General features: G+C 46.5%; 44 protein-coding genes and 1 long non-coding RNA gene across 79 annotated transcripts; 24 read left to right on the forward strand and 21 right to left on the reverse strand.

Annotated features, from left to right (window-relative positions):
• Window positions 1-356: 356 nt before the first annotated feature.
• Window positions 357-2647, reverse strand: LOC121599104 (maltase A3-like). Its single transcript, XM_041926630.1, has 4 exons — window positions 1904-2647; window positions 1259-1825; window positions 590-1185; window positions 357-525 (listed from the first exon to the last, which is right to left on the reverse strand). The coding sequence occupies exons 1-4, from the start codon at window positions 2423-2425 to the stop codon at window positions 408-410; spliced, it is 1803 nt and encodes a 600-aa protein (XP_041782564.1). The 5' UTR covers window positions 2426-2647; the 3' UTR covers window positions 357-407.
• A 515-nt stretch (window positions 2648-3162) lies between these two features.
• LOC121599102 (sphingomyelin phosphodiesterase) lies at window positions 3163-16940 on the reverse strand. Of its 6 annotated transcripts, none has more exons than XM_041926629.1 (7): window positions 16503-16940; window positions 12562-12736; window positions 7037-7128; window positions 5247-6871; window positions 4998-5182; window positions 4743-4925; window positions 3163-3399 (listed from the first exon to the last, which is right to left on the reverse strand). In XM_041926629.1, exons 3-7 carry the CDS (start codon window positions 7098-7100, stop codon window positions 3348-3350), a joined length of 2109 nt encoding a protein of 702 aa, XP_041782563.1. In that variant the 5' UTR covers window positions 7101-7128; window positions 12562-12736; window positions 16503-16940; the 3' UTR covers window positions 3163-3347. The 6 variants fall into 6 exon arrangements, 4 of the variants coding, with proteins under 4 accessions (XP_041782563.1, XP_041782562.1, XP_041782560.1 ...); XM_041926628.1 differs by lacking the exon at window positions 3163-3399 and adding an exon at window positions 4053-4398; XM_041926626.1 differs by lacking the exon at window positions 3163-3399 and adding an exon at window positions 4053-4401.
• Window positions 16941-17336: 396 nt separating this feature from the next.
• Window positions 17337-21885, reverse strand: LOC121599455 (orexin receptor type 2). Its single transcript, XM_041927275.1, has 3 exons — window positions 21129-21885; window positions 20464-21037; window positions 17337-18850 (listed from the first exon to the last, which is right to left on the reverse strand). Exons 1-3 carry the CDS (start codon window positions 21510-21512, stop codon window positions 18309-18311), a joined length of 1500 nt encoding a protein of 499 aa, XP_041783209.1. The 5' UTR covers window positions 21513-21885; the 3' UTR covers window positions 17337-18308.
• Window positions 21886-22807: 922 nt separating this feature from the next.
• LOC121600034 lies at window positions 22808-42966 on the reverse strand. The gene is made up of 6 exons (XM_041928304.1): window positions 40899-42966; window positions 36729-37264; window positions 25789-25907; window positions 24686-25700; window positions 24492-24620; window positions 22808-24415 (listed from the first exon to the last, which is right to left on the reverse strand). Exons 2-6 carry the CDS (start codon window positions 37154-37156, stop codon window positions 24073-24075), a joined length of 2034 nt encoding a protein of 677 aa, XP_041784238.1. The 5' UTR covers window positions 37157-37264; window positions 40899-42966; the 3' UTR covers window positions 22808-24072.
• Window positions 42967-59762: 16796 nt separating this feature from the next.
• Window positions 59763-66357, reverse strand: LOC121598930 (alsin homolog). The gene is made up of 7 exons (XM_041926306.1): window positions 65356-66357; window positions 62229-63791; window positions 61600-62170; window positions 60754-61524; window positions 60492-60671; window positions 60279-60424; window positions 59763-60202 (listed from the first exon to the last, which is right to left on the reverse strand). The coding sequence occupies exons 1-7, from the start codon at window positions 66107-66109 to the stop codon at window positions 59952-59954; spliced, it is 4236 nt and encodes a 1411-aa protein (XP_041782240.1). The 5' UTR covers window positions 66110-66357; the 3' UTR covers window positions 59763-59951.
• On the forward strand, window positions 64555-65575 carry LOC121598932 (ATPase inhibitor A, mitochondrial). Its single transcript, XM_041926308.1, has 2 exons — window positions 64555-64940; window positions 65074-65575. The coding sequence occupies exons 1-2, from the start codon at window positions 64891-64893 to the stop codon at window positions 65297-65299; spliced, it is 276 nt and encodes a 91-aa protein (XP_041782242.1). The 5' UTR covers window positions 64555-64890; the 3' UTR covers window positions 65300-65575.
• Window positions 66358-66602: 245 nt separating the features above from the next.
• Window positions 66603-67747, forward strand: LOC121598931 (39S ribosomal protein L15, mitochondrial). The gene is made up of 2 exons (XM_041926307.1): window positions 66603-66811; window positions 66913-67747. The coding sequence occupies exons 1-2, from the start codon at window positions 66710-66712 to the stop codon at window positions 67666-67668; spliced, it is 858 nt and encodes a 285-aa protein (XP_041782241.1). The 5' UTR covers window positions 66603-66709; the 3' UTR covers window positions 67669-67747.
• A 138-nt stretch (window positions 67748-67885) lies between these two features.
• LOC121598929 (protein artichoke) lies at window positions 67886-80290 on the reverse strand. Of its 2 annotated transcripts, XM_041926304.1 has the most exons (6): window positions 79380-80290; window positions 79054-79258; window positions 73113-73450; window positions 70790-73040; window positions 70342-70720; window positions 67886-70269 (listed from the first exon to the last, which is right to left on the reverse strand). In XM_041926304.1, exons 3-6 carry the CDS (start codon window positions 73370-73372, stop codon window positions 68291-68293), a joined length of 4869 nt encoding a protein of 1622 aa, XP_041782238.1. In that variant the 5' UTR covers window positions 73373-73450; window positions 79054-79258; window positions 79380-80290; the 3' UTR covers window positions 67886-68290. The 2 variants fall into 2 exon arrangements, with proteins under 2 accessions (XP_041782238.1, XP_041782237.1); XM_041926303.1 differs by having other exon boundaries at window positions 79054-80290.
• Window positions 80291-89541: 9251 nt separating this feature from the next.
• Window positions 89542-93083, forward strand: LOC121600017 (L-threonine 3-dehydrogenase, mitochondrial). Its single transcript, XM_041928265.1, has 3 exons — window positions 89542-90190; window positions 91986-92510; window positions 92590-93083. Exons 1-3 carry the CDS (start codon window positions 90037-90039, stop codon window positions 92994-92996), a joined length of 1086 nt encoding a protein of 361 aa, XP_041784199.1. The 5' UTR covers window positions 89542-90036; the 3' UTR covers window positions 92997-93083.
• Window positions 93084-94141: 1058 nt separating this feature from the next.
• On the forward strand, window positions 94142-94977 carry LOC121599531 (caspase-like). The gene has a single exon (XM_041927402.1). It carries the CDS (start codon window positions 94156-94158, stop codon window positions 94906-94908), a length of 753 nt encoding a protein of 250 aa, XP_041783336.1. The 5' UTR covers window positions 94142-94155; the 3' UTR covers window positions 94909-94977.
• An 845-nt stretch (window positions 94978-95822) lies between these two features.
• LOC121600171 (caspase-like) lies at window positions 95823-96708 on the forward strand. Its single transcript, XM_041928514.1, has one exon. The coding sequence runs from the start codon at window positions 95858-95860 to the stop codon at window positions 96617-96619; it is 762 nt and encodes a 253-aa protein (XP_041784448.1). The 5' UTR covers window positions 95823-95857; the 3' UTR covers window positions 96620-96708.
• A 36-nt stretch (window positions 96709-96744) lies between these two features.
• LOC121600170 (caspase-1-like) lies at window positions 96745-98594 on the reverse strand. The gene is made up of 2 exons (XM_041928513.1): window positions 98367-98594; window positions 96745-98299 (listed from the first exon to the last, which is right to left on the reverse strand). The coding sequence occupies exons 1-2, from the start codon at window positions 98426-98428 to the stop codon at window positions 97477-97479; spliced, it is 885 nt and encodes a 294-aa protein (XP_041784447.1). The 5' UTR covers window positions 98429-98594; the 3' UTR covers window positions 96745-97476.
• Window positions 98595-99713: 1119 nt separating this feature from the next.
• On the forward strand, window positions 99714-101267 carry LOC121599601 (caspase-1-like). The gene is made up of 2 exons (XM_041927522.1): window positions 99714-99830; window positions 99912-101267. Exons 1-2 carry the CDS (start codon window positions 99787-99789, stop codon window positions 100744-100746), a joined length of 879 nt encoding a protein of 292 aa, XP_041783456.1. The 5' UTR covers window positions 99714-99786; the 3' UTR covers window positions 100747-101267.
• Window positions 101143-106175, forward strand: LOC121599599 (prominin-1). 12 transcript variants are annotated; one of them, XM_041927519.1, is made up of 8 exons: window positions 101143-101221; window positions 102540-102702; window positions 102784-102937; window positions 103013-103083; window positions 103159-103394; window positions 103471-105486; window positions 105630-105686; window positions 105908-106175. In XM_041927519.1, exons 2-8 carry the CDS (start codon window positions 102691-102693, stop codon window positions 105951-105953), a joined length of 2592 nt encoding a protein of 863 aa, XP_041783453.1. In that variant the 5' UTR covers window positions 101143-101221; window positions 102540-102690; the 3' UTR covers window positions 105954-106175. The 12 variants fall into 12 exon arrangements, with proteins under 12 accessions (XP_041783453.1, XP_041783446.1, XP_041783452.1 ...); XM_041927512.1 differs by having other exon boundaries at window positions 101145-101221; window positions 101394-102702; XM_041927518.1 differs by having other exon boundaries at window positions 101162-101248.
• A 1722-nt stretch (window positions 106176-107897) lies between these two features.
• LOC121599873 lies at window positions 107898-109141 on the forward strand. Its single transcript, XM_041927977.1, has 2 exons — window positions 107898-108418; window positions 108513-109141. Exons 1-2 carry the CDS (start codon window positions 107912-107914, stop codon window positions 109089-109091), a joined length of 1086 nt encoding a protein of 361 aa, XP_041783911.1. The 5' UTR covers window positions 107898-107911; the 3' UTR covers window positions 109092-109141.
• Window positions 109142-114950: 5809 nt separating this feature from the next.
• Window positions 114951-117316, reverse strand: LOC121599918. The gene is made up of 4 exons (XM_041928068.1): window positions 117238-117316; window positions 116217-117164; window positions 115487-115961; window positions 114951-115383 (listed from the first exon to the last, which is right to left on the reverse strand). The coding sequence occupies exons 1-3, from the start codon at window positions 117314-117316 to the stop codon at window positions 115774-115776; spliced, it is 1215 nt and encodes a 404-aa protein (XP_041784002.1). The 3' UTR covers window positions 114951-115383; window positions 115487-115773.
• Window positions 117317-117936: 620 nt separating this feature from the next.
• LOC121598347 (RNA-binding protein 24-B-like) lies at window positions 117937-168281 on the reverse strand. 3 transcript variants are annotated; one of them, XM_041925024.1, is made up of 8 exons: window positions 168074-168281; window positions 166849-167369; window positions 134769-135224; window positions 134551-134677; window positions 133059-133122; window positions 122378-122537; window positions 122184-122271; window positions 117937-122111 (listed from the first exon to the last, which is right to left on the reverse strand). In XM_041925024.1, exons 3-8 carry the CDS (start codon window positions 135024-135026, stop codon window positions 121936-121938), a joined length of 873 nt encoding a protein of 290 aa, XP_041780958.1. In that variant the 5' UTR covers window positions 135027-135224; window positions 166849-167369; window positions 168074-168281; the 3' UTR covers window positions 117937-121935. The 3 variants fall into 3 exon arrangements, with proteins under 3 accessions (XP_041780958.1, XP_041780959.1, XP_041780961.1); XM_041925025.1 differs by having other exon boundaries at window positions 168070-168281; XM_041925027.1 differs by lacking the exon at window positions 168074-168281 and adding an exon at window positions 167984-168071.
• A 1823-nt stretch (window positions 168282-170104) lies between these two features.
• Window positions 170105-171233, reverse strand: LOC121599216 (regulator of microtubule dynamics protein 1-like). The gene is made up of 3 exons (XM_041926847.1): window positions 171024-171233; window positions 170376-170929; window positions 170105-170295 (listed from the first exon to the last, which is right to left on the reverse strand). Exons 1-3 carry the CDS (start codon window positions 171120-171122, stop codon window positions 170238-170240), a joined length of 711 nt encoding a protein of 236 aa, XP_041782781.1. The 5' UTR covers window positions 171123-171233; the 3' UTR covers window positions 170105-170237.
• A 2244-nt stretch (window positions 171234-173477) lies between these two features.
• On the reverse strand, window positions 173478-175136 carry LOC121600138 (regulator of microtubule dynamics protein 1-like). Its single transcript, XM_041928465.1, has 2 exons — window positions 174522-175136; window positions 173478-174434 (listed from the first exon to the last, which is right to left on the reverse strand). The coding sequence occupies exons 1-2, from the start codon at window positions 174606-174608 to the stop codon at window positions 173829-173831; spliced, it is 693 nt and encodes a 230-aa protein (XP_041784399.1). The 5' UTR covers window positions 174609-175136; the 3' UTR covers window positions 173478-173828.
• A 2124-nt stretch (window positions 175137-177260) lies between these two features.
• LOC121599629 (protein king tubby) lies at window positions 177261-207858 on the forward strand. Of its 2 annotated transcripts, none has more exons than XM_041927584.1 (6): window positions 177261-178430; window positions 199554-199836; window positions 200183-200662; window positions 200756-200946; window positions 202443-202577; window positions 204966-207858. In XM_041927584.1, exons 1-6 carry the CDS (start codon window positions 178317-178319, stop codon window positions 205233-205235), a joined length of 1473 nt encoding a protein of 490 aa, XP_041783518.1. In that variant the 5' UTR covers window positions 177261-178316; the 3' UTR covers window positions 205236-207858. The 2 variants fall into 2 exon arrangements, with proteins under 2 accessions (XP_041783518.1, XP_041783519.1); XM_041927585.1 differs by having other exon boundaries at window positions 177261-177612.
• A 1261-nt stretch (window positions 207859-209119) lies between these two features.
• LOC121599070 (mitochondrial tRNA-specific 2-thiouridylase 1) lies at window positions 209120-210727 on the forward strand. The gene is made up of 4 exons (XM_041926572.1): window positions 209120-209365; window positions 209437-209602; window positions 209673-209857; window positions 209936-210727. Exons 1-4 carry the CDS (start codon window positions 209290-209292, stop codon window positions 210670-210672), a joined length of 1164 nt encoding a protein of 387 aa, XP_041782506.1. The 5' UTR covers window positions 209120-209289; the 3' UTR covers window positions 210673-210727.
• Window positions 210728-210773: 46 nt separating this feature from the next.
• On the reverse strand, window positions 210774-213742 carry LOC121599068 (cell division control protein 45 homolog). The gene is made up of 2 exons (XM_041926568.1): window positions 212953-213742; window positions 210774-212862 (listed from the first exon to the last, which is right to left on the reverse strand). Exons 1-2 carry the CDS (start codon window positions 213292-213294, stop codon window positions 211480-211482), a joined length of 1725 nt encoding a protein of 574 aa, XP_041782502.1. The 5' UTR covers window positions 213295-213742; the 3' UTR covers window positions 210774-211479.
• A 2269-nt stretch (window positions 213743-216011) lies between these two features.
• On the forward strand, window positions 216012-228763 carry LOC121599069 (transmembrane protein 165). Of its 2 annotated transcripts, XM_041926570.1 has the most exons (6): window positions 216012-216526; window positions 216604-216839; window positions 216942-217340; window positions 223582-224076; window positions 226331-226655; window positions 228373-228763. In XM_041926570.1, exons 2-6 carry the CDS (start codon window positions 216663-216665, stop codon window positions 228468-228470), a joined length of 1494 nt encoding a protein of 497 aa, XP_041782504.1. In that variant the 5' UTR covers window positions 216012-216526; window positions 216604-216662; the 3' UTR covers window positions 228471-228763. The 2 variants fall into 2 exon arrangements, with proteins under 2 accessions (XP_041782504.1, XP_041782505.1); XM_041926571.1 differs by lacking the exon at window positions 223582-224076 and having other exon boundaries at window positions 216023-216839.
• A 1406-nt stretch (window positions 228764-230169) lies between these two features.
• On the reverse strand, window positions 230170-242371 carry LOC121599399. 4 transcript variants are annotated; one of them, XM_041927177.1, is made up of 3 exons: window positions 241860-242371; window positions 237214-240014; window positions 230170-236107 (listed from the first exon to the last, which is right to left on the reverse strand). In XM_041927177.1, the coding sequence occupies exons 2-3, from the start codon at window positions 239879-239881 to the stop codon at window positions 232734-232736; spliced, it is 6042 nt and encodes a 2013-aa protein (XP_041783111.1). In that variant the 5' UTR covers window positions 239882-240014; window positions 241860-242371; the 3' UTR covers window positions 230170-232733. The 4 variants fall into 4 exon arrangements, with proteins under 4 accessions (XP_041783111.1, XP_041783112.1, XP_041783114.1 ...); XM_041927178.1 differs by lacking the exon at window positions 241860-242371 and adding an exon at window positions 241309-241822; XM_041927180.1 differs by lacking the exon at window positions 241860-242371 and adding an exon at window positions 240735-241219.
• A 1362-nt stretch (window positions 242372-243733) lies between these two features.
• LOC121599403 (T-cell immunomodulatory protein) lies at window positions 243734-246354 on the forward strand. Its single transcript, XM_041927185.1, has one exon. It carries the CDS (start codon window positions 244093-244095, stop codon window positions 245920-245922), a length of 1830 nt encoding a protein of 609 aa, XP_041783119.1. The 5' UTR covers window positions 243734-244092; the 3' UTR covers window positions 245923-246354.
• A 114-nt stretch (window positions 246355-246468) lies between these two features.
• Window positions 246469-253766, reverse strand: LOC121599407 (neuralized-like protein 4). The gene is made up of 7 exons (XM_041927190.1): window positions 253715-253766; window positions 252861-253289; window positions 249044-252782; window positions 248864-248999; window positions 248699-248803; window positions 247043-248088; window positions 246469-246973 (listed from the first exon to the last, which is right to left on the reverse strand). Exons 2-7 carry the CDS (start codon window positions 253020-253022, stop codon window positions 246522-246524), a joined length of 5640 nt encoding a protein of 1879 aa, XP_041783124.1. The 5' UTR covers window positions 253023-253289; window positions 253715-253766; the 3' UTR covers window positions 246469-246521.
• Window positions 253767-253828: 62 nt separating this feature from the next.
• On the forward strand, window positions 253829-261461 carry LOC121599401 (transcription termination factor 2). Of its 2 annotated transcripts, XM_041927181.1 has the most exons (5): window positions 253829-254161; window positions 254234-254287; window positions 254379-257548; window positions 260757-260914; window positions 261000-261461. In XM_041927181.1, the coding sequence occupies exons 1-5, from the start codon at window positions 254107-254109 to the stop codon at window positions 261142-261144; spliced, it is 3582 nt and encodes a 1193-aa protein (XP_041783115.1). In that variant the 5' UTR covers window positions 253829-254106; the 3' UTR covers window positions 261145-261461. The 2 variants fall into 2 exon arrangements, with proteins under 2 accessions (XP_041783115.1, XP_041783116.1); XM_041927182.1 differs by lacking the exons at window positions 253829-254161; window positions 254234-254287; window positions 254379-257548 and adding exons at window positions 257608-260157; window positions 260230-260356.
• A 29-nt stretch (window positions 261462-261490) lies between these two features.
• Window positions 261491-268491, reverse strand: LOC121599402 (glutamate receptor ionotropic, delta-2). Its single transcript, XM_041927183.1, has 5 exons — window positions 267589-268491; window positions 266064-266586; window positions 264141-264334; window positions 263269-263570; window positions 261491-263203 (listed from the first exon to the last, which is right to left on the reverse strand). Exons 1-5 carry the CDS (start codon window positions 267943-267945, stop codon window positions 262606-262608), a joined length of 1974 nt encoding a protein of 657 aa, XP_041783117.1. The 5' UTR covers window positions 267946-268491; the 3' UTR covers window positions 261491-262605.
• On the reverse strand, window positions 267978-275460 carry LOC121599406 (epoxide hydrolase 4-like). 2 transcript variants are annotated; one of them, XM_041927189.1, is made up of 4 exons: window positions 275287-275460; window positions 273204-273434; window positions 272139-273134; window positions 267978-268044 (listed from the first exon to the last, which is right to left on the reverse strand). In XM_041927189.1, the coding sequence occupies exons 2-4, from the start codon at window positions 273375-273377 to the stop codon at window positions 268021-268023; spliced, it is 1194 nt and encodes a 397-aa protein (XP_041783123.1). In that variant the 5' UTR covers window positions 273378-273434; window positions 275287-275460; the 3' UTR covers window positions 267978-268020. The 2 variants fall into 2 exon arrangements, with proteins under 2 accessions (XP_041783123.1, XP_041783122.1); XM_041927188.1 differs by lacking the exon at window positions 275287-275460 and having other exon boundaries at window positions 273204-273781.
• Window positions 270145-272042, forward strand: LOC121599405. The gene is made up of 4 exons (XM_041927187.1): window positions 270145-270525; window positions 270591-270919; window positions 270992-271386; window positions 271457-272042. The coding sequence occupies exons 1-4, from the start codon at window positions 270250-270252 to the stop codon at window positions 271876-271878; spliced, it is 1422 nt and encodes a 473-aa protein (XP_041783121.1). The 5' UTR covers window positions 270145-270249; the 3' UTR covers window positions 271879-272042.
• On the forward strand, window positions 273704-276107 carry LOC121599404 (apyrase-like). The gene is made up of 6 exons (XM_041927186.1): window positions 273704-273890; window positions 273948-274176; window positions 274243-274443; window positions 274528-274815; window positions 274885-275242; window positions 275321-276107. Exons 1-6 carry the CDS (start codon window positions 273742-273744, stop codon window positions 275770-275772), a joined length of 1677 nt encoding a protein of 558 aa, XP_041783120.1. The 5' UTR covers window positions 273704-273741; the 3' UTR covers window positions 275773-276107.
• Window positions 276108-277418: 1311 nt separating this feature from the next.
• LOC121598468 (epoxide hydrolase 3-like) lies at window positions 277419-280399 on the forward strand. Its single transcript, XM_041925357.1, has 5 exons — window positions 277419-277935; window positions 278006-278130; window positions 278223-278335; window positions 279659-279827; window positions 279903-280399. Exons 1-5 carry the CDS (start codon window positions 277729-277731, stop codon window positions 280309-280311), a joined length of 1023 nt encoding a protein of 340 aa, XP_041781291.1. The 5' UTR covers window positions 277419-277728; the 3' UTR covers window positions 280312-280399.
• Window positions 280400-281743: 1344 nt separating this feature from the next.
• Window positions 281744-287844, forward strand: LOC121598467. Its single transcript, XM_041925355.1, has 5 exons — window positions 281744-282999; window positions 286235-286427; window positions 286497-286736; window positions 286846-287008; window positions 287092-287844. The coding sequence occupies exons 1-5, from the start codon at window positions 282159-282161 to the stop codon at window positions 287239-287241; spliced, it is 1587 nt and encodes a 528-aa protein (XP_041781289.1). The 5' UTR covers window positions 281744-282158; the 3' UTR covers window positions 287242-287844.
• A 948-nt stretch (window positions 287845-288792) lies between these two features.
• Window positions 288793-289808, forward strand: LOC121598469 (probable DNA-directed RNA polymerase III subunit RPC6). The gene is made up of 2 exons (XM_041925358.1): window positions 288793-289237; window positions 289316-289808. Exons 1-2 carry the CDS (start codon window positions 288839-288841, stop codon window positions 289802-289804), a joined length of 888 nt encoding a protein of 295 aa, XP_041781292.1. The 5' UTR covers window positions 288793-288838; the 3' UTR covers window positions 289805-289808.
• A 506-nt stretch (window positions 289809-290314) lies between these two features.
• LOC121598465 (zonadhesin-like) lies at window positions 290315-293250 on the forward strand. Its single transcript, XM_041925353.1, has 3 exons — window positions 290315-290424; window positions 290490-290687; window positions 290767-293250. The coding sequence occupies exons 1-3, from the start codon at window positions 290316-290318 to the stop codon at window positions 292719-292721; spliced, it is 2262 nt and encodes a 753-aa protein (XP_041781287.1). The 5' UTR covers window position 290315; the 3' UTR covers window positions 292722-293250.
• Window positions 293251-293347: 97 nt separating this feature from the next.
• LOC121598466 (ufm1-specific protease 2) lies at window positions 293348-295756 on the forward strand. Its single transcript, XM_041925354.1, has 3 exons — window positions 293348-293491; window positions 293569-294790; window positions 294863-295756. The coding sequence occupies exons 1-3, from the start codon at window positions 293453-293455 to the stop codon at window positions 295453-295455; spliced, it is 1854 nt and encodes a 617-aa protein (XP_041781288.1). The 5' UTR covers window positions 293348-293452; the 3' UTR covers window positions 295456-295756.
• Window positions 295757-297801: 2045 nt separating this feature from the next.
• LOC121599919 lies at window positions 297802-299562 on the forward strand. Its single transcript, XM_041928069.1, has 3 exons — window positions 297802-298266; window positions 298345-298667; window positions 298755-299562. The coding sequence occupies exons 1-3, from the start codon at window positions 297802-297804 to the stop codon at window positions 299560-299562; spliced, it is 1596 nt and encodes a 531-aa protein (XP_041784003.1).
• A 10700-nt stretch (window positions 299563-310262) lies between these two features.
• On the forward strand, window positions 310263-311866 carry LOC121599477. 2 transcript variants are annotated; one of them, XM_041927309.1, is made up of 3 exons: window positions 310263-310696; window positions 310903-311064; window positions 311231-311866. In XM_041927309.1, exons 1-3 carry the CDS (start codon window positions 310478-310480, stop codon window positions 311480-311482), a joined length of 633 nt encoding a protein of 210 aa, XP_041783243.1. In that variant the 5' UTR covers window positions 310263-310477; the 3' UTR covers window positions 311483-311866. The 2 variants fall into 2 exon arrangements, with proteins under 2 accessions (XP_041783243.1, XP_041783245.1); XM_041927311.1 differs by having other exon boundaries at window positions 311237-311866.
• A 6367-nt stretch (window positions 311867-318233) lies between these two features.
• On the reverse strand, window positions 318234-342334 carry LOC121599638. 6 transcript variants are annotated; one of them, XM_041927599.1, is made up of 7 exons: window positions 342145-342334; window positions 342058-342059; window positions 320677-321638; window positions 319502-319589; window positions 319299-319384; window positions 319026-319193; window positions 318234-318944 (listed from the first exon to the last, which is right to left on the reverse strand). In XM_041927599.1, the coding sequence occupies exons 3-7, from the start codon at window positions 320779-320781 to the stop codon at window positions 318858-318860; spliced, it is 534 nt and encodes a 177-aa protein (XP_041783533.1). In that variant the 5' UTR covers window positions 320782-321638; window positions 342058-342059; window positions 342145-342334; the 3' UTR covers window positions 318234-318857. The 6 variants fall into 6 exon arrangements, with proteins under 6 accessions (XP_041783533.1, XP_041783530.1, XP_041783529.1 ...); XM_041927596.1 differs by lacking the exons at window positions 342058-342059; window positions 342145-342334 and adding exons at window positions 322551-322676; window positions 341031-341259; XM_041927595.1 differs by lacking the exon at window positions 342058-342059.
• An 11466-nt stretch (window positions 342335-353800) lies between these two features.
• LOC121599536 lies at window positions 353801-354725 on the reverse strand. Its single transcript, XR_006005687.1, has 2 exons — window positions 354613-354725; window positions 353801-354544 (listed from the first exon to the last, which is right to left on the reverse strand). It is a non-coding gene; the product is annotated as an uncharacterized LOC121599536 (long non-coding RNA).
• A 38359-nt stretch (window positions 354726-393084) lies between these two features.
• Window positions 393085-394505, forward strand: LOC121599920. Its single transcript, XM_041928070.1, has 3 exons — window positions 393085-393884; window positions 393947-394148; window positions 394230-394505. Exons 1-3 carry the CDS (start codon window positions 393085-393087, stop codon window positions 394503-394505), a joined length of 1278 nt encoding a protein of 425 aa, XP_041784004.1.
• Window positions 394506-404180: 9675 nt separating this feature from the next.
• LOC121600402 lies at window positions 404181-406732 on the reverse strand. Its single transcript, XM_041928948.1, has 2 exons — window positions 406645-406732; window positions 404181-405870 (listed from the first exon to the last, which is right to left on the reverse strand). The coding sequence occupies exon 2, from the start codon at window positions 405805-405807 to the stop codon at window positions 404677-404679; it is 1131 nt and encodes a 376-aa protein (XP_041784882.1). The 5' UTR covers window positions 405808-405870; window positions 406645-406732; the 3' UTR covers window positions 404181-404676.
• A 1017-nt stretch (window positions 406733-407749) lies between these two features.
• On the reverse strand, window positions 407750-420522 carry LOC121599597. 3 transcript variants are annotated; one of them, XM_041927507.1, is made up of 3 exons: window positions 408876-420522; window positions 408680-408779; window positions 407750-408591 (listed from the first exon to the last, which is right to left on the reverse strand). In XM_041927507.1, exon 1 carries the CDS (start codon window positions 420436-420438, stop codon window positions 409297-409299), a length of 11142 nt encoding a protein of 3713 aa, XP_041783441.1. In that variant the 5' UTR covers window positions 420439-420522; the 3' UTR covers window positions 407750-408591; window positions 408680-408779; window positions 408876-409296. The 3 variants fall into 3 exon arrangements, with proteins under 3 accessions (XP_041783441.1, XP_041783442.1, XP_041783440.1); XM_041927508.1 differs by having other exon boundaries at window positions 407750-408611; XM_041927506.1 differs by having other exon boundaries at window positions 408652-408779.
• A 1856-nt stretch (window positions 420523-422378) lies between these two features.
• Window positions 422379-424206, reverse strand: LOC121600312 (ATP-dependent (S)-NAD(P)H-hydrate dehydratase). The gene has a single exon (XM_041928781.1). The coding sequence runs from the start codon at window positions 424195-424197 to the stop codon at window positions 423244-423246; it is 954 nt and encodes a 317-aa protein (XP_041784715.1). The 5' UTR covers window positions 424198-424206; the 3' UTR covers window positions 422379-423243.
• A 2681-nt stretch (window positions 424207-426887) lies between these two features.
• LOC121599997 (N-acetylgalactosaminyltransferase 6-like) lies at window positions 426888-432435 on the forward strand. Its single transcript, XM_041928182.1, has 5 exons — window positions 426888-427267; window positions 430154-430530; window positions 430597-430955; window positions 431023-431903; window positions 431975-432435. The coding sequence occupies exons 1-5, from the start codon at window positions 427217-427219 to the stop codon at window positions 432155-432157; spliced, it is 1851 nt and encodes a 616-aa protein (XP_041784116.1). The 5' UTR covers window positions 426888-427216; the 3' UTR covers window positions 432158-432435.
• The last annotated feature ends 6316 nt before the right edge of the window (window positions 432436-438751 follow it).

Raw genomic sequence — 438751 nt, forward strand, 5'->3', positions numbered from 1 at the left:
TAATGTCATTATCAAGTGGAGCTATCGTTCCCATCCGATCAGTGGTGATGTGCTTCAATTATGAATTTGAAAAACATAATCCGGCATTCTGAATTCAAATTTAACGGGTCAACTTCAGGGATAGTTTCTTTTGATTTTCTCGTAAATATATGTATGCTTATTTCAATTGACACACAATTCATAAGCATCATATTATATGCATATTTTAGCCGTTTAAACGTTTCTCAAGAGTAAGAATAGAAAATCCTACGATAGTTTTCGTAAAGCTTGAGCTAGAATTCCATGCTATAAAACGTTGCTATAAAATAGTTTCAAATATTTGCCGTTTTAATCGTTACATGACCTGCAAAAGGTTTTTTTTTTGCAAAAATACTGTATTTGTTGTTGTCTTAAAGAATTTAATTTATTTATTGAAGCCAACTATCACAGATCGATGAATACACCCGCTCCACCGGTCCAATTTGAGCCTTCAGTACAAACGCTTCATTCGGCAGCAAAACAATGTCCTTCGTTGCCATCGAACCTCTACAAATAAGGAAAATTATTTTAATAAACAATCTATAATTCCTTTGCCATGCTGAAAACTCACCCCCGAATGTTATGCGAATTGGAACTAACGACCTCAAAGTACAGCTTGGCAGGAAGCGCATCGGCCAGCGTAATGCCACTGATATCCTCGATCTGACTGCCAAAGTTGGCTAGGGTAATGTACGTACCGAAGTTGGTCAGCTCTCGCACAACCGCCAGCACGGAATCACCGAGCGCAACCGCTTTCACCGTACCGAGCTGGTAGGTTTTCGTCTTGCGCAACTCCATCATCGATCGGTACACTTTGAGGTGACTTTTTTCGGCCGCAAGTTGTGCCTGCACGTTCACTTCCCTGTACCGTTCGCCGACGGGTAGCCAAGTTTTGGAGCCGGTAGTAAACCCAGCCATAGCCGTATCATCCCACTGGAACGGTGTGCGGCACGGATCGCGTGACTTTTCCGCGTATAGGTCTTTGCCCGCATTGCAGGCCGCCGGATCGACGGTGTCCTCCCAGGAGATGTACACATCGGTCATGCCAATCTCTTCCCCTTGGTATGTGACACTCGCTCCGGAGAGGGACAGCAGCACCATGTTCAGTGCGTCAATTCGTTCCTCCCCGAGACGCGTCGCAACGCGGGGACGATCATGATTGCCCATCTGTAACCCGTGAGACCGTGGGAAGCTTAAGTACGAGATTGTTCTGCAGCGGTCAGCATGCGCAAAGACTTACCACCCAATTAGGCACCTGTCCGGCAGGCAGTATGCTCATCCAATCCTTGACCACCTTCACGTAGTCCGCTGCCGTCGATTGCTTGTCCACCTCGGTAATGAGTCGAAAGTTGAACGGCATATGGGATCCCAACCGCCCTGTACTGCTCGCGTAGTACGTCTTGATCACATCTAGCGTTGAGTAGGCCTCCGTCATGATGACGCGCGTATCGCCGCCATGCTCTGCCTGGAATGCATCGATCAGCTCCCGCCATTCGTACACCATCTCAACCGTTTCTGGCAGATCCTGCGTATAGATGTGTCGCAGGTAGTTGGTATCCTCCGGATCATCTGTCAACCCGCTCACTGGCTCGTCGCGCAGCTGCGTATCTTCGTACAGCGTCGGTACGGCATCGATCCTGAACCCGTCCACGCCCTTGCCCAGCCAGAACAGCAGCACATCTTTCATCTCCTGAACGACCGTCGGATTGCGGTAGTTTAAGTCCGGTTGCTCGACGGTGAACTGGTGTAGGTAGTACTGCTGCCGCTGATCACTCCACTGCCATGCACTGCCACGGAAGGCTTGAATCTGTAACACAGATCAGATAGCATCATCCATCATCTGTGTGTCATCATCACTCGCTAGCATCAAGCTACTGCTACATACCCAATTGTTTGGTGGTAAGTTCCTACCGCCCGCCGGATTAACCTTCCCATCATGCCACACGTAATAGTCCTCATAGCCCGGCTCTCGCTGTTCCGACTTTACGAACCACTCGTGCAGATTGCTCGAATGGTTCGGCACAAAGTCCATGATCACCTTCAAGCCGAGCCCGTGCGCCTGCTCCACCAACCGCTCAAAGTCAGCCATCGTTCCAAACTCCTCGTGAATGTCCCGAAAGTCAGAAATGTCATAGCCGAAATCAACCATCGGTGATTTGTAGATCGGTGACATCCAGAACGCCTTCACACCGATCGACTTTAGGTATGGCAGCTTGGAAGCGATTCCGTTAAGATCGCCCACACCATCCCCATCGCTGTCCATAAACGATCGGGGATAGATTTGATAGAACGCGGCCTTTTCCCACCAATCGCGGGACGTTGGTACGGTAAGATCCAAACATGCCACTAAAGAGAGTACCCCAGCAAGGGCTACGCACACAATCCAGAATGGGTTTGGAGTTCCCATGGTTCACTTCACTGCTACTGGAAGGATTGGTGTATTGCGTGGCGGTTTATATAGTGCAGCACTTGTGAGGCAGGTCAATCAGGAAGCGGGTGGGATTAACTAAACAAATTGAAACTAGTTTTCGATAAGATACTATTGATAGCTGAGGGTTCGATCGAATGGAGGAGAGATTAAGCTGTGCTAATTGAAGTGTAAAAATGACAACGACACCACTTGCGATAACTGCAGTCAAGACACTCAGTTAGACAAGAGAAGGTTCTCTATTTGTGTTGACAACTAGACAGTGAACGATAAGAAAAAAAGTTGTTTTTTATAATATGAAATAATTTATTTTGGTGAGATTTAATTAACTCCTATTTACAGACTGAAACGGGGGACGTCTTCTTTACGTCTAATGTCTACCATGACGCGGATGAACTTCGTAGTATCTCCTATTTATAATGTTACGGTTTATGCGCACAACGCGCTCTGCCTAACAGTCGAGTAGTACCTGTGTGTTTCCTAGTTTGAAAAAAATATAATAGAAAGTCTGCTGTTTCATCGACCGGAGAGCGGTTCCCCGATTCAGTTCGATTCAATCGCCCGGTGCTTCACAATATCTCGACCTCCGTTTCTCTTTTTTTTTCTCGCTCGCTAGACGAAGGCGTACAATTCGATTGTACCACTGTAACACTAATAGTTGTAATTGAATCCGTCGTGTTTATCACAAACCTATCGTTTGATTGTTTTTTTTTTGCATTTTTCACCTACTAATTCTCTCTCTCTCTCCCTCTTTACTCCGGAGGTGGTACGTATCACGAAACAATTTCTCAACCAATCCACGCGTTTGTTGTTGCTGTTGGTTGGCATCACCACAATCAGATGCAATCCTCGCCGGGAGGATTTTAATACATGGATCACTGCGACATCATCCCCCGGATGGTCATCGTTTTCGCCAGAATATTTTCGTTATCCCGTGAATCGCGTACGAGATGCTGTTGGGAGGGAAGGCAAATAAATAGCAACGAGTGGGGAATAGGGTTGGGTTGCGAAGTTTGTAGAGCAAATGGTACAAAGTTGGAGATTCAACTCCTCTCTTCCAGGTCGTAACGTATGCATTAAACAGATGGAATTATTTTTGGTAATTGGAATTGGTAATTGCACAAACTCTTCTTAGAATGTAACCTTAATTTTAAAGACTATCAATTTAAGCAACAAGGATGAAATAGGTCAATCTAAAAATTAATAATTATACTTCAACTTTTGAGAATGAAAGATAGTTCTCGACATGATACATTGCTGTGGTTAAATGTCAAGGACTACAAGTAAGAGAAAGAGTCAATTGATTAGCTTAATTGATCTTAAACAGTGACTGGATCATTCAGTATAGGATGGGATGTACTTGAATCAATTGGACATTAAATTGAATGGTTGGCAGAGCTGTCGGCTCCTTCAGTTTCCTATCAAATCAATCCATTGGTTTAATGCATACGCTAAAAGCAAAACAGTGCATAAGAGTTGATTAAATTACATTTGATCGTGACTTCCGTTGTGTAAGTTTCTCTCAAACCAGTTGTGCCGAAACCACCACCACCAGTTGTGCCCAAACCAGCCCACTTCCTGCTTGAAAATTGTGTAAAATATCTCATTTCAAATGCTGCATAAAACTTATTTTATTTACATCCCTTGGAGGGGAGTACATACACGTAAACATACACATATTCTATGACGTCAGCCAAGCTATAGTTCACAGCTCAGCTGGATTAAGGTTACAACTAAACACATTGGGTAAATTTCACCGGCTCTAGAAGATTAATGTCGACATATTAAACACCACAAACCCTTTGCTCGTCCCTCTTCACCCAGCAGCCAGCTGCACGCTAGGCAGCCGTCTATTGCGTTCGTACGCTTCCGCCACCTCCTGTTCATGTTGATGTGCGATCGTGTCATGGTTACCGTTTGAAACCGTGTTACTGCTGCCGCTGCTGCTGCTGCTGCTGCGAAAGCGTGAAAGGAAAAAGCGACAGAAATGACAGATTTGCGAACCAACAAACGCCACCAAGCCGAACAAACCTCCGAAAGACTAGAGCGTTAAAAAGTAGGACAAAATGGGTAAGAGTAGCATGAGGCAGATGTTAGCTAAGTAAAACCCGGCGACACCCCTTTGGGACATCATCAACACGCACGGAATGGCTGTACAAGTGTGCGATATGATGTGTGCGTCAGTGTAATGCGTGCGAGCTCTGGGTGTCATCCGCATAAGCGTATTTGGGCAAGCGAGCGGCACATTAATGGATGGGACAGGGCAAGCTAGAACAGTTTCTTGTAGAGTACGTACGAAGAGCTAATCGAGCTGAAGAGCCAATCCTTCCAGCCCTTGTTGCTTTCGTCGATTTTCGCCTCCACCTCCTCGCAGAAGTACTTGCGATCGTGCGATCGTCCACTCTTCGCGTCGCACAGGATGCGCTTGCGGCACTCATAATCACATTCCGGCTTCACTGGTGAGGCCTTCCAGTAGTGTCTGTATTGTGGGCGAATGAAAGAAGAGTAGGTTTAGAGAACGCACGAGGAATAGCCAGAAATCATTACTCACTTGTAGTACAGATCGAACAGCTCCTTACTGTCAGTCATGTTGTTGATCAGTTGATCCCAGTCGGCGGGTCGCAGACCCTTCATGCCGTACGCTGCCCGTGTCGAGTACAGCTTGTACCAGATGGGGTAATCGTAGAGATTAGCCTCCTTCAGGTTCATGATCCACGATTCATGATCTACGACTAGCTGCAAGATCGGAACAGAATGCTTCAAAATAAGATCCTTCCCGTCATTCTCGCATCGCACTTACCCGTGTAGTTGCATCGTGATCTCCATCGATGTAGTAGATCCGGTAGCCCGGATTCAGATCATTGTACGGCGTCACCGATGGTCCAATGTACGCGATGCTGGTCGCCCGGCTCAAATCGTGCGGATCGTAAAACACCTCAAACTCGTCGAAGTGCGTGTGGCCAAAGAACTGTGCCGTAATGGTGCTCTCGAAGCGGGACACAATTTTGTAGTAATTCCTGCTCCACACCTTCAGACAATCGGAATGCCCCGGGGGAATGTGTCCAATCACGTGCACCTTTTCACCCGCAAACTCCGCGCTCTGCAGCTCGTAGATGAACCACTGCAGCTCGGTAGCGGGATCGGTCGAGTTAAGCAGCAGCCACCAGTTCTTGTTGTTGCAGTAGTTCATGTTGAGCGAGATGATTCGATACCCAGGACGCACCAGCACCGAGTAGAAAGCACCGCGCCTTACCGTGTGCGAGACACTTGCCGGCAACCAGCGCCGCCACTGCACATCCAGCTCATCGTACAGCCACGCGATCGAACTGTCCACCTGCTGTACGTACGGTGGCGGGAAGCTGTTCACCGGGGCACTCTCGTGATTGCCCAACGCCGGAAAGATCGGTATACCCGGGAACTTCTCCGTCATCTGCGTCACCGTCTCCTTCAGCACCTTCAAATTCTCCTCCTTGGTCTGATTCCACACGTCGTGCGGTGGCAGATCACCCGTCCAGATGATGAAGTCAATGTCCGAGTGCGTATCAGCGATGTGGTTCAGCATGTGATCTACCGTTCGCTTCGGCGTGTCACACTTTCGATAGTCACCCCACTTGCCAGCCGCACCATTCGGTGTAGTCGGTCGTCCATTCGTCAGCCGACAGCAGAGTGGCTCATTGCAGTCCGCGTTCGATCCCTCCGCATAGTACGGATCGAAGTGCGTATCGGACAGATGCAACACCTTGAACACGGGGGCCGCTTCCTTCGGCAGACCCAGCTCCCGTGGGTCCGGCTTCGGGACGGGCGGGAACTCAACTTCCCACTCGTGGTACGGGTTGTAAATGTCCCCGCAAGCGTCCCCGATGATGAAGCTACAGATCTCGTCCGGCCCGATCGTGATGCGCTTCAGCACGTAGATCACCTCTACCCCGAACAGCTGGCTCACCCCTTCGCAGACCCGTGCCGACTGGATCTTCAGCTGCACACAGTACTGGTAAATCATTTTGATGATCTCTTCCTTACTCTTCCCGGTGCGTATGTAGTGCTGCAGCAGTCCAGCGCCCGCCTTACACGCGGTGCAGGAGACCTGCGACATGACGCTCGTTTCCAGCTCGAACGCAACCTGCTGCAGATTGAAGTACTTGATCGTTTTGGTGAGCAGGGGCGGCAGATGCGACTCCTCCTTGGGGGAGTAGAACAGCGTCCGGGCGGTTGCATTCTCTTTCGCCTCGTGCGCACGCCTCAACAGCTGCTCGTCCTCGTCGCTCTCGATCACCGCGTACCGTGGTGGTAGCTGGTGTTTGTTGTTCTGATTCTGCAGCAGCGGATAGATGCTGCGCGGTGCTGCCTCCGCCGTCCAGTTATCCTCCGGCGACTTCCATTCTACCGGCGGGCGGTGATTACCCGAGTTGAACAGAAACGGATGTGCTATAGAGAGAGAGAGAGAGAGAGAGAGAGAGAGAGAGAGAGAGAGAGAGAGAGAGAGAGAGAGAGAGAGAGAGAGAGAGAGAGAGAGAGAGAGAGAGAGAGAGGGAAGTATAGGATAGCATCAATATAATCAATCAAAGATGGGATTACTATGGGATTACTTACACTGTGCCAGGCGCAGCATTTCAAGCAGTACTATGAACACGATCGGGAAGTAATATTGGCTCATCTTGTTGCTGGTTCGCTCTTTGTTGAAGCTGTAAGAGAAACATTCATTTAGACACTCACACACACATGCACTCGTTAAGCTCCACTTTCAATTCTGACTTCTTAATAACACTCTGAAGCTGGACTGCACGGCTTGGCAGTCGTCGACCGATCGACGCCAAGGACGTTGTGGTAATTTGCAGAGTGGGCTTAGTGCAATTATAGACCAGTCGGTGGGAAGAAGTGCACACAAACACGCAACCGTACGCTCTCTAGAATTGCTTTCTTTGCAAACAAACACACACCCACCAGCAGCACAAAGACAGCAGCACGACTTGATATATAACCCTTTGTACACTGAGTGCCTCATCGGAGCTATAACATATTGTGTGGAGCATTTTAATAATCTCGCGCTTCGCCCCAACGCCCGTGACAAATCAATATCTAAACAAACAGGCAACCTTATCAGTTTTGACGCCTCAGCACGACAACAAAGCCTTGAGTTTTTGAAACGCAGAGCTTCTAGCTGGTCTTAAATACGGAAAGATCATTGACAAACAACATCTGTACCGCGCTAACTTCCTGCATTCCTACTAAGGCTACAAAGAAAGTAAGTATAAGCGGAGCAGCTTGCCTGGTACTATGGACTTCTTGTTGATGATTCATCACAATATAAACACACGCCCCAATGCAATGCCTTCCCAAGGGCGCACGGGCACAGTTTGTAATCTGTGCTGTGGAGTTATTTACAATCCCAAGGTTTGACGTAACGCACATAGGCTTTGATAATCCAACATCCGGAGAGCCCGCGCAGATGAAAAGTGACATTATGTTTTGATAAATATTAATGTCCCACTGGCCCTCTGTTGCGATGCCCTTCTACGGACACTACCATCATTTCCTGTTTGTAACGGGGAGTTTTCTACGGGAAGTGATCGCAATTCATCACGCATAGTTCCTCTACACCTCGATCACGACCACCTGGACCAGTGCTGGAGAGTTTTCCACCAGTTGTAACCTACATTTTTTCCCACACAAGATCTCCATTCTAGGTTGGAGATAGCTAAATAGCTGGAACCAGGAACCATGGCGGCGCAAACGGGTTGCGATCGCAGCGATCGTACGTCCTACATCTTGCATAACATCATTGGCCACCGGTGGTTGGTGACGGTTGTGATTGCATCGATAAATTAAACTGTGTCATACGCTCGCGTGTGTGGTATTTTGCACACCTGTAATTAGGTCGTCGGTCCAGCGATCTGTCCGAGTCGCGGACGTGCTCCCGGTACGAAGCGATCAAGCATCAGATGGGAGCATGATCGCTTGAGAACATGTTGTAGCGCATTGTTCCCGCATTATCTGTCCAGGGGTGGACGTTGGAAAAATGTGTTTTCTCATGTTGGAGATCTCGCGATTGGAGCACGGGACACAACAAAGAAATGGAACTTTGCAACAAAGGCTGTATCTCACCAGAGCACGCCACTTGGATAAGCCGGACAAAGCTCGGTGTGTTCGGATCTCGCAATCGAACCCAAGCAAATCTTCGTTGCACGGAAGATGCATCATCATCAGCAGCACAAAAAACAGGCCTCCGTTTAGCTGGTAAACCGGGTCTTTAGCAAACTTTGCCATTTACTGTGTTTCTTCCTCCGTCTGACCCCTGACGGGTGTGATGAAAGAAAACCCGTTTTTATGTGCTGCGTTTCGGACAGACACACACACACACACCAGGCCCAACGATTTGGCGTGTCCGTCTGTCCGTCGATCAGTTTCGATTGCGGAAATGTGGGTCACATCTCAGGCCTGCGGGGCTTTTTGGACCGCTTGCTTGCTGCTGTCTGCTTAATGATGCGAATTTAATGTTTCAACTCTCCGCAGCACTACCACGGCCTTTCTCCCCCGGATGTATGATTTCGGAGTTTGTCAAAAGGAAGGAAGGCACAAAACACAACCATCAAAATCGATGGATCATCATCAACAGCGAAGGAAGACCTCACGTAAGTCTCTTCATGCTCGTAAGGCATTTAGGGGATCCTCATTTTGCGTGTGTGTGTGTCTGCCTGCTTCCTTCGTGTGCTGGTATCGACGCCAACCAACCGTGCACTTTCACGCCGTCATACTTCTCGCCGTCCCTCGTGTGCATGCAAAAAGAGAAATGCATGAATAATGGATGCGGTAAGAGTGGTTTTACTTTTTCTTCCAACATCCCCACTCACCCACCCACCCGCGGGGAGGATTTGGATGGTTCTTGTAGAGGGTGAAATTTGCCTGTCGCCGAAACGCCGTGCCGCTGGATGGGTGACACACTCTGCCGATGCCTGTCCAGCCGGCTGTCGGTTGTGTTCGGGCTTTGTTGACCTAGTCGGCATTGGGTGGGGTGAAAATGACGTCTTAAAAATTCGTTACATTCCCCCGCACACACGTAAGCTGCCACGAGCACGAGACATGTCAAGTTTAATGCCAACGCCGTAAATCGTTGGAGGAAAACAATTTCTTTTCAGCTTTACGTTTTTTATCAATTTTTACACTCCCTCATTGCCACGAGCGGTGTCGTGAGCGCAAGGCAATAGAAAAGATGCACAGGCATTAAAGCACATTCCTTTCATCTCCACTCGGCATCGACTAAACTTGCTGCAGCGCCTTTTCTTCGTCCCCGTGTGCCCACCGAGACCGATTGCAGCTCGGCTGCAATTATTTTAATCAACGCACAAGTACGGTTGCGCACAAAACAATAATAATATTTCTGTCACGGATCGCTCCCTCCAGCGATCGCAAAGACGATCAGTGTGTGTGTGTGTGGAGCGGGACCATCACCACATCGAGGAGCACGCGTGAATTGAAAGATTGCACAAGCACCCATTATCATATCGGTGGATGGTCGCGTTAACGGCTGGTTTGGTCCCGAGCAGAAGGCAACACAAATAAAACGAGCACCACCACCGATTACTTCGGGAGCTGTACTACAACCCTCCCCCCCCCCCCCCTTGCAACCGTTGCAGTTTGCCCATGCCTCACTGCTTGTGTGGTCTGATCCGACTTTGGAAGGTGATTGAACAACGCGCCGCGACACAAACTGCATTCCCGATGGCACATCAACGTTTGGGGGGAGGGAAATTATGCTATTTTCTACTGGCACAATGGAGCGCTCTGCTCCCTTGAGGAGCGAACCTTTTTACTGCGCAAGGTTCGCGCAAGGTTCCTTGGCAAGCGATTACGCCAACGACGCTTGGCGAACGTTGACAAGCGTGCGGAACCGATTAGCGATCTGTCTGTACACACGCGCCTGCGCGCTATAACGCCTAAGATGGTTGCCATGGTTGCTGGTTTGCTCAGAATAGCTTCTTCGGCTTGTAGGGACAGCGTTTGTTGTACAAGAATTGGGGGAAATGATCTCGTGTTAACGCTAAACAAAGCATTGATCAACCTTGGGCACTTGTTCCTTGACCCTTTTAAGGTATTAATGGATAGTTTATGTTTGCTGACAATGGTTGGAGGAGTCCAAAAATTGGACAATCATAACATCAGGTAACACGTTGATTGAAGTTATGTGATGTACTGAATCAGATGAGCAGATGTCTCAAAAAGGAGAGATTCAATAAGATTGTAAACAGTCCTTGGTTCTATCATGGTAATCATTACACAGCAGGGTAGTAATATCAGTTGGTAGTTACTCAAGTTATACATGTTTTGTTTGACATCAGCGTACCTTGAATTTAAATCCCCTCGTATGTCTACAACTGTGAACTTTGAGAGCTGTGATAATACAATGAAGTCTAAATGTGTTTAAATCGATATTGAAGATTATTTCAAAGCGCTTATTGCACTTCATAACATAGAATACAACGTTTTCGCGATCAGATTAAGCCTAGCTAGCTTTAGACAAGTCTGTTTGGCTTTTGGAGTGTCTGAACAATGGATTTTTGCTCAAGACTTTTGTTGATCTTCAATTCCGGCTCTTTCTACTAGGTTCGCCGTAGAACTGCGATGTTAAAAAATATAAAATTTTCATTGGAAAAATCAACATTATATGATAACTGGAACAGACATTTAGAGAATATTCTCCAAACAGATCCCTTAAATTCGGAGTATACATTCTTACTCCACAGCGATATTTAACTGGTTTAAGCGGTTAGACAGCTTATGTCTAAAGCTGATAAGACACCATTCGTTAAGAGGACTATTTTCTTCACGTTACGACCTACCGGGTCACAGGCCGGCCTGAACATGAAGGTTATCTAGACTTATTTGTGCCACGTAAATGAATTATCAAGATTATGCCTCCAATCAACGATCCAGACGCGCAATTACCTCACGTCCAGCCTTTACTGCAGTCGGCGCTTTCTGTGGCTATTAAAATCATAACATCCATCGTTAGATCGTGCCTTCATACAAATAACTCATAACTTCACACCTCTTCCAATATCGACATTCCGATCGAAATCTGCTTCGAATCCTCTAGAAAGTGAAATCACATCAGCGAAGAATCTCAACTAGGCCCCCCCTGCTTATCATACCGATCGGATCCGCCTCGTTAGCGCGTGCCCGGCCGCTGATCTGCGAAATGACAATAGGTCCTGAAAATTGGAAAGTAAAAGCATCCGGGATTAGCGGAACCGAAAATTAACGACCCTGCTCTATCCCGGGCGCTGCGGGAGGAACGGCGCCTCACAGGAACTTGATTGACGCAATCTCGACGCGTCGTCTGAAGCTCCCCGAGAAGGCGGATAGGATTGAAGTTGTTGTTGTCCAGACACTCCAGACACTTTCACTTGGCACAGCACCAAGTGGGGTGGGCTTTTCCAAACATCTGTTTTGTCTGGTTTTGATGTTAGGCAATTGTTTAGGTTCTTCTGTGGTGCGGAGGAGATCACAAGAGATCACTTTTCCTTTCGAAAAGACGCTTCGTTCCTTCGGTGTCGAGAGAGCAGGAGAGTTTGGGCCAAGTGTTGGCCTTTGCCTTTGTTCAGGATCGTGAAAGTGGTGCCTAGTTTTTGCTGCAGGGCAATTTTAGTGTTGGTTTTTCAATTTCAATCACTCTCCAATCGTGAAATTACCGTTGAAAACGTTATCAAGAATGCTTGAGTAATTAGGCGTGCAGCCAACGATCGATTAAGAGAAAACGAAGCTCAAAAGGTCATTCCCATTTCTCATTAAGCAGCCCATCACTCCCAAGGGTTGACACACTAAAGTTCCTTGACCTCCAATCGGTCAGCAAGATACCCTTTTGTACTGGCCCAATGCTGCCCTTCGATCTCTAATGATGATCGTGAGCGGCTGTTTGCAGCAACAGCACACGCACACACACACACAAAGGAATCAGTGAACCGATTAAAAGGGAAAGTTTCCGCCTAATCATGACCTAAATCTTGTCTTGCCTTCCCCCTTGCTTCCCCTATTACAGAACGATCAAACGGGCTTCCGACGGGCTTAGATGACGCGCTTCTATTCCGGCTGGTACGTCAGCACTCTGACATTGACCTTACCTAACACTTTCTTCGGGACGTTCTTCGGGTGCCGGTCTCGGGAAGTCACTGTAGCGACGTAAAACAAATAATCCAATTTACAGCGCTGCTCCGTAATCTGTCTCTCCCTCTTTCTCTCTCGCACATGCACACACACACAGGGTGTTCCTTTTTTTCTATCGGGTCGATGCCATATCTGGAATAAAGCAAAATCAACGATCAGCTTGAAAGAAGTTGTGTGCGCACCGTGCGGGAAAAAGGTAGCGACGCCGTGCGGTTCGTCTTCTGGTGGATATAATTCCCGGCCCGGATTCAAACCGTGAACAATCGGGTTAGCTGGTGCTGCTCACCATTCCCCAAAGCCCCAATTACTGGCCCAATCAGTGGGAGGGAACGGGCAAAGAGAAAGGCACCATCGGGGATGGTGCACAACGCAACCTAGAAAGGAAAACGACGAGCGAGCACTTCCGGCAGAGATGCTGCTGGATTGGACAGAGATTGGGTGGATGCGAGGGTGCATTGAATTTACAAAAAAAAATTGCACGTTGAATGTCCTCCGGAGTGTTTCACCAAGCGTTTTTCTCACTGATACACACACTCCATGATACGATGAGTCATATCGGCACTGGGTTTCGCCTCATAAAATCATAAAAGCGGCCTCCCATTCACTAGCTGGCGACGCGCCCCAATCGGTGGAAGGAATCGGACCGGAACTTCAACGCAAGTGTGTGCGTGTGTGTTTGTACAGTGTTTTGGTTTTGGTTGGTCACTGTTGGCACTATACGCCTCTGCCTTGAACGCGATATGTTATTTTGCGCATTTGAAGTATGTGTTTTGCGCAAGCGATAAGCGCAGCATCACAATGGAACGTAAACAACTGGCGGGTGATCTCGCGTTCGTCGTCTCGTGGATGATGACTGTGTTTTTTATTTTTGTTGTTGCTTTGCTTTTACTGGGGAAGCGTAACGTTTTCTTTACTGTTTACTGTGATGCTGGGCTGGTTTGTGCATCTTATCGTCAATTGTGCACTTCCGGCTGGCGACGCGTATCGTTCCGGTCGTTCGCTCCGTCTTGCTTTCGGTCAATTTACTACGTCTTGGGTGTTATTTTTTTCTTCTTTTTTTGCCAATGTATTGAAATTTTGATGGATTGCTATTGAAGCTCTAGCGCAGTTCAACCGATGCGAAAGAAATCCATCGATTTGTGCCTTTTTCTAGGTAGATTTGGGCAAAACTGAATGGACAACAAATACAATAAACCATCAAAAATCAAGCTACGCGTTGATCGCTTCGAAGGTCAACAAAAAAGCACACAAAGGAAAAAAAACCCTCAAATTAACAATCATACTACCAACCTAATAAAAAGATCCAATTTTCGACCGCCCATGCTGCTGAGGCGGAAGCTGAATCAGACAATCGGAAAATAAGTGGGACACTCAATTTGCAACTGGGTTGCTATAATTAAACTGTGCTTCAAACTGTTCTTCTATTTAAAATGTGTTAAAAGCAAAACAAAAAAACCAGAGCTTCTGGTTGATAAAACATAAAAACAAATGAGCAGAATAAATAAAAAAAAAACGAATCACTAATTAGGTAACACTAACACTCTGAAAGAACATTGTTGTCCGTTTTTAGGGGCAATTTACCTTCAATCATTTTAGAGCCATCAAATCGAAATTGTTTATATCTTGTTTTGATTTTTTTTTCTTCTAATTTTCAGTGCATCGACTCTTTCGACGACTCTTTCGTGCTAAAATAACTCAAGTTTCTAAAACGCTCATTGAAATAACGAGTTTATCATACAAATAAAACAATATTAGACCGATATAGCAATAGTTATGAGACAACATAGACAGATTATTTATCCTGAAACTAATATAAACTTCAGTTCCCAACTTAACATCACCAGTAATGTAAACTAACGAGACAAATAGTTTTTTTTTCCATTTGATCCGCAAATCTAACGTAACAAAAACGTAGCACCAAGCGAGGAACCTCGTTTGCCAAAAAGGTTTTGGTTAGGTTAGCGCACAGCCCCATACCCTTGTGTTAGGCTAGACCCAGCTCTTCTTTTTTGCGACCATAAACCTTTATATAATCGTTCCTTTCATGTTTTTTTGCAACACAAATAAGCAGCGCAGCGTCCATTTCAAGTTCGGCCGCCCATTGGATGTCGTTTGTTTCGCCTTGCTTTCCACAATTATGTCAGGCCGACACCGGTGCTGCACGGTGGATGAGTTTTTCGCTACAGCAGGTTAACGCAACGCATTGTGATGGGGGCCAATCGGGGGTGAGAATTATGCACCGGCAAACCCCGCCATCCAGGTTACAGCACACAATATAACAATAAACAAAATACTTCACCCCGTGCTCCCCCCCCCCCCCCCCCCGGGAGCGTGCGGGGTGGCCGGGATACTCTCGAAAAGCAGATCATCATCTAGCAAACACGCAATGCAACATACAGCAGCACACACACACGCACCAACACACGCTAGTTAAGGGCTTGTCCCGTTGCAACAACAACCCTCCCCCCTCGGGTGCATTGATCGATGGCGGGTGGCGCGGTTTCTGTTCGATCGAAACGGTTCGAATGCGTGGCGTTGTGAGACGCTCAATTTAAATATATTAACCGGCGTGAAACGAAACAGATTAAATTGAGATTGGGTTATTGATATTTGTTCGCACTCGCACACACACACGCCAGCACTGACTCTCTCTCCCTTCAAGTGTACGCTCCAACGCAAACGGCTATGAGTATGATGATCGTTTGGCACGAAAATATGTTTTGCGCACCGTCCAACACACACAAGCGCGCGCGCTTTGCACTGCTCTGCTCGTCGTCACTAAAGTGAAAGTAAACAAACGAAAGCTAACCCACGGCCCACTAACGCCCCACACCAGGCAAAGCGACCACCCTTTCGCGTCCGAAACGGGGTGGCGCTGGGTGTTTCTGTGGGGGGGGGGGGGGGGGGTACCAGCAGCAGCAGTAGTGGCGGCAGCAGGAAAAAAAAATTAAAATGGCCTCTTTCGACGTCCAAATACCTCACCGCTGGCAGAAGTATTTTCTCTTTAACAGTTTTTTTTTCTTTAAATTTCAATGTTCCTACCCTCACAACGGAGTGGAAGGTTAAGAAGGGCTTGAATTGTGCTTGGCGGTATGGGAAGTTTACAAAACATGCACACTCACTATCACTCAAAGGCAACCAAATCAGCTTCATGTAAACAGCAGTTGACCCACTGCAGTTCCCGGTTCACTGTCACATTGTTGTACTCAGCTCCACTCTGGCCACTTTCCAGTCCGTTCACAAAGCTGTTTTTTTTACATTTCCCGAATTTTCACCATTTCACCCACCGTGCAGTTTTCCGATCGGATTTTTCCCAATTTTCTAGGTCAAAAAGATGCGTTTTCTTTTACGATCCCCAGTTCCGCGGTTGATGATCGGGACGGGGCGCTGCCGGGTTGTTGAAGCTTTTCTCCCTTTATCCCCCCTTGTAACAGCCCCAGCCATAAACCGTTTCCATTCGAGTGGATTGAGCTCGACCGAGGATCACCTAAAAACAAAACGCGCTCGTTCAACGGGTTTCGCCCTTTCGGAACGATCCGATACCGTACGGTGTTCGATCTTCGCCTGATTGTCGACGCTTCTCAGCTCGATGGACGATGCACTTGAAATTGCAGCACTAGCACTCGGTTCGGTTCACTACGCCATCAGACCCGAGGGTAAGCGAAGAGCGTCCAACGGCAACGCTGGAAGCCTAACTGTGTGAAGCCTCACTTAACACAATTCGGCTGCCGAGATGGACGCGCGTTAGCAACACCGTTTGGCAGACCGTTTGTTATTTCTTTCTCATATTTGATTCCATCCACTCTTCTCCCTTCCACATGCAAATATTCAGCCCACATATTACACACATTGCTTTACATGCTCACGCACACACACAAACACACAGATCTACACTTACTTTTTTTGCGATTACGATTACGGTTTCCTTGCTATCTTGGCGCGGCCTTCTACACGGCGAAATCACGCGCACACTCACTCACTCACCCACTGGGACCGGGCGATACTCTCACACAGCACAGCACCACTGCACTCTGCACACGGAATTCGATCGTGATCCGAAATTCGAATTCCACCCTCCCTCCCACCCCTGCTTCCGTCACCCACCACTTCACCGCCACGCGGAGCAGGCGAATGGCGCCAACGGGGATAACGGATAAGTTGTCCAGCAGCTACCACTGTGGCAGCAACCTGACCCCGGCCACGCACCTAGGAAGAGGGGCCGTGTCGTTTGGGGGAAGGAAGGTGTTGGTGCCTGGGAGGAGCAGCGAACGCGCGCACGGTCTGGCTGTCTGTCTGTCGGAACGCGCGGCCTGTAGCGTAATGTGGCCGATGCGGCTGGCCGAATGCGATGGTTGGGGCATATTGGTCGGTTGGAATGAGAGAAAGAGGGCTCGCCATGTGTGAGGGAAGAGAGAGAGAGAGTGTGTGTTTGTAGTACAGGTTTGTCAAAGTGGCCAGAAAGGGTTGCAATGTAATGGGTTTGATTTGTAATAGAATTAAAATAATCTAGTTTTGCACATCATTGAAAGCTACATCAACCTCTACCAACCGCTCAATGTTTAATCATAATTGATTTTTACCGATTTTTCCGCATAACTGGAAACTGAATAATTCGTGTTACAAGGTAAAGTATGACTGAACATGTCTCGGTGGTTAAGTGAAAAGCTTTCGTTTTTTGCGAGTTGATTAATTAATCTTATTTATTTTATTAAATACAAATCTCGTGCCTTGACGTTTCTGACCTAATTAGTTCGAAACGATTTGATTATTGCTCATGAACCTTTACTCACTCTTTGGTATGGTGAGAAAACTAATCATAACTTTATACTATTTTTTATGTTTTCAGTACCGTATTCGGCTTTTTTGTTGGTCCAACGTGGCCTATTAGACCAGAAATTGTATTGTTCTGCGGCATTTTATTATTAAAAAAACTATCAATATACAGCAAAAATTGATCATCGTTTACTTAACATAAAAACTAGATGTAAGGAATGGGAAAATAAGCGCAGAGAACAGATTATAAGATATGAGAGCTAAAAGAGGTAATTGAGGAATGGAAATTAAATGCCTAACCATTTGAAGTTAAAAGTAAAAAGTGTACTCCTCATCACTGCTAGAGAAGTCATGGAGCTGAAACTGGTGCAATCGTGTCGCAACGATCGCTCACAATGAGCTGCACCTATGTGAACAGCAGCAATCATAACGATAAAACTAGCTTTACCGCGGTAAGATACCGCTGAATATAGAATTTAAGTTGTGTCGTTTCAAAACATTTTTCCCTCAGTATGTCTTTTTAATTGTATATTATGTTTATTTTATTGCTTAAACATAATTAGCATTTCATTTTTGTCTTAATGTTTGACGCTCCTGGACATAGATCAAGAGGTGATCCAATGTGGATCGCGGCTAGAGCGCATATCAACCTTCGGCGGAGAGTGTGTGCCTGTGCGTGCGCGCGAATCGTAAACGCAATGGAGCCTTCGTGAAAGCGAGAGAAAGAGAGTGAGCATCGTTTGCTCGTGCTCGTTTGATGCGTGAGAGCGATCGGGTTGGTTTGTCCCGCGTGCCGTCCAGATCGTCGGTGATCGTTGGGTTGAGCGATGAATTGAAAAGTTCCAATAACATGTTTTTTTGTTTAATTAAGCTATGTCACAACACTAACAAATTTGTACAAATTTTACATTTCCAAGCCTCAATTCTTCCCTCAATCGCCCATGTAAATTCCGGCATGGCGTGGATCATTGTCACTACCATTGCTGTCCCGCTCTTTCGCGTCACGGTTTCTTCTAAACCCAAAGCCTCCAGCACCACCATCCCTCACGCGCTGCAACCCACTCCGGCACGGTTGCACACAAGCGCGCATGCAATGCGCTTTCACGAACAGGGTGAAGCGAATCGTTTCCGTGAGAAACGTGTACATCAGCGGATTGAGGACGGCGTTCACCATCGCCAGGATGCCGAAGGAGTAGTGCAGATTCCAGTAGGCGCCCGTGTTCGCCTCGCCGACCATTTTAACCAGCAGAAACACCCACATCGGCAGGCGACACACAAAGAACACCAGCATCAGCACGACGATGGCCTTGAACATGTGTATCTGGCGCCGGCGCCGGTTAGAAATCGCTTCACTCGGATGATGGCCTTGGGCGGGTCGCTGCGTTGAAGGTGACCGGGCAGGTGTGTCGCTGTGCGTCGCCGGCTCTCCAACGATGGCCGTGGTGTTGTGGTGCGGACAGGTACAGTTGGAAGCTGCCAAGAGAAAGGTAGTCGGTTGGTACGCGTACGTTTAGTTTATGCAGACACGGTTGAACTAACGGTGAGCTGATCGTTATCAGCTAGCTGGCACATTAGCGGCATTGAGATTGAAACATTACTCCATCCGCGAATGACAAGGTGCAAAATTATGAAGCATATTAATTTTATGCCATGGGTAAACAAGTGTAATTGAACTGTTCAGATAACCTGAGCTGAGAATGTGCAGTGACGGTTTGAATTGTAAGATTAAAATATGATATAAATTCGATTACATATTTCAGGTTAAGGTGTGGCCTGGCGGTCAGCTGGTCAATGGTTCCTACAAGATACAAGAAGTTCAATTTCCATTCGGTAACCTATCTATCGGTAACTAGTACTTGACTATCCGGTATTAGACAAGATTTAAAAGATCCTGTATTGCGTGACAGCTGCCGATAAGGATGCTTAAAACTCAACTCAAAAATGCATGAAAATATGACCAAAACTAAGTTAATTTAGAGAGGATAATGAAAGGATTAGAATAATTTTGGAAAGGATCCTAGATAATCACACTTTCTACTTTATCTTCTTAGTATTGCAACCAACTGTAGTCGATTCAATGTCTTATCCACTAAAGATCTTGATTATCAGAGACCGTCTAAGGTTTACGATAGAACATCTAGCGATATCTGAAGCTTACAAATAGTACAGTGGCAAGACTTGAACAAATCACAGACATACTGTTAAGCTGTTCAACAGCTTTATGGATCAAACAAACCGAAACATCCGATTTGGCAATTTCAAGCGTAGGGTAGATGCATTCTTTATTGTGATTCATACTTCACCATGCTCGGATATAACTGACAGTGTCCAATTGAGAGTTTACACTGCCCGAATTAGTATTTACGGTGACCGATAACGGTTTTTGAATCGGTCTGCTATTAAGGTAATCAATAAGTCACTGAAAGTCAAGCCTATTACAGGCCTTGATTGACAACGGTTATTGTGCGAAAGAAGAGGCAATGCTTTTACAAGGCTGGATTGGTTAGAAACCCCTGTAAACCCTACTTTCTGATAGGGATACAAACTAAATCTTGAATGTTAAAAGTAAGTAGCAAGTAGTGTATGTAAAAATGTAGTCTCAGATGCCAAGATAAAATGTTTTTTTCAGCTTTCAAGCGCAACTAACCTTAGCTCTAACAATTATTATTGCCATACAATGTCTACCGACAAGCCAGATTTAGTCGCTGACTCCATAAACATTTTGTTTGGAAAATAAATATTTGCGAAAATGCTCTAAATCCCACACAAACAAAGCGAAAAATAACATTATAAGTAATGCATCTTTTGGATGTAATATCGCTATTTTATGGCATCACCATCAATATTTTATAAATTTAACTTTAAAGTTTATGCCTCAATCAAAGTATAAAGTCAAGCTGTTTAAAACCAAGCAATCATAGTTGGGCAGATAATATTCCTTTGGCCGTCAAACATTCAGCAATATTCAATATTGCTATTGCAGTTCGAAGAGAAAATGATAACTCATATCCTCATATCTCATTAACAAAAAACCCACTTTGCACTGTAAGCTTAATTTCCTGCAAAGAACTCCAAACGATACTTACTAAACACCGAGGCTGGCGTGCGCCGTTCCACAATCGGCTGCAAGGTGGCCACATTGGTGGTAAGCGTTGCCTTCCGGTCGCTGCCACTCTCACCGGACGTGCTGGTGGCGGTGCACTTGGCCGTCCCGCTCGGCACCCCGATCGGCTTCCGCCGGACCCAGAACGCTTTCGCAATCACACCGTTGAGCCAGCAGAACGCACCGAGCAGCGGGAGAAAGATCACCACAAACACGATCACGAAGTAGTAGCTGTTCTTGCTCTTGTCCGTCGCACAGATCGTCGCCATGTAGTAGCCGGTGACGATCTCGTGCGGTTGCTGCGGGTCCGTCGTCAGCACCACGATGTCGTACATCTCGTACAGCGTTAGCATCGGGCTGGCAATGCCCGCGGCCAGGCCCCAGATCAGCACGCCGCACGTGAGACAGAACCAGCCGTTCGGTTCCCACACGCCCTTCACCAAGCTGCGCACGGCCATGTAGCGGTCGAGCGCGATCGCGACGAGCGTGATGCTGTTCACCAGCACCGCCATTGTCTGCACGAACGGCGAAAAGGTGCACATCAGCTCGCCGAGGGTCTAAAGGGACAGAAACACGGGAGAGAGATAGAGCGATGTTGTCAAGGTGTAGCAGGTTCACATCGTTTATCCTGTTCTGACATTTGCCTACCCAGAGCGAATTAAACTCCGTATTGAACTGCGACAGGTACACGATCGAGGTGACGATCACGAACGCGATGTCGGAGAAAGCGAGCGACAGCATGCAGACGCGCAGCAGATGCCGCTGCTCCCGCCGCACGTTCGTGATGATGGTGACGATGTTGCCGAAGATGGCCATCACCATCACCATGATCGCGAACACGGTAAAGACGGTCCGCTGCTCGGTGGAAAGGTTCTTGAGCGAGCGCTCCCAGTAGCCGATCATCGTCAGCCCGCCCTGATGTTCGCGGCCCGTCGTCATCCCGCCTGTCAGCAGGTCGGCCCCGACTGCCGCGCTCCAGTTCAGGGCGGTAATCCAGCGCAGCACCGTTTCGCTCACTTGCGCCTCTGCCATACCTCTCTGTCTCACCCACACACTCACACACTCAGCCAGCGAGGTGACAGTGACACTTTCGCAGCGAAAATTGCTTTCCACAACGACGACCCCGCCGCTCGGTCGTGAAAGTGAAATTGAAAATTTGGATACCGTTCTACAGACGACGACAGCCGCATAAATCACGCACCAAAATCACACGCAACAGGAACAGTCCTTTTTTGTTGCCTTCTTTCTTCTCTTTGCCGATGCTGCAAAACAGATCCACAGACAGCACACACACACGGTAGTGATTTTACACTGTTGGAGTCGTTTCTCTTCGTTCTACGGTGTCAAGTTCACACCACACAGCATACGAGCGTCGCGGTTTTCCAGCTGCACGCGCCCGACTGGAGCCGCTGTCACGGTGCGAAAGCGTGACCGTACCGGGGAAATTGAATGTTTTATAAGGAAAATGCGTATCGGTGCGCTTATCTCCACCCCGGTCGGTCGGGTTACGCTAACACCGCTCGTAACAACCTCGTAATCGCGGTGCTACTGACTGATAATGGATGTTTCCCCCCTCCCCCTCTCTTCTGCTGATAAAAAGGAAAACTCATACAAAGGGAACAATGGATTACGTATGTTCTGTCTGAAAAATGCTATAACGGATGGAACTATGATGGAAAGTGATATTAATATTTTTGTTTTTTTTTGGGTCTTGATGTATGAAAGACGCTTCCAATCTAGTTAGAAATAATCGAAAAATACAGATACATTCAAAAAATAATAATTTGGGTTTCACATAAAGACACACATACACATTTACACAGTTTAAAGATTATAAATTCAGACATATGTTAAAATTTTACATTAAAAATAATTTAACAAATAAAAATTAGATCTAATGTATTTAACTTTTTATTCGTATAAAAGGTAAGAAAATGAAATGGTAAAAAAACCTATAAGAATAATAATGATATATTCTCAATGAGAATAAATGATAAAAACAATAATTAGATGCGTTAAAAGTTTTTATCAGAAATATACTTAAAAAAATAAATAAAAATAAAAATGAAGTACAAAAATACGGTCAAGAAATACATCAACTCCCCCAAAATGAATGACAAATAAGTATTAAATTAAAAAAAAAAACAAAAATACAAAAATACAAACAAAAAGTATTGCATACTCATCCACAAGTACAAATTAATTAAATAATGAATGAAGAAAGTAAGTGAATAAAAAATAGGTTAATGTGAATTAAAATTTTAAACATTTCTTTCTGTCAAGTAACCAACCAAAAATAAAAAAAACGCAGATATTTAGGTTTAGATTATAAGTTGTAAGTTGTCATTAAATTTATTATGTCCATCTGCCCCTTTCGCTGTTTCATCACTGTGCGCTCACTATCCGACGGTCGATGTCGATGATACCAATCATGTCATAGAAATAATAAAAAAGCACAAGAATTCGATAAAGAAGACTGTCTAACAGCGTTCACTATGCATTTCCGCAGTTAAAAAAACACAAAACAAAACACATGTGTACATAACAGCTTCACTCGCACGTGTGGTGAAGCAGAAGATTCTACCGATATTACCGCAGGGAAAAGTTGCTGCGGAAGTGCTCCTTTGCCCGCAATTGCTGCAAATTAATAAACGCCCGATGCTAATCGCCCCACGCCGGGGCCATTGAACGAGCGTGTGCACCGCTGGATGCATGGAGACGCTTGGTGGCTCTATTAAAGTGCAATTGAATCGACCGGTACCGCACCGCCAACACAGCCCGCGTGACCGCTTTTGTGTTTTGCCCTCTTGCTTACCAATTGCAAATCATTGTAACACAAACAAATCGTCCCTTACACCTGGTATCCGGGTGGAAGCTCCGTTATCAGCAAAATCAATTAGTGCGATCGAAGACTGGCGATTGCCGGATTGCGTCGGATTATCGTCGGTGCCCACGCCCTGTCAACTGGCAGTCAAATAGGACCGCATTTGAGAATGGCTGAAACAACGCGGACGACGCTGGTGGATGTGATTTGCCTTGCCTGTCTTATTATTTGCCTTCCTGACATATCGGTAATGAGCTTTTGAGTGACGGAATCGTTATGGAATATTAGTGCCAGCCAGGCCATGCAATTCTTACTCTTGTAACGCTTTTCAACGCACTTAACGCTAATAACTACACAATTGCCTCACGCATTCAAGCAAGAAGTGTTGCTGTTTCATGTTTTGGGTTGCAGTTTCACAAATTCTTAAGAGAGTTCTTACAAACGTAATTGGCAAGCGGATTGGCAAGCTTCTACTGTAATGCTGTTCACTTTAAATCGTGTGCTGTAGCCATTTGCTTCCATGTTTTTATTACGTGTCTATCCTCTACTTGCTACTAGCCTAACGTACTAGAAACCCTTATAAAGGGTTTTCGGTTGCAAATGTAAATCGCGTAATCGCAGCCCACGGTTTTGGATGTTCCCGCTCTGCTGTCTATGCCTTCTTGTAAGAGTTTTTTTTGGTACGCTCAAAGTTAAACTGGAGTGAAGTGGATATTTTGAAAGTATATATATGTACAAAAGCCTTCTCGAATAGCTACTCGATCGAGCCTAAACATTCCGGCCTGTCGTCTGTCCCCGCTGCTTGCGCGATCGCTTCGATGTACCTCGTTCGGCGAGCGCATTTTTGGTACCGGTCGCCGTATTGCGACGCTTTTGACCGGCAGCCTTGCGGAAACCGATCGTTTTGATGCTGCCCTTGCCAGTGCCGCCCAGTCCGCCACCGCTTGGTATCTGATTGCTATCGAGACAGTAGGGGGCCGTCTTGATGCGTACCGATTTGTAGGGCAGGCTGCGTCCCCGCGCCGAGATGGCGGTCACAAACACGGTGTAGTAGTGCTCCGGCAGCAGGTTGGGAATGTCGAGCGAGAGTGGATTGAACTCGTTGCCGTTACTGTTTCACAGAAAGGACACACACACACATTTAATTAGCAACATTTTTACCAAAACTCGACGAAAATGACACTTACAAACAGTGTTTGTTGTGGAACTGGGGATGATTGCACACATCGCGGCTTTCCAGCTCGCAGTACGTCGGCATCTTCACATTGCTGATGTAGTATTGCGTCTTTGGAAGCTTAAACACATACACGCAGTAACTGGAAGGCGAAATGAAATGTTAGTAACATGTTTTTATTGAATTTACTACCTCAAGTACACTCACGTTACATCCTTGTCCGGCGAGCCGAACCACGCGATCGTACTCGAGTGACACTTGCGCAGCGGCACCAGCTCCGTGATCGAGGTGTTGTGCGGCATCCGCGGCAGGTCGAGAAAGTCTTCCCGCGAGCTAACGGCCACCTGGATGCGGTTCAGCCGTGACGTATCGTCCGCCTCAATCACCCGGATTAGGTAGCGCTCGCCCGGCCGTACGTTGCGCACCGTGATCGTGCGCGGATAGTACACATCGCGCACCGGCTCCATTATGCGGCGCTTCTTCTTCAGCACCTCCAGGCTGACCGTGCCGCCGCAGGGTGTTAGATGCAGCTTGAAGAAATTGTTCGTCGATCGTTTGGGGACTTTAAAGTTGAACAGGGATATTCCGCCGAGCGTGGACAGTTTGCCGACCACAATCTTCCCCTCGAGCAGCTGGGTCGGTCGGGTACGGTTCAGCTGCACTTGGGTCGATCCGAGCAGAAAGGACAGATTGTTGTGCTGGGAATGAATGGCAAACACGTCCACGTAGTACGTCACGTTCGGTTTCATGCCACGGATGAGCTGGCGGGTACGGGTGCCGGTGCAAGCGATCGTAGTCTCCACCTTCCCATCCAGCTTGCGCTCTTCCCACGGTGCCAGCCGGTGGAGATAGTCGTTGACGGCGATCGTGCCGCAGGGTGGCCGATGGATCGAGTTACCCAGCGCTTGGCAGAGGGTCCGCTGTCGCCGACCGGTACTGACCGCCAGACAGTAGTTCATCACGTGTATGTCTAGCTTGCTCTTTTCCCACTTGATCATCACGACGTACCGGCGGCGCTGCTGCTGCACCTTTATCCGTGCCGGTGCGCTCAGGTTACGGAACGGCCAGCTGCGAAACTCTTCCGCACCCTTGCGATTGTACCCGAGCCGGCAGGTGCAGGCACTGGAGGGTGGTAGTGTGGTTGCGTCCACGACCACTTGGTAAAGTCCACGCTGGACGCACGGGCGAAAGAATTGGCTCCCGTTGGTCTGTGCAGCAATATCTAGATCGGATTATCATTGAAAACCATTGAAGAAGACGTGAGTCCCGACGAGTCCTTGTCTGTGCGTCACTGATCGATCGGTACTTACAGCGTCCTTCGTACTGCACCCACCATCTAGGAGCGACACTGGAGGAGTCATCCTTTCGCGAGCATGTCGTCGTTACTGCGATGGAAAGCGGACTGGTATCCAGCAAGCGAAACGAGTATCTGTGCGAACAAGAAGCAATAGAAAGAACAGAAAGTAAGCAAACGTTCGGATCCGGGGCGGGCAGTGAGGGTGGAAAAATAGGGAAGTAGTTTGTTTAATTTATACCACTTTAATTGCAGTGATTTGTCATCTTTATGGTGCACTTTGGGCCTGCCCTCAGAGCAGAGCGGTAGAGCGCGCCACCATAACGACCGAAGGGGCAGACAATTTATCATCAACCATAATCGCCACGCTCCGCAGACAACTTTATTTGTCTCTAGCTGACGCTTCCAAAATGTTCGATTACGGCGCATGAATGTAGTTCGGATGGAAGGGTGAAGTGTTTTCGGATCACTGGCCATTACATTTTACTTCGCACGCATTCATACTTCGGATGTTGCTGCGAGCGATTAAGCAGCGATGGGACGGGCGGCAGTAAATTTAGAACCAAAATTTACGCCGACTCCAGTTTCCGGTTTGTGGCGCCTATTTGTCTTGTGAGTTGAATTGGCGGGGTTTTTTTTTCAAGAGTGCTTGAGATAATTCCTTGCAATAATATCGCTATTTGCATACATTGGAGATAAATGTTCAGGAAAAGTTGCGACGAGAGACTCTCGAAAAGTGTCGACATTTATTACAACGGCTATCGTCATTACTTAATCTCCTTTGCTTCTCACTTGGAGCATTACTTTTTTATGGATGATTCGTTATTTAATTTGTTTTCTTTTTTGTTTTTATTTATTCATTGCATAATGAATAGGATTTAGCTTAAAATTCCTAAACCAAACAAGATTAATATTAGCTAAGCTATTTTTTAGTTTGAATGCATGTGTTTTTAAAATAACTAATACTTCAATGTTATCCTAAAGATGTTTACACGACTTAAGATTTAAGACGTCACTGTTCTTGTTAGATCTTGTTAAAAACTATGCTAATAATCATATTTCGATAGAAAAACGTTTAAACTACAAACTCTTCAGCTCATAAATTGGTCATTTTGTACGATTTCAGGCTAACATTCAATGCTAAAAAAGCTAGTGTTTAGCTCCTAAAACTGAGTTATTGCTTATTGCATGGCCGGTTGTAAAATGGTTTGTCCTATTTAATATCGATCTTATCTTATTTTTGAGATATGATCCTTCCCATAACGCAAAGCAATGACTACCAATTACCAAAAACCTCTTTTTTCTCCAATCTAATGTATCACGTATATCTCTGGCAAAGATATAGGTGACCTTCCATTCGTAGCAGCAAATGAAAATAGCATTCCATTCCCCGCTAAGCCCATTTTTCTGAGTTCCGCTGCCTTCATTTTACACTCTTGTTTTAAGCAATTCGAAATGGAAAAAGATTAATGCCACTAGCACAAATAAGATTGAAGATATCCTATAGCAGGATTGTGTTTGGCCTTTGACAAAATCAGGCAAAGCCGAAATGACGTCACACATGTAATCAGATTAACCTTGAGATAAGGATGAGTTCCATCGAGCAGAATGAAGACAAAAACACTAATGGTTGAGGCTCATGAAGGAAAGAACAATATCCTATATTAGAGATTAATTATAGGTTATCGTATAATAGGAAATTGTTTAATACAATCTTATTTCAAATGGGTTTGAGTTATTTGGTTATGAAATGACTAGAGAAACCCTGCAGTCTAACAGCTAGATTCTTGCTGTTAAGGCTAATGATGAAGCTTAGATGGTTAAGTTTGGCTTGAATAAACTAAAGACTGCATTCCAGTGTAGTTGGGCGTGTAACGATGTTGTGTTCATGTACCATGCCAGAGCATAAGGCGACGATTTAATACTCCGTTTCAGTCTAACAACCAGTTTTATAGCTGTAGACATCTGCGTGATGGTTAATTATAGCAACTGAAACCAAACACAGTATTATCAACAATCAGTAACAGATTGTTTAAACATGATTGATGAAATGCAATCACCAAGAAAGTGCAGTCAATTATCAGTGTCATTGTGTAACTGTAACCGCTTGGTGTTAACTAACTAACAATTACTATTACCCAGCACATGAGTATTTGTGTAGCTTTAAAGTATTGACCACTAATTCTAAGCTCTTGCTATCGATAGGCTATAGAGTACTACTTCAAAACCTTCCTAAATCTTACCATCTTCCTTGGCCGAATCGTCATCTCCCTAGCCGTGCGTTCCTTCAGCTGCAACCGTACCAGCAACGTATCCCATCGCTTCTCCAACACAACGCGCCCCTTCCCAATCCAGCGCGTTTTGGACAGCACCTCCAACAGAAACACCACCACACACAAGCACATCCCAATCCCGTACAGCGCAAACGCACTTTGCAAATGGTCCAGCGTCAGCACAACCTCGGGCGAGGCGGCTATAATGTCCGCTTCGCTCAGTGCCCTGTGCGCCCGGATCCGATCCAGTATCGTGACGTTGTACAGGAAGTCGCTCCACAGCTTCTGCATGATGCCCATGTCGATCAGATTGGACAGGATGCGGTTGAACTTCGGCAGCAGCGGGAACCCCTTCTCCATTATCATCTCGATCTGCGTCACCAGCACGTCCCGCGACAACCCGTGCACCAGCCCGTTGTACTTGGTGTTGCGCACGTACAGCCGGCTCATCAGCAGTGAGCGGTTGCCTTCGACCACGGCCTGTAGATTAGCGAGCGAGGGCTGAAACTCGGACGTGGCGTTGTACTGCTCCGATACAAGCCGATCGTCCGCAAAGTCGTTTATGAACCAATCCTCACTGTCGAGCCGGCCACCGATCGGGACACCGGTCGCCAGGATCTCCTCGATCGTGTCCATCTGGTAGGCGAGCGGTGGATTGGTGAGCATCGTGATCAAGATGCTCGTGTAGATCGTCGTCACGTTGAGCGCGTACAGCGTCAGCCCCATAAACAGCAGCCGCAGCGCATTGCACTCCGGCCGATTGTTGGCCGAAATGCACAGAAACACGCTCCAGGTGTTTAGGAAGCACATCGACAGCTCCCGATGGGCGGCCAGCTCGGGCAGATAGTGCGCGACCAGGCGCCACACCAGCGCCGACACGAACAGCACGCCCGCGAACGCCTCCCAGGTGGTCGGCTCGAAGATGTACACCAGCAGCTTCCAGCGGGCGTCGGGCCCGGCCGCCGGCACGAACCAGGTGTAGTAGTCCTGCAGGTACAGCGTGGTCGAGCCGAACGCGTCGTGCACGTCAAAGTCGGGACTGAAACCGCCGGCAATGATGTCACACTCGTCCGCCCGCATCAGCCCGAGCAGATCGCTCCAGCTCCCGTCCGGCTCGAGCTCGCCGCGGTCCATCGTGCTGCACGAAACGTTCACCTTGAACTTCATCGACTCGCGCAACAGATCCATTATCTGCAGCTCCAGCCCGCGGCTGCAGTCGAGATCGATGAACGGTGGCGCGACGCGGGTGCAGAGCAGAAACGTGCAGGATTCCAGCTCCGGCGGCACCTTCGGGATGTTGATCATGGCGGTGGAAAGCGCACGCCTCGCGAAGCTCCCGTTCACGACCGTGGCCACCTTGAGCGCTTTCATCTGGCCACAGTCGGTAGCGCCGTGGTACGGGTCGCCCGTGTACACGTGGTAGCTGGTGGCGTCGATGGCGAACGCGAACAGCACGTTCACCGAGTGGTGGCCAACGAACAGGTGGCCGAGGGCTCGGTTCGCCAGCCGGGCGTTGGAGTCACGATCGTTCGGATTGTTGTACAGCACGACGAACTTGCCGCGCGGATTGAAGGCCGCCGTCGCGCTGATGCGGTCCAGCGCGCGCTGCAAACCCGCGAAGCTGTCAATCACGATGACGTAGTAGTCGATCAGCTTGTGGTCCATGAACTTTGCCCTTCGCAAGTCGTCGGACGACACCGAGTCGGACATGAGCTTCAGCTGAAACTGGGACTCCGGCTCGCCGTCCTCGTCATCATCATCGTCGGCCTCGTGGATGTCGTAACCGGTGTGATGCAGCTGCAGATATCCGAGCAGGATCTCCCGGGCCGGGGAGCTCAGGTTTTGCAGGTAAAAGATGACGATGTTCTCAGTCTGTGTCGTTTCGCTCATATGAAAGTAGGTATGGCTCAGCAGCTCGAGACACTGGATGCCGGCGCGGGCTGCCGTTGGTCCACGCTCGTTCCTTATCCGCAAGTACACGATGCCGTCAACACTGGACGGCAAAAGTGCCAGCAGCAGCGCACCAACCAACCGAACGAACATCCTGACCGTACGACAACGCGCCGTGAACTATTCCTCCAATCAGTGGGCATCAGGTCGACCAAGGAATGCCAACCAGCGCGTTGGCTTCCGATGCGGCTTTTCGCGTTTGATGCACAGCACGCGTGGTTGCGTGAACGGATCCTCGGATAATTATTCCGCATTAGGGTTGGTCATGGTTGTGTCGATTGCCGTGGAAGCTACAGCAAAAAAACAGGGAGGCCCCTATTAAGGAAATGGTGCAGTGTCCAGTTGGCACGAGCCGCGCGTGGCACGAGTGCAGTTAATTAGAAAACTAGCTAACTGCTGTATGATTTTCAAATAATCAGCATCATTACACAGCAATGTTTGCTCGCGCACAGTTTAAGGATATCGGGTGGGCTGCATCGCTTTAACGGTGTGTGTGTGTGTGCTGCGTTTGAGATTCCGAGAGGAATTTTTGCGTGCAGCGAATGACACGATCGTCCGCCCAAAGGGAGGATATCTAATCTGTAGCGAAGATATGGTAAATGTGTTTGGGCATCATTATCAGAGCGCACGGCTACCTTGAGGGGGAAGGTACGTCCCACTGGGGAATTTGCCCCCAGCCTGGCCGCAAGAGGTTGGGCACAACGTTCAATCTTAACCAATCAGCAACCAAAACGGACCTTGCGGTCAGCCCAGAAATGGTGCAGATAATACGCAAAATTGGAATGCCTCACCCGCGGTTTTGCGCAAAAGTATGTGCCTGACATACTGATGAGAAGCCTGCGCCGAACGGGCTATGCCGTATTTCCCCTCCGTGACGGGCTCTGTCTGTTTTAGGGAAAATGGAAAGTGAACCAGACGCGCAGTTAGCCCCGGTCACGTTCCGTTCGGTCTACAGGTAACAGTAGTAACTCATAAATTATGATGCAAATGACATCTTCGGCATGCGCTGCCATCAATTTATGATATCTTCCGATCATTAACGGTTGCTCCAATAAAGGGTTGTCGCTGGCAAGTTGGGCCGCTTCAACCCTGCACCCTAGATGGGAGCCGCCTCCCCGAAGGCCAGACGACGCGATTCGTTGGAAAAATGGTAAATTAATCCTGTCACCGAAAACGACCGCATGCGGCGCTGGCGTGTAATTGTAATTGCAATTAATTTCTGTCATGCCTGCGCGCAAATGAAGTCGGAAAATTACCTCCCGTCTCCGCACCCCCACTCCACAAGATACGCTCATAGATGGCGCAAAGCGTCTGGAGCATGCTTGGATCATGGTGCGTTCAAATGCGCGACAATACTGTCAAACCGAAGCGTATCGAATAGAGCCATCGAATCGGGCGCGGTGTACGATTTGTTGTGACAGTTGGGGTAATTAAAACTGAAGGAAAGATTTATCTTTTAATTAGTGCTTGTTGTAGTTCTGGGAAGGATGGTCGATACGATATAATCGATCGATAGGATCCTGGTCACGGCACCAGTGATGGTGTTTAATGCAAGGAATGTTAGGACAGTAACGATGATATCTAAGCTTTTCTCCGGTTTTGAGAGGCTATCTTAGTGGTTAGGAATTTATGGTTACATCCGGAGATCATGGATGTGACTATCTAAGGTATCTGAGATTACCTTTGAAAGGAATTTACGACTAAAATTATATTTATCAATCTTTTTTTCTATTTATTGGCAGCTTTTGTTTGATTTCTTGAATTGGCATATTGTAACACCTATCAAATCATGGTTTGCTAACATCAACAACATAATGAAGTGTTATATTTTGATGTTTACATTGCACGTAAATTTTTGAAATAGAACTGAAGTCATCCATTAAGTATTGATCCTTAAGTATTGATCATGAAGTTAAAGTAATAAAATCCATGCAATTACCAAAATATCGCTCTTTTTTTCCTACCGTACGTAATAATTTTACATTATTTTGACGTTTTAAGAGTTTACTTTATTTTCATGTTCCTAGTTTAATGAGATATTTTTATAGCCAAAAAAACTTCTTACAATTTTAAGCTTTTGTTGCCCTATGACTTCCAAACTATTGCACTAGTGACCCAAAAAGATGGTTCTTTCCATCCCTTAGTACAGTTCAAAACACATTCTATTACTTTCTTACACACTTAGTAACAGTGCACTTCAATATTAGGTTTCCTCCCAGTAGCTTCTCGACAACCAATGCGAGTACAACTTAATTCCAACCGTTTGCATCGGTTGATCGATTATGTCAGTGGTTGGATCCTTTGCACAAACAAACAAATGCTTCCCCGTCGCTTAAGCGAAACGTTACTTCGAACGTTCTAAAAGATGCTACACACAGCCCGGTTCGCTTCTGCCTGCCACCCCTTTGCCACCCTGTTCCAGAAACCGCTCGCCGTCTCTGATGCGTTCCGACTGCAGCTTGGTGTGTGCATTTACTTTGTGTCTCTGTTGACGTTGCTGTCAAGTGAAGCATCATTTCATCTCTCGTCGTTGGGTGTGTATTTTTTCATTATACGCTCCCCCTTTTCACCTTCTCCTTCCTACCACACTTCATGAATCAGTAAGGAAGCGTATCCTGCCACTGAATGGCGCCCGGCTGGCATGACCGATGCGTCACACACACACACTCCGCTTTGCTTTCACCCGTGAACAATGATCGTTTAATGGAACCGATCCGGCAGTGTCGTCGAAAGGGGGGAGGGACCACCCCCCGTTTGGACGACTCATCTGCAAAGATGACCGCTCGTACTCCGCACTCCCAGTGGAGAAGAAAAGAATGTCAACTGCGTCGCCGGTATCCACCCCGAAGGATGGGGTGAGGGTTCTAAGTAACTGTGTGGGCAACGGTGTGGACATTGCATTACTGCTGCACTGCATGAGCGAGGGCAAGACAGCGCGTGAGGATGTCGTTGGGGTGTGCTGGTAAGAGAGTGCCTCAAACTGGGAGATAAATGAACTACTTTCAAGCAACGCGAATGTCAGAGTTGGTCGATTTGGGCGATTCGCTTCAACGCCCGGATTCGGGTCATCTCCGACAGGCGTCCATGGATGAAAGGAGGGAAGGTGGGGGTTGGGCATTTGGCAGCATGTTGGGTGCGGGTGTATCATATTACTTTCGCTGGTTGCGTCTTCGTTTGCAAGTGCCTAGGTGGGCAGGGGAGATAGTGAGGAAGTGCCACTTCAATCCTTACTTTGCTTGCATCATCGTCCCGCTTCCGCCGCGATGCCACACGCTGGCAACTCTTCCCCCGTTGGCGCGCCTTTGCCCACTTTGCCAGCGGAATGTTTGTTTACTTCGGACCCGGCATGAAGGTGATGCCGACCGGCGGGGACCGAAGCGGTAGGTCCATCATTACTGTCCGGAACTTGACGCTCGTCTCGTCCCACTCCCCCTCCCCCCCCCATGTTCACACACACACACAGACATGGACGCATCGGGCGGGCAGAGTCATAGAGAGATAATTTATTTTGCTCCCTTCGCTCGGTTCGCTTACTACAACCGAACCCCTCACGTGTGCTCGCGTTGACGCCAGCCAGCGTCAATGCTGCGAGACGACGGCACCGGGCTACAGGACACTCTGGCCCTGTGGCACTGTCTGTTTGTCTACGCGGGGAGGGAGAGCAACAAAAACCAAAAAAAAAAAAGGAACGCCACAGAAAGGCCCCCACTACACCAGACACAGGTGACACATTGGTTTCAGCAAGCCGGTCCGTGGCGGTTTCGTCACTCGGTGGAAAGTTAGCTGGGAACGTGGGTTTTTAGTTAGCAAAACGGTGCGATGGATTTCATTTTTGGGAGCTTTCAATGCACTATCTCTGGGGGGGGGGGGAAATTAAGGTTCATTTCTTGCTGACAGTTTCAGTTGAAGCTGTGACGCAAATAGGCAGTTCAGAATTCTGATGATTCGAACATATTTGTATTTATTATCACAAATTGGGTTGTTTGATAGTGAGAACATCTATATTATTTTTACTCATTAAGTTCAATTGGAGCTAAACTTAATCAGACACAAAGCAAATAAACCTCTTTAAAAGACATATTATCAGCGCCAGTAAGCTTTACATATTCTTTTCATACTTTTTGGATCCTTTTTCCATTCCATTCCACAAATTGTTACGTAGATGCCGGTCTCGTGGTACCATCGTCAACTCGAACGACTTAACAACATGTCTGTCCTGGGTTCAAGCCCCGAATGAACCGTGCTCCCATGCGTAACACTGACTATCCTGCTATGGCCGGTCCTAAGGCTTTGACCGACAACGGTTGTTGAGCCAAAGAAGAAGAAGATTATGTAGAAACAATGATTAAGCTGTGACATCACTCAACGATCGTTCAAAAAGGTATGTTTTCGATCGTAAGTTATGCAAATCCAAAACAATTGTAATAGCAAAATTAAGCTAATATGTGAAGTGGATAAAGCAACGTCGCCAAACCTGTAGAACCGGCTGTAGATATAAAACGATAACAGAATGCTTCAGACCTAGCAGTGAAATATCTTCAGAAAAAGATATCATTATCGTCTCAACAGGATCGAAGCATCAAAGTCTGCCCTCGTAACCACTAATGGGGCTCCGGGCCTTCTTTGAACAGTTACCAGGCCTTCTATAGGCGACCATTCCACTGCCGGATTGATATTAAAAGAGGCAATAAAGGTTAAGCCCATGTATAAGAAATGTTGTACAGAGGTTATCGAAATTGATTTTACTCAAAGCAAATTGGCATAAAAATTACAAAATGATCCAATTATGTATTGTGGTACAGCAAAGTGATACCGCATCTCGGAAAGCATCGTACTTTTACATCAAGAAGAGTCATAGATCAATACCCAAAGATCAACACAATTTCAATCAAAAGCATTGTGGTTTTACGGCTCATTGGCGCTGAGCCGATCTTGCTCCTTAAAGCAAATCGGTGTGATTTATTTCCCCCATTATTTTGTTTCGTTTTGTTTCAACGTGTACGAATCAATTTTTCGCATGATATTCTTTCCCCAAGCGCCGAAATTGCGTTCCCCCAGAGAAAGGGTTCTCCTTTCGCATAGTAAATCGTACACCATGGTGGAAACACTAAAACGCACCCTCGCCCAAATCGCCCACCCTAATCCATGTCCCTAAAGGCTCGCATTACTGCAAGCAACAGCCAACTAATAAGAAAAAAAAACCCCACGAATAATACTACATACCCTCCGTTATGTACTAACGGCTGCTCGTGTTACTCGTGGCGCTCGGTCTGTTGACGATACTGTGAATACGGTGGCAAAATGTGGCCCCATCGAATGCCGGAAGCATTATAATTGGATACCGCCATCTTCAACGGCGACGCGCGTAGCAGAACCGTTCGATGCAGCTTTTTGTTGCTGTTGCAAGAGTGGAGCGTTGCAAGTTACGGCAACAAAAAAAAATGCCAAACGAACCACCTCCACCAACCGTACCCGTCCCGGGCAGCCTGTGGGACTGGCAGGAGCCTTCGGCTTTAATGGATGATTAGCATGTCAAAAGTGATTTTTTTTTCTTCTTTCGTTCGTGCCCTTTGACTTGACGCGGGGTCTGGGTCGGAGCAGCGAGAGGTCCGAACAAATAACACGTTAAAGTGAAATAAACCCCCGTCAACGCCCCCGTTGCATGCGGGCGATGGTGGCGGTGATGACTCCCAAAGGGGGAGGCCTTACGCAGTAGTGCAAGTTGAACAAGTCGAACGAAAGTAAAAACCGGTGGCTCCGTTCTAGGTCGGCAAATAAAAAGCGGGCAGCAGAAAGTGCGAGGGATATCGTGACGCGGTACGATTGATGATTTTTAAAGCGATTGTAGTAGTTGTGGTATGAAGCAAATGCACACTTTGTGGACTTAGTATAATTTTGTACGAATGGAAATGGAATAAATCACTATAATCATAAATATAATGTTGTAAATATGATATAAATTGTCAAAAGACTGAATAACAGAGTGACTAAAGACGGAAAAGTCTCAGTAAAAACTGAAGAAATAATATAAAAGTAAAAGTAAAAAATGAACAAAAGCTATCAAATCTTATAATAAAAGCATTTAAAATGATAAATGCAAACAACAATACAAAAATATAAACTATGAAATTTGTGTATTTTGTGTCATAAAAAATAATAAACTGTGATCAATAAAGTATTGCTGTGTAAAAGTTGTAAACAATTATCATTAACATGACAAAAACACAAATGACAATTATACAAATCATGAAACTGGTAAGAAAAACGCATAAAGAAGGCAAAAAAGGTCAACAAATAAATATAGAAGCAAATTCATACGAACATAATGAACACAACAGAACAAACTTAAAACCCATTTTTGAAAATACTCAAATTAGGTTTCACAGAACTTATATGTAGTAAAAAGTTAATATCAAAATCACGCAAACCTAATATTTCTTGTATTGAAAAGGACGGTAGAGAAAACAACAGGAAAACAAAACATATTAAAAAGGGTCTATTGTCGTTCGTAAAACATAAATGCATAAAATATCAACATCAAGTGTTGCAGTGGTAAAGTGTTTGTAGACATTAATCATAAACATGACAAAAACACACATGAAAATGAGTACAAAAAATATAACTTTTAAATGTCAAAAGGTCCCAAAACGCAGAAACAATAAAACGAGGGGAAAGAGAAAACCCCCCCCCCCCCTATTATTTATCATTTTTAATAACACTGGCATCAACTCACCTTCGCACGACGATGGGCATACCACCGGCCATGGTCCCGTTCGTACCGCTCCCTATATCAATGTCGTCGTCGATATCAGCGTCCGTGTCGTCCTCGCCGACGACCACCGTGCGGTCCTCCGTCAGTGCCATCGCCGCTTCGCCATCGTCCCCGCCGGCCAGTTCCGGACCGGGGGGAACCACGGTCTGCGCCAAATCCTGCAGACAGGCATAACTCTTCCCGGGCCGCCGATGACCGTGGCCGGCACCGTACGCCGACCGGCCAATACCCGGCCGATCGATCGGAGGCTTGCTGGCGGCGGAAGCAAAGCTGTGCCGATCGGTGGGGCCACGTACCGCACCATCAACCGGCAACACCAGCAGCAGCAGCAGCAGCACGTGCAGCACGACGACGCTAACGACGGCGAGCGAGACGATACCGGTTGACATATTTGTGCTGTGTGCGACCGTGTTGCGACTATTTCCTGGTTTGCGGCTGGCCTGCCAATCCACCAAATGCACAAGATGCAACGGCGAAGAAGTGCGGCGCTCGTTGTTCTGAAAATGGAAGCAGAAGTGAAATATGAATCTAACCGCATCACAGCTCAAAAATCACCAGCCGAGTCTGGGGGACTGTCGATGCGGTCGAACGCTAGAACATGTACGCTTGTAGCCCCTCCCCTCCATCCCCCCCCCCACCTTGTTCTGTCGCTTTCACCCCATGGCCGCATTGAAATACGACCCTGGGAAGATCTAGTTCGCATCTTCGCACCTAACGCCAGCGCTTGACATCTTGGCGAACACGACAAACAACTAGGCCACAACGAGACGAGAGGTTTTTTGTTTTTTTTTTTTTTTGTTGCCAGAAGGCAAGGGGGCAGATTTTGTTTTACAAGCGGGCGCACCAACGAATTCGACACCCCGTGCGCCTGAAAGCCGTGCGCGACATTTCCGTGTTTGGGGATTTTCTGCGGCGCAAAGATTCTGAGCTTACGACACTGTCCGGGAGTCACGTCTCACGCCGCGAAGTGCGTACGGTGGCAGTTTCAACCGAGGGGTGGAACTTTACGGAGAAAAATGTCTCAGGCAGCAGTCTCACCACGACCAGGAAGCTCATATTTTGGGACCCGTACGGCTGGAAAGGGGGGGGGGGGGGGGGGGAATTGGAGGGACGAACTAACGAAAGAATCGTGACACTGGGCGTACTGGACCCTGTGTGCACTATCGATTCTTGGGAGCTGTATTTAAATTGTTTTTTTTTTATGGGAAACTAAAACATACACACACAGAGCAAGGGTACGTGTCGTTTGACGGCACGTCCCGTTCAGTGGGCGAGCATGAATTAGCGACAAATTATTTATGAATGAGCGCGCGAACAACCATTTCTGTGCAAGAAACAGCACTGCGCCACCGTCCCTTTCGTCTGCCTGCCCGCGGCATATTGCTTTCTAAATAGGGTTGAAATCGTTTTTGTTTAGAATTCGAGGTCAACCTTTGTAGCTCCATTGGGTCTGTGGGTGTGTTTGTGTGTGGCCTTTTTTGATTTTTTTTTAATATAACGCTTTTTGTATGCTGGTTTTGGGTACATATATGTGCAATGCCGTTTTATATTTTGACTGCAGTTGACTGTGTTTGCATTGATTAGTAGCCAATGAGTTGTTTTTTTTTTTTCTTTCTTTCTCTTGCTCCAGCAGCATCGTGTGACTCATGGAGTAGGCATGGATTTCGTATGTGCATTACTTTTGTGCCCATTCAACCCGAGCTGACGCATGCTGCAACGAAACTGCATTCGATGCTATCGGCAAAAGCGGTGCTGTTCTATTATCGGAAGACGGCAGGGCAATGGTTTGACAGCGGCGTGTCTAGTACAACAAAAGTGTGACGCATTTTGTGCCTGTGTGTGTTCATTAGATGATCAGTTCGTTAAATCTCATGATCAGTGGTTATAGCCTATAGGTTCGATGTAAATGGAATAATTTCGTTTCAAGTGTAAAGCATTTAACAAGGACTGTTCAGTAGTTTGAAAATGGTTTATTTTAATTTAAACTTAATTTATAGGGTTGATCATTTGTATGACCAGAACTTGTATATACTATTTTTATCAGCAAATAGAGAAAACATTAAAAATAATAATCGCTCTACGTTTGACACACATTTTACGAGTGTTTAAATGGGATTTTACGGATTGGAAATGAAGCTGAAGCAGTTGAACTGGTTAAGGAAACTCGGTAAAGTTGATTTTTTTAATCTTAATTAAATCAGGATCGTATTGCTACGAATTACGGACGCTTAAGACTTTTATGGAATGTAATATTCTACTACTGATTAAAATTTAAACGGCCATATCTCTGTTAAAATCATTTTACTGAAGCAAACCTTCTTAATTTGAGGATAAAAAAACGATTTCCAATAATTTTATTCCAAACATTTTAAAAACTTTTAAAAACTTCAACGATGTTTTGATTCATATTCTAAACAGCCCCAAAAAAAATGGTTTAAAATTTTCCCATTCACATACACAGTTTACTTTTTTAGGTTTTCAACGTCTTTTAAGGACCTACAATCTTATTCTGGATGGTGGTATCCTCCCAGACCGACAGTACAACGGTCTTACTGACAACGGAGCTAAGATCCTTAGATTCCTTAGAGCTAAGGAATGAAACACAATTTACTTCGGCTGTCTGGATAACATGTTATAAAAACATGTTATAAAATCTTGTCTCGTATTTCAGGCAGTATTAAATACGTGTTTTAAGGAAATTCTTTGTACAATATCTAAAATAAACTGTAGTTGCAACGATGATTACAATCTCTACAATCGATTCCATTCTATTGGAATGCATCTGGACCAGAGAATACAACGTATCGAAGAAATTCTACTGGTGTCTGTTTTTAAAAGAAAAAAAAACAGCTAAGAACGTATCTGGTGGAGTACTGACCGACAGAAAATGTTTAGGTACCGTGAAATCAGGACCTACTAGGGGTTAGTCACATTTTAAATTGATCCTAGTACATCATGGCAATTATGTAAAATTTAAAAGCGGTCTGACCTAGGACTGGGTGCGAAGAAATTCAATCACGATGAATGTCCGGAGTTTGAAGCTGTTCCGTAATTTGAATAATAACGGCACATACTCTCCAGGCAGAATCAAATTCATTAAAAAAATCGCATTTATTAATATTTAGCTACATGTACTTTGATGATTACAATATTAGGAGAGTTTTAAAGGGTACAAAAAATTGAGATGTGCCTAAAAAGTATTGGAATGAAATAAAATTCGGGAAAAAATGGACATTAGCTCAGGATTTCTCTAGCATAAGCAATTTTAGGTTAATGATTCTCAATTTGTATCTTATAGAGCTTTCTCTCTTTTAGCTTACAGACTTTGTCCAGATTGGTTTAATGAATCGATAAATCTATGATACCACTTATGACAAGTTTTAGTTCATAAAAACCATTGTGATACCCCATTTTCCAATGCTAAAACCAATCTTCTTCTCAAAACGTATGCGTTATCCTTATGGAATTGAATTTAGATTATAGGACGAACAATGCATTATAAAATTGCAGCAAAAAGTATCCAAATTCAAACAAAAATCACAATTATATGTGGTAGTCTAATGAGAATTACTTCAGTTAGTACACCACTGGATATGGCATGGCGAGAGGGCAAAGGTTTAGAAAACGGAACATGGAATTTAATCGACATTCTTTGCACAGCATGTTCATTCCGCCTCAAGCTTCCTTACCCAGCAATTTTCGATTTTTAAAACAAAAAAAAAATCAACTTGAATTTACTGATAAACTCTCCCCCTACTCCTCCTCACCTTTGACGTTACCCTTTCCTCGAAAAACAAAAGGGATGCAAGCCAAACAGAAAAACAAACATTCTGCTCCTCCAAACGAAGGAAAAGCACTCTCCAAACCATTGTTCTGTGAAATCAAACCCACAAAGGCAAGGGGAGGGATGGAGTGTATCGGCCCAGGTGGTGCAACAAATTCCGGGAAAGTGTATCAAAACACAACACCCACCTCCCCTTCCTAGTTAATCCGAACGCCAGCACCCCTCCCCAACCAATCGGCCGGAGGTAATCGGACCGGGGTGATAGGTTCGCGTCGGCCATCGAACAGGTTCGGTGTACATATAATCGCCACCCCATTTCCACCCACCCACTCCCTTCTGCTACTCACCTTCCGTTGGTTCGATTAGGCTCGGTTTGGTGTGTCGTCCGATCGGAAAAATCGTCGCAATGGCGCGCACCCTTCGGTGTGTCGCTTTTCTTCTCACACCGCCACCAAGCCTGCAAGCCTTCAAAATCAAAATCGATTCTACTCTTAAAAGCACATGAAACACGCACACACACACACAGATAGTGTACACAACAAACACGCACACACACACACACGGGTCCACCCTCCCTGTTCTTCTCGTTTCGCCGATTGGCGCGGCGGATGGGTGCTCGCGTACGCGCGGGCTAATTGCACGTGAAACCGAACCAATTCTCTAACGATCCGCGGCGTTGACCAAGATGTCCAACGATGTGCTCGCCGCGGACCGGTTGAGGTTTTATGCCCCCGGGGAAAGGTGGGGAGGCCTACCTGGCTGCGAAGGAGGGCGTTGTAATCGGGGTGAAAGACAACCTTTACGCCTCAGTACCGATAAATCATCGTCATTCCACCGCGTACGACGGGCGGCCAAACTGGCGTTAATCTTGCACGCCCGGCCACAGGGATGAGGCGCGCAAAGGGGGGGGGGGGGAGGGGGTGGTTTGCCACCCCAAAAACAGATCCCTCACCGCGGACGACGTTTCAACGCCAATCGAGACGATTAATTTGACACCGCAGTCGATTAGTGGCGATCGGGGCGTTGGTTGGTGCAAAGAACCGGGGGTGCGCACCCTTTCGTCTCTCTTGGCCTCCTTGCTGCGCGCTGTCCCGCCAGCACCAGCACCAGTTTGGATCGTTTTCTAATCCAACTGTCCAAAAGGACACGAGTTTCTTCACCAACGCCGATTTGCCACTGCCGCGTGCGATTAACAACGCAGAAGAGATCGCGAGCGCACGGATCGATGTCTTTGGCACGCACTAATCCACACGCACACGCACAGACAGTGCCAGTGGACGAGTGTCGCTCGCAATCCAATCAGCATCGCCCAACGGCGCCGCCCGCGTACGAGTCGCGGAACGATTGCGACCAGCCGGCCGCACGCTTGTGCGCCATCTTCGGCGCGTGTTGTGACACAAGCAAGGAGGCGACGACGGCACAGCCCGACACGACCGAATCGTATTTGGCTCGCTGTGCAGAGCTGTATTATCCCGTGCGATAAATCACACCGCTCCGTGTCACACGTGTTCCTGCCGTTCGGGGTTCGGTTGGCCTTTTCAAATTTTCCCGATTTTTCCTGATTCACTGAACCACGCCAGCCGGGCGTGGTGGCACTGAACTGATTGTCTGGCAATTTTCCACCCGTGTTTTTTTTTTTTTTGCTTGCTTTTTATTGTTGCCAAAGAATAAAGGAGCAAAGCCACAACGACGATGGCGTTTTTGGGCCGGCGATCTATTTTAATTGCCTTCGAATCGCACGACCGAAACGCATTCGCGATGATTCACGCACGCACGCAGATCAGCACAGCTGACGGGCCGCCGCCACCGCCGCCGCCGAATGCACACACGTAGTCGTGGTGCACATAGTTGCAATGCACCGTCTTGTGCACCTCACTGCTGTGTCTTGTGAAGCTGTCAATCCCGGTTCGTGAGAAGGGAGCCGCTGCCGCCGAAGGTTTTTTTTGTTGTTGTCGTTTTAATTCACTTTCGATGAGTTATCCTCTCGCACACACTCACACTTAAATAAATAACAAAACAACAACATCACAACAATCACCTCGCACCATCAGTCGCCCGATCACTCGCGAAACAGGAAGGAATGCACGGCAGGAACAGCTGATTCACAGCTTGGAAAAGTCAAATGCCGCTTATGTGTGTGTGTTTTTTTGGTTTGTTTTTAAATCAAAGCAGGCAATAGGTGGAAAACCGCACCGTGTTTCGTGTGTGATTTACGATCAATCTGTCCTTCACGGGGGCCTGCTCGGATGGCAGAAGGATGTGCACCATGCCGTTCGCGTACGCGCTCGCGTCTTTAGCTTGTGGCTCTCGCGCAAAGGCTTGTGTCGTGCGTGTCGAGCGTATCAACGCTACGCTTGTGGCGCCTGGTTTGCTGCTGCTGCCGCTTGGTACGTCCTGTGCGCTCGGCGACCGACGATGCACTGGCGCGTACCGTGCCCGAGCTCGTGCCGGAGTTATGCTGTAGGGCCGCCGCGTGCTCGGTCGTCGCGCAAAAGGAAGAGCACGACATCGCGTATATACGCTATGCTACGCGGACGCCAAGGGTGTCGAACACGCTCGCGTGTTTGCCGGCCAGGTTGTGTTGAGAGCATAAGAAGTTTTATTACTTTCTCGTAGCTGGTGTGTGTGTGCGTAATCCTGGAGAGCTTGTTATTTTATTCTCATCTAAATAATATTCATTTTAATTAAAATAAACGTTATATTAATTAAGCGATGTTGCAGTGGTACATGTTGTATGAAGTTGATTTTATGAATTGCGCCTATTACTTTAGCAAAAAAATAAAATATGTTATGTACAAAATATTACTCATTTTTCTTCAATAATGATAACAGTTGCTACTACTACAGTCCGACTATTGCTCTACGTATGGTGGTTGAAAAGCACCGATAACGACTCTATACTTAATGCAAACTTATGCTCCGGAAAAGCAAAACAAAACAAACAAAACTACAATTTGTTCATGCTCCTTCACCATTGGATGCTGTGTGTAACAACAAAACACCGAAAGCACGGCGCCGTTTGAACATACAAGGTAGAGGCTACAGATGCGACAAATGTGCTAGAAAAAAAGTGTGACGAATAGCTTAGTTGCACAGAGTTTACATTTACGGTAGAGCGATAACAGCGATTTGCAAATGCGATGCACCACTGCGAAAACAGCAGCCGATCTCGATTTCTCTCCGGGGTTGGAAAATTAATTACAAGATAACGATTTCCAAGGTTTCCCGCTTACAGCTACGGTGTAGTTTTTGAAGCGCAATTTGATACGTCAAACGAGCTCAACGGACTCAACTGAAGTGTCGATATTGGCATTCGTGTCGTGTTGACGTGTACGTTTTCCTAACTGTTCCCGTTGCTTACCTGTTACCTGGGATTTGCTGGTTTGCTACAATGTTTTGCCTCGGCAAAGGGCACATTGTTGTGCACGAGTTACTACTATTTTGTTTGCTTTGTATGTTTAGTGAATGGCTTTCGCTGGTAGCTGTGTTTGATTTCCTGTTTCTACTGCTTGAAATGAGCATTTTTAATGACGCTGCCAAATGTCAACATGCAATAAAGCACGTGGAACTTTTTTAAAATTAGAAATTTTAATACGGTATCTTCTATGTGCGGGATCCTTTTTGCAGGGGTTTTGTGCAACACTTTTCACAGATAAGAACTCTATGGATCAATGTGATTCCGTTTTTCTTTTAGATTAGTTTGTTAGCTACTACAGTGCTTAAAGCTTATGTTACATAAAATCTTGGTTTCTTTTTTATTATTTTTATACACTGATGTTTTAAACTTGTAATACAAACAAAAAAGTAGTTGTGAGGAATTATATTACATTCAAATTAAACATATTTGAAAAATAAGAGAAAAAATGAACAAAAATGAAATCATTGCTAACGGACATTGTATCTTAAATAATTCCGAACCTGCGTCATTGTCATATTGAAGTATATTTTATTATGAATTGAATTATAACAATTGGTCATTCGTATAATTGGTTCATTGGTGCAGAAGACTGTGGAACATTGAATCTGTATCGAAACATTGTTTTTTTTTACATATCTTGTTTATTTACAGTGAATTTAATGTTGGTACAATTTTTTCAATTTATTACATTGAGTAAAACCGCTAAATAGCCTGTTATTTCGCGAAATAAAACAAACATTTTATAAAATTACAATATTTGAGTTTTGGCAACAACAGCTAACAGAACTTGTAAATCTTTCAAGATGAGTTGAAATGAATTATCATACATTGTTCAATTTTTGTTCAATCTTTATTCTAGAGAAATACGTGAAATTGCATTTGTCGGAAATTGACTTTTTACTTATTCCTAGCAACTTGATGAAAATGATGCTCATAAAGTAGAAAAATATTTAAGCAAAATAAAAGAGCCTGTACAGGATCCTGTAAACCCTGCCAGTGGAAATCTAAAAACGTTTCTAAATTCAAAGATGAAAAAACACACCCACAAAACCGCATTCATTTTCAACTTGTCAGCAAATAAAGTCAGTTTTTTTGGTTGGGATGAGCATTAGATGGCTTGAGCAAGAAAAAAAAAACGATTTCAGAGAAACCAAACATCTAAGCACTACCGCAATGAGGACGTCCAAAATGAGCAAACAACGGTCGAAACCGTGCCAATTCCTGCTTTCGTCCACCATGCAATCCATACACCAGGCACACAGAAAGGACACGCATCTAGCTGGTGTCACCCGCGAGTATGTGTGTGTGTGTTTAATTTTGTGGGCCTGGATATTATACTATCAAATGGCAACCGGTCTAATCTGCCACACGAAGCAGCAAAACAAAAATGGTAACCTGAACAAAAAAGTCATTAAAATATGACAGCGTCATCAAATCCACCCCTGCGGGCCAGTTTGTAGAGGCAAGTGAAGTGGAAAAGAAAGTAGCTGCCGATTTGTCTTTTAGTTTGCCTTTCCTAGCTCTTTCCCTCCGTTCGCACTTTGTTTTAGAAAAGATCATCATAATGCGACACTTTGGCGAAACCGGCCGAAGGGTGGATCTATGCTACGCTCCGCACTTCAGTCCCACTCACCACCCCTTCGAACCCTTCCGATGGATTGAATTTCCCCAGAATTCAGTTGAACGACCGAGACTCGCCCACTGCCACTCGAGCGATCGATTGGTGGTGATTTAAGGCGCACAACTTTAAATCAATTTCCCGGAACCTGGCCCCTGCTGGATTAAACGGGGCCGCAAACGTTTTGCCAATTTGACATCGTTTGACAATTGGAGTGACCCGGCCGGAGTTGGGCGATCGGTGGTGGGAAGCGGGATTTTGTGGAATTAGCGCACACGCTACCCTGGGGACACCGGCGGCATTCTCCTTTTGGGTTAATGTTCAATTATTTACTTGCTCTGTTCTTTTTGTCCGTTTTGTTGTTTTTTGCTGCTGTGTCCCTGTCAGTCGCTTCGTCAGTGTGCCGGCCGGCCGGCCGCGTCGGAGAGCAGTGCCAATTGGAAGTCCCCATGGTCAAATTTCAACGCCGTCAGGGGGATCCGGCCCCGGTCTGGCCCGCGGTCCCGGTGCATAATGAGACAGACGGATCGTTTCCGCACATTTGCACACCACGGGAGCGAACGGCGAGGGTCAGCTCCCGGGAGGTGCCAAAGGGACATGCCTCCACATTTCCCCGAAACAACGCGACGCGGGAAAGCCAGCCGTCCCAAACGCGCGTAAAGTTCAATAACGCGTGGTTTGGGGGTGATTTCTTTTCGCCGTTCTTATGTGGTTTTGCGGTACGCGGGCGTCTCTTTCGTCGGTCGTCGGTAGCGTCGTGCCCGGCACATAATGATGCGGTGCCCTTGGGCAGTGTGTGTGTGTGTGTGTCTGTTGGGTGGGTGGGTACCAGCCAGCCCACAGTACAGCCACTGCCACTACACTCCAGAACGAGGGAGACAGTTTTAATGGAAGCATAAAAATCCATTTTTCTCATCATAAATGTGGTGTGCGAAGGTTGCAGTCGTCGATACGGCGGAAGCACGAACGCACACACACAGCCACAAGCTCGTAAAGTAGTGGCAGACAGCCGTGTTCAGCGGGGAAGGCTACCGCGGCGGCACCTTTCGCCGCGAGCGTGAAGGTGCGCAAAACGTAAACAGAACCCACGCCGGGGTCTTTAGGGCAGCCACGAGCTTCTGCAGGCGGATTTTTTGTTTAATGAAACTTTGCGTAACGGTTGCAAAGAAGAAACTTTAGCGATAATGACGTAACATCGTAAGAGGGTGTGAAATATGGGCTAAAACAAAGATTTCTTTTTCATTATTTTTGGTTTTGGTTTTTGGGACAAATTAATACAAGTTTGTTTTAAAACGCTGCAGTTATTTACATTGGGTGAATCGTTTATCAAACCTTAAAAATCGTACTCAAATTTCAAAACGTTGTCGCGTATTGAATATTTGAAAAAAAAAAGAAAACATTTGTTTTAATCCATGCTGTACTTGAAGACAAAAATAAAATATTGAAATACAAAAAAACATTTTAAAACTAATCAATAACATAAAATAAACATACAAGTAACATCTAACACAAAACCACGAAATAAAGCTAAACAGTAAACACCAGAATAAAAAACTAGAAAGTTAAAATGAATGTTAAAAATGAGTGAATTCATTGAAAATCTTGGCGGAACAGGTGAATAGCATGGAAAAGAAAAGAAAGAATAAATAATAATAATAATAATAATAATAATAATAATAATAATAATAATAATAATAATAATAATAATAATAATAATAATAATAATAATAATAATAATAATAATAATAATCATAATAATAATAATAATAATAATAATAACACAACACACACATAAAACATAATTCAAAATAGCGAAGAAACTATTCAAGAATCGCATTTAAATACCAAAAGAATCATACTTTGCTAACATATACCATAAAATCAATTACCAAGCAGAATGGAGAAAAACTCCAAAACTGGCATGGATAATCATGATTCTCATAGTTCGAGATAACCTTAAAAATAATAGATACAATTTTTGAAAAATCATACAATAAATCATTTACGTTCCTTACATGTCCTTACCCTCAGAGATCGACAAACCCCCCGGTTCGATACAGCCATTAAATGGGGAGTGGGGGAGAAACAAAAGATGAAAACTACCACCACCATTAAAGCGTACAGCTTTGGCCATAAAATTTGACGATTCGCAGGAAAATGCTACCCAGCAGCAGTTATTTATCTATGTTGCCGGTGTCGGGTTTTCCTCGCGCTCTGTCTGGCTGGGCGGGAAGTGCGGGAAGTACGACACCAACCTCAACCCCTTAGCCGAGCGTGCAACGGCCAGCGGGATCGATCGAACACCACACGGCCAATGACCTTCAGCAGTGTGGGGTTGGCGTATCGGTTCGAAGGCTAAAATCATCCAAACACCCGTAATCAGGCGGTTCTAAACTTCCGAAACTATAGGTACAACAGGCCCTTCCGATAGTGTCATAGCCAATTTGCAAACACAGGGCTTCCCCCACCAGGTGCAGGTATCACGCGTATCACTATTCGTTTCGAATGGTAAAAAGCCGGGCCTCATAATCCAATAAAATTGTAAATTGATTGCCTCCCGGTTGGCCTAGGCAGCTAGGCTTATGTGGAGCGCCATGTGTGTGTGTGTCTGTGTGTTTGTAAATAACCCCTTTTTCTAGCCTTCCTCTAGCTGGCTGTGTGGGGACAATTTGCATGCAAAATTGCACCGTTTAACGCTGCACGGGCTGGGGCAATGGTGTCGCCTCTGTTTCGTCGTCCAGTGACGTGGAGTCTCTTCGCCTAAGGGCCGCTTTTATTGCGTGGTACCTCACCTGGAGACAACCCTGGAGATGGCCAAACAGGCGAGCTGGTCTGCAAGCTGATGATTGATGGTGCCGATGAGTACCGGTATCTCTATCTCCCTCGTTGGCGCTGTCGCTGTGATCAATGCCACGGCGGTTCTGCCACTTCCTTCCTGCGCAAAATCACTTCCGTGCGGCAATGGAAGCATAAGCAAAAGGTTTAATGAACTTCTCGTGCACGATCGCGAGCATTATGAAGGACAGCGGTGGAAGCTACGATATTGTATAATATCTCGACGGAATGTGCGAAATAATGCAATGTATCATCGATGTATCTTCGTGTATTTCTGTTAGGGAATTCGATTTTACAAATTCGAAAAACGCACACAATTCCCATCGAAACGTGCCCTGTTTGAAGGGGTTTCGTACTCTTGCCGGTCCTTGCTCAATATTGGAGGCACAGGAAGAAGTTCGTCAGTCAATCCGTCAATCGAACCACGCCGATCAGTTGCCTCATGGACCTGATGTACCTTGGCCATGGACGAGTGCAGAAAGCTGCGCACGAAAGGGAAGAAAAACAGCAAAAAATGGATTCATTACAAAATCATTATACAGCTCATTTCGAAATTCAGTTCCCATCTTACCGACAGGTCCTAAGGGATGTGAAGAGTCCAAAATGAACATAAACAAGCTTGAGAACGAGAGAGAGAGAGAGAGAGAGAGAGAGAGAGCGACGCAGCATCCCACCAGACGATCCAACCATCGTGAGAATCGATCTAACTCGATCAGTTTGCGTCCGTTCGGCTTTCGGGTCCAAGATATTGGCCGGCCCCAGCTTCGACGTATGATTTGAAGAGGCCGACACACACACACACACACACAAAACCGAGCAAGCTGACCGTTGTGGTAAGAAGAATGCATTTGCTAGAGGTCACATGAAGTGGATCGTGCAAAGAAGTTGTGGTGGAAATTTCGAAATCAATTCGTAGCATCCAATATGCTCAAACTGAGCGTTTACTTGCGGCAAAGCTGTGAGCAATGGGAAAATCATTTAGAAAAGCTTCAGTCTGAGCAGACTTATTGCTAATCCTTGCATTCAATAATTTGTCAAATTGCATCCCCGGGACCACAGACAATGCACCTCCCCACCACATGTAACCCTGATTAAGGGGATAGTAAGAAAGTTTATGTTTCGTCAACCGCGCGAGAAAACACGGAAGATGGCCAAACGAGATCGTTTTCTGTGACGATTTACTGTCTTCTGTCGGACGAACTCTCCCTGCCTCCTTCTGCATTTACCACCGTACCACCATAAAATCCCGCTAGCCTGGAAGGTCATCGCCGGTGCACACAGCACAACGGGACGATCCCAACGTCGGTCCCAAAATGGCACCAGTGCCCGATGATTAACCATTCCCAGGCGTCCCTGGCCGAACGCGCGGCACACAGACAGCGCCGGAAGCTGGCCATATACGCCGCTTATATACGAGGCGGATATGACCGATGGGGCTCCACAGCCCGGGTTGCGACAGCGCGCAAGGACGCATTACTGCGACGATGAACTTTTTCCTTTCGGGCAAGGAAGGCTAGGAAACAACTTTCTCCTTCTCTCCGTCGGCAATAGAGCGACCCTTGCCGGGTTTTACTTCCCCGACCGGAAATGCTCCTCAAAGGAACAAGACGTGTTTGTGTGCGTATGAGCGTGTCTGAGAGAGGGAAAGTTTTATTGTTATCTGCATTGATGGCACATTCATCTGCGCGGCGTGTGGATTCAGACGCGGCGGGAACCATGTCTAGCAGCATGACACTTTGCACTAAAAATGTGCCGTTATGCGGTATGATTCTGTTCCCTGAGTGTGGGTTTTGGGGTGGTTGGGGGATTTGGTAGAGGAGGGGGGAGGGGGGGCTGTGATATTCTTGCGATTGCTCTGACCCGTCGCTTAAAGTATGTTTGGTGATATCTCAATCACCCCAGAGCTTTGGTGCACCACACGAAACGAACGAAACGCGGGTTTAGTGTGCTGCTTTAAGAACCATTCGCTAGAAATAGGAATGTTAAAGTTATTTGAAACAGAATTTTTGCGATTGTTATAAAAATAAACATTGCTATGTTGTCTAGAACATGTAAGGACCGGTATGAGCACTTTGAGTTTTATACAAACGTAACAGCATTTAGGGAACGCTTTGTAACGTAATACACGGTTTATTTTAATTTTTTTTCTGTCTTAATAAGTGTCTTTGTAAAGACCGGTATTTGTGTTTTATAAACTAAGCCCTAGTAAAGCAATTTTACAGCGGACTTTGTAAAAGATAAATATCAAATAAACGCTATAAAACAGAACAGAAACAAAATGGACCGTGGATCAATTTAAGGATAACAGATAGAGGTTATGTTTAGTTACCTTATTACTTGTTCGTTCGGTCTTATTTTTATATTTCTAGCATATTTATTGTCCTTAAATTTGTGTATTTTCATTTTTGTTATGATTTAGAATTGGTTTGTTCAAGTTCTGGTTATTTTGAGCAAATCGTATTTTTCCTGTTAGAATTTCTGATCGCTTTCTTTACTTGCATTCTGTTTTCCTTTCTTTCATTCTTTTTTGGTTTGTTTGTCTAGGCTTGTTTTTTCCATTTTTCTATTGTATTCTTTCACCCTGTTCCTTAGTGCTGTTATCTGTTGTCTTTTCTATTTTAATTCTATTTACTTTGTTCAGCTTTTTTCCCTCGTTTTGTTATTTTCTTTTCGTTTACGTTCCGCAATGAAAATAAATATAACACGTTTTTCCAAGTCAGCTTCCAATGTAAAAGATGTTGTTCACCCCGTGGTAGATGTTGGTACACATCAATCTGATATTTCAATTTCATCATAAAATTTCTTTCGCTTGATTTTCAACACGCCCCATGCGGAGTCTGATTTGATTTGTTGAAAATCATGTGTGAAAGTTGAATTTTCATTATGAAGCAAGTACACCATTTGGCAGCTGTTGAAAAACATCTTGGTGGCGGTCAATATGTATGTGTACATTCGGAAGTGATTCAGGGAAAACCAAGAATAATTCAAAATATTTCGTTGGCAGTTTTACTACGCTGAATTAGCTCATTATGATCAATCAAAAGATTCAAGGCTCAAAAAATTGATTTTATAAACTCTTCCTGAATAAAATCATCATCTCCCTGCTCTTCGTGTAATGGAGAATAATAAAGATAAATTACTAACCCTAAAATTCCCAAAAACAATCAACACAGCAAACATCTATACGAAAGAATCTATCTGCGCTCTTAGCAGGAAGTCTGGCGCTATTTTCACAACAACCAGGATCGTAATTCCTTTTCCTCCGAAAGCGATGACAAAACGCGCAAAAGGAAATGTCTCTCCGTCACTCTACTCGCACTCGCACTACATAGCCAATAGATTATATTGTACCACATTGCAAACATTACCACCGAAGTCTCGAACGCAAACGCACGCGTTCCCGCTACTTCATGTGTGCCGGTTCCGACTACGGCCCGACGTGCCAAACGCCACGTGACACCATTTGATTTATTTTAGCATTGCATTGCGCACCAGTCGTTCTACCAGTCGCGCCGACCGACCGACACTGCTACTACTGCTACTACGAACCAATTCTCGGCTCCATTTCCTTACACTCGAAATGAAAGTAAAAGACGGCGCACATCATGATTTGGATAGTCCTAACTACGTCGCGCCCCAACAACAAGAGCACCCACACCTCATCCTCCCCAGCACTGGTGAATCTAATTTGCATTGGTTTTATATGCCATTTCACTTGTTGACCAACGATGTGCTCGTAAACATTTGTGGATCGTAAAGTTGTGCTTTCATTTTTATTGCGTGCGTAGTTTTATTTCATAAAAAAAAAACAAAAGAGAGAAATCCTCCCAAAAAAGAACGAGCGAAAGCAGCTTCTGCACATCAAAAGCAAGGCGACAAGTATGTCTCTTAAAAGGGTGACGGAGCGTTGCCGGTCCGCCAAAATTGCCCACAGCATGTTCACACTGTGAAAAATGGTCATTACGCACCCGGAGTACTCACCGCCTGCGTTAAAAAAAGGAACTCTGAATCGTCCGAAATTGGCGGTGTTCCTGACGTGCAACAAAGTAAGGGCCCGTGTTTATGACATTGATCGAATTCCCTGTGCTCCGAGTTCCAGGGCACTATCGGTACCACCAGCCCGTAGCCCCGGAAAGGAATTCCCGTCCATCTGTGCGTCTGTGCGTGCCTGTGCATCCCTTCGGTCCGTTAACTGATCGTTATGATCGAGCAGTAGCCCGCAGCGCCATATTCGGGCGTTGGTTCCTTTTAAGCAGCCTCGAAACACGCCCGAACCCGATTCCCCGAAGCAAGAGAGGGACCCGGACCCATCGCCACCGGTTTGTTATTATTCCGGTGCGTTTTTGTGGAGTGCGCCTTCCACCTTGGAGCTGTGGCTTGGAGCTGGAAAACAATAACAAAAGACGCTCCGGGAAGGTAAACGGCGAAAACGGTCAGCTCATGGGTAAATATATGCCATTATCTAATTAGTAATCAATAAACATATTACGCAAAATTATGTACCCTAGCGTGGGGTGCACCACGACTCACTGGCGCACTGCTTGCGAAAGGTTCCGGCGAAGGACGAAGGGCAGTGGTTAGGGAAAGCATAACCCAATTTCAATAGCTATAATTGTTGATGGCGCATTGCTTTACGTCGAAGAGGAGGATTAAAATATTTAAATATATACTGTTTATATGATTTCCCTGCACATGTTTATGCATTCTTTTAGGAGTTGTACAAGAAAGGATAATCGTTGAAGATAGAGATAATTGTTTTTAATTCATAATTTTTCATACACAAGTGGATATTCTACATTCTATTCACCAATTCCTGATTAATTTTTGGAAAATTGTCTTATTTTTTGATAAAAACAACCCAGTTTTTATTAACTTTACGTTTTTCCAATAAGAATATTTGAAATTTGCCTTAAATTATCGTGTCTTTTGTTATGACAATGTGCTCTTTCAACCGCTTTTTCAAATATTCTCCTCATAACGCAATGTCACCATTGTATTGAAATGTCATTTCTCAACAGCACGGATTAACGGACAGCCGGATAAAAGGTACCGGGATAGTAGGCATTATCAAAGAAATTGACTTTTTCGACATTCTGTAAATTTAAAATACTTTACTTTTATTTGCGATTGTTTCATTTAATTTTAAAATCTTTACTTTTGTTGCTTCTTTAAAATAATGGAACGTTTATTTATAACACAATATCGACCGTTCCATTCAATTTGAATGTAGGGTTCCCTTACTTTCTTGCATGTTGGGAATGAAAGTAGTATATCAAACGTTGACTTCAAAGCTTTAAAGAGAATGTGCAAAAACAGATTGTGAAAATTGATATAAAAAAGCTAAACGTAAGTGATATGCCAAAATGTTTTTAAATTATAAGAAAACTCCTATTTTCTATATCTTTTTGTAAAAACTAATATCTAAACCTAAAAATCAACACCTAAAGTTGAGAAAAATGAATGTTTTTACAAAGCATATACATCATTCGCCGCTTTAAAGGACTTCGCAGCAATGCATTAAAAAAAACCGTTCATTCAATCTCGCTCACGCTACTGGAAAGCCGAACGTATTTTTTTTCTCACGACCAACAACAGTAAAAACACATACAAACACACACACACGCCGACCACTTCCTGTGACCATTTCCCTCTCTCTCCCTCCACGCCTCCCCCTTCCTTGTGGAAAACGTGACCGTTTTTGCTTCCTCATTATGGAGCACCGCACCGCAACCGATGGGAACGAAACCCGCGAGAGAGCAGAGGAAAAAAGGCCGCAGCCGATTCGTTCTGAATCGGGAAGCAAAACAGAACTGGCAAAAACACGCCGACTACTTCCCCACGATCTCTCCCCCCCCCTCCCCTCCCACCTTCCTCCAAGCCAGTAGACGAGACCCGCAAGGAATACAAATACGCCAGTGCCGAGAATCTTAAATCTCCGCTCGCGCTGTGGGTTGTGAACCGATATGCCCCGAACGGCAGAAGAACTTGCGAACCAAACAAAGCGTTGTCCGTATGGGAAGCTGCGGGATTCGGTGAGCGGATCGATTGATCTAGAGAGGCGGCCAGCCAGGAAGGGAACGAGGCAGGAATCCCACTTTGCCGATGAACGAGGTAAGGACAGGTCCCACATTGCAGTCGGTGTGTGTGTGTGTGTGTGTGTGTGTTTCTAAGCAAATCCTTTGACCAGTGAGAAACTTTTTGCCAAATGATGAATTAAAAGATGGTCAAAAACCCCCGCGAAAGAGTTGAGACGGCTGGCAAAACACACGTTTTTGAAGCGATGTGGAAAAGCGGAACAAACAAACGCTGCGGCGATAAAACGCTGCGGCCCCGAGCCACAACAAGCGCCGAACGGGCACGGGCAAAACGGAAGAAAGAGGAACACTGACACAACACACTCAGACACAAGCAGATTTTACGCTGAAATAAAGAAACCGAGCTGAGTTAGTCCTTTCCCGAGCCGAGCCTTAGATGCGAAGAGATGAAATGATAATGACCTTATCCCGCCAGCTCGGGTTCGGGGCAGGCAGCATCGCTCATTGTACACATTGCTCACCGTTTAGCGCATAAATCATGCCCCTAATCCATTGTGTGTTTTCCGCTCCACTCGGGGCTTCATCACCTTCACCAAACGGCCCCGAAATGTTTGTGATGATCCTTTAAATTGCTCAATTATCTAGCGCACAGTGGTGTGGAATGTTGCTTATTCGGGAGTCTCGCGAAATATGTTACACCGTGCACCATGCAGCAACAGCAGCATACCGTTTGGGCGTGTGCTTTGCGTTCGCTTGTTTGACAAATACTTTACGCGAAATTCCGACGTTTCGCTTGACTAATGCCTTTTCCTTCCATTGCTTCCTCCAAGCTTTCAAGCAAAAGCATTCCGGTGAAGAAGAGCGCATGATCGGTGATCGTTAGCAAACAGGCTCGATCGATGATTTATAGTGCGCAACGCAACGGCAGTGATCCCTTCTCCTTGATGGCAGTGATGGCTTCTGTTCGTTGACCGAAGTCGGGTTGAGGGTTGCATCGGCCAGAACCGTTTCCCTTCCCCCCCCCCCCCCCCGTGCTGCACAGTGCCCTTTTAAGGGCCCTTTCGCGATCGTTCCACCCCAAAAACGTACAATAAGATGTGCGCGCGTACGTGTCAGAATGCGAATTATGCTGCCCCCATCCCGTCCCGGTACGGAGCTAATTTATTGGTATTCCAGCGCACTTATAGGATGCGAATGATGATGAAGCTTCGGGCTTCTGGTGGTTAACAAACCCGGCAGCATGGCAGATGGTGGAAAAGCTTCTCCCAGCGGGCCGTTTGCCCGGGCGGTCAATTATTTCGCGAACGTGTGGAATTAATTAAACCAACCCGCAGCCCCCCACCCCCCCCCCCCCCCCAGTGCCGATCGGTCGTCTTTCTGTTGTTGATCGCAACCCTGTTTTGTGGCCGTGATTTGTACCCAGTAGGACAGTACCGATGGTTCCCGTGGATGCTGCCAGTTTGGTGACATTTCGAAACATTTCGGCACAATGCATGAAACCGCTGCATTCCCCACATTCGGGCACTTTTGCGCCGCGTACAAAACCAAGTGGATGGAAATTTAATCGTTTACCAGTGCCTTAATTACTTCATCAAACGCATTCCAAACGCGTCCGCGCTAAGACAAACAAACAAACAAAAAACAGCTCCCAACAATGCGTTGATAAAACCGCGTTCGCTTCGGCAGCATGCTTCGGTATTCGACGATCGGGACTCGCATTTTGCCCTAACGCCATCGTTGATGCAGGGGGGGGGGGGGGGGGGGTGGGGAGGGGCGAGGGTTGCCGCAAAGAAAGGAAACTGCAGGAAAGAGAGCGAGGGGTGAAGGGTTCACCTCGGTTTCTGTTTGTACGGCCGGGGGAATGGGGTCCGTTTAGCCCTTGGGGCGGGTGAACTTTGCAACTTCCAGGCACCGGGGGTTTGATGAGAAAATTGCAATTACTATTGACAGGCGAGCGGCCGTCTCATTCTCCGATCGGTTTCGTTTCGATTCCACTGCTGGAAGCTTTCTTCCTTTTTTTTAACGATGCGTTTTATGTTCTTTGATTGCTTTAAATCATTTCCGCATATTTTTGGAGTCAAGAAAAAGTTCTTGTGTTATAAAAATAGATAGAAATAATTAAACGATTTGAGCAAAAACTGTTCCTTTTTATTCTGAAATGTCATTGTTGAGCCAAAAAGATGATGATGTAATAAAATAAATAGATTAGATTTTTTATTATTATTCAACGAAGAAAGATAAGTTCCTGGATTACAAAATTGAGTAAGTGCCAGAAATGTAATACCCTCCTAATTTTATCTTCTTTTAGCGCATCCATACGCATGTGGCTCGGTGGAGTAATGGTAAGGTCGCCTGATGCTACAACCCCGGACTTGGACTATTCCCCATCTAGACCCCCCCTCAGTCAATTGTGTATATCATTATGCCACGAACATTTAAATAGACTACTTATGCGCTATATTATATTTCATGTGGGAGAGGAATCCTTGATGAGGTTTACACAACCATTTCTAGGATTCTGCAAAATTAATAACGTTTTGTTAAATTTTTTTCGTATTATTTTGCATTTGCCTCACGGTGTATTGAGCATTTTCGACATATCCCATTGAAAATCAGTACTAATGATCCAAAAACAAAGTTGGAAAATTTGAGACGCTCCCAAACAATGTTTGGGCTAAAACCTATAAGAAAAATGTTGTCCTTAGTTTAGGAGTCATGATTGTTTCAGGCATCATATTACTTTCTTCTCTGAAGATGTTTCCTATTAGAATCAAGAGGTTATGTATAACAATTTCTTTTGGTCAATAGTTTTATGTTTATATTTCTCCAACAATTATCAAAAGGTGGATCAGGTGAGCCGCTTACTTCTATGTGTAGGTCGTCACTCGCTGTTTGATTTCAACATCTCACTACAATCCTTCAAAGACCGGTTGTACTCAGGGCGGTCCTGACATATCTCCTAATTGTTTAATTTATGTAAACTATGTATATATGTATTATGTATATGTATTAAGATCATTCACCGGGACTCATATAGTCCAGTGGATTAATTAATTAATAATAATAATAATAATAATAATAATAATAATAATAATAATAATAAAGCATAGTAAATTATTGATGGACATAATTAATAAATAATAATAATAATAATAATAATAATAATAATAATAATAAAGCATAGTAAATTATTGATGGACATGATTACTCAGACTACTGGTTGAGTGTGATGAAATACAATACAATGAAACAAGTACAATAGAAATGAAAAAAATGGTAGAGATAATGAACAAAACGGAAAAAAAATGGAAAAAAGAAAGAAAAAACATGAAAAGAGAAAAATTAAAAAGAATTTTCAAACATAGAAAATATTGGCTGAAAAACGTGATGGTCGACTTAAGCGAAAATTCGAGATACGCGAAAGTCTCCGGAACACATTATTTGCGTAACTTGGGGGAACAGGCTGTACTAATAGGTAAACCATGTATTAAACCATAAGTTTTTTTTCTTTTATAAAACCAGAAACATGGACCCTTTCATGTTTCAAGGCCTTATAAAGTGAAAAAATTACTTATGATTCACGCTGAATGAGATAAAAGATTAGAATAATCTGTCAGCAACTGTAAAACTGTAAAACTATAATAAAAACAGGAATATCGGGATGAAGATCGATATCGCCCATTGATGATTATTCATATTTTTATTAACTGTACAGACTTAATTTACTTACCTTTTGGTTTTCGGCTTTTTCTTGTTTTAATATTTCATTTTGCCACCAATTTACTCCAATGAAGAAGATCTGTCCCGAACTGTATGGAGTCGCCTGGTGTGTCACGAATGCTTAGTTAGTGCCAACGCTCCAGACCTCACACGGAGTGATTTCTGTGTTCCAAAACGAAGACAAAAAACGCCCCCAGCCCCCAGATGATGCGTTGAGCACGTGCGATCAAACATCCACAAGGCAGTGATGCAATCCCGCTGGCCCCTTTCCCCTTCGCTCCAAAACCGAACCTTTTTGACGGATGTCCCCGGCGGCAACGGCGTGTCAAACCCTCGACCGCCTGCTGTACCTGCTGGCCCCGGGCCTCCAGGTACTGCAGGCTAAATCGATTTGGCTCGTAGCACTCAGATCACAAATCAATTAACCATTTAGCGCATGTTATTATTTCCTCCTGTTTCCAAGCCATGAACGGCCGGGGGACACCGAGGAACGCGTTTGGCCTTCGAGCTCGATCGATCGAGGCTGTGTTTTTTTCTTTTGCGTATCGCTTTCCGACCAGTTTCGCCCAACACGGACAAGATGCATGAGGCGAAACACGTTTTTCAGCAGCGATAATACCAGTAGCATTATGCACGGGCCATGCTCATCCGTCGCTGATGTTGGAGCCTTCCGTCTGTGTGTGTGTTTGTGTGTTTGTGCAGAGAAGATGTGTAATTTTCGTAATTATTTAATGCACGGTTGACGAAAGGAAGCTGTTAGAAGATGGCAAGACGCGGGAACGCACGGAAAAGAATTTAAATAAAGAAAAAAAAAATGGTATAAAGCGATCCGTCTCCTCCCGTTTAATGCACTTCGTTCTAATGCATGCTCGCGATGGATGTGGCCATTCATCTGCACTGTCCCGCCCGGGCAAGGGGATGTTCCATTTCCTTCCCACCCATTTCGCCAAACGCCATCTCGCGCCATTAATCATCCCGAACGGTTTTCGATCATAATTTCAAATCAACGCCAAACGAGCTCGGCACCGCACATCTTTACGCTCCACATTTGCGCTCCGATCGCTTTCCGTACCGGGCATTTCACACCACATTCCACTAACAAATGGGGCGAGGGGCAGGAACATACATTCCTGCATAAATAATGCCCCCCCCCCCACTGCCGGAGGCGCGTTTTTGCGCGGCCTGGAATGACTGAGCCTTCCCAAAAACATGTGCCCGAGAGCGCGCGCGCGGTCACACGCGGCGCCGTAGATTTGGCCGTGACATCACGCGCAACAACAGCACAGCAGGCGGATGGCGGAAGCGTTGTCATGTCATTGCCGCCCATTATCAAGAGCATCATTATCGTTATCATTGCGGTTACAGCTAGCGAAGCATAATTTGATGTGCCGGCCGGGGGTAATTTGCTTAATTTATTACCGGGCAGTCGACTGGTGGAACGGGGCGAAGTAAAGTAAAGGCAAAGTTTACATAAACAAAGCAAAGCGGTTGTTTTTCCCCGCTGGTCCAGATTAGCTAAGCATAAAATGAACATTAAGTTACAATTTAAATTCAATGAAGTATCGAACAAAAAAACCCGTTAAACTGCTTTTTTAAACGATACCGTCCGTAGGTGAGGACCGTTTGCTAATTAAATATATATATTTTTGAAATTGGAATAACAGAACAGAACTACACTTTCTAACACCCTCTCAAACTGGCACTGGGCCTGACTGTAAAGCTACGAACACGGGGTTTTGAAATGCGAAACTTCTACGACGGCTTTACTGACTGATTACGCTCCGGTGCCGGTCGGATCGAACGTTTTGTTCACGAAGAAGTTGTTGCTAATGATGTGCTGATAGGACGCCTTGAGCGTGATCAGACAGTAGTCGTTCTGCGTGTTCCGGTAGCTCACGCCGTAGTCGTTCTGCATCAGGTCCTCGAGCAGGCTGATTTCGGCGCCGAGCTGCGGCAGGTCCGCCTTGATGATGAGCCATATGATCAGCTCGAGCAGGTTGTCCGCCGCCACATCCATCCGCACTTCTAGGGAAGGAAAGCAAAAATGGTATGTGACACTCAAAGCAACGCGATTGAAGGACGAACGGTGGAAGGCACTTACCTTGCTCCTTGCACGCCTGGTCGACCAGCGTAAACGCGTCGTTGATATGCTTGATCATCTCGCTCGGGCAACACTTCTCCCGGAAGCGGTTCAAACTTTCGATTGCTTGCTGATACTTTTCGTGCTTGATAATAGGTACTAGATTGCTGCAAGATCGCAAGTAAGGTAGTGAATGGCTGTTGGATTTTTGCAATTTAAATAGAAAACTCCTACCGATTGATGTCGAGCAGCTGAATCAAATTTTCATCAGTCTTTTTCATGCATATTAATATCCGCTGGCGGTAGATTTCATCGTTCTTGCTGCACTTGCTCGCGTACAGCACGAACAGGGCCGAGTATATGCCCTGCGTCATGAGTATCGGGTACAGCAGGCTTTGGTAGGACACGAGCTCGCTGCAAAAACAAATGCAATTACAAACGATCGTTAATCATTGCCTGCTCACCAGCACTTCCTCCCACCAATGTAACTCCCTACTCTTCAATCATGATGGAATCCTTCGGCAGGGCGGGAAACATAACCGTCAGCACCAGCGTGTAGATCCGGCTCACGATCGAGATCCACTCGTTCATGGCCGGCTCGCACAGGATCGAGTGCGGCGTGTACTTCCAGCAGCTGTACGTGGAGTAGAAACAGTTCGACAGCTTCTCGAACAGCCCGTGCAGCGGATGGTAAGCGCACTGGAACGCATCGGTGAGGTAGTTGCGCAGCAGCTCCAGCCCGTCCCGATCCACCGCCGCAATGCAGAAGTTGGGAATGAAGTCGAGATCACGAAACGGGGACGAGTTGCGCACCCGCCCCCCGTACCCCGAGGGGTTGAGCATAAACTCGTCCTCCTCGCCACGGGACGCGACGGACGAGAAGCTTTGCACCGATATGGCGTCCGGCGCGATCGGGGGCGATGGTCCGCCCGGCGAGGCGCCCTGCGCCCCATTATGCAGCGACAGCCGCGAATCGGAAAGGCTCGAGCGTAACGAAACGGTCGATGCGTGTTGCAGCTGATAGCCGGCCTGGCAGATCAGGGCCGCAGCACGATCGTCCAGCTCGCCCGACGAGGCGACGGCAAAGCTGTTCGCTTTCAACTGCTCTTTTCGTTTCGCGCGGCTCACAAAGATGGCGACCCGGTTCCACACCTTCTTGATGTCCATGCGGCGAATCGCGACGATGTCGCTCGTCCCGAACAGCGTCTCGTGAAAGCAGGCAAAGATCGAGGACCACTTTCGCTCGGCGTTGATTTTAAGATCCAGCCTGAAAGGAACAACAACAAACAAAAAATCGCATTAAATCACCGCAAAATGCTACACCGCACCCCGCTACGCTTACATCGGCACCTTGTTGAAGGTCTGTTCCATCGCCATCGTCGCGCTGCTAATCTTCACGCCGGACCACGTGCCGCCGAACATGCCCGTCATCGTGTGGCCCGCCATCTTCGTGTTCGAGTCGTCCAGCTCAAACTGGTCCGCCTCGATCTCGCGCTCGGGATAGTAAAACACGCCCTTCCCGAACGGGCCCTCGATCGTCAGCTCGCCCCTGTAGTAGATGCCGCTCGGAAAGATGGCTAGCCCGCCCGCCGAATGAGTCAGTATGTCGTTGGCGAAGAAGCCCGCATAGTACGTGCCGTTCGTCGTCACCAGTATGCCGTTGCCGTGCTTCTTGTCGCCCATAAACATGCCGATGTACTTGACACCGTTCAGGCTGTCCTCGATCACGCCGAAGCCCTCCTTTTGATCGTTCACAAAGTCCCCGTTGTACTGGTAGGCGCTGGTCGTGAGCGTCCCGAACCCGTTGTACTTGTCCGCCTTGAAGTAGCCCTGGTAGCGGAAGTAGTGCGTGGAGCGATTGCTTGTCGTTTTGAGCCGCCCGTACCCGTCGTATTTGCCGTTCACGAATTCACCTGCAAAAAAAAAAGATTTTATTCGTACGAAAGACTAAACACGATTGCGTGCACTTACCTTCATAAATGGTCGAGATTCCGAACACGGTACGGTTCATGCACCCGTAGCCCGTAATGCTGCCGTGATAGAACTCCCCACTGTACGACCGATCGGCACTGGCCAGCGTGCCGATGCCATCCATCTGCCCGATCATCCACATGCCCTCGTACCGTGCGCCGGCGAGCCGCTCGTACCGATCGCTGTACGTGTACTTCGCGCACCGATAGAGCGGCTGCTTGTCGTGCGCCTGCTTGTCCAGGCACTGCAACACCTGCGCCTTCAGCACGCCCAGCCAGCGCATCTTGTCGGCCACGTTGAGCGTGTGGCAGCGGAGCGTCTCCTCCGGCGTCACGATCGTGATCATGAACCGGTGCTTCTCCTTGTACCGGCTGCGGTGCAATTCGCTCACCTCCGTCGTGATCCAGACCAGGTTGAGCGGGTACTGCACTACCTGCACGCCGGACAGATAGCAGAACACGTCGCTAAACAGCACGAAACGCGGCGAGGAGGAGAATATGTTCACGTCCAGCAGCTTGAGCGGAACGTCGCTCGAGTCGAGTATGATGCGCCGCTGAGGGTCGCGCAACGGCAACCACTTGGCGTTCTCTTCCCGCTGCCAGAAGTCTTTGGTTTGCTTCGTCACGTTGCCCGTCTTTTCGCTCACCTCCTCGTTCAGGAACCGCAGCCATTCGGATTTGATCGAAAGGAGGGCCGCTTCCGTCGCTTCGTCGAGCGTTTTCTCCGCCTCGTTTGTGATCAGCAGCTCCGCCAGATCGATCTGCACCTGCACGTTGTCGAGGTAAATTTGCAAAATCTCCCGATCCGTGCCCGTCATTAGGCTGAGACACTCGTTGTCGCAAAAGCACTGCAGGAGCCGTTGGTACAGCAGATAGATCTCGTCGTGCAGGACGATCGACACCAGCCGGCTCGTGTCCTGACTGACCAGGAATGTGCGGAAGGACTGCATTCTGAGCAGCAGCAGATAAAACAGTGTAGTGCACAGCCGGTAGTAATACTTTGCCGACACGGTCGCATCCCCCTGTACTACCGTGCCTCGGGGTTTCGTACCGTTTTTTGCGTTTATCTCTTTGACGTGCTTTAAAAGCGCTTGCAGTGTCGCCTGCTCTTTGCTGTACAGCTTCAGCACATCCTGCCGGACGGGCAGATGGTTGACCAGCAGCAAACTGTCGCTCGCCAGCAGGAACGGAATGTGTTCGCCGGGTTCGCGGCCTCGGTGCAGCTCCGGACCCGCCACTTTGTAGCTGAGCCACGCCTCCTCGGAGGAAGCTTTAATATCGTACAGCTTGAGATCGTTCGTTAGCACGTAGGTTTGAAAGTTGCCACTGCACACGTCCAGCACGTGCTTGAAGCGGTTGCACACGGTCGGCGTGCTGGTGTTGCCCGCATTGCCCAGCTTCCAGCTGATGGCTTGGTTTTTGTTCATGTCGCCCCAGAAGAACAGCTGACCGTCGATGGTGAGGGCGGAGGAGTAGTCACAACCGGAGGCAATTTTTGCCACGTTGTTTACGTTCAGCTGATGAATCTTATCGCGCCTTATGTGATCGCCCGTACCCAGTTGTCCTACAAAGAGATGGGGAGACAAGTAAGTTGGTAAGCAATGATGGAAATTATTTATAAGCTTATTTAAAAGTTAAATTTAATTTAAATGATATATTTTGAATGAATCCCACGACCGCTCCACGTTCATGATGCACTTCGGATTAGTGTTGGGTTTCATGATTCTTTCGTTCAGATTCATTGCTATGAATCTGCAGTGATAAGTGATTCAAATCTCGAAATTTTCATAGATTCTTTTAAAGATTCCTGAATCTGCTCATGTATCTTGAAAGATTTCATAGATTTCATAATCTCCAGGGATTAATGTATCTTTAGAGATATATGATTATCAAATGATTGAATTTGGCCAATCCCACCTAAAACATGCCCGTCGTGAGTTCAAGCCTCGCATGGACCATCTTCTCGTAGCAAAAAACTATCAGGCTGCGTGGTTCCTGCCAAGATGTCTCGAAAGCCTGTATAGGCTGGCGTGACCACGTAAGTTGTTACGCCGATAAGAAAAAGAAAAAAAAGCTCAAGCTCTAGGAATGTTTAGAGATTTATGAATCCCATGAGATTCATTCATCCTTCGAGATTGAATTATTTGAGATTTATGAATCTTTCAAAACACATTGATCTTTCGAAATACATGAATCTTTCCAATCGAGATAAAGATTCATTGAATCATTCTCGATATTCATTCCGATGAATCTGAATCAGATTTACCCAACACTACTTCGGATCAACCGGATGAACCACAACAAAGTTCACGCTGCGTTCATTTCACTGTCGCGTGTGTTAAAAACAAACCAGCCGAACACGCACCATCGGATTTACGCGCACAACGCAAGGGTGGAACTAAAAAAAGATTTTAAAGTGCAAACTGCATCGCCGCGTTCGTCAGAAAACGAACCAACCTTATAAACTCTATTGCACATTTTTCTCCCATCTCTTCCGTGTGCGGTGCGCGCAAGAGTAGAACGCAATTGAAAGCAATCGGCACGCTGTCAACAGGCGCAGTGAAAACCCGGGAACCAGCCGCACAAAGCAACATCTTTGACAAGGGGGGTGTTCCGTGTTTCGATTCACACACACACACACCACGTTTGATAACTTTTTCTTCATGTTCGCACTGCAGCACCGTTTCGCACGTCTCTACCCTTCGTGTTTGAGGTAAGCGTCGGGGGGAATTTGGTTTTATCAGATAACACCCGCAGCAAAACGAACGCTACCATGGTTACGTAAGAAACTTTCCCCACCCGGTTGCTGTACCTTGTACCCGCTTTTTTGCCGACCCTCTTTACAGATTAGCCAAAATGAGTCAGGTCGGTGAGATGGGCAGCGGTGCCGGTAAGGGAGGTGGCGGCGGTGGCTCGATTCGCGAGGCCGGCGGATCGTTCGGCAAGATGGAAGCGGCCCACGAGGAGGAATACTTCTACAAGCAGCAGCGCGAACAGCTGGCCAAGCTCAAAACGACCACCGATGGAGCAGCGGCAAGCTCCACCAAACCGGGCGGCCAGGAGCAGAAGTAGTGGGCGGCAATTATGTCCCCATAAGCGTTGTGCTACATTAGCGCAGACTGTCTTACCTTTGTTCACCTTGCCGAAGCTAGCGACACCCGTCTGGTGCAGCATGTGGCCGTAGATCGACAGCTCCTCCAGCGTGGCGGAGATTTCGTACGAATCCCGGCGCCGGTACGGCTGAATGTTGAAATGCTCGAACAGGTTGCGCCAATCGCCGTACACGGCAAAGTTTTTCTCATCCAGTGCACTCTGATCGAACAATATATCCTTCTTGATGGAACTGTACACCTTGGTGCGTCTTTGCAGCGACACGATAGCGAAATCGATACCCGCCGCCAGCTGCTGCACGCAGTCCTGCCTCACCTCGTGCACCTCCGTCAGCTGGTCGCAGTTGAACACGGTTCCGAAATCGCCCTGCACGTACAGCCGGCCGTCGCCTGCGAGCAGCAGGATGCCGTTGTTGTTGCAGCACACCCGCGCGAACCCATCGCGATCGGGGAACAGGTGCGTCCACTCGTCGAGCGACCCGTTCCGGCTGCGATGCACCGTGCCGCTGTCCGCCTTGATGCAGAATATCCAATTTCCCTCGGTGTCGAAGTCGGTCACGTCCCGCTCGAGGCAGCGCAGCTCGACGGTTTTGTCCGTGGCGCGGTGCACCCCCTGCAGCAGCACCCCGTTCGCGTCGAGCAGGATGTGCGTTTCGCCAAGGACGCGCAGTTTGACGCCGCAGGCTGGCTCGTACCCTTCCGGGTGCACTATCGACAGCTTGCCTTCCTCGCTCAGGTCACAGTAAATGGACACCAGCTCGGTGGCAGCCATTGTGTGTGTGTGGAGGGGGGGGCGGGTTTTGTTTTGCTTTGCGATGGGGCAGGTGCGGGTTCACAGCTTTTCCTCGGACTAGATGTGGAATCTCATGTTGACGAAATGGAAACGAAATGGCTACAGCGCCCTTAAAGATACATCGCTTCCGTATTCTTGAGGTTGAGTCACTAAAAATAGATTTTTATCTTGCAGTTCTTTTGTACACGAGCTTTCATGGTGCTTTGTTATTGTTATGAAAGCAGGACCATCGCAACCCACTGACAGGTGTTCCAAGTGACAGCCTGCGTAACGTTCGCACAGGGTAGCACATTATTTTTATTCAACGTTATCGATTTGTGTTTTATAAACAATGACAAAATTAGAGTTTATAAAAATACAAAATAGGATTAAATTCGTAATCAATCCACTTTTTGCCATTAAATCATGATAAAATGGTCATTTTTTAATTTTAGTTTGTAAAATCAAAATGTGTTTTCGCTGCATATTCTGCCAACCCTGCTCGAGCTGTCAAACTAGGCGACCTGATGTGACGGAGAAACAACAAATGCTCGTGTTGTTGAATTTCGGTACCGATTTTTCACTTGTTTCTGTGTGAAAATGTCCGTAAAACACACCACAGAGAAGGCATTGCAGATGCTAAGGACGCTACCACGCGTCACTATCGGAAATATACGCGACAACCCACAATCGAAGCAAAACGTAAGTTGATAAGACCGGGAGAACTCCGTTCCCCCACCGGTACCTTTACATAACCATAACAAACTACATCACGGCCAACCCGCGCATGCTTTTGCTTGTAGGTAAAGCGCGGCCGCGGCCAACACGGTGGCGATAAGCATGGCGCCGGAAACAAGGGTTCGGGCCAGCGCCAGAACTACATGCGGCTCGGGTACGAAACGGGCAACACACCGTTCTACATGCGCTTCAGCTACGAGCCGTACTACAAGGGGCACCACCTCAAGCGCGAGTACCCGCCGGTCAGCCTGCACCAGCTGCAGAAGCTGATCGACACGGACCGGCTGGATCACCGGGCACCGATCGACCTGACGACGATCTGCAACACGGGCCTGTTCGAGGTACGGCCCGACCTGCTCCATCACGGCGTCCAGCTGACGGACGAAGGGGCGGACGATTTTAAGGCCAAAATCAACATCGAGGTGCAGCACGCGCCCGAATCGGTGATTGCGGCCATCGAGCGCAATGGGGGCGTGATCCGGACCGCCTACTACGATCCCCACAGCCTGTACGCGGTGGTCAATCCGAAGAAGTGGTTCGAGAAGGGTGTACCGATACCGCGCCGCATGCTGCCGCCGCAGGACGCGGTCGCGTACTACACCGACGCGCGCAACCGTGGCTATCTGGCGGATCCGGAGCAAATCAGCGAGCAGCGGTTGGTGCTGGCGCAGAAGTATGGCTACACGCTGCCAAAGATTGAGGACGATCCGGACTACGCGATGCTGACGGAGAGCAAAGATCCGCGGCAGATTTTCTACGGCCTCAATCCCGGGTGGGTGATAAGCTTAAAGGATCGGGCGATCATACGGGAAAAGCAGTGAGTGAAAGCCGGTCCTGGTAAGTTGTTGGCAGGAAGTTGTAGTTTAAAACCGTGGAATACACGCAGTGTTTCGAGGATAAGCAAATTGTAATTTCGTTTACGTGTGGAACTGTTTACGTGTGTCCGAAAGATTGTTCCGGCAAGGTGCAAGGTGAATAGTTCATAATTCAACATGTGCTTTCGGTTATTCGTTTCGGTCTAAATTATATTTCACAAAAATCCGTTACGTTAGATTGGGTGTGTTCTATGTGCAATAAGGAGATTTATTGTATTTAATACTAAACATTATCTACTACAAGAAAATCAAGCCTTCGGCCGGTTTTTGCGCAACATTTTGTAACATCAGCGCGGACGTGGTTGATGTGATAACATTTTACAATAGATTTATTTAATGTCAAACGTAATGCTAAACGGCAACAAACGGCATTCCGCTGCCAGCTGCCCGTAAATCTAACGAAACAACGAACGTTAAACGAATTTCCCTCCCCAAACGTTAGATTTAAAACATTGCCCACCCCTTGTCGCGATTCCCTGCGCTCTGCATGCACTGTGCATTCCTTTGGCGGAGCCTAGCTTCCGGTGCGAAATCTTCGATCCCATACCACCATACCCCATCCCCCACTCTAAAATACTATTCGTCCCACTCGCCCCACAATCGTATGGATGGCCACCGCCAACGGAGCGACCAAGAGCCCCCGTTGCACCATCGCACCGGCCCCACTGCGGAAGCTATTAATCTCGAGCTCGTCGAAATCGTAATGCTGCGTGTGGTTGTAGTTGGCAAAGTACCAATCCATATCCTCCCGCTTGCGGATCTCGTTGACGCTGTCCGCCCCACCGCCATGATGGTGGCTGGACGGGGACAGATCGATAATGTTCGGCGAGCCGAAATGGCGATCGCCACCACCGGCGTCCGTTTCGATTTTCGGCACTACCCGGTGCGGCGCGCCAGGCGTAGTGTTGGGGAAGTACGGTGTAACGGTGGAGGAGACGGGTGCCGGCACTTTCTCGACCATGCCCTTGCCGGGCGGTGGTCTGTGCGGTTGGCCGGGCGCGATCAGCGCGGACAGTGACGAGGGCGTGTTGCTGGTGCTGTCGTACAGCTCGGGACGGGTGGGTGTGCGGGCCAGCTCACGGATCATTGGGTTGGGCGTGGTGAAGGCTTTGTTAAATCCTCCGCCAACGGTCGATCCGATCGTTGGGGTGGCCAGCTCGATCGAAAGCCGTGTGGTAAGCTCATGATCGTTGTGTGACGATCCTGGCTGAGCTTTCACCTTCCCATCGATGTCCTCGTCGTTTTCGGCCGCTTCCTCATCTTCCTCTACCGCCTCTCCCTCGTCGTCTTCTTCTTCGTCCTCTTCCTCCATCTCGGAATGGGGCACCACCGAGCCGGTCGAATTACTTCCACCCGCACTGCTAAGCTTCTCGCTAACATCGGGACGCTTCGCAACCATCGGCGGAGGAGCGGCCACGTCCTGCTTGCCTGGGATGTGATGCGTTATACCATCGACAAAGTACGGCGCACTGTTGTGGGACGGTTTAATCGTCGCCTCAAACTTGTTCTGCTGCAGATAGCGCGTCGGTTCGGTAACGAGCGGTACGCGCTCGTTAAACTCGGCCGGCCACTTGCCCGGCGGTTCGTGTGTGTAGTTTTGATTGATCACTTTCAGCGTCGGATCGGTAATGGGTGTGAAACCACCCACCGCACCCGGTAGCATCGGTGTAAAGCCACCCTGCTGGACGTCCACCGAGGGCGGCTGCCGGTAGGATGTCTGGAAGAAGGGCCGATAGAAGAGATTGTTCTCGTTTGTAGCGCCCGCGTTTTTGTCCAGCGGATCGGTCGGCGCTTTGAGCGTTACCGTGGACTCCGTCTTGCCACCGTCGGCCCGATAGATGGTGCTCTGTTCCGGTTCGCCCTGCTTGTACACCTGCACCCGTCCCTTGGCGCGGGATCCGCCCGACGCACGGTTGTTTGCGTTGCGACCGGCAGCTCCGCCGAACATTTTGCCAATGTTTAGGCTCGGTATGGGCAGCCCGAAGAAGGTGAACGGGGATCCGGAATCTTGGCCCCCAGGGGATGGTGGTGGTGGTGGTGGAGCGCCTCCCGGTGGCCGTTGGAACTGGTTGAACTTATTGTTGTTGAAGTCGACAAAGTTTGTGGTGTAGTTCCGTCGATCTTGCGGCGGATCTTGCGCGAACGGGGTGGTGTTGTTGAAGCGCTGCCCATTCGCTAGCCGGGTATCGTTCAGCGCGTTCGGGTAGTCCACGTACTGGTCGTAGAAATAGTCACTATCACCGGGGGATGGTGAACCTGCGTGGAAGGGAGGAGTGGGGCCGGGTGGCAGTTCGTAGTTTTCTGAACCAGCACATTCGTCGTAATCAAGCGCCCGGACAAACACATCGCCATGATCGTTCGTCAGTGGATGATCTCCCTGATGGCCTGATGGTGCCGTTCTGGCTCCCGACTGACAGTCAGTGCGCGACAGTCGCATGTCTAGCAGCATCTTCCCATCCCTACAGCGCGGTCCAGGGTAAAGACTTCGACTTTCCTGCAGCCAAGCCATGTACCACAGCATATCGCAACTACAATCCAAAGGATTACCTGGAAATATTGGCAAAGGAAGTCACACATTAATGGCAAGATATTTGACCAGCACACTTCCATTCTACTAACCATCCACATCCAGTATGGCAATGTTCGTGCGCAAACTGCGAAAGATCGGCTCCGGCACGCGTGACATCTGGTTGTTGCGCATGCTGAGCACCCGCAACCGTGGCATCGTCGCGAACGGTTCACCCTGGATGCCACAAATCTTGTTATTGTCCAGCTTCAGCTCCACCAACCAGTCCAGTCCGCGCAGTGGGCTCGGTGTGATCTTGCGTATGCTATTCCCAGTAAGGTCAAGTACCTCCAAGTTCCGTACACTTCTCAGACCAACACTGTCGAGACTGCGGAATTGATTGGCGGAAAGGTTGAGGTACACGATCGAGGGAGATCGGAAGAAACTGTACGGGGAGATGTATCGCAGGTTGTTCTGTTGCAGATGAACGGCCTGCGAAGAAGATTGAGTTTAAATAAGTTAGATATAGCCAAACGATCACTTCCTCTAAACCCAACGCACCTGCAAATTGGGAAGATCCTCAAAGACGCGCTCCTTCAACTCGCTCAGCTTGTTGTCCGCCAGCACAAGCTCTTGCAGTTCGGGTAAATTTCTCAGCGACCCATGCTCCAGCAACGTCAACTCATTGCTCGAAAGATCCAGATACTGCAGCAGCGGCAAGTTCCTCAGCGATCCCTGGTGTAGCTGGTTTACCTTGTTGTTGGACACCTTCAGCTCTTCCAAATTGCGCCACGACACCAGCACATTGGGCGACAGTTCCGTCAGCTGATTAAAGCTTACATCCAGCTCCCGGAGCTCGGCCAGCCCGGACAACGATTCTGGCAGCTCTCGCAGCTGGTTCGACGAAAGATCCAACGTCTGCAGCGAGCGACTGTTACGGAATGCTTTCGGCGATATCTCCACGATGCTGTTCCGGGACGCGTCGAACTGTTCGAGCAGTGCGTTGCTGTCGAGCAGATTGTCCACCAGCACCTCGATCCGGTTGCCTTGGAGGTTGAGCTCGCGCAGGTTTTCCAGCGGGCTGAAGCAGCGTTCGTGCAGGGCGAGCACACGGTTGTCCTGCAGGTTCAGTATCTCCAAGCGCGAGAGCCCGGACAGACTGCCATCGTCCACCGATTGAAGCTGGTTGCGGGCTAGACTGAGGACGCGTAGCTGCGGCGTTGGTTTAAAGACGGCCCTTGGCAGACGGGTCAGCTGGTTGGCGCTGATGTCCAGCATTCGAAGGTTCGGCAAATCCCAAAGCTGGCTGGCGGTGGTCGGTGGAGGTAGCTGCGTGATCATATTGCCGTGCAGATTAACTCGCTCCACAGCCACCGGGAGGCCTGGAATGAACTCCTGCAGCTTATTGTTGCCTGCGTCGAGCTCAAACATGTGGTTCAAGTCACGGAACGTTGCTGAATGGATGAGTGACAGCTCGTTGAAGGAAATGTTTACCGTTTCCAGCATCGGTGTGTGGGCGAAGGCTGCGGCATCGATCACCGACAGTGTGTTGCCGCTAATGTCCAGCCGACGGAGCGATGGTACTCCCACCAGCAGATTCGGATCCATCCGGCGGAAGCTGTTGTACGATATGTCGATTCCCTTCAGCCCGGGCAGATTCCAGAACGGCATCGGTAGCTGATCGTGCAGCGAGTTGTTCTGCAGTCGAAGCTCCCGCAAGCCCGGCATCGCCATAAACGCGTCCCGCTCGATCATGCGGATGCGGTTCTGGTTGAGGTACAGCTGCTCCAGCGTCCCGTGGCCGCGCAGTGCACCGAACGGGATCGCTTCCAGCTTGTTGTGGCTGAGATCGAGAAACCGCAACATCGGCAGTGCGTCCAGCAGCGATCGCAACTCCTCCACCCGGCCAATCTCGTTCTGCTGCAGATGCATCATCTCGACGCCGCTGCCCGACGCCTGCAGGAACGATTCGGGATGCACACGCCGCAGATAGTTGTTCTCCAGATGCACCAACTTCAGGCTGGGCGTCCGATGGAACGCACCGTGGAAGATCTCCGTAATGCCGTTGTCGTTCAAGTACAGCTCCTTCAGCAAAGGCAAATCCACAAAGCTACCCTCGCTCAGCTTCGATATCATGTTCCGATCCATACGCAGCACCTGCAGATTGTGTATGTCCTTCACCGCCCGACCGATCATGCCCGCATCCGTGATCTTGTTGCCGGAAAGTTGAAGCGTCTTTAGCGCCGGCAGTCCAACGAACGTGCGCAGATGCACCCAGCTGATACCGTTCTCGGACAGGTTGATCAGCTGCAGCTTGGGCAGATCGTTGAACAAGCCCGCCTCCAGCCGGTTCAGACTACTGCTGCCCGTCACGTGCAGCGTTTCGAGGCTTGCCAGATCGCGGAAGTACTGCGGGGCGAGCTCAATCAGCGACCCGCTCTGCACGTTGATGTACCGCAGCTTCGGCAGACCGGAAAAGTCGGGCAGACGCTTCAAGTTTTCGCTCTGTATGGTGACCGCTTCGAGCTTGCGCAGCCCCGTCAGGCTGTCCACCGGTATGCTGCGCAGATTGCGCTCCACTATGAAGATCTCGACCAGGCTTTTGTCCAGATCGTTAAGCCACCCGTTCGACAGCCGCTCCAGCCCATTGTGGCGCAGCATCAGGCGGAGTATGTTGAGTGGAGCGAAGGTTCGCCCCGGCAGCGAGGGAAGAAAGTTGTTCTCCAGTATTAGCTCATCGATCGGTCGAACGATTGACTTGGAGACGGCTTTCAGGCCCATCAAAACGCGTGGCAGATCGCTATGTGAGCACCTGAAGAGAGATAAAAGGTGAAATAAGCAAACGTTAGAACAAATTACAGTGAAACTGGGACTAACTTCTTACCATATCTGTATCTCGCTGCCCCGCTGGGAGCATCGACAGGGGAGTATTATGTCCTGCGGTGGACAGATCGTATCACGCTGTCCAACTACTGTGCTTACGGTGCAGCACAGCAGCACCAACAGGCAGAGCAGTTGCCTCATCCAGCTTATCCTTCTCCAGTAGCAACACGTGGCACTTGGGGTGGGCGCCATTGATCTTGCTTTACAAGACCGTACGCTCGTCGATTCTGACGACATCTTACCGCGGGAGACAGCGATCATTCGTTAGCGCACGTTGGAATGGAAGGTCATTTTCTTACGGCGTCTTGCGTCACTTTCGCCCAGCTCGCACACCGAACCCTGTCAATTGAGAGTTGGGAATTAAAGGTAAGTTGTCGTTACGTTGTTTTACGCGTTTAAAAGCCCGCTCTTGTAAATGGGTAGGTAAATTAGTTTCGCCCTATGCCTGTCGGATGCCAGTTTATGTACGCTTTGTAACTCCCAAACAGGTGCAACGAATTGGCCCCGCTTTGTGCGGGTGCAAAGCGACGAACCGCCGACGTTCGTAACAGCGGAACGTACCCGCGGATTCTGACCACCGACAACTTCGGGGATTCGGTTACGGAAATTAGTCTCGAGGAAGCGAAAACGAGACGAGAACAATGAATGCCACCCACCAGGTGGCAGGTGGCGCTTTGTGAAAACTCTGAACCACTGTGACGACCACGGCGTTGTTGGGCAAGGTCAAGTAGCCGAAAGTGAAGTTACACCCGTCTCCACCCGTCACAACTCCATTGGCATTGCACCACAGGCAAAGGGTACGGAGATTCGGGGAACGATTGCGTAAAGCTTGCGCCGTCGTGGTGGTGGTGATGGTAGTCATTTCCACCGTCTTTACCGAATCTCGGAAACCGGACAAAAACGGGGGAAAGACTTTAAGCGACGAACCTGCTACCCCTTACTCCGCGTAGAAACAATTCTGCCGCGCGCGGTGTCAAGTGTGGTCGTTCAAAATGATTTAAGACGCATAGTTCCGCAATCGTGTACTGGCGGCATACGATGGGACGGACAAGACAGGCTTATTTATGTTTTGCGGGAATCTGCACAGCCGCACAAGAGGAATCAGTGAAGCATGGTTCCGAAGTTGTGGCAGTAATGCGCAAAAAGCAGTAATGGGGATGCTGCTTTTTTGTTGGTTTGAGGTACGGCATTTGCATGCCGGTAGAGGGAACGGGGCTAAGGGCTTTGCGGTCGTTGTTTGTGCTAAAAATGGATGCGATTTTATCTTTCGTTTTGAACATGACATGGAGCTTGTTTCATGGCATTTGATCGCTTCAAAAGATTAGTTAGTGTTCCTCTGAGAATAGAGTAAGTACCAAGTTATTCGCTTTACTAAACCATAACTTTGTCATGTGATATTGCCAAGAAATTCGTTCAAACGAAGCATTCGTATACATTTTTTTAGTTATGTGTTTAATAACATTGAAACGAGGCATTTCAAACGTGAACTTATTAGCCTTTTAATACCCTGGATTGAGGAGCAGAGCTAAGCTAGCGGATGAATATACAAATGGACGCTTTCATTCACTAAACCTGACCGTAACATTAACACCCAATTAATTATTAAAAGTATCATTATGATTGAAGATAAGGTCGCGATCTGTGCCCTGTTTGAAGCTGTTTCTTTCTCGAACGATCAAACACAGTTGACAATTTTCAAACAAATCCTCTGAAAACAATGTAATTTGAGGTATTTTAGAAAAAAATACACAAATAAATAAACAATTTAATAAACAATCAAATAAATAAATTAAATTAAATTAGTAATAATCCATAATTAATTAATTTCGCCATGGTAGGCGAAGGTTCCGTAGCTCAATAAAGAATATAAACCATAATAGTCTGGTTTCCAGCTCAGTTTTCAATGTGCTCAGCATTATTCTAAACTTGCAAGATGTTTTTCAACAGCTGTCATTATTTGTGATAGCTAGGCTGTTGAAAAAAACCTCTTGGGATTGTTGAATAATGCCGTTTACATTAGCAACTGAGCTGTAAAATAGTGTAACTGTCCTGAATTTCATCCCAATATCAAAGATTTGGTAATAATTCAACAAAAATTGAAAAACATTCAAGAAACCTACCCGTGGCCTTTACGAATTACACACTACTAGAGAAATAAGACAATTTATTGGTTGGGCGGAATCTAATGTTCAGCATCGTCGGATAATTCGTTGCATTCATTCTTTCCCTAAGAAAACATCAAATAAAACAAACTGCAAGCATTGCAGCTATTGTTTCTACCGATATTTATGAAAATTATTAATCAAAAAACAAAACGAACCCCATTCACATACGCCATTTTTCATACCTTCTAACCATATAACATTGCAAAATAAGACACCCCCGCAACATGTGTTACATTCACCGCCTTTCCTTTCTTTCCCTTCACCCGTTTTGTCGACGCTTCGGGGATGCCGCTGCAACACACAATGCACATTTCCTTTTTGCTTTGCCGTACTGTTTTGACAGCCGTCATGCATAGAGAAAGAGAACGTGAGTGAGAGAGCGAGCAGACCCGTACCCAGTCTCCGTTGAGCACTGATGCAACTGTGAAAAACAGCGGCGGGCCCCACGACGTGCCACTACGCTAGACCAAACGGTCACGCTCGAAGGATTCGCCTCCCAGTTCCGATGCCAAGACGACGACGATGAACGGTGTGTGTGTGTGTGTGTGTGTGTGTGTGTGTGTGTGTGTGTGTGTGTGTGTGTGGTGTGTGTGTGTGTGTGTGTGTGTGTGTGTGTGTGTGTGTGTGTGTGTGTGTGTGTGTGTGTGTGTGTGTGTGTGTGTGTGTGTGTGTGTGTGTGTGTGGTGTGTGTGGTGTGTGTGTGTGTGTGTGTGTGTGTGTGGTGTGTGTGTGGTGTGTGTGTGTGTGTGTGTGTGTGTGTGTGTGTGTGTGGTGTGGTGTGTGTGTGTGGTGTGTGTGGTGTGTGTGGTGTGTGTGGTGTGTGTGTGTGTGGTGTGTGTGTGTGTGTGTGTGTGTGTGTGTGGTGTGTGTGTGTGTGTGTGTGGTGTGTGGTGTGTGTGTGTGTGTGTGTGTGTGTGTGTGTGTGTGTGCTGCTGTTGCTTCTGGCGGCTTCGGGGGAGACGCCTCACTTACGCACCCAACCCACCGGCACATGAGGGGGCTCGTTTCGGTGCCAAAGCGACCGGGTTTGGCGCAATGTTCGTTTTCGTTTGCTTCCTTCACGCCCGGTAGATTCGCGTATTGCTAACCTAGATTGATGCCCCGCCGCGGAGGTAAGACACGGCGATTAAAAACCTAGACTCAGAGAGAGAGAGGAAGAGAGAGAGATATGGGATTTTTGGACGCATGTCTGAAGATAGAGAGAGAGAGAGGGAATGACAGAGCTACATAATTCGGGAAGAGCACGGTCGAGCCTGACTGCAACGAAAACAAATCTGTCAGCCTGGGCTCATGCGTCTGGCACGTGTACGAGAAAACAATTGCCATTGAGAGTGAATCTGGTGTGTGTTTTTGGGGGGACGGGCGAATGGCGGGTCACCAGAGGAAGCGCGTCTCTTGAAGCGCAGTTTACGCCACCGTGTGCCGCAGGTGTTTGGCCAGGCGTGAACACGGTTAGGTGAAGCTTTAGCAAGCAACGGGTCACAGTGAGCCTGCCACTTTCAGGCACCTTTTTCGCAACATACTATTACTTTTATTCACCATCAAACGAACAGCAACACAAAAAGTGGTTCAAAAAGTTATCCAACAACTTTGTGCGACAGCCCCCCAAAGCTGCGCAAAATGTCCATCGCGCCTCCTATTGTCATACTCCATTTATGTGTTTATCGCTGGCTGGAAGAAAGCACGACATGCACGCGCCCCATCCGAAACTGGATCGTGCTAATCGTTCCGAAAAAAAAGCAGCATTACCGTACCTTAGCGTCATTAGGCTGCGTACTAGTGCGCGCGTACACGCGTGCGCACAGGCACGTGCTCCAGTTGGTCCCACTTACGGGAATCTGCCACTAGCGGGCTTTGCACTATTAGACACGCTTCGTAATAGCTACGGCGTAATAGCGTGCACTGGAGAAGTCCTAGAAGCAAAAGGTAGAAGGTAGGGGAACTTTTTTGCCGAAACAAACCTTCCCGGGAATCGGTGTCATCCCGTACGCAAACCGCGTGCGCCAGTTGCTAGGGCCGTTTTATGGTGTGCGCCTGCTTTGATGACACTAAGCAGAAGAAAATGTCCTACGGAAAAGTGTATCGGAGCATGAAATGTGATGTCGTTTATTTCCCACTGCCCTAGAAATTACAGAAATTGTCGCACGCGCGTTGGGAGGTATGCGATGGGATGCGATATTGAGAAAATACATGTAGAAAAAAGGTCTGTTTTTGTTTGATGAAAAGTTTAAAGTACATTGTACTGTTACCTAACAAGATATTGAAAGTAGGTTGTAATGATTGGTTTCGAAGAGCAATAAAGAACTCTGACTTAACAACATAGTCATCATGGGTTCAAGTCCCGGATGGACCGTGCTCCCATACGTAGGACTGACTATCCTGCTATGGTAACAAAAAGTCATAAGACCTTAGCCGGCGAAGGTAGTTGGGTCAAAGAAGAGAGGAAGATTCATTTTTGGCGTAATAACTGAGAGGCGTGCTTGGTCTTGGTAACGCATTGAGATTTTGGGACTTCCGTTCATGCTGGCCAGGCTTCTCAGAATTACAATTACTAACTTCACATCCCATGTGAATCACAATCCAGAATATCTACTAAAACCATCCTGTTCTCGAGGATGCCTGTAGAGCGATGGAGACCATCATATTCTCGAGAGACTTTACTGTAGATCGCTTGAACTTCAGCGTAGTAAAGTACTATGTTGACTCAAAGTAAATACAGATCTTCGTATCACCTTAAGTGCCTGAGCTATAGCCTGTTGAAGCATTTCACATCGAACAATCCTCTCGGGACTAGATCTAGATCTAGGATTGTACCGTATATATTAGTACAAGTACTCACATATAGCACTGAGATATGTACCATATCTAAATCTGATTAAACCCATGACGCCACGTCCAGAAGGAATATCAGTAGAAGAAGGATGTAGGTGTAACTACACGATAGTATCACACTCATGGAATGAATCAAGCTCGCCAGAGCTCTTGGTTATGTTTTTTTGGTAAGAGAAGATGTCAAAGGATCAACTTGGGGTGAGAAGGTATGGCACGATCACGTCGAATATCAATTTATTGTCAAGGTAGACACAGAAACAACACGTTATGGGTATTCCTTGTAATTTGTGAGTAGATTGAGATTAGTAGATAGTTGTGAGATTCTTTGTCCTGACTCAATGACACAAATGATCAAATGCTCGTGCTCACACAGCTTAAACACACTTTTCAGTTATGATTGTTCCAATGTTATTGGAGATCCAGAACCCAAGATGTTTCTTAAAAACTAACAGTGATATAATCCTGACAAATTTGTTTGTAATGAGTTGAGTTTGAACTGATAAATCTTTGAAAGTGATCTATTGTTCCAAAAAAAAAAAAGAACTCAGTGTGCCCAACAATATGAACAATTTTAATATTAAATTGTTCTTCTTAACTGCGATATTTCTATGTGTCTAGCTTTACGCCTCATCATCTCACTTCGTAAGTCATCTTTTCAGTTACATGCTTGGAAAAATCATCCAAAAAAACAGAAACAATGCAAAATCGTGACATTTTTTTGCATTACATCGCATCTCTTTGATCTTTCACATCAGATAAATAAAGAAAACTTAAAATTATTTGGCAATCGTCAATTTATAATCTCCTTTTCGTACCACGATTATAAAACACATCTGTAACGAATTTTTACAACAAACGCATCAATTCCCCCCAAAAAACCACCCATAAACCGATACACGAAACGTGCACGCAGTACGCGCACAAACTGTCACATAAATCACTTACGCCACGAAACCTGCCCCCGCAACTGCTGAGCGCTACGGCCGATAGGATGGAGAGAGAAAATCGACCCCACTGCTCGTACTTGTTTGATGGAAAACTTGGACACTCCTGCAGCAGTACTGCTTTCCAGCTGACCTGTAGCACTCGTTTCGTTGTTTTTCTTTGGCCTTTGCACACACTGATCAACCAACCACGAGCACGAGTGAACCTTTTCGTTTACGGTAAAATAGATTCGTGGGTTTTAATTAACGCTTAATTTAGTAATTTCTACACTTCACCAGTGTGGACTATAAACGCACGGTATAACCGCTCCCCCGATCAACACTCACTTATGAAAACGATGGCTTCGAAAACAAAGCAAAATAAAAACAAAACACACAAAAAAGGAAATTTTGCTACCACCAGACGTTGCTCACTCTAACCGGTCCGCATCACTTTCTTCGTCGGGATCGTAAAATTTCACTGTTCACTGATCACTTTCCTCTCGGATCACTGTGGGTGCGGCGGAGCGCCGTAGACTAAAGCGCGTTCAGGGGTTTAGATGATCTTGTTTCAATATTTTGCTTTTTTCCCTGCTTTCTTTCCAGCACGTACAGGCACTTTGAATTCCAGAACACTTTGCTTCTAGAAACAACTTTCAGCTTCCACCAAAACCTTTAAACTGTTTGCCACACAGACGATTTTCCTTTACACAATCACGTTTTTTCCCCTATGGTCGATCTCTTTTTCGCCATAAGAAAACACACCAGTATTACGCAAATTGGTCAAACTTAGTATGCACATACACAATTTATGCGATGTTTCGTGTTTGGTGACTCACTTTCGCAACCGTCACGTTCACTCACGCTCACGATTGCTGGCACGATCGATCACCAATGCTTACGGAGGTGATCGCGACACCGACAAAAAAAACGAATTTAATTCCACTTTTTGACCACAGTTTACATACACAATAAAAAAAACTCTCTGAAACTTTACACACTTCACACAAACGCTACACTCTTGCACCGGCAACACGCACGCGATCCGTTCGCCAGGAGCTTTCGATGATGTCTGAGCTGAAACGGTCCAGCTCCGTTCGGGTAGGTTGTGTTGTGTAAAAATCCAGCCCGGCCGTGCCAGCGCAATGGAGGGTTTTTCTTTGCAAAGCTTCCCTCTCTATTCAACACACACATACATACGCAAACACAAAAGCATACAGACATTCATAAACGGCCACAGCCACGGCCTGCACGCCCGGAAAAATCCTCCCGCTGCACCGCTGGTCGTCGTCACCATCGCTGCCGGTAGCGATAGACGAATTACATTTCCACGGTTGAAGGAGAAGCTGCCTCTTGCACGCAGCAGTAGGCGATGCTAGCAGCCCCACCGAGCAGCACTGCACAGTACAGGTGGATGAAGATGGGCCTGCTTGGATGGCTTGAATAGATGTTTAGATGGATGGATGGATGGTTTGGGAGGTTTCGGTATCTTTGAATCGAATGGCGAAGGAACAATGAAACGATTGCGAATCGCCACCAGAAATTCCTTTCCTGTTTCGCCTCCTTGCCCCGCCCTCCGTTTTGGGTTGGAAACCATTCACCATTGCGTTACAAGCGATCATAAATGATCATTAGGCAGGCACCGTTTTGGGAAGGGAAGGAAGCAGGATCGTGATGGTACACGATCAAGCTCACAGTTGTCTTGCATTATGATGACATCAACGCAGAGGACGTTAAGAACTTAATGTGAATTATTGGCATTGGGTTTTAGGAATCCAGTCGCTAATACATTTGTTGCTTGTGGATGTGGTTGGTGGATTAACTGAAAGGTTTAATCGTATCATTATTATATGTGATAAGGATTCTGCTCACTTATCTGCCGCCCATAATCTCCCCGTTCAGGGTCAGATACCGTGACTGTTGTGAAGATATGAACTTTCAACAGGTCCATTTGTTATGCACGCTAATGTATTAATGTAGACGGGGGGATTCGTTGTCGAGCATAATGGTGGTTTTATAAGCTGTTTATGATTTAAATTAAATATACTTTAGCTTTCCACATCGATAAGAATCAACATATAATCAACAGTTCAACAGTAATGTTGGTGATTTTCTGTTATTTTAGAGTACCGGATGAATCTCATCACAACTCACATGACGCATCAAAATCCAAAGCTCCTAACTCAAAATTGATTTCGGAAATATTTGTTTGACATTTGATACTTTTTCAGAATACGGATAAACTAAGCACGTTCGGCTTGCCAAGAAATAGAAGATCTTTCCGATAGACCCTTTCAGGAAATGGGCACTAATGTTGGTTCGTAGAAATTCGGCCGTATCGGGGTGGTCGTTCGTTCCCGGGAACGTTCGCCGCGACGCTCATTTTCACTCATTTCATAGCCCGAACATTCGACGATCACCAACTTAATCGATACCTTAAATTCATGTGAGCTCAAGATAGTTGCCTATGCCTGGTGCTACTTTCTAGCAATAGCATTGCTAGCAACAAGTGTTCATCTCTAGCAACTCCTTCTATCGATCGACTTAACGAATAAGTTTCTATTTCTGTGAGTTCAGAATAAAAAGCAGAGCTTCAGCCATTCATTAACCTTATTGATATACATTCGTTCAATTATCGTATCACGCACAAGAATATAGAATCCTGAGTCGTCATGATGCCGTAAAAATGGATACGAGCTCACAAAATACACGCCAACGTTTAAAAGATTTTAAAAATATGGGCTGACAAATTTATCTTTTTTAACAAAAAGAATTGAAAATTGCTTAAATGTAAACTTCTGGAAGACATGTTCGAAGTTGATTGATCATCTTATTTAGAGAAATTTTTTAATTAAATAAGGTCACTAAATGAAGTCACCAAAACCTTTCTTTCATTTTAAATTCTCGGGATTGCGTTCCTCACATCAATCGACAATCATTTTCACTTGCTTCTCAAGATTTTATCACCATGATTTGATGACATTCATTGAAGAATGTCTCTTAAACTGTGTCTGTGTCTCCCAGCTTAAGCTTAAGCGGCGGTAGATTCCAAAATAGTCGCAAAGCAAACGGAGTGAATTGCCTAATTTCATTGTTAGCCAGCCCTTCACATGCCGATGACACGAGGTGATTCATCATTATTGGCTAACCATTCCTTCACAATATGGCATACGTCGCAAAAATAATCGAGAGGACACTAAACCCTTTCCACACTTTACGAAGCCCACAATTACCACTTCCTTGAGCTGCCTCGCATAAGTGGGTGCTGTCCTAGAAATGAAAAAAAATGGTAATAGAAACAACAATGCAACAAAACAAGCCGATTTGTGTGGTTAGATTTAAATTTGCTTCCTCTCCCTCCGGATCGGTGCCTAACTTCCGCGCCAAACACGCTGGTCATTGACAGCAAATGGTGACAATTATTAGTAGCAAGGCGCTTGGTGTCCATTTTTCCACCCAACACAATTCAGCCTTTGATTGCCAAACACACTAACAAACACACATAGACACAAACAAACGCACGGTAATGCGCCTCAGTGCGTTCTTTCCTCAAAAAAAGGGCAATCGTGCCTTTCTAAGACAGGTGCCAACCACTGAGCTTGTGAGTGTGTTTGCGTGCATTTGAATCTTCAAGCACACGTTGCTCCATTCCTCCCCCCCCCCCCCCCCCCCAGCAGAGTGTTAATCGTCCGGTTCCACCCGATGCGTGTGGTTGCGAGTCCATCACCTTGGCGCAAATCGCAGACCCGACAAGACGACACACCGGGCAGCGGCAGGGGCAACGCATGTTTCGCAAAGCGTCCGTAAGGGTTTTGGCTCTTTCTAAACAATGAATTCGAAATTAAGGAAAATGGTAATTTGCCTCTTTCTTTACCCAAGCACAATGAGTGGCGGACTTGGTCTCCTCCATGGGGATGGCAGCCCATTCGCCCACTGAAGGCCAAACTTTCCCAGAAAGGTGTACCGAAGGGTAACGCTTTCCTAATCGCCCTCGCCTTGCCGTGCGCAACCGTTTGGGTGAGTTCCGTTTGACCTCCGACCGTGTGTCATGATGGCGAGTCGAGCGACATCGGAGCCCGCGTATGGAGCACCCTGGCGAGATGGCTAAATATTTATCAAACAATGTGCAAACCCATGGCGCTTGCAGGTTCAGGGCTTTTTGTTGTTGTTTTGTTTTGTTCAATGCACACCCACACGTGTGGGGCGCAGGGCCGGATGCAATCAGGGCCCTCTTGTTCGGCGCTGACCGTGATCGTATTGAACCCATCCGAGCGACTAATCTTCATAATCGCTTTATTTGGAGGCAATTTGTGTTTGACTTTTCTGTTTACGGTGATTGAAGCGACCATTGTGCGCTACCGTTTGGATGCATTTGGATGCAATCTTCACACAACGCCACGGAAGAATGACATGGGTTGGGCCTGTAAATTGTATCGCTTGTATCGATCGTGAAACGAGCCAGGTGCATCAATTTCAGGGCTGATCGTGGCTGATCAATGGTAAGCTAGATAGTGCGATTAATTGTTCAAGGTTCAATTCGCTGAATGGTTTGAAAGTAATGTATTGGAATTTGCATGGGTATTTAATTTCCTTGATGGCTTGATGAAGAATGAAGTCAACTTAAATGCATAAAAGTCCCGATAAGATGTAGATGTATCAGTACCAACAAAGTAGCTAACCTGTACGGAACCTCTCTCGTACTCTGTACAGAGTTCAGGTAGTCGCAATGACTACCGATGATACCTCACAACTGAGACTATCGTAGAGCGGATAACAGCGTACTTCCATAATATTGGTATAATATTGGAAACTTCTCGTGTGTTCACGCGATTTATAGGGTGTTAGCAAGAAGAAGGAATGGATGAACCAGGAATGCAGGATGTCTGAAAATATATAGAGAAAAAGATGTCTGATTAAACTTCATGCTTAAGATAACGTGCTGTCGCTAGAAGGATAGAGCAATTGCTATCACACTAGCTATCAAATAATCTATGGGAGAGGAACTATTACCACCTTCATTCTTCTTCTTCTTCTTCTTATTTGGGGAAACAATTGTGACTGTTCTACATCTGCCTTTACCACAGATGGATTCGGCTATCAGTGACCTACCGATAGCCCGATACGATACAGCAGGACCAGTGCGTTCAGGTCAACTGTACTAAGTGGTTTCATTCACTCCGATTGCTGATTTTTCAGGAATTATCAGCTGATATACGCTGATGTAACAAACAATTCCAGGTATGTTACTATTTTTATCAGTGCAGTAACGCAAGCTACCGTGCCCAAAAAAAACACACTTCAGAGGGGGTATGACATCAAATAAATGTTTGATATTTTACCTCTTATGAATCATGCTGATAAACGAATATAGGCTATAGTGCTCGTGTTTGGTAGAGATCCTAAATTCACTAATTTCGTTGTTGGGTATGGGTTATGGGTCCCCGACTCTTATCTGCCCCTACAGAGGCTTGACACACGGACTATCGCCTTTCTGGGAAATATTAGTTGCTTATCACAGAGCATGTACAATTGAGCAATTTGGAGCATGTTTTAAGTGAAAATATGTAAGGTTGGCGTTTTCGTAGCCTTCTCGCATCTAAACTTGCCTCAGATCCAAGATGTGTTGTGAAGTCGTGTCCGCACGATAGCGTATACAGTGGAACCCCTCATAACGAGCTCTCCTTATAAAGAGTTTTTCGCATTACGAGCAAATCTAATTGCTCTACAAATACCCCTCTTAACGAGTAATATCTCGCATAACGAGCAAGTGTGGATGAAAACTGTAAAGGAGGAGATACATTAACACTCACAACCTATCCAAAACTCACAAAGTCATACAAAAATTGAAAACAGCTAGGGCGGCCCGTGAGTACGTCCACTCCAAGTCCTGATAAGGCTTCTCTGAACAGATAGCGGAGCTGAGAGTTTTGCTGCGCTTATCGACAAGTGCAGTAAGTGAGGTAGTGTTGTCTTCAGTTTAATTAATCCTTTTCCTTCATTCTCATTTGACAATATTGGAGGGTCTCTTCGGCTTCGAACGTGGAAGTGGGCAGGACGTGGATTATAGTGTGTAGTGTACCTGCCTAAGAAGTGTGTGTTTCAAAATCGACCGTCACTCCGTAGCTAGGATTGACTATCCGGCTGCGTGGTACTTAAGCAAGTCGCGAAATCCTGTATAGGCTGGCATGTTCGCGTAGGACGTTACGCTAAATAGAAGTTCTGTTGCCACTTGGAAGTGTTCCGTATGGTTGTGATACATAAAACTCGTAATGAGGGGTTCCACTATATGTCACCAGTTATATCAACATAACAAATGTAGACTGCCTCGAAATGAAGGTCAAAAATGTTCCTATTCAAATGCTTGTGAATATGCATCTATTGACCAATTCCGATAGGCCAGAAACATCCAAATTCATACCTTTTAACCTAACTGGCCGCAGGAGATTAGATTTCTAGAATCATTAGCAACCATAGCTATTCCACCGAGCAAATCTTGGTCAAGAATTCATTTAAATGTTTACCTGTTCTACCTAGAAACCAGGAAGAAGCAATTCAAACCCGTACATTTCCATGCAGGAAGTCCAATTATCTAAACGAATCTGTGTCCGACAACTTCTTCAAACGCTGCCAGCTGACCCAAAGAGTCGCACGCTCGGTGCAATCAACCATTGACCATTGGCTGGTGATCGCGATGATGGTGATGCTATGATCCCACAGCCCAGTCCACCTTAGTGACCTCTTCAGCTGCCAGATCGTATCGGCATTGTACCCGACGCATCGTCCAAAATGCAGATGCGCATTGTATAATCGAGCGAGTGACCCTTCCTTCCTTCCAACCGTTCGGTCTGGGTCTGGGAATGGCACCGGTCTGAGAGATCGTGAGAACTGACCGACATCCAACCGAACGACACCACGCACAATACGCCGCAGGTTCACGGCGCGCTCGTTGAGGGTAATGTGGTCAGAGCATCATTTGTTTTGTTTTGTGGTCAATGTCAGTCGTCGAACTTGTGCTGACGATCACTGCCATGAACCACAACGGACGACGATCGCCAAAACGTAGTAGTGTCCCATCCCCCCCACGATCGATCCACGTGTGGACATTAGCAAATCGGTTTTACGCAAAGCAAGTACAACGAATAGTAGAAGAACACTCCAAATTCCCCCCAAAACAAGTCACTCCCACAAATGACGCGTTACTGGCTGAACCGTTATCTAACAGCATCAGGCGATGTTGACCCCCCAAAAGATTCCAAACGGCATAAAAATAACTTCTCGCGCGACGACTGATTGACAGATCGTTTCACCACCACCGCCGCCACCACTGTCGTTTATGCTGTTCGGCTGTGGAACAAAAAAAACATCTCCAAGGAAATCCCGGGCACAGTGACCGTCCTTCGGCAAACGGTCGGCAGTAGATCATATTTTTGCGCACTTCCGATTCCGCCAACCGCGCAACAAGAGCTGGAAGACACCCGCGAGTAAGGGAGATGTGTTTGGTTTGTCAATTCACTGACAACCGTAACTCAACGGTGCCATATCGTCGCTGCGAAACGTTCTAAACACTATCTTTTCGAGGGTAATAAAGGGTTTATGGGTTTTTAATTCACCTACTTCACCAGTGGTAATTAGACGCCCCGTCGTCGGGCGTGAACGGAGCACAACGCGCAATCTGTTGCGTCACAAGTGCGCACACACGCGGTAGCAAAAACGGTTTCCATGGCAATAGGTAATAGCCGTTCATTGCGATCTGCAAGGACTGGATGATCTTTAGATCCAGCAGCGAACTCTGGCAGCGAAATAAAAAGCGGTAGAAAAGTGGATGCCTCCAGTGGTGAACGATTTTCCACCCGAAAGATTCTGGGCACAGTTGTATGACCTCCCAACGGGGTGTGCTTCGGGAGGATATTACGTGGTAAGATTTTTGCGCTCGTGATGGTCCTGGTGGGGTTTATCTTTATGGAGCATCCTTCGATTGAACTTTACGTAAAGTAGGCATTTGATGCAGTGATCGTGTAGTGCGCTTAATGCATGATGCTTGCATATTGCATCATATTGCATTAACCATGTAAGCTGTGCGACCCTGAAAGTGGAGGTTACGTGCTCGTGAGGATGCAAAACACCACTTTTCACCGTGTAGTACGTTTGGAGACTAAAGCAGGAGACACAACAAACAGCAAATCAAACGCTGTGTGCACGATTTAAGACGGAGCAACGAAAACTTAGAGGGGTGCCAATCAAATATCATGTAACACTGATTAAATTTAAGCACCACCGCAGTCTCAGAGCCGTTCTCGCTGTATGTACATCTTGTAAGGTCAGTTCTTATTTGTCTGTAATTACGAAACATTCTAGGAGGTACATTAATATTGAATCTAGCCAATATTTCAAGTGAATGTATCCTACTGACAATAAGCTTGGACATTAACGTACATTAGGCATTATCACGTCTTTTTGGCAAGTGTGCCCAGACCAAATAACAAACAACGAGTATGGTACGATAAACGAGGGGTTACATTACACCACGGATTGAAATGCAAGACAATACGCGTGACTCTCTTTTGGACAGCTTTTATCCGATAAAACCATATACAAAAAGCACACCAAACAACATAATTGAACTCGAACCATAGGACTCATAAGATTTATATAGAGTTAACAAGCAATGTGGATCATTGAACTCTCTCGATTCTCGAAGAATACATCCTAGCATTTTGTAAGCTTTGTTTAAAATCTCACAGTAATGCTGTTGAATATCTGGTTTCCGGTCCAGGGTCACTCCTAAATCTTAGACCATATTGCACCGCAATAAAAAAAAAAAAAAAACATTAATTGATCTTTGCAGAAAAAGAGAGTTGGAAGTGTTCTGGACGACACGAAACAGCCTAACATCAGCCGCATAGAGCAGATAATATGCTTCGGTAATGGCCAGTGTGACGTCATTGATGAAGGACGAGAACAAGTCTCAAATGAAGGTCTCAAATTGCTGCCTTGAAGAATGCTAGATGGGCTTTCAAATAAGTAGGAGGAAACATCATCGATCTGCACATGGTAGCTGCGTCTTATGTTAATTTTTCCTGTTTTATCATTTATCAAAATTTTACGCTCCGAGTTCCTAGATCATCTCTGCCAGTGTCTTGCATTCACTTACATCTCTGTTTACGTGCTATTTAATCAAATATTTCGTCACCTTCATTATCAAGTTATTATAAAATCAACAACAAAAAATATTTCCATACCAATTTTATGCTTCTAATGCCAATTCTCGGAAATTTAAAACAATTCAAATAGCCTGTTTTCTCTTGCTCAGGTAATGTATTGTTTTTAATATTTACATTGTTGTTTAAAAAAACCCGAGTTAAACTCAAGCTTCTCTGACGATAACGTAGATGGTAACGGTAATAGAGGTTCCAGTTGCAGAATGCCACACCACGTTAATTAAGCTTACGTTGCAAGTCACGCTTAGTTACGTTGTTACTCGTCCCGGTGGCCGAACTAAGCAAGTAAGAAGAGCTTCAAGAGAACAAGTGTGGAGGGAGAGGTGGTCGCATGTGTTTTCGCTTTCATTTGAAGTGTTTTGTAGCTATTTTGGTAGAATTTTGCCATGAACATTTTCCATAATTTTTATGTTTATAATTGCTCTGATTTAATTTATATTATTCTAATGCCTTGATTATTTGCGTTAAAAAAAAACCTCAACAATACTGACAAAAGTGTTTTGCTTCCAACCGCTATTTTTTATGTATTAAATTTATATTTTTAATTTTTTTATTAATTATGTAATTTTCCAATCTTGTTGCAGCCAAAACTGTTGCTCCAAGAACAAATATTTTGACCACCAAAACGCATGAGAGGGCGCATGGTTCTGCGACAAAGATCATTCCATCTCGCCCGGTGCGTCATTGAGCGACACTCAATTTGCAACAAACTCAATCCCCTCGCCCCCGGGTCGGCAAACAAAATGCACCAGCAAAAAATGCTAATACGAACACGTAGTACTCCACCATCTTCTTCTCTCTTGCATGCACACTGCACCGTTGCAACAAACGTGCAACAGGGGGAACCTGTTCTCTAACGCATATCCAGTTCAGTGTTGCACTCTCGCGGTCGGGCGGTTTAGGAAGCGCAACATATCCATCCCGGCCAAGGGCAACACGTGCGTGTGTGCGTGTGGGGAGAATTCTAACCACGATCAAATCATCCCACAACCCCGCCTGACGACAAGACGCTCGCTCCGGAGCGGCTGTGTCGATAAATTCGCCAGCACCGCAGTAACTCGAGGCGGGCCACTCGTGGCCGCATGGTCATCCGCTTGCGTACACATTGCCAGCGGGCGAAACACACAGCCACACATTGTAGTCGCCACAAGTACGGCTGCGCACGAGAACACGAGCAGCAGGCGGCAGGACACTCTCGCTCGATCACCCTCATGTCCCGCAACTTCGACCAAACACCGACAGGGTCCGGCGCGCGGGTAGTCGCCATGGTCGCGCAAAAATATGCGCGCGCGCGCTCCGGTACGGGAATGCCGTTGGGGCAAGCTTCAGTCCAAAGCCGCGACTCGACCCGAACGGACTCGCTCTCGGTATCGATCTCGCTCACATCTCGGCAGACAGACACACCCTTCCTTCCACGTGCCACCCTTGGACTGGTCCTGTCCGCCCAACAGAGACACATCCGCGGGCCAATTTAGCAACGACACAAAAAAAATCCCCAAAATTGGTACCATCAGCCTGTGTGTGCAAGTGAACGTGTGTTTCTGTGTGCGCGCGCGTGTGTGTGTGTGTGTGATAATTTCCGAATTTTGGGTTCTCCATCATTACCTTCTTCCCGGGGTCATCCACCAAATTGCAATCGCGTCCCGTATCGTCCGATCAGTTTCGGCATTCCTTTTTTCGCTGTTTCGCGTTCGGTCGTCCGTTGATTTATCGACCGCGGCCAACCATAAGGACGTCGCCCCGGCAAGCCCGCTAATCACCGCACTGCAAAGGCTTCTCGGGCAAGGATGCTGCTACGCAAAGCGACGGCCGCCCTGGGCGGATGCTTGCGCCAGCAACTACCACGTGATGTGGTGGTGCCGCTAGCGACCGCACACCAGCACCAACGTCGATGGCTATCGAACGGGGGACGAAAAACGCATCCCAAAATTCTCATCACAGGTGAGCCTCGTACGCACGGCCATTCTCGTGCGTGAACGGACCGCGAACATGTATGTACCAGTTTAGCAGGGGCGAGCCCCTGCCCCAAACGCTCGTTTCGTTTAGCTCAATTGAGCGCTCAATTGGGAAGTAAATTATGGTGCAAGGTTAGCGTACAGGCGTATACGCACACGCTCCGCTTAGGATCTCGTCCGTAGCGTCCGTTGCTAGGGGGAACAGTTTCTAAGCACCGACACGGTGTCGGCTCTTGGCAGTTGTTTTTTTCGCTTATTCCCACACTGCCCCAAGTGCCGAGCACGTACGGCACAGTTGGTTGGAGTAGGCGACGCTATTCTCTCTCAGTTACGGTGGTTCCGTAAACGAATGTCGCCTTTTCGCAAGAGAATATTCTATAATGTATTACTTTGTTGCAGTGAGAACTGCCGGTTGAGTGTTGCAGTTCATCTTAAATGTTCCTTTGGTCGTGTTTGTGTGAAGAGAACGGTTGTTGGAGTTGAATTTATCAAAACGTGTCTAACGTAGTTCCAATCCATACTCGCGTGGTCAGTTGCATAGCAACTGAATAAATAGACATCTTTCAGGCAAACGTTTTGTTTACGTAATGAAGATCACTTGTTTATTACTTGCATTGCTGCAAATGTGCATTGAGTGTAGTATGATCTAACTTACAGTTTTTTTTTTCATGATCGTGCAGTGTTTCATGGGTTTTTTACTATTGCGAGTTTCTGTTAAAAAAAACCTAAGCACAAAATCAGCATATCTGTTCATTTTGATGGACACTCAGTACGAAATATATCATATTAATGCCTATGTAGACAATTTCAGCGAAATGGGAGAATGGTTCAGGCTCTCAACTAAAGCAATGAACTCTTGAGGGTTGCATTCTAGGAAAGTACATGATTCACGTGTTCATTTTGATGATCACTAAGCTATCTGATGACTTTTTGATTCTCTTGTGTTAGCTCTTTTATAATACAATGTATGCCTTACAAGATTCTCCGGAATTTCCGCTCAAAAAATAAAAGGAACAAGTATTGATGAACAGCAATACTACAGTCCAGAGAGTAAACACATCTCAATGCAATGTCCGTAATGGCGTGAATCAATTTAAAGTGAATGAGTCCGATAGCAGGGTTCAAGACTTTTGAAAAAAAAAAATGTTGGGATTAAGTAACTAGTCGACGTTAAATCAATCGTCCAAATTGAGTGAATTGAATCACTGCAAGGATTCGGCTTACTCACTCAGAATGTCTACCACTATAGTGTAAACGGTCTCGATTTCATATTGCTGAAATTGTCTACATATGCTTTAATATCATACATTTCAAGTTTAATACTTTCATCGAACTTTTGAACGGGTTTTTACTGATCTTTGTACGGGGTTTGTTTATTTTTTACCAGATTTGTTGAAGTCCCTGGAATTTTTTATACTTCTGACAATTCGAAACGATCACGTGAAGATCAATGAAAAGATGCATAATTCTATCACATAATGAATGTATCTTATTTCCTTCGTTTAGTGTCTTTAGTTCTATCGTTTGATCTGTATGTGTTATAATGACATCATCAAAATATAATATTACTAAAAAGATCATAGACGTTTAGGTTCTGTTTCTCCTTCCTTACAAGAGTAATGTTCCTCTCTATTCTAGTACGTATAGACAAAGAAACGATAGAGACGTCAATATGATGTAACTTTAACAATGTAACTTATGTAACAATAAACTCCTCATGAACAAAACGAACCAAATGTATTAATTGCCTCGATCTTTGTCACACAATTTTCTCACCCAAGGTGGACTCGGACAGCTTGGCGTGGAGTGTGCGAAGCTGCTGCGCAGCCAGTACGGCGAGGAGAGCGTCATCCTGTCCGACATCATCAAGCCGAGCAGCGAGATCGTCAACAGTGGGCCGTACATCTTTGCCGACATTCTCGACTTCAAGGGGCTGCAGAAGATCGTGGTCGATCATCGCGTCGACTGGATCATCCACTTTTCCGCGCTGCTCAGCGCGATCGGCGAGCAGAACGTGCCGCTCGCGGTGCGCGTCAACATCGAGGGCATGCACAATGTGCTCGAGCTGGCCAAACAGTACAAGATGCGCATCTTCGTGCCGAGCACGATCGGTGCGTTTGGCCCGGACAGCCCCCGTAACCCGACGCCCAACGTGACGATCCAGCGGCCGCGCACGATCTACGGCGTGTCGAAGGTGCACGCGGAGCTGATGGGCGAGTACTACCATCACAAGTTCGGGCTGGACTTCCGCTGCCTACGGTTTCCGGGTGTGATCTCCAGCGATCCACCCGGCGGTGGCACTACCGGTAGGATATAGAGAATTAAAGTTTTTGTCCAGCCAGTGCAATGTTGCTGTAATTGTGCATTTTGTTTACCTGTTCTTAGATTACGCCGTGGCCGTTTTCTTCGAGGGATTGAAGACGGGCAAGTATCAGTGCTACCTGAAGCCCGACACCCGTCTGCCCATGATGTACATCGAGGATTGTTTGCGCTCGCTGCTCGAGTTCATGACCGCACCGGAGGAGAAGCTACAGCGCCGGGTGTACAACGTAACTGCCATGTCTTTCACGCCCGAGGAGCTGGTGGAGAAGCTGGCCAAGTATATTCCCGAGCTGCACGTAAGCTATCGGCCCGACAGCCGGCAGCTCATTGCCGACTCGTGGCCACAGATCTTTGATGATAGTGAGGCGCGCCGGGACTGGGGATGGCAGCACAAGTACGATCTGGACAAGCTGGTCGACCTAATGGTGCGCGATGTCACCGAAAACTACATCAAAAAGGCGCCAAACTGAGACTGAGCGCTCGCTGGGGCAGGGTGGCGAACGTGCTCCGTTATCGAGCGTTGCAATAAATTGGCAAATAAAATTGATACAAATGGAGACGTAGGTAGCATCACTCACTAGTATCCGAACAAGATCAATTTGTGTTCTACTCGTGTTCGTGGAGAACAATATCACTGATGATGTATCAAATACCGACTATCAACAAACACGGTTTTAATCGTTTTATCAGTTGCTATCGCTACCCACTTCCCGTCAACACTTTGAATTTGACCGATAACGTGGTATGACGAATTCGCTTGGTACCGTGGTACCGCGATATCTAACCAATGTCATATAAATTTTAGCAGCACGTGCGAATAAATCGCAAAATCAATGTTTCTCGTATGTTTTGGTTTTTTTTTTTCATTCATCAAACCAGCATTTCCGGCACTAAAAACTTAAATGTTACACTAGCTCACTTACTCATAACTATTGCAGGAAACTTTTCAAATTTATCAATAGGTATTTATACTGATATCCCTCAAAGCTTCGCTGATTTCAGTTCTGGGGTTTAATGTAGCTTCCATTTTTAAAACCAAAAGTATTCAAAATTAAAATTGATGTCAAATCTTTGGACATTTCTAATGAGTAGGGGTCCATTTATGACTGAAGATTTGAGGTTCATACATGTTCTATTAACAATTCTGTTAATTGAGGATTAACAAGGATCTAGAACAAACAACTACCAGTTTGGCTAGCCACAATATTTGCAACTGCACTGTTATTATTTGCCATATCCCACATTGTAAGCGTGTTTTGTTTCTATTTTGATTCTTAAAACAATGTTGATGTTACAGTAGTAACTTCTTTAAAAAAAAACAAGAATTTCAAAGTGCGAAAGAACAATTGAGAATATTGGAAAGAATTCAATTTATATTACAGTAGCATTTGTTCAAGGTGATTCACAAAAGTCGAAAGATTTTTGTCATAAAGAGTTTAAGATTTTTGTTAGCCAAGAATTTGCTCCAAAAGAAGGTGCGCCTATTTGAATTTTTGCCACTGTAACCATGAAATATCTTATCAGTGCAAAACAAAAAAAACCCTGATAATAGCAATTTTGGTAGGAAGTATAAGCTGTCCGTTGTTGGAAATTTATCCACACAAGGAAGCAGATAGTTGAATAAAGGTGATGGATTCAATCCTGGAGTGCGAGCTGAAATCGTACGACACGACGCATCCAAACCGTGGCATTGCAGTAATTATAAATGATAGTGAACGGCGAGAAGGTTCGGAAAAAGACGTACAAGATGTGGTGGCTACGCTGGAAGGTTTGAAATTTAACGTGCGTACCTTCAGCGATAACACAAAGAAAGAGATCAAAAAAGCTCTGTACAAAGTGGCCCGCGAGGATCACACCGAAAACGACTGTCTGGTAATTGTGGCGATGGCACACGGAAAGAAAGATCATATCACGCTGAAAAAAGAAAAGCTGCGTATCGACAAACTGTGGGCTAGTTTTGTGGGAAACAAGTGTCCTTCATTGATTGGGAAACCGAAGCTTGTATTCATGCAAACGTGTCGCGGTGATAGGGTAGACTTTGGAGTAGCTTCGCACGAGACAGATTCGACACCCTGTTCAGTGGATCCTGCACCTGGTATTATACCAATGTATGCGGATCTGTTGGTGATGTACTCATCCTACGACCGTCACATATCGGTTCGCTGCAAGGACAAAGGATCCTGGTTCATACAATCGCTTTGCCAAGTGTTGCGCGCCAACATTGCCGGAAAGGAGCTTATCAGCTTGCTAACCCAAGTGTCCTACATCGTGTCGTGCCAAACATCCATCACGTCCGATGGGGAAACGGTTAAACAAAACCGTCTATTAACTCAATGCTCACGAAAGCCTTCTACTTTGTGCCAAAACAAACTCAGCAGATAAGCTGAAAGCTGTAAAGCATTGAAAAAATAAATGAACTCCAAGCAATTTTATGTTGCGATGGCTCGGTTGTTTTGCTCTGAATACTTCCGAAACCGTGTATCTCGCTATGCTAGATAAGCTCATTTCCTTTGCAAACTATGAATTTAATCTTTTTCCTACTAATTCATTGATACCTTTCGAAGAATTTTGATAAAAATGCAGATAGAGATTCAAAGAATTCAAATTCAGAGATTCAGAAATTCATAGAAAACTCATTGATCAGTCCTAGAAATCAATTCCGGCTAGTGCAGCCTAAGATTATACCAAATTACAGTGACAAAAATTACTTTAAGCGCACCCGTATGTCTAAGCTAAGTTGGAACTAGATGAAATCGATTATCGATTAAGCTGAACAGTTTTGGTAATTTATTTATTATTTTGTTGTTTATTATTTGAGAAATTGTCAACAAGCTCGTTGATGTACTGCGTAATTGAGACCATATTTTTGTACCTTTAATGCTCTTATTTGCTTCCACTGGAGATGTGCACGAAGCTTGTGTTAAAAGTTAGATTCTTCGAACATTTGTGTATGAGATGTTAATTTTCTTATGTTTAAAATAAATTGAAAATGATGTAGTTGATCACAACCAAGCCAGTATTGAAGTAAGATAGACGACATTCAACAGCGAACAAATCTAGAGCGACGAGTAATTCAAAATTTAAACAAAGCTGTTGGAATTAGTTCATCGTAGGTAACATATTTTGACATATATTGCTTACTTAACTTGCAATTATTTGTCAGATATCAATATTTGCTTAGGTAGCGCTGATACTAATTGCTGCCACTGTACTCATCGATGGTCTTATCAATTTAAAACAAAAAAAAAGAGCACTGATAAAAAGAAAAGCGGCAGGAAATAAAAACTGTAGTCGCCGTTCACAATCGGTAGCAGGTAGTTGCTTGGAAGTGATGGATTCAATGCTCGAGCTCGAGCTGCAGTCTTACAAAACGAATCATCCCAACCGTGGCATAGCAGTGGTCATAAATGATAGTGAAAATCGAGATGGTTGGGAAAAGGACCTAGAAGCGGTAGAGACTGTGCTGCAAAGGCTGAAGTTTGATGTGCGTACGTTCTGCGACAAAACAAAGCACGAGATCAGAGATGCGCTGCGCAACGTGAGCAAAGAGGATCACACCGAAAGCGACTGTCTGGTAATTGTGGCGATGGCACACGGAAATAATGATAAGATCACGTTGCGAAGAAGTGAAATGCATATTGACGATCTGTGGACGGATTTTGTAGGGAACCACTGTCCCTCGCTGACCGGGAAACCGAAGCTTGTGTTCATTCAATCCTGTCGCGGTAGTAAGCATGACTATCGAGTTGGCGGAGTTAAGGTAGATGCGGTACCGTCTCCAGAGAAACCAATTTGTATCGAAATACCAATGTATGCGGATCTGTTGGTGATGTACTCATCCTACGATCAATACGTTTCGTACCGTGACAAGAAGGAAGGGTCCTGGTTCATTCAGTCACTTTGCCAAGTGTTGGGTGCCAACATTGCCGGGAAGGATCTGCTCACCTTGCTGACTCACGTGTCCTATCTTGTATCGGTTAGATCGTTTCCGATGGACAGTGAAGTGAATATGGTAAAACATACCGGTGTGCTTAAACAAATACCGTCAATAAATTCAATGCTAACGAAAGCATTCTACTTTGTGGACAAATAGTGTAGCAGAATAGTCGGAAGCTTAAATACAGTTAGAAAAAAACACATGCAATATAAGTGGTTTTATTATTTTATTTTAACAAAAGATGCGTGCAGTAGAAATAAATTCTTGGAATGTGGGACACTCTAAGCTTCTACTAAATTACACCCTCCTCCCTCCTTGGCACATTTGATAACCTCTTCCCGTTTTTTATCACTACGTTTAGCGCGATATCTTTTCTTTGACTGATATCATTTCTGAAATCGCTTTAATTGCTTACGCACAAAATTTCTAGGAAACAGGGCACCAAAAACCTCTTGTCAAAAACCTCGCAACAGAACATGGCGGCATTATCTTAATCTATTCTGCAATGCAAAAAGCGGATTGGATAATAAACAAATAAAAACCATAAGCGATGGGCAGAGAGAAGAATGATTTTATGGATCAAGTTATTATTTATTCCCTTTGGGAAATACGTTCCTGGATTCCACTGATGATTTAATTATTCGAATTTACCACCGTTCCAAGATAGCAGAACTCCTCTGACACCTCGAGATTATCAACGATCAAGCACATACGCCAACATCCGGTGGCGAGCCCTTTGCTCCACGTTTCATTCTGGTGTACACGCTACACATACCATTCCTGTGGTCTTGCCGAAGATATACGTGCTGGTCACAAATACATTGAAGATACTAGTAAAAAAAGATCTCATGGTTCCTGGGAATTCTTACAGATATTACAACTTTAGTACCTGGACCATTTCCCTGAATGTTCTGAAAACAGAGGGGCTACATTTTACGATAATTCTCGCCATACCATCATGACGGACATGTCATTCGGAAGCAGATTTTTGGGTCTTTATTATGGTGTTTCTCCTATTTTTTTGGCGTCAAATAGAGCAGCTTGGTTAACATGGACACCATACAGGGCATCTGCTTCTTTGCATCTATTTTGGCATTATCCGGAACGTTCGACTGATAGTGAAACGCTACCCGGCGCGAAACGGCAGTCAGTATGTGCAGCAGCTCCTTGCAATGGGCACTCGCCCCAAGCTCGACACAGAGCGCTTGGATGAACCAAGACCCCTTGCTCGGATTGCGCCACGAGTAGTGGCCATCGTACGTGGAGTACATGACCAGCAGGTCTGCCATGGCCGGAATAACGTATCGCATCGAGCCCGGTGACGATTGCGTATCGACGGAATCTATGCTTATGGTTGCTTGAATAACGCCTTCATCAAGCTTCTTGCCTCGGCAGGCCTGTACGAAAAACAACTTCGGCTTTCCTATCAACGATGGACAGGCGTCGCCAATGAACGGTTCCCACAACCGGTTCGCTTCGTATGACCTATCGGAAGCGTACAGTAGATTATTTTCTTTGCCGTGCGTCATCACCACCACCACTAGACAGTCGCTGTGCGAGTGATCCTCACCGGCAAGCTGCTTGAGCGTGGAAAGTAGCTGCTTTCTGTTCGGATCGTCCATCACACGCACCTCGAATCCGATTCGTTGCAATGCCGTGCTAATATCGGTGCGATCCTTGTTGCTACCATCGCGCACTGCCATGCTGCTAAAATGCACCTGATTGATGATAAGCGCAATGCCACGCCTAGCATTACTTGTGTCGTAACACTCGTCAATTCCTACCGGTTCAGCTTTAGCAAAACCCTCAGTGGGATGCGTCGCCGCTGCTCTACTTCTAGAATGGATAGAAAAAAAACCTTATTGCACATTGCTCGTAGTGCTCAATTTAAAATCATACTCACAATTGTACCGATTTTGAGTCCAACTCATCGGATGACCCAGAGGGAAGAGTGGAGGAGTCCATTTTCTAAAGGTCAAACTGACTATTAAACATATTCACTGTTGACGTTCCGTGACAGACTAATGCGAGACTCAATTCGTACCGTACCACTTACTCAATGGAATTCAAGGTTTATCTTTACGATAGGTCTTATCAAATGAACTGGATTCTGGTTTGCTTTATCGTATGACTCCTGTTTCAGTTCAGCAGTCCTTAAACGTCTCAAATTGAAAACAAATAAAGCAGGCCTTGATTTATGGCGAAGTAATCGTAATTTTATTTACAACAACCATAATACACATTAAGGCATCAATTGCTCATAATTCTCACATTCGTAATCCTCTATATAATCAACAATAGTTACTGTATAATGCTTGAAAAAACAATCGACTGTTTCTGTAGAAAGTTAATGATTTCAAACAATTCAGAACGAACCTACAACGAAAACGTTTCAAATTCAAACAATGAAACATTTCACATTCGCTAAACACAGGGTGTAGCGGAAGACTTAGTGCTTTTTTCAAATGTTGGCACACTATTGTTGGCACAGTTATTTATGATAGCTTATAGATTTATATAAAGTGCTTCCTGCGTTTCAGAACAATCGTGAACAAACAACAACCAACAGAATGTGTCAGAAATATCTTTCGTGAAATAGTCGAAAGCATACGGATGTAATATGAACATGCAAAATGTATCATTACAATAAAGATATTCTTACCTTAACCAAAGCACCGAAGAATATCTATCGCACTGTACGTAACATCCGGTGTAATAAATAGATCGTATCTTTAACGAGCACAACCTGTTTCCGGATCCCTTGTACGCACGACGGACTATCCTGCGTTAGGTGAACGAATCAAGCAACTGCTAGGCAAGCCCATTAGTTTCTAAGACAGGCCTCAACCGGCACCGGTTTTTGCTCGAAATAAAAAGATGAAGAAGTGTATCATAAAGATCCTGTGACGTAAGTTATTCCCAACTATGAGATAATGATCCAAAGCTCGCTCTACTGTTTTCGCTTAGTATGTAATGGTAAGTAGCCGTCATACATTACAAATATGAGTATAAAACACACACTCATAAAAATGACAAAAAAACCCGAGAACCCGAGCACATTCCGGTCCAGTCAAGGAAGCTTAATGAAGCGTAGACCCCCGGTATTGCAAATCTTCGATCCGAGGCCTCTGATAAAATCATGTACCATAATGAACATGAGAAGGGAAGCACAAAACCGAAGGGAGTGTACCGATGATAAGCCTTATCGCATGATAGTGATGCGAGGTATGAGGTGAGTATACAAGCCAGTCCAAATCCATCCACCCTTCAGTTCGGCAGCAAGGGCTTGCTGAAAGTGAACACTCCGTGTCCCCTCCGTCACCATGGATACCGCTCCGGATGAGATTGACGTGAAGCCGTTTAGCTCGTAAGTTTGCATCGAATCTCGCAGCTTCTATGCATGTCTAGGATTGAATAAAAACAAAATCTTCTTCTTCTTTGCTTTGAGGCCATCGCCGACAGAATCACCAGCACGTGCGCACAGGGGTTCCGTCGTCAGCTCACCGCACGTACTGGCGGCAGTAGAGGAAGAAAATTACGACACATCTCATCGAAACCGTGGGACGGCATTGATTTTCAACCACGTGAACTTTGAGTCCAATGCTAAGCGCGAAGGAAGCAACAAGGATCGCGACGAAATTAAAAAGGAACTGGTGCAGCTCGGTTTTGATGTGCGAGTATTTAACGACTTGAAAAAGCAAGAACTGCTTGCCAAGCTGGACGAAGTTGCCAAAGAGGACCACACACAGAGCGATTGTTTCGTACTGGTAGTGATGACACACGGTCAGGACGGTTCGCTGTTTGCCGCCGATAAGCAGTACCAGATTGCCGACCTCTGGGAACCCTTTGTTGGCGATGCGTGTAAATCACTGATCGGCAAACCGAAGCTGTTCTTCGTGCAAGCCTGCCGGGGCACCAAGTTTGACAAGGGCGTTAAATTGACAAAGATAGCCACGGACACCGTCGATGCGCTTTCGTCGTCCAGCCAACGGATGTGCGTCATTCCTACGATGGCCGACGTGCTGGTGATGTACTCAGCCTTCGATGGACACTACTCGTGGCGCAATCCGACCAATGGGTCCTGGTTCATACAGTCGCTCAGCATCGAGCTGAACCAGAACGCCCATCGGAAGGAGTTGCTTCAGCTGCTCACCTCTGTGTCGCGCCGGGTGGCCTATCTGTATGAATCGAACGTGCCGGGCAACGACCAAATGGATGGAAAGAAACAGATGCCCTGTGTCGTGTCGATGCTTACGAAGGCGCTCTACTTCCCACGCAAATAAAGTGCCGGCTTGTTAAAACGTGACTCCGGATGCTCAACCAACACACTGCACGCATACTCGACCATTGCTGAAGTCTCTCTTCCTTTGTGTGAGTGTATTATTTTAATCGCTTTTTTGTGTCCAATGTTCTACTCAGGAATAAAGTGCTCCATGATGGCAAGCGTTTTCTGCTGCTACCACACTAAAAACTAATAATGTGCATGTGTTTGTGTGTTTCCAATGAGTGCGTAATACCCATTTCCTGGACCATCGTCCGTATCGTGCACTGCACGTGCAAAAGCAACACACCTGCGTACCCGAACAAGCGGCCCAATCGTGATCCTTCGTGAAGACATGCGTAAGCGCATCCAAACTTCACACCATCCGTCCGTCCGTCCGGTGTTGGTCGTCAGTATACAGGCAGCTTTCGGCACGTGCGGCCGTTCCGGTTCGGTGGAAGTAGTACACACGGTGGTAGTGTGTGGTGTCGTTTGCTGTACGTTTGGAGCTGTCAGTGTGAACTGTGTGTGAAGCTGTTCAAAGTAATCCTTCATTTACTCCAGTGCCCTGTTTCAGATAACTCTGCATGAAGTCTTCCACGGGGGGGTTTTTATTCGATTCGTTTTCCGTTTGTTTGACTTTTGAAACCCCTGTGGTACCAATTCCAGCGCCGACCGAATTTTGCTACCGCCGCGGAATCAATAAAACCGCACCGTGAACGTAATCTAATTAACGCCAGCTCTTGTCGACGTGTCAGCAAGCGGACCGTTTATCAATTGTAAGCTTTTGAGGTCTTGACACTTTTTTGGGGCGTAGGGTACACATTAGCTGGCTTCCGCTAAAGAAAGCCCCTTCAAGACAGGTTAAATGTATCACCAGTGCCAAAAGCAGTCATCGATTATAGAGCTGGGGAGCCGCGCGTAGTGTCCAAGGTACTGGCGCTTGCAGACAGAGTGTGTACTGGAAGTAGGTGTCGGTTTGTCGGGAGTGTTGGTTCTGGGCATTTTCATATTCAAACCGTTTTTTTTTTTTTAAACAGTAAACTGAGGTTGTGTTATTAGATAGGCTAAAGCCGATTGCTAAGTCTTGTCGTGTTGTACGTGTCTTGCAGTTGTGGTGTAATGGATATACCGCGTTGCACTGATAAGGGTGTTTTGTAGCCAGTAGGTCGTTGGAAGCATGTAGCGTAATGTTGTGTGGACTTTTACAGCAATATTTAGATTTTTGAAAAGCTAAAACTGATAATAAACATTAAGATTCAAGACATCAACAGAAGGGTTTCAAGCAAGTAATAATTCCCGGTGCATAGAAGAAGTCTTTCTATGTTTCTGCCTTTTCACGTGTTTAGCCATTGGCCTGTGTATGTGTATGTGCTATGCCGCATTGAGTGCTTAAATGAACAGTGAGTATTCATTTGTTACTTGAACGCAGTCGCATCCAAGTTCTAGTCCAGTGTAGAGTTACACTTCAAGAAGCCTTACGCATTGAGCATAGCATTTTGTGTCGCTGGAGCACGTTGAATAGCGTAGGCAAACGTCTGAGAACACGCAATATGACTATTGAAACTTTTAAAATTCCCTCAAAACAGAACGTATTGAGAGGAACCCTTCAAATTGAACCATTATTTCATGAAGTTTCGTGCAATTGAAACATAGGACGGCTACCGTTTCAAACAGATTAGCCTTGAAGGAGTTCAGCCACACCAATGTTCGTTATCGTTCACCTGAATAAAGCGAAATCATGTAAACATTTCGCGGAATCACGTAACCATTGAATCTTTATCGTTCGTTCGGGGTTGTGGCAAAAAAAAACAGGTATCTTATCATGTTCGCTTGCGCCGACAGTACGTCATCGGTGGCACATTGCTAGGGAAGTCTGTGTTTGAAGTGGAGCTGAGATGAGATCGAACCGCACACACACAACTGCCGCGGACGTTTGATTGCAAGTACACTGGGGCTACCGCAAATGCATGCCATGGTAGGTAGATGAGTCATAGTCCGCCAGCCAGCAGGTACATACGTTATCTGGGCGGTTTTTTTTTTTTTGTGTATTACTTAGGAGCAAACGAGCGCCATCATTCCACACGACTATCCGGAACCGGTCGCCACCGACAGCTACATCATACCGACGCTCGGACTCTACCACGGCTCGTTCGTCTTCACCTATCTGTCCACCTTTCTGTCCTACATTACGCCGTACGATCTGCCAGTAGGTAAGAGCACCGTGCTGCATACTTCCCCGCCAACAGTGCGGCGGGTTGGGTCGGGTCATAAGTGTTGAATAAAAGTCTACTGCATTCTAGAGCTGCTGCGCGATGCATTCCACACGAAGGTATCCTTTCTGCAGCTGATACTGGAGGTAAGTACTGCTTCTAAAACTGACGTGGCGCCAAAACGGATCGTTTGAAAATCCTCCCCTTTTCCCCTTTCGCAGGCCCTCAAGGTTGAGTCGGGCTACATCTGTCTGATAGCGATCTTTTTCCTGATCTCGCTCATACCGCTCTGCTACACGATCGCGTGGGGATGTGCGAAGGAACCGGACGATGATCTGAATCCCGGCCCGACCGTCGATGCCATCATACAGGCGGAGGAGCTATCGCTCGAGGAGTCACTGCACTGTCGCAAAAGTTTCCTCGGTCTAATGCTGCAGGTCGTCATACTGCTGCTGATGTAGGTTGTTTTCTGTTGGTGAGTCGAGCAAGGTGAATCAATCAATAATCGCGATCTCTCTCGCCGTTTTTCGCAGTGCCGGTGTCATAGCAATGTTTGTGACGAACGAGCAGATTGCCTCGGCCGTCGATCACACGCCCACCGTCGTGCGGTCTTCATTGCTCGATGCGGCCACGTATCTGCGCGACGCCGAATCGCAAATGCGGTTCGTCATCGCGCAAGGGCTTGCCACCGCGACCGAGCGCATACGGAACGATCTCGAAGCCGTCGACAAGCTGCTGGGCGAACCGATTCAGCACCATCTCGCACTGTTTACCGGCATCGACATCATCTTCGAGTCGATCATTGAGATTAGCACGAGCAGCAGCAACCTGTCGCGCCGTATCCATCTGCTGCAGGATGCACTGGCCCGGGCGGCCAAGATCTCGTACGAGGCGGAGTATCGGCTGGACGAGCTGCAGATACAGCTGACGGTGCTGCAGCGCCAGTGCACGTTTCGCGATCGGCCGCTTTGTGATACGCTGCGCATCAGGAACTTCGAGGACACGGGGCTGATCGACCGTATTCGGAAGCTGCAGGCGGATCGAACGCTTGCCAAGCTGATGGCGATGGGTGAGGCGAGTCGGAACAGCAGCATGCATGCACTGTCGCAGGAGCTTACGCTGGCAAGGGCTACCTTCCGCAACTATGCTGGAGAGGTGCGCAATGCTACCGAAGATCAGGCAGCTCAGGTGGAGGAGCGGCTGGAGGAGCTGAGCAACGATACGGAAGAGACTGTAAGCGTGCTGTCGCAAACGATCGGTGAGCTGGTGGGGCAGGTGAACCGGACGGCAAACTTCTCCGACTCGTTCTTCGATCGGTACCGTGAGATTGGTGCGATCTTGTGGTTGGCCGGACTCGCGACCACCATCATGACGCTGCTGGTGACGCTCATTCTGCTGAGTGCGCTTAGCTGTGGCTGCTGTCACGCGGACAATAAGGCGGGCATCACGCTCATCCTCGGCGCTGTTTGCATCTGTATTGCAAGCTTAGCGCTGTCGGGATTCACGATGATGGAGATGTTGCTGGGCGCACATGGGCAGCTGTTCATCTGCCATCCGCTGTACAACGAGCCGGACTACACTGTGCTGCAGAAGCTGATCGACAAACCGGGACTGATTTACCCAACCGAACCACAGTACGGCATCATCGGAGAGCTGCTGCGACAGGCTGCCCCGGCCGATGCACGATGGTCACAGCCGGTACAGATATCGCTCTCGAAAGCGCTGAACGAGTGTGAACAGGGTCGCGGCTCGTACGGCACCTTTCAGCTCGATTCGCTGCTCAATCTGTCCGCGAAAATAGAGCACCGCAAGCGGCCCGAGCTTGAGCGCGCGATTGAGAGTGTGGGCGCTAGCGAGGAACCATTTCTTGGGTTTACCGTACGCATCCAGGGCATACTGGAGGATATGCTGTACGACTCGGACCTCAACATGACGAGCACGCGCATCGAGCTGACACAACTCTCGCCCGACAAGGATGTGCTCACGTTCATCGATCAGCTGCAGCGCGTATCGGCCCAGATCCAGGATGTGGCCACCTCGAGCCGCATGACCACACTTGGGTCGCGGGCCAAGCGCTTGCAGCTCTCGCTGCTGGCACCGCTCGAACAGTTGCGCGGTGACATCGTGTACCATCTGACCGCGCTCGAGCTGCAGCTATCGCCGTGGGCCGCGCAGGTTAATAAAAGCTTGACGCATCTGCGCAACGCGCAGTCCTTCCTCGACACGGACGCGGCTGAGGTGTGCTACAACCGTAGCGACACCTACCGGGCAAGGTTGCGGGGCCACCTGGACGCTTACCGGAACTACACGACCATGGTGCTGAACGATCGATGTGCAAGCTGTCGACCCCTGTTCGACATCTTCGATGCGATGCGGATGCTGTTCTGTCACCACATTATGGATCCCATGAATGGGCTATGGTTTTCGGCGTTTCTGTGCCTGTTTCTGTGGGCCGTGGCGACGCCACTGTCGTTAATGCTTTCCTCCACCTACCGGCGGCTCGAGATACTGTCGACCAAACTGCAACACTCCAACAGCCATCGGTACAAGTGAGTACATGTTCAGAAATCCTCTGTCAAAGCTTCACGACTCGGAGAAAGTTCTGACAACCGTCCCAGAAACAGTATAGCCCCATCAAGAGCATTGGTTTGTAGCATATTATTATCTTGTTATTGTTTTGTTCTCGTTGCAGTGCACGAGCTTCCGTACGTGAGGATCAGCGAGAATCCAGCCACTGGTCGACGCAACGGTAAGTTACCCTGCCTAACAGCAATGTCCTACTTCTTGTGACCTCTCCTTAGCGCTTGCTCACATCGTCGCTGCAAACCTGCCGAGAGAAGAATACTAACCGAAACATTTCTACCTTCATCCCTTCTGCCTTCCATTACGACACACCATCATCATTCACGTAACCCCGAATTGGCAAACGCGGAACCACTGAAATTGACCACCACCACCGTCTCCAACCAGATCCACCGTCAGTGTTATGCCGGACATAGACAGATCTAATTGGTAATCGATTCCCGCGAGATGTGTTTAAATTATCGTACGAATATCCCATTCCTGCTACCTGAAAATCGTCTCATAACCACATGAATCTCCCTGCGAAATCTCCTCCGGGTGGTGAACTAGAATCTAAGTTTAAGCCACGTGCACACTGCCATTTTCCGAACCCTCAATTTGCGTGCAGTACATGAAAATATTCAGGGTGCCCATAAGGGCGAACCATTCCCAACACACACACATACGCAAACACAGACAGGCGCGCGAAAGATACGCTTGCATTTCTCTTTCTCTCCTCCCGTTCCTACCCGACCCGATCGAAATGCGCATACGTGGGCTACGCGAAGATCCGTCTCGGTGCATGTTAACGCAATGGCAGAGTCGAGCACGGACGAGGAGCTTTCACACTACGCGGCAACCGGCAGCGGCGAAGCGGACGGCACCGAAGAGGGGGCGGTCGTAATTGAGTACATCGAGTTGCGGTACGAAAGCGGCGACCCGACCAACTACCGGGAAAGCTTAATCTAGCGGACCCGCGGAGGGCGACGGATGGCGCAAACGCTGTTAATATCTGTGAATAATATTTACCTTTCGGTTTGTTCGTAAATAAAGCGAGATTATGTTCGAGCATGAGTGAAACGTTTCTTTTCAATAAGTTTTTAATTTGTTAATCCTCTCCCTCGTTGGCCTGCTCACGATAGAGCTCGTCGATGTGACATGGCCCGGTCAACAATCATTCTCCAGGATGCTCAGTCGCTTGCTGCAGCCTCACATCCATGTAGACACTCGACCTCCGACAAATCTCGCTTCGAACCTGTCGAACACCTTCTTGGTGGGGCAAGAGTCCGGCATCCTCATAACATGCCCCAGTCATCGTATCCTGCCAGCCTTCACCACCGTCATGAAGCTCGGTTCACCGTACTAACACACCGTCAAAGATGGTCCAGAGAATGCGTCGCTCAAACACACCCAGAGCATTTGCATCCTCCACTTGAATGCTCCAAGACCCATTTCCATAGAGGACCACCGCGTGAATCAATAGACGCGTTTCGACGAAACGATTTCTGCTTGAACACTCCTGTCAAAATCACCGTTTTCCATGGCAACGGAAAATCGAGCAGAGTTCGGTGAATCTTATTCGTGCAATTTTACCATCCACCGCAGGCTTAAGATTTAAGATTTAAACGCTCAGAAGCGAGATAATAATTAGATAATAATTAATAAGAGAGTACTGATTTAATTAACTCTGAAAAATACGCTCTTCCCTCACTGCGAGCGTTACGTAATATAGGGATGAGCCCTACCAAGCACATATTCAAGTAAGAGTGAATATTAGTAATTTAAAAACAAATCGTTGATTTCATATTGGATTATTGACTTCCTATTGAAGTTCTTACTGGATCTTTATCATTAAGATTAATTTTATATGGGAACCTCAACAAATGTACAACCAGGTTGCAAAGCATAATTTTTATTTGCATTTGTACTTTGAAATATTTCACATGAAACATATCATTATCCATGGCATTTACGCCACTGTGTACATCAATCCATTATACACTTATGTTTAGCTTATTGCCGTTTTGCTTTATTTTTTATCAATAAATTTTAAAAAATAACAAAATAATCGACCACAGAAAATGTGTGTACTTTGTCGCATGAAAACAGTTTACCTTTCGCACAGCGACTCATCGTTATCACTGTTGGTTTATTTCAACACACAGCACACACTGTCATGCATGCGCATTGCCTGGTAACAGATAACACACAACAACACACCGCATCATCTGCGGGCGATCCAATGCAATGCCCCTAACTTGCTTCCCGTACAGCATGCGGGAAAAATGAAAATACTTTCCCTTTTTGGGTTTTGCTCTACCCCACGCAATATGTTGACTTCAAAAAGGCCGTCCAGATGCGCCCGGTGCTTCAGTTTCAATTTGTCGACGGAGTAAAACGCGTGCTACAAACATGCGGCACTGTAGGTTGTACGTTTTTCTGCTAGCCGCGCTGGTGCTAACCGAGTGTATACTAGCAATTGAAGCAACCGATCACAAAGCAATCCATCTACCGACGCGAGCAGAACAACCTAGAAAACTAAAATCGAGCCGCCGAGAAGGACGCTTTCTAGGGTTGCTTGGTCTGCTTACGGGCCTTACGCTGGTGGATTCCCTCGACGATGATAACGATCGTCCGCGACGCTCAGGGTTCGTCAAGATTGACGTTGGCCATCCTGCCGCACTCGACGCATTCTACGGAGCGTACGGTTACAGCTCACCCTACTGGACCGGTGGATCGTCCATCAACATAAAGATTCCTTTCCGACCGCCCGGAGCCGAATTTGAAACGATGGCCGTCATACCGTTCCCCGTGCACTTTCCACACACCGGACCATCCCACTACGGGTCCGCACCGGGTGGGATTGAACCGCGTCCGACCATCTTTTCCGATCCCGTGCCGAGCGCCTCGAACGGTTCAGTGAGTATCGGAAAGACTGCAACGACACGGCAAGCGACGAACTGTTTTTTTTTTTTGGGTCAAACGATTAATCTTTCGTAATTGTTCATTTTAGGAAACAATTGTAGCCGATGAATTAGAGCTGCCGAGGGGAAGAAAACAAAAGCTCGCTTCTAAAAAGAGCTCTACAACCGTTAAAAGGCGATCCCGTCCGAAGCTGAGTCCTCCGAGAACGATACGCAGCACACTGCGAGCGGACGCAGAACCAAACGAAGATACTAACGTGGAAACTGTTGAGGAAACAACCACCACGAGCGATACGCCAACGGTGCTAGCGCCCACCGAACCGACCGCGAGTAACGATCCCGACGTCTCCGCTACTAATACACCGACCTCGGATCATCATGCGCCCGTTTCCGAAGAGCCCGAACCAGCCACCCCGGCGTCGATCGTTCAATCCGAGCTCAATTACGTAACCCAGCCAATGATACCAGCGTCCTATTACACGCACCAGCACAGCCTGGCCGATCTGTCCGCGATCGAGCTGACGACGGCAGCGAGCACCCAAGACTTCCCCCTGGCAGCGTTCCAGCCAAGCCGGGCCGATCATTGGCAGGATTATTACGGTACCGTCGCACAGGAAAGCTCGAACCGGCAGCTAGGGTTTCTGCCAATCGCACCACCCGCTCACTGAGTGCAGCCAGCGAAACGACTCATTTTCTCAATAAAAACCACCATCCTTCATTCTCAACACTTCCGATCTATCTGACCCGTCTCGACTCGCCGGGTACTCGGTACTCTCCTCCCCCAATCCCCCCCTTCGTAACAGACGTGCGATCTGCTAATGTGCGAATCGTAATGACGCTTACGTAACGCCTGCGCATAAAAGCGTAACAATGGCCCGTTCGGGCGCAAAGTGTCGCATTATGCGCCGGTGCCATAATCCACCTGCTGCGTGCAGGGCAAATGATGTTTTTATGTCTCGATCCATCGCACAAGGGACAGGCACCCCGCATCCCGGTTGGCTCTAATTTGTTCGTCCCGGGGTGCAGCCATACGGCCATCGCCGTTTCGCCTCTACCCTGCCCTAGTGCGACAACACTTGTTTGTGGGCTGGACTGTTTTCAAGTGGTGGGTAATAAAAGCCAACGCACAGATTGCTGCACCTTTCCCCGCGTCGAAAGTGGTAGCCACTGCACTTGTTGTTTGGCTCTTTGTTTTGGCTCTAGCATCATGTAGCGATTATCCTTGCCCGGTGCGGCCCGAAGGACCCTGGCGCGAGAAGGAGAACGGGTTGCCCGTACTGAACGGGCGTCGCGCCGGGGCGAGCGGTGGCGCAACATTGTTCTGGCCCGTTCGAACCATCATCAATTGAACCCTGCCAGCCAGTGCAGTGCAGTGGCCGGGTAGGACGAGGAGGGGAAGGGGCGTAGCACTCGCTGAACGGGCGCGTTGGGCACGCACTGCCGATGACTGGGGTTTTTCCCCGAGACAGTTCATTCGCATCCTTTTGGGGGGGGGGTAAATGAACGGTGCACATACGGTCCTGGGAACTTGGCTGGTGCTGCCTGTGCTGCCTGTGTGTGTGTGTGTCTCTTTGTGCTTTTCGCTGTTGGCATAATGAATTGGCTGAACCGGTGGAACGAAAGAAGACAAAAAAAGAACACCCATTTGTGGTTATCGCTTGGCCGGGTGGCGTGTTTTTTACCGGGTATAAACTTTCGTTTTTGCTATTGACACTAATTACGTCTCCGCGTCTGCCGTAGCTTTAATAATTAAGCACGTCTGTAGAGGGTTTACTACTTTCGCATTAGTTCGAGTGTGTCACTTTTATAAAACTGGCTTTAGGTTTTTTGTCTCCATCCTTTTTATAAGTAATTGTTTGGCAGGTATTCTAAAAAAAAACATCATTCTTTGACATTCCGACTTTACCTATTGGAATATAACATTAAATGAATCAAATTTAAACATTAAATAAGCATAAATTATAATCCAATGAACATAATAAAAACTTTCTTTTACATAAATATGCATGTAATTATACTTAATAATTTGCTAAAGACATTTCGGGATGGGATACAGAAATACACGAATTAAAATGTCCAAAAATGTTCCAAATATTCAATATCAAAAACTCTTCAAATTTAACAAATTAATGTTTTTTGTGTGCAAAACATCAATTGATAATGCTCCCGAGATTGTGAAAAGTGAGCTACATAACGTTATAATCAGCCAGTATTCAATTATTTATTTATTTATTTTCGGAGTGATTATAAAAATGGATAATATCAGTCTTCTAAGCCTAAATGAAACAGGTTTTCGAATAAATAAAACTAAACCTTTCCTAAACAGTAAGTTTATATATTCATATCTTGTAGTGTAAACTGAGTTCAATAAGTTCAATTTATCGTCAAACAAATGATTATTTTACAGGGTAGGCTGGGTGAAATTTTACAGTTACGGCTTTTAATTTAATCAACAACTTTTTCACAGACAAATGTCGCAAGGATACACTTTTAATCCACTTTTTATAATATAAATATATGACCGTCTTCTGCTATCAACGTTAAATGACGCAAGACAACATATTCCGTTAAAAACCCTTTCAACCGTTTACATGCTAGACAACCACCATTTCCGATTTCGAATAAGCATCAAACGATCTCTCTTATCGTTTAATGATGTGCTTCCTTTTGGGAAAATGCCATCCCGCACTGAAATGCGTCCCGACGATCACCCATCACACCATATGGGTGTTTGTTTATCTCTGCTACCCCTTTCACTTCGTACCACCATTGCGACTGACTGACTGACTGACTGACTGACTGTTTGACGCCATTCGTCCGGCCAAAAGCCTTTTTGCGCCATTAGCACAGTGTCGCAAGCGCAACGCAATCCTGCACCGGCCCAAACTAATCAAACATTCCACAAACCAATCCTGATCGGTGCCATAATTAATGGTTTCGTTAACCATAAACAACAAAAAAAAAACCCCAAAACTTTTGCTATGTCTTAAAGCAAACCACTCAACAAAAAACACACCAAAGCAACAACAAAAAAAAAGGGTGCGACATGTTCATTTGCACAGGAAGTGCGCTCGCCGTGTTACTCTCGCCCGCTCTCTCTCTCTCTCTCTCCGTATCGCAGCGAACACGAGCCTGGCGCCCCGTCCATTTCCGGGGACGATCATGTCCGTACGGCTGCAGACGCGCAGACACACATCCATCCGCAACACAGATCCGCCGATACCTCCGGAGGCAGACTGTGGACAGCCCCTAGAGCGCAGTGGAGACGACGACGACGACGTTGACGACTACCTCAAGCGCGGATCAAGCACGTACCACCGAGTTGCTTCACAGCACGAAGGAATGAAAGAGAGCAAGGATCACAGCACAAGGACGAATGCGGGACAGCGAGACAGCACGAAGCACGGGAGACATCCTGCGCCGTTTGTGGCTCCTCAATTAGTGCGGTGAAACGGAGCGAGCGGCACGAGCGACAGGTTAAAATGGGCGAATGGGTAGCAAATCGATCTCGACTCGCATATTTAAGACTGGTTGTGCACCGGTCTATCACTATCAGTTGCACTTGAGATTTCATCCAACAACGAACCAACCGAGTGACCAAGTGAGTGCAGTGAAACGATGAAGCAATTCTAAAGCACGATCAAGCGTTACGTGACAATAAGCATAGTGTATTTGAGTGAGATTTGCGAGCTACGGAACTTTTATCAAACGAAAAACAATGGTGCTATCAGCTGTGTATTCGAGGATCGTAATGGTGGTGTGTTTAATGCTAGTGCCTACAAACGTATCCAGCTATGCAATAGGTACGTGTTCTTGGAGAAGATCTGAGAATCGGAAGTGCACAACAAGCAGGAACGGAAGCGTTTCTCTCTAAGAAATGTGCTCATCTTCTTACACAATTTCTAACGAAAATCATTTTCAACCCTTTATCAATAGATCACACTGCATCCACCGATACAGCGACGTTGCAGGTTTTAAACGAATTTCGGACACGGCTTGTAGCGGAAGGAGTTATTCGTGACGCTAAAGGTAAAGATCATTAAACAAAGATCAATACGCAATGAATCGGGATGTCTTCTAGAGCGATTATCTAATAGTAAATTGTTCTTATCACCAACAGAACTAACAATGGATACCTTCGATGAGCTGGAAGTGCTTCGGCTACTTCCCATGGTTATCAGCTTCATGAAGGCAAACGCTCTGTCATCCCTCGAGCAGGACGCGTTCGAGCACATCTACGGCAGCATTTGGGAGCTGGTCGTTGAAGAGTCCCACCGGTATCGGGGCCAGCCGCGAAATGCAATTCTTACCGCACTGCTAGCCTCACCCGAAATACGCCAAACGACAAATCCCAAAACCAACGATCCTCAACACAACTCCATTTCTGCGCCTGCAACTTCCGCTTCGCGGGAAGCTCCCTCGCAGCGAGTGCTGCACATGGCTGCCACGATCGTGCAAAAGTACTACCAACGCCAAACGAAGCTCACCAGTGCCAGCAAACGCAAGGCCTCCCAAGCACGCCGAAATCAACCCCGGCTAAGAAGTGCCGATGTGCGTACGAAGCAACTGTCTAACGGTTCGATTCGCGTCACTATCGAACTGCCGCGCTACAAACGTTCGATCGCCAAACCCAAACAATCGCCCACAAAACAGAAGGCGAAGGAGGAGGTGCACGAGGAGGAGGACGAGGAGGAGGACCCCGAGATGGAGGCAAAGATTTTGGCCGCCATTCAGGCACAGATTGGAAATCCCAGCCTGGAGGAGGAGGAAGACGATGAAGAGGACGACGACACTGCAGCGCTTGGTGAGGATTCATCCGAGTACTTAGACGACGAACCCGACTACATGGGTGTGCTCGGAGATGATGATGACGACGATGATGATGATGATGATGATACGGAAGAATATGAAGAGGATGATGATGGGCATCTCGTCAACGGGCTGTTGCGAACGAGCATGCAAGATTTCGAGAACCCTTCCTTCAACGAACTGTTGCTGTTGGCGGCCCGGCACAGAGCGGCACAGCAGCGGCGGCAAAAGCAACAGCAACACCATCTTGCCCACCGAATGAAACCTTCGTCGACGCTTCACAGCAGCTATGAGGATTACTAGCCTTGCGGTAGATATCGAGTGATGTCTTGATCAGTGAAAGGATCGGTGATCGATGCCTGTTGAGTGCGATGGGAGCGAATCTGCAAAAGATGTGTGGAGCATATCGTGTGAGTTCGCCAGTGCAGCAGCATTAAACTTCAAACAAATCGTACAGAAACGTTAGCGTTAGTGATTAAGGTTAAGGTTAGGTAAGGTTAGTGTGGCTTTTATTATTAGGTGTTATGAATGTTGTAAAAACTCATCCTTCGAAACATTAAGTGCAATGCAAATCGCTGTCGAATAAACTATAAGTGTTATTTGTGTACAAATTATATCATTTTGAAGTGTTTCTTTTATTATTTTATTTATTTGCATGTTTTGTTATTGATAATTTTCAACTAGCAACAATTAGTTAACAAAACAAAAATAGCTAAATATTGTTCAATACAGCTCCACCACAAGAAAACTACACTTAAGGGCCCATTGTACAAGGTTCAGGCCAACGAAGGCTTGTAGCAACCTTGGCTGATCGCTACGAATTTGCCTGGATTGCAGGGCGGCTATTATCAGTAAAAAGGCGACTGATGGGAACGAAGGCTACCCTACAACACGACACGAAGATGACAAAAAGGGCGAGAGATTGGTTTGAATGATGTAAAATCGACGGAGCGCAATACCGGTAGTAGATACTTAAGTACAGTGGAACACCTCGCACCGAGTAATCCTTATAACGAGTTTTTCGCAAAACGTACAAATCTGAATGCTTAACAAATACTCCTCATAACGAGTAAAATCACTCATTGGTGTTCAATATTCAGTTTGTTGGAAGCTGGTTTGAAATCTTTGATTTATTTGTTTATTTATTTATTGTAAAAATTGTCCACCATACGACAGACGCGTACTTCACTGCCGATCGTACCAACGAACAGTACAACATCTTACACGAGATAGGATCGTTTATTTCACGCGTGAGATGGTTAAGCAGGCCTAGCAGCTGATTCCTCTTGGTTACGACATCGTCAAGCTGGTCATAGAAGCTTTAGAAGCACAAACTTCTCATCAAGGTGCACTCCAAGATCTCTGGCACAGCTTTTACGCTCAAGTATGGAGCTGCGTAGGGCGTAATCGTATCGAAGAGGTACTCGGTTTCTCGTGAAGGTGATCATCGCGCAATTCTCGACACATAGTTCCAGGCCAATTTGTGAAGCACCAGAATTGGAACATGCACATCTTATCCGGAAGATGCATCTGATCTGCTGGTGAGCGAACCGGTGAATATAATTTAGTAGGAGGAGAAGTGCCGTCTAGTCTAAATCGAATCTAAATAATTGTGCCTTTTGAATAAAAACCCTTTTGAAACTATTTTCATGTTTTATCAGATATATATTTTATTTTCTCTCAAACTACAGCATATAAATTGATCAACGGTGACTCTTCACACCTTTAAAGCATCGTATTTACTAATTAAATTATTCATTCCAATTAGAACTACACACATAGCTCCCCATTCATTTCCTTTGTACAATGTCTATCAGCCGAGAAGCACGGCTCAACGATACTGCCACAACACTGCCAGCGCATCCTGTTCCATCTTCTGCAAGAGTTTGTCCTTAAATTTGTCATACTGACGATCGCGCTCCATGCTTTCGTCTGATACCAGGCTCGCCTGCTGCACGTCGTTGCCTCCCATTCGCTCATCCTCACGCACCAATCGCTTCAGCCAGCTTAGCTCCGCACGTTTACGCTCCATGATCGCCGCATGATGGTTCGTTGTGCCGTACCGGAACACTTTCGGATAAAGGCCCCAGCTCTGCAGCCGCTCGCGGTAGGAAGCATCCGTCCAGGGCGTTCGGACCCAATCAAGGGACACTGTTTCGTCGTAGGAGACAAGCAAAGAAAAAAGACAACGCACACAAACAAAATGATTTAATCTCGAACGTTCCAACACACGTTTTTCGTGCTTTTTACTTACATTTTCGTGCAAACAATGGCCGGCTTCCGGTTAACACCATCAGAACCGTGCAGAACAATGCGCCCAGCAGTACTTTCATTTTCTTTTCAGCTTAAAACAATGCAACGATCCTTTCTCTTCCACCTCACAGCAGCAACTGGCACTGGATCGATGGCGGACGGAAACGAATGCTGCATACGCTGGCAGGTAAACGACTTCTTTTGATGCCATTGCGGGAAGAAAAAACACAAAGCGAAAAAAGGATTCCGACCGAGGCAAAACAGCAGTAAACGGTACTGCTGTACGGCCTACGGTTCCGTGCGCAAACGATCTGCCTCCGCCACCATCAAGGGCCACAGGTCGTCGAAAATTTCCGCCAGCGCATCCCTTTCCTCGGGCGTAACGTTCTCCAGGCGCAGTTGCTCGACGATGTGCGGTATCAGGGCGGCCATTTCCGGGTCCTTTACCATCACGGCCATCGGGCTGCTGCTGCTACCTGCACAAAACGATGCAAAAGAAAAAAGGGTTGTTAATACACTTTCTTTTTTGGGAAATTTTGTTTGTTCACTTTCTTCTGGTTTAGGTGTAAATAAAATAATATATAGAACATAAATATTGCTGGTAGCAATTAACCCGATCTTCTCATTGTTGTATGGAACAAAACGCCATCGCTACGAAAAATCACCTTCCCGATTGGTGCGCCCTCTAGCTGTCAGCAGAGTAAACCTCCAACCGTTCGCTCAATGCTTACCTTTATCGTTCCCGTTCGCGGTGTGCTGCATGTTGGCGTCCTCCGTTAGTATGATCACCTCCGTTTCGTCGTCCTCATCCTCGTCCGAATCAGGCTCCTGCGACAGCAGATTCGGTCCCGAGCTAAGCTCATACTTAACAGAGCCCCCATCCGGTAGAAATGCAAGATCGTTTCCATTCTGCATACGAATATCAATTGCTGGATCGGTCTTCAGCTCCACTCTCGCGCGTTCCGTACTCGCCACCGCCGGCTCCACCTCTAAATCGTAATCATTCACCACAGCCTTATCCGAGGCGACCGGCTGCTCTGTCACGTACACGATTTCCACCGCGCTCGGTACGGCTTCCGTTCGCTTCTCGTCCACATTCCAGTTCACATCGTTACCGCTCGGCTTGCTGTACGTTGTCTCCTGCAGCTCTTCAATCTCGTTCAACACTTCACTTTCCGACTGCACGACGCGCACCAGCAGGCCGCGAAAATCGTTGAACGCGTCCCGCAGCTTACCCTGCAGCGTGTCCTCCATCGCCGTCACGTCGTTAGTCATGTGGCCGGTCTCGCGCAACCCGGTCAGCGTTTTAACGACGAGCGGAAACAGCAGGCGGAAATCGTTTGCCAGCTGCTCCTTGATCGGATCCCGGGCCGCATACTCGCCAATGTTAAACACCTCCTCGAACCCGTCGACACCGGACAGCAGCCGTTCCAGCTCGTCGCGCAGATCTTCCTTCGTGAGCCGGTCGATCAGGTTGCTCAGGATGGTCGTAGGCTCCTGGTAGGCCGGGCGATGGTAGGACCGCATCACCTGCACCAGATAGTACAGTTGCAGCAGCTTCTTCGCGTACGGATCGATCGGTGCGTTCGAAAGGGTCCCGGCAGGAGAGTGTGCTGGTGGCACACCATGATCAGCGTACGATCCTAATCCAATGAGCTGTGGATCGGTGTTGGATGAATCTGTCGAAGTCGAAACAAAAGTTCCCTTATTACCTATCCACTGCACACAACGCTTTTCCTTTTCAATGCTTACCACGGTCACGATCCACGATCACATAGCTCGCCCCGAACTGGGAGCAGCATAGGACGGAAATAATCACCAGCAAATTCATCCTTCACACCAAGTTTGACCGTCGCTTCCAAGCACCACGCACGACTGAGCATCACTCCGGGCAAGTCACGTCCATTTTATAGCTTTGCACGGTCCAGCATCCTCGCCCAACACGGGTCGTCCAGGGCATTAACGATCAAAAGCCAACAATGCAGGTTGGCGAAGGGTAGTCCGTCGCTTCATCTTCTACCTGCCGAACGAAACGGATGAAAATAAATCACGAATAATACGCGCGGGCCTGCTGCCAGTTGCCGTAGGTCACTTCCGCTGAACTCTACCCCACGGTAGGTGGTCGCCCAGTCTCGCCTTACCTTGTCTAATCGCTCTCGCCATCATGCCAGGTTGCAATGTTTCCGCCCTCGTTTTTTGTTGTTGTGTTTTTCTCCCTGTAGAGCGGGTACGGCTAGAAGGATTCGATGCGTGTCTTGTCGACTATCTGGTGCGGTCTAATGTAGGGTCATCACCTTAACCTGTAGTTTCTGCTTTGAGCTGGGTGCAAAAGATTCGATTTTTTAAGGTAGTTTTTGCTTCTTACATGCATTCTCGTATTTTGTGCTGAATTTCTTTCGTTCCAAAGCAAAGGATTCAAACACCGCTAGAGTTTTATTCAATATTTTTTTATATTTTTTAAATATATATATATTTTTTATGTATATGTAGAGCTTCTAATCTGTATAGTATCCTTTCTTTCGCCTTTTTTTTGTTATATTCCCTCCCTCCTAAACTATGCTGATGTCTTGTTGTTGTTTTTTTATGATATCTGTGTAGCCCAGTGGCCGTTTGGTTAGTACTTAATCATCTTATCAATCTTGTTTTTTTTTGTTCTTTTATTATCTTTTCCTTATTTTCTTTTAACTTTTTTTGTGTTGCTTATCTGTTCGATCCTTCCACCATTTCTTATGCGAATATGCGTGTGTAAGGGTTCTTTTTTGGGGGTGTAAATCAATTACTTGTGATTTGTTTGTTATTTGCTTTTTTAATGTTTTTTGTTCTTTCGCTGCTCCTTTCGGCTTACACAGCTGGTAGAACTTGTTGAATTAATAGTGTTGTTAATAACCGACAGTTTAAAATATGCTTACCGTAAACCGTTAATTGTTACTCCAATTCGACCCCTGTCCCGATCGATCGGGTTGGTGGTTTACACGAGCACCAGAGCAACGATCGAACGATCACACCAGACAAAAAACCTTCCGGCTCTTCCGGGGGCTTTACACTGAGGCGCGCCGGTTGATTCTGATCCCCGTGTGTCCCTGGTCCGCGGCCCTCCTCCTAATCCTAAAGTTTCCTGCCCCCCACAATGCAGGCATTGAATTGCGTGTGAGATTCTTATAAGACGTGTACCGGATTGCTTATATGCCTATAATGCCAACTGTGCCGCCACTGGTCGTCGCTCGCCACTCGTGTCGTGTATAAATAATTTAAACTTAACATCTACAATCACGGCGCTTCTCGTACTGCCTCTCCTTTCCCCTTTTCGATTCCCCTATCCCCTAATCCCTCTATCCTTTGGTTGCCGTGAACAGAGCTCCTTCCAGCCCCCTCCCCCCGGGAGTTTTTAACATTTTTACACGATGCTTTTATTTCAAAAAAGAAGATGTGCTCTCCACCTCTAACTCGTTGCGTTTGGTCAATGCATCAAATGTACTGCGCAGCTCAAAAACATCGCTCCCCTCCCCCCAAAAAAGTGGTCTTACTACGAGGGGGTTCCCCTTTCCTTTTGTCGTTTTCTAAGTTCAACCACTACACATTTTTACACAATTTTTAGCACGCATTTCTTCTGCAGCTCTTTCCACCCGAACAAGGGTAACCCCGTTCACCCGCAGCGCATTAGAATCGTGATTTCGATAAGTCTCACCTAAGATTGGCATATTTCTTTTCTCCGTACGTCCAGCATGGACCTCATGTACTCTTTGCTTTTTGTTAACGAATTTCGTGGTGTTTCAGTGTGCCTGATACAAAGTTGGGAGCTAACTGGCATGAAATCTACGTCCGAAATCTACCGTCAAAGTTGGGGAGCTGGTGGTGGATGGGTGCTGGTGGGTCTGTTTGGGTATTGTCACCGAATTTGTTCCACCGCGCAACGTTCCTGGGCTGCTGACTGACTGACTGACTGAGCAACAACCGTGTCTCCCTATCCGCTTTCAAAAGCCCACGGTTTGATTCCTTTCAAGCGGCAAAGCGTATCGCGTCTCCTCCAGCAGCATGATACCATGTTAGTGTGTGTTTCTGTATTGCTGTGTTTCGTTTCATTGCTCGGTGTTGTTACTGTTTCAGCTTCGCTTTTTGCTGGTACTGGTTGTTATGTGTTTGTTTCTTCTTCTGTTTTGAAAGGCACAATTTCACCACTCCTACTATCCACACTTGTGCGCACTGTGCTGCTAAATTTTGACTCCTTTTTGTTATGATTCTTCCAAATATTCCAAAACTCCTCTGTTGCTGCTACTAAAATCTTGCTTGACTCGGGGTAGTGACACGAACACTAACTTTCTTCGTTTTGGTGTATATAAAGGTTAACTTTTAGATCGGCGGTTTCTGAGGTTTCGATTTGGTGGCCGTACGTTCATACTCTACCCATTACACGTAAATGTGCAAAAATGAAGGATTTTGTAGAAGAGAGAAAAAAAGAGCAATGCAAAACATGCAAATCGAAGCAAGAAATTGAAAAATCATAATTTCGCTCATAAATTTCACAAAAAAAACACAGATAAAGCGAGAGCAGCTAATGTACTAACAAAATCAACTGCGAAAGAGATAGTACAGCATCGAAACAAGAGTTGTCCAAATAAAGCACAACACAACGATGGATGCGCATTTAAAGGCGCAAAAAACAACCCAAACAAAAAAGGACAAAATAAATTAATCTCCCAACTTCACAGGGGAAAAGCCAAAGCACAACAAAACCATACGATACAAAAGCACATACAAACGCACATAATTTCACACGCACACACATACACACACATTTGACTAGAATTTCATTCTTCTCTGTATGCATCTGTCTTCTGTCCTCCCACCCCTCCCCCCTCCCCCACGTTACACGCGCGAAAACCGCGAAAAACGGAAACAACGGAAACGGAAAAATGATACGCAACGATCGAGCTTTGTTCGCTTGTTTTTTTTTTTTGTTTTTAGTATTGCTTGCGAACGTACGCATCGATCCGACTCACTAATGTGCAAATGTGAAACCAATTGATGCTGCCACTTCTAGTGCTCTGAAATCTGTTCCTTTCTGTTTTTCGCTAATCGCTTTTTCTTCTCTCACTCTCCTCTCTCACTACCTCGGTGGGGATAAGACGACGCTACATCATTTTGTGGTATTGCTTGCGTGTTTTGCTCTACATCGTAATAGCAGCCACATCCTACAGGATATTGCATTTGCATTCAAAAAGTCTGATTCCTACACAACCCCTAGTTCTGCTGCCTCCTCTACCCCACTATCCAACAACTATATCCGATAAACAATTATTGCAAAAATCAGTCCACGGGATTCGGTTGAGAGGACTACGGCGGGGCGAGCACGTTCTGACTGTGAACCGTAAACTGGGATTGTTTTCATCTGTCCAACATTGCAACATTGCTTCTTTTTTTACACCTTTCCAGATCTTCGCTACATAAGCCGACCTTACGAAGGACGAAGACACGAAACAAGAATTGAGCTTTCGTAGAGTTATGCTGTCGTACTGTTCTTCATTTTGTATTGCTGCTCCAACAGCTTTGTCCAACACTGTTTATTGCTTATCCGCTAAAAAGTATCTGTTAAGTAAATAATGTGTCTCCCGCCCACGGTGCAACCGCGTGTTCTGCGGCAAGTTCCTCATGCAAGGTTACTACTATATCGGTCTAGTTCGGCTTTTCTACAGTACGTTAAAAACTAGTTGTATAATAAATAGAGTAAATTTCTTTATATGCCTGAATGCCTGCTGCCCAGGGGCGCACTTTCGCACGCTGGCCTTTGCTTGATGTGTGTGTGTGTGTTTACAGATTCTGACGCTGACTGGTACCGCCGCAGAGGGAAAATAAGCTCTTCCATTTCAGCCGCGGCTACATGCTGTGTGCTTGAAATATGTGCGAATTGGCAATTATATGCGCTCATAGAGGGGTGTATTTGTGTTTGTTGAGGCTGTTTCCTTTTTTCTTCAATTAAAGAGATGAATATTGGAGAACGACGATTGATTGGTGATTGATTGATCCGGCTTGATTCCGTTACTTTGCTTTGCTGAGTTCTTTATTACCTATCGCTTACTGTTTGCATTTCACGTAACGCAACGTTACGTAACGCTTCCGGTTTGGTTAGCTGTTAGTTTGATAGATTTTAAAACACTACACACCTCCGAAGGGGCTAACTAAAATGTACGCTCCAACCACGCGCTGTTTAGTTGTGTTTTGTGTAATTGGTTGGTGGTTTGGGCCGTTGTGTTCTTCCTATTTCCTTTTTCCAATTTTTCTTTTTTATGTTTTTTTTTGGCTAGGCAGCGGACACTACAAACTACACTATCTTCCAACTCCTCGCTGCGTTGGCGCAGCGGAAGGCGCACTCGTCACGAGTTACGAGCGCTTCTCGTTGACGCCACCGACGTCATCGCCGAGCAGCGACAGCATCAGCGCTTGCGGTAGTAAATATTATTGCAGTCTAGCCTCCTGGAGCGAAGCACCGGTCGCGTTCTGATAGGGCGACAGGCCGGGAAATGCACCCGCCGCGGCAGCAGCGGCGGCGGCGGCAGCTCCTGCTTGCGGCAGCGTGGCGTACGTGTACGGTCCGGCCATGTACTGGGCGGCGGCGGCCGCAGCTCCGGCAGCTGTGAAAAAAACACACACAAAACAGATTAGCTGAAGATCTTAGATAGCACCCTTTCGCGCTATTGCCTTACCTGAGGCACCGGATCCATAGGGATACGCATCGAACCCTGTACTGTACTGGCCCGGATACGGTGCGGCGGCGGCTGCTGCTACCGCATTCTGTTGCGACACAATTGGAAAGGAAATCAGCGAATTATTATTACTATCGCATCCACTCTAACGACTCGTGTGCGGCTCAGTGCGCTCGGCCCCGGCGGTTGCTTACCTGGTACTCGTAGAATTGACTAGTGGCGGCCGCGATGGCGGCTGCGTGCGACAGCTGGGTGGCAGGGATCGGCACCAGTCCGGAGGCGGTTGCGCCCGCTCCGGTCGATCCGCCTGCCGTGCCTAGGTACGGTGTGCCGTAAATGTAAGACGGTGGCACTCTGTAGGTCGAGCCGAGACCGATCGGTGAAAGAAACAGAGAAGGAAAAAGGAAAAGATGTATTAAATAGTGCTTCAATTAATTCTCTTTCGCAACCAAGTACACTGCAACCAAGAGCAACAACAAGAAAAAGTAAAACAATTAACAGCAACAGCAACAACAACAACATCAACATCAACAACAACAACAACAAAACACATTATATTTGCCAAACACGCCAAACAACAGCAACATCAACGAAAACGTTTCGATTAGTTTTCAAACCTCGTAAAAAAACGGTAAAATGGGTAAAAGAAAATAATAAGTATAGAAAACAAAAAAAAAGAAAAGAAAGTAAATGTTGTAGATCAAACCAAATCAAGATTCCGATAAAACAAATGAAAAAAAGACAACTAAAGTGTAAGAAGTCATAAAAACAACAACAAAAGAAAACAACCCATCAAACGACGCATACCGCACACACACAGGAAAGTGAGTGAAATAAAGAGAGAAAGTAAAAACGAAGTGAAAAAAATCATCCCACAAGCAAATAAAAATGCTTGCAAGTGTTGTAAATGAACCCATTAGATAAGAAAGTAAAACACAAGAAAAGAAAACTTGAAAAAAAACATGTTTTTTTACCGATGAGAGATAAAAGAGACAAGAAGAGCAGAGAATAGACATTAACATGAGCTCTCGCACCACCGCCACCACGTGACCATTGGAGTTGAAGATATGGACGACCTGTGCCCATGATGCAAACATGAAGGATTCTTCACCATTTCATCATTGTGACAGTTGTCGGTGGCCGTTTCCTGATTCGAAGTGCCAGCGCACTGCATCTCCTACGGCACACCCCTTTGCCGATGAAGGCTACGAATACGGTTTCAACTCGAAAGCAACATGACATGTTTATCCGTCACCCATCTGTGCCCATTCGTTACAATTATTGATCGCACAGCCGTACTATTCTTACAAACCCCTCCCGCCCCTCGAGCCTCAATGGCAAACACAACAAGCACACAGAGTGTGGAGCTTAAGTATCTCAAAAATAGGATCCGCCCCATCACTTTCGAGGGAATCGAGGAGGGACACTAAAAACTGCCACCCTCTCGGGCCCACACGTCTGTCAACCCCTCCTACTAGCGAGCGTTCCCGCGTTTCGCTTGAACGAAGATTAAATAAAATCCATAAAACGAACCAACACACACTGTCATAGACACGCTGCTTTACAGACACGTTCGTTACCTCTCAGTAAAGAAAGAAAAAAACACACACCCGTCGCCATTTTAGAACGTCACTGTCCGCCCACCTTTATTCTGATGCTACCGCCGTTTGTGCGATCGTCGCGCACACAAAAATTACAAGCACCAACCTACCTACCGACCCGCAATATTGGTGGTATGTGTGTGTGTGCGCGGGGGAGCGATTGGGGGACGAACCCGGGAAAACGATCGCGATCGCGCGCGCCGTACCAATTGCGAGCGAGCGTGACCGGCCATCTTGCCATCCGTTGGGCACGATCTCGGGCACAAACGTGTGCTGAAGCTGAAACCGTGCAATGTAGCGTATTAATCATCGTTTTGGGAGGCGAAGAGGTTGATTTTCGCACTTCAAACTCTGATTATTGAGTGTGGTTTGTAGAAATCTTATCTTGTTATAGGTTCGACCACTGCGGGAATAAGTGGATCGTATGATAGGCGTCATGCCAAGATGATTTATTTCAAGCTATTCATTATGAGAATGTGAAAAATGTCAATTTGGAGATTAAAAGAACGCAACTCATGATAACGATCAATACAAGACGAGTTTTAATACATTCATTTACTTGAGCTGTATTGTATTTTGTTATCAGTACCGAGCGACAATGTTTTTCAGCTAAAGATTTATCTATGCTTCTTCTTTCCAACAAATTTGATGATAACAAGAGTAAAACATTGTTGGCTTAAATTCAATAGGAAATAGGTGCGGCGTTAGAGTCCAAAATTGATGCCTTAGAGCCAACATTTAGCGGCTACGACTGTTAAATGTTACAAATAACTAGTACAAAATACTACCTAGTACAAAGTTTACAATATCTGGTCACCTGGATTACTTGCACACTTAGTCACTGCCAGTAAATGACAAGTTAATGTGGTTTGATGCTACAAGTTCGTAGTATTTGTCGATTAATCGCACCTGCAGCACTCAAAACGAGCCAGTTTATTCAACTCTCTGAATCTGTATTTGTACAGGCAGAATGTGTTCTATCCGTCGGCCCCATTTCACAACACAACAACGCCCTTGTAATTGTACTTTGTCGACGATATTTATTAGCCCATCCCCATCGATAGTCGAAAACAACCTTCAGCTGGCAGCAGACAAAGGATGACCGGTGTGACAGCGGGTTACACCGATTTATAAGCGCGTGTTGTCGTCCCGGCCTCGCAGTATCAATACTTCTCGGGTGCAGTACATAGGACGCTCGGTAGTGGTGATGATGATCGTAATCTACTGTCGCCGCGTGATGGATATTTAATGGGTTTGGCAATCATCTGAGCTCAAAACAATATTGACGAACATTGTACACAATCTCTCTGTGCTGATGATGACACATCACTACCCACCAACAGATCTACATTGCAAATAGACACATTCTTCGCAACAACAGATCTGTACGTTCCCACCGCTCCCAATTCTTCCTTTCTTCAGAAGATCGAGTACCTCCAATGCGAACATCAGGTCCGGAGGAAGAGGTGTGTAATGATCACTAGAGTACCATCTTCACACACACACACACATACTCATCCCAACCACACTATTGAGATTGTCACCGTGGACATTCCGGAGGAGCGCTCACGATGGGACATTTCTAAAAATAATCCCGCCAACCTACCGATGCTGCGTCGTGTGTACTACAACCCCGCTCGAAAGAATGTCCAAACGGTGTCTTCTACATAACGATCATCTTCGTGTGCATCGTGAAAATATCTAACGCTCCTCACTCACTGACGGATCGTTGCAACTCTGCAGCAAAACTCTTGTCTTATAGTTCCTCGATCTTTCGGCTGCACGGGGGGAACAGATCGCATCGCATTTTGTCTTGGAGCGAGGTGGAGACGAAGGTTGAGTGACTGGCTGGTGTGTACGTAATGAAGGTGGCTTCTCGGCTCTCGGGGGGTGTTGTGGTGTTGCGCGCCAGGCACAGAAGCCGAGAGCCATATTTATTTGTATTTTTAGAACGCGCTCTCGCGCTGCGCTGTGTTCGGAAAACTGCGCGCCCTGCTTTGGCAAAGCCAACCGCCAATATACTACACCTCGCTCGTGACCATCTTCCTGGTTGTGTGTCGTGTGTTGCCAGCCAGTGTGGGGCGGCGGTTATCCGAGCACCCCCACGGGTTTGTCCCAAAAGCCCCAACCAAGACATCGCTCATGCTCGTGGCGTGTCGCGCCACAACAAGACATGTTGACGATGAGAAGAGTTTCCCTACTCCCTCTCCTGCGTCCTAGTAGAGCAGCCGCGCTTTGCCTACACCGAGGAGGCTAGTGAGGATTGACATTTGAATTTTTCCAACCGAGCGTTCCAACTCAACCTTTTTCCTAATTACTTCACACGCGAGGACAGAGGAGAAAGAGATAGAAATTTGCCGGCCATTTGCTTCCCTACACACACGTGTGGTGCTTCCGCTCTTGGTGGTGATGTGGTGTGCCCGCCCAACACCGAAGCGCGCGTTAAGCAATTACGTAAATCGAAATAAATGCAGCAATTACATTAATTCGATAAAAATCGCTCCAAACGCTGGCGGCGTAGGTAATCGCGACCATATATTGCGCGACGGTGTCTGTTGCGTTACACCGTCGTTGGCAACGTTGGACTTGCGGGGCGGTACAGATACATGTACAGAAAATTGATTAATACTTCCATTAATGCCTACCCAACAGCCTCGAGAGCTGGGGATTATTATATTGCTGTATGTCCCACTTTTTTTTTCTTTTCAAAACCCATTTAATGTCTTCATTTCTAAGCATTGATATGTCCCTCTCTCTCCTTTGATGTAGATGGGCCATATAAAATGTATAACGCTACCGATTGTGGGTGATATATTGCGAAGCCTCGGCACGATTGTCACATTTTCATTACGAAAGGTACCGGGGCAGTACTGGGCGGCAGCATGATCGTAGATTAACTCTTGTCCCCAAAGTAACTCACCGACTATAAATAACGGAGTACAAACCCACTGCCGATGGCCATTACATGACACAATAGTCGCCACTGACTCCCAACCGCTTCTATTAAGCTTCTTCCGTCTTTCATCACCGTGATTGTGTCAAGTGTACTGCTCTATTCGTACCAATCTCCTTACGGGTCGCGTAAGCATCGTCCCCCCAAGACTTTGCTCATACAAATGAAGCAGAACCCCTCAGAGCCAAGGTGGAACCAATTGTTCTTGCCTGCTTCGAAGGAGAGCTCCATCCTGTGCCTAAGTGGACGCCGAACGATCGGCGGGAAAAATCACGTTTTCCGCCGATGGTAGATGCCCGGCCGTCACTTCCGTCACGTCTGTGATTGACGTCAGAAGGGTTGGGAATAAGCGGGACAAGGAGCGTAGTGCCGCTCATATGCGCCGATGATGGAAGGCACACACATACACCCTTTTCATTTTGGGGTCGCGTTTGTCGTCAGGAGTGCGATTGAATAATGTGGCGATGTGGGTTGAAATCGCCGAGATACGGCACCAGCATTTTCATCTGCCATCCCCTTCAACTCTTCAAGGTTTTCGAGGAGCAAAGACGATCGTTTCTTGATGGGCCTGTTTTGGGTGTATTTGGCTTGCTTTGGCTTAAAAATAAACACACCGCTAATGCCGCTTTGTCGCAAACAAAATTGAGATGAAAATAGATCCATTACTACTTTGAAGAGATTTATGCAACACTCTGTCAATATCCACATGTTAGGAATTATTTGGTAGTTACGTTCTGTCCAATTTCGCAACACTAACCTCGCATTTCTTGGGCTGATGAGCTCTTTTAACTAGTGACCATTTATTATCTTCTCTGTAGTCACTTTTTGTTTAAAATAATTGTACTTTAAGCTCAACAGTTTGAACAGCTAATTGAGAAACCTTTGGATTTTGTAACAAACTTCAATTTTAATCCTAAGCTCTGTTAGCTATCAACATGTTGTCACCTCTTGCCACATAACATGAATGATATTATCGCTAGAACGAATCGTTGCTTCATCTATAAACATCTAAATATGTGATTCAAACACACACACACACAAACACCGAAACACACAAACAAACACGCACACAAAATCAAAAGTAGAGCAGAAGTATTTTTAAAAAACGCACAGCAACATAGCACACGTTTTGAGAAACCTTTTTTAGAATTATGTCGTACATATTAAAAAAAAACGCAAAAACCACAAGACTCAAACCTATTGAAAGCTTTTAAAAACACGGTTAAGCAATAGCGCCATCGTCTAAAAAAAACGAAAAGCACTGAAAAAGCTAAAACGTCACTAAAATGTCACAACATGTGGTATTTTTCATTCAATTTTTAACAACTCCTTAAACAACTGTTGACTAATGTTCAATGAGAAAAGTCATATAAAAAACGGGAAAATCCACAGCACTCTTTCTCGTCTAGCTAAACATTATCAAACAAATAAAACACAACATTTAAGCAAACAAGAAAAACGAAAAAAACATTCTAAATCCACCACCAGGAAGAAGTACCACACAAAACTCAAACTAAGAGGCTGCTTAGCACGTTGGGACGTATTAAAAAAAAAAACAATCCACTTCGAGCATCGGGTTGTTCGGTCGTTAATCTTAAACCAGCAGCAGCTGCCAGAGAGAGCTTTGGCAATTACACCTTGAAGGAGATAATTTATAGATCCGAGAGCAAGCATATTTTATTCTCTTTAACGGCCACTTACTCACACACACACACTCTTGTGTTATAACCGGCACGTGAAAGCTGCCCATGATAAGCGTGATGATCTTTTTCAATGATTTTCCTTCAACAGGTCAACACAAGTGCTGTTAAACAACAACAAAAAATACAGCATTTGATACGTACGGCAACTGTTGATTTAATAATTGTACTATCTGCATTTCGGTGGTCATCTGCTGATGCATTATTCAATGCCAGGTACGATTGCAACCTCACACGTAACGCTTTCGCAGCCATCGAGATAAAACATAATTTGTGAAAGTCAATTTCACTCTCCTGGCGCCTCCGCAATGCAATGCAACGCGGCAAGCGTACCTGCAGGTCGACGCAACACGCGCTGGTATGGCACACACCGTTGGCACACGCGTCGTTGTGCAATGCGCGTAATGCCATATATTACAACGGTACCAACATGATCACCCGTGCCTGATCTCATCAAAATGCAAACATATTCCGGTGGGTCCACGGGGTCGAAAGCCGGATTGCAATGAAAAGCAACGCCCGGAGCAGCAGCAGCCTAAATTTTTATTTTACCGCAATCAAAATAATTTCCCAAGTTCCGCGTGGCGAAGCACGCGATAAAAGCGCGTGGGGTGGATGGCTACATACCCTCCCCCCCACGATCACCAACGCCACATCCGGCAGAAAAACGGTTCCGGTGCCGGATCGGACAGCCTAACGGGACCCCCCTGTTTGCGGCGGTGCCATGTCACCCAGGGAGTGGTCAGCACGTGTTAAATAGACCGTGGCCGAGGTGAAATGTGAATCATGCCAACCCGGTTTGACACGATCTGTAGCGTAGTTTGGTTTTATTTTATTTCGTTTTTTTCGGCGCTCAATTTTATTATTTTTACGCATTTTCGGCATGATTGTATTACACTGCCATTGCGAACTAGATACAACATTGAAAAAAAAACACAAACGCCAACGATGGTCAGGCGACCGGAATGGAGACGCCACCGCGGGGGAAGCAAGAAAATCTAAATGGGAATACACTGAGCACCCACAATAAAACGTACAAAACACACACACGCACACAAGGGCACACGCCACACCAACACCCCTACACACACACACGGCTGGGGGACACGCGCTAAAAGAGCAAAATCAACAGTAACACCAACAACAACAACAACAGTAACACCAACAACAACAGCAAAAACACAACCAAATCGCACACACGCACACGCACACGAACGCACTTCTCACCTCGAATCGAGCAGCGCGCGCGATAAATCACGACAGACGATGAGCACGACGATGACAAACAATCGCACACACACGCGCTGCTGTAGAGCTGTGTGTGCGTGATTGTTGTGTATGAGTGTGAACGATCGGGTGGGCCGACGGGAGGGGTGGTGAAAGATGGGGCACCACGAGCGCACATGAATTGTTCATTCGCAAGGCGCGCACACAGTGTTCCCCTTCAGCCCTCTATCCAATGTGCCTATCCATACACACACACAGAGACATAAGGGCACCCGCCCCGTAGAGAGGGAAGTGTGTGTAGCCAGTTGACACACCCGACGGTTGAATGCAACACGTACCACGGAACTGGACTCATCAACCCTCCGCGCCCGGACAACTGAAGTGTAACCTGAAGTGTGTATGGGGAGGGAGGGAAACAAAATGGAAAACACTGGTTTGGTTTCGGTTTGGTACGGTACACACGGCACACACCAGGTAAAACAAAACTAGCAAACCTCGCGCGCACACACACAAACACACACACACACCTCGGAAAAACTCATGAATATCTAGCGACAGTAAAAAGAGAAAAACATACAAACACGCACACACGGAGAGCACACGAAACACACTAAACGAACCGCACACGACCAACCCACACCAAAAGGTTCAGGAAAAGTGCAGTTGAACGTCGAAAAAAAAACGTGAAAGGAGTTCTTTAACATGTAAAAATGCACTTTGAATGCGTGGCAATGCGAAATAAAGTCGCTTTTCCCGAGCATTGTTGTAATTTTTTTAAACAATTTACTTAACAAACCTCTCATTATCTCTCAGCAGTCTGACTCCACACTCTATAATCAGCAGTGAAGCTACAAAACTATTCACCAAGAAGTAAGTAAGCCACTAGAAGTCACCAAACCAAACTCAAACTCTAACATACAAAAAAAAACAAAACCAAATATCACTTCACCACTTCGAAACGACCAAAAAACACCAAATGAAACAAACCAAAAGACCTAAGGAAAACAAAACCAAACAATCAAACAACAAAAACTCCAAACAGTATCATATAGAGATGGGTGAACCGAAAGCTGCAAACGCTATCGAGTAAAGTAGACAGACAGAGAGAGAGAGAGGGAAAGAGAAAAAAACACATACATGTAGGAAAAAACACAAAATGTAAAAGGAAAACGTAATAAAAGAAAACAACTAAAAACAAAATCAACAAAACACAAACAAATCAACAACAACAACAAAAACACTATAAAACTCTGCCACAAACGCGAAAAAACGCAAAAGAAAAATTCACTCGAACGCTCGGCTTTTGTGTTGTTTTGTTTGGAAAAATTACATGAACATGAAGCTCTCGCAGCACGGGACCCATATCGAAACGCCATCAGCGCCATTTGCCTCTAGTGGGGCATAAAATCAGCGGTAGAGCGGTCAACCTGCCGCACACGGGCTGCAAACAAAACGAAGTGGGAAGTGAGGGAAAATGAGTGGCAGATAAGTTAGAAGAGAAGAAAAGAGGGAAGAGAAGTTTGTAAGAAAACAAACAAAAAAACAGACCAGAGAACAAACTGGATGTATGTAACGATTTGACCCCCAAAACAAACGCCTTTTTCCTTGTGGAAATAAAAAAAAAACAGCAAACGAATATGGGAAGTGGAAAACTTATGACCCGAACAGGCAATGTAGGCGTCTGCTGCTTGTGCAGAGAGATTAATCCATTTCAGCATGTACAAAATGTGGTTGATTACGATTGAAAAATAGATCGCACTATATAGCAGTACGCTGTCGCTGCCAAATGTGCCCTGCTATGGGTGTCAATAAACGACTCTTTGCTTCATCTTTGGAAGTGTAAACGGGACGAGCAATCACTTCTAAAGTTCACCAGTCACTGCACACACACACACACACACAAACCCCCCGACTGGCAGCCGACGGTTGAAGAGTTCTAAATAAAAACCGCAATCAATCTTTTGCTGTAGTAAAAAACGCGCGCACTCACACACATAGACGACAGCTACTACCAAAGATACGGAAGCAGCAAAGCAATATCTCCGTGACAGCGCTAGTCTCAGCGTCTCGTCTCAACACTATCCTGAAGGCGACACGCCGAAAGGGAAACCGGGTAGAGCGCGGCTTAATTAACGGCCCACCGACTGTCTCCAACCGATAGCAGGAGGACGCAGCGCAACGATCGCCTCTCCGCTTTTAGAACATTTATTCCGCGTCCGATCTATCGCCCCGTTAGCGGGTACACGCTAGCCATGGTTAGTTTTTCCCGAGGGGGGGGGAAGGGTTTTCTGCGCTGCCTTCTCTACCCCTTGGCGCATTGCTTGCGTGTCACCTATATGTTCGCATACATATATCACCACACTCTGGCGAGCGCGTGTGACGCAAGGCGACGTACTAGAGTCAGAGGGAGAGAGATAAAATGGGAAGGGAGCAAAGTTTGAAAAGTTTGGAAAACTATGGCTACCTATTTTTAGGCTAGCAAACTACGTAACTCTACTAGCTGTAATGGTGCGTACGAATGCTGATCATCATCACCGTGCGGGCACCATCGTGCAAAACAGTATGTGTGTGTCTGTGTGAATGCTGCACCGAGAAGTGCAGTTAATGCGAATGTGTCAGTTGGCAAGCACACATTATTGCTTCCAATCGAAGTTGGCCTTCCCCGAAAGAAAAAGACAAGACACTTTGCTAATGGGACACCATGCGTCTCCACCGGGCACAAATGGATTATTGCGCAGCATACTAAAATGTACATTATTGTCTTCATTTCATATTGTTATTCTGTGATTTTCAATCATTATGAAATATTCTATTAAATTTACTTGTATTGTATTGTTCACACTAAAGACGAAGAACAAAAACAACGTAAGCAAATTAGCAAAGTTCAGTTACAACACACAGAAATGTAAGGCATTAAATATTACCAATATATTATGCTTCCTCCTGCATAAAAAGTACCATTTTTTAATATTAATTCTTCAACATATCAGTTGATTCCTTTGAAAATGGAGCATGAAAATGCTCTTCTTTTTTTTGTTACTATATTTTTGAAATTAATTTCCAAACTGCACTTGTCGAAACCTTCCCTACCCAACAACCAACAACAAACAAAATGTATTAAAATCCTCCCACCAACCCATCCACGTCGCGCTGATGGTGTGCCATTTGGCGGACACGATTTGGCTTCACAACAACACAGAAGAATAAAGGGAATAGACAGAGAGAGAGAGAGAGAAGAAGAAAAAGGCGGAACAGGACACGGGGTGTTCGAGGACGCTTACACGGGCGGTGTAGGAATGGGATGTGGAGCATAGTAGTGGTAGAAGAGTGGTACGAAACGAAAAAGAAGAGAAAAAAAACACAGATGCGCGCACTGCCAGCCAAAAGCACTTACCCGTACTGGCCCGGTATCACTGGGTAGCCGGCCGTCCGCAGTCCTGTCGTGGCGAACTGGTAACCTGAAATTGGGACAGAGACAAGAGCAGAAAAAAAGTACTTCAAATAAACGTCAAATTCAAACTCGGTCAGTCAGTGGTACGAAGGACATCGTATCGTAATCGAACAACAAGGAAACGAAATCGCAAAAAAAGCACAACCAGATAGTACAGAATCAACAGATAACGCCGGTAAAAAAAAAGGTCGGCAAACAAACTACTACATTCCGTTCGATGTGTATCATAATTTTGTCCAACCTCGTTTTGGTTGGTGCAAAAACACAACCCCTCTCGCCTTCTTCTTCTGCTAGAGCTGCTCATTAAAATTGCATTTCCGTGCTCATCGTCACGGCGCGCACGTGGATTGCCTAATGAATCCACCCCGTTTGCTGCTGTTGCTGCAATAATCAATACCGCAAAGCTTATCCCTCTTCCGCCGCCACCATGGTACCCGTCCGTCCGTACACGTCAGTGTTTACGCAGCAACAGAGAGTGAGCGACCGAGCGGGACACACCAATAAAACCCAAGCGAATAAAAAGAACCTTTCCCAGTCGTCATCGCCACACCAACACCAAACCAACCAAGCGGTGGTGGAGTCTTGTAGCGGCCACACCACCACAACAACAACAACAACAACAACAACAATGCCCCGCCATGACGGTGCCTCTGACCTCGGTCAGGCGCGTGGAACAAAAAACATTTGATTCACTTTAATGATTTGTTTACTCGCCCGCCCGCCACGGTACGGCGAGCGCTCGTTTGCAATGACTTCTGTCATCGAGTTGCGCTTTAGTGCTGTGCCGACCCGACAGCCGATTTCCTCCGTCCTCCGAGAGTGGGTTGGAGGAAACTTTTCACCCAACGGCTGACAGCAAAGGCACCGTGTGTCATGATAAATCAACGAGTTTTCAACGGCTCCGGCTAATAGAACTCCAGCAAATGCAGTGACGGAGCTGAAGATTGACACTTGCCGCGTTCGCTTTGCAGCCACTATTCAGCGTGCCCATCGAAGGATAATAATCCCTTTTCTTTCACCGTCGTGAGCGTGAATCAACACACCTCCCAAACTATGGTGAAGCAATAGCAAATGCAAACAAAAAAGCCACGGACACAGAAACAACACCAACCAACTTGACTTTGGCAGCTTAAAGTTTTGCCCTTCACGACGCTACGCCACCTTCGTGTTTGACGCGCCCAGGGCAGGTCGTGGTGGTGCTGTTTGTCTAGACAATTCCGGCTGTACCGGCCGGTGGTATCGGTGGCAAATAAAGTCAAGCATTGCACCTTCCTGCCAACCAGCTGGTGGTCTTATAGCTTCCACTCTAATAGACTGATTCCGCGCGCTAAACCAGTGGTGCATTAATTTCTGCACTAAGCCGAAGACAGAACACGGCAGCAACACCTTCATTCTACAATTCATTTTCCTAATGGCCACACACACACACACTCACCTTGTGATGCGTTGCCCCGCGGTTTGGCGCCCAGTATCGCTAGGTTCACGTTCGCTTTCCTGCCGTCGATGATCGGGTTCGGCTCCTTGCAGGCACGCTCGGCACTCAGTCTGTCGCCCATAATCACCTGTGCAAAGTAGTGGCAAAGAGGGAAGGATGATGTGTTAGTCAAATGAAAAAAATAACCCCAAACTCCCAAAAACCCACTGCACACTTACGAATCCGTAGCCGCGGCTTTTGCTGGTGGTGCGGTCGGTTATCACAACGGCCTCCTCGATATCGCCGTACACGCTAAAGTGCTCCCGCAGGCTCTTGTCGGTCGTGTGGTACGGCAGCCCGCCCACGAACAGCTTCGTCCAGGTCGTGTCCTTCTGGCTGCTCTGGGAGGAGGACGTGGTCGTCGTCGTGCCGGTGCCGCCCGACTGCACCAGCGCCAGTGCGGCATCGGCCGCATCCGGGGAGACCTGCATCAGCATTTTGTAATCCAGCTTTGCGACCGTTGCCAGCAAACCTGCTGCCACTGTTGCACTTGATAATATTCTGGGGGAGGGCGAGATGTCCTTCGTAACGTCACACTCTCACACGCACACACGGAGAGAGACTGTGTTTCAACCCACACGTTGGATATGTAGCGAAAGCTGCTTGTTTTGGTCCTTCGTGCCGGATACGCTTATCTGCAAATGAGAACGGACAGATCGAGAAAGAGAGGGAGAGAGCAAGAGCAAACAAAAATAGCAATTAGTAAACAGAGCAATTAGGCAAAGGGTTTGTTCTAGCGAAGGGTTTTATGAAAGGGTAAATGTCTCAATTTTATGACTAAAGTTAAAAAAAGTACAACAATATTTGTTTTTTTTTTTCATCCCTCCTGTGTAACTCTTTCAGCGATCTTCTCCTAAATAAAACCTAAAACTGTAAATAAGAAAGGAGCTTCGTTTTAAGTCATATCGCACGAAAGGGGTTGAGCTGCTGAACGTTTCCGTCTTCTTTATTTTGGGTGGATAGAGACGATATTGTGAAAAGAAAAACAAACAAACAAAGAACACATTTTACGCATAAACCTCTTACAGCTTACGGACGACCGTCAATTTGAGGTCAAGCCGTACAAACACACACACACGCAGCAATTCTGTCGAAAGACAGGAACTGATATCCATCGTGAAGGCACCCACAGCTACCTCAGGAAGGTGGTAATTTGATACCGTTTTTCTCTACCACTGCGTGCTTACGTACACTCCCGTTTAAAGGGACGAGACATACGTCTTGCAACACAATCGGGCGTATGTCAACACGCTTGCAGAGCCCTGCTTTAATACCGAGAGAGCGTGTTCAAATTATTTCCCTTTTTTGTTCAGTTGTTCAGCTCCTACTCCAAAATCGCCGTTGGCGTAGTTTGTGTTTTTATTTTAATTTTTCCACCAGCAAATGGTCCCACCACCGCACGGTCACGTGGGTCGATACAAATAACTCTCTGAGTCTCTGACGGCGGTCTCCCCCCTTATGGCTTTGGCTTTTTTGTACTGCGGGGACGAAAACGGAAGGTGATTTCAGTTTATGAATTCGATACTTCCGCCCGGAGCAATTGTGCCGCTCCATTGCTGCTGGCATAGTGTATGTTGTGTGTGTGTCTGGGGCATTACCGCACGATTAGACAGTTCAAAGAAGAAGGGAATGGAAAAGTTGGACGTAAGCAAGAAGGTTTCATTTTCAAGATAGAATAAAAGTCACATGGTTTCATTTGGTTCCGTTTTCCCCAAGTAAACCACACGAACGAACGAACGAGCAGAAATATCAAAGCGTCTAGCTTTGAACGAGATCCCAGGCTAGTGTAGGCGGTATGTGTGCTAGAACAAAACCAGTATCACAAAGCACTCTTACAACCGTAGCTCCGAAAATCAATGCGCAATCACTGAACTGCACACACACACACCCGTACAAAGTAGATTCATTCTCTTCACCCGGAACGATTACCTTCCGCCCCCAGACAAAACGATCGCAAACATTCGATACTTCAAATTAACTCTTCACGCATGAGAGAACCTAACTCGCCGGCAGTCCCCAATCACTGGTTCCGCCGTCCATGTTGCACTACCGGGCCAAAGAGTCGAGTGATCGAGAACGCGTGTGTGTGTGTGTGTCTCTGCCGTTCTGTACAAAAAGCTGCCAATGCCGAAAACTATCGAAAGTTTGGTCAACCGTGCACTCCGGTGGCACCCCCGGAACACACACACAATGGGGTCCTGTGAGTGCAGGAACTGTAAAACTGCGCCTGAGAGAGCGAGTGCTTTCAAGGCTTTTAAAACGTGCTCCTTCTGCCTGTCAAACGTTTTACATTCGAAGTGAACCACCACCACACTACCAGTTTCTGATGGAGTTCATAAATGTTATTGTCATTCCGAGGGTTTTTTTGCTTTGGTTACGAACTAAACAAAGAGCCCGATAAAAATAAACGTGCAAATGCATTCGGTGAACGTTTGGTGTACGTTGCTTTCAATCACTTTCCACCCCACCAGTTTTGAATCAGTAACCCGTTCCACCGTTGACCGGCTGGTGTCGACTACTTCCCGGACTTTTGGAACCCGGTTTGCGTTCTGTGCGTGAATGATGCAGGAGAAGGAGGAGCCCAAGCGGTGAAGCCTTCATAAATTATGTTGGAAACCCTCGCTTTTGTTTGGGACATTATTCCAGAACAAATCCACAGTTAGTTGGGGGGAAGCATTTGTCCCGGAAGCCGGATGGTACCAACCGTTCAGCTACGGTTGATTGCACCTCGTGGGCTTCTCGCCGGCGATCTTTCGCGGTGGAATAACTATTTTAAAAAACAAGGCAACTGACGCACACACACACACACAAGCTCTTCCGCTTCTGTCTGTCAGTGTCGACATTGTCATCAGTCGGTATCATCCATTACACCTCTCCCCCGTCACGTATCCTCCACAACACCGCACAACTGTTCTCTGCTGATGACAGTTGCGTTTTGATGGCCAAAAGGGGTGTGTGTGTGTGCGAAGATATGGCCGGTATTCATTTAAATGTTACTCCCTCAGTGCATCCACACTGGGAATAGAGGAAAAAAAACTCATGAAACGCTCGCTCTAGGAAAACCCACGGGAAACACTGGCGGGAAGCCTTAACCGATTGGTTCCGTTTCAATAGCGGAACCCACTGTCGCTCTCCACTCATCCCCGGAGGGCTTGCGCCTGAAAGATAGGCTAACTTCTCGACACGCCGGTGGTTTACAATTTCCAAACACGTTCATCACATTGATTGCAGTTTTTTTTTCCTATTTTTTTGGGCAGCTCTATGCCTCGGATCAGAAGGAATGGAAGGACATTAGAGAGTGCCCGAGCCGAACTGAGCGTACTTGCACCCTTGCCGAACAACGTTTCCTACAGCCAAAGTATGTACACACCCCTCTTAGCAGAAGCAGGGAGCACTCATCAGATTTTTTGTAGTTATACCATTTCAATTCTTTTTTACTGACACTTCGTTTCGTTTTTTTTTCTTATCACTGACAACTGAGCGACATTTGGGCGACGCGGTGCGATGCTTGCATACTAAAACGTGAACGCGGCGAACCCCGCAAAGAACGAAGGCGAGACACGATGCCTTGCCATGCTTTCGCTAGTGCGATTTGCCAAACGGTCCGAGAGGAAGGAGTTGTTGCGATGTTGCTCACGAAACAGGACCACGGCTGCCTGGACGCGAAAAAAAATTGGGGTCCTCAACGCGCCTTAATTGTTGTATTTTGCCAACATTTAAGCCGGCCGACTGTAGTCACGATGTGACCGCGCGTACACCATTTCATAACCTTCAAACTTTTGGTTCCAGCAAAAATGGTCTTTTGCTATGTTTTTGTTACTCTCTCATGCCTCTTGCGCGCGTTGCTGTGCCGGCTTCTGGAGGGGCATTTATGATGAAATTATTTTTAATGCCACTCTCGTTAGCTTCCCGTTCTTCCAGTAATCTAGCGACGATGCCTCAGCAGATCTGCTTCCCTCCTCCACAACTAATTCAGTGAGAGCATCGATTCTTATGCCTTTTTTTTAAGGACCTCGCCCTCATTTGCAACATAACCTTCGGATGTTGCCGGAAATGAAGGATGGCGTGTGCAGCCTTGGACCAGGAAGCGAACCGCACAGCGAACCCTCCACGAAATCGGTAAGCGAATTAATGTAGCGAAAAGGCAAAGATAACACCCTCACCACCTCCATTCCATATCGCTTATTCTCGACGTGCTTGGGAGGTGGATGCCGCAAAAGTGTCAAAATTAGAGAACTCGTTTGCGGGTTCTTTAACGCGAGGGACATGAAAAATGATGTTTTACTTTAACGCAAAAGTAAAGGAAACCCTTTAAAACTACCAAAAACCAACGGATTCTCGGTTTCAGGAGCATGGTTGTCTTTAAATTCGATGGCCATTCTCTTGCTAATGAATGACTTCTTCATGCCAACGCAACTCCTGTACCAATCCTGCCACATTCAATTACACCGTCAGTAGCACGATCGATTTAAGCTATGCCTACCATCGTCTGCAAACAATACCAGAATTCCAATGTCCCGGGAAGCCAATCTTCAGGGAGACATCTCAACACCCTTTCAGTAGTGCGTGTTTTGGGGACGAATAATACGCATCACTGATTTATGGATTTTAATTCGCCTTTCAACACAACAACTGCTCTGCTTATGCCTCTGTTGCGAAGGCGTTGCCCTGTGCAATCGATTGGTTGTTCCGCCTCCTTTCGAACTCTGGCGACCGTAAATCTTCGTGTTCGAAAAGCCACCAAACAAAAGATGCCCAAGAATGACATCTTCGTAAGCAGGGTGGAGGTTCTTGCATGCATGCATGCCATGCAAGGGGTTCGCCCGTTTTCGACCAACTACTAAACAGCAGCAGAACCCCAGCAGAGACTGTGTAATACCACATGTGGGCTCTCTGTTGGGAGATTCGTTTCGAGAGGCGATGAATTCCAATGCCCTAATCCTGGGTGACAACAATTTCGACTTCCACTAGACAACTGCATGCGGCCCCGGGTGCAATAATCATAAACCACTGCTTCTCTACCGTCTCCTCTCTCTTGCCCGTGGCGAGTGCCGAACGAGGGATTTACCATCATCAAGTACGGAATTCCTTTCCAAGGTATGCAATATGCAAACCGAAGACATCTGCTTGGGAAATTCAAGGCATAACACACGCTCAAGACGTTGCGAGGATTTGGGATACACTCTCAGAAAGATTCTATAGTCCAAACAGAACTATAGATGACAATGTTCTCATCGGTGATGCTCTTGCATCGGTTGCATTGTGGCGTTGTTTCCATGTCGGTCCCATTTACCTGAGGGACTCGTGGGCAAAGCAGAGGATCTAGATTCTGATTTGATGTTGTCGCAAGATTACCGAGCTTGTAATAAAATAATATACACATTACGTTTCACACAGGACCAAAAAAGCAACTTCAGAACAGAACCTTTTAGTTCCATCTTTCTTCACCCCCCGGAGGGGTTCTCTCAAGGGAGTCCCGGGAACGCGCAAGCAAACATTCGTCTCGTTACGCGTCCCTGCAACTACGTACGCGTATAATTAATTTCTCCCCTCTTTGGACACGGCAGACCATGTTTGCGTCAATGACAGACCCGACCAGGCAAAGGTGGCCCCGCTGCTGTTCATTTCCCAGTGGCCGCTTGTCCCATGTTGAAGTGGTGGTGAGGAGGTTTTTTTTTGTTTAATTTTAAAAGGCTCAGCATATCCTACCAATAAGCATCAATGGGGGAAAAAGGGGTCAGGGTTGAACGAGAGAGCGAAAGAGAGAAGATATCGGGAGCAACCTATTGCGGGTCGAAAGGTCATCGGATGTAATTTATCAACTTCACCAACAGATAGATACGCTGCTACAACCCGTCCCATATTGCCATCGACCTCACTGGTTTGGCTTCCCACACTGCCTCGCTTCTCCATACCGTAATTAGATGCAGCAGTCTGTGTGTGTGTCTGTGGCCGTGACCGAAAGCACCCACCTATTGGCCCTTCTTTTCCCACTGCTCAAATCCGGCAGGATAATTCACGACGGCTATTTAGACATCACATGCTGCCTGGTAGCTGGTTTATAGCATCTCCTTCCAAACGGCAACCACCAAGCGGGAGCCTTCCCGGGTAGCCGCCAGGGGACCTTGTGAGGCAGCTATTTCTCCTACTGAAAATCCACTCCCACTACCATTACCACATTTCGACATTTCCGCCTGCAAACAGTTTATCAACAGTCAAGTGTTAGTCCGGCTGAAACCTTCCGACGGGCACACCAACTGTACACAATGCCAGTGGTGGGTGTGAGTGCGCGTCAAAACCTCCACCGGGGGAAGCCATACAGTCTCGGATCAGCAGCAACGCGTGTACCGGTAGCTCCCCGTCGGTCGTCAAATCCACCTCGGGAGAGAAAGGTCGTTGCATATACCTCTGAATGAACGCACCGAGGTGGTAACTAGCAAGAGAAAGCAAATTGGTTTTTTTGGTTGCAACCAAGAAAGCCCAGCAAGATCCCAGAAGTTGTTGTGCTGTTAACCCTTTCTTCTAGTGGGCATGGAACACTATTTTACAGTATCAAATTTTCCTCGGAAGAACATTTTTCTTTTACATTCCTGTTTCTGTCTGCCCCAAAACGCTAGCTAAAAGTGCCGAAGCACTGCAAAAGCACTGTGGGTACAATTTCGTGACGTGAAGGTGAAGGTGCAAAACGGCCCATCCTAAAGTACACCCAAAACAGAACGGCAAAGCGGACATTCCACCCTCCCAAAAACGAGAGAAGGCAGCAGTAAAGCCCGCGAGGGAAACGACGACGCTGTTACGAGCCGAGTTTGCCGAAGGAGCATTACGTCGCGCGTCGTTAATGTGGCTGAAACAGAGCCTCCCGGTGCCAGCTTTCAAGCCCTCCCCTAGCTCATATTCCCCTGGCGAAAAGGAACAGAAATTATGTCCCAATGCTTTCTCGCTTGCTCGGTCCCGTTCGTTCTGTTTGTTGCTGTGGTTGGTTGCAACGTGGTTTCTGGTTCTAGCTGGTCACTATCTTCGCCCGCGTAACGCTTTCGAGGTACAGTGCAGTTTTATGCAACCCGTTATTTTGAGCCACACAACACATGCAGAACGGGGAGGTTGAAAGCATACAGAGCAAGCACAACCATTTGCACCTTCCGCTTCTCCACTGCCTCCAATGCCAACTCTTCGGAAAGGACGACGACGTGAAGTGCAAACGGGTAGTAGTAGCCCAGCAATTGTCATCGCGCGTTTCGCTGTACCACCAACACACACACACACACACACACACACACACACACACACACACACACACACACACACACACACACACACACAAACACAATCCAGCACAAAATCGCACACGGAACTTTACGACCAAGCGACTGCCCGCCTCGTGTGCTTGATGCTGGTATATTCGGTGGTATGAAACCCTTTCGTATCCCGCTCCGTGTATGTGTCGAATGGGGTGGAGGGGAACACGAACAACACGGCGACCAGACACGCTCGTTCGCTGCCTTTGATGCCAACAAGTCCACCAGGACCAGGACCTCACAAAACAACGCGGCAGGCACGGCCAGCCAGCGGCCTTAACAACGAAGGGTGAATTTTAATTTCTGTAAGGACAGTTAGAAAACAATGTGGAGTGAAATACGCCTGCGAAAGGGGTTGCTTTTCCAGAAGCGCAAAAAAACTGTATATAAACGATCAAAATCACTCACAGCATAGGTCTGCACGGTACGACTTCCCCTTGCCACCTCTCTTTCTCTTTTCGGTCGTAGTGGCAGACATTGCATGAAACGGATATTTGCCGGGTTTAAGCACGGCTCGAGCGCCATCACCTCTCCCGCGCAACAAGGTTTCGATATACTCATTCGAGTTTAATTTTCACATCCGTTTCTTTTCGCGCTGCTTGCTTCCGCGCCCCCCAACAGCACACGAACAAATTGAATGCACGTAGCTATTTTTATATTTTTAAAATTCTTTCCCCTGCACCCCGAGGATCGTAATTTTCGTTCACCTTTCTTCTTTGTTCACGCTGTTCATGCAAAAGACCGAGAGAAGGAGGAGGACACACACCTCCGTTCAAACTCACAAAGAACGAAATTAAAAAAGCACCACACGAAAGCTAACATTCCCAAATGCCAACGCCCCTCCCGGGGTAAGTAATTGCAACAGCATACATTCGCATTCGCGCTGCTGTGTGTTTATGTGCGTGACCGTGCGCCCATGGAACCATTTCCCCGGCAATTGAGAACTAATTCATAACAACATTGTCATCATCCTTTGGGGCAGCAGGACGACAACGACAAGGAATGTGCTCTCCCCGGTAGGAGTGTTTTCGCACCTTTTCGGTGCTATTTTCTCAGCTAATGGAATGTGTAATCTTTACATTCCACTGCCACTGTACGATTAGGTCTCTCTCTTCGTCGGTGCAAGGACACCTTTCTTTTTCGGGGGAGGCCAACCACAAATCATTCCGTTCTGTTAAGGGACTGCTTCTCACTTTCCATTGGCAAAATTGGAAGTGGTGTGTGTGTGTGGGCGCCATTCGCAGCCAGCAACCTTCTATCGCACAACACTATGCTCGTCTGGCTTCGTTCATAAATCAAATCAATTTCAGCACAGTTCTCTTGCTGCCTGCCCTACCAGTTTTCCCAGCTTTTTGACAAACGACAAACACACACACACACTCGCAACACATTAAAAGCATGGATGAAAGGTGGTGCCAGTACAGTGCCAGCTCCGCCGTACCAAGCTTCTCACCCTGCTGAAGGACACGCAACCACGATACTAATGGGACGACTAATAGGCTAACGGTTAGGGGATGGGTGGTGGTGGAGCATGAGGTAAAAAAGTGACCAGCTCGACATCAAACGATGCAACGATTTATCATCATGCGATGCTCCCACGTTCCCCCCCACCTGCTAGGTGGTCCCGAGTGGTCATCGGGTAGTGCTCGCGTAGAATCTGCTCCGTAAATCTGACACAGACAGTCGTCCAACGGCATACAAACACACGTGTGACAACGAACGAACTGTTGGAAATACACATACACAGAGCCTGGCTGTCAGGGCAATCATTGCACTTGGGTTGGGTTTCAGCAGTTTTATAGGCACTGTTGTAACTGTGTTGAAAAACACCCTGGACCCGACCCCAATTCCTGAACCGGAGTCTCCTCCAGGTCCGCTCTTCGGAGTCAAAATGTAGCCGAGGTCAAGTCGGGCGTAATTTATGAACCCCAATCGAGCGCAATCGACGTTTAACTACTGCTTCAATGTATGCAGAGTGGGCAACAACGCAACTAAACAACAAACTAATCTAATGAATTTATCCACTTGGGTAGGTCTTTGGAGCAGGAACTTTCTCCAGCTTTACTACCTCATTGCAATTGAAGTGTACTCGACGACAACGACGACGACGACAACGTCGTACGTTTAGCTGCAAATGGCATCGGTCCCAAGAAAGGGACGAGAGAGCGACTATAAAGTCGAGCAGCCAGGACCGGCGAAAACCATCCGAAGGAATTAATTTATTTTTTCGCATCGTCAAGAATTTAACCCCAGACGCCCTTTCTGGGATTGTCCCTCGAAACATGAAACATGCTTGGTAAGCGTTTTTTGCTTTTTTTCGGAGAACATTGTGGTTGATGCTATCGAGAACAAAGTGTCACACGATTGGCAACCACCACACAAATATCCCATGGTCGGCATCATCGGGACGGAGAATCCCAAAGATTAGCGTCCCCACACGCCTTATTGTGGTAAGTGATTTCTCTTCCAAATCACTTCGTCATGGTTGTGTCTGCGCCAAACGTCTGGAGAGCAATCGACGTCAAATCGAGACACAACCCGGTGGGGAGGGGAGTCGATAGGTGATGGCCGTGCTGCTGGCATTAAGTTAGCAATCATTAATCACTGCACCGAAACACACGGGAACAGGATACACACACCATCGAATGAGGTGAGTTGACGCTGCTGAGATAGCCTTTTCTACATCTGCCATTAGAAAGGACGCGCTCTATTGTCCCGTGAAGCTGCCTAACAACATAGTTCTCGGCATCATTAGGGCCGATTGGCTGGGTTCATGTTCTTTGGAGTGGTAAAGATATTGGCATTTCCTGCAACGTTGTCTAGTTATTTATGTATTTTAGGATCTTTTTGTGTCCTACAATAAGATGTTGAATGAGATTGAAGAACGAGATATTTAAGCCTCTTTGGAATGTGTCTATTCTTTTGGTGAATCAACTTTAAGCATTTCAGGCTTTTAGAACGCATAAACTGAGTTTAAATGAAGAATTACACCTTCGAATAAACGAAGAATTGCGTATTCCAACATGACAGAGTCGTCAGATGTTACCCTTGAATGCTTGTTGTTGCTGTAACATCGCAAACAAATTAAACTAATAATCATTTAAGCCGATCAACCAGGACTATCAGAATTTGTAGCAATAAAGCAATACAAACGTGCTATAAATAATCCCCAAGTTAGTACGCAACATTACTTCTACGCATTTTATCTTCAAAAGTATTCAACACACAAAAAAACCGAAACAAGTGCGTCATTGTATGGAAGTACGCCATTGCCATTCCCGAACCGATGCAATCATCAACCACAAAAGGGAAAAGAATACAGTTTATTCCGCATCACCCTTCGTGACGCAGTAACTATCTTCTTCGACGACACTAAGATAAAGGACTGGCCCCGAACGCGTGCCACAGAACGTCATCATCATCATCATCATCCAACGGTGAGCGTTCGGACTAGCGACGTCATTTTTCTACCGAGATAAACTCTTCCTCCCTCCCCCTCGAAAGGATGACTTCACAAATTCCGACTCCCCCCTCTGCGCCCTATTCCGTTTGACTGCGACACACATACCATGGTGGGGGGGTTGAATATGGATTTGGGATAATTTATGCAGATAAACGAAGATCCTGCAACGAATTCTGATTGAGTTCCTACTGGAAATAAAAACGCATTGAATCGCTACGTACGTATTCTTTACGCCCTCTATCGGTGGTTTGGTGATATAAGGCATGTCCCTTTACATGTGTCAATAATATAATGCAAAAGGAACAAACACAAAAAATACAACAACTCCCTCTTCACAAACACACACACACAGCAAACCGCAAGGAAGCAATGGTGCTGCTGATGATGATAGCATGCAAACGATTTCCTTCACATTTTCCTAGAAAATATAATCATACGGTATCATTTTCGTAAAATGTGCATGCATGCATTATGCTTCAACCCTCACACTGGTCCAATCGCGCTGCTCCACGTCAACGTCAGCCGGGCGAATGGGCTGCCCTTGCAACTTTTATGAGCCATTCAACTGCATGTTGCACTGCGACCACTTACCACCGTGCTGGGTGCAGCTGCTGTTGCTCGCTCTCACTCTCCCCTGATGCATACCCGCACCACTTTTCAATGTGTGTGAGTGTGTGTGTGTGCATACACACAACGCTATACGATCGGAACAATATTTTATGACACAAACACGGTTCCGATTTCCGTTCACAATTTACGACCCAGTCCCAGCGCGCTGCATGTGTGTGCAGTTTCGCCGCCAAAATCCTTTCATTCGTGTCCGCCGCACACCCCTATCTCTCTCTCTCTCTTCTCGTATGGGTTTCATTTTTTTTTTACTCTCCAACGACTCAGCCTTCCAAACGTCAGCAAAACAAAGACAAAAAGCGCAAAGCGCACCCCAATATCAACAATCAACAAACGGCGTAAGTGGCGAAGGAGATAGAACAACAGCGTAGAAGGAGAGCACGAAGCACGAAGCACAAAAATCAAACATCAACCGGTAATAAACAACTCGACGCGTTAGGATAATTGTGTATGGGTGTGTGTGTGTGTCTCGATGTTTCGGTGTAGTTGTGAGAACTTTCCTGTACACACCACGTCACCTTTTTTTCCTGAGTTTCATTCGTGGGTTTTTTTTGTCGTTCACTCCATGTGCCCCTGATTCGACCATTTCCCTCCGGGGCTTGTGGTGGGAGACTTAGTTTTGGCCTGGTAGTTTCACCCCGGCTTTTCCGTCTTTCTACTTCCCCCTTTCGCCCCACATTTGTCCTTTGTGTCAATGTACTAGGCTACAGAGGCGCAAGCTACATACCAAGTCTGGCCAAGGTTACAAACACACACACATTCTAAATGCGCGCGCGTTGCATATCAAGACGGGGACGGCGGCAGACAAACTACACCAACGAGCCACATTCTACACTTCCAGGTGTGTGTGTGTGTCAATGTGTATGTGTGCACGTAGGGCAACGATTTCAAGAATTACATGCATGTTAGGATCGTACAGGCGGGCCTCGCGTGGGGAGGTTAATTCCTTCCTTTCATCCAAAAGGAGAACGATTTACGCTCACTGTTTCCTTTCCCTTTTTGAAGTTGAAACGCGTTAAAAGGGAGCAACTAAGTCGAGAGGACCTCCGGACACAGCAACAGCAGCAACGAATGGCAGCCCGAACAGGAAAAGAGAAAGCAAGTAAGGAAGGACAGTCTTTAAAAGGATTCCTTCGAGGTTTAAATGTCTTCCGAAAACCCCAAAAAAGGGTGCCAAACAAGAACTGGATGCCCCGAAAGCCCAGACACCAGATGTTTCTAGCCCGGGCCCGGCCAGCATTTAGCAGGGTTCTTCTTCCACCACATCACCCTTACCCATCCTTTCCTTTGTGGCTCGTGCGTTACGTCTTGTCTTCTGAAGTACAGTGGGGGTTTGACAGTACAGAACACCTTTTCTTGGTGCGATAGAGAGAGAAGAACCCAAAAAAATCCAATGCCTCATCGCAGGGAATTGCCCACGAGTCAGTTCAGGCTCAGTCAGTCGGCGATTTAAAGGGACCCTCTCTTTGCCGTGCCGAGCGTCGTTTACAGTGCGAATTGGGTCATTTACCCTTGGACTCAGTAGAAGAAGAAGAAGAAAACTAATCCTCAACCTCAACCCGAGGGAGAAACAGCTGTCAGGATATTATAGCCACGCAGAAACCTCACGTCACCTTTTTGATGGAGGGAACCTTTTTGGAAAAAAGGAACATTGGAAAACGGAACACCAGAGTGAGACAGAGATAGAGAGAGTGAGACCCACACAGAGCGTTCTAACGATGTGCCGAGAACGTGTGTACCAGGATGAACACAGTCACACACACCACACGTTCTGTCGATTAATCAGCATCGGATCAGCTTGCTCCATCGCCCTTTCCCTCGAATTTCCCTTCCTTTTTTGTTATTTGTAGAACAAAGCCCATCGGTCGAAGCTAACCTCTATCCGGGCGGTTGTTCTCCACAAAACGTTATCCACTTTTCCGGCCCACAGGCCGTTCTGTTCTTGCCGCTGTTTCGCCAGCCAGCCCGGCTTCAGAGGGGCGCTGTTTTTATGATTCTTTCCGTGCCCGTACGCCTCACGCTCACTTTATCAGGACCTTTATGCACTCCATTAATTCGATTTGCGTCATGCGGATGAACCTCTCTCTCTCCCCACGGGCTGCGTATTGTGTTGTGAATTTGTCCTTACAAAATTCAGGATCGATCGAAGGGACATGCCATCGATTCCCACCTTACACACGTTGATGACGGGAAAAATCTGACAAATAATATACCCAACATATTCCCGTGGCACCTGGGAACACCTTTGCGGGCAACGACGGGCAACAAAAAACCCCGTCCCGGGAAGGGGGAAGTCGTGCGTTATCAAATATTAACCTCGCTCTCTCCCCACGCAAGGGGGGCAAACAGTAGCAAACCCCAACAAAGGGAGTCGTCCACAATACCGAACATCATTATAACACACACAGGGAGAACGTTGTGGCGTTATTCTCGCCAGTCCCGTATTTAATGTACCTTTTACCGGAACAGGAACACAGGAGGGGGGTTTTGCTCGCTCGGCGCCCTACCACTACTATTCCCTCACTATTCTGGCACACACTGTTATCAACCTTCACACACGATTGCATGTGGTTCTTTATGCCTTTTTTCCCCCTCTTTGTGTGAATTTCATTGATCCCTCTCTTGCCTATATCAATGAAGGGAAGGGGGACTCACCCACAGCGGAAAGGATACTACCGGAACCGGAAGGACAACCTTCGCTCTCCCGCCCTTCCAGCGCACTGAGCAAGCACCGACAGGCGACGGTGGTTAGCGCGTAATAAAATCGCTGGTTTGTTTCTCACACCATCACACCAGCACACCAAAAAAGACCCCCACAACAGGGTTGTCTAAGAGGTTTATCAATTTACGATGCAAACCCTTGGAGAAGGAAGAAGCCGTGCGCATGAAATTTAAAACCATGCTTCCTGGCTGGCTGGCAGCGTAAACCGCAACAGCCTGACGTATCTTGTCGATCGGAAACTTCGACAAAAAAGGACCGCTTTTTTTCGATGGCTATTCAATCGAGTGTGGCAGTTTCTGCTCCTCCTCCACAGCAACACAAGCTGCCACTGTGAATCTTCCCATTTTTTTTGGTATGCTGGTACACAAGAGAAAGGAAACGTGCGGTAATTTACTGCACCGTGAGAATGGTTCCTCCGGTACGAGGGTACGAGAGTACGCTGAGACGAGCAGCAACACAACACACAAAAAAGGTATCTCTTCAAAATATCATTATACTGGCGTTGCTGGCGACAGTTGCGCCACGAACCTTCCTTTAAACACTGAAGAACCTTCTTGCCATGCTGCTCCCCTTCACATCCCGCGCGCTCGATGCACTTTCGCATACAAATGCCTAATTAAGCGCCGGTGCCTGTGTTCCTTTTCTCCGCCCTACCGTCAGATACGGTTTGGCCATCTTTCAAGAGTTTATCTTCCGATTATCAGACGACGGGACGGGTGTTCTTTTTGGTTGTTTTTTTTTTTGCATTTCCTATTTGGGATAAGCGCAAAACTTTCTATATTTCCGCGTCACAGTGAGGGGTTTCTTGAGTTAATTTGATAATAATTCAATTCTCGCGAAACTTTGCCCGGTACGGTACAACAGTCTGAGCTGGGAACGATATACAAGGGAAACGTTTCCAAACAGATAAAGGTGTCTCTGTCGCGAGTGTCTGATTAATGCTTAGGGTGAGCAATAAAGCGTTTGCTTCTTTTAATAAATTATAAAAGTAATTTCTAACGAGAACTTATAAGATTCAAAATAAGTATAAGATTCAAGGCAAACACTGTTTCCAGTAAGTAATAAATAATGTGTTTTTCTGTTTCAAACTCTCAAATAGAAAATGCAGTAATTGAATAAAACGTATTCCTTATATTAATTTCATTTCATTTATATTTCCAAAACAATATTCATATTTTTCACTGTTTGAGCATTCAAGGGTTTAACTTACTCTTTAAAAAAAGAAGTTACCACAACTGTCAAAATGGGGAATTTTATGTAAGATAAAAATATTCAATTAATAAATGTGATTTCAGTATATTCTCATCAAATCATCACAGCTTTGTTTTGTTTCGTTCCCTGTGTTTGTGTGCATTACCCGTCCAAACACAGCAGCACCCCACAGCTCCATCCCAAAACGAAGGCCCGCGGATGGATTCCCCCCCCCCCCCCCCGCTTCGAGACCTATTTTTACACAAAGAAATCCCACCTTCGGATTTTGGGCAGCAACTTCTTCCTTCCTGCCAGCCAGAGCTCGAGACATGCGAGCTAAACCGCATGTCTGAGAACACGTGTTGCCGCCCAACGCCCGACCCCATCCTCTCATAAAACCTGCCATACACACACACGCGTGTATGCCAGTCTACCACGGCGAACAACGACAGCGAAAAGGCAAACAATTCGAATGACCGAATGATGACTGAGTAAGCCCGGGCGCGCTGTGTGGGGGAGAAGCACACGCAGAGCCAAGAAAAATGGTTATTTTTTGGAAAATCTTTAACGAGGAAATTATTCGCAGCTTTCGCGCCCGACCCAGTCTTTTGCCCAGTGGTTTAAGGGGGAAAGAAGGTGGGAAAAAATGTTCACAAAACAAAGGCAGGATCATAAAACGCAGAGAAATCCACTTCCCGGCCGGTCGGAAAAGTCCAAAGTCTTTCTGCCAGTCCCAGCAGGTTTTTCCCCCCATCACTGAACTCTTGCCCGCAGTGCCAGTGAAAAGCCATTGCACTCATGGAATCCCAAAAAAAAACACACACACACACCCATCTGCAGGCTGCACATTCAAGCGAGAGCGGAATTCATTCAACTGCCGTCTCGATTTTCTTCAATTTTCCTTTTTTTTGTAATTTCGCCTCACAAATCCAACACACTCGTCTTTTATTATGTTTGGGGATTTTTTTTCTTTCTTCTCTCTGTGTGAGTCTAAAATGGGTGCCACAGAAGTTCACCGCGAATGAGCCCGACCCGCGAATCGGTCCGGAATCGGGTGGTTTGGCTGGGTGGGTGTGGGTTTTGGCACACCGACATCGTCGAAAAGTCACCCTCGGCGCAATCGGCAAGCAAATAAAACCGAACCGAAAATACATATCCAGCAGACGTAAACATTTCGCTCGCTCTCTCTCTCACTCTCCGAGTGACCCCTTTTTCCACCCTCCATCACCCCGACCCGCCCCGGGGGATTCCAGATTCTGGTTTAAGCTCTTCATGCTGCTTTTGAAGAACGATGTACGACTTTTATGAAACGGAATCAAGAGCGCCCAAGAACCGGGGATCATGAATCATGCGACTTCACTTTCCTTTGATTGTATACATTACCGCCCGGTCCTCCCCCCCCCCTCCCACCTCCCCCCTCCCCACAATCGGAATGAATTTCTTTTGTAATTTCCACAGCAACCGCACGGGCAGTAACACGGGCACCAGGAGGAAAAACCTTGCGTCGAATTATTCAATTTCCTCTTGACAATATGTTGAATGAGCAGTTCTTCTGTTTTCAAGCACCATCATCATCGTCATCATCGGGCGGGCCAGCAGAAGCCACGACAGCATCCATTCGGTGTGCTTGCGCCCTTACAACGGTGCGTCCCTCAATGGGGGCGGGAAAAAAGCAAGACAAAAAGCACGACCAATCGATATTCTGATCCCGGGCGCGGTGTGGCGCTTTCGCTCGAGCGCTCCAACTTCGTGCTGCAACTTGCACCGTTCAGCAAATATATCCTTGAAGTGCCTACTTCTCTTTTCCCCCTTTCATTCTCGCTGCCTTTCATCGCAGCAGGAAGTGGGAGAATCACACCTCTTCTCTCCTATACCGCACCCTAAACCCCAACTTACCAACCAACCATCTTGAACCCTCTGGTGCACTTGCACGACAAACGACAAGTGACCGAATACAAAGGAGCAAGCGACCGGAAGGATACGAGCGCGCGCGCGCGCTCGGAAGAAAAGCAGCTTCCCACCCCCGGCGTGCTGTATATGTTCCGTTATGAATCGTGGGACGCTTTTCACGCTCGACACTCTCAGCTGTTCGGTGAACCTCCTCGTGGGGGAGGCGCAAAGGCCTAATGCTGACGAGTGCAACCCCTTTCTTTTTGTTCCGAAGTGGCGAAGAGCGATGGTGCTGATGATGCTCGTCTTCTTGCTCGAGGGCTCCCCGAAGAGAGCCCACCCGGCCCACGGGATCGTGTAATAAAGCCATCGAATCGATACCGGCGGCTATACCTTCCTGGCTATACTTTGCTGTTAATAAATGTGGGTAGCCAAACCAAGGGAGTCAGATGGATCGCAAAAAAGTAGTTACTTTTATAGTCGCCGTTAGTGATTCGATACAGTTTGCTGTATTCGAGGCGATTCTGTTGACGATATTTGCTTCGATTTTTATGTAGTTAATTGATATTAAACAAAATCTTATTAAATGTTTTTACAAGTTTCTTTAGCTTCTCCTACAACGAATTAGATTATTATGATTTTAGGATGATTGTAAGGCTTATTTTTTTGTTTCATCTAGATGAGGTCCTATGTGTATTCGTGTAACACTCAAGTAAAGTGTACCATAAAATTAAAAAAAATAGACAAATTACTCCAGAAATGCAATGAACAACAAAACGATTTGGTAATTCATATTTAACAACATTAATATGATATTACACAAGCAAAAAGGATTAAGTAAACAAATGAAACTTAGGCCATAAACTATTAAAAATGAATGACATACAAAGCTAATAAAGAAAGCAAATAAATGAAGATTATTTCAAAAATATATAATTTTTGGGCATTTTGGAGAAACACTATTTAAAATGTATGAAATAGCATTGAATAAACGAAGAACTTTGAAGTATGCCATATGGTAATTTTGAAAAAGAACATAAAAATCCAATATTTACTAAATTCATAACCCTAAATTGCTACCAAATCCACCTGAGCTGTACCAACAGCAAGGTAAACAACATTTACACACGCCCCAAATACAATCACAAAAAAACCTACCCAATTATCACACCATGATTTCCGAAAGTTCGTACAATCTTACCCAATAAACCTCCAAACACACCGTAAACTCAGCAACACACCGAAAACGGTCGCCCTTACGAACACGTGTTAATCAAATCAATCTCCAAGCGTGCTCTCTCGCACCTCTTACATTGGCTCTCACTACGACGAGAGCCTTACCGTCTCTCGTAAGTTCGTCAAGCATTTCTCACCCTCCCGGGTGTAGTAATTCCCTTTGAAAAGGATCCGAATTTCCCCAATCCACCCAGCTAACTTTGATTTTCACTAAGGCTGGCACAAAGCTTTATGGATCGAAAATCAGCACCCACTTCCTTTTTTTTTTGTCGAGAAATTCAAACCAACCTAGCTCCTAAATTTGAGTGTTTCTGTTGTACTGTGTGTGTGTTTCTATTGTTATTTTCTGTTTTTGGGACCGATTGTAGGTGTTGTGGGGCTCCTTTCCAGCTGCCCATGCATTCGTCATAAACACATTCCGATACCAACAACACCAAAACACGCGGTGACGCGACACACACCACTGCCCGTGTGGCTCAGACTTCTAGCTCGCCCAAATATCCCCACCCTGGTGCTTCTCTGCCTCTGTCTTTTGCTGCTCACTCTCTTCCCCCATTTCGACCGATGCCCCGGATGGTGGTCGCGACAAGGTGAACGAAAGGCCAGTAATTACCATCGGGGGAAGCCAAATGTATGTGCATACAGAGTAGCCCCGGAGCACCGTAAAGCACCAGCGTAAGCGCACGCGTGAAACCACCACCACCATCACACAGTGGGTTCAGCCAACCAACCGGCCCCGAAACCATTTCTTTGCGCGTCCAAAATTCGAAAAAAGGAAAAGTCATAAATGCCAACGGTCGGAGAGTGCCAATGTTACGCGTGCCACCGAGCCCCAACGGTCCGTTCGAACGGAATGCGCCTCGGTGGTGCGATTTATGCTGCAGTGCTGCCAATGGGCGGTAGGGTGAGGTTCGTGTTACTTTGATTTTTATCATTATCAGCGAGCATAAAGTTCCAGGTGTGGATATTAAACACTCTCGCTCTGTGCGCTCAGCGAACTCTTTCCGCTGGTTGGAAGGGCTAGGAGGGCAAAGCCACCTTAAATCCCGCAATAATTAGCAGTGTAAGCCTGTATAACCCGATGGGTTGAGAGCAAGGGGGAGAAGGGGTTTGATGATCGTGTGAGGTTTTATTATTTGGAAGCACAAGTCTTGCACACATTTTCCTGTCGATCAAACGGGATCTTCACGTATGATCGAGGTGCGGCATAAAGCGGTGAGAGAGAGAGATAGAGCGAGAGCGATAATAAAGCAAGCCATAAAATCCTCCGTGTGTGCACACACCGATACGATCGTAAATATACACTCACCAACACACCAGAGCAGATGGCAAATACATACACATGCGGTCTTAAAAAATGTGCGGATGGAATCAGCATGCTTTCAAGCAGGGTTGTCAAACTTGTACAATACTAGCGCATTTGCACAAAAGCAAAAAAATCGAGCAACACAAATAATCATAATATTCTCTACACATGCGTGTGTGTGTGTGTGTGTGTGTGTGTGTGTGTGTGTGTGTGTGTGTGTGTGTGTGTGTGCAATATCAAAATAAAATATAAATTATTTCCTTTAAAAATGGTTCAACAAATAAACGTTAAAATAGATTGTTGATGTAGGTCAAAGGTCAATCAGGCCAAAATTAGCTTCCATACGAACATTATTTTACAACTAAACCGGTTATTTTGCTTTCTTTTAGAATAGCGAACTTATTGCTATTCGTAACGTAGTAGCTGTTCATTACTTTATAATTTCTCTTCAATGAAAGATTCAATACTAAACGTTTTTTGTTCATAATTATTTTCATCAATGTAACTCATATCATACCACTTTTCTATTCAACTGTCATTGACCTCCTGAAAGACATAATTATAAAAAAAAAACAAATATGACACCACAAACAACACTTGGACAACCCTGACCGTTGGTTACCAAACAGAACACATGTGCTACCGTTCGTTTCTCCCCTCCTACTTCGCTTCCTCCACAAACCATACTTCCTTCCGTGTCTAGCCAGCATATGGGGCGAGCAGGCCGGTGGAGCAGGCTTAAAAGCGAACAAGAAACATTAGCCCAACCCTCCCTCCGTCTGCTCATGCCTCCTCGCCGGGGAAAATGAACAAGGCAGCAAAAAAAGACTCCATAACGTTCCGCTTCGATCGGACGAGCACACACCACCAACGCCCCGAATTGTTCGCAACCAAACGGCTGCTACTACTGCTCCCTTTAATGTACCCCCGGATGCACTCGCCCTCCCCCAAGTTGCAATACCACGAAGGTAAAACAATGCACAAATTGCCCTCCGGGCACAATGAGCGAGACCATTCAAATGACGCTGTGCGCGCGAGCAATGATTTATCCCATTTTAATGAAATGTTCGATTTTTTCAAACTCGAAGGCACAGAGAGTGTGCGTCGCGTAAAAGCGAGTGTGTATGCGAATAAATAAAGCACAGTAAATCGCAAATCAACCAAGTCGCGTGTATGGGTTGATTGTTATGCGCCCGGTGGAAGGTTAAAGGGACGCAAAGGGTAGACGAGAGCAGACAGCTCGTTGTTGCATATTGCAGCATGAATGGGTGCGATCGCACAACGATTGTGTGTATCGGTAAAGCACAACGAGCGCCTTGGTATTGGTGAGTTAGTTAGGCAGAAGGGGGCAAAAAGCAGCAGCAGCAACAACCAACTTCATAATGAAACCTACTCAACGCTCCGGGAGAGGGTGTTTTTATAAAAAAAACTCCGTTCCAATAACAATAGAACTAGTGAGCGTTACGCCCCACAAGCTCGTACGTGAACTACTGCGGACGTCAAACTGTCAAACACGAGTAACCACACTCCACCTTATAGCCCTTCCTTGTAGTTGCCTTATCCTTGCCTGTGTGATCCATTACGATCCGCATTCGCTGAAGCATGCAGCATGTAACCTACAAGCGACAAACCTTTTTTTTCTATCAATGCTCTTACGTACCCATGCCAAGAGCATAATATTCCATGCCAATTGAAAACACACACACACTTATACAAATGAAGTTAACCAACAAAAACGCTGAACGTTATGACACACGGCCCTTACCTCGGGGCCCTTTTACGAAGCTCCTTGTGTTACCGTCTCCTGCTGACTCTTCTAATATCGCTCTCACTTCTGCTGGCTTCAAAAAACAAAACAGATGTTCGCTGGATGGTGATGTCCCTATTGCCCCCAGAGCTCGGCCCTCCCAAAGGCACACGGTAACGCATACGTACACCCAATATTTATGACGACAGACAGACGGGCAGACTGAGCCAGCAAAAAAACAAAAAAAGAGAGGGAAAGAAGGAAAGGATCATGACCCCCGTGCCATGCCGATGATAGCAGACGACGAACCCAGCAATGCCTGCCAGCTCGGCAGGGCTGGCTGCACTCGATCGGTCGAGGACACCACATGTCCTTTCGGAGCCTCAAAACACGCACACACAAACGCAGCACACCGTAGTAACAGCGGCAGGAAACTATCCCAACTACCACCGTAACGAAACCGTATCCAAGGAGACAAAAACTAACAGTTTACCTACGGACTGGCGAGGAGCTGCTGCTGTGCCCAACACGGTGATCATAACGCTTGCAACAGATGGTGATATGGGTTTTTGTGTGTGTATATACCTCTCGCTCTATTTAGTCCTCTATCGCACGTTCCGATCTACCACTTTTTAATGGTAGATCTCTGTGTGTGTCATCGCAGTACGTGATCGCCGACAGTCGACGTGGGGGAACCTCTGCGGCACGCAACAACAGCAGCACCAGCGCAGTAGCACCAGGAAGGTATGCTAGGACCCTGGCGGCGTGTGAACTAACTGCCAGTACAGCAACCCCATAACATTATCATAATAACCGGTGCCCAGGCTGAGACGCTCCGTCCGAAAGAGGTCGTTGCAGGAGACCTGAAAAAACTTCTCAACCGGGGCGACCCGGGTGCGCGAGCGTGCATTTGATTAGGCTCGGCCCGCTCGGCATGGAATGATATCGTCCAACGGGGGTCTTTAAACTTCGGGGTGTGAATTTATGCCACATGTGAGTGTCACTTTTTTTTCCGGAGCATATCGGTATCCAGATGGGAATGGCTAATTGTTGTCGCAGCACATGAAACTATTGGAACGTTTTAAATGAAACGTTTTTGTGCCGCATCAAAACAATGGTTGTCTGGGACAAAAAGCCCTGAAAGAAGAGGCTCTAAAACGTCTCTATGTTACTACGACGTTTAAAAACATCCCATGCAAAATCCCTCCAAGAACATTATGATGATGCCTCAAACAACAGCACTCCAATCGATGGAAACTTAATAAACTCTGCTCGCAAGAGGTAATCTTGGCAGAAGTAAACAAAAGTATATTACTGCTTCCATCCACTCTTGCAAAATTTCTCGTGGGATTTGATTTCATTTGTTCCATATTCCCACTTTCGCTTTCGTGCTCTTGTAAAACGGCCCGCTGCTGCCTCAAATCTGTACGAACCGAAGGCTAGCATGCAGCAGCACGCAGAACAACAGCAACAAAAAACACATCAAGAAAGCTATTTAAAACTGCAATAAAATCGCAACAAAGTGTACGGACACAACAACAACAAAAAAACCAAGACCTTTCGGGAAGAGAGAACGTCGTTACAACGGATCAAGCCGAGGCTGCAGCAGTGACGCTGCACGCACCGAGACCGTGAATCTTCAAACTCCCAGCTGTCTTTCATCTTCACGCGCAGCCTCTTGCGCGCTCTCTCTCTCTCTTTCTCTCCCTCGCGTTTCTCTATCGCACTCGGTCTTGGCCCGTGCATTCTTGCCGTAAGGCGAGAAACAACACAGATTAAACTGCTTTAAGAACGCCGCAACCGCATAAACGTGCTGTCTTCTGTGATCCGCGAACAGTTTGTTCCCTTTTCGTCCGCAGAGGTTGTTTGCCCAGGATACGCGAGTACACACGGGGGCACACACACACACACACACATTGAGACAAAATGAAAACTAACGGACGCTCGGTACAAAGTGCTCCAACCCCCTGAGGCATCGGTGCAAGTACACACTTTGCAGGATGAATTAATGATTAGCACCAGCGAAGGACCCTTCCGTCCTGTGTTGCGCGATGCAGAACAACCAGCCGGACGAGCCGTCAGTTGGGGAGGTGGTAAAGAAAAGAAAACAGATGGGATAAGGTGGTAACCGCCGACCTTACCGCCCTCATTGCCGGCCTAAATGACAATACACAACGCCGTTCCGTGTGCCCTTTACATACCAGGAGCGAAAACGAAACGGACTATTAAAATTATGCGTAAATTAATGGAAAATATTTACACCACACTCACGGTCACCGTTCACATACCCAAGGCGCAACGTTTTATTTTATGTTGCGCCATTTGAAATGTGTCTGTGTGTGAGAATGCCCAATGGGAAACGCACACAGGCCTCCGTTGCTGAACATCTCCTTACAATAACTTTACACCAGGACACACCATCGATATGAAATCGGATTGCATACGGGGCGCGCATTGTAAAACGAGCGGTAGAAAGGAAAATTCCCGGCTACGACCGTAGCTCACAGCCATGCAACAAACCCCCTTTTGTGCTAGGGGATGAATGATTCGTTTCCTACCAGATTCCTCCCACCCGGGGAGGGTCAATATCCTGTGCACACGTTCGCTGCTTTTTAGCGCTCCGTTCACTCTTCTGTTCCACCGTCGCATCCGGCTGCCATTACAATTCGTGCCGCTTGCGATTAGTTTTTGGCAGAGGGATCTGTAGGGATGATTCGTAGGGAAAACGGCAGAGCAAACCAGGAAAAAAAGCCGACCAAACGGCTGAACCAAAACTTCTGGTGAAGATATATGGACCCTCTTGCAAACAACGATTTTGGCAAACCGGGCCCGCTCACGTTCCATATTTCGTACAAACACACCCTTACCCAAATAATCACACAGACACAGAGAGAGAGAGAGCATAAGGATCAACATTCTTACACCCTTGAAAAAAAGGACGCGCACGACTGTACAGAAAACGGTCGAATTCTTTCGCGTTCTCCCCATTTATACGAACGATAGGAGAAAGAGAGAAAGAGTAAGAGAGACAGAAAGCCGTGTGTTCACCTTCTGCTTGTCCGCTTTGTGCCCTTTAAAACGAAGACAAAAGGCCAGCCATCAGCACCAGCACACACGACCTCCTTTTGTCGACCGTCGAGAGTACGAGGACGAAGAAAGGTTGCGTTCTAAGGTGCGGGCAAATTTACGTATCAAAATTGTACAAAAATATGAATCAATTAAACGTGAATTCTATTGGAGTGTGTGGAAAGCACGACAGACGCAGTTAATCATTTTTTTCTAAAACCAAGGAACCTTCACTGTGCTCGAATGTCGGTTACTTGAATCCCTGCTTTGGTTATTGGTGAAGATTATGAGCTTCGTGTGCCTCGTGTTAAGAATAAATGTCATTGTAATAGAACTTCATTTTCAATTCTTCACAAGTAATACGTGAAATTTAAAACATCAATTTATATTTACAGGACACTCATTAAAGAGAATGCATTAACATGATAGAGTTTTCTCAATTATTTAGAAATAATCGGCGGATCACAAAGATTCACTCTTTGCTTTTGACGTCTTTCGTTTTAATATCTTGATGTTGCCTACTTCAATTTGACTTCAAGGAAGTTTTCCACGAAACTTGACTCTCTCATAGTTATAAGCCATCCAACCTCATCGTAATCTCCGAGAATTGGGGAGATGATGCAATTAAGATCTTCCCAGAATATCGATGTATTCTATCCCTTAAAAACTATCTCCTGAAAACTATCCCTAAAATAAGTTTTTATATGTTTTCTCTCCTACTATCTCATAGCTATCAAAGTATCTACAGCTGTACAATGTTGTTTTAAGGACATCAAGTTACATTTGTAGTGTTTGAGAGACTTTATTCTACCGAATGAATTAATACAACCATCTTGGGTTCTTGGAGTTGGAGTTTTCCAAAGATGATAGATATAAGGATATTTGAGTATTCTCAGTACACGTTAAGGTATCTTCATTAATCTGTTATCATCATACTTTCGCCAGTCGCACAAAGACACACTTTCGTGGTTACTCTTTGTGGATCTCACAGAATTTCAAGATACCGTGCCAACTATAACAAAAAGACAGCCTGCGACGACTGCTTAACGATTGACTCAGCGTTGCGATCCGAGACCTAACTCTATGCGAATGACTCAGTGTACACCAAAATATATCCTCAAAACAAGACACAGGAATGTACACGCACATCTTACTCATAAAAACCCATGATTGTAAGGATCGCGCATCTTTAACAGCTGCGCAATGATCGTACGCTTACCAACGCAACGAGCCATGGCGTAATGACACATATTAATTCTTGTTAACCAACACATTCCTTTTGGCTGCAACTTTTGCTACCAACAAAACAACTATCCAACCATCAAAGTGTTATCAGAGCGTAATAGGGACAGGCTGTAGGACATCACTCGCCTGTCAGTAACGTACACGAGCTACAACCGCGTACGCATTACTGGACTGTTACCTTACCTCACTCACTCGGTGGAATTCGAATCGTACCAATCGTACAATAAAGCAATATAAACCATTACCAATCCACTTGCTGGTGGTCGCTACAGCTGTTTACAACGCGTTTTTGGTGCGTTACGTAGGGTTCACCAAACCAAAACACCCACCAAAGTGTAGCAGGGGGCACCGCCACACTCATTAGAAATTGTTAATACCGGCAGGGATACCGCAGCCTAACACTCGCCGCTTGTTACACCGATGATGGCACACATATGATGGCTGTTGGGCAATTAATAGCTTACTACCGCAACCTTACACAGTACAACAGGCCCGCTGTAGGTGGCAACGAGGAGCCAACTGCTGGACGGTTGAGAGCACACTCGCTGAAATTCGGACTATTCCATTGCATTACTATTCCACAGCGCCGGGCGCGCGCTCCTCCAAAAACCAAATGCGTAAAAACTATGGAATTAATTTTCCACCACAACAAATTTCTAAATTTCACCACCACCCAAGAGTGCCGCGCGTCCCCTCATTCCAAAACACTGGAGGAGCTTGAACCGGTCAACAGGTCCGTACCGTAGCGGCATCACGGTACGATACCCAGGGCTGGGCACACGTCAAACCCCTGCATCGTACGCACCTCCCCCACTGGCCATCCCATCGCATCACAAATTGGGCTGCGCAGGAAAAACGCACGACGGTTCAGTGGCACTTCCGTATTGCGGCGCATACACACCCCGGAGGGGCCGTTGACTGATTGACCCGAAACGGAACCGGGCGCGGGCGCGCACGCTCCCTGACACTGGGGAAAAGCCTCTGGAACTCTGTGTCTGAAGCGAAAAAAAGGGTTCGCCCAATCGGCAACCCGGCGGCCCAGGCCACATACGATCATACTGGGACCGTTTAGTCGGTGCGTGTGTGCGCAATGAAGATCGAGCGCGAGCAACGTCAGGCACGCGCGCTCGTTCGCGCACGCCGGGCGTTTGCGTGTAGGAGCGATAGTAATAACAAACAGCGCACAGACACATACAGACACACACACACACACACATAGACACACAAACACACACACACATACGACATAAGAAAAACAGAATAAAATGCTCTCGATGCGCGGCCCAGTGCCTCGGTTGGCTGGTTTTGCTCCGTACATCCCTCGGTTGTTGTTTTTTTTTGCTCCCTATTTCGGAATCGTTTCCCTTTATTTTTTGTTGTTGTTGTTTTGCCTCCCCTCCAAACGATCAATCTATTCACTCTCGTATACCACACTCACACACACACTCACACAGCTTGCACACATGAGCTAGCAATAGCAGTGGTTTGCAGGGTTTATGCGCAAACATACTAACGGCACGAGGGCCACATGATCGTACTGCGCTTTGCATTTCTACAACAATTCAGTTTTGCACCAAACCCAAAACGTCCAAAAGCGCAGAAACAAAAGGAAAATGATCACACCCGAAAATGGTGACCTTCTCCATCGCTAAAACACAAACGATAAAGGTGAGCACAGCGAACAGGTGCTCGATCTAATCGTCTTAGCTCAACTAATTAGCCCGCGCCAGCGCCCGAGGAGGTGTTTGTTTTGCCGCGGGCAGCACGAAGCAACCGAGGCCTGCCGCCACCGGTGTGTGATTTCTGTGCCAATTTTCCTCACATTAGCTGTTTTCCGGACGATCAAGATTTACGATCGCGGTTGGGCCGCTAGCTAACACTCTTGCCACTTTCCTTGGTTTTTCGCTGAGTTTTGTTTTCCCTTTTCGCTGGCTCTTATCGCTATCGACACCCCAGCTGAACGGGATCAGCACCGTTCGTAGAATGGAGGACACGTGGATTATCTTGTGTGAAACCCAGTGTAGCGGACCGGTTTCAGAGCTTAGCGTTTAATTTTGTTTGTGCAGAAACTTGAGCTTCTCCTCATTTAAATGTTCCTCACAAGACACAACATTTGCTTCAAACTGTTCGATTAATGATAGGCATTATCGACCACCAGCGTTAGGGTGAGTGATAAGAAAATGGAGTTTTGAAAGTCTCTTTCAAGCACCTTTTCCATCAATCAGCCCCCAGAAGGAAAGGAAAGCCGCACACTGCCACACTAAGCTGCATGTAACCTCAATCCGACCGATAATGGCAATTCCATTTCCAATTGGCCACCGCGGCCGATGAGGGGAAAGAGCGCGACGGAAAAGTGTTGCCCTCAACACCTGCGCACCACACATACACACATATTGCACGATATTATTTTTATTGTTCCATTTTTTTTTTGCGCGGAAACCCAAAAGTTTCAATCTTTACCCTCCGCATCAACGCACCCCCAACAATAAAATCCCAAATCAAATAGCAAATGGATATCCTCCACTCACCCTCCGCCCCACACATTATTATTGCCGGCAGCAAGTACATTAAAAGCGGGTCGAAAAGTAACCAACTGGCAGCGAGAGAACGAACGAACGAGCGAGCGAAAAAAAACGAACAGTTGAAAATAATTTGTTAATCATCGCCCAGAGTCATAAGTGGCGCCCACAAACAGGCGTTGGGTCTCGCTGGGCTGGCTCTCGGGGCGAACTAACCACACCAGAAAAAAGCGTAAAGGGGGGGAAATGGTCCGTTTGCTCCTATTTGAACACACACACGCACACAGACGCTGGCTCTTACACACGATCGCTTTGGCTCTTTTGGTTTGATTCGTATTTTTTTTTTTTTTTTGTTGCTTAACTTGTTTTACTAACCTCCGTTAGTAGAGCTTGCCCATCTGCCAGTTGGTCAGAAGAATAAGAGAGAGAAAGAGAGAGAGGGAGAAAGATGCGCGTGAATCATCAAGCGCTTCATGCGTACAAAACGCGAAACGCACAACACACCACGTGTGTGTATACCGTTCGGGTTGTTCGGATCGCCAACCCGGCATCCAACGGGCTGTTAGGCTACACCAGCAAGCAACCCACAGCCGGCCAGAGCTCTGGTCGAAAGCAGCGGTAGTTTTTCCACCCCTTTGTGTCTATCTACAGGCCGGCAAGGGCCACAATACTATTCCTACTGGCGGAGTGTTGTGGTGTTTGTGTGTTTCGCTACCAAAACGACCGATAATGACCGACCGACACCGGCCAGCCAGATTTTCTGGCCGCGGCCCCGTGTGCACTTTCTTCGTCTCGTTGCGGCTCCAGAAGGCAGAAAAGCTCCACCGCCACCACACGGGCGAAGAAGAACTCCAACACGTTCGTTCGATGATCACTTGCTGTGCGCGATTGGATTGGCGATAAACGCATCGAAAACGATTGCCTTTTATGCGCTGTACGCTTTCCTCCCCTCGGCCACGGGGAGCAGTTGGCTCACCCCTGTGCGGTGATTTTGGCAGGTGTGAGAGGTCAAGTCATCGAACGACTTAATCGAGCCCGAACCCCCTCTTCTACAACGTAGCCGGTGTGCGAAACATGCGCGTCGATTTGGCGTTCGATTTCCGCACGGAATGGTGGTGCCTAACGGTTTACAATTAGAAATCTCTTCACTCTATGTGCCTAAACGTTCCAAGATGGATGGGTTTGATTTCCGCCAAAACGGAAGAGGTTAAGTGTGGTTTTTGTGTAGGCGAAATTTGCCTTTGCCTCGTTGTTGAGTGTTCAAAACTATTCTCTCTCGTCCTACAGTGAAGGTTTGTGTGTGTGTTGAATGCAATGAACACACAACTTCTATAGAAATAAACGAGACTTCAAGCATTTTCCTACAAAAACCATAGACTACAAGCGATTTCAGATACGGTTTTTATCAACTAAAAAACCACAACATACTGTTGAGGATCTTGTGAGGATGAGTGAGCAATGAGGATTTTATGCGGATCTGCGACTCAAATAGACACCTTTTATATCAACAACTATCTTCAATCTTGGTACGAAACCGTTCGTAACTTATTGTTGATTGGGTCATTTTTAATCGGGTCTTGGGTCGATCTCGTGGTACAGTCGTCAACAAGCACGACTTATAACAACATGCCCGTCATGGGTTCATGTCCCAAATGGGGACCGTACCTCCCTAATACATAGAACCCTGTTAATATGGGTAATCAATAAATCCCTGAAAGCCAAACCCCAATAAAAAGTTGGTGATGGTGTACAGACTTGACCGACACCGGTCATGTTGTGCCTAATGAAGAAGGTGAAGATAATGGAAAACTTAGGAATAGGACGGGACCGGATGGCGTTGATGTGTATTCGTAAGTTTGGCACGACAATTAGGTCTGATTATTTCGATTTTAAGCAGTCAATTATTACATTGATGCAGAGCCCCTATCAAAAGATTTTCAATTTCAATGACTACAGTCGTTACAGTGTACCTTGCTAGTACCTAAGATGTGCTAGGTACTGTGCGATGGTATGGAAATATGTGACATATAGTGATATTAATGTATGCAAAAATAGGTTTAACTCGCCTGACACATATTTCAAAGAACCTTCACCATTTATTGACGTTCTTTTAACATTTTTAATCAAATAATTTGAACAAAATTTGAGGAAAAGGCTATAATTCTTCGAACAGATTGAATAAATGTCGTAAACATTCGAAGAATCTTTATAAAGTATCAATATGCTCTAGGCAATCCTACAATCGTGTAAGGAAGTCCTACAATATGAGAGACTCGGAGCAACCACGAAAAGATAGAATGACAGTGGCAAAACTCATAAAGAATAAACATAAATGAAAAGAATATTTATGTTTCTGTAACACCAAAATCACAAAAAGTCATTATAGCTTTAGCCCAAAATCGTTGAACATTGCATAAAGTGAAGGCATGTTGTATTAATTAAATGTGAAAATAGAATGACTCAAAAACCTTATTAAAAAAAGCAACTTCAAATGCCTTGCACAACAATATGCGCAAGCTGTACACCTCCCAACGTCACACGTCAACCAAATCTCGTCCACCAGTTGGTTCGAATAAAATTCATTACTCCGGGCGCTCTCTTCCTAATCAACCCGTCTGTCACGGCCGATTCCGGTCCTTTCCGAGTCCTTTCAGGTCGAAGCACAGACACACACACACACACACACACACACCCCAGCAGTATTCTGTTGCCACCGCTGCCACTCTGAGTATTGAAAAACGCTTGCCCGATTGGTGGAACAGCACGCACCACACACACACACACACAGCCGCCACCGCGCTGAGCCCTTTGTCACAAAAATGTGTTTCCCCCTCCGGTGCTCGATCTAACCAACACACACGCACACAGCCGCACCAAACGTGCGTGCGTGTGTGTGTGTATAGCAAGTACAAGGACCCTCTCTTCTTGTTTTATCCCGTCCGGCAGGCCGGTTAGGAACGCTTCAAACACACAGCCTACTGTTGCAGAGCAGAAAATCAAAAGGGGGCATCGACAAACGAGATCCTCGAGGAACAATTCTCGAAAATACACACAAACGCACACACACAAACAGAGTTGGACGCGTACAGGACGACGCGCACGGTGCAACTTCCCGGACGCACGCCGGCGGTAATGCTCGCGCTGATGCGCTGCGCTGTTTCCGTTCACCCCAACGCTGCACACAACAACAACTACGGGAGGGTGGTGGTGGTGTTGTACGGGGATATTAACATGTACACATTGTATTGCCGAGGGTTGTTTCCCGATTTGGGAACGCGCCGCCCGACGGCCGGGTAGATGATATTAGGAAGCTGATGAAACATAATACAACCGAACCATGCGTACGTGTGTAATATGTGCAGCCTGTGGGAGAGGGCTTGGGAAAAAAGGGCAGCTCAGCAACGCACACGCATTAACTGTATCCACGGGCGGGCCAGCAGCATCTGGTCGGGGATGCGTCTGCCTTTCAGCAGCAATTAGCATTTTCTTTTGGGGGGGCGCTGGTCTAAAGAATCCAACAAGCAAACCCCGAAAATGATCCGGAGGGAGGTTGATTTTTACGAAAAACAATTCCAGTTATGTCCGAATCAGGAAATTCGTGCCGACCCCTAAGAAACCCCTCCGATCCAGGTGGGGAAGAAGTGGGATAATGCTCGAAGCTAATGTCGGTTGTTCCTGTTTTTTTTTTTCGGGGGTAGAAGGCATCGCCAACGCAACACTGCTCTGTGCGCGCGAGCTTTTTTTGGCTTCCTTTCCGCAAACTGCCCAGAAGCGCACTCTCCTGGGGCGCAATTATGGTGTTGTGGGCATTATTATTGTTATTAACCACACTGCACACGGGTTGGCTCTCTTTCTCTCTTTGGCTGTGTGTGTGTGTGTGTGTGTGTGTGTGTGGGGGGAAGGCAGGGGTGGGAGTTTCTTGTCGGTTTGGATGAGTATAATGGTGCATTACCTGATTTCTTCTTCTCAATTCCGGAACCGTTCCTGCCAAGTGGAATTGTAGCAGCTGAATCCGATGCTGCTGCGATTGCTGCTGGCTCAGCCCGACGGCGCGAGGGGCAAGTAATTTTCCTCGCTTTCCCCTTCTGTATGACCGACCCAAACACACACACACACACGCACGCACACACAAACAGCGCGGGCGTGAGGAGGATGATGGGCTTTTCCTTTGCTTTTCTTCCGCTATCTCTCTAATGCACCACACACCACGCACCACGGCGGTTCGATCGAGGTTGTTCACCAGGCAAAGCAGACCAAAGTGGCTCAAGCCAGCCTATATCATACAGGCCACAAAAGCCAAGCACAAACATACACACGCAGACGCGTTCACAAGCGCACACACAGAGACGAGCCAGCCGCTCGACTTGGAAGCAAAATTTGAATTTCAGTTCTCGCTGAGGGGCTTCTTTCTTCTAATCACTTTAATCTTCCGTTTCAAACACTTATCACAAACACGGTCTGCTTGGATTTTTCCTGGAAAAATATGGGTACGAAACGAATTGATATTTGAGTTGTTATTAGGATGACACACAACGGCAAAGGCTATGGTTGCTTCGATCAGTCGGCCAACTGGTTTCGTAGAATTCAATTGTTCTTTTGTCTTTTGTTATTTGAAACCTGATGCAAGGATTTAGCTAACGAACTGGGCTTCTGGGAAGTTTTAAATTTTAGTTAATCTTTTTACTGCTTATCAAATAGGAAATGTTGAAAAAAGTAATTTGAAGTAATATTAGGAAATTTGAAAAAAATATTTCTCATGTAATAGTGGTTTTGAATTTCGCCCTATAGCGTTAGCATCCTAAGAATATGCGACTTCAATGCTACAATTGACGCGCTGTAACGCAATACGCAATAATTCTTTTGCTACATTTAATAGCGTCCTAATAGCGATTCCTTTCTTCCACTTAACTGGTCTAAAACCACGTTGCCTCACGGTACGAACTATCTTTCACATTTCCGCTAATAATTTCGGATTATAAAGGACTCGTGCAATTGATCTCTTGGCGGGAATAAACACTCTTATTGCTCTCCTCACAAGGATAACCGAACGAACCAACGAAAACACTGCTAATTCCTGCTAAACTCACACTGAACTGTCTCCAAATGATAGGAAATCGCGTGAAATAATGGCACCAAGTGCAGTTTTTTTTTTTAATATATTTCACAACTTTACCCACACGAGAAGGAAAGCGTTTCCACACAACAAACAAAGTTTGCACCGAGTGTGCTGCACAAATTTTTATGGCGCGTTTTCAGCAGCGGTGAGTGACACGGAGGAAAAACACACGCTGTGTTCGCTTTGTAACGCGCAAAACAAGATTGAGCGTGCTGCCGCGCGCGCCGTGTGCTGCTGGATGTGGGTTTTCGGTTTTGTCTGCCCCGTCCACACGTTTGGGCCCCGATGCGCGCAGCGAGCGGCGTAGCCGAAGGCAGATTTTCCCTGCCCGTCGTCGTGTTTTGGTGAGCGTGAAAGAGACGGCCCGATCGAGCCGAACGCACACACCGTACGTTTCACGCTGCTGGTGTTGATAGGCGGGAGCGTGGTGGCCCTTGCGAAAACCCCCGAGAGATTGGTGGCACGTTTTTTTTGCGCGGAAAAGTATTGGAATGTTTTGTTTTTAATTAAGTGATTTTGGTAGTTTTATTTGTCTTATTTTTATTTATATGTCTTCTATATTATAAATAATGTGATAAATGTTATAAATGATAAATGATGAAAATAATGGTATGTATATAAGAAAACATTTTTTTTAAATATCGTATGGCAGTATCATAATAGAATAACAAATAAGCAAAAAATATAACAAACATCAAAACAATAATGTAATATGATATATGTGTTATTTTTATTCGAAATTCTTCTTTTATCTATACAGTCACGCGAGTTCGAGTTACACAAGTTTCTATTTTTGACATTTGAGATGTCAAATCAGTACAATTTACAACAATCACTAAAAAGACATTACTACAGAGACAGAAATAACCGAATTTTCTACATGAATTTCATCAAATAAGCAATAAATTACACAAATGAACTAAATTCAAATTTCATTTAATTGAAACGTCATAATTAATCAAGTATTTTTTGGCTGTAAAAGTGATATTCGACTTACGCGAAAATCTGAGTTACGCAAATGTCTCCCGAACGCATCATTCGCGTAACTTGGGGTGTATACAACAATACGTAGAAGTTTTCCAGAGTTTCAAATTAAATATATGATATTTGTACATGATTTTTATGAAGAAAGTAGAAACATTTATGGAATTTTTAATAATATGATCAAAAGTAGATTTTTTTTCATATGGATTAGAACACACAGTCATGTTTGAGGTAATATGAGCAGCTTCTTTTGGCATAATTAGGGATATGTTAGGAAAATATAAATTATTTGCTTAACATACCCATGTTGTCCCATATTGAAATAACAATATAATTTTAAAAAGGTCTCTATTATGACTCTATCTATTGTGACATTGTTCATCTTTTTACAACCCGTCACAACACTTCCACTACACCCAATCGAAATGGCACGTGTAACTACGAGCTAACACGGTTTCATGCGAATGGCGGGCGCCACCTATCTTACGCTAGCGATACTAACGTGAAATGTTTCAGCACCAATTTTCAAATTCGGTTGCGATGCGGCCGTTGTGCAGCGACCATTGATGACGCGCATGCATTTTGCTACCAAATTTGATTGCACCAAAAACTGTGAACAATCACAACAGCAAAACATGAATTTAAAAACAGATAATTACAAAACAATCATTTTCTTACATCTTGTCTTTCTCATTCCTGTCAACAGTCTGGCGCACATTAATTGAAAAATGTTGCCTCACTCCTTAATGACCCCACGTGTCGCCGCAGCAAGTGTGAATTGTTATGACAATCACTGCCGCCAAGACGCTTAATTATCTACCAAAATCGAGCGCCACTAAATTCAACTAACAACAGCAACAAAAAAACCATCCCCTGCTCATCACCGATTACACTATCGCACCCTCGTACCAAAACATACGCGCACTGATCACCTTTTGTGCTTTAGTGCTTATCTTCCATTGGCTACCGCAAGCCAGAATAGGTTTTCGCGTACGCACAACGCGAACAGGAACATCCGTTTCTTTTCCCCAAAAAGTCTGATTTTCATTCCGGCTCCGGGTTGTGATAAGGTTGTCGTGCCACACGGTCAAACAGATTGAGGTACGGCAGATCGGTAATGGATGTGTTTTTTGTTTTATTGTTATTTATTGCGAGGGTTCAAAGAAACAAAATACACCTAAAGCAAGAGAGAGAGAGAGAAACCGTGTGCCATGGTTGAGATTGAGGTTGCAAGACGTCATCTACAGCTTTTTCAGCAGTGCCTTCGCTTCGCGCTGCGCTTCACGATCATCCGCCGTGCTGGAACGACCATGAAATTTAGCAAATCATTCTTAGCGACCTTCAAAGCAACTAAAACAAGCACAAAACCGAAAACTCACCGTGGTGCAGTCTGATTGGCGGCCAGCTCAAGCAACGGACGAGCCTTTTTCGCCTGCTTCAGTGCAATGTACGTCTCGCCCAGCATCAGATGGTTGAGGGGGAAAAAGTTGGGCTGCAGCTGCTCGGCTCGCTCAAAGTACCGGAGCGCGTCCTCGTACGACGCCTCCGGTATGTCGCTGGTAAAGGTGTGGATCATCTTCTTCTGGAACCAGGCCAGCCCGGCCAGCTTGTGGTAGAAGCGACCGAGCACAAACCAAGCGAACGGGTCGGAACTGTCCAGCTCCGTCGCGCGCCGCAGATGGCGCAGGATCGTGCTGAGCTGCAGGACACGCTCCTTCAGTCCCTCGATGCCGGTCTTTTCCGCCAGAAAGATGGCGTAGTACTTGTGCGACTTGGCCGCTTCCGGCTGTAGGGCGAGCGCCTCCTTCGCATACTCGAACCCTTCGTAGATGAGTGCGGCCAGCTGTTTGGCGAGCTGCTCGTCGGCCGCCAGCTCGCGTGACATCGAGTACACCACACGACACAGCCGCCATAGCGTTTCGTAGTCCGGGTCCTTCAAATGTTCCCCGGAAGAATTGGAAAACGAAAAGCCCCGTTAGTTCAAGTCTGCTACGCGCACCCCCTTAACCGGGCCTTTCGGTTCTTACCGTTTTCTGCTTCCTGCTTGCTACTAGCAGCTCGTACGATTCGCGAAACTTGTACTCAGCGAACAGCTGATCGGCTTCCTTCCACGTGCTGTCCTCCATGTTGCCGGTTGAAGCGGTACCGCGTTACTGTTCGCCTGCAGCGATCTCGCGACACTGCAGAACCAGTTTCACCAGTGCGCTTGGTGGACCTTCGGAAGACATGGGCAGGGGACGGAGGGCTCCCACTACAAAATCGACCGATTCGGACGTCGATTCTGTACCCCCACCCCGCTCCGCGCGTCGGCTGCAGTAGCCGCTTATCTGCGTTTTGGACGCAGCAAAACGCAATTCCTCGTCGCTCTGCCCGGGTTCCAGCAGCCGGGTTCGCCGCCCTCCCCATTCGGAGGCGCAATTTTGCGATGTCATTAGGGTGACTAAGCACAGTGCCGTTCGTACCCGCTTCTAACGCTTCCTGGATGTGTCGCATGTCGGACTATAGAGAGCCTATCAACCTCTCATCTGACACTCTGTGCTCTCTCGAGCGCTCTCTTTGTGCGACACACGAATCACTATGAAACATAAAACAATTCGACAAATGTGCAACAGAAGCTTTTGCGGTGCCGTTTGGAAGCTTCCGTTTGTGTTGTGCTTATCTTCAAGATATCTGTCGCGTACGTACAATTGGAATGATGTCTTTACAATGAATGTTACAAACACATTTCCAGTATTTGAAGGAAAAATCAGACTTTGCTAATGATGCTTATTGTTCACATATTGACACTTTTTCATGTATTCTTTGTGACATAAATGTCAACAATTAGTTCGAAGTAATTGTTCATCTGATCACATTTACGGCGGGATTGCTTTCTTCATTTTCAATCATCATATTTGAAATTGAAAAAAAGTAATGAAGAATCCAAAAAGCTAATTCTCATGCTAACGACCTGTTCAGATAGAGTTCAGTCATCTAGTTTTATTTTTAATAATGTCACCATGGGTGCTATATGGAACTATTTCATAGTTATTTGAGGGCATTGGAGGCATACTATACAATATTCGAACAGTTTTCACATATAAGTGCTTGTGTTAAAATTAAAAGGTTCCTTGTCAAAACTGGCATATTTCAAAAGCATGATCCAATATCTTCTACAAATATAAATACTATTTTGCTACGAAATTTTCCAACAAATTGAAGAAATAACAAATCATTGGCAGGTAAGAGCACAAAACACGGACTTTTATGAACAATAAACTCCAAAATTTCCACGAACAATATTTCGTTTGGTGCCAAAATCATGTTTCTATGTTTAAAAATGCTTATTTTACAGCATGTTTCCACCAGTGACCAGGTTCTAAACGAACAGGTCTTTGGATTTACTGAAGATTGAAAACAAATACATCTCTTATTTTAAGCATTTCCGTTCACATATTCTTGAGTGCATGAGTATATCTGGAACATAAAAGCAAGTTTACCTAGCAAACAAAATTATTGCAAAGTTGTTTACAGATCTTGAACATCATTAAAAATATATGTGCAATTATATGTGTTGTACTCCATTTTGCTTGATGACAACCATCTTAAACAAATTAAAGTTATATGAACAAAAAACTAACAACAAACTCTAAAAACTGATCATAAAATATAGCAAAAAATTGACACGAATTGTTGTGAAGGCTGGACAAAAAATCCTTATTTCTAATTTACCTATGCCAGGGGCAGGCATTTTACAGCACTTCTTTGCATACCGACCTTTTAAAAGTTGCAGTAATTATTGCTTTTCTGGAAATGTTTGCCAACCCCTGGATCTTGGCTGTACACGCTGCGCGAAGCTACATTCGCTTCTCTTTGATGTGCAGCATTTGTGCGTCGTTTGATGCACTTTCGTATTCATTCTTCCATTTGCCGGGTTCATTCGGCTAACATATAGCTTATCTCTCTCCCAACACCACTACCACCCAGGGTCTGTACACTTGTTACATACCCTCCACGAACGATAAGGAAACGTTACAGGGGGTAAGGGGGTAGAGAGGTGACTCAGGGGCTTTAAATCTCCTTTGTCAGCTTGCGAGTTGCGATTGCGATAAGCGGCCATTACCGATAAGCACAGGTCAAGATGTTGTATTGTGGTGGGGTGGCAAATAGCAACGACAACTTCAAGCAGGGATCTAAACAGGTATGTTAGGCTCCCGAGTGGGGGGGGGGAGAGCGAAAAAAAGCCCCCGTTTGGACACGGAAAGCAAATTAGCAAGGAGGGGCGCAAAAACATCAAGCACCCGCGATTAATTGGTATGGTTCGCAGGGTGGCAGGTTTCTCGATGACTTCCAGCTGTAGTGTAAGTAACAGTTGAGACTAAAAATAGCGTGATATCTGTTGAACTTTAGCCCCTACATTTTCCATAGCTGTACTTGTCTAGTATGTTTACAATTATTTGAAAACAGCAGTTGAAAGTAACAAAACGCAACACACATGTTAATTTTCATGGCCATTGATTTTCAATTTATTTCACCAACACGCGTGTAAAAAAACGAACTAGAAACTTTTGTACATTTGCTAACCGACTAGCGTACATTGTGCGGGATTGATTGGTAAAACCAAAATTTCAAAAAATAAAACCCTCCTAATGCACGCAACGCCCTTCATTGCGCATTGTCACTTTAAAATTCACTTGCAAGCGATGGTGCACCCCAAAAAAGGCACGGTCTACTTTGACCACACCGCACGAACAGCACCGTGGTAACAAGGCACCCTTTCGCCCCCCTCCCATTCAACACACACACACACACACACGGCTCACAACACGCGAAACTTGATGCGGCCCGCGTTCTTACAGTTTCCGCAACAGTTCGGTGGCCTCTTCGCGGCAGATCCGGTCGTCCTCGCACCGCACCTCGACGGCGGCGGCCCGCTCGAGCCACGCTTTCGCCTCGCCCGGCTGCTTCAGCGCCAGCTGGCACTTGCCAAGGTACAGCAGATTGAGCGCGTAGAAGCCGGGCTTGATGGTTTCGGCCTTGGTGAAGCATTCCAGCGCCTCCGCGTACGAGGCGGTCGGTGGGTTCGGGGCAACCGAATTGATGAGCTTGCGCGTGATCCAGTTCACCTCGGAGAGCTTGTAGTTGAACTGCCCGAGCATGTGCCAGATGCCCGGATCGGACGTCCCGTTCAGGGCGACCGCGCGCTGGAAGTGCTTCTGCACGTTTTCCAGCTGCTTGATGCGCTCGGTCACCCCGTCCAGGGCGGCCTTCTCGGACAGGATGGCGCCGTACCACTTGTTGGCGCCAAAGTTGTCCCCGTCCGTGTCCAGGGCGGCCGACGCGTGCCCGAACGCCTCCCGGACGAGTTTTTCCTTCTCGTCGTCGATGGTGGACTGCTTGGAGAGGAAAAACACGGTCCTGGCGAGGCGCCACTTCACCTCACAGCTGTCCCGTCCGTCCTGGTTGGTTGGGGGGGAGAAACAAACGGAAACCACTGTTACATTCACCAGTTTTGCCAACCAACACTCTCTGCCCGCCCTGCTTACCGTTAGCTTCTCGATCATGTCCAGCGAGTCCTGGTACTGGCAGCTCTCGAACAGCTCGTCCAGCAGCTTCAACTCTTCGGCCGACATCGTGGCAGTAAAACGCAAATATCGATTGTTTACGTTGTGTTAGGTGTACGAACAAAGGAGGCCACCGTACGCCTCCTACGATTGCCGTGTGCAACTGCAGCAACGGAACACCACACGAGTGAGAAAAGTCAAACGCCGCGTCACGTCACGTCAGAACGGAGGACCGTTGGAAAGTAAAACTCGGCGCTCTGCGTAAAAGCCGCGACAGTCCCGGTCACAGTCACAGTTAGACTCGATACGAAAATGTGCCACCCTCCAGTGCTACTTTGTGTCATTCCTCCCCTTCACCTCCCGGTATCTCCCCTACTCTCCCAGTGCAGGGTGGATAATCACAAACACTACCAGCACACACCAACCGCACCACTGGCACTGCAACCAAAACAAGCGTACGGGCGCGAACGGAACCCGGCTACACTACCGGGTGGCGGGGTGGGTTCGAATATGGTGTCGAGGGTGTACACGTTTTATCAGAAAAACGCACCGGCCACTATCGTCATCGAACGCTGCGCTTCGGCTTGCCGCACGAGAGTGGCTTTGGTGTGCGTGTTTGCGAAGTTCTACGATTTCATTGCCATTGAGGGACCAAAGCTTGCTCAGTGTGAGTCGATGGGGCAGCTGAGGGGGAAAAAGGCAGCGTGCCGCTTCCGATCGAGCACATTGATTTGATGAATATGCAACGGTTTTTGACTTTTCAAACCAACCAGCATGCTCCGCTCGGGGGGTGGTTGGAAATGCTTCCGAGTTCAGGTGAGATATGCAGTTATTTTATTTACACCATCGATGCGTGCTTATCGGGTCGTTTGAATGTATTATTGAATAAAACTAAATATCGGGAAGATGGAAAATTGCGATGCACAGTTCAAATATCGGCCTCGCTGCTCTGTATGGAGCAATCTCCAGTATGTGTGTATGAAAAATTGATTTGCGAACATGAACTTTGCTACTTATAAATTTGCGATCAATTGTTATGCAACCAAGATTTTTGCGAGATTTTTGGTCCCAATGTTTTCATTCACGTCTGAGGAGAATTATGATGTTCCTAAGTCAGGTTTAGCTTTTGAAGCAATATTGGAGATCGTATTCATATACATGTATTCCTCGATATACGCCATACGCAATATGTGTGATATTCTAAATTTGACAGTTCTTTGAACAAATTGTACTGATTTGATACATCAATTGTTAAATGCAAAATAATATCCTTCTAATTGAATTTCAAAAACAACTTTGAAAGTTACATAATTTTAATCTTCAGTTGGAATCTTATCAAATAACTAATAAGGTGTACTAATACTACTACTAACTGAATAATTGCTGGGATTAAAATCAGGTTTTCAGATATACACACTGTTAAGAAAGCATACAGTAGAACGTCGATTATCCGGGCAGCTCGGGACCGGAGGGTTGCCGGTTAATCGATTTGCACGGATAATCGGCCAAGAAATGTCAAATTCATACAAAAATTATAATTTTTTTAAATTTTATGATTAATTCACATTGAATTTATCGATTAATCGTTAGTAGAATATTATGTTAATCAATAACTAGAGGTTTAGCAACTGTTCATGAACAAAAATTGATTCCGAAAATACCACTAGACGCTACAGAGCTGCACAAAAAATGGTTGTTTACTTGACTATCGCTGCAAATTTTCGCCACATGTTTGGGCAGCTGTCACATTTATGCGCACGGTTAAGCCGCCCGACGGTTAATCCGCCCCCGGATAATCGACGTTCTACTGTATTTCGTTATTGAGCATCAAACATAGTGTTGTTGTGCCAAATTTTACTTTAAAAAAACTATACCTAGACTATCATTTTAAAACACCTTTATCGCAAGTATGTTTGTTTTTACTATATATTTTTTTAATAAGAATATATCCTCCCATCTTCAAATAGTACATATAACAAATGTGGTACATTTTTATAATTCAACTCCCGATTTTCATCACCCAATTTCAAACCATGCGCAACAACCCTGCAAAATTGTTTATGGCATCTTCTTTTTTATGGCACACGCCAAAACAACCCAAACTGTCAAAACTGTCAAAAGCACGCCTTGCCCTGTGAGCAAAGTGACCAGAAATACTGATGTATATCTATATCTAGGATTTGAGGGAAAAAATCTCAATTTTTTAATCATTGAACTATGAAACTCAGCCAAACAATTTTATCAATCTAAATAATCCATCGAAAATCTAATCGCAGCACGTACAATTAAATCGTATCCAATGGAGCATTGCTGCGGCCCTAAGCGGTCAGCGGTGGAGCCCCGAGAAAAAGAACTTGTCACCACTGAGAAAAAAATGTGCATCTTAGTCCTTCTTTGGCTTAGAATTCCCAGTACAATTTTCACATCGACACTTCAGAAAGACCTTCATTTGTGTAACCGCTGAACCAAATCTAATCCATATCCCAGATAGAGGATGCATATTCTCGTGAGATGGAACTTTGATTTTGCGCATTAGTACCCGACCACCCCCCCCTCCCCCCATCCCGCTTAACACTTATTTCGCTTTTACTTTTTTTAACTCAGTTAAGTTTCGAGTTTTAACCTACCGAAAACTACCGATAAAATTTTGATGCGCCTACCGAAAACCGCCAAAATAATCTGGCCACACTGGTTGATTCTCGGTACGGGGCTCGGGTACCATTACCGTTATTTTCATAACGTTCGCGTCCAGAGCAAGAGGCACACACGCAGCCGTACGCGCACTCGGTCCGTGTCCGTGTCGTCGGTCTGTTTGGCATCGCCGTACGGTATCGAAGGGAAACCCAAATTCACACTCCGAACATCCCTGCAGTCCTGCAGCGTTCCTTTTACACAAGTGTGTGTGCGTGTGTGTATGTGTGCGTAAAAGCCACACATTTGTTTGACCGTCCAGGTGTACGCTGCGGTGGTGTTTGTGTACAGGATAACGTTCTTTTCGGGCGGAATTGTGCAAAGCTTGTCGCCCCCCAAAACCACCCAACGCGTTGCTGTGTGGACGGCCCTGCCCGCTACGGTAAATGATTTGTTAATAAGCGTCTGAGCCGTATTGAGTCCCCGTATCGATAAAATAGTTTCGATCCGTATGACATCACAACGTGCACGGCGTTGTTGGTAGTGGTGGTGGTAGCGTTGGGCCCGTTGTTTGTTGCTGTATACGAGCCCAGGAGCGAGCGACAGGAACGCATCATCGCGCGTTCGATTCCAACGGTCGTGGCGCATCGATCTGCAGTGGTGGTGCATCGTCCACCTTTATCTTTGGCAACGCAGTATCGGTGTTTGATAATTGGTACCAATCGGCCGCAAAGATTGGTTTGCGGGCTATCGGCGTTTAAAGATTTGCACCAGTTTGCCTGCCGATTGCTTCCAGTGGCTCTGTTGTGTACCAGCGCAAGCAGCGTTTGTGCAGTGTGACACTGTGTGTAGCAGTGTGTGTTTATGTGTTAGTGAGGTATTTAAAAAAAAAAATTGCGTCAACGCTACACCAACGAATATATCCTGCAACGAAAAGGGAAGAGAGAGTATATCCTTGACGACGCTCGGTTTGTGCTTCCGCTTGTTGACGAGCTTCCCCGGGGTGTGTCACTGTGGTCCCCGCGTGTGTTTGTGTGTGTGTATGTGGTGTGCCCCACCCCCCTCCGAGCGAGTGAGTGCGTGTGTGGATGAGGTGGCCGCGGCGTGAAAAGGAGGTAGAGCACCGCGAAAGAACGACGCCGCGCAATGAGTGCAATCAATAATACCAGCAGCAGCACCAGTGGCAGTGGCAACCACCACCACAGCAGCAGCAACAACAACAACAATGCCAGCAGCCGGCACCAGAAGCTGGAACAGCAGGTAGGAGCAGACGATAAAGGGGATGGGATGGGAGGTGGGGGGGGGGGAAGGGGCAAATGAAACATCTTAAGAACTCCATAGCCCCCCGTCCAGTGCGCTCCCCGGTGAAGTGGACGGTGGAAGTTAGCCGAAAGGTCAAAACGGCTTCGACGCAGCACAAACAGACACACACACACACACGAACACACTCACACAGTTGTAGTTTGCCATGACAGCTGTTTTGTTTGGGTTTGTTTTTCCTATAGTTTTATTGTTGTTTGGCCCCTGGGCGGAGGGGTTGGCAGCTGGGTGGTGGTTTTGTTAGGTGGAAAAGTTTTATCTTTCGCACACAGAAAATGCATTCTGTTCAATGCTGACTGGGGGAAATAAAATCGATCATCGAGAATTTCATATCGTTTCAAAAGTTGTTTACTTTAACTATTTCATAATTTTTTTTTTATTTTTTTATTCATTTATTGAGCTTCATCTATTATTATGTATTTTTCAATGCTAGTGCTTCTAGTTCTTTGTTCGTTGTTCGTTGATCTTTTTTTATCTGAGATGATTTTTACTATTAAAACAATATTATTATTGCAACAATATATTTATATTTATGCTATTATATTCTGCTATGCTAAGCAAATTACTATTCTAACGATTTACCTATCTTCTTCTTCTTCTTCTTCTTCTTCTTCTTCTTCTTCGATTTGACGTAAACGTCCTATGCGGACATGTCGGTCTAGAAAAGGCTTTCGAGACTTTATTCAGAACCATGCAGCCGGATAAGTCAGTCCCAGTTACGGGGAGACGGCTCTTTCTAGGCTTGAACCCGCGACGGGCATGTTGTTAAGTCGTATGGGTTGACGACTGGATCATTTACCATCAGTTCAGCCTAAATTTGTTTCAAAGCATAAAGTATTTTTAGTATAAAGAGCTAAAATTTGTTTAGAAAACCATGACATGTTGAAAATATTAAGCTTTAATAGACAATTAGAATCCATGAATGTATTTTCCAATCGTTTTTTATTATTATTAATTTAATTCATAAAGAGAAACGCAGGTTTCATGATGTTTTTGCTATATTTATCGTAAGTCAGTCGCTTTTAGGTGTTAGGCTTTCAGGAACGCAATTATTAATTTGCAAGTATTGAATAAGTGCCTTAGACACGTTCCTTAGCTCTAGAAAGGCAAATCCTTTCGATATCTCCACGAATCGACACACTGTGCTTTCTCACAGCCTGTGATTTTTACCATAAAGTATGCACAATATGCAGCAAAACTGTGAACTAGCTCCGCTCGTAATTCCACATTCACCAAACCACATACTATCTCCACACACACACACACACACACACACACACACACACACACACACACACACACACACACACACACACACACACACACACACTGTAAGCGTATAGTAGACGCGCTTTGTTTGCATTACGACCCCCCATTCAGCGTGACTTGCTTGCCAAGTTGTGGTTGTATTTTTTTATTTTTATGGAACCCGCTCGTTTTTTCTCCCCGCTCCCCCCCCCCCCCCCCCCCCCCGTTATCTTGCGCAAATGTTAGACGCAACTTTGTTAGCGTAGCCCAAATAAACGCGAAAAAAGACCTAATACTTCCTATGAATTGCGCCAAATTCCAGCGGACGATGATGCAGAGAAGACTGCGTTCTGGGAACCGGATCCGAAACCAGCCAGCCTGGCAAGGGTATTTGCAAACCTGCCACGATCTCCATTGCACTTGGCTGGTACACTCGCAATCATCAGCGTACGGAGAGAACCGGACGGTGCGGTGTCCAGCTTTAATGGTGCTGGTTAGATTGAGCCCGGAGGCTTTTTTTACTGCTGCTGCTGTCCCCGGGTTACAGAAGCGTGCTTGTTCCGACTGTCCCTTCCGAGCGGGAGGGGGGAATTGGCTGTTTTTTTCGTTTTTTTCTTCTTCTTTCCCTTCGCTTCAATTGCGCGGCACAGTAATATGCATGAACCGGACGTTCAACTAGGTGACTCACACGATTCCCAATCCATTAGCGAAACGACGAAACGAACGTTGGGGTGGTTTGGGGGGGGGGGGGCGGGTCGAACGTCTGCTGCTGACCTCAATGTCTGTCCGGTTTATGGGCTTCCCTTAACCGTTTATGTAACGTTGTGCTTCCTCTGCCCCGGTTGAATAGATTGTTTTGATGGAAACCCGCAAACGTGCCTAAGGTGGGCGCGGAAAGCAAGCAGGAAAGGGCAGGGGGGGAAGGAACTGTATTTAAATCGCGTTTCGTTTACTACAAACAGACACATTCTATTATTCGCGGCTACAACACTGCACGCAAGTTGTAAAATGCGCCACCGTTTACCGTTTGATGGTTTGTTTGTATTTTCACCCTGGTTTTGCTGAACGATACATTTAAATGCCATTTTAATAGGTTATGCCGTCGTTTGGAGGTGCTCATTTGCACCAACATATAGCATTTTTTTATAGTTATTTGCTTTATTGAATGATGTTTAATTTCTTATTAAAATTTTGCTTCATTTAAACGTAGCTGTATTACAATATGTTTGAGTTTTAGGCGAAATTTCGTACATTTCTTTAAAATATTTGGTCGTCTTTAACTTAATAGTTTATAAATCAAACAACGATTTGAAATTTGAAGGAAATACATTTAGATTTGGAAATTTACATGAAACAGATAATATAGAAAATTCCCCCTCCTTTCAAAAGCCGACGCCTAACGGGGCTGAGGCTATTCCGGCCAAGCCGACCACCACCAATAACGTTGATGATCATGCAAACAGAAAGCTCGCTCCCGTGTCAGTTGTTTCCTCCCCTCCTGGAAGGAGGTCAAAACGAATCGATTTCTTGCCTTCTTCCCTCCCCCCCCCTTTTTTCCCATTCCGGTCTGTACGGGAGCTTGGGCCGAGCTTGCCAGGGACCGGAGTGGAGCGGAAAAAAGCTTAGTCATCTAAGCCCCCCATAAAGTATGCATTCGACATTTGCCGACACCATGGGGGCCCCACGGGATGGTGGTGTGCCGTGTTTGTATTGCTGTACCCGTGCCTCTTAGACCGTATTTTATATTCGTCACACTGTTTGTTCTTTTTCTCCGTACCGAAAATTTTGCATTCAAAGAAAAATCATGAATTGTGCCGATCCCCGGCTTTAAACAATTTCGTTTGCATAGAAATGAAAAGCGCTCGGCTTCGGTTGCCCAAATCACTCTCTCCCTTTCTGTTTTTGTTTTACTTTATTTCCCTCCTCTGCTCTTTTCCATCTTCCTTCACGCATACACGCATATATTTCGTTTGTTTTGCTTTTACCATTTTGCCACCGTTTGCCAGGAAGTTGCCCCCGAACTCCGCTTTCCAATGATTGCTCGCCCAGTTTCCGGTGCTGTTAAAAATGAAAAAAAAAAGAAAAGCAAAGAAAACACTTCCCACCTCTCCAAACCTTCCTTTTGAGGTCAACCGGATCGATCGGACGACGACGACCACCCGCAACGGGCGCAGCATCGAATTTGAAATCAGCATTTGATTGATTTTGATGTTTTTCGCTTTTCTTTTCGATTTTACGTCCAATTGACGGGGGGAAATTGAAGCAAGTGAAAAGAAGTGCGTTTGGCGAAAACTTTCCTACCCAAACACCACTACCACAGCTGGCGAGGAGAGTGCCCGGCACCCGGTTACGGATCGGATTAATTATCGGCTGGCAAGAGTAATATGATGGAAACGTTTCGTAGCACCAAATGGCTGTTCGAAATCGATTCCGCCAGAAAGGTGAAAATCCCTTTGCCCCATTGCGCTAGGATCTGCCCGAGAAAGTCGGTGAGAAGCAAACAATGGTTTATCGTGTTCTTTCCCCCCCCCCCCTCTCTCTCTCTCTCTCTCTCTCTCTCTCTCTCTCTCTCTCTCTCTCACTCACTCTCCTTCTGACTGCTTTTCACCCTTTTGAGTGTGCTTTGTTCTGTACACCAGCAGCAGCAGTACCGGACGCTTGGGGAAAGAGATTACGCAAACTGAAATTAATTAATGTATAAAGGGGATCAGCCAAATGGACAGGAACGAACAGCAGCGCAATTCGTGTTCTTTCAGATGGAGCGCTTTTCGGGAAAGGTGTTGCGATAGCTACTGTTAAAGATAAATGGCAAACCAGCATATCACTGTAATGAGCAGTATCGATACAGACATTGCAATTCCTGGTTATCAATGAAATTAAATTTCGATGTTCTACGGTTCAGATCAATACGGTGCTGGCTCTGATATCCGTTACGTGCGTTAGCGCATAGCATTAGTGCATTGCGTTAACGATAAGCAAACGCTTCAACGCTGGGCTCAATAACGTGGGAATGTATCTGAAGCGTCCATCTGATGGTGTTTTTAGGATTATTTACACCTTTCTAACAAACTTATACGAATGTTTTTGCAATTGTTATTTATATCAGGTTAGCTTAGACCTGTTTAGGAAAATACCCACTTGTACCTCTTATTTTTTCAATAGAATATAAATTATACAATTTGATTGAAATTATCCATTTTGGAGGTTTCACAATTTCAGCTAATTTGTATAATATAAAGTTTGACATTTGGGTTCGACACTCCATATACGCCAACCTAAGGAGTTAGGAGTAAAACGCATCACATTTGTTCCTGCTTGTAACTTGGAAGGTCATATTTCTTCGTTGAATTTTGAAAAACAGAAAATTGCTGACAGGAACGGTTCATTAGCCAGTAGCATGTTTAGGAACTAGATAAGACTGTCTGTCTGTCAAAAGACTTGAAGTGACTTTAGTCATGATGGACTCTTTCGTCACTACACTAGTTCAGAGCAGGCACTGTATCAGTTCCTTCATCAATTCCTTCCTTGACTGAGACAAATCCAAGTACAACTCTTGAATTGAAATAACATATGGATGAGCTGCAGGACTGTTGTAGGTTCAGGATCAGTTCAAGGACCATTATGAGTTTAAAATGACGTCAAGGCCCGGTAAGTGTTCTGGGTAACTGGTATGGATAACTCCACAACTGGTATGGTTCGGAGATCAATTCCAGGGCTAGTATAAGTTCAAGATCAATTCCAGGAATGGTAAGATCAATACCAATTCTAAGCCTATTAGTGATTCTGGTTTAGTTTCTGGAACTTTATGGGTTGATGAGCAGTTCCAGGATCGGTTAGGGTTAAGAATCAGTTCTAGGTTCATTATGGGTTTAAGTTGATTGGACCGATAGGTGATCTGGATAAGCTCCAGGACTGATATGAATCCAGGATAATTGCCAGGGCCAGTATGAGCTCAAGATCAATTCCAGGAATGGTAAAGCTTCTGTATAAGTTGCAGGATCAGTATAGAATCAATACCAATACCAATTGTAAAGCCAGTAATGGTTCAGGTTTAGCTGCTGTGTCTTTATGAGTTGGGGAGCAGTTCCAGGACCGGAGTTCAGGGTTCAGGATCAACTACAAAATGGGATCTGGTATCTGGTAAATGTGTCTTTTCTAGAGCCAGTAGGGTTTCAGAATAACTTACATGATCGGTATGATTTCAGGATCTATTCCAACCCCAGTATGGGTTCTAGTAGCCATTCCAGCATCGGTTTGGATTGGGCATCAGTTCGACTAGCAATTCAGATTCAGTATCAATTGCTGTACTTTTCGGATTTAAGAGACACCTGGAAATAGAGATACGTAGCCATGTAAACGGGTCAAAATAGAGAATATAAACAATGCTCAGGCGTGAACTTCAGGTTGAGTCTTATTTCGTGCTAGGTTGTGGGTTTTGTACTCACATAAACATAAACATCAACAAAATCTTCAAATCGGTTGCATTACCTTCACGGAAAAGCAAGCACCTAGCGTGTCAGCCCCCGTTTTTTCAGAGCCCAATTTGTCAGTAACAAATAATGTTCAATATAAGAAAATATTACAAACCTAACTGGTAGCCTACACATGTACTTTGCTGTCATGGAAACCAGGCCACATAAACCGGCTTTCGACTTACCCTCTCAAAAGTGCCATGCCCTTAATGTTGGCCCTATCGGCGCCCCATAGCAACCGAGACCCTCTTGTGTTGAGTTGTTGCTGCTTCTCCTTTTTCAATCCACATTTTCCAAAATCTAATCAATCTCCATTAGAAATTCATTAGCCGTGTGGCAGTCAATTTTCCACGAACATCGAATATCCTTTCAACACACCCGGTGGTACCCGCTGCCGCGATTGAATGTTTCGAAATACAGTAAATAACAAAACAAACAACATGTAGTAACTACTGCTCGAAAGAAATTCTCGACTTTTCCACAAGCTTTGCTCCCTTCTCCCCGTCCCCGTCATCCTTCTTGGTTGCTCGGGCAACGCCGTACACACGGTTCGTCCTGTAGGGAAGGTTAGATTTTTTGGGGACACGTGATAATGTTGCTACCTCTTTAACGCCCACAAACACCCGATTCGAGGGAGGTCGATCGGTACCGAACCGCAAAAAGGGACAACGATGTCGTTACACACACACACCCCTAAAGGCACACGGGTGGTAAAGTTGTTTGTGGGATTTGGGTAATATGCGGGTTTCGTTGTTGCCTTGGCGTCAGGGAATGCTGGCAAGTCGGAAAATCATGAAATTGCTTGCCACGTTACTATGGTAGCTTTTTGGGGAGCATATTTTTGACTGAAATGAAAAAAAAAATGAATTCGAAGGCTAAATGAACTATTCAAAACTTCAGCTCAATTACTTCCCTCAGTCGTTAAATCGAGCAGTAACGAATACGAACGAAAAAGTTGAAAACGAGAGTGCGTTTGTTGCCAGGATTCGATCCCGAATAAAAACAAAGTGGAACACAAACACTATCATCAGCGGTGTGCCAAGCGGGGGACGATTTCGTCACGTTACATTCCCGCATTTCACAAGACTAGACAAAGTTACAGTCAGATGTAGCACCGGATTGTGTGCATTGCTTCTTCAACGCTTCCCGGTGCTGAGCAAACAGACTTAAGCTTCTTTTTTCGCTTTTATTCACTACCTTGCGTACCGTTCGCTCTGTTCCTCACTACCCCTGTGGATCGCCGCCTGTCTCGGTGAGTGAATAGAAAATGGTAACGATTTTTCTCCAACTTTTCATAAACCGAGCGTCGGCGCGACGAGCAGTACAAGTAACAAACGGGCGTACGTGAAGCAACAAACCCGGGATGTGGCCCGCCGCCTGTCCGCGTCAAGCGAACCGAACGACAAAGTTGTTTACGTTTTTCCATACACGGCTAGTAGCAACTTCATTCGGGGCGTATGTTAATATCACCCAAAAGAAGAAAGAAAAAAAAGCTTACGCGCATAGATTCTTCACGCTGATGGACGTTTCTGGAACGCAATCCATATGCTGACGGTTATGCTTAACGAGCTGGCTAGAAGTTTCCAGCATTGCTTTCTTCTCGTTTTTGTCTGGTTGTTGTAGTCGTTACTTTCTTTTTGTGTAGACGATGATGCATCTCGCTATGCAAAGTATGCTTGCTTTTGTGTGACGTATTTGGTGGAGGGAATCGAAAAGAAAACCGAAAATCAATCAAAGCGATGACTATGACAGGTTGAGATTGAGTTGCGAATTGAACAAAGTTTTAGTACCTGCTGAGTCTTTCAATGCAGCGTGTTATTTTTGTTCCTGAATTTATACTGATTCTGTGTGATTGCCTGTACTTTACAGGGGGTTTTCAAGTCAATCTTCAACGTGCCCAGCATTATTCACTGTTTGCAAGATGTTTTTCAACAGCACGTCACGAGTTGTAGTTGCATCACAATACAATTTCAATTCTTTTACATAATTTTCAACACATCACAAAGAGCTGTCAAACTCAGCTCCAGCTTGCGACGTGTTGAAAATCATACTGATAAAATTAAAAATTAAGATGATGGAAATGAAACATCAGAAATGAAACATGATCAGAGTGATGTTGAATAACATTTTGCACGCAGTGAAAAACATGATTTTTCACACTTCTGCTGTCAACGGTATGAACGCATTCGATTGATTAATAACAGACTTTAATTATGGTTGCCAATAGACACATGAAACCTCTCAAAACCGTAAGCCAAATCCATTAGGAGCTAATTAGTATTAACCTTCCCTACGAACTACCTTTGAAGAAAGGAGCTTTCGATTGGATTCAATTATATTTTCAAACGTTTAGTGAAGAATTGTCGTCACATGACACGCTTCATTAATTCGTCAATGGAACTAAAAGACGACGACTGCAAACAATACGCTCAATTGTGTGTAGCAACAGTGTGTTTCGGATTGACATGTTTCCACTGCACGTGGCTTAAGGGATTTAGTCAATACATTAAATTAATTGCTTTACTTTCGTTGCATTATTCACCGTGCACGTGCGTTTGCGCACGGGCTACCGGCAATAATTTATTATTGCGCTCAAGAGTGAAACCATATATTCCGCTTGAATAATGACGCCACGGTGTACTGTCAGCGCGTGTAAATCCCTGGTCATCGTCGGGTATAAGCCGTGCGGATCCTTGTTCTCTCTCCACACCAGCGGAGGGAAGATCCCGCAGGAATAAATCTGCATAACAAATGTGTGTCATTTCATTTTTGTCGCATCGGTAACAGGTCCCACCCAGGGGAAGCGTTTTATCCGCTAAGGCATGCCACCTTCCTGCGCCTGTATTCAATTAGTAGCCATGTGCGGCTCGCCATTGTTCTACCGTAACACATTTAATCAATGGATTTAAAAACTTCAAAAGGCAATGGTGAAGTCCCACCAAAAACCAACACACACCGTAAGCTACTTTAAAGCAACGTTATTAATTGGAATCATACGTTTCCCATCCCATCGGGACGTCCCACTTTACGAAAAGCTCGCCACCGACTAGCGCAACCCAAGCAGCTGGCGTAAAGGATTCTCCAAACTTTGTCGTTCTGTTTCCTCTCCCTCTTGCCTTTCTATTTGGCGTCTTGCTTCCTTCCTACTGGCTCTCAAGCTAAACATTTCCAGTTGTTGTCGATATTGCTGCCTCGCTGCTTCGCTTTCGCTTCCGAGTTCGAGGGAGGTACGTCGTGGACAGAGATCTGTTCTGTTCGCCGAAGACGGGTTTATGCTCGGTCCAACGAACCTTCGCTTCCGGGCATGGTTTGCGAAACCGTAAATTCCGTTGCCGGTTGCTGCTCACCTGGAGAGGGGAGGGGAGGGAGGGGGTGGGTGTTGGTGAATAATTGAAATTTTTCGTCATCGTCACTCGTTTCGGGCCGCTCCGTCGGAGGTGCTTTGTAGCCACGTTTTGCTTCAATTTATGTAAAATTTGGTTCTTCCCTCCTCGTGCTGTTCTAATTTGTTGCTGGGAATATTTCAAAAATGGTGTTTTTTTTTACAATATTGCTCTTTTTTATATTTTACGAGAATCCTGTGCTGGGGTCTCTGCCGCTCTAGATAGGACAGCGTAATTTACGTATTAAAAGATTACTTATTTTACAAAACAGCAAAAACAAACATATTACCTACACACACGCACCATCCGGTCTTCATTTTTACTGCTAAAAAATGAATGATTACCGGCCCTAATATATCCAATGCCCGCTCATTACCGGCTTACGAGCTTGCGCGACTTCAGTAAAGCAAGCAATAGCAAACGCTCACAACACACACACACAGTAGGTGTTAATAAAAATTAAACCTAACGGTAGCAAAAGGCAACAAACCCCTGACCTTCAGGCAGTTATTAAAATCCAGCACCAGACAAGGCAGGTGTAGGTCCCCGTCCCTGCCACAGAGGACAAGCATAATTAAGGTACTGACTGTGTGGGAAAAAGGAAACCTGCCCAAGAAGGCCTTCTCCACAGTTGTACCCGTGTGTTCCTTTCGCCACGTCATCATGGACCAAAGTGTTCAAGCGATTATGTGTTTCCTTCCCCCTTGGCCCTTGTTCGGCCCGGGACGCACCTTACAACAACACGCACAAGTTATTACAACTTTGTGCAAAAACAGGACGAAACAAAGACGAAAACGAAAAATCACGGGACTCACAACCTTTCCTAGAGGCCGGTGCCAATTTTGGGGGGCAGGAATTTAGGCAAACTGTGTGTGTATATGTGTGTGTGTGTGTGTAATAAATAAACAACCAAAGGCTGGCAATGGGAAACCCGGAGCCGATCGATCGGTCGGTGGTTCTTGTTGGTTCGGTTTGGAAAATGATGTTGTGGTAGGATGATGAGGGCTTTTAATTGTGTTGGGTGGTAGTAGTAGTAGCCCTGCTGCAGGTATTGCTGTTAAGGGGTTTTGTGGTAATGTCCGGTTTTAATTTGTACGGTTTTGTTAGGAGGACATCGAAATTAAGTTGTGGAGTTAATTTTTGTTGCTTGAGCTTCTGTGCTTTTTTTTTTGGAACGATAACCTTTGGCGAACTTTCCTTTCTAGGTAATCTGGTGGGTTATCGTGACTAATTGCTCGAGTCTAATAAGATTGAGAATTATTTCGATTTATTCGTGATTTAAACTTGGACATTCATTTTAAAATTAATCTCAAATTTTGGCCATTTTTGGTAATTTTGGTCTTAAGGCTTCGATAGGATTGTGAATCAGTGTTTCAAAATTTTATATAAAACAACAATTTTCTTACAATTTTACGTAGTTTAGGGAAATACAGTCTGTTGCAGAGATACGCTATTTATGCGTTCCCGAAGAATTCGCGTAACTAGAATATCCGCAGTCGAATTTCACGTTTTTCGGCTAAAATGCATTTAATGATATGTCTGACTTTTAAGCGAATTGTTTTTGTTATACTATTTATACTATTAACACTACATTGGACAATTCTTGAAGCAAATTGTACCAATTACACCCAATAACCAATAACTGACATCAGCTGTTGCGTTCATTGAAAAAAACTAATTTATCTGGAAAAATGCCATTTTTATCCGTGAACTTTCCTCAAAAATACCCGATTTGGTACAATATAACCATAAATAATGTTGTGATTCATAATGGAGACACAATTTCAGTCGCAAAATATCAATCTTAACGTTAAACACTAGTTGAATTTGTACTCCATCCCCTTAATGCATAACAGTTGTCTGTAGAACAACCAAATCTTCATTGATCCTCGCCTGGAGGAGGTTGTTTTACAGCGATGTTGGTTTATCCAATCCATCGCTTTCCACATCAAACATCAACTGTACGACGACATGTGGCTGATTTCACTCCAAAGCCCGTTTTATTTTTATACCAAACTTTATTTCCTTCCAATGCCATTTCACGCCGCAGTATGTGATGTCATCTGTAATGGAATAAAGTTCGCCCGAAGCGAAACAAGCAAACATGCTCGGAAGGATTTGCCACGACACATGAAAACCTAATTTAATCATTTCCACCACAAACCAAGCTTGCCGCTTGAGAAAACAGTCAAGCTCGGTAATAAAAAAGAGGGAGCGCAAAAATGGGTTACTCCTTAACGTTCGGCAAACGCATTCTGATCGTTCCGGCTTCAGGTTGTACCTTCCGTTAGCCTAGCAAAAGCGTCTCGAAAGCTTAGCACAGGTACAGCGGTGTGGCGCACCTGAATAAAATATTCATAATATTCACCCCCGGTGCGACGCCGACCAAGATGACAACGAACGCCGGCGACCTTCCCAACATTTATTGGTTCTATTTTTGAACGATAAAGTGTACAAACCGGCGTCCTTCGATTCGGAGCTTCGCGCAGCGTATGCAGCGTGTTTCATTTTTCATACCGCACACTCCTTCAAGACCGTTCCGCTTTGAGAGTGTAGTTTCCGTTCTAGGCGAACACTTCCCATCACGATTGGTGCCAATGCGAGGTGAAAAAGTTGCACCGAAGCCGAAGCAAGTACACAGGGAGCCAATCAAAGTTGAGGTTATTGTAATGGAGTAAGCCGTAGCAAAATGCCCGACCCTTGGGGGTAGGATAGTAGTAGGTCCATCCGTGTGCCGTCAGGCGAATACGGAATCGAAATAAATTGAAATTATTAATTCACAATGGTGAAGATGTGGTGTGGGACTTTCCTTTTTCGAAATGGAAAACTTACACCCCGAGGCAGAACTAACCCGAGTTGCGTAAGTGTCGGTCCCTATCGGATCGAATGACTTGTACCTTGTGGCCTAATTGACAGCTTTACACGTGTGATAGGGGAGCGAGGCTTCAAACGGCATCGGTTAACGGAGGCAACAATTTAATTACACCGAAAATCTCACCCACCTAGCGAACTTTGCCCACGTTCCGTTTCGTATTGTGCCGTTGTTAATTTGATTCCGCTTGCTTCTCTCTGCCCATTCCCGCGTAAGCAATGCTCAGTGACACTTGAGTGTTGCTGTTTGTGGTAGCGGTTTGTGGCAAGCGTGGCAAAGAAACTTAAGAGCTTCAGCGGATGCTTCAGGACAGATTCGCTCAAGGATACTTTTGCAGACGCGCGTCTGTTACTGGTTGCGTACTTGCTACGCCGTGTGTCCTGTGCTGGGCCCCAATGACGTGACACTTTTGATGGGGTGGGTGTGCGAAACGGTGCTTGAGTGCTTCAAGCGGTAGCAATCGTCCATTCAGCCATTAAGTGTTTGGCGTGGCAGGTAAGCTGACACGTTTGCTGTTGAGTACTCAACGCTGAGCGGTAGAATTGTTCTCCCCCGCGTGGCATTTATATTGCCCGACCTTCCCCCGGCGGAGTTACGGTCTAAGTATAAGTACACTTAGTATTCGCACGAGCGAATGACCATGCTTTTAGCACCTTTCAACGCGTGTGTGTGTGTGTCACACAAGTGTCACATTAATTATTATTGCCCTAGCAAGTGGTGTGGTTTTGCAAAACAAAACATTAAACATACGTGCGACGCATTAGACAATTCTTGTGTAGCTTCAAGAATTATTGAATAAATCGTGTCTACTTCTATTTTCATATCTTGTGGTTAGAAGTGAGGTACACACAGAGTCAAAATGAATGTTGCTAAATTTAATCATGAGTTGAATGAGCAATCAATGAGATGAGTTGAAAAGTCACGATAATTTTTTTAACTATGATTAACTGGTAATGCATTTCACTCACAATAGGCTGATGGATTCATTCTCACTCACGACGTAGAATAACTCACTCAGAGTGTATTAAATCATTCATGAGTGAAATAACTCATTTGAGCGTAAAAACTTATTTTCCGACTAGCAATAATTTTGCAGCAGTGTGCCATGACTCTTCAAAAGTAAATTAGCAATGTAACTCACCATTCTAGCTAATTACTCACTCATTTACACATGCCACTAAGTGATTGTACAATACTTTATGTAGTTGGAAAGGCATGAAGTATTGTTATACGACCTATAATTCCAATACCAAGTGTTTAGTATAGCACATGAGCTCATTGAAACCTAAACGACCAACGTTATTCTCATCGTAAAGCATCGTAAATAAGAAAATTATAGAATTTTGTTTAATATTGTATCGAATTGATTTGAATACACCGTTATTTAATTATAAGTCTTAATAAATATTTTACAGGAGCTCTCATAATGTTTTTGACACTTTCTTACAGGAAGCTTACGTGAACGTGTATGCGATCAAAAGTGGACTCTGCGGCACCTTTTTCTGATAGGATTACTGGAAATTCCTAATGACTTCCAAATCAGCCTGTCCAAAAAGGGGGTCTTGGAGTTCACGTCCCATAAATAAATCATTTTTCGAAAGAGCAAAAAGCGCGATCAAGAAAATGTCCCAACATTATGAGAAACCCCTAAAAACCCTTTATCAATAGTAATGTCTTGTAGATAATTTTAATCAGTGCAAAATACTATAAAGAGAGATATTTAAAACAAAAATAAAATGACAATAAATATTCTCAATGCAAATTTAAATCCATTGCACAAGCATTGCAAATATTTATCGTTCAAAAATGATTCTGCCATCTGCCTTCGCATCAAAGAAATCAACCCATAACTCGCGGGCTTTCTCCTCAAGCTAATTAAATGCTACGCAAAAACCAATCACCCACCAAGCAAATATTAATTAAAATCTGTTCTCATTGAATACAATCCACACCACTCGCTCGCTGTCCTTCTGCACCCAATACACACAACCCCTGTTATTACATCAACCGCTTATGGCAATAATAGTTGGCAGCACGAGATGCAGAGGAAATAATCCACAGCGGTGTGATAAACGTGATTTATTCCTCCCGTGGTGGGCTGGCTGGTGCGGTGTACGCGTGATCATGTCGCACAGTGTGAGCGTTCGGGTTGTTCCCGTTCCCGCGGGAGCCGAGCGGGAGACACGGCTGTGCCTGTATCCACCGCCTAGCGCGGTGCATGGGGTTGGTGCGAAGTGTTTGATTGCGACCAGGTATCTTCCATATAGGGCTCGATCGATCGATTGGCGCTGCGGACGATGGGGTAAATAATGGTAAGGGGAGCGTGGAGGAAACACTGAGCTGAATATAAATCATGACACGGCTTATCGAAGGGTTTGAAGCTGTAACGATGTGTGTTTGTGTGTGTGTGTGTGTGTGTTGAGAGAAATGCTCAGCAGTAGTACCAGCGGTAAGGACCTGCTGGGAATTGAATGTGGCATCCACGCTCGGTAAGCTGTCGTTGACGGTTTAGAGCTTTCGTTAGACATGTTTATACCTAAGCTAGCGCCAAATTAACTATCTGCAATGCAGCCCCACCAACCCACTGGATGTGGTTTGAGGAGGAGAAGGAGAAGTCGTGGCAAAGATCGTTGGTAAATGAAGGTGGTGTAATCTAAAATTGTGTGCTAATATATGCATCTCGCGTCTAGACAGGCGGCATTTGCGTGGTGATGATGATTATTATATCCAATTTTGTTTGAAGTTTCCTTGGACGAATGTTATTCTGAAAGAGAAAACACATTGCAAACACTTTTGGACATTTGTTGTTCTTAGTATGGTTACATTTAAACATTAAATATATAAAAAAATACCTAACAAAAATGATTGATTTGTGTTAAAAAGTCACAAATGCTGTTTTAAAAATGATTTTCATTACTGATCGCACACATGTAATTGGAAGGAATATTATTACAATTCTTAGTTATTCTACAAAATATTAATCATCCACAACAAATAGGTGTTATCTACTATATTTTTACTTCGCCGGTCCTGAACAAGCATTTAATATTCACTCAATAGTGCGCATAATAGCATTACTGCGTCACATTCACTTTTATCCTCAATCAAACAAAAGTACGCAACAATTGTAATACTTCTAAGCGCTCATCACAAACCAATATGATCCCTCGAAAGGTGTAATGCCCGGCTTAGCCGTTGCGTCTCATACCGAAAAACAAGCCCAGATTAGGGACCCGAATCAATACGCCCACAAATGGACGCCCCCAAACACTTCACACGCCGCCGGACGGTCAAAGCCAATGCCCACCTTTTCCGCCGATCCGGGCTAATCTCATTTGCATACCTTAGCTTTCTCGAACGTACACCTAATTCTTCTTACTTGCTTTCTCGAGGCGTATCTTCAAAAGCTGGGCCGCGAACAGCCCACCTTAACGATTCACATAAACGCAACATGACAATTAACCTCGGCTGACCCTTTGCCGGGCTGGTTGATGGTTGGGCCGGGACCGATTTGCGCCGCCAGCAAGCTAAAGACGTTCAGAGAGGTCAAACTTTACCGAAATAAGCAAACTGGATTGTCCTCCCCTTGGTCCAGCAAAATGACGCATCGCCACTCGTGCCCGAAACCCATCTTTCCGGTGAAGTACTGGGCTGCTCCATCGATCGAGCGTTGGGTCGGTTCGGTCGGTTTGCTTTGCTGCTGTCCATTTACATTTCGTCGCTTTGCGAGGCTCTGCAACAAAACTGGCATTGGCATTACATTGTTAAACAATGGTGCGAACTGTGTAAACACACTGCTGCTGAATAAAAGCTCATAGCAAATGCAATCAATTGTTGACATTGCTTCTTCAGGGAGAGATTGAACAACCGGGTTGCTTGTGGGTTAAGTTCGCCCGGAGGCACGTGTGCTTGGCTAGGTATTAAACGTTTCCGCATCCGGGTGGACCGGGATGGCAAGATTGGCTGCAAAAATCAACACTTTCGAAAGCTCTGCCACTCGCTAGCGCCCCGGCCATGGTGCAAAGAGTCGACCGGCTTCAAAGCGAAAGCGTAACAACAGCCAGCAAAACGACAGGAAAAAGGATGTACACGACGCCGGTTGCAGTTGCATCGAGCACAATGGGCGTGAGTGTGTGTGTGAGTGGGTATTTTTATACGAAAATGGCTTTTCCACCATCTCGTTCACCCACCCACCAAATCGTTGCATCTCTCGTTGCTCGTAGCAGCAACTTTGTACGTACCGTCGGGCGTTCGCTTCGCTTACATTTTTGCATGACAGTAATTGCACGTGCTTGGTGGAGGTTGTTGTTGTTGTTGTTGTTACTCTCGTCTCTTTCCATTTCACCCACATTTGTTCCTTTTTTCCTGCCACTGCTGTTTCTTTTCGGCGCTAGCGGTTTGGTGCTGGCGTTGCACAATTTATCAAGATCACTCAGGCAAGTAAAAACACGGAAACGGCAAACACAGCCAATGAGCGCAGAGTGCACTTTTGTGAATGGGAAAAGTTTTACTCGAAATAAAATGCAACACTACTTTGTTTGAGGCTGTTTGTGCATTGTGTGTATGCGTTGCAACATTGGGACGTGACATTGGGCAGAAATAAGTGCACGGTACAGTTGGTTCTAATTCCATAAAATCCTTGCCCGTAATTAAGGTTCTTGAGTACAAATTAGTACTATTAAAACGAGCTATTGACGAGAAAGGGTGGAGAAAAACGTGATACAAAATAAGCTACCGTTTCTTTCTTTGTTCGGGAAGTTTTTGAAAAACGTTTCATAATAGCAGGAAACTAGCTTATTGTAATTTTGAATTAACAGCTAAATTAAGATGGCTTTGTGCGACGTTTCTGAATAGTACATTAATACGCTCAGCGTAAACTGTAGTATAACTGTCGCATTACACTGTTTTCCGGCACAATTTTCAATGTGAACAGCATTATTCAAAACGTGTAAGATGTTTGAGCTGTTAAAAAAAGGCTTTTAAATTGACAAAACTCTAAACCTTTGAAAACTTCATTTTCTTCATTCACAGTGGAAGTGGCCAGGATGAAAATGATTTATTCCAATTTCAATGCCCGGAGTATTTTAGCTTTTTAGTAGATTCTATTACACCAAAAACGGCAAAAAAACTAGACTTCTAAAACCCATAAATCGCCAATAATAAACGTGAAAAATGTTTCAAATCAAATGATTTTAGGTAAATTAAAAGTGAATCTTCTAGTGGTAATATTTCTAAAAGTAATGCTTTGATTTTAAAGAGAATCATTGTTTTAAAATGTTATTTAATAACCTTTATAATGAATGCATTTTTTAGAAAATTACTTCATTTTCAAGAGAGTTGTAGCAAGAAAACCACAAATAAATCAAATGTATGTCTTTAACATGGTGAAAATCATAGCAAATACCGTGAAATGTTAGTGTTGCTACTTTAATTCCAATATCTTCATTCGTTATTACAGTGATACGGATTTTTTGTGATATAATTTTGTTTACAAAACTAATTTTAGAGACGTATTAGTATGTTAGTTTATTAGTATTATTTTAGATTAATAAGGCGAAGCATTATAGCCGGTCTCATGGTACAGTCGTCAACTCGTACGACTTAACAACATGCCCGTCATGGGTTCAAGCCCCAAATAGACCGTGCCGCCATACGTAGGACTGACTATCCTGCTATGGGGGGAAATCAATAAGTCACTGAAAGCCAACCCCACAAGTGGGTTGGCAGGCCTTGACCGGCATCGGTTGTTGAGCCAAAGAAGAAGAAGAAGAAGTCGAAGCATTACAACTTGTAAACAAAAATATAAATTCATTTAAGATTCTCTTATGATTTTTTAAAAATAGATTGTACTTTACATTTCTGTCGCAATGCACGTATAGGACAGCAAATTGACTGTACTACCACTACGAAACTGTTGGAAAAGCGTTAAACTATCACGATGTAGTTAATTATGTGAAATTTTTATGGCAAAATAGAATATATCATCCTTGTTGAATATACAATATTCCGATCTACTAACAACATACTTTAGTTCCGGTGTTTGTATGGGCTGGTTCCGCTGTGCAGTGGCCTTTACTAGGAACGATGTTATCACACGATCAGTCAGAACCTTTCCATACTTCTCGTGAAAACTAAACTGGTGGGTTTTCGTAGAATAGCCTTACTTTTTCTATGCTATTCCACCATTTGTAATTCATTAAGGATGAGGACTGCTTTTCCGTAACTTTCACGCATCCTTTATTCAATGTTTAATTGTAGAAAAACGAGAGTTTTCTCTAATTTGATGCTCAAATAACGTTCTGACAGCTAAACTAAAGCTAAACAACCAAATATACAATCCTTGGATACAAGCAGAAATGCTTTGTTCAATTATTGATACAATTATTTGACGTTGGACCCAGTTTAATGTTATCAAAAATAAAATCTAGCTTTCTACTTTAAAACGTTGTTAAACGTTCATCAACGATAAGCAGACTGATTATTTATCATCACAATACTACAGGTGAAACTAAATGAATTGGTTTTGCAACATAATATATAAATGTATAACTGTATAATGGCGTAGATAAATAAAAATGACTTTCACAGGTCACTGATAGTGCTCGTTTTGGCGAGATACGTTTCTATCATTACACACAAACGCAAAAATGCCTTATTTTACTCTTTCAATCCACTTGACTCTACACCATGACACACACACACATATATATGCATTCGTGGTGACGATCCGTGAACATCCTTGACAAAGGCCGCTGTAAAGCACACTTCAGCAAACCACAGCTTACTTCCCCAGTTGTCCCCCGGTGGTACAGGGTGTCGACTCCTTGGCCTCGATAGTCGCACCCGGGAGAAAGATGACATAAAGTGTGCGAAAAAGTGGACGCCCCAGTGACGCCCCCCCCCACACACACACACACGTACACACACGTATACACACACCTGCAGAACTGCGAAAAGTGAGCAGGGTAAAAACTTTCTAAAAGTGGTGAGCGCCCACCGACCACGCCAAAACAAACACAATCGAAAGCCGCAAAGCCAAGCACGCTTCTCCCACGAATGTCTGTGTGTGTGTGTGTGTGTGTGGTTGTGGCGCTGGTGGTAAAACACCGGAAGAGGACATCTCGCAAGCCTTCCCGCTTCACAAACCCGCTTCCCAGTTGTACCACAGTACAGGACGAGCCTTTTTCGCTGTGGCGCTTTTCACGGCCACAAAAGCAACGTGGAAAGCGTTAGTGCGCTGGGCTCTGGTGGGTCTGTTTCGAAGGCTTGAATGGTCGTTTGTCAGCTCATTCTGTCGTCTGCTAGAAGGAGGAGGGCAGTGGTGCGTAGTGGAAGAGAAAGGAAAACGGTGTTGAAAAGCTTCCTAGTGGCTCTGTGGCTTTCTGTTTTTTTTTTTTTTTTTTTTTTTTTTTTTGCTACAAGCATCCCAGCAAAGGCTGAAAGATGAAAGCCACAAGGATGCGCGAGAGGATGTAGATGATGTGCCTCAAGCGAGCCGTTAGCTTTTTCTATTAATCATGCCTGGTGGTGGCTCGTCGCGAAGAGTATCACGTAGCCGTACGCAAATAGACGCTGGGATGGAATGGCGTTTAAAATAAACTTTGACTATGGGAAAAGATGCTGTTTGTTGGAACATTCAATGAGAGTGAATATACATTCTTGAAGTAAACAATAAAAAAGTTTTTCGGTTTTTTTGGGAATAAGATAAACTTTTTTCTACAAAGCTTTACAACCTTATGTTAAACAAAGATGTTTGTCGTACAATCAATCGTTCCAATTGATTATGCAAAAACGTTGGTGTATTTAAAATTATTTTTATGTTTATTATTATTTAAATTATGTCTGTGTAAACTACAAAACTATTACCTTTTTTTCCCATAGTCAAGCTGCTCTTACATGTATCAAGGTGCATAGCATAGCATCGTATGCCTGAATGCATCCTCAGTGCAGCATGTTATCCGCCTAATGTAGAAATGTTTCCTCTCTTTCGCCCTTTGAAGCCTTTCTCTGGCGGGCACAAAAGGCAACAACAATTGAGCCTGAGAGTCTCAGATGCCAGTGCAATGTTTCCCACAGAAACGTGGCTATTCTGTTGAAAATATGCGTTAAGAACGAATTTGATGTGTTGGATTTAATACATAAACTATTAAATCTAAATATCAAATAAAGAGTATTTATGCAACATTTGCATAAAGATAGGATTAATTTCATGTTGGTGTCGGTGCAGCATTATGAAGTTAAATGCAATGGACTGTACTCGTTGCTGCAATGATATCTGCAATGATATCTGCAATTATAGCGACTCTGCCGATCGTTCCCGCGTCCCAACTCGTTTGCATTTTTCAAACTATCTATTTGAATGTTCTACCCAAATGATGAGACCCGCGTGTGGTAGTGTGTCAACAAGCGAACCACCTATAAAACCTGCTTTATTCACCCGCCCTGTGCTCTGAACCGATTACACAATTCGCAAAAGGGCAGTCAACCGTGGCAACCGCTTTGCACGGCACGGGGATATGAGATGCAAACGCGCTGTTGTTATTTCTACCGTTGCAGCTCATTGGAGCCGCTCCCAGCACGGGGGCTTCATTTAACCGTGAATGGCAATTCCCGTACAAAGGTTGTTTGTTGTGCTAATTGCTGGGGGCTCCTCGCCGCGGGCCCAGTATCGCCGCGGGAACAGGACCGGTAGTGTTTGCCTTTCACAATCGGAAAAGAGGTGCAGAATTTAATCCTCATACGCTTCCCAGCTCGCCCCGTATGCAGTTCGCGGATGCAAATGTGCATGCCATCAAGTGACCAGTGACTCTTTGCAGCGACCGATGAGATTAGGTGTTAATTTGCTTAGCACTTATTGATCGTGGGGCGAGAGTGTTAGCAGGCAAATAGTGCGTAGTTTGTTTTAACTTTGCTACAATAATGCTTCGGGATGCACTAGATTTCGAACTGAAATTAAATACAGAAGTATCGATTGATTTTGCTGTGCATTTAATAGAGTTTTTGAGCTGATTCAAGATTCAAGTCATAAATAACGTTGTTAATTAGCTATAAAACTAACCCAACATTGTTTCCCGTTTCTCCTTCGCAGCGCCAACTGATGGAGGCCTACATACGCCAGAAGCGGGCAACACCCGGCATGGTGCAGGCGAGCGATCTGCAGCTCGTCCGGCCAATGTCGGGCGTCAATCGGAACGGGCGCGAGGTGCACGCGTACGACGGTCCGATGCAGTTCATGATGTCACCCACCAATCCGGACCAAATCATGCCGACCTCACCGGTCGGACCGGTGCCAACGGTGGCAGTCGGCGGCACGGGACCGAACGTGACCGCGACCTCGATCACCACCACACCAACGTCACCTTACAGCGACTGTAAGTTATCAATGCGGGCAATCGATTGGGGGCGAGGTGGCCATAAAGACCTTACAGCTTGTCGCGTGTCTCATGGCTCTTTGATGTAGCGGCTTAGTCTTAGTGGGTCAAGAATGCAATAAGAATAATTAGTCCCCTAATTTTGCGGGAGAATCAAACGCAGCGTAGTATGTTTTCGACAATCCACAATAATTGGGGATATTGATTTGTGGTATTTATCTTCTTCTGTAATTTGCCTCATTCTGGCCTCATTCAACGATAAATGCTTAATGCTATTAGTACTTTCGACAAGGAGTCCAACATTTTCTAACAAAAAAACCACCCATGCGTCTCCCTTTTGTTGCAGCCACCATGGAGAAGCTCACGCCGTCGTCGCAGGACAGCGAGGACGAGGAAAGCACACCGGTCGATGTGCTGCCCCTGCCCGCGTCCACCCAATCGCCTGCCAACGGTGGTGCGGGCGGTGCCATCCTGTACGATCGCCCGACGGTCGACGGGCATCATCTGCTTTCCCACTCGGCACCGATCTCGCCCGCGCTCAACAACAACAACCATACGCACCACACGAACAGCAGCAGCGGCGGCAATGTGAAATCTAGCGAAGACTCCGGTACACCTCCAAGCGGCGGTGGTGGTGGCGGCGCACCCGACACGGAGGGTGACGTTATAGGGCCGATCGAGCAGTGGGTCACGCAACCGGCCGCCCAGGGTGTGCTGTACAAGTGCCGCATTACGCGCGACCGGAAGGGCATGGATCGCGGGCTGTTCCCCATCTACTATCTGCACCTCGAGCGGGACTACGGCAAGAAGCTGTTCTGCCTAGCGGGTATGTTCATTGTTTGGTGCTTTCAATTGTCCTGCAAGTTTGCAGCTTTATTGAGGTGCGTGATGCCCGTTTTTTTGTCGTACATCGTTTTAGGTCGCAAACGGAAGAAAAGTAAAACGTCCAACTACATCATCAGCTGTGATCCGACCGACCTATCCCGGCAGGCGGACGGTTTCGTGGGGAAGCTACGGTCGAACGTGTTCGGCACGACCTTTTTCGTGTACGATAGTGGCACCAAGAATGATGCGGCCGCTCCACGGCTCGATCTGGCCGTCGTGATCTATGTAAGGATGATATTTGAGTTTTTAAAATGCTTTCAATTTCCCGAAATATTCAATATAAGTAGTCAGAAACTGTACCATTTCTGTGAATGATAGAGGAGTATTACTTAATTTCTACCACAACACTATAACGTTTAAATTAGAGATAGGAACTTCAGGAACGAAAAGTAATCAAAAATATCCAATTAATTTGCTATGAGTCACTGATCACTAAATGGAACTACATAAGAATTCCAAAGTTAATTATAATTTATGCGTCTGAGGCATCAATTTTTGACAGAAAATCCATCTCGTAGTATACAGTGTTACTTAAATTCATCAATTTAGGTCGCATTAACAAGTTCAATGATTAATTACTTACAAACAGTGCTGCAAAATGTCATGAGAATCATGTGATAATCACAACTCAAAACAATGAACATATCCGTGATAGCTTGATGTTTATTGCTGATACTCAATGAAAGTGTGTCATGCCAAACACGACGTACGAGAGCTTGATTTAAACCCGATACTCTTTCTGAATGCTGAGCTTAATGCCGGTCCATGCTTAATCATGATTTTTTGCTGCCAAATAGTGCTGCCAAATACCCACTGTTTCAGTTACCAACACTCATGACTGAAACGAACCTTAAATCAGTTCACGTACAATTGGTGGTCCAATCACAAGCTTGGTGACATTTTTTTTAGCACCTAACACTTGGTCACTCAATTGGTCAAGACATTTTTTGTCGATGATAATTATGACATTCCGGGAATATACTTGGTGTGCATTTGTCATAACTATGTCAGTGGCATTTTACAGAATTGATCACAGCAAAAAAAAGTCATGACAAAGCGACTGATCAAGCGTTAGTTGCTAACATGTCACCCAGACATAAATGGTCACAACACCAACTGTTTGAGCGTCACCTCTGATCATCACAATTGAGTACGTGACGCTTACATGGATTTTGTTTCAGTCAGATTGTATTTATGACATTGACAGTGACATTTTGCAGCACTGATTACAAAAATATATCTGGCGCTGAAACCGTTTGGCGGAATTTCAATACTAATCTTTAAATACGATTTTACGATACGAAATACACTCTAATTTTGTGTTCTGTGATGGAGTCTGTATCTATGACTCTCATTTGCAGGTTTATAGAATACTATGAATATATATATTTTTTTAAATCTTATTAATATTTTAAAAAAAGTAACTAGGTAACAGCATTACACTACATCATTCCAATCTCTAGTATACATTCAAGGTTTTAGTCAACATTACCTTTATAGTGATTGATAAATATACCCAAAAACAGGCACTAAAATGGACACGTAAAGTCCTCCATTTCTTCATAAAAAATATACGTGTTGCGCTAAAGGTTTCACTAAAAGCTTCAAACCGCCTAGCCTAGAGCAGCAGAGTGTTAATCACCCCAGCAATCACAATCAGTGGCAGAAAATTGAATTAACTATGCGTTCGCTTCCCTTTCCTTTCTTTCATGCCCCCACAGGATACCAACATACTGGGATTTAAAGGTCCGCGCAACATGACGGTACTGCTGCCCGGGATGACGGAGGACGATCAGCGTGTACAGATAAGCTCGGTCGATGACCAGCAAGGGCTGCTCGACTGTTGGAAGTCGAAGGTAAGATGCTGCTAATACATGCGATGCGAGTGGCAACTTGGGAGACGTAAAAAGGCACGAAATTCAGGTTGACACATTTAATTTGGTTTCAGTTTTCGGTGGCTCTCTGTTGTCGTGTTGTGTTTTGCAGTGGTTTCATGTCTGAAGTCTCAGTTAGCAAGAGTACACAGTATTTTGGCCAAATTTTAGGCAACATCGAACAATTTAAATACATGTTTGAAATATTTTACCAAGTTTTTAAGCTGAATTTGAGACAAAAGAGCAATTAAATAAATTGCTCAACTTTGCCTCGAACTATCTTTTCGCTACTGTCCACCTTCCTAACAGTGTTCACTGCTTGCTGGGGGAACACTTCATGGCAACAGCATCCTGGCGCTTGTTTGCCGATGTTGCCGATCCAGCAAGAGGATACAGGGTTTCCCACGATTTATTGGTCGGTTCCCATCAATTTTTGGTGGGTTCCCATATTTTGTTGATGCGTTCCCACGATTTTTTGGTCGTTTCCCAGAATTTTTTGGTCCAATTGTATTGATATCCAATCGGAAAATACCAATAAATTATGGGAACGAACCAAAAATCTATGGGATACGACCAAAAAATCGTGGGAACGCACCAAAAAATCATGGGAACTGACCAATAAATCGTGGGAAACCCTGTAATTACATTACGCCGGGGCGCTTCGGTTTCATCATTATGTTTTGCTTTGTTTTTAGCCCTTCCTCACCTTCCTCGTGGATACCGGTTAAGTCTAACAAGCTTGTTGGTAAAGTTTGCCCACCATCACCATCACCTCCAGGGTGTACGGGAAGATCAAGCGCAGGGTTACACAGCATATCCGTTCGTTGCCAGTCCCGAGTGTTGTCAGGTGCAGAGCAATCGTTCCTCGTGCGTGCGTGTGTGTCTGTGTGTATGTGTCTATGTTGCCTGGCCTCACCAGCTCTTTATCGTAGATTATCGTCGGTCTATCTCGTTAGACCTTGGTCTTCTTCTGCTTCTTCTTTTTACCACTTCAATCACAACAAAATTTAAGAACGCTGTTACGGAGGAGACGGAATCGATCCACGTGGCCGCTTATACCGCTGGCAGCAATATTAATCAACTTCTAAGTGTGTGCCTGTGTTTGTGTGTGTGTGTCTGCAAAGTTGGTAGCAGTATACAATGTCTTGCCACCGGGCAGAATAGATACTGGGAAACGCTTCTTGTTTGCGACAACCGATTGTACTTGAGCGTGTAACAAAATACTCTCTCCCTCCGCTCAAGGTTGTCACAAGCAAGCATCAGCCTGTTTGCAATTCAGTTGAATGTGTAAGACGATACGCGAGCTCTCTACAATCTCGCGCAATTTAAAATGGCTGCGAATTGATAATTTAATGACGGTAAACAATACGGTTTGGTTAATGATTTTTCGTTGAATTTGATCACTCTCGCCCCATAGGTTTGTTGGAAAGCGTCTGCAACCTTGCGTTGCGTCTTGGAAAGCATTCTTTTTTTTGTCTCTCCGAATGATGACCTCGGTGAACTTGAACGCCAAAGGTGATGGGCAATAAAATTCAGCAATTTTCATTTGTACATCAAATGACCTTTTTGGTAATGGCCCTTTGTTCGTATCATAAAAAGCATGAATGAAGCATTTCACTCCGGGGTGTTTTGGAGGCCACCAATCAAGCTTCATTTGTAATTTATTGCTTTATAAATATTTTGTGATATTAATTACTTACATCGTTTGTTTCTAAAATGACTAACGACTGTTATCGAATATTGGAGAGTTGGGATACAGGCATATACACAGGATCATCGTGTAATGATTTCCTCACGTGTGCTTAAGCAACCGTAATATTTCAAAATTTCATGATTAGATTTACTGCTAGAAAGTTTATTGCATTGTGCTTTGCCACCTCTTTTTGATCGATACGCCGACCGAGTGAGAGGACACCCGTTTTGTAGCAGCACGCACGTCATCAACGATCCTGTTTGCGCTCATAGTTCATACGACCCCAACCTACTTCCAAACCCTCTGTGCCTCATTACCTTACTAATGAATTCCACGAAACAAGCAGCCAGGAGTAGGCCGTTTGTAGCCCTACCTAGTGCGGGACGACCTCTATCAAGGATGTCTGCCAGAAGCGTGCCCTTAATCGCTCGCCCGTACAAACCACGTGGCACCGACCACTTGGTGACCATATTTTAAACCAACCACCCCAGCAGCGATAATACTCCTGTTGGCCAACAACACGCTTGCCCCTTGGGAGCGCTTAATTCGCCGTCGGTCAGTTATTTGCGCAGCCAAAATAGCGTCCCTCGTTGACCCCTACTTTTAGTATCGATTTGTGGACTGTGACTCTAACGCTACCCTCATTTTTCTCTGTCTTCTCCCCCCCCTGGGACCAGAACATGGACAATGTCGTTGAACTGCACAACAAGACGCCCATCTGGAACGACGAAACGCAATCGTACGTGCTGAACTTTCACGGTCGCGTCACGCAAGCCTCGGTCAAGAACTTTCAGCTGGTGCACGATTCCGACCCGGAGTACATCGTGATGCAGTTCGGCCGGACCGCGGACGACATCTTCACGATGGACTTCCGATACCCGCTGTGCGCGTTCCAGGCGTTCGCGATCGCGCTCTCCAGCTTCGACGGCAAGCTGGCGTGCGAGTAGCGGTGGCCTGCGGATGGAATGGGCGTGCCGAATCATACTGCCAACGGAGCGGAGCAACTGGAGGAGCTGGAGTGGACGGTGCTGGAAGGAGTGCTGCGCAGGAGTTTCACGGCTGCTGGAAATGTGGTACAGTTTTAGGGGGAAGGATATGATTTTATTTAGGACAATGCTATTTATTGGAAGAGTCGGGACATGGGGTTTAACGATCGTGTTCGTGGATCGTTGTGGAAGCAACATAGCTCTATATATGGGATAGTAGGTACGATCGTGTGCTGCAGGGTAGCGATTCCAACTAACAGACAATATAGTAAAATGGTTTACAATGGTGTAATCAGAACAAGCGGGGGTTCGTTCGCGCTGTGCTCAGTCACTCTACATGTTGGACAGGCTTTTGTGGGGCGCACGATGGTAATGTTTGATTTTTGGCCTAACCAGTGGGAAGCAGAAACAAGAAAGATTACATTTAACAAGAGTGTATTATGTACAGTAGATTTGGCATGGCTTTTTAGGCGCAGTGTGCAACAGGAACAGGCAGCATAGCAGGTGTGTAGTTGGTTTTGTACCGGAATTGTACCGGTACACTAGCATTTGTGCATAGCTCGTTCATTCGCATTCGCCTAAGCATGGTTCTTATTGGAGCGGCTACTTCTTATAGGAGGTAATATAAAATACAAAAACTAAACAAAAAAACAGTGGTAAATGGTTGTGTCATAATCAAAACAAACAAAACAAAACATTACACTAAGAGATTCACGGTGTTAGCTCAGTTAGTAAATAAGCAAACGGCATGCTCTCCAGCCGGTACCGCCCGCCAATGCTCAGAGTTGATACCTGTTTACAGTTTGTAAAACGGTATGTTTTTGCCCTGGCAAGGTAACGTGAGAAGGTTTTGTTTTTAATTCTTGGTAATTGTAAGCATTTTCGATTCAACCGTTTTCGGGCAACTCAAGGAAAAGGGGCGTAAGCGGACGACGGGGGAATAGTAGAACAGGCGGGCAGTTTTTTTTGTTGTTGTTTCATCAGTCATTGAACACACTTTCCCGTGCCTGGGCGTCCATTATAAGGTACAGATAGAAGGAACAACTAAATTGTTAGAGTAATATGCCGATTTCAAGAAGAGTTAATCATCCAGCGACGTACAATTGCTAGCGCAATTTGGATTGTTGCTTCGCCACTAGGGAAGGAATTTAAAAAAAATGGAAACGTTTAAACACTATCTGTAGCAAAAAAAAACACAAGACTATCCTAAGCGTGACTAACTTTGGAAGGTAATTTATTGAAACCGAACACGAGCAAAAAGATGCGGTTCGCGATACTTTCCTTTGCCTTATCCGGTCGCTGCGCAGCTTCGTCTAGCGATAATAATTTAACGAAACGTTTACTCTTTTTCTCTTCGCCTTAGCTTAACGCTCCTTAGCTGTTATTCTTAGCTTTTTAAAAAGGAATGCTTTTCTCCGAGTAGTTTTAAAGCTAGTAATAGTGATCAGGAATGGTTTTTTGTTTGTTTTTAAACTGTAAAAAAAACAGCACAGAGCAGTTGATGCAAAGCTGCATACATACGATTGAAATTAGCTATTAGCTGTACCATTTTTAATTACATTTCTAATCAGGCAAGATTAAAAAACCTGCTCAAGTGCTTTGTGACGTTGTTTAGCGGCGCGCGTGTGTGTGTGTGTGTGAGTGCGAATTTAAAAGAGAAGTAGGAATTGTTACTTTAAAGCAAAAAGGGTGAAATTCGTGTGCTTGCACCGTTTGCGTTGCTTGGTACTAGCTTGGTAGTTCTAACTTTATGCGTAATGCGGCATCTCATCCCACCCCATGCGGCAAAAACCAAAACGTAAAAGAGTATTAATTTATAATTAAAAACAAACACCCCCCTTATTAAGGATTACGTTTTAGTTGAAGTAGTAGAAGAAGGAGTAATAATATTTAACACTCTGTTTGCAGATTTCTGGTACAAACAATTGCTTCGGTTTCATTTATTTGCATCAGAGTGCATTCTGCAAATGCAAAGGAGTAAGTGAGAGAGAGAGAGAGAGAGAGAGAAAGGGAAGTTAGAAGAGAAAATATAGCAAAAAAAAAAAACAAGAATGTTAGGAAAAGATGAGCTCAAGAGGAAAGCAAAACCACCCCGAAACTCAACAAATCGTAAGTTAACACGTGTCTAGTCAGTGAAATTGTAGCAAAACGGGGAGCGGGAGCGGACAGAGCGATTAGATATACTCGTGTGAAAATCACCAAGAAATAATTAGCATTAGCGCAATGGTCCAGCCAGAGGCCATTGGAATTAGTGCATACCATCGTTCGCTGTAGATTACTGTGAACAGCGGACAGCTAATATAGTGTGTATGTGTGTTTGCAGTGTGGTGTGTGGTGGTAATGACGAATCAAAACCAATTTCATTTTGTGTACTTAACAGGGGAGGAGAGCGGTTTGTTTTAGTGGAATGGCAGGCAGCTGCGCGTGGAAGGAGAGGCAAAAGTTGTAGGATAATTTCACCACAACCACAAGAGTGAGTGAATGTGTGTATTTTTAATTTATTGGTAGCGTAAGGGGTTGATCCACCGCAGTGTCGGGGTACAACAGGTAATGATATTGCCGTAATAAAGAGACTACAACAGAATGAAAGCAAGTACGCTGATTGGGAACTTCCGAAATTATTCCTTTGATTTTCTATATCCTTTTCTGTAAGCTGTTCTAATGTATGTAGAATTGGCTAGTGTCGGATGGCAGTGAATTAGTATCCGACAATGCTGTCAACTTCTAATAGGTCGTCCAGTTATGCCTTCTTCAATACTATGTGACTAACGTGTAGTGCTGTCCCTGAAGGTTTTTTTCCTTTTGCCCTCTTAAGTCTTTTTAAGGTAGTTCTAAAATTGGGATAGGCTCGAGATCAGATCCTCGGAAATTAGGCAACATTTGTTGAAGTAGTTCCAACCCAAAAAGAAGGCTTCAAAGATCAGTGCAAGCAAGCATAATCCATTCAAAACTAATTCCAGCGCAGGAATAGGTTCGGAACTAGTTCTTAGAGTAGTGCAGTTTAGAAAGCGGTTCCGGAATCACACTAACTTTATATATCATGGCCGGGAAATGTGATTGGTTCAGGACAATGTTTGCGCTTTGAATAAGTTTGGGACCACATCTAAGATCAGTGCAGGTCCATGCTGGACGTAATCTAGGATCGAGATGACTTGAAACAACAATACCTGAAAACAAAGACTGCACAGGGATGTAGCATCACGTCCAGAATCGAGATAGGTTCGATAACTGGTGCGGCCTTCAATCTCGTCCGAAACTGGTTGCTAGTGCTTACTACAGGCAGGGCTAGATTCTGGGCTGGAATAGTCCAGAAGAACAATATGAGGCCTGGAATCAAATTCTATCTTGCTATCTTGTATGTCTTGCTCCACTTGTTCTCTCGGGCTAAAGGGGAGTGTTGGGTTTCATGAATCTTTCGTTGAGATTCATTAATATGAATCTTGAGCGATGTATGCTTCGAATCTCGAATCGAATCTCCAAAAATTCATGAATGTCTAAAGATTAATGAATCTCTAAAGATTAATACATGAGTAGGTTGTGACGCCAAGGAGAAGAATAATAAGAAGCTGAAGCGCTATGAATCTTTGGAGATTTATTAATCGCTTTAAATTCATAAAACCCTAGAGATTCGTGAATCTTTCGAAATTCATCAATCTTTCGAAATTCATGAATCTTTAGAGACTCATTAATGTTTGAGATTCATGAATCTTTGCAAGCAACCTTAAAAAGCTACTGCAAATTTCTCATCATAATTCATTAACGGAAATTTTACAATCATTTTACGACAATGCTGTTTCATCCCTTGTTAACATCACTTAAACAGCTGCTTTCTTCCCATCGACCAACCATTTGTCAGCTGGACCATTTGTTTACATTTTCAACTGTTTTGACGTTTCTGGTGAGAACGGTTTGTTTTGATGTGCCGCTCGCCCCGACTAGCACCGGCAAAATGTTCCAAGTGAGCCATTGTCGTAACTTGATGCAATCGTGACCGAAACCTAGGAGCAAAAATCCAATGTTTCGCCGTGTGGTGGTCGGTATATCCGGCGGCGTAGATAGTGCAGTGTCCGCGTATCTGCTCAAGAAGCGAGGTATGTAAAGGCAAACGATGTACTTAGCGATTGAAATGGTAAAACAAAGCTTCTCCTCTTGCACTCTACAGGCTTCAAGGTATGCGGTGCGTTTATGAAAAATTGGGACCTAATCGATGAGTCCGGCTACTGTTCCGGGGAGCAGGATTTCGAGGATGCCCAGCGGCTGTGCCGGACGCTGAACATACCGCTGGAGGAGATCAACTTTGTGAAGGACTACTGGGTGGAGGTGTTTGGGTAAGCGAATCAATTGATTTAAGTTGCCACCAAAGAAGCTTGATTAAATGGGTCGCTTTGTGTGTTTTAGAAACTTTCTCAAGGACTATGAAGCAGGAATTACCCCAAATCCGGACATTCTGTGCAACAGACACATCAAGTTCAATCGCTTCTTTCACCATGCCCGCGAGCGGCTTGGTGCTGATGCGATCGCTACCGGCCACTATGCTCGAACCAACTTTGGCCCATTTCTGGAGCGGTACAATGAAAATGAAAGTAAGAAATTGTTCTCATGCTACCAAAAAAGTGTGATTTTTTCGATTCCCCTTATCCCGATTTTTCTTTCCCCTGTAGAAGTACGCCTCCTGATGGCACCGGATCCGATCAAAGATCAAACGTTTTTCCTGTCACAAATCTCCGCCGAAGCCCTGCGCCGCACAATGTTCCCGATCGGTGCCCTGACGAAGCCGCAAGTCAAGCAGCTAGCCATCGAAGTAGGCCTCGAAGCGTATGCACGCAAGAAGGAAAGCATGGGCATCTGTTTCGTGGGCAAGCGTTCGTTCCAGCAGTTTATCGGCGAGTACATCGAAACCAAGCCGGGCCCGTTCGTGGACGTGGACAGTGGGCGGGAGGTGGGTCAGCATGCCGGTCTGCATCACTGGACGGTTGGGCAGAAGTGTAAAATCGGTGGCTGCTCCCAGCCGTACTACGTGCTGCGGAAGCATCGGGAAAGCAACGTGATTGAGGTAGCGTCCGGCCATGATCATCCGCTGCTGTACACGGACATGGTGTATACCGAGCGGCCGGTTTGGATCAATGCTCCTCCGGGGCTGTCGTCGGAGGGACGGGTGGTACGGTGTGAATTTCGCTTCCAGCACACGAAACCGCTGGTGGGTTGTAGCGTCATTGAGACGCACGGCCGGCAGCTGTTTGTTAAGCTCGATCGGCCGCTTCGGGCGATTACGCCGGGACAGTATGCGGTGTTTTACCGCAACGAGGAGTGTTTCGGTAGTGCGCGAATACTGCAACCGGGACCGTCGATAGTGTACAGTGCGGCGGGTGTGTCGCTGAAGAGTGAAGCTAGTGGGTAGGAAGACCTAGAAAACCATTTAAAAATGAAGCAAAAACGATTGTGAAGCACCTTGAGCCTCTCTCTCTCTGTCATTTGATCAACACGAACACGATCCACATGTATGGTACTACGGTGTAGTTACAGGTAAATGCTATATTTCCGTACAGATAAGCCTTACCACTATCGCTTGCTCCTTCTCGTTTGCCCTATCGGTAATAATAATTTATCAAACTGGTTTTTGTATAGAACTTTCTTTTTGCACTTTTTGTATAGAACCTGGAGGCATTTCTTACTTTTTCCCTATCTCACTCGCTAACTATATGCTGTCACAATCATCCACCCCGTCCATTCCCGTTGGTCACTCACGGTAGGAATATTGATGTCGAAGTACATAAAACAAAAAAACAATCATGTCCCATCCACTAACACATACTCAACGACTCCTTGCTTGCACTCCTCCGTGAATCTCTGGCTCGAATCGTACGACCTATTAACATTAAATATTACTTCACGTCACGACAGACGCACACAATGGGTTGACACAATTTGGGGGCACACTAACAGAACGTTTTTCACTTTATCGAAGGCATTTAACACACTTACTTGACTCTGTGCAACACAGTACACGGCAAAAAGTGTCGAGAAAGTGTGCCAGCCCTCGGATAGGGTGGGAAACGTTCAGCAAACGGCCCCTAGCTACGGGTTGTGTGCGCGACAGATTTTACTAAACTAAAATTTTCTAAACCAAAAAAAACACACAATCACACCTACGCGCCCTACACTAACAGCTAACCCCTATCTCCCTCCCTCCGTCTCTCTCTCTCTATCAACTAAGCATAACCGTCAGCGCGTCGAGAAACTTGGTACAGTCGGACTGCTTGATCTGTATGACGGCCGTCTCGAAAAAGTCCTGCGAGATTACCGCTCCGCTCCGATTGCCCGCCTCCTCGAACGCTTTCGCAAAAAAGTGCCGACTGTCCTCGCAGACGGGCGGTACGCCCGCGAGCAGCGAGATCCCCCGCGCCAGATCGATCGGAGCGACCGCAATCAGGGGCAACTCCTGCGCTCGCCGATTGCGCGACACGGCCACATGCGCACGGAGCAAAAACCGCGCCAGCAGCAGCAACCCGTACGGGCAGCTAAAGAACGACACCTCCTCCTGCAGCACCAGGTACAGAAACGGACCAGCCGAGCGGATCTGATGCATCTCCAGGCACGTCTGCACCTGCTTGAAGATGGTCGTCAGCAGCGTTTTGCACAGATCGATGCCCTCGTCCAGGATGGCCTTTTTGCCGCGCGACAGCGCATCCATCGACTGCAGAAAGCACGCCTCCGGTAACCGATCCTGCCGCACCGACTCCAGTATCGCCAGCATGGAGTACACGTAGTCGGCGGCCGAGTACTTGTTGCGGTAGCCGTACTGCAGCACGAACGAGGCGTACGTTACGTCGGGCATGTTGTACTTCTCGGCAAACTTTTCAATCTTTTCGTAAAACTCGCGCCGCAGCACCAGATCCATCGCGTTGAACGTTTGCTTCGCCTGCACGAGCGGCAGGCCCATGTCGACCAGCAGCTCGTTCATCTGCTTGTCGCCCTTGTGCGTCCAGAGCTTGAGCCGGCAGGCCGGGTAGTAGGAGTAGCGCAGCGAGTCCAGCACGCTCCAGTGCCGGAACAGGGCCAGCTGCAGATCGCTCTCGAACACGATCTTTACGGACGTTTGGATGGCCTGGTCGCTCGCTTTGTTGGTGAGGCGCGACACGTGCGATTGGAGCTTTTCGATGAGCAGCGTGTACGAGGCGCTTTCCACCTTCCCCAGTAGCTTCTGCTCGGTGACGCCGACGATCGCCCACCAGAGCAGATCGAGCGAATCTTTCGACATGCGCCACGCCAGCTCGAAGATGCTGAGCGCCGAGCTGGAACCGTAGTAGGCGTACTGGGCGTACTCGAACATCAGCGTGAGCCGTCGCTCCTGCCAGGCTTTGTGTTCGCGACGACGCAGCAACCGCTGCTCGATGCGCTGGATACGATTGTTGGCCGGTTTTGGTGCACCACCACCACCGTCGCTGTCACTTCCACCGCCGTCCTCGTTGTATCCGGCATCATCATCGTCCTCCTCGTCCTCATCACCACTCTCGTTGTCCGAATCTTGAAAGATGTCCTCGAACGCAGGTATGTTTTCGTTTCTGTTCATCTCGCCCAGTATGCGCACCTGCCGGAACGGGGAAAAGCCATTGCCAATTAGTAAAAGTCAACCCATCTGACGCCCGAGCGCATCCTCCCACACCCCTGCACCACCAACCTGCCCATCGCTGTACACATTGCACACGTCGTACGGGCGGTGCGAGTCGCAGATGAAAAACACCACGTCCTGGTCCGGCTGCAGCACGTCCACGATGTCGATGCAGCCGCCACAGTTGACCAGCAGCACGTACCGGATGTCGCCCCGGTGCTCGCTGTACGCCCGCCGCATCGCGGCCAGCCCCATGATCGGCACGATCGAGTAGATCACATTGTCGCAGCGGAACAGGGCCTGCAGTATCTTGCTCGCGCAGATCGCATCCAGATCGTAGTTCACCAGCACCAGTATGCGCTTGCCGATGAGCTGCTGGTAAAAGTCCTTCCTCAGGTCGGCGATAAACATTGCCTTGTGAGCGGGTTTTTGGTGGGGTGGGGTCGCACTGCAAATTCAGTCGGAAATGGAGGCTGCTGCTCAACGCACAAACGCAACAACTACCGTTCACATTCGCCGCTGAAATTGTGTGTGCGTGTGTTTAGACGCCGCTTGAAGGCGAAAGAGATGGTGGAATTCCTACTTCCTGTCTGTGTATTTTTTTTTTATGCAAGCCGCACACCCGCACACACACACTCACATCCAAAGATACATAAACACAAATTAACACTTAAAGGTGAGGTATCATTTTCTACGGGGATGGCAGGACAAACTGTATTTGGCCGTACAGCGGCCACTCGACGGCAGTTCGTGCAAGATGTGCAAGCGGTCGCTTTATGTTGCGATGCTCTCTCTCCCCCCAACCGTCTCTCCACTCGTCAAAACATAAATTTACGCGCCGAAAACATAACTTCCCCAGCCCACGGGACTGACAGTTGTCAAACGGGAACCAACAAGCCCGTTAACCCTGCCAGTGGCAACCAAAACACAAAATCTAATTTCCAGGCAACCTGAGCAAAACTCGCCATTACAACTTCTTGTGTAAACATTTTTAAATTATTTTTGCGTGATTTGTGGTTCTGTAAAAGTCACAGAAAATATGAAAAAAATGTAAGCCCTATAGCTTCACTGTTTTGCTCAATAGATGGCATATTATAACTCATCAGTATATTGGTGTCCTTTTCTTTCAATGTGTTTCGACAAGCTTCATCATCTTACTTATATAACCTTCTAGCTTTCCGAGGAAAAATCGGAATGAATGGTCGTGTGGTCAGATACGTGGGTATCATCATCATAGACCATTATTCAAATCTCACTTCCTTCTTTACAAATGGTTCACATTGCAGTTTAGTATTTAAACAGTTCTAGCGATGCATAACTTCAATGTGAAACCATATAACAGTACAGAGCGTGGAAGCAGAAAGCTCTCTAAGCGAGAAAAGCGCTATACTGGTTGAATATCCCAACAACAGATGGCGCCACCAGCTTTTTTTTTGCTACAGTAGAACGTCGATTATCCGGGGGCGAATTAACCGGCGGGCGGCTTAACCGTGCGCATAAATGTGACAGCTGTTCAAAAGTACGGCGAATATTTGCAGCGATAGTCAAGTGGGCAACCAGTTTGTTGTGTAGCTTTGTAGTGTGTAGTGGTATTTTCGAAAATCATTTTTGTTCATGAACAGCTGTTAAACCTATAGCTGTTGAATCATTTTTGTTCATGAACACCCAAGTGCCACAAATCCACTAAACGACCACTAAACGGCTTCAAAACGACTCAAGTTCTCTACCTAAACGGAATATAGAAAGACTTCGTTTAGCAGACGGCAAACGACTCATTCATTCTAAAAATAGCAAAAAAGCTGGTGGCGCTCTCTGTTGGTGGGATACCCCGACCAGTTGAGCTTCATCGCTTGGAGGAGAGCTTTCTCATTTCCTCTGTACTGTTGTATGGTTTCTCATTGAAGTTATGCATCGCTAGAACTAGAACGGAGATACAATTGTTTAATTACTAAACTCCAATGGAAACCACCAGTACTGAAGCAAGTGAGAATTGAGTTATGGTCGTTGGTGTTGATACCCACGTATCTGACCACACGACCATTCACAAAGATTTTTGCTCAGAAAGTTATAAGGCTATATAGGTCATGATAAGATGAAACTTGTCGAAACACATTGCAAGAACAGGATAGCAATATAATGATGAGTTGTAATACGCCATCTATTGATCAAACCAATGAAGCTGTGGAGCTTTCATTTTTTTATATGGATATTCAATTTTCCAGTCGTTTAAGCTTAATCTGTGGCGCTTGGGCAGCTGTTAAACCTATAGCTGTTGATTAAAATAATATTCTACTAATGATTAATCGATTGATTCAATGTGAATTAATCGTAAAACTAGTGGATTTTATAATTTTTCTATGAATTTGACATTTCTTGGACCATTATCCGTGCGAATCGATTAACCAGCAACCGTCCGGTCCCGAGCTGCCCGGATAATCGACGTTCTACTGTATATTTAAAATGTATCAGTCGTTCACCGTCCACTGAACGAAGTCTTTCTATATTCGGTTTAGGTAGAGCGCTTGGGCCGTTTAGAACCCGTCGTTTAGTGGACCACTAAGGTCGTTTAGTGGATTTGTGGCACATTGAAAGTACCAAGCCCTAACCGATTTGAAATATTTCAACCGTCTCGACGATTCTGGGCGATTCCGAAAGGTTTCAGGCGGCCCTGTTTGACCTCCGGGTGGTTCGTATAGATATTTATGAGACCGTCCGAAACGATACAATCACGACAGTGTAGAAATAGTGTAATACTAGCCGCTCCACTTTCGCTGCGACCGCAAACGCTTGTTGGGAAGCAGTTAATGAAATGCCAGCGCTGTCGACGAGTTTTGTTGCTTGGGAATCACGGTGAGTCTGCTGTCACTTCGCAATTAAACTTTGAACGCTTTCCAGCAGCTCGTTGGTAAGAGTTTTGTAATATTTTCTGTGCTAATTATGATATTTTGTCATGTTTTTCTACTTTCAACTACGGTAAGACTTATTTATCAGTAAAAAATGTCAGGTATTTTAGGTCCACGCGCGCTCCCACTGTCAAAGCCCTTTCCAAACCGTTGTTTGACAGCACGGGTTGCTGTCAATGGGGGAAAAAGAACAAAAACAGTTGTCCACGCGTTTCCCCCCCAACTGACTGGCTTCCCCTTTCCAGTGCACCGCTCTCAACACACTTGTTTGCACACTTTCCGTGGTCAGCTTGGGACGTCGCCGTCGTCGCGGTCTTCCCCGTGCTCGCCGTGGCTACCCGTGGCTCGAACTGACAATTGGAGAACGATAAACGCGCCGCGTATCAGTTATTTTTACCACCGGGTCGGGTGTAAGCGTACGTGCTTGGATCGTGACGGGGCCGAGCGAAGATTGGAAGCATAAAAAGGTGTCCCCCCTTTTGGGTTGCACAGTGTCGGACGCGCGTCAGTCTACGGCTAGAGCGAATCGAATCCACATCATCATTCACCGACATCGTCCACCGTGTCACGGAACTCGGAGTGTGTGTGTGTGTGTGTGCGTGCGTTTGTGAAAGAAAAGCTTTGTGTGAAAGTGTGTTGTCCATTGTACGCAGTCTCGTCCACGCGAGAGGAGGCCGCACGGAATCAACAATCTCCCCTTGCCCCTTTTGTCCACACAGCAACGCACACAGCTTGCTCAGGTTGGTTGTGGGCAGGAAATTGATTTTCCCCAATCCCTTATATCCATTACGTCCTCGCCTCGTATTGATTTAACTAGAAAAGTGTCAGCTAGTGCAAGCTCCGAGTGACGTAGTGTCCCCCGCGCCAGCCAGCAAAATGTCCGGGAAAAGTGTAATGAACAAGTTCGTGCTGCGGAACATCGCCCAGCGGCTGGTGCACTGCATGTACGTGTGCGTCTTCTACCTGATACTGGTGTGCATGCTCGATACAGCCGGCATAGGGGCGGACAAGATGCCGCAGGAGGACATCTCCGTCGTGACCGAGGTGGATGGGGTAAGTGTGTGTGTGTGTGTGTGTGAGCGGTGAGCCCTACTGCTTGCTTTACCTATTGTTTGCGTCATACTAACCGAGCTCCTCTCTACCCTACCCTTGCAGCTCTCCCCGGACGGCAGCAGCAGTGCGCCGACCGAGGGCAAGGGACTGCTCTCGTCCGATATCGGGTTCGTGCACGCGTTCGCCGCCTCCTTCATGGTGATAATCGTGTCCGAGCTGGGCGACAAAACGTTCTTCATTGCGGCGATCATGGCGATGCGGCACCCGCGGCTGACCGTGTTTGCCGGCGCCATTGCCGCGCTCGCCCTCATGACCGTGCTGTCGGTGCTGTTCGGCATCGCGGCCACGATCATACCGCGCGTCTACACGTTCTACATCTCGACCGCGCTGTTCGCCCTGTTCGGGCTGAAGATGCTGTACGACGGGTACCACATGTCGGCGACCGGTGCGGCCGAGGAGCTGGAGGAGGTGCAGTCCGATCTGCGAAAGCGCGAAGACGAGGTAGGTCCATCGCGCTCCGTTCCGTCCCATCCTCCCATCCCATCCATCCATCGACCCTTTTGCTCACCCTTTACTCCGGGGAGGAGGGGGTAAGGGGGGGGGGGTGTTGTTCCTTGTTTTGTTTGGGGGGATGTTTCGGTGTTTGATGTTTCGTTGTCCGCCTGGTTACACAGTTGTTGGCAAAATTCAAACAAAAAGGAGATTCGTTACAGCATCAAAGTACCGTGGCGGGCAAATGTAGCATTCATCATACTACGAATTAGGTTGTAATGTTTTATTTCACTCAATTTAGCAAAATACCACTCCCCTCATTTAGCCCTTCCTTCCGAGAGTGATATAGATTTCGTGTTTCGTGTTTCCGCTATGCATCCTTTGTATGGACGTTCGTTTACTTTTTTTCTTTATGTTTTAGTTTGTTTGCTTGGAGTGCAAGCAACCCTCTCCCGGCGCGGCGCTACCCTCGCGCGAAGAGGCACAAGAGTGCCATTAACCCCACGCGTTGGGAGCGTACGGCATTGGCATCAGCACATTCCCTCTGTGTGTTATCAGTATGCCCTGTGTCTGGCTGCGTTGTTTGATGGTTTAAGCACGCGGTTTATTTTTAAAAATTTAATTCTTCAGTTGCTTCTGTGCTTTACTGATCTGATCTCCGGACGGCCCTGACCTACCGCGCCTTACTCGTTTCCTACACACACACACACACACACACACTCACACACAAACACTCCTCCTATTCCGCTTGCGTATGTTCCGGTTCATTCGAATTAATTAACCTCCTGCCAGGGTGGGAGGGGAGGAGGCGATAATTTTGGTGAACAGCGGGCGGTTTGGTGATTCCTCCCTCGTGCGGCCCAGGGAGAGATCTCAGGAGCCGCTGTAATCTTTCGTTCACGCTATAAATCGTTCTGTTTGGACGTGTAGCTGTCCAGGATTTGTAAGCAACGGTTGTTAAACAGCTCAGAAGATAAAAACTGTTTGATGGAAAAATAAAATAACGTTCACGTGCTCTATAGTAGTGATGGGTAAAGTTGGCCAAAATCCGGAGTGGACTCCATTAGGACTTCGATAAATTCAGAATCGGCTCCGGAATGTAGGTCCGCCCTGCGGAGTCGTTCGGAGTCGTCCGGAGTCATTCGGAGTCGCCCCGAGTCATTCGGAGTCGTTCGGAGTCGGTCTTCGAAACAGGCCTTTGTTTGGCTATACGAAGTGCACGCACAAAGTGAAAGACAAACGAGACACAACGAAATGAAATGCCTCTAGACCGACTCTAGACGACTCTGAATGGCTCCGACTCAGATTGACTCTGGCCGACTCCGGACAACTTCGACGACTCCGACGACTCCGACGACTCTGAACGACTCTGGCCGACTCTGGACGACTCCGACTCCGGACGGATCTAGTGGTTCCAATTTGGCCAAAGTCGGAATCGGACAAACAAATGTCGGAGGCGGATTAGAGTCGTGAGTACGCCCCAGAGAGCACATCACTGCTTGGTCGTCTGTTGCTTTAGGCTTGGTCGTCTGTTGCAAGCTGTTTGACTGCAATTAGTATTGTAATTGAATTCAAAATGAAATGTTTTAAATTGTTTGCGTGTCGGTGTGTCAATAACGGGCGCATTCCAAACGACATCTCTTTACTATGGAAATATGCTGCACGAGTAATTAGGCGTCATCGATTTCAACCAGATATCCCCCGTTGCTGTTGTTGCTATGGGAACGGACGATTGTCGTACCGCGCACTTTATCGATCCGCAATGCACTTGCTGCGTTTTTTTTTGTGTCGCTGCGTAAAAATGTGCTTCCCGTGAGCTCATTGGTGTGATAAAACACAAACCACACCACTGCATCATCGGGACACCGGTGTCAAGTTTGTCATTGATTTCTGTTTTGTGTGAGTGTGTGTGTGTGTGTGGCGGGCTCTGATTGTGCCCGATTGTTCCTTCGATTTCCCCACCCGATTTATGAACGACTTTATCGCTCACGTAGCCGCTGGCGGGGCTGCGTGTTCCGAGATACACATGGTCGATAAGGACGGGATCAGACGCACATTAACGACCTCACGGACGATGAAGCAAATGCGGGTGAATCACGAAGCCCACAGTAACGCATGATGGTGTTACGGTAGTTATGCTGCCAATGCTTTCTATGCTGTTACTGCAATCGCGCACACACGTGGTGCGTTCGTTCGGCCAGAAGCCGTTTGTTCATGAATAGCGTATAATCTTATCTGCCTATTTGTTCCCATTGTTCGACGATGGACACTACAATGTCGTCTGGAATGAACGCTTTGAACAGTTGGCCCGTTTCGATTGCATTGCAATGAGATCCTTTCCTTTATTTGATTTATTTCCTTATGTATTTGCTTTTATTTCTTTGCTGCTTCTTTTGAATCTTTTGCGCTTTTCCTTTTGCCCATTCCTTTTCAAGCGTCCGAGACAATTTAGAACTCTCTTTCTGTGTTCACAATAGCAATTAAAACAAAAAACACCATCTAATAGCCGGCGTCCGTCGATGTTACAACTGTTCCGTTAATTATTCCCTTGCCTCGAACCCTCGAACACCTGGCCATTGGGTGTGGAGCGGAATATGCCACCGCCGGTGCTGCTGCTGCTGCTGCTGTGTGCCCTTGAAAACGATAAATGCAACACACTCGGTGGAAATAATTTCCTGTCCCATAACTGCTCTCGCTCTCTGTCTTTAACAACAGCTCATCGGCCGTGTGTTGCAGCCGTTCATAACTGTGGCCTGCTCGCTTTTGCTACTACTCCTCTCACTATCTTTCCTTGCGTGAGTCACATGCGGCTATTATCAGGGGGGGGGGGGGGGGGGCAAATATTAGCGTAAAGGCCGGGCTACATTGATCGTACTCCGTGGTGTAATTTTGGTTTTCACTAGCGCATCTGGCGGCGGCTAGTTGAAGCTTTTTTTGGTCATCGAGGGAATGGTCGTACCGGATCTCAAATTTAAGTTGTTTTTTACCGTTTTTTGATGCGAAAACGACTGAAATACTTGCACAACATATTTATCTATCAATTACAAAGCTTTTCCAGTCCAGATACAGTAAAAAACATGGAAAAATAACGTATTTTCTGGAGCGGCTCGAAATTGTTTGGCAAAATGCTTCGTACAGCCGCCACCAGATGCGCTAGTGAAAATCGAAATTACACTACGGAGTACGATCAATGTAGCCCGGCCTTAAGACAATAAGTTGGTCCCAACCTTTGGGAGGCGACAAAAATGGGCCACGAATCAAACACGCGTGTGAAGATGGGTTGTTGGGCCGATCGTACAATTGAGCATGTGTGTGTGTTGATGGTTTTGATTTGTGTGATATGTATTTAAAGGCCGGGCTACATTGATCGTACTCCTGAGTGTAATTTTGATTTTCACTAGCGCATCTGGTGGCGGCTGGTGGAAGCTTTTTTTGGTCATCAAGGGAATGGTCGCACCGGATCTCAAATTTAAGTAGTTATTTAACCGTTTTTCGATGCGAAAACGGCTGAAATACTTGCACAACATATTTATGTATCAATTACAAAGCTTTCCCAGTCCAGTTAAAGTAAAAAACATGGAAAAATAACGTATTTTCTGAAGCGGCTCCAAATTGTTTGGCTAAATGCTTCCGACAGTCGCCGCCAGATGCGCTAGTGAAACTCGAAATTACACTACGGAGTACGATCAATGTAGCCCGGCCTTAATAGTTTCATTTATTTCAATTTGGGAAAGTGTTAAGGCCGGGCTACATTGATCGTACTCGCATGTGTAATTTCGATTTTCACTAGCGCATCTGGCGGCGGCTAGAGAAAGCTTTTTTTGGTCGTCGAGGGAATGGTCGTGCCGGATCTCAAATTTAAGTTGTTTTTTCACCGTTTTTTGATGCGAAAACGACTGAAATACTTGCACAACATATTTATCTATCAATTACAAAGCTTTTCCAGTCCAGGTACAGTAAAAAACATGGAAAAATAACGTATTTTCTGGAGCGGCTCGAAATTGTTTGGCAAAATGCTTCGGATAGCCGCCACCAGATGCGCTAGTGAAAATCGAAATTACACTACGGAGTACGATCAATGTAGCCCGGCCTTTAAGGCCGGGCTACATTGATCGTACTCTCTGGTGTAATTTCGAATTTCACTAGCGCATCTGGCGGCGGCTGGTGGAAGCTTTTTTGGTCATCGAGGGAATGGTCGTGCTGGATCTAAAAAATAATTAGTTTTTCCATCGTTTTTTGTCATGAAAATGGATGCAATGCGTGCAAGGCATGTGCATCTACCTTTTACAAAACTTTTCTTGTCCAATTTAAGCAAAAAACATAGAAAAATAACATATTTTCTGAAGAGGCTCCAAATTGTTTGGTAAAATGCTTCGGTCAACCACCGCCAGATGCGCTAGTGAAAATCAAAATTACATTACGGAGTACGGTCAATGTAGCCCGGCCTTTAGGAATGGAAATGGTTATTTAAAATTCATTTGTATACTTTTTTTCTCGGTTTTTAGCTTTGTTAGGATAATAAATTAATTAAATTAATTAAAAAATCTGCCAGTAAGGACTAAGGAATATGTGCGTCTTAAATTAAATGTAATTACAGTAATTTGAAAATGTTGAAATAACGACAACTAACAAAATATTGAAAAAAAGGAGCATACAGAGCGATTAGGAAGGATGAAAGTAAATAGCATGAGAGCGAAAATAACTGAAGTAGGTGTTGAAGTCATAGAGATCATGCTAGTAATTAAACCATCTCGTAGTAGTTGAACTTCTTAAAATTCTTATAGAAATTATTTTAGCGAATTATAGTAAAATTATGCATGCAATTAGATGGTGATTTTATTAGCTTGATCTGGATACAAGCAGCGATACGGTGGCCTAAAGTGAGATGCAACTTTTAATGACTACATCAGGACTTCTTTCATCCTATTTTGGAACCGGATCTCATCTTACAGTGTATTCCAGCGGTTCTCATAGTTGTGGGGCACTTCTTTGACTCTTTCCTATTCGAAGTAAACTTCATGTGTTGGAAATTGGACCATATGGCACCCTTTTCGGACAGGCTCCTTGGAAATTCTGATTAGATTTGTCCAACAAGGTTGCTGGAGAGTTCAATTCCCACTACATTAAGTTCATTTCACAGAAAAAATAGTTAAAAAAAGTGTCGCACAGCTATGAGAACGCCTGGAAAACCCTGTAGATCGGCTTTTATTTATTTGTTTGGCAAAAAAACCCGTTTGAGAAGTCCAACGGCGAAAGATATGCTTGTACTTTAAGATCCATTATTTTAGGTAATTGGAGAATATAAGATCAGCCTATCAGGCGCTTATGTTCACTTAATTGCTTCTATGGCGCCCTCTGCCGGGAACTGGGGAAAGGCTCGGCCAAGCCGCGTAAAGGCGTAAAAAGTCAGGGTGAATTTCGCGCAGTCCATTCATTGGTCCTTTTGGACGGTTGGATGCAATGCGTCCTGTAGATTTTAACGTTGGAGATGGCGGAGGAGATGTAACTGACAATTTAATGTAGAATAACTATTAAATAATGCTTTAATGCCATCGAATTATTTTTTTTTAAATTACGGATGGCTACGACTCGGTTTGTTTCGGTCGACCCGCCCATCACTACTATGCAACTCAATTTCGAGACCTATGTCCTGGTGAATGTGTCTCAAATCCCTCTCTTAAGCATGGGAATCTTCTGCCAAAGCAGCTAAAAACGCGCGCTGGCTTCATTCGACTATTGTTCGCTTCATTCGCAACTAATAAAGCGCTAAAAATAGCTACACAAAAGCTTTTTCTTCTGCACTATTACTAATTCCTCTCTCTCTCTCTCTCTCTTTGTCCTCCCAAAACGTTCTTCTCTTCGTGGATTACTGCGTCTCTGTTTGCACTTTTCTCTCGTTTGCTTACATTTCTTTACCATGTTTTCATTTATTTTTAAGTTTTCTTCTATTTTTTTTTTGGTATTACCGATTATTTCACATTCATGATAAGAAAACTCGAGCGTTCACAGTTGCCTGTTGTTTCTCTTTCCCCTCGGTACGAAAAGCTAGCTTGAGCCCCATTTACCCCATATTTTTCATCTCTTTGACCTTTGTGTCCCATTCATTGTTTCTCTCTCTCTCTCTTATTAAAAAAAAACATAAAATCTTCTCACTTTCGTAAAATCCCTTCTCCACGCGTGTTCCCGGCCTTCCCGCTGCATTTATTGGACCCATAACAACCACAACAACGACAACAACAACGAAACACAGCTCGCCCGTTCCATGAGCGGCAGCCGCAAGGAAACGGTCGAACTCGTCCCGCTCAGCGACGGGGAGGAAGGGCAGCCGCGATCGAAGGCGTCCGACATCTTGCCCCGCCGGCAGCACGGCCCCAGCAACCATGGCTCCATCCACTCGCTGGTCGAACCGCAGGCGGGCGGCCACCACACGACCATGTCTTCCGGCGGGACGCTGCGGCTGTCCGCGTCCGCCACCCAGCTGACCGGTGCCGGGCCGGGCGCTGGCAGCAAACCGGGAATCTCAACTGCCGATGGTGGCGCGAAGCTGACCGAGTGTGACGGCGTTGCCCAACAGGGCGGCGAAGGAGAGGGCCCAGGCAAGACCGTGCTACTGCTGGACGGTGGCGGAGAGCGGGGCGAACAGAGGCAGCGGCTGCGGGCGGTGGCGGATTCGCAGGCGGCGGGCAGCAGCTCCACGTCGCTGACAGTGGCTACTGCGACCGCCAACGGGTCCGCAGCGAAAATGGTTAGCACAACAAGTATCGGGCAAACGGGCGCTACCCTTTCCCCTACCCGCAACAACCACACCCCTCCCCCCTACTCCACACTCAATCAACGCTTGCTGAGTTTAGGCCCAGTGCGCTTTTCGTTTTGGTTTTGTTTGGTTTTTTGTTCCCTGCCAAAAATTGTACGCTCACACAAACATACACAGACACGTAATGCTCTCACAGAGGGGCACAGGGAGAGCAAATGTCACTATACAAAGAAAATCCACCAAAGACTTGGTTTATCATCTTTTTTTAAAGATAAACACTTCAATCACCCAAACACCAATTGGAAAATATGCTTCCTCACACAAGCAGTTCCACACACACAGCCCCACACATCAACGCTACGATCTCCATGCCTACTATATTCCGCCGCACACAAGCTCTTTTGATCGTTTCTATCTGCTTTTCTCATTTCCTTGTTTTCTGTTTTCTGTTTTGTTGTAGTGTCATCCTTTTTTTACAGTTTTTCTTCATTGTTTCTAATTATTGTTGCATTGTTGTTGTTTTTTGCTTCCTCTTACTTTTTCCTGTGGTTTTTTACATTATTTATCTCTTTTTCCTATTTTTTTCATCATCATCGCCATAATTACTTTTCAGCTCTTTACACACATACCTTTTTATGTTTTGGTAACGATGCGGGCAAGAGAAGAAAAGTGCTACTACTTGTTTCGTAATTTATTTAAGCAACTTGTTATGCTGTTTTATTTTACGAACAACAAACAAAATTAAACTTCCTGCTTTGTGACGATACACAGCAAGTCGGATACGCCTTTCCCTTTCGGCTGTCACTTTCCTTCGCTCTTCTTCGTTCCGTCAGGTTGGGTGGGAGTGTTGGTTGATTTATCGCGTTTTCCGTCGCGCCCGGGCGTTCGCTGATACGTTCGTTGTACGTCTTCACTTTTGTTCGTTGTCGTTTTGTTGTGTTGTTTGATTTGTTCTGATCGGTTTTGTTTTAGAGTGCGCTGTTTAGATATTGTTGTTGTTGCTTTTTCAGCTTTTCGTGTTTTAGTATGTTCCTTTTGTGCGGCTGTTTTTAATTGTTTAAAGCTGGTTTTTTAGTTTAGCTTCCGCTGTTGCTGTTTTTCATAGGTTATATTTCTAGTTTTTCATCGATTTACATGTTTATTTTATTTTCGCATATTTTATCCGTGCATAGTTTTCATAAAACTGGTTCGCAATAATTTAGCTTCATTTTTAATAATCTGTATTACCATAATATTTAGATTAAATTGAATGAAAAATAGATATCGCTATGAAGTTCTATTTTGTTTATGTTTGAACTCATAAAATTTAAAAAACTATGTTTTTCACTCTTTTCTAAAATAAATGAATAAATTGGCTGACCGATCAAACTAAAAACAAACATAATTCTGCACGATAAGATAAGGGGTTTCGTCTCACGATATCTACATTGTTTCCCGTGGACTTTTGGTTCGTTCCCGCGATCCGTTTGGAAATCAATACATTCTAATTAGAAAAAAAAACTTCTTGAAAACATTCAATAAATCGTGGGAACGAACCAACAAACTATGAGGAAACAACAAAATGTTTCGAGAAATGTTTGTTTTCAATTCAGTCATTTTGTTTTTATCTTTCGTTGCATTACTTCTTCTTATTCATTTAATTTAAAATAAACAAACTAACGATTGTGTTTGTTCATATTTTATTCATATGTGATCCATCCAATGTATGTTCTATTTGCTTTGTTGTGGCAAACATTGCAAGATGCACTGCACTACCCTTCCTGAGCATTTGTGTTTCTACACTCCGTGGCGCATGTCTTCCTTCTGTAGTCATCATCTCATACAAACTTACTACTTGATTTGGTAGAATGGTAGAACCTCATGCATAATCACTTGCAAACCCTGCACAAACCACCTTCCAAGACAAACTCTACACCTCACCCGATTAGGGGAAAAAGAATTATTCGATGTTCTTCTGCATTATTGAACACACAAAGTAAACCACATTCAACTACCAACTCACGTATTTATGTGCTGTAGTCTCTTTCACGTACACGAAGTAGTAGCTCACAAGCAAACCCCACCACACATTGAACGAGGGCGTCCACAACAACAACAACAACAACAGCTTGAATTGGAGTTTCTGTTTTTTCTTTTTGTAATTGGCTTTCTCTTGGGACCGTGTTACCTTCAGAACGATACAACCACTTACTAAAGAATACCATTAACGCCCATTTCCCTTATTCCCCCTTCACCTCGAACACAGCTGGAACGGGAGGCGAACGCGGGCGGCAGTCTGATGTCCCAGGATGCGGAATCGGGCGCCTCCACCAGCGGCCGGCGGGGGACGGGCCGGGGCCGCAACAGCAACAACAGTGCGCTGAAGCTGCTGCTGCGCATCTTCATGCAGGCGTTCACGATGACGTTCGTCGCCGAGTGGGGCGACCGGTCCCAGCTGACCACCGTCATACTGAGCGCGCGCGAAAACGTGTACGGTGTGATCGCGGGCGGCATCATCGGACACTCGATCTGCACCGGACTGGCTGTGATTGGCGGGCGCATGATCGCCCAGCGAATTTCCGTCCGTACTGGTAAGTGTACCTGGTGTAAAGCAAGAGTGGAGAAATATTATCCCCCTTTTTTACTTCTTCTTAGAGTTGTATACGAATGTAGGTCTTGCATTAAATGCTTGACTCGCGTACCTCGCAGACTCAAAGCGTTTGGGTTTTGCACACCTGCAATAGGGCTTCATTGTGTGTCTTGTGTGGTGCTCTCTGTACACAAAATAGGGCATAGAGCCTTTTTGGTTGGACTCGCACGATTAGCACCAAATCCAATTTTGGCCAGACAGCAGCCCCGACCAGGCGATTACAAATGGCACCGAAAAATGGCTTGACTTATTGATTTCGGCCAAAAAATCGTGACGTAGGTCACATTGCGGATTTTATGAAGTACTCTAACTTTGGATGTATTTTTTTGCAGGGACGAAATGTAATCGAAATACCGGAATATCGGGGCCAATGTGCTACCGACATTCTGCCGAAATTCGCCTGAAATGATCGTAACTGAGTTGTTGGCGTCATTGCTTGCCGCTGTGCAACCTGTGGACGCGATTTCTGCTTCCTGACCATTCACTGTTTGGCCAGTTGCTTCGGCCAAGCTAACGCCAGCAACGTAGCCACATGTCTCTCATTTCCGCTACCTTTGGAACCTCAAGTCGCTCAGGGTCGTCGACTGTTCCGGGCCCGACGGCCAAGCCGACCGCGAAGGTTTCGGTCGTTCTGGAGCGCTTGATAAACCGTCTGCTGCCACGGAACAGAACGTCCCGGGCAAAGGGTTTCGGGAGCGTCAACGGTCCAACTCTCCTTCACCTAACTTTTTTCAGTATTGGCCTACCAGGCTAGTTACCTCTTTTCCAATGTGCAATTGGGAGGTCTATTCCGTGGTAGCGCCGCTACTGATTTCGTTAAGCGTTGTCGAGAAGGCGATCGTATTCGCCCAAAGCTTCACCCGGGAGAATCTTAACACCAAACAGAGAAACGCACTCATCAAATGCTGGTGTAAGACTGATTTATTATTTCCTATTTTCTCCTTTTATACTCTAAATTACAAGCTATCATAGCCTACTTAGAACAAAATATAAATTATTTAATTAACAGCCACCTTCGATGTGGTCGCTGCGCAACATCGACCAATCGGAAGCTCAAGGCGTTCCTTCGATGCTCTGATTGATCGTGATCGTAATAGTGCCAAGATGTTGTAGATGCAAGAACAGGCTTATACGACGTCCACAAACGAAGTTGCTTCACTTTTTTTGGCCATCACGGCTAGAGTTCCATCCGAATCCGAATCATTATTGCCAAGCTCGTGGCGTTCATTTCAAACAGAGGAAACAGCGTTGCGCGTGACGACCAAGCACGCCGATCAACCTGTTTAGTGAACAGATCGTGCCCATTGCACCGATTACTGATAGAGCGGTGCGGCGCAATAGACCTTCCGCTAGAAGAGGGATCGTTGTTCCATTTGAATCAAATCACCGTTCGCAGATTGGATTACAATCTCTGTAAATGCGAAGTACAGCAAGTGGAGAAGCATTTAATTGCTCGTTTTTACCCGGTTTTAAGGGAACAAATTAGTGACACACATAAGTGAGCCGTTTGTCGAATGTGATTATAAGACATTCATTAAAATGGCCCACTCACAAATCTCTACAAATAGGATTTTCTACCAACGTTTAATTCAAACTATTCATTTTTAGCTAATCATACCAAACATTCACCTTTTCTTCTTTCTCATTTCTCTTTGCAGTGACCCTCATTGGTGGTGTTGTGTTCCTGCTGTTCGCTCTCAGTGCGCTCATCTTCGGCCCGGGTGAGGAAGAACCCGTCAAGGTGCCTATTACTTAAGGGAGGCGCCCCCGGGTGTCAACTGAAGCTCGCTTACGCATCTGTTGTGTGTGTCGTCGTTGTGTGCCTGTTCGTTGTCCCGCTCTTGGTCTGGACTGATGCCATTGGCCGTGTTGTGGGACACCACCATCCCCGCTTCTTCCTCTATCTTCACCCAACTCAACTCATCATCATCATCCTGCTCCTTCCTTGTTTGGTTCGCTTTTGTTTGCTGCCGCCACCGTACCAGGAAACGGATTTACACGGAGACAAACGATACAAAAATGAAAGCGAAAATGTATTTTTAAAACGTACCTCTTCAATCCTAGAACATGCATATGGTGTGCGTGCGGAGAAGAATTGATAGAATAGTAGTAGGAAAATAATTGGTTTCTTTCCCCCCTCCCCTTTTCGAAACATTTTCGTAACGTTGTCTAACAGTGGAAAAGGATTGTAAGCAATACAGGGTTTCCCACGATTTATTGGTCAGTTCCCATGATTTTTTGGTGGGTTCCCACGATTTTTTGGTCGTATCCCATAGATTTTTGGTTCGTTCCCATAATTTATTGGTATTTTCCGATTGGATATCAATACAATTGGACCAAAAAATTCTGGGAAACGACCAAAAAATCGTGGGAACGCATCAACAAAATATGGGAACCCACCAAAAATTGATGGGAACCGACCAATAAATCGTGGGAAACCCTGTAAGAATCAATCCCCCCCACTTTTCCGAAACGTACGGCAACCACCACCTCTAGTAAGATTGTAACGTAATTTAAAACAAAAACCAAACCCATCCCCCCCCCCCTCGTCGTTGTACAATCGGTCACAAGTGATCACGGAGCGAATACAGGGGTTTTCCGGGGAGGTTCTCATGTGTTGTGAGGCACTTCCTGGACTCTTTCTTATGGGAAGTGAACTTCATATGTAGCTTCCTGTTGGAATTCTCCAACAAGGGGTGCTATTTAGAGTCCAATTCCCATTACATTAAGTTAACTTCACCTAAGAAGGAACCAATCATGTGTCCCACAGCTATGAGCACTGCTGGAAAACCCTGTAATGCTCATCTTGCCACCACCAGCCAGCTATCCCTGCAGCATTTTTGAAGCCGTGGTTTTAACGAATTAGGACGAACGGTGCAATCGATAGGAAGAACAGTAAAAGGCTAGGACGATAATAGGAGGAGAAAAGTAGTAAAAAAAAGGCAAAGCAAAAGAAAAAAGTATTGTTTGTTTTATATAAAAGCTTGTGAAGCAAAATTCCTTGCAAAACGGGGCACACACAGGTGGTCCTTGTTATTGTGTACATTTTCTTCAGTGATTAAAATTATTCCACAAAAAAAAACAGGAAGATGAGGGAAGTGCGTTTGATTTTAATGAAACTGTAAACTATAAAAGGAAGCAGGAGGAACCGTACCAGGGATACGATACAAAAGGAGTCGAAGGTAACGGGGAAATTGGGTGTGGTGAACACTTTAGTGAAAATGCATACACACCAAACGCACACACACACACACACACCCAATCACATCGCGATCACATTCAGGACAAAAAACAAACGCTGACTGTAAAAAAAAAACAATAAAATAAAAATGCTATTAATTACCTGTTAAGTGGACGCGTTTCTTTCGACCTTTATTTTCGAGCAACAAAGAACCGAAAGCAATGATGACGAGTACTAATTATTTAGATTTAAAAAAAAAACGACACAACGATGGTTTAGAAAAAATAATAACGGACCCCATATATTAGAGACCGTTGGCTACATTTTATTTGTGGTTTTTCGGCGTTCCTTTTTAAATACAAAAAAGTGTGTCTTTTTCCTTCGTTGCCTGTGTTTCCTTCCCTTTGCCCCCTTCTTTTTGTCCAGGTTTTTGTTTATTCTTTTTCTTACAAATAACTTTCTTTCATCCTTTCCTTTCTCGTCTCCACTCAAAAATAGTCCACGCGAGTTGGAGGAAGGGGGGGGGGCGAGGCGGGTGGCGGAATCGTTTAATTTTAAAGTTCCCTCTCTCAAAATACTTTAATCACACTCTGTTTGCAGGGGGTTTGTTTAGGATCATATCTTTTCACACAAAATACCGCTCCAAAAATCTTACACGTTTGATTATGTTTTCTTTCCCCTTCCATTTGTTTTGTTCCAAAATGTTTTGTTTTGTATTTGCTTAATTGTATATTTCGGGAATGCTATCATTGTAGGCGTTTTCTCTTTCTCTCTCTCTCTCTCTCTCTCTTTTTCTTCTTTCCTTCCCTACCCTTCGGTTCAAGAGTTCACACACTAACTCAAAAAAAAAGTATTACGGAGGGAGGAAAAAACTTTTGGAATCATAATAATAATAATATATATATATGTATTATAATATTGTCAGCAATATATAATCAAATAATATCTGTCTTTTTTGTTGTTGTTGTTACTGTTACTAACGCAAAACAAAAGGAATACACACACACTATCATTGTTATCGCTTTTTGCCATTTATCTTACACCTGGGGCTCGTTGTTACACCAAGCATAGGCAAAACCGCACATGGAAATGTATTTCTGGCCCGTTACAACACCATCGAAAAAATGGGGGAAAATGTATTCCGCCACAACGCACACACACAAGCCTTTGATTTGTGTTTTTTGTTTGCTTCGCACTGCTGCTTCTGCTGCCCTTTTTAGTTTCAATAGACCAATAAAAGGGAAAATGCAAAATGGAATACTCTTATGGACACAAATAAATAGCACACACACACGCGCGGTTGATCTTTTTAAAGTGGCGTTGATTTATCACAAAATCAACAACAAAAACCACCTGCAAAGAGTTCAAGAATTCAATAAGAAATGCTCTGTCTGTGTTGCCCAAAAAATGTCCGGAATGTTTAAAAAAAAACCGTATTCGTTTTGTTGTCTTTTCATGCTTATCACTAGAGCAAACCATGCTTTCGGGCAAACAATTCGCTTTTGTGCTTGCTTCACTACTCCTTTTTTCTGTACATGTGTGTGTGTGGATGCGTGTTTGTTCTGGGATCTTCATTTTAAACTAAATGCGAAACACGAAATGCGAGCCAGAGAGAAAAATAAGACACTGGTTGGAACAGTGCGAAAGGGAACAACAGGTGTGCTGCGGCGGTCTCGCGGGCAAGTATATGTATATGTTACATTACAAATTAACTTATCAAATTCTAGGGCGTACGTACAAAAAAAAAGAAATTAAATGAAAAAAACACTACTCATAATGCTGCTGCATACCTTACAAACTAAAAGCGCTTAAGAGAAAATAGTACATTAACGCCAAAACGGGGAGCTTCTTGGTCGGGAGGCGAATCAGTTTGCCATTTGTGTTGTTGTTGTTGCTGCTGTGGGTAGAATAAGTTAAGAGAATCGATCGAATAAAGTTGCAACACTATGGAGAGATTGATATTGGCGCTTGCATCATCGAGACGTCGGGTCTCTCTTCCCCCGATTGGGAACTAGTAGCTTTAATTTTGCTTCGTATGTCATTGTCGTAGTCGAAAACGAGAGAGAGAAAGAGCGCGAGCGCGCTTTAGCTGCACAGTTTAGTGTTTAAGAAAACACCCCTCCATTGTAAACGCATTAAAAATACAATCGCATTTGAAAATGGAAAGAGTGTAAGCGACGAACCCTTTCTCTCTCTCTCTCTCTCTATATCTGTTTTCTGCTTGTTTAGCTTTGTTTGATAATGACGATGATAATTCAAAATTCCCCACAAATCTGTGGGAGGTCCCTCTAGATTCTCCTATCCTACCAGGCTAAGACCACTTTTAAGTAGGTGTAAGTGTAAAATATTGTCCCACACAAAAAGGTATGGGACTCTCTCTCTCTCTCTCTCCCTCTATCTCTATCTCTCACTTTCTCTTCTCAATTCTAATTGTTTTCCACGTTCACAGTTCCCTTGCAGTATAGTATTTCAATTAAATCGAATATACGAAGACCTCTCACAGTACCGTTTGGCACGCTACCTCTACTAATGCAGCGAAAATGCAGGCCCCCTCTTTCTCTCGCTCTATGTATATAATATCTCTATCACACACACACACACGGTATGTATGTCATTATTGCTTATCATAAACTTTCCAGCCCCAAACAAACTGGTTGGACCATGTACACACGTTTATCCCCAATGTCCTCGTCGCCTACTGTGAGTTGAGCGTTGAAAAAAAAAAACAGCAACTGGAAGTACTGGACACTCCTCCCTTCCTCCTCCTCCTACTAAAACCTTAAGCATCGCGCACACGTGGGGTTTATAAACACCTTGTTCTCTTCCCCTCCTCCTGCCTTACGCCTCCGTGGCAGCCGCTACTGCAACGCCACCACTCTTTCTGCTGCGCCGTTCCCGCTTCACCGTCACGCCCAAGCTGGCCAGCTCGGATGTGTCGGGTCGAAAATCGTCCCCACTGTCGTCGTCCTCATCTTCCATCGCCTCCTCCTCGCCATCATCGTCCTCCTCCTCGGTTGAGGAAGGCGTTCGCATACGTCGCCGCTTGCGCTTCTTCTTCGCCGCCTGCTTTGTGCGTCCACCGTTCATAGCCGCGCCCCCGTGCGACGTTTCCATCGCCACCAACGGCTGCTCGGACTCGTCGGTCGCCTTTTCCTGCTTCGGTTTAACCATCATACCGCCGCCACTAGCACCACCATCCTTGCCGTACCCGATCGCCACACCAACGCGACGGCTTTTCTTGCCTCCTCCCTCCTTGCTGGCTCCCTTTTTCGCAGCACCATCCCGTTTTTCGCCCTTGCTGTTCGGCGTAGCACCGGCCATCTTCTGCTGACAGTGAAAGATGTGCTTCGAGATGGCGCTCTTGTTCTTGAACGGCCGGTTGCAGAAGTTGCACACCACCTCCACCCCGTCCATCTCGTGCAGCCGGGCGTGCTTCGAGTAGTTGCTCGGATCGGTGAACGATTTGCCACAGATCTCGCACTGGTACGGCCGATAGCCGATGTGCCGGTACGTGTGCGCCCGGAACTGGTCGCGCCGGGCAAACACCTTCCCGCACACCCCGCACGTAATGCCCTTAAAGTCGGGCTCGCTCTTCGCGTGCATCGTCTTGTGCCGCTTCAGATCGTACGAGCGCTCAAAGTCTTTGCCGCACTGGTCGCACACGTGCGGCTTCGGCATCGGCTGCTGGTTGTGGCGCCGCACGTGCTTGTGCAGATCGCCGGACGAGATGAAGGCGAAGCTGCACTCCACCACCGGACACTTGAACGGCCGCTGGCCCGTGTGGATGCGCACGTGCCGCGTCAGATCGCCCGTCTGCAGGAAGGTGCGGCCGCAGTACTCGCACGACCGGCGCTTGATGGCCGCGTGCACCGTGCCGAGATGCTCCTTGATCGTGGCCTTCCCCGCGAACTGGCCGCCGCAGATCGTGCACGTGTAGTGCGTTTCGCCCGTCATCTCCGACTCGAGCACGGTCACCTTGGCGCTCTCGAACGGCGTCAGCTTGTCTGGATCGTCCGGGTCGGGCTTCTCCTGCTTCGTTGCTTCGGTGGCGATGGGCGTAATGCTCGATTTGCGCCGCTTCGCGAGCTGCTGCCCCGGGGCAAGCTCGGTCGGGGGGGACTCGGTCTCCTCGGTGGTCGCTTTTTGTGCACGATGTTCCACTTTCACCTTGGCAGCCGGCGGTAGGACTACTAATTCCTTTTCGGGCAGTGCGGGCTCACTGTTATTGCTGCCTGCCAACGCATCGGTTGAGGCCGGAATAGAAGGTTCCTCCTCTTCATGGTAGGGCGTTGATTTTCTTTTTCGTCCCGTCGACGGTGACGTTTGAGCAAGCTTGGAAGGAACTGCGGCCACTGGTGGAAGGTTCGTCGTTTGCGCCACTTCGTCGCTGTGCCCGTTTTGTAAGCTTTCGTCGGCAACGGCAGCAGCTGCTTCCACCGTTTCACCGACGGTCGACACTTCCTTCGTTGTTTCATCGCCACCGTTCGTAAGTATCGCTGGTTCTGGGGCTGCTGCTGCCGCTTCTGGAACAGCAGGCGACGAACCTTTGCTCTCACTGCTACCCTCCGCCAACAATAATCGTGTTACCTCCTCCGGCTCGATGCCGTGAACGTTGATTAGATGCTTCCTGTACCACAGCTCAGTCTTGAAGCACAGCTCACACTTACTACACTTTGTTCCGGCCTCGCTACCCGCCGACGTTGCCACCGCAACCGCCACCGCCTCTGCAGCAGCCTGCTGTGCGACCTCCGCCGATTCGGCCGCTTCCTTCGCTTTGACGGACGGTTTGCGCGCGGTACGCGCTGCCCGCTTCCCGGCGGTTCGACCCGGCGTTGCTACCACCGCCGATTCCTCCTCTTCTGCACCGTCTTCCTTCTCGCTGGCAAGGCTAGCATTGTGGATGGATTTGCGTCGGGCAGGGCGTGGTTTCAGCTCTTTTTCCTCCTTAACCAGCAGCTGCTGCTGCTGCTGCTGCTTTGCCTGATCGGGCTGCTGGGACGGTGTGTCTTCCTTGGCCGACGCACCCGACGCAAAGCTCACGGTGGACTTTGGGCGTCCCCGGGGCCTTTTCGGCACACTGCTGCTAGCTGCCGGCGTGCCAGATTCGTTCACCGATTCGATACCGCTGTCGCTGGCAGGGGAAGATTCTTTCAGCGTGTCCACACCCACCGGCCCGGCGGTCGACTGTTTCGTCACCTCTATCGCTACGCCGACCGCTTCCTCTGTGGACGACGACGAAGCGCAAGACTCCCCACTATCGCCACTAGCAACGCTGCCTTCCCGGCCGCTCTCTTTCGGCTCTTCCATCGGAAGCACAACCGGCTGCACTTTGGTCGCTTCCGGTAAGTTGCTAGGCCCGTTCACTTCCACCGTATCATCGGGTGCCGTATCGGCCGCGGGTTGTGGTGATGATACGCTTTGCTCAATCTTATTTTCAACTACATCCTCGGCAACGCTCGCACTCACTTCAGCAACATTCGTTGGTAGTTGTTGTTGGTCGTTCAATGCGACTTCAGTCGTTTCACTCACCACAACAGGTACTGCTGCCGCCTCATCATTGCTCTCCTCCACCGGTGGTTCCTGTTTTGGAGTCTGCTGTGGTGCCTGCTCCCTGCGTGCAGTCTTTACGGGCGCGAAAAGGCTCGCCACTGATATGTATCCTTTCTTCTTTGAAGTCTTTTTCAGCTCGCCAGATTGCGCCACCGTGTGGGAAGGTTCGTCGCTACCATTCGCAGCATCGGGCTGGTGGGGTTTGTCGCTTACGGTCAGTTCTTTTTCACACATTGCAACCACTGCAGCAGGCTCGGTCGAGATAGGTAGAGAGGGGGAGGAGGAGGAGCTTACAAGTTCGGTTCTTGCGGATTCGCTTTCTTCAGTAGCCGCTGTTTGTGCTCGATGTTCCACTTTCACCTTGGCAGCCGGCGGTAGGACTACCAATTCCTTTACGCCTAGTGACTCACTACTATTGCTGCTTGCCAACGCATCGGTTGCGGTTGCAATGGAAGGTTCTTCCCCTTCATTGCTGCTGTTTGCAAGTGTAGTTTTTCCACCTTTCCGCCCCGTCGAAAGTGTCGTTTGAACAAGTTTGGAAGGAGCTGGCGTTGGGGTCGAGGGAAGAGATTTCTGATATGATGATTTTGGAGGCCGTCCGCGGCCACGTTTCACAACGGGCGGTGCTTGCGCTAGCTGCAGTTGTTTTAGAGGTTTAGGGGCTAAAAATAAAAATAGTAAATATTAGTATCATGTTTCTGGATTACGGAAAGCGATGAAGCGTGCTCAGCGAAATGTGCTTTAGAATGTGTAAGCAAGTAACAAATTGATTAATTGATTTTCTCCACCATCACAACACAGTTGATGGAGCAGCATGGTGCTTCACTCACATGAACTTCCCACCAAGAGGATCGATAAAGTTTTTCTCCCTTCAATCGTTACCGACCGTTACACTTGGCCGTTCAATATTATCTATATGATATACACTGTACACGCTAATTTAAAAATAAACTAAACTATTAATTAACCCATGCTCACGAGACAAACTGCATCAACGGAGCCGAACACCGGGCATGGTGTAGTGAGCGGTCGTACGAGCCACCAGGCAGCTCCATTTTGTTTTTCACGCACACCTGATCGAAGCAAGTGCTGACGTCGACACATGCCAACTGGTTTGCCGCTGGAAGCGGTGGCGTGCAACGCAACACAGCAGGATGGCGCGGCTATGACGGCGACAATACATACGCACCAGGCAAACCAATGTGTCGTCGTCAATGTAGGCCGCGCCTAACGAAACATAACCGGCCGCCGGGTAAATGTTGCGTGTATTAGTGCGGAAAGAAACAAGTATGCAGCGCGGCACACACATACACATACAGGCATACTAATGCGAAAGATGGGCAGTGTCGCGCTAGCGATTAAAATTTGAAAAAAATTACTTTTGCTTTTATGGCAATTTAATTATTATTTTGCTAATGCTTTAGCTTTCTATATGGTGGGCTCTTTTCCATCCAATTGGATGCTCGTAAATGTAGTTTTAATCTTGGCTAAGTTTTACTTTACAATATTTAAGTTAAGATTAATTAAAGATTAATTAAAAATCAATTTAAAAAATCAGAATATCCGTTGGATTTAAATAATTTTCAGCAATTTTTAGACATTTTTTTTAAATTAACCGTTTACGTTCGACGCCAATTATCAACCTGTTAAATGTTCGCCAGCACATTTCACATTCCGCGTAACAGCTACAAAAGCGAATGATGTGAAGCACACAGCCACATACACACATGCGTGAGTGTGTGTGTGTGCGTGTGTTACCAATACGTACCAACAGTCGCAGCCACATGCACGGGCAACGCGGGTGAACATACCGCCACCTTCCGCTGCTCCTCCGTCGTCTGTTCCTCCACGGTCGTCTGTTGCGTGCCAGCCTCAGCAGCAGCAGCAGCAACATCAACAGCTCCACCATCATCGCCATTCGTCATGGCTTGCTGAATTTCATCATCCTTGCTTTGCTCCCGCTCACCAAGGGCAACGATAGCGGCGGCAGCAGCCGCCGCCGCTGCGTCGACGCCATTTGCTGCAGCTTCAGCAGCTTCAACCGGTGAAACAGCAACTGCGTCATTCACCGCCGTCACACCCTCGTCCGTGGCGGTCGCCGCCATTGACGCAGCAGCGGCAACAGCAGACAGCACGCTTGTTTCCAGCGCAGCGATGGGAACTGCCGCCGCCGCCGCCGGTGCCGTAGCAGGTTCAAACACGTTCACTTCGGGCATGATGATGATGGTTGGTTTGGTGTCGATGAGGGGAGGCGACGATGTGGCTGGCGGTGTTGGTGTTGGTGCCCGCGGGGATGATGCTACCGGTGGCGATACGAACGGTGTTGTCACGATCGGCTCTTCCGGCACCGGAACATTCTCCCCTGTCTCCGTCTCCTGCACCTGCTCATCCACTTCCTCGGACAAAGGCTCTTGCTTGAGTCGTGTTAGTAGTAGCTCGGTCGGTTGTTGCTGTTCGACCGTTTGTTGCTGCTGCTCTAACGGTGGCGGTGGCAGTCGTGGCGGTTGCGCCTTTGGAGCTTCGACCGCCGCCCGCACGGTGGCCGTTTGTACCGGTGTCGGTAGCGATTGCAGTACCGTGGCCGGCGCCACATCACCCAGAGGTCCCGTTTCGGTCATCTGGACGGGACGCGGCGTCGGCACCGGGTGCGATGCTGCTGCCTCCAGCTGCTTCTGCGGCGCTTTTCGCTCCACCGGCAACGGTGTTGCTGCCGGTGGTCGTTTCGTGCTTCCCACCACACCGGCATCCCTACTACTGGACGAGTAGCCACTGCTAGTACTGCTGCTGCTGCTGCTGCTGCCACCACTGGGCGAGCCGTTGTGTCGTACAAAGTTAAGCATCGGCGCCTGTTTCACGCACACCTTGGGCCATGGTAGCACCGGTTGCGCCGCCCCGGACGCTGGCAGCGGTGCGTGAGATTCCGGCAGCGTGGACGGGAACATACTGTGCTGGAGGTGGCGCAGCTGCTGGAATTGCAGTGCCAGCTGCTGCTGCTGATGCAGCTCCTGGATGAGCTGCTGATTGTTCACGTACGCGGGTGGTTGATGTGTTGATGGTGGTGGTGGTGGTGGTGGTGGTGGCGGCAGTGGCTTCGACTGTGGCTGGGACTGCTTTTGCTGCTGCTGTTGCTGAAGACGCTGCGCGTTCAGCTGCAGCTGTATGTCGTGAAACGCCTTCAAGCCGTTCGGTAGCAGGTTCTGGTCGCTAAGGAGATTGATCTGCTGCTGCAGCGCCTGCTTCTTCAGCATCATCTGCTGATTGTACCGTTGCTGCCGCAGCTCGTCCTGCTGTTGTTGCTGCTGCTGCTGCTGCTGTCGTTTCAACTCCTGCTTCTGGTGCTGCCGTTGCAGTTCCTGCTGTTTCTGGCGTTGCTGCTGCTCGTGCTGTTTCTGCTGGCGCTGTAGCTCCTGCTGGCGCTGTAGCTCCTGCTGGCGCTGTAGCTCCTGCTGGCGCTGCAGCTCCTGCTGTTTCTGTTGCTGTTGGCGCTGTAGCTCCTGCTGCTTCTGCTGCTGCAGCTGTAGCTCTTTCTGTTTCTGCTGCTGCAACTGTAGCTCCTGTTGGCGCAGCTGCTGCTTCTGCTGCTTTAGCTTGTTCTGCTTCAGCTTCTGCTTCTGCAACAGTTGATTCTGCTTGTGTTGCTGCTGCTGCTGCAATTGATGCTGCAGCTGTTGTTGCAGCTGATGCTGCTGTTGTTGCTGCTGCAGGTACATCGGCAATGGTTGGCTTTTCGTTCTACCGCCAACGGGTTCGAGTGTGACGATCGCTCGCTCCTCCTGCAAGCGTTCCCGCGAACGGCCGCTCGTCGGTGTTGCTGCGGGCGGCTGTGGTGGCGGTGGCGATGCTTTCTTCGTCGGTTCAGTCGCTCCGCCGCCGCCGCCGCCGCCGCCGCCGCCGCCTTTACCGTCAATAATTTCCACCGGACCTACGTACAGTGTTTGCACCTCATCATCAAACTGGATCGTAATTTCGCTCAAAAAATCATCCTCCTCCTCCTCAACCATTGCTGGCGCTGGCGGGACGACCGTCGGTTGTTGCCCCATTGTTGTTGTAGTTGTTGTTGTTGAGGCAGATGGAGGCGCATACGACGGTGGCTGCGGTTGATGATGATGCTGCTGCTGTTGGTGCAGATAACCACCTGCCGCCGCCCCGGCACCGGTGGGAGGAATGTTCATGGTCAGTCCGCTGTACATCGACAGCATGCTGCTTTTCGGCACACCGGACGCAGCAGGATGATGATGATGATGCTGCTGCTGCGGCCGGTGAAGGTGGTGGTAGTGGTTGCTGTTGCTGCTGCTGTGATGATTATGATGCTGCTGATGGTGTTGGTGCTGCTGGTGGATCGACCCAACACCGTTCGCTGGTGCTGGCGCCGCCGAGGGCGTTCTGTAGTTTAAGGTCGCCATACCGTGGTGGCCGGCGTAAGAGTGCGTTGGCATCGGAGATGCTGCTGTCTGTGTGTGTGTGCGCGCGCGTGTGGTAAATACTAATACCACTCAATGCTACCCCGCTGGACGGAATGGACGGTTGCGCGATGACGCTAACGCTGTCGTCTGTCGGTTGCTTCCTCCTCTACAAAAAAAGAAAACAAAAATACAAAACAAAATGGAAATATTAACCCGTCAATATGTAAATGGGCGGCCGCCAAAGGTATCCGCCGGAACCGGTCCACAGGGTTGTTTTGTTTCCCAAATATATATATTACAATACTATACAGTCTCGCCGCGCGCGTGTGCCTATGTCAACGTGTAGCCGCCATTAAAACCGTTCCACAGCCTGCCCTCCTCACTGCCCTGCCTGTCAGAGTTTCGCGGCGAAACGGACCAAAACCAGACAGGGAGAGAGACCTACGCAGCGACGGCTGCGGCGGCGGCGGCAGGCAGTGTGGCTTGCGTATGGTCATGTACACACACACATGCACTCTCTCACTCGCACACACGCACACACAGGAAAGGGAATCCGCTTGATGGGTTTTGTTTATCTCCTCGCTTCCCTCGCTTCGTTGTTGCTTCAATGCAGATGGCGGAAGGGATGTTGTGTTTGGATGGGAAATGTATGATGGCGAACAACGCAACACACACACACACAGCACACAACCATACGGGAGAGGAAAAGAGAGAGCGAGAGAGACAGTGAGAAAGACAGGGCGCGCTTCTCTACGTTTTCGGAAAACAGCTTTCTGCACTACACAAACGGGTTGACTTTTGCCTCTTTCTTTTGCTTCTTCTTCTTCTTTGTGATGCCCTTCTCCCCCGTTTCATGGCCCACGGAGCCACACACACACACACATACACTAAAAAGGGCATTTGTTTCTCCTGATGTTTATTGGTGCGGTGGAGAAGGTATGAGCCGGAGGCGGTGGCCGTCTCCTGTACACTCCACACACTGTTGCTTTGATCCGGGAACGGCTATGGAACGGCTGTGTTTGTCTGTGTGTTTATGTTCCCGTTTTGTGTTTTTGCACACTTCTTCAGCTCTTCCTCCGCGGAGCACAACCCGCAACCACTTGCCCCTGTGTTCACACAACGCACAGCGAAGCAGCAGTCGTGCTGGATGAGTGCGCCGTCTCGCTCTAACACAAGCGCACACAAGCGCACACTGGGCTTTCTTTCGCTTCTTTCTTTCTTTCCCTTTCACGCTGTTTTGCCTTCACTTCTTCGGGCCGTTCTTTTGCTTTCTTCCTTCTTCGGTGTCTTTCGTTTAGTAAAACTTCGCGTCGCACAATGCACCATACCGCTCCCCCTTCTTCTCCTCATCACTCACTCACACACACACACACACACACACACACACACACACACACACACACACACACACACACACACACACACACACACACACACATACATATATACACACACGTTACCGATGGCTTTTACGGTGTGGTTGGCCTTGTTAGATTTTTCCTGGTGCACAACGCCATCTCACCCCACACCGCACAGATGGGCGCATCCCCTGACTTCTCCCACCCGCCCCTTCCCCGTTCGTTCATTCGTTCGCGTGGAAGTTGCTTCATCCGCCGCTTTTCACTTCTTTCTTCACTTGCGGAGCCTGCTGCTGCTGCTGATCGTAAAAAAACGCAGGCCCCTGTGTCTTGCTTTGGGGCGGTTGTTTCTTCTTCTTATTCTTCTCCATGCCAGCCTACTACTACAATTATGTGCCTTTCTCTTCGAGCGGAGAGCACAGTAACCCTACAGAAGCAAGTCCCGCAGAAGGGGCGGCTAACGGCCCAGCAAGAGACTATCGCACACACACACACACATACACGCACGCACACACGGCACACACTGCGGGACAGGGAGTAGAGTAGATGCCACACAATGCAAATGGGGAAACAAATATGTCGGAAATATATATATACATGAACACACGTAGTCACACACAAGGCGTTGGATATTATTTTTTGCTTTTGGTTACCTTTCAAAGAAAACACACTGCTGCTTCTGGCACGATGCGTCAAATTGGCTGTACTTTTCCATTATTTCATCACAAAGCGCCGCACCACGCCATCATCATTTGCCCAGCACACACCACACCAAGCGTGACAGAGCCTGCCTGCTGCGGGGAGGGCCAGCAAAAAATATTAATAAAAAAAATCCACAATACACACACACACACACAAAAAAACAGGTCGGAATGTTGGAGTGGAACACCCCTGGCGCGTTGTCACACAAGCAGTCGATGGTGGTTTTCTTTTTTCGCTGAGCAAATCACAATTCTGCGTACGGCGAGTAAGCGTACATTTCGTGCGTGCATAAAACCCGTGCGTGGCCGTGCTCGTTGAACGAAACGAAAGATTGCAAAAATCAAGGCGAAATGAAAATAAAAAACAAAGGAAAAATGGGAATAAAAACGCGTTCACGCGAAATGAGGCACACGACGACGCACTACTACCCCGAAAGCGCGGCGTCAGACTATTCGCCTGCTGCTGCTGCTGCTGCTGCTGCTGTTGGCGCTGGTTCCCTCTCGCCAGAAACTGCTGTGTGTTTGTGAGAGAGAAAGAGAGAGATGGCACCATGAAAGCGCCGCTGCTGTTTTGGCGAGCGGAAGAAAGCAACAGGTTGCTAGTGTGCGTGGCTGCATGAATGAAAGAGCGATAGGGAGAGCCAGCACAATTGTGGGGGCTGGCTGGCACGCACACCACCGCACAAAATGGCGTGGTTGGGTAAATAGATGCGCGTGTACGCGTGCGGTGGTTGGGGGTGTATTTTCGAGCAGTGTGTCACCCGAGCTCGAATGACGGGTACGGGGAACCCTCGCACTATGCAGCTTTGGTGTGGTGTAAGCAGAAAAGAGCTTGTTTTTCAATTTTATTCTCGTGTTGTTTTGATTGATATCATAAATAAACAATTAAAGTTTTTTGTTTACATTAGAAACCATTCCTTGGTCGCATAAAACACGAAAACAATTCACATATTGGGCGAAAGTTAGGCAGAAATGTCTATAGAGCTTAGCCAGCTTTCCACTAGTGCGGGAGCTCGGAATCGCAAATTATCGATCCCGATTCCGTGTTCGGAATCGATTCCGGAACCGATTTTGATGCTGGAATCAATTCCGATTCCGCAGTCTATTGCGGAGATGATTCCGGATCCAATTCTGGATCCAAATGCGGAGTTAACTCAGGAGCCGATTCCGGAGTCGGTTCCGGAATCGATTCCACGATCAGAATCGGCTCCGGCATCGGATTGACTTGGGAATCGCAATTTGCCCTGGTAACGGAATTAGAATGGACTGGTGCAACCAAATCCGACGATCGATTCAGGAAACTGATTGCAGACTTACTATCCGGAATCGATTCCAGAAAACTTCGAAGCTAGCCGGAATCGATTCTGACAAAACTTGATTTTTCCCATCACTACTTCCCTCCCATTTAATCGAATCGTAGCAGTTGATTTTAATTTTAAATAACGCGTGTCTGATTTTTTATTCTCAAACGAGCTAAGTATATTTTAATAAAGGTCCGTATCCAATGCATTTTCTCCTAAAACATTCGCACAATCTGCAGAAACTATTCCTTTTCATAATAAAAAGTTTTTTATTAAGTAACATATATAATTATAGCTTAAGACAAAAACTGAGTGAAAAATCTTCTCAATATTTTCTACTGACAATTTCGAACTATTTCAACCCAAAAATGGTAAAGAAAGTAAGTAAAATTGATATTTATCCATTCCTCAATTTCAAACGAGCGCAACTGCCCGTTTCCCGAGTGCATCTGTCAGGTTGTCAAATGTTTGCTTTTTGGGAACCAATCTCTCTATACACCTTGGCTGTCAAACAAAGCACCTCTATACACCTCACAGCTGATAAAGAAAGAACGCAGAGTTGAGTTGAAAAAAAAACACAGCCAAACACACATACACGAATCTGCTGGCTACGCTGCGTACAGTGAATCATAAATAAACAATCAACTGCTTTAATCTCTTGTCTCGGGGCCGAATTAGTGCCCAGCAAAAAACGAACGATCATTTGCAAGAAGCTCACGCGTGTGTGTAAGAGATAGACCGATTGTGCAATGTGGCTCCGTAGCCGGACGTGGTGAATTGCGTTTTCCCATCTGCGTAGTGGAAAGCCCCGGAGCTCTCTAGCAGCCGAAGAAAACTATAACCCCCTACCCGCCACCCACCATCCACACACCCAACGAGCAGCGATGAAATTTCACTTCCTATCGGCGGCGCACCTGCTGCTCGTGTACCTACTCCCGCTATCGATCGACCAGCGACACAGTGCGGTCCGGGCGGGTGACATCATCGACATTACCAGCACCGTGTTCGACAAGCTGACCGATGCGATTCCGGCCGCGTACGGCGACTTCAACTCGGACGAGCTGACGGACGTGTTCGTGCTGCGGGACAACTTCCACACGCTGCAGATACTGCTCGGCAGCGACGACAAGCCGCTGCTCCGGGAGGGTCCGAAGTGTGAGTTCCGGCGGCACAAGATCACCAGCGTCGTGCCGGGCGACTTTGACGGGGATGCGTACATGGACGTGATGTTTACGGTGCAGCCGGACGGGGGCGACGATGCCCGGACGTACGTGTACATCAACTGGGGTGCGGCGGAAGTGATGAACTGTACGGCGGAGGACGCGAAGCCGCTGATCGAAATGGTCGGCCAGCCGCTGGCACTCGACTACGATAACGACTTTATCATCGATCTGTTCGGCATGGATACGGAGCGGAAGCGAACGTTTTGGATCTTCAAAAAGCCGGACGATCATGGCCAGCGGGGACAGTTTACGGTGCCGATGGATGGTACGCACGGGGCGGAACTGTCCGTCCCGCATTCGCACGCGGTGCTCGACCTGAACAAAGACTTTACCGCCGACCTGTTTCTTACGACGACGGCCGGGTTCGAGGTGTGGCTGGGCGTGAACAGCCACGAAAAGTTCCGCTTCAGCCACAAGATCAACTTCCCCGAGGGCAACTACAACAAGCACGTGGGGCGGGCCATCTTCCTGGACGTGGAGCTGGACGGCAGCCTGCTGCCCGTGTTCCCGATGTGCTTCGACGCGAAGTGCGTCAACTCGAGCATCTTCGTGCACCACGGCAACCATCTGCACGATCTGCAGATCGACTTCAAGGACGACCACAACGACGCGTGGCACTTTGTCGTGCCGGACCGGTCGAGCTGGGCGACGCAGAGCATAACGCTGCGCGGCGGCGACTTCAACCTGGACGGCTATCCGGACCTGCTAGCCACGCTGACGAAATCGGGCGACCAGATGCAAACCTTCCTGCTGGAGAACGTGCCGTGCGAGAAGAGCGCCTGCAACCACATGACGCGCACGTTCGTGGTGCGCTGGAAGGCGCTGGCCCCGTTCTCGAACGGTACGATGATGGGTTCGTTTTTCGACTTCTACAACGACGGCATACTGGACGCGATCTTTGTCGAGCGGCACGGCAATGGGACGCGACCGGTCGCGTTCCGCAACTCGCTCGATTACGATGCCAACTTCGTGAAGGTGATCGTGCTGACCGGGCTGAGCAATAGCAGTGGACCGAAGATTTTAACGCCACTCGGGCGCAAGAAGCGCACGTTCGGGACGAACCTGCCCGGGCCACGGATCGAGTACAACACGACGACGCAGGACGGGGAACCGCAGCACGGTGCGTCGGCCCAGCTGCCCCAGTCCGCCTACCTGTCGCTGCATCTGCCGTTCACAACGTTCGGGCTGGGCCGGACGCCCAACTTTGTCGACTCGCTGACGGTGGGGCTGTGGAACCATTCGCGCACCTGGACGCAGCTCATACCGAACTCGCAGATGATCGTGGTGCCGAACCCGATCGACGAGCCGGAGCGCTGGAAGGCGCAGCTGTTCGTGACGCCGAGCAAGCTGATCGTGATGAGCGTGATCGCGCTCGGCGTGATCTGTCTCGTGATACTGCTGCTGATACTCATCCTGTACGCGAAGGAAAAGCGCGAAGATCGGATACAGCGCTCGCTCGAGGCGCACCGGTTCCATTTCGATGCGATGTAGAGGAGAGCGGAAGGCAAGGGGTTTTCGGTCGGGGCCAGTGGGTCAGTTTGCGAGCTGAAACGAGGCGGGACACATGGCAGACCATTTGTTTTAATGCTGCGATACATACATACATAACGTAGACTGTAATCTAATTGATAAAGAACTTACTTACTGTTTTGTTTCTTTTGTTCTTTTTTTTGTTACTCGTGTTTTGCCTGCTTTCTTTTCAATCATTTCCTTTCCTATCGTTTTTCTCAAATCTGATACGATTCCAATATGAATTTGATTATATATATATATTTTCCTGTCGTACAAGGGCGGGATTTGACAAAACGGAACAGTGTGTGCTTTTCCTTTTCGAACGTGCGCCTTTATGTTAACTATTTATTACTGTAACGCTAAACGAGAATAAAGTAAATCAAATAAATATAGCTAACTAAAAATCACAAAGAGTAGCTTCGTTTTCGGAACCAGTGAAAAGCGATTTAAATAAGGCGAAAGTGAGTAAATTCTAGCGAGAGAGAGATGTCGTGAGAGTTGCCCGCGATGAAATCTACCTTTTTGTTATGAAGCTGCCTTTTACATTGAACTCTACCTTTGAATGTAATGAGAAGCGATTAATTCGCCACCAAATGGATCAACAAAGCCGTCAGTACGCAAGCATCGGCCTCCTTGGTGGTCCAGGAGCGGAATGTGAAATCTGTGCCGGTAGCGACCCCCCCGGCAGTCGGCACCGTCGATACGCCGCTCGAACAGCCACCGGTCCCGGTAGCTCCCGCACCGCCGGTGGATGCATTCAATCCGTCCCCAGTGCCGGAATGATCGACGGCGGAAAGCGATTGCGCACGAACGCGCACCTCGAAGGCGGTTTTAATGTGGAAAAACTGTCCATTCACCATGTAGCGCAGGGGGAAGGTGCGCCCACGGATGGAGCCGGCGACGTGCGACGATGTGCTCGTGGCATTGGACGCTGGTTCGGCCGCATCTGGTACGGAGCGCAGCAGGATGTGCGTACCGGGGATGAAGTTATCGTTCAGCGTGGATGATTCCGGGAGCAGTTGACCGGTTTCTAAGGGAAAGAAAGAAAAGGGAAACAGTTATATACGTTATTTTTGTTTTCTTGAAAGGATGCGCTTACCAATCGGCAACGGTTGACCGTGATCCAGCACGGACCGTATCTTGTCCACGCGCGTGTTGTAGTACGCCGTCGTCCAGACGAACTCGTCCGCCGTGTTAACACCACCACCGCCGAGCACTGTCTGCTGGTTCAGCCGGAAGCGTACCCAGTTCCTGAGTGTCCCACCGGAATTACCACTCACCGGTAGCTGACAGCACCCGGCGCAGTAGCAGGCGCACGGTTCATCGACGAAGAATGCATCGGGAAGCATTAGTGTGCGCTTGAAGCTCATCACCAGCTTCAGATAGTCGCAGTCCCGGTTCTCCACCACCGGATGGACCGGCACTGGTGGTGCCGCCGGTGCAGTTAACCTATACCGCTGCTGTCCATCATTATTTTCCTCATTTTCCGCTCCCTCCGGTGCTAATCGTTGCTGCATTCCCACAAAGGACGAGGACGAAACGGACCCACTGGATGAGCCGTTGTTCGCCGGTCCAGTGCTCCCACCAACCGATTGCAACTGCAGGCCTAGCTTCGCCCGTCGGCTACTGTTCGCTGCGAGCGTGTTACGATCGCGATCCTCATCCTCATCCTCGTCCTCCTCATCGTCCAGCGATTCGTCCGCCGTTAGGTTTTGATTAACGTCCGTCAAGTTCGTATCACACTCCGCGTCGCCGCCCGCGGACGTTGGTGCTGCCGTACTACCGAGCGGATTGTTAAACTCTGCGCCCGATTCGACCACATCGTCCAGATAGTTTGTGTCGGTGTTTTCCGCCCGATCGACCGTGCTCGGTTCCGGGCCAGCAGCCGTACTGCACACGCCCCCGTTGGACGTGCTGCCGGAGGGAGCTGAAACAGCACCGGGCCGATGCTGATAGTCCTCAAATCCTTGGTCGTAGTTGCCCGAGCTCATGGATTGATCGCCACCGGCTCCACCACCACCACCACCACCCCGGTTGCTGTCGTAGCTGCCCTGCATGGCGTTCGCGTTGAACCGGTGCGTGCTCTGGCTGCGCTGGATGTTCAGATTGGTCGAGTGCTGAAGCTGCAGCGAGTCACGTAAGCAACTGTGGGGTGCATTTTAATTAATATTTTTTCTTCTCAATGGTATAAAGGGAAAAAATAAAGTTTTCCCCGGAATCGATAGCCCCGGAGTTGTCTGGAATCGAACCCGGATAGTAGGTCCGGATTCAATTTCTGGAATCAAACCCGGAATCAGCTTCGGAATCAGAATCGGTTCCGAAATTGGCTTCGGAATTAGAATATGTTCCGGAACCGGAATAGGTTCCGGATTCGACTCCAGAATCGGAATCGACTCCGGAAATCACACCGGGAATCGGAATTGGCTCCGAAATTAGAATAAGTTCCGGAATTGGAATAGGTTCCGGAATTGGCATTGTAATCAGAATGGGCTTTGAAATCAGAGTCGGCTCGGTTTCAACTTCTCCTTGAGAATAGGCGTTCAGGCCCTACGAAGCTTCTGATTTCAATTCCAGGGCTGATTCTGATTCCGGAGCCAATTCCAATACCGGAGTCAATTCTGATTCCGATTCCGGAGCAAATCGAAGTCGTCTCGGGGAGCCGCAATTCCCAGCATTGATTCCGAACACGGTAATCGGAATCGGATAGGAATTCCGATTCCGAGCTCCCACCACTAGCGATCCTGCCTCCACTCACCAGGAATTGGACAGCTCCTGGTTGCGCGCCTCGTTGGCGGTGCGGATTTTAATCGAAATATTCATCAGCAAATTCTCCGACACGCAGTCCATCACGGAGCGGCTCCTAAAAAGAAAAAGAAATTGTAACTTCTGTGTGACACTTGACAATTTGTCAAACACTTACATTGCGTTTGAAGAGCTAGAACCGGCCGCTACCTGCTGCTGGGAGGCGGCAGCCGTCTGATCCGTTTCCTTCTCGTGCACCTCCAGATCGGCCTTCTCGCACTGAGGGACGTTCTCACCGTTTTCTAACCCCCCGGGGGAACAACAGTACCCGGTCCAGCTCCAACAGCATCACACGGGCCAACTGCCATCGCTACCGGACCACCCGATCGTTGCGGTTCGTTCGGTAGCATCGCTAACTCCTCCGCGATCGGGCTACCATTCTTCGGATCCCCGCTGTAGATCGTAACCCGCTCGCACTTGCCGTAAAGATCGAACACGGGATACACGTGATGGGGCAGCCCGGTGGCCAGCTCCTCCAGCTGTGTCTGCCCGCAGGTAATGACCAAACTGCCCGCATGCGTCAGCGTAAGCGTAATGATCGTGCCGGGCTGTATCGCATCGAGCAGCTCACCGTACCGGGACTGTGTCTTGGTGCCGTTGATGTTCACATAATCGTGCGTAACGATCCAGCACGGCCGGCGGAACAGGATGGCCGATGTGGGGAACGGGAACTGGGCGGGGGAAGCGCCCGGTGCCGCACCGAGCGCACCGATCGCGATCGTACCCTTCCACTGTGGGTTGATGGCGTTCACGCGCACACTGACGCTGTGTCCTTTGCAGAGCGGGCGGGACAGGCACACCACAGCCTGGTTGTAGGACTGATGCCGGGCGGCCGATTTGCGATCCTCAAGCAGGGTTACGTTCTTGCCCAGATACAGCTCGGAAAACTCCATCGCAAGACTGTCGGAATCGATCGATTCCAGCATGGAGTCCTGCTTGTTGAGCGGATCCAGTCCCAGTTCCAGTGAGTCCTGCAGGCGCAGGCTGCACGGGCGCAGCGGAGATGACGGCCCCTGCGAGGAGATGACCTGCACCGCCATCGTGCTCCCGATCAGCTCCACCACCGCAAACACATCGACCGAGTCAGGCAGACTGGTGAAGGTTATGTTCATGTCCTCCGAGTTGAGCAGAATGCGCAGCGTGCGGGCCGCGGTCAGCTCGATGCCGATGCGATCGCCCACCCGCAGCCACTCGAGCGACGCGAGCGCCCGCTGCAGCAGGGTAGAGTTGTGCCGCACCTCGTTCCCGCTCGCGTACCACACGTTCGCCGGGATGCGCCGCATGCTGATGGGAATGTTTTTGCGCACGTGCTCGTCGCACAGGTTCAGGTCGGTCGCGCCGACCCGCAGACAGCCCGCGTACAGTGGATTCACGTCGACGATTTTGATCTCGAACGTTTCGCCCGGCACGAGCGGCCGGTCGGAGAAGACGAGACAGTGCGACAGGGCCGCATTGGTGCCGCGCGTCGCCAGCGTCCAGTTGTGCCCGAGCGTGACCGTGTTGCTGGCGGAAATGCACGACCACCGGTGCTTCGACTCGACCAGCGCCATCGGCTGTATGACGGACGTCGCCTGCAGGCTCTGGGAGTTTTCGCTGATCGCGTACGGTGCCCGCAGATCGCCACCGTTCGGGCCGACGACACTGCCGGCCACGCCCGCGCAAGCGCCCGCTCCCTGCGCGTGCGTTGGCGCCGTTATGCTTACCTGTGCGCACTGCCCGTACAGATCGACCACCGCGTACAGGTTCGGTGCTTTCGAGTCGTAGAACGCCCCCAGATCGATGCCGTTCACGAGGAAGTGGATTGCGTCCCCGTTGCGCATGACGCCGACGCGCGAGCCCTGGCCGAGGGCGTCGAGATCGAACGGCAGGTCGCTCCGGACGGTGCACCCGTTCAGCAGGAGCGTCGTGCCGGAAACCATGATCGTGTCGTGCTCGAGATCGGTCGCCGTGCTCGGCAGGGACAGCTCGTCGGGGCGCATGGCCGTGACGCCGATCTCGATGCTGCCGTTCCACCGGTCGACCACCGTGTCGAGCGCGATCTCGAACAGTTCCCGCTGGCGGAGCGGCCGGCTGCTGAACACGATCGCGTCGTTAAACTCGGCCAGCGCTTTCGGCCGGCACGCGGTCAGCCCCCCGTTGATGATGTGCGCGTTGCGGCCGTGCACGCACGTGTTGAAGCGCATGCGCGGTTCGGCCGACGGGAAGAGCGTCGTGTTGGAGATGGTCGAGTTGCCCGTGTCGGGCGTACCGCACTCCGACGTGTCGACGATGCTGGCCTGGGCCGCCTGCCCGTACAGATCGATCACACCGTACACCTTCTCGGGGACGCCCGTCGCGGCCGGCCCTTGGTCGATCCCGTTCACCCAGAAGTGCAGCGTCCCGTCGTCCTTGCGCACCACGCCGACCCGATCGCCCACCTGCAACCGGTCCAGATTCTGCCCGTACTGCTCGATCACGGTCATGCCGTTGTGCATCACCCCATTGCCGGTCATCATCCACGTGCCGGTCCGAACGTTCGTCATCGTGAAGGGAAAGTCCAGCTCGGTCGGGCTGTGCGTCGTCACGCCCATCTCGATCGAGCCGGCCCACTTGGTGACGACGCGCTCGAGCCGCACCTGGAACAGCTCGTTGGGGCGTAGCGGGCGGCGCGTCAGCACCACACCGTTGTTGAAATCGTCCGACGCGTTCGGGCGCAGGGCGGTGCGGCCACTGTGCGTTACGCTTGCGTGCGACCCACACGTCGGATGGAACGTGAGCCGATCGAGCAGTAGGGCGGTCGAACCGGCACCGACGTACTCCGCCTCGGATGGTGTGCCTGCTACCGTGGCGATCCCTCCGTGTGTCGCCATACCGGCCACACCGAGCGGCAGCTCCTGTACTGTGGCCGGCATGCTGAGCAGGTGGTTCCGGCGCGTCACCAAATTGCGCTGCTCGCGCTCGTCCCGATCCACGATCGTCACCTTGATCGTCATGCCGTACAGGTCGATCACGCCCCAGAGCGTTTGGGCGACGCGCGTCGCCGCCACGCCCTGGTCGCGCCCGTTGATGTAGTAGTGCAGGTTGCCGTTCGCTTTGCGCATCATGCCCACGCGGTCGCCTTCGCGCAGCTCGTCCAGATTGAACTCGCCGTACTCGCGGCGCGTGCCCTTGCCGTTGGTGAGTATGCCGCAGCCCGACATCATGATCGTGCCGCTGCGCAGATTGGTCATCGTGGCGGGAAACTGCAGCGCCGACGGGCAGTGGGTCGTCACGCCCACCTCAATCGAGCCGGACCACTTGTCCACCAGCCGGTCGATGCGTATCTCGAACAGCTCGTTGTCCCACAGCGGCCGGTGCGTCATGACGACGCCATTGTTGAACTCGTCCAGCGGGCGGCGCCGCTCCGCCGTCCGGCAGTTGGCACTCAGCTTCACCAGCGAGCCACAGCGCGTGTGGAACCGCAGCTTATCGCTCGGATCGGACGCGGATGGGCCAACGCCGCTAGTACCACCACCACTACCACCCTCCGTGATGGTGGAGCTGGAGGAAGCCCCAGCCACGATGGTGGAGGTGGCCGTGGATGTTGTTGCTGTCGTTGCACCCGTAACGGACATCTCCACCGACATCGGCAGGTCAATGTTTTGCGAGATTTGGGGCGACGCACTGATGTCTTCCGACGAGGTGCAGGGACCGTACTCGCCGGGCAGATCGGCCGGCTGGCCGGATGTGATCGTAACCTGCACACACTTACCGTACAAGTTCACCAGCGCGTACACCTGCCGCGGAATGTCCCGGGCGGCCACACCCTGCGGATCGCCGTTCACGTAGAACACGAGCTCACCGCGTGCCGTCCGCTGGACGCCGACCCGATCGCCCTCGCCCAGCTTCTCCAGATCGAGCCCGTACGATTCCATCAGCAGCAGCCCGTCCTTCAGCACGGAAATGCCCGACATTACCCAGGTGGTGTTGCGCAGCTTCATCGCACACGGCGGCAGCTCGGTCGATTCCGGGTTGACCGTGGTGATGCCAATCTCAATGCTACCACTCCACGCTTGGATCTGTCGAGGAGGGGGAGTGTTTGTTTTTATTAGAATTGGCCTCAACATTGGAGTGACCCAATTGACCCCCAGGTTTACCTTCTCGTCGATCCGAACTTCGAACAGCACATCGTCCTGCAAGGGTTCGCCACTCAGCACCAGCCCGTGGTTAAACTCGCTCACATTTCGCATTGCCGTGCGGTTCCCGTTCGTGAGTGTGATCCGCTTGCCACACCGGCGATGAAACACGTTGGAGGACATTTTCAACCACCTGGTTGCGGGACGGAACCCGGTGGTTGCTTTCTAACGCGCGATTGAAAACACTTGGAACCAAACCAATCGTCCTCCAGCAAACACACTTCTGGGTGGAAAATTTGACGATGGAAAACTTTTGACAGCTACGCACTGTGTCGCTGCGCCTTCTTTGTGTGCGTTGGAAAAATCGATACTTGCGCGATGACGTCACGACGCGCACAGGACGCTACAGTTTGACGTTCGGTCCGGGGGACATCAACAGCAAACAGCTGACTATTGTTTACAAACAAATGGGAGTAGAAGGGGTGAAAGAGGGAGAAGAAAAAGAAAAAGGAAAGAAGAATCAAGCACAATCGTTCTATGCAATATCGTTGAGATTGTAATTGAAAGGGTGACTTAGATTTTCAAGACTTTTAACTGTAAAATGGGAAATGATAAACTCTGGGGGGGTGAATTGCGCTTTACTAAAACAACCCTCGAGAGCGTTAAAACACTCAAGAGAACGATTCATTTCTAGTAGTAGCTCTAATTTATCAGATGTCACGTGAAACTAAAAACGTGTCGTCACAAAACACTGTCTCTTGTACTCCGGTTTTGTTTTTACCTATTCTTATGACAAGTTTTCGCCAAAAACTCCAATTTAAACAAAATAAAATATAAATTACAACGTTTTCCTCGCGCATAAAATTCAAACTTACCCATCGAACTAGCAACGCTTCCAGAAACGCTTGACAGACGTCAAATGCGCCGAACAGCTCGCGACGAACGCCGTACTGTGCGACCGTGCTCCTGTCAATTGTGAATTCGAATTTTTCATCCTCAGCAACGGATGTTTTCTGCATTCTGCTAACAATAGCGTACCCACTTCATGCTGCAGCTTCGTGTATTGTTGTTGTACGCCAGAAGAAACACGTCGAATCCTGTTTTACTTTGTTCAGTGTCGTACAAATTGTGCAAACACCCTTGAAGTGCTTGCGTGAAAAAGGGCGTCAAAACAAGCAATACAGCAATTGCAGCCATTTTCGAACTCAGGTGTGGTGATTTGGTTGTATTGGGGTAAAGGACTTGTGCCGAGCAAAATAGCACCAAGATGTCAGCTCAGAACATCTTTGTGGAGGATTCGGCCGAAGAGGATTCGTTTCAAGGTAAGAGCGGTGCAGACAATGCTCTGTGTGTGTGTGATCCTTAATTGATTGATTTCTTCCGCATTCCACCAGATCACCAATCGTTCAGTACGCATCGGGAGGCAGAATCGATCGTGATCGAAGAAAGTAAGTGTGGCAGGTGCTTTTGGTTTGCGGTCACGCCACTGGTGAAATTTTATAGGTTAGATCAACTAATCGGTGTTTTCCTCGTCCACAGCCGACTCCGATTCGGAAGCGATGAACTCTTCCGCTGCCAGCAGTCGCAACTCCTCCAGCGAGGAGGAGGAGGAGGAGGAAAGCGTAGTACGGCAGATGAAGAAACGTCAAAGTGTGCGAATGTCCCTGCATCCGATACACGCGGAAAGTGAGAGCAGCGATGAGGATGAGGCGAAGGAGGAGGGTCAGGATGAAAGTAACGATGTGTCTGCTGCTGCTGGAAAGCTCGTCCTCACCAGCGATGAAGAAGATGGCGAGGAAGAGGTGGAACGGCGAGCATATTCTCCAGCGACGCGTATGAGCATCCATGGTATAGCGCCCGCTGAGACAACCGAGGACGAGGACACACCAACCGCAGCAAGCAGTGACGGTGGTAGTGATGATGAGGAAGAAATCATAGCTGTCCCTCGTAAGCAGCGCAAAAATTTGATCATTTCCGACGACGAAGAGGAAGAAGATCGCAAACGCAGTCGAAATAACATGTCGTTCAATGCGGACGGTACGCCTCGCCCGTATCCCAAGCGTCGGAATTTGTCCACCACGTCACCGCTGGAGCAGGAAGAGCAGGAGTCGGTCAACACAAAGCTGTCGTCGTCGCTGAAGTCGGACGAGATGGAGCGATCGAGCGAACAGGTCGACGAACGGGAACAGTCCCGGGGCGAATTGTCCTTTATCGGGGGGCGCCATTCGATCAGCATGCGTGCGTCGATCGGCGAGAAGCTGTCTTCGACACACATTGGCGAGGTGGATCCTCTCGGTCCAATGGCCAATGTTGAAACGGTTTTTGCTTCAGCTGAGAACGCGCAATCCCCTGTAAAGGAGGGCGCAGACAGCTCTGAAAAGGTGGACGCGCACTCCCCTGCAAAGGATGATTCGAGCAGCGTACGATTGATCGAAAAATCGGAAGAAATCCTCTGCCTCAGCAGCAGCGACGATGAGGGGGAAGTGACGTTCGTGGAGGAAACGAGGCCATCGATCGACGTTAAGACTCGTCCACAAGCGCTTGTCCAACCGACCATAACGTCGTTCGTGCGCAATCAGGACCCGCCGCAGCAGCGACAGCGCGTCTCCCAAAGCGAGTACGACGCCAAGGTGCGGCGCATGGCGGAGCTTAAAAGCCAGGTCGTGATGATCGACAACGTGATGCGCAACAGTGCCAAGCTGCCGGACAAGGGGGCCGGGCTGGTGCGCCGGCTGGCCGAGGTAAAGTCGCAAATATTCGAGCTCTCGAAGGACATCGAGATGACGCGTGCGACGCCGAGCAAGGGCATCAAGAAAACGATACAGCGAAACTTTGACGAAAACATCAGCGGTGGCGATACGAAGCCCCGGCCGGCCGATCACATCTCGTGGGACACGATCAAGCGGGCGACGGACGATATACAGCCGCGGCACACCGGCAAGCAGGGCATTGCGACGTTCGAGAACCAGAAGCTGCTCACGATGGACCGTCTGGAGACGCTGCACAAGTCGATCGAGACGTGCCCGTCCGAGGACACGCTGGCCGATCCGCCCAAGCTGCTCAAGATCGACCTGATGGACCATCAGCGGCACGCGCTCGCGTGGATGCTGTGGCGCGAGACGCAAAAGCCGCGCGGTGGCATCCTGGCGGACGACATGGGGCTCGGCAAGACGCTGAGCATGATCTCGCTGGTGCTGAAGTCGGCCGAGCTCGATCCGGACGGGGAGCAGCTGGAGCGGGCGAGCGAAAGCGAGGACGACGAGGGGGACGAGGAAAACCACAACCCGAACGGGGGGTGGAAGAGCAAGGGCCGGAAGGATTATTATGCGGGCGGAACGCTGATCGTGTGCCCGGCGTCGCTCATGCGCCAGTGGGAGGGCGAGATAACGAATCGCGTCAAGCGCAACAGTTTGTCCGTCTGCGTCCATCACGGCACGCAGCGCGAGTCGAAGCCGCGCCATCTCGCCAAGTACGACGTGGTCATCACGACGTACAATCTGGTGTCGCGAGAAGGCAGGGCGGGGACGGCGCGCGGTGCCAGCGGCGTGTACGGCGTGAACTGGGAGCGCATCATACTGGACGAGGCGCACGTGATCCGCAACCACAAGAGCGCCATGTCGGAGGCGTGCTGCGGGCTGAAGGGCCGGTACCGGTGGCTGCTGACCGGCACGCCGATCCAGAACAAGGAGATGGACGTGTACGCGCTGATGAAGTTCCTGCGCTGCACGCCGTTCAACGATCTCGTGCACTGGAAGCGCTGGATCGACAACAAGACGGCGGGCGGGGCGATGCGGCTGAACACGATCATGAAGTCGATCATGCTGCGGCGCACGAAGAAGCAGCTGCAGGAGCGGGGCGCCCTAACCAGCCTGCCGTCCAAAACGATCGAGATAATCGAGGTGCAGCTGGAGAAGGACGAGATGAACGTCTACCAGAAGGTGCTGATGTACTCGAAGCACCTGTTCGCTCAGTTTCTGCATCAGCGGGCGGAGAAGGAGCATGCCATAAACTATGGGTTCGGAGGAGCCCGGCCCACCTTTAGTCAGCGGGCCCATGGGGGCGCTAACCAGGCGTTCGACAAGGTGCACCAGAAGCTGAAGAGCATGCACGCGGCGAAGGACGGGAACGAGGTGAAGCAGCATCAGATTTTGGTGCTGCTGCTGCGCCTGCGGCAGGTCTGCTGCCATCCGGGGCTGATCTACGAGATGCTGTCGGACGACGATCAGAGCAATCTGGACATGACGGGAGGCGAGCAGGACGAGGGCAGCTTCGGGGCGGAGGTCGATCTGCTCGGTGCGCTCAACAAGCTGAAGCTGAGCGACGTGCTTGCGGACCACGAGGCAAAGGTGGCGGCGAACGGTGGGGCGGACGGAAGCAAGCAGGAGCTGTCGCTGAACCTGTCCGACCAGTTCGACCGGCCGGAAGCGATGGCAAAGGCGGCCTCGAAGGTGATGCTCAAATCGAACCCCATCTTCCGGATCGAGCGACCTAGCTCGAAGATCGAGAAGACGATGCAGCTGCTGGAGGAGAAAATCTTCCACACCAACGATAAGGCAATCATCGTGTCGCAGTGGACCAGCATGCTGGACATTCTGGCGACCCATCTGTCGGAGCGTAACGTGCCGTTCGTGTCGCTGACGGGCAAAGTGCAGGTTAAGTTCCGTAACGACATTGTGTTGGAGTTTAACAAGCCGTCCGGGAAATCGAAGGTAAGTGGCACTTTTCTTTATTAATTTTAACTGATGGGATAGACGATTAAATAACGTAAATGTAGGATAAACGTAAAATGAGTACAATAAGTGTCCCGAAGGCCTCCTAGGTCGTTACACTGAGAGCCTACATCACCTGTTGATTGTGCGCTCGTTGTATACAACCTCGTGGGTGTGTGCGTCTCCCATGGCAACGTTTCCGCGCGTCTGTTGCCGGGGAGCAGACAACTTATTTATTTACTGTCAATACCCCCGAAGGACATTTGTTTGTCTTTCCGTTCATTTCATTATCAAACGATCAGTTCGGAAGTGTCCTTGTCCGTGTTTAAAAGCCAAAAAATGTCGAACCGTACCTTTAACCTGCTGTGGACCGGTGCGCAGAAAGATTTGGAAAAGCTAGCGGTGAACGATTTCGAGTATCAAGCGATCGAAGCACAGCACGACCGTACCGAAATCCAGGGCCAGGTGTTTGAACTGTACCTGCGCTATCTCGTGATTTCGAACCGGCTGGAAGAGATCTACGACCAGATCGTGCAGCCGCAGAAGCGCATCCTGATCCGCAAGCTGCTCGATAACTGTCTCGGTCGTATGCTGGAGCTGAAGCACGATCTAGTCATCATAGACATGACCGAGTTCAGCTACAACGATGCAATAGTGGAAAAGCTCGGCCTAACGCCGCTCAGCATGGAGGTGGCCGTGCCGCGCTACTTTCGCCGCGAGCGCGAGGAGCAGCTGAACGAGCGAAAAAAGTTTATGGACGACATACTGAAGAAAATCGGCGCCCTGGACGAGGAGGTGGTGGAGGAGGAGCTGAGCGAGCTGGAAGCGATACGCATCATACAGACGCACGAGCGGGCCCGCCAGGGACGGTTACGCGCGCAGTTCATGAAGGAGCTGAAGCTGCTGAAGGAAAAGGGCAAGCCGGACAGCAGCCGGGACAAGTCGACGACCGGGCTGAACGCGGCCATGAAGATCCAGAAAACGTGGCGCGGGTACGCAACGCGGCGCCAAACGCGCCGCAAAAAGATGGAAGAGATGATACTGATCGGCATGGTGCCGGCACCGGTTACCTCCGCCCGCACCGCCATCGATGAGCTGGAAGATTTGAAACAGTTCCGCTACAAGCAGCAGAAAACGTTCCAGGACGATTACGAACGGTCGCTGGTGCGCGTGAAGGAGGAAATAAGCGTGAAGCAGGGCGCCGCCATGACGGAGGACATTGCGGATGAGATACGGACGTGGTTCAAGGAGTACCAGAAGCGAACCGGTCGGCTGCCCGACTTCCCGTCGGAGGAGGCGGGCGGCTCGCGCCATCTGCTGAGCCGCCAGGGCACGGAGAGCGAGATGAGCCGCTCGTCCGTGCTGTCCTCGCGCGAATCGAAGCTGAAGGGCAGCGGGAAGGAGAAGCTGGCGCAGAAAAAGCCAGGCGAACTGTCGCTCGAGGAGGGGCTGGACAAGGCGTTCAAGCCGATGCAATCGTCCTTCCTGCCCGAGATCAAGAGCGGTATCGAGGAGTACACGGAGGTGTGGAAGGGCAAGGATGAGTCGCAGAACCTGCGGCAGACGTACTACGACGACATGATTTACGAGGAGAAGTACGCCGACGTGGAGGCGGAACTGCGCCGCATCGTGGACGAAATCATGCGCCAGGAGCTGGAGCTGCTGCAGATAGCGCTGGAGCGCGACCGGGGCGGCAAGAAGCTGAAGAAGAGCAGCAAAAAGGCACGCCGCAGCGGCAAGAAGGGGAAGAAAAAGAAGGACAAAGATCTGACGCCCGACCGGACGACGGAGTCGCTGTTCGAGGAGCTCGTCACGAACGGGATCATTAAGAAGTACCCGGAAACGCCGATCAAATCGTACGTGGGAGATTTAAGCTATGCGGCACGGAGTGCCCTCAATCCATCGCCCGGCGACGTGCGGCAGCTGATCAAGCAGTACTGCATTTTGCCGCTCGGGTCGGAAACGATACGCAACTTTGGGCCGTGCATTAAGTCGCTGCTGATTGCTGGACCGAAGGGTTCGGGTAAAACGTCGCTCGTGCACGCCATCTGCACCGAAACCGGCTCGGTGCTGTTCGACATCAGCCCGCCCAACATTGTGGGCAAGTATCCGGGCAAGTCGGGGCTCATTATGCTGATGCATCTGATCTCGAAGGTGTCCCGGTTGCTGCAACCGTCCGTCATCTACTTTGGCGATGCGGAGAAACCGTTCATGAAGAAGATCCCCAAAACGGACCGCACCGATCCGAAGCGGCTGAAGAAGGACCTGCCGAAGCTGGTGAAGAACATACAGCCCGAGGATCGCATCATGCTGATCGGGACTTCGGACTGTCCCTGGGAGGGCGACATGAAGCTGATGGTGCAAACGTACCAGCGGTTTATCTACATACCGCGGCCCGATTATGGGGCGCTATCGTTCGCCTGGAAGGAGCTGCTCAGCCACTACAGCGGAGTGCATCGGCAGTTCGATACGGGCGCGATGGCTAAAATATCGGACGGGTATACGATCGGCTCGGTGGTGCGTTGCATCCGGGAGGTGATCACGTGCAAACGGATGCTGCAGCTGCGGGTTCATCCGCTGACCCATCTGGAGCTTATCAATGCGTTGAGGTATGAGCATAATCAGTGACCAATTTCGATACAGAATCACTCTCTCTCTTATGTTCGGTTTCTCTTCGGCAGCGCTCTCGAGCCGGTGTACAAGGAGGAAGAGGAAGCATTTCTGTACTGGTGGTGCAAGACGCCGCTGGGAAGGCGCCGCTCGAAACAGATGGAAAAGGACCACGAAGCGATGATGGAGATGGAAAATGTTCCGAAAAAGAAGAAATAATTATTTACGTTTAGAGAGATATTTTGTGTTTGCCAGCAAATAAAGTGTGTGTTTTATAGCTCCGTGTGGGTTTTGTTTTCGAAATTAGGAATGAGTTAAAAAGTCTTCCTCTCTATTTGCCGTAACGTCCCTACGAGGATATATGCCGGCTTATACAAAGCTTTCGAGATTTAATTCGTTACCACGCAGCTGGATAGTAGTCAGTCAATCCATGCTAAGGGGAGACACGATCCATTTTTAGGCTTGAACCTATGGACGTGCATGTTGTTGAGTTGCTCGAGTTGACGACTGCACCACGGGACCGCCACTCGATTTTAAAGTAAACTAGCTAGTTAAAGCAATTAATCAAATGTATGCTTTCATCTGTTTCATCTCACAGATTATGCTTCTTTCACTGACGGCCGGTGGCGTTGGACTGAATCTCGTCGGTGCGAACCATTTGCTGCTGCTCGATCCGCACTGGAACCCACAGCTCGAGGCGCAAGCCCAAGATCGGGTGTATCGCGTCGGTCAGACCAAGCCAGTCTACATTTGGAAGTAAGTAATGCCGTTTTTGGCCCACAGAAAAACAAAACAAAATCATCATACTAATTTCGCTGTTTTCACTATCCCGCATTATTAGATTCATGTGTGCTGAAACGGTGGAGCAGAAGATTCATGCACTGCAGGAGCACAAACTAGGCATCGCGGACGGCGTTCTGACCGGCACGGTCAACAAGGGCAGCAAGCTCACGATCGACGATTTGAGATCGCTGTTCGGGCTGTAATCGTATCATCATGGACACACGCACAACCAACAGTCCCGTGATCTGTGATATTTCGATTGTAGTGGGTGCGCTGCTGCTGTATAATATGCATTGCGTGTGTGCAGCATTCAGGATTCTCTCTCTCTCTCTCTGGTTGCCGTCGTCGTCGATGGTGAAGAATATGCTCGGTGAACTTAAAAAAAAACGACTTTAAAATGGTACAAATCCCCACCCAACGGAACGCATCGAAGGAGGGGGCAATGATGAACAACGAGCTCGATGGAGGATAATTTTACTAGCGATGTAAGGATTTTCTTTTATAAAATAAAACAAACACTCTCTTTTTAGACAGATGGTTGCATTTACAAACAGAAAAAGGGAGGTGGGGGGAGAGGAGGGCAACAGAAAGAAGCAGTCAATATTGCTCTTTATTTTCCCAGTTTCTTTGTTGTTTAGTGGTCTATAATACTGTTTTTTTTTAAATGGCTTTATGATGTTGTGCTTGTGGTTGCTATAAGGAGGGTGGAAAAGAAGCTTGACAGTTTAATATTAAAATCCATTTTTTGCAACATTTGTTTAGCTCAAATTTGAAACTGTGTGTTATATTTGCTGCAACAATATGCCACATTCCATATGCTGACGCATTCCTCGTCCAATGTAAACATCTCCACAAACTCACTCAATGTTAAGTCGTCAATTTAATGTAACTTCCCTCAGATGCATAGTTTTGTATTCAAAAAAAGCTTCTAAAGCTGTCGCTAATCTTCTAGACTTCTAGTTCACCAGTCACGTGAAACTCAGCTATCCTCAACGTATTCTCCTGCAAAACCGCTTTTTTTTCTTCATTTTTGGTATCACTTTTTGATACATTGCACGTAAAATTGAACCAATAATCCGTTATATGAACATTTAATGGGGATATAGATGTAACACACTCTTTACCGTTTTGTTGCAAACTACTTTTTGCGAATGCTCGGATCTGAGATCCATCATACAAAGGCTAACAATTTCAAGCTTTATAATGTTTATAGAATTTGCACCATTTGGTTTGGTTTTTTTCATATAATTCACACACAAACTCTCTCCTCACACACACGGTGCTTAATTAGTGATACATAAATACCTTCGTTTGTCAGCTGTTTTGCCCGGTGCATTCTCACACACTATATTGGTGCATAAAGTGCATTGTAAAATGGTTTATTATTTCATGTAAATTGTAAAATTCAATGTTTCATCAATGAAATTAAAGAGGAATTTACCTGTCAGCTATGGAATACGGCATATTTGCGCATAACAACATTATTAAACGGAAAGTAGGTTTTGTATTTTCTATTGCAAATGAAACTCCTCATCTCACAGCAACACACAAAACACACTCACTCATGTAGGGTTTTTCAAAGAAAATAATCAATTTCCCTGTGCGTGTGCCGTGAAATAATTGATGGCTATTAAATGATTCGTTTCGTGCATTTGAACCACACCTCAGTTGGCATACGTGTAGTGAAAGATGGCCGCCGATGGTGCCCGCATCGGTATGAGCCGCGAACCGAGCCCATTCTTTTCCCGTACCACCATATAGTCCCGGCCGTTGATCATCTGCCGGTTAGCACCGCCAGCACCACCGGCCCCATACAGGCCCCCGCTCCCATCATCAAACAGCTTACCCGTCCGCTCGCTGTCCCCGAGCACACCGAGCTGCTGCTGCTGCTGCTGATGGCGGCTAAACACTTCCGCGTACGGTGGCGGTGGCGAATCGCCCGTAGTGAACTGCTTCCCCAGATAGGAGATGCGCTCCGTGGCAAGCTTCTTGGACGTTGGCTGTTGGTCCTGCTGCTGCTGCTGCTGCTGTGCCAGCTGTTCGTTCAGTTTGCGCTGGTTCAGGTAGCGGAATCCGAGCTCGCTGGCAAACACAACGATCGACGTCACGAACCCGGTCACCATGACGAAGTACGTCATGACGAGATCGCGGTTCTTCAGCTGACGCTCCGTGCCACCCAAATTCTGGGGACAGATTTCGGCCTTCGGCAGGCGATCGTGCAGCTTGTACTTGACGATACCACCTTCCACCATTTTGAGCAACCTGCCGACAATGAGAGGATGCGCGTTAGAATGTGATTTATTAGCTGAAAGGTCTTCCCCACATACTCTGGATCGAAGATGCGATTCCACTCGGTGTTCGGAGGGTAGCCAAAGGCCCGGTTGCGCTTCAGGAACGGTGTCGTCGCCGTTGCGTACGGACAGTGGACGCGCTCGTTTTCGGGATTAATCTTACGCCGCACCAGATAGTCCGCATAGATCATGTGATCGATCGCGGGACGGTCCCGCACAAATACGTAGTTCTGTTTGGCCACCTTGTCCGCGAGCGTATCGCTGTCGTTTACGTTGGTGGTAAAGTCGACCAGCCGCTTGTCGATCAGCACGCTCAGTGCGTTCAGTGCTTCATCGCGCTAGAAAAGAGAGGAAAAAGGTCCATTAGGTATCAATCAAACAGTTACAGAGGGTAACACGCCCTAATGAGCCACCCAACAAGGGGTGGAAAAGGGAGCCATAATATGGGGTAGCGCTTAGTGTGCAAACATGTGAATGATTTGTTTTCACACCTGTCCGCACCGGGACCGGGTGTGTACTAGCACGATTATTTGATGTATGGTGCATGGTACCATTAATCAAACAGTGATTGCTGTGTGGACGGGGTGAAACAGGACTTGCTCAGTCAGGGCAGGATAACCAAAAATAATGAGATTTTGAATGCCACCGTGCATGTAATCTGATGTCGTTTGTGTGGTCAGCGTGATTTCCGTGACGGAAAGGGGGAAGTATTTCTACGTTCAATGCATAATTTAGTACACGAGCGTGCTCACCTCACAGTAACCCGAGCCTACAAACTGACCAATTATGTATGGCGACGACGATGACCAACAAAGCAAAGTGACCAAAAGAAAAAAAAACGATGTTTGAAGCTCCCAAAACGGGGAAGACGAGGTTATTATACTTGAAATATTGAACGCATTACTTACGTTTTTGATTGCGTACTCGATCGCACCGCCCCGGATTGTGACGAACTGTTTCTCCTTGCGGCGCACGTCCTCCGCATTGTTGATTGGGAGCGTGAACTTCGAAAGCGTAAGGAAGGCGGTCAAGTTGGCGGTGTAGAAGGAGGTCAGGATCGTGATGAATATCCACCAGCTGGCGAACAGTATACGGGTGGAGTCTTTTGGGAGGAATTAGGAGAGTGGAGAGAGAGAGAGAGAGACACGGAAGAGAAGCTTAAAACTTACAATAATTTGATATCAACAATCTTTGAATTTTCCTGATGTACAGTGAACCCTCTCTTATTTGAGAGGCGATGGGACTGTCGAATAAGAGGGGTTTTCAAATTACAGAGGTTGAAAGTGAATGAAAGGTCCGAACAAACAAGAAGAAGACAGAACATTTAGTATCCAGCCTTAACTGTTCCTATAGGAAACTGCGAACAGATTCGCCAATTTGAGCATACATCATGCAATAACCATGGCAACACCATACACAAATAAGAGGGATACAGATTTGAGAGGTTTTCCAAATAAGAGGGACAAAAATGTACTGAAAATGAAGGGACTTTTAAAAATGTTCAAATAAGAGGGCTTTGTCAAATTGGAGAGGTGTCAAATAAGAGAGGTTTCACTGTATTAAGTTCATATAATGGCATAGTATTGATAACTACTACAGAACCAGCATAGGTTCTAACACAATAACAGGAATAGGATCGAGCTATAGTAGTCAAATTCCTTCATTAGGATAAATCTGTGATCAGTTCTGGGAGAATGATGTCAAGCGTGAACCAGGATAAGTCAGGAACCAGTTCCAGGATCAAAAGGTTCACGATCTGCTAACAAGATATTCCAAAAGTTCCTGGAATAGAACTGAAGTCCTGGGGATGATGTAATTGCCAGTACCAGGACAGGTTCAATATCTATTGCAAATCCGGAAATATTGCGGTAATAGTGCAAGTGTAATAGTGAACCGGAATAAGTCAGGATTCAGCTCAACCATGAAGTAGTTCAGGATCTAATGCCAACTCCTGTAAGGAATAGTTTCAGATTGAGAATCAATTTCTGAACCGGAATGAATTCGAGAACGTTTCCATAACCAGCATTGGTTTAACATCAGTTAAAAATCTTGAAGTGATGGGATTAATCTTGGAATAATCGTTGGGCCTTTGGCTCTAGAAGATCACAGATGATATTCAAACATTCAACAATCCTTGCAAACTCGATCTTCTACGGAAACGTTCTCATTTTCAGAAATGTCACAGCCACCTAGATGAAAGTGTCATGTTTTCTACTGCTCGGCAGACTTGATCAAACGATCCTTAGCGCAAAACCATCCTCTATTTCTTCAAAGGTAATGATCACTCTATGTAAAGATCATGATCGCAATTTTACGTCCTATTTAATATTGAAAGCAACATGCGTTTACATTCCTTGACATTGTGAGCTATTGCTTGCATCGTCCATCATAATGCTGTAATTCCCATTCGTCCGTCGAATCAGAACGTTCGTAAATGATAAAATAATCATGCACAAATTATTGTTTTCGTTCTGCAACTGTTCATTGCCGTTTGCTTGCCAGCCTGCCCGACCGATGGACGTGTAACCGATTCCTTGGTCATGGTTGGGGGACCCATAATCGTCTTTACAACCCACCGTAACCCATGTTTACAGTCTGTAATATTGATGGTGTAGGTACGTGATATTGAGACCCCAATGCCAATTGCAACGCGGCACAAACAACAATAATCGATGCAATCATATCGAACGGAACGGAATGGTGCATTCCATCGATTGCACTGTTGATTCAGGTGGCGCGCACACACCCACCCAATGACCTTTCCTTTTGGTACCTAGTACTTTTTAATGCTGTATGTCCGTGTCAACAGGGTCGCCCTGTTGCACGCTTACCTCCCGTTGGTGACAAGGTGCTGCCCTGCTTCATCAGTGCACCGTACACGAACCACACGCAGTGCGGCAGGGTGTAGATGATCTGCTCCTTATCCCTCGTGAGCCGGTGGCGCAGTATCAGCAGCCCGTAGATGATCGGGCCGACCGCCAGGAGGGACACCAGGATCAGTATCCACACGTCCCGATTGAAGGGTGCGAGCAGACCGGACCCGCTGGCCGATTCCATCGGGCGCACCATGATCATGATCCATTCGCCCTCGTCCAGCCCGGTCGAGTAGCGGATGTGCTGCCGAGCGTCGGCCAGGATGGGCAGAAAGGAGACGGCCATATCGGCGGTACCGTTGGTGAGCAGCTGCAGCACACTGCCGGCCATATCGTTGGTCGAGCCGACAATGTTCTGCTCCGGCATTACCAGCTCGTAGGTGAAGTTGAACTTTTCCATCAGAAACTCGAGCAGCTCGAAGGCAACGCCCGCCCCGATGTACGTACCGTTGATCTTGACGGTGTAGCTAAGGGGCCAGTCCTGGGTACACGGGGGGGGGGAGGGAGAGACAGAGAGAGATAGAGAGAAAGAGAGAGAGAAAACGTAATTTTAGGATGTTTTAATAGGCTTTTAACATAGACTTCAGGGTCTTTTGAGTAATCCAAGAGCTAAAGCTAAGAGGATGAATTGTACGAACAGTTGTATATGATCTGTTATAGGTGAATTGCACCAAAAACCCAATGGAAGAGGATCATTTTCAGCTAGTCTATGCCCAGTGCATTACCTTTAACTTATAGTCAAGTATCTTGTGGCCAAAAACCTTATGTTGAATGTCTAAAAATCGCCATTTTAATCATTCTCAGCCCACTCAGACGATATTCATTTGATATCTACATCACCGACAGTATCAGTCTTCAATGCGGAACTAGTTTGTTCGATTTAATGTCCTAAGATCAGACCCTGTGGCTGTGCCAGATTATTCTCAATTTTTCTGATTAGAAAACTTGACCTAACGTAATCGATACCTTGCCATTTTCTTGAAGATTGTTGTAAAAGAGAACGACAAAATGTCCCTTTTTTAGGCGTAACGACCTACACACTGACATGACGGCCTGTAACGGCTTCCGAGACTTATTAGTTGTGAAGAGATTCGTTGACGGTCTTGGGTTGTAGCCGTCGTATCTAGCAAACAGAATACCTAGACATCCTGTTTCTCCTTACTATAAATTAAAATCCAAAAATTTTCTGTGCGCAAACTGCTTCAAGCTATTCTCAGGCAACTCATCAGGCGTTATTGTTCAGGCAGGAGGTATAAGATTATGTTCAATATGTATGTCCTTAAAGCTTAGCTATAACTATTCTCTGAAGTGTACAACCCCTTTTAATTCCTAACAATCACTAAACAACCTTATCACAGCTTTCTTGGACAACCATGTTCTATGCCCATTCTACCCATTCTTCTCGAAAGACAACAGCTGTTATTGGTTTCCATTTTGCTCGGAACTCAAACACCTTTTCACACACACACACACACACACTCACCTGCAGTGTGGTGACACGCAACGTTGTGCCAGCCAACCGGCGTCGCAGTTCCTGTATTTCACGCTCCTTCACCTCCGCACTCGCATTCATCTCCAGCTGGTAGTACTCCGTCGTCTCATTACCATCCCACTCGACCGGTGCAATACCCTGAGCATCCACCACGCCGGGTTGAGCGGTGGCCACTACTATCACCATCGCCAGGGCCACAGCAACCGTCGCCGTCATTCCGTAACGCCGTCGGTGCGGATCGCCACGATCCTTTGGCCATCGCTCGGCACGACACAGCGCACGGCAACTTCTTGCGCACGGCTTAACAAAACGCACCATCATCATCATCATCACAGGGAATCGTACCATCCGGGCGAAGGATACACATTTTCGCAACGTGTGCCGGTCCGTGTTTAGTTCACTCGCGTACGGGAAGGATTACGATTACGTGCTCGAAGAACAGAGAGACTAAACGGCGCCAAACCACCACGCAAGGATACAAACGCAACACAGTGAAATGAAGTAGGTAGCGAAAGTTAAGGCGAAGAAGCAGTGGGAAAAACAGTGCAACGAATAGCGAAAAGGGATCGAAGCGGGGAAAATGCAGGGCTACGATGCGAGATCTTCAAACAAAGTAGAAAAGCTCAAAACGATGCTGCGCAACAAAAACAGCCAATTTAAATCAATCACAAACGCAAAAGCACAACGTGGCACAGAACTAAAAGGGAAGAAGAATTCCTCGCCCGAGCACGCTTAACGCTCGGCAAGTCCCACTAGTGGCTTTCGGGTCGGGGACAGCCTCAATATGTGTGTGTGTGTGTTGAGCCCCCGTTTGCAGGGCGTTGGCGTGTGTGTTCGCTTCCGTCGAAAGTCACCGATTGACTGGCCCAGACACGGGCCTGTCGTCGTACTCGTATCGCATGCCGGATCGAGTTGACTTCAAATACAAAAAAACCCATATGACCACACAGCACGAAACTCACTCATGGCGTACGGGAGGGTGTGTGTGTCATGTGTCCGTGAGCTTTGTTGTTGTTGTTTCCTGTGCTGTGTTGCACGGCAGGAAGGGACCGTGATTGGGAAGAATAATTTCATAATAATTTTATTTATTGAACCATTTCGATCGCACCTGTGTGCACTGGCACAGTCGGGCAGAAGGGCGCAGTCGTTGGTACACACAACCGCAATGTCCTGATTTGTTTCGTACAAATGGAGGGGGGCTGATATGGGAAGTCGATTGTGGACGAGAGAGATCGTACCACAATGATATACGCGCAATGGCGATATCGATTCGAGCGCGTGGGTTTACCGAGGGGTTTCAATACTTTTACTTCATGATAATTTATTAAAACCAGAGTTCTGTAGAAATCTCATTTCCATCAAAATTTAATCTTTGCTGCAAACTGTTCAAGGCAATTTCCCATGATTGGTTCTAGAACCTGCAAGGTCGCAATCAATGTGGCCTGTGGAGAGGGAAGGGGACACTACAAAAAGGGACAAGATCTTATCACTCCAGAAGCTCGCTCAACGCAATTTGAATGCATTCTTACGATAGCAACTACGAAACAAAAACAAAAAGGAAATGCATTTAGATTTGTTTTGGATTATGTATAATTTGTTGCCATATAAATGGCATCACAGCTATTGATACGCGACGGTGGCACCAGCGGGGTCAAAACGGGGGTCCCAGTTTGACTGTGTTACTGTGTCATAAGGTGAGCTTTTTTGTTGCCCGTTTTGTTTTTTTTTGCTGCTTTCTACCTGACTGCCATTAGGTGATCACAGCCGTGGTGGTCACGTGTCACGTGGATCAACCAACCATTAGCGGCATGCAATCCGGGCAGCGATATGATGCGACTACCGATGGGTCGGGGCGGTTTTAGAGGGTGAAGCCGTAAGGAGCGGATAATTGAACCAGGCTGGATGCATCGATATGTTGTGCAGAGTGCAACTTTGAAAAGCATTGGAAGATACCCCACCCAAGGGCGGTGGAGCCAGGTCCACAATTGGTTATGCATAATAATTATTGCACAATTTGTACATCATGTAAATGAGTTTTGTTTTGTAGCGTTTATTAGATAATAAACGGCTAAAAGGGAAACACAAAGAGATCAAGCGATAGGAGAGCACTCTTTTTGATGTAATGAGAAATAAAAGAAAAAAATACAATTAATATATTTTCTGGAGCACGTTTTTTCCTCCTTACCAGCGACTCCCTAAAATTGCATTACAGTGGTTGCAAAAATAAAAGCAATCGAATGCAATGCACAACGGCATCGTCGCAAATCGCCCTCCCATCCCACCTTTAGTTCAAGGACGAAACGTGCTCAATATTACGCGTTGTTTGAGTTATTACGAACCCTCGCGCAGCCAGCGCACAAACGAGGAAAGGACATTGGAACGGCCTACTCAGTACAAATCAATTTTTTGCCTCCTTGTTTTGTTTTCCAAAACACTCACACCACCTAACCACCACCACCACCAAATGCAAAAAAACCCTCCCCGGACCAACCAACCATTTCCCATGGTACCCATGGTAACCGGGGACGGTTGTTTAGTTCGCGCTTAGGTCCTTCCCATTTTCGTGTGGAATATTCCAGGCGCACAGTTGTGTGGTGCGTTCTTTGTTTCGGACCTTTAAGCAGTGTGCAGTGGTTTGTGTGGTTGGCCGGAATGCCGGAAGAACAGATCCCACTGGATGAGTACCAGCGCCCTGGGTCCTCCTCCTCGTCAGCGCCCAGATCCCGGCAACCGTCGGTCGGGGAGCTTCAGGAAAGTGGACCACACGAGCACGGCGGGGGACACTTTGTGGCGATACGGAACATGCTGAACGCGACGCGTTACCGCCCAGTGGCCCGTATTGCGCCGCTGGAACCATCGTTCGTGCCCGCGCCCCAACGCTACTTCCCGATAGTTATACCCGCCGAACCGACGATTGAGGAGCTGCTGGTAGGTGGTGCTGGGGGAAACCCAGTGCCAGTGCCTTCTTTGATGGGAGATACGCTTTTTTACAGCGCCAGGCCGCTGGCACCCAGGAGCTGGCGACGGTGAGCGAGATCAAGCTGAAGGTCATCTCGCACATGACCAGCCTGCAGCGGATACCGTGCTTCATACCGCAGCTACGGTCCCTCATCCTGGAGGGCAGCATCGTGATGACCTTGCGCGATCTCGGCTGTGATATGACGTTTCTGCGCTACCTGAACGTGTCCCGGTGCAGCCTGAAGCATCTGGACGGGACCACGGGGCTAGAATCGCTCGAGGAGCTGGTGGCCGACTACAATCTGATCCAAGAGGTGGGACCGTGCACGAATCTGATCAACATTAAGAAAATTAGCCTCAAAGGGTAAGCAGCGGTAGTCGTTGGTAACACTTTTCAGGACCTTTTTTCAGAGACTAGGAACTTCTTTTTCCACAGCAATCGTATCACCGACGTGGGCAGTGTCACCTTTCTAGCGCTCTGCGAAAAGCTGGAAGTGTTGGATCTGAGGGAAAACTTTGTCGCAGATGATCCCTCCTTCTGGCACGTGCTGCGTACCAACATTCCCCAGCTGCGGTGTCTGAACGATACGCAGTGTCGGGAGCTGGCGAACGATGATACGGACCTATCCAGCTCCGACTATCGATCGTCCAGCTCGGGAAGCAGTGAGGATGTGCAGCGGGGTCGCTGGGAAGGGCCTGTGGCAGCGAGTGCAAGGGAAGATGTACCACACCCTCCAGGGGCTAGTGTACTGCGACGTCCCATAACGTCCGCTTCCGTGGAGCGACGTGTTACGGTGGAGCTACTGGATCAGCAACGTCCTTCAACGGCTGGTAGGCACTTCTTCCCCAAGCGGGTTTCATACAAAAAGTCGAGTCAAAATTTAACTCCCCCTCTCTCCAGATCCAGTGAAGATCAAAGCCCAGCTCACCTCGGGCGAACCGGTAGTGGGCAGTGTCATCACAAAGGCCCGGCGTCGCCGCCGTCAGCGTACCGCATGGGGCGAATCCACCTCCTGCTCCAGCGTGAGCAGCTCCGAATCATCATCGTCGTTTGCGAAAGATTTCCCCGACCGATTGCCCCAGAAGGTGGTCGATCTGGAGCTCGGCGTAATCGGTCAGGGTGAGACGTCGCGTGGCCAACAGCAGCAGCAGCAGCAGCAGCATCGGACGGCCGTGTCCGCCACCGAACCGGACGATGACAACGACCCGCAGAGCTTGTTGCGTGCCGCACGCCTATGGCGCCAGCGATCGTTGCAAACGCGCGAAACGATACGCGAACAAGAGCAAATGCTAATTTTGCGGCAGCTGCACGATGAGGACTAGAGCGGAACCGCCTCGCAATGCCATGTGTGGAGGGGTTTGAATTTGATTGTAGAAAGTTTCATTACGTGCGGTTAAGCGGTAGAGGTAGCAGTAGATGCAATGTTTGTTTGTTTTTCGTTCTTTGGTTGAAATAAAGCACCCCCGGTTTAGTACGCGAGTTGTGTTGTGAAGGTTGGAAGTTGAGTTGATCAGATGTATTCTCTCATAAGTCTGAATATTCTTTCTTGGGGCCTAATCTAAGAGCAAATGGGAATTCTTACCTTATCGAAGACATATCGATGCGCCTGTCCATCACAATTCTCGACACATTTTTCATGATGCGCTTCTGCTGGCTTCCTGTGAGCATTTTCATGACAATTCCCACAAACTTCCTTCACAATCACCTGCTTCTCTGGACCGTCACCGAGTGGACGCTTAGGTCGTGTCACATTCATCCCAAGAAACTCCCCAATCAACTTGTTCACCGTTTTAGGATCATCTTGATGCATGAAGCGACCCACCCGTGCCACAAACCGTGTCTCCAACGGCTCGTAAGCATCCGTGAGAAGACTCATGTACTCTTCGGGCGTTTGTCCGAAGCAATCCTCCTCCCGGAACAGGAACAATCCCGGTGTGTTGGCCGGTTTGCGTACCCGGTACTCGTACTCCTCCAGGAAGAAGTCGGCGAAATTCTCCCGAAATGCAGCCAACGCGTGTCCCAGTGCCGCCGGTTGTGCGAACGTGTACTTGTACGCTTCCAGATCTTGAGGTTTTGCGCCCGGACCGAGCAGGTCGTTAAACATGGCGTAGTCATCGGTGCGTGCGAGAAGTGTAGGGAGCTCTCCGGCGTAGAGCAGGAAGGCAGACCTCAGCAGTGTTGCTATAGGAATGGCTCCACGCTGGTACAGCTGCTGCAGGATCGCTTCCGAGGGCACGCCGAGCAGTACGTAGCGTGATACCCTATCCGGGTATTGATTGACGATGTGCCAGCCAAGGATGGAGCCGGCTCCATTCCCCACCAGTACGCATTCCGACTTGCCAAGGGCGGTGATGAGCGAGCAGACGAGCCGGGCCAGATTGCTGAGCTTGTAGGTGACGCTGTGTGCCGGTGGTTCCGAGCGTCCCATGCCAGGCAGGTCGAGCGCCACCGTCCAGTAGTCTTTCGAAAACTCGTGCATTTGGTAGCGCCAGCTGTACCAGAAATCGGGCAAACCGTGCAGAAACAGCATCAACGGTTTGCTGCTCGACCCTTGCTCCACGTAGTGTAGCTTAATGTTCTGTTGGAGGCAAACGGAATGGTACACTGATTACAGCGGAAGCCAATCATCGTTGAGAAAACTGCTTACCTGCACAGTAATGTACCGATGAGTGCCCCATTTGCTGTGGTTCAGCGTGTCGGGTGGATGTGGTCTCGCATTGGGAACCCAGTACGACGCCTGCAGCCATCGGATTAGTCGCAGAAAGAACGCCGCACAAACGAGCACCGCGCGCCGCACACAACCGAACGCTAATTGATCCATTACCGATAAAGAGTAGTGCACGGTTTGGCGTTTCGTTTATATTGGGAGGCTGTGGTTCTGTGGTTGGGGGAGAGCGCCAATTGGGTGGGAAAATTAATGCATCCAAATGTACTGATCGGTTGTCGCACGCAAACTGCACTTGGAAGGGTTTGTACCGTGGTGCATCTAATTGATTATGCGATTATGCCACCACCGGCCCATGGTTGTGCTGGGAAAGGTTATTTACCAGCAATAAATACAGTTTGTTCCACAATTTGTTCTCCGTGTTTGCACTCTGTGTGTGTGTGTGGTGCGAGGAAAGTGTGAAGATGATGGCGATATATAAGCCAACATCTCGGGGAGAGGGTAATCTCTGCGAAGCGTGATGGCGAAAGTGCTGCTGCTAATCGGTACGCTGGCTTGCGTTGCTTCGATGCAGCGGTGCAGTGCGACGGATCACCTGCCGCCCGATCAACGCCAGCTAGAGGAGCTGTTTCCACTAACGATCATACACATGAACGATCTTCACGCGAGGTAATTGGATGGCGGAGAAGCGCTGGAGCTGTAATAACGGTGATTTTGGTTTGGCAGATTTGCAGAAACCTCGGAACGATCGTCCAAGTGCAAGGCGGCGGAGGAAGGCGACACCTGCATTGCGGGCATTGCGCGCGTATTTCACACGGTGCAGGAGCTGAGAAAGCGCCACCGCAATGCACTGTTCTTCAACGTGGGCGACAACTTCCAGGGTACGATCTGGTACAACTATCACCGGTGGCGGGTGGTGGCACGATTCATCAAGCTGCTGCATCCAGATGCGATGGTAGGCGGGTTGTTGTAAAGACTCACACAGCATTGATTGCAACTTTTGGGAGCTTTCTTCCAACAGACACTTGGCAATCATGAGTTCGATGATGGACTGAAGGGTTTGAGGCCGTACCTGAGCGCACTGGCAAAGAAAGACATTCAAACGGTAGCGACGAACCTGATCCGCTCTACGGATCCATTCCCAGCCTTGCCACGATCCGTTACTATCGAGCGAAAGGGACGATCGATTGGCATTATAGGTGTGATTGCGGACAAAACGCATGTAAGTGTCCTTCAGTGATGACTTCTAATCTCAGAATCGTTCAGAACTATGCACCAGAGTTATCCATCTTCATCTCATTGGTAGGAACTTTCCAACACCGAAAGCATCACGTTCTCCGACTCGGTGGCAGCGGTACGCGAAGAAGCAGCCGCCCTGAAGAAGCGGGACGTGAACATCATCCTCGTACTGTCGCACTGTGGCCTGGAGGTGGACAAGCGTATCGCGCTGGAAGCGGGTGACGATGTGGACGTAATCATTGGTGGCCATTCGCATTCGTTTCTGTTTCCGAACGCGTCCAGCAAACCGCACAACCAGCAAGACACCATCCTGGGCGACTATCCTGTGGTTGTGAGCAATGCGAATGGGCGAAAGGTATTGATGGGATAACTGTGGGATTCAGCAGGTCTTATGCATATTCTAATTATCCGTTTTCAAAAAAAGATTCTAATTGTGCAAGCGTATGCCTACGGTAAGTATGTAGGCCGGTTGACGACGTACTTCGATGCGCAAGGCGAAGTGCAACACTGGGAAGGGTTCCCCGTCTATCTGTCCAACAGTGTGCCGCAAAGTCCGGTGGCACTGCGCATTCTTGCACCGTACCGCAGACAGGTGGAAGCTTACGGTGCAACCAAGATTGCCCAAACTACGGTCGATCTGGTGCAGGCAACCTGTCGGCTGGGCGAGTGTAGTCTGGGATGTTTGGTGGCGGATGCCATTGCCGATTACTACACCAACCATACCTTCCATCCCGTAGCGATCATCAATGCGGGAAACTTCCGATCTCCAATACCGAAAGGCGGTGCGTAAGGGGGTAAGGTAAGACTTCTATTTGTTTTTACTCACTCTTTCGCGCATATTTTTCCATCACCATCAACAGACATCACGAATGAAGAAGCGATCGGTGCGAGCCCGTTCTCGAACACGGTCGATCTGCTGACGCTGCGCGGTGACGCACTGTGGCAGCTCGTCGAGCACTCGCTCGTGTGGGACAGCGTGAAGCGGCTGAACGTGGCCCAGGTGGCGGGAATGCGCGTGGTGGCCGATCTCGATCGTGCGCCGTACGGTCGGGTACTGTCGATCGATGTGCGCAACCTGAACGATGGTGTAAGCTACGAACCGTTGAATCGCACCGCAAGCTATCGGGTGGTGACGATGTCGTTCATTGCCACCGGTAAGGATGGATTCCGGTGGGCGTTGGAGCGATCGGAGCGGCAGATCGGTCCGCTCGATTCTGATACGTTCATCCAGTATCTGAAGAAGCTGAAGGTGGTGAACGAAAGCAATCTCGTCGGGGGGAGAATGATACTGAACGGTACGGTCAAATCGTAGCAGTAAAGGTGTAAGGAAAATTACCCTTCAAAAAGCATTTGGATTTTAGTGAAAAAATCATTTATAAAATGTAGAAAAAAAAATCACATAAAAAGCAGACTAAGGGAGTATTTCTTCCAGCTAAAAAGCTGTACCAAGCGTCGCGATTACATCATGCACGTGAACAGACACACAGCTGTATAAATAGCAAATAAATATGCCGCATTGTTTGAGTGGAGCATTTCAATAGAAGCTGGCCGTTTTGCTGCTAGCTCGGTATTGCCGATTAAATCAACATTTGTTCAGTAAATTGCTGATCGCGCTGTGGGAAAGCCGATTGAGAATTGAACAACATCTTTGACTAGTTTCTCTTTATGTTACTTTTTTTAACGGGATGAAAGGTACACCGATGAATCGCTTTTATTAGCTTTTTCATGCAATGTGGACAGTTTGTTAGATGTCAAATGATATTTAATATTCAAATTTACGTTAAATTACGGGAAATTTTTCATCTATTTCATTGCTTTCCAGAACAAAAGATTAAAAATTATTAATTAAAATCTTAAACATTAATAAAAGCGGTCAATTATCAGTTTTTCCTGTCGAAATGCTCTAGTTAACCATAAGCGTAAGAGTTTCTACTTTTTTTGTCTTATCATAAGTAATGAATTACCTTATTTGTTCGTTTTAGATCATATTTTTCCCCTTTTGTTTACGATATAACAGCCACTTGAGCTCTATTTCCTAGCAAGTAAGACTGTTCCATCGATTCATGTTAATGCTCCAAACCGTTTTCTTCACCCAGTCCGTACTTTTAACCGCACAATCACCCTCCAACCGTAGCCACTAGCCACTGCTAATTCACTTTTTCACTCTTCTGCCACTTATGGCGGGAAATCGTAAACGCAGTTAGCTGCATCAGCTGCATACAATCATCATCGATCGATCGGCAGCCGGGAGGATTTGGCCGGCCGTTAGCAATACCGTTCGAGCATCGCTGACGTGAGGTCACGATATGACAATCATGCTCATCTTCCCATTGCCAGCATGATGCTGGCTGGCTACTGCCAACCGCGAGCACTGTAATTACAATGGTGGTGAAGCATCGCCAGAGAGAGAGAGAGAGAGAGAGAGAGAGAGAGAGAGAGAGAGAGAGAGAGAGAGAGAGAGAGAGAGAGAGAGAGAGAGAGAGAGAGAGAGAGATAGGGCGGTTTATATCCCACCCAAGGGACGGACGTAATTTAGTTTGCGCGAGTAGCGATATGAGTGACGAGGTGAATTTGCCTTCTCTTAACCGCCGTTGGGCTTCACCCATACAAAAATAACTTCAATTGTATCGCTGTACTGTCGCTACAGTAACTGGTGCGAAAATAGCATAGGTTATACTTTAAAAAATATATAAAAAAATATGAATCGTAATATTAGAATAAGAACATGCGTACAAATCAGCCAAATATGTAATTTAATACGAATGATGCTAAAACATAATTAACAAAAAAGAGTATCAAAATCGAACAGCATCCGCCTTCCCGGCTCAGAATGGAAGGCCGCCGCCTCATTAGCATGCGCGATGCCTAATTTATTCTAGCGTCTTTTGATCCATAAAAACCCTTACACGCACGCAAAACGAGTTCCACGTGCTCGCCTGCCAACGCGCTCGCTTCAGTTAGCGCTCACTGTAGGAGGGGTTCATTCCCTCGACAGCGTGTCGCGGTCCCACTACACAATCGCGCCCCTGCCCTTATCGCACGCGGCTTGGTGCGGGACCGGGCGGAAGGAGAGCAAACGAGAGCGGCGTCCGTGTCCGTGAGACTCGCAGCAGATTTGCCGTTTGCGCTCGCGCAGTGCGTCGCCGCGGTCCGCGTACATCACACACACATCGCGCAGAAAGTGTCGTTTGCCGCTGGTGCGGATTGTGTGAACAAGTAAGTTAGGTCCCCAAACCCAAATCCCGGCCGGGTGCGTTCGTGTGGCACGATGATCCAGTACTACGTCCGCGAGTCGATCCAGTTTGTGGTGTCGTACGCGCTGTGCCTGTTCTACAGCTGCCGGGTGCTGTTCGGTCTGCTGGTGCTGCTCGTCACCAAACCGCACACCAAATTTTGGGCCACAAAGGAGCGGCCGGTGGCGCCGGAATGTTTGCGCAATCACGAGTACGGCACCGATAAGTACCAGAATGCGAACGTAAGTAACCTTGAGCGTGTGAGTTCGAACGATCGATGAGTCTTACGATGGCTGCTTTCGGACCCCGCAGGGCATACGGATACATTTCGTGGAGAATGGAGATCGCAGCAAACCGCTCATGGTGCTCGTGCACGGCTTTCCCGAGTTTTGGTTCTCGTGGCGCCATCAGCTGAAGGAGTTCTCCAAAGATTACTGGTAGGTGGTTCCGGCGGCCCTGGCACCACAAGCTCCTGATCTTGATCTTGGTTTAATGAAGTTAATTTCACCGATCGCGACTTTGTTCCCAGGGTGGTGGCGCTGGATATGCGCGGGTACGGTGACACCGAGAAGCCCCAATACCAATACGCCTACCGGATCGACAACATGACCGAGGACATCCGGTGCCTGGTGCGACAGTTAGGTAAGTCGAACAGGCGCTAAGTGATTGACGATACTGTTACCTGGCCAAAGTTCGGCACCGTTGTGCATGACATGCATATTATGAATGATGCCACACACACACACACACACTTACAGGTCCGTGATAAGCCACGCTTCCAATAGATAATAGAGAGACCCGGGGCGCAGTACCGCGCAGCTGATTCGTGCTTGATCATTTGCGCGCGCCACTCTCTCTGGCGCGCGCGCGCTCGCGTCCGTCGCCTAGTGATTGTGAAATACAACACGATGACGTTGCCATTGGTGACAGACGGAACCGGCTTCCGATTGGATTGGAGTCGGGCGTCGAACGGGACCGTCGCGGTTTTGTTTACACGTTGTGTGAGCACCGAGCGGGGTCGTTTTGGCGTCGAGATGGGACATTATGCAACAGTCAATAGTGATGATGTTCATGTATTGTTTTGGTTGCTGTTGTTGTTGTTGTTGTTTGTTGTGATCTTCCAACAGTTTTTGGACAGCCGACATTAGTGTGGGCATGGTAATTTGGTTTCGTTGGTGTTGATTTTAAAGGTGTGATTGGAAACTATTTGGAGGACTTATTTGCTTGCCACAGCGAATGGAGATACCTTTTTTAAACCAAAGAGAGGGGGACAGAGAGATAGATAAAAAGAAGAAAGAGAGTTTGTACAACATCATGTTAACAGGCGTTACCGTTACTCCCGAATCCCGCGGGCAGCAATTAATTTCGTAACAAAATACGCCTCTGATCGAGTTTCTGCTTGAAACATAGCTCTTGGACAACTGTTTCCAATAGCCGGAAGGACAAAAAAACATTAAATTGATCGTTTAACCTTCACCTTGGGCCGTTGCGGATGCCAACAAATCTATACAAACCAGCTGGGGACAGATTGAATAGACGCTAAGCCCTTGCGAGCGATAAGGTTGATGGATGGAGGGGTTTTAGGTCCACGATTCAGCATCGATTACCTGCTCCTGACCCACTGGCAGCGCCGGCTAGTTGCCCACTTTTATCGCAGTGACCATTCGCTGCCAAGGCCGTGAGTCACCGCCGAAGCTACATGAATGCGCAACTATCCGCGTATGGGATCTCTGCGTATGGGGGGTTTTGGTGTACTACTGTGATGGGTCGATGGAATAGGTTTTTAGATTTTAATAGATATTAGCTAAAGACTGAAGGCCACATCTGAGCGTGATTGGAGTCGATGGGGTAGGTCACAAGAGTCGTAAAAATAGTGCCATGGGTGAAGCATACCTTCCAGACATGACTTACTTGGCAAGATCTTGCGAAGCAGCTAACTAACACGTCCACTGTTGCTTGTCAAAGGTCGTCAAAAGTTTACCCTCGTTGCGCACGACTGGGGCGCAGTGATTGGATGGCACTTCATCACCAAGCACATGGAGATGGTCGAGCGTTACATCATGATGGACGCACCCTCGCAGAAGATTGCCCGGAAGCTGTTCTCCACCAGCAAAACCCAGTTCAAGATGTCCTGGTAAGTAGCGCTTGTGGAGCTCCATCGTCATCCTTAAAGCCCTAATCCCACCCTCCTTAATCTCCTCTTCTCAAGGTACATCTTCTTCTACCAAATGCCCTGGCTGCCGGAGTTCTTCGTGCGCCTGATGGACTTCCACCTGTTCGAGGTGGTGTTCCGCCACCACGGCGGACCGGACGTGATCGAGGCGTTCAAGTACACGTTCTCCAAACCGCACGCCATGACGTACCCGATCAACTACTATCGCCAGAATTTCCGCTTCTTCACGAGGCGGCAGATGCCACCGCGCCCGAAAACGTTCGCCCCCGGGCTGTACCTGATCGGCGAGAAGGATCTGTACATCTCGAAGGAGTCGGGACCGCTGATGCAGCAGGAGTTTGAGAATCTGGAGTTCCGCGTCGTGCCCGGTGTCGATCACTTCCTGCAGCAGCACAACCCGGAGCTGGTCAACCAGGTCATGCGAGAATTTCTGTCCAAGAGCTAAGCTCTGTGTAGCTCATTGTGGGTGGGTTTTGGGGGGTTTTCTTTGTAGTGGTTTTTTTTAAAATAGAAACAAATACTGCTAAGAAAGATATCATGTAACTTTTACTCCATTTTTTAATGCTCTTCCTTTAGAAATAACTCCCTCTACGCTCTTCCCAGTGAACGTGGTTATCTCCACCGGCATTTTACTGCCGGCAAAGATGGAAAAAGCTGATATGCATACACACACACACACAACACGCTCACATTCTGCTGCAGTGTGAAAATGATTAACCATGACGCGTGGGCTGGATGGGTGGGTGGGACCTGGGGCGAAAAAGTTCACACGATTTCCGAAACATGGTGCACGAGACCGAGAACAACAAAGAAAAGATTCCCACGATGTAAGTGCGGTTTCCCCATCCCCACTTTTAGCCGAATCATCCACCTTATCTCCCACTCCTCTCGCCACACCGGATCTACCGGATGGCCAACTGCTGTGGCTGTTAACGACGGAGCTTGTCTCGGTCACGTCCGAGCCGCGATTGACGTCATCAGCCGAAGCTGACGTCATACGGGACGAAAGGACTCGCTTCAGCTGCATGCCGAGTGTCCCTTTTCCTCTCTCTCACACACACACACACACACACACAAAGCTACCGAAAGTCACAGATTGAATGGGTTGAGCAGGGCAGGCGGGTTGGGGTGAGAACACTCTCCGGTTTTTACTACGGTTCATTCATTCGATTCTGCCCGGGTCTTTATACATAGCGCACTACAGCAAGAAGCGCCAGTGCTGAGTCAGGACTTGAAGCAGCCCAGCGGGAGTGGAAGGACTCGGAGGAAGTCAGCAAGACGCTGCAGTTATGCTGGAATAGCAAAACGACCCTATCATGCAGAGGAGGCAGGACAGAAACAAGTCCAAATGTTACGTCCGTCGCGTTCGTGTACTACAAAGTTCTTGGAAAATAAAGGCAACATCAAAAACCAAACAAACAAAGCTATTCATTAAATCATAGTAGCACTGCTGCCTCGATAGTAAAATGCGCTCTGTCACTCTCCATAGTAACGGCTAGGTAGCGCGCGCTACAAAAGCCTTTTTGGTATCTTCGCCACCTGGAGGGGGAAGCCGTCCGAGACTTCTTCAGCATTTGCGTTCAGCAAACGTCACCACGTCAGCGCCATTATCCTTTTACCGCTACTACACATCGAAGGAGAAGGATGGCAAACGCATTGATAGCTTCCAAACACACGGGTTGTGGGAAAGGAACATGGACATGGGCACAGGGTGGCGTTGTTTTCGTTTCGCCCTGCTAGGCACGCGGATCGATAGCGCCTCGGTTGTTGTGTGAGTGCACCAAAGGATTGGTGCGCAGTGCGCATGGCCGAAGCAACTGGCATCCGACGAAGTCAGCACTACGCAATAGTTGCACACACTTGCCGACGACACGACGACCACGAGTTGTTGTAATCGCAAAGCAGGACCATTTTCGCCTGGCCAAGCGAACAGAAGGTTCTGACAGTCGGTTCCGGACAGTGTACCAGCAGTGCACACAGGACGCGACTCAGAGACAGAGAGTGCGGGTGGCCTCAGGTCCCGACAGGTTCCCCTCGTTTCCTTTCCCTTGTGCTCCCTTTTTTGAGTGTGTGTGTGTGTGTGTTTGTGTGTTGGTTTTCCGATTTGTCTGCCCACTCGTCCCTGTTCAGTGATGCAACCACGAAACGCCTAGCTTGTGCTGGATGTTGAGAGTGGGCCTCATACCAATCCGAAAGACCTCTGCTCCGTGTGTCCTGGTGTTCCGTGTTTCCACAGTGCTGGTTTGGGTGTTTGTTGTGGTCAATAGCCCTTTTCCACCGTGGCCGTGAGCGATGGAGACGACGGCACGCGTTCACCAGACGAAGGCTGGCAGCTCGAGCTCGAGGCATCGGAGTTCCCGTGCAAGGCGCAGTGCGACTCCCCAACGGTTGGAGCAGTTGGAGCAGTCGGAGGCGCGCGGGATAGACGATGTGCCCTCCCAGCGGTCGCCCGACCAGGAGATGGCGATGGCTGACGGAACATCTAAAAATAGAACCACCGCTGCATCTCGCACCGTACGTCGACCGGACACACCGGAGCACAGTGGAGCGAGCAGCACTACAACGAATGCGAGCGGCAGCGTCACGGGAATGACCGTGCCCGATAGTGGTGCACTGTCGCGGGTGTCCCAAACGCCACGCAGCAACTCCCCTGCCATCGTAACGACCGAGCTAGTGGCGGAACAAGCGCCACCGGTCGCTAGTGAGGAGCCGGCAGCGGGCCCGCCGGCCGACAAGCTGCAGAAGGGCATCCTCGGCTACATGGACCGCCAGCTGAAGGTGCAGTCGCTGTCCGATCCGCAGAAGAGCCCGGCCCAGCGCAGCACCCGCAGCAGCACCCGGAGCAGCCAACTGGAGAAGAGCCCGCGGCGAAAGCGCAGCAAGTCGGAGTCGCGTCGGCGCCGGGAGCGCAAGATACTGGCCGCGGGCGAGATGGAGGTCCGGCAGGCGAACGAAACGCTGATGCGCTACCTGAAGCAGTGCTCGGACTTTAACGATGCGTCCCTGTCGGGTGATCTGGAGATACCGGAACCGCTCGAGGATCGGCGCGTCCACCGGAAGACGAAGTCGCAGCGGGAGCGAAAGCAGCACCAGCCGCAGCAGCCGGACCACCGGTCGGGTGGCAGGACCCACGGTAGGTACCATTGCGTCGCTTGTCCAAAACCCGGAAAAAGTCTCGTTCAGCGTAAGGGAACAGAGCGCGAGAGAGAGAGAGAGAAAGAGAAAGAAGGAGAGCGTTACCGTTGGGCTATAATTAGAATCGTTCGACCGTTTTTTTTGTTGGGTTTGTTAGGATGTTTACAGGCAAGTCAGCCGGACCCGGTTACCAAGGAAAAGCGGCTACTGGACGAAGAGAGCGAGAGAGAAAACGAGTAAGCGAAAGAGAGCGAACGAACCAACAGGGCGTTTTGTGTTGGCGGCACCTCGATTTCGATTTTCCAACAGTGATGTACGCGCGCGCGTGTGTGTGTGTGTGTGTGTGTGTGTGAAGGTAGAACCACACAGAGCCCTTAGCTTGTACGGGCAAAAAAGACGCCTCCCAGCAAAAGGGCTGAGTGGTAATTCGGGATTTGCTTTGCAGCACGCGCGTGGGTGAGCGCGAATCTGAGTTTCTTGGAATTCTATTAATACGCCGCCACTTTGCTAAGATTCGTCGAGCGAGGCGTAGGCTCCTCTAGCACGGAATTCCTGATTTATTGCGTATTAGTAAACACAACAAAGCGTCGTCTTGTACGGATTCTTCAATGTTGATTTTCCCAACGAGCACTAGATTACTCGTAACCGTGTTGCGGTCTTTATTAGATTAGGCACATTAGGAAATCGCAGACACGCAGGCCTTGCTTTTGGGCTGCTTTGGTGGGTGACCTTTGGTCACGTAATACAAATTACAGCAGCAACTTCCTCAGGCAAGATTTTTTGCATCGTTTTGGTGTGTGGAATATTGGATAACGCTCTCAAGTTGATTACAATTTCATGTACTACCAAATACCTTTCATTTTTTGAAGAATCCTAAAGTATCCAGAAAAAATGGAATTCTACAAAAAACCGGTTATACCCGGATGAAAGAGCCAATGGCAATGGTGGTCTGGCAAATGCGTTAGCAAATCGATAGGAGACCCTTAATCCTGCGGATCCTCTGAATCAATCATCTCTGCTCCCCTGTCCTTTGCTCGCGCTCGGACTATATCCTTCTGTCACATTTTATCTGACAGAACGCAAACGCTCAATCGAAATGCCATGTTCTACCCCCTTTCTTTGGGTACGTCATATCGTCTCTACAGGTTATCCTGCCTTCCCGAATGTCCCAATGCGATGTTGCCTTCCCTTTCGTGTGTGTGTGTGTGTGCCGTGGGCGATGTATCCGTGAAAATCTGGGATGCCGGGGAGCCCCCCGTTGGAGTGTTTCGTGGTGTGGAGTGCGCACGTACCCTTGGTGCCGGCTGCTTTCGTTGGGCACCGCTGGCGCAATGACGTCACAACGCCCTACGTTCGCTCGTTCTCTCTCTCTCTCTCTCTCTCTCTCTCTCTCTCTTTTTTTTGACGCTTGGTTAAGGTTTTATCAATATTATTGTGTCGCTCCGTTTGTTATTCTTCCATTCAAATAAGAAGAAATAAAAACTCAGGGTGGAGTCGGTCCTCCGCCTTCCTCCAGCAGAATCTCTGACCGTCCGAGAGCGTCCAAATTTAGCATCTGCCATCGAATGGGGCTTTGGTGCTTTGGTTGGACTGTTCCTTTTTCGGACCACCGGAGGCTCCCTTTTCAATGGCGAGCGGGACAAACAACCTCGGCGAGTGTGTGTTTGTGTGTGTGTTTCGGTACTAAAATAGGCAACAGCGAACACCCAGCCGGTAGGGAGCGAGTTGATTCTTCGATTTGATGTCTTTTCCTTGAGTGTGTTATCCTTAGATTGGGCCAATAAATAGAAAGAACGTGACGTTCTCTCAAGAAGATTACGGCTATTTTCGGTTTGAAGGGAGCTTTTGAAAGATTCAACGTGTCGCCATTACTTTGCCACACCGTTGCCTGTTGACTTTGGGATCTTGGCGAAATAGCGGCGAGGCGATCTTTCTACCCATCGATGAGCTGGGATGAGACTTTTGTTGGTAAATTGTTCAAGTTTTACCCTTTTGCATTTTAGAACCACTTTTCAGAGAAGAGCTCTGAACACGAGATTTGTGTGTTGACCTTTTCGGGTTTTCCCAGCGAAACATGAGGGCATGAAATTCTTTAGACAAGGAGCTTTACTCCCCTGTCGCTGTGTGTGGAGCAGCAAGGAGCGAAATTTATTGGCCCACCTTATTCACCCCCCCCCCCCCCCCCCCCCTGTCACATACAGCCTTTTTTCCCCCTTTATCATCTAACTTATCTTTCCCGAGACCGAACCGATTCGTACACACGATATCTCTCGCTCCCAACGCAATGATAACTGTGTTCCTTGAACTTTAGCCCGCTCCGCCCTCACAGACGGTGACCTTTACAAGCTTGGCACAGCAGCACCGTTGACATTTAGCCGCGATCGAAGCTTGGAGGGCCCGACGGGTTAGGGCTTACGGTAGGCGATGAAACTGTAAGCTTCGGAGCAGATTCGAGGCAAGAAAAATAATGATCTGACCTATCTTCGGTCCTACCGGCACAAGGGGTATGATAAGCGAAAGGACACAGGACCATGATAAAGAAGGCACACGCCATGATTACGACTTGGCGCGAGACTGGTTTTGCTCCCCTCCCCCCTCCCTTCAACCCCAGGTCGTGGCACGTGAGCATTAGCTGATGGAGGTAATTAATTCCGCTGAAGATGTGTGTGCGTTTGTGTAGGGGATGTGATGTCCCCTTTCATTCTCTCGAGCTTACGCAAGGAAAATGAGATTAGCACGGAAAACTCGTATAAGACGCTGCGAGTCGTTGTTCGCCTCTAAATATGGCACGGCTGTGTGTGTGTGTGTTGTGGTTTACTTTGCACTTCGTATGGCAAGGATTAAGGCTAATCTAAGAACCTAGCTGTGGGTAGGATCCGTCTTACGTAGAAAATCAGAGATGGTTTCTAATTAAAGAATCATTTCGGTATTCTCTTGTAGAATGACAGAACAGAATGCTGGCAAAAGTTTGATTCGCAATAAATGCCACAATACTGGGACGACCCGGTGGTCTATTGTATAGATGGGTCGGCTTCTACAATGCCAGACGGGCATCAATTCTCATCCAAACCGTCCTTCCCAGAATCAAGGACTTGATTTTGTAGTTCCGTGGTACTAATAAGTCTCAGAAGCCTGACAGGACCACACAACCACAATATATATTTCTAGTTATTTTCATATGTTGACTATCATGTCTGTAATGGTTCTGCAATCATCTTTCCACCCTTTCTTAGCGGACGATCTGATGAGCTACCATGGCGAGATCTACAATCCCTTCACACCGGTCGTCTCGCCGACGACCGAGGCGGCGGCCACGCGTATCGACAAGATGTACATACAGACTGCTAGCGGTTATCGACCAGTTGACAATACCTACTCCTACCATAAGTCTAGGGCACTAATCGGAGGAGACCCGGAAAGCAATAGGTAAGTAATTGGAGCAATTGGAAAACAGCGGAAAGACGTAACGCTCATCTCGAACGCGCTCTCCTGCAGCCATACGATAAGCACATCGGTACATCTGTCCTGTGCGGTGCAGCGCGTCTGGCATCTTCTCTCGACCGTCTGTCACGGTCTGCTCGGAGGCTTGGCCTTTGCCCATCTGCTGCTGATCTGCACGACCAAGCCGTACGATTGGGTCGATGCCTCGATACACCACTACTCGGCCTTTGCCGAGGTGTACGCCAACACGTTCTACTGTTTGGCCATCGTTTGTATGGTTTCGATATTCGATCGGTAGGTGTAGAAAGGGATGCACCACGGCACGTGCTTTTGTGACTAACGCTTGTGGCAGTTGTACTAATCCGATTACTTCGGCTCTTCCCCATTTGCTTTACTTTTGTAGAATGGACATTGCGTACGGAGGCGATACGAACATCTCGTTCCGTTCGATCTTCATCATCATGATCTACGTGATGACGATCATACTGAGTCTGTCGGCTGGCACGATGGACGAACGATTGTATGTTACCGCGTCGCTAAATGTCACCGTATGGGAAGAGGAATTGGTAAGTGAGGAATATGCTCGAAATGGGAAGTTTCGCTTAATACTAATATACATGATCATCTCTCCATGCTTCCCAACGAACAGGAAACGAACAAGGTACTAAGTGTGTGGAATGCACTGTCGATCGCCCGAAGTGTCGGTGCCATCTTCGGCTGGCTGATCGTGGGCTTTCTACCGAACCAGGATAATCTGTACGACCAGCTGCTCGAGATGGAAAAGTATCAACTGCAGTAGGAAATTGCAAACGTATCATACACTCCAGCGTGCTGTACATACTACCTGGGCTGGAGGGGACACACAAAGTACTAACCAAGAGTTACTGAACAATAATCACGCTTATGTCACTGTGGTGTGTAGCGAGTCACACAGCCCGTTCGCGTGCGTTCGGGGAGTCGTGAGCTTGCGGGCAAATTTAATGTAGTACATACATACCGTAGTAAGAAGTTGAGGTGCGTATCAGTTAAAAGTATTACCGTACGGGAAGCTAGCAGGAAGCGGTTGTGGTAGCATTTACGGGCAAAACCAAATTAGGATGTACTGTGGGGTAGAGTGTGACATGTGGTGGCGATTAGCGAGGGATAGTGCAAACTGGGAACGACTGATAATCATTGTTGTGGTGTAATCAAAATGATAGCAATCGTGATGCGGGTGGGGTGGGTGGTGAAAGTGGTTATTTCCACTGGTTCCGCGGTCGAGGCGTTGCAAGTTAGCCGGAAGGATATTAGGATATTGAGACAATTAATTAATCTGTAAGCTGTACTGTTATCATACAACCATGTATCACGCTAAGGCGAATGTTCTGATTTCTCGTACACCATAAACGAAAGGGGACATTAATACTGGGCTAAGGTGTTTGTGTTTGTCTATGATGAGTACTTGCAATATCACATTTGTATGGAGAGATTGGTTGAGTTTAAAACAGATTACCATTAAATGCAAATAAATTTTATTGAACTTTGCTATACAATTCTAGTCCTACTACCTGCTATACACACTATTGTAACGGACATTAGACTAGACAACCTGGAGGACTATATTTCTACGCTGAATATTCAGGTCAAATTTACAAATAGTCGCTTTTATCAGTGGGGTATGGATATTAGTTGCTGGATCGAAATAGGTACTATATGAGTTCCTGAACAAGAAAAGGTCCGTGATCAGTGCTGTGACGGAGCCAGGTCCACGTACAATCTTTGAACCGGATTAGAAACCGAACAGTTTCGGCACCAAGATCGGATCGAATGCAGGTCTACGAACGGTTTGGGAATCAGGTCCAGTCCCAGAACCAATGCGGATTCAGAGTGTCACTTCCAAGACTGGTATGGATATAGGATCTATTGATGGTATGGATTCAGCACTATTACAGGGCCAGTATGACTGCAGGATCACTCCTAAGATCATTAAATGGGATCATGAGATAAGGACCGACATGGACTACGGCTTAGTTTCAGCATCATTATAGGAACTGTAGTCGTAGCTAGTACTATTTCAATGTTTTTTAAACAACTTTTTCAGCACCTTGCTGTATTTTCATTCCTGCAGAACTTTGTTGGGAAACCCTGTAACCGGGTCAAATTGATCTGCGTTTTGAAAAATGTCTGGTTAAAATTAAAACTTGCTTCACCCAAACAGTTGGTTCAAATTAACGGCTTTTGTCGGATATCTCGCTATGAACGCCCAAGGTATCTATGCGTGCAGCCTTCTCCGACAGCCGCACCACAATTGTCTACACCTTGGCGCTTGGCGCAAAACGTCAGCCGCGGGATCCCGCACGCGCAACTGTAAACAATAACAAAACCACACGTCCGTTTTCCAGGTGCCGGCTAGCGCGATGGACGAAATCGCACAGATTGGGTTTCAAATCATTGCCTTGGCCAAGGACAAACCGGAAGGCATCAACAACGATGATCTGGCGGAATCGCTCCAGTCCGTACCGCCGGAGCAGCGCGTGCAAGCGCTGAACAAGCTGCTGCAGGAGGCGGTGCTGGAGATACTGAAGAAGGGCAACACGTTGATCTACCGGCTGAAGGATCCGGGCAAAAAGTCGTCCGCCCCGAAGGACATCGACAATGAGGAGCGCGTCATCTACAACATCGTGGAGGAGGGCGGCAACAAGGGCATCTGGATACGGGACATTCGCGTGAAGTCGAATCTGGTCATGACGCAGCTCAACAAGGTGCTGAAGCAGCTGGAAAACAAGAAGCTTATCAAGGCGGTCAAATCGGTGAATGTGAGTAGTGGTCGGGGTGTTTGGTGCGCGCGCTTTGCTGCCGTACTGATGATAGTACGATCGTCTTCCAATTCGCAGGCAAGCAAAAAGAAAGTCTACATGCTGTACAACCTCGAGCCGGATCGGTCCATAACCGGGGGCGCCTGGTACCAGGACCAGGACTTCGAGGCCGAGTTTGTCGACGTGCTGAATCAGCAGTGCTTGCGGTTTCTGCGGCAAAAGCGTGAGGTGGCGAAGGGCAGCGGCGAGGGGCCGCTGGCCGTGCAGAAGCTGTCCGAATGTTCCGTGGCCGACGTGCACCGGTTCATCTCCGATCTGGGCATTAGCAAGATCAGCCTCGACGAGGACGATCTGGAAACGATACTCAAAACGGTGGTGTACGACGGCAAGGCCGAACGGGTGGCCCAGATCAGTGGGGGTTTCCTGTACCGGGCGATCGAGACGCCGATCGCGGCGCCCGGGTTGGTGCAGATGCCGTGCGGCATCTGTCCGGTGATTAAGAACTGTGCCGACTGTGGTGAAATCACGCCCAAGCTATGCACTTACATTAGCGAGTGGTTAGATTGAGCGCACGGGTGATAGTGGAGCGGATGGGCTGGTGAGGGGCACACCACCCGAAAAAGTGGCCCCGTTTGCGTATAGGTTTCGTTAAGATATGATTCAACAGCAAAATAGACAAACTAAACATGTGAGAAGAAGCAAACAAAATCGCTAGCAGAATGACTTCTTGCAAGCTAGCAGCAAGCCCTGGTTTTGCCAACACGCTTTGCCGTTTATGTTTCTTGCCTCTCGGAGAACTTAAGATAGATATGGTTGCTTTGACTGGTCGACGGGTGGCACTCTCACACAACCAGCTCGCTTATCGCGCTTTGTATCGTAGTGCGCCGTTTCAAAAGGCGGCAGGAAAAGTGTGGTCTTTTGCAGTGGAATTTCATTCCATTGTCGCATGCTGACCGACCGCTGCCCGCTTTGATAAGCAAAAGCCGTTGCGTTAGTTCATTTCAACTCGTCCTCGGGTGCACAACTGTCGCTGTTCGTTGGGACTGTGTATGCAAATTGCAGCCGAATTATACCACCAATGCTGTTATCAAGAAGCTCGAAGGGAGCGACCCTGCTTGGGGGGTTGTTGTGGATCGTTTTCTTTGCCAATTTGATCGCTGGCCAATTAACCCTTTACGGCTCGAGAGGTAAGTAGGAAGCAATCGTTCGGCATACATTAAACGCCATTGATGCGTTTTTTTCCATCCGAAAGCGCCCTCCATGCGTCGTCCGCTCACTAGACAGTTGGTGGGGCAATGCCCTGCGCCATACTTCCCGAACGGAGAGGCGAAAATTCGAAACCGTGGCCGTATGATGCGCTTCGACTGTGCGTACGGGTTTAAGCTGGTCGGCAATCGGTACTCCAACTGCCAGAACGGTCGCTGGGACACATCGATACCGGTTTGTGTGAGTAAGTGTACCCTGCTCCCCGGCAAAACATGTTCGACGAAAAGTGGACATTGTGTAATATTGAACCCCTTACTTACCAGAGTCCGGATGCAGCCTGCTCGCCCCGATAGAGTCCGGCCACGTGCTGTACGAGATGAACAAAGCGTCCGCCTTTCTGTCCTGCTTTGAGGGGACCGAGCTGGCCGGCTCGAGAAACGCCTATTGCAATGGGACGCACTGGGATCGACCACTCGGTGTCTGCCGGCGGACGGGACAGGCAACACCAACGGCCTGTGACTTCGAGACTGAGTCGCTGTGCGGCTGGTCCAACGATGCGCTGCACGATTTCGACTGGAAGCGCAGCGACGGTACGCTGAACCCGCGCGCACTCCGAACCGGGCCCAAGTACGACCACACCACGATGCAGCCGAAGGCGGGCCACTTCATGATAGTGGATTCCGGCGAGCAGCTAACGAACGATACGGCCCGCTTCATATCGCCGCTGTTCGAGCCGGAGCTGAGCGTCGGTGCGTGCTTCCAGTTTTACTACCACATGTACGGGGAGTCGGTCGGCACGCTGAAGGTGTTCGTGAAGCCGATGAGCGCCGACCTGTACGATCTGCAGCCGGTGTTTGTGCAGCGGGGCAATCAGAAGAACGTTTGGCACGAGGGTCACGTTGAGGTGGGCCAGCAAGCGGAGCGCTTTCAGGTGGTGATCGAGGCGAGCCTGGGCATGCGCTACAAGAGCGACATTGCGATCGACGATGTGAGCTTGCTGCAGGGCGACAGTTGCCGGGTGGCGGTCGAGGATGGCGAGGAGCCACCACCGGCCGAGGTGGAGAACGTGCCGGTGAAGATAGATTCGTGCGAAAACCGGTGCGGAAGCAGTATGGCCGCCGTGCTGAGCGCGAACGATACGATTGTGCACTGCGATTGCCACGAGGACTGTGTGACGAGTGAGACCTGCTGTCCGGATTACCGGGAAAGGTGCGTTTTTCAGGTGGCAGTTGGAGGGAGTAACGTAAGTACGACTACACCCGTTCCGGTACCGTCGACGTCTACTACGGTTAGGATAACTACGACAAAAGCTGCCACTACGTCTACGCGGCCGGTGACAACGACTTCCACAACGGTCAGTAGCACTACTACTACCACCACCACCACCACCACAACCACAACCACTGCAAAGCCAACAACGTCAAGCGCTACTACGACCAGGAGTACCACTACAAAGCCATCGACGACGTCCACTGTCTCCACGACAACCACGAAGAAGTACAATTTACGCCCAAGGCCTAGTCTCGTTCCGCTTACCAATAGACCACAGCTGCCACCAACAACCACACCAGCAGGAACGACTCGTAAAACAACTACGCCAACGACCAAAGCCACCTCCACAACGGTGACAACGACCATCCCCACCAGCACTCAATCCGACCTGGTGGCGGTTGAACAGTCCGTGCCATCAACAACCGAGGAGGTGATAATGCCCGGCCTGGCCATGGCCCCACTGCAGCCGATAGAAAAGCTCCACTCCGCTCCGAGTCTGATGAAGTTCTTCGTGTACGCCATATCGACCGTAGTGCTGTTTGCGTGCATTTTAAGCGCTGCGTACCATTACGCACGGCGGTCGCGTTCCAGCGTGCTGGCAAGGTTGAAGGAAAAATCGCAAAAGAGTGGCTTCGAGGACATCCGGTTCCTGGCTGGCGATGAAGATTTAGACTTTAACATTTCGCACGGGCGCGATGTGGAGGAGGGAGAGGAGGTGCTGGAAAAGGAAGGCAAAGGGGAGGCAAAAGCAAAACAGGAAACCAATCCAAGCAAGAAGGACGCAAAAGCGGACGTCGTAAGGATGGCAAAGCAGGAAGATAAGAAGAACCTTGCCACACATGGGCGCGGGGAAGTGGAAAGCAACACCGATAGCGACGCGTCGACGGATGACGATGGGGCGGGCGGTGGTGGTGGTGCGAAAAGGACACATGGGAAGCAGAACAAAAAAGCGTACCAGAAGTATGTAAAACACCACGACGAGGATATGGCATCGAGCTTACTGTAAGTGTGTTGATAAGAGCGGTGGTGGACAGCGTCACCATCCGGCGGGCACGTACCGCGGGGAATTCCGATAAGCAAATGATGCCGTTCTCTTGGTTTGCTCCTCCTTCCTACCCGCTCGCTGCTAAGCATAACAGGAAATTATGATGCGCAAATGCTGCGATAAAGATGCGATTGTAGGAAAGTGATGAACTCCGCGGGGTGCGGGACACAAAAACGAAAGTGAAATGTTTTAAGGCAGAATTTTGTATTTTTCTTTAGGGTGAGTTGGTGTGAGTTAGTATGAGTATTTATTGGATGTAAATTGATACTGCATGGCGATGAGCGCAAGTACACTTTATATTTTGAAAATAAACGACTTTACATTCAAACCAAAGTAGGCGAGCACGTGTGCGTTCCCTGTCTCTACAGTGGGGAAGAGACGCTGCTCTCGTTCATTTTGTGACAGGGACAACAAAAGAATAATATTTTTTCCGTTGATTTCATTTCAAAGAGATACTATTTAAAATATTTCTAATTGCATTCTAAAATATTGTAGAAAATAATAAATTACAAAAAAAAACAAATTTATAATTTTGTCCACTAAAGCAATGACGGAGTCCCACTGTCAACTACGTGTCATCTGTTGTACGTGTCACTTTCGCTGCACGAAAACAATCTTTTGGTAGTGTGTTGTGTTGTAATTTCGGTCTCGGTGTGTGTATTGCGTTTGTTGTTTTTCATTTGGATCGCAAAATGATTGTAAAATTACGAATATCCGAACACGTTAAGAAGGTTAATAGTGAAATAGGCTCTCTGCCCTTGTTTTCCTTCCAACCCACAACTAACCCTATCCCTTCTTCGCTTTGCAGCGTATTTGCGATCCGACGTTTGCCTCGTCGCCGGGTACGGGCGAGCTGTACGGTACCATCTGTGACGGTGTGCCGACAGTGATCGGGTTTGCCCGGGTCCTGAAACAACCAGCCGAAGCAGCGACAGTCGACCCAGACGCGGCCGAACAGTGCGCACCCGCCGATACGCCCGCTCCCATCCAGCAAAGCCTACCGAGCGGGTTGGATCTGATCGGCTGGGTCAAGACGGGCCCGTACGCCGATCCGACCGACTTTCTGCTCAAATCCGGCCCGGATGCGTTCGTGACGGACAATCCGGTCTACCTGCACTACACCGGCGATCCGGGGGCCGACCTGCAGACGTTCATTTTCGAGCAGCGCAAGCTGCAGCCGGTCGAGTGCGTCCTGTTCGCGGACGAGTTCCTGCACCGGGAGTACTACCTGCTGCGGCTCCAGTGCACGCTGACGCTGGTGTGCGAGCAGACGGAAAAATCGGTCTGCGAGAATGCGTTCCGGCTGCGGCGACAGCTCGGGTCGGGCAGTGTGGCGTTTACGGTGCCGGCCGCTGCCGGCGTGATGCTGAGCGACTACGCCGTGACGGGCATCGATAAGGAGGAGAGCGTTGAAATGCTGCACGCAATGGCCACGGCACCGAAGCCGGAGCAGGACGATGGGTTCGGGGTGGCCAGTGGGCGGGTGAAGGCGAAAAAGGTACCGGTGAGCAGTAAGGCGCCGAGCGGCTACCGGGTGATCGATTTCGGGCTGCTGATCAAGAAGTCGAAGGACGAGGTGGACGAAAAGTTGCGCCGGGAGGCGTGCAACGTCACGATTGACCGACGGAACGAGGCGCAAACGGTGAAGGTACCGTTTCAGGTGGACTGTCTCAGTATGGTGCACCGGACGAAGAAGCTGGACAAGTGTTTCGACAACATGGTGGAGAGTGTGGACTGTTCGCTCGGATTGATCGAGGCCGCACTGCTCGAGCAGCTGCGGCACCAGAACCGGTTGTACGTGTCCAAGTGCTACCACATGCTGCCGCGAGAGCTGGGACACTTTGTGACGTGCGTGTATCCGCTCGGGGAAGCGGTGAGCGAAATGGAATCGTTCCTGGAGCGGCAGCGCGCTATCATGCATAAGCAGTTTGTGCTACCGCTGAACCGGCCCTACTTCCGGAAGGGCAATGCGCACCGGTTTGGACAGAGCAAGGTGCTGATCAATCCGCACGAAACTCTCACCGTACCACGTAAGTTTGGGAAGGGCCAATGTTTCCATTCCAATTCCAATAACGCTTTGTTTCTTTTCTTTTACTATCCAGATCCAGAGGGCAGAACCGCGGTTGTGGACGGTGTGTACACCTACCATCACTACATGCAGGACAACTTCGACGATAACGGCTGGGGCTGCGCGTACCGGTCGCTGCAAACGCTCGTCTCCTGGTTCAACCTGCAGGGGTACAGTTCCGGTCCGATTCCGACCCACAACGACATACAGTCCTGTCTGGTGCGGCTCGGCGATAAGCAGCGGCCCTTCATCGGGTCCCGCCAGTGGATCGGTTCGACCGAGGTGTCCATGTGTCTGAGCGGGCTGCTCGGGATCGATTCGCGCATCATGTTCGTGATGCACGGCAGTGAGCTGGCGTCGCGTGGCATGGAGCTGCTGCAGCATTTCCAGCAGGAAGGCACCCCGATCATGATTGGGGGCGGCGTGCTGGCCCACACCATACTGGGCGTCTCGATGAACGCGGAGCTGGGCGAGACCAAGTTTCTGATACTGGACCCACACTACACCGGCCCGGACGAGCTTGGTCCGGTACTGGGGAAAGGGTGGTGCGCATGGAAGGGAGGCGACTTTTGGGACAAGGTCGCCCATTACAACCTATGCATGCCGATACGTCCGAAGCGATTGTAAGGGAGGGGAGTGACAGGACCGGGGATTTGCTTTTTTGGTGTGTTTATGATGGGGCGCCGGGAAACCGTTTTTCTGTACGTTTCACACATGTTTCACGTCTTTATCGTCTGTATAATTGTTGTTGCTTAAAAACATGTTCTCCCTCTATTTAAATTTACTTTTTTGTATTCAAATTTGGGGTAGGGCTCTCGTGCTGTGTACGATTTACGCGAGAGAGAGAGAGAGTTTGGCCAGTTTTTAAGAACGTTGGCCGGTCGACTGCAAACTATATTATAATAAAGCACTTTAAATGTTTACAACTTTAAAATATTATCTTGTCAAGTCTGTCCTAAGGTATCTTTTTGTTGTGTTCGTTTATTCGTACCTCCACATTTGGGGCAACTCCGGTGCTCTATTGCAGTGATCTTCAACCTGTGGTTCGCGGATTCTACAAAATAGTGGAGAGCACAGGAATCGTTTCGCATCTTGGGCAAAAGAGTGACTTAATCAATTGAATATGGTTCAATGAAGTCCACGAAGTCCGCAAAGGTCACAGCATGACTGTGTAGATCGTTACGTTGCGGTAGACTATGCATTATGACACAAATTCTTCCAAAATTTCAAATTTTTCGATTTTTTTCGATTAATTGATCTGCAAATTTATTCCCTATTACTTAAATTCAGTGCTGTAAATACTGGAGAGAAAGAAATCTAACAGTTCCAAAGTCGAGATATACATTCGCAGACATTCCAACGTTTTGGCATAAGTTTCAACGCCCAGAACAGAGTGAGTGTCAATTCACAGCTCGAGATATCATAGAATTCAAAAACAATTTTAGGATAAACATTGATCCAGCATCATTCCATTAACTTAAATATCTTCTTCATTGACTGAGAGTGTCCCCGAGATATGGACTACTCAGAATTGTGTTTCCCAGTAACATTTAACAAGTTTCTAATCGCTATTTTTGAATTAGCTTAGATCTTGCCTAAATTTTCCCAAAATTGTACGAAGTCTTGTTCCTAGAGCCTAAACCTGCCGGTGATGCATAGATGCGCAGAAGCGTTATTGGGACTGTCATATCAGTCACATGTCAACGGAAAACAAAGCACAAGCACAGAGCCTTGAGATTGTTCAAACGAACCGAAAAGATGTACAAAGTCCTGCGGCTCTAAGGTGACTTGATTGCGCGAACGCCGGTTGCCTTGACGGTTGCGCTGAACCGTCCACCGTTCTGGGTACGCCAGTTCAGTGGGCCAAGCGTTTGGAAGCGTTTTAGAAGTGCCTGATATGTAAGGAAAGCTTCTCAAGGTTTACAAACTTTCTGCTGTTTGCTTGTAACACATTCCGCAAGTGTGTAAACAAAATAGCACCCTGCATGGCACGTGGCTTATGCTTGCGCAACTACCCTCTCACAGTGTGGCGTCTTATTGCGCAATCAGCAGTAAAGCAACGCCATTGCACGCACTGATGTAAAGTTGCACCTAAAGTAGTTGTAGCGTTCCGGAGCTGTTGGACTTGTAAACTGTTGTAGCATCGTTTATTGAACTTTCGAGAGACTCTGGATGACTCCGTTGAAGGTACTGTAGGCTCAACAGCCACAGCAGCTCTTTCTCATATGATCGTTATGGGGTGAAACGTAGCCGGATATGTTTTTACCCTCGGTGGTGTCGTTTAGCTTGACCTGACCCCCTCGGACAAAGGAATACGACAAGCATCGTAAAACATTCCACCAGGTCACGTTCCCGTTATCGACCCCGCAGCGTGTTGCACGGAGCTGAAATGCTTCAACACCTAGCCAGAGGTCATGACGTTTCCGTTGCGAGCCGTCGGGCGTCCAGCTTATCTCGCAGTGTACCCCCGACGAGTGAGTGATCGCAAAATGCGTGAAAATTTGCAGCTTTTTGTAGCCTGCCCTGCGGTGGCGAACCTCCAGGCTGAACCGGTCAGGGGTTTGGTGTAGCATTTTGTTGTCCAGTTTTGATAACGCGAACGCGGAGCTTTGTAATGGAGCTGGTGCCCTTGGGCAGGGCCCAGGTGTTATCACGGCACGGATGTGTCGATCGCGGGATAGCGTCCTTGGTGCGAGGGTTATATAAGATGGCACCGGTGTGAACGACATGGATACAGTGCGTGTTGAGTGTTCAGGCACGAAGGATCCAGGCACCTGCAGCAAGTAGTCGCTGGTGACCTACGTGTTGCTCGGTCGTTTGGTTGGAGATTTATCCCCGGAACTAGTGATCTAGTGTGAGTGAACAACGTCAAAGATGGTGCGGTGTTTAGTTAGGAGACAAATTTCCTGGCTGGCAGCGGTGTCAGTGGTGCTAACAGTAGTGGCACAATGTGAGGCCAAAAAGTGCGGTGTCATGTGTCGTGTGCGTGATCCGTTAACGATCGGCAGTAGTCAAATGTTGAAGGAGTGCCTGTACGAGATATACCCGGTCGAGAGCACACAGAACACGGATGCTGGTGGACACATGCTGTACGCGAGCGATGAACGACGCAATCGTCTGTTCTCGCTGTACGGTGGTCCGAGCTCGTGCGAGTACTTCGGTACGATGATTCAGACGGCGAAGGGGCGCGACACGCTGGTGGAGACGATCCGTCGCCAGCTGCAGAAGAGTGGCTTCAAGGGGCTGGATCTGCAGTGCGATCCGGTGCAGGCTCGCGTCACCCAGCAGACGTACGCGGAGTTTATGGAGCAGCTGCGCAGCTTCCTGGGCAACACGTACGTGGTGATGGTGACAATGAACAGCTGCCAGCTGGAGCCGAAGCTGGTGGAGACACTGAACCGAGTGGCGGACTTTGTCACGATCAACCATGTCGGACAGGTAAGGCGGACACGATCGAGTGAGAAGTGGTTTGATGTTTGAAGATCTCGTGTGTTCTTGTGTTCTTTGCCTCTGCAGTCCTCGATGCTATCCAGTGCGCTGATGTACGGTTTGGCCAGACATCGTCTGCTGCTGACGACACCATCGCCAGCCTCGATCAGCTGTCCGCTAAACAGCGACTACTCGCTGAACGAGGTGCTGAGCCAGATCGAGCAGCATCATCTGTTCGGAGCAGTCGTTGAGCTTGATCGGGACGATGTGAACAATCAATGCGGCGAAGGTCCTTTCCCGCTGTTCCGCAAGGTGCTGGATCGGCTCTGCTCGAATGCTGAGTGTAACTTCAGTGGATTCGTGCGGGATACGCGCAACTGTGGCCAGTACTACTCGTGTGTCAATGGACAGTAAGTACGCCGCTGGTTACCTGACATCTCCACCATTTGTAAGATGTATGCTCATTGTTTTTCTTAATCTCTTATTGTGATGTTTAGCAAGCAAACCCATCACTGCCCGGTTGGTCATTCGTTCGATCTGTGTCAAAGCAGTTGCCAGCCAATCCTGCAGGTAAACTGCAACAGCACGACGTGCGTCGTCACTGGCAGCTTGCCCAACGGTCTGACGCCCATCCGGTTCCCGATTCCGTTCCCGAACCCCAATGCCAACTGCCCGATGGGAGGCGGCGGTGGCAACAACGGTGGAGGCGGCGGTAACAATGGTGGAGGCGGCGGTAACAACGGAGGCGGCGGAGGCAATAACCAGACGTCGAACTGCTGCTGCGATGTGCTGCGCAATCTTACAACATTCATCAATGGCACCGCCCAGTTCTCGCAGTTCATAGAGTTTGTGAAGGAAATCGGGGTGGATGGTACGGCGGGCCAAGTTCGTACCGCGCTGTCGAGCATCACCGGTCCACTGAATAACATCGTTCAGGTGGTGAACAACATCCTCGGAGGTTTACTGAATGGGCAGCAGCAACTGAATAACACGATGAATGGCATGAACAATATAGGCGTTACTACCGGTCTGTTGGATCAGTTACTGAATCTGTTGAAAACACTGCTCCAAAATTTGTTAGGTGGTGGTGGTGGTGGAGCAGCACCAGCTAGTGGTAGTGGACTACCTCTCGCTGGTAATGTTGTGCCTGGTACTGGTGGACTACCTGCCGTTAGTAATGTTATGGCTGGAGGCACTGGAGTACCGGTCGTTAGTGCGGTTGCGCCTGTTGCTAGTGGCGATCCTACAAACCTTGTTCCAGCAGCCGGTACAGCAAATCTGGCGGGTAGTTTAGGACTCCTGTAAGCTACACTACACTAAGAAGCTCTCAGCAGGGCATTGAAGTTCCTGCACGAGGGTATACAATTGTTTGTAGTGCGTGTTGAATATACATAGTTAAATAAATTAATATTCTAAAAATCTACCATTTGACATTTATGATCATTAGGACATTTGCATAAGACCTTCAATGACGACAATCGGTCCACAGGGATGGACGGGTAAAGGGGCACAACGACGATGGTTAGTAGCCGAGTGGAGGCAAATGTTACAAGAAATAACTGTCTCTTCAGCTTCTCGTAGTACTGACATGCTCAGTTCAAAGCGTGTCATCGCTAGTGGCGAATGTCCTTACGATTTTATGGAAATACATGCGATTGACTGGGCCTGTTCATGAATTTATTTAATTATTCAATTTAACGTTTTTGAGTTCTTGTTATTGGATTAGGGCGAAATGGGAAAGTTGAGCCAACCTGCACTAATAGTTCGGCACTCACTGGCTGGTCACTCAGCAAAGTGCTGAGAGGCCACTCAGCACGATCCGAAGGACGATCAACGATCAAAGAAGAACAAACAAAAAAATGAAACTACCTGTGTTACTCTTATTAAATCCAATTGAGATGTATTTCAATAAAATATCCTTAAATACCAACACGAATACGTGTATACTTACGATCAACTCATCTACCCAGCTGAGTGGCGAATTTCCTGTACTTATAACCCTTGGGGCCATCAGACCATCAGGGGGCTCTCTGTGGGCGATTGGTCCGCTCAACGATAAAGGATTTACTGGTCTTCTTGCACACAGCCTTCAGCTTATTGTTTCACCTGCCAACCGCTAACGGTCATCGCTACTGAGCCTTTTCTGATCGTCTGGCATTTTGTAAGCTGCCCTGCTCTTCAATTCAAATGTACACCCGTTCATATGCCGATCATCGAATTGTTGATTATACAGATTGCAGCGTTGTCGAATATTACTTAAGATTCATTAGTTGCAACTTGATGAGACTTTGGTAAAATAATTTTCTTGATTATTTTGTAAAACAAACGAAGAATGCTCTGTTGGGATGTTAGGAGATCACGTGTAGCCACAGATACGGGCACTCACCATTAACTTTTTATGTATTGTTTTAAAAGTAGGCGTAAGAAATTTATGATTTAATGAAACATATCGAATATTTCTTGAATATATGGGAAAATGTAAAGAAAAAGCTTCGATCTTCATCAGAGATGCAAATGGTGTTGAAATAAACGAGTGATATGACTAGATTGCAAACAATAAAAAAAAGCATAATTGTGTCCAAGATTCTTAGTTGTTAGCATGTTGGCAAGAATGGTTTCGAGTGGCATAGCGATTAAGAGATCCGAATGGAAGAAATCTTAAAAACAAAACTTTAGTTAGACACTACCACTCTGATGTTTTGCTAGCAGAAAGGATTTGGCACTAGTGTGAGCATACTTGTACAGAGTCTTAATATAGTAGTGAATTGTAGATATAGTATAGATATAGTATAGATATAGTATAGATTTAGTGTAGCATTGCTACTACAAGCAGTGTTCTTTAATCCTGTTCTCGTACGGATCAATAATCCAATCGATTAGGAAAATGATGATTTGTGCATGAGATATGAACCAAATATCAGCTGTAAAGGGTCGCCTTCGCCGTATATTATGAATCTTTTAGGTCATCCGAGTACCTAATCCTGATTATGATCTTACTAATTCTACCTATGACGATCAGTCCTTATTATGCCAGCAACAGCAGGCAGACGATCATGCAAAAAGTCAACTGCTTGTGTATGTATAACAGGTTGCCCCGAATACGAGTTAACGCGGGCACACCTGACAGGGCACAGCTGACAGCCACGTGTTTGCTGGCGCGATCAGCCATTTATAGTGCTGGAATAGCTGTTTACGGATGGCGCCAGGGGAGGTCAACTGAGCAGAGTATGCAGAGCTCGACGGAGAGCACTACTGCTACCCGACACCGATCAGCTTAATCTGGCTGTCTTGGTTCCGGTTTGCTCTACCCAAGAGGTCATGGAGCTGGTCTTCAACAACGCTCATCTTAATACACCACGTACGCTACAAAAACGAGTTTCCGCATAGTTTCGCAGTGTTGTTTACAATTAATCTGTCCATTGTTTAGTGCCTGCATCATGATGCTCGGTTGAACAAAGGAACGATCGAAGAGCACCTGAAACGGTCTGGACCACGTTGTGGCTGAGGTTAAAGTGCAGATCGTAACGTAAACAACGCCCCAATCACTACGCTGCACCCTGGTTTGCACGCACATATAGAGGGTTTCCCCTACACCCGTACACAATGGTTCTCGTCAGCTGGTGGAAATGCTTCAACCGAAGACCGAAGGCTGTGGCAGTACTCTGCACACAACACAGTAACGGTGTCTTATCTGAGGTATGTAGCCGAGCGGCGTTGGAAGCGTTGCGTGAAAATTTGCAGCTTTTTCGGTACGGTGCAGCCGTATGGTCACCGATAAGCGCAAGACGCTACGGCTTACAGGGCTTATCGTGGCACGGATGTTGTGATCGCGGCAGTCGGTCCTTGGGGGTGAGGGTTATATAAGATGGTTGCGGTAAGTTTGACATGGGTACAGTGTGTGTTGAGTGTTGAGGTGGTGCGCATAAACTGAAACGCACCTGCAGCAAGTGGTCGCTGGTGTCGTCGGGATAGGCTGGCATTGGCTTGGACATTGCATTGATTGTGGAATAACGATTTAAGAGCGGGAAAGATGGTGCGGTGTTTAGCTAGGAATCACATCTCTTGGATGGTGATGACGGTGGTGATTATAGCTGTGGCACAATGTGAGGCTAAAAAGTGTGGTGTCATGTGTCGTGTGCGAGATCCTATGAAGATCGGCAATAGTCAAATGTTGAAGCAGTGTCTGTACGAGATATACCCGGTCGAGAGCACACAGAGCACGGACGGCAGTGGGCATACTCTGTACGCGAGCGATGAACGACGCAATCGTCTGTTCTCGCTGTACGGTGGTCCGAGCTCGTGCGAGTACTTCGGTACGATGATTCAGACGGCCAAGGGGCGTGACACGCTGGTGGAGACGATCCGTCGCCAGCTGCAGAAGAGTGGCTTCAAGGGGCTGGATCTGCAGTGCGATCCGGTGCAGGCTCGCGTCACCCAGCAGACGTACGCGGAGTTTATGGAGCAGCTGCGCAGCTTCCTGGGCAACACGTACGTGGTGATGGTGACGATGAACAGCTGCCAGCTGGAGCCGAAGCTGGTGGAGACGCTGAACCGAGTGGCGGACTTTGTCACGATCAACCATGTCGGACAGGTAAGGCGGACACGATCGAGTGAGAAGTGGTTTGATGTTTGAAGATCTCGTGTGTTCTTGTGTTCTTTGCCTCTGCAGTCCTCGATGCTATCCAGTGCGCTGATGTACGGTTTGGCCAGACATCGTCTGCTGCTGACGACACCATCGCCAGCCTCGATCAGCTGTCCGCTAAACAGCGACTACTCGCTGAACGAGGTGCTGAGCCAGATCGAGCAGCATCATCTGTTCGGAGCAGTCGTTGAGCTTGATCGGGACGATGTGAACAATCAATGCGGCGAAGGTCCTTTCCCGCTGTTCCGCAAGGTGCTGGATCGGCTCTGCTCCAATGCTGAGTGTAACTTTAGTGGATTCGTGCGGGATACGCGCAACTGTGGCCAGTACTACTCGTGTGACAACGGAATGTATGTGAATCTGGTTTAATTGTATGTATTTGTTATTCATATTGTCTCGCTTGGTGTCTCATTACGCTCCTCCAGTACAACGTCACACCACTGCCCGGTCGGCCATTCGTTCGATCTGTGCAAGAGCACCTGCGAACCGTTCCTGAAGGTGGACTGCAACAGCACGACGTGCTCGGTGAGCGGAGGGCTGCCAAATGGATTCTTCCCCGTACCGTACCCGGTTCCGTTCCCGTTCCCGAACCTGAACTGCTCGATCTTTGACAACGGGGGTGGCAACAACAATGGCGGCAACAACAACGGTGGTAGCAACAACCAATCGTCCGACTGCTGCTGCGATGTGCTGAAAAACATCACGATGATTTTAACCGGTACGGATCAGTTCTCGGAGCTGGTGCAGCTACTCATAGACCTCGGGCTGGACGATACGTTCGGCGAGTTGCGCAAGGCGCTGAAGGACATTTTGCCCTTGGTGAAGAATATCATTGACCAGCTGAACCTTCTGCTCGGTGCATTGCTGAACGGTCAGCAAGCGATGAACGGCACGATGACCGACATGAACGGTGCAGGCGTTCAAGCCGGTATCATACAGGGTTTGTTGGATAAGATTTTGGAAATAGTGCAAAATCTTTTGAACCTTTTGGGCGTAGACCTTTTGGGTACCGGTGGTACCGGTCTGTTGAGTGGGCTGCTTTCGGGCGGTGTTGGTGGTGGTGGTGGTGGTGGAGGTGGGCTGCTAGGTGGCGTTCTAGGAGTATGATGGAGATAATTCGGAGCGGGGCCGTTGGCGCTTGTTACCTCTTTCTCAACCTGTACAACTTCATCATACCTGTTAATTCTCTACTTTATTCTGTAGCTGCTAAATAAAGCTCTTACTTAAACTATCCTTTCGTTTCGTTCTTCTTCTGTTTTGCTATTTTCCACCACTCTCTCTCTCTTCAACTAATGCATCCTTTTCTATTCGACCGACAGTGTTGTAAGTATTTACTGTAGCTTGTAACGCTTTATTTTTGCTTCCAAAATCAAACAAGGGCTGCTGGTCGATCGAGCAACCTGTCCAGTGGTATGCACGGTACCGAGCGTCGTAACACCGCCGATCATTCCCATCACGGTACCGCCCGTAACGGGGCAGGCACCGCAGCCGACCGCTTGCTGTCCGTGTAACTGCCAATCGCAACAGAGTGACGGTACGACGACTCTGCTGCTGCAACTGATCAGTCAAATATTGCTGCAGAATATCGGTAGGTTTGAAAAGATTCTTTCCCACTGCTGCTACGATCGTCATTTTCTCATTACCTGTTTTAATGTCATATGCGCGCGTGTGCACGGGTGAAGGTAGCAACACCACACCTGCAACCACTGTATCGCCATTGTGCACACTAACAAACCCGCTGACATCCACCAACATCCAAGTGTTATTGGGACAGTTAAGAAATGCAGGCGTAGTGCCGGAGCTGCTTAGCGTTATCAGCCAAGCGTTGGTAGGGCTGCTAGGTACGTGCGAACCACTATGTTTGTCGCGTGGATAGGCGTTTATCTTCATTTCTATCGCTCGCTCTCTCTCTCTCTCTCTCTCTCTCTCTCTCTCTGTCTCTCTCTGCCCTTAAAGGTGGTCAAACATCACCTATCGGTGTAACGCTACCGCCTCTAACGGGCACTTTGTTAGGGCAGCTGCAGCAAAACACGGGCGTTGTACCACAGCTGCTGGAGGTAGTGAGCCAAGCGGTTCAGAGCCTTCTTGGTAAGTTGTATGCACGTGGCGGTGGAAGCGAACGGGTTGAAACTGACTTCGCGTATCTTGCAGGAGGTGGAGGAGGCGCCACACTGCTGCAAGGACTGCCGGGGATAAGCACACTGCTAGGACAAACGAATGGTGGCGTGCTGCCTGGACTGCTGCAAGTTGTTAGCCAAGCGGCACAAGGCTTGTTGGGTAGGTTCTCGCGCTGAGAATCTGAACGGATGAAACCATAACATTAATCGAATTTTGTGTCGACATTCGACATTGTCTTCAAGGAGGAGGAACCGTGAGTTCAGGAGGATTGCCGCTTCCACTCGGGAATCTAGCGGGCAGTGTAACGGGTGTTGTGCCTGATCTGCTGCAGGTTGTCAGTCAAGCCGTCCAGGGTTTGTTAGGTAAACTTGCCGAAGCACAGCATTTGTGAAATGATTGTTAACGAATCGGTATACTTGTTACACTCTCACCAAAAGGAGGATCCAACTCAGCGCTAGGCATAGGGACAGGCCAAATATGTGGAGTTCAGCCGAATAGCGGTGCGATGCAGCAGTTGCTGGTTTTGGTGGTTTATATACTACAAACCGTGTTTGGTATGTTGATGCGCAATAGAATCAGAAAAACAGCAACACCAAAAACATCATCCTAATCGATCATTCTTTGTCTCATGCGAACATCCCAAAGGCTCACTAGGTGTAGTATGTCCGGTAACGGTACCACCGGTAACACTACCGCCGGTAACACTTCCACCGATACTAACCTTACCTCCCATAACGCTTCCACCGATACTGACTTTGCCCCCCATAACACTTCCACCGATCATAACACTTCCTACCATCCTACCCACAATTCTACCCACGAGTTGCCCGACCGCAGTGGATCAAATCTGCCTGTCAGTGCAAACCAATTTGGGGCTGGTCAATCAGCTCCTCTTGTCCGTTGGAAATGTGCTGCAGAATTTGCTTGGTAGGTGTCCCGACAAACACTGCATGATCTGCGGAGGTTAAAGATGAAAGCTAATTTTGTAAATTTGTTTCCCCAAACGTGCCACCAAAGGAGTCCTACCGTCCTGCGTTATCCCCATCGGGACTGTACCATCCGTAACGTTACCAGTTACCTTGCCACCTGTAACACTACCGCCGGTAACGCTCCCACCTGTGACGCTACCGCCAATCACATTGCCCCCGGTAACCGTGCCAACACTGCCAGCAGTAACCCTGCCCGGTGTAACGCTTCCGGGACTGGGCGGTTCGTTAGTCTCCGTCTCGCTTCAAGCAAATCTGGAGCTGCTGAACGGGCTACTGCCCGCACTGCTTACACTGCTACCACTGTTGCTACGTAGGTGTTTTTGCCCGCAAACCGCTAGCGTGACCAACGATACTAATTTGTTGATCTTTTTTCTCTCTCTCTCTATGTCTTTTTTTTGCAATCTCGGATCAATCTAGCATTGCTTCCGGCTCTCCTCGGGGCACTGCCATTGCTCGGCTTGCCCGCCAATCTGGTAAACATTGTGGGCGACCTGCAGGCCAATCTGGGCGTTCTAGGCGGTGTGCTGCCGACGGTACTGAGCCTTGTACAAACGTTGCTACCGGTGCTCGGTGCACTGCCGGCAGGGCTTCCGTCGCTTCCCGTAACGCTTCCCTCCCTTTTGCCCCAGGTGGCTAACGTTATGGTTGATCTTCAGGCAAGCTTGGGCGGTCTGGACAGTGTGTTACAGACAGTGCTAGGGTTGGTTCAAGCGTTGCTCGGTAGGTTGTTTCGGTCGCTTTGTTTTTATGTCACCTCACTCATCCTCTTTACACTCCTTCTTAAAGCCATTCTCTGCTCTACATCATCATATTTCTATCACTATGTATTAGTTTTTACAAGACTGGTATTTTTTTCTGCTTTTCTCTTGTAGGATCACTTCCAGGCGTCCCGGTGACGCTACCACCAATAACGATTCCCACACTCCCCGTTACGCTACCACCTATCACGGTGCCAACTGTGACGCTGCCACCTATCACGGTGCCAACTGTGACGCTGCCACCTATCACGGTGCCAACTGTGACGCTGCCACCTATCACGGTGCCAACTGTGACGCTGCCACCGGTAACGCTTCCACCGGTGACTCTAATACCGTTGGCTCTGTAATTATAAGAGATGTATTTTTATTTTCAAATAAAAATAATAACTTATGAATCGATCAGTCAATGAATCTATCAAGTAAACTTGAAAAAAAAAAGTCTTCTTTTCGGTTCGGGTGCTTTTTCTCCAACAACCAGCACATAATGCCGCATTCCTGAAGCAGCGAAATGAATTGCTTTCCGATCGTGATTCTACTTGTAATGACCCTCAGCAAACACGTACGCACATGCACGCATAATTAATTCCTTTAATTGGTTGTAAGCCACATTTCAAGGCGTACGAATGGTGAATAGGCCGCTGGTAATGGGCTCCGCATGAGTCTTCCGATGGGATGGCGTTGTCCAGCGTTTCGTAATGGATGGCATGTGCTTTAATAACGAAACCAGGGGATAAGAACCTTTTGCTTAAATATTCATGAGACGCTTTCATTTCATTAAGCAGCACATGGAAACAGAAAGCAAAACCAGGATAAATGCATTGATTATGGAGCGGTTGAAGGACAAAGACGGTGCAGAAGCAGTGGAAAAGATCCGACCCGAATCCAACGGGATGGAAGACCAAGCGCGAAAGAATGTGCAGAAAGAGTAACATTGCTCCCGCTCGGTACGGGTGGAAAGATTTATGAGACTTTGTTCCGAACTAACGGTTTGCGTTGGAGCATTGGAGAGTTTGAGAATTGACACTTGACACTCGATGTGGAGCCGTTCCGCTGCGGCTACAAGAATCGCTACGGTCCTTGACCACCGGCTGGGTGGAAGAATAACGCGATACGAATGCTTATTAGATTGCTAAATCACATCACAACTGTCTGACAATCTCAATCACAGCTCTGTCTCTCTCTCTTTCTCTGAGACTGTGGGTTGGGATTGGTCCAATATGTCTCCAGTCTCTTGGGTTGCGAGATTGCGCTTTTACCCGTTGATAAGCGGTTGATTTTTTGCTACTAGCACGTGGTCGTTGAGTACAAAGCTACACAGCTACGAATGATAGATGGCAAGCCAATGGTACTGTGTACCGGACAGTGAACCGCCATGCCGTGCAGGAGTGATATGAGGATGGTATCGATGTATTCACAATCACCGACGTATGAGTCTCAACTGAAACGTGTTTAGGATCACTGAGTGCGATAGTGGGCAGACTTTGCAGTGCATATAAAAAGGAGAGTGCTGATGGGATTCTTACTCGAATGTGATCAGATATACAAGTTTGTTGGGGACGATGCGACTACGAACGGAACACTTGGTGATGCTGCTGCTCGTTACTTACGGAGCGGTAGAATGTTTGGATGTGATCTGTCAGATTCAGCTGCAGCTTCCTATCGAGAGTGCACTGGCAAAGGAGCTGCGTTCGTGTAGCGTGTTCATAGTAAACAGTGTATCATTCGATATCGATCAATCAACCATTTTGTCCCAAGAAGGTAAGCAAAGTGGAATAGCGTAAATCTATTGCTATTGCTTAAGACAGTACATTATCTACCCGCCAGAACGCGCCCGTATCGACACCATCAAGCGAAGTAACGCCTCGGCGGATGTACTACTAACGATAGTGCTGCCCTTCAACGTTACCGTCCTGTCGGTGCAACGGCAGATCAGCGAACGCATCGGCATAGTGCTGCGCGACAACGTGCTGGACGGCGTGGACCTAGACTACGACATCGCACTGCTCGACCACTACGAGCAGCATCGGTACGGGCAGTTTCTGCGCCAGCTGCGCACGGCACTGAGCGGCAAGTATCGCATCAGCACCACGATCGGGTGCCATACGCTGGGCAGCTCGAAAGCGCTACTAACCGCGTTCAACGACCAGCTCGATCTGGTGAGCGTGGTCGGCGTGAACATGCTGGAGGACGAGCTGCTAAACCGTAGCGCCGAAGAGTTCCTGGTGCGTGAGTACGCAGCCGAGTACATCGAGCGGCTTGTCAGCGGTGGGCTGCGGCCGGAAAAGATCGTACTCAGCGTGCTGACCGTGGGCGTTGTGTTTAATCCGGGAAGCTATCGGGCGGTGCGATCGCTACACCGCAGCCTACAGGTTGGTGTGCTAGCGTACGGGCAGGTGTGTGAGCTGTTGCGCGAAAGGCGGGCAAAGTGTGGCGATGGCAGCACGCGTCCCACGTGCTCACTGTTCGCGGGCAGAGCAGCCGTCGTGTACGACAGTGAGACGACGGTACGGTTGCGTACGGAGCAGGCCCACAGACTCGCTGCACGGGGCGTGCTGATACTGCCGAACTATGACGACACGGAAAACAGGTGCGGAGCGGGTCCGTTTCCACTGTTTCGGAGCCTAATGGAGGGTGTGAAGGAATGGACAGCATCGGAGAGCAGTGTGCTTGTTTGTGATGGAAAGCAGCGGTACGGGGATGCTGCCGATCGCCTCGTATACTACACATTCTACAATGGAAGGTAAAGGCGAAGCGAAGGATTGGTCGAACAGAAAGATGGAAGTAATTAACGTTTGTGTGTCAGGTTTCAGCAGCATCGTTGCGCGGCAGGAACTCATTTTAATGAGCAGCTACAAGCTTGCGTAAGCACTCGAGAGGTAGCTCGTACCGAGCCGAAAGATGTGGAATGTGACGCAGCACCACTGAGCGAATATTCATCGACACCAGTTTATCCTCCCAGCACCGATTCCTCGACGACGACGACAACGACGACGTTGAGTGCTGTAGTGCAGGAAACGATTGCACCAAACCCCTCAACCCCAATCCAACGTTCGGTAATGCAAAGCCTCGAAAGTGCCTTGACGTACCTGGATGGCATCATTTACCGCGCGCTAGGCATGGTGGAACGGTTGGAGAATTTGGAACAATCGCACCAGCCACGGACACAGACCGAGGCGGGCTATGTAATTCCATCGACAGTGGCATCGGTAGCCGAACAGGACCACTACGCGGCCGAGGGGAGCAGCTTGATGGAGGAAACAGTGACAACAACTGCTGCCGAAAGTAGTACACTACTCGAGGGTTTGCTCATTCCAGCCGGTTTGCCATACTTTCGGTGATAAACAATAAAACTGTACCACAACGTACTACGTGTATCGAGTTGAACGAACAAAACCGCGCTCCACTTGTTTTAAGTACACGGCGGAAAGCAAACAAAAACAAGAAATGGCGAATTTCTCGATGACTCAGGTCGTATCCTCAGCAACCATTGCGCGGCACACAGTGTGCCGTGAGCGTGTGGTTGTGCTCGGTAGTAACAACCATCATTATCTGCCTGCTGTTAGTGTCCAAAAACGGTTTCGGAAAGCGCTCATCGTACCCGGCCGGTCGGTTGTACTCGGCAGCACCATATCGGTCACACCATAAAGTTGTCGTTCGCGTGTGTCTGTGTGTGTGTGTGTTTGGCAAAAACGACCGGTGTGGCAGGTTTAACAATGTTTGACTGTTTTTGCTCACAGCCACCGGTAGCGGGCGATACCGGCGAGCCGAACGTGCCATTTGAAACTTTTCCCAATCACCACCAGCGGCCGTCGGTGGTGGCGACCGAGTTTGCGGCCGAACTAGTGCACCAGCTGGTCGGCGGTTTGCAGGGGGTACGGCGGTACGGACCGTACCTGGCCCGGTACGCTCTCCTCATCAACGCCATCGAAACGGTACGTTCCACTGTTATTGATGACAACGTGTGACACGGGGACGTGGGTTGTGGTTAAAGCCATCGGGGGTAACGAAAAGAAAAAAAAAGCAAACCCCTTAACCTCAACAACTGGCGGTGTTTGTAATATCATTCACGTTTTGCTACGCTGCCATGTTGGTTTTTTTACTGGTCTCGTTCTCCCCATGGTTTTGGGGTTGGTTGCAGGTGCTGTCAATGTATGCACTGCTGACGCAAGCCGGCTGGGACCATCGGCTCCAGTGGCGCCCGCTCCGGTACATTCCGAAGTATTTGCGCATCAATATCGCGCTGGTCGTGTCGCTGCTGACCGTCTACTCGAATCTGGCCGCCATCGTCGGTTTGCTAAAGGTGAGTGTGGTTGTGTGTGTGTGTCTCTCTCTTGATGAACAAATGGAGTTCCGGTAGGTGTATGCTTAGCTAACGCTAACGGATGCTGCTGACTCGACGACCTATTTAAGTGCATACTCTGCCCCGTGTGACCGACATTTCTTCCTCCAATTCCCGCACCGAAAAGCATCAGCCGTACCTGCTACTGCCCTACATCTGCCTTCGGCTGGGCACGTTTGTGCTGGAGCTGTGCTACCTGGTGGATAAAACGCGCCCCGCCACGAGCCCCCTGGCTGCCTGGAAGCTTGACCCAAAGGTTTGCCCACTCGAACGGTGGCGGTCCTGGTCGCCGCTGATGGTCGTCCTAGTTGGCTGCAATCTATCGGCAGTGATCGCTGTGTATATGACCGATGGTGGCCTGAAGGTTGGTGCTGCGTGACCGGTGTGCGGTGTGCGGATTGAAATCGTAGCGAAGTGGCGTCCTTGTCGTGATTCAGAAACGTTCGCACGATGGTGAAGATTGGTGGTTCTCAGTTTTTAACCACAGCGCAACCAGCGTAGTTGGAACTCCTCTCAACCACGCAAGGTGTAACAAAATCCGTGGTCAATACGTTTTCCCGAATTGGTCGTTCTTTTTTGTTTCAACCCTGAAGATTAGTGAATGGTGGTTTGCAGTGTTTGCAAGCACACCACTACCGGGGCTAATGGATTCACGCGAGATTGCGCTGCAGGAGGCAAAAGGGGGAATTATTTCCCTTTTAGCCGCAAAAGGGTATGGGCAATAAACAACGCGCAGTTGGAGACATTTGCGTCACACACTGTAGCTTAGCTTAGGTGTTTGTTTAATTGTTTATGGTGGAGGGCAGAGGGAGCCATAAACAATAGGTTTAGTTGTTGTTGTTTTTGTCGTTCCTCGGCGGAAGACTAAACAGGGCAGCGTAACTGTTGGTAGCGTAACGGTTTAGCAGCGTGTCGGCATTTCTTCAGCACTGATAGCTTCATTTGCTGCGTATAAACACAACGCGATGTAACAACAACACAGCCAAACACTTGATTACATGAAATTTACTACTACTACGCATACACTCACACACAGAGGCATGCCAAAATGCTGCCGGTTCTCCGCACCGAGAGGGTGTGGGCTTCACTCGCGCGAGCTTTTGTTATGATTGCACTCACAACAGCTAAACATACTTTAACGCAAAGAGCCATACCTACAACTCCGGCTGGGTTGCGGAATGTAAGCAAAACGTGGTTATGTCAACAGTCACGTGCTCTCCTGCTGCCAATGATGTATCGTGGGACTACTACTACTACTACTGGTGGGCAGTGTTGTTAATTGTCGACATTTTTTATGATATTCGCAGTAAGCGGGTGTCAAAATCATTTTTTGATCATGATATTCATGGTTACCATGACACGACTTTCCAAAGGCGACAATAATTTGTGCAATAACAATCAATGGTTTTTCGATGACATGATTGCAAAAACTGTAGAATGAATGTCATTTGACATTTTTCATGAGACGCCAGAACTGCTCTATCTTGCATTTATCGATACTTAGCCATTAGACCACTTGATATTTTCACTCAGTCAACCCGGAAAATGGTGTTCTCTTACAGGAGTATAGAAATTCACGCGAAAACACGAAAAAGGATCCATTTTCGATGAAGATCTAGTTCACTTGAGGTACGGCAAAATCAAAAAGTCAAATGATTGTAGCAGAAAAATATCATCGTGTCAAATGATTTTTGTTTTCCGTGATTGTCGAATGAATGCTTGGATCTAGAAAGCGATGCTTCAAAAAGTATCATTTTGTAAAATTTTATGTCGACGACTATCACTGTTCGCAACACTGCTGGTGGGTTTCAATTGTTTGTGTATTTTGTAGCGAAGGGGACGGACGGACGGGGGGGACTGGGGACACGCAGATTGATTTGTTGACCACTTTGTGGGCATCAGTTGCAGAGTCCGGTCATTGGTGGCGTTCCGAGTGAATAAATACACAGCTGCAGCTGCCATGACGTCGTGAAGCCTTCGAACTGTGTAGCTTGGGTGGGGGAATTGTAATGTTTCTCGTCATCTTCCAGAAGTCTATTACTGCAGCGGGGCTCGTACAGTGTACAGCGTGCTCTGTGTACGGTACAAAGGCGAAATGAGGGAAATTTATTTGCCTCGCCAACTCGTCCAAGAAAACCTATAACACTCAACCATCCGAGGTAAATGCGACCGAGAGCGGAACTTTTCTCGGTGGTTGCGAAAGGCGAAAACTTGCAACAGGACGCAGCGGGCACCATTCGCTTCCGAATCATGATAAAGTTGCCGTTGTGGTGAAAATTGAAATCCAATCTCCAGCAACACGAGCACCCACCACTGGTTGTTTGCCGGGGGTTTTTGCCAGGAATTTCCCCATTTAAAGGAGAACGGGTGCACTGTCGTCCATGCCAACCATGGGAGATTGTTTATGTTGGTTTACTTGATGCATACGTGTTGCCCTGTCTGCTTCCCGTGGTCCCGTGCCCCTTCACCGGGGTTGGCCGGTAAAAAGATTAGCTCGGCTAGAGGAAATTGTGCACACGCTTCAGTTCGGTCGGTTGTGTTCGGGCAAGCAAAGGCCGATGTAACTGGGAGTGACCTTTCAACTCTGGGCCTCTTCCATCTTGAGCCATGAGTAGCCGTCAAACCGTGGTACCGTGTTCAGCGAGAAAGGCTCAACCACTCGTCTTCCGTAAGCAAACAATTTGATGGCCTCAGCAGCAACTCTGACCCCTGACTCCTGACCCTCCCGACCACGGCTCAAATGTGTGATGACAAAGTTTGTTCTGTTTTAAAACAACATCCCTGCAACACCCTTTCACCCGGTGAGATCTTTCCTTGCACGTTGTGGTTTTCTTTCGACGGAGCGCACAACTCCCCAGCACGCTGTTCTTCAGGGAAGAGTGGATTTTCCTGTATTTCTTCCGGACGGCTTCTTAATGATGAAAAGAGCCACTGTGCGTCGCCGTGTGTCGCCTTGGAGCAGTGGCGAAGGTGGCCTAGTGCCGTTACTCGGTACCCACTCTGTGAAGTCGAAAGACTCTATAAAAAAAAGAAAAAAAAAACAACTCTGTGAAGTGTTCGCGCGTTACGGAAAGGCGTTTGGTGCTCTTGATCGCAGTGCGCTTTGGTCGCGGGAAATGGAAAGTGTGGTCCATTGGGTCGGGCAGGTGTATAACTGTCGCTTTATTTCTCGGGGGCTTTTTTTGTCGTTGTTTGTTTTGTTTTTGCCGTTGGTGGTTCAAAGTTCAAAAAGGTCCCATTTTAAAGAGCATTACATACATGGCGGGTTTCTTGCAGGGTTTGAGACAGGTACGGCACGAGCTCGGGTTATTGCTGAAGCGTTAAGCCAACACAAATGAGTTCTGTTTGATGTTTCGTCACCAACGCTTGACGTCGATCGAAAAGGGTGTGTGTGTGTGCTTGCCATTGCTTTCGGGCCGATGAATTTTGGACCACTTGAGTTGGTGCATGAGTTTTTCACCAAACCAAAACAAAACGACCAAAAATTATTCATTCGCAACACTTCGTAGCACTCTTAAAAATGGCAAACATAAAGCAAACCACCTTCAAGCGCCACACAGGGGAGTGCGTGTGTGTGTTTGGTATGCAAACCGTCTGCATTCATTTATTATCGTTGATAAATGAAAATGCGGCCAGTGTGGCCAGCTGCAGCAATCATTTATTACCGACATCAGACTGGGGTTGGGTGTATTTTTCCCACTTAAAAGTGGCGCATGCAAAAAGTGGTTTTGGAACAGACTACCTGCATTCAATTTGTGCAATTCCAAGTGTTTCAGTCCATCTCGACTTTTGACATTTCCCCCCCGGTTTCTCGTTCCGCTGTTCGTGATTGAAATCAGCGCAATGATGGTTATGCTTTCGGTGGAAATTATAATATAAATTGGCATCGCCTGTTGACTGTAAAGAAGTGCGGACATTCGACAGGATTAATGGGAGGGAATGCTGGAATGGAACGTTACGATAATGTTATCTTCCAACAGTTGTGCGTTGTTGTTGACGCGCGTGTTGTGCCCTTTGCATAATGAATGTGATGGATTGTTGATTTAAAATTACAGCAATCGTTTTCATCCATCCTGTTTTGGTGTGATCATTGCTTGGTAGATCCCATAGCTGCAACAAAGCGATTGTGTTCGGTGTGTAACTACCGTTGGCATCTGTTTGCCCAAGTACCGGGCAGCGTGTGCCCCGCTGCAAATCCCCAAGATTATATTTGAAAAGCTAAAAGCTCGCCTTTATGCTCGTGCTGGAGTGCAATAAAAAGGTGTGCACAGTCTCACCGCAACCATTGAATGGTTCCCCCGTACTGGATGACCCGCTTGTAAATGGAGATGAAATTATTCACAAACATTGGCCATTTGGAGCTGAAGGGAGCAGATGGGTGTCAGAGTGTGCTTTGCTTCTATTAAAAGGAGCACAACGGCAAAAGGATTTCCAGCTATCGCTATCCCAAGCCTTGTGTCCATTTTCTTCGCTCTCTGGCTGGACAATGTGGCAAGATCTCTCCCGGGACGACCTAATCCTTTTGATAGAATTGCACCAGCGACAGAGACAGAGGGTGCAATTCTATCGCTCGGCTGCAGGACACGATTATTCTCGTGGCAACGATGGGCAAGACACAGCCTTGTGCCGACCCGGGCAGGGTTTGAATACTTTTCCCCGTCACTGTGCTGGTACGGACGAAGAACTCGCTCGGCCCGCGCACACTGGTCAGCTATCAGTTTGACAACTCGCAGGGCGTCCCAAAATTGGATGATTCCATGCGCTTGGGCTAACGGACGGCACACTACTACCGTCAGATTGCAGCGTGCACGTTATACCCGTGTGCACATATTTAAATAACACCAGCTCAGCACAGCTTGCCCTTCGGTCGGTTCCGTTCGGTCCGCCAGACGGGTGTGGGTGTGGGTGGGTGGCGTTGTGGCTTCTTTGTTCGCCGGGCAAGCAGAGCAGCACACCGGCAGCACTGGGTCGGCAGCGTACGGGCAAACAATCACCGTCCAAAAACCCAATGTAGCTGCGTAATTCAATTCGGAAACTAGCCAGGTTCGGTTTGCGGTCCGGTAGACATACTCCCTCGGTACCGTACCAAATCTTCTAGTACACCACCGTTTGCATCTCCCGTTGGGCCGCTCTCCATGCGGTGGGATGTTTTATCGTTTGCAACAGGCAATAACATACCCACATGGTAGAACAGAGCACTACTTGTACGCCGGTAGCAAACGCGCTGAAACGCTGAACATGGAAGGCGTCGAACATTTTCGTACCAGGGCATGTACCGCCCCAAAAACACGGGCATTACTCGTCGTTTGTCGTTATTAGTATGCAGCAGCTACATTTGTTAAATTACGACCTCCTTATCGGCTTAGCTGGTGAAAGCTGCTGGTCCGGTCCGGGTCAGCGTTAGTTACCGCCAACGTGCTAATGGGGATTTGTGCTAGCTGGGTGGGACGGTGGAGTGATGTGCTGTAGCTTTTGAATTTGGTCGATGCACACAGCTAAATTTGGCACTTGGGTCGGTAGGCCCAGACGATGAAGCTGGAAGTTGAGTGAAAAATGTTTTGATAATACAAGCAGCGAAGCTTAGAGTCAATTTTAGATTTACTTGCGAGTTAGTTTAATCCAATCAATAATGTAAAAATGTGAAATATCTTGTCTCTATGTGTGTTTATTTATATGCTGTTATACGCCAAAGCACTGCTGCTTTGAAAATGATTCGTTCATCAGTAGCAGAGTCAGTTGTTGGTTAGTAATAGGTGATGTATGGGTTCCTGATACGGGACAGAAACGCGATTTGCTCCTTGAATGAGATAGATCCGATATCTAGACTAAGTTCAGTATCAGTTCTAAGACTGGCATGGGTTTGGGATCAGTTCCATGAATGGGTTCAATGCCGGTTCCTGAATCGGTATATGCTTGGCATCAGTAACAAGAACAGTTTGGCGCCTGGAATTAGTTCCAGAATTGATATAGGTATTGATATAGGTATTAGTTTTAATATTGAGATGAGGTAAGGAATCAGTTCCTAGATTCGGTATGGAAACAAAATAATTTTCGGATCTGGTATGGGTTCGCGTTTCAGTTTTAGCTCCAGGACTGGATCTGTCCCCGGAGATAGGATATAGGCCAATTTCGAGATCTGTATGGGTTTAAGATGTTTCAGGTTCTGGGACAGTTTCAAGATCGGTATGGGTTCAAGATGTTTCAAGACGTGGATGAGCTCAGCTTGTAGACCTGGAAGCTTCAGGTTCAGAATTCGTTCCAGAGTCGAGATGAGCGCAAGTTATGAGATTAGGTTCAGTATAATTTTCAGGACTGGTTATGGGTATGTGATCAGTTCCAGGATCAATGGACCAGATTCAGGACCGGTATTGAAGGTTTGGACTGCAATATTTTGGTCCCAAGCACCCCGTCTTATCGATAACTAAGGTGCTGTAAACCGGTGAAACAATGAACTAAAGCACTTTTTATACAACTTGGTTATACGAACACATTTTGAAACCAATCAAACAAACGAACACATAGCATACCGTAACGAACTATAAACCTTTTATATTCATCATTTACAATGTTGATTCGAAATTTGTCACATAAAAGCATAAGAAAAAACACACAAACTCACCATTTCGTCAATCGTTATCAACGCTGCGCAGCAGCACATTTATTGTTTTGCGTTCATGTAGGTTTGCCCGAGGTCTTTCCCGGCCTCTGCTACATCGTTTCAAGGAATTTATATACTCTGTTTTATTGTTGGTATGTGTGTGGGGTTTAGTATTTGATTTCTCAGTGTTTTAAATGTTTAAGTGGGTTTTTTGCTCTGTTTCAACGTTTGGTTTTTTAAACATAGTTCTCTCTAACATTGGTAGGGTAGTGTGACACTGTGCGCAGCCCCTGCCGCTGGCTACACTATTTACAAGCTTTGTTTTGTGGCGAGCAGGGGTGCGGTGACACCTGTTTACATTAACATCTGTTTTGCATTTTGTCTCCTTGCTGCTTAACAGTTTCACAACATCTTACACCTAGCTTATAACAAATCCCAAATCCCAAGGTCTCTTTATCTCCTCTCAATAGTGAACTCTTTCGGGTTTAGGATGGTTGGAGTTCCGAACATTGATCCGTTTCCCGTGTTTTTGCTTCCTTCCTCCTGTGCTAGGATTTGTTTCGGCTTTCGGCAACTTGACACAGTAAATAAGCATTTTCTTCGCCAAAGTCGACTCGAGGGCCGAACCTCCCCCTCGGCTCGATCACATTGACCAAAATCACCCTCTTTCTATTTCTCTCCAGCGCCTGCGGTACGAGCGTTGCTACATTCTCTAGAAAAATATAAATATCTGCGCGTACACCTCGATAAAAAATATAATCATAAACAGCAGCACGGCACTGTCCGCCTGGCGCCGCAGCTCTGCCACCGCGTACCGCAGGAGCTTGCGATATTGTCAAACGGACGCGACCGAGTTGCTGTCGTACGCAACCAGCAGCGAGTCGTCCTCCTCGCTACCACTGCCCGCACTCTTGCCCTCCTCCGGTTCGTCCTCCTCCTCGCCCGGCCATCGGTACAGACCGGTCCGCTGATGGGGCAGGGCGGCCGGCGGCCGCCGGCCCTCCCCGATCATATTGTCGTCCGTGTCGGTCGTCCCGCCGTCGTCACCGTCGCGGCCCAGCTCGGCAGCGTCGCCGTCGCACGCCGGTATGCGCACGATCAGGCGCGTTTCTTCGCGGAAGGACGCGAGCGTCTTTTCCGTCTCGTTCGAGTTGTGTCATAGCTCGATCAGCTCCGGGCCCTTCCAGGTAACGCCGGCGCGCAGCAGGTTGTAGAAGCGCGTCACCGCCCACATCGCCATTATCTGTGAGTGATGTAAAGCAGTGCGCCCTTGCAGACATGAAACGCAACAAAACGGGGTTGGAACTGCACATTTGCTACTTACATTGATGATGGCGCGCGATATGAAGAACGCCACCTCCGCCTTGCAGAGCGAATCGAACTGCCGGTTCACGTGGTCGCGCAGTACGTTCGAGTAGACCATTGCGACCGCTTCCAGTGCCATGAAGGTGATAAATCCGATTATCCACGGCACGACCAGACCGATGTTCTCCTGCGTGTGTATGTGTGTGTGTGTGTGTTAAACCAGTGAACGAATCCGTAAGCTTCCCTGTGCTTTGGTAGTAGTGTGCAGAAGGCGCTACAATGATCCACTTACCCGATAGATGCCGAAAATAAGCACCACGCTGAGCAGTATCATCGAACACTGCGTACCGATGATGGCGAAGTACGCTATCTGCACGCCTGTGTGTGCGTGTGTGTGGGTTTGTTAAGAGCAGAAGAAACAAACCCGATTTAGTGGGAACTGTTGGGAACGGGGACTCGGAATAATTGGATGCCCGGTGCCAAAATCGCACTTACCGTAGTACACATCCTCCAGGTCGCCGTACTTCTTCACGTTCACGCTGATGCGCCACGAGTACAGCAGCACAACCAGGATGGAAATGTTCTGCGAAAAAAAACGGGACGAAAGAGCCAGAGTGAGCGAGATGGAGAGGTATCACACGTTTCAATGCCTACTAGAACCAACCGACCAACCGAGGATATGTTCCCACACAAAAACGGGTTGTTCCGCCTCCATTCACTCACACACACATACACAGCTCGGAATCATTCTACCACACACTCGCTCTCTCTCAGAGGGGGTATCGCTATCCGATGCAATTTACCTAATCTCTCGCATAATGGCAACCGTTAAGGGGCTTTAATTCGCACTCAATCATGCTCCAGTCAGCAGGCCGGAAAATAAATTGCTAGCGCGGTGGGGGAGTACTGCGCCCGTCGGAAGCTTTTTGCCCCCCCCCCCCCCGCTCGAGCTTTTGGTGGAATTTTGCACGTGGAGCGATAGCGTGTTTCCGGAAGAATGTGTATGTGTGTGTGTGTATGTGGGGAGTTTTTCGGAAGAACACGATGTACTATTTTTTCGTCGGAATCTTCCCCATCCGTTGGAATTCGTGATGGGTTTTTGTGTTGGAATTATTTTTATTTGTTGTGGAACCAGCTTTAATGAAGGGCTCTTGAAGATCCACTTCAAAACTTCAAGCACTGGGAGCGACGGTCTCGCGGTGCTCAAAACATGTCACACTAAATGGAAGTTACGAATGACTTCGCGCAAAGTGCTGGCACCAAAACCATCATTAGCGACGAAGCAGTAATTAGCTGACAGTGAAGAAGCCGAGCAGGAAGAACCCGTGTACGGTCCATTAATAGGAGGTGCCACGCGGTGCCCGTGTAACAAGACATTAGCTACCGTACTGTACGCTGTCGCTTAATATCACGTTACACTCCTGCATGCACTGCCACCAGCGACCGGTGGTTGGAGTGGAGTTGGAGTTTCGCACGTTTCGCTTCATTTCGCTTGTTTCGACCCCGCGTCCCGGAAAACGCGCGATAGCCCCCGCGATGTTTAATTAGCTGGCAAACGAAACTCCAACCACAGCGGAGGGGGCGAATGGAGGAACTGGAAGCATGCAGGAAGGAGAGGAGAGGAGAAGGAGGATATAAAATAGAGGAATAACAATTCCGGCCCCGCTTACCAGGGTGTAGATGGCGCTCGTTAGTGCCAAATGTTTGGCGTGCAGCATCCGGCAGCAACCATTAGCGCGCAGCGGACCGTACGGATACAGGATGGCAGACTTCATGGTTGGCTTCAGCTCCTGGCTGGCGGGAGGAGGAGGTGGCGGATGGGCACCGGTACGGATAAACTATTTCTTGTTTGCCTGCGGTGGTGCGGCTTATGCTTGTAATGTGCAAACTCCCCGCACACTACTTTATTTTTATTTGACTGGGCCCTTTTTTGTTTGCTTACTTTGCTTCGGTGGCCACTAATTTAGTGACTCCCCGTGCTTTTTTTGTTGTTGTGTTGGCTAGGATTGGGCTTAAACAGCTGGTACAGCGGTGCGCTTCTGTAGCAAACAAAAAACACTCACACACACACACCCCTTTGTTTTTGGCAAAAAATCTGGAAGCTTGCCGGAGGCTGTCGGCGTCGCTCGGGCGTGCTCTACGCGTTCCGGTGCCACCGACAGTGGTGCTGCTGCTGCTGTTGAACGACCGCAAAACAGACGCCACGGTGGTCGGTTACATTGTACCGGTTGTGCTGCTGCTGCTGCTGCCCTCCGTTCGGGTGGTTCGGGCTGCCGTTCGGTTGCCGTTGCCAGGCAAAAATCATTTCACTTAATTATTGTTCCCTTCACTACACAGCTTCACGCGCAGCGAGCGAGAGAATGCGCAATAAAATCCGTGCTTTTTAATCTATCGTGCGAGCGAGCAGCCGGAAGTTCCCGCGGAAAGACACCAGGCCCACCGGATTGCAGTCCCAGGCGGGGGGCAGTCTTACCCTTCGGGGGGGTAGATAAATATTGCCGTTCTTGTTGCTTTTCACTTCACTACTTGCTCACACAACATTGTACAGGCGTTGAGTACACCACCACCACCACCACCGCTACGTTCACAGGCCACTATCTGGGTGAGTTCCGTCGCTGGTTGCACTGGTGCACTGGGAAATAGAGAGAAGCATCCATTGGATATTAGTATAACACCGACACTTTTTGTGCTGTTCGCGTGTCTGCGGGCCCTTGCACTGCGCCCGGCTGAAGGAGGGTTTTTACAAGAGTTGAACCCGACGCCCGACGCCGGTGCTGGGAACAGGAAGAATGTTGTAAAAAATGCGTTCCTTGCGCGGCTTTGGTTTGCTGCTGCTTGGGGCAAACCGAGCGCACTGGACGGTGCCAGCCACCTTCTGGCGGGCCATCCCGTACTGGAGGCAGACAGTGGGAAAGTTATGCAAGAGTTATTTCCTTTCCGCACGGTGAAGTGTAACAATTCACCACCCGCCGGCTGGCCAGCGGTGGGGCGGGAATGGATTTTGTTGTTTTTTTTTTGCTTTTTTTCGTTTGATAGTTTGAATTTTTATGTCACTTCGCTTGGTGCTTGAAATGGTGACAAAAGCTCCAACAAAAATGCAGCAAAAAGGGAGAGAGAGAGAGCGAAAGGGAGTGAGAGACACATAGAGGGGGGGGGGGGATCCCTGGAGAGTTAAGCTTTTTGTGCACGATTCTATTTCTAGTCCTTCGGCATGCCAGCGCTACGTTTTGGAGCCGTGTGACAGTTCCGTCCGTTTGATGGTAAAGTTCGCTGCTCTGGTGTGGCCTTTGACTTTCCTCTCCAGAGCGCTGGAAGGTATTTTCATTTATCATTCCTTTTGCACATTGCCCTGCACTGCATGCTGAGGGAGTTTTATGCACTCCACTCTCCTTTGTGTTGCACTGCGGATGCAACGGTGGCGCTGGCAGCAAGGGTGGTTGACACGCTTTACACGCTTGCATTTCCGGCTGCCGACCGGGGAACAGCAACTGTCGCAGGGAAATAGCTATGGTACTGGTTGAGAAACCTGGTGGAAACCGCTTACAGCGTGGTACAATCGTGATAGTTTAGCACGAAACAGTGCATTTCCCTTCGTTTCGTTTAGTTCGAGCAGTCGCTTAGTACATTTCCACTCATTCTGAGTGTCTGAGGCGAACGACAAAGAAAAGCTCTGCAAAAAGAGAGAAGAGAAAATGGAGAAAGGAAAAAAATATGTATTACTGATGATGAACAACATTGCTTGGGCTTTTGAAGGAAGCCGAACACATTACACGGAGAAAAAGGGAGCGCAAAAAACTGATTAATGGGAAATGGAAACAGATTCAAACAGAAGGTGAATTACCGTTTGTGGCCAACGTCGGGTAGGGTGGGACAAGGGAATGGGTACGGAAAAGGCAAAACATTCAATGGAATGAAATTATAATAATTGATTGAATTCGTCCTTCGTAGCGTAGAGTTCTTGGTCCTTCTCTCTCTCTCTCCATACTGAATGGTAGTTTCGATTGAAGTGAACACGAACGGTGAAACGATTTATTGTGCTGACGACGGCGGTGGGCAAATCAATACAGAAAGTTGTACCCCGCCTGCAAAGAGATTGATGGGATACGCGGAAAGGGACGACAAAGTTGTGACGATCCTCTCACAGCCACACGTACACACACACTCGCAGAGCACGCCGGCTAAATGGAGAAAGTTGGCCGGAAACCGTTTTGTCGCTCGCTACCTTTTTCCTTTCCTTTCATCCAGCTCCATCCACGCGTCAGAAGGTTATAAGGTTGATTGAGTTGGAAGTTTGGTTTGCCCCACTAGCCGCCCAATGGTGGTGCCGTTTGTTTGTTTGCTTCTCTTTAGCGCGTGACAGATATGACGCATATTTGTACGGGCGACTATAAATATGGTGAAGCAAACGGGAGGCACATTTGTGGGGAGCACAAGTTCCGCCAAAAAAAAAACTTTTGCTCCTTGCTGAACAGCGGGGGAGTGGGGGGGAGGGGTTTGTGTCCAGTTTGTGCTGGTTTTATTGATTCATACAAAGACGCTTTGCCGGCAAGTGGCATATGACCAGTGTCAACGTTTGTATGTGACGCAGTCCTACACACACTTCAAGGGTACAAAGCTGGGGGTAGCTTTTGGCTATCGCTTTAATGACATTGTTCGATGAATTATGACGCTTTTATGGCGCTTCAACTCTTTGTGTTTGCTTGTTGTATGCATGTTACTGGCGGATTTTATTTGTTGTGAGGGTTTCTGAATGCTCCAATGCAGTTTGATACATTGGAAACATTGTACCTCCATTAGCATGTTCTGAGTATTCTCAGCATTGTCAGTAGTTCACTGCATGTCTTCTATGGTCAAACTATCTAGATTACAACAGTTAACATACTTGTAACTTCTAGATTGTTTGGACGAATTAACTTATTCGTGAGATATTTATACCATTTTAGACGAGTCATGACGACTCCACACAGAAGCGATCTTCTAAATCATATTCAGTATACGATCCTGTAATGATTGGTTAATTGTTTGTAGGGTTCAGATTGTAAATAACTGTAAGATTATAGGGGTTTTCAGGGGTTCTCATAGCTGAGGAACACTTTATTGACCCTTTGTTCTGAGAAATGTACCTTAGGTTATGGGAATTGGACTCCATAGCACCCTTTTTGGACAAATCCAATGGGAATTTCCAAGGAAGTGGTCCAAACAGGGTGCCATAGAGTCAAATTTTCATCTTATTATGTTCACATTCCACAAGAAAGAGTTAAGGAAGTATCCCACAACTATGAACACTCCTGAAAAACCCTGTAAAAGGAGCCAGAGAGCTGGAGTTCTGAGATATCCAATCTAGTGATGAATCGACTCCGGATGGTAGGTCTACCCAGTATTATCCGGAATCGTTCGGAATCGTCTGGAGCCGTCCGGAGTCGGAGTTGTTTTGGGTCTTCCCCAGGTTTCCGGAATCGGCCGGAGTTGAAATCATCCTTAGTCGGCCGAAATCATCCTTCGACCCAGACGACTACGACTCCGGATGACTTCGAATCAGGACATTTTTCTGGAATTGGAATCGTACTAACAATAGTCGGAGTCGGGTTGGAGTCGTGGATGCGCTCCAGAGAGCACTAAATCCAATCTCACTAATCAAGACAAATTTATGTTTAAGTTCCTTGTTTTTGATGATCGAATTGATCTTTTTAGGAACTACAAAATGCTGAGTAAATTACGTTGTTTTCGACATAATAACATAAAATAAGAAATATGTCTACTGAGCACCTTTTTATACAAGGGCATGAATAACATATTACGAGTCACAACATGAATTACTATGAGTAGAGTAGAACTTTCACATAAAAGCAGCAGTTTATGAACTGTTTTCAATATAAAATGAATAAGCGATTAAGTAGAAGAAACTCGATCGTCTGATAACATTCAGCTTGCTCACGGAGAAGATAAGGAACAGAAAACGAGCGTGAAATCACTCCGATAAAACCTCATCAATCTTAACACCGACAGCAGCGTGTTGTGAAATGCGGCTTAAGGCTGTTTACAAACACAACCACCAAAGGCGCGCGCGAGTGTGTGTGTAGCGTATAGCACAACCAAAACTAAAAGGAAAAAAAAACGGATCGATATGAAACGAAAATAAAAGCGCACTGTCGGCTGTTAGCATTCGGTGATAAATTTTAATTTAAGCAAATAGCACCGAACTGCCGAAACGATCCAGCCGCGACGACCGCGGCGGTGGATTGAATATTCATTACTTCGTACCTCGATTCCCGTAGGCTAGGCGAGGCGTGTACGCATCGCGGCAAAAGTGTTGGTGGTGGTAGGCGACAGCTGACGAACGGTTGCGGATCATGTTTCGCGCTTTAAAGCCGTACGCCACGGAACGCCCGCGGCACAAAATGGCGCGCCGTCTGGAGACGGGATGGAAATTCATAACTCCTTCACCGCCTGCCGACTCGCGTAACCACTGACCTCCGACGCTACGGTAGCGACAGTGGTCTAGCGCAGGGCGAAGAGAGGGAGAGCGGAATATTGCGTGGCAGCATAAACCACAGCAGACACACAACCAGGCAACCAAACTCATTGGCTTAATCGCTTGGCAACCACGGCAAAGTGGTACGGAAAGTGTAAGCATACGCGTTTGCCACGGCGGTGGTGTGGGGTCGTGAGGGAGTGTTTGTTAGGATTTTTTCTCTCCCCTCCTCCATCATCTTACCCTCTATGCGACAAAAAGTGCCCAAAACACAGATTGTTTTTCAGCTGGGAGCAAACGTTCGTTTTTGGGGAGCGCGTTTTTCATTCGGCTAAAAACCCCGGTGCCGGTGCTATTCAAAAACCCGTCGGCTCGGAAGCATGAATAGCATTCGACCCCGTGCTCTCTACACCCTCCCATTCATGGGCTGATGGGTGGGTGGGCCAGTGTTTATGTTTTCCAGCGCCAGCACCAGCTCTCCGCCGCTTCCGCAGTTAGGATGGCGGCGCGTGTCTCAAGGCAAGACTGCCACCCCTTGCCCCAGGCACGAAAATGGTACGTTTGTTTGCAGTGGGATCTGTATTGAAGCGACATTTGAATAGCCCTGCTGCAGCTCCTTCTCGTGAGGATAGCAAGTGTTTACTGCGGGCAGGGTGGGTCGCAAAGCATGAACAAACGATTGAATATTGTATGAAGCCCGTCGAGATTAGCTCGAACTCCTCGCAAAAGCCCGCGACGCCGATCGCGGATCATAAATACACCGCGCGCGGAAGCTCACAGCGCAACAACACGATACCGACCGGGCCGGGGGAAGCAAGGGCGATAAGGATCGCTGTTTGCGTACGTTCTCGTTCGACGCCTTCCGACGCTTTGCTTGCTTCTTTAGCCGAAAGGTGGAAGTAAAGATCCGAACAGCCGGCCCGCTTGCCACCGACAGCGCCCGTCGTCTCAGCAGGCGATGAAAATAATGACGTCCCATCGCGTGCACCAACGATACCGCGACGGAACGACTTTTCCCGCCCGACTGACGGACCAGCGGAGGTGTGGCAGAAGAAAGGTGAGCCTTTTTAAAGCTTTCTTCGTACACAGTACACACATACACACACAGAGCGAAAGTACAGTACAACAACTGCCGCCTGTATCTGAGCTTGAAGTTGGAAGCCGTGGGCCACTTCACACGGGGTCACGTTCAAGCGAGCCGCGTTGTTCTCTTAAGGGATAATCTTAAAGCACCGGTCTAGTGTTTAGCATGAACGTGACGCACATTTTAAGAGCGAAAGAGCGATGTGTGTACGGCTCTGTATGTGTGTGTGTGTGTGTCTACTCCGAGTGCTGCAGGAACGATTGCTTGTTTTCCTCCATCCCCGTAGCGGTACGATTTTTCAACGAGTTGCAGCAGTGCGCCGGAAATGCACTGTACGCCGCCGTGCACCTTTTGCTGTCTCCTGTGTGTTTCTGTGTTTGTGGCAACGGGTGGCAACGAATGACGGTACCGCTGCGGGGCATTTTATTATTAATTTGATCATTTCAATATTGCACGAGCAGAGCTGGAAGTGAGGGCGAAGGTTTAAACGTTGAATAGAAAGGAAAAACGGGGTAAAAAGAACCGGCACAGCGTACACACATTTCGCACACCCAAAGCACGTGCGGTGAGCGGCCATACAGAGCCATACGGCGTGTGTTGTTAGTGGCGCATTGCAGTGCATGAAAAAGGGGGTGGAGGGGGGGGGTTGGCTTTTTGGTGGGCGGCAAGTGATTGCTATGCGGTAGTAATTAATTAGAGGGTATAATGGGAATGTTGAGGGTATTCATCAGTTGACACTTACGGCTGTTTTTGTTGCTGCAGAGAGCAATAATGTCATAATTAGATTGGTGGTATTTCACTTCCGTAAAAGTTATTTTTTTATTTGTTTAAAGTCGCCATTTTAGCAAAAAATATGTGTTTTTAATGCAAAATAATAATAAAAAAAACACCAAAATGCCATAGCCTCCGACCTTGAAAACAGGTGTCACAATGATAAGAGCACTTTGCTGAAATTACTATTCAGTACATTCATATGACAAGAATCTATTGAGATGGCTGAGCAGACCATTGACATAATCTTTTTGTCTGTTTTTTGAAAGAGTAAGAGGGGCTTCAGTGTCATTGAACGAAGGAAAAGAGGATAAGAGCGATAAGAGAAACGAAAAACGATTCTTGATAGTACGCTAAAGGAAGGTTATGTGCTTCAAATAAACGTTGAATAGACTTGTGCATATAATGGAACGATATAAGAAACATTAAGAGACTTTAGAACACGAACTAGAAAGAAAAAAAGCACGAGCAGTTTGCTCGAAAAACTCGAACATACCAAACTATTTTAAAACGAGCTAAAACAAAAGCATCACACTTCCTCCTCTCACTATGTCTGTTGTTGCCTCCTTCTTGTGGAATGTTGAAATGAATGAAATGGTGGAAAAATGATATCCCCACCAATAAAAAAAGAAAAAAAAAACAAGAGCCAAGATATCCATTTCACCATCACACTGCCATGGGAAAATGCGCGGATGCGAATGAAACCGACGGCCGGCGACGAATCGAACGACGGTTGCGTTCCGGTTGAGTGCGCTGCTTCGAAAGCTGCTTGGTGGTGGGTTTTTGTGTCTGTTTGTGCGAGGGTGTGTGTGTGTGTGTGTGTGTGTGTGTGGGAGAGTTTGGATTTGGGTTTGTGAGGGAGAGGAAGCAGGTGGGAAAAGCAACTGGCACTGTGTGAGCAGCATTGTTGGGCAGAGAAACAAATAAAGTATGACTCGGCGGTTCCATTTCGGGGGCCATGTTGCTTTCGGTTTTTGTGTCGGTTGAAGCACGCTCTACTATCTGACATCCTTTTCGGATGTGTATTTTTATCTAGCGCAAGAACGGAAGAAGGGGGAGGTGGGGGAGGAGGAGGAGAAGGAGGACGATGCGGTGCACCAAATCGCGTACCAGCGTATCTAAACATCAACTCAACATTAAAATATGCATGGCTAGGTTTCAGTTCCACTGTCAGTGCGTGGTTCTATGTGTATGTGTGTCTATGCGTTTGGTGTGTGTGTGTGGGAAAAATGGCAACCGGATCGCTTTTTGCCATTTCTATTTCCGAGATCCTCTCCCGGATGGACTGGAACCCATTTTATCAGCCAGCATGAAGTACCAGCCATATTTCATGCGGGACTTACCCGAATGGCCCGAGAATCTGGGGCTTCACTTATCCGGTACGGAGAGAGAGAGGGGCAGTGGGAGAGGAAGAGGCTGAAAAACCAAAAGTCCAAATCGGTAAAAAGTAGCAAAGGAACTTTCTCATCCACCCTCGCGGGAAAAATGGCAGCTGATTGTAATCGCAGCGTTATCTTTTGTTTTATTTTTAAAGACCCATCTGTTTTCCCCGCCCTCCTTTGTTTCCCGCCACCAACGCTTTCTTTTGTGTTGATATGAGCGTGTGTGAGTGTGTGTGTGTGTGGTAGGAGGAAGATAATTTTCTCCAGTTGGAGTTGATTTTGGATTGCTTTTGCTGCTCCCTTTTGCTAACTTTGGACTGCTGTGTATCCATTTCGGATTCACGTGGAACGGAAAACCGGTATATCCATCTCCATTTACGGAGCGATGTGGCATGTGCGGTTTGCAAACAAAAGCCAAAAGCAAAGGGCTCGTGGTAAAATAGAAATTGTGGCAACAAAAAAAAAGGAATGCATTAGCGTAAAGTAAAACTGTAAAACAAATAAAACGAAAAACATAACAAACCTCCATCTAGTTTCAAACAAGGAGAGAGAAAGGAAGAGCTAGGAACGAAACGTTCCTTTTACTAGAGACTTCCGCGCTACAAAAGTCAAGATGAAGTGAACAGAATAGATAAGTACGAGCGGGGGGATAGCAGCAGAGAAGAACCGAAAAAAAACCAACGGAAAGTCGGGAAAGGAAACAAAGATTTTGCATAAAACGCTCCAGCGCGCATTTCCTTTCGGTGGAGAAGTTTTTAATTAACTCAGATAAAACTGTTGCATTTTTGATTTTACCGGTTTTGCTGGTGAGCTGGTGTGTGTGTGTGTGTGTGCTTGTGTTTTCTTCTGTGTGTTTATTTTATTCACTGCTGTCGATGGTGATTTTTTGCACATTCCCGGTTTTTAAATAAGTCACGGTTGAGAAGTTGGCGTGAGAAGTTTCCCCCCCCCCCGGCGGGGGTGAGGTGCGCTGCATATTTTTTAACCTTTCGGGAAAGTTTTCTACCCCCCCCCCCTTGGCCACGTCGGAACAGTTGGATAAAGAGCTTGTTCTGCAAAACAAGTGATCAAAGCTGGATTTGCAAGGTAGCCTAGATGGCAAGGTAATGGTTTCCCTTCCTTGTTGGACACTGTTTTGTGAACTGGCATGGTGATGCTAGGATGGGGGAGAGGACGGGGACCATAAATTGAATAGAGTCCGAAAGTTTTGTGTAAGATGCGTTGAAGGAAAGGGGCTTACAGTGTTTGATAAATTAGCTTGGGAAAGTTGTTTTTCAATGGGATAATTTGTTGAAGCATTGGTACATTGCCATTGTTTGCGCCAAGAGGTACGTTCCGGGCTGCTGGATGAAGGGTGCAATTCAATAACAATCGAATAGTGAATGGCAATGTAAGGATCAATTTAAATGTGGCAAAACCCTTTCACATTGTGGAAGCTTTTAAGTTGGAAAGCTTTTAAGAAGTGGTTCTCTTACTACGCGTAGTAATTAAGTCTATTGAGTCCTAGTTGTTGACGCTAATGAAGAAGTTGAAAAAAAGGACTGAAAAGAAGCGATAATGGTTATTTATAAATAATTAATAATGAACAAAAAAGAGAAAAAAAGAAAAAACAGAAAAAGTTAATAAAGACGAGAAGAAAGGCTTATAAAATCAAAAGTGAGAATATAAAATAAAAACAGAAAAAAATATAAGAATAAGAAAGAAAATAAAAGTAATACTATAAAGACCATTAGGTGCGAAACTAGAGAAAAAGACCATAGAAGAGACTATCAGAAAATGTAAAAAAGACATAAATCGAAAAAAAAATGCTCAAAAACAGCTCTTGCGCTGTGGCAGTCGGCATTGAACGTCATCATGCTTGCTGCAATACAATCCCAATCTCAATTTGATGTACAAGATTACTTCATCGCTCTTTATTTAAAGGATGTATCTTCATTAAGAATAATTGCTTTATACTTTCGTTGCATCGTTTTGCGATAGCACCGGGGAAAGTTTCTTCCCATTGCATAACAACTACACGTTCAGTCGGCTTCATTTTCATTTTTTCCCAGCGCCAAAAAGCGTTTTGCAACCGATGCTGCTGTGTGGCGTTTTCTGTTCGCTCCGCATTCCCAATCCACGTACGGCACGTACAGTGCCAGCAAGTTATGCTGCCGCTGCAGCAGCACCAAGTTGCTTCCAGTTGGAGCACGAAACAGTTCAATCTCTTGAAAGTTGTATCGTTCGCGCGAATTTTAAAGTGTTTGTGTGCGATGAATTTTACAGCACCTCTAATGTATTCCTCACGCGTACCCGCGCGGGTTAGCCACAAAAACCGACGCCGAGCCCGAGTGGGAGAAAATTTCAAGGCCGGCGCATCGCGATCGCGACCCCGGCAAGAGAGCACGTGTTCCGGAAATGGGGGACAGCCGCGCCGAGCGTGAGCGGGGTGTTAAAATTGCTTCGCCAAAGAATGTTTCACCCCGTTCAGTGGGAAAGAATTTCCATTCCATCTAAAACTGCAAGTGGGCGACGCACGCACGTCTGTGGTGTGAGTGACTGTGTATGTATGGCCGTGCCTGTTTGCATACCAGGAAATAAGAAGATGCTTTTTTAAAGCTTGAGCCCTTGGAAAGGACTCAGTGAGTGTAAGTATGGAGGGAGAGGCAGCGTGACAGTTCCCGGTACGGATTGCCGATCAACGTCTTCAGTATCCATTTCAGCTGCCATTCCAGGCCGGGTTTCCAGGTATGCAACAAATTCCGGCCAAAATCGCAAACATCGAAACCGAACCGAACCCACTTGGCCACTGAAAGAGGAAAGCAAGCAACTGGTCCGTATAAGATCGGCCAGTAACGCAGCACAAAGACGCATTGCTGGCGAATGTTCGTTGCCAGATTTGCTGACTGCAACGCCGTGGAAATGGTGGAAAACAGCTCCGTCGGAAATGGTGTGTGCACCGGTCCGGCATGCAGCTCAGCTCAGGCACTTGCGAAGCAATCCAACCCATTCCGTGCCCGGATTATTTACTTCTAGTGCTTCTGATTTTATCAAACTCATCTACAGTGCGCACCGCCTCATACAGAGGGCGGTATCGACCGAGCGAGACAGCGCCTTTTGCGAGTAGAGAGTTTGCTCAAGTGAGCAATTACTTTATCGTGTTTGCTTGGCACTCTACGATATCTTAAGTGGACGATGTGGTATGTATGTGTGTGTGTGACCGTGTGTGTGTGTGTTTGTATGTGTGCATCAGCCTCCCCAAGGGTCCCAAGGGGTAGCACCGAAACACTGGGAGATAATAAAAAACGGCTACCACTCACTGCATTTTGCTTCGAAGCTCGCAAGAAGCTGGCCGCTCGATACGAAGCGAAAAGGTTAATGTGTGGTGCGATGCTCTACCCGCCGGGGTTGTGGATATGTTTTTCTAGTAAATTAAGTGCCAGGTCGTAGCAAAACATCACTCACTCGATATGCCGGCGTATCGATATAGAACGATGTATAGCTCTCGGGGCAATACCGGGGAAGAGATTCCAACTTGTGATTCTTTCCTCCGGCGCAATGGTTTATTCTTCTTGATGCGGTAAAAGTTATAAGTGCATTGAACAACAAGCTAAACAAGCAGATCGGTGTGCTGTGAAGCATGGTCTAAGGTGGAGCAAACTGAGCTTCTGTCGTGTGGAGCGTTATACATATTTGATCGCAAAAGATGTAATACTATTTCAGGAAAACCGGACTGATGGTAGGCTTCATTTCATGAGCTATTGATGTTTTCCAAACACTAAACCCACCGGATGAGCTGAAGTCAATGAAATCGGCTCTCAGATCGAAGCAGTTTTAATCGTTTGGGCAACGGATATGGACAGCAAATACAGCCATGCTGGAACGTCAAATTAAAGAGCTCCGGGCGCTATTGCAAGCGTGCCTTAATAGCTTAGCGGCCGGGGCTTAAAATGGCACTATATAGCCTGCCAGTCACGTACTAAGTATCCTGTGTCCAGCGGTATGTGTGTGTGTGTGTGTGTATCCATCGTACGCCCTGTCAGTCCACCCGTCGTACGACTGTAATAACATTCCACGGGGTCGCTGTCAAATGTGCAGAAATTGGATATAGAGCAGCAGCATTTTCGGATCTGTCTGTATCTGGGTGGCTCTCACACTCCATGGCCACCATCCATGGTATTTAATTTGCTTTTGCGGTGTGTGTGTGTGTGTGTGGGAGGAGAGTGTGACATTGGAAAGTCAACCCGAGGAACATCTCCAACGGTGTCTGTGCATCGTTGGGTCGGGTCGGGTCCGGTCTCGCTAACAGTCAATAAATTGCGAGGCCGTGAGCTCCGTGACCTGTGTGAGCCGACCTCTACATGTACATGGCTACAGGTGGACGTAGTGACCAGCGGCCAGCTGCATTCTCTGCACTGTACTGGGCAGGGATGCAATATGCAGCCCGGGCACTGTGCACTTGGGTTGGCGGACTGATAAATGGGCTTCGGTGAAATATGTCAGCACCGAGGTACCGAGCGCTACACTATCCGCGTGAGGTTTTGGTGAGGAAGTAGGTAGGTTTCCAGCACAGGTGTATGGCCGTGGGAGGGAACAATTTATCACCCGCGCCGTGGCCGTGTCCCGCGGGATGCGGATAATTTACTGCACCATTCGCTAGCGCGGAAGTACACCGACGCTGTACACAATCATGCTCAAATATGCTGGTGGACTTTTTTCTCTCGTCTCATTGTCTGTTGCAAGCATTTGGGGCAGAGATGTGCGACCTAGATGGAGATGTGTGTGTGTGTGTGTGTTGCGATCGCAATGTTGTAAATATGATCTGCGTTGATTGTTATTAATTGCTGGCGGAAAGCATCAGTACTGGGAGTCGGGATTAAAAACCGAGAACTGATTATATAAACTGAGTGATGGTGCATAGTAATAATTCGTTTGCGTTGAAGTGTGCAGATCCACACTTGAATGTGTACATGCATTTTTGAACAATGCTTCAAGCGAAATATGGTACCGTTTCATTCGAAAGCTCTCTTCAGTGTTGAATGATGCCAACATTAATTCCAAAATTTAGTATGAGCGAGTTGTTTCACTTTTGCCTATATGGAGATAGTTTCGATTCATATAAAACACTTTCTGTGGTTTTAGTACAAGTGTTATTAGTACTACATCCGGTTCGAAGGACCAAAAAAACGCGTTTCTTGAATAACCTGCTTCGCATATCATGAATAAGACGTTAAGCTTATTTTATGTAGATTTCAAGCTCATTTCCCAGAGGTTGTCACACACACACACACACACACACACACACACACACACACACACACACAAAACAAAGAGTTGCATGAAACATTATAATTATTTACACATTGTTAACCTTCGTCAGCGTTCTCCACCACCGCACCGCAGATGATTGGCACACTGACACAGACAACGCAAAAGGCGAACGCAAAACTGTCAACTGAAACCGTGTGCGGTTGTGTACGATGCAAAGACAACGAACGCTTATCAAACGCTCCCGATGCACGTCAAGGATGGGGTTACACCAAAAACCCCTGGCTTTCTCGCAACTTCAAGCGCCGCCTTGCCTTGGTCGACAACGCTGAAGCTTTGCCACCAATCATCACCTACCTCTATTGGCCCTTTCCTCTGGCCACGCTCTTGGTGCACTTCGCGAAAGCTGCGCGACCGAACCGTATCGTAAAGTAGAAATTTAATTAAATTCATCAACGTTGTAGCTCATGTTCAGCCCAGCAGATCGGGCAGCCACTTGCGCCGAAACCAAACAAAGCGTACCCCTGTCCCCGGATCTTGTGGCCAATAATCTTCAACCGCACTAGCTGTTGCTGGGCGAGTGAGGCGAGCGCCAAAAACTTCATCCCACTGCTTGAGCCTTGATCACAAAATCAATATCAATTAGGGTTTTGCGGAGCGAGAGGCCGGTTTAAGGCAAAGGCTTTGAAAGCGCGGCGGAACGATCCGTTCGGTGGACAGCTCTCTTGGAGCTCTTGAAGAGCACAGCCCGGGTCGCAGGCCGTACCGACTCAAGCGGAACAAGTTCAAGTCTTCCGCTTTTGTGGGTTAAAAGGGAAGAGTAAATAAAATCATGAAGCAGCCAGGCGCACGCTGTACATACACGTCGAGCGAAACCAAGCGAATGTGGTGTTGCTTTAAGGTTTTAGTAGAGAGAGCATCCAGCGTTTTAGAGCTACTCAGCGTGGCCCTGAAACTTACAGCACAACTGTCAACCGTGCATCTCGGCCGGAAAGGAACAGGGCGAGAAAACGTTTACAGTGACCCAGAAACTGCGTTGGCAGGAGTTGCAGAGGGAGAGAACACCAACAGAAAAGTTCACAACATATCCATCAACTCAAAACCTCGCCGCGCCACCCTTTTGTCCGTTCGTCCACTTGTCGCCATGCTTGGCAGAGCGGTGAGTTCACCGGCTTTGAATCGTTCACAGGAAATGACACTTAAAAAAAGAGAGAGAGCGAAATACGGGAATTATGACGAAAGCCATCCGCAAGTAACGAGCGTCAAAACAAACAGTGTGTGTGTCTTCGGATGCGAAGACAAACATACCCGCAGGGGGGGAGGCGCGATGGTTTTTCCCGGCGAACACGATTGAGGGAAAGCGCGGCAAGCGGCATATTTGCCGAGGACTTGAAGGTTTGGAAAAATAATCTCGAAAAAGGCTGCGAGGAGTTGGTAAAGGATGAACAGAAAGCGAAATGGGGCGAATGATGGTTGTGGACTGAAAGGCAAATTGCAAAAAAAAGCAGTACACAGCCAATGCGTACAGCGTTGTAGGAAATGTAAAATTTATATTAAAAACTGAACAGAACGGTCCATCCAAAGTGAGCAGTCCCAAAGTTTGATGCAATCAAGCAAATCAAATTAATACACACAAATCCACACAGAGAAGGAGAAGCGCAGAGACACAGAGGCAAGAAATTGAATTACACGGTAAGTCAACCGCACAATTGTTATCCGAGCTTTAGTTGCTATTTGAGCATCTCGCTCTCCCAAGCAACAACAACAGCAAAAAAAAAACACGAAATAAATCCCCCGCCCGTCGTCTACTTCCAAGCACTTCAACAGAGTGTCATTACGAGTTCGAGTGTGTTGGAGGGCACCGAAGGGTCGTCGGCCAGAATGGGAAGAAAACTGTCGAGAGATATGAAGTCCAGCAGCGGGAAATTGGATTCGGGCCGTGCAGTTTGCTTCTAGCCGCGCGAGAGGAAGTGACTTTGCCATTGGCGACAGTGTAGCTTCCTTTCCTCTCGGACTTAACGCCACAAACAACGGGCATCATCCAACATTCTCCAAGGATCCTGTGACCATAATCCTGCCCGCACACGCGATATCCCATTTCGGCTTTCGGCTATGTCCGGACTGTCTGTCCGTCCTGTCCATGGGGCAAAAGGTCGATCCTGCCCGAAACCGAAACACTTTAAGTCTCGCGACCTCTTAGACAACCGGGAGAAGTGGGGTCATTCGTCCCCACCAACATTTGGACGGTTTTGATGAAATGGAGCATTCGCACGCTACTCCCCCGTTGGGTTTCGGCGGCATCGATCCATCTCCCGGTGGAGTACGTCCACCGGCACGGTACGCTGCGGGCGCTACCCAGCACACAGCGCTACAACGCTTGCTACTTCCTCCCGGGTGGCCTGGTTGTATGGGGGAGGCGGGTGTTGGGCGCGAGACCTTTCGTGTAGCTGTCACACAGCACGCCACGCCGGGGCGTCAAAGTTGAAGAGTGTTTCATCGCACGGCAACAAGGACAGCGATGATCCTGTCTTTGTGTTGTGTACGGCTGTGGGGAAAGAAAAACTGTCCATCCGTCGTGCAACTAACCTCAAACCCAGGCAAACACTGGGATGGGAGCAAGAGAACGAGAGTGGGAGCAAGCGGTAGGGCAGGATTGTAGAGAGTTTACGGTTAAATTTGTCCCTCAGTGTGCATGCAGACCGTGTAAAAGCAAAAGGGAAAGGTTAAAAAGGAGAGAAAAAAAACCCCACTGCAAACAGGAAAGCAAAAGAACGGGACAGGAAATCAATTTCCGCCACAGTTTGCCGGGCCCACCAAAGGCGCTACAATAACAAAGTTCGGTCCGGTGACATTGAAGTTTCACACGCACCCACGTGGTACAGTGTTGGCAGGAGGGGGACAGTGTGTGGACATTGAAGAAAGCAAAGAAAGTGACGGTTTACGGTATCGATTTAGGCGAAAGCGAAGGCAAGTGCATCAAAGCGATCGAGTGTTGCTACGCAAGGGCAAAGCGTAGAGCCCGGTGAAGAAGCATAGCGACCGAACCGAGGTTAAGGTAATCAAGGCGTGCTGCGACAAGAAAGCTGGAAAGCAAGCTTAAGCAGCGGCGGCGGTGACGGCGGCAAAGCGGATTGGCTGTGTTAGCGCAAAATGTTCATTTGTGGAAAATTTTGCTTCGGATAGATAATTTAATACATTTTTCATCTTTACCCCTTTTTTTCGTGGGGAGACGGCGGTGGTTTGAGTCCCGAATCGTGACTAGTCGTTGTTATTGATTTTTATGATCGGGTCAGCAAATTTTTCGGTCGCTCGATTTCGGAGCTGAACGTGAAATATCGGGAGCTAGGGCCAGGGGTGCTGAGGAAGGGGCTGAAGTGGACATGAATTCTTAAACGGCATAGCCAGCAATCTTCCGAGGGTTTTCGATGATAAATTATGGACCGCTTTCTGCTGGAAGGAAAATGGTTGAAAAATATAACTCATTATGAGGATATATTCAATATCTTATCATGCCGATTCAGTTGCATTACTGGAATGATCCACTTTAAGATAATTTTCCCAATTTCCCTTCCCCAGCACACACGCCGACTTGTTCAATAATCTTTTCGCCAAATCTTATCTTCGCCGCCCGCACCATTTCCCCCCTCAATTGAAGAAACATTATGCGCATGAATGGCAGCCACCTTGGGCAGCTAATTGGGCAGATGAATGTGCCTTACAATTCAGTTCGTTAGTGGCGCCCCTTTCAAGCGAGCCTACCGCTTGCCAACAGCTTCACCACATTGAATTAGATGCGATTAGATTTTCTAAGCACGTTTCCGGTGTTGTCTTTTCAGGAGGAAAAGGTACGCTTGCCTTCCGAAAACGCTTCGGCTGACGGAGCAGGGGTTTCACCTGGAATGGTTAAAGATAATAAAGCCTCGAAGGTTGTATTTATTTAGCAAAATAATTTGCTCGGGCAGCGGTGTTGTTTTTAATTCGTTTGTTCATGTCTGAAATAATTAGGGTGTGTTTTACACCGAAATTGTTGTCAATGTTGCGTGTTTTGTTTTATCTTTAGTCCTTCGAGCCTCATTGGTGGTTGAAGAGATTCAAATGCAGGCGCTTGCGTTAAAGGCGAAGTTGTTGAATTCCGTAAAAATGGAATTTGTAATCATAGTTGTGTCTTATTTAGAAATATTATCTGTAAAAACCTTAAATTCTTTGCAAACTTTGCCCAATTAATTGTTCTCATCGCGCTAGTTAAACATAACAATTATTCAAAAAACAAATCGCCCATCACTTCTAGGTCATCGTCAAACCATCTCCAATGAGCAAACAATACAATCGAATGGTGGATAAATTATTTCCGGAGCAATTTGGAAAAGGGAATCAGTTCAATCGGAAAGAACGATAGAAGGCACACACAAATTTCCCTCCAAAAGTTGGGCGCGCGAAACTTTGACCGACCGAATTGCCACAAAATGTCTTGCCCGCCGCATCCTGCCGAGGTTTTGTGGTCAACAGTGGAGAGTTACGCTCGGGCAAATAGCAGCTGCTTTCCAGTAGGCACTTCTCCCCTTTCCCACCCAATGTGCTTGACCTTTGAGTCCCAAAAAAAAAAACAACCCTTGACCGGTTTTCCGTCGCACAAAGGCGTGCAAAAGCATGTTTGTAAGAGAGTGTATAAGGAAGGAGGTTTCACTGTAAAATGGATTTGTTGTCAAGTTCGCGTTAACAAAAAGAGTAATGTAAAGATCAATTTTCCACCAGACGAAAACTAAGAGACAGCAACAAAAAAACACGTACACATAAAGATGGGAAACTGAATGGCAGAAGCTTTGGCTTGGCGGGAGAGATCTTCCGGTCGGAAGCTTGGGCGTTGCGCGTATAGTTGGAGCAGCGTGTTTTGTAAGCGGTTTGTGTTTGTATACTCGCTCTCTCTCTCTTCCTCTTCCCTCGCAACAGAAAATGTATTTCGTTAACCAAAAAATCCAGCGTCCGTTTTACCCCGGGGGCGCTTTTGCGAAGGCCCCATTAAAGCGGAAGGTATGAAAAAGGACCACCTGCACGGGAAGCACCGCGGGCAAGCGTTCGTTTTGGCGGGGGGTTTTTTTTTAGCGATTGCGATCCTTCCCCACAACAAAAAAGCAACAACTCCCGTGTCGAAGGTGTAGAAAAGAGATTGTTGTCGTGGTTGGTGTGGTTTTTTTTTGTTGTTGCTTCTGTTTTACATTACGAAATGATAAAATTTCAAATGAAAAATGTTTATTGGTCACGGCGACCCACAGCACACACACAAAAAAAAAAATAAACAGCCCTCCCCTAAAGGAAGCAAACAATGCAAATAACGAACGTTTGGGGCAGTGGGCAAAACAGCGTTTCCATTTTCGGAGTCGTTACTGGAACGCGCCGGTATGAAAAAAACGGTGTGGGCAGGAAATAAAAACAAAACCGACCGAATGATCGATTGAAGGGTTATCGCTTGGCGGCACATCATAATGACGGTGGCGACTAATTGAGGCGTGGGTTGTGTGAAAAGCAATAACAAAAACACACACACACACACACACACACACACACACACACATTCAACCATGCACAGCATTGTGCGAGTATAAAACTGTTTCTTCACTTCGTTTGGGTGGGATATTTGATCGCTTGTTTTCATTATTGGTGAGTGGATGGTGGAAATGACTTCAGGGGGTAGTTTTGTAAATAGAAATCAATAAGAAAGGGATTGCTGTTCTGTCCCATTACTTTGTCTGCTATTTTGAATTTGTAATTTGGTAGGTGTTTGCTGTAGCGATGCTGAGCATTTTAAAAATAAGACCAAACGACTTAAAATTTATAAAAAAAAATCCCTTCAAAATGGAAGATGCAGCATTATGATTCAGGGATAGTAAAACATATTAATAATGTTTACTTTTGTTCTGTTGATTATGACACTTTTTTTCCATGAGCGAATGATGTGATGAAATAAAACCTGTTTGTTCGTCCCAATCCGTTCCCGGAAGCATTGCACGATTGAAGCAAATGAACAATTAAAAGCTTTTCCTGTCCTGTATTAACCAATCAATTTACGTTTATGGACAAGCTTATTCGCACATAAATCAAATATTTACACGCACTATACACGAGCCTGTGTGGTGCACTATACCAGGCACGACACCTGTTTGCTTCCGGCGGACGAAAAGTAAAAAAAAAGAACAAAGAAAAACAGAAGCCAACCAATCACGAAGTGCTTGCTGCACCGATGTTTCCGCAAGCTTTTTTAACACGCTGCGAATGAAATTTTATTTACAGTAAAACATTTTACTGTTCCTGTGATCCTTACGGTCGACAAAAACGCGTTTGAACAACCGTTGAGGTGTATCGGCACGCAAACCAGTCCCGGTAGATGGTTTATTCCCCCGGAGCAAGATTAGATTGTATGTCTGTCTCTTTCCCTGTTGCTTTCTTCCTTTTTTTACGGGACTTCCTTTTTTTTCCTCGTCGATTTTCAAGAAACCGATTTGATTCGATTTACAGCACACAACACATTTGCCGCGTGATTTTGCCAGCCCCTCCCGGATGGCTCCCAGTTCGTGGCCCGCATTTTGTTAAAACCTGTTTATCACGTAGGAAATGGGATTTATCAAATAAAAACTGTGAAGTCAAGCGTAGACGGTAAGAGTGAAGCACAACACAACGAAAAAAAAGGTTCAAATTACGATGCAGGTTGTGTGAGCTCGCTAGCTAGCTGGATGCCGCTGAATGCCGGAATATCATCAATAAACCATCAGCCAGAGGACCGAGGGAGTTCCGTATGATCCGGGGGAAAACATCATCATCGAGGTTCGTTAGAATTTCCGCGCCTCAGTCAGAGAAAAAGAGAGTGTGTATGCTTGCCAAAAAAAAAATGCCGACATGCCGACAAGGCTTATCTTTCACGGTGAAAGCTCACGTGGCCCCGCACGAGCGGCGTTGTTGACGTTTGCGTGAATGTTTTGCATACGCGCGGATACAGATTTGAGGTTGGCGATAATGTCAGTTACAACCACGCTGTGTGTATATGAAGCGGACTTTTTTTGTTGTGACGATACGTACCGATACGAAAAAAGGGGCGAAGTGTTAATGATGAGATCAGACACGGGGTGTTCGAGCAGCCTGTCTGCGTAATCCAGATGAAATCGTTCACACATTACGCATTACGAGAAAAGAAGATGTTTATGCCGGTCACCACTGCTAGGTCGTGCTTTTTATTTGGAAACACTCCCTTCCTTTTCACTTTCGCTCTTTCTCTCGCTCTCTCTCTCTCTGTGCACTTCAAAAATAGTAATAATAACCTTCTAGGAAAACAATAAATTACACCCTGCTCTGGGGCGGGCTAATTGCGTATAGGTCGTGGTCAGCCGTGGGGTAAAGGTTCATCACCTTTTTTCTCACTAGCGCCGACCGAATTTTCCCCTTTCGCTTTATTTCCTCTCCAAGCCGAAGCGTTTCCCGGTAGCAGTTTGCATGATTGTAGGGATAATTTTCCCGTTTTGGGCTTAATACTTCCCCGGAAAGAGCTTCATTCCACACACACTCACATACAGGGTTAATACACGACGGTGAGCAGCACTGATCGAACGATTTCCATTTCCATTATCGCCAATCGACTGGGCGGTGCTGAGACACGCTGCAGCTGGTGTGTCTGTCGTTTGGCGGAGACGTCGGAAAGGGTGCGGCCAATTCGAGTTTTCCCCACGCCGGGGATTACATATGATAATGGCGGCCGCACACACCAATTTATCATCTTATCACTCGCGTGAGCCGCTGGGTGTAATATTTCACTCCATATTATCGCGATGCCCGATCGGGCGCGATCTATTTGCCCACCGGCGACCGTGGTGGGTTGTTTTGGTGTGTGTTTTTTGTTCGTTTGTTAGACACACCTATTCTTCTTTGTTGCGCAGGAGGGTTGAACTGTACCAGTGGGGTTGCGATTTTTGCTCTTTAATTGTTCGCACTAATTATCGGACTCACAACAGCAATAATGGTAATAATGGTAGCGTATTAATGGGCCGACCAGAAAGTGAAACTACAACACAACACGAAGGATCACTCGGGACACCATTGAACTTGAACCTACCGCTGGAATCGATGTGCAATTAAAATAAATTTATGCGTAAAACCAGGTTTGCCACACTACCGGGAACTGTCGCACGGTGTAACATACCGAAAAATAAACCAAACTGCCCACGGAAGTGTAAGCCACCATCCGGCCTGCCTTTGCCCCGAGCAGGGCGGTAGGTGCTGGGTGTTTCTTTCCCGCAACCTCCCGAACAACACACGCGCAAACGCACACGCAAACGTTCGTACCGCCCCGGGTTCGTACCGTACCGATTGCAGGCTCAACGTTCACTGAGCCCGCCGCCTGCTCGGACGGATGCTTTTGGATGATGATGACGACCGAAGGAACGCGTTCGGTCACTCAGCAACGAGCGGCCGCTTTTAGTACACGGTGCTCAGCCGAGTCGACGCAGCACCGTTTTGGTGTGTTGTGTTTTCCGCTCTTGTTCGTAGTCCCGACGTGCTGTGCGTCGTTTGTTGCTTCGCTTTAATTAGTTTCATTTTGTTTGGTCGTTCGCTTACGTATGTGGGGCTAGCATACGTTTTGGGGGGAGTACAAACCGTTTTGTACTGCGCTGGATTTAGCGCGTGTAAGCGGACAGGAGGGAACAACAACTACCAAAAAAAAAGGTAACAAATGGCCAGCAAACAATAACAATGGAACGTCTAAGCGTTGCGCTTGATTTTGTGCAGTCTGTGCACGTGCTGGCGAGCGGTGGCGAGCGTCAACGTGTCAACAAGTGTCATTTTGGCTTGTTGGGGGCATGGGGCGAACTTGGTATGAACTTGGTGGTGGTTGGTTGAGATTAGGAAAATTTGATTTATTCGATTGGTAGGTGGGAAAGATTGAAGGTATTTTGTGTGAGCTATTAAAATGATGTATTAATTTTTAAACATTTTGTTACTTAAGTACTACGTTTGTTACTAAAATACTAAAGATAAACTTCTTACTAAAATTACTAAAATTACAAAGATGAACTAAGTTACTAAAATTGAAATCACAATACTGCTAATACTTAATATGATATTTTTCGTTGCTTCCATAAATTGAAAAAAATCCTTAAAAATTCCTTCTCTTATAATGTGGAAAGCGTATGATATATGTCAATCTCAGTCATATCAAATTGTTGTCTCCACATTTTCCACACTCAAAAGCTACTAAAAACAAATAAAAAAAACAGCAGCAGCAATAGAAATATCAAATCATTATCAACTTAAACGTTGCAGCACGTGGGCATCGCGGGTGATCGTAAATTGTCGGAAAAGTTCATTAGGTTTGATTAATGGTCTGAATTGAGTTAATTGCCCTTTGTTGAGAGATTTACTGTTGCCGTACCGAACGAAATTGGCGGGGTGAGGTTGATGGTGGCGAATTGAACTAAAATAGTATCTCGATCTGCCACTGGCAGATGAGAGCTTTCATTTATACAGTTTTCAGCCACAGATACAGAATTCCCTGGAGTGGGTAACAAACGCTCCCTGGTTCGGTACGGTGGTTTTGGTATGGCTTGATTGAGTGAGCATAGATAATGTTGTTCATCATTATTAGGTGTAATTTTAAAGCAGTGGCAAGAGCATATCGATTCAGTTGCGTTGGGATTCAGTTTGTTTAGAAGGTAATTGACATGAAGGGAGTCTCGTAAATAGAGTGACTTCATTTTTGCTACCATCAAATAATATGAGCGTGCAATCAATCCAAGAGCTAATTTGCCACAGCTTTTCTTGCTATACGATAGCTGTAACACTTTCGAACAGAATCAGAATGTAAATAGGTCCACACTGTACCAAAAAAAAAGCGACCGTAATCGTCCCAAGCATCATCATTAGGCCACATTATCGTTAAGGCGCATCGAAGACTGTGGGAAGCAGGCAAAAGTAGGGTTCTTTCGGAATGGTTTTTGCTCAATAGTTGACTTTGGGTTGTTCTCCTTCACCCCTCCATTGCCGTCAGCTTACTTATTAATGTTACGGTCATTTGACTGCGTGTTTAGTATTTGTGTGTCTTATTTTGGGTTAGTTTCCTTTAGTTTATTGTGTTGTTTTAGCTATGTTTTTTTAGAGGAAACTATCGATGATACATAGTCATTTTGTACTATAGATTGATTTTCCCTGCAATCAACATGCATGCGAAGCGAATAAAACGAGATATGCATTACGTGCATTAATCACATAAATGGTTCATTTTTCCCACATCGAATACACTACGTGACCATAATAATGAAGTGATAATGAGCGTTAATGCATGGAATAACAAGTAGGCGAGAGTATTCACAAAAGCGATATAAGTGCTACAAGCTCTATTGTCATGGTTGAATGTGTACCGATGCAAAACAACGTGTAAAAATGTTCCAGGAAAATTCACCACACAATCAGCAAGTAAAAAGTACATTTAAAGGCTTAAATGCTACCTTGGCACGATCGATATGCTTAATTGGTTTCAGCGCGTCATCAGTTTTCGGGCTTCGTGATTTGGGTTTGCAATGGCATTGTACCGCTTCGTCGGCAAACACAACTCGGAAATTCCCTCCCCCGGGGACAGGGTGGTTGGAATACGTCCCGTTGACAGCTGGGCCATTATTGTGCGAGAAAGTGGGCACTCTCGACGGATGATGGTGTCATCATCGTGGTGCGCTATTCCCGTGTTCGCAGTTACAACCGATCGATATAAGACCGATAGCAAGCCAACTCGAAATCGCTTGAGTATAGTCGGAAATCGCTTGTTTGTCGAAACGGTGTAGAAGACGAATAATGTCGTGAGAATGGAAATGGTCCGTTCTTTTGCGTATCTTCTTTTAACTCGGCAAAAAAACAGACTCATAAGCAAACACACCACACCATGATGCGAAACAAGCTGTGTCGGTAAGAGTGTATAGCAAAAAAACCATTCCCGAGATAAGTCTGACAGATAAAGGAAAACACCAGGGAATGAAAACAGATAGTATCAATCCTCTTGGCACCTCGGAAAGCAAAACATCTCAATGAATGTGATATAAGCTATCGATTAGATTGTGTGCGTCAAGATGTTACTGAGTGACAGCACTCCACAACATGGTTGTGGTTGGTAAATGTGCTGTACTGTGATTCGTTTGCTATGCTTTCCATCGTTTTAAGAAGGATATCGGAAAAAGATATTTTTTTCACGAACATTAATGATATTGCTAAAGCATGTTTATAAAGAATTTGGCAGTCTTTACAATTCCCGATTAATTATCATTATTATTTGGTTTGCAATCAATTTCAGTGGAGTCCCTTGGTACACATGGAGGCGCCTGGTCATAATGGAGACGCCTGGTCATAATGAAGAAACCTGGCTATGATGGAGACGCCTGGTGGTTTGTATAAGTTTATAAATAAAAAATATTTAAAAAAATATAGTAAGAGATGTTTTACCAAAGTATGTGTAGAAATTAATGAGCGCAAAATTATGCACCTTCCTCATACAAACAATAATAGTGTCAATCATGTCTAACAATATGTTGTATTTTCTGGAGAATGATTTGTTTTTTAAAATATATATTGATAACATATTGCACCTAAATTGATCCATCTCTGATGCGATAAAAATGTGTGAATAACGTGCAATAAAACAATATTTCGCTCCTTAATGGCAATAATTCATCATACTTATGGACGTTGAATAATAAATGCGAAAACTTTATCGGTTTTGCAGTAGGCGTGTAGCGACACACAACGCCAGCGGTTCGTTAGAGGAGCAGATTGTTTGAAACAAAACAGAGGAAGCCACCCGGATGTTTGCAATGCGTCGTCGGAAACACACCATTCACTTATCAAATTGAAGGGGCGGTGTGATAGGAAATCGCTGATGTTGCGCGAGTGGAAGGCTGGTGCGCGAAAGGAAGTAAAGTTTTCGATTTCCTTTCAAACACTGTTGATTGACAGGAAGAAGGCAACATTGTTGAGACGAAATAATATCGAGCAAATGTTTGCGTAGTTTCATTTTGTCTTAATGAAATATAGGAGGGTAATATTTATTGAGTTGAGTTATTGCACCCTATTCCCTAGTAGAGAGGGACCAAAAACACGAGAAAAACGAGAAAAATCGACTTCAGTAAAACGCTGAAGAAATTAACCATACCCTTTTGCCGTCGCATGTCAGCTCCAATCATCGAGTTGAGCTTATTGCGAAGCCAGCGGTGCCTCGAACGTCTAATGAGCAACTGCTCACGAGCACGATAGGCAACACGATACTTTAAACACAGCATGATATCGTTACTAATCAGACGGACGAAACGACAGCGATGATGATTACGTAGCCAAGGGCGGCGCTCAAATAGCAGACGATTGGGAAAGCGGAAGGATACGAAGGTGTGTGTGTGTGTTTGCGCCCAGGTGTGTGTGGCTTTTTTGTCGTTGGCAGGAGAACGGAAAGAGTGATGAAAGCGTAAATAAATTTTATAGCAGTAATTAAAACCGGGAGCATTCACTGATGCGACCGGCGAGGCAGCCGGCTGATGAGGTTTTGCCGGTGCAGTTGAATGTAAAAGGCGGTGGGAAATGAACTCACTTCAGTTGCGTTTATTAACGGAATCCTATGCGAACTGTAAAGAAGTATGCGTTTATGTGAGTGTGTTGCACAGCATATGAGAGAAAGGACGCGAAGCAGAATACAACAGTGTAAGTAGACCACTTTTTCTCATTAAATAATACTAATGCAATAATAACACGTGTAACGCTGCCAATTTCCTTTCATAGCTCAATCGCGGACTCATGGTTTATTCTTAGAAATATAAATAATTACCAAACGTTGGATATGGCAAAAAAGGCGGGCAGCGTAGCTGTCATTTGCACTGGCTGTCATACCGCGGGAGACGAGCGTTGGGTTTGCAAATTTCGTCCCACTGGAAACGGTGGAGAGTATTATGGAATTAATTCCATTGGAAAATTTGCTGTTTATTAGTTTGCCTTCTTCATGGGACGCAGCGAAAGCGTAATTGGATTGCCGCGAAGGTCAGAAGCTAGTAGAGTGACAAAACCAATAGGAACCTTTTTCAGCTTAATGAAGCTAATCATAAAAGGAGTGGTTGAATTAGTGAAGATTATTTTCAAATATATTTAATTATGAGTTTGTATCAAAATTGATAAAATGATGCGTTGAGTTTAAGCGAAAATTTAGTTTTGTATTTGAAAATCATCGCCGTGCTCCAGTTTATAATCAACATCTAAACTAAAGCATCTATGGTAGTCCTAATTGTACCATAATAAAGCAATTAAGTGCCTTAAAATCCATAAAAATAATACAAAAACAATCCCTAAATGGTGCATGCAACCATAATGCTGCTATCGTTCTGTATCTGTATGACCTGAAATTGTTTTCTCTTTCTCCGAATGACCCACACTGCGTAGAATATGTACTAAAAATAACCCCAGGAATGACTTTCCATCTGTGAGCTGTAACTGTAGTTGGTGTCTGCGGTGCGGTTTGGCACACTCTCGGTCGTGGTGGAATGTGAAAAGTTTCTGTTTTTTTTTGGGTGTCTACACATTCAATCCGTATCCTTTTGGGGTAACTGTAATGATAAACCCCCCCCACCCCGTGTGCGGGTACATACTTGAGCATATCATTATCCGCAAAAGCCACAAACTACTGCACACATCACGGGGTGGAAGAGTTTGGTTTTTGTACGTCCATAAATTTTGCTTACGCTTTGAAACAAACGATGTGGAATGTGGGAACATGAATAAATGAATGGGATCGGGAAGAATCGGGGTGAAGAATGACGGTGATTTTAAAATCTGAAGGTACTGACGTCTGTACCCTTGTGGTGTCCTTTTCGGTGCCTTCGTGAAATATGTAGAAGATGGTAGATGAAACTTGAATTAATATTTGCTCGGATGGTTTTGTAACGATTTGTAGCAGTGTCATTACTTACCAAAGTTTGAACAAATTCCCATTGAAAGCTTGCAAAAGGAAGGCGAACACTGTAATGAACTGCGTTGCGAAAGCGCTGCGTCATACTGAGCAAGCCTGGCGACTACGTGTCACAGTTTTAATTGCTTGACCTATCTTCACCTACGCCAAGCAAGAGGGAAAACTTCTGCCAACGAAAATCTCCACGTACTCGGCATTAAACACTGTGATGTGTGCGCCATATCTTCCGCATCGTATGCAGCAACAAATGAAAGGGGCTTTTCCTGGTACGAAGTGGCCACAGCGTCGACCGTAAAGGAAATCGTGGCTAGCGTGGCAACGGAAAAGTCCATTTGCTCGTCACCGTACCATGGTCGACGAGAACGACCATTTTTATGCTTCGTTTCACTTCCCCTTGGGGACATTTTATGGGCTTCTATCGGTAAGAGGCTGGGGCGTAAGTATGCGCGCACGGAGCCGCCCTCTTCTAGCGGAAAGATAACATCGTGCCTCGGGGCAAGTGAAAGGGATTTTCATTGAAGATATTTGTTTCGATTCCAGGGAGAATGGGGGAGTGGGAAATGGACATGTGAAGACCATCATCATAAGTGTGTGTGTGTGTATGGCTGGCTGTACGTATGGTGAGGCTTACTACAGTGGTTTGTTTCTCTTATGAGGGGGAAAAGGACAAACAAAAACAGAAACAAGAAGTTCATAAATAATTTCCAATGTAGCAGCGCCGTTTCAAAACATGCCTTCTTGTTGAGATCTGGCAACATTCATTGGTAGAACACCAACTTGGCACCAACAATCTCAAAAATTTACTTTAGTAATTGTTACGTCCGCTTGAACGACCCTCCGATCATGCGACTGTCGGAGGTGAACGCGACGCGGCGGCGGCTCTTAATGATGAGAAATTGCAATTAAAACTATTCCCATCTAGATAATTGTCCTTCGCGAAGGACCGGACTGACTCTACAGCTCTAGAGATGTTCCCCCCTTAGAAGACGGAAGGAGAGTGTGTTGGGTGTCGGGGAAGGCATTATAATTTTGCCCCACTCCCGTTCGCGGCCCCGGAACGGCGAGATAAATCAATGGAAAAGGTATTTAAATAAGCACCACAGCGAGCCGGAATTGCATTTTACTTCATCTGGTAATTAGTTTTGCGACCGGTGCAGTAGTTCATTTGTTCCTCGTACTCGTAAGTGATTGGATGATTGTGTTTGTAGACATTTTCGTAGACTAAGTAACACGCAAGCAGCGTTACGGGCGTTATCTACTTTTCTTGTAAATATCTTGTGAGTGTAAAAGGCAAGAACCCCGGTCAAACCGTTGTCAGCAACTCATCTGTGTAAAGGGATTGCTTTGCTTAATTAAGACTTAAAGATAGAACGCACAAACACGAAAGACCAAGAGGAAGAAAATTAAGCAATACAACGAAGGTCACTCACTGTACAAATTTTGGAAGGGCTTTTAGATAGCTTTGGGTCGTTCCTTGCTTCTACAAGATGAGTTATTACTTTATCAAACTCAAGGATATGTTGTACTGGGGAAATGATGTATTTAATAAGATTACCGATTTGGATTTCAGTTTGCCTTTATGTTTGATGATTGAATTAAAATACAAATAATACAGCGAAACTTCAGCAGAAAAGTCCTAAAAGTATACAGATTTGATGTATTTATTATGCGCAGTCACAGCCGCTTCGTCTGTCGTCAATACATTCCCAAGTATCGAAAACTTTCTTTCCAACCAATCTCAATGTAACACGTGTGTAGCTGCATGTAAAATCTCACACGCTGCTCAGCAAACTCGTGTTGCCATGTAGGTCTTTCCCACCCAGTGATAGTGTGATTTATTAGATCAGAACCCCCCGTGGCTTGTGGCCGAAACAGATGTGTGTACGTGCGATGAATATCGATGAGCGATGCCATTGTGTGTGAAGCCCGGTCCGCTCGAGCTCCCGTAGCTGCGTGAAGCAATTGGCTAATGGACAGGTCAACACGCGGAAGCGAATGCGATCGCATGAATGAGCTTACACACTGCGCGCATCCATCCATTTTGCAGAAAGTATCGAAATGCAAAGAAAGAGAGAGAATGATAGAGATTATTGAGGATGCTCCGGTCTGCGTGACCGGGGGTGTCGTTATGTTGTGGTGTGCCATTTGCAAGTTTGGATGTGGTTACGATGTGTTTGCAGCTACTGCTCAACGTCAATCTGGCGTTGATTGGCTGTTTTGTGTGGACCCGTGCTCAAGTGTTGGGTACGGTAAAGTCATGGGATCCGGTGCCCAGGGGTGTGTGTGTGTGTGTGTGGATTTGAATTGGAAAGCCAATTGTTTCCGATTGGAAAATGATGCAATGATGAGTTAGTTGCAGTACGTGCCGGGTCATGGATTGGTCGTACGGACGTGGCTGAGCGATGAATGTTTGGAATAATAAACGTATTCGATTGAGGTATTGCAATTCGCTCGTTATTTAGATTTATTTAAAATGAAAAGTTATTGGGTTGACAAACTCTATACATAAAATTGGATTTTTTTTAGTTTATCTTATTTCTTGGTTATAAATTAAACAATCCTCAGTTCATGCTTGTGCTTACAACTAAAAGCTGTTGTTTAATGGTTTCCGGCATTCTCATTCAACCAATAATGCAGCAAATAATTGTTGACATGAATTTCATCCAACTTGTCACAAGAATGTGTGTCGTGCGTCCTAGTGAGCACGTATTGTTTTGTCGCTGCGAAAACTGCACAAATACAACAAAATAACAAGCCATCGGGAACTGCAGGAAATGGGCACAATTCGTGGAAAAGCAGTGCACTGTATCGCTTGCAACTAATGGCACGCCTGTTGTTTCCTCGCCAGCAAGACACGCCGTTAGTCTGCTGTTAGCTAATGATAATTCCTTTCCGCTGGCTGCCGGCAATGCAGCGAGCTGCCAAAAGCGCCAAACGCCGTTCTTGACAGCCAGCCCAAGGGGTTTCTTCTCCATCGCCTGAGAATGGCACGGAAACGACCATTGTCGGGCGTAATGATGATGGATCCGCTGGAAGGCGATTCCGGGCAGAATGAACGGAACCGACACGGCACCACCGGCCAGCCGGGGTACAGCGCTTGCAAATCGGGGAACTGCGCACACACGGATGCGGCCGTGTAGTGGCGGGAAAGCGGGATGCACCGTACAGTGTGGGGGCTTAAAAGATGCCAATCTATTACGCCACTTACATGACAGCATGGAGATGGGAGCAATACAAACACCGGCTGGGTAAGAAATAGTTGCTGACTCGTTATCGTGCTTGCAAAACATGCACGCTCGGTTGATGGACCCCTCCGCTGACAATGTCGCTTGGCACAATGGCAGTTGTTGCAGCCGTACGCCTAACCCAGGTGGTACTACGGTTCGTTGGCGTTTCCCTTGACTTGGCAGCTATTGTGGGGCGACTTGTGGGGCTGTAAAATGCCGGGTTTGCACTCACGGTGCATTTTTGTGCATCCGTAACAGCGGCCAACGAGCGGCGGATGAGTGAGTGAACATACAAAAGCTAGTTAGCTTGTAGCAGTTGTTCAACGTACAATGACAGTTGTGCTGCCAGCAGTGAATCGTGCGATGCGTTCAGGCGAACAAGGGGAACTTTTGTGCACTCTGTTAATTTTGCAATTTTAATGGAAAGTCCTCGAACAAGATGACGATTCACTGCAGTGTAGAATCGTGAAGAAGACTCAGGGACGGACTTTATTCCGAATGAAATGAAACGACAAATGGAAGTCACTTACTTTCATATGTTGGTTTTGATACCCGAAGAAGCATCTTATTTTCACTGGTAGAGTATGCTTCGTTATGACGTCATCAGATCGTCTGGAATATCTTCGTCTTCATATTCTTGCTTAAAACCCAACACTTGATGTTAGGAAACATTTGAGCCCAACCGGAACGGATGTGATAAAGATAGATGGAAACAATAAGCATCGATTAGTATGAGACCTTTGTGGTGAATGATGTGCTTCAATACGATTCTACATATCCTTGGCATCTGACACTGAAATTGATGGATGTGCTTAAAATCACTGCGAAAGGTCGTTTCAATGTATTAGTATTATTTTCTTCCACAGCTTTGACTCGGTTGCACTCCACCGAGATGCTACATCCTTTAGCATAACATATCATACAGCAGCCAGTCATCGTGCGTATCGATCCGGCCCCATAAGTGATGTTAATTTTAAACGCCCCCTTTATGAATGTGCACCCTGCCAGTCCCCCTGGGGTGCCATGATAGCGTGGCTGGTGACAAATTATGCCAGTATGGTTTGATGCAGATGCTAGGAGCCGGTGCAACCGCATGCTGTGGGCGTTCTTCACAACGATGCCGAACGCAGTGCTGTTAATTTATTCATCCAAACGACAGGCGCCGGCCGATGGCCGATGGACACGATGGCGCATCAAACCTCCAATCGGTGGCATATGGGCAATGGGTAGGTGGTATGTGTTTAATCAGATCACAGCGCGTTATCAAATCTCGGATGATTGGATCCGGGCACTGGGTTAGGTTTAGCGGATGGAGTTGTAATAATACCCTGGAGGGGGTTTCGTACAGTGTGGTTGATATTGTCGAGGGAGTGTGTGGAAGTTGCAACAATATTATATAGAAATTGGCTTGTAAATAATAAGACTTTTTGACAAACTTAATGATGTATACGCAGAATTGGGGCAAGAATTGTAAGTTGTATTAATGTTTCATCTCATTTACCTTATTTTTTATTATTCATAATATAAAAAAACACTTTTTTGTGTTTATTCTTTATACTTTATAGACCACCCAAATGACAATCCAGCCTACTCTCACTATGGCGAGCTCAATGACAGCTGCTTCAACCCATACTGAGAGGCTATCATCGTTTCCTCCTGCGTACTGAGCAAGCTTGTTTTTTCCCCTCGCTAAGGCGAGATGATTTTGTTTGTATGGTGAGCAAATCTATCGCCGATGATTGCTCTAATGAGATGATCAAGCAACAGCCGCTCACATGATGAAATCATGATGAGGTCGGATTTTGGAGTGAGTAAAAATATCTTCCCCACATCGAGCCGCCATTGTGTTGTGGTTTTAGGAGAACATTGGATCATCTACGAATTTTTTACATTTGTAAAACGTGCAATAATTGCTCGCCGTCTACATTTCTCAATTCTTTTGTTGAAAGAGCATATCAAATATCCCAAATCAGTTAAAATATAGTGAAATGTTGTATCAGACACACGATGCTTTGAAGAAAACGTGAGGGCAAACATGGGAAGATGATGAACATCTTCCCGTACCAATAATTGATTCGCAGCCTATAGGTAAGTGTAAAATACCCAACAAAGTGCTGTTGTCAATATAAAAAAAGTTTTAAAATTGCAGAGGATGATTCGTCTCCATCACAGGCATCAACAAAACATGAAGTAGCGTTTGACGATGAAGAAGATACCCAGTTGTGCGATGACCATTAACGTTGAAAATCAAGAGAAATATTACATGGATTGAAAATACCTAGAGATGATACGCATCGAGTCGAATTTAAAACGGAAAATAATGGTCCACAAAAGCCATCTAATATTACATGAAAGGCCATGTTTTGGATATTTTTGATTGTTAGCAATGGCGGATTAAGACGAATGGAGGCCCTAAGCGGTCACACGAAAGTAGAGGCTTGATTGAAGCGTCTAGCAGGGGATTGTATTAAATGTCCTAACCAGAGAAGGATTGAGTAGCAATTTAACTTGTGAGCGGGTCATAGGTGCCTTTTTTGGGGCCCCTGGCCGACACTGATGTTCGACACTTAAACAACTGAATTCGATGGAACACATTAAAACTGAAGGAAATACACATCTAATCAATTACTTCAAAAATAGTATAATTGTATTGATTCGTAATATATTTTGTAGTTCTGACCTGCATGCACAATTCTAAAACATTCCTATGAATCACAGAAAGGCCTAAAACCTAAAGGCCTGCCTAATAAACTTGAAAAAAAAAACACCCGGCAAAGAACCCTATAAAAGCTAAATAAAATCACGTGCTTTTTATGGTTTGTAGTGTAAATAGAGTGACAGAGCCGGCTGGCCACATGTACATAACATGTGCTGTTTTGCAGTGTTCTTACATCCTGCGTCATTTGCAAATTCATCCCTGCTTAGAGAGCGTACACTCCTTTTCCACTGCTAGTCACATTGGAATTGCTTCAGTCATTATTTGTACTTGGAGGATTTATACATTCCGTTTTCACAAATTTTCTCCAAATCCTTTTTCTTTGTCTAGCCTGGATCCTAAATCAGCAGCTACCATTAAAAAAGAATCAAATTTAGTTTCCGCAATTAACGAAAACAAAATTCATTACTTGCACTCTCCATCGTTTGCTCTTCACCATCCCTTGTTGTTTCTTGAACACCTAGAAATCATCAAAGGCAACACGATATCATCGTCAATATTTTCACTTGTACGTGGATCTATTTCTGCTTCAAGATTCGATGCGTCTACTGGTGCCCTTTAAACGTCCTAGATTTCGAAGCCTTCAATGGTTTACATGTTTAATAGAGCTGTTCTGACTTGATATACTGCGGATCAAATCCAACCATGGCAGTACAACAAGTCAACAGATAAACTGAATAGAAAGGAAGAGTCAGAGTGTACTAGGGATGTAACGGTAGAAAAAGCGAAAGAGGGGAATACCTTTTTTTCGCCATGACTACCATGACGATGATTGCACTGATTTTCCCCTTACTTTTTTCTCACAGCACGCTGCTCAAAGTGAGATCGCTTTCGTCTGAAAAGCGGAACGGAAAGCGACTTGCATCATATGTCAACTCGATTTTCCGTGCTGAAATTGTCATCCGGGCAAGAACACAAACTGACAAGGAAAGTAAAGACCAGCGTTACTATTTCCCCTTAAGAAGAAGGATCTATTAACTGTAATACTTCCTGCTTGCTTCGTTTCGAGTATAAGTGGAAGGCTGAAGTTGCTATGGAGTAGTAAAGTCGTAAAAAAATGCCTACTCAGCGCGCACTTTTTGCGCCCGCAATGCCTTGAGCACAAACAAGCTCTTTACACAATCCGGAAGAATGTCGTTTCGGTTCGGTTCGGTTCGGTTCCACGTGCTTTCACACAAAGACGCCCGACCGCTTCAAGAACAACTCGCACGCAAAAGCGACGAATTGGCCCAAGGACATGTTTGATTATTTTTTATTTGCATCTGGGGGCACATTTATCGCCGGCCGGGTTGAACGGGGCTGTGGAAAAAGGGAGAGCCATAATTTGGTGCGCTCGTAACAAACGGCGGCTAGCCGACCCATCCCCAACAAAACAAATGGGCAACCAGGCCGCGGTTGGGGTTTTGCTTTGCTTCTGCTGTGGCGTTCTGGCTCGTGCGTAACGCGGAAGTGTAACGCGACAAAACAGTGTCGTCAATTGAATGTTGAACAGTTTGTCGTCCGGTTTGCTCCGTATCGCGATGGTGTCGTATCTGCGCTGCTATAAATTGTTGGTCGCCCTTTTTGGAAGGTCTTGCCTAGCGCCTGCAGCCACCATCGATGCCATCGTTTGTTACGCTACTCTCTTTCTCGTCCTCTTTCCTCTCCCGATTGACGAACGGATGGGCGATCAATTTTTGTTTGTTGGCAATGGCGATAGATTTGTTTAGCTCCGGGGGGGTGACCCAGGATCAAATGACGCCTCGCCGTTCCCGCCCGCCCGTCCGCCCTGTATGCTTTGTCACTTTCGGTCGGCAATGCTTTACGAAACGGGAAAAGTTGTGCAAATGATAAGAACAGCGTCTCCCATTTCGCCCATCTTTCCCGGGGGCAGTGGAAACGGTTTTTGGTGGAATTGAACCAAATCTAACAAAGCAAGAGAGAGAGAGAGAGAGAGAGAGATGAGTGCGTTGGCAAAGGAAATGTGATTTCTGTGTTGGATTCGCTTGTGGTGTTGGATCATCAATCATGTTTGTAAATGAATATTATCCACTTTCCATTTGCCCGCTGGGACATCCGGGTGGCGGAATGTGGCGAATGTAAAGTGGTGAGCTAAAACCGTTTAAATAAATGTCCAAACTGTAATTAGCTCCTGCGGGGGGTATTGCTCTCGCCCGAAGGTTTAAAGAGGGTTTTAAAGTGGCTTTAAGGATCTGTAAAGGCGAAGCTTCCCTGGTGATGTTTTCGCATTGTTTTCCTTAGTATAAGAACGCTTCAATAAACGAGCTCGTCCTTCTTAATCATTCGTCCATTCGGAGACATCCAGTTTCGAGGAATGCTTGTGTGTAGCTTTAGGTGGTTCTTATGCGAAATAGATACGGAACAAGCATCTTTTGGAACAACTGTTCCCCGGGCTAATTTATTACAGCATAGTCACCACAAGCGTGTAGCTGATCAGGCTGTCAGAAAAGTATCACATCCTTCATTCCATTATGAGCAACCCCGCCGGCAATGATGTAAGATTATTAATTGTGTTGTGTTTCTCAGATATTCTGAATGAATGTGAATTGAAATGATATCTTTGGATTTTTTTCTGTACGATAACGAGCGCGAACAGTAAACGTGACTGTGAACGCCTACAAGGGTTTTACTTGATTGCGTTATCATCAATCAAAATTGTAATCAACTCCTGTTCATTGCCCTTTGGCTGCATTGGATCATGAATTGGTTGAATCTATTAATTGATATGAGTGTTGGAAAATAAATCAAGAGTACGACAAGCTGTATTTAATTATTATATGTAATTACACAAACAATTTCGAGCCAAATTGTTCATCTTAGCCTGCAAATCAATTCTTAATCGCAAACCACACAGTTAGGGGAAGACTAGAGGCGCCTAACAAGGCTTTGCATCACTCTATAAGCTCCATGTACCGGCAAACAGCCGCAACCAACCAAAACCGTATCAATTCCGTAAGCTCACTTAATCTGTCGTTACCGAAGGATTTTCCACCCGCACACGAGCAGCCGATTCGCTCCGATAGGCTTTACCTAAAACTGCGCAACAGCTGGCGGTAATTTTAGCACCCAATTTCATCAACGCCGGATTAATTGTGAGCCCCCGTCGAAGCATCGAGGTAATGCACCGGTGGGTAATCTATTTTCGTGCGAAAAAGCTCACCAGGAAAGGCAGAAGAAAAACCCAAGCTAGACAATCGAACACATTTTGCCCCGGGAGTTGGGAGCTTACGAGGCGGTCGGGATGGGAATTATTCCTCCTTTCGCACACAACGTTGGGGCAAAGACGGAAACGAGCTGGTCGTGGTGGTGCTATAAAGCAAAAGCCTACTAGATAATGTACACGAACGAGTCACGTTCAATAACGAGCCCATGATTGGTCCCATGTGAGTGTGCCGAGGCGTCCAAGATCTGTTACCACGCAGCGGTTCCTGGTCTGGTCACGTACAGTGTGAGCGTTATTGCGATGCAAGGCGCACGGGAATCAACAGTGCACAGTCCGGTGTGAGTCAAAGGGGGGATATAAACACGAAAGGAAATGGGTTCGCGCCTTTTTTTTTTGCTGTCCGGCTTTTTGGCTACAGTCGAGGTGCTTTGGCGGTGGGACATTGACATGCCTGGGAACCTGTGAAAGCCTTGGCGTGTCAGGTTGATGGCCGGACTGATGATGATGATGATGATGGTGGTGGTGGCGAGCGCGTTAATTTGCTTCCGCTCCGTTTTGATACGGAGATTTGTGTCTGTGTGTGTGTGTGGTGCGTCCGTTGCGGTTGCTTGTGAGTTTGTTGCCTTTTTTTAAGCAAATCATAATAACGACAGAGTTGTTGAGAATAATGAGACTGAAAAAAAATGGATCACAATTTGATTTACTAAATATTGTAAATATTATTATCATAGAATTTCAACACAATTTTGTACATACAAGTAAATCCCAAAAGCTCTCAAGCCACCTATTTCGAAACACCACTTTTTACAACACTTTTGCCTGCAATTGTGCACGATGCGGACAGCTTTTCTCTGTGTAATAACCATTACCAACGGCTGTGTGAAAGTAAAACATCACATCACAGAAGGGATAGCCAACATTTTCCAGCACAACAATGGTTTTTTTTGCACCTGCCAAGCATGCCAGCAACATGCCTTTGAGGCGGGGAGATGTCCTTTAATCGCCCAAAGCCATCGGTCGGTCGGCCGGTTGCTTTGACGATTCCATCACGATGAACTAATCCCATTACGTTGATCGAACCGAACCTGTGCGGCTGTGGCTGTATGTAAAGGACGAGATGGAACGGTTCTGCTACCAACCAGTACCGCCCGGTCGGACCGGATGTAATTGAAACCTGCCATGGTGATATCGAGTTCCCGGGGAGGGCGCTCACCATTGTCATCATCGTGAAAATGGCTCCCCGTTAATCGATTTCGGGCGGACGGATGAAATGAGTTTTACACGGCAAAAGGCACGGCCGACACACGGGCAGCCCCAAAGTCGGTTAGGTAGAATGTCATTCAGATGAAGTGGACATAAAGGGGCAGTTGAGCTTTTGTGTTCGGAACGGTTTGATCGTTACTGCAAGCCATTTGCGCTATCCGTAAAGGAGCAGCTTCGTTAGCGAGCGGTGGTTGAATGGCTGTGTGAGATGTGAGGGTTTATTTTTACGTTAGTATGCCAATAATTCGCTTTGCTCAATTTTGCTTCAGGTTTAAAATGTTAGAAAAGGAAAAAAAAACAACATATTTATCCAACTAGAATAGAAAATGAAGGACATTTTTTAAACCGTAAAACACTTCCAGTAGTGAGTTCGACACTACTAATCACTTGCTCCCGAAGTAAACTCATGCACCAGAGTGTCATCCATTTTCACAAATTTGTGCACATAAAATGCTCATTAACTTTCTCCCATTTTGGGGCGCGTGCTGCCGAAAAGAACACGGCCAACCAAATTCGTTTACCTTCTCGAGCGCAAAGCGCAAATGAAAATATATCACTAGCAATTTATTGTCCGATTCATTCGCGCAGACGGGCGCCGTTCGTTCGTTTGCGTTTCGTTGTTGCATGCCCTGTTGCTTGTCCTGTGCTAGCCCGCATAACAAAAAAAAAACGCCGCACTCAAAAGCTAAGCTGAATGTGGTTTTAAATTGGAGCATTTGTACAGTTTAGAGGATAGAGAGAGAGAGAGCGAGAGCGTGCGAACACTACATCATCCTAAATGGGCTGCGCTTTCGCTGCCGGTGCCGTCGACGGACGAAACCAAATGCTAGCGAATGTAGTGGAAATGGTGAGAGCAAAACAAAACAAAAATATGCAAACGTTAAATTCATATCATTAAGCTAGGAAATATGGCACTTCCAGCTGAATAGCAAGGCAATATCAGTGCCGGAACCACATTTGCGCGGAAATGAAAGCTCTTCCTGCTGCTGCTGCTGCTGCTGCTTGAAGCGCTGAGTGGTTGTTGCTGTGGTACTTGTCCGTTTGGTGCTTAATAGTGAGGCGAGAAAAACAAAAAAACGTATTTTTTATAATTCCGCTTTATAATGAAAATATGAAATATAATTTGCTTCAAACATGTCGTGTTGCAGAGCAAGTGAAAATAAGCAAAAAAAGCTTTCAAACTGGCACACAGCATGTAATTCACTGCAAATCGTTCCAAAACGCTCCAAAATACAAATGCGGTAAAAGTTCATGGAAAACTCAACGAATTAGCTGTCCGAGGGTATTCGGGCGAGTAAATTAGGTGCATTTGAAACATTCAAATTTGTTTTTTTTTTGCCTGTGTGTTTGCAGGAGCATGTAAATGTGGTGTTCGGAAAAGCGCCGTAATTGAGTTCGTAAAGTGTACCACTCGAATGTGTTTTCCGACCGAGTTTGGAATGAACTTAGTTTTGGGTGTTTAGTTTTTCGAATGTATTTCTAAAGTGCGAATGTTGAAACGAGCGGATTACCGGTTCCGAGCACTCCTGCTGCTGCCTGTTGGCTGAAGGCGTGATAACGGAAAATGTAAATTATGAATGTGATTGCGGTTTGCCTAATGTGTGCACGATCGGCACGTGCTGTGAGCAAACTCTCAGCCAGCCAAATGCGTGCGTCAATACATATTGCACGCCCGGTGTGCGGTGGAACAGCTTTTGGAATCAAATTTTCATAACCACTTCCACAGGGATGTGTTTTTGTCTGGGTGTGTCTTCACCCCCAGAAAGCGATGGGAATGGCGTGAGCGTCAAGAACGAGGAAGGAACTTGGGGGGGGGGGGGGCTGGTGGTCGTTTCCTTTGCCTTCTCCGTTCCGTTCCTGTGAGGAGCGATCGGGAACGGAAATCAAATCACCGCCAATGATGATGCTCCATTCAACCGCTAACAACCAATGCAAACCAAGGGCAAACCGAACCAAAACACCCAAAAGATCTGCGTTTCGGGCAGCAGCGGCAAACATGTTGCAAGGTATCATGCTCCGGGTATCTGGGTGTGTGAAGGACTGTCGCACGTCTGTGTCGCGCATTTTCCCATCATGGTAAGGGCGCACGGGGACCGCCAAAAAAATCCTTTTATGCAAATTGAATTTTCAACGTACCGTGGGAAGATGCTTGCTTTGCGTTTACCTACGGTGCAATGTAATGTTAAAGATGTTGTCTTTCTTCCCTTGCGTTCGCGCTTTTTGAGCTCCCATTGAATGGAGTTGATACAATAGATTGTTAAGATTGGATGGCGGTAGTCAACAGGTACACCATATGATGCGTTAGCACCTGGTTCGGCGCACGTGACAGCGTTGCGAAAACTGTTGCTAAATGTCAGCAAAAAGAGTCACGTATTGGTATTAGCTTGCATGTTTTTTTTTCTTTTAAAATGGCTAAAAGCTTTTTGATTTTTTGATTTGATTAAAAAGCTCAACAACTTTATATTCCTTATTTTATCTGTTCATTTTACGTCTTTTATTCGTTCTTTCTGTCGCACGCGTGATCATTCTTATTTGAATCGTTTTTTTGTGTTACGCTAGCTTTCCGATTAAGTTTGTGATGATGGTACCATTAATTAAATACCCCTGCTTACTGTGAACACTTAAATATTTAATTTAAAAAATGTGATTGCTGTCTAGCCCTTGCTTCAAAAACATGGAAATCAAATTCGATTCTTTCCGTGCGCGCATTAATGTTCGCTCAATTTCGCTCCAACGCGGTTGAAAAAGCGCTGCGCCTACAAATCCTTCTAACGAGTTTTAAAACCGCTTACCTGTGACGGGCCCCAATCTTTTCCACATTACTGCCTCTCTAACGCAACTACGCGTGCGATTGGGAACAATTTTACGCTCCGAAACGTGGTCCAGACATGCTTTAAAAGAAACAACAACCAAAAAAAAGCACGACAGAAAAGTGCGGAATCCTTTCCTTCCCGCAACTGACGCTGCTGGAAACTTGTAATGAAGCTGATTAGACGACCCATCGCCCTCTCGCTTGCGGCAATCGGGATGGGAAGTTTGCTGTGTAGGGAGGGAAAGCACGGAAAACCGGATCGGTGTTTTACTTTTCCACAAAATTCCTCGCAACACCCCGAGGATGTCAATGCGATGCCTCCGTGCCCCTCATTCGTGCCGACCCGCACCCGCGGCAGTACATGATGTTGGTGAACGCGCCCGGCACAGCAAGCTCTACCGATTGCTTGCCACACCTATTGTCGTTGGGAGGAGAGGTTTTCTGTTTACACGCTTGATTGAGCTGCGTTGCATTTTCCATGGTGCAAAGAAAGAAAGGGAGAGAGCGAGAGCGAAAAACAGCCAGCGGTACTTAATGCGATCGGTAACGCTTGTTATACGCTTAGCAAATGGATTTTCTTTCCTTTACCGTTGTGTACACCCGTCGTGCGCTGGTGTGCGGATACGGAGTGGTGATGGAGTGCCCGTGCGGTTAAATTGGATTTAGCCCGAAAATCTGTAATTAATGAGATTGTCTGGAATGTGTGTTTTTGTTCCATGTTCAAGATGGTCGAGAGAGAGAGAAAGAGAGATAGAGTGAGAGACGATGGTATATTGTTTTCAAAGTATGATTTCTTAATGACGCTCGTATTAATGAACATCTGCTATCAGAGCAAAAGCATCCTTTAACGGCCCCTTGCTTTCTTCCTGCTTCGTAAGGATAATATAAAATCGATTATTTTATTTCGGATGTAACAGGCAAGCAGCATCATTCCTGTCAGCACATCTACACTTGGCTTACTTGCCGATTTATGCGTATTTTAATTTGATTCGGTGTGAAATTAATTTGAAATACTTTGCTCTTTCACATTGATTTCAAGTTGATGAAAAACACTCTGGAAAGAGTTTTGTGTTGCTTTATGTATGGATGATGTATCAGCTAGTATGGTCTAATGTAGAATATAATGACATTTTCTGCCTTAAAATATCAGTTTCAGTTGTTCGGGCATGTTCCTTTGTAATCGGAATAATTCACCACGAGAAGATTCTCATCAGCACAATTGGAAAAGGCCGTTCTGATTGGAAATTGGCTATGAAAATAGTGTCAGTGTTCCATCATATTGAATGTTGGCAACTTTCGACTAAATCAAACAAACTGTATCTCAAATTCGAAAACCGTATCAATTTTCATACAATTTAAACCCGTTTTAACATTTCTAGGCAATAGATTTATCTGGTTCGTACGGCATACTTCATAGTTTAACTCTTTCACAACCTTCAATGATAGTTTGTTTCCGTTTGATGGCTCCCGTGGGACACAAGATTTATTTACAACCCATGTGAGCTACCCAGTTCACGTAGAAAAGTTCATCACAGCGCGTTTGCCAGCGCGCTGTCCATTCACATCCACTGCAGCTAAGCAGCCGAGTGCTTTGTGTGCCTGTATAAAGAAGAGCAATCCCGTCGAGCACATGGCTTACAGTGTCCGTCCGCTACTCGAAACCTGCACGACAGCACATCACTATTTTTTAATTTGCTTTGACAAGTTTGTCAATCAGCTTCGTTCAACCCGATCGACAAGAGCTGTGTCTTGTGTGACCCATTCTTTATCCAGCTTTGCACGAAGTGGATAGGGTGCGGTTGCTATGGCTATAGCTGGTCACTACATCTACCCAACGGTTCGCCCCGTTTCGGTTTCGGAAAGGTGCAGGATGTGGTTTTGCGTCACAGGTCCGGCGTCGAAAGAGTTGTGTGCGAAAGCTCGTTTGACGATGGCAGCACCCGGTTGGTTCGTCGTCCCGGGTTGGCCGTGCCTTACGGTTCATTGGGCAACTACAATTACGGAACACACCGACACCGAAAGGCCCCCAAAGGTGTGGGAATTAAGGATGCGGGATCTACTGTCCCTTTATGTACAGCACGGGCGAAGGCGTTTGTGTTGAGGTTGACCCTTTTTGTCACGCTTTGGAGCATTACCACTTCTTGGGAAATGCGGATTTAACGGTGGGGTTCAGCATCAGAATCAGCTTTTTTTTAAATACATCCTTTCCAGGACCAGTCTGCATTGTGTGGAGGCGTTGAAGGATGGTATCTACGGATTTACACGGTGTTGTTAAAACGAGAGGTGGTGATTTTCTTTTCCCGTTTTTCTCCGGGCGGTAGTTTACTGGTTTTACGGGCTACGTATTTTACATTAAAGTATTGAATTTGTATAATTTAATGTCATTTATGTCATTTTAGCGCATCGAGTTAGACACATTTTAGCTTCCATCATAAGAAGCTTAAACTGCGATTGTTTGCTGATGTGAAGAAGCTTCCATCTTCCAATTGTCCTCAGCGCCATCTTCCAATTGTCCTTAGCGCCATCTTCCAATTGTCCCGGCACTCGAGTGCAAGTACGCTCGCAGTAAATCATTTCCCATTTGGTTTTTGCTAACCGGCATGATAGCGATATGATTCCGATCGGAAAACTAAGTATCTCTTCCAGTTTGATAAGTACGTTGTTCCGCTGACTCCGCTGGGAGATCGACGTGGAGCCGGCGTTGGAAGAAAACTTGCATTCTTCTCCGGCATCGCAGCTGTAAGCCGCCACTCGAGCCAAGGCGACGCGATTCAAGTGGCACGGAACGCAGTAAAGTTAGGTGGCGGCCGTGGCCGGAGTGTAGCCGTAGTGACATCATCCATCATACTAAATCGAACCTGCAGAACTGCTTTTATTGATTTCACTGGGGAAAAATGATGGGATCGCCGCTTTGGTACTATTTTTAATGGGAGAGCTTTCTTCCGCCTCCCCCAATGGCGGTGGTGTGTCTGAGATGTGGCCGTGTGGAAACTGGACGGCAATATAGCGGTATAAAAATAGAGCGTGTAGTCGAGGAGCAGCATCCCGAGCGCGATGTAGATGGGTTTCGGTCGCTTGGTATCCCGGCTGGGGGGATGGGATAATTACATTTCCTTCAGCGAAAGTTGCACGTTGTTGGTGAAGGTAGCGAAGGGTGGTTTGTGTGTTTGTAAGAACGCTATTCTTATGATCCCGCACTCCCGTGGAAAGGTAGACATAGATCAATCGAATGGAAAAAAGGGAGAATGATGCGTGAGTGGCTTCATACTTTAACAAACGAGTCAGGGAAGTGAATACATCGATCACGATAATGAGAGTTATATTATATTTTAGATTTATCTATACAAAAATCATCAGTTTTTCCACTCTCTTACATCTTTTGTCGATCGTTGTGATTGAATTTTAATATTTTCAATATGTTGTACCATCTCCAATGAAATTAAATTATGCCTTTTATTGCCTTGAAATGATTCATTTCAGCTTTGATTTGAGGGCCATCGCCAGAAGGGACGATCAAACAATCACCGCCCGAAATGAAATTGATATATTGAGCTGCATAAATGCTTTTACGACCATAATTACATTCCCCAACCAACCAACCAAAAAAAAAAAACGCCACCCTGCTGACAATACACTCAAAAACATCTGGCGGCGGTGATGAGATTGATAAAAAAGAACAACATTACAAAACGCCCCCATTTTCGGCACGTTTGTGTGAAACCGTTTTGTGCATTGAAAAATCGCAACTCCATCAACACCAGGCACCACCCCTGCTGGCATACCCCCCTCCCCCTTCACCCATGCGCGTCGTTAAATTGAGCGGGAATTCAATCGCATCAGCATTACTGCTGCCGGCGGCAGCGCGTCCCGACGAGAGGTCAGATAAATGTCAACGATAATTGGAAATGAAATTTTCAATAAGCGGCTGAAGAAGCTGACGCACGCCAACGCGCTTATTATTCCGTACCCGTGCCATAATTTGACGTGTACAACGGGGGCGGGTTGCCTGCTGTTCCTGCTGCTGCTGCTGCCGCTCGGCGCGTTCAGCAAATGCAAAGTGGCACGGAAGATGTGTGCAAAAAGGCGATAAGAACCGTGTGGCCGTGCCCTCGGTGCGAACGGAGGAGCTTTCGACAGCGGCATACTGTTCTGGTGTAATGGAGCCGTAGAATGGAGGCACTGGAACAGGCAAAAGAGTGTTTGAATATCAAGGAAATGGAGCCTGTGCTGGGTGTGTTTAACATTTGTGGGTCAGTGTGCGTGGCCACTCTTTCCCAGCAGCTCCAAGGATCAAGCAGCTTACGCTGGGTTCGATTGTGGAAACTTCCTTTTTTCCCTTGAATTTGCCCATTAGCGATACCTGCTTCCAGGTAAGTAATAAATATTCGGATCATCGTTCGTAACTCAACCTCCTCCCGCCCAGCATATTGGTTCGGCATTGTTCTGAAAGCAGTAGCAAAAAATATACATTTATACTACAACCATTGTAGTGAAGCATTGTGTTTCGCATCGAGAAATCCATCATCATCATCATCGAACAAAACCATTGACGAGCATTGAATACTCAATCATGTGCGGTCGGGGTACGACGGCGCCACCAGCCACCACGCGACGGACGGACACGGATCTGGTTGCCGCGATTGTGATCGGACGCATCGAACCAGCGCATAATATCTGTGCCGTAATGTGCTTATCGTAGCCGACGGTAGAATTCCTTCGAGCGCATCTGTAATGGAAATTCACCTGACGAAGAAGATGTATTCGCTTTTGACACAGCGTCGCTAGAAAAGGAAGGGGACTTGTGGGGGGCAACCGACATGCCGGGTGGAATATATTTATAATCGGATCATGAAACGCGTGCGACTGCTACGGTACGTACGGTTCGGTTCGGTTCGGTTGATGGATGCTTTCACACGACCCGAGTGTAGAGATCTTGTGAACGTACGGAGGGGGCAACAAGATGAGCAACTGATTTGTGCGCTTTTTCGAACGTAAGCAGATGCAGAATGGACCGTTGGATGATGCTTCGGTGTGGAACGGGAACAATGCCGGGAGTTGTTGATGTGTGTCGAAGATGCTACTTTTGCTGGTAAGCTTTTGACGCTTGAAGAAGCGCACAGGTAATGTGCACGTATGAAGCAGACGCGTCATGTTTTTTGTGTCTGTTGTAATGGCACTCTGAAGGTTCTTCCACTAGCTCAACTTAGCTTTATAAAATAGAGCTTGGATTTTATGCATTTTATTTCCTCAGCGCTAAGAGATTGAAGATATTTCAATTAAAATGTCCTGCTCGTGTGCAATCTGTTCCGCTTCTAACAGGATTCAGGATATCCCAGACATTTCAAAGCCAACTGCATAACTTGAGGCGCATGCGTTGAAAGTAAGCTAGTAAGCTTGTAGGGACGCCATTCTCGAAAGTCAACGAGGACTTTCTTGGAGAAAAAAATTAAACCGAATTAAAAGCAAGGCTATAACATACAAGCTTAGTTAAAGTGTGAGTAGGTGATTGTAAGTGGCTTTGTTTATATCAAGATGGCTGCAGGGAGGGGGGGGGGGGTGTTTAATTGGCAAAACATTCCAGTTTCAAGTGACGTGCTCGTGTGTCACCATTGCTCCGCAGCACGTTAACAACCGGGATGGCGTGAATGAACATTTCATAAACATCCACCAGGCAGTTCAAAGGGTGAGTGTGATACACACAACTACACACACACACACACACACACACACACACACACACACACACACACACACACATCATGCCTTTTGATTTCTTCTTAATGAGGCTGCCACACAAACCGGCGCTTAAAGTGCTCACGGGCGAGCTGCACGTTGAAAGCAATTAAATGTTTAACCCACCGCCAGAGCGGAACGACGCGTACCACTCGGCGCTCGATGCTCGTCGAGAGTTTGTCGCTGTGCAACGTCGCAATCCAACAGGCTTGCTCCTATTCGCATTCGCCCATACCCATACGCACTCAGCCGATACTCAAGAATGCTCAACGCGGACGTAAAACGTGATTCTGGTGAAATTGAACCACTTTGGATTGCAATTTTTATTTTCACTATGTACGTGATTGTATTGTAATGTGGGATGTTTCGATCTGAGTGATTTTTTTTTCGCAAACAGCTATGTAGTATTTAAGGGCAATATAGAACTAAAGCATTAAAGCATACGAGTTGAGTAGATTAATTTATTTATTATTGATAAATTAATTTGTGAAATATTAACATTCGTTTCATCATACTCTCACAGGCCGTTTCATCTAGGTGAGTGTTGATAAACGCACAAGCGCCATGACTTTTTGAAAAAAGCGTTCTGAAGGGCCCTGCCTTGGCCTCTGCCTTTGAAGTGTTTTCTGCGATGACAGGATGGTGTGTTATAGTGTTTTGAAGAGAGCTTCTCCCTTGTAACCAAGGTATAAAATTGACAAACAGGTACGTGTTACGTGGAATTTATTTGTTCATTTCTCAACATTTTACATTTTTTTGGAACTTCCAGAAGCTTACTTTTTGTGCCTATAGTTAATTCAGTTTTCTTTTAGAATGAAAAATATATAATTTTAAATATGATTGAAAAAAGACTCTCCTCCAGCGCTAGCAAGCTGTAAAAGCATCCAATTGGAAACTCGCGGACTTTTCCCTTTTGTGATGCTTTTTGCGTGATACTCATTAATTTTGTTGCGTGCCTTTGTTTTAGGCCCTTCAATTTGTCCCATCAAATTACTAACATTGGGGCCCTTCACGATTGTAGTCAGCTTTTTGTATGGAGTTTGACAGTTGGAGGCTGAAATCATGTAAACACTTCTTACAAAACCACACATAAAACTAGCCTGCTGTTTTCAGTCTAGATTATTCTAGCCTCAAAGCAAGAATTAGATTCGAGTAGCTGCTCGAACAAATGGCAAAACAAGGCAATGTTTACATTTATCCCAAGGTGCATTAAAGATTCAAAGTGTATGTAGTCCGGGTGGTCTCATGGCATGCTTTTTGTGAACAAATTTGAATATCACCTTTTGATAGGATGGGTGAAAACTTTTGTTCAAACAAGCTTTCTGGAGGCTTGACGAATACACAAAACACTCTTAAAATCTTCCTTCAGAAACAGAAGCGATAAAAAACAGCCTTCTTAATTCATACACCTTGGGATAAGCCCACCTGTATATTATACCGACTTAGATAGCTGATACACTGCTAGCTGCTGCTCAAAATACGATGCAAACAGCTGACAGGCTGAAATTTCAGCCTACGAACTTAAAACGGAAAGGGTCCCATTAACTGACAGTTTTCACGCACACTTCAAACACTTGACAAATAATGGCCGTTTGTAAAAGTCGTTGTTATGTTCTTTGGAAAGAAGAAAAGCAACACAAGCACGTAGCTGATAACAAATCGATGTGACACCCGGTCAGCTCGCTCTTGCAGTAATTGATTGCAGTAGTTAGCATGTACAATGTTCTTCCTGCACTTTGGCCACATGCAAACAACTTGGAACCGTTCAACACCGCCGCCCGTACAAGCAATTTTGTTTGCTAGCGGAGCAATCTGCAAACAAGCGTACTAACGAGCCAAAAGATGCCAACCATTGAATATGCACTACCTCTGTCGACACAACTAAACGCGTTATTTGCGTTCGATTTCCTGCACCTAGCATGCTGCATGGGTAGTGCCTCGTTTGCACGATTTCAGGGCTGGAAAATACATCACCTCCGTTGCACAGATAATTGCGCTCAGTGCACATTATGTACACAAGCACTCGTTAATGCTTCTCGGCAAGTTCGCATTCTTCCCCCGTAGACTCCCCACGAAATTGGAGAGCAGTGGAAGGTATCGATTGATTTAAGCTGCTTATGTCGTTTGAAGTGCGGTACAAGAATTGCGCATGAAGTATGCGTTGCCATCACGAGCAGGATAAAATTGTGCTATTATGCCATTCCGTTTGCGCCCGTTTGTGTGCTTTAAAATGTTGAACATTTCCTTTCTTCTTTGCCCCTTATAGTTTCCAGCTTCAGCTGGTGGGGGGGGGGGGGGGGGGTGAGCATTCAGTGCTGGGACAAGTTGATTCATGAGAAGAGGCACATTACGTTTTGAAACGTTGTATTTTTTGGGGTTTTTTTCTGAATTTTCAAGTGAATAGCTTGAAACAGACTAGCAGGAACTGTGTACAGCACTGTCCGGAGTGAAAGGTGATCAAGATATGGTTCAGTGAATACAAATGTGTGGTGAATTATTGTGAATTCAAAAAACCTGCATCGATAGGACACGACGAATATTTGATTTTTACTATGCGGAATTTGACTTCTGGCTTGTTTCAGATGGCATTTGGTCTGCTGGGCGAGCATTCATCCGCTACCTCAGTAACGATGAATTGACGATGAATGTGGAGATCATGTAAGAAAATCATAAAAGAGTACAACTAAAATTAGACGCTATTGGATAATTCTTAAAACAGAATCACACGAGTCAACGAGGGCCGGTCTGGTGGTACAGTCGTCAACTCTTACGACTTAACAACATGCCCGTCAAGGGTTCAAGCCCCGAATAGACTGTGCCCCCATACGTAGGACTGACTATCCTGTTATGGTAACAATAAGTCACTGAAAGCCAAGCTCACTAGTGGTGTACAGGCAGGCCTTGACCGACAACGGGTGTGTTGTGCCAAAGAAGAAGAGAAACGAGCCATGAAATTTCCCAACTCTTTCGTCATCCTTGCTCGTCACGATAAGCAAAAAACGGGTGCCAAGAAGCTTATCTTGCATCACTTTCAACAGGTCGTTGGGTCACTTTTGGCACCCATCATCAAACAATTTCGGGGTAGCCGTTGTCGCCGGAGTTGTCGTTTCTTGGCGGCACCGTTTCTCGTAGCAATATCAATTTCCCGCACGTCTTTGCACCAGTGCTCTGCGTAGATTTCATCTGTTTCTGGCCAGCAAAAAAAAAAAGAGAGCAGAAAAATCACAACAATTTCGCAATTGCCGGCAACCAACCGGTCACCGGCTTCCAAGGGTACACGGTCCACCGTCTTGGGGGTTGTGCTAGCTCGCGCTACGCAAGTACAAACGAGGCAGAAAATTATAAATTCCTGGGTAAATATTTGAATTCAATTACTAGCATCGTAGGCTGTAAATTGTTTGCGCTACTGCGTGTGCGTGTTTTTGCTTGTGATGGCCACGACGCAGTGAGAGATTGGACGGTCAGAAAATACGTTCACTCCACCCCGGGCGGGGTGATGGAATGCGATGAAAAATATTCGTCTGTCCATTCTGGCTGCTGTCCGAAGTGGCCCAGCGCCATAAATCGTCGTACTGAGTGTGGCAAATTCGATACTACAGCATTTTTCGGGGGTATTTTCTTCGTTAAAGTGTCAGACAAGGGTGAGTGTTTTATTGTTCGCTGCAATGAGAGAAACTTTCCCAGCAACTGGAATGCATCTATTAAAGCTATGCAGCCGTGCAGACGTTTCCGGTTGGATGATACTCGGCACTACTACACTCGAAATAAAAGCTACCACTACAGTGTGGAGTACATTTGGTGTACTGTTAATTGCATTAAATTGTTTTAAGGAAAGTTCTGTTTCTCGTGTGCTGGCGGGAAAGCTTCGCTGCATCTGTAGATACTATTTTAATCAGTTTAGTGCGAGATAATTGTTTACATACGAAGTGAATGCAACTTTGTCTTTGGCAAAAGTTGTGCTCTTGTTGCACTGTACCGTATTCACCGTAAAAGTTCTTAGCCATTTGTAAGGCACACCACCTACTTTCTCTCCATTTGTTTTCCAGTGTGTTTTCTGTCGTGAAACGAGGCAACAATTAAAGCTCAACGCCGGCAAAGTGTATACATTGTACTAGTAGCGAGCTACTAGTTTTGCTACTAGTTTTGGAACTGCAGCATGAACGTCAGCATTGAGTAGCTTTTCTGCATCAGCTCCGCGAAGCTGTGCATTGAAATTTCCCCATGTGCACCGTAGCTGAACCGGAGCGATTGTTGGGACTGCAGAATCACGAGCAGTATCGTTCGCCGTACGCCGAAGTACTGGCTTCGGTAGTGGATGGAAAAGCGCAGCAACCGGGGCCAATCGAAGTTGTACAGAATGGTTCCGATTTGTCGATTCTGATGAAATGAATGCATCGATTGATGGATAGGGAAATCATTGCAAGGCATCAGTACCAATGTCGAACCTTACCAAATCGTTCAAATCTTCCACTCCACGACACAGCAGCAAGGATTCCAGAATCAGAAATGAAGCAAACAGTACGTACGCCATGCTGTAGCCGGTAAAACCTTCAAAAGACACCACGAAGAACGAGTCCGCTATCAGGCCGAAGGTGCTGTAGTACTGCAGAAAGGCGAACGGAGCGACGATCGAGCGAAAGATGCGAAGATGTCTGGAAAAGAGCACCAAGAGAAAACATACATTTTAATGCCAGGGAAAACCTTCCCTGTTTGAATGCTCATACTCGAGCAACTCCACATGGCGCTTGATCCGATGGGTCAGTGTCTGTTGCAGGTTGTCCCAGTACTCCCATTCGTCCTGGTCGTCCATCCCTACGCCGGCGGGTACGAGCGTTTCCTCGAGCTGGCGAAAGGAACGCGCCAGCAGCTGCATCTCAAGCCGAAACCCGGCCAGCAGCGTGTAGAACACGATAAACGAGAGCACGTAAATGATGCCCCAGCAGGCAGTTACCATGCCGTAGGCGAGCTGCACTAACGGGCCACCCAGAACGGTTCCACCGTACTGTAGCATAAACTCGGGCCGCGTCAGCAGCAGCCGGGTCAGAAAGCACAGCGACTCCACGCTGATGGCGCTGACGAGCACCACCAGAAAGCGATTGTTGTGGCGGTAAAGCTTGGAACGCTCGGTTCGTGCCCACGGATCCTCGCGCAGGTAGGTTCGATCGTTCAGAAACTGCTGCAGCCGGTGTACGGTGGGATAGCTTCGCTCGATCAGCAGCAGCCGCAGCAAGGCCCCGCTGCACAGGCCAAGCGCACCGAGCAGATTGGCCGCCGCCGTACTGTACTGCCAGTGGCTGAACAGCCAGTACACTTTGTAGCAGTAGGACAGGTACGACAGCAGGTAGAGGGTGCGATAAACTGTCCAGAGAAGCTTCTTCACCGTCCAGCGTGGCTGGCGGGTGTGATAGTGAAGCGCGAACAGGGTGCCGAAGGTGTTGAGCAGGTTGAAATAGTCCACGGTGTCGGTGGAGGTGAAGTATTTGTCCCAGTACTTGCGTGCCAGGGACAGACGGAACGGTTGACTGCGCACCATAATGAGGCGTGTTGGTGTGACTAAGGCCGAGGTGAGATGTACTTTGATTTATATAGGGAAAATGCAAGAGTAAACGTATTGCCTTAAGCGTAGGGGCGAAAGAGAAACGACCAACGACAGCAGCAGCAGCAGCAGCAGCAGTTGTTTGTGACAGCTTTTTCCTCCTAACCGAACGATCAAAGCACCGAGATCAAAGTAACATCAATCTGTAATTAGTCCGCTTAGAGCAGCGTGCAGGAAAGTGCAGTGGATTGCTCTTGACTGATGGCGATGTTTGTCGATGGCACGTTACCATGGCTACTCGGGGCAGAGCTGTGCCATCAACCTTGCGGCGTTTCAAATCACATTTTGCTCTCGTTCTATACTTTCTAGAGTTCAGTTCCTGTTGCCGGTATCAATTGCAAAATCAACCAATGTAACCAATATGTTTTCATTATCCTTTTCATAAAACCCTCTCTACACTGCACTGGGTGGGTATGCAAAAAGAAAAGTTTTTACTGCATGTGTTACCCCGTCTGGTGATATGATTGACCGGTCTACGCACAGGGCTCGAATGATGCACCGTAGCTGACGAGCGCCCTCGCACGTTCGTGTTGCGCTGCAACGCAATATGCCGTGCGATTGATGTTGCGAACGACCGATGCATCGATCGATCCGCCGGTGAACACACGGACAAGGGTGCAGACTTGCAACAGTAGCGTGTAACAAGCAAAATCTGCCAGTCTGAGCCTCGTACGATGAACCAAGCCGGTACCATGTTGCCGATGGTGCGTTTTGGATTGATGGCATTTCACCGACCGGGGTTCGAAATGGTCACCAGAAAATCGGCGCTTTTCACCGTGCAAGTCTCGGCGGTGGCTTGATTTGATGGATGGCAAAAAAATGGCTATCGAGTGGACGGCTCCGTGTGTTTTAGGATGAACAAAGTGAACAGGAATGTCATAAAAACCTGTAAATGTGATGTGCATGTAACGTTTTTCCCTTAAGGCGAATAAAAACGCGCACGAACGCACATGGTTGGTATGAAACTTTTGCAATAACGTCCTTTATGGTTTGGCTGACAAAAAAAAAGTTTGAAAGCCGGTGGCAGACTGGCAGGCTGGAATTTTGAGAGTTTTTCTAGAACAAATGATTCATGGACGAGTCATAGCCAAACCTTGCTTTATGTCTTTTGATACCATTTGTACATGTTTTACTATACGAGAATCATATTATGTTAGCCATACAGTTACGCCACGCCGTAGAAAGGAATGGAAATTGAAATTTTATCTACAATTACTTTCGGCCGTTTGAACAGTTCCTTTTTATTGTATTGATCATTCTGTAGGATATATTTGAGGTCTGTAAAAGTGTGATCATTTACATGACAATGCAACAATCAAGTCAATGTAAGAGCTAAATTCGATATCTCGCTTTTTGATTATCAGGAATTGAGAAACGAAAAATACTATTCTCAGGAAAATAGATCCTGTCCGTACTGGTGAAAGCAATTTAAAAATATGACAAATACACACCGCCAACCGTGTGTGTGTGTGTGTGTGTGTGTGTCAAACTCGAACAAAAATGTCTGCCTGCTAGGCTGTCAAATCGGATTCGGTAAGTGATTGTACAAATCTGACAACCTTCTTAACGGTATGAAACGGTTCACAAGACGCAGCACAAACAGCTCGGCTGACTGAAAATTTTGCCTCCAAATCGGAGTGAAACTTTCCTGACAATCATGCGGCAGGGAACGCTTCTCACACTGTTCGGTGGATTCGTGGAATCCCGTGGCGTGGAAACGGTTCGGCAGCTCAATTGACTTCATCTGCTCATGTCAAATTTGGCGTGAATTGGCGTGTGCCAGCCGTAAGTTTTGGTTCGTGCGTTGCTTGCCGTTGCCGTTGCCGTGTCTGCCTGTCATTGTCACTTTGCTTTGAAGCGGTGGAAGGGTGCTTTCTTTTGACGTTTCGAGCTTGGTGCAGCTTACTTCTGCACGGTGTCTGGAAGCAGAGATGGCGGAGGTGAGTGAAGGCGAGCTAAAGTGTGTTTTCAAAAAATAAACCACAGAATTTGGTGAAACCGTGATGGGGCTAAACGATTGCTTTTCGCTTCCAATATTCACCCACCCCCCCCCCCCCCCTCCCCTTGCACTCCGAAGCAAACCGAATGCAGAGGCACCTGATCGCGGTCTGTGTTGAGTTCTCTGAAAGCTTCAGGGCTGGTATGCGAGAGTATGCTGATTCAATAAACACACCTTCGTAACATCCGTCCCGTACGGTAGGAATAGAATTTCATGGAAATTCGATTTGTTGCTGCTCGGAACCGGTAACAGTTCCAAAGCCACTTCGTGCCGGGGTTTGCACCTCGATGCCTTGACGAAAAAGTTCGGCCCATTTCTCACATCAATCGTAATGTGATAAAGTGAAGCATAGTCGTTATTCGAAAAAACCTCAAACAGCTGCCGGATAGTTTTCTGCGGTGAAAAGAGGGAGAGAGAGAGAGAAAGAGTGTGTTTGTGTGTGTGTGTGTGTGTGTGTGTGTGTGTTTGTGAGAGTGAGTGAGAGAGAAAGAATGCGAGTAATATTATTGGAAGTAACTGCAGGCGAACTGAATTTGCATGATCGTGGACATAGGGAAATCCATGTTGATGATTTGCACAGGTATGAAGGTTGTGAGTGATGTTGGTACAGTGGGAAAAAATGCTTAAAATGAATTATTAAACTTCATCACATGCAAACGAGCCCGGTACATGGCATATGTTTCCGACCGCAAAAGTAATTTTAAGCTCTTGTGTTTCTCAACGACAGCTGGTGGTTGTACGGTTTTGCATAAGCTCCCCATAACATATGCGAGAGTTGCACAAAAACTGCATTTTATGTGGGACATTTCGTGGTTTACCATGTCTCTCTATCTCTATCTCTCTCTCTCTCTCTCTCTCTCTCTCTCTATTTTATTATTTAAAAATGTATGAAAGTTTGAAAGTGTTTGTTCAGTTTCGTTGCATGTTGTGTGGACAACATGTTTTCTTGCTAGTAGACAGCATGTTAGATAACTTTCAATTTATAAAAAAGACACCTAAAATCAGATATCAAGCAGCTTGAGGCATTTGGCGAGCCCATCAATCTTACGATGCACGAAGCAAAACTAGGGACGATTAAATGATTCTTTTGTGCTAGCAACACTCCGTATATGATCGATAACGTTGTGCCTTGAGCAACGTTTTTGGCTTGCCTGCCGAATGAAATGTGAATGACCTTCTGGTGAAAAATGAATTATGATTTGGAATATGACAAAAGAAAACGAATTTCAAACTTGATTTGATCATTGATTGATTCGGAGAATCCATTTGTATTGCTGTAGAAAACGACTGTACAATGCAGGCCTATTCATGGGGTAGAGAGTTAAATGTTAAATCCAAATTGGATCCTTGATCGAGTTTCTAGCACAGCGAGCTAGCGAACCGTACGGTAAAGCCGTCTGCAAAGAGAAAAACTCGTTATACTGCACGGGTGAGTGCATGGAGGAGCGCGCTACACTCTATACTCAAAATGAATAAAACCAAATTCTCGGAACATTTACGGTTCCACACTCGCATTGCGGCGGGAGCATGGGTTTTTTGCCTTCTCTTCTCCACCCTACCATTCATCATCTGTGCATTGAATGCAATTGTAAAGGTCCGAAAGTAAGCAACGTAAGATGATTAAAAGCTTTTGTGCACACGTGGCAATGGGGCGTGAAACACCAGGCGTCTCCATTTGGGGAAGCATGCTTTTTTTAGAGAAATATATAGTGTTAACCAAACGTGCATTAGCGTGCCAGAGCGAAGGTAATTAAATTGTAAATATCGTTCGGATAAAATACAATTGATCGTGTAGCTATGTCATTTTTTGCATGGCTCACGTCCAGCACACGTCCATCTATTTATGGACACAAAGAATTAAGCTGTCAGTGGGTGACATTTTTCGATAATTGAATTTATCAACTGGAAACCCCGTTTAATTGAATTGATAAAACTGGCACCGCATGGCGGAGGGAGCAGGCATTTATTGTTCACGTTTTTGTGCACATTTGCAATGAAATGAAAATAGCAAAATTGATGGCATTTTAGCACTCACATTGGTCCATCGTGTATAAAATGCTTAGTGTATCATTTATAACAAATTAGAAACAGAAAATAATAAATCAATACAGTACATAATTTCTTATAACGATGTTCGAGTTCGCTGTTTTATAGATGCATTTGATGATACACACAACCTTCTGTAAACAATCGAATTTCATAGTTCACTGATAATGCTGGGAAGTATTGCAGTGCCTACTTGTTATCCCGCGCCTGTTGCCATGGATGTTGCTCAAGCTACTACCAAGCTTTTTTCAATCTCTTACCAGTCCGAGCACCATTTCGCCATTCATTTTCATCCACCAGGCAAGCACGTGAGCAAATAGCGCCGGAGAACGGTCGCATGTGTTGTTGCACGAACACTCACCAACGCACGAGTCGACGCAAAGCAGTTTTAGTAAACACTGTTGTGCTGCTTCCAGTTCACGCTACGCCAACTGATGATGAGTGCCCTTCCTTCTTCATCCGTGCTGAGTACCCTCTTATGTTTTTTTGTTTGTGCAATTAGTTTCATTTTGTTTCGCTGCACGTAGTTTTTGGTTTCTCATACAGGTATGTTATGTTGTTTACTTTCTTTCTTTTCTTACCTTTCTTTCCCACGGGCGTCAAAATCGAATAGCATGCATCGAAAATAACAAACGTAACAACAAGTTGGTGGTTTGATTGAATGGTGTGTGTTTCATCTATTTGTTTCTCTTTTTGAGCAGTGTCTTGTCGTGTTTAACATTGCAACAAGTGAACCGATTACTGCCATTTGCTTTAACTACGTATTTGAGCAAATTTTTGCTCTGAATGTTCGTCATGTTTCTTCCATTTTTCTGATTTTTTATATGCTCCAACCGAACCGAAAACCACTGTAAAAATTCAGCTACGCCACCAAAGCGGCCCATTATCATTTCAACCATCAAACAGCGGTTTCACGGCTCTGGCGTAGAGCCCGAGCGGTCGTAAATAATCGGCAAACGTTCATTAGGTTTGATTAATAGCCTCAATCGAGTTAATTGGCCTTTGTTAGACGAATGCGAATCGATTCCATTCAACTGTACTGTAAAACGGGTTTCGTGATGCCGAATAGCTGATAGCGGAACATCGCTAGCAAGCATAAAAGAGTTCACCAAACCTTTCGGACGAAGCGAAAATAAATGTACAACCAATCACAAACAATACAGTTGTGATCGATTTGATTAGCGATCGCTAATTGAATGGAACATTCCGCTCGGGGTGTAAGGCTTTTGTTGATCCTGCTTTAGGAATCGTGCTTCAGTAAATTATGAAAAAGGGTATTTTAGTTAGTGACATAGTCGTAGTTTTGTGTTTAAGAAAGTATAAAGTGTATTGTGTTAAGCAACGGACTATAGTTGCTAGAATCAAAAACTAAAAGCAGCAGGTTTTGGTGGTCCCATTTGTAGTATTAAACACTGTTTTTTTATCTGAAAAAATATGTCACTCGACGGAGCTATAAACTTCCAGAAAACCCACCTATTTTGTCGGCTCGGTTTACCAGCTTAAAATCACATTTAAACGCCGACAGCGGTGACAAGCTACTACTAACAACCCTGTCACAAGCGGCCCTTCAACAAATGGCCCATGTGGTCATCATTTTGCAATCTAGCTTCTCATCCCTGCGGGCTGCTTCGGGGCGTAGTGGTTTGAAAGTTTTGCGCAAGCAAATCTCCCAACCGGGCCCGTGAGCTCAACTGCCACACTGGGAGCTACTTCCCATCACAGTGCTCATCGCATGTGGGAATGCTTAGTCTGTGATGTGTGTGTGTGTGTGTGTGTTGCTTGCAAATTTTGCTTACAATTCATGCATGCTTCGTTTAAAGGGCCCGGCAAACCCGACACGATCGCATGTATGCGCCGCCCCAGCGGGCTCGCTCGAGCAAGAAACGGTTGAAGCGCTTGCGACGGAGACTTTCCAGAACGATGATGACTTTACATAAACTTGAGCTGTTGATACCAATCCAGCTCGCTTGCAGAGCAAGCTTCACAGCGAGCCACACTATGGCGACGGTTAACCGTAAGATATTTCCACCGTCCCGGGGCTTTGTTCTAGCGCAGCATCGGTCTCCGATGTCTCTGCAGCGGCTCGTAAAGTTTATGCTTGAGAGGCTTGCTCGAAATAAAGACATTCTCTGAACGATGATGAGGAGGAGGAGGAGAAGGAAACCATCCCCGAACCAACCCCACGCCCAATCGCCACGAACATTGCCAATCGTTGTGCTTATCGTTCTTTGCGACAAATGACCAACACACGGACCGGCACTGAAAATGGGGATGCAAAACAAGGGGGAAAAGGTCAAAACTATCCCACTCGATGTTAGTCTAGAGACAAATTGTATTTTTTGCTGTTGCTTCAAGGGCAACTAACGCCATGGTACACACACACACACACACACACACACACACACACACATTCGCCCGAAGGGTTTGGCTCGGAAGCAAGGATTCTGCTTATTCATTCTGCTTTCGTTCTGGATGGGTTGGGTTGACAAAGTATGATCCTGGCTCAAGAAAATCATTATCCCTCAATCCACACACACACACACACAAACACACACATACAGCAAATGCCTGGTCAATTGGCTCGAGGCGGTCGGGTCGAGTGGTTTTTCGGGTGTGCGGTTTTGAGTGTTGGTCCATAAATTTTGGTTGGCCCAGCAAAAACCGACCGAGTCCCCTCTTTACACTATGGGATGCGGTTGTTGTGAGGGCAATAGTGTGCCTGTGTTGAGCATTATTGTGATCGTTTAATCTTTGTCGCACGAATGATTCCTTTGCCAAGGATCGCCAGGATGCTTCTCTATGATACTAATATGGTGGTGATGAAATATTTCTTCGCTCTTCACAGCCAAACTGTCCATCGCCCAGGATCTAGCGAAGATTGTTTGATTAATAATTGAAAAGCTGTTTAGAATCGCTTCCATTCCGTAGCCCGGTGTGCTGTCAAGATTAGTTTTGCCCCTTGCTGTGAAGTCACAGCACCGAGATGGATGCATATGTAATGCTACTCGACGGGATGTGAAAAGTCCCGTTGATGGACTTTGCTGCTTCGTGTCAGTTTTTTTAATTGCCTGACCTCACATAGGAAAAGGTGCAACGAACAGCGTACGGAAGGAGGAATGAACCCGAATGCACTATCAAGCGTGTTGTGTGTTGATCACTTTTCCAACACACTGAACCAACAAGAAGAAGCAAGCTTATGCTACCGGTCATCAAAGGCCGGTGTTTGTTTGTGGTCATCATGAAAGGAAATTATGGTAAACACTGAGGTGAAATCATTTTCTCCCATTTCAGAAGTACTAGTTTTTTTTTCCTTATTTTTGCTTAGATTTTAAGTTTTTACAGATTTTCTGATACATCTTTTAGGCAACGTGAGAAGCAAAACAAACTTATTAAAATCTTCTTTAAGCTCACGCTTAACCAAGCTCACAGTTAAAGCTCCCAATCAAAAGTATGCAATCGAAAGATCATGTGTTGATTTTTCACTCGCCCCCCGTTGATTGGCACAATTGGCTGCTGCTGCTGCTGCTGCTGCTGGATCTCGGGTCATTTATTTTATTCTGCCACGTTTTTTGCTCTCATGCTCCCTCTCTCCCTTTCCTGAGCACGCCTGTCAGACCTATGTCAGCGGCAGTGTTTTGACCTTAGCCCCTTTTGTTCCATTAAAGGCGAGGTTATATGCACAACAGCCCGCCCAGCCGCTGGTGCAAGAAAGGTCCGATCTAGGTATGACCGATGAGTGACTTTTGCTAAACTTTACTATCCCTTTCTTCTGGTGCTGTTTTTTTTTTCTTTCTAAACTGTGGAGAAAAGATTGATGGTATCAGAAGGTGGAAGGGTGTGTGGGAATTATTTATGCTCCACCAGCCAACGCTCACAGACAATTGTCATAAAGTGTAAATGTGTAAGCAGTCGAGCTTATTTGTAACCTTCACAATGGTAGCAATGTTTTCGATGTTATCTAATTTTCTTGATTAAACCTTCGGCTCGGCGTTGCTCCCCAGTGGATGGCAGCCGGTTCCGAGTATCGATCGGTGTTAAAATTTATACCAGAATCTCCATCAGCGTCCAGTCACGTGAGAATTTCCCCAAATAAATAATGTCCTTTCCGATGAATAATTCATCGGTCCAGCCATATCTTACAGGTTCTGTTCGATCCGAACTCGTTGTGAATCGGGCCGATCGAACACCGCAAACAAACATTTGCATTCGGCGCTGGGGAAAGCGGTCAGAAATACGACGAATCGAAGCCAATAGAAGACGACAAAAGTACTTCCCTTTAAATGACTGTAACCGAATAGCAGTGGTGGTGGTGGTGGTGGTTTACAAATCTAGCAAAGTGAGTGTAAATGTTACGTTTGTCATTCAACCGAAGCATTCAAGCATTAGTCAATCACTTCCTGGACGAGTAACGTTCCAAACATTTCATTGCAAACGATGCAGGAACATAGAGAGAAAGAACAGAATGAGAGAGAAGGAGAGCAACAGTGTGTGTGAGAAAGAGAGAAAGAGAGAGAGAGAGAGAGAGAGAAAGAGAGAGAGAGAGAAATGAAGAAGCATTGTAATGGAACATTCACAGTGCAAACATAATTCGTAAGTCACATTAATCATTCCACCGGGCGTGACGAGGCGAAGTGAATAAAACACGCATTTGCAAAATTGATCCAAAGCGTCCCCCGAATGGCATTTGGGGGTTTTCGGGGGAACAGATTTACATGCATACATTCCTTCTCGACGACGACGACGAAATGAAATGGAAACAAATTAATGATAATCAGTGCATGCATCGTTTGCAGGGCCAAACATATTCAATTATTCTACCCCGTGTCTACCCGTTTAACGGTTTTAGGTTCGGGAGAGTCAATTTTGGGAAATTATAATGCATTATTTCCCCCGAAAAACAATAATGTTTTCGGTTAAGGAGGAATTCACCATACATTTAAAACTGCATTTATTCTAATACTTTCCATGTTTGGGTTTTACTTTTCCCAACGGTGGCCACCAAAACGATATTGGTCACATAAATTCATGTGTGGAACGGCAAATTTCTCACTTCACAGTTGACGCTATTGACTGCTATTTGCAAGATGTCCGCCCAGCCAGCTTGCGTTGGAATATTGCTATTGCCTGCTTGTTCGTCGCAGCAAATAAGCGAACGGTGGACGAATCGATGTTGCAATCGATGAATAGATATGGATGATTTCCATGGGGAAATTTGAGTGAAGTGTACGTTCGCGCTTGCGGAATTCCCTGTAGAAAGTGCGGGGAGAAGGAGGAAAAAATAGAAACGCTGCCAAATGCAGTTCGGGGTTTTACGAGTGCCCGTTACAGAGGGCTGTGTAAAGCAATCATTTGTGGAATGATCGTTCAATTCAAACTGTTTACCAAGAAGAAATATCTATACAAAACTACAATAAATAACTATTAAATAAAAAACCATTTCATCCGTGATAACTGGCCTGTCTTCGTACTGTGTTGAAAAACAAAACTGTATAAAACTTCGATCGATTAGTGGCCAATCACTCTACTTGGTACCATAAATGACCCGTATTGGTATAGGCATTACCTTCAATTGCTTTCAACTTTGGTCGAAAATGTTAAACCAACCATGTGTTTGTGGGTGGGTGGGTGTGTGTGTGTGTGTGTGTGGCTTTAATCTTTTCGACAAATAACCCAACCTTTACACCGACCCAACCGGGGCCAGCGAGCGGTAAAAACGCTACGATGTTAATTTATTCATCCCAGCGGATGTGATGGGCAACACATGGCCGGGCTTTCGATGTTGTCACCACCCTTCCGCCATCCACAGGCACATGGGGGTATGTGCACCATAAACCATGGTTAAATTTGATAAGATAAATCGCTTTATTCGACCATGCTGCTACCGCCCTCAAACGATACCCACCGGAGACATAGCGTAAGGGGGGTTTTTAGGCGTTTATGTTCCCTCGAAATGACTGTTCTGTGTGGGTGTGTGTGAGCTGGTGAAAATGAGGAGATATTTTTAATTTACTATCAATTTTCTCATGCTGTTTGGCGTTGTTTTAATTTAGAATAATGTGTTTGCGAAAGGTCGAAAGAAGCTCACAAGCGTCTGTTATTGAATTTTCTTTCCATATTTGGGTATAAAAGACTCTCTTCCCCAAAATAGGTCATAAAAGTGTTGCTGTCAACTGGCAATTGACATGGTGACAACATTCGCACACCAGTGTAACCAGTGTAAGCCTAATGGTGCTACACGTGCTCACCTTGTACAATAAACACTTCCGCCTGGGAGGTCGTTTGTCACGGCGGGTAAGCTGTTGTTAAACCGACGGGGGCGGGGACCGCCACGGGGATAAATATGATATTTTTTATTTATTCATATGCAATCAAAGCTTAGAACAGATTGCGCTAGAGCGCTATGGTGGAGCTTTTATTTACTTGCAAAGCATAAAACCGGGCGGACGGAGTGAGTGTTTTTGGTGAGCTACACGTCACGGTTTATGGAGTAATAAAAATGGCTTTGCAATGTATTATAGCTTCATGATGTGGAGTGTACGCGCGCGTGTGTGTGTGTGCTGGTCGGGTGGTGTGAAAATCTCTTACACGCCGATCTGGTTTATATTGCCTTTCTACTGGAGCTATTTCAACGCTTGTTTGTAAAAGCTTTTGCAAGTAGGGGGGTTTGGCATTGATTTGAGGCATCGCAGGAAATATGTTTCAATTAAATTGTGAAAATAATTTGATGCACACCAATTTTGCACCGTTATCCATATACTAATATCAGCATCTGCTCATAGTACAAAACTGTGGTAGAAAAAAGATAAATAATTTGCTTTATGAGCTAAAAATAATCTCTCTAAGCTAACGGAAATTTATTGGCTAACAAAACCCATTAGGATTTCACGTCAATTAACCCATGTTTGGCTGAATGTTTAAGCAATCGATGTCGCTCTAGGCAAGAGGGAGAGATATGAGAGAGAGATATGAGAGAGAGTGAACATGTTTGTACAACCGGCGCATGGGGAGGGCATTCACAAAGCCAAACCGATAATTTTAAAGCTTAAAAAGGGGTAGCGTATGCATGTCGGTACAGAAAGTAATTAATGTTCCACCATATAAGTGTGTGTGTGTACGTGTGTGTGATGCTGAGCGTTCCGAAAAATGGGTTTTAATCCAAGGGTTAAACTATTATGTTGTAGTGACGTGCCATTAACGCTCTAAATTGAACCAAATTCCGAGCGAGCCTTTCTGTCGGGGATGTTTCAATTTTGTGTCGATAAAAGCTCTCATTATGCCTAGCGCAAACAGTTTATGTTTTGATTGAATTGCAATTTTACTACCCGTCTCACTGCTATCGTTACGGCCAAAGCATAACAGTAAAAGTTGCGAAATGATGCGGATTTTTATATTTTTTTTTCTCTCTCTTTTCCGCACCATCAGTTTGCAGTAACGATCGTAATGGGTGCCTTAAACGTTTTGGTCATTAAATGTAGCTTTATTGAGCTTTTGAAAACGTTTAATCAATTGCGTGTCACTCAAAAAAGGAACAAGATTCACTTTAAATGGTGAAACGATTAAACTCATTTAATCTCAAACATTACAGGATGTTTTTCAAAGCACGTTACAAATGTGTTGAAGTTCAATTTAAGTACTTAAATTTTGGATTGAAGCTGCAAGCTTAACTGTTTCATAACAATAAATAGATACAAGTTTGAAAGATACATTGTTTTGAATAAACTCAATCGCCAACACTCGGAAGTATTCGCGCTGACCGCACTAGATGAAATTGATATTGAAATACTGCGTTGCTAAATAGCAATCATCCTAAGGGTCGATTTGAAGTGGCAATAAGCTAATATGAACGAAAAAGAGCCTTTTCCATCCTCTTTTCTCTTCAGTACTTTCGTTTTATATATATTTGCAGCAATGCTTTACATAAGCTTGAATTTATTTAATGAAGCAAAAGTAACAAATTCCCATTTTATTGCATTGAATGCCGCACCGATCGATGATTCGCCATAATGATTTTATTTGAATTTCAAATCCCGCTCTCAAATCAAATTTGATCTTGCTCAATCCGATTTCGTCCCGAATGTGCCCGTAGGCAAATATGTAAAACTTTCCCTTAATGCTGCTGCTACTGCTGGTCTCTTCTACAGGCAAACAGTTTGCTCACCTTTCGCAGAACGTTCCAAAGGGTGAGAAAGGTGATGCCAATTCATTCCGAACGATTCGAGCTAGTGGCGGACGGTAAACGGGAGCTTCAATTAAATTTGGTTTTACACCCTTTTGACCCGTACTCGGTGCACAGTTGCTGATGTACTCGCAGTGGCAAAGATAACCCAGCCCGGGTGATTGGATGATACAAAGGTGCAGAGAGCAAGCGGAGGTAACCACAACATACGGAGCAGAAGAGGATCAATGCTTTGGGCGGCTTTGGGCATACACCAACAGCACAGTGAAGAAAGCACGGTGAAATTCGATTAGAAGATTGTGTAAGTTTTCCGAGGAAGGCAAATGATACGCTCCAAGATAACGGTAGCGAGGAAAAGGAAACTAAATGTAGGTCGGCTGGGGATGGACCAGTTATTCCGAAACTTAAGGCCCAGCTTAATGACAGCAGCGGCGATGAGGAACAGAATGAAAAGCATAATTTAATTCCCATTCCAGTCCCGGGTCGGTTCGTAAAAGTTGGGCATTTTTAATTGCATACTGTGCCGACGAGTGTGGGACTTCGAACCTTCACCTAAGAAAAAAAAAAAAAATGAACCAGAAATTGTGAAAAGCAAACGTGCAAGCTCCTTCCTTTCTCAAAGTTTTGTTTTACACCTTCTCTCGTGGAACTTTGCGCAAACGAAGAAGTATGCAAGGATTGTAAGCGATAGCGCACTATTAATCTGCCGCTTCATACTTAACCGAGGAGCAAATTCAATCATCGATCCATCCAACAAAAAAATGCGACGGAAGTGTGGAACAATCAAATCGATCAACCGAAGAGTTGTCGGGCGGTAAAGCGAAGCGATAAAATGGTGAATGTTTGAGAATATGCTCCAGGCGAGCGATGCACACAAATTGACGACCGGAAATTTCGCTAAACGAACTTACCGTTCCTTTTGAAACGGGCTCGGGACCTAGCGCAAGGACCAGCGTGGAATCATAAATGCCTGCCGACCGGGAGCACCAGCTGGCAGCAGTAGCGATAGCGACAGCAATGCCGCCGGAATGATGGAGATGGAATTAAATTCCGGAAGGAAGAAATCAGTGTTCGATTCAATCGAACGGCCCCGCGGAAAGGACCGCTGGGTGTCCTTTCCTATTGGGAAGAAAATAAGAAATTACTGACCCGTGACCGATGCTGAACGATAGGGATAGGGATGCTAGTTAAATTTACATTTTTGCTTGGTCTGTGAGGAAGTTCTTTGCATACAAATTGAAAAAGCGTGAGGCTGGTGTTAAGTAGAATAGTGTAAAAAATAATAATAGTTTCAAAGAGCGAGCTGTTGCCCATGTGGTCAACTGTTCAGCCGTACTAAATAAATGACAGTATCTACATAATAAACTATCCCGGAAACAATCACCCACAACGAGGATTGTTTGACAGTGAAATCCTTTTCAACTGCTATCTATGTTGGCTATGAAAACAATACACTCCGATGCGTATCTTGTTGTTCCTTGCATACATATCGATGTCCTTGGCGTCAATAACTTTTTCAATATTCATTCACAAAAGTGTAACTTCAAAGAATGCTACCTCCCCCCAAACCATCATAAATTCTAGTTGTAATTACTTTTTTCATTTGCCTGTCCATGCACGCCGACGATCCTCTGCTCGACGTGATGCATCGCTGCCAGGCTGGTCTGGTGCACTAACGTTTACTCTGGTCGTATTAATTGAGTGTGCTGCTGTAACAACTGCGCGAAAGATGCAACGCCATAGCATATTCAAAAGGCAAGCCAGAACGGAATACATTCACAAACATGGCCTCAGTGCACTGCGTGGTAGTTTTACTGCCACCACAGCACTGCTCGCATCGCAGGTGACATCGTGTCAGGGATGAACCATTGTTTGCCTGAAACTTTTCTCGACAAACTCTTGCACCGTGGCGCACTGGTGTGCTTTCTGGCGTGAAAAGCATGCCACCACACCACACGCCGGGGGGAGGTTGGTTCGTATTGCAGTTAATTCTACACAACCGGCACAGCACACAGTCGCGTGCAGAAAAACTTCAATCAAAACTTTTGCAATAATATTTGGATGTACGGCAGCGTCTTTGGCAGCATTCAGGTTTCGTGTACGTGAAACCGTAGCGACCTTTCCTGCTTGCTGGCAGTAGTTGCCTCCGCTGCGGAGCTGAAATAAGATGGTAGAAGTGTTCCGTGATGGTACGATGGGAGTACCTTATTGTGGCGAGACGAGTGGCGAGTGACTAGAGAACTTTGCAAGCTTTTTTCTCATCCCTTGCGGGCAAGTAAGATGAGTTTATTGAAATGGTTTTAGCAAAGGAAAAAAAACAGGCAAGCTTCAGTAACAGTTTGGAAAAGGTTAATTGCGCGTTTCGTCAATCATGCGGATGTTGCGTGACGTTCAGGTCAAAAATATACATCAAATAAAACAAATTCCCTTCTCAACTATCAAAGGCCGGGGTCATTGTCCATACTTGCTAGTGTAATTTTGATTTTCACTCGCGCATTTGGCGGCGGATGACCGAGGCATTTTACCAAACAATTTAGAGCCGCTTCACAAAATATGTTATTTTTCTATGTTTTTTAATTAAATCGGACAAGAAAAGTTTTGTAAAAGGTAGATACACATATTCTGCACGCATTGCATCCATTTTCGCATCGAAAAAAGATGAAAATAATACTTTATGTTGAGATCCGGCACGACCATTTACTCGATGACCAAACGCTTCCACCAACCGCCGCCAGATGTGCTAGTGAAAATCAAAATTACACTAGCAAGTACGGACAATGTACTACTCGGCCTTTATAGAATTTTTAACCATTTATCCTAGAAGTGCGGATGGAAAAAATCAATGCACGGCTCGTGATTTATGATTACTGTTCTAGGGCTAGCGCTAGCCAAGTTGGAGGATGATTGGCAACAACAAAAAGCTTTTAAAGGTGCATTAAAGTACATCGTTCCCCAAGCCTGTGCACTGTGTTCATCAAACCTGAAAGCTCAGATATAGTTTAGAGCATGTTTTGCAATCGCAGCGAAGCAGGTTGGAATTAATGAACATCCGATTGGTTAATTCTGAGTAATTCCACGACTCCGTTTACTCTCCAGAATTGATCCAAATACCGAAGCATGGCAAACTAATGTAAATGATTTTCAAATGAATTTTAAACAAGCCATAACATCATTCAAAAATGCAACTCTGTTCATAATAACTTTATTCAGCACTGTGCAGTTACTGCTTAGGATCCCCATTAAAACAATTTCGTTATCGAATAATCAACTTAAAATAAACCCGAAAAGCTTCAAAACATTTGTTAAATGCTCAACTGTACTGTATTTTTTTAATCTCCTCTAAAACACACACCTTCCCATCCTAAATGCCCCTTCGTTCTGCCTAACGCCAGCCTTACCGATAAAACACCGCCACTCACTAATTACAAACACAAATGATAAACATATCAATCATTTACACCGTGGCTAACGAGAACGGTGCTACCACACTTAACCGCTCTGCAGCCGGCGAAAAGGGCCCAGTGTATTGTTTTCCCAACGCAGCCGGAACGGGCGGGAAAAGTGGATCCGACAGGGAAAGAGAGCGTGTAAAAAACGACAGCGTACGCGTTAATTACTCGCAATTAACCTCTCGGTACGACTTTATCGGAAGCTAAACCTGTGATCTGTGGCGGGAAGAGGATGGAGGATAAAATCAACATACCCGCTGGCGAAGGGGGAATCGTACCGGAGTGGAATCTTACCGGAACGAGCTCATTTGCAGGTATCCTTCGGCCGCGGCGCAGGGAGCCTCGTTATGAGGCGAGTTTATGCCGACCGGTTGCCTTGAATAATTATTGTTTGCGAATGCAATACGTGCTTTCACGGCTAAACATACCCACGGGGGATGGGTGTTGCTGCATTGTTCAGTAGCTGAATGTGAGAAAGGGAACGCTAAATGAAAGCCTGCCTTTTATAAAGGATAGGTGGAAGTTTAGTAAAAGGCTTCTTTTGAGTAAATTAAGAATATTGTTAACCGTTTCATACTTTTAACTTTTGCTTCTGCGTCATATGGAAATTTTACATTATCGCAATTTTTACTACTTATATATTCTAAATTCTCATACAAAATCAATGAAATCTTCACTCCCTTCACTATCAATAGACACGCTTTCAATTTACCTTTGCAATCTCATGGAGCTCAGCACCACTTCACGAATCGGTTACTGTTATCGTGTAAATTGATTCCTGCAAGTGATCACCGCTCCCTACATGGGTTTCTTCCCGTGTAGTATGTTCGTGAGAAATCTAGAGTGAAAGGTAGAAGGGTAAAGCAAACTCAGGCAAATGTATAAATTAACATACTGATCAACCACCGAACGCTTCGTTGTAGAGACTCCGTTCCGGGAAACGCTAACAAACCAGAACGGGCTGAACCGGTGCATCATGTAGCGGTGCACTTTCGCTGCAACGGTCGTTAACTAGCTCCGGGAACATGTAATCCGTTTGCTTCATGTATGCCTCGCAATACCTATTGTATGTTGCATTGAGAAACACCTTCGAACCACGGAAGCTCATTGCACGCTAAGGGTAGAAGTTGATGTACACCGTAAAAAGGATTTGAGGAATTTCCACAGTGAAGGAGTAATGATGTTTTTGAATGGACCACTACAAACATTCCTTTACAAAACGATCTGAAAGTTTCTGATCTATCCACAATGTTATTATAATTTCTTGAAAAGGATGACAAACAGTGTAGTTGGCATCTTTCTATCCTTGTCTTCCACTTTGCTTCTTGAGTGAACTGTCTTTAACTAAATGATACGCGCGGCAGCTTGTGCTGTGTAAAACATGACGAATGACATCACTCATTTCCGGCAGAACACTCTACACGTAGCAGGGTCGTGTGAGACAGACGAAGGCGCGCCAGGTGCTGTTGATGAAGTGAACTTTCCAGCGAGCTGTCAAATGAAGATGTTACCATCGCCCGGATGACTAATGACGATGCTCCTGGCGATGCTGCCGCACCGACACTAAAATGACCAATCATATTTCCGCACTCCTGCAGGCAGGGGCATGATAGCATGACTGGTCACGATTGCTTTCGCTACAAGCTACGTTTATTGTTTCGCTCCGTTTCGTCGATGTTGGCCCGTTTTCGTCTTCTGTCCAATTCTTCATTAATCCATTCCCAACCACAATGGAACGTGACCAATTAGACAGTTTTCATAGTGATGGGACAGTTTTTACGCGCGATACTGTCAGCACTGACAGGCTTATCATGCGTTATTTTAACTTTAACGCTGAGCGTTGAACATTTTCTTAAGCAAAACAGGTTGCAGATAGTGTACTTTATCTCATTTCAAATCCCCTGCGAGCCTACACCTATTCACTCGCAAATGAAATACAGAACCGTCACACTTTACATGCTAACGAGCTAAGGCTACCATCTCGAGTGGCACGGGAAAGTGCAATTAATTTGCTTACATCATGGCAGTGCTGAGAGACGCTGGGCAACGCTTTGGTAGGATGTGGGTCACTGAGGGCAGTTATCGATCGATGTGCTAGCGAAACAATGGCGTACATTGGACGTGGAGTTGAAGGTTTACGGCAAATGTTCCTTATGACGTTCCGCTCTAAAAGGTGAGGCTGATGGTATAGTACAAATAGTAAGCTCACTTCCATCAAGCCCAACTTTCAAAAGCTAACAAACCAAACCTTCCTACGGCTGAGTGTTTGTATGCTGTAATGATTTGTGTTAGTTGAATTAGTTGTTACACTTCCACCAGACACTCGAGCGTGCGTACAACCGTAGCCTACATCAAAAGTGGCTCAATTTGCCTTTCCAACAGCCCCGTGTAGAAGCTGGCAAAACGACGTACAACACACGGGTGAGAGCAACTAACGAGTAAAAAAAAAGAAAGTTAAATACTTGCAAGCGAACGAACGCTTGCAGCCACGATCACCGCACCCACCAAACGCTTGCGGACGGCCAAAAAAGTCAAATAGAATTACACGGCTGCTCGGTTTGATAGTTCAGGTGAGAAATTCGTAAAACTTTTATGCACCCCGCCAAGTCCGCCTTTACTACCGCTTACCTGGTTCCCCTCAGGATGCAAGTGCCATTTGGATGGTGTTCTGGCTTGAGTGGCTTGTGCACTAGCACTCTATATGTTGCTCCCTCTCTCTCTCTCTTTCTCTCTCTCATTTGCTTTTTCTCGCCACATTTGCCTTCCATGGCGATGGAGCTTCTTGGGCGAGTTTTAATTGGAATGCAATTATGATGTGCTTTCGGTCGGCAACGATGCACAAGGACCCGGGAAAGCATTTACGGTCAAGTGTTAAATGGATTTGGCAACGATTTTATGGTAAAGTTTGAATGTACCAAAGATGCGACAAGTGCGGAAAAGTCTGTTGATGTGTTCAGAATCAGAAGCTGTTATTTTTTTACGAAGCACACCTGCTGTCGCACTTGTCGCAAGGAAACATTTACCGTTGAATTTTATGAAATATATATTTACTAATATTGTGTAATAATTGGTTTATGCTTTAATGTAATTTTAGTACATAAATTAAGTTCACCCTTTAGGAAACCAATGTCGATGATAGAGCGCTACTCATTTACTTCCAACACGAAATTACCGTGCAAAATCGTTTAATCAATGAAGGAATAAGCTTAAGCCAAGCAGAGAGAGAAGTACTCTAGGCTGGGGTTTGGCAACTATTTACAACTTACTTTTTTGCTTCACTAACGTAAATCTGAACGCAAATCCAAATGGTATGTTCAAGTGCCTTTCGACCCTTAACCAAAACCGTACGTGCATCTTGCTCCGACTGTTGTGCATGTCGTAAAAAACAACGAACAACGCGATTGCCAACCGTACAAGGTTCTTCTATTGCTGTGCATTTTCATCCCTCAGGCAATCATCGATCGCAATGATTCGTTCACCAGATTGAAGTTAGCCTGCCGTTTGTTCGTTTTGCTGACCGAAGTAACCGGGTGTAATTGAAGCATCATACTGTACAGCTCATCTGTAATTCAGGCTTTGCTCATTATCCATACACAAGACTGGTTGGGTTGGGTGGCTCACGAATAGACACGAGCTGCACTTTTAGTGTGTCATGGGAGCTTTTTCTTTTTGTTGCAAACTTTAGTCTCGATTGAGGATCACATTAAACCTTGCTGGTCTGAACGATAGCCATAAAAAAGGGATTTCAAAGTATCGTCTGCAACAAGGCTACCACTGAGCGATGGATTCATGTAGTCTTTCGAATAATTGTTTCACCGGTTCGTAGTTTAGTCGAAATTGCTCAATACTATTTTCATTGCACACTGAACGGTATCCATACCACCTCGAAGTAGCCTGTACCGGCAGTTAAGCTGCAGCTTGCTTTCCTATCCATTATGCTCGGTGCTTAAAAATAATGCCCCTTTGCGAGGCAACCGCCCGGATTTGTGTGAAAGTACTTGTGGACGCTTTTAAGTTCTTCACTCACGCCCTTCATTCACGTGCACGGTTTAACGAGCTGCCAAAGGTACATAAAACTCGCAGCCTCAGAAAAAGGGGATCGATGCGGCAAGGAATGAAACGCTGGCCCGTTTCGCGCAACCATTAAAAAGGCAAAAAGCCCCCATGCAGTCCACCTAATGGTACCTGACTGAGACGTTAATGTGCTTGGTCCTCGCATGGTACGGTTTGTGGCTCAGTAATGGATTTTAAGTATTTAAAGCCCAAAGACAAAACGAACTATTCCTCTACAACAAAGCGTCTTGTAGGAGGAATTGTGATCCTTGGATATAATCGTATGTTGGTATGTTTTTAATTATCATTTTTAGTGAAAATATTATTTCTTTGTGATATTTATTCAATTGTGAATAGGTTGTCGTTAACATACTTTCATTCGGTTGTCAGAAAGTACTTTAAAGTTAAGGCTTGCATGGTTAAATATATAAGCTCTTTTTAGTAGAGTTATCCAAGAAATCGAAAACGTAGTACAGTCAAAGTAAACGTTCAAATTTGTAAAAGTTTGCAAAAGATCGATTCTTTCCCATTATACGTCATACGTCCCTGAAGGGCCCAACAATTAGCTTTGTATGGTTGTTTTCACTACCAGCTTGTAGCTATGCTAACAAACATCTTGATTTATTCAACAACAATATGTACAAGCTAGCAATTTTGCAACACTTGCTACGAACCGTACTGTGTGACATTAATCAGAAGTTCTAAACTATCGATCGTCCTTACGGCAGGACCTACGAATATTGCTATATCAAGGATACAGAATAGCAGAAACCGATGGAAATGTAGCAGGCCAAAGTTTTTTTTTTATAATTACATGCGGCCAATCTGCTAGCAAACCAGCTACGCAAGACATCTCTAAAAAACCTTACTACCACAGTGTATCACAAACCGGCAAAGATAGCAGTTGTGAAAACGAAGTCATCATGAATAACCTTGGGACTCTCATTCGCCGAAAGTTGCTCGCCCTGGAGCGCAAGTTAGCCAACGATCCGGATGAATTTGTGCTTCTGCACCACCTCACATTTCTGTTCGCCATTCGCAAAGGCACACCGAGAGGAGTAGGCCAATCTATGCGCTGGTGCTGTCATCTGATTGTGCCCGTCTTTGTGCTCAGCTCCTACTGCTACAAAGCCTACTGGTACATGTCGCACAGCGAGTACAGCTTCGCACTGTTCAACGTCGTGGGCACTATCTGGATCATGGCCGGTGCATTTGTGCGTAGGCTAGTGTTCGACTGTGGCCTGCTGACACGCCTGGAGCAGTTCCTTAGCGATCGCAGCTTTCGTGAAGATGAACCGCTGGTTCGTGCGGTTCGGCAGCATGTGAAGGTGCAGAACAATCGCTACCTGTTCGCGGTCTGCCTTTCCCTAGTGTTGGAGGCATCCATTTTTTCCGGCACGAATCTGATGCTTCAGCCGGAGTTTATGCTCCTTTACCAGGGTCACGCTGTCGGTGGATTCTTCACCCAGCTACTGTACGGTTGGGCCACCTGCTTCTGGGGATCGTTGTACGTGCTGATCTTTGCCTTCATCTACGTGCTGCTGAACGTGTTTCGCGGGGAGATGTCATTGCTGGTGGAGTCGTTTGAGCGCATTAACGAATGTTTTCACAAGTATCGCCCAGAGCTAAACACTGCGTCCGCCGGGAAGCGGGAGGAAGAGTTTTGGCGCGAGCTGCAGACACTCATCAAGCTGAACGTTCAGCGACACGTGGAGCTGCTGGAGTGAGTTGCGTGGAGAGTGTTGCCGTAAGAGTTGCTGCTTCATAATTGCACCTCCGTTTTAGGAATTTGAGTGATTTTGGTTCAATTCTGAGACCCTTCTCATTCATCCAGTACTACGGTTCGTTTACGCTGATCGGGTACTACTGCTTCATCTTAATGTACAAAGGCGTCACAACGGTTACTGTGGTGTACATTGCGTTCATCGTTTTTCTTGTGGCGGAATCGTTTCTGTTCTGTCGGATCTTGTCTGAAATTAATGATCTTGTAAGTGAAACTTCATCCTAATAATTTTAAAGAAATCCTCGCTCTAAGCAACACTCATCGATCTGCTCACTTTGCTTGCAGCACGCTCGTATTGGTACAGTCATGTGCGAGCTGGAATGGTACGACAAGCTGCGTTTTTCGCCCCGGTTCGCTTCAGCCTACCGGCAGGTGCGGGCAAGTTTTCTGATCATCATCATCCGATCGCAGAAGCCGCTATCGTTTAGGATCAGTGGCACTGGGACGATCTCGATGGCGCGCTTCGCCGAGCTGCTAAACAGCAGCTACTCGTTGATGACCGTAATGTTTCAGCTGAAAGAAAGAATTATTGCCAAGCTGACTTCGAACGGAGACAATTAAAGATTCAATGTATTTGGTTGTGTATCACAGTGTGAGCACTTCAGCAGTATTTGTTTGCACCTTCTGGTAGTTGGTAGGTGTTCAGGTAGGAGGCAACATTGTCAACCACCAACCACAATGTTTTCACCCGCGTGATAGACACTTTTTGCGATATCTGTGTATGCAAAGTTCAAGTGTGTGATAAATGGTCAAATAAAATGGTATCTACACGTTCCGAAACTGTGAAATATACCAAAATTTTGAATCTTCTCAACAAGCAACAACCCTTTTCATTCAATACACTGCTTGGCTATTTGCAAACGAAAATCACTCCTTTGGCTCAAGGGTATTGCTGCAACTAGCAATTTCAATGCAAAAGCAAATTGAATAACATTCTCGATACGCAAAGAAAAGTAACCCACACTGTGTAACGATGCAACGCAAGAGTAACACGCCAAAACAAGCCTCCCTTGTACACGCGTGCACAGAGCACTTGTGCTGTATAAATTATTCATGATGCGCTCTCGTATTTGTAAACCCCGTTATACTTTACACAGTCCGGTGTATCCGGCCAGTCGACGGACCGTGGTCGGGATTGTCACCCCGAACGCAGGAAAGTGCAAACGGTGAAGTTTAGTTTACACTTCAGCAAAGCAGAAGGACATCCCGGGAGTCTGCAAGCTATGATTTCGCTCCGTATCCATGGCAAGCGGTTGCAGACCCGGCAAGGCATGCTGTAATCTGTGACAAACAGCGTGCATGCGCCGGCTCGACAGCAGAAGCTTTGATTTTTTGTTCTGTTTACACTCTTTTTTTGTTTTAAAACGACCTGTTGGGTAAAGGTGAAGCTTTTTTTTGTAAGTTTTGTGATTTATGGCAACGCTTTGCCGAGCACAAGAACATCAAACAAGCTGTTGGACAGAGGAGTGAGTTTTGTCTTTCTAAGTTTTCATCGTTCACCGTACACTACAAGAGTGAAGACGGATATACAACTTCATATCTGGAACGGATGCTTTATAATATTAAAATTACAAAAATGTTTTCACTAATTTGAAAAGAGAAGATGTTCAAGGAAAGCTGACAACATCGAGTTTGATTTAATTTTACAAACCGTTCCTCAACAAAACGAAAGCTTTTCTGCTTTCACGAAGCCTCAACTATGTTTGAATCCTTCATTTTTCATAGTTTAAAGCATTGCAACCCTCCCTGTTCCGCAGTAATCACGGGCTGGAATTCTATTTCCGGTCTGGTGCTTCCCGAACGTAATGAGTAACCCCCTCCCAGTACGGTTTGCACGGTTAGGGTTTCACCTCAACGCAATCAACAAGCCACGCTTTATCTCCAACACAAACTCACACACACACATACACACGGCAGGCCTGATTGGTTCCGAGCGGCAGTTCCTGTTGCTTTCCGGAGCAGAAAATTGTGTAAAGCTGTTGCTTACAACTTTCCATGGCACGAGGTGATTCGCAAAAGCGATATCGTCTTGCCTTCTGCCGCACGCGTTCAATAATAACAACAACGCTGTAGAAGTCAGTAATCTAATTCCGTCTTCCGAGACAGTCCTGCAGGTTATCGGGGCCAAACTCAAACTGCTAAGGTTTCCGCTTTGCTTCGAGTGGAGCTAACGAGCTGACCGTGCCGTGCCTGCCGGCTAGCAAGCTGATGAATAGAATCTTGTATCCATGCATTCTACTCGGTCTAGGTCCTAAGGCACCAGGACCTACACGTTGCTAAAGGGGTGCGAGCTTTATAAGCGAGTTAGATTTGATTATCTTTCGCTTCATCGACGGATGGTTGGAGAGTGGATTTTTATTGAAGCATTTATGATGGTTCGCCTTCTTTAGTGTATTGTTAGGTGTGTGTGTGTGTGTGTGTGTGATGTTATCACGCGTTTGAAAGGGTACTTACGTTTTAGTTTTGGAGGAGATTTACTCAAAAACCACCTCACAAAAATGGGTCGAATACTTACGTTTTAGGTAACTCTTCCTTTGTCTGTCCTGAAATCAATTACATCATATTGTTTTAGGTTGGGAAAATGTACACTCAAAAATATCAATACAGTGTTGACAACATTTTCTAATCATTTTGCCCTATGACTCCTTTTTTAATCATTAACCTTGCTATTTAGACCCCGAAAGGTTGTCGGGTGCGAAAAGCTCCTAATGAAAGGATATTTCAGGATATCAAGTTGATGGCGGGTCATGCTTAGAATTCATCACAATAATTAATTAGAAAGTTGCAGCAGCAGCAGCAGCAGTGAAACAAACCAAAGAGGGGGAAAACAGCTTCATAAGCACCTTCGCATCTTTGGCCTCTGCAAGGGGCTATCGATGAAAGATTACTTATTGAAAATAAATTAATCTCTGGGGTAGTCTCCACCACAACGGCAAAAACAGCAAAACAAAAACCTCTCGCCAGTACGATAACTTTGTCAACAGATTCAAGGAAAGGAACAAAAAATTTCACCGACACCGAAGAGTATCGAGTTTCGTCGCTTAGTAGGGCGAAGGAAACTGGGAAAGAGTTTTTTTTGTAGAGAAACCGGCAGAAGAAGGACGAGGTCAAGAAAGTTGCTTATTTCCATTCCAAACAGGCAGAATCTAATTAGGGAATTTTTAATTGCACTCCCAGCGTACCATCCGCCCTGCGTTCGCAGGAACAAGCGTTCGATAGCGGTATTTGAGGTTCGGGAAGCATAAATTCGGCAAACCTAATTGGAAACCGGAAACCAAGCTCCCGCGTGGTTAAGACATTCCAACAAATCGCATAGAAAATTAAAATCTGTACCATACATCACAACCTTTAACGGCACTCTGTGATGTTTGCTTGAAGTGGCCCTTTCAGTTGAAGTGCTAACTTACCGGGAAATGAGTTCAAGTGATTCGCAATTAGTTCTGCCCACGGCCCAAAGCAAAGTCGACGCGTCTTCTTTGGCTGTGGCTTTGTTTGTCGGTTTTTGGATGGCACTCTGGTGAAGCTGTTGGTGAGCTGTTTTGTAGTGTGTGAGTGGTTGTCGTGGTAGATGAAGAATCAAACAACACTTCATTAGTGTTACTATTATTATCGGGTGCCAATTAACAAAACGAACATTGAAGAGCTTGTTGAAGAGGACGGCATTGAGTTGGTTGTTTCAAGACTCTCTTGTTTAAAGTAAAGCAAGTTTTAATAAGCACCATTTCTCTAGAAGCTAGAAGTCTTCATAATAAACTTTGCCAAGCAGTTGAATGATCTATAAAAATGGTGAAATCGTCAAACTTCTTTTTGGAGTATGAGTTGATTGTGTAAGAATCGAGTCAATTTGCCGGAAATTAAGTCTCTCTTTCCTGTATGTAGCTTCACTCACCACAGTAGAATATATACTGCTGTCGGTAACAAATTTCGCTCACTTTCCCCATCCATTGTCATTTGAATGCATCTGCAGTGGAGCAGTGGAGCAGTTGTATCGTCATCGTTCTCGTTCCCCAAAAAAAAAAAAAAAAAAACACCCCAAAAAGAATGTCACAACCGTCACGTGGCGCACACATAAGCTAACCTTCTTCAACTTTGCCGTACGGTCGCTGGATGGATGGTAATAACTTGTGGCAAAAATGCCACACCGAAGTAGTAAATCATGAGTGCCACCGTGCCATCCGCTGCTGCTGCACTTGACACAGCCGGCATGGAAGGGTTGGGAAATTGTTTGTACAAAACTTTGTCAAAAGCTCACACCAAAAGCTGTGGATGCACAAAACGGCGCTACAACCACTAGACAGCGGTACCAGGGGGGGGGGGGGGGGTAAATGTAACGTTTCGATGATGCATATTATCCCTGTTTGTGTTGCACTTGGCTGTACTTTAACAATGTCTCTCTGGGGTTCGAGTTGAGCTGCCGCAGTGCTCGGAGTAACCGGTTGTGTAAGTGATGCTTCTCTGCAGAAACTCACTGATTGCAAGATCGAGGGTTTCTTAATAACATCTACTTAATTTTCGGAATACATTATTTAAGCACAAAAGTATATAAGCATCACATTTAAACTCAGCTGTAATATAAAAAAATTAAAGTGTTGCAGTTTCTTAAATTTTACACATCAAAGTGTAGGAAATGTAATCAAAAACCAGAAAAAAAAACTTTATTTACGATTGTCGATGCAGTGAAGGCAGCACACTCTTGTTATTCTTTTGATCTCGTTGATTTTATGAATTTCAAATCAACTGAATTGTTTAGCCGGGGAGGAGCTTTGTTGTCGGCGATTTACATCCCTGTCGGTTGGCATGCGATTATTTGATGTACTAGGCACATTGCAAATGCGTTTATTTTCCTACAACTCTCGCAATAGCACACAGATTCCCTTTGTACCAGAAAACAAATCCTTTCTATCATTTTGAAAAAAAAAACTTATTTGAATTGAATCATGTATGAAATCACTCGTTGAATTCCATTCCAACGACTATTTGGTGCTCAAATCAAACGTTTGCTACAGTCAAAATAACAGACGAGATCTACATTTTCGTTCGAATTCAGCCCCACCGAAAACCAATGCGTCCCTATTTGTGGTGCTTCGCAATACCGCAATTTTCCTCATTTACAACCCTACTGAAACACGTGAACCGGATACGCTGCTGCGTAGCAACGCATGCCACAAAACCAATAAGCGTTTGATCGGTGATGAAGAGCCGGCAAATACTTTCAGTGGCGCTTTTTAGAAATGATATGCAGGGTACAACAGCATCCTTACCCTTTTGTTATAGCCTCCCCGTGCATCGTTAGCTGTGCTAGTAGCACGGCAGCAGCAGCTGCAGCAGCTGGCGTAGGTTCAAAATGCTGGCACTAATGCGATTATGAGCATTTGCACGTGGTGGAAAATGTTGCTGCAGCCTGCCAGCTGCCGACGGTGATGCTGGGACGAAACCATGCTCGAACGGATCAAAGCGTTCGCCTGCTCGTTGAACCGTTGCAAGGGTTCCGGTTTCGCGTGAGAAACCAATCAACTGGAACAGTGGCCACCGAATGCAAGCGTACATCACGGCCTGCTTTTCAGTGCAAAGTAGTGGAAGCCTCCCACGGTGCACGATTGCTTAACACAGATACTTCCAGTGAAACGTACAGGCAATGCAGTAGTCTCAAAATCTCTTTTGTCATTACAGCACGTCCTAGAGCTTGTGATGAATATTCGAGAATTGTCTTTTTGTACTGTACCTGCCTGCTTCCCCTTTCCAAGAAGTTACCAACCAAGCAACGAATCTTATTTTCCGCAAAACTCAATAACCCACACGTACTCTCTCGTGAATTTCGGAATGAATACATAACTTCAGCGAAACAAACAGGCCCAGTACGTTTGTTGGTTGATTGACAGGCAATAACAAAGTAATGAATTATCCATACAGAGGTCAATTTATTCTATAGAATTCCCCCAGCTCATTGACTAATGACTTTCTGCAAGAGAAAACAAAACTTTAGCACGGTAGCAATGAATGTTGCATGAAGCTTAACCGTCAGCGCTTGTTAGGTCGCAAAAATATGACAGGTTTTGTCGTCTTATCGGTCGTCCGTCGCTTGTCAGAGGCTTGACGGTGATTTGACAGTCTTCGTAATGATGTACAGTGCTGTGGTGCTATTGTATGTCACTCAGCATTGGTTGTTGGTTTAGTTGCTCTTTAATGAATGTATTCCTTCACCAATACACCACGAAGTGCGATGCAAGATAGCATCAATTGACCCCCCCCCCCCAACAGCCCTGCCACCCCGAGTAAAGCTGAAGAATGCGGTCCTAGCATATTGGAAATCGAATGTCATTAGTTCGCTTGCAGTTTTGATCGCTGTATACTTGATTTGCAACTCGCACCACCCACTCTCTGGTTGCACTTTGTATGCTAACGAGCGGTGCGTGGTAAGCGTGGTTGCCTGGCAGCAAGAAACCGGCTGCATCTTGCTCGTCAGTGGACTGGAAAGGGCAATTAATTTGCTTACATCATAGTGGTTTTCCGTCAAGTGTGCTCATGTAAGCGATCGAACGAACGAGAACCGATGGTAAGAGATGGGCACGATTGGGATGGGGTAAAATTGATTGATTAATTAATGTTTGCAGCATATGCTGCAGGGTACGGTAAGTTGTTCCATTCAAGTATTTAAAGCATCAATTTGGAATGGTTTGCACGGGAGCTAAAGCATCCCATTATCGTCTAGCGTACTGACATAACAACGTTAGCCAAGAAGATCAACGTTACAACACTCGTAACACGCAACTGTGTTTCATGTTTTATTATTTAAAACAGTAAAATCATCGCAAAATCCTTTCACTTTGCCATGCTAATTTGTGTTGCGTTTCGGTCGTCCATCCGTAACAACTGTATCCAAACCCTTCTCGCTGATTGGCCTCGTGCCAGTTCACTCTCCAGCTCCGGACAATCAGAGTGCTTCGGTTCGCAGGTTTTTCCGATTTTTAAGGACACCTGTCAGACCCATGTCACCGCCGACAGCAGCCACCGACACCGACGGCCAACTCTGTCGCACTATTAATGAGCCAACGAAGTGGTTGGTGTCGGCACAATGACCTTACCAACTGGGAGGAACAGACATAAAACAAGCGCGGTAATGGTACGGTGTGTCAATTTATAAACTTTTGCACAACTTCGTTACAGGCTTCCTGTTTCTGTTGAGCGTTTGCGTTTCGTTAGCTGTTTCTATGGATTATTTGGTACATTTGCAGTTATTCTGATTTCTGTCTATACCTTAGAAGGAAAAAGTCTATTCCACGTATAACAATATGCGCATATTCAAAGCCTTTAATAATCATCAAAAGAAGCTCTTTTCCCATTACACTTTCATTCGAGGTTCTTTCTACATCAACGACTCTTATGCATCTACTTCATCCACCTCGAACGAAATGGAATGTTTTAATTGATCTCATTAATTATGTTTCACATGTTTCACGATAAAAGAAGCTACCAATCGAGCTCGTATCAATGGCAAAGAAGCCTCACAAGCCTATTCTAATTGCATGCTTTTCCTGGAACTCAGAACCTCTTTCTGGGTTGTGCTAGTTTGTATGTGTATGTGTGTGTGTGTGTGTGTGTGTGTAGGAAGGAAATTGTATCGCAAGGAAATGATAGTTTTCCACCCCACAGAGCATCACAATATCGATCCCGGAGTGGCTGCTGCTGACACCACTCGGTGTATTGAGATGCACTTATCTTGAGCGTTCTTACACGGTTGAGTGACGTTAAGCAAGCGCTTAGCAGTGGGTAGGAATGACCGTTCAGAACATTTCGTTACTGTCATCTACATCCAGTGCTGCCAATAATTTCATGTATTTGGGCAATGTGTTCAACAGAGTGTAACCAGCTAGCAAAGTGAAGTAGAAAATAACACAAAGCTCATTGCAGAAACCTTATTAAACCTTTAATAAGGTGTACGAAAAACAGACAAAACAGTGATGTAACTTCCTAAGCTTCCAAAGAGCTCTTGAATTGTACTGCTTCATTATGAAGTGAGCCTTCCCTCCCTTCCACTTCCAACTAATGTACCATCCGTGCTGTAGTTCCTCTTAATCCTTATTATTAATTCCGTGCAACGAGCTGCCGTTTAAATGATTTCTCTCTCGCTCTTTCTCTTCCAGCGAGCTCCACTTCTTCCAGGAATGCGGAAACTCAACCACCGAGCGAAAGGAGGATGAATTTTGATCAAGATTTAACCGATCGCACACAAAGGCGCAACGGCGCGGCACCCGTCAAAGGTGTGCAAGAGAGGAGGAAGAAAGTTCACAATCATCTTCATCTTCAGCCACACTGGCTGGAGGGCATTCAATTTTTGAGACTTGCGATTGAATGCGGGAAGTGGTAGATGGTGGTAAAGGTGGTGTGTTAGGTTAAGGGGGTGAAAAGTTTAGCTTAATTGAAGTGCAAACCCCACAACGAATCTCGTCTCCGGGAATTCATGGTATCGGGTTTCGGGTTGCTCTTTCGATTTAGCAAACGAGATGATGCTAGCATTTAACCCTGTTGTTTGGGCGAACCTTGTACCATTCCAGGGTGCTGGTAGTGTTGACACGGAACCGAACTTTTGTGACTGATTGACCGTGGTGCTTTTGGTTCAATGCAGAAACTTAAAGACAAACAAATTGAACTGTTTTTTTTTTTATTCTGTAATACGGTTCGTTTCATTTTGGTGAACGTGAAACCAGCCACAGCTTGGATACAAAAGCGCTAAACAATGGCACAGCACTTCCTGGCCGTACGGAAAGCTTAAGGGCCATGAATAAACTGAACGAAAATAATTCATTCAAATCTTACGAAACGTGACACCGGTTTGCAACGGTAGCTGATCCTACATTATTCAAAATAATTCAACCGCTCGATGAAATCCAGTAACGCGCGAGTCTGGAGTCTTTCCGTGGTTTCCATCGCTCATAAATTTACATCCCACTGGCTTCGCTGTGCTGCATGCGACATTTACATCCTAACCAAAGTGATAACTGTTTGGAAGAGTTTCGCGTTCGGTAAAAAGGATGGTTGGCAATGGCGAATGGTAAGGAAAGCACACTCTTCACCTCCATCAAGAAGGCACGCCTGCCTACGGCAGACTTGCCGTTGACGGAGGCATTTTAATCGATGCTTCCCTGTCCCTGTGGATGAGAGCCCAAGCGCGGGAAATACTGTGTCTGGCGTGTTTTTGGTGGGGCTGTAAGAGCATTTAATCTAGCGCTTTGCATGCTGCAACGTAATCATGATCCAAGCGCGTTATGTACGCGCTTCACGTACCTTGCGAGCATTTTAGTCATGGCACCGTTTGTTTGGTTCGTGCTCGTTGGCACTTTTATTCGCTCACATTTTATCACCGACGCGAGCAAACACTTGTACCGGCCCGGTTGAAAAGTCATTGAATTAGAGTTGCCCGCTGTAGGGTGCTTTCGTTTCACATTTTGTCATTCCTGTACGATGCTTCATAGTCAACAGGGTGTAATTAATATTCGCGCGGAGAGCTTTTGCTAGGTCATTCGCGAAATACATTCCACTTCATGATACAGAAAGGAGTTTTTTGGTATTAAAATTTTATACCTACATACTTGGAATTGAGTTATACATATTGCACCAATGAAAAGCGATTTTTTTTTTGTTGGGATAAGATGTGTATAAGAATACTCAAACACATGTAGCCGGTGAGTGCACATGGTGTGTTTGTGAACACATACTGTAAATCACGATTTAAAAATCCCTGCCATAGCGCCACGAGACCTATTACCTGTCACCGGATAGAGCCTGAAACAGGAAGACAGGAATTGTCCATAGTGGCATTCCTCTGGGAGCATACCAACACACAGACAGAGCATCCAGCATGCAGAGTAGAAATAGTAGAGGTCGAACAGGTTCGGCTCAAGTTAAACTAGCAGACCGTGGTGTAAACAGAACATTCGATCGTACAAGATACCAATGGTTTCGTATATCGTGTGTTTGAGTTGTCGGTGCATTTCGGGTCGGCTTGTCGGCTCGTAGGTTGGTGTGGTCGTTGCCGTTTTTGTCGGCTTAGAATGGATTGAGAAGCAAGTGTAGGCTACACATGCGATGGTCATCATGAATAATTTATGGTACCAACAGTTTAAGAAAAACTTACCAAGGATGGTTAGAGTGTGGTCTGTTTCTTTCCATCTTGCAACTGAATCGACAGTTTCAATTGCTGTACGAGAAGTATTTGATAAGGAAATGTAAAAGCTAAAAGTGTAATATTATTTCAAAATCTCGACGAGGAATATTTTATTTTGTGATTGTAAACAAAATCAGGGAGTTTTTAAAGGCAAATAAGATGTATAGAAATAAGTATATGCTCACGTTATAATATTTTTGTCATTCAATCAAAGCTTTTGTAAAATCCGGCAAATTTGACCTCTGACACGACCAGTGTCAAATTACACAAACGGATTATGACCATAATCATGTCAACTGTGCGATCGTATGAAGTGTCACAATAAAGAAACATTCTGCTTTGGATCGTTGCTTTGGCAACGTCTTCAGCGTTTCGCTTTAAGTCTTCAGCCTTCAGTTCTTCAGTCTTCGGTCTTCTGCATTCTGTCAATTAATTGTTGTAAAATCAGTGCTCATTACACTTTGTTTACTCAAATCATTTGTTTACGTTTGTTTCTCTTTGTGATGACTTTTCAGTTTTAAATTTACCATCATTTTAAGCTGGTTTTCAAACACCACATAACATACACTACTACAATCTTATTCTGGGATTGTTGTAGTCATGTTCCAGATTGAATCCTTCCAGAGCATTTTCAAACAATTCCTCACTCGTTGTGTTTTCCATCATCTCTCTTGCCCTTCTTATTTCTGCCATGTCCTCTTCGCTATAGTATCTTAATCTTATCTCACTGTCATACAAATCTAACACTTCTTGTCTATATGCTTCAAAAATTGCTAGATTTTCAGCTGTGGGACCTGCCAAAAAATCTACTGTAGACAATTTCAAAATCCATCCATACTGCAGTTTATCAATTCTCCCACCAATCCTGTGGAACACGTTGAACACCCTCGGAATTCTTTGCGTGTGCCCTGCATGTCTGCACAATATTCTATACAACTCGGGATAATGTTCGCGTAACATCTCAAAATTATCCCTAAACCGTAGCACGTGAGCTCTTTGCAGTTGGCTATCAGAGGTCGATAGCCGTATATACCCATCCCTGATTGTGCTGGCCCCGTCTTCAATAAGATCTCTAACGTTGTGGCCAGACATTCTGGCAGCTCGCCTAATTTCTCCAGCAAATCGTACGGTATGTACCGCTGTTCGTGAGTGCAAGTGAGAAGCTCCAGTGTGTGGTTCCGTTTCATCCGATGTTTCATCCTGACAGTTGCGCGTAGTTTTCAAGTTTCTTCGTCGTCTGGGATCATCTCCATTATCGCCAGCGTTTCTTGCAGTTCCAGTTTGTTTTGATTCCGTTTGTTTGTTGGTTTTTGTATTTTGTTGTGACTGTTTATTTCCATTGTTTTCCTTATGGTTTGTACTAGTTTCGTTAGATCTAGTGTTTGAATTATTTCCTTTCTGTTGCTGGCCTATGATGGGGGGCAATGATATAGTATATCTATTCAAAATAATTTCGGCAGTTATTTCTGCTGTTTTTTCCACAACTTCAGCAGTTACTTCTGCTGCTTTAACCACCATTTCGCCAGTTTTAACAGCTACTTCTGTAGCTTTTTCAACTAAGTCAGCAAACGCCTCATTAACTACTGGAGCAGCTTTTTCAATAACGGGCGCAGCCGCCAGAAAAACGGCTGAAGCAACTGCGGTCTCCACCAAAGTTGGAACAGTGGAAGCCGCTACCGCTGTCAAAACCAATGTAGCCATTGCAATTCTTTATTGCACAATGGCAACAGTTGTGACGACGAGGTAAAAGACCGCTTTGGGTAACTAAAAGTAAACAAACATTGGTATAGTGAGTATATAGAACAAGTAACAAATAAGAGACCGTCATGGGAACGATACAACAGCTCAAAAATAAAGAATAAAACAGTACTATCATATTCATTCTTATCATTATAAAGTTGCTGCAGACCTGACCCGGTTGCATGAAATGTGACAATGTTATACATCTGACCTCTCTGACATCAGCTAGCTAGTGAGTGCGAGTGAAGAGGGCATATCACGTTTATCAGTTGATTGACATCACTGCAGTCACTGCTTCCCTTTCCCTTGCCGTAACGTTCTACTAGGCGTAAGCGCAAATTTCTTCGAATTGGTCCCGGAAACAGCCACAGATAAGATATAAATACCCGTCCGGTCTATCGATGCACAATCGGTACATACTAGCGGATAAAGCTAACAACCTTAAACTCCAAATTCTTGTTATTGGACTGCAACTGATTGTTATTGACAAAAAAAATCTGAATTTTTTTTAACTACAACACTAACAATACATGCCATTGCAAAACGCACAAAGAAAACAAATTGTGTTGAGGTATAACAAGTGGCGAATCTACCGTCGAACACCGTAACCGAATACTTCCTCTCATTTTTGTCTCTGTTTTTCACTCCCTCTCGATATGCCGCTAGCAGACTAATGTCAACATTTTCGTCACACCACTCCTGAAGGGTCTTCGAAATTATATCACAACCAAATTCTCAAATCACTTACACAGTAATCGTTCGCACACTTTCCTAAACGTTTTTAGCAAACAAGCTCACCTGCGTGGTTGCGTGATCTACTATCAATACAGCTTCGACTCTCTTCTAATTGCGAGCTTCTAGCCGCATTCAATTTACTTGAGCGTATGGTATTGCTTTCAACGCTTCCTGACTATTTATATGTTTTTACCTGTATTGCAGATGATTCATACACACTGCATTGATTAAAACTGAGAGAGTTTGAGAGAGTGAGAGAATACGCGAGTATGAGAGAACGTGCATTACTTACATTTGCTCATAAGCCAACCAGGTGTGTAAGGCTTTCAATATCCATTACTGATATGGCGCTAATCATGATGGGCATTTTATGGATTCTGCGTAGCTTGTTCGCGACTTCTGAGAAGAAGGCTATCTAGATTCTACAAGTAAGTAAATGGTCAATGCATGGTGTCTTTGTGGTAGCCTGTTGCGCAGAGGCGGATTAAGGGTATCGGAGGCCCTAGGCGAGGTAAGACGCGTTGAGGCCCCCTGTAAATGATAAATGGTGTTTTAGAGGGGGGGGGGGATTAGAACTGGAACTGAACTTGTTGTAGGGAGATGGAACACTAAACTTGAAATGCAGTCGGGGGCCATAATAATCAATCACTGGTTCTAATTTTTTTTTTGCCAGCGGGGGAAGGGGAGGGGGTGGCAATTGATTCGCCAGCGATCTACGGGGCCCCTAAATCGACGAGGCCCCAGGCGACCGCCTAGTCCGCCTACCGTTAGATCCGCCGCTCCTGTTACGAGATTCTCTTGTTCTCATGTGCTCGCGAACGGTCTTTTACTTATTACGATGCAGATAAATGCCAGTGTGCGCTCAACAAGACAACAAGAAGGGTGCTTTCGTGTTTATTTGCAAGAAATTTGTACGAACGTTTGCTTATTGTCGATTTTTTTGCCGATGCATAGATTTTATTGCATTAGTTAATTATCGATTTTTATTCGTTTCAATGTATTCGATCGTTCCAGTTGCTATGTATCGCTTTGCCACGAGGTTGACACTTACCACTATATTGATGTATAATATCCTTTCAATTATTTGCAAATGTATGTGATACGATTTTTATTCATTTCACAAATAAGTAATTATGAATTAATAAATTTAAAATTTATTTACGTTCAAATGATACATAAAGCGTTTATCAAATACAGAGCGCATGCGAGTAAAATGCATACCTAAACTTTATAAATCTATACTAGTTTTGAAATATAGTGTACAACTAGTTTTCGATCATTATTTTGAATTACAAAACTGGCGCACTATGCTCGATAAAATACGGTAACAAAAATACATGTTTATTATACAATAACCTGATAACTCAGTTTGTCCTAACCAATCAAGACTAACAAGGATGGCATCTCCAGAACGACGAATGTCTATGAGTGAACAAATCAGCATTGTGCTGTCAAACCCAATAATGACTAAAGCTTGGTGACAGCAGCTATAACAGTTGATAATCCATCTCGATACACCTCGACATAAGGTTTCGCGTATAACACTGGAAGCACAAACGTTGGTCCTGACTGTTGCATGTGAACGATTTTGCTTCTGTAGTTCAGGGACTCTAACAGAGATTTAATTTGAACAATTATGCACTCTTAGCGACATTCGAAAGACAGATGCTCCGCAGATTCTGTACCACTGTACTCGGGGAATGACAGTTGGGAAGACACTTCAGTTACAAATCAGTAGAAGGTTTGTTTGGCGATCTCTCTGTAATGCTCAATTGACTTCTACGAGCTGTCCATGACATACGTATGGCACTAACTGACGCTACCCGTAAAGTGCTTTTAGATCACGTGCAAGGACAGAGAAGGCGTGATAAACACAAACGAAGGTGCCAATGCGCCGTAGATGCATCCGCCATCAAAGCAAGCATAATTTGTTACGCCAGACGAAGGCGCGTGATCTTCTGCACCAGGTCAAGATCACGTCATCCTTCATTTTAAAAGCATTGTGTGAATCTGTAAACAGAAAAATAAAACTGTAGTTACAGTAATGAAATTTAAGTTACAAATTTATACCTCGAAATTCGTTTTTGCAACTATGTACCTCTATTCAATGCACTTGCTTGATCATGATCGGGTTGTGTTTTCTAACGATTCGTCATTCCTTCGATACATTACATTCCATATTTCCAAAGATCAACGTGCTGGGCAATAAGAGAAATGAAAAACTGATTAATAATGTAAATGTTTTCATAGCCTAAACTGATTACACATCTAAATGATCGACGAATGGGTCATACCTTCTTTTCCGAAGCAACTTATTCCAACCATCTGTTCGAGCATTTCGTGTTCTTCGGTTTGTTATTTCAACCTGTACCTTCCATGAACTTTATACAGGATGCAATCATATAGAATGTGCATTTTAGAGAGCGTATTCTAAGAATCTTCCGCGTCAGGATCTAATTGCGTAGCGCAGCTGCATGTAGAGTAGCTGTATTGTTCCGATTTTCATGCTGTAATGTTTGATCCTTGATAGTCGTCAGCTGCAATACCTTCCTGTGTATAATTCTTACTCATCTTCTTAATTTCCCTAATATTCTCCCTTATCATCTTCTTATGTTTCTTAATATTATTCCCCTTCTTCTTCGCCTGCTCATATTTATCTTCCTATTCTTCATCTTATTTTAAATATTATTCTTCTTCTACGACAGTTAGACGTTGCTAACGTGAGGACGACGTGGATGGACGGTCGGAATCGATTCCCGACGATTCCGACGTGAAAACTTTTTCTATCGAATATACCACCGGTTCGCCCCTTATTAATCTATCATATATGTTAGATTTACATTTTTTAAGATCAGCAGTAGGATCATACTTCTGAATTTTGTTATGAGCTTGTTCTATGTCACCCGATATATCAAGCCTTCGTTTTGTTCGACTGCTACCGCTTGTCGAATTTGCATTTTGTTTACTTCTTTTTCTATTGCTTTTATTAGCCTCCCTCTTCATTGTGCAACTCCGAACATCCTCACCAGCTCTGCTGAAAAAGTCTTTGACGTACTGGCGACTGTTGCCAGGTTGGGCAAAGTTGTAGCTGTGCACAAACTCCTTCAACAATTTCGGTTGAATATTGTCAATATCTCCTGCAATATTGCCAATCATGTTCGCTTCTTTGTACACATATTCCCTTCTTCCAAGACAATTCTGTAGCATTGCTAATGCTTGCAACTGTTCAGGCGTTGTAAAGTTCTCTTTCTTTACTCTCAACTTAACGCCATGCGCTCGATCAAATTTGCCTTCTCTCAAAGCATTAGGCAATTTATCAAATGAGTTACTGCCTCCGCTTTCAAACATTTCATCCCAAGCCATGCCTGAGATTTCCATCGCTGCCTGTATCGTTGCTGCTGCCTCTATAGTGTAAACCGTAACGCGATTGAAGATGTGATCTAGTGTGTTTCTTATTACGATGCATTTGGTTTTCCTAAATTTTTTGGTGGTTAAATTTTTCCCTCCAGAAAATGTTTCGGATTTGCGAGACAATGGAATTACAATGCTGTGCAAGTATCTTTTGTTGCTTTTAAATTTCTTCTCCAGCTCGTCGCTTTCGGGCGGCTCTTGCCACCGGCCCCCAATGCAATTGAACGCCTTGATTGGATACCGATGCCAACCCTGCCTAATGTGATGTTGTATGGAAGGATCTTTCCTAATAGTATCTGAAATCATCTTTCTGAAATCGCCAGGCTTTATATCTTTTAGCTCAGGTATTGCTTCGCACAATGCCGCATACATACAATTATTGCCGTCAACGTTTTGTTGGTTTTCAGAAAATGAGAAATGACCGCCGGTCAGCTGTAAGGTTACCTTTTTAGCGTTCGCCGCTCCGGGCTCTCCGGAAGCAAACGTTTGGCTTATGCCGTCCTCCGCCTGCACGTCAACTATAAGTGCGTCAGTTGGTATGTTTTTGGCTTTCAAAAACTTCTGTATCACTTTTGTACATGCATCTACACAGGTTAGATCCATCGGTACACCCTCCTGAATGATATCCGCAAACAGCGAAGGACTCTTTGTTTTGCACATGATTTTCTGCAAGTTTTCGTGATACTGATGTTCGTGCAGCTTTCGTTGCTCTTCCGGTAGCGCATCGTTTGCCGCTTTTTCTTTTTTCACCTTCTTTCTCAATCTCCTTTCGCGAATGTTGCGTGGCACTCGTTTGATATGCCTTCCCACGCGTGTTAATGCGTTGTGCAGCAATGGTTTAATGAAATGCATTGTGATGAGCTTTCCAACATGCTCACTCAACAGCGCTCGCCATTGGCTGACTGTTTCGCTCTTAAACTTATCAAACCCATCCACGTTTGGTTTGGAACATTCACTCCCGTCCGCATTGGCTACCCTTGATTTAAGCTTTTCACACATTTTCGCATCCATTGTGTTGAGAAATTGGCTGACTTCGTAACCCATTCTACCCAACTGTAAAGCCCTCTCGCCCCAAACCCATACCGTGCCTAATTTACTCAAAATCTTCAGTGTGGTACTTTTACTCTCCGTTTTCTGCAACGCACTTGCGAATCCGTGCGATAAACTGCCCACCATTTGTCCCACAATGGACACATAACTCTCCCAACTGTATGTTCCAAATGATGAATTTATTTCCTGTATAAGCTGCCTAGCCCTCTGTTCTCCCAGCTGGTCATACACTTGCTTCAGGCTCTGCGTTGCTTTATGATCGTCTACTTTGCTCAACACCGTGCGCAGCACTTCCGCAGCCAGCCCATTGACCATCGATTGCAAATAATCATCGACGATTGTATCGACCATCACGTTCGCCACACCTTGCGCAGCACCTTGAACGGTTTTCATCACAACTCTCTTTAACGCCACGCTTAATACTTTGTTGTGGAGTTTTGTACTTAGATGGCTACGTGCCGTTGTTGCGCATATTGATTCCCCTTCTGTACAGAGCCCAGAATTGAATATTTTCTTCATGATTTTCGATTGCTTGACTGCACGAGAGCACAACGCTGCCACGCCGGCGGTAATCCCGGTAAATAATATGCTTTTCATTTTTTGCACCGCATATTCCTTCCAACTGAAATGGCCGGTGTGAAGTGCATTCACAGCATAGCTTATGTCGTTAAGGCCTTCGCTCATAAAACTGCTTGCAACGTGCGTCAACCAACCTACCGAGCAGAACTCTATTAAGCCACCCAAAGCTATTTGGCCCAGCCCTATTAACGCTACCGCAGTAGCCTTCCCAAGCATTCCCTTCTGCTCTTTCAGTTGTATCAGACGCTCCAATCCGTTCAGATTGAAAATATACTCTTCGTCTATCGTACCAAAATTAATCTCCGTATTCTTAGTTACCTCTTGAATTGAATTTAAATATATTCCAGGAACTTTTAGCCCTACAATGGAAGATTTCAGCGATTTCAACGAATTGATTACATGCGTCTGTGTGGAAGCTTCGCGTATCTTGCGCTGTTGGTTTAAATATTGTACTACCGTTTTGCCGATGTCGTAAGACACGGTACCAGAGCATTTCAGGGTGAATGTGAATTTGTTGTTGAAATCTTTCTCCTCCCCTATGTCATAGTAACTTGTTACACTCATTTGCTGAAACTGTAGTTGGGTAAGCTTCGATGCATTGTCCCACATTTTTGTACCTATCGATCGTTTATGTAAACATTTGTTTTTGATTAATTCACTAACCAGCTGATCTGCATCAGTGGTGGGGATCGCAAGCACTTCTATGAAAATATCTCTCCACTCTGTTTTGGTTAGGTTTTTCATACATATTTGTTCCATTTGTTCACTGAAATCGTCGTTTTCTATCTTGCATGGTCGAATAATATTCTGTTTTAAAAGGTCTTCAAAGAAGGACACATAGGGATTACTTGCTAGATTGATTCGTATTACTTTTTCATCGCCGGATACAAGCTCCTCTAGTTGGTCTTTGAGGTGCTTCAATTCCAATCTGTATGCGAAGCAACCTGCAAGTAACGCCCTTACCGCAGGCTCATACACTGGATACGATGGCACCAAGTCATCCTTTTTGTCGTTAAAACTGTCCTTTAGTTTGTAGGAATTACCCACACTAGGTCCTAAAGTTCCTTGTTTTATCAACTCATTCATGATGAGTTCTGCCTCAGTTTGTTCTATATTTGCTTTCTTGATCAAATCCTGAACAGACACAGAATCGAACCATTCGGGCACACATGATAAAAGCTGGCTTTTGTCGATATTTGCCTTTTTATTGATGGTGATTATACCCTTTTTAACAAGCACTTCATACTGTGGCAATCCGAAAGCTTTTATAAAATCATCTTTTTTAAATATATCCATACTGACACGTGCTTTTGACTCTTTATCTTCTGTCTTCGTGCTGAGTTTTACCTCATTGTCATCTGTAGTTGCTTTCTTGGACAGATCAGACACAGAATCGAACAATTCGGGCACAAATGATGACATTTTGCTTGCATCATCATTTGCCTTCTGATTGCTGGTGGTTATACCCTTTTTATCCAACAATTCATTCTGTTGTTCAGCGACGGTTTGTGTAAGATCTTCCTTTTTAGATATTTCTGTACTTACATTTGCCTTTGAATCTGTATCTTCTGTCTGCTCGTACGTTAGCCAATCGTGGTATAAAACAATCTGTTCGTTTGTTAGTTCAATTGACTGCTTTAATAATTTCTCTATTTTTACCATTTCCTCAACAGAATCCATCAAAGAGGGATTCACTTTCTTCAACTTGGTATTATCTAGCCTTACGTACTCCTGTATGTCACTTATAACCTTCTGCTTGCCTAACAGGTCCCAAAACTGTTCTTTACTAGGAAGTTTGAAGGTAGATTCACATTCCTTTAAAAACTTGCCCTCGTCAATCTCTTTGCCAGCTCTAGCAGAAAAAAAGGTCCTCAAATCTTCAACCGGTATGCCATAGTCTTCATGGATAGTGCGCAACTGCTGGTCGCTTACCTTTTTCCGCACTTGTGGTTTGGATGCTATCTTATGGTCAGTGAGATACTTGCAGATACGTTCCGCTTGATCAGCTGTAATATTATCATCCGACACAAACGCGTCAGGAGTCACCGCATACCCTAGTATATCTTCAATTGATCGTGTGAACGATAGATACAACTTTGCAATGCGCTCCTTTTGCTTCTTGTAGTCGTCGTACGAAACGCGCATGTTTTTCGATTTTCCCACAATGCCAGCAGCCTGTACAGCGGCTGTATGATGCGCTTCAAAAAGCTCCATCGCCGCACGCAAATCTTTCTTGAACTGCTCGATCGTTTCATTACTCGTTCCATCTTTGGTCTGTTCGATTTCAGCCGATTTCATCACCGTGTAGGCACGATAATAGTATGCAGCTTCACAAAACTGGGGCTCAAGCTGTGTAACCTTTTCGAACAAACTCATGGCCGTTTTATAAGCGTACATCACTATCCTTGCGTCGTCAAATGTTTTCTTAACCATGTTTGTAAGTTGTTTGCCTGCCTTTTGTAAGTCCTTCAAAATCCCTGTTTTCACGTGATGTTCTGCGAGATGTTTTCCCAGTTTAATCATACGCATCGGATTCCCCGCAACCCAGCCTTCCCACAAGCTGCTCAATAAATAAGACCCAGTGCATTCTCCCGACTGGAAGCTTTGCAGCTTGTTCAAAAACGTTTTCAGCACCGGTGGCGTACGCTTTTCATCACATTCATGACTGAACTCTTCCATCAAGCCGCTGTGCTCGTCCAACCAGAACGCCCACTGATCGAGACAGCTTTCGAGCAAAATAGCTTTAACTTCTCTCGGCACATCGGCGTTGTCTAGAGCCTCCCTGTGCTTTTCATACACCTTTTTGAATTTTTTAAAACAATTTTCCTCCGTCACGATGTGTTTTTCGTAGTACGACTTGACCTCCGATATTCGGTACAGCTCATTTTTGTCTCGCTTCTTTTTCAGGTCAATTATTTTGGACCTTCGGAACTGCTTGCGGCCCCGCACCATCAGTATCATCCGTCCGGATCCTTTGTCTCCGCTTCTTGCCGCCCTTCCAAAAGCTTGCTCCTCGATGCGAATGTTTTCCGGAAGGTACGTCAGAATCACATGCAACCCGCCTGCCTCCCTCACTTTATCCGAGATGCGTATATCGGTTCCACGGCCCGCCAGGTTGGTTGCAATGATGATCTCTCCTTGCTGTAGCTTTGCAGTACCTTGCACCACATCAAACTCTTCAAAGTCCCGCGTGTAGGTGCTAACGTGTAGCTCACCCTTTGCCTTTAAGCACTTTTCCACACTTTGCACGTCATTGATCGTATCGCAAATGATGAGAACCGAACGATGCTGCTCGTTGACTAGGGTGTCCACATCCGCCCGAATGCTTTCCAGCCATTTGTTGTGCCCGAGACAAATGATTGGATCGTACTCGTCGAATTGCTTCGACTTGGTCGGTGGTATGGTAACAAAATCTACCTGATGTACCTCTTTCAGCAAGTGCCTTTCACCCTGTGAGCCGAGTGTACCGGTCAACCCGTACAATAGCTTGTACAGCTTGAAATAGGACACATTCGATAGGAAAACCGCTTTCAAGCTTTGCATTGACAATTTACAGCCATGTTTTAGCTGCAAAAACTGATGCAGTGCTTCATCCCACTGAGAACTTCCCTGATCTGTTCCGGTATCTTTGTCGAGGATCACTATTCTACGCTCGGTTTTTACACAGGACGCCATAAAGCTTACCACGTACGAGTGATCAGGCTCCATCAGTAACGCATTGATAGCGCTGTCGATCCAAGACGTTAAGTGTCTTTCGACAAATTTTTTCAGATAGTTAGGAACAATTATATGCTTCTCGCGATTGACACATTCGCTAAGCAGAAAGTTTAGCCTGTGCTTATATTGAGCGAACTCAGGAGGCAATACTTTTTCCAATCTTGAAGAATCTATGGCATTGTTCACAATGCTTGACTCCGCATCTAAAACTCCTCCCTTTACTAAACACTGCCAAATCGATTTTACTTTTTTGGTGCTTAAGCTTGGATCGAGTTTCTTCAGATCGTTGAAACTGATCCGATCGTATAGATTGTTCATTATTGTGTCCTTAATTTCATCCGTATCAATATCTTCCGGATCGCCCGGGGAAGAGTTGATCGCCTGCCAAATAAACACATACACCGACTCAAGCTTATCCATTCCCGGTATATCGTGCGACAGATAAAGCATATTATTTCCCTTATCAACCAACATACTGTCCACCTCGTCGACGATAACGCACGAAAAATCACGATCACCCAGTATGTTTTTGCCATAGAATCTATCCAGCAGGTAGTCGCGCTGAAAGCTTGCCAAATCACCGTACACAACCTGATAATTCGAGTAAGTTTCTTTGCGCTGTTCAAGGTCTTCGCTACAGTTATGGTGAACACTGACCTCAAACAGCTCATAGATATCTTTGTTCACCTCCGAATCACGCTTAGCGAGCACCGGAGAACTGGTTACAATGTCCACCTTGCTGTGGAACAGAGCCTTTACGATCGAGGTTGCTACGACGATCAATGATTTCCCTTCACCGGTGGATACTTGGGCCAGAGTGCTTCGCTTGTTCGTTAGCAACGCAAGAATAGTAAGTCGTTGAGTATCGCGAAGACGAAATCCCCTCTTCAGCTCAATCGCTCGATCAATTACTGCAAGCATTTCTGCGTAAATGTGTACAGTGTCATCGTTTGTTGCGTCGTGTAATTTAGCACCAATTGTTTCTTGCCAAATTTTGAAGTCATTATACGTGAACTTTGCTACCAACTTCTGATTATAGGACGTGTTTACATCATTGATGTGTTCAATGGATGTCCGTATCGTGGGAAGATTGTTGAGAATCCTCTTTGATGTATTCTGATCACTATCAAGTATTTCTGCAAGTTGCTGTATATTGAAATCCTCCAGCTGTGGTTTGTACTTTTGCTCCATTGTAGCGATCCAATCTTGCAGTTGGGAAGCCTTTAGATTGTGGATTTCTTCATCGGTTAAGAGCCATTTTTGTTTTTGCAAGTTTGATAGAATTTTCAGCCCAATTTTAGAGGTCAGTTGAACTTTGCCTTGCAAACAGTCTATCAAATCATTTGCTTTACTATATCCAAATGAATTCTCAACGCAGCTCATGTAGTAAGAAGCATCGCTGAGCCGATCCTCCTCATTCCATTCCACTAAAGTCTTCAGTTTGTGTGTCCAGTAATGTTCCTTCAGAAAGTAGCCCCACTCCGACAGCTTAATTCCTTCGAAAGCAATAGACTCTATAGGGACACTGCTTAGCAAATGCAAAATATCGTGCATGCAGTCAATAGTGCAAGTGCTTACTTGAAGCTCATTGAACAATGTCACCAAAACATCTTTGCTCATCACTTTGCTCATGTACGCTCGCCATTGCTGTTTGTTCGGCAATTGTTGTTTGAAATGTGTTTCAAGATACAGAAGTAATGCCTCGTCCACCCAGTTCTGTTGCTGGTAGGCTACAACAATCCATGTGTAAGTGAACGCTTCCTCTCCACCGTTGGCAATGTTATCGAGCAGCGAGTTGATGAACATGCGCATTTCATCCGCAGATATATGCCGTCCTTCGCACGAAAATCGTTGCAGCATACATTGCAACATCCGTTTCTCATTGGAGTATGTAACTTTCTCCAACATTTTTTTCATGGTTACACGTTCCTCCTCCAGGAAGTAGCTGGCCAACGTTTCAGCTGTTACTTTATCATTTGAATCACTTTCTTCGTCATAACTCTGGATGCTAGCTACTGTTTCAATGTCAAATAGTGTTATAAACTGTTCGATGTCTCCAATAGTAGGCAAGCAGTCCATCTCCATCAGAATATTTCCGTAAAGAGTATCTTTGTACAGACGTTCTTGGGCCATTTGTGAGTACTCGGCGTTTATTTCCATCTGCACTAACTCATCATCTCGGATAAGTATATGGTTTACCTTCGTTGAAGAAGGATTGTGATCTTCAAGAAGAACACACTCAAAGTCCTCATCAGTAGTATACACCCTAAGATTGACATCAAACACATATGCCAAAAACTCTCTGCAGCTCCCCGATGTTGCAACTCCTTTACTTTGAATGTATTCGATGAACTTTTGCTTCACCTGCTCATCGACAACTATTTCACTCGCTTCATATTGCGCTTTTACCCGCTTCGCTTCATCCAAGCTATCATACAGCGCTTTTAATGCTTCATCTTTTTGTATGGCTTGTAGAAATTTGCTGTCCGGTTCTTCATCACTGTCAGCGTTCCAAAAGGGTAGAAGCTCTTTGTGTTGCGGTTTGGAAAGCGCCCTGTAGAACTTTTCCATACATTCCTCGATCTTGTCTGCATATTCAGTGTCCAAAACGAAAGACTTAATTGCACGCCGTAATACCTCATCATCATCTTTCATTTCTTGTTTGATAAAAGTCACGATCTTGCTGCGTGTTTCTGGAGTGTTTTCGTACAGATACTGCTTCATTGAACCCAGAATCACATGAGAGGCTTGATCGTTCTTTTCTTTAGTTTCTTTTAGGAATTGCAAAATTGTTTCTGCAGTGTAATCAGGTTGTGTTTCACCTTTGAGGTACAGTGGTAGTAGCTGTGGCAGTTTTTGCATTACTTGAAATTTGTATTTCCTAAAGAACATTTCATCAATTTCATCAATTGTCTTGTTACCTTCGTCTGTGTCCGTATCTTGAAGGTAACTTGTACGATCAGTGGCAAATTTGCTTAGCAATAGGATAAGATCCGTTTCATTCACGGCTTTCGTGCTGTACGACAGCCAGTCATCTAATGTAAAGGAATCGTGGATAGTTTCATTCCCTTCCTGATCATTATCCTGTTTTACCTTAGATATATTCACCGTGACTTTGCAATGTTGGCGTTTGATATCTTGTTCTAGGGAAACGCAACGACTCATTGGATGCGCAAGTTGCAATTCTTCTTGCCTTCGGTTTGCTGCAGCTTGACGCTCACACTCTGCTGCATATGCGCGCTGCTTTTCTTCCAGCACTTTCTGCTTAGCAGATGCACGCTTTACCTCTTTCGCCTTTTTCTCCGCTTCAGCAGCTTGTTTTTTCTCCTGCAATTTCTTCTCCGCTGCTTGGCGAGCTGCCCGCCTTACTTCGTATGGATGTTGGCGGCATTCTGCTTGATAAGACCAACGGTTTGAATGCTGAAGTCTACTCTCGGCAGGTTGCAGTGCTGCCATCTTTGGTTCACATGCAGGATTTGGCTGAGCATGAAGTCGCCTTCCTCCAGTAGTTCCTTGCTGAACATTCTGCGCAGTAGCTTGGCGTGCCGCTATCTCTGCTTCGTGTGCACGCCTAAATTCTTCTAGCCTTTGCGTTTCAGCAGCCAGTCGCGCTTGGTCCGCTTCATATGCACGTTGCCTCTCCTCCTGAGCTTCTCTCTCAGCAGCTTGGCGCGCTGCAAGCTCTGCTTCACGGGCACGCTGCCGTGCGCACTCTTCTTCGTGACGCCGGTTGGCTTCCTCTTCTTCTATCTCGCGCTCAACTTCCCCCATAAACTCAGAATACGCATTCAGTACGCTTTGTCTGGAGATTGTTTTCTTACCAACGGCTCGTGCATGATGCTGCCTTTCGTTGTTCGATCTACTATTGTTCCGTTCCTCAAACGTTTGCTGATCTGGATGACGAAGCCTGGAGGACGTTATTTCTACATACGTTGAGGAGTTATCACTTAAATAAGGACAATACACTCTGTTGCTAGCATTTGATGAGTGATAGCTTAATTTAAGCGTGCTGTTTTCATCACTTCCATAGTAGATGGGAAATGGTCCAATCCTTCGGCCCCAAAAATGATCCGCGTATCCTACATCCCAACCTCTCTTGCCGTGGCGACCACTAACACCTCCCTTTCCATTCTTCCCATTCGCTCCCGCTTTGCTGATGATGTGTACATCAACATCTCGATAGTTTGTCAGGCACTGTACCGTTACTTCCCCAGCCTTGCCGCCCTGACCACCCATGCCATACTCTCCACCAGACATACCCGGAGTTCCCGGTGATCCTTCGTACAGTAGAAAAGCTTGACAATTTTGGGTCATCAAATCACCATCCTGATAGGAAAACGTTATTGTGTGCCCATCGTCCGTTTTACACTCGAAATAGCAATCTCCTATTTGCAAGCCCTGAAATTCAACTTTTGTGAAAGACAACAGGTATGTCCATCCGCGGAGCGAATTTGTAAGGATTTTTAAAGTATGACGATCGTTCACCTCTTCCTTTGTTATTGTAATGCCCGGTTTTTTCAGGTTCTTTAGGGTTGTATTCAAGTCCGCATGCCGTACCCCGTCCATCGATGCTACCGGTGGAAATTCCTCCCGAAACTCGGACCAACGTTTGCCTGTTCCATCTGTCCCATGTTTACCATTGCCACCGTCCTGACCGTCACTGCCAGCTCCACCATTCGCAATGATCGTCATGTGCTCGGGGTGTGTTATTTCTTTCGCCATTATCAACACATTTCCACCACTCTCGCCAGGATAGCCATCCATGCCATTTAAACCCGTCCCGTCCTCTCCAGTCCCAGCACTTTGGCCGTACTCATGGTCATCGTCTATGCCCGAAAGGTCCCAACAAATGGGCGACGGAACCAGTAGCTCACGCGCATGAACCACAACATTTTTCCCGTGCCAAACTTGATTTGGTAGATTGGCGTCAATGCGAAACAACCTGCCACTCACGAAACGTACCTCTTCAATTTTGGTATTTTTGCTAATAAACTTCTCAACTAGATCAATAATAGGTTGCAGTCCGAAGTCTTTTCCACGAACTTCAAGCACCGAACGATTGTCGGTGCGAATGTTTGCTATAGTAACGTCGTTTGCCATGGTTACACTTTGTTTTCACTCATGCACTTCCTCTATTCTCTTAATCTTTTTATTCTTCTTCTTCTTCTTCTTCTTTTATTCTTCTTCTTATTCTTATTTCATTCTTCTTTATTTTTCTTCTTTCATTCTTCTTCGTTCTTCTTCTTTTTCTTCTTTTTTTGTTCTTCTTCTTCTTCTTCTTCTTCTTCTTCTTATACTTTTTTTTTCTTATTTCTATTCTTTCCTTTTTCTTCTTCTTCTTGTTCTTTTTTTGTTCTTCTTCTTATTTTTCTTCTTTTTTCTTCTTCTTCTTCTTCTTCTTCTTCTTCTCCTTCTTCTTCTTCTTCTTCCTCTTCTTCTAGGCTACGCGATCATACCGGTCGTTACACTCACAATCGGAACTCACTGATGGTGGAGATTGATTATTTTTATTCGGACCACACTTTGAAAATACCTCCAATCTCCAAAGCACTATCTGCTACCAACACTCAACACCGTATTTTACAAGTTTTTACAAGTTTTCACACTATTCGCCTTCGAAACGTGTCGTCTGTTAAAAAGCTGTATTAGTCATCACGCTTCATCACCCCACCGAGAGAGCATGCATGCTCTCAACGCACTCTCTCACGGATGCGCGCTTACCGCACGTGCTTCGTCACCCCTCCAAAACTCGCGTGCTTCACCCCTCCAAAATATCACAATGTACACGTCCGTCAAGACGAATTTTATCAGCCGCAAAGGAACGATAGCACAGCGTTTTTTCTTGTATACGCAAGTTTTTAACAGCACTTTGATGTAAAATTCACCAGAGAGAACGCCTGTATCGGAAGCACTACATCGATTACTGTTTGGAATTGTATGAAAACAAAGTAGACTTTGAACCGACCGGCGCCGGCCGGAACACTCCGCGTGGTTTGTTATGATTTTCTGCGTGCGGTACGATTTCGTCATCCTTTCCTGTCACTAAGAGAGTATTTTTTCGCTCAGCTCTCTTTCGTATACGCGTTGCGGCGTTCTATGCTCAAACACCAGCAAAGTTCATATGCTTTTTTTGGCAAAAGAATCACCCTCCCCCCCATCACGACGAACACTTTCCTGTCAACTGGAAATTTATCCATCAGAAGAGGATGATAATATTCACAACACAAAGGAAAAGTAAGATGGATTTGTCTTTGCAGGCACCGGCACTGTTTTCACTCCACTAGAGCACACCCCAAATCGCAGGCACAGACTGCGCCGTCCACGGTCGAATTCACTTTTCTATACCATACAAATGTATTGTTTTTTATTCATTCGAATTGAAGTGTTTCTGATCGCACCGTCTATTTATAAATGCACTCTGATCCACTCTCTTGATTATCAGACGGGTCAAAACCGCGCAACAAAAACACTGGGAGTGCAAATATCGATACAGTAGGCGGGAGCGTCCACGCAAAAGCAAATTGGCACGACCGCGTTGCGTATTGTGCTGTTTATCAATGGAACTACGGCGAGACTTGCGCGACCGGCTCGTTTGCGTGCTGAGAGAGCGTTGCTGTACGCGTAGAGCGCAGAGAGACAACGATGGGGTTCAGTATCAATCAGAGATCCGCCCCTGTTCGTCTGCTGCGTGAAGTACTTTCAGCTGTTCACAACGCCCCAGAGAAAGAGCAAAAAGTGCGCGCTGAGCTCTGCCAAGTTCAAGCGCAAGCATGTCGCGGAAGCACGTCTGCGATGGTGGAAAGACTTCGATCGACGATTGGTAGACGACGATGCATGCAATGGTTCCGAACTCGGTGGCACCTGATTGGTATGTAAAGTACACTAATTAACCTATGCACGTTGTTGAGGAATCCACCATTGAGGGGTGAATATTTTTTATTACAATTGTCTTAAATATTGTTTGTTAAATTGAATTCCTTTATGTGACACACATAAAAATAAAAAGAACAACAATTCTACATAAAACCCGTATAATGATAACAATAGCCCAAATTAACCATGTGTTGCACATTATTCGTCATCACTGTGGGGAAGGAGCTTTTGGGAAAGCTTTCTGCGCTGCTAGCTGGAAAGCTTGAAAAGTGAAATTTTCTAACGAATGGATAAGGAGGACTAGTACATTTAAAGGATATTTATTCCAAACTACTGTATCATATCAAACCTTTTAACTATGTTCATTTTAATCTCGATAGTTGCATTTAGTCTTTATTGGAATTTTCGTATCTTTGGTAAAACATTTTTCACAATTAATTTTTGCCCGCCTCTTTACAGTCCCAAGTAGCGCTTCTTCCCCGTTCGATGATGTTTCCACCCAATCGTGAATTGTATTTAAAAAATCGTGCAAGAATGAAAATTCGTACGCCGCTACACCACTACCACCACCACCACCAGTGCGCCCGATATCAAACCGGGGCTGGGTAGCCGTACTGCGTAAGATGTGAGATGCCACGTGATGACGAGCTAGAAAATCTACTGCAGACGCACCAGCGCCTGATCCCTTCCTTTGTCTAGTCTTTCTATCATGCTTAAAATTAGCTTCCTACTAAACTACCCTTCACCCTGACTGTTTCACACAGAATCCAAATGATCCCGTCCCTGTGGCGAGAGCTAGTTCGTTGCAACCAATTGACTCCAATGTGTGTGTGTGTTTCGTTGCAATTTCGTTTGCAATCGTCAGACCACCGTGCTGCCGGAGCTTGGATGAACAGAGACAACTATGAACACACTGACGAGAACGATGACGATGACGACGACGAGTAGAGAACGTGCAGATCTGAGGTATCGGTAAACGAGCGCCACCATCGGGCCGGGAGCCGACCGCTGGCAGCTCCGGTGCGACCAGCCCTAATCCTTCTTGTGCTCGAACAGGTCGTCGAACACGGGATGAATCTGGTCGATCATGTCGCTGCACGTCATGCTGCGGCCCTTCAGCTTGAACGCGTACTTATTGCACGTCTTGGTGAGCGTGCTGGCCGCAAAGCAGGCCACCATCGCGGGGCTAATTTCCTGCTTCGACTCCAGCGCCCAGTAGTAGAAGGTGGCGAGCGACCCGGCCAGCAAATCGCCCTGTCCGCCGCACCGCCGCCCGGAACCGCCCTGCGGACATTCGTACTTCTCCAGCGTGAGCGAGTCGTAGATCCGATCGTTCAGCCCCTTCTCGATTACGGTCACGCCCGCCCCGAGCCGCCCGAGCGACAGCATGATCTGGTCCCGGTCCTTCCCGAACAGCCGGCAGAACTCGATCGCATTCGGCGTCAGTATCACGCCGTAGTAGTCCTTCACCAGGCTGATGTCCTGCGTGATGAGAAACAGCCCGTCCGCGTCGATGATGAGCGGTTTCTGCAGCTGGCGGCAGATTTTGATCAGCTCCGCCACCGTCTGCATTATCTGGCGGTTCCGCCCGAGCCCCGGCCCGATCACGAGTACGTGCAGCCGCTCGAGCCACGGCTCGATCTGGATGATGGCGTTGATCGAGTCGAGCAGCGGGTGCACAATCAGCTCCGGGCTGTACGATTTGATTACCTGGGCGGCCGCATCCGGACAGAACACATGCACCAGATCCGCGCCCACCTTCAGCGCACTGATTGCGGCAAAGTACGGCGCCCCGGTGTACTCGAGCGAGCCGCCCACGATGCCGATCCGGCCGGCCTGGCCCTTGTGGCGGTCCGTGTCGAGGTGAGGCACTATGTTGCGGGCCCGCTCCAGCAGCGGCGACTTGTTTTCCGACGACATTCCGGCGCGGGTCGTAATTTTCGCCACCCGAGTTATGGTGTTTACGTTTTTTACGATTTGTTTCATCGCAGCCAGAGTGACCAGAAATACCGATTTATCTGTATTCCTACCGATTTTTTATATGCCTACCGATTTACAGATAAGCCTCCTAAAACTACGGATTTTTCATTTAACCTACCGAAAATCACAGATATTTGATTTTTCAGTCGTTTAAGCTTAATCTGTGGCGCATGGGATGCTGTTTCAAGGATTGTTAACCTCATTTGTTACTTATCGCGCTGATGCACGTTTGTTTGCCTGGCACTTTTTATTTTTATCCGTTAAAATGTAATGTTCATAATTAGTAGAAAATGTCAGTTGCGTGGATTCCGAGATTCCGAGAGCTCGTCACAGAAAATCATTTAAATTTGAATCTCGCTGTCTTCGGTTAAAGCTTACCCGACAGACAAGGAGAATGAAATTTTCAGGCGAGGGGTAAGTAGAAACACACGGTGGGGGTCCGGCCCAAGATCGGATCCGAAGTCCGTTGTTTTGGGCTAAAAATTAAAAATGGCGGATGGAGCGCTACCACGGAAAGAATGCGCACTATTGCATGCCTTTACAATGCACGAGGCGCTCTCACTGAAAAGAACGCTCGCTCGCGCTGTTTCATTGTATTTTCCTTATACCCCTTCCTTTCCGTTTCTTTCGGCTTGCGCTGAATTGGTACCCCACTTGATTCCAGCGAGTTGCGCTGCGCTGGACTGAAACCCCCTCCCGCTCGTTTCTTTCTTAGCGCGCTGTGCGCTTCCCTTTACACGGACTTGGTGCACCCGAATCAAAAGAAAAACTTTAACACATCAAACTTGGTTTATAAATATTTTATCACTTTTATTGCAAATTAAACGCACATTTCAATTCATAGCTTCACACAATCTTACTTCAAACCTCACACATTATTTATATAAGACGCATACTTTTTCATTCTCTTTGCTAGTAGGATAAAAAGAAATTGATCGTTAAAATAATTGATTAAATTTAAATGGTTGCGTTCTCAATGCTGCTCCTGCCGAAATCTGCCAATATAATCTGGCCACACTGGTCCGCAGGGCAAAAGCTCGCTCGAAAGGTCAATAACCGTCGCAAAACGTCAAAAACGACCGTCGCCAGCGCCTCGAAATCGTTGCGAGTTTCGCTCGCTGGCGACGTCGCTTTGCAGTACATGCGACGTCGAATTTGACGTTTTGCGACGGTTTTGCGACGGTGGCCGCCAAAAAGCTCGCCTTGCCCTGTGGGCAAAGTGATCAGAAATATCGATGTATATTTATATATATAACAATTAAGAAATTTTAACTCGAACGAAGGTATTGTTGATGGCAATTTAACCTAAAATCACTACTTCAACATAAAATAGGATTCAAATTTGGGTGTTTCTTTTTGGGCTCGTCTGTACCTTTCAAGCAATAGGCCTTTCTTTGTCGATAGCTTGAAATATTTCCGCCTTTTGCAATGAAATCTATTTTAAATGTTCCGTTTAATTGAAATATTACGTCTGAGGAACGATTAATCATCAATTTCATTCACATGATGATGTTTTAACATGAATAAAAAGAATAATTTAATTTTATATTCAATTTAATTTCATAATCTAATTTAACCATATAAAAAATAAACCCAAAATATATATTAACGATGTGTTTGTCGTGAAAATTATGTTCATTTTTACAAAACATTTTTCAACCACAACAATCAGTTTTGGTGTGAACGAATTTTATTCTCAGTTTGAAATTTCATTCGGAAATGTGTTTAGCTTTGTATCAATCACTACTTTCTGTCGAGTATTTCAATTAATAAAATGAGTTGAAGTACTGATGGAAAAAACTGCCTATTTGCCCATCGACGATTCGTGGAATTGTACAATCGATTCATGTATCATGTAGCACCTTCACCAAAATCATTCCCCATTCCGGTCAATTCCACAAGCGTATGTGTCCCACAAATGACTTCATTTACATGTGTCACACTCCCTAATGGGACTTGCTGCCGTCTCCCACTCCATGCAAACATGCTCTCATTTTGGAGGGAAACATGTGAAATTACGATTCCTTCAGTCCTGCGTCAACCGTCGGACACCGATCGAAGCAACTCTATCTTTAGGGACACTATTCGGTACAATCGCTTCGAAATGGTGCCCGTTTATTAAAGGTAAAAAGTCATGAAAAGGTTCCAAACGACAAGCGCCAGTGCATGTGCAATGTTGGAGTCACAAGCATACACCTTTCTCCTTATGTTGATTTACCAAAAATACGCCCAAAAAGCAGCTTTTTTACATCACTTCTCCAGTGCAAGCACTTCATTCGAGAATATCAGCGCAAAAGGCAAACGCCAACCATTTGACCCACCAACATATCCTCCTATCCCTTCCCACAATACGCACACGGTTCGGACTTTCACTGCCGAATTCTATCGACCATAGACCCCCGGACGGACAAAACCGGACCAAACTTGGACCCCTTTCGCGTGTACGCGTAATCGACTGCGTTCCCGCATCGAACTCGTTCTGATTACGAAATGCCGTCCCGGGGTGACCACAAAGCAGCCCAGCTAAAGCGACAATCAACCGACAATCAACCACAAGAGAGGGGTGGCATTTTTCGGGAGTCGAAAGAACGACAAAAAGAGAACTCCACAACCCTCCTCCGAATGCTCTTGTCAACCTTTGCCGGTTGGCGGCTAATGAAGGACCGGCCAGCGAAGCCTTCTCGTGCGTCCCGACCGAAAGGTGATTGTGTTCTGTTTTGCCGGTTTCGTAGTGGCCGTGTCTATGTGTGTATGTGCCGTTTGGTCGGTGGTTAAGCGCGGTATCGCGACACAGACGGCCCTTGCTGTTTGCCGGCAAACATCGCGAGGGCTGCCGAACCGGGGCAGTCAGTGTTTATCGGTGCCTTTGGAAGCGCGGACGTGTTTTGGTGGGAATTGTTGCGCGAAAGCTTAACAGTGCGACTGTGAAATGTGAAGAAGCTTTTAGCGATTGGTGCGTGTTTGTGAAAATGTGAAAATTAACACGCGTGACGAAGAATAAGCACGTGGAAAGCATTAGATCACCATGCGCGTTCCAAGAGTGTTACGACAATTGAAGCATTCCTCGCACCGAAAGGTACTTACTGCAAGATCTTCACTCTTGAGCTCTGATCAGGTTGCTTTAACCTTTAAACACGGCATACTGGTGCACTCTTCCGACTTTCGGGGTATTCTTCTTGCCAAGGTGACCCAATAAAACGCGAGAAGATGATACCGAATGCAAAGCGAATCTTCAAGAATATCCGTCGCTCGCGAATCGCTTGCCATCCATACGGGAAAACGAAACGAAATTTAAGACAAATAAAAACTCGTTCCATCGACCTCGCTAATCCAGAACCCCCCCTCGGTGTGGTGCTTATAAATCAAACCGTTGTGTCGCCCCCTTTCGCAGAACTGAAGATGCCCGTAAGCGGCAGGAAATTCACAACACATCTTCTTAGCCCATCTTTGGCGGCCTTGTCCGCGCGAATTTCCCATCGAGTGTGATTTTTTATAATGTTTATCTTCTTCGTGTGTATCTTTGTGGCGGTGTCCGTGTGTGTGTGCACGTTGAGCTCGAAGATTATCTTCTCGGTGGACGACGCCACCATACCTGGCGCTGGACGCTAATTAATTCATTCACGAATAACAAAAAAAGAGGCTCAAAACGAAACTGAACGGGAAACGCGTTAGAGAAGTTGATTCTACGTGTTGAAGTTGTTTTTGGATCTCGATCATCGTTCGATCGTTTTGTTTGTTCAATTAACCAAACACACCCAGCACGCCGGTGTCGTACGTCAGTCCAGTCCAGGCCTACTTGTGATATTTGCACAGAATGCTAATTCCTGTGCAGTTTTGATGACAAATTCCATCGTCGCGTCACCATCGTGCTGTCGCGTGGATTGTGCGATGAGGCTGAATGATTAATGGTTGCCCCCCCCCACCACGGCCTGAGGGATTCGGACGTAGCTTTGGACGATTGTCATAAAAATTAAATTACAATGCTCATGAAACACGCAAGAAAGACAAACGTCCTAAAGGGCTTCACAAATGCATGACTGGTTACAAATAACCCCTCAACCTGTCCCTATCAATCGCGCTAAAAGCCTGAGAGCGTCCGTATTGTTGCTTGTGAAGGGCCGCACGATAAGGTAGGGTGGTTGTAATTAATAAAATCTGATTTTATCGCCCTCCCGGTGTGTGCGATGTTTGGTTTCGGGTTATTACGAAGCCCTTCCTCGCAGTGCCACTGCATACTGTGATGGGACACACAACAGTGGTTGGTGTTGTTGTGCTGGTACGCTTTAACCCATTAAGCAGTGTTGTCCAGGCAACGTATGGAGCGGATGTCACTATCAAGTGTGTTGGCGACCAGCGACAAAGCCACAACTATCGTACTCGAACACGCCCCACGGGGACAGACGTTTATCAAATAAAGAGAGAGGGGAGAGAGAGAGCAAGAGTGAAATGATAAGCAACATGTGCAGCATGTGCGTTTCGATAAATGCGCCAAAACAAATTGCAATCTTTTTGGAATGGTGTGAGTGACTTTCCCTGACTTCATGTGAGTGAACAGTTGGAGGAAAATTCGGGAAACAATAATTTAATATTTCAAACCAAAATCTAAAATGTTTATCAGAGGGATAACCATATGCCATAGCTCTGTTTTTGTTCCAAATCAACTCAACTAATTGCATATACAAAACTTCCTACACCTTTAATAAGAACCATGATGTTGCATCAACATTGCCCTCTCGGTGTTTAACGCCGAATAAAACCTCCAACCACCTTAGTCCAAACGGTCATGCAATTACGGTGAAGGCCATGTTTAGATGGCAAGTTTTATGGTGCCATCTGGCCATCAGTTTTGATGTTACAAAAAAACAAAGTAAAAAAACACGCAAACACACACACACGCTAAGCCCTTTGCACCTTTGCTCATTACCCCATCCGCTTTATTATGTCTGGCTTGGCGGGCATTTAAGTTTTGTGTTGAGCTAAAGCATAACACAAAAAGAAACTGTGCTGAAATCGTATCGTAAATCGTACGCCGAAGTAAGCGGCTTTACTTCGTAAGCTGTGTTTTAGTTGGAGATAAAAAGAGCATATTTTGTATGTTTTACGCGCACGTTAACCTACATTCATTTAACAATGTCACATGACTATTTCACTATTTTTTACCATTTAGCTAAAGCAGAACTTAAACGATTATTAAGACCTATCTTAATGAAGATGCGTCGCTACCGCTTCTTCGGCACGATGCCCCAAGGTCATCTCAGGCCAATCCACCGGCTTATTCTTCACATTATCGAGCTCCCTGCTTCACTGTTTGGTACCATTTTTTTCGATGTTGGCTCAACTTATTCGTTCCAACAATTCAGTCGATCGGTCTCGCTCTCACCACTTCATCACCCAATAAACACCTGCCTGAGTGACCGATTCCTGTCAATTAGTGTCAGCGCGGAGCGCGGTGTGCGCAAGACAAATCATTCTCAGCTAGCCCATCCCCAGCACCCTAACGATTGATCTATTCTGTACGGTTCTTTACGAGTTAACATAACGATCAATATTTAAGCTTTTTTTTCTCGACCCCAACAAAAGAAAAGTTATTGCTTAAAAATTATGACCAGTCACGGCTGGAGATCGTACTTGATCGTGGGATTTCTACGTACCAGAATGTTTTTTGGAGATGAGTTATTGCATGCGTTCAACGCACCTTTCCCTTAAAGCTTAACGAAAAAAAAGGCAAATTCTTTTTTTTTAATTTAATGCGATTAAATATGCTCGTCATTGGGTCATTGCGTATGCAAATTTATGTTTGCTCATTGTCATTTTATTCTCATCATCAGCAGAACGGAAGACGGCGAGGCTATTGCCGCCCGCTTCCACGATCTTCGCAATTAACTTCTTTGTTTTCGCTTTCGTTAATTTTGCCCTTCTTTCCGTTCCATTCCTCCTCCTATCTCTCCTCCTCTCTATTTAGCCCCTCTTGGGTGAGCTGATCGTAAAGCTACTGTTTGTCGTTTGCTGCGGTCTCATCACGGTACTGCTGATCATACACAAGTACGAAAATTTGGACAACTTCAAGCGAACGCTCTACTACCGACTGGCGGAGGATGGCGAAGGGTTTTACGCGATGCCACGCAATGTGGCTGGTGAAAAGATCGATTGGCACAATTACGAGCTGATCGAGGAGGAATCGAAGCGGACAGGGCCCGGTGAGCAGGGTCGACCGTACAAGCTTTCCAGCGAGCAGGATATTGCCCTCAACGCTAAACTGTTCAAGGAGAATGGCTATTCGGCGGTGGTAAGCGATATGATCGCACTGAACCGATCGGTACCGGACATACGACACCCGAGGTGAGTGTAGTTCGCACGAGATATTGGAGCTTGAGTTTGATAACGTTTGTTGACATCTCTTGACAGTTGTCGTATGAAGGAATATCTCAAGGAACTGCCTACGGTTAGTGTGATCATTATCTTCTACAACGAGCACTGGAGTGCTCTTCTTCGCACGGTCTATAGCGTTCTGAACCGATCGCCTCCTGCGCTGCTGAAGGAGATCATCCTGGTGAACGATCACAGCACGAAACCCTTTCTCTGGACACCGCTGCGGGAGTTTGTGGAGTCTGAGCTTGCACCCAAAGTCCGGTTAGTGGATCTTCCGGAGCGATCTGGGCTGATCGTCGCCCGGATGGCTGGAGCCCGAGAAGCTCGGGGAGATGTGCTGATCGTGCTGGATTCACACACAGAAGTAAACACCAACTGGCTGCCTCCACTGTTAGGTAAGCGTCCTATCCAATTCTCATATATGTTGTCTTCTTCTGACATGAAATATCTTCTTCTTTTTAGAACCAATTGCCGAGGACTATAGGACGTGCGTCTGTCCCTTTATCGATGTGATCGCACACGACACATTCCAGTACCGCTCACAAGACGAAGGTAAACGGGGTGCCTTCGACTGGAAGTTCTACTACAAACGCTTGCCACTGCTCCCGGGAGATCTGGACGATCCGACGAAACCCTTCAACAGCCCCGTCATGGCGGGCGGACTGTTTGCGATCAGTGCCAAGTTTTTCTGGGAGCTCGGCGGCTACGACGAAGGCCTTGACATCTGGGGCGGTGAGCAGTACGAGCTGAGCTTCAAGATCTGGCAGTGTGGTGGACGGCTCGTTGATGCGCCCTGTTCGCGCGTCGGCCATGTGTACCGCGGTTACGCACCGTTCGGCAATCCGCGTGGCGTTAACTTTGTGGTGCGCAACTTTAAGCGCGTCGCCGAGGTATGGATGGACGAGTACAGCCAGTTTCTGTACGAGCGGAACCCACAGTTTGCCAAAACGGATCCGGGTGATCTGAGCGCACAGCGGGAGTTGCGCGAACGGTTGCAGTGCAAGCCGTTCAAGTGGTTCCTGGAGGTGGTGGCGCCAGATCTGCTCGTACGCTATCCGCCGCGTGATCCACAGCCGTTTGCTTCAGGGCGGGTGCAGAGTGTGGCCAATCCAAGGCTCTGTCTTGATTCGCTGAACCATCAGGCGAAGGAACCGATCGGGCTGTACGCGTGTGCGTTTAACAAGACGCACCCACAGAACAATCAGTTCTTTACGCTGTCGTATCATCGGGACATTCGCGTGCGCAGTAACGACAAGTGTCTGGATGCGGCGAAGCTGGCCGACGAGATTGTGCTGTTTAGCTGCCACGAGTCGCAGGGGAACCAGATGTGGCGGTACGACTATGTGAGTGGACATTGGAGCGCTTTGGCGCTGTTACTGAATAGCTAATGTAATTGTCTTTCTTCGCAAAACAGGAATCGAAAATGATCATCCACGGGAAGGACCACCATGGCAGGTGTATGGAAGCGGATCTCGACACCAACAAGCTGTTCGTGCGAAGCTGTGATAAGGACAAAGCGTCTCAGAAGTGGAACTGGGGATACGTTAACTTTGTCCATCTGCAGAACTGGGATGTTTATGGGGCAAAGTTCTTGTAAAGGAAGGATGTGAGTTCTTTAATCGTAGTGCCTATTTGAGTGATTTGTGAAAATATAGATGCCGAATATAGATGGACTTATGATATCGGTAATATCATGTTTTTTAGGTTTTAGAAGAAGTCAATATACGTATGTGTAGATGTTTAATGTACCTTTGGGCTAGATGTTTAGTATCTTTGGCATAGAGCAACTCGTAATAAGTAATTAGAACTGTTTGTATATAATTTGATGTAAGCCTTTAATTTAAAATACAAATAAATATTGCAATAAGTAACAGATTTAATAGGAATTTTAGCAAATTTTTGTGTTGGTTTTAAATGAAACATGATTTTAAACAATAATATTTCAAAAATGCGTATGACCACTGCTCGATTGGAATTGTCCCACAGTGACCAAACCGCGCGCCATCTATTGGCAAGCAAGGGAAGCGTAAATTCAAACTGCGAAGCAGCATGCTATTTTTAGAGCCGTTTTCCAACTGATCTGTTACAGGTTGTTTTATACAAATTCAATGATCTAATTACACATTTTTTCGTTTAAATTGCAAAATGTTTGATCTAATATTTAAATTTCCTACACAAATTCAACATCAATGCTAAGAGACTTTTAAATGTCTTTTACATGTCAAGGTAATCAACGCACGAAGTAAAGCATGAGCAACAAATCCTCCCCCATCAACACAACCGATTTAAAAAGCTAATAATATCACCCGGTTCGGTACCCTAACCCCTCATCAACACAATATGGAAATAATTTGCCGCAAAAGCTTGCCGTGTTTTCACACCATAAACACACCCGCCTTAGTAAAGTGCCAAGCAATAAAGAGGCAAATTATGTACGTTTACCTAGCATTTATCAAGTGATAATTGGTTTTTAAGCTGCTCCTGCTCTTGATAATTCCCCTTTTCCAGTTTTTGTATACTGGTTTGCCCCCCTTCACAGAAAGAACACATTGAAGAAAGAAAAAACGAAGCTAAACCTTTCCCAAAAACATCGACTTTTCACCTTGTAATTGACAACAACGTTCATAAATATTATTTCCTAAAAAAAGCGGAGGGGAGTACAATTCCTCAGTACGATTGAATCTTCCTCCACGTACAACTGCTACAAAATGCATCCCGAATGCAGGTGGTGTGTTCTGAGGGAACGATGTTTTTCCCCCTTCTTTGCATGTCTTTTTTGGTTAATTCTCTCATGTTCCCGTCCTCCACAGCTCGCAGTCTCTCTACGCATTCGTAGAGGGGTTTTTTTCCCCGTTTTGCTTCGTGAAAATTTATCGTCCGTAGCTCATTACAAAAAATGTGATTTTTTGTTGTTTTCAGTCTTTTTCTTTCCGTCCTTTCTTTTGCCGCAGTTGCATTGATGGGACACGGGGAGGAAATATTCGTGGTGGAATAAAACACCACTCTCAAAACAAAACTAAAAATGCCACAATTAAAATCCTTACCCTTTCAGCTTGCAACACTTACAGCAGCGCAACGACGCATTCGGCAACTGTGAAGACCTTTTTGAAACATTTTTTCTTAATAACAAACAAAAAATGGAGAAGGAAAACTAACAAAAAATGATATTTCTCTTCAAAACTTCACAGGCTACAAGATTTTTGCATCGTATTTCTTTCTCACCAGCTTTTATCTCCTCCGTTGGCAAAACGATCTCGACGACGACCGCGAAATTCCATCCTGCATCTGCATCTTTGTCAACCACCATTTGCAGTCGCTTTAATTAAAAAATGTGTTATCCTTATCAAGCTCTGGCGTGTTAGCAATTTGAGCAAAAATTACATCGTTGAAATGCTTTTCAGCACATTTTACTGCTATCAACCGCTTTCGATCCGCATTTTTCCCTTTGTAAGACAGACAGCTTTCGAGGACATTCTATCCAACAACGTGGGAGATCGGACAAGATAAACAGTGGAAAGCAGAATGCAAATCAACTTCAACCGGATGGCCTTTCAATGTCAAAAGTATATTATTCTTACGGTTTATATGCACCATCCAGCTTCACTGTCCCGTACCGCTCGGTTCCGGTTTGCCGGGTACGCCAAGAGCCCGCAGAGATTGTTTCCTTTCTGTCTGTTTCCTGAGACCATAATCTAGGCGCCCCCGTAGTGTCGGTGATCGGTGATCTTCCTTCGGAGCTGTCTAGGAAAAATGTCTTATGTTTCATCTAATTGACTCGAAACCCTTTTTCAATGATACTTGCTCGAGTATGGAATTCTAGGGTTTCTTGGAATACAAAAGGGAAGTTTAGGCACCGTCAACGACGATCATTGCAGCTCGCACAGCGAGCGCTCAACATTGTGTTTTGCATAATTTTGAAACCTTCTTTCGTTTCGCTGTCCATCATAAACTCATCCCATGTCCTTTTGAAGGCAAGCGAAAAACAATAAAACACACACAGACAGTGGGATGAAGTGAAGAGAGTATGCGAAAAAAATTAAACCTCACGCTTACCTCCGCATCGCATCTTGGGCTTGGTCTACAGCCCGATACATCTATCTACCGAGAGTCTACCGCCAGCCAGCCACTACTGCACAGTCCACAGTCTCTCACTGCTTCCACATTCAGCTGGACACCACATGTTTGCAATAAAAATGGCAAAACGGTACGGGCCGATCGGGAAACTAAGGGACCAACCAAAGACGATCTTCATTAAGCGACCCCCTGAAGAAGACCCATTATAAAGACGTGGACGCACTGCACTGTGTAAGCGGGATTATATATTACACAGCCGGGTTTGTTCCGGCAACAGTGATCGGCGAAACGGGAGCATTGTACACTTCCACGTCCCGTACGACTCTTCCCATGCATCGATGAAACGTGCTCGGTGCAAAACACTTTCGGACCGGACACTAATGGAGATATATTTACGCCCATGAATGTCAGGCTGACTTGTAGTGAGGTAGTTTCTAGGAAACTAGTTACCCGTTAGAGTTGGCAACCGTTTGCGCGGTAGTGTCACATTGGGGAATTGGAAAATTGCATCGAAAAAGTGTTGCTAGGTGAGTGGGCCGTGGAATTATGATCATTAAATTGATATAGCAGTGTGATGACAGAATCAGTTGACCGGTTAGGTTGAATATCTTCACTTAATCGCAAGATCCAGAGACAATTTAGAGTAATGAACTACCTCGTTTTGAACTGTTGATTGCATTTGAATACAAATCATGTTTAATAGATTAAAAAAATCCCTTTTACAACGATATTGCACATGTTCGTTTAACTCCTATATTCTAGAGAGACCACAACACGATAACCTACAAGGTGATCCTTATCTGCTGTAATCTATAGTCTTTTGCTATGATTACTTGCTTTGGTAAAATGCTTAGGGCCATTGTATAGGATCTTAACGAAATCACTTACAAAAATAGATTAATATCAAGGTAGTATTGTGTCAGAGAGGTCAGTTTAGCTTAGACTTGATCTTTCTAATACTACGCCATCATGAAGGTATACCTAAAGAAGCATATAAAAGTGGGACATCAAAGTACATTTAAAATCAAAACTGATCCGCCGACAATGCTATTCTGAATAAAAATAGCCCTAAAACACACATAACTTCTAAGAGAAAGTTTAATATTTATCAACACAACAACAGCTCACTGCTTATGCTGCCTTTTGCATTATGTCTGTACAGCACAGACAGCAACAGCAGTCATAGTTCTACCATCTGCGACCGGAAACGCTTTACGACACACTCCAACGGTCTAGAATGGCTTGCGTCAGGATGGTGCAAAAAAATCATGCTCGCGTGCGCATCATCCGTCCGAACACATCAATACCAAAGTCACACAGTTTAGAAAGTCAATGCAGGTGCCGACCGCACGCTACACGCACCAGATGTGGGCGGGTAAACAGAAACCATGCCCATGCCGTGGCTTATCTTGCGCGAGAGACACACTCTCCGGCGAGGTGCGTGGAGTAACGTAACCCGTCTGTGGCAGACGTATGTTTTTATTGTTTCAGTGCATGCTTGTTGCAAAGTGCATGTTGCACATTGTCAAAGAGAATGCCTTTGGTTTAATGTTTTGGAACCGGGGTTCCGGTATGTTCCGGTTTGATGGATGTTGGTTTTAGACAATGTGCAGCCATTCTTTGAACTATTGAGGATCATACATTGAGGATCATTGTTCTAAAGAAATCAGTTAAATACCTTTCTTCTGTTTTTGTTGATCTGAATGAAGCAGTTTGAGACAACATGTTTTTTCAGCGTCTAGACAGTATTAAATCGTTCAAAGATATCCACATAATGCGTCTTTGAAGGATGAAAATCAATATTTGGAGTTGCAGACTGCCAAGAATAGTCGATCAAAAGATTGCATTTCCGCTGTTTTGATAATATGCTTACGTTTAGCTTAACTTAGCTTGATCTTAAACTATCTTAGGATCAAATTTAATAACGATCCTACCTAAAAAGATCTACAAGATCCGACATACCTAACATGAACTTAAATCTAAAGCATACAAATGGCAGATAAATTATATTCAGAAATGAAACTAAGTGCTTGCTTACCTGCATCATGCATTCGATCTTCATCACATGGTTGCGATACATTCCGGTTCGAAGGACCAAATCATCAATCCAAAGAGATTGCTATATTTATCCTCAATCTATAGCATTTATTCAACGTTTTAGTTATTTTCTATTGAATCCATCATTTAAAATGAGGCTGAAATGTGTAATGAAGTCCCTCCTGTTAGCTCCCAGAAAAGCTATTCTTCCCTCAATCATGATTACTGGTTGCTCTTTCCGTGTAATTATGACCGCAGTAAGGTTCGTGTTGATTGGTAATAAGGTAAACCACCCTTCAAATCATCAGTAATGGCACTATTTTTGCTATAACTCCTTCACCACCGTCTATTTCCATCAACGTTCGTCCTCGATCGATCCTTTTCTCTCTTTGCGATTGCATGCTAAAGCGCCTTTATGCATCGTAATTGAAACACAACTCTCCTTCCTTTTCCAGTGCAAAGACGCCACAAACACAAAACTCAAATGCCGTGTAAAGCCTAGACAGAACGACAAAATGAAAAAAAAAATCAACAATGTAAACGACAACGGATCAACAAGCGCCTCCGCACCACCGCTTGTCATTCAGACCATACCATAATAAAAAAAACGCTCCTAATTAAACACCAGGTTTCTTCATTTTCATAAATATTTACTGCTCAAACCCTTTTGCCACCCGGGGCCCAAGGATGGGGTTAAGCGAAGCGGGAAAATTTCCCACAATTCCGATTCCCTACCACCGATGGTTGATGGTGGTGTACGGTGGTGGCGTTCGCATCCATACCGGGCGGACGCAATTGGCTCTATGTCTCCGGGCTAGCGGCGCACAGTTTAAAGCCAGCTTGAATGTAAACAAAGGCTCGAAAAATCGAGTCTCTTTTTATTTCTACACACGATAGGGCGTGAAAATTGAATTTTTCCCAGTACACAATCACATGCTGCCATAGTTGTTTATTTGATGCCGTTGTCACCGGGTACGATTCATGGTTTGCGCGGGAAGCATAGATCATGATCATAAAGCACACGGTATGATCATAAATATCTATCGCTTTTTTTGGGGGCTGTAGAACATGTCAGCATTAAATGTGATGTAAATCAGACATTTTTTTTTGCGAGAAGATTTATCCATCACCAGGTGGGCTGTAAATCATAACTTCAATAATGATTAATTATGGCAATAAATAGACAAATGTGATAAACTAACTAGCATTTTTTTATTTAAAAGATTATTCAACGCACTAGTAATCGACCTCATTTTTTATTTAAAAAAAAACAGATATCAATGCGCAATCGATTTCCCTATCGAGGTCCCGCTGTACGACTGATCGCCTTCAGATTACCACAGCGACAACCACCGCCCTCTGTCAGTGCTGGTTTGGAATTTTCTAGTTTTCCCGCGACTCATCCACCAATTCGCTGCCAGTGCTGTGGTGAAGAAATGTTAGAAGTTAATTAAAGTTTTTTTCCCCTTCCCCTTTCCTGCTCTATTTCTGTTCCTCAATTCCCAACACCGGGGGGACCAGGGGAATGGCGTCGCCGTACCAAGGCAGCCGTACGGGAAGCGAACGAAACATGATCGCGTAGTAGACGTAGGTCCAAACCGTCGACGTTACTGTGGTGCCACGGTAGCATAATCATCCCGTGCCTAACAAAGGGACAAACATGATTTATTTGTGAAACTGGTACAAACTCTAAGGTCACCCGAACTTTACGCACCGAAGTACAGTGGTGAACACAATTGTGTCGACGATTGGAATTGTGTCTAAAAATAATAACGCTTTTTGATTTTATTCATGTATGATTTTATTGATTCTTTTTTATGACAACTCTTCTAATTAAAATAACTCTGTAATTTTTAAGAAAATATAACATTTTATTATGTTAAAAAAATAAACAGATATCATACAGGCAGCACTCACTGTTAACGAACAAACGCCTCAAAGGAAAACGCTCAAACATTAAAGGAATCCCTTCTGCCCTTTTAAAAGGGGCGCGTATACCGACCGTCCATCCTCAGCCTTCCGAGAATGCAAATGGAGAGAAACAAAAGCAATAACTAACACACACACATACACATAGAAA

The sequence above is a fragment of the Anopheles merus genome, chromosome 3L (genome assembly GCF_017562075.2).
Source record: "Anopheles merus strain MAF chromosome 3L, AmerM5.1, whole genome shotgun sequence".
In the NCBI taxonomy this organism is placed as follows: Eukaryota; Metazoa; Arthropoda; class Insecta; order Diptera; family Culicidae; genus Anopheles; species Anopheles merus.

Coding starts and splice junctions, on each gene's coding strand:
- LOC121599601 (XM_041927522.1), top strand. CDS start 99,787: ATGGATACCGCTCCGGATGAGATTGACGTGAAGCCGTTTAGCTC. Junction 99,831..99,911: donor GACGTGAAGCCGTTTAGCTC/GTAAGTTTGCAT, acceptor CTTTGCTTTGAG/GCCATCGCCGACAGAATCAC.
- LOC121599531 (XM_041927402.1), top strand. CDS start 94,156: ATGGATTCAATCCTGGAGTGCGAGCTGAAATCGTACGACACGACGCAT.
- LOC121599919 (XM_041928069.1), top strand. CDS start 297,802: ATGTGTCGTGTGCGTGATCCGTTAACGATCGGCAGTAGTCAAATGTTG. Junction 298,267..298,344: donor CGATCAACCATGTCGGACAG/GTAAGGCGGACA, acceptor TTGCCTCTGCAG/TCCTCGATGCTATCCAGTGC. Junction 298,668..298,754: donor TACTCGTGTGTCAATGGACA/GTAAGTACGCCG, acceptor TGTGATGTTTAG/CAAGCAAACCCATCACTGCC.
- LOC121599401 (XM_041927181.1), top strand. CDS start 254,107: ATGTCAGCTCAGAACATCTTTGTGGAGGATTCGGCCGAAGAGGATTCG. Junction 254,162..254,233: donor CGAAGAGGATTCGTTTCAAG/GTAAGAGCGGTG, acceptor GCATTCCACCAG/ATCACCAATCGTTCAGTACG. Junction 260,915..260,999: donor AAGCCAGTCTACATTTGGAA/GTAAGTAATGCC, acceptor CCGCATTATTAG/ATTCATGTGTGCTGAAACGG.
- LOC121599399 (XM_041927177.1), bottom strand. CDS start 239,881: ATGCCAACGCACTCTTACGCCGGCCACCACGGTATGGCGACCTTAAAC. Junction 236,108..237,213: donor GCATGTGGCTGCGACTGTTG/GTACGTATTGGT, acceptor TTTTATTTTTAG/CCCCTAAACCTCTAAAACAA.
- LOC121599407 (XM_041927190.1), bottom strand. CDS start 253,022: ATGTCCTCCAACGTGTTTCATCGCCGGTGTGGCAAGCGGATCACACTC. Junction 248,804..248,863: donor TCTAGCTCTTCAAACGCAAT/GTAAGTGTTTGA, acceptor TTTTCTTTTTAG/GAGCCGCTCCGTGATGGACT. Junction 246,974..247,042: donor CGGTCAACCGTTGCCGATTG/GTAAGCGCATCC, acceptor TCTTTCCCTTAG/AAACCGGTCAACTGCTCCCG.
- LOC121599597 (XM_041927507.1), bottom strand. CDS start 420,438: ATGGCAAACGACGTTACTATAGCAAACATTCGCACCGACAATCGTTCG.
- LOC121598930 (XM_041926306.1), bottom strand. CDS start 66,109: ATGGCTGCCACCGAGCTGGTGTCCATTTACTGTGACCTGAGCGAGGAA. Junction 60,672..60,753: donor GATTCCATCATGATTGAAGA/GTAGGGAGTTAC, acceptor TTGTTTTTGCAG/CGAGCTCGTGTCCTACCAAA. Junction 60,425..60,491: donor CAGCTGCTCGACATCAATCG/GTAGGAGTTTTC, acceptor GCGATCTTGCAG/CAATCTAGTACCTATTATCA.
- LOC121599069 (XM_041926570.1), top strand. CDS start 216,663: ATGTCCGGGAAAAGTGTAATGAACAAGTTCGTGCTGCGGAACATCGCC. Junction 217,341..223,581: donor TGCGAAAGCGCGAAGACGAG/GTAGGTCCATCG, acceptor AACGAAACACAG/CTCGCCCGTTCCATGAGCGG. Junction 224,077..226,330: donor ACGGGTCCGCAGCGAAAATG/GTTAGCACAACA, acceptor CCTCGAACACAG/CTGGAACGGGAGGCGAACGC.
- LOC121599070 (XM_041926572.1), top strand. CDS start 209,290: ATGTTTCGCCGTGTGGTGGTCGGTATATCCGGCGGCGTAGATAGTGCA. Junction 209,603..209,672: donor TACTGGGTGGAGGTGTTTGG/GTAAGCGAATCA, acceptor TGTGTGTTTTAG/AAACTTTCTCAAGGACTATG. Junction 209,858..209,935: donor GCGGTACAATGAAAATGAAA/GTAAGAAATTGT, acceptor TTTCCCCTGTAG/AAGTACGCCTCCTGATGGCA.
- LOC121599402 (XM_041927183.1), bottom strand. CDS start 267,945: ATGGTACGATTCCCTGTGATGATGATGATGATGGTGCGTTTTGTTAAG. Junction 266,587..267,588: donor TGCGTGTCACCACACTGCAG/GTGAGTGTGTGT, acceptor CCGTGTACCCAG/GACTGGCCCCTTAGCTACAC. Junction 264,335..266,063: donor CACCTTGTCACCAACGGGAG/GTAAGCGTGCAA, acceptor TCCTCCCAAAAG/ACTCCACCCGTATACTGTTC.
- LOC121599629 (XM_041927584.1), top strand. CDS start 178,317: ATGAGTGCAATCAATAATACCAGCAGCAGCACCAGTGGCAGTGGCAAC. Junction 200,663..200,755: donor GAAGCTGTTCTGCCTAGCGG/GTATGTTCATTG, acceptor ACATCGTTTTAG/GTCGCAAACGGAAGAAAAGT. Junction 200,947..202,442: donor ATCTGGCCGTCGTGATCTAT/GTAAGGATGATA, acceptor ATGCCCCCACAG/GATACCAACATACTGGGATT.
- LOC121599873 (XM_041927977.1), top strand. CDS start 107,912: ATGCGGCACTGTAGGTTGTACGTTTTTCTGCTAGCCGCGCTGGTGCTA. Junction 108,419..108,512: donor CGAGCGCCTCGAACGGTTCA/GTGAGTATCGGA, acceptor TGTTCATTTTAG/GAAACAATTGTAGCCGATGA.
- LOC121600402 (XM_041928948.1), bottom strand. CDS start 405,807: ATGGCTACATTGGTTTTGACAGCGGTAGCGGCTTCCACTGTTCCAACT.
- LOC121598929 (XM_041926304.1), bottom strand. CDS start 73,372: ATGATCGCTGTCTCCCGCGGTAAGATGTCGTCAGAATCGACGAGCGTA. Junction 73,041..73,112: donor GGCAGCGAGATACAGATATG/GTAAGAAGTTAG, acceptor ATCTCTCTTCAG/GTGCTCACATAGCGATCTGC. Junction 70,721..70,789: donor AGGATCTTCCCAATTTGCAG/GTGCGTTGGGTT, acceptor TCTTCTTCGCAG/GCCGTTCATCTGCAACAGAA.
- LOC121598931 (XM_041926307.1), top strand. CDS start 66,710: ATGTCCGTAAAACACACCACAGAGAAGGCATTGCAGATGCTAAGGACG. Junction 66,812..66,912: donor ACCCACAATCGAAGCAAAAC/GTAAGTTGATAA, acceptor TTTTGCTTGTAG/GTAAAGCGCGGCCGCGGCCA.
- LOC121599477 (XM_041927309.1), top strand. CDS start 310,478: ATGTTTGACTGTTTTTGCTCACAGCCACCGGTAGCGGGCGATACCGGC. Junction 310,697..310,902: donor TCATCAACGCCATCGAAACG/GTACGTTCCACT, acceptor GGTTGGTTGCAG/GTGCTGTCAATGTATGCACT. Junction 311,065..311,230: donor CCATCGTCGGTTTGCTAAAG/GTGAGTGTGGTT, acceptor CGCACCGAAAAG/CATCAGCCGTACCTGCTACT.
- LOC121599997 (XM_041928182.1), top strand. CDS start 427,217: ATGCGCGTTCCAAGAGTGTTACGACAATTGAAGCATTCCTCGCACCGA. Junction 430,531..430,596: donor CCGGACATACGACACCCGAG/GTGAGTGTAGTT, acceptor ATCTCTTGACAG/TTGTCGTATGAAGGAATATC. Junction 430,956..431,022: donor CTGGCTGCCTCCACTGTTAG/GTAAGCGTCCTA, acceptor TCTTCTTTTTAG/AACCAATTGCCGAGGACTAT.
- LOC121599406 (XM_041927189.1), bottom strand. CDS start 273,377: ATGGATCAATTAGCGTTCGGTTGTGTGCGGCGCGCGGTGCTCGTTTGT. Junction 273,135..273,203: donor ATCGGTACATTACTGTGCAG/GTAAGCAGTTTT, acceptor TGCCTCCAACAG/AACATTAAGCTACACTACGT. Junction 268,045..272,138: donor ATCGATATGTCTTCGATAAG/GTAAGAATTCCC, acceptor GGCGCCGTTTAG/TCTCTCTGTTCTTCGAGCAC.
- LOC121599638 (XM_041927595.1), bottom strand. CDS start 320,781: ATGAAGTCTGCCATCCTGTATCCGTACGGTCCGCTGCGCGCTAATGGT. Junction 319,590..320,676: donor CGAGCGCCATCTACACCCTG/GTAAGCGGGGCC, acceptor TTTTTTTCGCAG/AACATTTCCATCCTGGTTGT. Junction 319,385..319,501: donor CCTGGAGGATGTGTACTACG/GTAAGTGCGATT, acceptor ACGCACACACAG/GCGTGCAGATAGCGTACTTC.
- LOC121600312 (XM_041928781.1), bottom strand. CDS start 424,197: ATGAAACAAATCGTAAAAAACGTAAACACCATAACTCGGGTGGCGAAA.
- LOC121598467 (XM_041925355.1), top strand. CDS start 282,159: ATGGAGACGACGGCACGCGTTCACCAGACGAAGGCTGGCAGCTCGAGC. Junction 286,737..286,845: donor ATGGTTTCGATATTCGATCG/GTAGGTGTAGAA, acceptor TTACTTTTGTAG/AATGGACATTGCGTACGGAG. Junction 287,009..287,091: donor CCGTATGGGAAGAGGAATTG/GTAAGTGAGGAA, acceptor CCCAACGAACAG/GAAACGAACAAGGTACTAAG.
- LOC121600034 (XM_041928304.1), bottom strand. CDS start 37,156: ATGTCAACCGGTATCGTCTCGCTCGCCGTCGTTAGCGTCGTCGTGCTG. Junction 24,621..24,685: donor TCGCCGGACAAGGATGTAAC/GTGAGTGTACTT, acceptor TTCGCCTTCCAG/TTACTGCGTGTATGTGTTTA. Junction 24,416..24,491: donor TTCCACAACAAACACTGTTT/GTAAGTGTCATT, acceptor TCTGTGAAACAG/TAACGGCAACGAGTTCAATC.
- LOC121600170 (XM_041928513.1), bottom strand. CDS start 98,428: ATGGACTCCTCCACTCTTCCCTCTGGGTCATCCGATGAGTTGGACTCA. Junction 98,300..98,366: donor GACTCAAAATCGGTACAATT/GTGAGTATGATT, acceptor TATCCATTCTAG/AAGTAGAGCAGCGGCGACGC.
- LOC121600171 (XM_041928514.1), top strand. CDS start 95,858: ATGGATTCAATGCTCGAGCTCGAGCTGCAGTCTTACAAAACGAATCAT.
- LOC121599102 (XM_041926627.1), bottom strand. CDS start 7,100: ATGAGCCAATATTACTTCCCGATCGTGTTCATAGTACTGCTTGAAATG. Junction 5,183..5,246: donor ATCACGATGCAACTACACGG/GTAAGTGCGATG, acceptor CCGATCTTGCAG/CTAGTCGTAGATCATGAATC. Junction 4,402..4,742: donor TTCAGCTCGATTAGCTCTTC/GTACGTACTCTA, acceptor ACGCTTTCGCAG/CAGCAGCAGCAGCAGCGGCA.
- LOC121600017 (XM_041928265.1), top strand. CDS start 90,037: ATGCTGCTACGCAAAGCGACGGCCGCCCTGGGCGGATGCTTGCGCCAG. Junction 90,191..91,985: donor TCCCAAAATTCTCATCACAG/GTGAGCCTCGTA, acceptor TTCTCACCCAAG/GTGGACTCGGACAGCTTGGC. Junction 92,511..92,589: donor ACCCGGCGGTGGCACTACCG/GTAGGATATAGA, acceptor ACCTGTTCTTAG/ATTACGCCGTGGCCGTTTTC.
- LOC121599216 (XM_041926847.1), bottom strand. CDS start 171,122: ATGGAGGACAGCACGTGGAAGGAAGCCGATCAGCTGTTCGCTGAGTAC. Junction 170,930..171,023: donor CAAGCAGGAAGCAGAAAACG/GTAAGAACCGAA, acceptor GAACATTTGAAG/GACCCGGACTACGAAACGCT. Junction 170,296..170,375: donor GCCAATCAGACTGCACCACG/GTGAGTTTTCGG, acceptor TGGTCGTTCCAG/CACGGCGGATGATCGTGAAG.
- LOC121599404 (XM_041927186.1), top strand. CDS start 273,742: ATGGCGAAAGTGCTGCTGCTAATCGGTACGCTGGCTTGCGTTGCTTCG. Junction 274,816..274,884: donor GCAATGCGAATGGGCGAAAG/GTATTGATGGGA, acceptor TTTCAAAAAAAG/ATTCTAATTGTGCAAGCGTA. Junction 275,243..275,320: donor ATCTCCAATACCGAAAGGCG/GTGCGTAAGGGG, acceptor CACCATCAACAG/ACATCACGAATGAAGAAGCG.
- LOC121598468 (XM_041925357.1), top strand. CDS start 277,729: ATGATCCAGTACTACGTCCGCGAGTCGATCCAGTTTGTGGTGTCGTAC. Junction 278,336..279,658: donor GTGCCTGGTGCGACAGTTAG/GTAAGTCGAACA, acceptor TGCTTGTCAAAG/GTCGTCAAAAGTTTACCCTC. Junction 279,828..279,902: donor ACCCAGTTCAAGATGTCCTG/GTAAGTAGCGCT, acceptor CCTCTTCTCAAG/GTACATCTTCTTCTACCAAA.
- LOC121599455 (XM_041927275.1), bottom strand. CDS start 21,512: ATGGCAGAGGCGCAAGTGAGCGAAACGGTGCTGCGCTGGATTACCGCC. Junction 21,038..21,128: donor CGGAGTTTAATTCGCTCTGG/GTAGGCAAATGT, acceptor CTGTCCCTTTAG/ACCCTCGGCGAGCTGATGTG. Junction 18,851..20,463: donor CACGCCAGCCTCGGTGTTTA/GTAAGTATCGTT, acceptor TTCTCTTGGCAG/CTTCCAACTGTACCTGTCCG.
- LOC121598347 (XM_041925024.1), bottom strand. CDS start 135,026: ATGCTGATGCAGGTCTCCCCGGATGCGGCCGATGCCGCACTGGCGCTG. Junction 133,123..134,550: donor GCGGGGCAACGCATCACAAG/GTGAGTGTGTGT, acceptor TCCCAATTTCAG/GTTACCAGTTCGCCACGACA. Junction 122,272..122,377: donor GTCAATTCTACGAGTACCAG/GTAAGCAACCGC, acceptor GTGTCGCAACAG/AATGCGGTAGCAGCAGCCGC.
- LOC121599403 (XM_041927185.1), top strand. CDS start 244,093: ATGAAATTTCACTTCCTATCGGCGGCGCACCTGCTGCTCGTGTACCTA.
- LOC121599405 (XM_041927187.1), top strand. CDS start 270,250: ATGCCGGAAGAACAGATCCCACTGGATGAGTACCAGCGCCCTGGGTCC. Junction 270,526..270,590: donor CGACGATTGAGGAGCTGCTG/GTAGGTGGTGCT, acceptor GCTTTTTTACAG/CGCCAGGCCGCTGGCACCCA. Junction 271,387..271,456: donor GCAACGTCCTTCAACGGCTG/GTAGGCACTTCT, acceptor CCCTCTCTCCAG/ATCCAGTGAAGATCAAAGCC.
- LOC121600138 (XM_041928465.1), bottom strand. CDS start 174,608: ATGTCGGCCGAAGAGTTGAAGCTGCTGGACGAGCTGTTCGAGAGCTGC. Junction 174,435..174,521: donor ACATGATCGAGAAGCTAACG/GTAAGCAGGGCG, acceptor CCAACCAACCAG/GACGGACGGGACAGCTGTGA.
- LOC121598932 (XM_041926308.1), top strand. CDS start 64,891: ATGTTCGCACTGCAGCACCGTTTCGCACGTCTCTACCCTTCGTGTTTG. Junction 64,941..65,073: donor CTCTACCCTTCGTGTTTGAG/GTAAGCGTCGGG, acceptor CCCTCTTTACAG/ATTAGCCAAAATGAGTCAGG.
- LOC121599599 (XM_041927519.1), top strand. Junction 105,487..105,629: donor TCCAACAGCCATCGGTACAA/GTGAGTACATGT, acceptor TTCTCGTTGCAG/TGCACGAGCTTCCGTACGTG. Junction 105,687..105,907: donor AGCCACTGGTCGACGCAACG/GTAAGTTACCCT, acceptor GTCTCCAACCAG/ATCCACCGTCAGTGTTATGC.
- LOC121598465 (XM_041925353.1), top strand. CDS start 290,316: ATGCTGTTATCAAGAAGCTCGAAGGGAGCGACCCTGCTTGGGGGGTTG. Junction 290,425..290,489: donor AACCCTTTACGGCTCGAGAG/GTAAGTAGGAAG, acceptor TCCATCCGAAAG/CGCCCTCCATGCGTCGTCCG. Junction 290,688..290,766: donor ATCGATACCGGTTTGTGTGA/GTAAGTGTACCC, acceptor CTTACTTACCAG/AGTCCGGATGCAGCCTGCTC.
- LOC121599918 (XM_041928068.1), bottom strand. CDS start 117,316: ATGAATTTGCTGGTGATTATTTCCGTCCTATGCTGCTCCCAGTTCGGG. Junction 117,165..117,237: donor GATCGTGGATCGTGACCGTG/GTAAGCATTGAA, acceptor CGACTTCGACAG/ATTCATCCAACACCGATCCA. Junction 115,962..116,216: donor CGCGAACGGGAACGATAAAG/GTAAGCATTGAG, acceptor CGTTTTGTGCAG/GTAGCAGCAGCAGCCCGATG.
- LOC121599104 (XM_041926630.1), bottom strand. CDS start 2,425: ATGGGAACTCCAAACCCATTCTGGATTGTGTGCGTAGCCCTTGCTGGG. Junction 1,186..1,258: donor GACAGGTGCCTAATTGGGTG/GTAAGTCTTTGC, acceptor CACGGGTTACAG/ATGGGCAATCATGATCGTCC. Junction 526..589: donor AATTCGCATAACATTCGGGG/GTGAGTTTTCAG, acceptor CCTTATTTGTAG/AGGTTCGATGGCAACGAAGG.
- LOC121599920 (XM_041928070.1), top strand. CDS start 393,085: ATGAATAACCTTGGGACTCTCATTCGCCGAAAGTTGCTCGCCCTGGAG. Junction 393,885..393,946: donor CGACACGTGGAGCTGCTGGA/GTGAGTTGCGTG, acceptor CCTCCGTTTTAG/GAATTTGAGTGATTTTGGTT. Junction 394,149..394,229: donor TGTCTGAAATTAATGATCTT/GTAAGTGAAACT, acceptor CTTTGCTTGCAG/CACGCTCGTATTGGTACAGT.
- LOC121598469 (XM_041925358.1), top strand. CDS start 288,839: ATGGACGAAATCGCACAGATTGGGTTTCAAATCATTGCCTTGGCCAAG. Junction 289,238..289,315: donor AGGCGGTCAAATCGGTGAAT/GTGAGTAGTGGT, acceptor TCCAATTCGCAG/GCAAGCAAAAAGAAAGTCTA.
- LOC121598466 (XM_041925354.1), top strand. CDS start 293,453: ATGATTGTAAAATTACGAATATCCGAACACGTTAAGAAG. Junction 293,492..293,568: donor TATCCGAACACGTTAAGAAG/GTTAATAGTGAA, acceptor TTCGCTTTGCAG/CGTATTTGCGATCCGACGTT. Junction 294,791..294,862: donor CGAAACTCTCACCGTACCAC/GTAAGTTTGGGA, acceptor TTTACTATCCAG/ATCCAGAGGGCAGAACCGCG.
- LOC121599068 (XM_041926568.1), bottom strand. CDS start 213,294: ATGTTTATCGCCGACCTGAGGAAGGACTTTTACCAGCAGCTCATCGGC. Junction 212,863..212,952: donor ATGTGTACAGCGATGGGCAG/GTTGGTGGTGCA, acceptor CCGTTCCGGCAG/GTGCGCATACTGGGCGAGAT.